Source organism: Paramisgurnus dabryanus, chromosome 5 (assembly GCF_030506205.2).
Source record: "Paramisgurnus dabryanus chromosome 5, PD_genome_1.1, whole genome shotgun sequence".
Classification (NCBI taxonomy): Eukaryota; Metazoa; Chordata; class Actinopteri; order Cypriniformes; family Cobitidae; genus Paramisgurnus; species Paramisgurnus dabryanus.
The window spans coordinates 44,688,179-45,250,223 of NC_133341.1; the positions used below are offsets into that span (position 1 = coordinate 44,688,179).

Below are 562,045 nucleotides of genomic sequence, written 5' to 3' on the forward strand. Positions count from 1 at the left end.
GGCAATAAATCACTTAAGAGGGGCAATGTGACAGTGTCAAACTATCTGAATCGTGGGATTCTTAAAAAGTCCAAGGATTATCAATCATGTTAGACCTGCAAAGACAAACTTTTTTTGACAGACATTTTCTAATGCATCCTCCAGAGGCCCCTGTCCCCCACTGACCACACTGAGGCCAAGGGCATCCCTACTGCCCCCTGCACCCCTCTCCCAACATTCCCCCCTTCTCTCGCCCTTTGTTCACCTGTTGTCCTGGAGACTCCATCGCTGCGGTAACCGCCCATTGTTTGAACGAGAACAGAGATAAAGAGAGACACACCGTCTAAAAATAACCTCACGTGATATTGACTCTTTGAAATTGAAACCCTAGACAATGTTGCATATCTGAAAGCGACACCGATCCTGGAATTCCCAAAATATTAAAACGTGCAAGTGCAATGTTACGTAACAACTATATATGTGAACAATTGAGTCATATTGTTTGTAATCCAATGCATAACCACACTAAATTCCCTCAAATTACTGGAGCGTAGCCAGAAAGAGGCAAAAGTTGCTTGGGCCAAACCGTCTCAGCTGAATGCACCTCAAAAGGATCCTCTCTCCGTGCGCTGATTGTTTTTCATTTCTGGCCCACACAAGGCCTGCCGCATCCTCCGTTCCACCCCTCAGCCAGAGCTAACTCCATCCTGACCCTGGCTATGCAGATCAAAGCCTCATCAGCACTGTGGCCGGGCACATTTACAAGTGAAAGCCAGCCAATAATGGGGCGGTTAGGGAGAAAATGAGCAGACAGAGGGGAGCTCACAGATGTTGAAGGGGGTGGGGGCCATTGTGGCCAGGCTGGAGAGGACCAGTGGAGAGGGGGGTGATGTTGTGCCTTTTTAAACCTGATTTGGGACAGAATAGAGAGGTGTCTGAATAAGTAGGGGCCAGTGGCCAGCCAAGGGCAGCCGGCTTGTGGAGCGTGTGAACGGGAGCACAGGGGTCAAACTAAGGAGCAGGGGTGTTCGGATGGGAAGAGGTCAGTCTGGTATTGTGCTATAGTTGCTTTTTTGTAATAGTGCTGGCTGCGATATCCGTCCTTCAACGCCACCCAAGGTAAGCGAGAATTCAGATTTGTTCCTGAGATAGGGCAAATGAAGTCATCAAAGTGGGGTATTAGGGCTTTGTATGCAGGTGAAATGGCGGGTTGGTCTTTGCATTAAGAGATTATCTACCAAAATGCTCTAAAAAGAGATTAATGTCCACCTCACAGCCCTAGCTTTCCTATAATGAACGTCAACAGACCACCCAACACCTGCCAACATTTCCTGCTGAGAAACATTTAATATCATTTGGCAAGAAGGGTGGAGATTAGCTATTGGACCTATAGTAGGAGGTCTTTGTACCATTCAGTCCATGTTGAACACACTTACATGCTCACACAGTAAGGGGTGAGCAACGCCCATATTCAGATTTTGAAAGAAAATATTAAAAAGGCCACAGTTGTGTAAATAAGTGATAGATTTTAGTCTGGTCAAATAAAATAAAAAACACAAAATAACAAAATGTCAATAATTGATTCTTCAAAGTTTGATCATTCATGAAAAAGCTACATCATGAAAATGATTTATTGATTTATCTAAAATTAATGTGCAAATTTACTGTACAATGTAAACAATATGGACTAACATTATGGTAGAATTGTGGTAAAAACTATGGTAGAACAAACCACCGGCCACTTGGTGATGAACTTCATGAATGCGATCTCTGATCAGTATTATTGTTTTAAATCATGACTTCATAATTTGCTTTGAATTGATTGTGCACATATCACTCTCCTCTAGGGTCTAAAATGAAATGAAGTAAAACTTAATTATTTTCGTTACTGTATAGTCCATAAAAACAGTAATTTACTCCAATAGTGTATCACTGATATTAAAATGGGAAGAAAAACCTGAAATAAAATAATTCAACATACTTTAAATAAAAAATTAAAATGGACAAGATGCCTCAAACAAAAGGGACTTTGTGGCTTTTCGGACAAAAAAAAAAAAGAGGAGATGCTTATCATGATGTGGTACCATAAAGTGGCTGCTACATTTCACTTTCTTAGATCCCTGATTGATTTTGTAAACGTATTTAAAGGGACATTCCCCCCTTTTTTTTTAAATATGCTCATTTTCCAAACATTTGATTTGTATCGTTTTGGAATCCATTCAGCTGATCTCCGGGTCTGGCGCTAGCACTTTTTGCATAGCTTAGCATAATCGATTGAATCTGATTAGACCATCAGCATTGCGCTAAAAATTAACCTAAGTGTTTCGATATTTTTCCTATTTAAAACTTGACTCTTCTGTAGTTACATCGTGAACTAAGACTGCCAGAAAATTAAAGTTGCGATTTTCTAGGCAGATATAGTCCAAGGGGACTATTTTCGGGCAGTGCGTAATATCACTACGTCTGCTGCAGCCGTGTTACAGCAGCAAAGTCCTTGATTATTACGCCAAAATGAGAGTATAGTCCTAACCATATCTGCCTAGAAAATTGCAACTTTTAATTTTCCATCAGTCTTAGTACATGATGTAACTACAGAAAAGTCACATTTTAAATAGGAAAAATCAAAACTCTTCGGTTATTTTTAGCGCAATGCTAATGGTCTAATCCGATTCAATGGATTGTGCTAAGCTATGCTAAAAGTGGTACCGCTAGACCCAGAGATCAGCTGAATGGATTCCAAAACGGTAAAAATCAAATGTTTAACTCTAGGGAGCTAAACAATGAGCCTATTTTTAAAAAAGTGGAGCGTCCCTTTAACACCAAAAGAAAAGGCTATTCCACATAATGTACATGCATATTAAATAAAATTAAAAAAGCAGAAAAAGAAACAACTTCTTTGAGCAGGCACTTCTGCCACCTTATGGCTAATATCTTAAATACATCACAAATATCTCCTAAAATAAATAATTACAAAAAGCATTTAATTTATAATTAACTATCAATATCTTGGAGAGCGTTTCAAACACTCAGATATGAGAAAATGCCTTATTGCCGTTCATTCCTCTTCATCCAAACCCAGCCACATGACATGTAACTGAGAAAACGTCCCCAAATCCACAATTCAGGTTTTCATTACCCAAAGGGCTTGCCCTCTTAATCTGCAGAGCTGTTTAAACAATTGTTTTTAAGGTCCTAAAATTGTTTCTTCTCCGGTCCTCAAAGGAACAGGTTCACTTTAGCCGGCACTAATTTGCACCCAGTGCTGGAGAAGTATGGGCTGTCCTGTGGCATGTAAATCATGGCGCCCCCTACTGACGATGCCACATCTACACGACGACACTCTCCACGCTGGCAGAGCTCCCTTTGGGCGCAGCGCACGACGTGCCGTTGTCGAAGGGGTAGGAAAGGCACGAAACGGGTAATAAGTTTTTTTGTAATAATTCTGGATTTGTAAAATCCACCTAGGAGAACAAAAGATAATTCACAGAATATTGATCAACTTAAAACTGCTTGATTTAAAGAATCAGATAACTAAACATTATTTGCTTTCTATGGCATCTGTTTACTGTAAATACAACATTAAAGCATTGCAGAAACATTACTGAAGATCTACGACACTCACTGTTACTGGTATTGTACGCAGCATCAGCTATGAGCTCATCCAGCTCTTCAGGACGAATTTCCTCTCGATCTCTTCCTGCTTTTTGGCTCTCCAATGCAAGTTTATTAATGACGTCCTGACCTATAGTGCTGGATTGACAAACACATTGTTATTAGACAAAAAACATGAAAGCCTTCTTTAAGCCAATACTTTAAGTCATTCAGATTTACCTTATGAAGATATAAATCGCCTTGCGGTAGTTTGTCTGAAAAAGTACATGAAAGGGGCCTAAATGTGGCTCTAAAACATCAATCACTCCGGGTGGCATCTTTTCCATCTCATCAAAAATGAAAATCGATCGAGCACAAGCTGTTAGGTTTCCCTCCACCCATTTCTTCAGATCTGACTGTGAACAAAACGAAAAGGTACAAATAAATACAAGACAGTCAAACCATCAATAAATGCTGTGGTCAATATGTGTTACAATATTGTAGAGTAGCACTGAATTCTATTGATTCAATATACAGCACGGCAAAAAATGTGTGGTAACAGCGGTACCCTGTATTGTTGGACCCGGTCAGCTGATGGAAAGTGTAATGTGGGAACATATTGATGGATGTATGGACTGCCCATAGCGGTTCCATAGATATGCCGACCAACCATAGAGCTGACCAGACTCTTCCCAGTCCCAGATGCTCCGTGAAAAGACAGCACCAGTGGTCTCTCCGGGTTTTCATCCTGTAAAAAATTCACCACTGCTTCCGAAACAATGTCCTGAACCATATGTTGACCATAAAGGTTTTTAAAAAGGTCCCACTCTAACCCTGTTAAAGCAGAAGAAGAGTTGTATTGAACACGTTGGACAGTAAGGCTGCTACACTGCGCATGCCCAAACATCACTCAAGACTTCGTGAACTTCTTTTGACAGATCTATTAAATGTTATTACTTAATAATATGAGCGTAATGTGTAGTGATATCACTATAACCAATTCAACATGACCCTTAAAACATAAAGGAAAGCAATAGCACGTTAGATAGTAACTTTAGATGACTTTTGGTGTTGCTTATCTTATGTAGAGTAAAATGGGGATTTTAACGTCGATGAAGTACATCATGAATAAACATTCTCGTAACGATAAACTTTCTTGGACATAATGATGAAAAAGTGAGTTATTTTGACACTGCATGTATGTACACAACAGAAGCTAATGTTAGCTGTCTGATGAGGTGGCCGTTGATAACGCCTTACCCTTTATATCTGGCTTAAAATCACAGTCGCAGCTGTCAGATAATGTACAATAAATAGTCTTCATCTCAAAACCGGCACATAAGGACGTGTAATAAATCAACAAAAGTGTAAATATCATGGTAGCGATTGCTTCCGAGTGCAGCCCCATGATCCAAGTCCGTCTGCATCCTGTTGGACTACAAGAAAAACGCCCACTGCGGACGTTACGCCTCTAACAAAAACGTCACCACAGAATGAAGCCTCCTTCTTGGGATGACTCACTATCACCACCTTGCGATAAGGCGGTACATATTACAATGTAAATGAAACGTCGTTCTTTTAACCACAAGGATTTCAAGGATAAATAAAGCTTTTGATAAGAAACGCTTGTGTGCTTGTGGGCGTTTGATGCTGTTGTGAACAATTCCTTGCTGTTTGTGCGTCACTATCCCCATCTAGCGATAAGGCGGTTAGGCAATCTTAAAGGGGGCATATCACGAAAGTTTGACTTTTCCCTGTTTAAGTGCTATAATTGAGTCCCCAGTGATTCTATCATCCTAGAAAATGTAAAAAAGATCAACCCAGTAACTTAGTTTTGGTAAACCATTACTTGCAAGTAGATCATTGAAATTTGGCTCCCCTTGTGATGTCAGAAGGGGATAATTGATATTTAGTGCAGAGATCAGCTCATTTGCATTTAAAAGGACACACCCAAAATGACACATTTTTGCTCACACCTACAAAGTGTCAATTTTAACATGTTATAATAAATGATCTAGGTCTATATGATATTTTGAGCTAGAACTTCACATACGTACTCAGGGGACACCAAAGCTTTATTTTACAGCTTAAAATGTCCCCTTTAATGGAATATTATCTAATTATTTTATAATAATATAAAAATAATAATAATAATAATTATAATAAAGTCCATACATAAATAAAATCCACCAAACAAAGTGAAAACTCAACTTGAAACACACACTTTAACTGATGCAGACGTAATAATTTAAAACACATCAGTTGATGATCAAACCTTAAATATGTTGCAGTCATACAGCATTGAAACAATAATAGCCTATTTATAGCGATTTTTGTTATATGGCAGTCAAAGCAAATCAAACTTTAAATATGTATTCCATGTAAGCTTAACGGGAACAAACACACAAGTTAATATTTCAATAACTTGTTTACATACTGTATTTTTTTACATTTTGGGGGAGATTTTCTTGGAGTTGGTGTGGACAGTGTGCGTTTCTTGAAGCGAAACACAGCTCGGCCGCTAGAGGGCGACATACTCCCTTTCTCGGTGAAAGACAGTGCGAATACTAATCTGTGTTTTAGCGACCTTGAAAGGCACTGACGAAGGGGACGAAACATTAAATGTCGTCACAGAAACGACAAAATAACGTTGTTATTTATTACTTCCTTAGTGTAGTAGACCTAGTCTATAAACTACAAGTATTAACTATATTAAATGGACAAACTTTAATAGTTATACTTTAATAATTACTAAGGTTCTAAGATTTTGACACTAATTTACATATGAGAAGAGTTTAATGGGAGACAGTGTGTTTAATGTTAAATAAATAATAGAATGCTTTGCATGAGGCTGTTATTTTATAGTTTTATTCTGTAAAGATAAAGACTTGTTAATGTTTAATGTTCATTTAACTTTAAACAAACTGTTGCCAGTAAATAACATTTAAATCTAAAGTAAGTTATTGCCAAACAGCTGCATAGATAAAATTTTTTATAGTGTAATTTATTGGTCTCTTGATCATACCTAGGCAATGTGATTCATTCTTCTGGAATCTTGACTTGTTAAAATTTAACGTAGTTAGATAGAACCGCAAAAAAGACTGCAGGGTAGTATCAATGATACACAGATAAATAAACTTTTTTTATTCTGGAAAAGTAGCTTAACGTAACATGACTTAAAAAAATCAAATAAGTACAAACCATCAGTCTGGATTTATTAATAAAACACCTGTGTAAGTATGTGTATAAAATAGTAGGGATAAAATCTACAAAAGTTAAATCTAAGAAAGTGTACCAATGAGTAAATATTACCCACTATTTGTTTTCATTTATTATAAACCAATAACAGTGCAATTAAACACGTACATCTGAGTTAATAGCTAAAACATTACAAAGATAGATATGCCAGTTACGTTCTCTTTAAAATATATGTAAACATATAAAACACTGAAAATCAAATAAGTTAAGTGGCAAACACACATCCCCTGCAGACATAAATTCTTCTCTATCTATAAATTTGTCATGTTGCTGAAAGCTCCAGCCTGTTTGACAGAGCTGACAGCACTTCATCAAACTTTGCAAAACGGTCATCTTGATTTCTTTCCACGCCATGGCTCCCCCACAGCAGACGCATCTGAAACTCTGTGAGGAACACCTCCCAAACATCTGCTTCCTCCTGAAATCCTGCGAATACAAATTTATGACTCAGCAACAGCCTGATATCATGCAATAACGTTGAAAAGAGGGTATAATTTACCACAAATGGTAAATAACTCAACATTGTTTCATTTATAGCAAGATCAGGAGAGCTAGGGGCGTAGTCAACTTTGGGCATACATTTGACCTTTTCCTGTAAAACCTTTTCCTGTTTTTTTTTTGTGATTTGCTGAATATCTTTATATATTTAATAATGACTGAGTAAGATCATGTCAAAGATTGAAATCAATGTGAAATCAAACTTTGATGCTCCTATAAAAAAGATCTGTTGGTTCAAAATAAAAATGTAAGTTAACTGGTTGAATAAAAAAATTAAGGTTATTCAACTTAAAAAATATGAGTTGACTCAAAAAAGTTATAATTTGTCATCAACTAATATTTTTAAGTTGAATTAACCCAAATTTTTAAGCTGTCTATATGGTAGTGTATATATAGTCCATTTTCTTAAAAAAAATCCAGATAATTTACTCACTACCATGTCATCCAAAATGTTGATGTCATTCTTTGTTCAGTCGAGAAGAAATTATGTTTTTTGAGGAAAACATTCCAGGATTTTTCTCTTTTTAATGGACTTTAATGGACCCCAACACTTAACAGTTTTAATGCAGTTTCAAAGGACTCTAAACAATCTCAAACGAGGCATAAGGGTCTTATCTAGCGAAACAATTTTCATTTTTGGCAAGAAAATAAAAATATGCACTTTTAAACCACAACTTCTCTCTTCCTCCGCGTGTGATGCACCAACGCGACCTCACGTAACACGTCATCACGTCAAGAGGTCACAGATGACGTATGCGAAACTACGCCCCAGTGTTTACAAGTGTGGAGAAAGAGGACCGTTTCATATATGTAACACGTGACCTTTCAACGTCATTACGCAATTATGTGAGGTCGCGCTGGCGCGTCACACAGCCGGAGGAAGAAGAAAAGTTGTGCTTTAAAAGTGCATTTTTTTTATTTTTCTTGCCAGAAATGACAATGGATTTACTAGATAAGACCCTTATGCCTCGTTTGGGATCATTTAGAGTCTTTTGAAACTGCAATTTTAAACCGCATTAAAGTGTTGGGGTCCATTAAAGTCTATTAAAATGAGAAAAATCCTGTTACGTTTTCCTCTAAAAACAATTTCTTCTCGACTGAACAAAGAAAAACATCAACAGTGACACAGTGGTGAATAAATTATCTGGATTTTTTTTTTAAGACAATGGACTAATCCTTTAATCAGATTTCAAAAATAAACCAAAATATTGATGAGTTACACAGCGCTTAATGATTTTGCCCAATAAAAAGAGAATGTCACAGCCTCTTAATAGTACATTTGACAGGCGATCTCAAATAAAGTTGAAAAAAAAATGTTTAAAAAAGGGACAAGTTCCCGATATAAATGTTTCTTTTTCAATGAGAGCACATATCTAGAGCACGTTCAAACTGGTGCGTAACATTTGGCTCCGGTTTCCGGGTTGAACAACATGTTTCCTGGAAACGGTTTGAGATACGGTTTGAGATACGTTTTCTCTTGTTTGGTGGGTGTGTCTGAAATGCAGCTCAATCAGCAGCAACATGTAAATAAACCAGGCTGTACTAAAGAGACAGCTCGTACAATGGGTCCAAATAGGAATGTTATCTTTTATTCTGGACAGCAAGGGCAGTGACTGTAACATTGTGCGTACTTTACAGTATTAAACACGTATTTATAACAATTTCATCAGGGTCCGGAAACGTTTCAAAAAGAACACGAAGAATGGCCTTCTCAGCTACCCTAGTTGCAACTCTTGTGTCATCATAACAGGGTGTTTAACGCATCACCGTTTCTATTTAAAAAATGTTGTGCAACATTTTGTCGGGGCTGAACGCAGCCCTGATCTGAGAACTGAGAAAAAGAGAACTTAGCTGGTTGACCTGACATCATTGATGAGCTTAAAGGGGTAGTTCACTGAAAAATGAAAATTCCGTCATCATCAACCTCAAGTTGTTTGAATGTATTTAAATAAAAAAAAGCTCTGGGGCACCATTCACCCCCATAGCATAATTTTTTCCTTCTATGAAAGTCAATGGTGCCCCAGATCGGCTTAGTTACAAACACTTTACAACATACATTCATCTGTATTTAGCAGAACAAAGACATTATACAGGTTTAAAACAAAATGAGGGTGAATTAATGATGACAGAATTTTCATTTTTCAGTGAACTACCCCTTTAAATCTGTTTTATTTCCTTCACTAAATGCAAAATTTTCTTTTAAAAGTGAATCCATTAGAAAGTGTTTATGCTATGAACCCCATTACCCTGCAGTTTGGCCTCAGCGTTAGCACTGTAAATCCTCCCATTGCATGCAATCGTACGTGCGGTATCCAGATGGCTCAAGATCATGGCCACTCCGGTGTCGACACTTTCCCATGACTCTGACTCCTCAAGAGTCACAGCAGTCTTCTCAAGAAGGAACAGCAGGGGGAGCACGTGAGGAAACAGTGTTGTCTCCGCAGGTCCATTTATATCTACAACACAGTTTGTTACCATGTCTTTAAAGGAAAGCGTTTATGGTATATACATTTTGCAACTTGAGTTAAATTAGTCTATAAGTGTAAATAAGTGTAAATGCAAACCTTCTCCATCATTCATAGACGTCAAAGAGGGTCTAAGGGTTTTCTCATAAAGAACAGCACTTTCGGTGTATTTCTGTCGCAAAACCGCCCATGTCTTTCCCAAGCGTGTGATCTGAAAAGCATTTTGATAAGAGCATTCATTTATTACTCATAAATATATGTTCTTCATTTATTTTTGGAGGTAATGATCAATCTTCCATACCTGTGGGAATTCCAGACATTTCATTGCTACAGCAAAGCCAAACATGTTCCTCATGTTGCTCTGGAGTTCATAAGCGAGGGAGATGATTTTATGGAGTAACGCAGCTCTCTCATCCGCACTTCCTGTGCAGCCAAGCACCTGAACAGCCAACATGATGGACATGGTGTGGAACCTGATGGTAGATGGAAAACAATTATGTTGTTTGATCATCGATATCTCAAAGTAAGAATTAACTAGAGGAAGATCGAGGAAAACCTTTCCAGGAGGTCTTGACGGAGCCGATGTCCATGTGGAAGGGTAAGTAATTCCATACCAGAACTCACCCCCATATTTTTCATAATATCATCAGGTACATCCAGGATTCGAGCAACCTGACAAAAATAAATATGAATGGATAAATCTTAATATTCAAGGGAATATTTCACCCAAAAATGTAAAATGTTGTTTTGAAGGGACACTCCACTTTTTTTGAAAATATGCTCAATTTTTAGCTCCCCTAGAATTAAACATTTGATTTTTACAGTTTTGGAACCATTCAGCTGATTTCTGGGTCTGGTGGTACCACTTTTAGCATAATCCATTAAATCTGATTAGACCATTTAGCATCGTGCTCAAAAATAACCAAAGAGTTTCGATATTTTTACCCATTACCTTCTGTCGTTGAAAATTTAAAGTTGTAATTTTCTAGGCAGATATGGTTATGAACTATACTCTCATTCCAGCGTAATAATCAAGGACTTTGTTGCCGTACCATGGCTGTAACAGGCGCAATGATATTACACAGCGCCTGAAAATAGTCCCCTTGGTAACTTTCAAAAACAGGGGACTATTTTCGGGTGCTGCGTAATATCATTGCCCCTCCTGCAGCCATGGTACGGCAGCACATTCCTTGATTATAGTTCCTAGTCATATCGACCTAGAAAATATCATTGCGCCTGGTACACCCAACAAAGTCCTTGATTATTACGCCGGACGTTTAATTTTCCGTCAGTCTTAGTACACGATGTAACTACAAAATAGTCAAGTTTTAAATAGGAAAAATATCGAAACTCTTTGGTTATTTTTGAGCGCAATGCTAATGGTCTAATTAGATTCAATGGATTATGCTAAGCTATGCTAAAAGTGGGACCGCCAGACCAAGAGATCGGCTAAATAGATTCCAAAGCGGTAAAATTTTTATATTTATCTCTAGGGGAGCTGGAAAATGAGCATATTTAACAAAAAATTAAGACCACAAATAATTTTTTTACAGTGTAGAGATGCACATTTTTATTAAAGGTTTAGCAGAGCCAGGCTAGGTAAAAAATATACAAACTAAAGTGCAAAATAGAGTAAAGGGGCGGTCACTCTACGTGGACAAAATGCTCCCTGCCCGTATTCGCACCAATGTTTGAATTTTTTTTGCATATTCATAGTCTAATGTGACCAGCTGTTAAAGGGTTAGTTCACCCAAAAATTAGATATCTCGTCAATTAAGAGAAAACGCTTCCCCGCCAATGACGAGATTTTCAGTCTTTCCGCAATACCGCTATTATCCACCAGGTGGCGCACTTCCGCAACTTTTTAAACCCGGAAGTATTGCCCTATGGCTAACTGCTGCATGTCCGTGTCTGTTTTAAAGATCGCTCTGAATGGGATCTCTATGAAAAGTCCGTCACAAAAATTGAATTATCTCTGCTTTTTGCTCAAAATGTGGTGTTTTTGCGGAAACCTACCCATATTCAAAAGCTGATTACAAAAGAACCACTGAAGGTAGGATGAAACGTTTTTTTTTTGTTTGAAAGCAGAGGGTCTGTTCTTTCATTTGATATATTGTATGTTTATATATTTAAAGAAGAACATTTTCTGGAATGCATTAAACTTTGGTGAAAATCATGAAAAACGCTGGCGCTGGCTGGCAACTTTAAAAAAAAACGCTGGGGGTGAAAGAGTTAATGTATATGATTATCTTTTTTTGGACAAACACAATCAGTGTTATATTAGAAAATGTCCTGGCTGTTCCAAGCTTTATAATGGTAGTACAGTTCTGATTTAAAGTCCAAAAGTGTCCATCCATCCATCACAGAAGTAATCCACATGGCTTCAGGGGGTTAATAAAGGCCTTGTCGATCAATGCGATTTTGTTAGAAAAATATATTTTTTAAAAACTTTACAAACTTAAATATCTATCTTCTAGGTTCACAAGAGAGTGCGTTTCCAGTGTACGACATAATGCCAGGACATTTTCTAATATAACTCTGATTGTGTTCATCTGAAAAAAGCTAATCATATACATTGAGGATGGTTTGAGGTTGAGTAAATCATGGGGTAATTTGCATTTTTGTGTGAACTATCTCTTTAAGTGTAAAAATGATTTCCTAAATAAATAAAACCAAACCTATCGTACCATGCAGTCGGCTTTAGTGATATGCATAGCCATTGTCCTAACATCAACTTTAAACAGGATGTCCTTCACTCTTTTCAGTAATCGAGTCTCCAAAGGTTTATTTTCCGCGGGCAGCAGTGGTGACTGGTATGAACTGGCTCTGAAACAGGAAGCTGTTTCCATGGTGAAAGGCACAAGATAATCATCCTCATACTCCTCTATGCAATCCAAAGCCTGTATGTCTTGTCTTACAGAAGGAAGATCTCCAACCACGGGTCCTTTTGTTCGGTCAATTTGTGGATCAATAGACTCTCTGTTAATATTTTGACGGGAATGTGTCATAGCGGAGAGAAGATTTAGTGTCGGTTCCAAACAGATAAGAGTGTTCTCGGGAGGCGAAGAACAGAGCCGGATTTCACTGGAATGTTGGAGAACAGGTGATGAAGGGACTATAACAAACTTTCTGTTTTCTGAAGGGCTACGTCTCCGCCTGGTCACTGTAGACGAACGCAGAATGCACAATCAGAGGACTGAATTCTCACACAAACAAAAAACATAAAGATCTTGGATTTAAAGAGATAGTTCACTCAAAAATGATAATTACCCCATGATTTACTCACGCTTAAGCCATCCTCGATTTACAGTACTGTGCAAAAGTCTTAGGCCACCATGCCAGAATTAAGTTTGTTGTTTTTGCAATGTTATAGTGATCATATATACCATTGTTTCTCAGTCTCTTTAATAGAATACATCCAGAAAATACAGGAAAAACTGTATAAAATTGTAAACTGATGTGTCAAGTTTTTAGGGTAAACTCCCCTTCCACTTGAGCAATAGCAGGAAACTGCAGGATCTCTTAAACCTAAATAAAATTAAATCCTAATTTCTAATTTTAAAGAAATTAGTCTTTTAAAATAATTCTGCTCAAAAACGCTCAAGATGTGTTTAGTGCCAAGAAAGGTCACACTAAACACAGACAATGCCTAAAGAAAACATTTATTCCTGAAAATGTAATTTTAAATTTTTTGTACATATTTCCTGTATTTTCTGTTTGTATCTTAATAAAATAGATTGAAAAATAAATATGGATAGACATTAAAACTTCTAAAACAAGAAATCTTGTGGTAGTGGATTAAGACTTTTGCACAGTACTGTATATGATTATCTTTTATCAGACAATCACAATTAGAGATAGAAAATGTCCTGGCTGCCCAGATAGCATGAAACCATTGAAAGAATGTTAAAACAGTTGATTCGTCAATGTCAATTGCATTGAATCAATATCAGGTTTGCACCTCCATTAATATTGAAAAAAATATCGAAATTTCAACAAACCACCATTATTGTGATCAATGTTTGCTTTAGTTGGGTCCTTGACCCTTGACATTCATTAAGTTAAATCTTTTTTTCTTTTTTTAGTGTTTGTATGTGTTTATGTAGAAACACATGTGCATTGGAAAAGAAAGATGTGTTTCAAATTGAAGATGTCAAGATATATATCTATAAAATGAAGCTGCTTTACATGATTATGTTGATCCATTTTTGACGATTATAATTGGTTTGTAAAAAGTGAAAAAATGCTGACACATTCAGACATCATTACTCATCCAACAAATCTCAACAATGGTGACAATCATCAAACAAATTCAGATAAAACGATCAACTGCAATGCATGCTGGGAGTGATAAATTAGTTTAGTACTACGATGATATCCAGCATGCATTGCAGCATGAAGCTTTCTTTTGTTAAAGCTTTCATCAATCGTCACCATTGATGAGATTCATAGACCGATTCATGATGTCAGAGATAGATTCGGTACTTTAACCTTCTAAGTATTTTTGTAATCCTCAAAATAACAGACACTGCTTCCAATAGTAATGTAATTTCCATTTCTTACACATCTTTAACAGTATTTCATTTATATTATTTAGGTATATCTACAAGAATTAAACTACTTGATAACATTCAATCTTTGTTTTCTTTGCAATAGCAGATGTATTTTAAAACACTGCTTCAACAGCCAAAGAAAACTTACCATTTAACACAAGAGTCAAAGGCCCAACTAAAGCAAACACTGATCACGATAATGGTGATTTGTTGAAATTTCAATATTTTTTCAATATTAATGAAGGGTGCAAACGTGATATTGATTCAATGGTATAAACATTGAAAAATCAACGATTTTTAACTTTTTTTCAATGGTTACATGCTATCTGGGTGTTCCAAGTTTTATAATGAAAGTAATTGGTGCTTTTGATTTGAAGCCCATCAGGAAATAAAAATATAAAACTTGGTTTTAACAGGAAGCGTTTTTTGTCTGCGCTTCTGCTTTTGCAACTATGTCTCATGCTGGAAACACAATTTCTTGTGAACGTGCATTGGTTGTACCGGAAGCTAGTTATTTTAGTTTATAAAGTTTTAAATATTGATATTTTTCTTACAAAATCGAGTGTGCTCAGAAGACCTTTATTAACCCCATGAAGCCAGGTGTATTTCTTCTCAGGAGGATGGATGCACCTTTTTAGGCTTCCAATCAGAAGCACCATTTACTACCATTATAAAGTTTGGAACATTCTAGACATTTTCTTATTTAGCTCTTATTGTGTTCATCTGAAAAAAGAAAATCATATACAGGGAGGATGGCTTGAGGGTGCGAAAATCATGGGGTAATTTTCATTCTTGGCTGAACTATCTCTTTAATGGGAATGTATTTAAGCTTACGTGTGTTCATTAAAGTTGGGGATGAAGTCACCACGACGTGTTGCTCTAAGGTGGCATCAAAACTCCTCGCCACTTCACTGTGTAATAAAGCAAAATATAATCAGTCATTAAATCACAACTCCAAAAATTATAGGACGAGATTTGTTTATTATATTTTTAATGTGAAATGTGCAATATTTGTAATTTAGGAATATACACTGAAAAAATTATTCATTCAATTTACAATTTTTTTTTAAAGCAGACATATCATGCTTTTAAATCTGTCCTTTTTACATATAAATCATCTATTTGTGGTCTATGTAAAGCGAAACTGCAATGCTTGGGTCTGAATTCCTCATTATTATAGCCCCACAGGCCCCCTTTCTACACCTTTTCTGATGTACATCTGAGAGCAACTCGTTTTGGTACTGTCTTTTTAAATGCACGTCATACCCTGCCCCCTCTCAAGGTTGCAGAGGTGACACTCGGTTAAACTCCACCCCGTTCGGCCATTTTTGTAGTTTTATAGCAGAGATACGATTATCTAGCTGCACAGAAACTTTTAATTTACTCGTTATTCACAAAATGTCAACAACGGAAGACTTGTCCATCCAGCCTTATATGTTCGCGCCAGAGTCGGAAACGGACTGAGAGGAAAATGAAGACGACGAACCTGCAGAACAACGTCTTCATATGGAGGTATCGCAATGGTGTGAGGCTGCAGCCTCCGGAGGTCGCATATCTAGGCTGCATACGTCATCAAGACGGTCTTATTTCAGAATATTAACAATTATAAAGTTTACTATTATTCTTAGTTAATCGTAAGTTGTTGTAATATGCTCATGACTTGCAAATGTAATGCTCAGTTAACTTAAACCAGGCTTGATGCCCAAAAGCGATCTCCGCAGGCTGCAGCCTTCGAAGTGAGAAACAGCACTGCTAAACCATGACCACCGTGTACTTTACTTTTTTACTTTAAGTTATAAACTGCTTACCGAAGTGCTCTGCTCGTCGTCTCCAAAGATAGAAGTAATTGACCCCTCAATCAGACGAAGTCTATCGGCAATTCCTTCTTTATACTGGCGGAGATTGGTGAAGTAGTTATCCTTAAAGTGCCTCGGGCACACAAAAATGACTTTACCCACAGATGTGAGTACATTTCTTACGCTCTCGTAACTTCTGCATCCTTGAGCTTGGACTACAATATCGCAGCGAGAAATATAAAATGGCGGATTGCTCGTAGTGTTGGGCTGGAAGTCGATGTCCTTATTTAGCAGTTCCGCTGCAAATAGTGTGACGTAATTGTTCAAAAAACGTAATAGATAATAGGAAAATCAGAACCGGTTGGAAAATATGACCAAAACAGAATATAAAGATATCAACAAAGCACCTGAAGAGACTAATTTCAACTTTTATGTACTTATAAACACTACAAATATACAACAAAATGCATTTAAGAGCCAAGAAAGTGGATTTAGCATGATATGTCTCCTTTAAGGTAAAGTGGTAACAATCAATTTATAAAAAAACTTTTGTTTAAATGTAGCTTAAATAAATTGATTGAGACCACTTACCTTAAAAAAATTGAGTAAATTGAATGAATAATTTTTTCAGTGTAGAATAAAAATATAAGCGCACGTGCATTTATAACATGGCTGTTTTTGTGCAATCAGCAATACCATCAGCAATACTAGCTTCACCAATAGCATGTGTTTGGGGCGGGGCTATTTTATAGTCTGCATGATGGCAGGCAAAAAGGAGTGTTTAAAAAACTTTATGAAAAGTAATTATTAAAAAAAAAGGTTATTTTTATGTAAATATTTTTAATTTTTGGTCCCCAAGAAAAACCTTTAATAAAAACAACAACAACATTTCTAAAGTCTGCCAAACTTTTCTCCATTACAGAGAACCTTTTGTGTAACAAAATGATGTTTAAGGTTCACCATATAGCTTGACAAAAACATTTCAAGAACTTACATTTTTTTATTCTTGTGTATGCACAATCATGATTGCCAAAACAATTAATATCGCAGTGTTTACCTCTGTGGACTTATCAAGTCAATTTCCAAAGCTTCTGTCACAGTTACGCTGTCTCTCATCTTTTGGCTTCCCCTCCTCCTGGTGGGTGAGTTTACTGGACTGTTCTCCACACTTGGCAACCCAAACATGGTCTCTAGATATCTTAGTGGAAGTGTCCTGTTAACTGGTGTGTAAACACAGGCGCCACTCTGCTTCGTCAGAGGCCTTGGATTTACAACATAGGAATGAACCAACGCCGGCACCGAATCAAAAGTTTCCCCCTCCAGAACATACTGCACTCGACTGTATCCGTCGTGAGATCGGAGCAGAACTTTGCTGATTAGGAAATGCAAAGCTTTTTGGTTCCAGCAGCAGGTTAAGACATAGTCACCGATGCTAGTGAGGGAGTCACGGACAAGAAAATTCCCATTCTGTTGCGCTAGAGACTCGGACACCTGTGTGCAAAAAAATGATTGAATTTAATTAATTTAATACAACAAATTTAAACAAAAAACATTGAAATATGAAAGAGATAACGCAGTGTCAAATGTTTATTATTGCAATTCCCAATACAAACCATGACAGAGTGGTTAGGAGCCTGGAGTTAGGTAGCACCCTTAATGTCTTGGGTGTCTTAGGCCTACAAAGGGGTCTACATGCAGTACAATTTTATCATCAGAATAGTAGCGTCACTAGTCTCATGGTTGCATTACAATTATTATGTTGACGGTTCAATTTAATCCGATATCTTATTGCATTGTCAATTTTTTATTTTACTGCACAGATGCATACTTTTATTTTTGCAGCCTATTCTAATCTTTCTTGTCAAAACCCAGCATTAAAGAGCACCTATTTTGTTGCTAAAAACAACATTATTTTGTGTATTTGGTATAATACAATGTGTTCACGTGGTTTATGGTTAAAAACACATTATTTTCCACATTTTTGTAGCTCCAGATTTGAACAACTCTGTGTCCCTGATTGACCAGCTAATCGGAATGTTGTGATTGGCCCTAATACCTCTAATGTGACGCTCCTTACCATGTTTCAAAGATTCGGCCACAATACAATGCTAACAGGAGTTAATTTACGGGAGGAATTATGATAATGTCAGTCTTGTCTACATCACCAATCCAAACTGTTGCTTAAAATCCTTGTGTTTGTTGTAGTCCAAGAAAAGAAATTTACGTTGGAGACGATAACTCGCATCATCGTTTACTTTGGTGTTTGTACCTTTTACTTATCGTTAACATGTACTAATACACACCTACACGCCAAAGGAAATGTAAAAATCGGACAATAGGTGCTCTTTAATACAGAGATGCGCACTTTATTGATAAGGCGCAATGTGGCATCTTTAATATGTCTTAAAGGAAACCTCCACCGTTTTTCAATATTTGACTATGTTCTTACCTCAACTTAGACAGATTAATACATCCCTATTTTTTTTTAATGCTTACACTTAATCTTTGTACAGCACGTCATGAATGTGTTAGCATTTAGCCTAGCCCCATTCATTCCTTAGGATCCAAACAGGGATGAATTTAGAAGCCACCAAACACTTCCATGTTTTCCCTATTTAAAACGTGGCGATTTCTTAAGCGGATAAAACTGAGAATTATTTTTGAATGGCAGGAGAGCACTTAGTTTGCAACACTTTAACCTCGGCGTGCAGTAACTTCATCACTCCTCGCACAAACTTCCCTCAATATTACTGCGCCTGAGGTCGAAGTGCTGCAAACTAAGTGTTCTTCTGCATACAATATAGGGCTCATTTTTATCCACTATGTATTAATTTGTCTAAGTTGAGGTAAGAACATAGTAAAATATTGAAAATGGTTCAGTTTTCCTTTAGGAGAGAGACGCATGCTAGAAAGAGAAACACGCGAACACATCATTTTTAATGATTGATTATTTGCTTTTATGCATCGATGCAGTAATCATTCACATTAGCATCACAATGCAGCGTAAAAACGATTATATTCAACAGTGCTAGTATTTGTACGCACAATGCCTGTGTTTTTTTAGCCGCATATCCAATACGTGCACCTTTTTATTTTATTGCAGTAATTGGTTTATCCTCAAGGTGGCAATTTATAGTCGTAGGTTATACGTAGACTGTGCGTAGTTCTGTTATGCCTGACGCGCACATCCCCAAAATTACTGCCTACTAGCAGTCTGCATGTGTAATTACACATTGACGGCGACACAGAAGTATATATGAAAAAGACCGGTAGCCTACGACGTCAAGGTTACACCGTAGGACTTACGTACAACTACATTGGGCTCTTTCGTCGATGAAATACTGCATAAATAAAAAGGACTGTAACCCGTGCAAGCTACATTTACAATGGATGCCGTGTACGAAGAGATCAAGATGTCTTATTTATACAACTGTACCATGAAAGGGACTGACCAATTAAAAATGATTATACCAAGGGGCTATTGAATGCTTTATTCTGATCGCTTGAGAAATGTCCATGGGTCTTGATAAAATTTTTGTAAAACTGATTTAAAATATGTGCTCACCTCCCAAGGTATGCGACCATGATACCAGCCATGACTTGATAAGTTATCGCTGCTCAGTTTCAACTCTTTCTCCAACTCCTCCTTCAGCTTTTCCGATGGGGAACTCAGCAGGCATGTCTCTCGAGAAAACTAAAGGAAGTGAAAACATTTTCAGTGTTCACAGAGAAATCATGAGAACCATCTACTGCCCTTTTCAAGCCATGACTCACATCTAAACTCAGTTGTTAAGGTGACATCATCGTGTTACTGTTTAAAAAGATCAATCCATCATTGCAACAGCCTCTGTGGAGTCTTACAAACAGAAACTAGGCCCTGGTGCATTCGGATATCTAGAGCAATAAAATTGATATAAGTGTACTTAGATTATGGGAAAATGTCCTGAATGTTAAATAACTATTGTGCACAATAGGGGTGCTAATGTCAAGAGCCATTATTTAAATGTGAGCCCATGTTCAGTTGCTCTAAAATAAAGAGGCACATTTGGCACAGTTGGTTGCCTGTAACCCAGTTTGTCCACAACCATTCTGAAGACACAGGCATCGGTCCAAGCCCTTTTAAATTCAATTACAGCTAAATGGCAAAACTTTTACACTCTTAAAATGAATGTGTTAAAATAACATATTTTGTGTGATGTCCTTAACACATCTCTGTGTTATTTTTGGAACAACACACTTTGTGTTGTTTTAACACATCTCGAGTTGTCCCTTTTATTTATTAAAATTAGCATAAAATAAAACATAAAAATAAAATAGGATAAGATAACACAAAACAACGTGTTAAAATCCTGTGTCACTACCACTTTGCGAAGAAACATCACCGGAAAACCAAAGCAAAAAATATTAAAGAATGGCCAGGATCTGTTAGTTTCTATGATGACTGGAATGTAAAACATTTCTATGCTGTTAAAGTTAATATATAATAACATAACATGGTAACTTACCTTAACATAAACACTGCTGTTTTCCATAGGACCTGTGTGACTGTAATAACAGTAAAAGTGGTCAAATTACACCGGTGTGATAGGCAAAGAATAATCTGTTTGTTGTATATTAGTGGTGCCATTGCACAACTCATACATAATACACACATCTGACATCTCCCAGTGTTCATTCCCAAACAAAAACACTCCATGCCAGACAAACTGAATATCTCAGAGATTACAACACTGCTTCCCTTCTCAAGGTTTCACAATCAAATATTTAACATTCTGTACAGGACGCAGTCCTCCGGGTTGAAAATGTGAAAACAAATACTCACACATACCTTTATAAGACCCCTTATAGTGCAATATAATATTTTCCACCATAATTCATTTAAGTCCAGATAATAATTACTGTAGTATTTACTAAGTGAATTACAATTTCTAGATACTTATGTTTTGAACTTTACCATTAAGTACTTTACTACATTGTTTCCAACACTTTATCAATTCACTAGTTAGAATAGTAGAGTATGTACAATGTGTATTCATTACTATAATATAGCCTACTACCGTATACTACTTTACTATAATAATTGAAGTTTAAAAATATGTAAACAAAATATGTAAAGCAAGTTTAACTATTTAAAGCATCTTCTTACCATGTATGAATCAACGCCATAGATACACTTTATAGCCAACTTCCCTTGTTGTTTCCAGAAATAACTAACAGGATGACTAACAAGTACTCTATGCAGTTGCTACATCTCTTCTGAACTGTTTTGCTGTACGTAAGCCCACGTGAACGTCAAGCTCTGGGAGCGGAGCGCAAAGTTACATAATAATCAGACTAGACTATAACTACAAACAGACTTGCTGAGAGAGAAAACACCAATTCAACAACAACTTGTACTGTGCACTGTCGTGTTTCTAAGATCATTTTTATTCAAAACACACTAGATCGCAACAACATTAAAAACGTGTAATATCTCACCTTAGCGCTCACAGTAAATCACACAGATTAAACTCCATTTAAATTCCATGATAAGTTTTTTATCATCTTGACAGGCACAGATATAAAACGGCCATGGGATGATCTGGATGGCTCGTGTACTGTTGATACCACGAGCGTCTATTATTCTGAGATATACAGTGGATACAATAATGTTACAGTGTTTGCTGATGACGTCACCCATTTATTCTCTCGCTTCTTCCGCCCCAATCCCCCTAAATTTGACGACTCCCACATAAAAAAATACTATGTATATTTTTTAGTATTTATTATAATAAAGCGTTGTAAACTTTCTAGATAGTAATATTTAAGTATAGCACAGCATTTACCAGTGAATTATAGTAAATACGACAGTAAGTTACATACTAGTTTATACAGCAATTTACTTTAGTATACTAAAGTATTTTTTTACATAGGCCTTGATCCTTCTAAGTATACTCTTTAAATGAAGTTTGTAGATGTCCATTGTGCTATTCAAATACTTGTGCCAGTTACTGAGTGATTCGGTAGATGGTGCACAATTCACATTTTTATTCATTGTGCTTTGCAAGGACAAGTGTTAAAAGGCGAGGACTCTTAATCTGTCAAACTGCTGTTGCTGAAACAAACATATAAGTCACATTTATCTTTAAGTGTTTACAATGACAATAATAAACAATTATGGGTTAATGCTTTAAGTCTTATTGAAAGCCAACATGCCAAAATCCACTTCATATGTTAGCATTGCATTGTGGGTTAGTATTTTAATTATTAGGTTTTTATTAATTATACTCCGAATTTTAATCAGTATTCATTGTATAACCAAATGTATTTGCAGCACATTTTTTAAAAATATTAAGTTCATTATTATTTTGAGAAGTAAGGGGGCACAGTGACTCAAGTGGCCGGGCCATGCCCCCTAGGGCCCGCTCGTGGCGCCGACACTGCATCATATTATAGTTAACTGTACTCATGTGTATACTGTAGTATATAATAATTACACTTAATGATTGTGTACTAGTTTTCTGTTATCTGTAGCGCATTAATATTAAAATAAAAATAAATAATTCTAAATATAGGCTGAGTATCTACCGTTAATATTTCATGTTAAAGTGGTAAAATACTGATTACAGAAAATTTGATAATTTTACTTACATACGAACAAACAGACACATTAGAATTTAATTTTTTATTTTCTTTCATGAAATTTGTGAATTAAGCAAGGATGAATTAACATACACATTAGAGGTTAAATAAAAATGTATAATCTTGACGTAAATAAAATGACAAACGTTTTATTAAATTCCTAAAAAAGTAGAAAAAGACGAATAAGTCAATCATACACTTTAAAGTGAAAAGTCTTTCACGCTTTGCGCAATATTTCTAGCGTAGGTTTTGTGAATGACTATAGCACGATTTAAATTTCACGCGCTCAAAGCTCAAACACCATCGCGTCCATGGCAACAAGAAAACACTCGCATGTTTCACTGAGACTGAAGAAGCGACGAAAACTTAAATGCCTCCGAAAAAGAAGGGAAAGAATGGCGATGATAAATCAAAACAAAAGGAAAACATGGCGTCTGAGAAGAAAAACCCTGAAGAAGTAACAGAAGGTGACAAAAGGTTTTATCAAGCTCAAATACGAGATTTGGAAGAGCGACTGGAAAGGTAAAGACAGTGCCTAGCATTTCAAGTTTACTTTTTCACCAGAACGCTTTTCACAGTAAATGCATATTTGTAAAGAAAACAGAGACAAAACAATATGAAAATATAGAAAATACATGTTATTTTTAAAGTTTTCATTTTCAGACTTAAGAACTAACGTATACATTCAGATATATAACTAATATATTCAGACTCATAATTAGGCCTATATATTTGGGATTTTTAAATATACATGATTATAGATAGAGGATATAAGTTATGCAACACACACAGACACACACACGCGCGCAAGCACACACACATACACCAAACCTGTCAACATAATCCATTACAGAAAAAGTTAGCATTTTTACAATATGTTTTAAAAACAAGCATTTTTTTACAGTTATTACAAATGAAATCGAGGATTTACCCAAAAAGAGGTTTTGTCAGGTTTTCCTCACTTTGGGTACAGATTCTTAAAGGTTTAAAATTCTTTCTTTTTAAGAGTTTTGGGTGAAACAAGCATACACACAGCAGCAGATACTCACCTAACGATGATGCTGATTTGAAGACGTCTTTAGTTTTCGAGATGTAAGATTTTAATCACATTCTAGTTAAAAGTAACCAGTTAAACTATTACCATGTGCAGTCTTGTCCTTGAGAAAACTAAAATGAAACCGACTTTCAATCATAATTTCCTGTCAATAATTAACCAGGTAACATACTTATTCATTTATGTCATGACCTCAACAGGAAGCGCTTGCCTTTTAAATACATAAACAGTCATGTCTTTCATTGCAGATACCAGCTTAAATGTGACAAACTGGAGGTTCAAGAGAAGGACTTGTGCTTGAAGATGAATAATTCGGAGAAAGAGAAGAAAGACATCGTGCTCTATCTCAAACACAGACTGCGTAAAAAAGAGGATGAAGTCGCTGATCTGGCAGAGGCGCTGTCGAAACATCAGCAGGTTCAAGAAACTGAACGCAACTCATTTGAGCTTCAGCTGAACCGGCTTAGACTTGAACTTCAGGAAAATAAGGACAAGTTCACATTGGAGAATATGGCCCTTGGTACGAGCTTCTGCAAATTAAGCACTTTGCAAACATCTTTATTCTTCACCAAAGATGCTTATATTAGTAGAAAACTGATATTTTTTGGCATTAATCTCTTATTTCGTGTCTAGCTAGTAAACTGCCGTCTTTGGAAGAATTTTCTGCACAGAAGGAGAAGCTCATGGCTGAACGCAAGGCTTTGGAAGAGCAACTTCAAAAGCAAAAAGAGGAACACCAGGAAGAAATCTATCGTCTGGAGAAACACGCTGTGCTAGATAAGGACAGGTGAGCATCAAGATACTCCAGAACATAATCTTGATCACACTCACACAAATACAGTGCACTTCTTGGGCACGGTTGAATTTTCATTTTGGGGTGAACTATCCCTGCAGGCTAAAGCAAGAAACGCTACAACATTTAGTTGATGCAGCAGAAGAATTCCGGCGGGTGTCGGATCAGAAGATGCCGGAGACGACGATGAGAGCAATGCAGGAGAATCTGTCTGTGGCAGCTCATCTCAAACATCTCTCTGACCAGATCGAAGAACTGTTGAAGGAAAATAATGCTCTGAGAGCCAAAGGAAAGCAACTTAAAATAGAAAACAAAACCATGGAACCTCTACTGAATGAGATAACCAGGAAGAATGTGGCAAATCAAAAGGTTAATATCTGTTTTACTTACTATAAAGAACTGTCTTTGGTTTGCATGGAAAAAAACAAACAGAATTTTCGATTCCTAAAAGGTGATCCAGCAGCTGACAGAAAAGTGCAAGCAAATGCAAACCGAACTGGAAAAATACGTCAAACTTCAAATGAAGCACCAAAAGCTTCTGGAAAATCATTCGACGGTATGCACAGAGCTTGATGTTCTCAGGTTAGATTTCTACCGTTCACGAAATTACTTCTGTGCCTTTCTTCATTTATTACATTTAAAATTGTGATATGTTGACATTGACATGCTCGTAATCATCTTCTATACTTGCAGACAGAATCATGTAGCAGTTACGGAGATGCTTCAACAAACTAAAGCTGAAGTGGAGAGCCAGAGAAAAGATCTTGAGGAGGAGAGAAGACTTGGAGGACAGCTGAAGACGGTTCTTCGGAAAGCAGCCATAGCTTTAAAAGAGGCCCTAAGGGTAACAGTTAACATAGACGTGGTCTTAGATTGGTTCCAACACAGATAAAAATTCTTACTGTATTTTGGCCACAGGAGGTCCCTGAAAAGGACGACTCTGAGGTTTCGGTCATTGTCAGACGTCATCAGATGATGCAGAGTCTCCTGGCCGTTCTGGAAACGGCTGCAGCTGTTGGGGAAGGTCCAGCTCTTGTTGAATTCATTCCAGCGATGGGATCTACAAAATCGCCAAACATCGAAAGGTACAAATAGATTGTCCCTTTTAAATGATTTTGTGCATGTAACCGGATTCATTGTTGCCTTTTAACTACAGATCGAGTGAATTTCTTATGCAGAAATCCACCAATCAGCTTTCTCACTACAAAACTGGAGATCTGGGTTTGGTCCCTCGCAAAACACAAATCACCTCATCTAAGATGGGACATAATAAATAAGCGTACAGCCTTTAGTACAATGAAACTTGTTGTTTATTTCTTTAAAATGCAGCTAATGGACAGAGAAAAGACATTTATGGTCATGTATGAATATTTTGCATTTTTTTCCTTAGGAGATGACTGAGTGAAAAATTATCAAATTTATTATAGTTATACCTCAATAGGGTGTGTGGGGATTGGGGAAACATTTTAATTGTTTTAAATAAACTGAAATATGTTAAATGTATTTGCAGAGCCCTTTGCAGAGTTTGTCGACCTATCTTGCCACAAGATGGCAGCATTATATATACATTGTCACAAAAATGGTCACCATGCTACCCATTTAAGGTCCTAATATGTACCATTTAAGTGCAGGTATGTATACATTTGGTACCAGCATGTACCTCTGAGGTACTAATATTAAGTCTTTAGATGCAAATGTGTACTTTTTATAGGGGACAGTTACCATTTAGCAAATGGACCATTTTTCTGACAGTGTAAATTGTTTTTAAAAATCAAGCAATCAAATATTTCATGTCAGAATAGAAGACATGCAAAGAAAGCATTTGTCATAATGTTTTTTCAGATATTTTGATCAAATTGCTTTAATAGATATGCAGTATGAATTTATTCATAATAAAATTGTCTGGTGTTTGGTCCACAGGGGTGTTTTATTTTTGAATTTTTAATTCAATCAGATATGTTATTATAAACAAAGGTTAATCGGCATGATTTAAATTCATTGTGATCTAGCATGTAGCATCTTTACTTTCACTGTATTCCCTCCAAATCAGTTAGCTATAAAAGTTTTGTGTAAATAAAGGTCTTACATGATGTTTAAGAAAGTTACGAAAGAACTTTATATATACTCTATATTTATACTGTACTCATCATGTAGATGAACACAATGAAATTGTGTGATGATGGGTTAGGTGATCCGTCAACATCTTACTTAAAGGGATAGTTCACCCAACAATTAAAGGAGGGGTGCATGATTTTTGAAAAACACTTTGGAAAAAGGAGTCGGGCCGAGTACCAAAACACTTGTAGCCAATCAGCAGTAAGGGGCGTGTCTACTAACCGACATCGTTGCATGGGTTGAGTATGTGTGGGGCGGGTCTATCAAAAGCAGGTCCAGATTCTATTGGGGTTGGGGCATGTTTGTTTAGTTGATTTCAAATATCAACATTGGTTAGCAAGGATCCCGCACCCCATCTTTAAGATTCAAAATTCAAAATTATGATTCAAAGTTTGTCTCAAAAATGTAATTCTGTCACAAAGAAAGATATTTTGAGAAATGTTTGTAACCAAACCGTTCGTGGACCCGATTTACTTGCATAGGATTCTTTTTTACTACTATGAAAGTGAATGGGGAACACGACAGTTTGGTTACAAACATTCCTCAAAATATCTTCCTTTGTGTTCATCAGAACAAAGAAATGTATGCAGGTTTGTAACAACATGAGAGTGAGAAAATCATGATAGAATTTTTTTTTGGGTGAACTATCCCTTTAATAAAATACATTTTGTTTCTTCAAAGATTTGTACAAATAAAGCTAACTAGAACATTTAAAGGATAATTACCCCCAAAACAAAAAATTGTCATTATTTATTCACCCTCGAGTAATTTGATGCCCCAGTGTCTTTGTTCTTCAGTTTTGGGGTTTTCTGATTATCAGTGGCGAACCGTGGGTACTTCAGCTGGGCCTTCAAAATATGCAATGAAGTGCAAATGCCTCTCCATCCATAATACTAGGCTATTCGTATTTCGTTAAATCATACAGTGAACGTGTAAAATTTCTGAGCACGCAAAGTTAAATTACAGAATGGGCATTGTCTGCCTTTAAATGCAGTTTTAAAGTTTAAAATTATTTTAATCTAACTGATAAACACAAATACAGATTCTGCTGCTCTGTAATGACAGGGGCTCTGTAAATTTGCATTTAACAAGCTTAAATTAAGCTATTTAATTTGTTTTTTTATTTTTTGGAAATATATATTTAGCTGTAGGATACCTTGTTAATCTTTTTCATAAGGGGAAATATAGCACCCTGCGTTCTCAGTGCACCTCCTTGTGGCTTATAACTGTTGTCTGGTATAGCGAGGTAAAAAATATTTGAATGTTTTCGCATTCTCTCAGATTTAGTTAGGAAATTATATTGTATGTAATTCGGCGTCGTCTGTCAGTCATTACTATCCTCGCGTAACAAGTGAAACTGTCAGGAAGTAAAAGTATAATTAAACCCATTATTTTTCTCGTGTTCGCGTCATATGCAGGGTCCTCTGCACGCGCTTCTCCCAGCTGTGCTCTTCACGAGTACGCGCTTAAGTAATTTCGTTTTTACCTCAGTCCTATCAAGCTAGCCACAACGTCAATCACGTTTTCCACCATTTACCTCAACCACTCTCACCGCAGAAATTCGGGCCATTAGACTGTATTAATATTAACGGTCTATGATCTTCGTCTTTGGTGTTTTATGGCAGCTCGCATCCAGTTTGTTGCATGCTTAGGACTTCATGAAGGCTTACAATGTTTCGTTTTTTGCCCGCCCACTTGAAATCAAAACGTGATTGGTCGATTTGCCCGTCACTCTCCACACCAAAACACATAGCTTGGCCTTCCCTGGGATTCATGAAGTCCTAACCAATGAATGAGCCAGATAACCGGGCCTTGATAGAGACAGACGATTCTGATTGGATTAGATGTTTTCATGACATGAACCTGACAGTAAGCTTAACGTTAGAACATAAATGAGAGAAAATATATTATATGTATTGTATTAAATTGAATTAAATAGAAATTTAAAAATGTAAAAACATATTTTTATTGAATATTATTTATTTGTATTATTATAATAAAAAATCTTTTTATAAATTTTTTAGGCCTTCTCTGAAGGCGTAGAAGGCCCTGAAGGTTCCCCACTGCTGATTATTATGTTGACCACCTCTTCACGCTTCAATGGGACCCAAAAGTGTTAAACAACTTGAGTCATTATGTCGTATATTTTGAGTGTCCTCTGGCCATACAAAAGGGTTTGGTGAAAAACAAACTAAAATATAATCCATTATAGAAGAAAATATTGACCCATGCCTCCCGCTCAGTGCACATTCTCTGTGTCTGAACTGTTGTTTGGTCAGTTTTACTTTATGTATGTGTAACACTTAAAACAACAGAGATATCCACAACAATGAAGTAGAGAAGTGTTCTCAAGACGCAAGTCACAAGTCAAGTTTAGTTATTTTTTAAACACTTTCGGGTCCTTTTGGGGCATGGTTTTCTGGTTACCACCTCGGTCACCATTGTGTCACAGCGGGTCTTTTTAAAGATGGTAGTCCGTCTGTGTTCTACATCTGGATGCGGCAAATAGATGAATCCCCTCCATGGCAATAATTGTTGTCTTTCCTGCTTGGGGCTAGAGCATGCTGAGGCAGCGTTTCGTGAGGGTGCATGTTCCGCCTTTAAGAACATGTCCTTTGTGGATTTGCGAGGTCGGGTGGCGTACCTCCTGGAACGCCGTCCTCCCCTTTCATTGCCTACTGGTACCAAGGGGGTGACCGTGAAGCTACGGAAGGATGACCTGCGTATAACGGTGCTGAACCGGTCTGCTGGTTTGTCCATTAGCCCTCAGCACCCTGATCCACAGCCTGAGGTTCTGATGGAAACAGGTGAAGCATGTTCTACGACGCCCTCGGCATCTGTATGTCCTCACGAGGATTCAGTGTCTGTTGTAGCATCTGAGGGGGTCTGTTATTTTTGGACGGCGACTTGGATCCACTTCCTCCTTCGAGTAGGGCTGCGGAGCTCTTGCTCGACCTCAAGATGGCAGTCATGCTCTGTCCCACCTGGTTGACTGGTACTTTGGGAATGCAAGGACAGCCCAACCACAACTACCTGTACCTTTCTTCCCAGAGGTCCATGATGAGTTAACACAGTTTTCCTCCCTGAACTGGCCGCATCAGCCATCACCCCTTATCTCTCTTGACAGCGGGGCCGCTAATCCATCCCTTCCCTCATGAGCCTGTCGGCATTCGTCTGCTTTGACGCTGTCTGCATACTGGGCTTGTGGGGAGGCGGCTTCTGCCCTGCACGCAATGGCGTTGCTGCAGGTCCACCAGGCCAAGGCATGTCATCTCACTTTCACTCCGTGGTCAGATCCATCTTTTTCCGGGTCGGTGTGCCTCTGAGACAGGTCTGCCATAGTATGCACAGATGCCTCTCTTATGGGGTGGGGGGCCACGTTCGACAGGCTTGCAGCCTCGGGGGTCTGGACAGCATCCCAGCTGAACTGGCACATACATTGCCTCAAGTTGTTGGCAGTATCTTGCTCTCGTCCTTTTCAGCAACAAGCTCAGAGGCAAAGATGTATTAGTTTGCACCGACGACAATGCGACTGTTGCATATATTAATCGCCAAGGTGGTTTGTGCTCTCGTCATCGCCCATCATCTCCTCATCTGGAGCCAGAAGAATCAGAGGTCCCGTCGTGCCATTCACATCCCAGGGTCACTCAATACAGCGGCAGACATGTTTTCACAAGCAGTGCGCCCCGCAAATGGCGACTCCGCCCCCAGTTGGTTCAACAGATTTGAAATCATTTCGGCAGAGCGCTAGTAGATCTATTTGCTTCTCCAGAGACAACCTATTGTCGCCTGTTTTATTCACTAACTGAGGGAACACTCTGTGTGGATGCACTGGCACACAGCTGGCCGCGGGGTCTGCACAAATACATGTTTCCCCCAGTGAACCTTCTAGCACAGACTCTGTGCAAAATCAGAGAGGACTAGGAGTACATTTGTGATTTTGAAATAAAACAGCAAACCCATGAGATTGCCTGATCAGTGTCATGCTTTCGTATCTTCAGCATCGGTTGAAGAGGAGATTGTTCCCCTCCACCATTAAAGTTACCATCGCTGCGATATCCGCACACCACACCCGGATAAACGGTAGGTCAGTGGATCAAGAAGACCTGGTTATTAGGTTTTTAAGGTGTGCTTGACGGCTAAATCCACTCGCGGCCCCCCTCTCTTCCTTCTTGGACCTGTCCGTGGTGCTAAAAACCTTAAATTATGGTACCTTCAAGCCTCTGCACTCTGTGAGTTTCAGGTTTCTAACAATGAAAACGTTGAAGCTCCTTGCATTGGCCTCCGTTAAGAGGGCAGGGGACCTCCAACCACCTTTGCTCGCTGATTCATGCCTTCATTTCGAGCCTTCTGAATCCAGCGTAACACTGAGACCCAGGCCCGGGTACGTTCCCAAGGTTCCCACCACTCCTTTCAGAGATCAGGTGGTGAACCTGCAAGCGGCGCCTGTGGAGGAGGCAGACCCAGCCATGGTTTTGTATGTCCTGTACGCGCACTGTGGTTGTACGTTGACAGAATGCAAAGCTTTAGGACCTCAGAGCAGCTCTTTGTCTGTTACGGTGGTCAGCAAAAAGGGAAAGCGGTCACTAAGCAGAGGATGTCCCATTGGATAGTGGACACAATCACCCTTGCCTATCAGGAGGAGGGAATCCCATGCCCTTTAAATTTGAGAGCTTACTCTACAAGAAGTGTGGCATCATCTTGGGCATTAGCTTGTGATTCCTCGCTGACATTTGTAGAGCTGCTGGCTGGGCGACACCTGACACGTTCACTAGATTCTACGGTGTTCATATAGCGTCATTATGGAACGCTGTTAGTACCAAAATGCTTACAAAAAAGTTTGGTACTCCTTCACCGCCTCAGGGGCCGATGTTGAGGAGCACTGGCTATCAGCCTGTCTGATATTACATAGAGCAGTGCTATTCAAATCTTACCCTGGAGGGCCGGAGCACTGCATAGTTTAGCTCCAACCCTAATCAAACTTACCCACCTGTGATTGTCTAGTGATCATGAAGACCTTGATTAGCTTGCTCAGGTGTGTTTGATCAGGGTTGGAGCTAAACTATGCAGTGCTCCGGCCCTCCAGGGTAAGATTTGAATAGCCCTGACATAGGGAGTGTTTCATACGCCACCCAAGAGTAACCTCCTTTAAGGGTGGCCTCTGCAGCATTCCTAGTTTTACCCAGATGTGTCCGCTTCCCAGTTTGCCTAGTTCACTATCGTGGGTTAAGAAACAGGTAGTGACCGGCCTTTCAGCAGTAAGCCCAGGTTCTGCCTTTTTAAGATAGAAGACAGAAAGCTCACGCAGGCACTGAAAGGGTCATCTGGAGTGGCGTTTTGGTAGGGATTCACAATTCGTCGGTCACGATTTGATGTTGAAGTGAACGACTGAAAGGGAACATCTTGGTTAGGAATGTAACCCTCGTTCCCTGAGAGAAGGGAATATAGACATCACGTCCCGTCGTCACAGCATGTTGTTCCACTGCTGACACCGGCTGGGCACTAGATGCTCAGCTTTCTCAGTGAAAATAGCTGATTTGGTATTGCACCTGCTGCTCATTAAACACTCGCACAGTGGCGCCAGCAGATGCAAATACCTGTATGCCGGTGTTTTCCTAGCTTCTTGAAGTAGATTGGTCTACCGAAGCACGTTCCCAATTCGTTGGTCACGATGTGATGTCTCCATTCCCTTTCTTCAGGGAATGAAGGTTACACGTAACAGAGACATTTTTTTCAGTGTAGACTTAAAAAACGTAAAGTCAATAGTAGAACTTCAGCCTAAATGCTAGCATATAGCCTCAATTAGCATGTAGCGCTAATTAAGCAGTCACAATTTTGTTATTAGCATTTTAACATCTTTATTATTCATTTAATGTGTCATTTAATGTTGGGGCGTACATCTCGACTGTAACGTCACAGTCAGTGTTATGTTGAGATTGGTTTTTCCAACAGTCTTTTGTGTTTTTGCTCACAATATGTCATTACTATGTACATAGCTCTTATAATTCATCTATGCCTAAGTAAATACAGTTTTTTATTCTATGGCACCTTAATAAAATAATACATTTGGGTTCTGAAGAACATAGAAAGACATTGGGGGTTCAAACGACATGCGGTTGAGTAAATAATGACAAACTTTTCTTTTTGGGTGAACTATCCCTTTAAGTATTAAATATGTTTGGTTGCAAAAAAGCACATTAGAATGTTTATTTTTACATTTATATAAAAATATTCCCTTTCGAAAGTATAAAAGGCACTTAAGTTAACAACATTTGACAGAAACAAAAGCTGCTTTAAATGAAATCCAACCACAGAGTTAAACATGAATCCATTTCTTTAAAATTCTTGTCCTAAACACCCAGAAATGACAAATGGGAGGTAGACAAAATACACATTACTTTTCAAGTGTGGATCCACCTTCATTATTCTGAGTTAAATGGCAAGTCATATGCTATATACAGTAGCAAATTTAGAATCCACCTTGCTTTTTTCTGAGGTTTACAACAGACTGATAGTGTTCATGTAAGAACACACAGCAATGAACCTGAATTGAATGATATGATATGATATGAGTGAGAGGAAGTCATAAAACATACTTTACCAAGTATGCGTAACCTTAGCTGGTAGCTTGTCAAGTATATGGCACCCTTTTATTGATTGTTCTGCTATGGCTGTCTCCGAAATATCCCCTATGCTATGCACGTATTCACTATTCCCTACATTCGCTAATATAGAGTAAATAAAAATGAGTAAATTTGGATTCTAAGCGCTGGTAGTGCCGCGTGTGAAATTTTAGTACTCAAGACATTCACGCGGAAATTCGCGTCATGGGAGGAGCTTCATTCGCTTCCTGTAATCATGCCACTACTAGAGCAAGCTCCTGATTGGTTAACGTGACACATTTTTGAGTGAACTCGCTTCATTCGTGGGTGAAAGCAGCGCGTGAAATTCTAGTCATCAAGACATTCATGCGGAAATTCGCGTCATGGGAGGGGCTCCACTCGCTTCCTGTAATCACATCACTACTGCTCCTGATTGGTTAAAGTGACGCATTTTTCCGGCAAAGCTCAGATTTTTCAACTTGCACGTTTTCCGTGGCAATGCTCAATTTGCGTCATTTGTGCGAGGCGTAATCACGTCTACCGCGCCGCGCTAACGACCTCCTGACGCGCGTCAACTATCACTAGCGCTTGATGCTGGTGTGAACGCAGCATCACAGTGAATGACGATTCATTGCAGTGGATTTTGAAATTGAAGAAGATTACTTAGTAATGTCCACAATCATTTCTGACACCGCTACAAAATAGCTGTCCCCTTACATAGTACACTTTTTAGGCGTAATAAGGAGCTATTTCGGACACAGCTTATGACGGTTCTGTACCTGAAAGAGAGACCCATAGAGCAATGTTTCTCTCACTTCAATTCTCCCGACCCAAGTCCTAGAACGTCTTCTGCTACGTTCAAATACCCACACTTGCGGTCTTGGCCACTCGAGAGCACCTGCATGCGACAGGAAGTACACACTCTGGACTAGTGGACTTTCTCATAGTCCACACTTTGATAACATCATGTAGTGCAGACCTTAGGGACCCTTGACGCGAGTCCATGAGGGCGCACCGGAGTCGTATTTTTGGACAGACTCGGGCGTCACCCCGAAAATATGAAGAGACGTTGCCCATCGGTGTAAAATCTTCCCATCAGTGTAGTTTTTAATGCGCTTTAGCTATGACTGGAACTAAGATAATCTATTTGTTATTTATTATGCTTATTATCAGAAATAAACTACTGTAAAATGACTCTATTATTATCAATTCTTTTGTGAAAGTTTATCGGAAGTTACATGTGTTCCACGAAAGCTGTTTGTTTATGTTGTTAATACTAAAACCGTCTATATAAAAAATGCCAAATTCAACTAATCAGCCCTCTTGCATAGAAGGCTTGCAAAACATTTTTGGAGGTGGGTCGCGAGTTGAGAAACACTGCTCTAAAATGACTATACTATCCACTATAGCGCCCCTTTGTGGCAATGCTGAGAAAGCAGTATGTTGTCAGACACTTAAAAATGTTAAAAAAAAATCTTCTCTATTGCACATTACAGAAAATATACATACTCCCACATGTACACGTATAAATACACATGATCATGTATAACTATAAAATACAAAACAAGTACTTCAATACAAATAAATGCCATAAATGTGTGGTTTCCTCTCCACAAATCATACGTGGAAAACACCTCTATGAATAAATTAAGTAAATGTTTTATAAGCACATCTACAAAACTAACATCCAGTCCATGTCAAGAGAGCATCTGAGAGTCCTGTTTTCTCCAAAGCAGCTCCAGACATATCTGTCCTTGTGTATAAAGTCTGCAGTCCAGGCTTAAGAGAGGAGTTCATTTATTCCTCCAGGCATAAAGAGCCTCCGTGATTTTTGTGTATTTAGGGCTTCCGTTCTTGCCTTGTTATAAAAAGCATACAGGTCCCACCTCCAGGTGATAACGTGAGCCGGGTTTAGTGCTCGGCAGATTGTAGACCTCCACAATGGGCAGCAAGTTCGGATCCTGCGTCTGAAAAACAAACTGTGCCTGATGCCATCTTCCATCTGTTATCTGTGAGACGACATGAAGGAGAATCCGTTTTGATGGCATAATAGTAACGAACAAAGCTGCAAATGTTTTTTGATTCTTTACAAAGGATTTCTACTGCAAAATGATTTAAATTTTACTTGCTGGCAGATGCTTTTATCCAAAGTGACTTAAAGGAATAGTCCATTTTCTTAAAAGAAAAATCCAGATAATTTACTCACCACCATGTCATCCAAAATGTTGATGTCTTTCTTTGTTCAGTCGAGAAGAAATTATGTTTTTTGAGGAAAACATTGCAGGATTTTTCTCATTTTAATGGACTTTAATAGAGCCCAACATTTAATACTTAACTCAACACTTAACAGTTTTTTTCAACGGAGTTTCAAAGGACTATAAATGATCCCAAACGAGGCATAAGGGTCTTATCTAGCGAAACGATTGTCATTTTTGACAAGAAAAATAAAAAATATGCTCTTTTAAAGCACAACTTCTCGTCTAAATCCGGTCCAGCGCGACCTAACGTAAATGCGTAGTGACGTAGGGAGGTCACGTGTTACATATATAAAACGCACATTTGCGGACCATTGTAAACAATAAACTGACACAAAGACATTAATTAGTATCAGTTGACATACAACAACGTAGGAACGGTCCTCGTTCTCAACACTTGTAAACACTGGGGCGGAGTTTCGCGTTCGTCCTCTGTGACCTCTTGACATAATGACGTATTCCGTGGGGTCACGCTGACGCATCACGACCGGATCTAGACGAAAAGTTGTGGTTTAAAAGAGCATATTTTTTATTTTTATTGTCAAAAATGACAATCGTTTCGCTAGATAAGACCCTTTTGCCTCGTTTGGGATCATTTAGACTCCTTTGAAACTCCGTTGAAAAAAACTGTTAAGTGTTGAGTTAAGTATTAAATGTTGGGCTCTATTAAAGTCCATTAAAATGAGAAAAATCCTGCAATGTTTTCCTCAAAAAACATCATTTCTTCTCGACTGAACAAAGAAAGACATCAACATTTTGGATGACATGGTGGTTAGTAAATTATCTGGATTTTTCTGTTAAGAAAATTGACTATTCCTTTAAGCTATGCATTTTTTATCAGTATGTAAGTGCGCTGGTAAAGGGATAGTTCACAAAAAATGAAAATTCTGTCATCATTTACTCATCCTTTTTAAGGATTTTTTTTAGGCCATTTTGCCCTTATTTGAACAGTGAGTAAGGAGAGGACAGGAAAATACAGAGAGGACAGAGGGGTATGGGATCGGCAAATGACCACGAGCCGGGAATCGAACTCGGGTCGCCGAAAGTGCTAAAGCACCACATGTCAGAGCACTGCCCACTACACCATCGGCATCCTCGCTTTTTATCCCGTGAACACAAAAAAATATATTTTGATTAATGATGGTAAGCACACAGTTGATGGTACCCACTGACTTCCACACTAGGAAAAACAAATACTATGGAAGTCAATGGATAGGGTCAACTTTGTGCAAGCCTTCATTTATCAAAATACGGAGATCATATAGGTAGACAAAGATAACTTCATACATACCCAACACTCATCCTTTATCACATCAGGCTCGATGAATCCACCCGACTCGATTATCTGTCCATTCCAGGCTTTAAAAAACACTGCACTGGAGGATGGGATTTTGGCGTCCCCTGCTGCCCAAACAGGGACATTCAGGCAGTGTATGGTGATCATCTGTACAGCTTCAGTGCTCAGGAGATGAATGAAGTTCATCTGGATCAGATTGACACCAATCTCCAACTTAAAAGAGAAAATAACATTATATTAATGCATTTAATAATTGCATTCAATTATTTAGCATTTTAATATAACAGCTGCTGTGTAGATTTTTTTAAAATGTAAAAACCATTAGGACATAAGGTAAAGATCATGTTCCATGAAGATATTTTGTGAATTTCCTTCCGTAAATATATAAAAAATGAATTTATCATTAGTAATATAAGTGGCCAAGGACTTTAATATATTTTGATTTTTTTACACCCTCAAATTCCAGATTTTTGAATAGTTGTATCTTGGCCAAATATTGTAATCTCCTAACAAACCATACATCAATAGAAAGTCTATGTATTTAACTTTTAGATAAATCCCAATATAAAAACATGTAACCTTTAAATTTGTGGTCCAATGTCACATATAAGGTTTACTGGTAACCCTTTACGATAATGATGATTTGTTAACATTAGTAAATGCATGAGCTAACATGAATGAACTAACCATGAGCAATAGTTTTCAGCACTTATTCATCTTTGTTAATGTTAGATAATGCCACAACCCAGCGTTGGGTGTAACAGGGACGAACCCAGCTGTTGGGTTAACTCAACCCAGAAAATGTTTATATTTGACCCAACAATGGGTTAAAACAACACAGCTTTTTAAGACTACAATACAGTTGTTCATGTTAGTTAATTGTGCATTAACTAATGTTAACATATCTCATGATTTTAAAAATATATTGGTTAATGCTAAAATTAACATAAATTAAGATTAATAAAGGCTGTGGAAGTATTGTTCACAGTTGGTTATACAATCTTAAAGGGATACTTCACCGATTTAGCATTCAGCTTTGTATCTGTAGAAACCCAGCAGTATTACTGAATGACCATGTTTCCCTCCCTCATTTCCCCCTGAGAGGAGAGATATCTGCATTTTGGTTCTGCAAAAAGGTCCTCCGATGATGTAATATGATACTTCACCGATTTAGCATTCAGCTTTGTATCTGTAGAAACCCAGCAGTATTACTGAATGACCATGTTTCCCTCCCTCATTTCCCCCTGAGAGGAGAGATATCTGCATTTTGGTTCTGCAAAAATGTCCTCCGATGATGTAATATGACAAATTTTTGCATCATCGGAGGACTTTTTTGCAGAACCAAAATGCAGATATCTCTCCTCTCAGGGGGAAATGATGGAGGGAAACATGGTCATTCAGTAATACTGCCGGGTTTCTACAGATACAAAGCTGAATGCTAAATCGGTGAAGTATCCCTTTAATGTGAAGTGTTAAAGGGACACTTTTTTTTGAAAATATGCTAATTTTCCAGCTATTTCCAGAAAATAGTCCCCTGCTATTGAAAGTAGGGATGCACCGAATCCAGATTATTTTTTGGGTTTGGCCGAATACCGAATCCATTGTTTAAGATTCGTCCGAAACCGAATACCGAATCCTACTCGCATCCTTATTCCATTAACGCAGTAAAACACATTAATGAAGTAAACAACGTCCACAGCAGTGTATTTTTCATTTTATTTAACTTTAACTGTAAAAAAAAGTATAGGCAACATTATGCCAGGATGAAAAGTGGGGAAAACTATTTTTCGGTGGAAAAAAATCTAGGATTCGCCTGAACCCGAACCCCGTCAAAAATCCCAGTATTCGGCCGAATCCTGGATTCGGTGCATCCTTAATTGAAAGTTACCAAGGGAAGTATTTTCGGGCAGTGTGTAATCTCACTACGCCTGCTGCAGCAATGTTACAGCAGAAAATTTCTTGATTATTAAGCCACAATGAAAGTATAGTTCCTAGCCATATTTGCCTAGAAAATGCAACTTTTAATTTAACTACAGAAGAGTCAAGTTTTAAATAGGAAACATATTGATACTCTTTAGTTATTTTTAGCTTGATGCTAATGGTCCAATCAGATTCAATGGAATATGCTCAGCTATGATAAAAGTGGTAGCGCCAGACCCGGAGATCGGCTAAATGGATTTCAAAACTCTAATATTTTCTAATAACTCTAGGGACGCTGGAAAATGAGCATATTTTACCTTTTAAGTGTCCCTTTTACGGTTTATAAATAATACAGAAAATACAATATAATATTAATGATACAAGACAAGTTAAAGGTAGGGTAACAGATTTGATCCGGAAAATTTTTTAGTTATGCTGGTTAAAAGTCTCCTCACATCCTGATAGCAATCACTGTGTTAAGTTGTTTAAATGTATTTGTAGAAATTTATGTCATCTGTGAAAGGCGTAGGACCAAGAAATTTTCAACCAATCATAGATTTCGGTCCGAACGGACGTTTCCTTTTTTGTCCCTCATACGTAAGCGTAATTTGAATGCCCACCGCGCAGCGAGTCCACACAGACACCATACGTCATCGGCGCGTTCACGTGCGCTCACCTCCTGTCTGTAAACAGTTAGAATAGCAAACTTTTCTGCTGAATTGACAACCTACACAGGAGCAACAAAACGAAAGACATCTTTTATAACAACAACAGCAAAAACTGCCTGGATCAGCAAAGAGCGAAAACCCAAATTAAAATCGGTAACTTTACTGCTTTACCACGAGATGCAACCAGCTGCAGGACTTTATTTTGGTAGGGTAGGTACGCGATATGTTTGTATTGAGATGAATTCAGATATTCTACTTTGATGAAACATTATGTTGCTTATGAAATTTGTGTTCGTTTACGGATTAGCGTAACGATATAATTACTACGTCTACACAACCGCACGTGTGCTTAAACTATTTCTGATGTAAACTAGTTGTTTACGTTGGTTATTTTGGAAATGTTATTCACTTTGTACTGCAAAGTTTTCTCACTGCTGAATGAGACATGAGACGTGACCGTCTGATCTGTGCGTGTTCATGTGTTTTGAAAGAGGCGTGACTTTGGATGACGATTTGACTAGAGGGTGGGATCGGGATTTCTTTGCTAGGCGGCTACCGTTAGCATTTTTCAAAATGTGAAACCCTACCTTTAAGATATAAAAAAAATGTAACTGGCAAATCCGACAACAACCATTGCCAAAACAGCTGCATAAAGGCCCACACTGAATCTGGACATTTAAAGAAATGTTTTGCTCTGACTGTGCCTGTGATCTTTCCGTTCACAAAAACTTTCCATAATCATTTGAGAACTACAAAATTCCTTCCTTTGTGTTTCTAAGAAATAAAGAGTAAGTAAATACAACCAGAATTTTAATTTTCCACAGAATTCAGCGCTTACAACAGTGGTCTCAAACTCAAACCGGCTTGGGGCCATTTCTGAGATTGACAGGGCTAATAGACGGCTATTTTAACATTCAACAAAGCACAATATTTCAGTAAATGTACTGTTTAAATTCAATTATTTAATGGATAATAATACTTGAAAATATATAAGCAGTGGTTTTTATCTTTTTAATATATATTATTTTAAGTAAATAAATCTTTTCTTAACCTTATCTTAAATAACTAAGGCCTATTAAAACCTTGCACCAAATTACATTTCTGAATACATTCATAAACTACTATATTTTTTACCACCAGTAAGTGTTTTCAGTCATAGTATTGACTTCATTATGTTCCATCTTTTTTTATTCCACAGTTTTAATGAATTTGATATTATATGTGGAACATTTTTGAATAGACAGTCAATACTCCCTTTTTTATACATACAGTCTTTACTGGTAATTTACTGGTAAATTGCAGTTAACATGTCATGTGTGAACAAAACCTTTCCGGTAAATGCTTCCAATTTACCAGTTAGACAGGTTGTAAGATTACCAGTAATTTACCGGTAAGCGCTATGTGTGAACGAAAAATATAGGATTACCGGCATTTAGAACGGACGACGTCAGACCGCGCTGACAGATCGGGCCAATCAGAACGTTTTTATACAGGTGACGCGTTAACCACGGCACTGTTGCGGACGTTTCCACACCCACGGTGCTTAAAAGTCGAGCACACCTGAAGTTAACATCCACATTTCTTCAAAGTTGTATAAAACAGCTTATTACACGGCTCTCTGGAATGCTTGATTCTGATTGGTCAGTTGAGACATTTGCAGGTTCGTTCTTTTCAAATAATAACCGCTCCAAAGTAATAACGCATAGCCGGTACTACTTGTACGAGTAAAATCGCTCCGCGCCAATAAAGATCAATAAAGATTACTGTTTGGGGCCATCTTCTGACAAACACTGGACAACCACGACAAAACACAGAGAGCTTACTGAGACTGAACTTGACAAAATAAAGCATGACAGCTACGAAGCCAACACACAAAAAAATACAGAATGGGCATTAAAACTTCTCAAAGACTGGTTAAAGAGAAAAAAATGGAGACAGACAAGTGTGAAGCAGAGGATCTTAATAAGGTATTACGATCATTTTATGCATCTGTGTAAAGTTCGCGGAAGGATAAAAATGTTAATTTAAAACAAATATGCCAATAAAATGTTTCAAATTCATATTCATGTCCGTTTTTTTTCTTATGTGACAAGTAGTCGTGTAATAAGCGGGATAATGTAGAGGCAGCCGGTAGTTATCGGGAAATAAGCCCCTTCAGTGTGATACAAGACCCTTCGCTTCGCGTCGGCTCCTGATCACACTGTCGGGGCTTATTTCCCGATAACTACCGGCTGCCTCTACATTATCCCTTACTTACCATCTATTTGCCAAATTGTCGAAGTCCTTAGCACACCCTCTGTAAAGCCTAATGTGCAAACTCAGGTTCCGTTTGACAGCGCCTAACGCAATGTTGTTTGGTCACAAGCAACTTCGCAACCGTTTGCCACAGATGTGAAAACAACAAAATACGGACCGACGATATTAAGTCATAACCCGCCATTGTTTACAAATACGACACGGAGCTCGCCGGCCGCGCCATGATGCGCAACGTCCCGTGCACTTTGGAAAGTAAGAAACGCATGGACATGCATTGTTAGACGCGACATGTGAACGAACATTTAAACGTTTAAGTAAAAAAAATCAAAGGAATATGAAACAAAGTGAATAAAAATCTTTCTGTGGGCCAGATTATGTTATATTGTTGCAAGGTGATGCGGGCTGCAAATGGCCCGTGAGCCAGGAGTTTGAGACCACTGGCTTACCGGGTCCTATTGGCCTACTCATAACTTCTATGATTAACACTTTAATGACCTTGGAAACAGCTACTGGTTTAAGGCAGGTCTGTCCTCCACTGGTGAAGTTACAGGTCACCTCAATATTGTCAGAGGAACAGCCCAGATTAGGATCTATCCAGTAAGCACCTTCAGCAAAAGAAGTAGAGGAAAGCAAAATCAGTGATCAGATTGAAACTGGCTTGCATTATTGTAGTTGTTTAAAATACTTCATTATATTATCGAATACAGTAATGATGGACACAAAGAAAATAACATACCATCGTTCAATCTATGCTCGCAGTCAAACATATCTCGGCACATTCTGGCCGGATTCTCCTGCGTTCCTGTTGGGTTCTTGATGCTGCGGATCAGGGTACTGAGGTAGTGCAAGGTCTTTAGGATCTCTGTTCCCTGGTCCAACATTGGAAGGTCAGCGTCTTGATAAATCTATGGAGAAAAAAACAAAGCTTATAGCCTATAATATGAGTTTCTCAGAAAAGTGACAAACGTCATATATTGTGGTATGACACATACCTCTGACCTAAATGCTGAGCGGGAATCAACAATAACGTGTGAAGTAGCACCAAGGGCCTCGTTTTCCTATAAGTGTATGAAAACAGAAAAGATTGGACTTTACATGACAGCGTGAGATTTGAAAACATTCATACCATGTCCTAACAAATCACAATGCACAGACTAGGTCACATTTGAAGTGGACCAATGAGATTAGTGGGGATACAAAAGAAAACAAATTATTTGTTGCCATTGTGGCAGGTTGGGATGAAAAGCTTTCATGGCTAAACGCTTTGCACTGCGTTTGGATAGGACATGGTTATATTTTACAAGATATTGTAAAGCATATAACTAAAAGCACACTTACAAGAACAAGAGATACACTGGGAAGTCCCTAGAAACCAATGAGATTGATTGTACTGTTAATTCACAGCGCATAACACAACACATCAGAATGGCAACATGAATAAAACACTTACAGGAGGTCCAGGTGGTCCGCGAGGTCCTGGAAGTCCCTATGGGATGGCAAAAATAACATTTATATATTACACACTTTATTTTATCTAAAAGTCAAATAGAAGGACTTTGTGGAAACATACCCTTGGTCCCTGAGCACCCTTTAAAAAAAATGAAAAGACACAATGTTACATTTTTCTTTGGGAATTCAAATAACATGAACAAATAAACTTCGTCTATAAAAATCATCTCAGACTTTCTTCACAGTAATGATACATCAGGAAATGACGACGCCTATGGCTGTAACCCATGATGAACATTATTTGAACACTCACCATTTCCCCTTTACTTCCTTTGTCTCCTTGTGGTCCCTAATACAGAAGAGGAAGATTTATTCTAGGTTAAACCATCTAAAAAGCAAATGACTAATGAAGGATTGTAATGGTACGTACAGGATTACCACTCGGGCCAATGATACCAACCGGTCCAAAGGATCCTTGCATCCCCTTAAAAGAAGAAACACCTACAGTAGATGCTCATCAAGAACTTTATTCATCTTATATGTGCTTTCATAACAGTTCATAAAGTGGTACTTACCATTAAACCCTTCGGACCCTTTGGGCCCTGGATGCCCGCTGGCCCAAGGTCTCCTGGTGGACCCTGAAAATGAAAAACACATCTTTTAAGTGGCTAACAGGCAAGGCTTCACAGTCGAGTCAAATTTATTTATATACAGTCAATATTAAGAAAACACGACAGCGGCAAGGAACCAAAAAGACTTAGCCGGGAGGACGATTGTCTTGTAATGATGTAAATTATATATTATGAACATCTGCTAAAAATAAATATTTGTGTCCTTCCATTTTTTTAATGATGTTACTTCATGGCGAACTGTAAAAAGTAAAAGTTGGATCTACTTAAAAAATGTTAAAGTTAGATAAGGTTTAGGCGTTAACAATTTGAAATATTTTTTAAAGTTTATTCAACTATCACTTTTTATAGTGCAGTAATATAAAATGGTAACAAAATTTATAAAAGCGTGTGTGTCCACCAAAGCGTTTTATCTGGAGTCCAGCATATTTTTTCAATTGTTTGCAATGGGAGTGCTGCATCTTTAAAAAACTACGACAGCTGGTGAGGCACTCATTTCAGGGTTTATTTATTTTACCGGTAATACAGTTTATTTTTCCATATCATTGTAACCAAAGCACCTTGGGTAATGTGAATGTCATGGTGAAAGATAAAGATGCACCGATATATCGGCCAATAATCATGTTTATAAAAGATGCTTCCAGATGTCTTACTTTCAGGAATCGTAAATCAAATCTAGTATCTGAAGATACTTTGAATGCATTTCATGCAATACATAATCTGAAAATACCGGAAAAGAAAGTAAGTTTACCTTTGGTCCAAATATTCCAAAAACTCCAGGAAATCCCTGTTCACCCGCATCACCCTAAGGAAGAATCAGTCATGTTAATGCAACAGAATATCACACCTCATTCATATCATTAAATTCTGTCATCATTTACTCATCCTCATGTTGTTTTAAACTTGTATGAATTTCTTTTTTCTGATGAACACAAAAGAAGATATTTTGAGAAATGATGGTTAACACACAGTAGTGTCCATTGACTTAAAGTAGAAAAAACATATTTTGGAAGTATTGTGATAAATGATGAAGAAAATATTTTGATAAATGATGGAAAGCACTAGGGGTGGCACATTTCTTGAAAAAATTCAGAACCGTTCGGTTCGCTTGTCTCGGTTCGGAGTGCGTATGCGCCGCACGGTTCGACGGTTCATGGCATGGGCAATGTATGTAGCCTCGTGCCCTGTATGTGACCAGGGACGGATTAACATAACGACTAGGTGTGGCCTGTGGGATTAGGTGGCCCATGATAGGCTGAATGATATAATTCAGCGCCCAATTAAATTAACTCTACAATTTGCGCCATGACTTTGGAAAACGCCTCTTTTCGTTATGCTTTCATGTAGAACATTATATGCCTATAAATCGCTTGCTGGAGCAATAGTTTGGATGATAATTGCAGTGTTTCCCATACATTATTTGTGGCGCGCACATGATTACCATTTAAATCTTTATTTTAATATTTAAAACGTCTTCATTCACTGTTGCTAGGGCTCAGCGGCGCCCCTCTGGTGCGCACATGCTCTCTCTGCTGTGTGCATCGGCTCGACAGTGCATCTCTCACATGACACTGAGTGAAAGAACTAAAAGTTGACGGTGTTTTCCATGTGCCTTCCATGTTACTGACAGAGAAGACGGCTGACCAAGTTTATCATGACTTAACAAAAGGTTAGCAGTGTTTTCCAACACACACATCGGTTCTTTGTGAGCAAGTGATGTTTTTGAACTATTCCTAATTATTCATGGTTAAGTACTTATTGAGGAAGTATGACTGAAGTAGGAGTAATGTTTTTGCTGATTTTTGACAACCTTTATGTTTTTGAGTTCATATCTGGAGTAAATGCACTACATAGGGTACAAATGTTTTATCAATAAAATGTGTCCAAAATCTGTGCAGTAGAGGGTTACTGTATTAAATAGCCTGGACTAAATAATAATAATAAATAATGGTAAAGAAAAACATTAATTAAATACATTGATTAATAACAATAAAAATTATATATTGCGGTAGAAGACTGGCTTGGCAATCAGATGAAAGGGGGCCCTTGGTGTTGCTATAGCCCCAGGGCCCAAAGTCCTCTTAATCCGGGCCTGTATGTGACCTCAGATAGCGCGTTTCCCTTTCGCGAATCGCGTGAAAGAAGAGGTGACTGATGTGGAGAGTGAGTGCTGCTGGTCATGTTACGTGTAGAAATGGCAAGTGGGAGAGAAAAGCAAGTCTGCCCGGAGTTGGAGGATGCGCCAGCGTCGTATAAGTTTGGTGTGTGGAAACATTTTTTATTTCATGTTACCTATGATGACAGCGGAAATAAAACAATAGATAGAACTGCAGTCTATGGGTTGAATGTGTTCGAACAGCCGTAAGAGATCTCCGCCCATTTATCTAATCTGAGGTACTGAACACAATGTTTTATGTCTTTTCTGACTGGTGAACAATGCTATTTTTAGCCTTTCATTGATAAAACGAAAGCGGCTGACGTAGTTTCATTTTGCTAACGTGTTAAAGTTGCGCGATCTTATTTCATAAATTGTTCAAAGTAATCAGGACAGAAGTGGTCAAAAGTGGACAAAAGAGACGGATTTAAATTAGGGCTGTCAAAAGATTAATCGTGATTAATCACATCTAAAATAAAAGTTTGTGTTTACATAACATATGTGTGTGTAATGTGTATAATTATTATGTATATATAAATACACACACATTCATGTGTATATTTAAGAAATATTTGCATTTATATACTGTATAAACATTTATATAATTTATATTATATAGAAATATAAATATTTTATATATAAATATAACCAATTTTTCTTAAATATATACATGACTGTGTGTGTTTTTATATATAAATATTAATTATACACACTACACACACATATGTTATGTAAACACAAACTTTTATTTTAGATGTGATTAATCACGATTAATCTTTTGACAGCCCTAATTTAAATATTACAGGTGTAAACGTTATGTTTCTCTCTCGTCCACATATACTCTCTGCAGTATTTAAGCAGCCTCTCAGTGATAAATCTTAGAGCTACACTGAAGTTTGCAGTTTGATAAATGCAAGTTATCTTCGTGTGCTCAAAAGGCACATAAGTGTGTATTGCCATCTACATGAATTTTATTTTTTTGCCAAATAAATGAAAAACATGTTGAAATCATCAATGTCTTTCCTCTTGCTGTATCAAAATCTCACCTGGCTTTCCTCAGAGATGGTCCCAATAATGTGCTTAAAGTCAAATTCAGTTTGTGCATGATATAACTTTTTTTAATACTGTATCCTAAATTATGGATAATTAATAAGATAATACATTTCTGGAGTGTTAAAAAATGTAAAGAAAAAATAACAACAAGAACCGTACAAAACCGAGACCATAAAACCGTGATACGAACTGAACCGCTGGTTTTGTGAACCGTGCCACCCCTAGAAAGCACACAGTTGATGGTACCCATTAAATTCCATCATATTTTTTTATTCCTACTATGGAAGTCAATGGACACTACATGCTGTGTGTTTACCATCATTTCTCAAAATATCTTATTTTGTGTTCATCAGAAAAAAGAAATTTATACAGGTTTAGAACAACATTTGTCATAGCCATTTTGTTATTTTTGTCCTGCATATGCATAATCATGCCCTGAGTAATAGCACCTAAAGGAATATTCAATTTTCTTAAAAGAAAAATCCAGATAATTTACTCACCACCATGTCATCCAAAATGTTGATGTCTTTCTTTGTTCAGTCGAGAAGAAATTATGTTTTTTGCAGGATTTTTCTCATTTTAATGGACTTTAATAGACACCAGCAATTAACACTTAAATCAACACGTATCAGTTTTTTTCAACGGAGTTTCAAAGGACTCTAAACGATCCCAAACGAGGCATACGTGTCTTATCTAGAAACACGATTGTCATTTTGACAATAAAAATAACAAATATACACTTTTAAAGCACAACTTCTCGTCCAGATCCGGTCGTGATGCGTCAGCGTGACCCCACGCAATACGTCATGACGTCAAGAGGTCACAGAAGACGAACGCGAAACTCCGCCCCAGTGTTTACAAGTGTGGAAAAGAGGACCATTTCTACGTTGTTGTATGTCAACTGATACTAATTAATGTCTTTGTGTCAGTTTTTTGTTTACAATGGTCTGCAAATGTGCGTTTTATATATGTAACACGTGACCTCCCTACATCACTACGCATTTACGTTAGGTCGCGCTGAACCGGATCTAGACGAGAAGTTGGGCTTTAAAAGTGTATAGTTGTTTTTTTATTGTCAAAAATGACTATCGTTTTGCTAGATAAGACCCTTATGCCTCGTTTGGGATCGTTTAGAGTCCTTTGAAACTCCATTGAAAAAAACTGTTACGTGTTGAGTTAAGTGTTAATTGTTGGTGTCTATTAAAGTCCATTAAAATGAGAAAAATCCTGCAATGTTTTCCTCAAAAAACATAATTTCTTCTCGACTGAACAAAGAAAGACATCAACATTTTGGATGACATGGTGGTGAGTAAATTATCTGGATTTTTCTTTTAAGAAAATGGACTAGTTATTAATTAATGGTTTTGAATGTATGTGTTATTTGGTATAGGTTTAAATGTGTGTGCCTGTTTACTCTTAGTTTTACGGTAAGTGTGCCTGTTTACTCTTAGTTTTACGAGAAATATGGTATAGATGTGCAACTGGGAAAGGCTTAGTGAGTTGTTTTTTGTTTTAGTTAGGAAACAGGCAACACAAATGTGGGGTCAGGTAAAGGTTGTTAAAACAATATTTTGACCACTTTTCTCACTTATGTAACATTTTATGCTGGATTGGAATTAAGTTTACTTTCGTTTAAGTTGTAATATTATTGGAAATGTCAAGCCATTTTTTCTTCAACCTTTGATAAATGGATATATTTTTTCATAAAGAAAGTGTTGGAAGTGCGTACAGAGGGACCACCTGTTCAATCGATCCACGGCCTTAATTTAGATCGTTAACTCTTTCACCGCCAGCGTTTTTAGAAAAAGTTGCCAGCCAGCGCCGGCGTTTTTCATGATTTTCACCAAAGTTTAATGCCTTCCAGAAAATGTTCTTCTTTAAATATATAAACATACAATATACCAAATGAAAGAACAGACCCTCTGCTTTCAAACAAAAAAAACCGTTTCATCCTACCTTTAGTGGTTCTTTTGCAATCAGCTTTTGAATATGGGTAGGTTTTTGCAAAAACACCATATTTTGAGCAAAAAGCAGAGATAATTCCATTTTTATGACGGACTTTTCATAGAGATCCCATTCAGAGCGATCTTTAAAACAGACACAGACATGCAGCAGCTTGCCATAGGGCAATACTTCCGGTTTTAAAAAGTTGCGGAAGGGCGCCACCTGGTGGATAATAGCGGTATTGCGGAAAGACGGAAAATCTCGTCATTGGCGGGGAAGCGTTTTCTCTTAATTGACAAGATATCTCGTCAATGGCGGGGAAAGAGTTAAGAACCTTTGGAAGGCCGATACAACATGCGATTGAGTAAATGATGAAAGAATTTTCATTTTAAAGTGAACCATCCCTTTAACTCACCCTCAAGTTGACACTACCCTACATACATTTATTTTGAGAAATATTTGTAACCAAATTGTTTCTAGGCACCACTGACTTCCATAGTATTTTTCTCTTATGGAAGTCAATGGTGCTCCTGTTTCCTGCTTGATTACAAATATTTTCCTTTGTGTTCAGCCAAACTAAGAAATTTATATGGGTTTGAGGAAATGACATGAATTTTCTTTTTGAGGTGAACTGTCCATTTAACTTACTACAGTAAGACCTAAAAAATTGTTTGTGTCATTCACTATTTGTTAAAAGACTAAAAACTAAAAAGTGGTTTATGTAACATGCAAATAGGAAGCAGATGACAGAATGTAAGCAAACAGATGCTACACAGTCAGTGGTCATCATACAGACTCCAGGAGATCTCAGTTCCTGCAGAGTTCAGTCTGTCATCTTCAAATAAACTCAAAGATCTTTATTAACTCAAGCAAATGTTTCTGATGAGAGACAAACTGAACTCTGTAGTACTGAGAATCAATAAAAAAACAAGCATACCGGTATATACACTCAAAAATAATATTTTTGCACCTTGTCTAATTTACTTAAATGAAACAAGTTAATACAACACAATTTTTTATTTTTTTTGTCTCAACCTATTTTTATAATGTTCAATCTGCTTAAATTTAAAAAAATTACATGAACTCAATAATTTTATATTGGGACCACATTAATGATTTTTGTTGCTATTACTTACTGGGCCGTGAATCTGTATTTCCCAGCATGCTTTGCATGCAACTGCCTTTGGAGAGTAATTTTTTTAATTAAGTGTTATTTTATGCATTTTTAGGTAAAGAGAAAGACTTTATAGTGTTTAATGTTGGTTTATCTTATTGATTTAGAAGATTTTGTGTTATATTTTTACGAATTGTTTGGTTACCATTGTACAGAAGAGTGGCGCTTGTGGTTAAGTTGTGGATGTGACATACGTACTTATTTTAAAAAGCACTAACTGTGTTAATGACTGTTTGAAGATCAGTCTCTTTTCACATGTTCATCCAATGTGTCATTAGCATGCTAACGTGTGCTTATGCTAATTAGTATTATATAGAAACTGACAATTGGTTTAACTAGACTTTTTTGCTTGAATGAACTTGTTTTGTTTTTGTTGAACAGACCAGAAATAATTGCGTGGAAAAGTTTTCCTTAACTGAATTTAGTTTATTGAACAAGATATTTTTATGACCAATATAAATATATTTATTAAGTTGGTGCAACAAAAGATTATTTGCTTAAATTAACTTATTGTATTCTTGTTGTACAAGCCTAATCTAATTTCGTGGAAAAGTTTTACTTAATTACAGTGCATTGAAAATGCGCTGTACTGTTCTTACTGGGCTTTTTATTATTATTATTATGTTGGCTTGACAAAGCCAACATACTGTTCTTCGATCTAAGCTTATTATTATTATTAGTGGTGCTTGCATTTATGCAAGGCATCACTATTACTATTGCTCATACTTATTATTCTTCTTCTTTTTCTGGACACTTTTTCGGCGCGTAACTCGTCCCGCACGGTTTCACGTAGTCCCATGAAAGAGGGCTCAAATCGACCGGATTATTGAGGAGAGGTGTGCTATGACTTTTATAAGCGATCGGGTGCACGATTTCTGAAAGGGGGGCGAAAAACCACCCGAAAAATCCCATTGACTTAACATTGGGCCCAACTTTGACGAGTCATACCTCCGCTCGAGGATTTTGTAGAAACATGTGGGTTACAACATTTGAAGAGGGTGGTAGACTCTGTAAGAACATACATCACAATGGGGTGTAAGTTGTACCCCTGGGGTGTAAGAGGTGCCCAAAAATGCCCAATGAAAAGTCAATGGGGCAAAATCCCATAGACTAACATTGCGGAAAACTTTGTCAGGTCATAGGTCCGAGCGAGGATTTCGTAGAAACATGTGGGTTACTAAATTTTAAGAGGGTGGTAGGCTATGTAAGAACATACATGACATTGGGGTGTAAGTTGTACCCCTGGGGTGTAAGAGGCACCCGAAAATTCCCACTGACTTATAATGGGGCAGGAAACATGCCCATATAAGGGAATAAAACAGTTCCAGATGGGATATCTTTGTATTACAGTGTCGTAGAGAAAAGTGGGTGGGCTCATTTTACTCGGGCATCCAATCAGTCTCTCAGGATCATCCCAGAGCTATTAAGCCACGCCCCTAGCAACAATTTTGGGCACCCTAGCAACATCTCCCATAGACTGCCATTATAAAATGCCCAGATGGATATCTTTGCACCACAGTGTCATAGAGATATGGGGGTGGGCTCATTTTACTCAGGCATCCAACCAGTCTCTCAGGATCCTTACATAGGTATTAAGCCACGCCCCTAGCAACCACTTTTGAGCACCCTAGCAACATAAAATTCAAACAGTTATATCTCGGCATCAGAACATCGTAGAGACACGGGGGTTGGACCGTTTGACTCGTGACTCAGAGTGTAATCATTATGGGATGCCAATTTTTCCCCTAGCAACCAAATACAGTACCCTAGCAACAGAGTAAACAAAGCCTTATATCTCCGCATCAGAACATCGTAGAGACACGGGGTTTGGACCGTTTGACTCGTGACTCAAAGGGTAATCACTAGTGGATGCCATTTTTTTCCCTAGCAACCAAATACAGTACCCTAGCAACAGAGTAAACAAAGCCTTATAACTCCGCATCAAAACATCGTAAAGACATGGGGGTTGGACCGTTTGACTCGTGACTCGGAGGGTAATCACTAGTGGATGCCATTTTTTCCCCTAGCAACCAAATACAGTACCCTAGCAACAGAGTAAACAAATCCTTATATCTCTGCTTCAGAACATCGTAGAGACACGGGGGTTGGACCATTTTACTTTTGGCTTGGAGTATAATCATAAATTGTCCCCTGAAATTTGCCACGGCAAGCACCACTCACATTTTCTTCAGGAAATGTACCTATCTAGTTATTATTAGTGGTGCTTGCATTTATGCAAGGCATCACTATTATTATTCCCCATACTTATTATTATGTTGGCTTGAAAAAGCCAACATACTGTTATTGCTCTTAAACTTATTATTATTAGTGGTGCTTGCATTTATGCAAAGCATCACTATTACTATCTTGCATACTTATTATTATTAGTGGTGCTTGCATTTATGCAAAGCATCACTATTACTATTCCTCAAAGATATTATTATTATTATTCTTCTTTTTCTGGACACTTTTTCGGCGCGTAACTCGTCTCGCACGGTTTGGCTTAGTGCCATGAAAGAGGGCTCAAATCGACCGGATTATTGAGGAGAGGTGTGCTATGACTTTTATAAGCGATCGGGTGCAGGATTTCCGAAAGGGGCGCGAAAAACCTCCCGAAAACGTCCCATTGACTTTACATTGCGTCGAACTTTGGCAGGTCATAGCTCCACTCTAGGATTTTGTAGAAACATGTGGGTTACAGCATTTGAAGAGGGTGGTAGGCTCTGTAAGAACATGGATCACATTGGGGTGTAAGTTGTACCCCTGGGGTGTAAGAGGTGCCCAAAAGTGCCCTAATGGAAAGTCAATGGGGCGAAAATCCCATAGACTAACATTGCCAAAAAAATTTGACAGGTCACAGGTCCAAGTGAGGATTTCATAGAAACATGTGGGTTACTAAAATTGAAGAGGGTGCTAGACTCTGTCAGGAAGTACCCCACAATGGGGTGTAAGGTTACCCTAGCAACCGTTTTGGGCACCCTAGCAACATCTCCCATAGACTGCCATTATAAAATGCCCAGGTGGATATCTTTGCAGCACAGTGTCATAGAGACATGGGGGTGGGCTCATTTTACTTAGGCATCCAATCAGTATCTTAGGATCCTTAAAGACTAACTAAGCCACGCCCCTAGCAACCACTTTTGAGCACCCTAGCAACATAAAATTCAAACAGTTATATCTCGGCATCAGAACATCGTAGAGACACGGGGGTTGGACCGTTTTACTTGTGACTAGGGGTGTAACAATTGGGTACATCATTGGCCACTCCCAAGCCACGCCCCTAGCAACCAAATTTGAGCACCCTAGCAACCGAATAAACAAAGCCTTATATCTCCGCATCAGAACATCGTAGAGACACGGGGTTTGGACCGTTTTACTTGTAACTCGGAGTGTAATCACTCGGCACATCATTGGCCACTCCCAAGCCACGCCCCTAGCAACCAAATACAGTACCCTAGCAACAGAGTAAACAAAGCCTTATATCTCCGCATCAGAACATCGTAGAGACATGGGGGTTGGACAGTTTTACTTGTGACTCGGAGTGTAATCACTGGGCACATCATTGGCCACTCCCAAGCCACGCCCCTAGCAACCAAATACAGTACCCTAGCAACAGAGTAAACAAAGCCTTATATCTCCGCATCAGAACATCGTAGAGACACGGGGGTTGGACCGTTTTACTTGTGACACGGAGTGTAATCACTGGGCACATCATTGGCCACTCCCAAGCCACGCCCCTAGCAACCAAATACAGTACCCTAGCAACAGAGTAAACAAAGCCTTATATCTCCGCATCAGAACATCGTAGAGACATGGGGGTTGGACCGTTTTACTTGTGACTCGGAGTGTAATCACTGGGCGCATCATTGGCCACTCCCAAGCCACGCCCCTAGCAACCAAATACAGTACCCTAGCAACAGAGTAAACAAAGCCTTATATCTCCGCATCAGAACATCGTAGAGACATGGGGGTTGGACCGTTTGACTCATGACTCGGAGGGTTATCACTAGTGGATGCCATTTTTTTCCCTAGCAACCAAATACAGTACCCTAGCAACAGAGTAAACAAAGCCTTATATCTCTGCATCAGAACATCGTAGAGACATGGGGTTTGGACCGTTTGACTCGTGACTCGGAGGGTAATCACTAGTGGATGCAATTTTTTTCCCTAGCAACCAAATACAGTACCCTAGCAACAGAGTAAACAAAGCCTTATATCTCCGCATCAGAACATTGTAAAGACACGGGGTTTGGACCGTTTGACTCGTGACTCGGAGGGTAATCACTAGTGGATGCCATTTTTTCCCCTAGCAACCAAATACAGTACCCTAGCAACAGAGTAAACAAAGCCTTATATCTCCGCATCAGAACATCGTAGAGACACGGGGGTTGGATCGTTTGACTCGTGACTCGGAGGGTAATCACTAGTGGATGCCATTTTTTTCCCTAGCAACCAAATACAGTACCCTAGCAACCGGAAAAACACAGCCTTATATCTCCGCATCAGAACATCGAAGAGACACGGGAGTTGGATCGTTTTACTTTTGGCTTGGAGTATAATCACTAGTGGATGCCAATTTTCTCCCTAGCAACCAAATACAGTACCCTAGCAACCGGATAAACACAGCCTTATATCTCCACATCAGAACATCGTAGAGACACGGGAGTTGGATCGTTTTACTTTTGGCTTGGAGTATAATCATATATGATCTCCAGAATTTTGCCACGGCAAGCACCACTCACATTTTCTTCAGGAAATGTACCTATCTAGTTATTATTATTATTCTTCTTTTTCTGGACACTTTTTCGGCGCGTAACTCGTCCCGCACGCTTTGTCGTAGACCCATAAATTAGGGCTCAAATCGACCGGCTTATTGAGGAGAGGTGTGCTATGACTTTTATAAGCGATCGGGTGCAGGATTTCCGAAAGGGGGGCGAAAAACCACCCAAAAAATCCCATTGACTTAACATTGTGCCCAAATTTGACGAGTCATAGCTCCGCTCGAGGATTTTGTAGAAACATGTGGGTTACAACATTTGAAGAGGGTGGTAGGCTCTGTAAGAACATGGATCACAATGGGGTGTAAGTTGTACCCCTGGGGTGTAAGAGGTGCCCAAAAGTGCCCCAATGAAAAGTCAATGGGGCAAAATCCCATAGACTTACCATTGCAAAAATTTTGACGGGTCATAGGTCCGAGCCAGGATTTCATAGAAACATGTGGGTTACTAAATTTGAAGAGGGTGCTAGACTCTGTCAGGACGTCCCCCACAATGGGGTGTAAGGTTACCATAGCAACCATTTTGGGCACCCTAGCAACCTATACCATAGACTGCCATTATAAAATGCCCGGATGGATATCTTTGCACCACAGTGTCATAGAGACATGGGGGTGGGCTCATTTTACTCAGGCATCCAATCAGTCTCTCAGGATCCTTACAGACTTACTAAGCCACGCCCCTAGCAACCACTTTTGAGCACCCTAGCAACATAAAATACAAACAGTTATATCTCGGCATCAGAACATCGTAGAGACACGGGGGTTGGACCGTTTTACTTGTGACTAGGGGTGTAACAATTGGGCACATCATTGGCCACTCCCAAGCCACGCCCCTAGCAACCAAATTTGAGCACCCTAGCAACCGAATAAACAAAGCCTTATATCTCCGCATCAGAACATCGTAGAGACACGGGGTTTGGACCGTTTTACTTGTGACTCGGAGTGTAATCACTGGGCACATCATTGGCCACTCCCAAGCCACGCCCCTAGCAACCAAATACAGTACCCTAGCAACAGAGTAAACAAAGCCTTATATCTCCGCATCAGAACATCGTAGAGACACGGGGGTTGGACCGTTTTACTTGTGACTCGGAGTGTAATCACTAGGCACATCATTGGCCACTCCCAAGCCACGCCCCTAGCAACCAAATACAGTACCCTAGCAACAGAGTAAACAAAGACTTATATCTCCACATCAGAACATCGTAGAGACACGGGGGTTGGACCGTTTTACTTGTGACTCGGAGTGTAATCACTAGGCACATCATTGGCCACTCCCAAGCCACGCCCCTAGCAACCAAATACAGTACCCTAGCAACAGAGTAAACAAAGCCTTATAACTCCGCATCAGAACATCGTAAAGACATGGGGGTTGGACCGTTTGACTCGTGACTCGGAGGGTAATCACTAGTGGATGCCATTTTTTCCCCTAGCAACCAAATACAGTACCCTAGCAACAGAGTAAACAAAGCCTTATATCTCTGCTTCAGAACATCGTAGAGACACGGGGGTTGGACCGTTTTACTTTTGGCTTGGAGTATAATCATAAATTGTCCCCTGAAATTTGCCACGGCAAGCACCACTCACATTTTCTTCAGGAAATGTACCTATCTAGTTATTATTAGTGGTGCTTGCATTTATGCAAAGCATCACTATTACTATCTTGCATACTTATTATTATTATTATTATTATGTTGGCTTTGAAAAAGCCAATATATTGTTATTGCTATTAAACTTATTTTTATTATTATTATTCCGCTTTCTTCTGAGACTAAATTTCCGACACTAACTCGTCCTAGGGCTTTCAAGCTACATGCCCCAAATTTTCCACAGACCTTCAGACTGCTCTGACTTAGTGTGCTATATCTTTTCTAACTGATGGGACCTTCCGAATTCCTAAACGGGGGGCTCGAACACCCCAAAATTTCCATTGACTTAACATTGAGACAAACTTTGACGGGTCATAGCTGTGAGTAAGAAACTTGTAGAAACTTGTGGCTTACCACATTTAAGGAGGCTGACAGGCTCTGTAAGAACATACATCACAATGGGGTGTAAGCTATACCCCTGGGGTGTAAGAGGCCCCCAAAATTTCCCATTGACTTATAATGGGGCAGGAAACATGCCCATATAAGGGAATGAAAGCGTCCCAGATGGAATATCTTTACTTTAGAGTGTTGTAGAGACATGGGGGTGGGCTCATTTTACTCAGTCATCCTATCAGTCTCTTAGGATCGCCCAAAAGCTATTTAGCCACGCCCCTAGCAACAATTTTGGGTACCCTAGCAACATCTCCCATAGACTACCATTATAAAAGCCCAGATGGATATCTTTACACCAGAGTGTCATAGAGACATGGGGGTGGGCTCATTTTACTCAGGCATCCAATCAGTCTTAATAGGATTCTTATTGAGGCATTAAGCCACGCCCCTAGCAACAAAATATGAACACCCTAGCAACATAATAAACAAAGCCTTATATCTCTTGGTCTGAACATCATAGAGACATGGGGGTTGGGTCTTTGGGTCATGTTAGCTTCATGCTAGCTCCATGCTAAGTCATACTAGCTTCATGCTAGTTTCATGCTAGCTTTATGCTAATTTCATAATAAATCTTGCTAACTTCATGCTAAATCATGCTAACTTCATGTTAAATCTTGTTAGCTGCACGCTAAATAGTGCTAGCTTAATGCTAATCATGCTAGCATCATGCTAATCATGCTAGCTTCACGTTAAATCATGCTAGCTTCATGCTAATCATGCTATTCTCATGCTAACTTCATGTTAATCATGTAAGCCTCGTGCTAGCTTCATGCTAGCTTCATGCTAATCTTGCTAGTTTCATGCTAGCTTCATGTTAATCATGCTAACATCATGCTAGCTTCATGCTAATCATGCTAGCATCATGCTAGCTTCATGCTAATCATGCTAGAATCATGCTAGTTTCATGCTAATCATGCTAGCTTTATGCTAGCTTCATGCTAATCATGCTAACATCATGCTAGCTTCATGCTAATCATGCTAGCATCATGCTAGCTTCATGCTAATCATGCTAGTTTCATGCTAGCTTCATGTTAATCATGCTAACATCATGCTAGCTTCATGCTAATCATGCTAGCATCATGCTAGCTTCATGCTAATCATGCTAGAATCATGCTAGTTTCATGCTAATCATGCTAGCTTTATGCTAGCTTCATGCTAATCATGCTAGCATCATGCTAGCTTCATGCTAATCATGCTAGCATCATGCTAGCTTCATGCTAATCATGCTAGCATCATGCTAGCTTCATGCTAGCTTCATGCTAGCTACATGCTAATCATGCTAATATCATGCTAGCTTCATGCTAATCATGCTAGCATCATGCTAGCTTCATGCTAATCATGCTAGCATCATGCTAGCTTCATGCTAATCATGCTAGCATCATGCTAGCTTCATGCTAATCATGCTAGCATCATGCTAGCTTCATGCTAGCTTCATGCTAATCATGCTAGCATCATGCTAGCTTCATGCTAATCATGCTAACATCATGCTAGCTTCATGCTAATCATGCTAGCTACATGCTAATCATGCTAGCTTCATGCTAATCATGCTAGCATCATGCTAGCTTCATGCTTATCATGCTAGCATCATGCTAGCTTCATGCTAATCATGTTAGCATCATGCTAGCCTCATGCTAGCTACATGCTAATCATGCTAACATCATGCTAGCTACATGCTAATCATGCTAGCATCATGTTAGCTTCATGCTAATCATGCTAGCATCATGCTAGCTTCATGCTAGCTTCATGCTAATCATGCTAGCTTCATGCTAACATCATGGTAGCTTCATGCTAATCATGCTAGCATCATGCTAGCTTCATGCTAGCATCATGCTAACTTCATGCTAATCATGCTAGCATCATGCTAGCTTCATGCTAATCATGCTAGCATCATGCTAGCTTCATGCTAATCATGTTAGCTTCATGCTAGCTTCATGCTAATCAGGCTAGCTTCATGCTAATCATGCTAGCATCATGCTAGCTTCATGCTAATCATGTTAGCTTCATGCTAGCTTCATGCTAATCATGTTAGCTTCATACTTAAACATACTAACTGCCAGATAGCCTACTAAACTAAACTTCTGTCAATCCGTTTTAAACGTTCAGGCTACGCTTTTTCAAGCCAACATAAAGTTTGTCTTCAAACTTTAATATCTAGTTATTATTCTTCTTTTTCTGGACACTTTTTCGGCGCGTAACTCGTCCCGCACGCTTTGTCGTAGACCCATAAATTAGGGCTCAAATCGACCGGCTTATTGAGGAGAGGTGTGCTATGACTTTTATAAGCGATCGGGTGCAGGATTTCCGAAAGGGGGCCGAAAAACCACCCAAAAAATCCCATTGACTTAACATTGCGCCCAACTTTGACGAGTCATAGCTCCGCTCGAGGATTTTGTAGAAACATGTGGGTTACAACATTTGAAGAGGGTGGTAGGCTCTGTAAGAACATGGATCACAATGGGGTGTAAGTTGTACCCCTGGGGTGTAAGAGGTGCCCAAAAGTGCCCCAATGAAAAGTCGATGGGGCAAAATCCCATAGACTTACCATTGCAAAAATTTTGACGGGTCATAGGTCCGAGCCAGGATTTCATAGAAACATGTGGGTTACTAAATTTGAAGAGGGTGCTTGACTCTGTCAGGACGTCCCCCACAATGGGGTGTAAGGTTACCATAGCAACCATTTTGGGCACCCTAGCAACCTATACCATAGACTGCCATTATAAAATGCCCGGATGGATATCTTTGCACCACAGTGTCATAGAGACATGGGGGTGGGCTCATTTTACTCAGGCATCCAATCAGTCTCTCAGGATCCTTACAGACTTACTAAGCCACGCCCCTAGCAACCACTTTTGAGCACCCTAGCAACATAAAATACAAACAGTTATATCTCGACATCAGAACATCGTAGAGACACGGGGGTTGGACCGTTTTACTTGTGACTAGGGGTGTAACAATTGGGCACATCATTGGCCACTCCCAAGCCACGCCCCTAGCAACCAAATTTGAGCACCCTAGCAACCGAATAAACAAAGCCTTATATCTCCGCATCAGAACATCGTAGAGACACGGGGTTTGGACCGTTTTACTTGTGACTCGGAGTGTAATCACTGGGCACATCATTGGCCACTCCCAAGCCACGCCCCTAGCAACCAAATACAGTACCCTAGCAACAGAGTAAACAAAGCCTTATATCTCCGCATCAGAACATCGTAGAGACACGGGGGTTGGACCATTTTACTTGTGACTCGGAGCGTAATCACTGGGCACATAATTGGCCACTCCCAAGCCACGCCCCTAGCAACCAAATACAGTACCCTAGCAACAGAGTAAACAAAGCCTTATATCTCCGCATCAGAACATCGTAGAGACACGGGGGTTGGACCGTTTTACTTGTGACTCGGAGTGTAATCACTGGGCACATCATTGGCCACTCCCAAGCCACGCCCCTAGCAACCAAATACAGTACCCTAGCAACAGAGTAAACAAAGCCTTATATCTCCACATCAGAACATCGTAGAGACATGGGGTTTGGACCGTTTGACTCGTGACTCGGAGGGTAATCACTAGCGGATGCAATTTTTTTCCCTAGCAACCAAATACAGTACCCTAGCAACAGAGTAAACAAAGCCTTATATCTCCGCATCAGAACATCGTAGAGACATGGGGGTTGGACCGTTTGACTCGTGACACGGAGGGTAATCACTAGTGGATGCCATTTTTTCCCTAGCAACCAAATACAGTACCCTAGCAACAGAGTAAACAAAGCCTTATATCTCCGCATCAGAACATTGTAGAGACACGGGGTTTGGACCGTTTGACTCGTGACTCGGAGGGTAATCACTAGTGGATGCCATTTTTTTCCCTAGCAACCAAATACAGTACCCTAGCAACAGAGTAAACAAAGCCCTATATCTCCGCATCAGAACATCGTAGAGACACGGGAGTTGGATTGTTTTACTTTTGGCTTGGAGTATAATCATATATGATCTCCAGAATTTTGCCACGGCAAGCACCACTCACATTTTCTTCAGGAAATGTACCTATCTAGTTATTATTATTATTATTATTATTCTTTTTCTGGACACTTTTTCGGCGCGTAACTCGTCCCGCACGCTTTGTCGTAGACCCATAAATTAGGGCTCAAATCGACCGGCTTATTGAGGAGAGGTGTGCTATGACTTTTATAAGCGATCGGGTGCAGGATTTCCGAAAGGGGGGCGAAAAACCACCCAAAAAATCCCATTGACTTAACATTGCGCCCAACTTTGACGAGTCATAGCTCCGCTCGAGGATTTTGTAGAAACATGTGGGTTACAACATTTGAAGAGGGTGGTAGGCTCTGTAAGAACATGGATCACAATGGGGTGTAAGTTGTACCCCTGGGGTGTAAGAGGTGCCCAAAAGTGCCCCAATGAAAAGTCAATGGGGCAAAATCCCATAGACTTAACATTGCAAAAATTTTGACGGGTCATAGGTCCGAGCCAGGATTTCATAGAAACATGTGGGTTACTAAATTTGAAGAGGGTGCTAGACTCTGTCAGGACGTCCCCCACAATGGGGTGTAAGGTTACCATAGCAACCATTTTGGGCACCCTAGCAACCTATACCATAGACTGCCATTATAAAATGCCCGGATGGATATCTTTGCACCACAGTGTCATAGAGACATGGGGGTGGGCTCATTTTACTCAGGCATCCAATCAGTCTCACAGGATCCTTACAGACTTACTAAGCCACGCCCCTAGCAACCACTTTTGAGCACCCTAGCAACATAAAATACAAACAGTTATATCTCGGCATCAGAACATCGTAGAGACACGGGGGTTGGACCGTTTTACTTGTGACTAGGGGTGTAACAATTGGGCACATCATTGGCCACTCCCAAGCCACGCCCCTAGCAACCAAATTTGAGCACCCTAGCAACCGAATAAACAAAGCCTTATATCTCCGCATCAGAACATCGTAGAGACACGGGGTTTGGACCGTTTTACTTGTGACTCGGAGTGTAATCACTGGGCACATCATTGGCCACTCCCAAGCCACGCCCCTAGCAACCAAATACAGTACCCTAGCAACAGAGTAAACAAAGCCTTATATCTCCGCATCAGAACATCGTAGAGACACGGGGGTTGGACCGTTTTACTTGTGACTCGGAGTGTAATCACTGGGCACATAATTGGCCACTCCCAGGCCACGCCCCTAGCAACCAAATACAGTACCCTAGCAACAGAGTAAACAAAGCCTTATATCTCCGCATCAGAACATCGTAGAGACACGGGGGTTGAACCGTTTTACTTGTGACTCGGAGTGTAATCACTAGGCACATCATTGGCCACTCCCAAGCCACGCCCCTAGCAACCAAATACAGTACCCTAGCAACAGAGTAAACAAAGCCTTATATCTCCACATCAGAACATCGTAGAGACACGGGGGTTGGACAGTTTTACTTGTGACTCGGAGGGTAATCACTAGGCACATCATTGGCCACTCCCAAGCCACGCCCCTAGCAACCAAATACAGTACCCTAGCAACAGAGTAAACAAAGCCTTATAACTCCGCATCAGAACATCGTAAAGACACGGGGGTTGGACCGTTTGACTCGTGACTCGGAGGGTAATCACTAGTGGATGCCATTTTTTCCCCTAGCAACCAAATACAGTACCCTAGCAACAGAGTAAACAAAGCCTTATATCTCTGCTTCAGAACATCGTAGAGACACGGGGGTTGGACCGTTTTACTTTTGGCTTGGAGTATAATCATAAATTGTCCCCTGAAATTTGCCACGGCAAGCACCACTCACATTTTCTTCAGGAAATGTACCTATCTAGTTATTATTATTATTCCGCTTTCTTCTGAGACTAAATTTTCGACACTAACTCGTCCTAGAGCTTTCAAGCTACATGCACCAAATTTTCCACGGACCTTCAGACTGGTCTGACTTAGTGTGCTATATCTTTTCTAACTGATGGGACCTTCCGAATTCCTAAACGGGGGTCTCGAACACCCCAAAATTTCCATTGACTTAACATTGAGACAAACTTTGACGGGTCATAGCTGTGAGTGAGAAACTTGTAGAAACTTGTGGCTTACCACATTTAAGGTGGCTGACAGGCTCTGTAAGAACATACCTCACAATGGGGTGTAAGCTATACCCCTGGGGTGTAAGAGGCCCCCAAAATTTCCCATTGACTTATAATGGGGCAGTAAACATGCCCATATAAAGGAATAAAAGCGTCCCAGATGGAATATCTTCACTTTAGAGTGTCGTAGAGACATGGGGGTGGGCTCATTTTACTCAGTCATCCAATAGGTCTCTTAGGATCGCCCCAGAGCTATTAAGCCACGCCCCTAGCAACAATTTTGGGTACCCTAGCAACATCTCCCATAGACTACCATTATAAAAAGCCCAGATGGATATCTTTACACCAGAGTGTCATAGAGACATAGGGGTGGGCTCATTTTACTCAGGCATCCAATCAGTCTCTTAGGATTCCTACTGAGGTATTAAACCACGCCCCTAGCAACCAATTTGAGCACCTTAGCAACATAATAAACAAAGCCTTATATCTCTGGATCTGAACATCTTAGAGACATGGGGGTTGGGTCTTTGGGTCATGTTAGCTTCATGCTAGCTCCATGCTAAGTCATACTAGCTTCATGCTAGTTTCATGCTAGCTTTATGCTAATTTCATAATAAATCTTTCTAACTTCATGCTAAATCATGCTAACATCATGCTAAATCATGCTAGCTTCATGCTAATCATGCTAGCATCATGCTAGCTTCATGCTAATCATGCTAGCTTCATACTAAATCATCTTAGCTTCATGCTATTCATGCTAGCATTATGCTAGCTTCATGCTAATCATGCTAGCATCATGCTAGCTTCATGCTAATCATGCTAACATCATGTTAGCTTCATGCTAATCATGCTAGCATCATGCTAGCTTCATGCTAATCATGCTAGCATCATGCTAGCTTCATGATAATCATGCTAACATCATGCTAGCTTCATGCTAATCATGCTAGCATCATGTTAGCTTCATGCTAATCATGCTACATCATGCTAGCTTCATGCTAATCATGCTAGCATCATGCTAGCTTCATGCTAATCATGCTAGCATCATGCTAGCTTCATGCTAATCATGCTAACATCATGCTACCTTCATGCTAATCATGCTAGCTTCATGCTAATCATGCTAGCATCATGCTAGCTTCATGCTAATCATGCTAGCATCATGCTAGCTTCATGCTAATCATGCTAGCATCATGCTAGCTTCATGCTAATCATGCTAGCATCATGCTAGCTTCATGCTAATCATGCTAGCATCATGCTAGCTTCATGCTAATCATGCTAGCATCATGCTAGCTTCATGCTAATCATGCTAGCTTCATGCTAATCATGCTACCATCATGCTAGCATCATGCTAGCTTCATGCTAATCATGCTAGCATCATGCTAGCTTCATGCTAATCATGCTAGCATCATGCTAGCATCATGCTAATCATGCTAGCATCATGCTACCTTCATGCTAATCATGCTAGCATCATGCTACCTTCATGCTAATCATGCTAGCATCATGCTAGCTTCATGCTAATCATGCTAGCATCATGCTAGCTTCATGCTAATCATGCTAACATCATGCTAGCTTCATGCTAATCATGCTACCATCATGTTAGCATCATGCTAGCTTCATGCTAATCATGCTAGCATCATGCTAGCTTCATGCTAATCATGCTAGCATTATGCTAGCTTCATGCTAATCATGCTACCATCATGTTAGCATCATGCTAGCTTCATGCTAATCATGCTAGCATCATGCTAGCTTCATGCTAATCATGCTAGCTTCATGGTAATCATGCTACCATCATGTTAGCATCATGTTAGCTTCATGCTAATCATGCTAGCATCATGCTAGCTTCATGCTAATCATGCTAGCTTCATGCTAGCTTCATGCTAATCATGCTAGCATCATGCTAGCTTCATGCTTATCATGCTAGCATCATGCTAGCTTCATGCTAATCATGCTAGCATCATGCTAATCATGCTAGCATCATGCTAGCTTCATGCTAATCATGCTACCATCATGTTAGCATCATGCTAGCTTCATGCTAATCATGCTAGCATCATGCTAACTTCATGCTAATCATGCTAGCTTCATGCTAGCTTCATGGTAATCATGCTACCATCATGTTAGCATCATGTTAGCTTCATGCTAATCATGCTAGCTTCATGCTAATCATGCTAGCATCATGTTAGCTTCATGCTTATCATGCTAGCATCATGCTAGCTTCATGCTAATCATGTTAGCATCATGCTAGCTTCATGCTAATCATGCTAGCATCATGCTAGCTTCATGCTAATCATGCTAGCATCATGCTAGCTTCATGCTAATCATGTTAGCATCATGCTAGCTTCATGCTAATCATGCTACCATCATGTTAGATTCATGCTAATCATGCTAGCTTCATGCTAATCATGCTAACATCATGCTAACTTCATGCTAATCATGCTAACATCATGCTAGCTTCATGCTAATCATGCTAACATCATGCTAGCTTCATGCTAATCATGCTAACATCATGCTAGCTTCATGCTAATCATGCTAACATCATGCTAACTTCATGCTAATCATGCTAACATCATGCTAGCTTCATGTTAATCATGCTAGCATCATGCTAGCTTCATGCTAATCATGCTAGCATCATGCTAGCTTCATGCTAATCATGCTAGCATCATGCTAGCTTCATGCTAATCATGCTAGCTTCATGCTAATCATGCTAACATCATGCTAGTTTCATGCTTATCATGCTACCTTTATACTTAAACATACTAACTGCCAGACTGCCTACTAAACTAAACTTCTGTCAAACCGTTTTAATTGTTCAGGCTACGCTTTTTCAAGCCAACATAAAGTTTGTCTTCAAACTTTAATATCTAGTTATTATTCTTCTTTTTCTGGACACTTTTTCGGCGCGTAACTCGTCCCGCACGGTTTAACGTAGTCCCATGAAAGAGGGCTCAAATCGACCGGATTATTAAGGAGAGGTGTGCTATGACTTTTATAAGCGATCGGGTGCAGGATTTCTGAAAGGGGGGCGAAAAACCACCCGAAAAATCCCATTGACTTAACATTGCGCCCAACTTTGACGAGTCATAGCTCCGCTCGAGGATTTTATAGAAACATGTGGGTTACAACATTTGAAGAGGGTGGTAGGCTCTCTAAGAACATACATCATAATGGGGTGTAAGTTGTACCCCTGGGGTGTAAGAGGTGCCCAAAAATGCCTAATGAAAAGTCAATGGGGCAAAATCCCATAGACTTAACATTGCAAAAATTTTGACGGGTCATAGGTACGAGTGAGGATTCCTTAGAAACATATGGGTTACTAAATTTGAAGAGGGTGGTAGGCTCTGTAAGAACATACATCACATTGGGGTGTAAGTTGTACCCCTGGGGTATAAGAGGCACCCGAAAATTCCCATTGACTTATAATGGGGCAGGAAACATGCCCATATAAGGGAATAAAACAGTTCCAGATGGGATCTTTGGTTTACAGTGTCGTAGAGATAAGTGGGTGGGCTCATTTTACTCGGGCATCCAATCAGTCTCTCAGGATCATCCCAGAGCTATTAAGCCACGCCCCTAGCAACAATTTTGGGCACCCTAGCAACATCTCCCATAGACTGCCATTATAAAATGCCCAGATGGATATCTTTGCACCACAGTGTCATAGAGATATGGGGGTGGGCTCATTTTACTCAGGCATCCAATCAGTCTCTCAGGATCCTTACATAGGTATTAAGCCACGCCCCTAGCAACCACTTTTGAGCACCCTAGCAACATAAAATTCAAACAGTTATATCTCAGCATCAGAACATCGTAGAGACACGGGGGTTGGACCGTTTGACTTGTGACTCAGAGTGTAATCATTATGGGATGCCATTTTTTCCCTAGCAACCAAATACAGTACCCTAGCAACAGAGTAAACAAAGCCTTATATCTCCGCATCAGAACATCGTAGAGACACGGGGGTTGGACCGTTTGACTCGTGACTCAGAGTGTAATCATTATGGGATGCCATTTTTTTCCCTAGCAACCAAATAGAGTACCCTAGCAACAGAGTAAACAAAGCCTTATATCTCCGCATCAGAACATCGTAGAGACACGGGGGTTGGACCGTTTGACTCGTGACTCGGAGTGTAATCACTATGGGATGCCAATTTTTTCCCTAGCAACCAAATACAGTACCCTAGCAACAGAGTAAACAAAGCCTTATATCTCCGCATCAGAACATCGTAGAGACACGGGGGTTGGACCGTTTGACTCGTGGCTCAGAGTGTAATCATTATGGGGTGCCATTTTTTCCCTAGCAACCAAATACAGTACCATAGCAACAGAGTAAACAAAGCCTTATATCTCCGCATCAGAACATCGTACAGACACGGGGGTTGGACCGTTTGACTCGTGACTCGGAGTGTAATCATTATGGGATGCCAATTTTTTCCCTAGCAACCAAATACAGTACCCTAGCAACAGAGTAAACAAAGCCTTATATCTCCGCATCAGAACATCGTACAGACACGGGGGTTGGACCGTTTGACTCGTGACTCGGGGTGTAATCATTATGGGATGCCAATTTTTTCCCTAGCAACCAAATACCGTACCCTAGCAACAGATTAAACAAAGCCTTATATCTCCGCATCAGAACATCGTTGAGACACGGGGGTTGGACCGTTTTACTTTTGGGTTGGAGTATAATCATATATTGTCCCGAGAATTTTGCCACGGCAAGCACCACTCACATTTTCTTCAGGAAATGTACCTATCTAGTTAGTGGTGCTTGCATTTATGCAAAGCATCACTATTATTATTGCTCAGGGATATTATTATTATTATTATTATTATTCTTATGTCTGCACACTTTTTCGGCGCGTAACTCGTCCCGCACGGTTTGCCGTAGTCCCATGAAAGAGGGCTCAAATCGACCGGTTTTTTGAGGAGATGGTGGCTATGACTTTTATAAGCGGTCGGGTGCAGAATTTCCGAAAGGGGGGCAAAAAACCACCCGAAAAATCCCATTGACTTAACATTACACCAAACTTTGACAAGTCATAGCTCCGCTCGAGGATTTTGTAGAAACATGTGGGTTACAACATTTGAAGAGGGTGGTAGACTCTGTAAGAACATACATCACAATGGGGTGTAAGTTGTACCCCTGGGGTGTAAGAGGTGCCCAAAAATGCCCAATGAAAAGTCAATGGGGGAAAATCCCATAGACTTAACATTGCAAAAACTTTGACGGGTCACAGGTCCGAGCGAGGATTTCGTAGAAGCATGTGGGTTACTAAATTTGAAGAGGGTGCTAGACTCTGTCAGGACGTCCCCCGCAATGGGGTTGTAATGTTACCCTAGCAACCATTTTGGGCACCCTAGCAACCTATCCCATAGACTGCCATTACAAAATGCCCAGAGGGATATCTTTGCACCACAGTGTCACAGAGACATGGGGGTGGGCTCATTTTACTCAGGCATCCAATCAGCCTCTCAGGACCCTTGCAGAGTTACTAAGCCACGCCCCTAGCAACCACTTTTGAGCACCCTAGCAACATAAAATTCAAACAGTTATATCTCGGCATCAGAACATCGTAGCGACACGGGGGTTAGACCGTTTTACTTGTGACTCGGAGTGTAATCACTTGCCACATCATTGGCCACTCCCAAGCCACGCCCCTAGCAACCAAATATGAGCACCCTAGCAACGGAATAAACAAATCGTTATATCTCCGCATCAGAAAATCGTAGAGACACGGGGGTTGGACCGTTTTACTTGTGACTAGGGGTGTAACAATTGGGCACATCATTGGCCACTCCCAAGCCACGCCCCTAGCAACCAAATTTGAGCACCCTAGCAACCGAATAAACAAAGCCTTATATCTCCGCATCAGAACATCGTAGAGACACGGGGTTTGGACTGTTTTACTTGTGACTCGGAGTGTAATCACTGGGCACATCATTGGCCACTCCCAAGCCACGCCCCTAGCAACCAAATACAGTACCCTAGCAACAGAGTAAACAAAGCCTTATATCTCCGCATCAGAACATCGTAGAGACACGGGGGTTGGACCGTTTTACTTGTGACTCGGAGTGTAATCACTGGGCACATCATTGGCCACTCCCAAGCCACGCCCCTAGCAACCAAATACAGTACCCTAGCAACAGAGTAAACAAAGCCTTATATCTCCGCATCAGAACATCGTAGAGACACGGGGGTTGGACCGTTTGACTCATGACTCGGAGGGTAATCACTAGTGGATGCCATTTTTTTCCCTAGCAACCAAATACAGTACCCTGGCAACAGAGTAAACAAAGCCTTATATCTCCGCATCAGAAGATCGTAGAGACACGGGGTTTGGACCGTTTGACTCGTGACTCGGAGGGTAATCACTAGTGGATGCCATTTTTTTCCTTAGCAACCCAATACAGTACCCTAGCAACAGAGTAAACAAAGCCTTATATCTCCGCATCAGAACATCGTAGAGACACGGGGGTTGGACCGTTTGACTCATGACTCGGAGGGTAATCATTAGTGGATGCCATTTTTTTCCCTAGCAACCAAATACATTACCCTAGCAACAGAGTAAACAAAGCCTTTTATCTCCACATCAGAACATCGCAGAGACACGGGGGTTGGACCGTTTGACTCGTATCTCGGAGTGTAATCACTAGTGGATGCCATTTTTTTCCCTAGCAACCAAATACAGTACCCTAGCAACAGAGTAAACAAAGCCTTATATCTCCGCATCAGAACATCGTAGAGACACGGGGGTTTGACCGTTTGACTCGTGACTCGGAGTGTAATCACTAGTAGATGCCAATTTTCTCCCTAGCAACCAAATACAGTACCCTAGCAACCGAATAAACAAAGCCTTATATCTTCGCATCAGAATATCGTAGAGACATGTGGGTTGAATTGCTTTACTTTTGGCTTGGAGTATAATCATGAATTGTCCCCGAAACTTGCCACGGCAAGCACCACTCACATTTTCTTCAGGAAATGTACCTATCTAGTTATTATTATTCTTCTGATCCCCAAAATTTTTGACTGTAACTCCTCCTAGAGCTTTCAAGCTACATTCACCAAACTTTCCAAAAGTCTTCAGACTGGTCTGACTTAGCGTGCTATGACTTTTCTAACTGATGGGACCTACCGAATTCCTAAACGGGGCGCTCAAACACCCCAAATTTTCCATTGACTTAACATTGCGACAAACTTTGACGGGTCATAGCTGCGAGCGAGAAATTTGTAGAAACTTCTGGGTTACCACATTTGAAGAGGCTGGCAGGCTCTGTAAGAACATGCCTCACATTGGGGTGTAAGTTTCACCCCTGGGGTGTAACGGGCACCCAAATTTCCCCATTGACTTATAATGGGGCAGGGAACATGTCCATATAAGGGAATAAAAGCGTCCTAGATGGAATATCTTCACTTTAGAGTGTCGTAGAGACATGGGGGTGGGCTCAATTTAGTCAGGCATCCAATCAGTCTCTCAGGATCGCCCCATAGCTATTAAGCCACGCCCCTAGCAACCATTTTTGGGCACCCTAGCAACATATCCCATAGACTGCCATTATAAAATGCCCAGATGGATATCTTTGCAGCACAGTGTCACAGAGACATAGGGGTGGGCTCATTTTACTCAGGCATCCAATCAGTCTCGGAGGATTCTTATTGAGGTATTAAGCCACGCCCCTAGCAACCAAATATGAGCACCCTAGCAACATAATAAACAAAGCCTTATATCTCTGGATCCGAACATCATAGAGACATGGGGGTTGGGTCTTTTGGTCATGTTAGCCTTATGCTAGCTCCATGCTAAGTCATACTAGCTTCATGCTAGTTTCGTGCTAGCTTTATGCTAATTTCATAATAAATCTTGCTAACTTCATGCTAATCATGTTAGCATCATGCTAGCTTCATACTAATTCATGTTAGCATCATGCTAACTTCATGTTAATTCATGTTAGCTTCATGCTAGCTTCATGCTAATTTATGTTAGCATAGTGCTAGCTTCATGCTAATTCATGTTAGCTTCATGCTAGCTTCATGCTAATTCATGTTAGCATCGTGCTAGCTTCATGCTAATTCATGTTAGCATCGTGCTAGCTTCATGCTAATTCATGTTAGCATCGTGCTAGCTTCATGCTAATTCATGTTAGCATCGTGCTAGCTTCATGCTAATTCATGTTAGCATCGTGCTAGCTTCATGCTAATTCATGTTAACATCGTGCTAGCTTCATGCTAATTCATGTTAGCATCGTGCTAGCTTCATGCTAATTCTTGTTAGCATCGTGCTAGCTTCATGCTAATTCATGTTAGCATTGTGCTAGCTTCATGCTAATTTATGTTAGCTTCGTGCTAGCTTCATGCTAATTCATGTTAGCATCGTGCTAGCTTCATGCTAATTCATGTTAGCATCGTGCTAGCTTCATGCTAATTCATGTTAGCATCGTGCTAGCTTCATGCTAATTCATGTTAGCTTCATGCTAATCATGCTAACATCATGCTAGCTTCCTGCTAATCATGCTAGCATCATGCTAGCTTCATGCTAATCATGCTAGCATCATGCTAGCTTCATGCTAATTCATGTTAGCATCATGCTAGCTTCATGCTAATTCATGTTAGCATCATGCTAGCTTCATGCTAATTCATGTTAGCATCATGCTAGCTTCATGCTAACATCATGCTAGCTTCATGCTAACATCATGCTAGCTTCATGCTAATTCATGTAAGCATCATGCTAGCTTCATGCTAATTCATGTTAGCATCATGCTAGCTTCATGCTAATTCATGTTAGCATCATGCTAGCTTCATGTTAATTCATGTTAGCATCATGCTAGCTTCATGTTAATTCATGTTAGCATCATGTTAGCTTCATGCTAATTCATGTTAGCTTCATGCTAATTCAAGTTAGCATCATGCTAGCTTCATGCTAATTCATGTTAGCATCATGCTAGCTTCATGTTAATTCATGTTAGCATCATGCTAGCTTCATGCTAATTCATGTTAGCATCATGTTAGCTTCATGCTAATTCATGTTAGCTTCATGCTAATTCATGTTAGCATCATGCTAGCTTCATGCTAATTCATGTTAGCATCATGCTAGCTTCATGCTAATTCATGTTAGCTTCATGCTAATTCATGTTAGCATCATGTTAGCTTCATGCTAATTCATGTTAACATCATGCTAGCTTCATGCTAATTCATGTTAACATCATGCTAACTTAGTGCTAAACATGCTAACATGGTAACTTTTGGTATCATGTTTACGGAAAGTTATAATACTAAACTAAACTTGTTTTAAATTTCTCTCAATCTGTTTTAAACGTTCAGGCTAGGCTTTGTCAAGCCAACATAAAGTTTGTCTTCAAACTTTTCTATCTAGTTATTATTATGTTGGCTTGAAAAAGCCAACATATTGTTATTGCTTTTAAACTTATTATTATTATTCTTTTTCTGAGACCAAAATTACGAACACTAACTCGTCCTAGAGCTTTCAAGCTACATGCACCAAATTTTCCACGGACCTTCAGACTGGTCTGACGGAGTGTGCTATATCTTTTCTAACTGATGGGACCTTCCGAATTCCTAAACGGGGGGCTCGAACACCCCAAAATTTCCATTGACTTAACATTGAGACAAATTTTGACGGGTCATAGCTGTGAGTGAGAAACTTGTAGAAACTTGTGGCTTACCACATTTAAGGAGGCTGACAGGCTGTGTAAGAACATACATCACAATGGGGTGTAAGCTGTACCCCTGGGGTGTAAGAGGCCCCCAAAATTTCCCATTGACTTATAATGGGGCAGGAAACATGCCCATATAAAGGAATAAAAGCGTCCCAGATGGAATATCTTCACTTTAGAGTGTCGTAGAGACACGGGGGTTGGACCGTTTTACTTGTGGCTTGAAGGTTGATCATTATGGGATGCCATTTTTCTCCCTAGCAACCAAACTTAGTACCCTAGCAACGGAATAAACAAAGCCTTATATCTCAGCATCAGAACATTGTAGAGACACGGGGGTTGGACCGTTTTACTTGTGGCTTGAAGGTTGATTATTATGGGATGCCAATTTTCTCCCTAGCAACCAAACTTAGTACCCTAGCAACGGAATAACAAAGCCTTATATCTCCGCTTCAGAACATCATAGAGACACGGGGGTTGGACCGTTTTACTTGTGGCTTGAAGGTTGATTATTATGGGATGCCAATTTCCTCCCTAGCAACCAAACTTAGTACCCTAGCAACGGAATAAACAAAGCCTTATATCTCCGCTTCAGAACATCATAGAGACATGGGGGTTGGACCGTTTTACTTGTGGCTTGAAGGTTGATCATTATGGGATGCCAATTTTCTCCCTAGCAACCAAACTTAGTACCCTAGCAACGGAATAAACAAAGCCTTATATCTCCGCTTCAGAACATCATAGAGACACGGGGGTTTGACCGTTTTACTTGTGGCTTGAAGGTTGATCATTATGGGATGCCAATTTTCTCCCTAGCAACCAAACTTAGTACCCTAGCAACGGAATAAACAAAGCCTTATATCTCCGCTTCAGAACATCATAGAGACACGGGGGTTGGACCGTTTTACTTGTGGCTTGAAGGTTGATCATTATGGGATGCCAATTTTCTTCCTAGCAACCAAACTTAGTACCCTAGCAACGGAATAAACAAAGCCTTATATCTCCGCTTCAGAACATCATAGAGACACGGGGGTTTGACCGTTTTACTTGTGGCTTGAAGGTTGATCATTATGGGATGCCAATTTTCTCCCTAGCAACCAAACTTAGTACCCTAGCAACGGAATAAACAAAGCCTTATATCTCCGCTTCAGAACATCATAGAGACACGGGGGTTGGACCGTTTTACTTATGGCTTGAAGGTTGATCATTATGGGATGCCAATTTTCTCCCTAGCAACCAAACTTAGTACCCTAGCAACGGAATAAACAAAGCCTTATATCTCCGCTTCAGAACATCATAGAGACATGGGGGTTGGACCGTTTTACTTGTGGCTTGAAGGTTGATCATTATGGGATGCCAATTTTCTCCCTAGCAACCAAACTTAGTACCCTAGCAACGGAATAAACAAAGCCTTATATCTCCGCTTCAGAACATCATAGAGACACGGGGGTTGGACCGTTTTACTTGTGGCTTGAAGGTTGATCATTATGGGATGCCAATTTTCTCCTTAGCAACCAAACTTAGTACCCTAGCAACGGAATAAATGTTAGCTTCATTCTAGCTTCATGCGAATCATGTTAGCTTCATGTTAGCTTCATGCTAATCATGTTAGCTTCATGCTAGCTTCATACTGATCATGCTAGCTTCATGCTAATCATGCTAACTTCATGCTAATCATGCTAACAGCCAGATAGCCTACTAAAACAAACTTCTGTCAAACCATTTTAAATGTTCAGGCTACGCTTTTTCAAGCCAACATAAAGTTTGTCCTCAAACTTTAATATCTAGTTATTATTATTCTTCCAACCAAATTTCCGCAATTAATACGGCTCGAACCGTTTAACTTAGAAACTTCATTCAAACTCTCAAACGTGCGGACTATTCGGGAATAGTGTGCTATGACTTTTATAAGCGATCGGGGGTACGGTTTTCGCCCCAGGGGCGAAAAAGCAGCCGAAAAATCCCATAGACTTAACATTGCGACAAACTTTGACGAGTCGTAGCTCAGACCTAGGATTTCACAGAAACTTGTGACTTGCCACATTTGAAGAGGCTGGCAGGCTCTGTAAGAACATACCTCACAATGGGGTGTAAGTTGTACCCCTGGGGTGTAAGAGGTCCCCAAATTTCCCCATAGACTTATAATGGGGCAGGAATCATGCCCATATAAGGAACTAAAAACGTCCCGGATGGGATATCTTTGCAGCGCAGTGTCATAGAGACATGGGGGTGGGCTCATTTTACTCAGGCATCCAATCAATCCCTTAGGATCCTTATTGAGCTATCAAGCCACGCCCCTAGCAACCATTTTGGGCACCCTAGCAACATCTCCCATAGACTGCCATTATAAAATGCCCAGATGGATATCTTTGCAGCACAGTGTCACAGAGACATGGGGGTGGGCTCATTTTACTCAGGCATCCAATCAGTCTCTAACCATCCTTATTGAGGTATTAAGCCACGCCCCTAGCAACCAAATATGAGCAGCCTAGCAACATAATAAACAAAGCCTTATATCTCTGGATACGGACATCATAGAGACATGGGGGTTGGGTCTTTGGGTCATATTAGCTTCATGCTAGCTTCATGCTAAGTCATGCTAGCTTCGTGCTAGTTTCATGCTAGCTTCGTGCTAGTTTCATAATAAATCTTGCTAACTTAATGCTAAATCATGCTAGCTTCATGTTAAATCTTGTTAGCTTCATGCTAAATCATGCTAGCTTCATGCTAATCATGCTAGCATCATCTTAATCATGCTAGCATCATGCTAATAATGCTAGGATCATGCTAATTTCATGCTGAATTCATGCTAACTTCATGGTAATCATGTTAGCATCATGTTAGCTTCATGCTAATCATGCTAGCTTCATGCTAATCATGCTAGCATCGTGCTAGCTTCATGCTAATCATGCTAGCATCGTGCTAGCTTCATGCTAATCATGCTAGCATCGTGCTAGCTTCATGCTAATCATGCTAGCATCGTGCTAGCTTCATGCTAATCATGCTAGCATCGTGCTAGCTTCATGCTAATCATGCTAGCATCGTCCTAGCTTCATGCTAATCATGCTAGCATCGTGCTAGCTTCATGCTAATCATGCTAGCATCGTGCTAGCTTCATGCTAATCATGCTAGCATCGTGCTAGCTTCATGCTAATCATGCTAGCATCGTGCTAGCTTCATGCTAATCATGCTAGCATCGTGCTAGCTTCATGCTAATCATGCTAGCATCGTGCTAGCTTCATGCTAATCATGCTAGCATCGTGCTAGCTTCATGCTAATCATGCTAACATCGTGCTAGCTTCATGCTAATCATGCTAGCATCGTGCTAGCTTCATGCTAATCATGCTAGCATCGTGCTAGCTTCATGCTAATCATGCTAGCATCGTGCTAGCTTCATGCTAATCATGCTAGCATCGTGCTAGCTTCATGCTAATCATGCTAGCATCGTGCTAGCTTCATGTTAATCATGCTAGCATCGTGCTAGCTTCATGCTAATCATGCTAGCATCGTGCTAGCTTCATGCTAATCATGCTAGCATCGTGCTGGCTTCATGCTAATCATGCTAGCATCGTGCTAGCTTCATGCTAATCATGCTAGCATCGTGCTGGCTTCATGCTAACATCATGCTAATCATGCTGGCATCATGCTAAACATGCTAGCATCATGCTAGCTTCATGCTAATCATGCTAGCATCATGCTAGCTTCATGCTAATCATGCTAGCTTCATGCTACTTTCATGCTAATCATGCTAGCATCATGCTAGCTTCATGCTAATCATGCTAACGTCATGCTGAATCATGCTAATACCATATTTCATCATGATAACTTTTTTAAATCATGCTAGCTTCACACTAAAACATGTCAACAGCCAGGTAAACTACTAGATTCAATTTCTTTTACATTTCTGTCAATCAACTTTTTGCATTTTCATGCACTGGTAATTCCTTGGGAATTGCATATCTAGTTCAATTATGTTGATTGAACAAACAATTTTTTTGAGTGTATATGCAATACAAAAAAGCTTGAAATCTTGAAATACAAAAAAAAAATAGTTTTTACGACAATTTGAATGCTGATGTAACTCAAATTGAGGGAAATATTTCAATTGAAAAAACATTTGAGGAAACTTTGAGTCAGGGTGGTATGTTGTTTTCAGGATCTCAAAGCAGAAAGTCACTTCATGAAAAGGCTGATGGTACGAATTACTGTACATGATCAAGAAGAGAAGGTATCTGGGTTTATGTAACACTTATGTAACCCATGGAAACTTATTTGCACTGTCCCAAAACAATAGGTTCCAAGCAATGGGGCAGTATCTTTAGAAAGGTCCTATATTTGGTACTCATATTTATGTTTTGGCACCAATATGTACCTCTGATGTACTAATATAAAGTATACAGGTGTAAATGTGAACTTTTTAAAGGGGTACATGCTCACAATATAACTATACAGTAGCATATTTATTATTTTAGTTTGATAACTTTCTGTCACAACACTATGGTTTCCATAGTGGACAGGGTTAAGGTTAGTCCAGGACTAGGCCTTAGTTATATTAGGACATTTAAGTAGTTCTTACAAAAAACAATACTGGGATGCATCTTGTGACAAAACAATGCCACAAATATATTTTTAAGATTTAACTTGATTTAAAGGCGGGGTGCATGATCTGAAAGCCAATGTTGATATTTGAAATCACCTAAACAAACACGCCCCTACCCCAATAGAATCTGGACCTTCTTTTGATAGACCCAGGCAACGATGTCGGTTAGTAGACACGCCCCTTACTGCTGTTTTCGTACTCGGCCCGAATCCCTTCCAAAGTGCTTTTCAAAAATCATACACCCCCGCCTTTAAACATGCATTTTAGTCTGGGACTAGGATAAGCCCTGTCCGGGAAACAGCCCCAATATCTTCTAAAACACAAGATTTGATGAAATTCTATAATTACATAACATTTAAATGGAACATATCATATAAATCTGACTTTTTCCATGTTTAAGTGCTATAATTGGGTCCCCAGTTCTTCTTGCAACCTAGAAAATGTGATAAAAATAAACCCAGTAACTTAGTTTTGGTAAATCATTCTCTGCAAGCATGTGAAAAACTAGTTATTGAAATTTGGCTCCCCTTGTGATGTCAGAAGGGGATTTTCTTATAATAATTCCGCCCTTTAATCTGCACTATCCAACCACGGCACTGCCATTTAGTGCAAAGATCAGCTCATTTGCATTTAAAATGACACACCCAAAAATGGTACATTTTACAAAAATGGTACACCTACAAAGTGACAATTTTAACATGCAATAATAAATGATCTATGTGATATTTTATCTATGTTATAAACTTTACATATGTACTCGGGGGACACCAAAGATTTATTTTACATCATTAAAAGTCTTGTGAAATGTCCCCTTTAAAGTTTAAAATGTGGTTTTAATACGTTCAGTCTGTACCACCATTTATTTATTGATTGTTTGCCATATTAAAATCAAGAAATTTTACTCACAGGTTGCCCTTTGACCCCTCTGTCACCCTGTTTTCCAGGAAATCCCATCCCTCCATAAAATCCTCTATTGCCCGGAGGTCCAATTTGGCCAGGAAGACCCCTTTCACCCTAAAACACAAACACAGAAAGATCTAAAGTCAGCTAATATCGGCACAGCTGGAGACATTGGTGACCTTTCTAAAAAAAACTGTTTGATGTGACACAAAAGCAAAATACCTTTGGCCCAAAAGAGCCTTGAATTCCTGGCAAACCTAGTGCACCTGCTTTGCCTTGAAGACCTGGTTTTCCTGGCATTCCGACCTCTCCGTCGGTTCCATGCTCACCCTAATGTGCACAACAGAGGAGAAACAATAAGCACATCACAACATAAAGACCTTATAAGGTTTTAAATCGAGAATACACATCTTACTGGCATTCCTTTAGCTCCATCTTTTCCAGGAAGTCCATCTACACCGGGATGACCCTCAAGTCCCTCACGACCAATAACTCCTCTGGGACCAGAAAGACCAACAGCACCCTTAGAGATGAACAAATGGTTCACGTTAGAATCGGCTTTGTGTTTTATTAAGATGTTATTGAATTCGGTTCAACTTACTTACAGGTGACCCTCGAACTCCAGATTCACCCCGAGGACCGTTTATACCTTTTGGACCCTAAATAAAATCGTTTATTCAACTTAGAAGATGGACATTTTATTATTTGGCAACAAAATACAATATGTTTATGAGTTTACATGAATTCTTACTTTATCGCCTTTGGAACCTTTGTGCCCTGAATCACCTTTTGGTCCAAAATTTCCCTGTGGTATGGACAAAATATGATAAGAATGATCTAGAAGTAAAGATTTAAAGGGGACATATCATAAAAATCTGACTTTTTCCATGTTTCAGTGCTATAATTGGGTTCACAGTGCTTTTATCAACCTAGAAAATGTGAAAAAGATCAACCCAGTAACCTAGTTTTGGTAAACCCTTCTCTGCAAGCATGTGAAAAAATAGGTAATTGAAATTTGGCTCCCCTTGTGATGTCAAAAGGGGATAATAACGCCCCTAAATCTGCACTATCCAACCACAGCACTGCCATTTAGTACAGAGATCAGCTCATTTGCATTTAAAAGGACACACCCAAAAATGAAGATTTTTTGCCCACAACTACAAAGTGGCAATTTTAATATGCTATAATTATTATCTATATAATATTTTGAGCTAATACGTACTCTGGGGATGTATTTTAAAGATGCATTTTAAATCTTAACTCTTTCACCGCCAGCGTTTTAAAAAAAAATTGCCAGCCAGAGCCAGTGTTTTTCATGATTTTCACCAAAGTTTAATGCCTTCCAGAAAATGTTCTTCTTTTAATATATAAACATACAATATACCAAAATGAAAGAACAGACCCTCTGCATTCAAACAAAAAAACCAGTTTCATCCTACCTTCAGTGGTTCTTTTGTAATCAGCTTTTGAATATGGGTAGGTTTTTGCAAAAACACCACATTTTGAGCAAAAAGCAGAGATAATTCAATTTTTGTGACGGACTTTTCATAGAGATCCGATTCAGAGCGATCTTTAAAACAGACACAGACATGCAGCCGCTTGCCATAGGGCAATACTTCCAGTTTTAAAGAGTTGCGGAAGGGTTGCCACCTGGTGGATAATAGCGGTATTGCGGAAAGACGGAAAATCTCGTCATTGGCGGGGAAGCGTTTTCTCTTAATTGACGAGATATCTCGTCAATGGCGGTGAAAGAGTTAAAAAAGTCTTGTGAAATGTCCCATTTAAATGAAATCTCATTTGTACATTTTAAAGCATTTTTAAGAAGTAATACTAGGTAGATTTACTCACAGGCGCTCCAGGAGCCCCTGGTTTTCCTCTTTCCCCTCGCACTCCTTCATGACCCTAAAGATAATTTAGCCATGAATAGAATAGTGACAAATTGCCAGTGTATAGTAACCAAATGATATATATAAATAATAACAATCAAGAAAAGCCTTTAGTATCTGAAACAACGCAAACTCACTGGGTATCCAGGGTCGCCTGGTTCTCCTCTCTCTCCCCTGTTGCCGACAGGCCCCTGAATGCCAGTGAAAACCAAACACATTGATCAGGTTGGCATCCAGAACTCTCCCAACCCAAGACAAAATAATGTGTAGTAAAAATCCAGCGGACTGACTCACGATGTCACCTGGTGGACCAGGTGGACCTTCAACCTTCCCATCATCTCCTTGCTCTCCCTAAAAACAAGAAATGGATTTGATTTTTGATGATCAACACTGAAAGTCCTTTTATGGACCGAAAGGGCTTCATCCCAGCATGCTGTTTTGCATCAAAGCACGGCAATGATATATTTCTCTAGATAAACTTCCAAGTGCTAGTGTTTTTCTGGCCATGTGCTGTGCATTACCTAAAATGGCATCAATAAATTGGGTTTATAACAATCTGAAATGTGATTTACCTCATTTTTTTATTCTGCTAATAAAATTTAAATATCATTGGTTTCTGAATTGAATTTTAAAGATAAATAACTACTTGGGTGTTTTTACCTTGTCACCTTTTGGTCCTGGGCTTCCCATTGGACCTGGTGGTCCTTGGTGACCCTACAGCAAATGACGTAGCAAATAAGAAGGACAGACAAGTCGTTAAACGATGTCATTGTTTTATTTTAAGTGTCAACTCTAATGCTGCATTCACACCAGCTGCGGTAGAGGCGTCAAGCGCGAGTGATTTCAATGTTAAAGGAATAGTCCATTTTCTTAAAAGAAAAATCCAGATAATTTACTCACCACCATGTCATCCAAAATGTTGATGTCTTTCTTTGTTCAGTCGAAAAGAAATTATGTTTTTTGAGGAAAACATTGCAGGATTTGTCTCATTTTAATGGACTTTAATAGAGCCCAACACTTAATACTTAACTCAACACTTAACGTTTTTTTTCAACGGAGTTTCAAAGGACTATAAACGATCCCAAACGAGGCATAAGGGTCTTATCTAGCGAAACGATTGTTATTTTTGACAAGAAAAATAAAAAATATGCACTTTTAAAACACAACTTCTCGTCTAGGTCCGGTCGTGATGCGGCAGCGTGACCCCACGCAATACGTCATGACGTCAAGAGGTCACAGAGGACGAACGCAAAACTACGCCCAAGTGTTAACAAGTGTGGAGAAAGAGGACCGCAAATGTGCGTTTCATATATGTAACACGTGACCTCCCTACGTCACTACGCATTTACTTGAGGTCACGCTGCGCATCACAGGACCGGACCTAGACGAAAAGTAGTGGTTTAAAAGTGCATATTTTTTACTTTTCTTGTAAAAAATGACAATCGTTTCACTAGATAAGAACCTTATGCCTCGTTTGGGATCGTTTATTGTCCTTTGAAACTCTTTTAAGTGTTAAGTTAAGTATTAACTGTTGGGCTCTATTAAAGTCCATTAAAATGAGAAACATCCGGCAATATTTTCCACAAAAAAAATAATTTCTTCTCGACTGAACAAAGAAAGACGTCAACATTTTGGATAACATGGTGGTGAGTAAATTATCTGGATTTTTTTTTAAAGTCAATGTGAAGACGCGTTGACGCGCGTCTTGAAGTCTCGCGGCGTGAATGAGGCATTTAGCGCAGCGAGTTTGCCGCGATTTCAGCTCATTCGCAAATTGAGCATTGCCGCGGCACACGCGCGAGTTGAAAAATGTGAACTTTGGTGGAAAAATGCGCCGCGTTAAATAAATCAGAAGCTTGCTCTAGTAGTGACGTGATTACACTAAGCGAGCGGAGTCGCAGAAGCCCCTCCCATAACATGAATTTCCGCGTGAATGTCTCGATGACTAGAATTTCACACGTGGCTTTCACGCGCGAATGAAGCGAGTAAACTCAAAATGTTCAAGCGGCAAACTAGGCGCGGTAGACGCGAATTTGACGCCTCAAACGCGGCTGGTGTGAACACACGGTAAGCCATGTCCACCTACTTCGTATCCAGCTAAACCAGGTTCTCCCAGCTGACCCATTTTTCCACGAACACCCTATCAATAAAAAACATGAGATAGGGTTATTTCTAAATGGCATGCCCATGAATCGCAAACAATAAATGTTTTTACAAACATCTGATTTACCACAGATCCAATAGATCCTCGACTTCCTTTTGGCCCGATGAAACCCATAGCACCCTCTTCTCCGATTGGTCCCATCTCACCAGGGTGACCTTGGTGACCTTTGCTGCCCTGAAATAAAATAAAGCATCATTTAAAGTATACAAATTGAAAAAACACATGCTGACATCAATTTAAGCAAAAATATGCTGCATTACCTTCTCTCCTGGTTTTCCCCTCTCACCAATTTTGCCAGGTTTGCCCTCAGGGCCCTGGAATTAAATGAAGCTTTTAAGATAGACCGTTCACAGCTGGTTTTTCTTGTTGGTGTCATCCAACATAACCAACATCTTCAATAAAATCTTTTATTGCAACAAAATGCTCTCGAGTTAAATGATTTATATCAACCATACTGAAAACCTTTTTACACCGACACCAGCTTAATCTCAGCCCGGCGGAGATGCACTGCAGCTGGTTGAGCTAGTAAAACCGTCCAAAAACCCTCCAAAACCACACCAGCCACACTTTTGTGTTATATCCAAAGCTACTTGTAGTACTTTCAGGATACATATTTTATCAGTCAAGGCATTCCCCAGAGATTTAAAACCCATGACATTGGAATTCTCAGTGGCATCTTTTACCACTTAAGTTACATAAACACTCCAGCTATGACCAGTAAACCATCTAAGGCTGATTTATTTAGCAACGAAGGCCTAGATTTGCTATGGTAGTTCTGTAAATTCTTAGATAAATGTGTATGAACCAGAGCACTGTGAATGTGGGACAACTGAATACATTTATACGTCAAAACACAACACAAACCTTGATGCCTGTCAAGCCGGGATCTCCACAACGGCCTTCATCTCCTTTATGTCCGATGTTGCCTCTTTCACCCGTTTCACCCTCCATTCCTGCATCTCCCTTTTCACCCTACAGTAAAAGTACAGTAAATCTAAGTGCACTAACCAGCCCAAATATAATAATCCAGCATTTAAAGGGACACTCCACTTTTTTTGAAAATATGCTCATTTTCCAGATCCCCTATACATTTGATTCTTACTGTTTTGGAATCCATTCAGCCGATCTCCAGGTCTAGCGGTACAACTTTTAGCATAGCTTAGCATAATTCATTGAATCTGATTAGACCATTAGCATTGGGCTCAAAAACAACTAAAGAGTTTTGATATTTTTCCTATTTAAAACTTGACTCTTCTGTAGTTACATCGTGTACTAAGACAGACGGAAAATTAAAAGTTGCGAATTTCTAGGCAGATATGGCTAGGAACTATACTCTCATTCTGGCGTAATAATCAAGAATTTTGCTGATGTAAAATGGCTGCAGGAGGCGCAATGATATTACGCGCTGCCCGAAAATAGTATCTTATAATAGCAAGGGACTATTTTCAGCTGCTGCGTAATATCATGCCGAAATACGCACTGCCCGAAAATAGTCCCCTTAGTATCTTTTAATAGCAGGGGACATTTTCAGCTACTACATAATATCATTGCGCCTCCTGCAGCCATGTTACGGCAGCAAAGTCCTTGATTATTACGCCAGAATGAGAGTATAGTTCCTAGCCATATCTGCCTAGTTTATACACGATGTAACTACAGAAGAGTCAAGTTTTAAATAGGAAAAATACATAACTCTTTGGTTATTTTTTTAGCGCAATGCTAATGGTCTAATCAGATTCAATGGATTGTGCTAAGTTATGCTAAAAGTGCTAGCGCCAGACCCGGAGATCGACTAAATGGATTCCAAAACGAGAAAAATCAGATGTTTAACTCTAGGGGAGCTGGAAAATGAGCATATTTTCAAAAAAAAATTGAAGTGCCCCCTTAAAGTCCCCCTGGTTGCACCTGGTTAAGAAAACAACTCTCCTTTGATCGCTTGATGCCTTATGACTGATTAGGAGGATTAATAATGAAATGTCATAACATGAAGTCCAATATTTTTAATCTAAGCAAAAAATAAACATATTTGCTGTTTATTGTTTATCACACACACACACACACACACACTTTTCAGACCTTAGCTCCATCAGGACCGCCCGGACCAGCCTCCACATCAGGACCAGGATCACCCTAAAAGACACCTTCATCATACATCTCTGTACTATTTTAAAGACAGTCACAAATATAGTTCATAGTAATGTGTAAAGTGACATACTCTAGGTCCAATCAAGCCTTGCTCTCCCATATTCCCAGGAGATCCAACATCACCCTAAAATAAAAAAGGGGACTCAGTATAGATGAAATGCACTGTAAATCACTTTGGATTAAAGTGTCTGTCAAATGGGTAAATGTATAGCAGAAGTGAAACCACAACAGATGCTTCACCTTCTCTCCTGGTTCACCTGGTAAGCCCCGCTCTCCAACTTTTCCCGGCAGTCCCTTTCCAATAAACCAAACACATTAGGATGTATCTTTGTGAATGATATGAAAGATGCCCTACTGTGTCTATTGACTCGCTAACTAAAAACAAATGGATAATTTGCTGCAAAATCCATTAGTTGTTTGTTTTTAATTGTTTATTGTATTAAGCTAAACCAGTGTTCTCCAGTATTATCTTAGAATATTCACTTTTGGGGCAGTCATCATAGCCTAATGGTTATAGAGTGGGCTTGTAACCCAAAGGTCATCGGATCGATTTTCGGGCATAAATAAATTAGGGAATTAAAATAGTTTTCTTTTTTTCAAGTATATACACTTATAGTGTGCGTACCCAAGATAATTAAAAACATAAAGTAGCATATTTCCTTATTATGGGTTGGGCTTGGGATTAGTAATTAGTACCCAATAATTATATCTTTTTTATATACAACAGTATATCCTACCATTGCTCCAATCTCCCCTAATGGACCTACAGTTCCAGGTGGCCCTGCAAGACCCTGTAAACAGACATAAGACAGTGATGACAGCTGCCAAGGCAATACAATTTATTCACTGCGCCGTCATGTTGATTTCAAAACGAGGCTGTAACTTGATAACAAGCTATTTAAGTGATAGTTTGTTGTGCAAAACCACACATGAAACCCCAAAGTTGTGTACAAATGTTATCGATATTCAATTTTCAGACCATACAATGTAAATGCAAAAATAAAACAAAACGTTAATTTTTCTAGATAAACTCATCATTGGATTATGCTGCGTTTACACCAACCGCGGTAGAGGCGTGAAGCGCGAGTGATTTCAATGTTAAATTCAATGTGAAGACGCGTTGACGCGCGTCTGGAGGTCCCGCGGCCCAAAAGGCGCAAATTGAGCGTTGTGTGCGGTACGCGCTAATGGTGCTTTTTTTGCATTTTGAGGTTCACGCAAATTTCTGGCTGAAATTTTGAACTTTGACAGAATTTCGCGCCGCGTTAACCAATCAGGAGCCTGCTTGCTGCAGTGGTGGCAGCCCCGCCCAGAGTCACTCATTCAACCAACGCTTGATATTGTCTGTAAGCAGTCACCTGGAGCTATACGACACAAGCTCTTATTTCTATAGAGGAAACAGGAATAAAAAGGACTTCGCTTGAAAGAGTGTCAGTGAGAACATTAGGCAAACTAATAAGTTGTAATACACACTTCACTTTTGAGTCACGTGACGTTTATCGACCCGCGCCGTTTATTTTCCCCCTATTGTAAGGTTACCAAATACAAACTGGTAACTCTCTTGATAAATGCATAATCAACATCAGTCATCCTGCAAACAGACAACCACATAGCACTTGCCCCTCCCACAAGAAGCAGAGTTTGCCTCTGACGCGCATCAAATGCTTGCTTTTTCTGCGCGTCTACGCTCTACACGCGCGAATGCATTAAAATGGCGCATTCACACGGGGCATAAGCATTAACGCTTAACGGAATGCTTGTCTGAAGCGTGGCCAACAGCCAATCACAGTGGCCACTACACATGCTCCGTTCTTCCATAAACGTAATTGGCTGGCTCTGCATAGATTATTTGCATAAGGCGATCTGATTGGCTGACGCACGCGTTGCCGCTTGAAAAGTTGAGAAATGTTCAACTTTTGCTGCGAGCAACGGCACTGACGCGGTGCCGACGGATCCACAATTCAGTTCGGCAACGCATGACATCACCCATTAAAAGTGAATGGGAAGCGTTAACACTAACGCCCCGTGTGAATGCGCCGAAAGTGTTCAAGCGGCAAACTAGGTGTGGTAGACGCGATTTTGACGCCTGAAACGCGGTTGGTGTAAACTCAGCATTATTGTCATTTTCTTTTCTTTTACTAAATTGTAGAAATGAAAATTTAAACAAATTAAAATTTGCCGTAATAAATATGTCATAGCATTTAATGAAGTTATTTGGAATTTTGGCAAAAGAATGTGAGATAGAAAGCCATGTATCACGTCAAGTGTGTATTAATGTGATTTGTATATCACATCTGTGTTTCACATTAATATATAAATATTACACATCTGACGTGATACATGCTTTATAACTCACATTCTTTGGCCAAAATATCTTAGGCCAAATGACAGCCGAGGTACATTAAAGAGCCCCAATTATCTGATTCAAGTTTTAAATTTCTTTTGGTGTGTAAGTGTGTATCAGTACATGTTAACGATATGCAAAAGGTACAAACCCCAAAGTAAACGATGACGCAAGTTACCGTCTCCAACATAAATCACTTTTCTTGGACTACAACAAACACACGGATTGTAGGCAACAGTTTACTTCCTGGGATTTATGATTTAGTAAAGGCCGATATTAGCATACGTCCTCTCGCTTGGACTCACAGCCTGTAAATTAACGCCTGTTAACACTGCATTGTGAGCGAATCTTTCATACATGGTAAGGACCGTCACATTTCCGGCTGACATCAGAGGTATTCAGGCCAATCACAACGTACAGATTAGCTAGTCCAAACAGGGACACACTGCTTTTCAAATCTGCTCGTTTTAGGAAGAGAATGAAATCTGGAGCCGCAAAAATGTACAGTATGTGGAAAACGTGTTTTTTTTACCACGCAAACACATTGTATTATATCAAATACACAAAATAACATTGTTTTTAGCAAAAAAAATGGTTGTAAAAAAATGAAATGGTTGCACTTTAAATACGCCATAGCAAAATATTTGCATGTGAGCGTCTTTCTGTCAGTACTGCGACTATTGTTCCGATTAATCTTAACACGGTTACTGAACATGTTTTAAAAGAGTGATCTGGAACAATCACAATACTAATGAGCCGTGGACAATTTATTTGGGCGCTTATTACTATCATTACAGTAAAATGTCACTGAGAGAGTGTGAGTCATACCTCCAGCTAATGTATGACCCATAGCGCAAAAGTTTTCGCCTAGTTTTCATTTATTTAAAGAGTAACTAAACCCGTGGTCAGAGCCTGACTCCACCCACTGGCAATATTTGAAAAATGTAAGAAAAGTGGGCAGACCCCAATGGAGATACCAAGGGTGTGGTGAGATCATAATGAAGGCGTGGTGAGCTTGAACCTGTTACGTCATGCGTAGCACTTGCGTCAAAAAAAGTAGTACCACAACATCCAATAGGAAAACTCAAGTGCAGTAGCCACCGTTCAACCTGAAGAGGGCAGCACTCGTTTTTACACCATATATTGTAGCATTGAAACATTATACCCAAATGTCAAAAAAGTTACTCAAATCAATGAACAGCACTAATAAAGCCCCATTCTTACAGATCATTAAATAAAAAAGGTTGGTTTAGGGTTTAGTTACTCTTTAATTTTTCAATTCTTAAATTACAATTTAATAAAAGTAAAATGACAATAATCCAATGATGAGGTTGTCCAGAAAAAAAAATTTAGTTCAATTTTTTATTTATGCATTTATATTGTATGGTCTGAAAATTGAATTGTGAAGCTGTACACGGACCGAAATGACCGCTGCTTCTGTTGATTCTAGTCAATGTGCTTAAAAAACTTGACACCAGGCTGAATAAGGCGTCTATAGGACAGTCGTCATTTTAAGACTAAATTAATTTTCTGAAAAAAAAAAAAATCAAAATTAAACAAACCACACGATATCGGAGAAATCACTATTGGGAGAAATCAGTTTAAGGGTAACATGGCACACTGTAAAAAAAACTTTGCTGCCTTAAAATTTTTTGTTGAATCAACTCAGATTTACAAGTCATGTCAACAAAAATTTGTTGTCACAACTTATAAAATATAGTTGAGAAAAGTCAACTTAAATTTATAAGTTATAACAACTCACATGTAGTTATAACAACTCATCTCTAGTCAAGATAAATAATAGTAATTTGAAATGACTTGTAAATCCGAGTTGATTCAACAAAAAATTTTAAGGCAGCAAAGTATTTTTTACAGTGCAGAAAAGCTGTTAATGCCTCCCAATGCCAGTTAAAGTAAACATAAAACAATAAAGCGGACACTGTTAACTTTGTAACACATGCTCATGATCTTATTGTGCACAATACATTAGCACACAGTTTTCTGTAGAAAATTTGTGTTATTCGTCAAGATGTGAAATCTAGTCTAAGGTTTCATAATCTAATAATGAGATTAGAAGAAACAAAGTCTGAATTTCAATCATTGATTTCACTTTAAAGGAGACATATCATGCTAAATCCACTTTCTTGGCTCTTAAATGCATTTTGTTGTATATTTGTAGTGTTTATAAGTACATAAAAGTTGAAATTAGTCTCTTCAGGTGCTTTGTTGATATCTTTATATTCTGTTTTGGTCATATTTTCCAACCGGTTCTGATTTTTCTATTATCTATTACGTTTTTTGAACAATTACGTCACAGTATTTGCAGCGGAACTGCTAAATAAGGACATCGACTTCCAGCCCAACTCTACGAGCAATCCGCCATTTTATATTTCTCGCTGCGATATTGTAGTCCAAGCTCAAGGATGCAGAAGTTACGAGAGCATAAGAAATGTACTCACATCTGTGGGTAAAGTCATTTTTGTGTGCCCGAGGCACTTTAAGGATAACTACTTCACCAATCTCCGCCAGTATAAAGAAGGATTTGCCGATAGACTTCGTCTGATTGAGGGGTCAATTTCTTCTTTCTTTGGAGACGACGAGCAGAGCACTTCGGTAAGCAGTTTATAACTTAAAGTAAAAAAGTAAAGTACACGGTGGTCATGGTTTAGCAGTGCTGTTTCTCACTCCGAAGGCTGCAGCCTGCGGAGATCGCTTTTGGGCATCAAGCCTGGTTTAAGTTAACTGAGCATCACATTTGCAAGTCATGAGCATATTACAACAACTTACAATTAACTAAGAATAATAGTAAACTTTATAATTGTTAATATTCTGAAATAAGACCGTCTTGATGACGTATGCAGCCTAGATATGCGACCTCCGGAGGCTGCAGCCTCACACCATTGCGATACCTCCATATGAAGACGTTGTTTTGCAGGTTCGTCGTCTTCATTTTCCTCTCAGTCCGTTTCCGACTCTGGCTCGAACATATAAGGCTGGATGGACAAGTCTTCCGTTGTTGACATTTTGTGAATAACGAGTAAATAAAAAGTTTCTGTGCCGCTAGATAATCGTATCTCTGCTATAAAACTACAAAAATGGCCGAACGGGGTGGAGTTTAACCGAGTGTCACCTCTGCAACCTGGAGAGGGGGCAGGGTATGACGTGCATTTAAAAAGACAGTACCAAAACGAGTTGCTCTCAGATGCACATCAGAAAAGGGGTAGAAAGGGGGCCTGTGGGGCTATAATAATGAGGAATTCAGACACAAGCATTGCAGTTTCGCTTTACATAGACCACAAATAGATGATTTATATGTAAAAAGGACAGATTTAAAAGCATGATATGTCTGCTTTAATATCAATATTTGACATGACCTTACTCGGTCACTAATATTAAAGATATCAAGGTTATATTTTCATGCTCTTTATATTACGTAAATTGATTTCAGTTGATGACAAAAAAATTACGTTAGCTGGGTTTTTACAGCCAGAGTCGTATGTAATTTGTAAATAGAAACTTACAGGTTCTCCTAAAATTCCCTTCGCTCCTGGAGGCCCAGTTGGTCCTGGAACACCCTGGAATGGGAAAGATTTATCAGGGGTTTATAATGTTTCAAGCTTATATAACAGAACAGTTATTTTATTTACTCACCAGAAATCCAGTCGCTCCTGCTTCACCAGTTTCTCCAATTTTACCCTAATACAGATTAGGAAATTAATCCATTGGAAATGGTACTTTGTATAATCACAGTCATTGCTTTCCAATCCTGGTCCTCGAGCACCCCCTCCCAAAATGTTTTAGATGTCTCCTTATTTAAAACACCTGATTCAACTTATCAGCCCCCAGCCTTGCAAAATGGTAAACATTTCTCCCTAACATGCTGATGAGTTAAATCAGGTGTGTTGAATAAAGAGACATCTAAAACTTTTTGGGAGGGGGTGCTCAAGTACCAGGATTGGGAAGCACCGATCTAAGTAACCACCTATCCTATTAAAGTATCGCTCTGGACAGTTAAAGGTGCAATGTGGGATTTTATGAAGGATCTCTTGACAGAAATGCAATATAATATATATAAATATTATCAGTGGTGTATAAAGACCTAACATAACAACATGTATTATTCTTTATTATTACCTTAGAATGAGCCACTTTTGAGTCTCCTTAAATGGAAATCGCCATCATGTTACCCATCATGCTACTACAGTAGCCCTAAACAGACAAACTGCTCTACAGGGCGTGTTTGGTCACTACGTTGTCTCAGACAACGAAAAGAAGGGGTGAGCTGTGGACTGAGCTGTTGGTTGCAATTCACAATCTCAATGCTAGATGTTGATAAAATCACACATTACACCTTTAAAACAAGTGAAATGCTTTGTTAGTCATTTTTAAATCAACTTTTTAGCATTTTTGCATGTTTACGCTGACTTTAAACAGCCAGTGTGGACAGGTGCATCACCACTTTTAAAGATGGATTCCTCATTCCTCCACTTTATTGATCAGTACAGTGCAAAATCAATGTAAAGTATGGCATTATGTTGACAACAACATGTTTACCCAGACATATTGTTTCTCTATTAACAATATCGAGTGTGAGAAGCCCTAATCATGAAGAAATTTCTAGACATAATCTTTGAAAAGCAACCTGCAGTTGCAGGTCATCTCCATAATCTGTCTAGTTTGCAATTTTTAATTTCTAGGAAGATATGAAACAAATGAAAATACTGTAATTATACCATTGGTCCGGTGAAACCCTCTTTTCCTGGTGGCCCTTCAGGACCCTGGAGAAAGAAGACAGAACCCAAACTAGTTTCAAGCATCTTTTCATTGATTTTCCATTGTGAGTCACAGAATCTCTTATCAAATTATCCTCCTTCATTCTGGTTTATTTAAACCATAACCATGTATTTTGGAAAGTTTAATAGATGTTTTGTGCAGAGTTGTTTTGCTCAAAATTTTGATGTGTTTCACATGTTTTTTGTTCTGTGGTGTGGAGAAATAGCTTCTCATCATAGGACCACAGTGTTGCTTTTAATGTTTCAGTGTTTTTAATATAAGATGCTTTAGGCACCACAAATTATGTGTTCCTGTAGCTTAACTGGTAAAGCATTATGTTACCATCGCAATTTCTCAAATACACTGTAAGTCGCTATGGATTAATATTAATATTTAAAACTTTACAAACTAAAATAACTAGCCTCCGGTAACAACCAACGCACGTTCACAAGAAAGTGCATTTCCAGTGTCTGACGTAGAACGTAGCATATGAAAAATAGTGGAGATGAGACGAGAGGAACGAGACCCTCCGTCCTACACTGAAAAAAGCATGTGTTGTTTATTACCAGAAGCTAGTTCCCTTACACTGCATCATGAAATGACACTTGGGTAACACCACCAGCGTTTGTGCATCTGAATCATAGACAGTAAAAGAAATGGACACAGCGACCCCATTGGATTCAACAGAGACAAGTGAAGTCAATTAGAAGCACGCACTTCCTGGGTGTCGAGCGTACTGCGCAGACTCAAACTGAGCTCAATGACGTAGATGTCACGTGAGCAACCTGTCTAGCAATTGTAAGTCTTCTAATAGCCGTGCCACGGGAAATCTGAATCGCCTACTGAATCTTGCAGAGACGGCGAGCGTGAACAGGAGCACATTTTGGTTAGTATTCTGATTAGTAATCTGCCTTGACTTTATGCCTTCACGTCCACCCGATTGCCTCATAGTCAGTAAAAGATTGCCTGTGAGCTTCTCTCCCAGTCCATACGGTAATTTCTCTACTGTGCGACAGAAAGTCGCAGGTTATGATGCAATCGTTAGCCTATTTTTTACAAAAACTGCTTCTACTGGGACATAACGTAAGATACATGGTAATGGAGCCTTTTATACATTTTCGTGTTTCTTTAGAACTAATTAATGGACAAATGGAGTCTTTAAACGCCTCAGATGTAAAGTTATTCGCTGTCAAAGTGACGCCAAAATGAATGGGAGTCAATGGGATGCTAACAGCAGATGGGTGTTCGCTAAGCAATGGCGGCGTCCAGGGAAGCTTCAATAAAATATGAAACCCTGCCCCCCTGATCTGAATAAACTGTAAAACTACAGTAGTCCAACAAGAGATGACGTCACAAGTGAGACGATACCGGAAGGCATAAAAAGGAAAAATTGAAGCAAGCGCTACAGGCACAAAGAGTGTGCCAATGAGACACAGCGTCTTGTTCCCTATCTCAGGGAAAAGAGATTACTATTGAACCAAGATGTTATTTTAGTAAGTAAAGTTTCAAACATTCAGATTTTTCTTACGAAATTCATCGATTGCAGCGGCGGCCGGTGACTTTTCGAGGGTGCACGATGTATGTAGCCCATCATGTGTGTGGTTCGTAATTTCAAAATATGTGTTTGGCGCGTCGAGTGAACCTATGTGCATCACGTGTCTAGTCAAAATAAGTGCCAGCTGCAGATGCGTCTAAAGGGTTTATGATAAAAGAGACGCTCGTGTTTGCCAGATACTAGCATAATCTCATGCAAAACCAAAGTTTACTGTTAACTCTTTCACCGCCATTGCCGAGATATCTCGTCAATTAAGAGAAAACGCTTCCCCGCCAATGACGAGATTTTCCGTCTTTCCGCAATACCGCTATTATCCAAGTATTGTCCTATGGCAAGCGGCTGCATGTCCGTGTCTGTTTTAAAGATCGCTCTGAATGGGATCTCTATGAAAAGTCCGTCACAAAAATTGAATTATCTCTGCTTTTTGCTCAAAATGTGGTGTTTTTGCAGAAACCTACCCATATTTAAAAGCTGATTACAAAAGAACCACTGAAGGTAGGATGAAACGTTTCTTTTTTGTTTGAAAGCAGAGGGTCTGTTCTTTCATTTGGTATATTGTATGTTTATATATTTAAAGAAGAACATTTTCTGGAAGGCATTAAACTTTGGTGAAAATCATGAAAAACGCTGGCGCTGGCTGGCAACTTTTTTAAAAAACGCTGGCGGTGAAAGAGTTAAGGGAGTGTCTTGCATGTATTGTGTGAACGCGAGCGTCTCTTTTATCATAAACGGTTTTGACGTGTGTGCAGCAGGCACTTATTTTGACAAAACACGTGATGCACTTGACACAACACAAATTTTGAAAACATGAGCAACACACATGACACTCCAACAACACATTTGTAATTTGCGCCCCTCGGAAGAGCAGTCACGAGCCGTCACTGATCGTTTGCCCTCAGAACGCCTTTATTAACACCCTGAAGCCATGTGGATTACTTCTGTAAAGAATGGATGGACATTTTTGGCTTCAAATAGGAAGCACCATTTACTACCATTATAAAGCTTGGAACAGCCAGGGCATTTTCTAATATAATTCTGATATATTAGAAAATCATATACATAATATACTTTCAAGGATTGAGGGTGAGTGAATCATGAATTGTCATTTATTGCTGAACTATCCTTTAACTAAAGGATTAGAATTAGTCACATGCAGGCTTGTTTCCATTTGTACATACTTAAAGGAACAGTATGTAGGATTGTGGCCAAAACTGGTATTGCAATCACAAAACTTGTGGCTAAAACTGGTACTGCAATCACACAACTGGTGGCCAATACACAAAATGACAACATAAACATCAGTTGAGGGCTGCAACTCCACTTTTTAAATGACAATATCCTGGCCGGATCACTGTTGTCAGTGATATAAGTATTTGAAATGAAAATGATTTCTTAATGTCTAGTGACATATCAGGGACATTTTATGATTAATTGATATAAATTTCTTACATACTGTTCCTTTAAAAAAACTGACATCAATAAGATAACAACACAAAAGCCCCATATTGTTTATACATCAATAACATTTATGTAAACAGACTATAAGATACATTTGATGTCATATTCTGTCTCATCACAGAAGGATCTTTCAATTACCTTTACAAAAATTATTATAATAGTTAAAAATACAAATTTTACCTGGATTCCCATTAACCCTTTTTCTCCAACCGCTCCGTCCGGTCCTCTTGCACCCTGTGTAATGATAATACAGAGAGCTGTGATTGGCATTGATAGAACAATAGTGATATATAGTATAAGACAATGCATAATCGAACAGCAGAGGGCCTACTTGCACAAACAAAATAAAAATTTTTTTTAGAATTTTGAGTCAGTGGAATATGCAACTCCTTCAATATACAGTACTGTAACAGATGTACATTTAAGCATTGAGTCAAAGGTTGACAAACCCAGATGGCAAATGCTATTTCGTAAATACAACTCAAGAGTAATTTTTATGATCTTACTGTATGTTGCTGAATCACTCTGGCCACAAAAGACCTAAATGACTTCAGCTTTGAAAGTACTTCTGTGAAGCATTTACATCATGGAAGGTAAAGTTGCTGTTATTTTTCCAATGTGCTGATTCATGAGCTTTATGACAAATGTAAGCCACATGGATGATTTCTCACGACTTTAGGATGTCTGAGAGGTGGAAACACTGATAAATAGGGAGATTTTCATGGTTTCTGCTGAAGAAAAGACGTGAACACTGCTGCCTCTGTTCTCTGATATCATTCACCAAACCTTTGACCTTTCAGGGGTTAATCCTAACATTTGGACTGAATCAGGTCAGAACAGAGACTCAGAAGGGGCTCTTAGGTATGAAAACATCACAAATGAGATCCTTATCTCAGTTGTTTCTTGACAATGGAAGTATCACTTATTCAATAAAGGTGCTTCACGATGCCATAAAAGAACCTTTTCTGTCTAAGGCTTTGTCCACAGACTATCCAATCATTTTTTTCCTCGTTCTAAAAAATTAATCCGTAAACACTGCGTCGTCTCAAGAAATATCTGCGCACACACGAAACCACTGAAACCGACTGAAAGCGGTGTAGTATATATGCCAGACCAGTATGGGGCGCTGTAATTCTGCCACAGATATACACTATACACAGAGAAGAAGACTTTGAGCATGCGCATAACCTTGCGCGCTGTATACAAACCAATGCTGAGTCCCAATTCGCATACTATCCGTCCTAAATAGTATTCGAAACTAGAATTAGTACGTCCCAAAACGTAGTATGTTGAAATGAGTATCCCAAAGATACCCGGATGGTCTACTATTTCCGGTTAGATTTCGAAGTGCAGATCGATCCACACTCTAACGGCTAATATTGCCCACAACCCATTGCGTGCGGGAGGGAGGAGCTTTGTGGTGATGTAAATATGGCAGCCAGACGCAGCAGCGGTGATGCGCCCTCAGCTTTTAAGTGTAAGAATGTAAATGTTTAACCCTAATTAAATTTATCTTTCATTGTCTCGTAATATTCGGTTGATGTTGTGAAAATAAAGTACCATGGCTGTAGTACTGTGTCATGCATGTGTCTTTTTTATGTATTTCTTTTTATGTTTCTGTCTTAGATTTATACCTTACTATAAACCCTTATGAAAAAAACACCTTTTACTACACTAATCATAGTTTAACCACACTGACTTATTTGTAGTAATACTGTGGCTGTACAAATGTTAACTTTATTAAGAAATATGGTTACTAAACTTTTACTATAGTAAAAGCATGGTTCATTTTCATCGCGGTATTTCTGATTTGCAAACATAAGTATAAAATAAGCCTAAAATACGTTAAACAATAGTTATACTATAAACTTTAACTATTTTGACTTTAAAATAAGTAGCTTTCATTACACACATTGTTGCACATGAACATCATAACCAGCCGCCTCACAAACTACCTGCGTTTGGTGTGCGTAACTAGGCAACCACGTTGTCGTTCACTTTGCATGACGTCATCGAAGTACGTCCCAGAACGTGCATACTCTTTTGCTACACACTCAAAAGTACGTACATTTTCCTCACAAAAACAGTACATACTTTTAGGTCGTAGTACAAGTAGGCGAATTGGGACCCAGCACAAGAGAAGAAGAAGTGATGGCGAACGCAACAACTTCAAGAGCAAGAGCAGAGTCTTTCTCCTGGTTGTCTTCCGCGGTGGATCTAAGAGCATGTGGCGTATGGTGTTGTCCATTATCGCTTGCTGCTCACCACAATTGCATAGAAGCAATAGATTTTGCTGTAATAAAGCTAGTAGGCTTAGTAGCTTCTGTAGCACAAACACAATCATGTAGTCCGCCATTATATTTGTATATCATGTAGTCCGCCATTTGTTTTTCGCATAAAGCTGTCGAATATATTAAGAAGACTTAAATATAGTGTATAAAACATTTATGGTGCTTTAATAATAGTCTGACTTTTCCATAGCATGACAGTAAGAACCACGAGAAACGCACAGTATCGGATTTGCATCGGCCCCGTTAGTCCGATACCCGATCCAGTTGTGCTTTAAAAGTGGATATTTGTTATTTTTCTTGTCAAAAATGACAATCGTTTTGCTAGATAAGACCCTTATGCCTCGTTTGGGATCGTTTATAGTCCTTTGAAACTCGTTAAAAAAAAACTGTTACGTGTTGAGTTAAGTGTTAATTGTTGGTGTCTATTAAAGTCCATTAAAATGAGAAAAATCCTGCAATGTTTTCCTCAAAAAACATAATTTCTTCTCGACTGAACAAAGAAAGACATCAACATTTTGGATGACATGGTGGTGAGAAAATTATCTGGATTTTTCTTTTAAAAAACTCTTCAAATACAAATCAAATGTATAGCTTGAATGTACTATGTAAATGCATACTTGAGATAAACACATCTACCAAATGCATAAATGTAAACGTAAATTACTCTTCTGCTTCAACTCTCATCTACAGTATCTGAGGATGGAGCGTTAAAAAAATGTGCGTGTCTAATTCAGATGTTCACGTCTCACGAGAACATAAATCTCGCATCAATGACATTACAGTTCTCATGTTTAGGAGTTTCCCATCAGGATGTCCACAGGTTTCCATTACACGTAACACCCATCAGCATGTTGCACAACCAAATGGTTAAGATATGAATTTTACTGTCCAGCTGATGGGACGCAGCTTTGATTCGGAGTGGGTCCCTGTGGGTGGCACTGAATTGTGATTGTTTTGTTTCACTTCTAAAGAACCCGTAATTATACTACAGATGGATTTAATATTTTCGAGCAGTCTATAAACAGATTTACTGACAAATGAGTCTCATTCTAAATATACTACAGATCTTTCCCTATGTGTTGATGTGTCCAGATTGATTGTGTTTTATACTGTAGACATTATTATTATTTTTATTTAAATCTATGATTCAATAACTCTGGATTAAAGTTCGAAATGCTAAAATGTATTAACAACATTAAAAATAATGTTAATATGTATCTGAAATAGCAATGAGGCAAACACGAGCAGACGTGAAGACACCATTGGTTTGGGTCAAGTTAAGTTTTAACTGACTGTAAATATAAAACAAATCCAGTCCAGTATAAACACTACGTCTACAAGATGTTAAACTACCCCAATGTACAAGAACTTAATTACATACAGACGTCAATGGAGGTTACAAAAATCCATGCACATTTAAAGTTTGGAGATTTCTGCCGAGCTCGGTTAGAAACAGACCGAGAAATCGCAAGCTGACAACATTTCAGATCGTTCCTCTTGTCTTGCTCAGACAGTCAGCAAAAAACGTACTGGCAGTCTGAACAGTAAAATAAAAACACATGAATATCCCAGTTTCCTACAAACCCGTTCCAAACCACATAAGCATGCGGTTTAAAATCCAAGTAATTCTGATTGTTTCATAATCGTAATGAACAGAGGCAAAACTTCCAGTTTTCCATTCTTCCTTTCCACACTTACAGCTTTTTTTCGGACGCTTAAGCCGTTGCTATGGCAACAGATGCAGACATACTGCATACTGTCTAAACAAAATGGGATTAAATTACTTCCAAATGACTGTGCAGGCAGTACCACAAACACAATTTGGAAAAATAAATCAGGTTCGTGTGCGCGTCGTCTACACCTATACAAAGGCCGACCTCACAGAAAATCAGAATGAACGATTATTACCCTTTCGCCTTTGGGTCCCCTTGTGCCGCCGAGTCCTCTGGAACCGAGAGGCCCCTGTAGAACAAAGAAAACTGAGATCTGAATTCTGTAATCCTGAGTCTCCGGCATGCAAACAAACATCACTTGACCTAATTATAGCTCCAGGGTAAAAGCTCTGTCCTTCAAAGGCCTTCATGTTGTGCTGTTTATGTTTGTTCTCTGCTGGACTCATACGAGCTCCAGAACACTGCCAAAGGTTGCGTGATGTCAACATTTGCATAATAGCAGTTTTGGGGTTTTCATTAATTCATTCATCTAGTGTCTGAGGCTGTCCTCAACCTTCTAAATTAGCTGTGTAATGTACAAACGGAAAAAGCCAAGACACTGAGTCACTAAGCTTTTAAGGGGGTTTTTGCACTCTTCCTGGATTCTTCTAGAAAGATGCAGACCAGATGATAACATTAAAATGGGAATAACAAAAGCACAATAATACAAAAAACAGCTGATCTCTGGAGATGTGTTTCTATGTCATTCATGATGCTGATGGATGGGAAGAGACAGATATAAATGCAAAAAAAATATCTGTCTTTTGTTTCCCAAAAGTGGATTGTCAACGACTTATTATGCATGGAAACATCAGATATGTGACCCTGGACCACAAAACTGGACATGTCTCAAAGGGATAGTTCACCCAAAAATGAAAATAATGTCATGAATGAATCGCCCTTATGTCTTTCCAAACTCGTAAGACCTCCGATCATCTTCAGAAGACAGTTTAAGATATCTTATATTAAGTCCGAGAGCTTGTTGACCCTTCATTAAAAAACTACGTAAGGTAAACTGTCCATGTCCAGAAAGGTAATAAAACATCATCAAAGTAGTCCATGTGACATCAGTGGGTCAGTTAGAATGTGTTCAAGCTTCAAAAATATATTTTGGTACAAAAATTCCAACTTTATTCAGCATTTTCTTCTCTTCCGCGTCTGTTGTGAAGCACATGCGCGAGACTAAAGTCACGTGACTGCATACACGATGATGTGTTATCCTCAGACATGTTTGCACATTTTTTTTCCAAACTTACTTAGTGTGTCTCCCTCAAATTTTAAATGATCCTCGGGCGCACAAAAAATAAATAAATAAATAAAACAGCTGGGGCGCACCAGATAACACGTCAGCTGCGTTGTACATCAAAAGAAGAGAAGTCAATGCTGAATAAAGTTGTTATTTTTGTACCAAAATGAATTTTTTATGTTTCAACAGATTCTAACTGACCCACCGATGTCACATGGACTACTTTGATGATTTTTTATTACCTTTCTGGACATGGACAGTATACCGTACATAGATTTTCATTGAAAGGTCAACAAGCTCTCGAACTAAGTATAGAACATCTTAAACTGTGTTCCGAAGATTAATGACATTATTTTCATTTTTGGGTGAACTATCCCTTTAATTAGCACATAACTATTCTAATTCGATTTTTTCACTTATTATAACTAAATGAACTCTAAAATAGAGTATTCATGTGTAGAGTAGAGGACGGTACCCGACGGGCCGGGCCGGGTTCGGACAGATATTTAGAAATTATGTTCGGGTTCGGGTCGGGCTCGGCACAGTAAGACATTGAACATTTGAAATTTCAAACAGCTTATTATAATATGTAGGTAGCCAATGAGCCTGTTAAAAGTGATTCATCTTAAAATGAAACACGCGCGTTCACATCACCTTCTTATTCATCTAATGTTTAGTAGTGGGTTGCGAAACAACTTCACAGGTCCATACTGCCACCTACTGTATCGGGTGACCGTGAGGGCATACACTATACGGGGCTCCCGTTTCTCTGTGGATAGTACTGTGTTGTATTAGAGGTAAAAAATTATATAAATAATGCTCGGTTTCTCGTACAACCGGTCGTTTCGTGTCTTAGGACATCGATGTGTCGTCACGAGCCGCCGGGTTTAATTTGGATTTGTCTGTGCATGTTTTTTTTCTCTGTCGGATTTTTGTTTACATCCACTTGCATTATACAACTGACAGACTGCTACGGTTGGAGTTAAAAATCTACATTTGTGTTCTACTGAGGAAACAAAGTCACCTACCTTTTGGATGGGCTGAGGGTAAGCTGATAAACAAAAAAGTTTAATTTTAAGATGAACTAACGCCATCCATCTTCATGTTTGCGGAAATGTGTTTATGTTGCTGTGACAATGCGATTTTTAACTGTTTCGGGCTCGGGTCAGGCTCGGACATAAATATCTTAATGCCTGTCGGGTTACGGTCGGGTTCGGTTACTGCCCTTTCGGACGCGGGCCGGGCAAGGAGCAAAAAAATGCGCCCAGATCCGCACTCTAGTGTAGAGGTGTATAACTGATATTAGATCTACGTCCTTGCATAAACTGTTTAGACAGGGAGAGTTTGTGACCTTTGGTAAGATAAATTATTTTTTTACAGTTCTTTTTTAAGAATGCATAACATTAACTTACTGGTGTACCTGCTGGTCCTGATGGTCCCCTCTCACCTGGAGCCCCTGGGTGTCCCTAAAAACACACAGACACATTATAACAAACAGCATTTAAAAAAACACGTTTTTTTATTTATGGTTTATTTATTATCCCAGCATCTATGGCTATATTCAGGGCAAGAACTGGTTAATCTACACACAAGTTTGGTGAAGGACAATTTGGCATGTCCAATTCACCTATAACCTGCATGTTTTTGGAACGTGGGAGGAAACTGGAGTAACCGGATAAAACACAAACCTGGAGTTTTTTTTAAATCTGTATGTATTTGTTGTCCATGTCAATAAAATAAAAGAGTTTGAAATGGTGTAGAAATGTTAAAAGAACAACAAACCTTTGTGAAAGAAAGAAAATGTTGTCCTAGGTTTTGTCTTTCGCTTGACTTGAATTTGGTTTTAACTGACATTGTTCCCTAACCACTTTTGGCCAAGTAAACGTCTACGATTTCCTTATGTCATTGTAAAGGAAATGACTGCTATATTGGCTTTTCTGATTATCTCATGAATGGAAAATGGATGATTAAGCATTTTCCCACACGATTCTACTTTCCAACACTTCTAGCCATCTGCAGAATTACTGTGACAGAAGATTAAGAGGAAATTAAAGGCCCTGGTGCTCTTGAGAGCAGAGATGAGGTACAGACATGCTGCCTACCATTGCTCCCTTTTCTCCGGGTGGTCCTGGCAGCCCAATCTCACCACGATCCCCCTAAAACACAAGAACCAGAAGTAAGGCTAACACAACAAAAGAAAGCAATACTAACACTGTGCCGACGTTTAAGCAAGAAAACACAAATGTCAGCATGATTTAGTATAGGAGAGATGAAGACTAGTCAGATGGGGGAGTTGTCAAAAGTCATTGTTAGTCGAATGTCCAATTTTCCTCGGTCAATGGTTTAAATGTTGGTTTCAAACTATAAATCATAATCTAAGGTATGCACAATAAAACCACAGTGGCAAGAATCAACTATATAATAAAGGTAGATTGTTAAGGTAGTTTTTCACAGATGATAGATCAGGGCGTCAATAATAGTAGAAATATTTCACAACCCTGAGAAATATTTATTAAAGTAAACGTGTGACACCTAGCCCCGGTCTTTATCGTGTCACGACACTGTAAAACAATTGTTGGTTTAAAGGAGTAGTCCACTTTAAAGATGGGGTCCATTGACTTTTTATAGTAGGAAAAAAAATACAATGGTAAGTCAATGGGCCCCATCTATAAAGTGGACTACTCCTTTAACATAAAAGAAAGTTACCTAGTTGCCTTACATTTTTGAGCTAATTTAACCTATAAATATTAGTTGACACATTTTATTTTTTAATTAATATTTTTTAAAGGGGACATTCACAAGACTTTTTTAAAATGTCAAATGAACTTTGCAGTCTCAGAGTACGTTTGTGAAGCTTTAGCTCAAAATACCATATAGATAATTTATTATAGCATGTTAAAAATGCCACTTGTACGTGTGAGCAAAAATGTTTTTTAATGTGCCCTTTTAAATGCAAATGAGCTGATCTCTGCACTAAATGGCAGTGTCGGGTTGGATAGTGCAGATTAATGGGCGGTATTATCCCCTTCTGACATCACAAGGGGAGCCAAATTTCAATGACATATTTTTTATGTGCTTGCAGAGAATGGTTCACCAAAACTAAGTTACTGGGTTGATCTTTTTCACATTTTCTAGATTGATAGAATGAATGGGGACCCAATTACAGCACTTAAAGGGGCCATGTCACAAGACATTTTTAAGATGTAAAATAAATCTTTGGTGTCCCCAGAGTACACATGTGAAGTTTTAGCACCAAATTTCACATAGATAATTTATTATAGCATGTTAAAATTGCCACTTTGTAGGTTTGTGCAAAAATGTGCCGTTTGGGGTGTGTCCTTTAAAATGCAAATGAGCTGATGAAATGCACTGATCACAATGATGGTGGTTTGTTGCAATTCAAACTCAATTGTGCTGTCAATTGTTTTTTCTCTCTCTCTTTCTCTCTGCATTTAATGGCAGTGCCGTGGTTGGATAGTGCAGATTAAGGGGCGGTATTATTATAATAAGATCTGCTTATGACATCATAAGGAGAGCCAAAATTCAATTACCTAATTTTTCACGTGCTTGCAGAGAATGATTTACCAAAATTAAGTTACTGGGTTGATTTTGTTTTACATTTTCTAGGTTCATAGAAGCACTGGGAACCCAATTATAGCACTTAAACATGGAAAAGTCAGATTTTCATGCCATGGCCCCTTTAAGTTCAATTAACTCAAAATTTTAAGGCAACCAAATAACCAACAAATCTTTTTTACAGTGCATAAACATTTGTAAAGAGATGCCAGTATACAACAGGGACGATCTCCAGAATTGTCATTTAATGTGAATTTAATGTAAATGTGGCTAAATGTTGCAAGAACAAATGACCTTACTGACCTTTTCCCCAGCAACCCCCGTCTCACCGACAGGCCCAATGAAACCAGCAGAACCCTTTGGAAAACGGTGTACAAAATTGAGTAACTAAAACCAGCAGAAAAATAAATATTTAAACATGTTTATACATAAAAAAAAAATCATTTACCCTCTCACCAAGCATCCCAGCCTCTCCTGTGATTCCAGGCTCTCCCTACAGCAAAGGATCACAGTTAACAATGTATACCTTGAAATAGGGCCATACGATATATACAAAAAACACAATTTGCACAATGTCGGCGAACCACTCCATGTCCAGTGTAAAATCTCGGGCCCTAAATTGAAAACAGTACTGGAACACTTAAATATTGTAACCATTCGGCAGTGATGAATTTCTTACCTTCATTCCATCTTCCCCTGGACTTCCAGGAAAACCCTTCCTCCCCAGTCTGCCCTGAACAGAAAGCATAAATGACCCATAGTACTGGACTCCCGATTCTCTGAACCTCCTTCCTGATATCTCATTAAGTGCATGCCACCCTGACGCCAAGGTCCTCCATCTACCGACATATCAAATCTCAGAGGGAGGAATGTCATTAAAAAACTTCTCCGAAATGTATCAGTACCCATGTATCTCACAGCTTTAAACAGTATGAACAAAACCCAGAGGTGCTTATTTTGGAACCTAGATAGATTTTCTCCGGCCAGCTATTAGCTAACGTCTGACCCTCGGCCCCTATTAGCTAAATTACCCACACTTTGCACCAGCTGCTTCAAACTATGGAATCTTGAAGCGTTTCTGTAGCTCAAATGGTAGAGCGTTTAGACAGCAGTGCAAAAGGTCATGGGTTCAATCCCAAGGGAACACAAATACTTATAAACCGTTGTGTATACCTTGTAAAGCACCACAAGTCGCTTTGGATACAAGTAGAGAATTACCCAACTTCCTTAGTTGAGTAAAAGGACAGATATCAAATATTTTTAAAATATATTTACATTTATACTTATATAATACATTTTTTGCTATATAGGTAAACTGGGTTAAACTCATCTCTCGCCGTCGTGTGTACGCGTCTGTTTATAGGACAAGCTTTGAAATTAGGCCAGGCTATTCTTTACTACAGTAAACATTTACAGTCAAACTAATATTTATGAAGCGTTCAGAGCTTAAAAAAGTTGTTTCAGGGAAATTGTTTCAGTTGGTGTTTATTTATCAATTGCAGAAGATTTTGGGAAATAACAAACTAGCTAAATGACACAAAATGCTAAGACGCAGCACTGCAACTCTTCCTGATACAGTATGTAAATAAGTGTGTTCATTACACACAAGCACATTGTGTTCCCACTCATTTGGTCTGTACAGACTTTCATGTGGAATAAACATTTCCTCCCCAAACCCTCCAATCACTCCGATGTCATTTTATTAAATGTCTCAAACATGCACCAGAAGCAATATCATCATATCTCTGGAATTCGACTTTAGATAAAAGCATCCACCAAAATGCATAATTTTAAATGTGAAAATGAACGTAAAGCAGCATCAATTGCTTTGCTGAAACTTCTCTTGTGCGTTATTACTGTATGTTCATGTATACAGTGAACTTAATATCATGAGAGCACTCACCTCTAGTCCTGGATCACCAGCTGGACCTGTTGGGCCCTGATCTCCCTAAGGTTTAAAAAATAAATTTAATAGGGTAATGAACTCTTTCTTATCTTTGTGTTATGTTACTATGCATATCTGGAATCATCATTGGTCTGTGTATTTTAATGGTATGCAAATGTGAAGACCACATGTGCTTTAGTGGTGCATAAGCACAAGCAACTTTGTATCTATTTGTATCTATAGTAGTTACTAGGGATGGGCATTCGATTAAATTTTTTTAGTCTATAAAAAATAAAAAATAATTATTTAACTTTTATAATTCAAAAAATGTTGAATACAAAAATACAGCGTGTTTTCCTCCATAAGACCTTTATTACAAGATCAACTTGAGACAAATAGTTAAACTACATTTAGTTAGACAAACGGAACATATATGCGCTTGAATATGCGGTGCTCTAAAGCAGCGAAACCTGCAGCTGCGAGCCGCATTCTTAAACAGAGACCTCATTTGTTCCAAAAAATCATGACCTCTTCATGATTAGTTTTTTTTAAATCAAAACGGAAGGTCACAGATAACGGAGTATGGTGTCAAATATTGCACCCTGGTGGTAAAATGTTGAATTGCTGCCACACAGTGAAATTCATTTAATTGCTTCAAGACACACGCTACGCTAGGCAACGCAACCTGCATTAGATTAAAAAAAGTATTTGATTAATCAATAACAAATTAACGTCATCGACTAAATTCTTAACGATCAATTATCGATCGTCGATTAATCATGCCCATCCCTAGTAGTTACTCTATGCATAGTGCAAGTTAGCCCTACATGTAGAGTGTTTACACAAATATTGAGATTGTAACTAAGGAGGTCTTACCTCTGGCCCAGAAACTCCTATAGGACCTGGAAGCCCTCTTGATCCCGCGGTTCCCTGAAAAACATAAAAGTTCACGTAATACTTAATTCTGATTGGTCCACAGTAGCAATATGGTCAGGTGATCATTTGTGGGAAAACAACCCCACCAGACCCCTACGCTTAGTGAACGGTTCCTGGTCTGGGTCTTTCTTTTTTTGGACAGTACACAGACCCCTATTGAGTACACCTGCACGACTAAAAAGAACAAATGTGACCCTAATCTCATAATTATCAGACTATTGCCTGTATTTCACAGACATGCGCATAATTTTGGACTAATGAGCTAAAATCCTCCAAGATAACAGTTAATACCCACAGGGTTTCCACACCTTAATTAACTTCAAATTCAAGGACCCTTCAAAGACTTTCCAGGTCCAATACTCTCAAATTCAAGAACTAAATGTAGGGCACATTTTCAAGTGAGAGCAAGGTTACATCGTGTTAGCTTTTAAGATACATTGTTAAAGTTCCCTTTCGAGGGAACTCGCGCTGCGTCACTGCGGTGACACTTTGGGGACGCCTCCAGGGGTAAGTGCGTCTGAATGTGTATATCAAATTCAACCAATGGTGAGGCTTAACGACAAAGACAAGTTGACGTGGGAGCCAGGAAGTATATCGCTATCTGAAATATTGCCAAAGAAGGCGTTACAGGGAAGCAGGAAGTATGGCAAGGGAGACTAGCGTCTCATTCCCTTCTCAGGGAACAACAGTTACATAAGTAACCAGAGACGTTTTCATGTGTCAAACACAACTATGCAAAAAAGCATTTTGGTATGAATCAACATTCGCATACAGAAGATATAAGCATTTAAAGCGAACAGTTTAGCACGTGTGCTTAAAAAGTCAAAAAATTTTATGATATTATCCTACACTACACAGGGAATTATATGGACTTTTTTTCCAGAAAACTTCTTGCATTAAATAGATTCAAGCACCTTCAATGACCTGTATCTATGTATGTAGATTTTCAAAAACTTCCCAGGGCCTTGAATTTTTTCCCCCAGATTCACAAACTTTCAAGGATTTCAAGAACTTCCGTGGGAACCCTGAACCCAAAAACAGAAAGACGTTTCACACCTTTGGGCCCTCGACACCGTTTTGCCCTGGTGCTCCGATATCCCCTGGATAACCCTGAGGAAAAAGCAATGACAATTAGATGCGGTCTTCATAACTTTGTGGCATTCATTGCAATTAATCTAAAAAATAGACTCCCACTGTCACGACTAGTCTCCACCGCTAAGAGTTATTGGAAAGCTGTGTGAGCTTTATAAACAAGTGCAAATGAATGGTCATCCCTCTGCAGTGCTTTAAATAAACACAAAATGAACGATTAGGAAAAGAGTTACCTCAGGACCAGGTGGACCTTGCAAACCCTCCGGCCCGGGATCTCCACGCTTTCCCTAACAGAATGACAGGATAGACCGCTGGCTTTAATATGGATATTTATCAACACTTAAGAATGGCTGAAATAAATCAACTTATGCTTGGCAAAATATAATAATAAAATGGATTAACCTGTGGCCCTGGCTTCCCTCGAATACCCTGTAAACCGGGTGAGCCCTGAATGCCCTGGAAAATCCAATGAATCATCACAAAAGACATAAAAACTGTCACCTTGGTATGCTTAAATAAACAACTACGCACATACAAACGCACACACGGGTGTTATGTACTGTAGACTGTGGCTCAAATACCTTGTCACCCTGAAATCCAGGTTCTCCTGGTTGCCCGGGCAAACCGACTTCACCCTGTGAATAGAGACAACACAAAGTCAAAAGCCACTTTGAGCCTGGATGTCTCAAGCAGTTTAATCTCGATCATTAGTCAAGTTCTTCAGCTTTCTGTGGTCATGTAACAATGTGGTTGATGTTAAGTTGTAGACATGGAGACAGGGAATCATTCCCAAATACAACATTTTCTGGCAGCAAATCTAACATTTAAGCATAGGATGGCAGCAATGATTGGTTTTCGGTTGCATGGGCGTTGGAACCATTACATGTGGGTAGGACAAGACCCACCCACTTTTTAAAACCAATGATAATGAACCCACTCACTTTTCTTTAATTTACCACATATGTCTGTTCACTTGTTAGACCGGCGTCAGTCAAATCCATCCCACTAGAGCAGGGTTCCTCAAATCCTACCCTGGAGGGCCAGTGCCCTGCAGAGTTTAGCTCCAACTCTGATCAAACACACTTGAGCAAGCTAATCAATGTCTTCATGATCACTAGAAAATCCCAGGTATGTGTGTTTGATTAGGGTTGATGCTAAACTCTGCAGGATTTGAGGAACCCTACAGGAATGCCCTAATAAATTAAACTCCATTCTACGTTTTAGCTATAGCCTTGACTTCCTGACCTTTGGTGTTTTGACGGCCATGCTTGGTTCCATTAGTAGTGCAATGATTGTGGGTTTCGAATTCTACAGAACAAAATACACCTTCTGCCAAATGTATAAATGTAAATAAATGTTTACCTAGTTTTGCTTTATAAATAAAAACAAAAACATACCAATGCTGTTTTCTACATATGGTTAGCGATGTCCAATCAACATCTCATGAGTATGGGATTTTGCATTTGTAATAAAACATAATAATGCACGATACACTGAACCAACGCTTTTTAAGATGGAGGAGGCTGCATGCATGTATAATATGTCACCATAGTCAATCACAATATCTTTTTGGCATTAAATGTAAAATAAGATCAAAAAAGCCAATCTTCACTTTGAGCTTCCTGATTAAATGAGCAATGTGTACACTGAATAAAGGTTTATCATCTATCCAAATGCCTAAAGTTACCCTTTCAATAATTTTACCATCAGATGTAAAAATACTACGATTGTCAAGTTCTTGTGAATGAGTTTTTGAAAAAAAAAACCTTTGTTTTCTGTGAATTTACCCAATAACCCAGTGTCTTAAGCTCTTTCACTGCCTGTTTTATAGAATAATTGTATTAATAACAGTATCATCAGCACAAAAGTGTTTTTTACCCAAACATTTTATATAAATTGAAAACAAAATAGGTCCCAATACGGAACCCTGAGGAACCCCTTCCAGTATATCAAGAATATCCAACTTGTGTTCCTCCACATGAACACACAGAGTCTGCCAAATCATTTTCAAACCATTTTAAGGTCTCAGGTCCAAAACCAGGACTGCTAAGTTTATTTCATAACAATTCATGATTTACTGAATCAAACGCCTTAGATAAATCCACAAATAAATCTGTGCTGTTATCTATCCAGGTCTAAGCTGGCCTGCCAGCCTAGCTGAGCTGGTATTAAGTTGGTTTACAAACTAGATCACCTCTCGTCAAAATTTTCACTGCAAATTCCACAGAAAAACAAAAGCTAATAAAGAGTATTCAGATCACCTTATCACCTTTCAGTCCTGGTTCCCCTGGGCTTCCTGGTACACCCTGTATGACATCAAAAAAACAGAAGTTATGAAAAGAAAAATGGGCACAACTGACCATTGTTGTATGGACTGAAGACTAGAGCATACCCATCATAGCAGGCGTTAAAAGGCAAATAAAGTCATTCAATTATATATTCATGATAGATGATTCATATTCTGTGAGATCTACAAAAATGTAGAAAAATTGTCGCCAGGGTTGCACCCTTTTGAGACGTACACCTTTGTACCTAAATGGTGCATATTAGTACCTCAGAGCTACCTACTGGTACTTCTAAGATACATATCTGTACCTGAATGACATATTATGACCTCTCTCCTAGTGACAGCTTTTGTACCTTTTTTCTGGCAGTCTATACAGTACCACTCATATTGGTGTGTGACCTATCGGTAGAATATTAATTCAATTGAAAATAGCTGCTTGTTGCAGCCTTATTTCCAAGCTTAATATTCCAGCAAAGACAAGTATAAGGCATTTAAAGCACTTGAATGAATAAAATATATGGTTATAAAAATTCACCTGTAGTCCCACTGGTCCAGGAAGACCAATAATTCCAACAGGTCCCATGTCACCCTGCCATTAAAGTGACAAGCATTAACCTACATTCACTGCACACATCAATTCTTATTCACAATACACAAACAAATTTAAAGTAAATAAATTAATAATTTACACAAAAACGTGATTCTGTTCAGTCCATGAATAAAGTCCATTATACTTACACGATAATGGGAAAGAATGCACAAGGACATGAAAACATGGGAGATAAACCTGACAAAATCAATGATAAGTTGGTCTACTCACAATAAGGCCTAGGATGCCAACAGGGCCTGGTGAACCCATCTCCCCCTGTAAAAAACAAAGAACAGATACTCTCAAACTACAGGAGACCCGTGCTGGTTGAATAGATGAGGAGGGGCTAAACTTTAATCTGTGCCCTCCATCACCCCCTCTGTAAATGAAAGGGTCCGCTGAGGAACACAGAGAGGGGTTTGTTGTGTGGCGTGACTGGACGACTGCAACCTGCTGTACCTACATCCTCCCTTCATCAGTGAGCCAGAAAATTCCCCAATGTATTTTCCCTCTCCTTGTTCTTGAAAGAGAGGAGATAGATTGTTACAGGGTCGGCTGCTCCTGTCGAGTGATCGCTGATGAAGGGAAGAGATTGAGAAGGAAAGTGTGTGGAGTCTCTGTGTGATACGAATAAAGTTACATTATAGCAGAGAGCCAGCCAGACAGCTTCTAATTCACATACTATCCATGCTAAATGGTATTAGAAGTGTATATCCCAAATGCAGTCATGCAGATTCATGCACACCACTCAGTTGACATTATTGAAAAATTTAAAGGAGTTTAGTGATGCTAAACTGAATTAATATATTAACTCTTTCCCTGCCATTGATGAGTTAACTCTTCAATTAAGAGAAAGCGCTTCCCTGCCAATGATGAGTATTTCCAGCTTTCCGCAATACCGCTGTTATCCACCAGGTGCTCGTGCGCTCTTCAACAACTTATAAAACCCGGAAATATCAACCTAGGGCAAACAGCTGTATGTCCGTGTATGTTTTGAGGATCACTCTGCATGTAATCTCTATCAAAAGTCCTTTACAAAAATTTTATTATCTCAGGTTTTTAATCAAAATTTGGTGTTTTTGAAGAAACCTACTCATATTTGAAAGGTGATAAAAAGAGAAATAATGAAGGTAGGATGAAACATTTTTTTTATGCGAGGAGTGTGATTGTTAACACTAACAATGTTTGCTCATTCTGTTAAAATTTACTATGGCTCAGTACTTGAATACTGGTATACGCTCAAATATATTTATTTTCCCAGGACATAGTGTGAGTAGGTAAACTGGGATGCAGGAATACTGTAATTTTTAAGCGTATTGTTTGTTAGCAAAGACAAAGAATATATGAAAGAATACTGTGGTGTACTTTAGTATTTACTATAGTAAACTATAGTACACTGCAGGCTTTCCCTAATTGGGTTTCGCAAACTCCTAGTGGTTCGCGAGGGAATTGCAGGGGGTTCGTGAGTTCATGAAAAACATTTAATTAATTACTTAAATAATTTAAAACAACATTTACTAACAAAGCAGATTTTTACTAACAAAAGATATATTTTATTTGTTTAATCTGCATGTCATGTGACTATTAAACAACACTACAAAAGAATCAGATAATGGAGATAACAACATTAACTACTGTATGTAAAATACTACTGATAAATACTTTATTTATTTATTTTTATCAATTTTAAAGTTAAACTAAATAAAGTTAATATTCAAATGTGCTATTAAAGTATTTAAATATTGACTTAAAATCACAGGGGTACTTCCAAATAAATATTTTAGGTAAAGGGGTTCAGGTGACAAAAAAGTTTGAAAATACTGTATTAAATTATAGTAATTACAACACTTTGTTAATTTGTACTAATTATAGTACTGTGTAGTATTTACTAGGGCTGGGAAAAGATTAATCGCGATTAATCGCATACAAAATAAAAGTGATTTTTGGCATAATATATGATTGTGTGCTGTGTGTAATAATTATTATGTACATATAAATACACACACATTCATGTATGTATTTAAGAATCATTTACATGTGTGTATATATATATATATATATATATATATATATATATATATATATATATATATATTGATTTATATGTTTTATATATTCTATATTATCTATAAATATTTTTTTTTATCTATAAATAAAAAAAATCTGACATGAATATGTATGTGTGTGGGGTTAAATAATTTGTGGTAAATACTGTAGTACATTCTAATCTTTACCATGGTAATGTTTAAAAACACTGTAGTATCTAGACAATTTTCTACAGTTTACTATAGTAAATATCAAGTACACAACAGTATTTTATTCATATAGGCAATGTACTTTCTTTGTGCAAGAGACTCAAAATTTCTCAACGAATTTTCTAATCTAGCATGCAGATTTTAAACCAAAAAATCACAACGCTAGGTTGTTGTGCACAGTTCCTAAAGTGCTGTGTGGTTTTGACAAACAGACTCTTTTTCCTTCAGATTATACTTTCTGACTAATCACTTTTAAAACAAAACTAATACATCACAATTACTGCCTAAACAAAGTCTGCTTGGACATGGAAACAGAGAAAAAAAGGACAAACTATTGAATGTTTTAAAGGAAAAGGCAATGGGAAAACAATCAGAAGTAAGGCAACCCCTGTAATGGCAAAAGCAGCTTTGACTGCTGATTTCCTCATCATCACAGCGGTACACCGACCGGACGCCCAACAAGTTTGTGAGTGTTATTGTGGTGGCAGAAATCAAAGGTATTTATTAGACTCTATAAACTGTGGTTTGACTCAGCACAGCAGTGAGAGTAAAAGGGCATGAAGAGGTTAACGAGACATTACTTCTGGTGCGCTGCCATCTTACTGATATACTACACCTGACTGTAAACATAAGCCTGAACATACATGGTTATTATAATAATTTGTCTAAAGAAGAGGAGCCACACTATTGTTTTGGCTTAACTTACTGGGTTTCCGTCAGGTCCTGGTGGTCCTCGTTCCCCGAAATCTCCTGGAAAGCCCTGAGCACACAAATGTGGAAGATGTTTAGCAACGCAAATTGTATTCCAATTCATGGCAGGCACAACTTGTGCATTGCTGCTTACAGTTGCAAACCTCATAAACATTGACTGATCTAAAAAAATAAAAAAGTGTTTAATACACTGTAACAGGTTAGAACCGGTAAGGTCAATCCACACTAAATAATATAAAACAACATACAGTATTCCTATAAATGGAGCAGACCCTGGAAAGGTGGGGTTACTGTAGTGTAGTACACAGTACATTCAGTCTTACGCTGACTTTTTTTGAATGTTTGATTTCTATATAACATTTATTTAGAAGAAAATAAATGCAAATGAGCTACAGCTCCTCACTCCCTTACCAACAAACAGTGAGCACTTTTGGTTAAAATAGATTTGATTCCTGTGAATAGTGTGAAACAAGAGTATCTTAACGCTTTCCCTGCCATTGACGAGTTAACTCGTCAATTAAGAGAAAACGCTTTGCTGCCAATGACAAGAATTTCCGGCTTTCTGCAATACCGCTATTATCCACCAGATGGCTTCCGCAACTTATTCAACCCGGAAGTAACGTGAAAGAGAAAGAACTCCGTGTATGTTTTAAAGATCGCTTTGCATTTGATCTCTATCAAAAGTTTTTCACATAAAATGGAATTATCTCAGCTTTTTGCTCAAAATTGGGTGTTTTTGAAGAAACCTTCCCATATTTGAGAGGTGATAAAAAGATAACTAATGAAAGTAAGATGAAACGTGATTTTTGTTTGGAACCTGAGGGTCTGTTCTTTCATTTGATATATTGTATGTTTATATATTTAAAGAATAACGTTTTCTGGAAGGCAGGCATTAAACTTTTGTGAAAATCATGCAAAATGCTGGCTGGCAACTTTTTTAAAAACGCTGGCGGGGAAAGAGTTAAGATGTATAAGCGCTACAACATGTGAACAACTACATTTAAAAAAGCTTTTGGGCAAAATCAACCTTCAGTCAGTGGCTGTGGGCAGGGCCTTGTTTGTGTGACATCACATTAACAAGAGAATCAAAACGGCATGTGGAATGAGACCATTTTGCAGTCCCTCCAGAAAAACGCGATTATGCAATCGCATGATTTAATGCCGAATCAGCCAAAGTCTGCATATTTGTGCAGGGACCGCATTTTTTCAAACTTTTGCCGGATTAAATTGCAGATTTCCGGGCGCAAAATAGGCGGGGCTTGCATGATTTTATAATCCCCACATTTTTGTAGCAAAAAGTCACATATATCTTAGCAGAAAGTTGAAAAGAAAAAAGAAAGTTGAGCGCAGTCATGTCCCCTGTTGCCATGGGAACGTTATGAAGTGATGTAATCATGCAACGTGAACATCACTGAAAATCCCGCAATTTTTGCAAGTTCCTGCAATTTCATTAAATAAAATTGCATCAATATCCCGCATATTCCACCGCATTTTTTAAGAAAACGTGCCGCAAGATCAAGGATTTTTGCCCACAACAATCACAAAAAAAACCTCTTCTTCTGGAAGGACTGATTTTGGTTTGATTAAAGGGATAGTTCGGCCAAAAATGATATTAAACCCATGATTTACTCAACCCTAAGCTGTCCAGGTTGCATTTGTCCATCGTTTTTCAGACAAACACATTTTCGGATATTTTATCAAATGTTTTAGATCTTTCAGTTTATTGATTAAATGTAATGTTACGGGGTCCACCCATAGTCCACGACCTTCAAGTCCAAAAAAAGTGCGTCCATCCTTCACAAATTAAATCCAAACGGCTCCAGGATGATAAACAAAGGTCTTCTGAGGGTAATCCGCACGGTGTTGTTGTAGAAATATCCATATTTAAAACTTTATTTACGGAAATAAATACCTTCCGGTAGCGCCGCCATCTTAGTCGCGTCCGCATTCAGGATGACAGCTTACGCAGCCTACGGAGGCTACTCTGCTGCTGCTCTGTGCCCCTGCACTCCGAATTTGTCATACGTCACTAAGAAAAGTGCGTACACTACGCTATTACTCTCTCCTGAATGGGGACGCGACTAAGATGGCGGCGCTACCGGAAGGTATTTATTTTCGTAAGTAAAGTTTTATAAGTTTTAAATAAACTCGGACAGCTTGGGGGTGAGTAAATCATGGGTTTAATATCATTTTTGTCCGAACTATCCCTTTAAGTCAAGGGTATTGACAAACAAAATGTGTCTAAAATAATAACATAAAAAATCTGATTCTCTTTCATCTCTTTATTGAGAACAACCAAAAAATCTCATAGTGCTTCTGGAAATGTATGTGAACCCTTGAGTTAATGACCTCAAAACAGCTATTTGGAGTCAGGTTTTAGCACACCTGGAGTCTTGTTAAGATAATAAATTTGGAGGTCTGTCCTACATCTACGTTGACTGATAAAAACCCATCAAACTTTTGAAAGTTGCTCTGCACAAGAACAACACAACATGTGAGCCATGCCTCGCCAAAAAGAGCTTTCAGAGGAGCTAGGATCAAGAATTGTTGCTTAACATAAAGCTGGAAAGGGTTACAAAGTTATTTCAAAGACTTTAGAAATTCATCAGTCTACAAATGGAGACGCTTTGGAGACAGAAGGGTGAGAAAATGATGGGTGAACTATCACTTTAATAGTTTTTGAATGATTACCAAAATGTTCTATGCAAAACAGACCAATAAATGTCAAATAAAAGAGAACAACAGAAAGTTTTGCTAAAGATCGTGACGGAGAGAGGAACACTCGGTTCTCGTCACCATCATCAGGCCTTCAGGAAATTCCATCCGCGAGTGTTTCCTCACACTGGCAGCAGTGAGATGAAGTCCGCCAGGGATTCGCTGACAGAGCTGTTTTTTCTCTGTCTACTGTTACATTATATAAAGGGACAACAGCTGTGACGTAATCCGCTGTGTGTTGAACGTGTGCTTGACCGAGCGTCAACGTCAACACTTGAACTGATCTTTTGTCTTTCTCTAACACAAGGAAATTTACAACCGATGTATACATCAATGCACTGCGGAGTTAGAAGAACAGACTTTATTAAAAACAGACGAATCTGTGCTTGGCACGTTTGGGCGGCTTTAAACATAATTAATAGTTCTGTTAAGAAAAAGATGAGCTCTTAAAGCCTACTTGTAGGCTTTTTCGTTCACGTTCTTTTAAACATATGCAGACACACGGCGCTGTTTGGGGAAATAGAGATAGATAGGTAGGTATAGAAACAGTGAGGCTTAAGTTGATAATTACGGATGATTTAGTACAATTTACTATTTTTCCACTAAACGAAAGCAGAGAAAATAAGATCACAGGTTTTCTGGGTGGTTTTAGGACCGAAATGTGAACGGCACCAAAGACTGCATTAAAACACTGTTCAATCTCTCTTTTACAGCAATGCTTTGTGTAACCTTCTGTATAGGCACACATTGGCTATGTTTACATGCACAAAATTGTGTCAATCTGATAATTTAATCTGTTTGCAGGTTACGACAATACAGTTTACATGTACCCCAAACATTGCAATCCCATTAAAATGTTTGTTTACGTGAACTAAACCGATCCAGACATCTGCGCAGACTCACAGCCAGCAAAACTAGCCTCAAAGCATCACAAAGACTATTCACAGCCAGAATACCAATAACTAATCAACAAAATCCTTTCATCTTTAACCCACAGAAAAAATCAATTTAAAGAAGCCCAAATCTGAAAGCAGAGGACTTGGCAACGTGGCGCACAGCATCTCTCGTTTGGTTCACAATTTATCTCTGGATAAATATAGAAAGCCAAAGTTGAGTTAGAAAAAGTTGTTGTTAAATGGATAGTTCACACAAAAATGAAAATAATGTCATTAATGTCATTAGCGTCTGTTGTGCAGTGTTATCCTCAGACATGTTTGCAAATTTTTTTTTTCAAACTTACAGCGTGCGTCTCCCTCCGACTGTAAACGAACAAACAAAAAAAAACCCAGCTGGGGCGCACCAGATAACACGTCAGCCATGTCTTACATCATCCGCTTCACTGCAGTCATGTGACTTTAGTCTCACGTATGCGCTTCTCAACAGACGAGGAACAGAAGTCAATGCTGAATGAAGTCGTAAAATGTATTTTTGATGCTTTAACACATTCTAACTGACCCACTGATGTCACATGAACTACTTTGATGATGTACCCAGAGGTGTATACTACTTAAGTATTTTAGTTACATTTTCCAAGTATCTGTGCTTTTTTTACTTTGTTACTGAAGTAAAAGTACAAAAAATTACTAGATGTTTGATGTACTTAAAAATAAACCAAAAACTTGAAATTAAGAAATGTTGGGTGGAGTTAAAATTATGATAATATGCTTTGGAGTGTATGTTTTCAAAAGAAAAACACGAATAAAATATGAATACGTGAAAATGTACTTTTTTGTAGAAAGTAAAAATACTTAAGTATTATACACCTCTGGATGTACCTAATGTAGGGTTGCCAAGATACTGAAAAGTCAAACCAGAGTTTTTCGAATCCCTTTCGGCTGCTTTAAAGCTTTATAGCTTTAGACAGTAGGGGCAATAAACTCAAAGCAAACTGTATTAAACCCTCTCAAATATTTACTTCTAAAACTGTGTGAATGGGTTACAAATCACATAATTCAAAATACATGGTCTGTAGAGGATGGTGGGAGAAAACTTTACCGGCCTACCCATCTTGCCCTTCTTCCCAGGAACGCCAGGTAAACCCTGTTAGAAGACAGCAGAGTGAAGGAAAGAGAGAGAGACAGAGGAGCGATGTAAAAAGAGACAGAAGCGAGACAGCGGGAGAAAAACAAATGAGTTATTAAACAATCCCAGTAGATGTTGAAAGGTCTGAGTTTATCTGGACACAAAAGCTTCTCTCATGACTCAGTCCCCTCTGGGCCTGAAAACAGGAGATATGATCCGGCTAATCCATAGCGGGCCATATTCCAGCTCCCTGGAGCTTACATTCCTATTTCCACGCGGCAATAAAGGCCGAAATTCACCAGCGCGGGGTTACCGAGCAAATATTGTGATAACTGAGACTAACTACTGTTTTGAAGGGGGATCTCTGTGGTTTTAGTGGAGCGTGGCTCTTTCGCCAGGCTTCTTATTCAAAGGAAGTGCTTTGGATTAACAAACCACTATTGGTATGGGTGCAATCCTGATTTCCACCAGAGACAACTAAAACCATTAAAGTCTCCATGATGCCTCAAAGTTTTACTGAAGACTAAACAACAATTGTTAATATAGGAACAACAGCAATACTCACTCTTTCTCCATCAGGACCGGGAAGACCGAAGACGCCGGAGATTCCAATGAAGCCCTAAAATGAGAGCATAAGGCATAAACGGATAGATTTTAGAATAAATGCAAACATTCCTAAACAGCAGACTTGACTTTAAAAGGTCTTGTGAGGACACCGGTCGCACGGCCTTGAAGCAAGTGTATATGCCCATGGACTGCATGGTGCTGGCTTCCACGATGTAGTCCAAGGGCACATACGCTCACAACAGGGATCACACTGGCATTCAGCAGAAGGGCTAGAGGTTGAGTCACAAGGTTAAACAGATACAACACACAATAAAATGCAAATTAACATGATTAAAATGTAATAAAATGGAACATGAAATACATTTGTGACCCTGGAGCACAAAACCAGTCATAAGTAGCATGGGTATATTTGAAGAGTCTGGTTCCAAAATGCGATAAAAGCCATAAAAAAAATTAGTTACTGGCAAAATTAGTATTGTATCAAATTTTATGCGAAATCTGATTTCTGCGGTGTTATTCTGTCATCTTTTCTCCATTTTTTTCCAAACCACGACAAACGTCAGTCCTCCTTCTCTTCAGAATGCAATTAATCCACTTAAAGGAATATTCCATTTTCTTAAAAGAAAAATCCAGATAATTTACTCACCATCATGTCATCCAAAATGTTGATGTCTTTCTTTGTTCAGTCGAGAAGAAATTATGTTTTTTGAGGAAAACATTGCAGGATTTTTCTCATTTTAATGGACTTTAATAGAGCCCAACATTTAATACTTAACTCAACACTTAACAGTTTTTTTCAACGGAGTTTCAAAGGACTCTAAACGATCCCAAACGAGGCATAAGGGTCTTATCTAGCGAAACGATTGTCATTTTTGACAATAAAAATAACAAATATACACTTTTAAAGCACAACTTCTCGTCTAAATCCGGTCCAGCGCGACCTAACGTAAATGCGTAGTGACGTAGGGAGGTCACGTGTTACATATATAAAACGCACATTTGCGGACCATTGTAAACAATAAACTGACACAAAGACATTAATTAGTATCAGTTGACATACAACAACGTAGGAACGGTCCTCTTTCTCAACACTTGTAAACACTGGGGCGGAGTTTCGCGTTCGTCCTCTGTGAGCTCTGGACGTCATGGCGTATTGCGTGGGGTCACGTTGGCGTGTCACGACCGGATTTAAACGAGAAGTTGTGCTTTAAAAGTGTATATTTGTTATTTTTATTGTCAAAAATGACAATCGTTTTGCTAGATAAGACCCTTATGCCTCGTTTGGGATCGTTTAGAGTCCTTTGAAACTCCATTGAAAAAAACTGTTAAGTGTTGAGTTAAGTGTTAAGTGGTGGGCTCTATTAAAGTCCATTAAAATGAGAAAAATCCTGCAATGTTTTCCTCAAAAAACATAATTTCTTGTCGACTGAACAAAGAAAGACATCAACATTTTGGATTACATGGTGAGTAAATTATCTGGATTTTTCTTTGAAGAAAATGGAATATTCCTTTAAGCAATCACAGCGCACCATTCCATGCATTGTAAACAACAATGGCAGCGTTTTGAATACACACAGAATCCTAGTTTTCCTCATCTACTTCGTGATCAACAAACAAACAAAAAATAAATTTTGATGGCATTGATAAATCTGTGGTGGTTTTCTCTGGTGGGGAAGAAAAGTTAGCCTTCAAAATCAAATAATTTACGTGAGAGGCACTTGCGCGAAGTGTATTCTTACACGACATCATCAGTTTTTATAATAAATCTTTGAAAATCAAATTATGGATTTGATTTTTTTATGTTATTATAACCTAAAGATGCTATGTGAAAGTTTGTAACAGAAAAGTGGTTTTCATCTTGTCACTTTCTTGGTATAGAAAACACATTTTCACAGAAATTAGTCAAAATTAATTTATTGCGTTTTGGAACCAAACTTTTCATTTGAGGAAAATAGCCAAAAAATACAATGTATGGATTAAAATTATTGATTTTTTATGCCAAAAATCATTAGGATAGTAAGTAAAAATCATGTTCCGTTAAATAAATTTCCTTTGTAAATATATATATATATATATATATATATATATATATATATATATAAAATTATCATTTGTTAAAGACTTAAAAGAGATTTTTCTGAATATTTGAATTATTTTCACCCTCGGATTCCAGATTTTTAAACAGTTCTCTGGCCAATATTGTCCCATTTTTGCAAACATCAATGGAAAAATTATTTATTCAACTTTCAGATTGTCAAATTTTATTTTTTTTAGTATAAAAACATTGAATTTGATATAAAAACAATATTAAAACATTCACATAAAAAGCATTTAAAAATATATTATGTTAAGAAAATGCAGTATAGAAAATGATACAGAATAAAACAGAATTTAAAATGCCACAAGTGAGAAAAAACTGTGGACTGGTGCCGTATGCTTTACAAGAGAAAAACTTAATTGCAGAATTATAATGTAAAATCCAGCTGAATGTACTTCCAGAGCTCATGTTCTGAGGTTTTATAATAAAAGTAACAACCCATCTCTATTTAAGCACCATTTCCTTTTCTGGTGATTTTCAAATTCTCTCTTAAATCATATCCTGGAAAACAAGCATCCCACACCATTGCATTTGCAGCAATTTCCTGAACACAGAAGCTCATTCACCGCTTTAAAAATCAGTGAGTATACAGGGCTCCAGACTTACTATTTTTACTAGGAGCACTGTGGCCCCCAACTGAAAATTTTAGGGGCACAACCAGAAAATTTAGGGGCACACACTGTAAATCAATATGCTTACCAAATATTCACATTTCTACTAATTTCCACTGTAATACTAATAAATACTTTAATGATAGATGCAGAAAGCACAATGTGCTGTTTCAAATTCATTGTCACATCAAAAAAAAGGACAAATTTACTGGTCACACATGTGCGACTGGATGTAAAATTCAGTGGCACACTCTCAAATTTTGGTGGCAAAACGCCACCATTTGGTGGCAGTCTGGAACCCTTGTATATACATAACATAATGCAAAGTAATTCACTTAGACAAACCCAAGACTTAATTATTACTACGGCATTATTAAAGTACAGTAAGTGACTTACGTGTTCTCCCTTCGGTCCCATGTTTCCTATAGGCCCTGGTAAACCCTACAGACACAGAAATAATTAAATACTTTCATCTCTGCACATTGGGCCAATAACTATAATTAGTGTATGCTTAAAGGTATTTTAAGAAAAAACTCAAGACTGTGGTGGTAACATAAACAGGACTTAGTGTTATGTATGTAATAATTAAATAAGCCACACAATTTTTCAAATATGTGACACAGTCTTTGAAAACCCAGCTAAAGTTTTGTGATTGTCTTCTACATAAAATCATCCTTCATAATGTAAAGAAGATTCTGTGAAATATAATATAACATAGGCGCTAGCACTTTTAGCATAGTTTAGCACACTCCACTGATTAGACCATTAGCATCGCGGTATAAAATCACCAAAGAGTTTGGATATTTTTCCTATTTAAAACTTGACTCTTCTGTAGTTACATTGTGTACTAAGACCGACGAAAAATTAAAAGTTGCGATTTTCTAGGCAGATATGGCTAGGAACTATACTCTAAAACTGGCGTAATAATCAGTGACTTTGCTGATGTAAGATGGCTGCAGCAGAAGGCGTAGTGATATTACACACTGCCCGAAAATAGTCCCCTTGGTTACTTTCAATAGCAGGGGACTATTTTCAAGCACTGCGTAATAGTCCTTGATTTTTATGCTGAAATGAGAGTATAGTTCCTAGCCATATCTGCCTAGAAAATCGCAACTTTTAATTTTTCGTCGGTCTTAGTACAGGATGTAACTACAGAAGAGTCAAGTTTTAAATAGGAAAAATATCGAACCTCTTTGGTTATTTTTTTGCGCGATGCTAATGGTCTAATCAGACTCAATGAATTATGCTAAGCTATGCTAAAAGTGATACCACCAGACCCGGAGATCAGCTGAATGGATTCCAAAACGGTAAAAATCTAATGTTTAACTCTAGGGGAGCTGGAAAATGAGCCTAGTTTCAAAAAAAGTGGAGTGTCCCTTTAATATTTTTATCCATGTATTATTTTACTCAATTCACACACTAAAATAACAGGATCTGCGATTATGGTGCACAGTAGCACAGCACAATAGAAGATTTACTGCACCTGCCTGCCAGGATAACCTTTGGCACCTGGGCTTCCATCAAGTCCTCTTTCTCCCTGTGGATAATGAATAAAGAAGGGAAACACCATTACACTAAAATCATCAGCATTGGAAGCTGTTCTTAAAAAAAAGAAATGAAAAGAGAGAAATGGGAGTTAAAAGCTTTTCTATTAAAACAACATGCTATTCTTTGGCCCGACTGCAATTAGGTTTGGTCTTTTTTATGTATTGCCATTATTGTCAATATGACAAATGAAGAGACTCTGTGTGGCCTGGCAAAGTACAGTGAAACAGAGACAATGAGGAATTCATTATACAATACTGTTAGACTATACAGACTGTAACTCAGCACATCCAGATATGAAACTGAAATTCCATTACTGCCCGAAATGCATTCGACGTGTTGATAGGTGAGAACGTGCTGTGTCTTTTTATGGAGTGGGAAATACGGTGTTCGAGGTGATCCCAGACGGTCACATTTGGCGACAGTGCCAAAACAGTTTCAGTTTTTGTTTAGTTGATGCTTTAAAACTTGCAGTGTAAACTGATCTCTTCAATGAAAGTTTAAAAATAAAGGTGCTACAAGCGGTGCCTTTGGTTCCCCAAATAACCATTCAGTCAAAGGATCTTTTCCATTGCTCATTAACAAATATTGCTGTATTTTATACACAACGAAACACTATAAAAAGAGTTGAGTTACTTGTATGTAATGCGAAGGTCACATCTGTTAGCCCCTCTTCCTAAAACAAGCCTATTTAATACAGTTAACTCACTTGATCTCCTGGGTGGCCAGGTGGACCAGGGTGGCCTTTCTGTCCCTAAGCAGAGAAAAAGAGTAAAAGATGTAGAGCATTATGAAAGGTTATAAAGTCTCCCATTTGTAGTTGTGTAAAAGTACTGGAGGAAAATTACAGTGAGGATAACACGGCCATAGGTTATAAATTCTCAAACATGTGCTTTATCACATCCTGGGGAGTTTCCGCACATAAAAGCAAACAGAAAATCCATCATGTTCTCTTAAGCACAGTCAATTTAAAACAACGTAACAATTTCCGGCAAAAGCTACAGCGTCGAAAGGCCGCAGACTTACTGTAACGTGTCATTACAAGAGCAATGACATTATTTTTTTTATATGATGAAATGAAAATTGCCTTTACAGCATGTGATGCAGTTTTAATGAGATCAGTTACAAGTGAAAAGTAAAATTGGCATGTACAGTCCCAGTAGCTTGCAAATGGATTCAGCAGGATGGAAAAGTAATAAATGTAGAGAAACTTAACAGGTCTCAGAGTGCATATTAACAGATCCCATCTGTCCTCCTAAGGGTAAACCATCAGCACCTCCCAACCAACGCTATTATAATAATGTCCAAGAACATGCCACATCTGCCCATAATGAGGGTATGAGGGCATGAGATGACTATGCGGTAGCAAATAATATTTTAGTATTATCTTTTATGAAACTTTACTGTATTACTCAAGTACGGTAATGTAGGGAATGACATGATGACATAAACGAAGGCCGAATGTTCATTTTAAGTGAACTATTTCTTGAAAAGGTTTGTTCACACAGTAATAAATATTTAGCCATTAATTACTCGCCCTTGTGTTGTTCTGCTCCCATAAGACTTTTGTTTTGTTTATCTTTGGAACGCATTAATATATTTTCGAAAAACCTGAGAGCTTTTTGACCCTCAAAGACAGCAACGTAACTCGCAACTCTCAAGGCCTAGAAAGTGACCCCTGCCTATCAAACCCTACGGAGCCCCTAAGGGGACATGGAGAAAAAATTAAATTAAATTTAGTTTCATGTGCTCACGCGAAACTTTCATGTGCTCACGCGAAACTTTCATGTGCTCACGCGAAACCTTCATGTGCAGAAACTTTCACGCAAGCACGCGAAATTAAACTTAAAAAAAAAATTCTGCACATGAAGGTTTTGCGTGAGCACATGAAAGTTTCAACCTGAGCACATGAAACTAAACTTTAGATTTTTTTTACTCCAATGGCACCTTAGGGGCTCGGTTAAACCCTGACTAAAGTTGCGTAATTTAATTTGGAAATTTAGAGCATCAAAGTGGTGATAACCATAAAAATGACACAAATATGTCATTTGTGATTATTGCTGTAAATGACAGATTAAAAACTAAGCCTATACAATACTCAAAACATGCTCAAATTAATGATTGCATTGATGCTACGTTTTATTATTCTGTGCAAAAATACCTGCAGTGTTTTAATTCTCAAAAACATGATTTTCTATGAACAAAATTCATCAAATCTTTGACATGGCCTTACTTGGTCAGTATGAAAAATAGCAAGGTGACCAAATGTACTTTACTTAATATAGAATGATTTAATGTAAAAAATACCCTGTTAATGGCTTAAGTCGAGTTTCACAGGCAAGGTCACATTTACATACTGTACCTATGGATGACACAGGACGCCAGTTTTTAGCCAGCACTTTTGGGAGTACTTCGACTCGGCGCAGTAACACCCTCCCTTTATGAGGGTGTTACAGGCGAGTCGAAGTACTCCCAAAAGTGCTATTACACCATAAAATATCGTTCCTCTTTTAAATCCGCTTAGAAAAGCGCTACGTTTTATTTTGTACCACCAAACTTGCTCGTATAACTACTCGTCTTAAATAGGAAAAACGTTGATGTGTTTGGTCACTTCTAACTTTATCTCTGATTGGTACCATTGAATGAATGGGGCTAAGCTAAATGCTATCGAAGTTTCGCAGCGCGCTCCAGCGCTTACGTGCACGCACACAGATGATAGAGGGATGTATCAACTCTTCTTATAAGGTAATAACATAGTTTAATATTGAAAATGAGTAGACTATTCCTTTAACTCTTTCGCCGCCATTGACGAGATATCTCGACAATTAAGAGAAAACGCTTCCCCGGCAATGACGAGATTTTCCGTCTTTCCGCAACACCACTATTATCCACCAGGTGGCGCCCTTCCGCAACCTTTTAAATCCGGAAGTATTGCCCTATGGCAAGCGGCTGCATGTCCGTGTCTGTTTTAAAGATCGCTCTGAATGGGATCTCTATAAAAAGTCCATCACAAAAATGTAATTATCTCTGCTTTTTGCTCTAAATGTGGTGTTTCTGCAGAAACCTACAGTACCCATATTCAAAAGCTGATTACAAAAGAACCACAGAAGGTAGGATGAAACGTTTTTTTTTTTTTTTTTTTTGAAAGCAGAGGGTCTGTTCTTTCATTTGCTATATTGTATGTTTATATATTTAAAGAAGAACATTTTCTAGAAGGCAGTAAACTTTGGTGAAAATCATGAAAAACGCTGGCGCTGGCTGGCAACTTTTTCTAAAAACGCTGGCGGTGAAAGAGTTAAAAGAGCACCAATTCTCTGATTTCCTTTTGTGTGTAAGTGTGTATTAGTACATGTTAACAATATGCAAAAGTACAAATCCCAAAGTAAACAATGACGTAAATCTCTTTTCTTGGACTACAACAAAAAAACGGATTGTAGGCAACAGTTCACTTTCTGAGCCGTTTAACGTGGACACAATGTTCATTATCATAATTCCGCCCGCTTCTGAAATACAGCGTGTAAGTAGTTTATGTTTTCATATTAAAGAATTTACTACTAACTAAACCATGACTCAAACCCGAGTTTTGTGCTGTGCAGATTAGCGCTTGTTGTTTGTCGCTTCTACGATCACAAACGCAGACATGGCTTTAATCCTTTAGTATCCTTACCTTACCAATCTGTTACATCCTGCTCAAGTTGATCGATTAACTTGGTCATCTGCATTTTCTGAATTAGATTCAGCTCATACTGATATGATAGTAAAGACTATATCAACTCCTGTCAGCTCTGCATTGTGAGCTAATCTTCAAAACATGGTAAGGAGCGTCACATTTACGGAATTCAGGCCACGTACCGGTAAGCTGGCCAATCGGGGACACATCGTTTTTCAGATCGATTAGCTATTTCTGGAGCAACCAAAATGTATGGTATGTTTAAAATAACATGTAAAAACACGGAAAAACCCATTGAATTATACCAAATACACAAAATAACATTGTTTTTAGCAACGAAATAGGTGCTCTTTCAGAACAACAGGAGTCAATGAGCCCAAAACATAAGACAGTCCAAAAATCAACCAGTGACCGAACACAAAAAGAGAGATTCACGGAACTCACATTTATAGACAAGAAACATTAATCAAGTGGTGGTAATAAAAATGAGTTGTGCTGCGTTCATTTTATCGATGGCCTTGGATACCACCATATTCAAGGATCCATAAATGTAATAAAGACATTTTCATCACCTTCACAGCGAGTCAAAAGTTATGTGGTATGTATCTTGGCTCAGAAACTGGCAGTAACCTTTGGCATCGTAAAAACGGAGAAAACTTCTACTACTGATGATAATTCAAAAAGAGGACTGGAGATTTTTATGATGGTTCTGCTGCTTTTAAATGAGACGTACATTGTCTTGTGTGAGAGCATCTAGGACGATTTTGTGTTCGCTTACTTCAAATGGAAGAAAATGGCTTTTACAATACCAATGTCATGGGTTCAATTCCCATAAAACAAAGTTATAATACACAGACCTAGAGAGCACTGTCAATTTAATTAAAAGCATCTGCTATATGCACAGCTGACTGAGATGTATTTTTCCTTTATAAACAAAATTATTTTACAATAGTTTTCTTTGCATGCACAGACATGTGTGAGGGTTCGAGTTAGAGATAAAGCTTTGATTTAGGCCATGCACTGTCAAACCTTGGCTTTCTGCTAAATATACCAGCTGCCAATGACGTGTCTGCTTAATGGGAATGTTATTTTTTATTTACAGTAGCCTTTAAGTATTTGGACAGTTAAATCACACTGTTTTGGAACTAAATATCAAAATGGCATCTGCAAATACATTTACTCAGAACTAACTTCAGTTTTCAGAGCCATGTTTGCACTTCGTTTAACCAAATGGGTCATTTTGAACTTGTGTTATGATGTTAGTTCCTCTCATACAGGTGTTCTGGTTGAGTAACTTATAGATTACGGTTCAATAAGTTTGACATGCAGAGTCCAATAATTTTGAAAAATGAATGCACTGTTTTATCCTCTGAAACTTAAAGGGACACTACACTTTTTTGAAAATATGCTCATTTTCCAGCTGCACTAGAGTTAAACATTTGATTTTGGAATCCATTCAGCCGATCTCCGGGTCTGGCGGTATCACTTTTAGCATAGCTTAGCATAATACAATAATGAATAATGAATTATTCATTGGATCTGATTAGACCATTAGCATCGCGCTAAAAATAACCAAAAAGTTCAGATATTTTTCTTTTTTAAAACTTGACTCTCCTGTAGTTAGACATTGCGGTTAGATCGTTAAAATAGGGCCCTGAGATTCAGTCTTATGCGGACTGACCAATGAAGAGAGGGCATCAAGTTAAGACCCTCTCCTCATTGGTCAGTCTGCATGAGGTGTTATACAGATGCTGATGTGTTTTGTTTTCATAGCATCATATGTGAGTGAATGTCTTTGATAGGGGACATAGTAGTGCATTTGTAGTTCTATGAGGATTTAAATATCTGTAAAACAAAATACGCCTGATGACAGTTAGAATTTGAAGTATTGTATATTTACTGTATAATACAGTAATATATTCTGTATATGACCATATTATGGTGATCCTGGGGTCGTGATGATGGGGGCCCGTGAATATTGTTGCCCAGGGTATAACAAAGTGTTAATCTGGCCCTGGTAACATCGTGTACTAAGACCGACGGAAAATTAAAAGTTGCGATTTTCTAGGCCGATATGGTTAGGAACTATACTCTCATTTCGGCATAATAATCAAGGACTTCGCTGCCGTAACATGGCTGCAGCAGGCAGAATGATATTACGCAGCAATTGAAAATAATCCCCTGCTATTGAAAGTAACCAAGCGGACTATTTCCAGGCAGTGCATGATATTACTACGCCTAATGCAGTCATGAAAGTATAATTCCAAGCCATATTGGCCTAGAACGTCGCAACTTTCCGTTAATTTTCAGTTTATTTAAACTCTTTGATTATTTTTCAGCGTGACGCTAATGGTCTAATCAGATTCAATGGATTATGCTAAGCTATGCTAAAAGTGGTACCGCCAGACCCGGAGATCAGCTGAATGGATTCCAAAACAGTAAAAATCGAAAGTTTAACTCTAGGGGAGCTGGAAAATTTGCCCTTTAAAGGGATAGTTTACCCAAAAATGAAAATCATTTACAGGTTAATTAAACTTGTATATATGTCTTTGCTAAGCATAAATGAAGATATTTTGAGCATTTTAAAACTGACTTCCATAGTTTTTTATTTTTCCTACTATGGAGGTCAATGTTGGTCCTGCTTCATGCTAGATTACAAATATCTTCTTTTGTGCTCAGCAGAACAGAACTCATGCAGGTTTGGATCAACATAAGGGTGAGTAAATGCTGACAGCATTTTTATTTTTGGGTGAACTACATGTATTCCTTTAATGTTGTGTTTAACAATTGTGATAGATTTCATTTAAATAGCTGCCAGTCACTTAGTTTTACGCATCACAAAAAAAACCTTTTAAAGTTTGGCTTCTGTTTCGTTCAACTGTTCCATCAGTTTTCTGTTTTTCGTGGCTGCTAAGACAAATCTCTTTACAAACCGCTACCAAAAAAACTAATCACTATGGTCTTTCTTGGCATTCGACATGAAAGAGAGGTTAAATGCATACACATGGCTTGTGATCTTCACACTGGAACCAAGTGCTCGGCTGTGGAGTACAATGAACAATGCCCTTCCTCCCACCAAATATATGGAAATATTACATAAGGTGAGGGAAGTCCCATGTGTGGACCTAAAAGAAGGAAAGGGGGCCAGTTTCCATCAGCGTGAAAAAGAACATATGTTGCCATTGGTGCTTATGCCATGAATAAACACGAAAAACATAAATCCCAGATGTGCAGGCTTAAGAAAGATGGAACAGAGAAAGCCTGTGAATGTATGCATGGGAGAAAATATGCTTTCTATTTGTGATCCATTAAAAACGCCTTACATGTGCCTTACATTTTCTGTTTCACACTCGATCAGTTTGTTCGGACAGTTTAGACGAAATATGTTGGATCTACTGTGCACCGGTTGCTATAGCAATGACATCAATGCAAGTCTTGAAAGTAGATGTCAGTGTGGAAAGACCGAGTGGACAAATGGACATTTCCTTTTCCATGCAGTTTTTTTTTGTTGTGGCTTACGATGTCGATATTTTAAATATTCATGTTCGTTTTCAAAATTACTTATGAGGCTGTTCAAAACCAAGACTGTTGTACAGTCCACATGGGACATTATACACGGAAAAAGCTATAGGGGGGGCACACTATGCCGATAACTAAAACGATAACAATAATGCCCACCCAAGTATACTTCGTTTCCTTACTCGTACATGAGCATACCTGCACAGTTGAATGCACAGCCTTGTATACTTCATTTGACTTGGATGCGTACACAGGCATCCGATGCATGCACATTTCAACAAATTGCAAAACCTTTCCTGGTTGACAAAAGATTTGGGACAAACACTTCAAACAGGTTTGACTTCTTTAAGTCATTTTATTGCTCTGTTTGAGGTGGCAACTGTGCTTCCCTAAACATCTTTATTAGAGGGGCATCCCAGTACTTTTATCTATAAAGTGTGTAGTTATAATTATCATCTATAATGTGAATGGCCCTATAGACAGTATTACACATTAAGAAGAAGAAAAACTTGAAATCCAATCTGACCGTTTCGACTATGACGCTTTCGATTAGTCAGATTTCAAACCGCATCCGGATGTGGTTTGGATCAGCTTTGAAAAAATATATTTTCATGCGGTTTTCTGATGTCCGGGCTACAAACGACAAGTAAATGTCTGATTTTTCCTTCCTGTCTGAACAAAGCCCAATAGACTTCAATTATACAGCAGACAGACAAAATAGCATACAAGTGCAGTATTTAGGATAATTAAACCTCCCAACAAAAGGAAATTAAAGGGCACCAATTATGCCCATTTTTACAAGATGTAATATAAGTCTCAGGTGTGCCAAGAATGTGTCAGTGAAGTTTCAGCTCAAAATACCACACAGATAATTTATTATACCATGTTCAAAATGCCCCTATTTGGGTGGAAGCAAAAATGTGCTGTTTTCGTGTGTGTACCTTTAAATGCAAATGAGCTACTGCACATCACTCCCTTACCAACAGACAGGGAGCGCTTTCAAATGAGACAAATCTGATTCCGGTGTATACAGTACTGAGATATGGCGAACAATGTACAAGTCGCTGAGGGTGGAAACTGTGGTAATGCAGGAGTATCAGTCAGTGGCCGTAGGCGGGGCTTTATCAGTATGATGTAACATTAACAAGAGAATTGAAACGGCATGTCTAATAGGACTGCTTTGGTTTAATAGGGATTAATATAGAAGGAGTGGGTGGATTTTTTCATTGTAAAGTGGTTGCGTTTACACACAGCCAACACACGTTTATGTCCAAACACCTTGTAAAAGTTGATTTTGCACAATAGGTGCCCTTTGATTCATTTATTTATTCAATTACGTCTGATGATCTGAATATTCATGATATAAAGCGCCACAAAATAAGCTAAGAAAAATGCCAAGGTGTCGGCCGGCACAGTTTAGACTAAAAGCGATGCACTTTTAACATCTGGACATTTGGTCCAAGATGAAAATACTGTAAAATTGTTTGAGACAAGGAGATCTCCAGGATCATTCCCCTGGCTGCTTTTCCTATATAAACCTCAGAAAGCATTTTGCCACAAAAGTCTTCTGACGCTTTACTGTCATTTGAGGAAAATAGATTTTCACACTCATTCCAAGGCGACTATGAATGGACGCTTCATATTCCAAGAAAAACAGCCTGTTCTGGTTAAATTTCGCACCCGTTGCCAAAAGGTCATTCGCCTCCATCTGGCTGAGTAACCCTGCTCTTTCAACAGCTCACTGGCTGATTTTTGCTTCCATTCAGTACAGTGAAGCATACCGCATTATTATGATAAAAACATGGACACAAGGCTGATATCAAGAAAACTAACAGATATATTAAAATAACGTTTCCAAAAAAGTTTCAGTCGTTCATCCACTCGAAACAGGGTGAATGGCACTTTCACATTCGGTTTGCAGACCTCTATCGGCCAAAACCGCACTAAAGAAGTTTCCAACCGTCGGGTCGCAGTCCTGTAGTTCGAGTGAAAACTACAAAAACTTGCTTTATGGCAGACCTACAATCCAATCAGAGTCAGCTATGCTGCAGTATTTACGACAGTGTTAATGGACAATTACGCTTCTAACCTGTAGGGGGAGCAAAGAGCAAAAAGTCTTTAGTGTTGCTTTAATAAACCATTGCCTCTTTGTTTCTACATTTAAAAGACAAAACTGGCAATTCTGGTTATACTTTCATTCTTTTAATAATTTCTTTATTTTATTTTATTTTATTTATAAATCACTTTGGGTTATCTGATTTAACTATTTGGCTTGTGTTTTGTTTCCGTGCACTTCAGGCATTTTGCACATGTTCTGCACCTTGTTACTTCTGACCTTATTTTATTTTAAAAAATGATTTATTATAAAAGTAAATTCTGATCTATTTTAAGTCTGTACATTTTGGATTGCTTTTCGTTGCATTGATATTGCGCTTTTTGCGTTCTGACCATGATGCTGGCGCATGCAATTTAGCCGAACGCGCTAGGTGCTCTGCGTCTCATATTTAGGAGTTCATCAAACTAAACATAAAAAAAGGATGTTTTTCGACGGGTATAAGTTTTAAAATGTATTTAAAACAGGGTGGTTTTCTTGTCAAAAGTTAAACTACAAAACAGGTAAGCCGTTTCTTTAAATTTCGGTTATGACACGGAAAATATCTGCACAGAACCTAATTTATGCCTGAAAACTTACTGGAGGCGGCTTATACAAACCAACACAGGGTCGGCTACACAAGGAGCTTTTAAAATGTCGTCTTGTTGTGTTGTTGGTTGCCAGAATCGACGGAGAACAGGCAATTTGAAGTTTTATCGGATACCTGCTGCCACTGCCAGACAAAAAAATACGACGACAGCTATGGTTAAAGCTAAGAAAACTCGCTAGCTACCATCTGTTAAAGCGTTGAGGGGAATCTTTCTGCCTCCAGCTAAGCCCCGCCCGCACAAATACGTCACATTGTTTACCAACTGTAAAAGGGTCTATTGTATATAAAGCTTAGTTTTTATCACTTACAGTAAGAATCACAAAATGTCATTTGTCATTTTTTTTGGTCATGACTGCTTTAACGCGCTAAATCGTAAAATTAAATAAAAACACTGAATTGTAGCTGGGGTTTCCAAGGTCCTGGTCACATTTGTAATATTTTTTAGGCTTAAATATCACATTTTTTGTTATATCTTTGTGGGATGTTCTGTAGATTGTGGCTTTAAAATGTTATGAGGAATGATTAAACAAATGTTTATGTCGCCTTACATTTACCTTAAAAAAATGATATAAATGCATCGTCAGTTTTGTCTTTGTTCATCACTTGAAAGACAGTTTTGGTCACTTTATCAGAAAGTTGTTTCTGTGTGTTGCTTTAAAGAAAATAAAAGTTACCCATTTGTACCTGGCCCCCTCCCAACCCATGCACATCCACATAGATGATTCGACTATCTGTCGACTATAGAAAGATTCGAAAATTCTGATTCGAATGTGTAAATCCTTAGTTGAGGATACCCCTATTTAAAACTTTATAAACTGTAATAACTAGCTTCCGGTAGAAGCCAAGATGCATTCACAAGGCTTCTATACTTTTTGGCAAGAGTGAGTTTCCAGCGTGTGATATAGGATGTAGTGTATGATGCGTAGTGAGGTAGTGACAAACTTTTGAGTGCTCTTTGTGTGCGTGAATATTGTTCTGTGTGCTCGTATCTCTCGCTCACGCGTGGTTTTTGTGCGCGCGACTTTTGGGTCTGATTAAACGCCATAGCCGCGCATATAATTGGTTCGCGCAGCGCAGATCACTCGAGTGGCGTAGCTTCGTCCTTCTTTTGACGAGTTCGGCTTCCTATACTATATGTTCACCTCGCGAGGATGCGCGCATATATTATTCTGCGTGCATACTTGCACATCTCTCGCTCGCGCGTGCTTTATCCGTGCCTATTTGGGTCTGAATAAACATAACATACTTTCGCACACCTTGTGGCCAGTAGGAGGCCCCCCAAGCCCGCGAGTCCCTACGCAATTGCGTGGTTTGCGTGGTGGATAAACACGCCACTGCCTGCTGCAGCCATGTTAAGGCAGCAAAGTCCTCGATTATTACGCCAGAATGAGAGTTAAGTACCTATTCATATCTGCCTAGAAAATCACAACTTTTAATTTTCTGTCGGTCTTAGTATGTAACTATAATGTAACTATAGAAGAGTCAAGTTTTAAATAGGAAAAATATCCAAACTCTTTGGTTATTTTTTAGTGCGATGCTAATTGTCTAATCAGATTTAATGGATTATACCAAGCTATGATAAAAGAGGCAGCGCCATACCCTGAGATCAGCTGAATGGATTCCAAAACGGTAAAAATCAAATGTTTAACTCTAGGGGAGCTGGAAAAAATAGCATATTTTCAAAAAAGTGGAGTGTCCCTTTAAGAAATGTACAGTCATGAATTTAAAAGCCTTCCCCTTGAAAATATCCAATCAGGGGAGATCTCATGAGATTTGCATTTACATTTTAGGCAGACGCTTTAATCCAGAGCACTAAATCTACATGTCTTTTATATCAGTATGGGTTTAAACCCATGACCTTTGCATTGCAAACCAATAGTCTACTGGTTGAATTACAGGAATACTATGCATCCCAGATCCCTTTAAAGACCTTTTTAAAGCAGTAAGGTGTCTCCCCATGCTTTGGGATCACCCGAGACCAATTTTTAAACCAAGCATGCACCACGCTTGGATGTTTTGCCTTGAACCCGCAAAACTGGGTCACTGTACTGTCCTCACAGCTATAACTGAAAAGTTGAGCAATGGTACCGAGTGTGGGAATATGACTAACAAGAAAGGAATCTTGAGCTCTTACTGACTGATGTGGGGTCAGCCTTACAGAAAGCACTTCGGTACAGATACATGGCCCATTGGCGCGAGCGAGCTAGTCGCAGATGCTCAGGCTATTAGCAAAGCTCTTTTATGCGTTTCTTGAGGAGTATGACTTGATTTACTATTAGCATGTGTCCCTGAAATGATTCCACGAACCAAATGACACATACGGCATATGGGAGTTTGTCAAATAGCATCAGTGAGAAAGCCTGCGTTAGTAAGTTCGACCTATTTCAGCACACCAACTAGCCATGCCAGAGTCCACATCTGCAGTCCCATAGATCTTAAACGTAAAAGACACGTGTAATTAAAAGCATCATACAGTTCCAATCGAAGCTACCTGTCCAAATACGTCAATGCTACTTACATAAGTTAGGGTATAATACATCAGAGTACGCTTTGTCTGCTTGGTTACACGGTTTGGTCTCCGGATGGAACAACCTTCTGGGTGGCTGCCAGCAGTAATTTAGAAAATGTAGCGTCTGCAACTTTTTCCACCAGCTTTTAATATTGTTTTCCATCTGTGGCCGCGTGATTGGAAACAGATGGATGACGAGCAGAAGATGCCAGGTAATTCCTTTACTTTACAATGTTTTAGGGAGTCATTTTGATCTGAACTTTTAAACAAACACTCTTAACCGTAAACCGATTGTTTCTTATGAACATGCAAAACTGCTAATGTACCTATGGGAACCAATACTAACATCTACTGATTATGCCAACGTATTGCACATTCTGAAAACGTCATTCCACCTCTGTGAAATTCCCTTAGAAGCTTAAAGGCAACATTTTCCATTTGGGAAAGTACACTGTTAAAATAAATTGCAAAAATATGTACCCCAGCTGTCACTGAGGCATTATCCTTTAAAAAGGCCCTATAATATGTACCAAGTAGGTACAGGTATGTTTACTAGAAATGTGAAAGCGGCCCATCTCACTGCTGGTTTATTTAATTTGGTACCCATTTACCTCATTTGCACCTACAATCTGTTTGAGTTTGTTAAAACCTTTTCAAATAAAAACATATACTACATTTCCCCAATACATTTTTCCAAGACATCGGAGTAAAATGAGGTCATGTGCTGACTATTCGCATCAGTGTTGAAGACCTGGCTGTAAAAGCGAAAAGAAAAATCAGCAGGAAAATCGCTTGAACCTTTTGTAAGGTCTTCTTCTCAAAGATCCTCTTCCAATGGAATTTCACACAGCCTTATGCGAGGCTTGACACAAAAACCTGTTTCCCATTTGCGGACTTAGACTGTACGTACTCATGTGTACCCTCATGTGGAAAACGATGGTAATTGAATGTGAGGATTTATGGACAGATTGCTTCAGCTTTCAGCGCACTCAGCAATATTGTTTCTGGAAAAACATTGAGATTGTTTTTATGCTGGTGAACGTCTTGCATATTAAATTCGCTAAACAACTCAAAATGTTTTGTTAAGTGATCCTGTTGGGCCGATCTCAATTGTCAATAAATCATAAAATGTGTCTTACCGTACGGCCCGCTTGACCGACGAGTCCAGGTAGGCCAGAAATTCCAGGCTCTCCCTATAAGGAAGAAAACTAGAAATTACTTGGCACGGTCGTATTTGGCCAATCTTGCAAAATTATACTGCATGTGCTTCTATTTAAAACGGCAATAGTAAATAGTAATACCAAAACTCATTTTAATAAATCTTCAAATAATAAGAAACATGGCAACGCACTTTTATTCCATTTGGTGCTCTGCCTGGTGACATTCCCGGGTCTCCCTTCCTTCCCTATAACACACAAAGAGAATAAAACTGACGGCACAGAACATTTATACAAACGAATTAAAATGCAAAGCGTTATAATGACGTAGTAAAATCTATGTAGGGACAAAGCATGTTTGCATGTTCGTGACTTACAGTGAACTCAATTTATACATGTAATTGTAATATACACTCACCTAAAGGATTATTAGGAACACCTGTTCAATTTCCCATTAATGCAATTATCTAATCAACCAATCACATGGCAGTTGCTTCAATGCATTTAGGGGTGTGGTCCTGGTCAAGACAATCTCCTGAACTCCAAACTGAATGTCAGAATGGGAAAGAAAGGTGATTTAAACTATTTTGAGCGTGGCATGGTTGTTGGTGCCAGACGGGGCGGTCTGAGTATTTCACAATCTGCTTAGTTACTGGGATTTTCACGCACGACCATTTCTAAGGGTTGCAAAGAATGGTGTGAAAAGGAAAAAACATCCAGTATGCGGCAGTCCTGTGGGGGAAAATGCCTTGTTGATGCTAGAGGTCAGAGGAGAATGGGCAGAAGAGCAACTTTGACTGAAATAACCACTCGTTACAACCGAGGTATGCAGCAAAGCATTTGTGAAGCCACAACACGCACAACTTGAGGTGGATTGGCTACAACAGCAGAAGACCCCACCGGGTACCACTCATCTCCACTACAAATAGGAAAAAGAGGCTACAATTTGCAAAAGCTCACCAAAATTGGACAGTTGAAGACTGGAAAAATGTTGCCTGGTCTGATGAGTCTCGATTTCTGTTGAGACATTCAGATGGTAGAGTCAGAATTTGGCGTAAACAGAATGAAAACATGGATCCATCATGCCTTGTTACCACTGTGCAGGCTGGTGGTGGTGGTGTAATGGTGTGGGGGATGTTTTCTTTTCACACTTTTGGACCCCATAGTGCCAATTGGGCATTGTTTAAATGCCAAGGCCTACCTGAGCATTGTTTCTGACCATGTCCATCCCTTTATGACCAGCATGTTCCCATCCTCTGATGGTTACTTCCAGCAGGATAATGCACCAATGTCATAAAGCTGGAATCACTTCAAATTGGTTTCTTGACATGACAATGAGTTCACTGTCTTAAAATGGCCCCAACAGTCACCAGATCTCAACCCAATAGAGCATCTTTGGCATGTGGTGGAACGGGAGCTTCGTGGCTTGGATGTGCATCCCACAAATCTCCAACAACATCAAGATGCTATCCTATCAATATGGGTCAGCATTTCTAAAGAATGCTTTCAGCACCTTGTTGAATCAATGCCAAGTAGAATTAAGGCAGTTCTGAAGGGGGTCCAACACAGTAATAGTATGGTCTCCCTAATAATCTTTTAGATGAGTGTATACATAACTGTATAGCTCAGTGGTCGAGCAAAGGTTGTGGTTTCGAAGCCATACTGATACAAATGTATATTTTGCAATACACTGTAAGATCACTTTGGATGAAAGCTTTGCCACATGCATAAATGCAAATAGTACATGTGCTCCCTCGGATCGAATTGCTGCTAATGCAATACACTACCAAATGAGCTATGGGAATACAAAGCATTCATAAATGTTGTGGAGCATGGTTATTAAAGACCTACACTGACACGACTGCGCCGTTTGCCAATTGTGACTAATACTGTATTGCATTACATAGGAAATCCAAGACAAACTGGGAAGTTTTGGAGAGTTGTGACCCAAGCACTCAAAACTAAATTACAATAAAAATTTGTTCCAGAGAGTATACTGTAACAGGCGTCCTCTCTAAATGTTATATATACAGTAGTTTGCAAGGCTAAGTAATGAAAGCTCTCCAGCTCAAGCAGTGTTACTTACTGTACACAAGTGAGTGACCCATAAGAGAACAAGTTTACAGTAAGAGTCTGCAAGTGACATTAGGGTTCACACGCTACATTCTTCTGCCTTTTCAGGCAATGAGATGAAGCAGTTTGGGATTCAAACAGCTCAACTGGAGTGCGGAGCTGGCAACGGTAGAGTCATGGGTTTGATTCCTAGGCAATGCATGGACTGATAAAATGCATGTAAGTTGTTATGGATACGAGTCTGCAAGAAGCATTAAATAAACACTTTTTTATTATCTTCTTTAATTATTTTAAAACACTCAGGAAATTGCTTAAAGGGGTCATATGATGCGATTTGTTAAAAGCTGTAGTATTGTTGCCGCTGCAGCCATGTCGTAGAGACCCAGTGCTTTGGGAGCTAATATTCCAAATAAGGGACGTAACATTTCCATGACAACTCACCGGATAGCTGGCCAATCAGAGCACACCGAGCTTCTCAAAAAGATGAGCTTTGTAAAAATGTACATGTTTCAGAAAGGCGGGGCACAAAGTGGCAACAATAATGTACGTGTATGGGATTTTTTTTTACCTTAAACCACGTAAACAAATTGCATGACACCAATACAATTTTTTTTTAACAACATCATATGACCCCTTTAAGAACAAAATGTTTAGTACCGGTGTTAATTGCAGGTGCTGTCTGCATTCGTTTTAGTGGCCAATTCACTAATGGCGCTTTTCCATTGCATATTCCCCCATGGGTTGGGTCGGGTCAGCTTACTTTTGTGTGCTTTTCCACTGGGTTCAGTATGCAGTACCCAATACCTTTTTAGTACCACCTCGTTTGGGGTTCCAAACTAGCTGAGCTGATACTAAACCTAGGGCTGTGACGGTTGTCTTAAACAACCGCGGTGGTGAATTGCGACCCGCGATGGTATGCACGTCACAAAATTGAAAAATATAAATTACAATCTCGCACTGCAAGATCTCTTTAAGTTTGTGTGAATGCAAACGGAGCAGACTCATATGCTGCTTCAGAAACCACCTACTTCCATACTATATAGCATGCGAAAAGCAGTAGGCGAGGTGAGTAGTATGTCCAAATACCGTAAAACTTCAAATAATAGCCGAGTCCCAAATAGAGGCCTGTCTCTTTTAGACGCCTGGTGTGACGACAGGTTTGGGTAAATAAACGCCTGTCTCAAATAAAGGCCTGGTCTGTTTTTTAGTTTCGGGTTGTATTTAATCTTCTAAAACCCGTCAGATAGTCTGTTTAAGCCAGTTCTATGGTGCAGATTGCACACGCTATAGTTTTGATTACCGGTAGATGTCACGTGACAGACGCAGTCGTTCCGTTACTCATCACTATGACAACACAACAAGCTTCGTCACCAGGATTGAAGTGATAATGACAGTAGCGAAGTGGCAATCGGGAGAGTCGGGACTTTTCCTGATGGGCCGGTAGTGTTTTGAGGCCGCTGATAATAGCCGGGCTTTCAGTCTTTTGTCATGCATGCACTCCCGCCACACATTGTATTTCTCGCGCAGAAAAACTATTTATCATATTTAATATGCTGCAGCGCCCAAAATGTATCTGGCCGCACTGCTCTCTCTATTAAGCCCGTCTCCCCTGGAGTTCTAGTCGAGCGAGCCAAAACAAAAAAAAGAGAAAGAGGCTACACAATAGCCAATCAGAAAATAGCACTGTTGTATCTGGGTAAGATTTCACGCAACAACCAATAAAAAAACATATCCTTGTTTGCTTTATTTACTGTATACTGCCAATAATTTAAGACTGTTGTTATTACACGAACTAATTTGTTAAACACATTCAAATTAAAAATAAAACGTAATATGTGGTAACCTCCTGCTGTCATGCTGGAACAATTAAATTAAAAGCCTGTCTCTTATAGACGCCTGTCTCTTTTAGACGCCTGGTGTGATGATAGGTTTGGGAAAATAAAAGCCCGGGCTATTATTTGAAGTTTTACGGTACATAGTAATCGAAAAACACTATGCAAAAAGTACCCGGATGACCTATTTCTTCCAGTTAGATTTTGCAGTGTGCATACGATGGACACTTCACTATCCCATGATGCCCCGGGAGAGGAGTTATTCAACGAAGAAGACGACACGTCATCATATTAGGCTGTATTTGCGCTGGAATGACATGACGACGATGTATGTCATGTGATGTAGCAACATGGCGGATCAGTGTTTTCCTTGCAGTTTGTGACAGCACATCGGCAACGCGCACGTCTGAATTGCGTGTCGACTGACGCCACGGGTGTTTGTACAGAAACTGTCATTTGAGGTAGTGACAAACGTGATGTGCAAACATCTATTTGTGGTTGTAAATTTTGATTTTGTGGCAAACTGACAAATAAATGAATGCATGGGAAACACTGCAATCCAACGATGCTCGCTCCCACTTTTGTATCATGTCACAGCAGAAGGCTGTGACACGCCTATAATCCCTTCCACTCTGAAGTGGTAACCAAGTAAGATGAGCTGACCTGACCCGTGGGGTACTATGCAATAGAAAAGCTCCATATATGAACCATGCCGATATTGCAGTCTGTTTTGATTTGTTTGTTTCTTTATTCTTCACACCATTCAAGCATCTATGGCTATATTCATGGCGGGAACTGATTAATCTATAGGCAACTTGATCCACAGAAGTTAATGCATGCACAAGTTGGAGTAGGAGCAATTTGGCATCTCCAATTGACCTGCATGTTTTTGACCTGTTGGACGAAACAGGAGTACCTGGAGTAATCCCATACTGACACAGGGGACAGGCTGTTTTTGAGAGATACATCTCTTTACAGTAGGCTATCGTGTTGTGGCATACAGTAATGTAATGAGAATGTGCAAATATACTAAATATAACACTCTTCTCCATAATTCAATCATCTTTTGATGAATTACCGTGCTGAAAGATTCATATAAAAACTTAAACTGTTTTTTTTTTAATAAAATGTAATTTATTGCAATAGAACAATGCTAAATGCGGTTAAACGAAGCAGAATAAACTTTAGGAACTGCTGAGTTTGTCCCATTTATTTATAACTCCTAACCTTATTTACTGCTTCCTGAACAATCTGTCTCACTAAAAATACTGTACAAAGATCAATATTTTAGCCACTAGGAATCCCACAGTTCAGACTGCATCCAACTGTGAATGCTATGGGTCTCACTTGCTCTCTTACTCATCCATGTCCTATTTGGCAGATATAATAAGTGGAGAATTTAGACTTTGGCTTGACTTTATAAGCTTAAGAAATGTGTTTGTTCTGCTCGTCTATTGTAAGAATGCCACAAGCAGCCAGATGTGATAATACAGACCTCTAAAAAAGCGTGAATGGAAATAAATGGGTCGATGAACTCCAACATCATCTGCACCTTCCCACCAATATTCATGAGAATTCCATTCTATTGTTCTTCTTTTCATTAACAAAGCCAATACAGACAGAATACTTATTCAGTGTTGTCTTTGGTTCATATCTGTACCTCAGAGGTACATTAATAGTACATATTAGGCCCAAATAACAGTTTAGGATCATTTTTTCTGACCCCAAGTTTGAGAACCACTGCTATATACTGTAGTCATACACTATGTTCAAACATACAAAGCAACTTGATGATTTTAAGTCGTAACACATATGGCGGTTACAAATATGTAAACTTTAAAAGGTCTAAATGGTGTCACAGGCTAACAAACGCCAGCAGCTACATCAGCATCATAACACTAGAATTAATGGTACATACCTTGGGTCCGGGTGGTCCTGGGAGTCCTGGTTTTCCATGTGGACCAGACGGACCCTATAACACAACACAAACACATTCATTTTCTGTGCCTGTTCACGGCGGGACACTTAAGTTGGGTCACAGGATTTGACCCACATTATTGTTTTTCTTTGTGCCGAGACCAAAATGGTCAGAATGGAAAAGAGTTCAATGTAAAAGTTGGATATACTGTGGAGTATAAACAGTCTGGGAAATGAGTACAGATGCACTGGACTGTTTTACAAGCACATGACTTTAAACCAGTTTAAACGTCGCTATTTCTACATTTATTGGAACATTATTGAGACTTTTAAGTTGAAAACACCACCATGAATTTTTATTCTTTTACGGACTATGGTCTGGTTAATGTTTCTCTGGTGCTGGTTTAGCACATTGGTTAATAGTAATACCACTCAACCTGCATGATCTTCTTCTGAAGTTGGCGAATAAAGGAACTCATGCTGGAAAAGCTACGTGCCAGCTTTAGATTGTAATAAAAGTGCCAAAACCTGGTCATGATCTACAGGCAGCAGGTTAGTCCAATTTCATAAAGAGAATTTTTTTTTTTAAATAACTCATACATTTCTTATTTTCTTGGCTCTTACAACAAGCACCATAAGTAATCCAGAATGTCCAGAGCATGTATTCACCTTCCACTTAACAAGAACACATTGTGCTTTAAGAGGTACGTCTGGCATACTTTTGGCATATAGCATATGGATGTGATTTTCTTCATTAGCTCGTTTTTCCATCGGCGACCAGGGGGCCTGAGCGGAGAAAGAGGGCAGGAAAACTCCCCAGACGCTGATTTCCACGCTCCGTGTTTCAACCGGAGAAAACGGAAGTGATTTTAAACAACAAACTGCAAACGGCACGCTTCAGAGGCCACACCAATAGTCATGTTTCACAACGATTGTAGCATATTGCCCCAGATCTTATCTGCTAGCATTTGGGAAAAGTCGTGAACCCCAAAAGCTGCACTTTCATTTATAAACTAGGCGTGAGGGGGCGACCTTCCACTGAGCGAGCACAAACCGGCCATATGGAGATGCTTACAAGAAGCTTGTGTACAGATTTCCACTTCGTTTTTTATGTTTGGTCAGGTTCTGCACATGTGGCCATGGTTAGCGTTCAGAGGAAATTGTGAGAGGACGATCAAGAGAGCCCATATTAAGTTACATATTGCTTAATCCCTCTAGCTCGCTTAAGGTTCGGCACCCGTGTGGGCAGACACGTGTGGTGGGTCGTCACATACCACCTCATATATTTGAGAACGGCTGATGTGCGGCAGGATTCCCTGACCTGTCTCAGAAGGGGGCCTCTTCTAATGTTTACAGATGCACTTAAGGGAATCTCTGTGCTTTGTATGGCTTTTTGACAAAGAAGAAACCTTTATAGTGAACTTTGCAAGTAACAAAAAAAAAAAACTACAGTTATTATTATTATTATTACTATTTTCGAAGACAAACTGAGCTGAGCCAATGCAATGGAGGTGTGGCTCAACAATGAGGGAAATTTTACTCTGTTGATACTTGGAGAACTCATGTGTGTCATCCATGAGGCTGTGATTCACACCAGACAACCAGAACGGACCTTGCGACCCATAAAAGTACTGTCAATCGAGACGCAGACGGTTTTGGTTTATTATTTTGGTCCAAATGCATGCAGAGGAAAATATGAATGCAAGAATACTAAAACAACACATAGAATTTAATGAAAGATGGCAGTTGCAGGAAATTTTGTAGGTTTGTGTGTTACTTTTATATAAACAATTATTAGCTTTGACATCCATGTGACTATTAAAAAAAACATAAAAACTCTCTTGACTTCTTTAAAGAGAAATATATCTATGAGGATGACGTGAGAAATGAGTGGGAAAATCACATTGACATATTTTCATAACCACCACTGCCATGCCCTCGAGCAAGCCAATGTGGTGAGCAGACTTTACCCCAAGACTCCTCATCAACATCCAGCAGACGAAACCTTCGCACCCCTATCTTAACACCCGCAAAACCAAACACTCAATAAAAAACTCAATGAGGTATTTCATTCCCCATTTCCCCAGTGCCTCGTATCTCTTCAGTACTTTAATAATCGGCTGTTCCGAGGGGATTTTCACCGTAATTTACTAAAAATGTACTTGGATAAATGTGTCGGCTACTGTAAATTAACAGTAAATTGTCAATTAGTGACCTACATTGTAAAACTACAGTACATTGTTAATAATGAGTCTAAGTGGCTAAAGCATTATGGATACAGTCAAAAATTTTAATATAATTTCTCAGAGAATTTATTTATTACCGATATACTAAGCCGTCTGTTTATATTTTCCTTAAAGGGGCCATGTCACAAGACTTTTTTAAGATGTAGAATAAATCTTTGGTGTCCCCAGAGTAAACATGTGAAGTTAAAGCTCAAAATATTCATCATAATTTATTATAGCATGTTAAAATTGACACTTTGAAGGTGTGTGCAAAAAATTTAGCATTTTGTGTGTGTCCTTTTAAATGCAAATGAGCTGATGAAATGCCAACACTGGTCGCAATGATGGTTGTTACAATTGAAACTCAATTGTGCTGTGAATTATTTTCTCTCTCTCTCTCTCTCTTTCTCTCTGCACTAAGGCTTTGTCCACACAAAGCTGGTGCATTCCCTATCCGATCATTTTTTTCCTTGTTCTAAAAAAATAATCCGTAAACATGGCGTCGTCTCAAGAAATATCTGCGCACACACAAAACCACTGAAACCGACTGAAAGCGGTGTAGTATATATGCCAGACCAGTATGGGGCGCTGTAATTCTGTTACAGATATACACTATACACGGAGAAGAAGACTTTGAGCATGCGCATAACCTTGCACGCTGTATACGAACCAAGAAGAAGAAGTGATGGCAAACGCAACAACTTCAAGAGCAAAAGCGGAGTCTTTCTATTGGTTCCGTGGTGGATCTAAGAGCATGTGGCGTATGGTGTTGTCCATTATCGCTTGCTGCTCACCACAATTGCATAGAAGCAATAGATTTTGCTGTAATAAAGCTAGTAGGCTTAGTAGCTTTTGTAGAACGAACACAATCATGTAGTCCGCCATTATTGTTGTTGCTGTTACGTGTGATGCTGCGGACACGTGATGTGATGACGTTTTCGCTTCACAAAATATACGGATTGGCTGTACACATGAAACCGCAAAGGTGTCAATTTCAGATTTATCCACTTTAGGACCCGGTTTCAAAAACTAGCCGTTCCAGTCTCCCAAAACGCCAAATCCGTGTGGACGAAACGGCAATACGATAAAAAATTTACATGTATACAGTGATTCGCGTCTCCGTGTGGACAGCCCCTAAATGGCTGTGCCGTGGTTGGATAGTGCAGTTTAAGGGGCGGTATTATTATAATAAGATCTCCTTATGACATCACAAGGAGAGCCAAATTTCAATGACCTATTTTTTCACATGCTTGCAGAGAATGGTTTACCAAAACTAAGTTACTGGGTGGATCATTTTCACATTTTTTAAGTTGATAGAAGCACTGGGAACCCAATTATAGCACTTAAACATGAAACAAGATTTTCATGCCATGGCCCCTTTAACCCCTAATGATAGAGTCCAGACATAGGAAAGATATCCGTTTATAATCTCATGTTTTCTATTTTAGATAAGGGAAATATACACGAGTTAAGGATGTGAAAAAAAGGACACAAGTTTTCATACACTCTCATAAAAAAGTTACAAGAAGACACAAAGGTTGTGACATGGATGATATCTTTTCAAAGAGTACACTTTTTAGACCTAAAAGGTGCATATTGGTATGTTCGCATTCATGAGAAAGTTTGAGAAAATTATGAATTTGTACTTAACAAACTATGAAATAAACTAATAAAGGACTTTGAGTCTGTCTAGAGCAACAGAGTTATCTTTGAGACATTTAACATGCACCATTGCTCTACAATGTAATAATAACAGGCTTTGCCAGACCAAATTCTTACAATTTTAAGAAACCACATCAGTGATGAGACTTTTAAGACCCAAACTTCAAAGATCAGACCTTCTATGATTAAAAACTGCCTGGTCTAAAAGGAAGGATCTGTAAGGGTCTAAAGGATCTGGAGGGTTTGTAAGATCACAGCCATGCTCTATATTGGAAGCTTAAGTAAGATACTTAAACTATTACAGTATATAAACAATTATTGTAAAATGCTTAAAGACTTCAAACATATCATGCACAAGTTAGGCCTTATTACGGAAAAGCTCTTCAGCCAATATCTATCTCTATTGTCTTTTGTACTTATTGATTTGTGGTGTGGGATACCAAGCCAAGTTTTAGAGAGCTTAAGAATCAGCAAGGCTTTGAATGACTTCAATCAGACGACCACAAAGACTCCTTTCTTCATCTGAAAGGATTGGGTTCCCATAGTGCAGCCCCCAGGGGCCTCCCACAACAGGTAACTTATACACAAAACAACCAAACTTCCACTTAGGAAAATGTATTTAAATCACAGACTAACTAGTGTCTGGTAGTCCCATTGTCTGTTTCACTTCATCGCAACCATGAAGGGGGACCACGAACCTGCAACTTGAAAGATCGGTTTTATAAAATCCCAAATCACATCTGAACTGCTGAAAAGCACTGCCTGCACAACACGAAGCCCACATCAGAGGCACAAGTTTTCAATATTGACCTCCGCTTGTAAATAATAGACTGCAGCTTGGCCTGAGAGAACACAGATAAGTTTTTATTGTAGACCTAAACAAAGATCTGACACCAGAATATTCTGTTTGTAACAAATGCGCTGTTCACTCCTTTACTATTCCTTACATCGCAAATGAAATTTGAGTCCACTATATGGAGAAAAGTGAACAAAAATGAGTGACTGATTTTGTAAATATCATCCGTTCGGAGAGTATTGTCACGAAGATTCGTCATAAACATGAGCATTTCACATGTGTGGTTGTACTGTGAAATGGTTTATATTCTAAACTGTTGTCAATTTGTCATGTGCATTGTATTAGTTGATAACAAAAACTATGTTTACTTAATTAAAAAAAATATTCATTATATTTCAAATAAAAGTTGCATTATCTATCGCTGCTAATTTACCTAACAATAATATTACTCAATTCAGGCCTAAATGACTTGGCATAGCATACGTGAGCGTAAGTGCAAAGTCTAATGCACAGCCTTGCATTAACATACCGTACTTCATTTGACTCAAACACTTGTGTAACAGTTTAACGCATGCACAATATGATAAATTGCAATACCTCTCGTGGCCAACATACTACATAAAAATGTATTATTATAATTTATTATTAAAAATATTTTGGGCATTGCGTAATATCATTGCGCCTGCTGCAGCCATGTTACGGCAGCAAAGTCCTTGATTATTACGCCAGATTGAGAGTATAGTCCTAGCCATATCTGCCTAGAAAATCGCAAATTTACATTTTCCGTCTGTCTTAGTACTGTACACGAAGTAACTACAGAAAAGTCAAGTTTTGGTCGTTTTTGAGTGCGATGCTAATGGTCTAATCAGATTCATTGGACTATGCTAAGCTATACTAAAAGTGATACTGCCAGAACCGGCGATTGGTTGAATGGATTCCAAAACGGTAAAAATCAAATGTTTAACTCTAGGGGAGAAGGAAAATCAGCAATGGAGTGTCCCTTTAAAGGGGCTAGGGGGCGCTCTCATGCAGAAACTCCCTTTGTGCCACAGAAGAAGTAGCATTACAAACACTATTCCAGGAAATGTCTACAGGAATATTTTTACCCTGTTCTTCAAATTGTTTCAGGTATTTTCAAAGAATATTTTGAATGATTTTTATTTAACGACTGTTAGTTTTTTAAATACAAGTATAAACGACTCCGACTCATAATGATTTCAGATTGATAAGGACTTCCTACTGACCAAATGCGTAAATAAAGAATCACAGCCTTGCGATTCAGAATCGATTTCAGACAGGCATTTTTAATGGGGACCGCGATTGAGTCGTTACATGCCTAGAACGTGGACATCAGAACCAGCTTTGGGCCAATCTTAACCTTTTGATACAGATGACACGTTCTGTTTATGGACGTTTCATACGCACACTGCTTAAAAGTTGAGCACACCTGAAATTAATTAAATTAACGTCCACATTTCTTTACCAAAGTTGTTTAAAACAACTTACTATCTATTTACAGAATTGCCGATATCTTAGCACATTAAGCATAATGTGTAAACATTACTGTTGTTCAAGATGCAGGTTGCTACTCTTTCCCAGTTCAGTTCCGTTTGAAGTCACCTAATGCAATGTTATTTGGTCACGAGCAATTTCGCGACTGTCAGCATTTGCCACAGAAGTGAAAACAACTACATACAGGACCTTGGATATGAAGTCATAACCCGCCATTGTTTAAAAATACAAGACTGAGCTCACCGCGTAGCAGTTTAGAGGTAACTTCATCTTTCACACAGAGTTTACCTGTATTTTGGTACTGATGTGTGAATGATTTTACTTGTATATTCATTCTGGGAAATTCATGGTAATTTACAGAAATTATGATATTAAAACGGCAATAGTAGGAAAAACAATTATGATGGAATTTAATGCTTCAGCTGTGTGCTTACTTACCATTATTTATCTAAATATCTTGTCCATCATTTATCAAAATACTTCCAAAATGTGTATTTTTAAAAACATTTGATTTATTAAAGAGCACCAATTATCCAATTTACGTTTTTACATTTCCTTTGGTGTGTGAGTGTTTATTAGTATGTTAACGATATGCAAAAGGTACAAACCCCAAAGTAAACAATGATGCATTTCCAACACAAATCTCTTTTCTTGGACTACAACAAACACACAAATTCTTGTGGTCAAACGTGACTACGCATAAACGAACACGACGGACAACAGGCACAAAGCAATGTCATTAATACTGTCATTAATCTCTGATATCCATCTCACTTTGGACTGTGCCATGGCTGCGGTTGTTATGGTTTCGTCTTTCATCAGCTCGCTTTCCGATTGGGTATCGTTTTATTTCACTTGACAATCTACAGCGTGTGTGTGCGTTTGTCCCACACAATTGGATTTCTGATTATTCGACATGTTGTGTTTGGAGCGCCTCTGTGCTTCCGAGCAAATTCAGACGCTCTTAACACACCGTGCACCACAAAAAATCTGATAATCGCTTCAACCATGAAGACAATCAGGATTTTACCTAGGATTGACAGCCCAATTATCTTTGGATATGTGCCAGGCATTAGTTGCATCAATTCTTATGTGGACAAAGAATTGCTTATCGCTAAAAGCCTGTGTCACGTCCGTTTAGAAAAGTTATAGACAACACAGATATGAGAAAGTACGAGAAAGATTTAACATGCTTACCCTAGGCCCTCTTTTTCCTGCTAATCCTGGCTTGCCAGGGGGTCCTGGAGGTCCCTGAAAGAAAGAGAGAGGGAACACTGTGACAAAATGCAAGGCCATTTAGTGTTAATATCTACTTGTTGATATGTAATATGGTACAATATATGCTATGCTTACAATAAATTACAATTGGTGTGACTGTGGTCCATAAGGGGTTACAAAGAATAATGTGTATGGTTTGTGTAAAAATAATATAATATTGATATGTTGTTGGAAGAATTTAAATGGGATTCTGTTCTGTACAACACAAGTTTTAGTCAGCTTTATTAATTTTGCCCATTGTGTAGTTTAAAATCAATTACACATACGAGTTATAAAAACTGAGAGGTCATAATGAAGAGATCACATCATTCTTTCTCTTCACATAAGCACAAGAAGATCTGATACTACATCCAAAATTTCAGTCAGTGCATCTGGCAATAATTTGATCAAACTTGTAAAAACTTCCTTATAGTAATATCTCTCTCTATCTGTAGTGCATGAAGAATTTCAATCATTCATCACATAATTTAATTGTAATCAATTTAGATATTGACTGTATTTTGTATGTTTCAAGTGGCATACAAAGTTGCTTACAAATAAATTCTCAGAGACAATTCCTGGCAATAAACACCTGTAGCCCTGGAAAGATCCCATATTCTCATACTGAAAAAACTTTTGCCAATATTTGTAGTTTATTTTGAAAGCAACGGACCCACCTTGTGATTTCAACATAAATGCTGCAATATTCCTAACAAACATGAACTGCTTTAATATACTGTACTGTATTTAGTTTCTGTGAAATAAACTGCCGAAGCAAAATGAACTTCATCTCTTCACATTAACATGATTAATAAAAGGACTGGAATAAGACATCTTATTGGAATAAGATCACTCAACATAATAATATTAGAGATGTTTTGAATACAGTCTGTCTGCTTGATTCAGATGAGATAACAGTACTACAGTTACTTCGAGAGAGAGAGAGAGAGAGACCCCTGGAGCCCCCTTCTATTCTCTTCCACGTGGCAAATTTCCTGAATGAGAGCAATCTCTCTGTGTCTCCAAGAAAGAATAGAGGATTTGAAAAGGAGGAAACAGGGCCTTTTGTAGTAGAGCCTTCGGGATCTTCAAAAAGTGCTCGCTCTGCTTTCTGTGTGACAGACATACTGAACAGCACATCTGGATGTTATTTGTTTTTGGAAAAGAGATCAGTAGTTCACTGTATACTATACACACTGCATTGCACCACACTGCTGGCCAAATATATTACAAACCTCAGCTTAAGTACATTAAAATCTTTAACACTCATCAGAACATTAATTCTCAACCACAGAACCAAGTTTTACATTTAAAATGTAGTAGGTTTGCTTAAATCTGTACTTTTGCCTCTCTATAGCATCTGTGTTTGAAACATAAAATTACATGCTATTTTACATGTTTATCTTTAAGTGTATTGAAAAACAAGTTAAAGGGACAGTAAGTAGGATTTAGTGTGAAATTGTATTTTGCATTCAAACGAATAGTACTCTCTAGCACCTCGCTTTTCCAAATGCGTGTTGCAGCTAGGGTAGCCGTTATGTACTCGCTGACCTCCTTGTCCGTTTCAGCTGGTTCAGGTGTTCTGAATGAAAACGTGTTGTGTAAATGCATTGGTAGGCTAGTGCTTTTTGTCCCTCTCTGTTATTATAGTTTATCAATATGGCGGAACAACATGGAAGCCTCCTTGGACTTACCCGTTCAATGTAAAGAGAAGAAATTCTAAGCTTACAAAGAAAAGTCAGATCATTGGCAGAGGTCATTTGACACCAATGAGGACATATTTATGAATAAAGACATTGATTTTGATTAATAAAACACTTAAAGCAACACTATGTAGTTTTTTTTACCATTAAATAATGTCTCTAAAAATATTTCAGTGATAGAACAACTTTTAACTGGACAAATTGTACTGTTGCTGCAACCTGAGCAACCTCCTGGCTGCTACAAGCACACTCTGAAAGTGGCGGTGGAGGGTAGGAAACACAGCCCCGCCCCTCCCCCTGCCTGCATAAGAGTGTCTGATACCAGGCACTGTTGCACTTTTTTTAACCACATGGGGGGCTGTAAGTCATTTTTACATGGAAACTACATAGTGTTGCTTTAAAACCCTACTTACTGTCCCTTTAAAGGAAAACACAACCGTTTTTCAATATTTTACTATTTTCTTACCTCAAATTAGATGAATTAATACATCCCTATCTTTTTTTCACTGCATGCACTTAATCTTTGTACAGCGCGTCGTGAATGTGTTAGCATTAAGCCTAGCCCCATTCATGGTGATTTTTTAAGCGGATAAAAATGAGAACTATATTGTGTGGCGGAAGAGCACTTCGCCCACGGCGCACAGTTACATCATCACTCCTGACTACTCCCCCTCTGGCTCAAACTTCTGTCAATATTACTTCGCCCGAGGTCGAAGTCCTGCAAACTAAGTGCTCTTCCGCCATACAATATAGTTCTCATTTTTTATCCGCTTAAAAATCGCCACGTTTTATTTGGGCCACCATACTAACTTGTGTAACTACTCATATAACAGTCTTTAAATAGGGAAAACATGGAAGTGTTTGGTGGCTTCTAAATTAATCCCTGTTTGGATCCTAAGGAATGAATGGGGCTAGGCTAAATGCTAACACAGTCACAACGCGCTGTACAAAGATTAAGTGTACGCATTGTAAAAAAATAGGGATGTATTAATTCATCTAAGTTGAGGAAAGAACATAATAAAATACTGAAAAACAGTGGTGTTTTCCTTTAAACAACTGACATATCCCACGAAATTGGACCTGACAGCTTAACTTATAAATCATTAGGGATGCACCGAAAAGAAAATTCTTGGCTGAAGCCGAATAACATAAAACACTCAGCCGAATGCCGAAAACATGTTTTTTTTTTATTTTTCTAATTATTTTGCCAATTTTCTCACCATTGCACAATGAAAATTTTTTAACATTCCAGCAAGCCTTATAGGGCCTTTTGGGGCTGTTTACACTTGGTATTAAGATGTGTTTTCATCGATCGGATCACAAGTGGAGGAGAGAGACACATCACGTTTACATCTGGTATTTAAATCCATCTTTTTTGTCCACTTTTGACCGCTTTTGTTCTGATTACTTTGAGGGGGTGGTCTGTGGAGACTGTGGGTGAGTCTCTCTGCAGTCATTTAAACGCAAGCGGAAGTAACGACGAGTTTCTATGGACGCAAACTAATATTATGTCAGAGTCCGCTGCTTGTGTTGTAACTTAAGTAAACTTATGCAGAGGTCAGCCGCTTTAGTTTTATCAATGAAAGGCTAAAAACAGAGCTGTACACCGTGTGTTCACCCCAGAAGTCAGAAAAGAGGTAAAACATGTGTTCGTACCTCAGATTAGATAAATGGGCGGAGAGAAGGCAGTCTCCTGTGGCTGTTTGAACACATTCAATTACATATTCATAACTCAAACTTAAGAAACTTGAAACCACGCTTAAGCCCGGAGTATAGTCTATTTTTTAAGTGTACGCGAACGTACGTTGCACGGTCGAACGTACAGCCTTTACTTCTAGCTTTTGCAACAAAAGGCAGCACTTACTGTATGTTGAGCAGTGAACGTGCATTTGCTTGCACAGTCAGAGTTAAGAGGGAGAGTGAGAGATGGCTTTTGTTAATAAACGTTTTATTTTTTGTTAATACAGTATAAGCGTGTTTATCATTGCAGGGCTTTACTGGTTCTAGGAAGTTTTTATTACATACTGCTGTAGCTCTTTGTCGTTCTTCTTCTTTTCTATAAGGAGTCTCTTGCTCTCCGTACTTGTGCATTTAGCAGAGTACCCAGGATCATAATCGCCGCCGTGTCTTTCTTATACGCTGCATATTATTCAGGATGTCTTTATTTTTAATGATAAATTAAACTTGTTATGCTGCTGCATTTATAAAGCATGCGCACCTCTTACTGTGTGTTGGTTTCTATTTGATCGCATCATCAAAGGCCTCAGTAGCCATATTTCCATCACCATGATTTTATTAGCATTTTGCATCAAAAACGAGTGATGAAATCCAAAAAAAATTTATTAATTCGCAAAAAATTTTTACGCTCACTTGGGGTGGTTTTTGGTTTATGTGAGAAAAAAAAATTGAATAATGAGAAATGGAAACGCATTTGTACAAACGAGTTAAAGGTACAATGTGGAACTTTTAGCGGCATCTTGTGGTGACAGCAACGTCTCAGTCCAAAGCTCACCTCTCCCTGTTGAAATCAAGCGTGCCGCACAAGCCCTGAAAAGTGAAGCCAAAACGTCTCGATCGCCCCCCACTGACTGGTCCCAGTATAGGTCATAAACCCCGCCTCCCCATGTTATTCAATGGGACTTGAGACCAACTAAAAAATTAATTACACTTCAATTATCTTTTTTCCGAAGCTGGTTTCTGTCATTTACTGTAGTTTTTATCACGCTGATGTAAATTCAAATGTTTGTTTTTAAAATAGGTTTGTGTTTAGTTAGTTATTTAATGATATAAAAACGGTGGTGTCACGTCATGATTGACAGCTGTGATATCGTGTGATATGCGCATTCTACGAGAGCGAGGGCAGGGTTTTGACTTCGCGGCTTCCCTTCCTGCTCACTAGTGCGCATGACTGGTCCCGAAATCGCTATTGCGCAGACTCAAGACCCAAGATGTCAGCGCCATATCGGGACACTGGCGGCTTCATTTTTCACCAATGGAAGAGAGCGAACAGGCGTCGTCCATCTTTTTTTACAGTCTATGGTTGAAATGCACAGTGAAACTATGGATAGTTATGTATATTATAGGCATTTCTGCCAAGAGATCCTTCTAAAAGTTACGCATTGCACCTTTAAATCCAAAAAGTGATGGGATAAGACAAATAAACGTATCTAACGCAACTTTGCTTATTAAGTACATTTACATTTATCCAGACCTTTTAATTCATAACAACTTACAGTGCATTATAAGGTATACATTTTATCAGTATGTGAATTTCCTGGGGAACAAACTCCATGACCTTTGTACTATAAACACAATGCTCTACAAGCTGAGCAACATGATCACTTGAAATAAAAAAGTTTAAGAAATTAAAATTTCTTTGGTGTAAACGTGATCTTCTGCCCTGCGACCTTACTATTAAACTACAAGGAAAAAGCGTGTAAGCATTACATAGCCCAAACTCCAGCAGCCGGTAATGGCCGTTCAAAGGATTTTATAAACTAGGCTTAAAACCAAGACCACCAAAAGCTCAAAGGCAACAATGACACTATTTTCCAACCTCCAGAAGTCTGCATCCAGAAGGGTCTCATAACCAGTAAAAGCTGTATTAGTGTGTGGTATATTATGTGCTGAGTCCTTGAGACGTAATGAAAACCAAACCAACATGAATCCATATTAATGTAAAGTAACATGCAGCGTTCAAATATAGCAAAAAAGGCAGACACTAAGGTCAAGGCATAGTGTAGAACCAGAGGACACATGGCCATGGCCAATAATTCTTCAAAATAATCAAAACTCACTTGCCATCTGGCCACCATACGACACAATTTAAATGGAAAGAAAATTATCTACATACCATGTAGCGCTAGTGGTCTGTTGCAAGCTGAAAACCTTGTCATTATGGTTTTGTAAGCTGGCTCAGCAAGAAAACTTTGACCTTCGCTAAAAGAATCTACTAGAATAAGATTTTAATGTAAACATGATCATTTGAGTAGTCTGACAGAACAGATGCACTCAATTATTGCAATGCCTCTTACGAATGTGATCTAAGGCAGGGATGGGCAACTTCGGTCCTGGAGGGCCGGTGTCCTGCAGAGTTTAGCTCCAACCATAATTAAACACACCTGAAGCAGCCAATTAAGGTCTTGCTAGGCATACTAGAAACATTTAGGCAGGTGTGCTGAGGCAAGTTGGAGCTAAACTCTGCAGGACACCGGCCCTCCAGGACCGAAGTTGCCCATCCCTGATCTAAGGTAAGGTTATTTTACCTGTCCAAAACACAACCTTAATTATTTTGTGTATGTGTTCACGTGGTTTATGTTTAAAAAACACATTATTATCCAGATTACAAATTATGAAAAATACAAAGTACAACCTCGCCCAGTAAGATGTCTTCAGGTTCGTGTTAACACAAACAGCCAGCAGACACGGAGTTAATGCGCAATTTGCAAGGGAAGGCAACTGATATCAGTGATGACCCGCTGGCTTAAGGGCGGAACAATGAGGCAAGATATTGGCCGTTTCTCAATCTGAAGACTGTAGCCTCCGGAGGTCGCATTTGCAAGCTGTTTGCAATCGCAAGTCTTATTTCATAACATTAACAATTATAAAGTTGACTATTATTCTTTGTTAATCATACATTGTTGTAATATGCTTATGACTTGCAAATGTCTGAAAATAATAAACCAGGCTTGATGACATATACAGCCTGCACATGCGACCTCCGGAAGCTGCAGCCTTCGGATTGAGAAACGTCCGCTCTCTCTTGGTCACTGAAAGTGGCGAAAAAGTATCAATCTGCGCTACCAGTACACTATCAGCGGCTGGAAATATTATAACCCCAAAAAGGTTTCTCACTTGTTTCATGAGTGGAAGTGCTACAATAAACATGCAGATATGCGCCGATCCCCTGGCTGCTCCGGGGCTCGGCTCAAACAGCCACCGAAAAGGCTACGCACAATTGCTTCACATTTACTTCACATGCCGCGTCTACAAACATGACTGCGCCGCTTTCCTCCTCTTCAAAGCGCGTGGGCGCTTCAGAGCGTCTTTCGTTGCTTAACCTAAGCATTGCTTGATGCTGTGATGAGCACCCACCCACCCAAGAAATGGACGCATGATGTCTGAAAGCCAATGTTGACATTTGAAATCACCCTAAAAAAACGCCCCATCCATTAGAATCTGGACTTTCTTTTGATAGACCCGCCCCACACATACACAACCCAGGCAACAAGGTCAATTAGTAAATACGCCCCTTACTGCTGATTGGCTACAAGTGTATTTTGGTACACGGCTCGACTCCCAAAGTGTTTTTCAAAAATCATGCACCCTGCCTTTAATGGAGAGCGCTGCATATTGAGTACCCCCAAAATTCGTACAAATACAGAGATATTACATTTGAGGTATATCTCATATCTAAGAGCATGAATAAACACTTCTAAGACTTACTGGTGGTCCAGGTTCCCCTTTCAGTCCAGGAATCCCAGCCAAGAGGGAGTACTGTGTTGGTTCCAGGTCAAAGGTTTGAAAACCGTCAGTGGCAGCAGGGGTGACAGAAATAAATGAGGTGTGTTTTCCTTCGACGAAGGAAAATCTCTGTGATGGAATTGTTGTCATGTCTGCCATACTGAATTTTGTTGTTGCAGAAGTTGGGATATCCAATTTATTTGTGGTTGGTTTGATAGTAACATCCGTTCCATTGTCTTGTAACATGTTATTTACAGTTGTCCTCAGGAGGTTCTTGGTCGGTCTGCTTTGTTGAGTTGGCTTTGGTGATGTTCCTACTGCGAGGGCGGCAATGACAGTTTGCGCCATTTCCTGTACCGGGAGCTGTAATGTGGGCTGGGGTATCGTTGGTGGCACTGTGCTTTGTACAGACAGGACAGCAGCAGGGTAAGATGAGATTAAAGTGGATGCGTTTAGACCTTGCAAGGTTTGCACCTTGCTTTGTCTGTCGATCGGGGTCTGAACCGTGACAGACACATTAGGGTCCAAAGGCAGCAGCGGTAGAAGAGGAGAGAGGTTTGGCCGAAACGTGTCAGCTTCCCTGCACTGTTTTTTAATGTACTTACAATAATTGTGAGCTGCCTTAGCAGAAGGATGTATATCAAACTGGCATATGGATCCTTCAAACTGCACCGAGTTCTGGCTCATTTTTCCCAAACGAAAGGAGCCCTCCGGATCCAGGGTTTCCTCGTTTTTAAAATGCAAATTTGCGTGAACGCTCGTTTTCCCACAAGAAGTATATAACGTAACACTCTGAGCTTGGATTTCCAAAGCCATGTTGTGCCACTGGCCATTGTGAACGTCATAATTGAAATATACAGTGTTCTGGCCCAAATAAACTAAGATTTTCCCAGGGATGAACTGCAGTCCCAGTTGCAGTCTTTTTCTCTTCGTCACAACGGTGAAGAGGAAAGCATTGTTAATGCGATGAGAACACACGCTTAGGATGAGCGTAAACGTTGTGCCCATCGACGTAGGCACGACGGATTTTACTGGGATGTCGATCCGCGCCCTCTGGGTTAGGATAATTCCGGATTTGAAGGGTATAACGCCTTGAGGCCTTTTTCCGACCAATCCCAGCCTTTGCAGGACATCCACATCTACAAAAAGGAAAAAAAATAATTATTCAAAAAGTCATTATTACGCATACATTATATGTAGGCCAAAGTAAGCAATAGATGTGATTGATTGTTGCAGGCGACAGAAGGATTGCACCTGCTTCTTACAATAACCATTAAAAAAATTGATCATTAACAGCTGCAAACACTCAAAAAAATGCTGGGTTATTTTTAACCCAGCGTTGGGTCAGAAAGGGACAAGTCTAGCAGCTGGGTTGAAATAAACCCAGAAAATGTTTATATTTGACCCAACAATTGGTTAAAACAACCCAGTATTTTGGGTTGAAACAACACAGCATTTTTGCACAAGGTTGAGGGTTTTGTTTTTCCGGTATTTTTTTCACGCTGCCAAAATACCACCTCCCGTCAATTATTGGAAATGTACAATGTTTTTTCAGAGAGTTATTGATGAACGTGTGTTTTGGTGGCATGTAAGTAAATTTTTTAATCATATGTTTTTTTTCAGTTTCTAAGTTGGGTGTGTAAAATACAAAATTCAATGCTTTGTCATATTAATCAGTGTCTTGTTGACTTTAACATGTACTGTACATCCATAAAGGTGATGTTAACTTGTATAAAAGCACTATACAGATAAACATAAAGATGGCCATGCATGCTTGCTGTAACTGCCTTTTTTACAGTCTTCCCATATTAAGAAAATGTAATTAACTGTGGTGTAGTAAAGTGGTAAAAAACAGTCAGTGTGATTTGTCTTCGGCCTGTCAGCTGTGAATATTAAGTAATGTGTTTAGAATATAAAACAAATGACGACATGCATCACAAAACCAAACAAAATCAAACCCAAATACATCCCATCTGAACAAAATCCAGCTTAACCATGGCAGTTAAAAAATATACCCCCTAGGAGAACTAAATGAAAAGCAGATGTTAATGGGATAATGTGTATACTTCTTTTCTCCCAAGTCATGTATCACTTAAACCATAGATAATGAACAGCAGATTGAAGTGGATTGATGAAAGCGAGAAGTATGCAGTAAGTCTGCAGTAGTTGTGTAAGCAAATACAAACCACTAAGTCACTAACATATTGACCAAATTGGAAACCATGAATAATTTCAGATCACACAAAAATCTTGAAGCAAAACACCATAAAACTGCAGTGATGAACTGCACGTGATTGACAGTCTGTTAGTTGTGTATGCTGAATGGCTGACACAATATAAAGATACATTATGTACATTATGGGTGCGTTTACATGACAATAATATAATAAAAAAAGAAAAAAACTTGCGCTTTTGAAAAGTTTTAGATGACAATATTGTCAAAATTTAATTTAATCTTCACAGATTAAAGAGCAACTATGGTCCGATTCATGATTTTACATTTCCTTTGTTGTGTAAGTGTGTATTAGTACATGTTAACGATATGCAAAAGGTACAAACCCCAAAGTAAACAATGATGCGAGTTATCGTCTCCAACGTAAATCTCTTTTCTTGGACTACAACAAACACACAGATTGTAGGCAACAGTTTACTTCCTGGGATTGGTGATGTAGACAATACCGTCATTATCAACTCCCACTTCGGACTCACAGCCTGTAAATTAACTCATGTTGTCATTGCATAGTGACCGAATCTTTTAAACATGGTAAGGAGCATTACATTTCCGGCTGACGTCAGAGGTATTCAGGCCAATCATCGTACAGATTAGCTGGCCAATCAGGGACACAGAGCTTTTCAAATCGATGAGTTTTGTACAAAATCGATGCGTTTGAGGAAAGCAGTATATCTAGAGCTATAAAAATGTACGGTATGTGGAAAATAATGTGTTTTTTAACCATAAACCACGCAAACACATTGTTTTATACCAAATACACAAAATAACTAAGCGAGCGTCTCATTCACTAAGCATGGGTACGGACAAATTTGTTCGTAAAATGTGCGTACGGACGTTTTAACTTCAAATCATGATTTAACAAAAACTTTCGTAGTATTTTTTTAAATGTATGCAAAAACGTAAGAACAACTTAGACCACACAGACTTAATAATCATGAACAAGGAAAAATAATATAACACAAATATATATTATAGCGTTCTTTTTCCTTGTTCATGATTATTGCGCACATGTGGTCTAAGTTAAAGGGGGGTTCAATGGTATTTTAAGCATTCTGACTTATTAACACAGTTACAGAGTTGTTTCCTCATGCTAAACGTAGGCAAAGTGTCAAAAAAGCAGTTGGACATGTTACAGAGTATTTCTGTGCCGAATGCACTTCGCCAGGGTTCGTACAAGTTTCGGAAAGTTTTTTTCGATTAGAGGTCCAACTGACGTTTCAGGGGTTTTCTATACGTATCACTTCTTTATATGGGCACTTCCCCCGGAAAACCCCGCCCACCCGTCAATCAGCGGGAGACGCTAGAGCTTGCAAACATCTTATCACGCCACTCAGCTTTGTTTAATTTCAAAACTCAACAATGGCACGAAAGATGAAGTGTGTTTTTGGATGTAAGGAGAAGAAATCCAGCTTTATGAAGCCAATGGATATAGTTTATTATCCGGGGTAGTAGCGGAGTTTTGCGTGTGTGTTTGATGCGGAGGATTTTCCCAACCGGGTCATGACGAGTTGCACGCGGTAAGAAAGACTTCTGTCTTATGTTGGAAATAGTCGCGTGCATATTATATAAATGACACGAACATGCAGTGAATCATAAGTTAAAACAGTGTTGTATAGTGTTGCATGACTCGTACTCGCTCCTCCCGCGGTATAACTCCTCCTTCTTAATTTTTTCGTACGTTATCGGAAAGATTCGGTAAACCTAATCTTTCTTTTATAAATCTGATTAAACTAAAGACTCTTCGGAGATATAAAGGATGTCATACTACTATAGAGGTACTCCAGATTAACATCAGAAATGCAGAAACAGCGTGTGTTACGTGAGCTTTAAGTAAGTTAAAAAGGTCCCTACGCACATTTTACGAACAAATTTGTTTAAAATGTGCTTAGTAAATGAGACCCATTGTTTTTTTAACAATGAAATTAGGAGCTCTTTAATACAAATTTTATAAATACAGACTCTGGGGCGGATCCGGATGCTATCCGAGTATGCTTATGACGCCACCGTTTTCACAAATTTGCATTTTAGTAGTTTACACGGAGACGATAACATTATTGTTTTCAAAAACGACCACTTAAAAATAGTTTTCTAAAGTTTGTGTTTTCAGGCCCTCAAAACTGTTGTTGTATAACACCAAAAGAGGACAGTCCAAATCATTGACAAAATGCCTTGCATTGGGTTACTTGTCGTAAATTGCTGCTTTCAAATCACACAACATGTTGTCGCTTGGGTTCTTGCCCCATCCACTTTCCAGCCCCATTTCACTTTTTGGACCTATTCACCTTCTTGGATCTATTTGATCCAAAATCTGCTCCATATAAAACATCAGATAAGTAAAAAAAATGTAGGTTATTCTAATGTCCTGGCACATTTTTACTTTCGGTGAGGTAAGAAAAAAAGCTTGTCATCGCAATCTTTGCATGATGTTGGTTAGACATCCCAACCTGCAAAAAGTCATTTCATTTTGATAGCGGCTCCCTGTATGATGCCCGCAAATTAACCAGACTTGTGATGTCTGGTTACACAGAATGAGAGTGAAAGCAAAGGCCTTGTTACAATCACTAAAGTTGACGTAAGCCAGTGTGTGCCGACGAAATGAAACAGTATGCCGTGTAAACCGCCGCACTCAGCATCGGTTGCCAAAACCAAGCTGAAACATGAGCAAAAAACTATAATTTTCAACAACAAAAAAAAATCTGTTACCCTTGAATGAATGTCAGAATAAATGATTAGTGGAAAGTGGGACGTCATACACTTGAAATCATCTTTTAAACTAAAGAAAAGCGCAAGAATTCCAGAAACATGCATACTGTGGCTAACAGATTTGAGCTGATCATAAGTGATTTGATGGATATCCTGAAAACAAGGGCCGCTCTCATACAGTATGGAAAAATCATCATAAATACAGTCAGAAACAAAGGCATCGTTCACGACTTGTTCAAAACTTAATGGCTGTTTCGTTCCATTAATCTCCGATGCAGATGTTGTTACTGTACACTTTCATGAATGTAAGTGAGCAGATACACTGCAGATGTTGCCTTGAATCTGATGGATGATAACCTCCCACGAAATACAGAGCAAATATGAGAATTTCAGACACACCTTTGATATGAAACCAATGAGTTCACACTGGAAATTAAAACAGCAACATCTTGAATAAGGGAAAATATTGCAGTTCTTCATGTCATGAATAACTCATGAATCCATTACAGCGAGAATTTGAGGCTATACGACCAAAAACCGCAATTTCTGTGACCGCTGTACATGGCAAAGATAAACCACAAGCATGATTTATGCCAGATGACCATGGGATCTGTCTTATTCATTACATAACCAGAACTTTGTAAATCCACAGATTCACAAAAGCCAAATAGAGATGATACCGGCAAAATAAGTCCAACTACTTTCTAGAGAACTGGTAGCTTTTCTCAGTTCTGAGTCATGGAAAGCTCCAATGAACTGTAACACTAGTCTGTGAATCCAAGTCTTGTCATGCTTCCTCAAACTTTACTACATGGCAGTGTGATGTGAGGTCTGGACTTTAAAGTGCACATATTATGCAAAATCCACTTTTACAAGGTGTTTGGACATAAAAACGAGAGAGAGGTTGTTGCCAACACACATTTATTTCTCATTAAACCAAAGCAGTCTCATTAGACATGCTGTTTTGATTCTCTTGTTAATGTGACATCACAATGATAAAGCCTTGCACGTGGCCACTGACTGACTTGGTAATTTTACCCAAAAGTTTTTTTTAAATGTTAAATATACTATTGTCTCAGACTGTATTCACAGGAATCAGATAAATTTTTAACCGAAAGCGCCCAATGTCTGTTGGTAAGGGGGCGAGGAGCTGTACCTTTGCATTTAAATGTACAGATATGAAAACAGCTCTTTTTGCCGCCACTCAAATAGGGGCATTTGGACTAGAGCCCTGCACAGCCAAAAAACCCAGCCCTAACCCGGCCCTGGCCCGTGGTGTTCAAGCCCTACCCGACCCCAGCCTGACAATGCTTTTTTTTCAGCCCGAACCCGATCCGAGACCAACATCAATCACTTTTGAGCTCTCTCTGAAACGTGCGCTCTTTGATGTGCTCTCTCTCTCTAACGCGCGCTGTCTCTGTTACACATGCAAACACACACACGTTACACGCTACTAAGAGGTAAACTTTTTTATAGATGAAAATCAGTTATGTGACCTTTTACGTCATGCCGCCATCTTGAGTGCCTACCGAGTACCAGTAGGCTACTGACAAGCATTGGCTAGCTTGATATGATTTACCAATTTCTTATTTTTAACTGTCTATGATTCTTACGGATACAGTAAAGGGCTACGAAAGACAACTTTTCGCACCTCGACTGTCATGAAAAGAAACGCTTCTTTAAAAAAATATCTTGATTAGGGTGTGATGCCTACTCGATCCCTGATGCGTTCTTCCAGCCGCTCTCCGCTGCTACCACTATTTTTACAACACTAAGGCACGACACAACATGAAACTTTGCTCGAAGTATCACCTGCATCTCTACACATGAACGCGAGCATTGAGAACATTGTTTGTGTACATTGTTTTGAGTTTACTGAAAAGAAAGGTTGTTGAACAACTGACCAACTGGCTGTTATGAGCCGTTTCTCAATATGCGTTCTTGTCTGTACTTGTGTTCTTGTGGACTAGTGAAACGTCATCAGTCGCGGCCCAAGTACTGTTCCAATTCAAAGTTCGCATCAAGCCCAAGTTCACGTAAAATCCCCGGATGTGTTCTTGATCCGCCCATTTTATCGAGGATGCATCAGAGGAGACTTGTGTGGACTTATGACAGCGAAGTTTCCCAGAATGCATTTCGCGTCAGGAGTTCGTTCTTCCGAGTCTGAACTTGCAAGTTCGAACTACGAAGGACGCAAGTCCGAGTTCGGCGTACTTAGTTTTGAGAAACGGCTATGGTGTCTGCTCGTCATCTCTGCCAGACGTAAAGAATCGATTTCCGAATGCGAATGAATGAATCTCATATGTGGCTCCTTTTTCAACTAGAAGGTCAATATTGTTTTTCACTTGCGACAAAACAACGAATTACATTTCATTTACATGAAACTATGCTTTAGGAGCTATCCATCTTTACCCTCCTCCCTCCTTACATCGCATTCGGAGATCGATACATCTTGACTGGCAAAATGGTGGCGAGCGGTCACCAAATCAACCAAAGTCAGCTGTTCAAAACCTTTTTTGTAGTAAACTCTGTGTACACAATGTTCTCAATGCTCGAGTTCATGTGTAGAGACACATGTGATACTTCGAGCAAAGTATCATGTTGTGTCGAGCCTTTTTAGCGTTGTAAAAATAGAGATTTTGATGCTCACAACAATTTAAGGCATAGCTTCTAGTTCTTTTGTGACCACTTCAGTTACTCAAAATGGCGGAAGACAAGTGAGTGACGTCAGCTGATATTCATGTATAGGCCTGAAACATCATGCCCAAAATTATTGGACGAACTGTCCATTACACAGAAGCATAAACATGAAGGGAGAATATAGTGCTACGGGATCAAACCGCAAAAAAGAGCAAATAAACGGCCTACCTTTCTTTGCTTTTCAGTAACTGAACTGAAAAACAATGTTCAAAACAATGTCCAAAAATAACTCTTCGCCAACTGGCTAATTCTAAACTTTTATCAGCTCCCCACGATCCAACTTCTCCTTGATGCCCTGCATGGTCAATGGTCAGTGTCACTTGCTTAATACGGGTGTCACGGTTTCGATTTTAAATCGAAATCGATCAAAATTAAGTCACAACCTCGAACCTCAAATTAAAAAATGGAATCGTTGATGCTGCCACGCCCCCCATGTCACGTCCAGTTGGCTTGCCAAGCTTTTGTAGTGTTAACGCACATGCGGTTGAATGTGTTCGAACAGCCACACAAGACCGCAATCTTTCCGCCCATTTATCTAATCTGAGGTACTGAACACAATGTTTTACGTCTTTTCTGACTTCTGACTTTCTGACTTCTGGCGCGAACACACGGTTAACAGCTATTTTTAGCCTTTCATTGATAAAACTAAAGCGGCTGATCTCCGCACTTTCATTTTGCAAGCGTGTGAAAGTTGCGCGATCCTATTTCATCAATTATGCTGAAAATTCGCAAATATTAGATGTCATAAAAGTCTCGTCTAAAAATGGCATAGCATTTTTTGTGCTTAAAAAAAAAATCGAGAAACTAATTGAATCGTGACTTTAGAATCGAAAATTTAATCGAATCGAGAATTTGGAGAATCGTGACATCCCTACTGTTTAATGCACTTAAGTGATGCGCGTTGTGTGTACGTGTATGCGTGTTGCGTTTGTGTTACTTTCTTATGTGATGTATAATATTTACAATATAATCAATATAACAATATTTCATTCACACTTTGTGGGCCCAGCCTGCCGGGCACCGTCGGGCCCCGACGGGCTTGCAGGACTCTAATTTGGACATGCTATAACAAATGATCTGTGGAGCATTTTGAGATAAACAGACACATTCTAGGCACACCTGAGACTTATATTACATCTCATAAAAATGGTCAAAATAGGTTCCCTTTAACGCAGTCGTGTACAGTAGCTAAAAGTTTTACAGCATAGATGTCAATTCAAAACACTTTCGATTGCTCATTAAATTAAATACAGGTTATACAAGTGTTTTTCTAAACCAATCTAAAAGATTAAGGGGCGGTTTCCCAGACAGGGATTGGACTAATCCTAGACTAAAATAAATGTAAGAGCTGTCCAAACTGATAACAACTTGCACTGACATATCTTAAAATACATCAGTGCCCTTTGTTTTGCCTTAAAATTCACACAAGTAATGTTTTTAGTAGGGCATGTTTGTTATATTACCCAATTAAACTAAGGCCTAGTCCTGGCTTCAGCTAGTCCCTGTCCGGGAAACCACCTCTAAAATGTTTAGCTCATGAATCTTACCTTCAGACTGGGACTGTGCAAACCCCAGACAACAGGTACAGTACAGGACCATACAGAGAAACACAGCTCTCCTGTAAAAACAGAAATACAGTTAGTCAACAAACCTAACCGAATCCTATCATATCTATTTAGTAGTAGTCATGCACTCTAAATAATGCTGGGTTATTTTTAACCCAGTGTGGGCAAAAAGGGACAAACCCCACACATTAGGTTAGAATTTAACCTAAATGCTGAGTTGTTTTAACAAATATAATCTTTTTCTGGGATAATTCATCCCAACGGATGTGTTTGTCCCTTTTTGACCCAACGCTGGGATAAAAATAACCCACCATTTTTTAAGGTCCCATAAGAACCTTAACAGGAATTTTCCTATTTTAATCATTATGTTAATGTGGCCTTATACACCTTTGTGGTTTATATCTTAAAATCTAAGAATGTATAAACATGTGACTAGTCGATTGAGATCTAATGTACGCGTACTGCAAGTAATAAAATCAGATGTCCACCAATAGTACTGTATATTAGGATGCTAAAGCAAAATTGGCTGAAAAGAGCCCATAAGTCTATCCAAAATAAGATTTATGGCTTCTGCACGTCTCTCTTCTCTCAGCTACTGAAATAAAATATTGGTATTGCATCGTTCCACTACACTAAGGCATCACCACATTCATCTAAATAACCAGTCTGGTTACTGTCCAACATCAACACTGCATCAGCCAGAGGACGAAGAACTCTTTACCATAAACTCCAACAGCTGGATCTGCTCAGTGGGCAGTCAGAGAGTTTATCATCTGCCTGGAAGCCAAAACATTGTGATGCTCTGTATAAAAAATGTGTTTTGCCAAGTCTGGGATTCTGAGGGTTCATTTTAAGAGGTCCCTGTTCAACTCATATACAGAAATGTATTTTTGCATGTCTTCTAACTATGTATAAATGAGTAATGCTGATACATTTGATTTGTGTGGTGCATAATAATATCATAAATTTTCATATATAAAGTCTCAAAATTGGCATTTATGTTTATTCGATTCTGCTTTCATGTAAGGGTAACACTTTATGGGATCTCTGAATTCTCGATGTTTGGTTATACATTCGTTTTCTGCCCCCATGTGCTGACACTGTGAATACGGGAAAGTAAAAACTTGAATACTGTATGTTTTAGTGCAGTCAGCATTTCTTTGTCATACAGTAGACATGAGCTATGAACGTGTGCCAATCACACCTCCCATCCACAGTCTCACCACAGATCATAATGCATTAGAGAGAGAGAGAGGAGAGAGAGAGATACAGTACATATTACTTTTTCTTTGTAAACACTATTTGCACTACTTGTGCACAGCCCATCTGCAAAAGCCAAATATGCACATTTAAAATGAAAACTAAAAGAAAAAGAATATATGTCTATTTTTTGGGAAATTGTGAATGCATCATTAACATTTATGCATTTGGCCATGGGCGTCGGAACCATTATACGTGGGTGGGACAGGACCCACCCACTTTTTAAGACCAATGATAATGGACCCACCCACTTTTTCTCTAATTTAGCGCATTTGTCTGTTCACTTATCAAAGCGCTGTTAGTCCAAATCAATTCCACTAAAGCAGGGATCCCTAACCTCTGCTTTATTTACACCGCGGACCCGTTTCAGCTTTTAAACATAATTCGCGGGGGTGAGTGGACGCTGAGTTGCTGTTCAAACATAGTGCTGAAAAACCTAATTTGCAAAATGTATAACGTTTTAAACAGAAGTAAATGTCAAACAACCATGCATTAGGAAAATTAATAACTGCTTTATTTATAGTATATTTTCTATAGACGTGTAAAACCATATTATAGCGGATTATTTTATTTTCATTGTTTCACGAGTTTGCCTGCCCATTTAGTCTTAATAATTAACGGTAAACGAATAGCTTGGTGTTCTTAAAGGCAGCTCGAACCTTAGGTCGGACTCGAGCCCCAAGTTCAAGACACAGAAGAAAAAAAGAGGAGATGATGAGGAGAGATGCCAGAAGAATTGCGTCTGTCGCGGAGGCACAGAGACTCCCGTTTTGCTTTTAATGATAATTAACACAGCACTAAATGTGGTTCCTTTCAAACGTTAAAAGTGTAGGCTACTCGTTAAAATATTATTACTGCTGTAAAATAGATTATTTTGATTATGGCACGATCGCTGGATAATTTTCAAGTTTTTTTTACATTTGCAAATAATTCATAAAGTCATACCTCTGTTTAATCGATTGTGTTTTAGAAGTACACATGCTCAAACTCTTATGACAGCATTGTTTCCCGACGGATACCATAAAATAAAGTGATCTCATTTCCAGAATCTCATATTTATATGAGATTGGGTATAACAAATAAAAAAGGTATACAAAAGTTGTATCAGTTTACCTTCATTCGTTTTTCTTACCTTTTATTTCCTCAAAATAAAAAATAAACATTGTAGCCTACTTTCAGCAGAGTAGAGAAAAAAAATGACACAGAGAAAGATAAATGAAACATGACATCTGTCATTATTTGCAAAATATTTAAAGGGCTATTACCAGAATTTCGACCGCAATAGGCTACTGTCTTTAATTTAATAATCGCAAATGTTCAGGCTAATTAAAAGGTAACATGAAAATGTCATCTATTGCAGTAAATGTATTTTTCAGGGGGGGGGGGGGGGTTATGTGGGGACCCACCCACTTTTCATTTGCTTCCGACGCCCATGCATTTGGCAGACGCAATTATCAAAAAATAAATAAAATAATTAATTAAAAATACAGTGCATTTATTTTATCAATAGCCTATGTGTTTTCCTAAGAACACTTAAACAACTCATCCTGTCAAAAGAAAACAGCTGGACACTGCTGGCCAACAATTTCACAAACCATTCAGATTTCCAAACTAATGCCGACTTTCAGGTAAACAATACGTCCCTATCCCTTATTTAATTTAAAAGTAAAACAATTCCTCCACAACTTGTTGATCAAATAAAACAGTTTTGTTTTGCAATGCGCAAATTCCGCTAGCGCGTCCCATTCATTCACCAAGTTTCCTAAACACCCAGAATAAACATCATAACGAACCTCTCCGCGTCCTGAACATGAACTTTACCTTATGTAACCGAGCTGACAAGTCAAATTTATGACCTCTTAAACTTCTTTCTGAAATAATAAAATAAGTGTCTAAATACTGATACTCACCCCCCGACTCCAGCTGCTTTGAGTTTGGAGACCGGGGCATTGTCCGCCTCCATCGCGCTTACTTCATACTTCCTCCGTAGTGTTTAGTGCAGTCAACACATGGTAGATTTGTTGAATACTTCCATATCATAATTTCAAAGACTGAATGCAACAGTGCGGCACAACACTACATGCCGTAGTTATTCCCAAATTCCAAATCTAACACTTCCCGGACAGGGTAAACCGCGACGCGCAACGCAAAGTTCTCCATTTGACTTAAGACGCGATGATGCATACAACTGGAAAGTTAAGTCCGAGCGGCACAGGCATGACTGTCCAAGGTGAAGTGCAGACGTTTAGTTAAGTTGCCGACTATGTCTCAAGTATTTAGTAAGCATGCTGAAGTTTGAGTAAGCACTGGACACATAGTTCCCTCTGTCGCCCTCAGGTGTCTTTGCGAGAATAAGCACTTAATAGCAGAGGTTCAGTGGAAGATGTCTTTTTTCATTTTTCTTTCGTCAGATAAATAGCTTAAAAAGCACAAAACTAGTATGATAAAATTGGGGCGTCACACCATGCAATGTTAGGATATTTAACAGACAGAAATTTAAATACAAATATGATGAGTCAGTGCAGTAGGATGTGGCCTTTATGATTTATGGATCACATGTCCTCCCTAAAAGTTGTTGGCTCCCCCTGCAATTCATTTTTTTTATTATGACTTCTATTTGGCAATTTGCTCATTTGAAACAGTATCTTGTAGGGTCATTTATCTATAAAAGATATAAATTGCGTTATAAAAACATACACCTCCCTTTCAGAATGTTTACATACTGTATCAAATCACAACTTTGGACTAAACACTAATAAGGAGAAACTGTAATAAATAAGTCTGGTCACTATCCAAGATCAGCCTGAGGCCACAGAAATCATAATGTATTGTATACTGTTAAAAGGTTCTTTATCTGGCTTTATGGTTCTATTAGGAAACTTTATCTTCGACAGAACCTTTGGCTTAAAAAAGTATTTTTAGTATTTTTAAGTGGTACTGTGTATGTATTTTTATTGTATTTTATTGTTTCGTTTTTACATTTTTTTTTAAGTGTAATAAGGAATTCCACTGTTAATATGTCAGCAAGAATTCCACTGAAATGAAAGCAAGTGTTTAACTGGATGGGTTTTCTTTGATGTTTAATGTCATTCCTCAGATGTATGAATGTAGTAAGCTAGTGTCATTCTGTGCTGTGAAATTCCTCCTCCACGTGAAGTCCTTATTGGCCAGCCCTTACCAAATACAAGTGACAGAGTTCAACGTTGCTCCAGCATAGCAGGTAGCACACATTTTTGGAAAAGGAACCTTCCATAGAGGCCCTCACATCTGCCCCAATATGAACAGCAGACACATTCATGACTGATAAGCCAAAATATATTACTTAATTTTTGTTCTTTATGTGATATTGTCTGTGGAGTGTTTCTTGAACTTTTAAATTTGCAAAGCCATTCAAATAATAAAAAATCCAGCTGGGTTATTCCTCTCAGAATTTACTAACAGGCACACGTAATATGTCGTCGTCAACTCACCGTCACAAGGATACTCAAGAAAGGCAGTAATAATTTTCATCTGCCAAGTCAGGATACTCATTGAGCCAATTTTCAAAGAACTGTTCAGCAGTACTAAATATCAGTAAGCTTTTTTGTCGAATGTGAGCTAGCGTTTTCATCTCATGTACTTACGCAGTTGTCACGCCGTCGAGGTGATTTGTGGGTGGGATTGTCAGTTGCGTGATATACGCGTTTTCGCGCACTACGTAGCTTTTGGGTTGAAAGCGGCGTTGTGCCGAATTTTGAAACAAACAAGCCTCTTCAAAAGCAAGTGCTGTAAAGGGTGGCTGAGTATGTGCCTGTCTAAATGGGCACACATTAGCGTACGCATACTAATACAGGAAGTGTGCACGACCGTCTCAACGCTGGAAGGACAAAGTTCAATGCACTTAACGCATTAAATCAGCAGTATTCAACCAAAGGCTAAAAAATCTGTATATTCATGTAAGTGTATGCCTTGTTTGTTTAATGAAATTGAAGCAGTAAATAAAAAGAAACACTCAAGAAAATATCGATCGGTATTTAGCCTACTGTATCGGTTTAATCGGTAGCACGCGCCTTGTCGTGGTTACGCGGGTCACCGAAGTGAACTTCCGGTCTGTATAAAGAGTAACAACAGCAGTAACAACATATAAAAACGACTTTCGTTGAACACATAAATTTCGCAAATAATCAATTTTAGTAAAGTTTCTGATTACAAGCAAAACGAACATCAATTCACTGAGCTAACATTACTGTGTAAAATGTGTACTATTTGCATATTTAATGTTAAGGACAGATTGGCTGCCAAACCTCTATTCACATAGCGTTGATCCATTATCGCCGCCTCCCCTCGTCTTGAGGAAACCAAAACATTTGTTATTTTCAACAAGGTATTTCTTCAAGGGTTCAGTTTAGCCACCAGTCCATTAAACAAACAGAGACCGGAAGTTCCGTCCAGACGCATAACCGCGACAATGCACGTTTGTCCACTGAAACCATCTAACCCACATTTGCGGTCTTTGCACTTGACCACTTCAATTTGGTCCAAATGTTCTAGTGGGCGTGAAGATCCTAACCCCTCGTTCAGACAGCCAGCGACATTATCGCTGTGTGTCGCTCATCTCTTTCAATGAGGTGTTTCTAAATCTGCTTGTCATACCGCCCCATTCAGACAGCCAACGACAAGCAGTAGCAGAGCGACGCGATCTCATTCATTTCAATGGAAACCTGGTGACTTCCGGCGACACGAGCGAAAGTGACCGTTGGCGACCGTATGGGCGTGTCCTGTGACGCGAGAAAGTTAAGAAAAGTTTAACTTTATGCAAATGTTGAGCGACTTTCGGGAGCGACTAACAATGAGAACAAAGCAGTGAAGTTCACGTCATCCTTCTCTCGTCAGTTACTGGCGTGGATGGTACTCATTTTTTCATGACAAGCAGATTTAGAAACGCCTCAGTGAAAGAGACGGGCGACACACAGCGATAACGTCGCTGGCTGACTGAATGAGGGGTAACGCCCCATTCAGACAGCCAACGACTAGCAGAGCGACGCGATCTCATTAATTTCAATGGAAACCTGGCGACTTCCGGCGACACGAGCGAAAGTGACCGTTGGCGACCGTATGGGCGTGTCCAGCGACGCGAGAAAGTAAAGAAAAGTTTAACTTTATGCAAATGTCGAGCGACTTTCGGGAGCGACTACCAATGAGAACAAAGCAGTGGATGTCACGTCATCCTTCTCTCGTCAGTTACTGGCGTGGATGGTACTCATTTGTTTATGACAAGCAGATTTAGAAACGCCTCATTGAAAGAGACGGGCGACACACAGCGATAACATCGCTGGCTGTCTGAACGAGGGGTAAGAGTGCATGTAGAATGGGACACACTTAAAGCAACACTATGTAGTTTTTTTTTACATTTAAATAATGTCTCTAAAATTATTTCAGTGATAGAACAACTTTTAACTGGACAAATTGTACTGTTGCTGCAACCTGAGCAGCCTCCTAGCTGCTACAAGCACACTCTGAAAGTGGCGGTGGAGGGTAGGAAACACAGCCCCGCCCCTCCCCCTGCCTGCAAAAGAGTGTCTGATACCAGGCATTGTTGCGCTTTTCAACCTCAAGGGGGAGCTGTAAGTCATTTTTACATGGAAACTACATAGTGTTGCTTTAACAAGTGTAAAAATGTCGATCCAGATAGTGGCAGCAATTTGCACAAAAACATATTTGTTTTTATTTAGGCTACTTAAAGTATATATATTTTTTAAGTTTTTCTTTAAATAAAATGAATACACAAACACTGAAATTAACATTTGCTGTACTCAAAGATTATTATCTAACAGTTACACCTATCTGCAACTTTCAGAAGGAGAATTATTTGCACCTAAAAAAAAACTCATAATTGCAGATTTATTCAAGTTTATTGTTATTCAATAGTTCGGAATAAATGACACAATTAATGCTGTTTCTAATTATGTGATAAAAGCAGTTGCAGATGTTTTACAAAATACATAACAATGATTATCCTTGAAGACTGCTCACGGTTTTCTAGAGGTTTAGCGTTTGTTATGGGCATTTCACTTTGCCAGTTTTATGACATGAGATAGTCTTGCGCACTTACTTCCTATCCTGTGCACTTGCTTTCGAGTGGCCAAGACCACAAGTGTGTATTTGGACGCAGCCTTATTTATTGGTCTGGCTAGTGGCTGAACTGATCTCTTAAAGGTTACATTCTTTCTTAACCCATTTTTTAAACCCTAGTTAGTGTGTAATATTGCTATAATAGCATATTATAGCTAAGTCAATTGTGTGAAAAATACTGCGTTTTTTTACACGTGCAACATGAACACCTATTATATTGCCCACTATAAACACAATCAAAGCTTCAAAACACAGAAAGAACGGGAGCTTTAAACAAATACCTTGTCGAAAATAAAATGTTTTGGTTTGCTTAAGCAAAGGGGAGACTACGAGCATTGAACACAAATGTGCAGAGAGGTTTGACAGCTAGGCAAGAATTCAACGAACTGTAGCTAACATTGTATACATTAATTTTACACGTTAGCTCTGTGTATTAATAGTTGATAAGCGTTAAATTCGATATATAAACGAAGGTTATTTACTTTTCATTTTTTTCCCCTTTGACTAAGGACTCTGTTGTTATTGATTCTATGTGGAAGTCTACCGGAAGTTGTGTTTAGTCCACAAAATCCGTTGTGAAACCGTATAAGGAACTCGTGTGCCCCGAAATTGCAAAATATCACAAAAAAACTCACCTTGATGTCATCTAAATTAATTAGATACTACATTTAATCTGATAGTGAAACAACAAAGTATTTAAATATAAAAAAACATTGTTTATGTATATTGTTTATAAGTAAATATTGATTTGATGGGACTATTTATTTTACATTACATCTTTTTGTAACACATACACCTTTACTTGTTCTTGTCCTTATTAAAAGTTTGGAAACCATTGGTTTGAAAGATAAAGCGGTTGTATAATACCATAGACATAAATATAATGTATTTTCTAGCAATCATTTAAACTAAGGGCAACAAAGATATGACTGCTTCCATGTGCCACTTCACAGCTTTTTAATTTCTGTCTGGAGAATGTCAATATAAGCTGGTTTTTATGTCTTATGATTTTAATCAATATCAAAAGTTCATCCTGTGCTGGAAATTAGAGGGTTTTCTTGCAGACAGATGAATACATGCAGCTGCCAGGAAGTGGAATGAGGAATACGGGTTCACTTGCATCTTTCTTGATAACAGATCAGCTTTTATATAACATTTAGCTTGTTTTATAGTTAAGAGGAAAACTGTATATAGTTTCATAGACTACAAATCTGATAAAGAGTTGTTATTTGCCAGGGAATGTCTCTTTAGCATTCCTGAAAAACGCCTAAAAAGGGCACTAAAATGCGGTGTTGATTGTAAGGGTTTACATCATTAGAAATCATACAAATCTCAGCTTTCCAAAGATATGTGACATGTTTAGCTTTTATTTTTGAGTTGATGTACGCCATAAAGTTTACTGTCAAATAATGCAGTGTTCCGCCCAAAGTACATCGGAACTTTAACATTAAAATGAACTTAGTCATTGTATTAAAATAAGACTTTCAGAAGAATCTGCGCATTGATGAACTGTATGCACACAGTCCACTGTACAGCTGGATTCAATAAGGAGGCTCTTAAATGAGTATTTAAGATTTCCACATAATGTAAACAAGACATTTTTAAACTTTGTCCACTAATGCTTTTATTCAGTTTCCTAAGTGGACCATATATACAAATTTATGGCATTTGCTGTGATACTGTAGGTTTACCTGTGGCAGATATTTGCAGTCACTATACTGTGTATTTGTTAGACGAAGTGCTGTCAGATGAAATCATATTTTCGCAGTAATTTGTATGCAGTGCTTTGTTCACGTGTTTAGATTTACTAAATGCACAATTGTAAACCAAACCTGCTGGAGCTCTTTTAAAATGCCAGGGTGATTCTCACGAAACCATTGAAACACCACGGCACTAATGATTTTAGCTATAAAATGTGTAATATAGTAATATTAAAAAGCATCAGAATTAACACAATACTGTGTTCTACCTTGCACAATGTGTGATTTCAACATAAGAATTTATAATTTGTCAATTTTATCTCATTTTCTGCTGAAATTCTCATTACCGGCTGTGTTTGAACATGCGTTATGTTGTAATTTAATCAAATTAACACAAAAATATTTAGAAAAAAAATAAATGGATGTTTTGCTAGACTACTTTAGATGACAGAAAAAATATTTACTGAATATTCATGTATAATAATAATGAAGAAAAATTAGGAAAATGATGTGTCCATGCCTGATGTTCTCATCCTCCGCAACTCTTTTTGATAACAGTTTAAGCACACATACAGAATTTTAATAAAGTTTGATTTTGAGTGACCAAGCACATGGACCAGTTACTTCAAGATGGCTACCAGGTAAGATCATTTTTTTACAGTTAATTTGAAATATTGTCTTGTCAGAATGCTTACACGACATTTTGATTATCATTACCGCAACAGATGCTTATTAAATGTTAATTTAATTAATAGAAGCATAATACTTTGATTTTAAATGCATGTGCAGATTCTCCAAATTATGTTCTTTCAGGTTTGTCATGTAATTTTGAAAATATGTCAGTGTTGATGTTTTCTGACTGTTGCGGTAATGAGATTTTTTAGGACTAATTTTTTAAATTATGTTACAAAAAGTGTTAAATGATAAGTAAAAGTGTTTAAATTAACGTTCCCATTTACTCCAGACTTTGTTTTTCAATGTCTGGTGGGAAAAAAGAGTAAATTTAAGCAATTTTTACATTTTCATGCTTGACATTTTTAAAACCAAGTTTTCGTGAGAATCACCCGCCAAAATCCTAAATCACTGATGTTAAATGTACACTGCTGGTATGAGTACCACTTTAAGCCTCAATATTAAATGTTGCTAAAATGTACCTTTCTTCCCTCCTGTGCAGATTCACTACCTGAACCTGTTTAACTGATGCTGGACATTTGTGATGTCGGCCGAATCAGAAAAGCCTGTCAAGGGTCTGCTTATGAGAGGCATTTCAGGTATCTGGGGTTGTAAGGTATTTGCTAAGAAGGTGTAATGTTAAGCCAAAGTCAACGGCGATGGTTAGTGAGGTAATTTCCTTAAATCTTTTTCTTCTGAAATGCAGAAGAGATTACGGATGGAAACGAATTGTTCCAAATAAAGAATGGCCCGTTGTTGGCTGTTTTTCCTTTTTCTGGTTGTTTAAAATGTATTCCTCTTCTTTGTAATGTTCCTCTGCTCATTTCAAGCTTCAGCTTTCAAGTATTAAATCCATATAAATCAGGAACCATTACAATGAGCATGAATTTTACAAGAATGACTTTTTGGAAAAATGCTGTTTTTCCTTTAATGAATCTCATGACGAAATGTTAAAAGACAGCAATTATTTCTGCACTCAGCTGGTCTTCTGACATCCTAATAAGTTTATTCGAAACAAGTGTATACTTACAGATTGTGGTCTGGCAACCATTAAGTCATAAAATTGTTGCTTTGATGCATCAACACCACTTAGCATTGCATGAGAAAGATTTGATATTAACTAGGCATGGGTTGGGTTTCTTAAGTCATCTTTCTTTATTTGTTATGCTGCTTTAGTGCTGTACTTTATCATTTCAGTACTTACCCAGACATAACCCAAACTCAATAGCAGGACACTGTTCTGCCACGCAAATCTTTTCCAGTAAATTGAGCTGTCTGGAGAGAACTGGAAATCTTTGCCAGGAAATTCAATTGTAGATTAGTTGATTTGTAGCTGGAAAACAATTCCCAACATCTATGAAAAATCCAACCTTTCTAGAAATTAGACAGACACTTAAACCTATGCCTACTAGTAACATCATGCCGATAAATATGCCATTCTTTTCCCATATAAAGAGATTAATTAATCTAAATAGATTCACTTTTTTGCTGTGATCTGTATTTACAGATTTTGGGCACATTGCGACTACAGTAGTTGCTCTTGGCACGGTTTGTAAGTAAAGTATTCAGGCATCCGTTTTTGTGCTATTTTGAAATACTTAAGGCTTGTTTATCAGTTAAGACTTGGCACTGACATGTCATAAAAACAACAAATTCTGGATTTAAAGTGCATATGTTAAGTAAATTTTTTTTGTGAGATAATTATATAACCTTACCTTAAAAATACCATACAAAAATTAAATGCAAAAGTAAAAAATGAGATGTTCAATGGGTATGCATTATTTTTTGATAAACCTGACCTGTCAAATATCTTAAAATAACTACCAGGCGGTGTAACGGCACGCTGCCTCGCAGCACTTCGACCTCAGCGCGCAATTTCATCATCACTCCTGACTACTCCCCTCTAGACCTTTCTCACAACTTCTGTATTTATGACCGGAAATACGCAATCGTCGCAGAAATCTACTTCCTCCGCAGTCAAGGCAATGTAAAAAGCCGTATCTGTTCCATCAATTCCCTGTTAATGGTGAAGTTAGACAGAAGTGGATTCAGGCTATCCGGCGAGACTTATAATGTGTCGTTTTAGATAACAGTTCAGTAACAGTTAGACTCGCTCTCTACTTACCTAGAAATTTATGGACAAATTCTTCATGGAAAAAGTTTTCCTCCATTAGTCGTGTCACATCAGCAAATGTAATATTTGGCAAATCCGTTAACGAAGTTAGACTTTTTGATCCATTTTAAACTTGCCCGGGTTTATGTTTTTGTAGTGTGTTGACGCTTGACAGGAACTCCGCTTACACAACGATTACGTATTTCCGGTTACTGTGAGAAAGGTCTCTTGCTCAAACTTCTGTCAATATTACTGCATCTGAGGTCGAAGTGCTGCAAACTAAGTGCTTTTCCGCCATACAATATAGTTCTCATTTTTTATCTGCTTAAAAAAATCGCCAAGTTTTATTTTGTGTCACCATACTTGTGTAATTACTCATGTAACCATCTTTAAATAGGGAAAACATGGAAGTGCGTGATGGCTTATAAGTTCATCCCTGTTTGGATCCTAAAGCCGCCTTTCCACTGCACACGACAAACGACGGCCGATAAGCCGGAAGTCATTCATTTCCTATGGAGAGTCGCAAAGCGGATGCGTGAGGTGCCGACCATCTGCGGATGCGTGAATATCGGATCTGTTTTGACGGTTGGATGCGTTAAAAAATTTGAACTTGTGCGACTAAACCGCATGCGATATGCCGACTGGAAGTTATGTTTTTCATTGTATTCCAATCACAAACTGTGTGTGAGGTGAAAATGATTAATCCTTTTGGTTTAACTTTATTAGTTACACTTGAATCCTTAAAAAAACACTATTGATTACTGATAATAAATACATTATTAATTTAATTTGTGTATGTAATTATTTTAATCTTGTCTTTGTATGTTCTCTCAAAAAAATATTGGCAATCTTTGTCATATATGCATAGCTGTTTATTGTTTCATTCATTTGCATTCATTTATTTATTCCACCATGGTAAACATATTAGAATGAAGCCTCTTGCGCTGGAATGAGCTTCCCTCCCATATACGATTAAACTGAAACTTCATTACGACTGCCACTAGGGGGAGAACTCCGACTGTCGTTTCCGTATGTCGTGTGCAGTGGAAAGGCGGCTTAAGGAATAAATGTAGCTAGGCTAAATGCTAACACATTCACGACGCGCAGTAAAAAGATTAAGTAAAAAAAAAACATAGGTATCTATTAATTATAAGTTGAGGTGAGAACATAATCAAATATTTAAAAAACGGTGGTGTTTTCCTTTAAGTAAGGTTTTTATACACAACTGATAATATAGTTATGTATATTATATTGCATTTTTGTCAAGAGATCTTTCTAAAAGTTACACAATGCACCTTTAATGTGATTCAGGTAAATGTTTTAAAGCCAATGCAACATTTCCCCCTTTAGAAAAGTATGAGTGGACTGAAAATAATTAGGCAAAACCATATTCAAACTAAAACAAAGTGCTAAAATACAACTACACAAGCAGACCTTTACATAGCCTGAATCATAAAGTCTCTCTTGTCTATTGACAAAAAGTTTTTATAATTGCCTGGTCACATTGATTTAAATAGGGTGGATCAGCTCTCCACATGTTTACATATCAATGTGGTCATGTGGAAAGAATAAAGAATGGTTTCGGTTTTAATTGCAGAATGACTTTACTGTTGTGCTTAAACCCAATGTTACTTTCCACCCAACCTATTCATATACAGGAGGAAAATAGCATCTTCCAAACCTTTTTTAGTCTTTTACTTGTTTGTGTTCAGGGTATATTTCCAGTATTGCTTATTTCTATAATTTTTTAGTCTGGCTTTGTTTCTCATTTTGCTTTTGAATCAATGCAGTATCTTTGTTTTGAATTAATGAATATTTTGCCTTTAGCTGCCTGACTTATTGGCTATGGATGTGTGAAGTGTACTGTCTACTAATGACACAGATGTTAAAAAGCTTTTCTTATAGTTTTTTGTTCAAAGCAGATACATTTTTTATGAGGATCAGGCTATAGACCAATTTCGTGTTTGCAAACAGAGATGACGTTTTTTGTGGGCGGAGCCAAACTGGTTGCAGAAAGTGACTGCTCCGCAGTAGGGTTGTGAAGTGTTTTAGCATTAAACCGTGATTTTTATGGATCCGGTGTTCTGTCGAAGTCTGATTCCTTTATGTTTCCCTTTAGTGCAATGTTTCTTATAGCGTTTTAATCACATTACGTTTATTTTTTTAGATAGATAAAAAGTTTAAATGGCTTGGCTACTGATGCATGTTTGTAATGTATATGTATTGTTCTTTTTTGCTAAATCAAATATTTTTACAGTCTGAATCGCTAAAGTACATGTAAAAGCAATACTATCATGTATTATATATAATAGCGTTTATTAAATATTTCATAATTTTCCTGTTTTTTATTATTTCTTCCTTAATAAATTATAATTGTAACATGATAAAAACGCTATAAGAAACACATGGAGGGAACAGACTTCGTCAGAACACCGGAAATCTTCTCTACTTATTTTCTATTCTAATTATTAAAAGATTTCCAGATGATTTCCTCGCTCCATTCTGTCCGTTTAAGGGCTTATTGTAATCATAAACACCTACGTTTATCTTCAAATGATGTCTTCGACGATGGTATTTTATAAAAATGAAAGCCATCTTTTTTGGCATTCTTATTCTGACACTTAACAGCACAACCGGACATTTTCCAGTGAGTTATCTTGCTCTTTTCACTCGTGTCTAATTCATTTCCACTGTTTTTCTGCAACCGCATTGCGCGCGCAGCTTGCAGTGACGTAACTGTGACGTCTACTCTAAATTGGTCTATTGAATCTTGGAATGTCCCAGAGGGCCGGATCTCCTTACAGCTTTTGTTTGTCTTTTTAATGTAAAGTTTTTTTATAGAGTTGAAGATGAAGGTAGAAAAATTGTTTGACATTTTTAATTAGATTAGTTTTTTACTTTGATGACAACATAATTAATGTTTTTTTTTTTTTCATATTAGGCAAGGCAAGGCAAGTTTATTTGTATAGCACATTTCATACACAGAGGTCATTCAAAGTGCTTTACATAGAAATGAGAAAACAAAAAATCAAATATACATGAATTTTATATATCAATTAAAAGAAAATAAATATGATTTTAATAAAAACTGTTTAAATGTGTGAAAAAGAATAAAACAGGAATACAAGTTAAAAAACTGTTAAAAAGAAAAATAAGAATAAAAACAAGAGAAATAAAAAGAATTAAAATAGTGCATATAAAATATAGTGCAATCAGTTCGGACGCAGCATAGTGCTCATTCAGTAAATGCATAGCTAAACAGATGTGAAATATTAGTTCCTTTGTATATTGGAATACCTTATAGCAGTGGTTCACAAACCAAATCAAGAGAGAAGTTAACTTACCAATGGTTTACTTACTTAACTATGCATTTTTAATGTGGGATAGAATAATGAAATATATAATGTGAAGAAATAACACCTGCATCTTTGATACCATAATTTTTATGAATAATTGCCACAAAAACTAGCAGTGGCACGGACTGATTCCAAATGGCATAAACATGTTATCAATAAAGTGTAATTGTCTTGTCTGATATCATGCGCTGTTACGACAAATGTAGTTCATGGTGAATAGGGCTTATCCATCTCTCGTGAAGCTTATCACAAAAAGAGAAAGAAGACCTACCAAACAAAACATAAACAGCATGCCGGTGCTTCTTGCTGCTCGGTTACAACAACCTACAGCAGAAATGAGTTTTGTGAAAAGCTTTGATCAAGATTTTTCCAAACGTCTTCTGCTGATGGAAAGATGGCATGCCACTAAGGTGAAAGTCTGTGACTGATTCATTTGTCTGTGAATCTGAGCTTGTTAATGAAGTATATAAGGAGCTCAGATGCAAAAGCTGCTAAACGCCACCTCTGTCAAAAACTAGATAATGACCGAATGCCCTCGGCACATATTATATGTTCAACAAATACTTTCGCTTCAAATCTGCTTAATCCCAGCCTCAGGCTATTCAGAAATACAGGTTTGTTGGCAGAATCTGTCAATTTTTAGGTGCATAGATGGTGAATATGATGAATAAAGGCACGCAAAATGACCTTGGATCACATTTAAACTTGGGTCACTTGTTAGTACTTGGATGGGAATACAACCCAAATTTCACATGAATTACAGTGCCCCCTTACATTCTTATGTTCATATTTAGTTCATGTTTCTAGTTGAATCTTTAGTGATTTTGCAACTTTTTACTATGTCTTGTTCAAAGAAGTTATTTTTTTTAAGTGGAGGTTTTGCCAAAAAAGCTTGCATGCACTTTTTGCATGCAGTCAAATTTGTTAAATACAGATGAAAAAGTCACATTTGTGAAAATAAGGCATTTCAGTTACTGACTAATAACCTTTTCATTACCATTAAAGTAAAATTACTGACATAAACTGATAAAAAAATGCTCAAAAGCATTAGCATCTGAACTCTTCGTGTATTCATGGAACGGAATCATTTGATAAGATTTATTTTTCCCATAAAAGGTAAATTTAATAAAAAGGTGGTGCATGTTTAATTTAAAGAAGGTTTAAGATTGATTGGTTTTAAAAGTCCTCTTTATGTTGCACTGTGAGCATTAGCCTAAAAAATAAACTTTTATACTTTAAGGAAATGAAAAAAGGTAGGGTGGACTTGAATTCGTCCATTGAGAATTGATTGGATCATTTGAAGTTGGGTCATGTTGCTAAATGCTAATCACTGCAATTTTTTCCCAAACCCCGCCCACCATACCATATGACCGGAAGATTATGAGGCCACATACATTTTTTTTAAATAATGAAGCTCACAGATAAGTCATTTGTAAAAAATACCACAATATTACAAAACAAATTACAGTTTTTTTATTTGAATTTTATTCAAATGAGTTACTTTAACTCATTCCCCGCCTTTGACAAGTTATTTCGTATTAAGAGAAATTAAGAGAAAACATTTGCTTGAAAAAAAATTTGTTCCTGATGAGTTTTTATGGTGATCTGTAATACTGCTCTTACCCAATTTATAAAAAAACTGAAGCTAATTCTTTTATTAATTTTACACTCCGTGTATGTTTTGATAATCGTTCTGAATCTGATCTCTACGGATCCCCTAAGGGGACATGGAGCAAAAATTAAATAAAGTTTAGTTTTGCGTGCGCACGTGAAACTATTGAGTTTAGTTTTGCGTGCTCTCGTGAAACTGTCGCGTTTTCACATGAAACTTTCGCTTTCGCACGCGCAAGTGAAACTATCGCAAACTATCAAAACTATCGTGAGCACCTGAAAGTTTTACGTGAACACATGAAACTAAACTTTTGATTTTTTTTACTCCAATTTCACCTCAGGGGCTCAGTAGATCTCTAACAAAATTCCTTAAAAAAACTTCTATTATTTTAGGTTTTTGCTCAAAATGTAGTTTTTTTTCTAAGAAAAATACCCATATTTAAGAGTTTATAAACAGAGAAAAAAATAAAGATAGGATGAAAAGTTTTGTTTCCGTATAGTTTGTTTGTTTATTATTTGTTTGAAAGCAGATGATCTGTTCTTTCATTTGATATATTTCTATGTTTAAGAAAATTTTCCTGGAAGGCATTTTGTCAAATTTTCAAAAAAGGCTGGTGGTGAATGAGTTAATAATATATTACCTTTATATACTGATGTCAGCTTTGGCATATAAAGTACTGTATCAAAAATATTTACTTTTAATTTATAGTAATCAATTTATTCCCTTGATGTCTCTAAAATAATCTAGAATACAACAAAAAATCAGAAATGAGGAATTGAATATGAAATTTGGGTCGGTTGACATAATTTGCAGCAGAGCTTAGTCAAATGCATTAAACCACTGAGATATCAATGGTTATAAAGACAAAAGTTCAGCTCATTTTACACTTCATAAATCATTAATGATGTCTCAGAATCTCAAACTACCCTGAAATAAAATCTCGCCTTTCAGGAGATACACGGACAATTCACTGACTTCAAAGACATGAGTGGGAGAATCTGTTGGCTTGTGGTTTAAAGACCTGGTCAAGAGCCCAAGCAAATACTTCTGAAGTTTTGCCTCCACTATTTTGTTAAACTCCCAACTAGATGGATCGCTGAATAAAGCGATTTATTTGCAGCTATTGGAAGCCACCTGAGCACAGGAAGTACGGCCGAAGACTCGACTTGGAAAGTACTGTGCACGTTAATGGATGACGCACTTAGTTCACCCATCAGGAGCTGATCCCTTAGATTCAACTTCCTGCTGTATTTTGGTCATGAGTGCCGTACTGACGTAATTCCCTTCCAGGCTGAGGTGTTCGAGAGGACGCTTTCCCCGAGAGCTCAGAGCCTCCAGAAGATAATTTCCTCCAATGTCGCCAAACCCATTATCGTCCAGCTCCACCTTCTTCAGAGCCTCATTAGATTTCAATGATTCGGCAAACAGCTTGACGCCGTCGTCTCCAAGGTTGCTTTCATCCAATATGATGTGTGTGAGTTCAGCGTTCGTTTTCAGGCTTTCAAACAAGGCCATCCAAGCCTCCATGTCTGAGCATGATGTTTGTGCCAGGCCCAGATACTGAAGCTTGGAGTGATATCTCATGAAAGTGGCCAGCACCCTCAGGCCATCACTTCCAATACCATTTCCACCCAAATCTAACTCTTTGATCGCAAAGCTCACCGCAGAGAAGCTAAGACGTTCGGAGTTTCCATGCAGAACCACCGTTGGCTCTTGAAGTTCAGCCAATCCACTAAGCAGATTTTGCACTCCAAGATCACCAAGCTGGTTTCCAAATAATCTAAAGATAAATGCATCATTGTTCATAGTGATTAATAGTGGCTTTCAAGTGTTTATTTATTTATCCTTAGCATGAAACTTACAGTAGTTCTTTGATGTGTGGTTTGGCCTTCAGGAGGTCTAGTAAAACATGAACGCCAGGTGGTCCGATGTGGTTCAGGTTCAGGTTAATGACCGTGACCTCAGACGGACTTCTCTTGAGTGCTGCTGCCAGACCCTCGAGCAGATCATCTGTCAGTCCAGTGTTTCTCAGGATCAGTTGTTCCACCTCATCAGAATTGTTGAGCACTTCCGTAATGGCATCCATCTGAAGTAAAGACGGCACATATTCTCATCATGCTTAAAGGGATAGTTCCTCAAGCCATCCTCGATGTATATGATTATCTTTTCAGACGGACCATTCACAGAAGTAATCCGGTTGGTTTCATGGAGTTAATGAAAGCCTTCTGAGGGCAGTTGATGCGATTTTGTAAGAAAAATATCTTTACAAAGTAAAATATCTAGCTTTCGGTACTGAAAGACGCACGTTCACAACAGAGTGCATTTCCAGCGTATGAAGTAGGACATAGTGAACAAGACATAGTGGCTTCTTGCCCTCAAAAGGCCTTTATTAACCCACTGAAGCTGTGTGGATTAATTCAGTGAAGGATGGATGAACTTTCTGGGGCTTCAAATTTAAAGCACCATTACTACCATTATAAAGATTGTAAGTATTATGGAAAGTCTAGGAAACTTTGTGAGATGTTTTTACTAGTAAGCACAGTTGGATTGATGTAGTGTGACCATTTCTTCTTTTAGTATGAAATCATGACTTCCTTTCCTAAACCGTGCAGAACAGAAGCAGAGCTTGACAACAGAGGGCTTTTGATTTATTACAACCACATCTGGTTACCCGTCGCATTGGAAATATCCAAGAGTTAAAAGGTTAGTAAATGGTATTTTTAAACAGTTAAGCTCACCTGTTTTTGTAAGTCTTGTTCTGTCTCGTTTTCAGTGCCTTCATAAAAAAAGATTTTTTTGAATGACTACAATGACTGTAAAGCAAATTTTACATTAAACAACACTCTTATAAATGCTGCTTTTATAAAAAAAAAATAGGTAAAAATATCACTAAAAATATAAGTTGACACAACAATTTTTACACACCTGGTTGCCTTAAAACTTTGAGTTAATTCAACCTAAAAATATTAGTTGATTCAAAAAAAGTTAACTTACTTTTTTATAGTGGGTTGTTTAAACTAGGGGTGAGCCGATATTGGTGAATTACTCCGATATTGGTGAAAATGGCCGGATCGAATATTGTAGAATCCGATCCAAAATTAACACGGACCTTGTCGTGGCAACTTGGCGTAAAGCGTGATTTGCTGAGCAACATGAATTTGCACAGAGTTACAGCTTAAATTTCATTTTGAATTTTTGTGGTGACTAACTAAAACGTTGCTACTAGTCTATTTGAAGCATTATTCACAATATTGCACAATATTTCATTGAGTTTTGAATCTGCACAGTCATTTGTTGCACAGTAAAACGTTTGAGATCTGTAGCTCGGTTTTTCTTGTAGGGCTAACAAATGTGTTATTTGCAGCTTAATCGATTAAAAGGGCGATTAAAGATGGTATTGGATCGATATCGACAGATACTCAAGGTTGTGGTATCGACATCGGTATCAGACATGAAAAAGTGGTATCGACCCAGCCCTAGTTTCAACCAATGATTGGGTAAAATTTAGACACAGGCAATTGTTGATTTAAATTAACCTAAAAAAATTCCATATCTGACCTACGGAGCCAAGGGGACATGGAGCAAAAATTAAATAAAGTTTAGTTTCTCGTGCGCACGTGAAACTACCGTGTTAAGTTTCGCGTGCGCACGTGAAACTATCGAGTGCACACATTAAACTTTCGCTTTCATGTGCACACGGGATAGTTTCACGTCTAAAAAAAATTCTGCACAAGGTGGTTTCGGGTGAGCCCATGAAAGTTTCACGTGAGCACAGGAAACTAAACTTTAGATTTTTTTACTCCAATGTCACCTTAGGGGCTTGGAACTGACAAACCAGGCATAGGTTATTTTAAATTCAATGCATGGATTTGTCCATGCATTAAAACAACCCAGCATTATTTTAGAGTGTACTTTGTTTTATGTGTCTTAAACGGATAAACCCAGCTGTTTGGTAAATGTTTATATTTTACACAACAATGGGTTAAAACAACCCAACATTGGTTAAATTATCAACCAAAGCGCTGAGTTTGTCCCTTTTTGATCCAATGCCGGGTTGAGAGTAACCCTGCATTTTTTTAAAAATGTGTCTGCACATTTCAGTTGTGCAAACCTTGCTTGTTATTTATTTTAGGGGTCTTTGGTCTTGCATGGGGGTCACCGCTGTCACTTTCATCACTAAGCTCCACCTCTGATGCCGAGCCAATAGCAGAGGGTCTTGAACTCAGCTGATTTTTAATTCGGTTCCTCTCAATCTCTGGAAGATAATAGAAAATGAACACCAATTATTTATTTCACATGCAATATCTCAACCAAACAAATTTGGCTTCCCTTACGTTCTCCTTCAACAAATATGTGTGCTTATTTATACTTGACCCTATTTATCTAGTACACTGACATATTTGTAATGGAAAACTTGAGTAAATGTTCTGGAGTAAAAATACATTTACAACTTATGGCCCTGTATTCAGCCCTGGCTTTTGTATATCTCAGGAGAAACGACTTTTTGCCATAACCTTTATGGTAAAAATATCGACTCCATTTAAATCAGGCTAAAAGACCCAGGAGGAAACCCTGTCTGTCAGCAATGAGCCACGGCTCTTCACTTACTGTTTGCTTTGAACCACCTCTGTTGGTCTAGGCCTGACTCCAGACCAGTGCTCATTTCAACACATTCTTCATAGAAGTCCCTCAGTCTTCCCTCGTTTCTGCTTTTTCCATTCGTTGTCAGAGGATCCGTCGGGTTTTTCGCATTGTGCTTATTCTGAGTTTTTCCTTCCTGCAATGAATCTTGAGAAACACAACAGTCCTGTCAGTGTCGTTCGGGAAATAACACGCAGCCTGGTGATTTACAGCGAAGCTTTTGGCAGGAAAAGATTCACACTTACCTGGCACGTTCATTTTATTTTCAGCTACGAAACTATCTTTGCCGTCCATGTGTTTGGTTGCTGATGTTTGCAGCTGTTGTTTGGTAGTGCCGACTTGAAATTTATTTGCTTCTTTCTTTGTTCTCGAACCTTCCTCCGATTCTTTGTCATCCGTTCGCTGACGTCCTTTATGCCGTTTGCGTTGCCGTTTTTCTTTTACGCTGCCATTTAGATCTTCACTGTCGGTTGACAAAACACTTCCATCCTTAGGCGGCTTTCTGGTTTTCTGCACAGATCTTTTCATTCCAAGGGGCATAAATAAAGGGGATGAACAGGACTCCGCACCTGCACCAAAAATTTGATTATCGTGAGGCCAGAATGAGATTTCGAAAACAATGTGCCCTGTTCATTTTGCAGGTCATAACTTTAAATAATCCAGACAGAAACGTATAATTGAAATAGATTTAACCCCAACCTTCATTAGAATTGATGTCTCGCCGAAAGGTTGGAGCTGGACTATTGATCGCTGAAATGCCAATACCGTGCCTTGAATTCACACATCTGTAAACGGAGAAAATGCACTTTTATGTAAAGACTCCACAGATATTTTAGTTTAAATCTTTATATCTCACTTGTAGCAGGGTTTCCCTCCGTTCAGACGGGTCAATCTGAAGCAGCTCCCGCGGCCCTGCTGAAAGCCCGGGCCGTATCGATACTCGCAACACGAACTGATCCTGGCTGCCATCATCCCATTCACAAAGATGGAAGCGCTGAAGGGGTAACCCAGATGTCTCTGAGATATAAACTGAAATTGCTCTGTCGGGCAAAATGAAAATGGTGAAGTGGGCAGTAAAAAGTATTTGGACCTGCAAATAAATGCTGCCAGATCTTTTTCAAAATCAACTTTTTTTAGCAAATTTTTAGTGTATGTACATTATCCAAATGTCCTGGCACTGCTTATACATTTACAGTTTATATTTATGTATTTTGCGCATGCTTTTATGGAAAGTGACAGTGCATTCAAGCTTTACATTTCATCAGAAAAATGTGTTAACTGTGAATCAAACAGAAGTTGTTAACACAAGTTGTAGTTCATCCAGCCCGCAGCCTGATCTCACAAGAATTCGTATATATTTTTGCGAATTGGCTAATTCGTATGAATTTGTACAAAGTAAATCGACGTACAAAAACATACGATTCTATAAAAAAAAATAAAGAAACCCTGTCCCTAACCCCACACTCTAAAAAAAAAACGGTGCTATATAGCACCAAAAGTGGTTCTTTGCCCGTAATCATAGAAGAACTGTTTTTAGTGCCATATAGCACCGGTGAAGCACCAGTGAAGAACCATATGGGGGCCATATAGCACCACTATAGCACCACATATGGTTCTACATAGCACTATGTGGTTCTACACAGGTGCTTCACAGGTTCTACACAGGTGCTTCACAGGTGCTTCACAAGCTTGGTACTTTTTTAAGTCGAACCAACAAATAGTTTTTTACAGTTCAAAATTAATGTGTAAAGCAATTTTAACCGCTTGCATTGAATACATGATATGTATGATCTCCAGTTTCTTGCTGAGTAAGCTTTGAACAGTATATTAGGGGGCGGTTTCCTTGACAGGGCTTATGCTAGTCTCAGACTTAAATGTATGTATGAAGTGCTTTAATTTAAAAACACTCTGTTCTGCCATATCTTAAAATAAATCAGTGCCATTGTTTGGTCACAAGATGCACACCATTATTGTTATTGTAAGGTTTGTTTATAGGACATTTAAGTAGTTTTTAATATAACTAAGGCCTAGTCCTGGACTAATCTAAACCCTGTACGGGAAACCGCCCCATAGAGTTCGATAAAAAGATCGGGAGCTGTACCTCCAGGTTGGACAAATCCTTTAAACACACAGATGTTTTCTCCTCCACAGATCTGCTGAAGTACTTTCATCTCATCTGGAGTGTTTCCAGGAACCCCCTGTCCCAGGTACATCATCGTCACAGTAACATTTGACCTTTTCGACTCCTTTTGTGCTTTAAGGTAACTCTGTAAGCCAAAATTCAGTAGAAAACTAAATGTATTTTCCCCTTATAAGAACAAACTGATCTTCTGTCCAACAGAAACTCATCACTGTACACAAAGGTCCTGTGATAGCGTAATCCCTCAACAGAGCCGAAACCCACTGCCGAGAGGCTCACCTGCTTGCTGAAGTCAGGAGCTCTCTGAGAGTTGATGGAAGAGGTCGAGCCGCGCCGTCTGCTCGTGTACAGATAAGGACATGAGTGACTCAGTTTGGCTCTGGCTGACTCCAGGTTTGACATCTTTCCGGTGATAGCAGGAAGGTAAACGTCACTCAACTGCTCTCTAATAGCTGACTGACTTTGCTTGGACGGCTGCATTAAAGTAAAGAATTTCAACAGTTACAAAAAGGTAGAGAAAACAATATTTTTGTTTTAATCACCTATTTTAATAAATATTAGTGCCGATTTGGGTCGGTGTCTTTACCTTGTAGATTTCAACGGCATTATTTCCAGTCAAGTGAATAAGAGCTCCTTTATGTGGAAATATGTTGTCCAGAGACCGATGGTATGTGGGTGTCAATGCTCTCTCAACTCTATGACCTCGAGCCTATGATTTAAAAAAAAAAAGATTTAGTGATGTAAAAATGTGACATGTCCAACACTCTTCTACATTGACAAATTAATAAACAAGGCCCTTAAAAGTGTCACTTAAGTTTACTCATGTGAATATTATATTTTATTCAAATGAAGTTACTTTAGTACAGAGAATTTTCAAGCAGAACATTTTCGTACAAAAAAGTATGATTATTATGAAAAACAACAATATTGAAACCTCACCCCTAACCACGGATGGTCGTATAAATTTGCCACTTCTGTAATACGAATTGCAATGAGATTATGTTGGTTCTTCAATGGCAAGGTTTCCCAAGACCATAAGAGTGTAGCAGGGATGACGTATTTTTGTAGGCCAACCCAGAAGCGGGACACTAGTTCCCTTGCAAAAAAGCCCTTTCATAGACTTTTTGATTATCGCAAATAATACGCTTTGTGTTTAAAAAAAAGTTTATGACAATACCCTATTCACACGGGATTAGTATTACCTGGTGACCTCTGGTGATAGTAGTTGCAGAGGTTTTCTGTGATCTTAATCCCGTGCGAATCTGCCATGTCTGTAATTTGTAAAGTTAAAATTCCCCCGCAAATTACCTGCCATATTTCGCCAAACACCAAGGTCGCGGTGTTGCGTGTATCCGTGAGATAAGTCATTAGGTGTGTTCGACTTCATGTGGTGCTGCGCAGACCGATCGGTGGCTGACTTGAAGCAGTGCATGCCGGTTAGTAATTTTGTCCGACTTCAGCTGGCGCTGCAGGCACGTGACTGTGTCATATGGTTTTTAAGAACCGCGAGAGCGTTTCGAGAGTAGCCGGCTAGCTCAGCCGGTGCAGCATCTACAGAGCGGCTGCACGGATTGTGATGACGACACAGCTTTTCGTGATTGGTCGCCTCACTCATGACAACGATCACGTGCGTTTCAAGTTTAATCTAACCTTTAGTTAAACTAATAAACATTATAAATTCATGTTTTTAAAACAGAAAAAAACACGTTAATGTGCATAAATATGTTATACTGTGTCGTGTAATAAAATAAAAATGAAAATAACAAACTCTATTGGTATTTTAATAATATAGCATTGTTTCCCGTTATTTTCGGGTATACAGTATAAGCAGCTATTAAAATATTTGATATAGAATGTTTCTGGTTGCAACTTTTTATTAAAAGGTTTCTTTTTATCAAATTCACCATCTAATTCACTTCATTCGCGATTAAAAACAAGAAAACACAGCGCACGCGTCACTACGGCAAGCAGCAGGTGCAGGGCCGGCGCTAGCTATAGGCAGAGTAGGCAAATGCCTAGGGCCTCAAGCTTGGAAGGGGGGCCTCCATAACTGCTAAGTTCATGTGCGCTGGTCCGACAATCACTACTGACAGCATTAAATAAAGTTTTAAGGTGAGTTTATGCGGCACCGCCACTGCAAGAATTAAGTTTGTATTTAAAAAAGTTTGTATTTACAGTCGAACAGCAAACAAAACTGGCGTTACCTAAAGTAAACTGTCTGTATATCTTCCTCTACACTTTATTTTAGTTTTCAAATCATGAATGTAGTTTGTCTGTTTAACTTTCAGTGGCAGCTGATTTGTATGGATATTTAAGGTAGTTTATAAAAAGGTATTGCAATAGTCTGATAGATAATTTTATACTGTATATTGGTTAAGTAAGAGGGAAATTCTTCTTTATACCAAGTTAAAATAAAAAAAACAAAAGTTTTCTAGGAGGTGTTCACCTGTAATTTTTACTCTTTGGAGAAAGCAAAACTGTTATCCTGTGTTATCCCAAAATGGTGGTGTTTTTAATAAATGTGACTGCCTTAAAATTTTCAACACATGTGGTTTTGCATAATTTCTAATTACATTTTAGCATAAAGTTAATCAATTTGTTGATAAAACTTAAGAAGTAAATAAAATAAAAAGTAAAAGTAATGGGGAAAAACATGTTTATTAGTAGTGCTCATCTGATTTCTTACGCAGTAGAAAAACACATTTTCACTTTATTCTGAAAATTAGAGGGGTGTGAGGGGCCTCCAACATAAATTTTGCCTAGGGCCTCCAAATATCTAGAACCGGCCCTGAGCAGGTGTCCGGCTTGACGGCTTTGTCTTCAGTTTCTCCCTCGACTGCAAGTGGCAAACCTCGCTCGAACAAATCTAACTGTGAGGCTTTGCTTATCCCGTGTGAACCGGCCACACGAAACTCAGATGTAGGGGAGTAATTTCCAAATCACACGAGGTCCCCGCATAATACTATTCCTGTGTGAATAGTACTTTGCATGTTTTGTCCAACAAGTTAGTCTTCACAGATAAGCACAACTTTTATAAATTTTGAAGTCAAAATTCTGCTTTTTATATTTCTAGTAAACGCATTTACTAGCCTGGGTGCCAGCCGAATTTAGCCCCGCCCACAAATTCTGACTAGAATTGAGTATGACAACGTCAGGCTACGCATTTACACTTCAAAATATATAAAAAATTCATCTGTTAAGACTAACTTGTTGGATAAAATGTGTAAGTGTCAGAAACTTTTGTTAAACATCTTATTTTTTTGCGATAATCCAAAAGTCTATGTGAAAACATAAATGGGCTTTTTTTGCAAAAAGTGTCCTGCTAACTTCCAGGTTGGCCTACAAAAACAGGTCATCGCTGCAGCACTGTATTGCAAGGCAATTACAGGGGGTTTGTGAGTTGATGAAAAACGATTGATTAATTACAATTAAATAGGGCTGCACAATTAATCACATGCGATTTTCATGTGCATCTCATCGGTAAAGCCGGTTCCTTGATTAGTAGTAAATTGCCATCAACTGTTTTCAGATGAAGTGGCATTCACTACACAGAGGCTGTTTTTCAATTCGAAGAACGCAAAGAATGACATGCGTTCTCGTGGAGATTGGTCTTACCAGACGACCTTGGAAGAACAAACTCAGATGGTCGCGAGAACACAGAACGCACTTGTGAGAATTTAGATGTGTGCGATCTTCCTGTTGGTCACCTGACCTCCCCAGATTTCAGCGCGCAAGTCTGCACTTGATGCATCCTCGATATCAAGAACACATCCGGGTATTTTTATGCATCCACTTTACTTGCGTTCAGAGGTACAAGGACGCAAGATCACTGAAGAACGCATATTGATAAACAGCCAGAGCCGTAGTTCACTGATAAGATAGGCCATATTGCATTCATAATCGTGGACTAATCACCTGCGATTATGAACACGCTATGGCCTAGCATTTCATCTCTGGGTATGTGTGTGTGTGTGTTCACGACTTGCAGTGCGTGTGTTCACTACTCACTGTGATGTGTTAAATGCAGAGGTCACATTTCGTGTATGCATTGCATACTTGACAAGCTTGTCACTTTCACTCGAGGCTGTGTCCGAAATCTCACTGTGACAGTAGATACTGAATCGATAAAGTACCTACTCATCGACAGTTAAAACAGTACATTCTATATAGTATGAATATGGATAGTATGAATGAATTCGGACGTACTACATTCGCCATATTGATACATCACATGACATACATCATCATTATAACAAGTTAAAGGCGGGGTGCGTGATTTTTTAAAAACACTTTGGAAAAGGAAGTCGGGCCGACTACCAAAACACACTTTTAGCCAATCAGCAGTAAGGGGCATGTCTACTAATCGACGTCATTGTCTATGTTGCGTATGTGTGGGGCGGGTCTATCAAATGAAGGTCCAGATTCTATTGGGGTAGGGGTGTGTTTGTTTAGGTGATTTCAATTGTCAACATTGGCTTTCAGAGATCATGCATCCTGCCTTTAACTGAAATGACGGTAAACGTTTGGAATGCTATGAATTCCGACATACTACTCGCCTCGCCTACTATATATGTAAGTAGGCAATTTTGGAAGCAGCCTCTGTGTAGTAAATGCCGCTACATTTAAAAACAGGTGATGGATCAAGGAACTGGCTTTACTGTAGAGATGCGCATGATAATCGTATATGATAAATTGTGCATCCCTACAATTAAATCATAAAAAGTAAATAAATAATTTAAATGATTATTTTTAATCTGAATGAAATGTGACCACTACACAACACTACAATATATCAGGAAACTTACGAAAATACACAGGCACATGTTTTGTACCAACAAAAGAAAATGACCAAATAAAGGTCCAATCACAGGTAATAATAATGTAATTATAACCTATGCCAAACCTCATGTAGATGCGTATAAATAGCACGAAGTGTAAAAATCGTGCAATACATACGCCAAATTCCACTTTGGCGTGCATATGATACGCCAGTCCTTCCCATTCACTTTAAAGGCACATCTTTTTTGTCGTTTATTTATTTGTTTCTTAATTTTTTCGCTTGGATTTAGGGTTAGATTAAAGATTTGCTTAAGGAGGTTATTTAATACACAGGTTTCTCCATGTTTTTGTCTATATTTAAACCATGGTCGCTTGGAGTTGGGGTTTAGGATGTTATTTTTATATATCAAAAGTTGTCCTAACCCTAAACCCAAGCGAAAATGGTTAAATAAATAGCGAAAGAATTAAGAAACCAATAAATAAAACGACAAAAAAAGATGCTCCATTTAAATGAATGGGAAAGACTGGCGTATCATATGAACGCCAAAGTGGAATTTGGCGTATGTATTCCACGATTTTCACACTTCGTGCTATTTATACGCAACTCTGTGAGACTGGGTTCACCAAACCCTACTGATAAAAACTGTTAAATGGATGAGAACTAAATGTTTTTGTTAAACATGCAAATGTGCTATTTAATGATTAAAATATAAAAAAAACTCAGAGAGTACTTCAAAAATGTAGGTAAAGGGGGTTCGGCTGACAAAAAAGAACTCGCTACCTACGTCACAAAAGAGGCGAAATCTTAATGACCTAATTTTTTACATGCTTGCAGAGAAGCGTTAACCAAAACTAAGTTACTGGGTTTTTCTTTTTTACATTTTCTAGGTTGATAGAAGCACTGGGGACCCAATAATAGCACTTGAAAAAAGTCAGATTTTCACGCTATGACCTCTTTAAAAGTTTCATCATGATCACCAGATTCATAATGCAAACTGCAAAGACATTTAGTGTCACTTACTCTTACATTAATATTCCGGCCTTCATCTTTAAATCCTTTAATGAAGAGGTCTTGAAGAACACCATGACTGTGTCTACGGATGCGTCTTGTTGATTCTCTCTTGTACGTCTCCATTGATTCTCTCTCTTAAATGCAAATACTTCTTAACATTTGAATTCATTCTTCGTTATTCATCCTCAATGCACAATCGATCAGCAAGTAAAACATTTGACAGGTTTGACTGCTTTACTTGAATGAGACACTATTGTAATGTAACAATACTCCGTGTCTGGAGTTGAGGTGCAGAGAAGTGCTTAAATAATGCATGAGCATCTAGAATACGTACATGTGTTTAAAAGAGATAACAGCGATCAGTCAAGAGGAATAGACAAGCTTTCATGAGCCTTAACTGCTAGAGCACAGTGCCCAGCAACGGCAAGGTCATGGGTTCAAATGTACTAAAAGTAGATATAGATAAAATTGTTTGCCAAATGTAAATCTGTAGCTATTGACTGTTGAGTCACACCATGGATTAAACAAATACTTTCCCCCAGTTATCGATAACTAAAATAACATTGAAAGTACTGAAAAATTTCCTTTGTGGAAGATACTGTATTCTTAAAGATTTGAAAGAAAATACAGAAGGTCATCTATCTGAGGTTATTCATTCAAAAACTAACAAACCACAGCCATGACCACAGCACACAATTGAATTGACATCATATTTAGATTATAATTACATGTTATGTTTTTCAATGGTTAAGCCAGTAAAATTCCTTACCAGTTATTTTCCTTATAGGCACAGCATCATTTGTGTGAAGCACCGACGTTGTAGTTTTTGTTTACCTGACAGTTTCTTGATCCTCATTCTTCTCTTTCACCAAGTAGACATCTGATACTCGGGAGGCTTGACACCCAGTCTTTAATACATCACCCAGATGTATTTTTAATGCCCATGACCTGTTGGCTTCCACTGGGTTTAAGGGCCATAAGAAGGACACAGAGGAAAGCTGATTCATGCGTTAGTTTAGTCTCTTTACCAAGTTTTACATGCGTTTTTAATTTGGTAATATTACAGTATTTCACATTCAGTATTGTGACTCATGCTCCTATTGGGACAGATTTCACTTTAGCATTGAATAGGGATGCTCTGATTAATCGACTGATTATTCTTGCTATGTCTCTCAATTCTCAATAAATTACAGTGAAATGCCGCTACGTATAAAAAAGCCAGAGGGCGCTCTCGTGCAGAAACTCAATATGCGCTGCAGACGAAGAACCACACATGCGTAGCTCCAGGAAATGGCTTAAGGATATACACTACCTAAAGGATTTTTTGTGAACACTATACGAATACTGTGTTTGACCCCCATTCGCCTTCAGAACTGCCTTAATTCTACGTGGCATTGATTCAACAAGGTGCTGAAAGCATTCTTTAGAAATTTTGGCCCATATTGATAGGACAGCATCTTGCAGTTGATGGAGATTTGTGGGATGCACATACAGGGCACGAAGCTCCCGTTCCACCACATCCCAAAGATGCTCTATTGGGTTGAGATCTGGTGACTGTTGGGGCCATTTTAGTACAGTGAACTCATTGTCATGTTCAAGAAACCAATTTGAAATGATTCGAGCTTTGTGACATAGTGCATTATCCTGCTGGAAGTAGCCATCAGAGGATGAGTCATAAAGGGATGGACATGGTCAGAAACAATGCTCAGGTAGGCCGTGGCATTTAAACAACGCCCAATTGGCACTAAAGGGCCTGAAGTTTGCCAAGAAAACATCCCCCACACCATTACATCACCACCACCAGCCTGCCCAGTGGTAACAAGGCATGACGGATACATGTTCTCATTCTGTTTACGCCAAATTCTGACTCTACCATCTGAATGTCTCAACAGAAATCGAGACCAGGCAACATTTTTCCAGTCTTTAACTGTCCAATTTTGGTGAGCTGGTGCAAATTGTAGCCACTTTTTCCTATTTGTAGTGGAGATGACTGGTACCCGGTGGGGTCTTCTGCTGTTGTAGCCCATCCGCCTCAAGGTTGTGCGTGTTGTGGCTTCATAAATGCTTTGCTGCATACCTCGGTTGTAACGAGTGGTTATTTCAGTCAAAGTTGCTCTTCTATCAGCTTGAATCAGTCAACCCATTCTCCTCTGACCTCTAGCATCAACAAGGCATTTTCACCCACAGGACTGCCGCATACTGGATGTTTTTACATTTTCACACCATTCTTTGTAAACCCTAGAAATGGTTGTGAGTGAAAATCCCAGTTACTGAGATACTCAGACCGGCCGTCTGGCACCAACAACCATGTCACGCTTAAAATTGCTTAAATCACCTTTCTTTTCCATTCTGACATTCAGTTTGGAGATCAGGAGATTGTCTTGACCAGGACCACACCCCTAAATGCATTGAAGCAACTGCCATGTGATTGGTTGATTAGATAATTGCATTAATGAGAAATTGAACAGGTGTTCCTAATAATCCTTTAGGTGAGTGTATATCAGCATTTATTGGCGCACTCCTAGCATTGAAGGACCATTGACCTGAATTACCTGTAAAAAAATTATATCAAAAACGACAGGTGCTTGTTTTTAGCTATGGTTCTCCTCGCCCTGGTTCATATAAAACAGCTTGATAGTCTGGCCTCGTTTAGCTCAGCTCTGCCTTCCCAGTTGCCCTCATTCACGACATTGCTCTACGGTTAAATGTGGTTACTGTGCATTCACCCCAGGCCCTCTTATGCTCTTCATGATTGCCGTGGATGAATTGAATGCTATGCTCTGTTACCTTCAGAAAGCCTTTGGAGCGGCCAGCTGCTGACTGCCTGCTGCTTGCGTTACGTCCATAAACAAGACCGATGTTTTTATTGTGCTTGGCAGAACTCATTTTGCTTCCTGCCAGTCCCACTAAAACAGTTGTCAGTCACTAAAGGAGATGGACCGGCCTTCCTTACCATGAGCATGAAGACTTTATTTAGTTTCCTAAAGAAAAAGAGATTGCTGGTTTAGTTGTACCATAACAATTATTCTAACATACCACTACCCTAACACCACATTTATTTTACATTTCTTTGTTCATTCTTTGCTAACTTTACTAAATATGCCCACCCGTTGATTTTTAAGGCTTAGTGCATTTAAGGCAAAGTGCAATTTGTAGACATTTTTATTTATTTATTTATATAAGGGATGTATATTTTTTTAATCAGTATGTGTTCTCTGAGATCGAACCCACCATGACTTAACACTCAACCAGTTAAGCTACATGTCATATATTGAGCCATCTATATTTATGAATTTGGCCAACGTTTTTATCTTTGTTCCCTGGGAATCGAACCCACATTTTTTGTGCTGCTAACATAATGACCAACCAACTGACCTACAGGGTAAATACTTTATTATGGATGCACATCTAAATTATTATTATTATGCACATCTCAGATGATTTTATAGGATGTATTATGGTTTTAAATCATTGCAATAACAAAAGTGACCACTAGAGTCTGCTAGAGACTGGACTTCCTCAAATTGGCTGTTCTGGCACTTTCTGCTAATTTTCCTGGCTTGCTTGTGCTGTATCGAATTATCAATTCTGTGGAGAAAATTAAATAAGATCACTTTAATGAGAACAATTCTTGCAGAACCGAGCAAGCTAACAGGATGTAGTCACGAATCCAGACGTCGGTTAATGTTTTTTCATTTCCATTACATTTACACAAGACGCTTGCATCTCCCCCCTGTGCTTTACCAATTGAGCTACAGGAAACTTTGCTTTATTTCCTGAAAACAGCTTTTGGCTTCTAACGCTAAAAGGTTTTAACAGGCTGTCGTGATGCAAAAGGCCCTTACAAGTGACCGATCTGACTAATGCATCTCTTTCTGCGAGTCACCAGTCTTCATCTGACGTTAAATCTGGCTGCCCTTCAAGTGCGCATCACCCCTGCTGCCTGTAACACATGGCACTTAGCGTACCTCTCTCAATTGAGCTGAATTTTATATTTTACTTATGTTCTAGACCAAGTATTTTGCTGATGCATGGAAAGGCCTTTGATCTAAAGATGCTCTCTGGCGTCTTACAGGTGCCTACGTAGTGGAACAGTAGCTCAAGTTCCTTGTCATCAGATTTCAAGACTGTAATGCTATACGCTTCTTATTGTTTCATATTAAGGGCGCTGCCGTCTTTCTCAGCTGTAATTGAGAATGTCGCCTGTAGAAAGTTTTGTTATGGCATAATGTTTTTTTTTTTTTTTTCATTTTGATTGTATCACATACAGTGTGGTGGTTAAGGCCGATGGCCTTTTGATTATGCAAATAAATGCAGGCATTTAACAACACTCACCAGTTTGTCTGTTTGACAGATTGACTGTGAAAATAGCCACCCGCTGACATTTCCAGCTTCAGGCTCCTCAGTAAAGCCAGCTGATGATAAACGTCTAGTTGACATGATAGATCTGCCGTATGAATCACTCAGTTATTATTATTATGAATCATTCAATAAGAACATCCATCTCACAGAACAACCTCCGCTTTATTGCTATATGTCTGCCTCCGTCACTTAAAATCGGATTGTTTTAGCTTATCTTGTGGATGATGTGCCCGTGCTGACAGGTCTTTTCACTCCATTCACCTCACGCGTCAATTATTTGACTAGGGACGGAGGTTTTCTAACAGGTGAACTATTCCCATATACATGCATATCCAAAAATAACAGCGGATAGGTTTAAGACACCGAGACAGCTGACCGTCTGACATACAGGGTCTTTTGGCACATTTTTGTGTCTTCATGTGTCTGTGTTATGGGAGACGGAGCAAGAGGTCTCTGGTCTGCCCTGCAGTTCTCTTGGTGAATAAGTTGACCTATTAATATTTATATATTCATTTTTTCTACAAGATTTGTGTATTTATTGTTTTAGTTTTATATGATCAGAAAAAGAAGCAAAAACAAAACTGAACAAGTAATCAGCATTTATTTACTGTATTCTTTTTCTTCTCTTTAATTATTTTATTCATTCTTTTCAGTTTCTTTCTTTCGCTACCACCCACATATTTGCTTTATTGGTTGAAGTTAAGTAATTCTGTAGTTAAACTTGGCGTAGTGATCTGAAACTACTTCACAAGTGTGCATTTACTGAAAAACAATGCACAGCCTTAGATTGTTTGTCAACCAATCAGAATAAAGCATTCAACAGCCCATGGTATAAAAAACTTATGTGTTGCACACTGTTAAAAATGTGTTGTTAAAAAAAACTAATTCAACTTAAAAACTTAAAGCTTAATAAATATTAATTAACTCAAAAAAGTTGTGTAAAATATGTTGTCAACTAATATTTTTAAGTTAAATTAACTCAAAATTAGGGCCGGGGCTTTAAAACGTTAATTAAGATTAATTAATTACACAAAAAAAATGCGTAAAATTTTTTTAACGCATTTTAATCGCACTTATTTTTGCACCGCAGAACATTTCTCATTGGATGAGTTTCGGCGGACCGATTATACTGGAGCACCAACTAGCGTTCATGACTTCAAACAACAAACCACAGTGAACATGAACGAAGAAGCTGATGAGATCGCTTTGATTGGCCCGTGGATAGAAGCGTCGATAAGAGCATGGTTGTGTGTAAGCTATGCAACAAGGAATTCACATATCACCCGCAGCACATCGAGCCTCAAGTATCATCTCAATGCAAAACATATAGCAGCTAGCGTGGACGTTAGCCCGACTCTGGGTACACCGACTTGGTTGAACAAAAATAAACAATATTTTGTTGCTTAAGCTTATGTATTCAGTCATTATTCATGGTATACTAAAAATCCATGTGAAAAAATAACTTCTCAATGTTCTCAGGTCAAATATTTATATGTGATTAATTTTGATTAATTAATTACAAAGCCTCTAATTAATTAGATAAATTTTTTTAATCGAGTCCCAGCCCTACTCAAAATGTTAAGGCAACCAGGTAACTTACTTTTTAAAGTTTTTAAGAAAGTTTTTGTATGAACAAAGTGATGTGTTGCATTGGGTCAAAGCGTTTGCCGAATGCATGCATGCATGTAAATTTAAAATTAACTAGTGAAGATAAATAATTCTGTAAGATTCTGTAATAAATAGAAAATTCTGATAAATAATAAATCAATAATTCTGAAAATAACAAGCAAACCACAAGGACTGCACAAAATATGGATGTTGACCTGTAGTTAAATTTATGCACTCCTGTGCCCACCAATGAGTACCCATAAATTCTTTAGGCATCATATTTCCCCTGTAAGGTGACTGTTTTTCTGCATGGTGCCTGCTCTCGTTGTAATCACATTTACTGTTATCTAGTGTAATTAAGAATCACACAAAAAAAGTTGGATTAACTTAAAAAAATTGAAGTAAGCAATCACACACACAATATTTGACATTGACTCAAAGTAAATAATTTTATTATGTTTAACTTGAAAAGTTTAAATACATGCAACCACTTTTTAAAGGTTGAAACAAACTAATTATTTTAAGTTAGAACAAACTAATTAAACAAGTATTTAGGATAAATTAAATTAATTATATTAGGTTGTCTTTAATAAAAAAATATCAGTTTCAGTTATGAGTTTCATACAATCCTGGTACCCAGCATGGATTATTCCAGTTAAAGGAATATTCAATTTTTTTAAAAGTAAAATCCATGTCTTTCTTTGTTCAGTCGAGAAGAAATTATGTTTTTTGAGGAAAACAGTGCAGGATTTTTCTAATTTTAATGGACTTTAATAGACACCAAGAATTAACACTTAAATCAACACGTAACTGTTTTTTTCAACGGAGTTTCAAAGGACTCTAAACGATCCCAAACAAGGCATAAGGGTCTTATCTAGCAAAACGATTGTCATTTTTGACAATAAAAATAACAAATATACACTTTTAAAGCACAACTTCTCGTTTAGATCCGGTCGTGATGCGCCAACGTGACCCCACGCAATACGTCATGACGTCAAGAGGTCACAGAGGACGAACGCGAAACTCTGCCCCAGTGTTTACAAAGTGTTAAGAAAGAGGACCGTTCCTACGTTGTTGTATGTTGAATGATACTTATTAATGTCTTTGCGTCAGTTTATTGTTTACAATGGTCCGCAAATGTGCGTTTTATATATGTAACAAGTGACCTCCCTACATCACTACGCATTTACTTTAGGTCATGCTGGACCGGATCTAGACGATAAGTCGTGCTTTAAAAGTGTATATTTGTTATTTTTATTGTCAAAAATGACAATTGTTTTTCTAGATAAGACCCTTATGCCTCGTTTGGGATCGTTTATAGTCCTTTGAAACTCTTTGAAAAAAACATGTTAAGTGTTGAGTTAAGTGTTAATTGTTGGGCTCTATTAAAGTCCATTAAAATGAGAAAAATCCTCCTCAAAAAACATAATTTCTTCTCGACTGAACAAAGAAAGACATCAACATTTTTGATGACATGGTGGTGAGTAAATTATCTGGGTTTTTCTTTAAAGAAAATGGAATATTCCTTTAATATCAGTGAGACATGCTGCTACATGATATTTATAAAATGATCAGTAATTAAATCACACCACAGTGATATTTTTCTTGACTTGTTGGTTTACAATATAAATGTCAACCGTCAGGCTAAAAAATCTAAGGTCATAGCCCAACCAAAGTAAACAATGTTCACCATGAGGGTAACCAAAAAATGTCATTAAAACATCAACATTTCAGTCAACTGACACATATCAAACACATAAAGTTTATTAGTTTTCATTAGATAAAAGTTATGTAATCCAAATGGATGGAAAATTATATGCAATCAAAATAAATAAATCTTATTAATTAGGCTAAATATTTATTTGAGTAAGTGCATGTTTTTTTTTTTGGTGTATTGATTACTATCAGCAAAACCATGGTTTTACTACAGTAACCATGATTTTTAAAAACCATGTTTGTCAAAACCATGGTTATTTTGTGGTTACCATGTTTTACTATAGTAACCATGTTTTGTTGTTGTTGTTGCTTTAACTGTAGTTAAAACATGGTTAATTTTGTAAGGGTCAACTGTAACAGACTTTTTTTAAATCCTTTATTTAAACTGGTCAGGTGGTCAGAGAGCAGGATCTCAAACTCAACAATGCACATGTGCAAATCATGCTTAATCTAATAGAAATGCTCTGATCAAATGAATAAATTCAAGTTAATGTTTCGTTGCTAAATCATATTGTATCCATCTAAAAAAAAATGGATTCAACCCTGAATATAAACTAAAACATTTACTTTAGCTGAAAAAGCTAATTCTGCTTGTAAACACACGTACAAGTCAGTATTATATAAATATAGCTTGGCCCCATAGGCATGTACACAGTTTATACAGTAGGTGGACATGCATCCAAAAGCCAACCTCCCAAATGTTGCACACGAGACAGTGGTAATGTCTATGATGGATGTTTGGAGTATATGCTTTGGAGACTCACTTCAGACCAAAAAATAACTAAAGGCACAGGAGACTGATCATATTCACAATCCTTCGGGTGTTCTGGACGGATTCATTTCTGAATCAGTCAGCGTCTCATCCCGAACCTGAGGGATTTCTGTTTCCTCTTGGCTGTTAGCAACCAGCAACCAAATGCATATTAGATGAAATGACATTAATAGACGTATGGAATAATTTACTGCTGTCCAGTGTGTTGTACTATAAATGTCATGAAATCTTAATATTACAGACCATAATGTCCTTTATATATATGTGTGTGTGTGTGTGTGTGTGTGTGTGTGTGTGTGTGTGTGTATTTAGAGAGGGAGAGAGAGATTGAGTGTTACATTTTTAGCTGCATGTGCAATAACTCGGCTGACAGACGCATGCTGAAAACATTATGGCCAGGCTAAAATATTTGAGGCAAGTGTCTGGAGAGGACATGCACGTGTGGACATATGCGTTGATGCTGTCAGAACAGAAAGTAAAGAATCAGCACACGGCCCGAGGCAAAACAAAACAATGACAACATACCTGTATGTCAGCACAATAAGGATCCACGGTTTTACAGTACACACAGTGTATTACTACAGTATACCAAACAAGTATTGTAAGCTTGAACCATATGGGGATGATGCAGTAAATTGAGTATATTTATCAATTTCCTCAGTTAAAAGCAATATCCTAAACTAATATTATAATGTGGTCTACACACTGTCAGAAAAAAATGGTCCCGGCAGTACCCTTTTTAAAGTGAATCTAAGGTTCCAATATTAAATCTTTAGGTGCTTTTTGATAAAGAACCGGCCCAGTGAGAGCTAGGGACCTACACTTATGCTTGGTTATTTAACTGGGTTTTTATGACATTTCTCATGTTGCTTTTAAAGCTTAAAAACAGCATCAGCATTATTAAACAATTATACTGAATTACTGCATAAGAGGTCCAATTATTCCTTTGATAATAATTACAGATACAATGATTGCAAAGAGAAATATATTCACGGCCGTAAAACAATTATGAATCAATAATTTGTGTATTTATATAGCTGTTGTTGGATATTTTAATCACAAACAATTTGAAACCATTTCCACAAGAAAGTTTTATTTCAAGTTGCATGATAGCTGCAATTATGGGTTGTTATTTTTCCTCAGGGTGGCGATCGGAGAGTGGCTTTATGATCTCATGCACATTAAGAAGAGGTCGGGTCAGAAAAGCCCACAGACGGTGGATCATCGCCCACTCTTCACCTGCAGCCACTTCACTAAACTCTCTCTCTCTCCTGAAAACACCTCAGGGATGCAATTTCTCTAGTTTCACTTTTCTACTTTATAGGATTTCTCTATTTCAGATGCAATGAGAAAGATACCTTAATGCTAGGAATGCTCAGATATATCGGCCTATAATCGTTGGTATCAGCAGATAAAAGCAGTGAGGTTATTTTATATTGTGAGAATATTGTAAATTGGATTTAAGTGACAACACAATTGCAGTTTGTACCCTCTTCACATCATGATCATTTGAAATGTAGTAAAAAGCAAAACAATAGGTATCTATCGGTATCGGCAGACTTAATTTAAATGATCAAATATCAGTATCAACACCGAAAATTGTATTGGTGCATCCCTATGCTGTTTTCGGTATTTATGCAAAGAATAGTTTGTATTCTTACGGCGCATTCACACGGGGCGTAAGCGTTAATGCTTAACGGAAGGCTTGTCTGAAGCGTGGCCAACAGCCAATCACAGTGGCCGCTACACATGCTCCATTCTTCCAAAAACGTAATTGGCTGGCTTTGCCTAGCTTATTTGCATAAGGCGATCTGATTGGCGGACGCACGCGTTGCCGCTTGAAAAGTTGAGAAATGTTCAACTTCTGCCGCGAGCAACGGCACTGACGCGGCGCCGACGGATCCGCAATTCAGTTCGGCAACGCATGACATCACCCATTAAAAGTGAATGGGAAGCGTTAACGCTGACGCCCCGTGTGAATGCGCCGTCAGTGTTTGTGAGTGCAAAATCTTCTTTAAATGTCAATTAAAAATGAATCATGGCAAATGGTGAAGATTGAAACATGCATATATCGTATATTCTGTACCGAGAGCACATTTCAGGGAGAAATGAAAAATCTAAAAATCTAACTGAAAATCTAAATCTGACATGACATGATCATATGAATTTTTGTTCAATGTCATGAAAGGTCATAGCAGTAACAGTGTTGGGTTCATGTTAAATGACACGGACGCATATATTAGCATAATGTTACAAAGATACAAATTATTTAGTGATTTTAGAGGCCAAGATATACAAGAATTATATTCACTTGATATACACGTTTGATGCATTTGGCAAACACTTTTATCTTTTAACCAGTTGGGTTAAAAGTAAACAGCCCATTATTTGGGTCATTTTAACCCAGAAATGTGTTCTGTCCAATAGTTATGAACAACCCAATATTTTTCAGAGTGAAACACATTATTGTATATTTTCATCTACACTTATCTGTTTAATAATAATAATATTAAATTGCCTTCCTTCACTTTAGATTCATGTGGCTCACTGGACATAATAATTCCCTTTATAAAATTGCGTTTAAAGCTTTTATTTTTCTGTAGAGCTTAATACGTTTTTAATTTTTGACATAGTGTTTTTGCAGGAGTTAAAACTGTATTAAAATTGCGAATTGCGTGATGCTTAATTTTAGTTATTATTATTTCTGTTAATGATGATGTTCATGAAGTTAATTTTATTGCTCCATAACAGGCATAATGACACAACTGAGATGCGAGCAATTAGACACGGCAGTGATCAAGTGGCAGTTTTACATCCTTTTGTTTCACGACTATATTTTACAATTACATTTATGCATTTAGCAGACACTTTAATTCTAGGGGTGTATTCATACCAGGAAAGTCCGCTATTTACTTGCTTCGGTCCGCAGTGATGGATTTAGCAAATTGGGTGCCCCCTATCCGCTCTATAAAAGAGAACGAAAATTTTTGTTTTACTCTAAAATGAAGATAGAAAGCAGAGAACACACAAAGTTTAGCACTACACAAACCAATAGAGAATAAGTCAATGGGGGAAAAACAGCCATGAACAGTAAATGAGGAAGAAAAAAATTAAATCTGATGCTGCACAAAAACTAGCAATGCATAAAAACCAATGTTGTTACTAATCTAAGACTGAAAAGGTAATCTAAGTCAGTGGTTCCCAAACTTTTTTAGCGTGTGGCCCCCCTTGTGTACAGTGCATTCCTTCACGGCCCCCCAAAGAAAATTTGTGACAAAAAACTGTTCTAAAACTCAACATTTTAATAAAAAAACATTAAAATATACAAAAAGTAGTGCTTTTGGTTAGTAGCCTTATTTTTTTAGGTTTAATTACACAGAATTCATGATAAATTAATGTATTTCATAAAACTTCATAAAACTGGGGCCCCCCTGGCACCATCTCGCGGCCTCCTCTGGGGGCCCCGGTCCCCATTTTGAAAACCACTGATCTAAGTGATAAAAAGTAAAAAAAAATCCACAATCACTCTTTATATTGAAGATAAGTAATTGTATGTGTGTTTCCCCAAATCAGTTTTGAGTTTTTGAAAAAAATAATTGGCAATTAACGAGTAAAAATTCTGGATTTTTTTAAATTAAACATTTAGCAGTTTTAATCAGGACTGAGGTGGATGCAAAACATTTAAAACCAAATATTTATCTGATTTTTACAGCAGTTTAATTTAGTGGATATTTTCTTCACGAACATAACGAAAGGGTTGTGAATTTTCCCACAGTGTATTGTTGAGTTTTGAAACATTTTCAAAGCATTTTCCCAAAATATGTGTCAAAATAAGATTTGTCACCAAAAATCATTCCATTTGCTGAAACACAGAGAAAGTTGTGGCCAAATTAAGACTCAACAGCACCCCATAGTGGGCGAAAACATCCCCAACATAACATAAGGGTTCATTTAGTTTTTTTCTGTAGTAAGGTTATTTATTTCACCACAAAATCATTTTTATCAGTGTAGGGCTAAGGCTATTCCTAGCAGAACTAGGGGTTTGACACATTTTCGGGTTTATATTTGTCTTGATTCTTCTCTGTTCATGTACTCTCCCAGTCCCCCTGTCACTCTGTGTTTTGCATTTCGCACCACGCAGCGCGCACAGTTATGGACTAGTCCATTTTATTGTGAAAAAGGGGGTGTATGTGTGTAGTGACAGATAAACATGAACTGGACATTTTAACTAATATTTCAAAGTTCCAATAAGAAGTTCTTAAGAATTTTAATACAATTTACAATGCTTTTGAAGTGTTCATGATGATAAGGGTTTTATTTATTTATTTATTAGGTTGGTTGGGGCCCCCCTAATATTACCTCTGGGAGGGGGCCCCAAGCAGCCTCCTACCTATGCCTCTTTGTTAAGACCGCCTCTGTCGGTCCGGACCAAATAAAATGCAATTTTTTTTGGTTGGTGTGGTTCGCTTTCACACTGCCCTTTTTGCAAGTGAACCAAACTTTGTATACAAAACCACATGTGTGTTGAGGTCATTCTTCTTTTGTTGGACAGAAATGATCAGGTAAGCAGGAAGTGCAAAATAATGGAGATCATTCGCAATGCAATTTTTTTCTGTTACTGATTTGGTGTTTTTTTACTCTTATTGGTCCGCACCCGAGTTCAAGTGCTGTAGTCTGCACCAAGTGACAGAACACACTGCTGGGTTAAAAATGACCCAATGTTAGGTTGTGTTTATTTTATTTAAAACAACCCACCATTGGGTAAGTTTTAACCCAGCAGTGTGGTCCGGTATTTAACCATCATGGGTTAAAAATAACCAAGCCATTTTAGAGTGTATAGGGGCTGTTCCGGACATACAGTAGCCCATGTGTGTTCCCTGGGAACCGAACCCATGACTGCAATGCTCTACCAACAGACTCAGTTACTACTTTATTTCCTGGTTTTATAGCTGGTGGCTGGACCCAAACATCTCCATGTGCTGTGGAGCGATTTTTTCCTTTCTATAATGAATGGAGAGCAATGGCACTAATGCCCAAGCATCGTGGCGATGTAGCTGACTGCTTATTGGCTGGAATATTCTTCGCTATAGGTGGATGTGATGATGTAACCCGTGTAAGAGAGCAGTGTGGAAAAGTAAGAACTCATTTATTGACAAACTGTAATGTTATACACTACAAAAAATTATTTTCAAGAAAAATCTTTTTTAGTATTTTTGTCTTGTTTTCGGTAAAAATATCTAAAAATTCTTAAATTAAGATGCTTTTGCTTGATGAACAAAACGACCCAAGAAAATATGTATAGTTTTTAGACCAAAAATATCAAATCTAAGTGATTTTGTGCATAAAACAAGCAAATAAATCTGCCACATTTTTCTTGAATTTATTGATTTTTTTTGCTTACCCCATTGGCAGGTTTTTTCGCTTGTTTTATGCACAAAATCACTTAAATTTGATATTTTTGGTCAAAAACTAGACTTATTTTCCTGGGTCGTTTTGCTCATCAAAAAGCATCTTAATTTAAGAATTTTTAGATATTTTTACTGAAAACAAGACAAAAACACTAAGAATTTTTTTCTTGAAAATCATTTTTTGTAGTGTATATATAGCTCAATAGTAGAGCTCGTAATGCACTTTAACTTGCTTGGATAAAGTGTCTGCCAAATGCATGAATGTAAAAACATCCGCCATATGCATAATTATAATGTAAGTTTCAACTCTCATAAACTAAAGTTAACAACCCACTTATTTTGAATTAATGCACCTGTCCCTATAAACTTCTCATGCTGACCTTCAAAGCACAAAATAATCACATCTTTTGAAGAATAAATGAGGTCGCCACACTTTGAAACATAAATCAAGTACTAAGTGTCCTTACGTTATTTTAAAGGTGCCAAGATTGTGTTGGTTATTGGTGTAAAGGTGAAGTATTTTTACACTTTGATGTATGGTGGAGTCCAATTTTGGTTAACCTTAGCATTAATCTTATTACATTCTGCAGTGCAATTTAACTCAAATCATCCTGTGTGTTGTCAGCACTGCATAAACTACTATACTGTAATAACAGTGATAAATCTGAACCATTGTTCTTTATGGTATTACCTGATCAATGCTAAATATGCAAAAAGATTTTGTCAATTTTGTTGAGACTGTTGATTTGATGTCTTGAAATCTTACTGGTTACTTAAAAAAAATGTTTACCACCACTGAAAAAAACAATATACAACCCCCATGATGGGGTGAAAATGAAATGTGGAGTTTTTGTTAGCATTTCTCAGCCTGTAAAAACATTTGACTTGTCTTGCACTTCTGGGTGTATCAATTTTTAATGCTCTCTCAAATAAAAAACATACCTCCATCCTAAAACCACCCACTTCTGGCTAACAACAGCTAGTAGCAAATCATAGGTAATAGCTGTGGTATAAACTAAAGCCGATTCACTATTTAATAAATAAATAGAACTAAAATGATTTAAAGCTGCAATCTGTAACTTTTGCCTCTCTATCGCCATCTCTGTTTGAAAGATAAAATTGCAGCTTACTTAATGTATTATCTTTACGTTTGTTAAAAACAACTGACATTTCCTGCAAAATCATTATTATAACCTTACCGAATTTAATCGGCAAGATAGGGGTTTGGCTTTGAACAATGACTGATTATGTAACTGCTCAGTAACAATAAACACATCACCATTTTTTTAGTAAGTATATTTCTATTGACATGAAATTTCCACCAGATGTTGGTAATTGCATGCAATCCATAAATCAAACCATAGATCTCCATAAATAAAGTTATGTGTAATCATGTAAAATGCAAAAGACGAAGTGTTGGACTCCTGAAGAAAAGGAGGTGCAAAAAGGCATGGGAAGCCAAGACAGTCAGTAATAATAAAGCAATCCTGCCTCTTGTCAGTGCAAATAATACGAGCTGGTTCAGTCCCAACTGATGGCCTAAAATAGTGTCTCATTACCAAGGTGTCATGCAAGAAACATCTCATGATGGGTAAACCCTAACCCAAACACACAGCCAGGGAAACTCACAGAAAGAAAATAAAAAAGCTAAAGATCAGAGTTCTTAAAGGCCCAAGAAACCAGCAAGATTTGAAAAGTGTTTGGGTGAAAAAATGAAATGTTTAAAATCACACCTGAGCAATGCGTGTAAATAGTTTCTTCATACAAAAGGCGCCTCAAAGCTTTCATTACCAACAAAGGCGTTTGTACAAAGTATACATTTCAGTAATCATGTTAAGTACTTTTCTCATTTTACATTATTACACACAACTTAATTTATGGACATCTATGATTTGATTTCATTGAATGTGTGAATTGCATGCAGTTGTTATCAATAAATGAAGAGTTTGGTTCCAAAATGCAATAAATCCATTTTGACTAATTCGGGTAAAAACGTGTTTTCTATACCAAACAAAAGTGACAAGATGAAAACCACAATTTTCTGTTAAAAAACTTTCACATAGCATATTTAGGTTAAAATTAGTGATGCACCGATGTGTCGGCCGCCGATATTTATCGGCCGATTTTTGATGAATTTGAAACCATCGGCATATCGGCAAAAGCACGAGACAGGCCGATACCGATTGTTTATTAATTAACTGCATAAAGAAATCCATTTTATGTAAAAAAAAATGAGTTAATGTTGTTAATAAAATAAATGCTGAATAGCAAAAACCACCTTTTAAGGTTGTCATGCTGTCTTATTTTATTTGTTTTAGCTTAATTTGTGCCTCTCTTATTATGTTGGTCAGTTAAATGTTAATTAGATCCAATCCATGTTCAGTAAAAATAATTTGATGCAGAAATAAACTAGCTTACAGACCAGCTGTATAGGATTGTATACAAGTGTTTAATATCGGCATCGGTATCGGCCAGAAGTTGTCTGTTTAAATCGGTATCGGCCCAAAAAAATCCTATCGGTGCATCCCTAGTTAAAATAACATAAAAAATTCAAATCCATCATTTGATTTTCAAAGATTTATTATAAATATTTATTATTTTTTCTGCAAAATGCAATAAATCCATGACGAGTTTTTATTTCAAAATGCTATAAATCTATTGAATCAATATCTAAATGTGCATTTATCTTTGCCGTGTTATATTCATTTAGTTTTCTTGATAAAAACAACATTAATGGCATTGATCAAAACACTTACTTTGTCATATTAAGGACACTGGCATTGCTGCTGTCATCTTCGGGACGTCGTCGCTGAACTTTTTTGACAGCGATCAGCTGTAAATTTTTTGGTCCTGCTCGATTTTCGTTGCCTTTGAGTAAAATAATTAAAATTTTTTCATAAGATTACCTGGGGTCAATGTGTTAGCATGACAGAAGCTTGATGTTGTGGTGTGAGAACAAGCAACAGCGGGAATTTTTCCTTCGCCCATAAGTGCCTCTCATGTAAATTATTCGAATTTGGTCCTAAAGTTTCTTCCCCGCCAAAAAAAAAACACCACAGGTTTATCAATGCAATCAAAATTATTATTTTGTTTTAGTTTGTTTGTTGATCATGAAGTACAAAGTAGATGAGGAAAACTAGGATTCTGTGTGTATTCAAAGCGCCGCCATTAATGTTTACAATGCATGGAATGGTGCGCTGTGATTGGTTAAGAGGATTTATTTAATTCTGCAGAGAACGAGGACTGGCGCTTTTCACGGTTTGGAAAAAACGCGAGAAAAGATCACAGAATAACGCGGCTGATATCGCATTTTGCGTAAAATGAAAAATTTACTTTTTAATACTGACCAGATACCATACTGATTTTGGCGGTAACTAATTTTTTAAAATGCCGTTTATAGCGTTTTGCAACCAAAACCAAAAATTTCATTTCAGTAACATCTTTAGAAATATGTCAACTAAGAAAAATTGTGACATGTTTAATACTTATTTTACCCGCTGTCATGCACTTGTGTGCTTATATTATCCCAAAAGTTCACAAGGATTTGTAAATCCAAACAATTTACGATTTTAAATAATGGCTTGTCCCTTGTCATTGTTGCCTATTAATAACGTAATATCAGTGCTGTCCCGAGTTTCCGCTTGTAAATTCTATGTCTCTGGATGGTGAAAATGACATCTCCCATCGTTCCACTTTCCTTTATAGCATCATCAAACCATCAAACATGTTGTGATTTTAACCAAAAAGTTACAGATTGCAGCTTTGAATGAAAGATGCATATGCCACACCTAAACTTTAATAGGTTTTAATAGGATTAAAGGGATAGTTCGGCCAAAAATGATATTAAACCCATGATTTACTCACCCCCAAGATGTCCGAGTTGCATATGTCTCTCTTTTTTCAGACAAACACATTTTCGGATATTTTATAAATTGTTTTAGATCTTGCAGTTGATTAAATGTAATGTTACGGGGTCCACCCATAGTCCACGACCTTCAAGTCCAAAAAAGTGCGTCCATCCTTCACAAATTAAATCCAAACGGCTCCAGGATGATAAACAAAGGTCTACTGAGGGTAATCCGCGCGGTGTTGTTGTAGAAATATCCATATTTAAAACTTTATTAACGAAAATAAATACCTTCCGGTAGCGCCGCCATCTTAGTCGCGTCCGCATTCAGGATGAGAGCTTTACCCAGCCTACGGAGGCTACTCTGCTGCTGCTCTGTGCCCCCGCCCTCCGAATTTGTCATACGTCACTAAGAAAAGTGCGTACACTGCGCTAATACTCTCTCCTGAATACAGAGGAGTCTAAGATGGCGGCGCTACCGGAAGGTATTTATTTTCGTTAATAAAGTTTTAAATATGGATATTTCTACAACAACACCGCGCTGATTACCCTCAGAAGACCTTTGTTTATCATCCTGGAGCTGTTTGGATTTAATTTGTGAAGGATGGACGCACTTTTTTTGGACTTGAAGGTCGTGGACTATGGGTGATCCCCGTAACATTACATTTAATCATCTGAAAGATCTAAAACATTTTATAAAATATCCGAAAATGTGTTTGTCTGAAAAACGATGGACATATGCAACTCGGACAGCTTGGGTTTCATATTATTTTTGGCCGAACTATCCCTTTAATGTCAACACAAGAAAACCTCTGTGGATTTCAATGGGTCTTGAACTTCATTGGGTTATCAATGTGGTCGAAAGTGGAGCAGCTAAAAAGTTTTACACCTGTATTTAGCAGAGATGGGACCAAGTCACACATGTGCAAGTCTCAAGTAAGTCTCAAGTCTGAACCTTCAAGTCTCAAGTAAGCCCAAGTATTTTTTTTCTTAGTCAAGTCAAGTCAAGTCGAGTCACAGGCTATGTCAAGTCAAGTCCTGTAGTAGGTCAAGTCAAGTCCAAGTCAAGTCACCTTATTATTGTAATTTTACCTGCAGAATCTGATCTTAATAAAGATATATAAAATATAAAGACAAAAAAATACTCATGTTCAGTAAAATACATCATGGAATTAAACAAAATTGTAATCTCTTCCGTTTGCGTGCCTACATTTGAAATAACGAACTTGAGCGCGCAAAAGATGTGATATGTGAACCGGCCCTAACATTGAAGAATCCAGTAATTTTTCTCTGTGTGTGTTCAGGTGGCAAACTTAGACACAGTAGCCAAGTCTCGTACCGCTCAGATCAAGGGAAGTATTTTTAAAAAAATTAATCAAAATCATTTTGCCCACATTTGTCCCCAACACGGTATGATGAGGGTTAATGGCTACTTTAGCTATTATTACAGTAGCTAACTACCAACTAACCTTCAAATGATGGACGAAATTGGAGGTTGTCTTCTGGCTGTCCGTGATTTTAATGTTGCATGTCTTGCAACGCACTGTTCGTCTTTTGCCATCATGTTGAAGCTGAAAGCGATGACCCGCGCTACACCTCCGGCTGACATGTTGATATCTGTTCTAAGTGGGCGTGGTGTGCGTAAGGTACGAGAGGGCATGACGAATGATAGTGTCGTGATTCAGTCATGACAACGCCATTCTCAGCCTGCGCTCCAGCTGGGTCAACTTTATTTTTTAAAATAGTTGATATATTTTATATTCAAACTGAAAACATGATGTGATTAACACTCAAGTCATTCAAGTCATCGTGTCTCAAGTCAAGTCAAGTCCCGAGTCTTTAACTTCCAAGTCCGAGTCAAGTCTCAAGTATTTTATTTTTTGTCAAGTCAAGTCACAAGTCACAAAAATAGCGACTCGAGTCGACTCGAGTCCAAGTCACCAAGTCACAAGTCCCCATGTCTGGTATTTAGCATTGTCCACTTGTGATCCGTTCGACCAAAATGCATCTTAGTGGCAGGTGTAAACAAGGCCTTAGATGAGGAACTGTGACACCCTGAAATACAGAGATAGGTTTAGCAAACTGAGTGTTGACAACATGTCAATAAATCACACACATATTGTTAGAAAATTGCTTATCTTAAATGCACACATTCATTTGCACTTATATTCTAATAGCAAGCAAGCAAGCACATTAACATGCACAGTCAATAAATGGTTTTCCCACTGTGCATTTGGCTTAATGAGTAAGTGATCAGATTATCTGATAATGACATCCTGCACTGTTCTTGTATCAATATCATCTTCCTTTCAGTCTCATAGCACAGCAGCCTAAAGCACTAATAAAGCAGTTCTAACTTTATTGTAAAAATCATGATTGCAATAATGTAATTCAGCCTGCATTATTAAAGGGGACATATCATGACTTTTTCCATGTTTAAGTGCTATAATTGTGTCCCCAGTACTTCTATCAACCTAGAAAAAGTGAAAAAAGATCAACCCAGTAACTTAATTTTGGTAAACCATTCTCTGCAAGCATGTAAAAAAGTAAGTCATTGAAATTTGGCTTCCCTTATGATGTCAGAAGGGTACCACCCCTTAATCGGCACAATCCAACCACGGCACTGCCATTTAGTGTAGAGATCAGCTCATTTGCATTTAACAGAACACACGAAATGACACATTGTTGCTCACACCTACAAAGTGACAATTTTAACAGGCTATAATAAATTATCTATATGATTTTTCACATATGTACTTAAAAATGTCCCCTTTAATGATGCATTTTTATCTTATTTTATAGATTAAGCTAGAAGATTTTGTATTTAAATTTGTGCCCATTTAAGTGAGCACACGTCTTCTCGTTTTTCCTATTGTGATTTAATAATTCATGCATTAGAGGGTAAATAAACTGGTAGGCTACAGTATTTAACAGGTATGATCCAAATACAATCGTGTGGAGCAGTGGCCCTCGCAGTGCTGTGTGTGTTGTAGAGCTGATGGGCTCATGTATGCCCTGGGGGGATCGACGGAATGACCATGGAGAGGTAATACATACCCCCTTCAAGTACATGATCTGCTGTAAAACTATATAAGACATGTATAGCTTGAATGCACAGTAAGTTTCTATCAACCATCTGCAAAATGCATTAATGTAATCAGAATGATTACAAGTATGAAAAGTGTTGTCACGTTGCACTTGACATAATGTGTTGTTCAAGCTCTTCGGTTTGTTGTTGATCGTCGGGGTGACGTGAATTCCCTCTCGAAAGTTCACAGACACCTACACAAGAACTCAGACATGAACGCTGACCTGTAGCTAAAAAAAGATTTACTGAGAACCGGGACAAATATGAGTGAGTTACACAGAATTGTATGTCTATTTCTGTCTGTGAGATGTAAGGGTCAGGAGTGCTCCCACAACCTTTTATGGGATATTTAATTATGATGCGCATGGTAGCAATCGTGAAGTCCTTATTTCTCGTCATTCCCCAGGGAAGGGCATTTCACAAACCCAAGACGCTAACTTGCCGGTAACTTACCGAAGATTTAAATTTATGTTATTTACTGGCAATAGTTTGTTCAAATTTAAATACATTTTAAATATTAACAAGTCTTTATCTTCACAGAATAAAACTATACAATAACAGCCTCATGCAAAGCATTCTGGGAACCATAAATCATCATCAACCTTTTTCTGTTTTTTGCTTTAGATTTTGTTTCCCAGAATGTTTAGCTTGATGCTGTTTTTTTAGTTTTACTTTGTAAGGACAAAGATTTGTAAATGTTTAATGTTCATTTAACTTTGAACAAAATGTTGCCAGTAAAAACATAAATTTAAATCAACAGTAAGTTACCGGCAACCCAGCTGCGATTTCTACGGAAATTTTTTTTATAGTGTGTGGGAAAATGGTTTATGCACCAAGCACATGTCTAAAAGGGTTGTTCCTATTCTCGGAATGAGTAATGGGTGTTTTGGGCTTAACATGCAAAAAACCAATGAGAGTCTAATCTCTCATCCCCTTTAAAAGCCAGTTTGCGATTCCCTATTTAGATGGCGAGATTTGTAAACTAAAAAACTAAATGGAGGAAGAAGACCCCCAGTTTAAAATTGATGTTAAAAAAATTGTGTCATTTTTATTTATATTGAAATTGTTTTTGTTTTCTTTAAGTCATGGAAGTAAAATAGCAGGCTTGTAATTGCTGTAAATAGATAGCCTACATGATCAGTGTAATCTCAAAAATAATTTGTAAATATGCAAGAAAAGGTTTGTGCTCTAAAAATACTTTATTTTTAACAAACAGGAGATAAAGACATTACAAATGTGTGGAGAGCCGAAATTTTTAATAATAATCTTTTGCAATATAATTCCTGTATTTTTTATATTTACTAACGTTTGTGTGCTACTGCACATCTAGGTGTGTGATAAGCAAAAGCGCATTGTTGTCTCGTTTATAGGCACATATTACTAACGCACTCTTTAAATAACAAAAACAATATTGCGCCATTTAGTTGCCTCAAAAATAGCAAATAATCAACAATGTGCCTGAACCAGCCCAGTCACACGAAATTACGTACCTATAGTCACGTAATTTTTTTAAAATTCTTTTTCGTGATACTGTCACGAATTTCCGCGAATTTCTGTTTATGTGTCATTGTTAAGTATTGGTTACTCAACTGTTTTGTCCTAATTTATTATCATTTTCATGCGGTTTAGGGTTAGATTTACATAAAATGACATCCTTACCCAAACCCAACTCTAACCCTATAACGCCAGGCGACAATGGTTTAAAATTAAGAAAATATAAAAAAATCTGAAAAAATAGTATAAACCAATACTTAATGACATCCTCATGCAAACACCAAATCTAACCCTTAATTAAAGCGAAAATGGTTTGAAAATAGGAAAAAGCAGTTAAGTAACCAATACATGACAATGACACATAAACAGAAATTCATGATACGATCACGAAAAAACGCGAAAATTCGTGACGTTATCACGAAAAAGAATAAAAAAATTACGTGACTATACATAATTTTGTAAGACCCATTGGCGCAAAATTGGGGGAAAATGCATTTGCTATTTAAACAACGTGGCGCTAAATGTGAAAATGATAATTGCACCGAGTTAAAACTAGCAAAAGACATTTGTGTCGCGGATTGCGCTGCATTGTATGTTCATTGGATGTTCATACAATTGTAGGAAGATTCAGCATACAGGATGTGAGGTTGCCTTGTTTAAAGCACAAAATAAGGATTTACCCCAAATAAGTACTTTATTTGTTAAAATCTTGGTTTGTTTGGTGATGGGCAGTGATTGGTGGAGCTAATATACATACATTTGATGCCTTCCTATGGGAAAGATACCGGTAGTTTTGTTTGCAAACATGTAAATGGATGAAGACTCATTCAGATAGACTTGCAATGGACACTTACTAATGCATAGTCCCTCTGGAGCGATCTCGGGATAGATGCATTGTTTAATGGCATGGTAGTGAACTATTACCTCACCAACATAATATTCTGAGTTCAATACAAGCTGAACTTAATCATCACCATATAGATATAGTGATTTACTGGCAATTTTACCCACTATTGGACATCAGCCGATTGTTTAAAAACAAACGATAATCGAGTCAACAATAGAGTCAAAGTTTTTTTATAAATTAATGTAACAGTCTTTAAATAGGAAAAACATGGAAGTGTTTGGTGGCTTCTAAATACTGTACATCCCTGTTTGGATCCTAAGGAATGAATGGGGTTAGGCTATATGCTAACACATTCACGACGCGCTGTACAAAGATTAAGTGCATGCATTGAAAAAAGATGGGTATGTATTAATTCGTCAAATTTGATGTAAGAACAAAGTAAATTTTTGAGAAACGGTGGTGTTTTCCTTTAAACGAATACATAAAAAGAAAAAAATTTTAGGTGTTACCAATCGAAGTAATGTTTTAAGTTGATTTAACTATTCACTTTTTACAGTGAATATTGTAATCTCAGTTGCGTGGATGTAGAAATTTACTGGGTGCGATTATTTTTCAAAATATATATATATATATATATATATATATATATATATATATATATATATATATATATATATATATATATATATATATATATATATATAATTTATTTATTCTGCATATTATTATTCTTTTTTTTGTACGAATCTCTTATTAATTTAAGGACCCCATGTGGTAAATATGATGTATAGTTCTGCTTGAATAGTTTCATAAATAATAAAACGCATTGTATGCTATCTTTTTCCATTTAATTCACCTATATTTCTAATAATTTAATCTATGACCCACGGAAGAGCTGATTGGTTGGCAACGTATTATGGATGCAAACAGCATTTAATGATTGTGATTTTTCTATATATTTTATTACGCGTTACAACCCTGTTACATGCGCATCATGTGTATGTTGGCCATTTCTGCTGTTCCAGGAGATGGCGGTGTAAGCTTTGAGAGAGAAAGCAGCTGTAGTGGCTTTACCTAACAGATGCAGAGGTGACAGCGTCTTTCATATTCACCATCAGCGTATACAGCTGCGCGTCTCCATTTCATCTGGAGCGCAGTAGTGGCGTCCGTCATGGTAGCGTGCCGAGGCTGTGAGGTCATTGGATGCTGAGAGATTGTGAACTTCTGGATGGTCGTATGATTAAGACAACATATGATCGCGCTTACATCAATACAATCTCGTGGATGCAAAGTTGAATGACAAGCGACATAAGAAACATAGATGTAGATGGCATTGCGCTCACTGGTGGGCTTCTCTAAGAGGAGGGTTTGGTCAGGGTCGTTATCCTCCCCTTTAATGCAAGTATCCATGAAGCAGGGAGACATCAGGAGGACATTAGCATCGGGAGTCCCTCGCGGACACTTCTTAGAGGTTTTGCGTAAAGATGCGCGGCGCTCGGCTCGCCAGCAACACCGTTATTTACAATGATGGGACCGCGCACCCGATCTCCAGCAGGTAACATCATGTTTGTATTTCTACTTTTTCTGTTTGTAATATTTGATGACTTCGCTTATTCTAGAATTGGTAGTGAAATGATGTCATGCATTTCATTTTGTAAGGAAAATAGGCTGGAAGCACCTTAACTAGATTAGTTGTTACAGTTACCTAACCCTTAAAATTAGCCTTCTTTCGTTGGTGTAACTCTTATGATGTCAGGTGCATTCTTATAATACTTTATATACATTAGTGCTCCTGTAGCTTAATTTGGAGTATTGCGTTAGCAGGGCAAAGGTTGTGGGTTTGCATAGAGAGAACACAAACAGATGTACAGTAGTGGCCAAAAGTGATTTAAGTTTGCATTACATTTTATTTACCTTACACTTTTGATTAAACCATCCAAATATGAGATGGTCATATTAAATAGAGTAAAAAAAACTTGCTTTATGTGTTTAATTGGCAAAATTATATTATATATTATGGGATACAAGATACAAAACATGCATAGAAAAACAAGGCATTGGGGACATAAAGCATATGCTGAATGCAATTTTATCAGTGGTCAATATTTTCTCCTCCCGTGTTTTCAGACATTCTTCTGTTTCTTGTCGCAGTAAGCTTTCCACATGTTTTATTTTTTGTCTCTTTAAAATCTGTGGTTCTCAAACTTTAGGCATGCGACACCCCTCTTGTGTAGAATGCACCCAACCCCCCCCCCCCCTTATAAAATTCATGACATATCTAAAACATAAAATTTGAATTAAACAAAACATATCAAATGATAAAATCTAGGGCTTTTGGTTAATAGCCTTAATTTTCTTGATTTGATTACAGAGAATTTATGTTAAATTAATGTTTTTTAAAATGCCATAAAACAGGGCCCCCTGGCACCCCCAGTTTGAAAACCACTGCCATAGAAAAAATCTTTAAAGAACTGAGTGCACATCACACATAATTTTTTTTATAAATCTTAAATATGTTTGAATAAAGAGCAAAAAAGTCAAGTTTTTCCCTGTAGGTCACTTATGCACCTTGAATGCACTCCAAGCGGCTTTAGATAAAAGCATGAATGTAATCAAATATCAGATATTACATGAGCTGTTGTTAAAATAAACATTAGTTTGTCCGATCAAACAGTTTTACAGTGCAAAGGCAGATTCTAGTTAAAAGTGATTTTCTTGTGTCTTTTGTGTTATTCTCTTTAGTGCTCGTCTTTTTTGTCAACAGATTGTTCATGTCTGAGTGCTGTGTAACCCTTGAGAAAAGGCTCATTTAAGTCTGAGCTTTGTGCATTGTGCTTGATTTTACCCTCTGGCCGTCAAAATCACCGCACACCCACTCGTCACTGATTTGCACACTAATGCAGTCCCTCACTACTGTCATTACACACGCATGTACTTCAGAGAACACAAACAGAAGCAATGCACAGAAGATTCTAGATTATGAGAATATTTGTCACATACAGAATGTGGCATTGATGTCATCTGTGTGTTTGTGACAGATGTTGTTTGACTGAATGCAATGTTATTCATAAGTACACCCTTAAAAATAAAGGTACTTAAAAGGTCCTTCACAGCAGAAGAACCATTTTTGGGTCCTCAAACCGTTTAGTCAAATGATCTTACAGGAACTATTTTTTTCTGACCTTTTTATAATCTAAAGTATACAGTATTTTTCACTACAAAGAACCTTTTGTGAAACAGAAAGGTTATTTAGATGTTAAGGGTTCATTATGAAAACAAAACAGCCATGGCGCTGTGAAGCACCTTAATTATTAAAGGGGACATATCATGAAAACCTGACTTTTTGGGCTCTATCATACACCCGACGCAATGCGCGGCGCAAGTGTCTTTTGCTAGTTTCAACCCAAAGCAATGATCATTTTCACGTTTAGCACCACGTTGTTTAAATAGCAAATGCATTTGCGTCCAATTTTGCGCCCTTGGGCGTTCGAGTCTGAAAACGAGGTGTGTTCAGGCACATTGTTGGCGTGTTGCTATTTTGAGGCAACTAAAATAGACTACGCTATTGACCAACTAAAACCTGGTCCTAAGTCTTAAAGGAATATTCAATTTTCTTAAAAGAAAAATCTAGATAATTTACTCACCACCATGTCATCCAAAATGTTGATGTCTTTCTTTGTTCAGTCTAGAAGAATTTATGATTTTTGAGGAAAACATTGCCGGATTTTTCTCATTTTAATGGACTTTAATAGACACCAACAATTAACACTTAAATCAACACGTAACAGTTTTTTTCAACGGAGTTTCAAAGGACTATAAACGATCCCAAACGAGGCATAAGGGTCTTATCTAGCAAAACGATTGTCATTTTTGACAATAAAAATAACAAATATACACTTTTAAACCACAACTTCTCGTCATGTAAATCCGGTCGTGATGCTCCAGCTGACCCCACGCAATACGTCATGACGTCAAGAGGTCACAGAGGACGAACGCGAAACTCCGCCCCAGTGTTTACAAGTGTGTTGAAAGAGGACCGTTCCTACGTTGTTGTATGTCAACTGATACTAATTAATGTCTTTGTGTCAGTTTATTGTTTACAATGGTCCGCAAATGTGCGTTTTATATATGTAACATGTGACCTCCCTACGTCACTACGCATTTACGTTAGGTCGCACTGTACCGGATTTAGACGAGAAGTTGTGCTTTAAAAGTGTATATTTGTTATTTTTATTGTCAAAAATGACAATCGTTTTGCTAGATAAGACCCTTATGCCTCGTTTGGGATCGTTTAGAGTCCTTTGAAACTCCGTTGAAAAAAACTGTTAAGTGTTGAGTTAAGTATTAATTGTTGGTGTCTATTAAAGTCCATTAAAATGAGAAAAATCCTGCAATGTTTTCCTCAAAAAACATAATTTTTTCTCGACTGAACAAAGAAAGACATCAACATTTTGGATGACATGGTGGTGAGTAAATTATCTGGATTTTTCTTTTAAGAAAATGGAATATTCCTTTAAGTCAATGGCACAATATTGTTTTTGTTATTTAAAGAGCACATTAGTAATTATCGCCTACAGTATAAACGGGACGACAACTCGGGTTTTCTTATCACATACATGGATGCGCAGCAGCAAAAAAACGCTTTTACATATAAAAAATTGAAGGATTAAAATGTAAAAGATTATTATTGAGTCTCTTGGACATAAATAAGGACCTATTATAAGACGTTAGAAGGCGTAAAGAGCTGCTTCACCTGAAGCCTGATAAGTAAATAAATGCTTTGCTTTAAACAAATGCATCTATTTTTAAATGCTACCCCACGGATTTCTTGTATTTGATGAGACTGTACCTGTGGATATGGTGAGATGAGAAACATTTTTAAGTAATGCTTTAAAAAAAAAAAAAAACATGGCCCTGTCCGAGTGCTGAAACAGCTGTCCGCACGTTTGTAAATTCTTTATCTCTTGTTTGTTACAAATAACGTATTTTTTCGAGTACAATCCTTTTCTTGCATATTTATAAATTATTTTATGAGATTACAATGATTATGTAGGATATCAATACATAATTAACTCTTTCACCGCCAGCGTTTTTAAAAAAAGTTGACAGCCAGCGCCAGAGTTTTTCATGATTTTCGCCAAAGTTTAATGCCTTCCAGAAAATGTTCTTCTTTAAATATATAAACATACAATATACCAAATGAAAGAACAGACCATTTGCTTTCAAACAAAAAAAAAACGTTTCATCCTACCTTCAGTGGTTCTTTTGTAATCAGCTTTTGGATATGGGTAGGTTTCTGCAAAAACACCACATTTTGAGCAAAAAGCAGAGATAATTCCATTTTTGTGACGGACTTTTCATAGAGATCCTATTCAGAGCGATCTTTGAAACAGGCACGGACATGCAGCCGCTTGCCATAGGGCAATACTTCTGGGTTTAAAAAGTTGGTGGATAATAGCGGCATTGCGGAAAGACGGAAAATCTCATCATTGGCAGGGAAGCGCTTTCTCTTGATTGACGAGATATCTCGTCAATGGCGGCGAAAGAGTTAAAAGCCAGCTATTTTTACTTTTATGAGTAAAAAACAACTTTTAAAGGTTTTAATCCAAAAATAGCAATTTCAATAAAAATTAAAACAACACATTTTTTTTTTACATTATTCTTAAACTGGTGGTCTTCTTCCTCCACTTAGTTTTTCAGTTTACAAATTCCGCTTTCTAAATAGGGACTAGGCATGGCGCCAGGCGCAACTGGCTTTTAAAGGGAATGAGAGCTGAGACTCTCATTAGTTTATTGCACGTTACGCCCAAAACCCACCTATTACTCATTACGAGAATAGAAACAACCCTTTTTAGCCATGCGCTTGGCGCATAACCATTTTTCCCGTCATTAAATTAGCAAAAATGGAAACGGGTGCGCCGTGCGTTTTAGATAATGCGCTTAAATCGTTAAAATAGGGCCCTTTATGTTTAAGTGCTATAATTGGGTCCCCCGTGCTTCTTTCAACCTAGGAAATGTTACAAAGAACAACCCAGCAACTTAGTTTTGGTAAACACATCCATTGCAACTATGTGAAAAAATAGGTCATTGAAATCTGGCTCCCCTTGCGATGTGAAAAGGGGTTCTTATCAAAATAATACCACCCCTTTATCTGCACTATCCAACAACTGTACTGCCATTTAGTGCAGAGGGAGAGAGAAAAAATTATTGACAGCACAATTGAGTTTCAATTTCAACAAACCACAGATCAGTGTTTCCATTTCATCAGCTCATTTGCATTTAAAAGGACACACCCCAAAATGGCATATTTTTTCTTACCCCTACAAAGTGGCAATTTTAATTCGTTATAATAAATTATCTATATGGTATTTTGAGCTAAAACTTCACCTACGTACTCTGGGGACACCAAAGATCTTTAAAAAGTCTTGTAAAATGTCCCCTTTAAGAGTGTATGATATTTGTTAGACATTTATGAATTCACGATTCGTAATTTTTTTTTGCTTTGACCCTGAATTGCAAGCTTACCGTGTTTTTATGCATGTGACTACTGTAGCACTATTTAGACTTACAGGTTCTCTTTATTTCTCTTTAAATTGTCAGAGCCAAGCATGACTCCACCACGACGCCCATCCACCACTCCTGACAGGTAAGCCATAATAAGACTATAGGTCTTGAGCAATAAATTCTGAGAAATGAAATTTTGTTTTGATTTATTTGTACTGTAAATAAGATCCTTGCATTTGTACAGTACATTCGTACGGCATTGAGACTGAATTATTCTAATGATGCTGTTAAATTACTAAAATCCATTAAACTAACATCACATTTGTCCAATTTTGTGAATTCTTGACTTTTTTCCAACTTCCCTTTTTGAATATATTATATATTTCATACATCAGAAGCATATGTACAATAAGTATGGTGTCCTTGGGCTGGTACCGTTTCTGTACATACAGAAAAGGGTGCACATTAGTACCTCAAAGTTAGATATCAGGACCTTTTTATTAAGGGGTACCATCCCAGTATCAGCTTTTCTAAGAGTGCTAAATATGAAAATAATGTACTAATTTTCTCATCCTCATATTGTTTATAAGCTGTATGAGTTTCTTTATTCTGCTGAACACAAATGAAGATATTTTGAGCAATGTTGGTAACCAGTATTTTTCTTTCCTACTATGGAAGTCAATAGTGCTACTGTTTTCTACTTGATTACTAATGCCTTTCTTTGTGTTCAGTAAAACCATGACATTTTTGGGTGAACTGTCCCTTTAAATGCATATCAGGTTAAGAATGTATGTTTACAGAAGACAGACAATTTTCAACCTCCTCACGTCTTTACTTTTATTAAATATTATGGCTTTAATATTATAACCGGTTTACAGTTATTGGTAAACACTGTCAGCAACCAAATAAGAGTTTAATACTCAGATCTCTTAAAACATTAAACCTACCATATCTCCCTAGAAATCAGAGAAGAAAATGCAATAAAAGCCTATTTGGATCCATTTGAGTCTGGTCATCAGCTGTCTTTGTTAGACTTGACGACACTTTTAATTACACCAAACATTTCAATCATATTCTGCTCAGCACTCCTACAAGTGTGAGGACCATTAATGAATTATGCATAGCGTTTAATATGCATAATGCATGATTGTACTGTACTGTAGGTCCTCCAACAATATGTACCTCTATTTCTTCAGGTTGCCCACAGAGACCGTCCAAAAGAATAACAGCAGTAATACTGGCGTTATTCTTGACATTTCCACCCTGAAAATGGCCGATGTGGATTCTGAGGTCCCTCCTCTACCTCCACGATATCGCTTTAGAGATCTGCTGCTCGGGGATCAGTCGTTTCAGAATGATGACAGGTAATGGTGTACTGTATGTCTTACTTGGCGAGATCATCTGATGATGCGGGATATTCCAGCTACATATCAAATTTTACCACATGATGTACTCACCCTAAAGCAATCTGAGATGCATATGTCCATCATCTTTCAGAGGAACACATTTGAAGTTATTATGGTAAATGTCCTTGCTTTTCCAAGCTTTAAAATGGTAGAAAACTGAGATCAGGTAACAACTTTTGACTTTAAAGGACAAGTTCGGTGTTTTACACTTAAAGCCCTGTTTTCAGATTGTTTATGATGAAATCGAACGGTTTTGACTGAAATTTGGACGGCTGCCCCGTGAATTTTGGGGTTTTTGTGTTTCACCTCCCACCTTTCCCACATGGAAAAAACATATATAAACATATATGTTTCAATATAGGTTTTGATATAAGTTTTACATATATGTGACATATATAAAATTGGCCGTTTTCCTATATTATATGTACATATATGTACATATATGCACATATATGTTAACCTATATATTGGTAAAATTATTAAAATCTGTAGCTGCTAATAAATTAAATATAAATAAAGGTCCAACCAATAACAGTCTGCACCTGCAGGAGCCAGGATTCAAACCTCCAACCTTCCGATCACAAAAAAAATGCAATCCCACATGCTGCTGCTGGGATTCGAACACCCAACCTTCCGATCATTAGACAACTGACACTGATAATAACACTAAACAGTAGCTGTTAAATTAAACCATTTTGTTATACATGTCCTAGACAGATCTTGTAAATGTTTTAAATGTGCAGACATCATAACTTTATTTAATAATTCACATAATTTATGGCCTGTATATGCACATATATGCACCTCAATTTTGCATATATGCAGCATATATATTATCATATATGGGCATATATGCTGTATATGTGCAGCATATATGTGCATAGTAGCTGCAAAAGGTTTCATATATGTTCATATATATTATTATATATGTGCATATATGCTGTATATGTGCTGCATATATGTGCATATTAGCTGCATATATGTTTCATATATGCGCATATATGCTGTATATATGCAGCATATATGTGCATATAAGCTGCATATAGGTTTCATATATGCACATATACTGTATCCACATATAGGTTCTTTCCATGTGGGTTACAATGGGTTTATAGGTGCACTGGAACAATCCTTTCTAAAATGCATTAAACTTTCAAAAGACGTGAAACTCACCGAGTGGTCAGGGGTGTTCACTGATATGCTCACACAAAAATCACTGCAAAAGATGCTTTCCAACAGCTGTTTTAGCATTCGTTGTTAACAGAGGTGTAAAGTACTTGAGTAATTTTACTTGATTACTGTACTTAAGTATTATTTTTGGGGATTTTTACTTTACTTGAGTACAATTAAAAATCAGTACTTTTACTTTTACTTAATTACATTTTTTAAAGAAAAAAAGTACTTTTTACTCCTTACAATTTTATTTACAGTCAAAGAGTACTTCTATTTTAGAGATCTATTTTTGCTTGCTCTGTCAAACCAAATGAATTGCGCTGATGGTCAGTTTAATTGAAATTATTCTGGAGCCTTTGGACCACACTAAGGAACTGGCCAACAGTTCATCTAATGATGAAGATTTTTTGCTTCTTTGAAATCGACAACACATGAAGTGTGACACGTTTCCTGCTGTTTGCTGCCTCTCTATCAAGACTAATACCTTGTTCACACTGTCAGTCCAAATTTTGGTGCATATCTAATTTGACAGACTCACTGTCTACATTGTGTTTCACAACTGTTCAGATCCGATCTGTTCATCCTGTAGCCGTTTTCCGGATTATCTGCACTGTTTCTATGGCAATGACGTCGCACTGGCATGACAATCTGCCTCGACGTCTGACGTGTTTTATGTGACGTGACAGCATGACGTAACCGAAAAGCTACACAAATGCGATCAGGACGGTAAGACTGAAATGGATTTCAAACCACCTCTGGATGTAGCCTGAAACGGATTAGAAAAACAGATTTCATGTGGTTTTTAGCCGTTCACCGTTCTAAATGTGATTGGATTCCTATTGGATATGCACCAAAATGGGATTTGGACTTACAGTGTGAAAAAGGTCTAATACACCTTATCCTGCATCGGCTGGATAGAGCTTGAAATTTAAGTTAAGTTCGAGGTTTTACAATTTTGAGTAGCATGTTGCATACTAAAATTCATTGTCACGGATCTCTGCATTTTTCTGTGTCTGTACCACAGACTTTCTTTTCCGTGTCAGTTTCACGTATTGGTTACTCAATTGTTTTTCCTATTTTCTTACCATTTTCCCGTGGGTTTGGGTTTAGAACGACTTTCTGTAACATAAAATGACATCCAAAACCAACTCCTAACCCTAACGTCAGGCGACAATTGTTTAAAAGTATGGAAAAAATAGTATAAACCAATAGTTAAAGTGACATCCTAACCCAAACCCCAAATCTAACCCCAAATCTAACCCCAAACCCACGTGAAAATGGTTTAAAAATAGGAAAAACAATTGAGTAATCAATACGTGAAACTGACACGTAAAAGAAAGTCCATGGGACAGACAGGGAAAAATGCGGAGATCCGTGACAATGACACGGATAAATGAGCAAAAAATTCTGTGACTATACCACTGAACTTTGTGAGATCATGTTGGAAATTATGTAGTAGTCTTATAGTTTGATAATGAAATACAATTAAATACAAACAGTTGTAAAGGATAAAACCTTTTATGTGGTTCATTCATTTCATGTTTTTAGAGAAAGCTTAAACATGAATCTCTCGTTTTCCTTTTTCCGGTTACTTTTACTTTTTTAATACTCAAGTACAATTTTAATGTGGTACTTTTTACTTTTACTCAAGTATAATTCTGGCCAGATACTTTTACTTTTAATTGAGTAAAATTTACACTCAGTACTTGTACTTTCACTTGAGTAAAATTTTTGAGTACTTTTTACACCTCTGGTTGTTAACTTGTGGACCTTTTTTCCAAACGCCTCACACCCGTATATTCTTCCGGTGAGAGCTTGAATAATAGACACTCCAGCCCAGGTGGTGGCGCTAATCCGCCATTAGTAATACCGGAGTAATACCGTAGCTCACAGCACATCTAATACATGTCAATGGAGTTGGCAAAAACTACGATAAAACCTGTTGGAATGCATTTTAGGAAGGATTGTTCCAGTGCACCTATAAACCCATTGTAAAGGTGGGAGGTGAAAGACAAAACACCCCAAAATTCTCGGGGCAGCCGCATATGTCCAAATTTCAGTCAAAACCGTTCTATTTCATCATAAACAATCTGAAAACAGGGCTTTAAGTGTAAAATACCGAACTTGTCCTTTAAACCCCAAAAAGTGCATTCATTCTTCACGTAGGTAATCCACAAGGCTCCAACAGATAATCTATGCATTTTTGTAAGAAAAATATTCATATTTTAAACTTTATAAACTGTAATATTAACTGACTACTGGTAACGACGCCATTTTGGACTCACGCGATTCCCAGGGAGTTTTTGCATAGGGAGCGTTCGTTGTCATGGGTACATGACGCAGTGATTCTCGTGAATTGCGTAAGTCCAAGATGGTCTCCTTGATAGACTTTTATTTTCTACAGCATGTGTGTTGAATAAAGGCATTGTGTTTGTGGTTGAATAACTTTAGGTTTGTGTTATGGAAGCTGTTCTGCGCAGTTATGCTGTAAAGCATTTAAATGTGTTTTCCGCCTCTCGCTCAATGCCTCAATCGCTTGTGTGGAGGCTGTGGTGTACAGTCAAGAATGCCTGAATATTACAAGGCCATTTTAACTTACAGTATGTTAATAGCTGTGGGCTGTTGTTGAAGATCATGTACGCGGGAATTCTGGTGGACTTAATGAGTTTGGAGAAATGTTACACTTTATTAACTTTTGGGTGTGAGTGGGATTTCAATGGTTGCCTAAAAGACTTTAGGATACACTATTGATGCATGGTGAACATTTAATTAACGTTTCCATAGATATCACTACTGCTCTCAGTCTTAAGAGTGTATTTCTTGTGGTCGCTGTATCAGTTTTCCATCTAGTACAGTAATACTCCAGCAGTGGTTTCAAAGCCACAGTCTATTGATCTGTTTGTTTTTGAAATGTTGCAGTGCTCACTCCTTCTGTTTCATCTTTTGGTTTGGCGAAGCAGGTAAAATATCTTCATATGATTAACTATAGGCACTTAATTAATTTTTCCATCCATGCTTATGCAAACACTCTGTTATATGGGCCGTAGGACTTAAAGGTGCCATAGGATGACAAACTGTATTTAGCTAGGCATAGATGAATAATAAGTGTTCTGTACATGCATGGAAAATGGTGAGTGTTTCTTCTTTCTTATGTAAACCTCATGCAAAAGACTGCTGGAAAACCGGCCAATCTCAACATAACACCCACTGTGATGCGACACATCAAATTAAGTACAATATTGTTACAAGTTGTGACTGTTGAGTTAGCGCTATATGCTAGTTAATGCTATTTGCTAGCGTTTAGGCTGAAGTTCTACTATTGACATCACAGTTATATTTTTCAGGTCAATACTAAAATAAACACAAACTTAGAATACTTGACTATTTCTCAAAATCTGTATCGTTGTATGATACAGGCTCAAATTTAAGATCTGTTTGCACACACAGGCACTCTGAGAAACTAACCCTAACCCTATTATTTATGACCCTTTCAAATAAGGTAATAATAGATCATTTCACTCTGGGGACAAATCCTAGGGTTGTAAATGGACATGTACAACTGTCTCTGGATAATTTTTGCACTTAATTAAAGGCGCTCTAAGCGAATTGACGCGTTTTAGACCATAAACATTTTTGTTACATACCGGAAACATCTCCTCACTATCTGCTTGCTGCCTGTCCCCTGATCAAACTGTAAAAAAATGCGATCTCTGTAGACAGCCCAGGCTTCACAAACGGCAATATCAACATAGTGGCCAAACCTAGCACCACAAAACAAAACAAAGTATTCCAGCCAATAAACGACAAAAAGGATTTGGGGGTGGGGGTTGGGCGCATTCATGAAAGCACGGAAGGGAGGGGGAGGAGTTAGCTACGCTCTGTCTGTTTGAAAACAGTTCAAACGTCAACAAAAACTAACGTCTCGCAGATTCGCTTAGAGAGCCTTTAAGTCGCAAACCTTCTATATAGATATCAGAGGCCAATGAAACATATTGTATCAATGCATTCCTTTGCATCTTTAATAGGATAGTTCAGCCAAAAATGAAAATTCCATAATCATTTACTCACCTTTGTGTTGTTTCAAATCTGTATTGATTTCTTTTTCTGCTAAACACAAAGGCATATATTTTGAGCAATGTTTGTATTCAAACCGTTTTTGAGCGCCATTGACTTCCATAGTATTATTTGAAGAGTTTGGTTCCAAAACGCAATAAATGCATTTTGACAAATTTTGGTAAAAACGTGTTTTCTATACCAAGTAAGTGTCAAGATGAAAACCACTATTTTCTGTTTCAAACTTTCACATAGCATCTTTAGGTTATAAAAACATAAACAATTCAAATCCATAACTTGATTTTAAAAGATTTATTATAAAAACGGATTATTTTTTTCCACAAAATGCAATACTGTAAATCCGTGATAAGTTTTTATTCAAAATGCTATAAATCTATTGAATCAATAGCCTATATAAATGTGCATTCATCTTTGACATGTTATATTCACTAGTTGTACACACTAATAAAAAATATAAACATTAATGGCATTAATCAAAACACTTACTTTGTGATATTAAGAACACTGTCATTGCCGCGGATATACTTGACGTCATCGCTTAACGTTTTTCACAGCGATCAGATGTAAAATGTTTTGGTCCTGCTCGATTTTCGTTGACTTTGAGTAAAATTATGGAAAGTTTTTCATAAGATCCCCTGGGGTCAATGTGTTATCATGACAGAAACTTGATGCTGTCGGCCGGGCAAACAAGCACCCGTCTCCCGAGTGCCTCTTGTGTAAATTATTAGATGTTGATGGCTTACGTTTCTTTCCCGTCACAGAAAGCCATCACAGGTTTATCAATGCTATTAAAGTATTATTTTGTTTTTGTTTGTTTGTTGATCACAAAGTACAAAGTAGATGAGGAAAACTAGGACTCCGTGTACTCAGCGCACTGCCATTGTTTGTTTACATTGCGTGGGATGGTGCACTGTAATTTTTGGAACGGGTTTATTGCATTCTGTAAAAAAGGAGGAGTGGCGTTTATTGCGTTTTGGGAAAAAAGGGAGAAAAGTTGACAGAATAACACGGAGGATATTGGATTTTGCGTAAAATTAAGAATTTACTTTTTAATACTGACCTGATATAATACTGATTCTGGCAGTAACTCATTTTTTTCAAAAATGGCGTTTATTGCGTTTTGGAACCAAACTCTTCATTTTTTCCTACTATTGAAGTCAGTGGCACTTCTGTTTTCGGCTTGATCTTCCTTTTTGTTCAGCAGGACAATGAAATCTATTCAGGTTTGTAACGGTGTTATTTTTGGAAGCCCTTTGAGTTTTAGTCTTAGTCTTTTGAAAGAAAATACTTTTTAGTTTTAGTCACTTACAAACTTGATAGTTTTAGTCAAGTTTATTCGATGAAAACGCAAAAAGGTTTTAGTCAAGTTTAAGTCTTTAACAAATTAATTTAGGTTAAAAAGTGTGGTGTATTTAATGCTCGCCACAGCCGCAGGTCATACAGGTGTGTTGTTGTTGTGTGAATTCTGGTGCGCGTGAACAGCAGCCGGGGGTTAGGCGTACCCAAAACAAGGATAGGAAGCGGCAGCATTGCGGATACTTTTTAGCTAAAAACAGACAGATTTCACGCAAAATAGGCAGAAATGATATGCATTGTGAAAGTCATTTTCATTCCGTCTCGTCTCGTCAACGAAAACTCAAAAACGTCTTGTCATGTTTTCGTCACCTTAGAGCCATTTTTAGCTAGTCATCGTCGCGTAAAAAATGTGATTTTTTCTTTCAGTTGAGTCCAGGTCATTTTAATGAGGACACTCCATTATTTATACTCAATAAATGACAGCTTTGACTGGAGATCTCTTTTAAAATGAAAGCACTCTGTGTCAACTTATATTTGTCTGGCAAGGATATACCATTAATTATGTTTCAGCGTGTCTGTTGTCAGTTAAAATTAAAGTGTCTGTAACACAGCACCGTATACACCAAAAATGAAGGTGCTAAAAATAACAATTTTTGGTTCACAAAAGGACGATATCTTTTATAGTCTGTAGAGAATTTATGGCACTTTTATGCAACAGAAATATTCTGTGGATATTAAAGATTCTTTATGGAACCATGAAGCCAACAAACTAAATTTTAGGAACCTTAATTTTTAAGAATGTAAGGTTCTATGACTCTTGTGTGTTTGGTCATATGAAGACTAGTCGCGAAACTTGCGGACCACCGTGGAGCCGGCTTGCCATCATTTTAGTCTAGATGTATTTACTTGTGTTAACGTGACATATTGATTGCTAAACACACTTGAATAAATACGAATTGTTTTCTCTTACAAATGTAAGGTTTCATTACCGGAGACAAATACTAACCCACTAGAGTCGTATGGATTCCTTTTTTGATGGTGGATGGGCTTTAAAAAGCCATTATTCAATGCCATTATGAAGCTACAGTAATAAGAGCCAGTATAGTATTTAGTATAACTCAGACTGAAAGAAGCTAAAAGCAGAAAGCCATACACCTAGGATGGCTTGAGGGGGGAATTAAATATGGACTAATTCTCAATCTGGGGCAAACTATTCCTTGGTGTAATGTGTTTTATCTAGCATTGAGATTGCGAATTGCAACCAACCTCAATTTCGAAACACAATGAGAAGCTATGATAGCTGCCACAGGACAAACATGTCGTCGCCTGAGACAACATAGTGACGAAACGCACTATGTAGAACAGTTTGTCCATTTAGGGCTTCTGTAAAAATATGGCAGTGACTTCCATTTAAGAAGTCCCCCAGTGTATGTATATAAAAGGGCTCAGTCTAAGGTAAAAACAATACAGTTCATTATGTTAAGTTTTTTAAACATGGAAGTGTTTGGTGGCTTCTAAATTCATTCCTGTTTGGATCCTAAGGAAAGAATGGGGCTAGGCTAAATGCTAACAAATTCATGACACGCTGTACAAAGATTAAGTGCACGCACTGAAAAAAGATAGGTATGTATTAATTCATCTAAGTTGAGTAAAACATTGTAAAAAAAATTTAAACTGTGTTGTTTTCCTTTAACTTAAAAAACTGTGTTTATTTGACAAAAATGCTGCAGTGAGGATATATCGGTCAGTATCTTCTTTACGGTCGTGCCAGCTGTCAGTGTAGCAGTGGTAACTGATCACAGTCGATTACTATAGATTACGTTTGTGTGTGTGTTCAAGTCAAAGGTTAATGCTTTAGTTTTCAGGCGAAGATGGGAATCACCACATGCTGCAGTCAATTCTATTATGATTTTGCAGTTTGTGTACACATACAGTTAAGGTCTCTTAAATCTAAACTGCATTCCATATTATTGCTTTTTGATGTTTATATCTATGTGCCTTGCTGTGAAGAGAAATGAAACATTTTTATGATTCTATGAATTTTTTTGTTCTTTATGATCTTCATCTCAGGCATTCCTAGGTGACTTTATGCCAGACAATCTTGTCAAAGAAAGTGCTTTCAGTAAAAAATCTCCAGTCTAAGCAATGTAGATACAAAAATTCAACTTTACATTGTAAAATGAATCATTTAACCTGAATGAAAATTCTTTTAGCGTTTACTTACCCTTATGTTGCTCCAAATCATTGCAACTTTTTTCACTTTAAGTAAATGGAGATCTAGGATGTGACTTGTATGCGGTCTGTATACCAGGTCTTCTGATGCCTTTATTCGATACTTTTGTGTGACCGGTCTGAAATGCTGAAATGGGGGTCAACTGTAGTTTTTGGCACAGTACAGAGTATCTTTTAGTCTTAACTTCTTGTAGCAAAACAAGATAAAACAATAAGATATTTACACCACCTTCAAACAAATTACTAACAATAAGGACAACAAAAACGGGAGGACAAAATAAAACCAGCAAACAGTAAAGTAGTGATTCTATTAAACTATAACCATATGAGTCAGTCATGCAAAGCATTTTGGAAATGTACAAAATCATATTATGAAATTGTTTGTTTACTGTCTCTGTCAAGCACATCTGAAAAAATACTATTGGCGTATGTTGTATGTAGAAAATTAATTTATATTTTATATATATTGAAACATAGCTGATTATATATTATATAGTTATATTTATCCCAGTCTAAGTTTTGCTCTAAATATTTTTATCATACTAAAATAATGGGTAAACTTGTTGATCATTTGATCATTACTGTACATTATATTGTGTGCAATACTGTTCCTTGCAGAATGCTCATATGCACAACAATTGTTTTTTATTGATATCTTTGAACATTATCAAGCAACAGTGCTTTTACTTGTTATGCATTTGGCAGCTGCATTTATCTAAAGTGACCCAGGTTGCATTCTGGGTGCATTTTATCATTATGTGTGTATCATTATCTATGTGGGAATTTAACCCGTGAACTTTGCATCACTAAAGCAGTGCTTTACCATTTCAACTACAGTAACTGTTGCACTTAGCCTCATGCCTAAATCACAGCCGTGCTAATGTTAAGTACACTTAATTCTTTTTTTTTTACAGCAGTATAAACTTCAAAACATACATGGACACCATGGCACTAGATGTGTTGTTTTTGCAGTGGTATAGTGACCATATAATATAATATTTTTTTCAATATATTTTATAATAATATCAGAAAGTACATTACATTTATGCACAGTTTAAAAAAAAATCTGAATAAATGTTTTTCAATTATGACGATTCTAGATCTGTGCTACTTCATGCTGAAACATGCACGTAATTAAAGGCACACGCGGATATTTTTGGCCACTAGGGGTGCTAGACATGTATTTTTCACGTTTAGCGCCCCTAGAGGCCACAAGCGCCGCAGCACTATCGCAAAGGAAAAGAAGGCAACTCTTTAGGTCACAAAGTGTGCCTTCCAGCATGTCATATGAAAATAATTTCATGGGTTTTATTTTTCTCAAACCACAAAAGATTGTGTAGCTTACGTTTACAAGCCAGTTGTAATGGTGGTCGCTTGGTTAAAGTTTATATAAAAAAAATGCCTTAAAGGGGAATCGAACCCAGATCGCCTGTGTCGTAGGTCCATGATGCTACCATGGCGTCACAATGTCACATGATATAAGTCTCTCTCTACACTCCAGTAAAATTCACGTTCAAAAAAATAAATAGTGTTCGGGCGTCAGACAGGACTTATATATGCAAGCAATATAACATTACTTACTAGTCCAAAAGCATAAAGTCAGCATCGGTCAGGAATCCCTCCTGCTCCTGTAGTTCACGCCACCCAATAAATAGTTGCGCTCTCACGTCCAAATTTGAGGAAGTGGAGGAAGTGACGTATGCCGTAAAGCAGATTTTTGTAGTTCTTTTTGTGCTCGGGTTACTACCCGAAACAACAAGTTTAAAAGTATGAGTAAAAGCGATACAGACCCCATCAGGATATGGTAGACATGTCATTCAACCTATTTTAAGTCGATGTAACATCACAAGGGTCTTGAAAATATATTATGAAGGTTTAAAAACTACAAAGTGTCACTTTAAAGAATATTTGCTACTGCAAGGAAATAGGGAGAAACCCCATTGTAGATTTAGGCAGGTGGTGCTAAGGGAGGAGGGGGGTTAGGAATAAATTAACCAGGACAAAAGGAAATTAAATAGATCACATTGATTTCCATGTGTGCTTGGTGCCAAGAGAAGTCTAAATACTGCCAATTGTAGGGATTATTTTTACATTTTGTGCAAATTTTCTTGTATTTTCTGTTTGTGACTTAATAAAGAGAGCGGAAAAAATATGGATGCTACAAAGTGAAACAACAAAGCTAGTGATGGCCTAAGACTTTTGCACAACACTTTATTTCTCTGTAGTGATGCAATAAACTGCATCTTAAACAATCTAATTCAAGGACGTGGTTGTATAATAATAATACAAAGTCAGTATAATTGAATGGTTGTATAACAGTGGTGTTTCACATATCTGTATTCATGGTGAAATCGGCCTGGAGGTTTTTAAATAATCTCGGCCTCACTGCGTCAATGTGGAGGTGTTTTTCAAGTGCGCTAATATTTAGTGCTTGTGATTGAAAGGTAAAGGGATCTTTCCGGGCAGTTCTTCAGCTATTCTCCCTGTGATGCAGTCTAGACTAAAGGCCAAAGTGGCCTCTGTATCACAGCGAGTGGGCGAGATCCATTTATTCAATCGCTCGCACTTCAACCACTGGCTACAGTGTGCTGTGTACAATGAAGGTTTATACTTATGCAAATCACAAGACTTCACTTTCGTTTTTGCTTTGTATATGAGAAATTTATACCAAGTCTTGTTACTTCACTCAGTATTCATTAAAAGTCATTACAATCACATTGTGGTACATTGTGAGATAATAGTGTAAATAGTTGTATTTGTTTAAAGTCTATCTTGTGTAATCTTGTCGTTGAATAATGGCACAATTATAGCTGCTTTCACAATATGTAAGTGTATAATTTATACCTGCGTGCATCCCGCCAGCGACCAGCAATGGCATAGCGACATTATCTCGATCATTTCAATGGAAGCTTGGAGACTTCTGGCTGGCAACATTAGCGACAGTGACCGCTTGCGACATGTCAAACGTGAGAAACTTTGCCAAGTGACATTCGGGAGCGACTACCAATGAGAGTAAAGCAGTGGAGTTCAAGTCATCCGTCTATATCATTTACGAAGAGGACAGTAACTCATTCGTTTACTAGGACAACCAAAATTAGGAACACCTCCTAATGACCTCATTAAAAGAGACAAGTGACACACAGCAACAAAGTCACTTACGAAGCCAGCAAATAGTACCCACTAGTTCATTTATTTTATGACTCATAAAAAATGGCACTTTCATTTTAGATTTCTAAATAATTTAGTTTTCTAAATGATCCATCCTGCTATGCTAAATTGCTCTTGGTTTTGACAAAACTTGATTATGGCAAAACTGCAAATTAGTCTTTAAGTTTGCAAAGAAATTGCTGAAGCCCTTGTTGTTGAAATTGTTAGTAAAGTTAGGTAAAGAATCACATACAGTCAGCCGGACGATAACACAATATAAACCCAGAAAGGGTGCTCTATCTATTTTCACTTTGATGGAGTTTATGTAAGGAGAGTAATCTACAGTTAAATAGTTCTTATTGCAGAATAAATCCAAAATCCACAAAATTTATGCAAAATCCACTTTTACAAGGTGTTCTGGAAATGTGTGTTGGCTGTGTGTGAACACAACAACCTTACAATGAAAAAAATCCACCCTCTCCTACTTTATCATTACCATTAAACCAAAGCAGTCTTATAAGACATGCCGTTTTGATTCTGTTGTTAATGTGATGTCACACAAAAAAGCCCCGCCCACAGCCACTGACTGATCTGTCTAAATGTGTTTGTAAGCACATTGTAGGGCTAATATGACTCAATATACTACAGACTGTATTCACAGGAATCAGATGTTTTTAACCGAAAGCGCTCACTGTCTATGGAGGACTAAGAGTGTAAAAATTATAAATAAATAAATACATGTACAAAGAAATATATAAAACAAACATAAATAAATAAATACAAAAATAAATATGCAGGGAAATATAAAAACAAACATAAATGAGTATTAGAACTTTGATTTCTTTATTTTTGTATAAAAATATTTTTAAAACATTTATTTATTTTTGTATTTAATTATTAATCTTTATTTATTCTTTTATTAATTTCCACATTTATGTATTTATTTATGTATTTATGTGAACATTTATTTTTTTACATTTATTTATTTATACATTTATTTATTTCCATGTTTATTTATTTATACATTTATTTATTTCCACATGTATTTATTTATAAATGTATTTATTTTCACACGTATTTATTTATACATGTATTTTTCCACACGTATTTATTTATACATGTATTTATTTCCACACGTATTTATTTATACATTTCTGTGTCTAATATGTTAATGAGGAGGAGGCGTGTTTTTCTTCAGCCATAGCAATGGAGCACAGAGTGGCAATGCTACAGTACAAAGTTGCAATACTCATTTATGTTTGTTTTTTATATTTCTCTGCATATTTATTTTTGTATTTATTTATTTATGTTTGTTTTATATATTTCTTTTTACATGTATTTATTTATTTATAATTTTTGCACTCTTAGTCCTCCATAACTATCTGTTAGTTGAGAAGTAAAGAGCAGTAGCTTATTTGCATTTAAGTAGTGCTTCACCTTCTGAGAATATAGTTCCCAGTATGTATACTGTTAACAGATGGCTGTGTCTCATATGACCTTGTTATTTGTACATGTTGTGACTATAAAAATCACAACACATAAATAGGAAAATGTTTGCGTTATTTTCTCACTTATTGGGAGCAGTTTGCTAGCTGGAGCCATTCACTTCCAGTCTTTGTGCTAAGCTAAGCTAGTGGGGGCTGTTTCAGACAGAGTTACAGCACGCACGGAGATGAGAAAGCTATGTATGGATCTAAATCTGGGGGATACAGTGAATAATCTAAATTCCCAAAAATGTGGGCGTGTTCCTTTAAAACATATGTCAAACAATCAGAATAAAGCATTCAGTGGACCCGGGGTATAATCACTTATAAATAAAATCTCACATATGTTATCAATTATGCATATTTATCTTTAATTTATTTCCGCCTGTCTAGATGACAAATTATCTGAAAGAGGCAGTTTAAATGTTGTTATCTGTGAACAACAATTATTTAACAACAATTATGTCACCACTGACCAATCAGAATCCTACATTCTAGAGCCCTGTGTAATAATTTGCAATAACTTGCACAAGGCTGCACAATATAGGGGCGGTTTCCCGGACAGGGATTAGACAAGTCCTAGACTTAAATAAAGGTAAGAGATGTCCAAACACTGACATATCTAAAAATACATGGATGCCATTTGTTTTGCCTCAAAATGCAAGCCAGTAATGTTTTTAGTAAGGAATGTTTGTTAAAGCTTGTTATATTTACTAGTTACACTAAGGCCTAGTCCTGGCTTAAGCTAATCCCTGTCCGGGAAGCCACCCCATAGTGTTTAATACATACCTATGTGTCTTAATACATCTCACTTCTCTACAGTACATGACTACAACTTAAATCAATATTTAGTACCTAATTGAGAGAGAGAGAGAGAGTGAGAAAGAGAGAAAGAGAGTGAGAGCGCACATGTCCATGTGCTCATCTGGTGTAAAGAGATGTTTCAGAGGTTTGCCAGAAGAGTCATCGTGAGGAGACATGCTGTTTAGCGGAGGCGGAGAATAAATCCTCTCATTAGAGCTCGAGCAATTTCCCCAAGACCATCAAATAAAACCACTACATTTAATCTTTTATTGTACTGCCATCTCATATTACACAGTGATATCCTTCAATGTTAATGCTCTTCACTACTAAATACAATCTACTCTCAGTGGAATATTTCAAGTAGGTTCATCAGATAATATTTCAACTTTGGTAGACACAATTAAAGTGGCAGTGCGTTATATCAGCACAATTGACCAAAGTGCTTTTTAGCAATAGGAAATACGAGCAAATTGGTAGACGTATTAAAACCAACAGACTTAATTTAATAAGACTCTGTAAGTCTTAAGACAAGATTTAAAAGTCTAGACAGGAGGTGATGATCTGATTTATCATTCTAAAGAAACTTCAGTCCCCCTATAGATTTATGCCATGACTAGAGGACAGACAGAAGTGTGAACAACTCATAGGTCTGGAGGAATCACACGTATTGACCCGTGAACCACATAAAGCCTTGAAAGCAAACAGTATAGCATTTGATTCTATATCGAACAGGAAGCCTATGGAGAGATGTCAGGACAGGTGAAATATTTTTCTCATAACTGCCTGTGGGAAGCCAAGCATCTGTGTTTAAAAAAGCTGCAGGCAGGCAAGATGGTATTGACAAGTTTAGTTTTATGGGAGATAATATAAAAGTGTAAATTATGGTTTTCGTGTAGGTATGTTTTATGTACACTATTATACTAAAGTAAATGTTTCTTTCTTCTGTCTGCTGTCATTGACGTCACAGAGTCGATGTCCAGCATCTTTTATATAAGCGCATTCACTGAAGATGGCGATTTTGTGCATCAAATGTACTGTAGGGCTGGCCGATATAGAACATGATCTTTACTTAAAAAGCACCAATTATCCGATTCATGATTTTACATTTCCTTTTGTGTGTAAGTGTGTATTAGTACATATAAACGATATACAAAAGGTACAAACCCCATAGTAAACGTTGACGCAAGTTATCGTCTTCAACATAAATTTCTTTCCTTGGACTACAACAAACACACGGATTGTAGTTTATTCCTGTATTGCATTATGAGCGAATCTTTCAAACATGGTAAGGAGCGTCACATTTCTGGCTGACGTTAGAGGTATTCAGGCCAATCACAACGTACAGATTAGTGGCCAATCAGGGACACAGAGCTTTTTAAATCCGTCCGTTTCAGGAAGAGAGGGAAATCTGGAGCTACAAAAATTTACGATATGTGGAAAAAAATGTGTTTTTTAACATAAACCATGCACACACATTCTAGTATACCAAATACACAAAATAACGTTGTTTTTAGTATTGAAATAGGTGCCACTTAATATCTTAATGATTTTTTGCATAAAAGAAACATCGATTATTTTGACACACATATACAAACAGGTCTGCAATATACCTGTTTGCAACAAATATACCTGTGCGACTTGAGACAGGTTTTGTGGTCACATATTTTGAATATATTATCAAAAAAATTGTTAATCATAAGAATATTATGAATATTGATAAAAATTAGGATTTTTTGAAAGATGGCAACTTCACTCCCTTTTTACGTCTATATACAAAACATAACACGTCATCATTATTAAAATGATGTTGAAAGAGAGGACAATGAATTAGCCTTAAAAAAGCACACTAAAGATATTAAACAGATACTAAAAATACAAAATTATCATCAAAATCACCATTTGCATAAAACAATTACGACAAGGGTGATAGTACAACCAATTTCTTTCATCATCTCAAGTATTGTTTACATGTTTTCGTTTAATAATATTTGGTATCGAGGTCCATGAACATTTTGAATGTTTTCTTAATTTTGAATGTAACTGGGTCAAAATAAATCTAACTTTTATAAAAAAGAATTCTAGAGCAAAATGTTTATGTTTATTAAAATTAAAATGTTTATTAAAATTATTTATCCAAATTTCTTAAGAAAGATCTTAAGATATTGAATTTTCAACGCTATCTCATGGCAATTTGTACAACCCCATTTTTGGTCAATGACATGACATTAATTATTTTGTGTCCATATGGATAAATTAAATGTAAAAGGGTTAAAATTTCTAAATAAATTAGCAGATTACTTGCATACATTATCTTTTTTGAGGACCAGGTCTAAATTTTCTGGTTTTATTTTATTTTGAAAGAACATTTGGGAGATTATTGCAAAAATGTCAGTGTGGTGTAACCAGTCTGTGTCAATTGGTGTAACTAGTGTTTTTTTTAATTAAAATATAAATATATTCATATAAAATGTGGAATAAAATATAATCATCTAGTTTAGTGTAATATGATTTTTTTTCATACATTTGTCAAAGATTATTTAGAAAACAGAGCTGTTTTACCGAGCCCCTAAGGTGACATTGGAGTAAAAAAATCTAAAGTTTAGTTTCATGTGCTCACGTAAAACTTTCATTTGTTCACGTGAAACTTTCATGTGCTCACGCAAAACCTTCATGTGCAGATTTTTTTTTAAGTTTAGTTTCGCGTGCTTATGTAAAACTATTGCGCGCTCATGTGAAACTTTCGCTTTCAAGTGCGCACGCGATAGCTGCACGTGCACACGCGATAGTTGCACGTGAGCACGCGAAACTAAACTTAAAAAAAATTCTGCACATGAAGGTTTTGCGTGACCACATGAAACTAAACTTTATTTTTTTTTTTGCTCCATGTCCCCTTAGGGGCTCCGTACTGTTTTAAGCATATGTTAGGACAAATATTACAGAAACGCATATTAAAATTTACATTTAAAAATAATATTTTAAAATGATTTTTTTTGATGATTACATGCAATATAGGTGGATAAAATATTTAATATTTCTCAATCTTTACACCGGTTACACCATTTGACATTTTCACATCCATTCAGTCTTAACTTTCAAACAAATGGGCAAATGTAATTTTTTATTGCATAAAATTAACATAAATACACTATGTGCATTTAAATTAACCTGATGCGTGCTTTTAAAACAAGTTTTTTTTAAAGATATTTGAATTTCTCATCTTGCCAAACCGTTTTTGTCACTGACCCTTTTATATAACTCACTTCATACAAATTTATGCAAATTAGCCAACTTGTATAATAATCCATACGAATTATCATGAGATCACGCTGGTATATCTTCCAGTACAACTGAAAGACTAAATATATCAACAAGACAGTACATTTGTATTACCGTACTATGAATGGGGGAAAATGCAACGATATGGCCAATCTAGAAAATTCTATAGAATGTCCCGCCTTCCAATAAAAGAGCCAATCATTAGTCACTAATGACAGATGATTTTCTAGAGGCGGGACTCTGTGGCTAGTCTTGCGTTTATCACCTTTGTGAAGTAGATGGAGCAACCTGTAATCTGGAAATGTTTTTCAGTGCAATTTGAACTTTAATAAAAACAAAATGTATGGTACAGTTGATGCTCACATTTAAGACATTAGGTCGGAAATATGTTGTTTTACAGTGACCTTATCAAATGATTTTATCTGTCATTCCCGATGCAAGTCGATATGACTCAAATAGCTGCCCAGACGCATGGCAAATATGGCAGCCAAATGTGAAGACTTTCCATATGGAAATTACGGTTATGCATAATATACAGTGAAGGCTTGGGCTATCAGCCAATCAGATTTCTCAGACACACTGCATCCAAAACGATGAGTCACATGACATTAGATAACTGGCTAAAAAATGATCTGTGGTCGAGTGCCCATAAAGCCAAGCTGACACCATGCTGTATGCGCCAGCCAAGATGCTGCCATTTGAAATGATTGGAATTTTAATGGATGTCTCAGGTCTAATAGACAAACAGAGCAATGTTTTATTATTGCCACACTGTTTACACTCTTTCAAGAATGGTGAGGGTGGTTTGAAACTCAATTGTGCTCTCAATTCTCTCTTACTGTCTGTTTTTCCATTAAATTGCAGTGCCATGGTTGGATAATGCAGATTAGGGGCGGTATTATTATAATAAGATCCCATTTCGACATCTCAAGGGAGCCAAATGACCTATTTTTCACATGCTTGCAGAGAATTACCAAAACTAAGTTACTGGGTTGATCTGTTTCACATTTTCTAGGTTGATAGAAGCACTGGGGACCCAATTATAGCACTTCGTCATTTTCATAATATGTCCCCTTTAAAATAACACAATGTTTTTCATTATCATGGCATCATGTAGTGAGCACAGGATATGAGGAGTTAGGGGTGTTGCACGAGTCACATATTATGACCACGAATAAACAATACGGTGGTCACCAAGTGTGTGTCGTGACCATGACAACTTGTATTAGGGATACCACTATGTCGCTGGTTATCTCAGTTTAAACAGTGCACCTGCCTCTCTTGCGATTTGGTTTTAAAAGATAGTAATGAATGTGACGGGGACGGACGGTCTTTCTCTGATGTTCGAACGTTTAAATCCATGTCAATTTTATTTAATTTTTTAAAGACGAGTACAGTATCAACTCTCTAACTAATTATTCAATCCTCCTCATAAATGATGAGAGCCTGTAAAGGGATTAGCCAAGAAATCTCATAGGTATTTTTGGAATATTGTGATGATTGCATAGCAATTACAGGCGAGCTTTCCCTTACTAAATAACAAGCTGTAATTTCATTCCTGTTTAATATTCACTCAAATCTCATCTTTCTTTCTTTCTTTCTTTCTTTCTTTTCCTCCAGCAATGGTTGGTTCTTACTGTATATGTCTTTAGCATTGTTTGCTTTTCAGTCTTTTTATCTTTCCTGCATTTAATAAAAAGCAATAATGTGGTTCTTGTCATGTGGGTGGCAATATTCTGAATCATTCGTCTGTTACAGTACAGTACATTCTCCCTCCGGACCTCCTGACAGTTCATTATTATCTTACACATGTTTCATCAAGACCCTGTTAGGTTGCCATATCATGCCAGAGTGTGTAAGGCATAATGTGTTTTCATTATTGTAGTATGCCCAGCTTTGCCATTTATAATGATTTTTGTGAGAAAACCTTTCTGTTTTGCTGGTGGGATTCCTCGTTTAACTGAACCCTGGAGGGCTTTAGCGCTGATCTGGAAATCTGGAGCCCTCGGCTCTGTTAATGTGTACTGACATGAAATCATTTTCACGCCCGAGACTTCCATCTGCTGTTCTGGATGAGGAAGTGATCAGCGGTCTGTTGTGTCAGATGCCTGTGGCTTCATTTGGGGAACATTTAGTTTGTTCGTCTGTGGATAATTTGTGATAAAGAACAGAACAGAATGTTTTACAATATGTGCAATATTGATATTGATCATGTTATTTATGGTAACGTTATTGTGCTTGATGCCCACTCATATATCTTTTTCTATTAGTTATAAAAACATTAATAATAAACATATTATCTCTCTCAGTTTAAATTTTTTTTTTTTAGGGATGTTTCAGTTTTCATTCTTTTTATATACAGTAGTATACATTGTCAGGATAAAGGGTAATACTGGATCGGTACCATTTTTAAAGATCCTACGTTCAGAAATGTATACATTGGGTACCAATATGTACCTTTCAGGCCCTAAAATGGGGTGTACATGTACTTTTTGAAAGAGTAACACCCTAGTGACAGCAATTGAACTTTTCATTAAAGGTTTTTAATACAATGACCAGAAATAGTGATACGGAAGTGTTCACCTAAGATACAAAAAGTTATATGTTTTATTAAAACGCTTCCTTCTGTGTAAACTGGAAAAAAGTGATTTGGATAAAAACCTCTGCCAAATAAATGTTAATCTAAAATGTTCAAGTTAAAATCCCACTTTACATTTACATTTTACATTATATGAGCTACACTGAGATCACTGTAAAAAGTTGGTTCAACTTTAAAAAAAAAAAGTAATTTACCCATTTGCCTTAAAATGTTAAGTTAATTCAATTTGAAAATATTAGTTGACAAATCATTTTTACTCACTTCTCTTTTTTTGCAGTTAAAGGTCGGAGTGCACAATGTTTGAAAAAATGCTTTGGAAAAGGGAGGCGGGCGACTACAGTACCAAAACAAACTTGTAGCCAATCAGCAGTAAGGGGCTTGTCTACTAACCAACATCCTTGCTGGGTTTGCGATTGTGTGGGTCTATCAAAAGAATGTCCAGATTCTATTGGGTTAGAGGTGTGTATGTTTAGGTGATTTCAAATATCAACATTGTGCACTCTGCCTGTAACTAATATTTTTAAGTTGAATTAACTCAACATCTTAAGGTACCAGGTACCTTAGCTTTTTTAGATTAAACCAACAAATCTTTTTTACAGTGTGACACTGAGCTATTCCTTCTGAGCTTCTAATCAATAATACTGTGTACACTGCCTGAGGATGGGTTTAAAACATAATAGTGTACTTCCTCCGATGACCACAGGGTGTCGCTGTGACGTTTCACTGCTGGAATCCCCTGTCTGCTCTTTTCATAATCTGGTGTTACATAACAGCCATGATCGAGACTGAAAGAGAAGAGAGATGTGCAAATGCACTTCAGTACAGACAGGGGGCTGAACTCAACATCTGACCAAATTGAACGACTCTGCTCACTGCTGTGTGCTTCTTGTTTTGTATGCGCGGTCAATATTTGCATAATCCCAATCTCAGCAGGTGTGGGTATTTAAATATTAGTAACATTCCTGAAAGGTATTTGGTTGTTTTTTTTAGACAGCTGGCATGATGAGAATCATTGTAAATACAACAGTATGCACTGTGTAGCCTGGTAAACCACTGTTGAGAAGTGAAAATAGCATTAAAGGGATAATGTCCTCTTATCTGACATCTATAATTCAGTTTAACCTATGGTTGCTTGTAATCTCTTGTACAGTGTTTATTAGAAAGCGCCAAAATAATACTTTCCTTATGAACTTACATCACCTGTATTTAAATGTAAATGGGAACCTGTAATGTATAAGATAAAGTATAAGCAATGTCTTATTGGTCACATCATTTTGGGCTCTTTAACTTTAAGTTAACAGTAAGTAACCACACTAGCAACCACATAAAACATTCTACAATAAAACACTATTGCATCACAATGGGATGTTTACTTCATTTTTAATTTGACCTTAACATTAAAACAAATACCCAGCTGTCCTGTATAGTGATGTAATTGCTATTCTTGCCAAATTTAAATGCACCCATGGCTGGAAATATTCACATATTAACATGAAATATATTAAATAGCAGTTGTCTTATAAAAATACAATAAAAAACTTTAATGAATTATAAAATTCAGCTTTCCTGTATACATCAGGTTAAATGTTCTGTAGTTTAACAAACGTTTTCCTTCTGGGTTCACATGGATCTTAACTACTCCCAGAGGCAGATAATGGTGTTGTTTTTTTTTAAATGCATAACACTGTGCAATCCATTACCTATACCTTTCATCTATGCCTTTCATATTCTAAAAGGCTGTATTATTTAATAATAATATAAAACGTGCGCACGCGCGTGTGTGTGTGTGTGTGTGTGTGTGTGTGTAAGCGTGTCTCTTTATTTTGATGTGGTAATGCAGGATCATGCTGTGCACAGTTGAGGCTGTAGACTGGATTGTATACTAGCTGTAAATCTGGGATGGCATGAGGAAAACTAAATTATAAGAGAATTTTGGGTGAACTATTCCTTTAAAGTGACTGCGTATTGTTTATGATCAAAATGCTCATGTAATGTCTACATGGTATAAAAAGTCAGCATGATTTTCAGCTATTTTAAAAATTAAGAAATATTATAAAAAAACAACCCTGTTAGGAGGGCTTTGCACAAAACAATCTTTAAATTGAATAAAAAAATAAATTTTATCATGAAATTTTTACACAGTATATGCGTATATTGTTACGTTACTGTCGCACCATGCTGTCAATCATATATTTATAATTTAGTAATGCGAACTTGGGTTGCAGTAAACACTGCTGCGGTTTAGCCGCTGCGAAAGCGCAATTGGGACGCTGCGCATACGTCCTGCCTACGCCACGCTCCGCTCGCGCGTCCGGTATGAAACAATCTTGAGATCATACTGACAGGACGCGTCGTGAGTCTCACCACCTTCAACTGCATCTGCGTCGTGCGCGCGTCAGGAGTCCAGCAGCAGGTGCACAGTGCAAAGCGCGGTAAAAGGTGAACGATGCGCGCGCGTTGACAGCTCATGTCTATCTCCTGGTAGCAACTTGTAAGCCGGAGGAATGGCTGCTGGTGCCAAAAGAACCGAATCACCGTCCGAAATCGACCCGGACGTGAAGACCGAAGTGAGGAAATCCTTCGAGCACATATGGCTCAATTCGGCGGTGCCGGTTCGGACGATGGGTTCGTTTGAGAGCGATGCTGGGCAAAGGTACCGCAGTCCCGTTTCACGCGGCATATGTAAACACTGTTTGATAACAAAACCGCAGCATCTTCCAGTACGCGGCTCACGAGAACGTGCCGACTATTTGTGAAAGCATCAATGAACCATATATTGTAGTGTTTGGAGCATGCATGTGAAAGGTGAGAGATTTTGGAGCATGCATGCAAAAAATGAGAGAGTTTGGAGCATGCATGTAAAAAGTGGGAGATTCTGGAGCATGGATGTAAATGCAATGTGAGGTATTCTGGAGCATGCATGTAAAAGTAAAATTTTGAAGCATGCACATGAATAGTGAGAGATGTTGTTTAATGCATGTTGCATGAATTACATCAGTGCCTCAGCTCTTCCTCTATATGGCTTTGATCGATAGTTTGGATCATTCGCAGTGCATACACTTACAATCTAATAAGGAAAGCCATATCTGTCCTTTTGCTCACGCATGAATTTGATCAGATACATACAGTACTGTTTGAGTACAGCTTGTGGCTATAGAGATGTCCCATAAAGGTTACATAAAGCCACGTTTATTATTTAATAGGACTAGCTGGAAGGTGCTGCAGCTCTATCCAACAATATGCGTTTTACCTTTACTTATCCAGTCATCTAAACGCTTCTTATCATATTAATGCATGAAACATGGGTTTAGTTGGAGAATATTACTTTAACAACATCCTACTGTAATGCAAACCATTGGTGTGGTGGAAAATCAGAAAGCTATACCAATAGTAACCTCTACTGAATCATTGCATTTTACAGTCAAATACAGTGCCTTGTGCAAATCACATTGTGCTTTTATAAACAAATGCCTTGCCTGTGGCTATTGAGATTGAGTAAACATAGTTTCCATTGTGCCTCTGTGTGGCCTTTTCATCATGTTTATGCATTTCATTTGTACGTCTTTCATTAATACACTCCGACCAGCATTCATTTTGAACATGCATCTCATTTTAAGTCATTTCAAATAAAATGAAGTGTAATAATCATATACAAAATGTCCTTATCATGGTGATATGCTAATAAACTCGACGACACTTTTGAGATAGTAAAACTCAATCTCTTGAGAATCATACAGGCATGAATAACTCAATACATCAGTTTATACGCAAACGCTATCGCATGAAATATGTATGTTTGTATTCATTATGGTTTGCCAAAGCCGATTAATCATTTACAATGACATCCTTTATTCTTAGTTCACACCCGACGCTTATATTTCTATACAGTATATCATTCAGTCTGTGTGGAACGAATGCAGCATTTTCTGACTATCTTGTATCTGCGTACTCATTAATGTCCTCTAATGTAATCCACTCCGACCGCTCATTCAGCCTTTTGTGATTGTGATAATGGTGCACAAATGTATTTGCGTTCACAGCAGCTGAATATACTGTGCAATAAGAGTACAGAAAAAGTCTCAAATAATTGTTTATAGATTACCAAGACATTTGATCTAAAGCGACATTTTATCAGTTTGTGCGTTCCCATGATCTTCAATGCCGAGCTCCACCACTTGAGCGACAGGACCAACTGTAGTGTCTTGATGCTGCTCAACATTCCCAAAATTCAGTGCAGTGTCTGAATATTCCAGAGATAGGGGAGTTATCTGTCCATACTGCGGTGGCTGGCGAGGACAAGGTGTATAAGACTCTCTGGTTCTTGCATTTAATATCTTTCTTAAATACTGATGAAATAGTCCATGCTTTTTGTTGTGAGCTTCTGAAGGTAAGCCATTGAGAGGTTTCTATGGGCAATGGGCTGTCATTTATAGCCGTCTATGTTTATAGAGCTCCAGGGCTAAAAAGAATGAAGAATATCAATGCTTCTGTCTCTCTCCATTGATCTGCCCAAAGTAGATGCCTATACAACAATGTTCTTGTCTTTTTATGGCATCGGTTGCCAAGAACAGGCTATAAATAGGGAACAGGCGAATCTTATCTGTCTTGCTTACAAACATGAGGTTCAGTAATTGCAAGAAAACTGAGCAATCTGTGAGCCTTGCAAAAAAGATATGAAAGATAGAAATAAAGATCTAGCTGTTTATCGTTCCACAAAAATATCAACTGTGAATTGGCTGTATAGCTCTTATATATGTATATTTTTTTAAAGGGTTGCTCATTTTCCAGCTCCCATAGAGTGAAACATTATTATTACTGTTTTGGAATCCATTCAGCTGATCTCTGGGTCCTACCACTTTTAACATAGCTTAGCACAATCCATTGAATCTGATTAGACCATTAGCATCGCGCTCAAAACCAAAGAGTTTCGATATTTTTCCTATTTAAAACTTGACTCTTCTGTAGTTACATCATGTGTTAAGACCAACAGAAAATTCAAAGTTGGGATTTTCTAGGCAGATATGGCTAGGAACTATACTGTCATTATGACATAATAACCAAGGAATTGGGCGCAATAATATTACATAGTGCCCGAAAATAGTCCCCAGCTGTTGAAAGTTACCAAGGGGACTATTTGCGGGCACTGCATAAAATCATTGCGCGTGCTGCAGCCATGGTCCTTGATTTGGTCATTTTTTAAGCACGATGCTCATGGTCTAATCAGACTCAATGGATTATGCTAAGCTATGCTAAAGGTGGTACCTCCAGACCCGGAGATCGGCTGAATGGATTCCAAAACTGTAAAAATCAAATGTTTAACCCTAGGGGAGCTGGAAAATGAGCATATTTTCAAATAAAAGTGGAGTGTCCCTTTAATACATTTTATTTCCTTTAATTATATGGATTGCTAAACATTACCTAAATCATCTGTGATATTACATCCCTCATTCTGTAGACAAATTTGACTAGACACTCCTACATTACTATTTGTTAGATTTTGTTTTGTCTTAAATATTCCACCCTGTTAGGCAAAATGAATCGTCCTAAATCTTTTTATAAATATGTAACATACCTGAATAGATATAAAACAGATGTTTGAGATCAAAAAGTGCCCTTTAAACCTATTGGTTTTTACCGGAATGCTGGGCATTCAGCCATCAAAACACAGAAAATACATAATTTTACAGATTTTCACAAGACAATGAACCTCAGAAATCATAGATTGTTAAAAATGAGAAGGGACATATGACCTAATTTTGAGATAAGAGCAGCGCAATTTGTATATAATATCTGTTTTTGTTATTAGCCTGTTGGCTTATCATTAATTTATTATGTTGTAAGCATGCTTATTTTTTAAATAACACTAATATAGTCCTATAAACACAGTGTTTCCCACAGGATTTTGAGAGACTTGTGGCGGTGATGACGTCACACGCTAATTAGCATATATGTGACGTCATCACGTGTTTGCGTTGGATCGAGTGTTGGCACCAGAAATATGTTTCACTTCTACTCTTTGATTTGTCACGTTATATTGCATTTTAACACAACTGATTGCTATTATTTACATATGATCAGTTCTGTTGTCAGACATAAAATGAGCAGACTATGGCCCTATTCGGACGGGATTAGTTTTACGGTTGTAATTTTACCACAGGGCGTCTGTAATATTGATGGTCAATTCGGACGGGATTAGAAGTCTCTGTAAAACATTAAGAAGTGGGAGGGGTAACTCGATTGTGCAGCAGGTCACCTCTCTCGTCGTCATGTGCACGTTGCTTCTTGATATCAACATGACACAGACGAGAAAAACTCGAAACACTGTGTTTAATTTCAGTTTGGGGAGAACATGCGTTTCAGGAACAGTTCTGTACCTCTGAGAAGTGAATTTGACTTTTTTGTGTCGTGTTATTCAGGAACTGACCTGCCACTGACTTGTTTTTTCTCCAAGAATGCAAGTAAATGCTTAAGCGCTTTAATATTTGAAAAAAAAACCCCGCAAAATAACAGGAAATTATGAAATGTACGTGTATGTTTACAGCTGGTCTATAAATCACCATACATTTACATTGAAGTCTTACTGCTGTTGCTCTTCTCATCAATGTCTTGTATGAGCCCTTTTTTATTTAAATGCGAGTTTTATTGTCGCGTATAGCGCAGACAATTGGGCGCAAATTCAGAAATATTAGAGAATACACAGTAACTGTTACACAAAGTTAATACAAAACACGTGCGCAGGCATACGACATCATAGAGAGGGAGAGAACGGGTGTGTGTGTGTGGGAAACACTAATGCTAACCTTTCGTCAAGTCATCGCCGTCTTCTCTGTCAGTAAAATCTGTGACTGTTGACGTTTACACGAAAAAGAAAGTATACATTACGGAGGAACGGACATTGAAACGCCGTCACCTTTTCACTGTTATGTGAGAGCGAGGGAGAGAGAGAGAGAGAGAGAGGCGCGCGCTGCATGCAACATAGAAAGGGAGGGGCGCGCTGGGTGTTTGCAACAATGAATTAAGACGTTTTTAAAGAGTAAAATATAAATGTAAATGGGGATCATGAAAAATCTATTTGTGGCGGCCAGCACTGATTCCGTGGCGGTGCGCCACGAATAAATCAACGTATGGGAAACACTGAAACAATTACATAACTCCAATTTGTACAGATTACAATAACCGCAAAGCAAAAAGAATGACCAGCATCCTGATACAAAACAATAGGTTTAATGCGCAGCTCTGGACGTCGTCTATCCCTGACAGCCTCGGTTTGGAATCAATAAGGCAGCGGACTGAATAAGGTGGATAGCCTTCAGATTGTCATTTGCTGCTATCTGCATCCTGTGACTGCACATTCTGCCCTGTTATGACTTTTTTAAATGAAACAGTATTTTTTATAATTCATAACTGTGCAAGACTGATCAAATGTTTTAAAAAAATTATCCAAGCTTTCTCTTCAGTTTTTAAATTGGATGGCATTTTAATTAACCATATATAATTGCAGTTATTAAAGTTATAAAGGCATCAAGTTTTTAAAGTTCTGTGGGCTTAAAAGTTTATGTTTGTGTGTCAACACTGATCCCTATTACAGTATAGTAGAGTTCATGCCTGAATCTAGGGATGACTGTATAGATTTTTCCAAAATAACTGCACCAGTGACCGACGCAAACGATTCCTTTACATAAATAGCCGCATATGCTTTCGTGATTTTAAATACTCCTTCAGGTATTTTCAAAAGTCCATATGAACTTAAGTGACTTGCTTTTACTCCCGCACACGCCGGGTTATACCCAGAGGACATTTCTTTGCCCTGTCAGTTCTTTTTCATTTAGCACTCAGTGATGCCAGGGATGATAGAGAGAGGAAATCGCTTGTGTAGTCATCTCTTCTTGTTTTTTTTTTTTTTTTTTAGATTTTTTTATTCCAGGCAGTAGACAATATGGTAAATCATATAGTGCAAAAAAAAAAAAACGACGAGAAAAGAAAAAATACAAGTATACAATATTCAAATATACAGATATAATAATCATATTCCGCCTGAAAGGGAGTGGGAAGAAGACAACTTATTTAATCCCACCCCTACGTCACCATTTGTAATTAATATTTAGGCTTCCTATTTACTGTGCTCTCAAATTGAAAAAAAAAAAATATATATATCACGGTGGCGTTGCCACAATAACAAATTAGTTTATATAACAGCAATTGTTTCCAACAAAATAATAAACATACAATCCAAACCATGATTAAGGGATAATATCCAACGATAATAATAGACAATATACCAACAATGATAAAAGACAATATACTAATGATGGTAAATGGTACTGAGCACATATTAACACTATAAGACACATGACACAATATAATAGAAGTAAACAATGCCAACAATGTAATGGACAATATAGCAACGATGGTAAATCCTCTTACATGAGGATTTACCGTATAGTATAGAGTCCTGTTTGCACTTCTCGTGGTCTTTTAAGATCCTGTAGATATTGGTATGTTTCATAATTGCAGTATAAGTATCATGAATGTTTGCCATGCCAAGCTGTCAAATGACCTAGACTCCCAGAATGCTTTGCATGAGGCTGTTATTTTATAGTTTTATTCTGAAAAGACAAAGACTTGTTAATGTTTAATGTTCATTTAACTTTGCTCCACAAGAGGTTCATTGGCGTGATGAAAGGTTAGACATGCTGTAAACAGCTTTGGGGAACCCTGGACCACAAGTCGCTCTGGTATATTTGTACATTAGCAATAGCCAACAATACATTTACAAGTCGATTTTCTTAATATTTCATTTTTTGCACCCTCAGATTACAGATTTTTAAATAGTTGTATCTCAGCCAAATAGCCGTACCTCAATGATTTTAGATGATAAATCTAAATTTTTAAACACTGATCCTTGTAACTGGTTTTGTAATCCAGGGTCACATTTGATTCTTGTATGACATCAATGTAAAGAACCATTTTAGGGCCAGATTTACTAAATGAGGCAAATTAGAGTGAGAGCGCAATTCAAAAAAGCACCATGAGAATGTTTATACTGCATCTGCGGGTTGTTGTTTACTAAAAAGGTGAAAAATGTAATAACACAAACCACTGATTTCCGAAATGACCAACGCTATCTACTAGGAGCAACGCAAATTAGTTAAGATAAATCACAGGTATTTGCACACTGTAAAAAATACTTTGCGCTGCCTTAAAATTTTTTGTTAAATAAACTCAGATTTACCAGTCATGTCAACAGATATGAGTTGTCACAACTTTTAAAATATAGTTAAAGCAACACTATGTAGTTTTTTTTACCTTTAAATAATGTCTCTAAAATTATTTTAGTGATAGAACAACTTTTAACTGGACAAATTGTACTGTTGCTGCAACCTGAGCAGCCTCCTAGCTGCTACAAGCACACTCTGAAAGTGGCGGTGGAGGGTAGGAAACACAGCTCCGCCCCTCCCCCTGCCTGCAGAAGAGTGTCTGATACCAGACACTGTTGCGCTTTTCAACCACATTGGGGAGCTGTAAGTCATTTTTACATGGAAACTACATAGTGTTGCTTTAAAAAAAGTCAATTTAATTTTATAAGTTATAACAACTCACCTGTAGTTATAACAACTCATCTCTAGTCAAGATAAATAATAGTAAGTTACAGTAAAATGACTTGTAAATCCGAGTTGATTCAACAAAAAAATTTAAGGCAGCAAATAATTTTTACAGTGCACCAATATTTAACACCAATAAATGCATGTCTTAAACAACTTAGCGCTCAAAATGGTTTATTGTTGGTGCTAGGAGGAGACTTTACGGATACTTTATTTGGAATGCCAGAATAACAAATTATCCAAAAATATTGTTTGCCAAGCAATGTTATTTTAAATTTGCTGGAAGAAATAAAAGGTGATCAGGAGCCCTAAACAAGGAGGAGTCATGCAATACCAGGTGTTTCAAAAACATTTTGTCCATTTTGTGGTTTTTTTTTTCAGTTTACTGTGGCTTCGTTAGCTGAAATTTCACAGTTCACATTTTCACCTGCGTTGTCGTGGTACTAAAGCCACTGATGAAAATAGTACATCAGCATATAATATTCCCAAATCGCCCGGAAGCTCTTGATAAAATAAAAGACGGTTTTCCGGACATGTGGGGTTTCCCAAATGTGCTTGGATCAATTGATGGAACACATGTTCAGCCGACCACTGGTTTTGCAATTTTAAACGTAATAATATTGTTTCTAATGTGCACTTTAATTTTAACGATTCAGGACCATGGAGAGCACCCAATGTTCCCCTTATTAGCTTTTAAACGCCAACTGAAAAATAAATGTACACTTAAGAAAAGCATGTTTCTTGGCATGTGGTTTCTGAGCTACTTATGCCGAGTTCAGACTGCATGATTTTCAAACTAGTCGGGTGATTCTCACGAAAACCTGGTTTTAAAAATGTCAAGCATGAAAATGTAAAAATTGCTTAAATTTACTTTTTTTCCCACCAGACATTGAAAAACAAAGTCTGGAGTAAATGGGAACATTAATTTAAACACTTTTACTTATCATTTAACACTTTTTGTAGCATAATTAAAAAAATTAGTCCTAAAAAATCTCATTACCGCAACAGTCAGAAAACATCAACACTGACATATTTTCAAAATGACATGACAAACCTGAAAGAACATAATTTGGAGATTCTGCACATGCATTTAAAATCAAAGTATTATGCTTCTATTAATTAAATTAACATTTAATAAGCATCTGTTGCGGTAATGATAATCAAAATGTCGTGTAAGCATTCTGACAAGATAATATTTCAAATTAACTGTAAAAAAATGATCTTACCTGGTAGCCATCTTGAAGTAACTGGTCCATGTGCTTGGTCACTCAAAATCAAACTTTATTAAAATTCTGTATGTGTGCTTAAACTGTTCTCAAAAAGTGTTGCGGAGGATGAGAACATCAGGCATGGACACATCATTTTCCTAATTTTTCTTCATTATTATTATACATGAATATTCAGTAAATATTTTTTCTGTCATCTAAAATAGTCTAGCAAAACATCCATTTATTTTTTTTCTAAATATTTTTGTGTTAATTTGATTAAATTACAACATAACGCATGTTCAAACACAGCCGGACACATTGCGGTAATGAGAATTTCAGCAGAAAATGAGATAAAATTGACAAATTATAAATTCTTATGTTGAAATCGCACATTGTGCAAGGTAGAACACAGTATTGTGTTAATTCTGATGCTTTTTAAAATTACTATATTACACATTTTGTAGCTAAAATCATTAGTGCCGTGGTGTTTCAATGGTTTCGTGAGAATCACCCAGTCGGGTCACCTGTGGTTTCACAACAGGTGATTATCTGTGGGAAGCGTTCAGTCGCTGCTGTTTCAGACTGTGCATGATGGATTGAAAACAGGGGTTTTCATACTGCATGACTTTACCGTAAGAAGAATCGCTGATTAAACTACGTTTAAACTACGTCTCACAACCAAACGCACGCGAGAAGTGATGCGAAGGAAACAACGCGAGGTCACGCGTGTGAGACTGGGATTATTATTAAAAATGGTAGCTCGCAAGAAGCTTAATACAAATTGCATGTGCGCTCATTTGCAGCAGAAAGAAGAAGAAATAAAGATTATAAAGGAGGAAATGTTTTGAAAGACTCCTTCACGAACTTCCAGCTGTCCTGTATGTTGCTCTCTCATAGGCTGTAGGTCATCGCCGATGTTATTCTCAGTCAAACCGCATGATTTTGAATCGCCGAACGGTCCAAATATTTAGCATGCCAAATATCTAACGGGTGTCGGCGACTCGTCAGCGATTCTCTCAGAACGCGTCTTTTATAATTCACACTGTGGGATTGTCACTCGCATGCACGAGCATCGATTTGCCTGTAATTTCGGGAATTTGTCGGCGATTTCTCAAAACCTGTCGGCGAGTCAAAATCAGGGCTAAAATCATGCAGTCTGCACTCGGCATAACTCGTAAAAGTTGATAACCTACTATTTACTGAAACTTTGAAATAGAATCCTTATACACAGCGCAGCGGTCATTACATTGGCACACACAAAAATTTGTAGATCAAAACCTTCAGAGAAAAACACAAATAGTAACTTGGCAAGTTGCTCATTTTTTTTTTTTGCATTGTATAGACCGTTTCAGCAGTAACAACATAAACAAGCAGCTGTCGCAGTCCTCACGTAACTTCCGGTAAGCTCCGCTAAGAATAAACAACAACAAAGTTCTTTAAACGTAGTTTATTTATATAACAAGCAAAAAAACAACACATAGATTATATGAAACCAAAATATTTGTTATTTTCGAGGAGGCATTTGTTCAAGATATCAGTTTAGCAACTAGTCAGACCATTAAAAAAACGAAACCGGAAGTAAAGTTCGGATCCAGACGTGTATCACGTGCGTCCGATGAAACCGTCTATACACTTCAGTTATTAGCAAAGACTCCCTACTCCAACATAAAAAAACTGCCATTGTGTGGCTGCATTTAACGTGAAAAAGCCTATTTGTTGCGCTTGGTCTTGCGGGCATTCGACAAGTTTTCTTTTGTGACACCACAGTCCTGGGCCGGGTTTCCCAAAAGCATCGTAAGGCTAAGTAGATCGTTAAAACGATCGTACGAATCATCTTAGAATTACGGGCTGTTTCCCAAAAGCTTCGTAACTTAAGTTGCACTTGAAAATCATCGTAGATCTACGAGTGGTCTGGAGTAATCGTTCATTCAAAAGTGCATCGTAAGACAACAGAGTTACAAGGTCACCTACAGGACAACCAGCAAATTGCACTCCTGCAATGACGATAATGTAATGTTTTAAATGTAGGCTATATTTTTTAATTGGGTTCTTCTTTGTTTATTTTATATTAAATATATAATATAATATATTTAAAATTCAAATGAGAAATCAAATTTAAATGGCTAAACATACATTTATAAAGAAGGAAAACGTATTTTGTACAAGTTGGTAAAAGTTTTTTGTATTTTGGTAAAAGTTGGTTTAGCAAATTGATAAATGGTTCATACCGATTGCTGCTATAATTCATCTAAACATTGTTTTGAAGGGAAATGGCATCTAATTAAAGAAACCAAATAAATATTTACGGTAAAATGCAATAATCCATAATAATAAATAAACATAGATAATAAACAACAAATAATAATAATAATCTAAACTATAATAGAAACGCAGAAGGCATTTCGCAGTGGGACGAGTCCTAACTAAATACGGAAAAGAATATTAAATAAATTATTAAAACATTTAAAAAGTCATTGAACAATAATGAAAATATATCATTAAAAATATTACTGCACATCGGCTGAAGATCATTAGCCTAAACAAGCTTCAGCTACAAATTCGAGTCATTCTATTGGTGACATTTCAGCACTTGACAAATGGATAGCGACTCGTAAGTAGCACTTAAAACCCAGCTGCGAGCGATCGTTTAACGTGCATCTTTGGGAAACGCACGTAAATGAACAACGAATGTTCGTTAAGTAGCTCGTAGAAAGCGCTCTTAAGTGCTAAGTTCAATCGTTATCGGGAAACCCGGCCCTGGTCGTCCAGGGCGTATTTGCCCTGTGGAGATTGTGAGGTTTCTACCATTATGGTTTGGGCGATCTAGAATACGAAGCAGGGATTCATTCATGGTCTGGGTGGCCTGGACTAGACCACAGACGGACATACTGTATCCAGACCTGAAACCGCTTTGACCAGCTGCCAAGTGTGGCTGACAGTAATTTTCTGCATTGATGCAGACAATTCATCATGTCCATTTACCAAGCTTGGCACAGTCTCTTTTAATGCAGTGGTCTGTATATGGTGTTTGTTAAGTAACTGCAAGTCAATATCAGCAAGCGGTAGTTGTTGCGTCAAGGAGTTATCACATTGAGGAGATACTGGGACTTGTGAAGCAGTTGAAATCTCGGCACACTCTCAGAAATAAAGGTACAAAGGTTGTCACTGGGACAGTACCCTTTCAGAAAGGTACACCTTTGCACCCAAATAGTGCATATTAGTACTTCAAAGGTACATATTGGCAGTTCAAAGATACATATTTGTACCTAAACGGTACTAAAAGGGTACTGCCCCAGTGACAGCTTTGTACCTTTATTTTTAACAGTGCAGGCACTACATTTATCAATATTATTTCGGTTTATCCAAACTAACAGCTGAAAATTGTTCCTGTATTATTGATATTACAAAATATTGAATTTTTAGACAAATTTGTAATAAGCTTATGATGAAAAATAAGCAATTTTCCATTTAGGCATATAGCCGTATCATCTAAGTGACCTAAGAAGAACTCTCCTGAATAATGGGTTCTAGTGAATCAATTTCATAGACGCTTGTTACTTGCTCTCCGGTGAGCAACAGCTGGACAACTTCCTCTAAAGGCGTCAGGGGCATTTCCTCAATACGACCACCACCTGTCTTCTTCGCTGATGCTTTATTAAAAGCGACCTTTTCTTTTGTGCGTCTCCTTGTGTCATGCCATCATTTTTAATGTCATTAGCGGAACGCGACTTTCCCCCTATTGCATTTACCTTTTCAACAATACAGTTCCAGATGTCCTTTTTTGCAAGCAGTTTGGGCATTTCGATTTTGAAGCATTTTGCTATATCCAATTATTGGGAAGAAAGCTTCTCTCTCCGCTGACTCTCCTTGGTTTGTCTCGCCATAATTTTACCTGATAAGTTCACACGTCTATCAGCTTTTATTTACAGTATCGGCCTGTAGATCACATGCACCTGAGGAGCATCATATCCAATTATTTGTGACCCTGCGCTAATTTCGCTGCTCTTAGTAGATTGCATTGGTCATTATGAAAAAATATCAGCTGTTGTGCCTGTGTTGTTTAATTTGAGCCTGTTTAATAAATTTAATTTACCCCACGGATATTACGAATCCCATGATCGCTTTTTTTAAATTGCGCTCTTGCGCTAATTTGGTAAATCTGGCCCCTGGTATTGTGTGACTTCTCCTAGTGAACAATGTTCCTTTGCCATTCCAAAATCCTTAAAAAATCCTTGTACCACGCACTCTATGATCTATGCAATGATTTGCCTTCACCCGTGTGATGTGGGGATAGGTGCGGGCGGGGTTAGGGGTTCGGTTTTGTTGTTGTTGTTTTTCATGAGAATTGTACGATTTTGCACGATTGAAGGCAGATATCTAATTTTGAAAAATGCTAAAGGTAGCCGACTAGCTATGAAATCCCGATCCCACCCTCCATTTCAATTCACTATACAAAGTCACTACTCTTTCAAAACACATGAACACGCAAAGATCAGACGGTCACATCTCATGTCTTATTCACTAGTGAGAAAACTTTGCAGTCCAAAGTGAATAACATCATTACCAAAATAACCAACATAAACAACTGTTTTACATCAGAATTAGTTAAAGCACACTTTCAGTTGTGTAGACGTAGTAACTATATCGTTACGCTAATCCGTAAACAAACACAAATTTTATAAGCAACACAATGTTTCATCAAAGTAGAATATCTGAATCCATCTCAATACAAACATATCGCGTACCTACCTACCTTACCAAAATAAACAGTGGAACGACCCTTTCAGACCCCCCTGCCTCCTGCACCTGTTTGCATCTCATGGTAAAGCAGTAAAGTTACCGATGTTAATTTGGGTTTTTGCTCTTTGCTGATCCAGGCAGTTTTTGCTGTTGTTGTCTTTCGTTTTGTGGCTCCTGTGCAGGTTGTCAATTCAGGAGGAAAGTTTGCCATACTCCCTCTGTTTACAGACGGGAGGTGAGCGTACGTGAACGCGCCAATGACGTATGGTGTCTGTGTGAACAGGCTGCACGTTGGCATACAAATTACACTTACGGATGAGGGACAAAAAAAGGCAACGTCCTTTCATAGTGATTGCTATCAGGACGTGAGGAGACTTTTAACCAGCATAACTAAAAATGTTTCTGATTCAATTCAGATATCGTGCCTTTAACTTCATATTAAGTGATACGAATTAGCTAACTCGTAAAATATGAATGATTTCTCATGAGATAAGACTGGCAATGCAGGAAATGACTTAAGACATGATTTTTCCGGCATTAAATAAAGTAATATCACGTATCATGTTGCGTGAATCATTTAAATAATCATGAATTTTGCGTCTGAAAGGGAAACTCCTAGAAATGCATGCAATAGGGCAGGCACAAAAATAACTAGACCACACCTTTTCAGTGCTCATTATCCACTGCATCTCTTTAGTAAATCCTGACAGTTGTTATTTAATGCCAAAATGTGCTGGTGCAAGCTGTTAATAAATCTGGCCCTTATTTTTTAAAAAGGGGAATGGCAAGAAAAACTGTTGGCATATGTACAAATAAACCATTTATTTGAATTAATACTTCAATTCTTTAATCTCTTTTTTGAGTGCTGAGTCTACAATTTGAATTGCAAATTAATCACACATAAGCTCTTAATAATAAATCATAAAGCACTTTTAATTAAAATAGTAGTTGATTTACAGTTGCACTCAATGAAAATGTTCATAGATTGTTTTTTATTGTCATGTCAACTACTTCCGTTCTGAACTTCACACAGATCAGCTGCTTTCTCTCCTAAGATAACTCAATCTCTTCAGAGTGAGAGTGAGAGATAATCTTGAAGGTGCTGTGAGATGTTATTGCACTGCAGGCTTTGGTTTATACTGTATGTAGGTGTATCATTAGACAGGAGAACCACGCAGCCTGTCTTAATAACCCAAGTGAAACCAGGACACAGCTAAACAACATGCTGGTCTGTGGCACAGTAAATATAATTTTAGCAGGCAAAATTTAATTTTTTGTGGATGCATACATTTTTTTTGCATTTTTATGATTTTTTTATATACTATTAAATAAGCTATTAATATTATACTGCATCTCTGAACTTAAACAGTGACCGGAAGTATTTGCATATGCGTGTGTTCTAGCTTTCCTAAAATGATATCCTATTATATTCCCAAAATAAGAGAAATCCCAATTCACTGCAGCGCTTTACAGTATTGCAAAGTATTGCAATATATTGCAACACAACACATGTATCGTGATAATGGGTTCATATAAATGAATTAATCAAGCAGTTTTTTTATATTTTAAAAGTAGGAAGTTGTCGCATTATAACAGAATGTGTTAGATAAGATGTGCCTTTTAGTCATGTTTCTGGGCTTTAAATGTGGCTATAATACATTTTGAGTACTGAATCACAACTATTGGTTTGAGGACATACTGAATACCGAGCCTTAATGGGAATGAAAATTCTGTCATCATCAACTCACTGTCATGTCGTTACCCACCTGTAAAAATGTCTGTTCTGATGAACACACGTGATTTGAGGGATGTTTGTGACCAGATCAATCCTACTATGGATGTCAATGGGGCTTCTAATCGGTTTAGTTACAGACATTCCTAAAAATATCTTCTTTTGCGTTTATCAGAACAAAGAAATTTATACAGGTTTGTAACAACATGAGAGTGATAAAATTATGACAGAATTTTCATTTTCAGGTGAACTATCCCTTTAAACCACAAACAACCGCTGCATAAGAGTTTCCTGTTTGTGTTATCTGACCTGTTAATCATTCTGACCCAGTTACATCCTGTGTTGGGCAACATGTAGAACCTAATATCTAATAGTTTAATATATTTCCAAATTTTGACAATGATTAATGTACACTCACCTAAAGGATTATTAGGAACACCATACTTATACTGCGTTTGACCCCCTTTCGCCTCCAGAACTGCCTTAATTCTACGTGGCATTGATTCAACAAGGTGCTGAAAGCATTCTTTAGAAATGTTGGCCCATATTGATAGGATAGCATCTTGCTGTTGATGGAGATTTGTGGGATGCACATCCAGGGCACGAAGCTCTCGTTCCACCACATCCCAAAGATGCTCTATTGGGTGGCGATCTGGTGACTGTGGGGGCCATTTTAGTACAGTGAACTCATTATCATGTTCAAGAAACCAATTTGATTCGAGCTTTGTGACATGGTGCATTATCCTGCTGGAAGTAGCCATCAGAGGATGGGAACATGATGGTCATAAAGGAATGGACATGGTCAGAAACAATGCTCAGCTAGGCCATGGCATTTAAACGATGCCCAACTGGCACTAAATTTGTGCTCTCATTCTGTTTACACCAAATTCTGACTCAACAGAAATCGAGACTCGTCATAGCAGGCAAAAATTTTCCAGTCTTCAACTGTCCAATTTTGGTAAGCTCATGCAAATTCTAGCCTCTTTTTCCTATTTGTAGTGGAGATGAGTGGTCCCCGGTGGGGTCTTCTGCTGTTATAGCCCATCCGCCTCAAAGTTGTGAGTGTTGTGACTTCACAAATGCTTTGCTGCATACCTCGGTTGTAACGAGTGGTTATTTCAGTCAAAGTTGCTCTTCTATCAGCTTGAATCAGTCGGCCCATTCTCCTCTGACCTCTAGCATCAACAAGACATTTTCGCCCACAGGACTGCTGCATACTGGATGTTTTTGGCTTTTCACACCATTCTTTGTAAACCCAAGAAATGGTTGTGAATGAAAATCCCAGTAACTGAGCAGATTGTGAAATACTCAGACCCCTGCCTGGCACCAACAACCATGCCACGCTCAAAATTGCTTAAATCACCTTTCTTTTCCATTCTGACATTCAGTTTGGAGTTCAGGAGATTGTCTTGACCAGGACCACACCCCTAAATGCATTGAAGCAACTGCCATGTGATTGGTTGATTAGATAATTGCATTAATAAGAAATTGAACAGGTGTTCCTTATAATCCTTTAGGTGAGTGGATGCTGTAACCTGATATTTTTGCTTTTTCTACAATAATAACAAGAAGGTGACCTTTTTTATGGACCTACCAAATAATGACACTTCAGAAAGACCCAGCAGTTGCTATCTGTTAGTCCAGCAGTTATTATACAGTAGATACTTTGAACACTTTTCTGTGTTGTTTATGTGCTTAAGATAACTTTAAAATCTGTGATCAATCAGTAAGATGGTAGTGAATGTTTATTAAAATGAGAGTTGGGAATTGTCCTCTCACTTAATGGAATATAATCATTATTTATTTATTAAGTTTTTTCTTATTCCCAAAACCATTCATATCTTCCAGTGTCACTTGCTTTGATGGGTAATTTAGATATAGTGTTTTTTGCTTTGGAGTACTGTAGGTAAACTGGAGCAGTTCCCAGCAGAATACAGTTGATTTTCAAGAGCCAAAGTTTTGACACTTTTTTGGCAGAAGCAACTGCAGAAAGCTTTTAACCCAATTATTTGGTCTCGGTGTATAGAAATGCATAAAGCAGAATCTGTTCACTTTGCTGATTTGCTGTCAGCTTCTTTCAGAAAAATCTTAATTTTCCCATAGATTAATTAAAAGGATTAAGATTTTGTCATCACTTCCTCACCCTCATGTAGTTTTAAACTAAAATATTTTCTTTTGTATTCAAGAAACTCATACAGGTTTAAAACAACATGAGGGTGAGTAAATGATGACAGAATTTGTATTTTAGGGTGAACTATCCCTTTAATTGGTAGACGATCATGTGAGTTGTGCAAAGGTTTTGGGTGCGATTGCCCGGATTCACAGATACTTATAAAAGATTTTAAATGCTTTGTATAGTACATTACTACTTCTGAATGTGGGGCTGCACAGATCTAACGTGTATGATATCATAAAGTTGCACAGGGATGACATACTGTATTTTTGTAGGCAAAACCTGAAAGCAAGTTAGCATGTTCCCAAGTCAATGGGTTTTTGAATTGGGTTTTAGGGTGTTTTCACACCTCGGCCTCAGAGCGCACCAAATTACATTGTATATTTTTCAGTTAGTGCGGTTTGTGTTCACATATGTTGTTTTTACTGTACTCAAAACTTTGCATCGGCCACCATGTGACAGCGGTCAGCGCTGTCATTGGTCTCTGACAGCTCTTACCCCCATGACCATCCTTAATGAGTACGTTTACATGCAAAGAATAAGCGGATAACTATCAAAAATCTGCTTATTACAGAAAACTGTTTTCATGCGTTTACATGCAAATCATTAAGCCGGCTATGCAGACGACTGCGTTTACAAGGGACTTGAAGAATTATCAGTTTTCTCGCAGACAGTGACGTCACCACCTGTAGTACACAATAGTCGATCAAAAAGCCAACGGCATATCTGTCTTAAGCTGTATTGTTGTATCTCTTCTCGTGTCTGCAGAACCTGTAAATGTAACATGAGTAGTGCTGCCACTAACGACTAATTTTCTAACGACTAATCTTTCGACTAATTTTTCGAATAGTCGACTATTCTAAACGACTAATAAAAAAAACTCAAGTGTTTGTTATTTCATTGTGTCCATTTTATTTTGAACCCACTGGTGTCATAAACAATATGAATAACTTAAATGTTACCAAATAAAAAATTACAATGTAAACAATATAAATAATAATAAAAACTTCCAGTGCAAAGTAGATGCTTAACAGAAATATGAAATGTTTCACTTCTACTCTTTGATCTTATATTGCATTTTAACACAACTGAATGCTATTTTACATATTATCTGTTCTGTTGTAGCCTATAAAATAGTGACTAAACATGACCCATCACCTCGTTTTTATCCAACCAGCTGTTTCTCTAACTTCTGCTAAAATCCTAATTTAGATATGCAAAAATCACCATACATATACATTGTAGCTTTACTGCTGTTGCTCTTCTCATAATTGTTGTTGTGTTTTGAGCCATTTCTTGATTTTAAATGCGAGTGATATAGCGCAGACAATTCGGTGCAAATTCAGAAATATAAGAGAATACACTGTTGTTGTTACATAGACTACAGAACACGGCATACAGCATCATAGGGAGGGAGAAAGCTCGCACACAGACTCACACTACTGCTAATCTTTCTTCAAGTCATGTTAACTCGATCAGTCGTCTTTGTCAGAGACATCTGTGAATGTTGACGTTTACGCAAAAAAGAAAGTACATTAAAAACACTGCCACCTTTTCACTGTCACGTAATGCCTGGCTCACACTACAGGATTTTTTAAATCCTGGCAGATTATGAAATCTGGTTGCAGCACACACATAAGGAGAATCTTGTCAGATATTCTTCTCTCAAATCTTAAACATGCTCACACTACAGGAATTTAAAATCCTAGTGCATCACACACTAAAGGATATTATTAGGATTATCTTGCCAGAGCAAGCACTTCACGTCACCTCAGGAGAAGAGTATATAAAGGAATGAAGATTATGATACATTTATTATGATTTCTTTTTAAATATTTACAAAGTAGCAGCTTTCATTTTGAAACCTAGGCGATTTCTCCTCCTCAGCTCTTGTTTATGGCAATGATCATGATATGTTTTAAGGATGTGTTATGCAGGCAGTGTTTGAATGCATACTGTAGATGTATGCACAATCTAGCACCAACTCAGGTCTAATCCTTATGCAAGATTTATTTAAATTTAAACATCTATTTAAAAACATATTTTAAATATAATTGGCTAGCCTATATATCACTTTGTTTTTTTGTTTTTTTTGCACATTTAGGAGTTACTATTAAGTGATGTATGCTATTTCTATCAATGCTCTGTTTTCCTGTTTCTTCCTAACAGGAATATTATTGTAGGTTTGTAAGCATTGCTGCTAAATGACTTATGCTTGGTTAAACTCTATTTTGCACTGTTGTTTGCATTATTTAATTCCACTGTATATATACTGCTCTGCAGTGATATTATTTTTAGCTATATACTATGTAAATTCTATTTTTCTTGTTTATTCTTCTGAGGCTCAGGCTACTGGTCTTTGAGAGCTTCTAAACAAATTTCATTATAGTTTTATTATGACAGTAAAGTTTCTATTTTATTCTAATCTATTCTATCTTGCAGTGTAGTGTCTAGTGTTAAATTCAGTATTTACATTACCAATGGTTCTGGACAAATATGTAATTTAATGTGAAACGTTGTAAGTCTGGATATGAGGCGCATCAGATCCACAAGTGTGCGGTGTTTCAGCAATCAGTTTCTGTGCGTTTGTGGAGCACGTCACAAATAAGAACTGAAAATCGTCATATCAATTTAAATTCGTTTTGTTAATATGCTAATTATTTAAGTGCAACATATTTCGTGTATGCCTATTTATTTTATTAAATTTCCTCTATACACAGAATAGCTGCAGGTGCGTGATGTGACTGACCATCATCATGTTCTGTTGTTTTTAAGATATTTAAGATAATGTTTATAAAAGAGTGAACAACGTGAATCAAGCGAGGAATTCATTTCGATATTTTAAATCCCCTGTCTGCCCCAACGAGCTGCAGTTGTGGCGGAATGAAAGTAGAATGAAACATTAACTTCCACAAACTATTTCTCCGGCTGCGCTGTCTACCCGTACTGCAGCTTGTTTCGCGGTCCCGAAAGCTGTCAATCATCTCCGTCTCTCATTGATTATTGTGAAAGTACTGACGTAATTATGCGGATTTAAAATCCTAAATATCAAACATGTTTGATAAGATCGGGGCGGCCCCGATTTGCTTGAGCGCATATCGCAAGGTGTAAGTTTAGACTTTTAAACGTCTCACATTACAGGATAATCTGGGCCGAACTTCGGAGCCGATCAAGGTCCATTGCCCGATTTTCCCTCGGATTCTCGGGAGGGGAAAATCGGGGTAAATTCGGCCCGATTATCCTGTGGTGTGAGCCAGGCATAAGAGAGAGGCGCGCGCGGTCGAGGCGCTGCAAGCAACATGAGAGAGAGAGAGAGAGAGAGAGAGAGAGAGAGAGAGAGAGAGAGAGACTTGACTTTTGATCCCCTTTATTACAAAAACGAGGTTCAATTAAATATTAAATAGAGTTAAGAGCATTGTGGTTAAAAAAACAACTATGCAAAATAACAAAATACAATAGCAACAACAACAAGATATCACAGTTAAATGTACATTTGCAAACAACCATTGATGTCAGTTTCACATATGCACTGATTGAATCCCCAGATATAATTAAAAGTCTCTATGTCTTTAACCAAGTTATAATAGGCATATTCCACTTTTAACCTTGATTTAATTAAACCTTTTAGAATTGCCATCACATCAGTTGACCCATCATTATTAATCTTACTTTTGCGTGAGACCCAAATTCCCATTTTTGCTTGGCCAAATAAAAAGTTAAGTAAAACATGGATCTGTTTTCTGTTCTTATTATATTTTGGCCCATAAATGAAAATTGTAGGTGAAAATGTCTCTCCTAAAACTGCACACCATTCTTCCAATTGAGAAAGCAATGGCCCAAGCCTCCCACATTGAAAAAATAAATGAAAAACAGTTTCAGTAGTTCCGCAAAACGGACAACCCTCCTGTACTTGGGGATCAATGTGTGCTCTATGTCTGTTTGTAGCTATTAACCCATGCACAATTCTCCACTGAAGGTCTCCAGACCTTTTTTCAATTGGAGGTTTGTACAGGGTCCTCCAGCTACCTTTGGGGGAAGAACCTGGTCCTAAGAACTCCTGCCATTTCGATTCCTTTATCCCTTCCAGGCTACGAATGTGTGAAACTTTCACACAAGTGATGTACAGTGCCTTTTTTCCTGCTTGGCTAAAAAGGTCCAGTTCAGGTATTTTAAAAGTCAGCAAGGCCCCCTCTTTTTCTTCAAATCCTTCTATGGCAGGGGATATCCTTAGTTCAGGGAAAACAGAACTCATATCCTCATGAGTAGCATCCAATGAGCATTTAAAATCCGCTGATAAACAATCCTGGATCTCCTTCACCAGCCTTTGCACCAGACGAATTGATCTGAACCCAAGCTTAGATGCCAAGATTTCAGCCGTCATCCACCCTTCCGATGTCAATAAATGTCCAATTTTTGTGATTTCTGCAGATACTAGAGCATTCTTCATTGAGGATGTTTTTAAAATCTCTAAGTCAAAAATAGAATTGTTCAGCAAAGGTTCTTCTTTAGACCAAAGTCCTTGCAACTCCATAGTGTCTCTTGTGATACTTAACGTCCTCCAGGCTTTCAGCACTGAATAGTAAAAAGAAGTCAGTCCAGACAAGTTAGCGTTTTGTATATCCATAAGAAAGAAATGTTTGTCTAGCCCCATCCCTCCTGCTCTCCTGAGGAGGCCACAAGCAACTCCAGACCAGCTTACATCTGTTCCATATAGAAGTCTTTTAGCTGTTTGGAGTCTGAAGGTCTTTATTCTACTTCTGATATCCACTAATCCATGTCCACCTTCTTGTCTAGGCAAAAACAACACAGGTGCTTTTACCCAGTGCTGTCCAGTCCAGAAAAAGTCTATTAAACGTTTCTGAATTCTTGATACCAAGTCTTCAGGCGGTTCCAGGATGCTCATTTTATGCCATAGGGATGAGGCTATAAGGTTGTTGCAGACCAAAGCTCTTCCCCTATACGATAACTGGGGTAGCAGCCAAAGCCAGTGAGACAATCGAGCACACACCTTCTCCACCAAGCCCTCCCAATTCTGTCTCATATAGTCCTCCGTCCCTAAAAACACCCCTAAATACTTAAAACCAGCTCTTCCCCATTGTAAGTTACCTGGAAGGTTTGGAATATTGTGGTCTAAACCACACCACAAAGCGGCACTTTTGGCCCAGTTTACTCTGGCAGAAGAAGCTTTACCATAATTCACTAAAATCTCTTTTACAAACTGAACATCCTTATCATTTCTTAAAACAACAGAAATATCATCGGCATATGCTGAAACTTTTATACAGTCATTAGAGCTTAACTCTTGCACCTTCAATCCCATTAATTTCTCTCTTAATTTGCATAGAAGAGGTTCAATAGCTAAACTGTAAAGCTGACCAGAGAGTGGGCACCCTTGTCGTATTCCCCTCTGCACCTTAACAGGGACACTAAGGCCACCTGCTATCTTTACCATACATGTGGCCTCATTGTACAACAACTTTACCATATTTATAAAATTCTCCCCAAAACCAAAAGCCTCCAATACTTTAAAAAGATACTCATGATCTACGCGATCAAAGGCTTTTTCTTGGTCGAGTGATAAAATTCCCACATTAATATTGTTACCCAAAGCATAATCAATCACATCACGCATTAAATGCAAATTGTCAGAGATACATCTGTCTTTTATACAATAGGACTGATCCTTATGTATAAGTTTATACAGTATTTTGTTTAGTCTATTAGCGAGACACTTTGATAAAAGTTTATATTCGGAACACAGAATAGCCACAGGTCTCCAGCTCTTTAACAATGTAAGATCACCTTTTTTCGGTAGTAAAGTCAAGATTGCCCGTTGGCAACTTTTAGGTAAAAAACCTGTACGGATACATTCCTGCAGCACTTCAAAGAGATCCGTTCCAATTATTGACCAAAAATGTTTATAAAACTCGCCAGGAAGACCATCAATACCTGGGGTACGACCTGAAGAAAGTCCCGCTACCGCAGAACTTAGTTCCCCAAATGTAAATCCAGCTTCTAAACCTTGTTTATCATCGTCAGTTAAACTGGGAAGATCTTGTAAGAGTTCATTTTGGATTTGAATATCTATGTCCTCAGCTGAATATAAATGGGAGTAAAAGTCCACAGCTAATCTTCGCATTTCCATAGGATCAGATGTGCATTGTCCATTGTTGTTTTTCAGACTAAACATTTGATTCACTTGTTCATTCTTGCGTTCCAAGTTGAAAAAAAAAGAAGTGGGACCGTCCATATCTTTTAGTGATAAAAATCTATTTCTCACCAGAGTTCTTTTGACTTTTTCGTTTAAAACCGAGCTCAATTTCAGTCTTTTTTCAGTCCACTCATGTGTATTCACAGAAGGATCTCCCATCATGTTCTTTTCAATCTCAATGATTTCTCTTTCAAGACATGCTAAAGTCCGTTTCAAACACACATTTGAGTAAGATGTATACTGCATACAGAATTCTCTTATGTGAACTTTCCCAACTTCCCACCAAAGGGTAATGTTATCATATCTTTCTTTCTCAATTTTCCAAGTTTCCCACAAATGTTTAAAAGAATCACAGAAATCCTTGTCTTGCAATAGTTTAACATTAAAGTGCCAGTACGCACTTCTTTTTTTCTTAACAGTCATATTACAATCGACAGTGATTAGTTTGTGATCAGTAAAAGGTGTAGGGACAATAGCTGTATGTACAACTCTACTTTTCATATTTTTTGATAAATACAATCTGTCAAGGCGTGCTGCTGAAATAATTCCATCATGAACCTTTACCCAAGTGTATTGTTTTACCAAGGGATTGTTTTCTCTCCATATGTCAGTAAAATTAAAAGTTTTTATAACATTTGCTAGTACAGTGGGTGACTGAAAATGGGGTTCTTCTCCGTTTCTATCCAGTACGGAGTTAAGTGTACAGTTCCAGTCCCCACCTAGAAATATTAACTCACTTTCTTGTTGTTGTCTTAAAAATACATTCAGCTTATTAAAAATGTGTATTCTGTCAGCCCCTATATTAGGTGCATATATGTTCACAAACACAAATAAAACCCCATTTAAATCGACCTTAACTGCTAAACATCTTCCTGGTTCAATTTCTTTTTTATAAAGAACTTTAGCTTTTGTGGCTGGGGAAAATAGAATTGCAGTTCCTGCACTTAAATTAGTCCCGTGTGAGTAAACACATTCATTCCTCCACCACATTTTCAAGTCAACTTCATTATTTACGTCACTGTGAGTTTCTTGTAGGAAAATCACATCAAGGTTTTTCAACCTGATAAATTCTAGAATCGTGTCAGCCTTTCTCCTATCCCTCATCCCATTAACATTTAGAGATCCCACATGTAAGGTTTCCATAAGGGGAAAAGAGAGGAGAAAAAGAACAATCAAGAAGAAAAGTGTATTGCCCATTATTATTAATTAAATTTTCCTTTCTTCGCTTTCCCTTTTCCAGTTTTACATATTTTCCGTATATCAGTTAAATGCTTCTTCAGTCTAAAACGTTTCTGCTGTGATAATTCGTCATAGCTGCAACTTTTTCTTGCCCATGTAACAGAGGAGATAAATTTATCCAAATCTGGGAAAAATTCTCTCACTTCTGTAGTTTTACCTTTGGTCTCATCTAAAAAAGCATTAATTTGAGCCACACTATACAAATCTTCTGTCACCACTTTAGACATCTCTGACCCTTCAGACCACTGCCCATCATCTCTCATGCTATCCTCAGTACATTGAGACAGTCCATCTAAATCATCTACTGAGTATTGCTCTCCTGTTTGTACATCAGTTTGAGTTACAGTCTCATTTTCATTACCATCATCAACTATATCATTTGTATGCATAGCAACACTACATCCAGCCTGGTCTCTACTGTCAGTCTCATCATCCACACCAGCATCGCTTTCACTCACCTCGTTGTGCCCGTAGACTTCCTCTAAAGACCTTTTGCTTTGCTTCTTTGTTGCTTGTTTTTTTTGTGTTACTGTATTCTCCACAGCATCAATAGTGTCGTTATGATGAGATGGTCCGCTTTCAGTTATGTTGGCAGGCAATTGTTGTTCATCATTCACTTTCTTATTGGGGCACGAAAAGCGTTTATGGCCTATATGTCCGCATTCAAAGCACCTCAAATTATCGGTACTTGCGTACACCATATACGAATCATCTCCGTGATTTACACGAAACGAAATCTCCAATGTGCGTTCTGATGAAGTCAGGAACATTAGTACTTGTCGCCTGAACGACATAACGTGTTTAAGATCCGTACTTTTACATCCTAAAGGGATGTTTCTGACAGGGCTTGCGATCTTGCCATATCGAGTTAATTCTTTAACGATAGTATCATTTGATACAAAAGGCGGTACGTTTGAAATAGTGACTTTAGTCGACGGAGCCGATAGAGGAGTCACGGGCACAAACGTTTCCTTAATCCACAAACCATTTTCAGTTACTTGGCTTACTAACTGCTCTGATGTTAAAAACACGACAACAGCTTTATTCATCCGTGATGCTGAGAGAATATTGTCATATCCGACAATTTCCCCCACCACCACGAGTACATCTTCAACACTGACGCCAAGTTCAGGCACACACCTGCACCCATTACGCAGAGACATGACTGAGGCCATATCGGCACGCGGCTCGCGACACACAGCCGCGAGCCTAACCGTGCTTAATAACCAGTTACTGTTAAAACTATTGATTCTAATCCAGAGAGGGAAAAATTAGAAAATACTTCCAGAAAACAACCTTGAAATCCTACGCTCAATCTAACCAGCACGCTCCGCTCGCCCCACTACACACACACATGCGCAGAGAGAGAGAGAGAGAGAGAGAGAGAGAGAGAGAGAGAGAGAGAGAGAGAGAGAGAGAGAGAGAGAGAGAGAGAGAGAGAGAGAGAGAGAGAGAGAGAGAGAGAGACGCGCAACAATGAATTGAGCCGTTTAAAATAGTAAAATAAAAATGTAAATGGGAATCATGAAAAATCTATTTGTTGCGTCCAGTGTTGATTCCGTGGCGGAATCACGAGCAAACATAGCCTTTAACATCCAAAGACAGAGTCATTGTACTTCTCAAAAGAGTTAATAAAACAGTACTGACTAGCTCGCCATTTCATTAATAATCATATTCACCTTATTCCGCCACGCCCCTTTTTAATTCTTCGCTCTTCCGCATTTTGTCAACCGACTTCCGCTGCTAATATGGCACAGTGCATTCGGTGGTTAGTTTGGTGGTTAGAAGATTGTTTGTAGTTCACTATAACTTTAGTGAAATGACAAATATCGCTACTGCTGTAAATGTTCTAAATTAGGAGCACGGTTAAAACTTCATACGACGATTGGATAGTCTTATATTGTCCCATCAATCGTCTCGTGGTTAGACGATATGAAGCGGCCACGGCAAGTAACCTGGCATATTTAATTACCTCGTCCTGTCAGGAGTTGATGGAGCAGCATTAAAAATTATTAAAAGTATGTCTACCAATATTTACACAGTGATTTCGTCTTTTTTATAGCAAATGTGCACCTTAGCCAGTCCAATAACTATTTCGTTTTTATGTGGTACCATGATAGAATTCATTTGCAAACTTGCCAACACTTATTCCTTCAAATCATGAGACTAAAATCCTTTTAAGTGGAATCTCTAAAGCTCACATATGGTTTAAGAAATTCCTTACAGATAATAACTGATCACACTGTAAAGGTTTTCATAACTGCATGGCAGGTTACATCTGATCACATAGTAAATGTTTAATATAACTGCATGACAGGTAACAGCTGATCACATTGTAAAGATTTAATATAAATGCACAACATCTGATCACATTGTAAAGATTTAATATAAATGCACAACATCTGATCACATTGTAAAGGTTTATATAACTGCATGGCAGGTTACATCTGATCACATAGTAAATGTTTAATATAACTGCACAACATCTGATCACATTGTAAAGGTTTAATATAAATGCACAACATCTGATCACACTGTAAATGTTTAATATCACTCCATGACATCTGATCACATATGAAGGTTTAATGTAACTTTACAACAGGTAAAGCAAGACCACCCTGCAATAAATTAAGACACAGCTTTATCGGAGTCATCAGGAGCTGATCCCAAGCGTATATCTGGAAGCTGTTGGTGTATGTACTGGTAAAGTGCTTGGCGACTGTGTAATGGATGCAATATCAACCCTGTGTAAAGCTGAACCAAAGATGGTTGTTTCTCAGTAGAGATATGTACATTTGTGCCAGCTCAACACATTGAAGCAGAAGCATTGAAGCGGTTTCTCGGACAGGGTTTACAGGACTAGGATTTAATTATATTAGGACATTTTAGTTTTTACAAACAAATCCTACAAAAAACAAGACTGGTGCGCATCTTGTGACAAAACAATGGCACTAATATATGTTGAGGTATGTCAGTAAAAGGTGTTTTTAAATTATTGTAGCTCAAATATGCATTTTAGCCTGGGACCAGCATAAGCCCTGTCAGGGAAACTGCACCATTGTTTTCCCATATCAGATGTAGGTTGCTTCAGGTTGAGTTGTGATTTTAAAGTGTAGTTGTGGTCAGAGACGGATAGATGCTCCCATTGTGTTTCTGCATCACAGTTTAGGAACATGTTGATTGTATCATCCTCACAGTTGTCCACTGCATCACTAAACATCAATGCATCTGTGAAAACAATATAACCATAAACAATTTTATGTTAGTATTTAAAATAAACTTGCATCATGAGAATTAATATATAAATGGCACCCATACTTAAACAGAACAGTGTGTGAGAGAGAGATGCATTAAAAAGAGACAGAAACATTATACACACAACCTTTAACTTCAGTGTTAAATAATACGTTGTTTAATAGGTCATTATCAATATCTGAATGAGAAATGAACTGACATTCTAGCCTCTGAAATCTCAGTAACTTGTAGGAATCACATGGGCTACTGTAAGAATGCAATGTACCATAATATACTGTTGTACTATCGTAAATATAAAAATATAGGTGGACAATTAAAACCCTTCAAATAGTTGCATTTTATAAACTAACGTTACTGATCTTAAGTTTATTTGTAGAACGGACATCACAAATCTAACTTTAGGCGAACGAGCACAAAGTTAGCTAAGATAGCTTACCTGAAACTGGCCACCTTTTCAACACCAGGCGTGGTTTAAAGTTACCGGAACATCGTAGTCGAACCAATACTTGGGATAAGGGTGTTCCTCAGTTGGCTTAAAATTGATAAGAAAGAAACATAAAGGCGCTCGAGTGAGCTTTTTAAGCTTAACACGTCGCCTTCAGTCTCTGCCTCAGCTGCTCATCGTCTATGCGGCCGGAAGAACGTTGACAAAATGAGCGAAATGGCGCCGCCCTTGTTGTCGTGAAAAATAAGGTGAATAACAGTTACTTACGTTGTCCTATTCTCTGTGGGTGTATCGTCAATAACTCCCGAGTGTTTTCGTTTGAGATGCTCGTGCATTGTCGTTGTGCTCCCGTGATAAGCCAGCGACGTTTGGCACGGTGTAACAGACCACTCTTTTATCACAACTTGGCTTAAAATACTTTCATACTTCGGAAGCTTTCCGACTCATAATTCCATAGACTCACCTGCCACCGCCAATTTTTCAAAATTAAAGCAGTGAAGGCAGGGGAGAGGGAAGAAAGATGATAGCGTAGCAGATTAACCAGCAGGGCGCGCACAGCGCACAGACTGGTGTGGAGGTGAATTACATTGAGCCATTTGAGACATGAGACCGAATTACAGTGGGCCGTTTGAGACGGAAAAAAATAAATATGCGACTCCTCGACTAAAAAAATTGCCGTCGACAAATTTTCATCGTCGATTACGTCGACTACGTCGACTATTCGCGGCAGCACTAAACATGAGCTTTTATTTTAACATTTTCTCTGCCAACTGCTTTAGTCGAGCGGAGACTTTTATGCGTTACTTTGCGCTTACTTCTGCGTCTGACGTTTATCTCTCCCACGCGGAGACATGCGCACATGGACAAAACCGTGAGAAAGCCGGTTAAGGTGTTTACATGCCACGTGAAATCGGCGTAATGAGCAAAAAACTACCTGTGCCGATCGGTTTTTGCTTACGCCGTTTATGGGCTTTCCCCGATAAAGGAAACCCGTTAAACGCGTTTACATGACCCGTATCAGTTTATTAAGCATAATCGGTGTAATACTGTGCATGTAAACGCACTCACTGTTTCCATGTAAACCAGCCTGAGGAAAAGCGAAGCTAGCAAGATATTGAGATAAACGATGCACATCTTTCTAAAGTTTAACGTAAAATGGCGCAACTGTTCTATTAAAGCCCTTCTCACAGAGCCGTTTTCTAAAAAATCTTGTAAATGTCACTATTTGTGTGTGTAGTAAGAAATTAGGACAAAACAGTTGAGAAAAAACACTATCTCTAAATTATCCATCAAAGCAAGTGACACGTGGGCTTGGTGCCAAAACTGTTAAATTTCAGCAAGGAGGACATTTTCAGTTCTGAAACTTGCAGGATGTTCGTTTAAGTACGATGACCTCTAATATAACAAAAAATCAAGTTAAAATTTATTCTTTGATTCACTTCTCCTTTAAGTATGCAAATACATAATTGTAAAATAATGGCCATACATTTTTTTAAGGTGATGAACAGGGCTTGACATTAACACCCGCCAACCCGCCAAATGCAGGTAGTTTTCGGCTGTGGCGGGTAAGACAGCCAATCCCTCTGGCCCCTTTGGCAGGTTAACTCTTTCCCCGCCATTGACGAGATATCTCGTCAATTAAGAGAAAACGCTTCCCCGCCAATGACGAGATGTTCCGTCTTTCCGCAATACCGCTATTATCCACCAGGTGGCGCCCTTCCGCAACTTTTTAAAACCGGAAGTATTGCCCTATGGCAAGCTGCTGCATGTCCGTGTCTGTTTTAAAGATCGCTCTGAATGGGATCTCTATGAAAAATCCGTCATAAAAATGGAATTGTCTCTGCTTTTTGCTCAAAATATGGTGTTTTTGCAAAAACCTACCCATATTCAAAAGCTGATTACAAAAGAACCACTAAAGGTAGGATGAAACGGTTTTTTTTGTTTGAAAGCAGAGGGTCTGTTCTTTCATTTGGTATATTGTATGTTTATATATTTAAAGAAGAACATTTTCTAGAAGGCATTAAACTTTGGTGAAAATCATGAAAAACGCTGGCGCTGGCTGGCAACTTTTTTTAAAAATGCTGGCGGTGAAAGAGTTAAATTTAAATTTGTAATTGTAGTTTTCTTAAAAGTTATGCGAAATGATAAACAATGTGCAATGCGACACTGGGAAACTACAACTCCCATGAGTACTCTGCACCCAGCGCAACGTACAGAGACCGTTTGTTGAGACGCATGCACGATCAGCGGAGCGTTGCGGACCAATGCGCCACCTTCCAGAGAGCGCGTGGGAGCTGTTGGATTTGCCAATGCACAAGAGGACGCAGTCTGAGCGCACACACACTTCGGGAAAGATAAAAAAATTGCATGGAAGTGATTGACGAGATATAAATTGCGTGCACATGCTCATATAAAATGTATTTTACCAGCAACAAAATTGTGGCCAGTAAAAATGCTGTGTGGCTAGTAACTTTAGAAAACAAATAGCCACTTTGGCTGGTGAGCAAAAAAGTTAAACCTTGGTGATGAATAAGAAAGAAAATTCGGGAACTTATAAACACAGCATTCTTTCGGGTTCTGGACTTATTCCAGGATACGGACATCTATATATATTTTTCCAGCGAAATTGATCTGATACACCATATTGTTTGTCCTGAGACTTTGCCTACTCCTGACAGCCTTGATGTTCAGCTGTATCTCTACTATATACAAAGAGAATACATAACGTAATCCATTCACAACCTTATAAATTCAGAGAGAATATTCAATTCTTAAAACCTCAGGCCATTCCTCTAGGAATACATATTGTTCTATATCGAAATAGACAGACAGACAGACAGACAGACACAAAGATAAATAAAAGAAACCATTTGATCTTTAACATCATCACCCAACCTTCATGTGGTCCACATCATGAACCATGAACATTTGTTGTTACAGTATGTTAACTGTGGCCACACAGAGGCATCCCTGTGCCTATGACCGTTCCCAACCTCCTGTGGTTTGCATCCAATTTGTAGATCCAGGTCTCTTTCCTTGCCAACTGTAGTATTGTAGTTTGCTGAATGTCACAAGCTAAACACACCGTGACTGAAATGCAGTGTTTTTATCACTGACGGACATTTGACAAAGCTGTACATTAACAGCTTGTCAAAAGGTCTGTAGTCAATCTTTTCCTGCATGGTTCTGCATGAATGTAATTCGCATGTGTCCTATATTGAAGATTCTCTCTCCTATTTATATGTCAACCCTGTCCTGATCCATCCAGGTACACAGAGGAGTACAGTATGGATTCCACCAATGCACAGTAAGTCTTTGGAAGCTTGTGGCATCTATCCAGCCGTCTCTGAACTGAAAAGACTGTTAAGATTGAATGCGTATAAAATTCATAACACTCTAAATTATTAAAATCATTTGTTTATTGCAAACAATTGCTATATGCATATTGCGGTATGCACATTTACATCATTGCGGAAATTGCGATGTATCAACAAGCACCATGGTTTATATTTTTAGTCATTCATTTGTCAAATTATTATTTTCAGGGAACATGAGATGCACACAGGCAATCTCTGTTAATCTAAAATGTATTTCATGACTAGAATGACCTACACTTCAATGCAGTATCCTGCTTATAAAATTAAGCGAAATGAATTGAACCTGAATGAGGCAAGTCTTGAGTTGGGAGAAATCTGGAGTTGTATTAGTTTAATTTTATCAGGTGGATGTGAAAAGCTAAAGCTTTGCCTTGCTGTATATGAGTATGTTTTGGTGTTTGTTCAGAGAGGGCAAGCATCATCATTGACTGGACATACTGTACTGTTAAAGATTGGTTTGGGAAGTTTTAAATGCAGAAGATATGGAAGGTCTTTAGGTAACATGTTAGCCAGACTGCAGTGATCTGCGTTGGGTGTATAGGTTGTAATTGAGACAAAGGGGGTCTGGCCAGGAGTGAGCTGCAAATGCACATTTGTACATTTTGTTCTTCTTTAGCCTTTAAATGTCACACTTGAAGCAGTGAGACATGGATGTCCTTTTGTCTGTGTCAGGTTTAAGATTAGAGACAAATTGAATGTTTTTTTTTTTGACATTTCAAATAATTAAGAGGTAAGAGATTGCTGAATAAATAATTTGTAATTGATGCTCGTGATGTTCCAGACCTCTGTAATTTTCCTTTTCCCTTTTTCAAACATTATTTGCAGTTCTGCATATCAAAACTGCACAGTGTGGTCTGTTATGAGACACTGGAGCATCAGTTGTGTTTGGCATTATTGATGTCATTGATATGTAAAATCCAAACTCAAGTGGGTTATACATATGTCTTCTGATTCAAATTAGTAAAACAATACATTTAGGGCTGCGACTAATGATTATTTTGAAAATCGATTAATTATACGATTATTTTTCCAATTAATCTGACTAGAACCTAATCTATTCAATGTCAAGTTTTCATTTATTATAACTAAATAAAGCCCTAAATCAGGGTATTTAATTACTTAAAAAATGCAATAATCTTTCATTTGATATTTTAAGCCTTATATAAAAACGTTTGTTCAGTTTTTAAGTAGTAAAACATATTTAATAGTCAAAATATAGAATTAGCCAAACTTATGTTTTGGTGAGGAAATTTTCCCAATGAAAAATAAACTTTGATCTTCAACTTGTCGAGCATTAATATTATTTATTATTAACAAACAGATAAGGCGGATGACACGACAGTCATATACCTGCATTGTAACAAAACTAGTTTGAAAAGACCTGGATTGTCTAAACGGATGTTTAGTTTGAGGTTCATTACTACTTTTCATGAAACCCAACAAAAACAAAACAAAGTAAAACTCTTAAAGGAAGAAATTTAACTGTTATTAACAAGCTTTCTCTTGGGCTTTTGCCTCTGTAATCGTCCTGTCAATCAATCATCCAGCTATTTTACTGTCTTCACGTCTTCACGTGTCTGCTGCTGCCCCAACTGAAAGTTTTAAAGTTATTTCAACTTTATTCTTATAATTTAGCAACTCCTTGCTGGCAGTGGCGGCCGGTAACTCTTTCGAGGGACGCAAATTTAAAATATGTCTTCGGAGTGTCATGTGTGGGGCTCGTCATGTCAAAATATGTGTACGTGCATCTTGTGAACCTATGTGTATCATGTCAAAATACGCACCTTTTGCATATGCGTTAAAAGGGTTTATGAATAAAGAGACTTTGCGCTGTATGAAGCGTACTTGCATTCGCTGTCCAAAACGCCGGTGGTGCAGGAGCATGTGATGTCACAGGTAAACTAATCGATAATGACATTCGTTAACAACCAGTTGCAGCTGGTGCTAAAATTTTAGCTTTTTTGGTCACTTTTAAAAAGAGCATGGTTCTCGAAGTTATCTTAAACACAGTGGCATTCCAGTGGGTGCTCTTTTAAACTCGATCAACAAAGTCGACCAAGCTGAGCTCTCGCAAACAGGGGAAACAATAAAAGGCATGACTTACATAGCATCCATTTAGCCAGCTCTGTTGGACATAAAAAGTGGTGGAAAAGCACACGTGTAAGCTCGACCGCGAACACGTGACTCTTGCTGATCCAAGCTCCTTAATCCTTTATTTATTCTTTAACTTAACGCCTTGTAACATGTCAATTTTGTAAAGATAAAATTGTATTTTCTTTTATCTTGAGATATTTTGTTTGCTTCCACTGATCAGTACTGTAACTATCAGTTACATGACAATCTGCAATGCGTTTATGAGACTCTGAAAAAACATAAAAATCTATACTGATTCACTAATAACAACAGAGGGATGGTTTGGGGCGCACAGTGCTGCGCCCCAAGGTGGATCTGAAACAAGCCAATTAGAGCCCAGCCTCAAGTTTACTAACCTACATACACACTTGCTTTGGGTGTGACACACACACACAACCAAATAATTTTTTTTATAAATATTAATATGTGTAAAAGTGAAATAATACAACTAAATTATTTTATTTTGTATTAATTTGCACTATATATTTAACTTTTTGGTAACATGTTAAAGTAGCTTTCTTCTCTGGCCAACTTTAAGGGGCGCGTCCCAGTGCCCCCATTGACTAGCCGCCACTGTTAACAACTATTTTCATAATTGATTATAATCTGTGTATCAGTGGTAAAACAACACCGATTTCATTATTTTGCTTAAATAAAAAATGGAGAAACGCAATTATTAATTAGTTTTTGCAGACATAGATATGTTTAGTTTGTAAAAAAAATTGATTCGTACTTTAAACTTATTTATATCGATACATGGTGTAACTATTCATTTAGTAGAATTTTCTGCGTCTGTTTTTTTGCATGTGCAAAACCTGTATATTGTTCAAATGAGTCTGTTACGTCTGTAAATATCATTCTGTGTTATTGTACCCACTGTGTAATTTAACCACAACAGAACAAAACATACTGAAAGGGTGTAAGAAATAATGATGACGTTGAAGGTCTCAATCAAAAAGTCGTTTATTCAATTGAAGCAGTAGCAAAGTACATGAAGCACTCTGGGTTCATCGGAGTTGGAGTGAACCCTCAGCAAAGTCAGTCTTAACACTTTATAGTTTCCAACCTGTTTTCCCACCCCTAATGCTAATGAAGTATCCCTTTAAATGTGAATTAAGACTAATACTACAAATGACCCCTATATCTCCCACTGTGCCTAACAGGGTCCTGGGATTTGTATGATCAAGCTATCTTAGTACCCAACTGTGTGCTCAACCAAGTGATCAGATAATGTTTAGATGGATGTCTTCTATTATCATGAACCCTCTTTGACCTGTGTTGGTTCAAGAAGTCTCACATTTGCTCCCATACTACTAAGAAAATATTAGGTTATATTATTGTATTGCTTGAACTGAGATTACCTTTTATGATTATCAAGCCTTTTAGAGGGATGAGCTTTATCCAACAGCTAAATTGGAGTAGAATCTTTGTCAAGGCTGACTATAAATTCTCACAAAGGTACCAAAAGAACACCGTGAATTAAATTGCACAATTATATAATCAACCTCGAAGGATTAGTGCAGAAAAAATACAAATGCAATGTTTTTTACACTAGTGCTGAAAACTCCAGCTCCATACACACGGCAAGTCTTCTTTTCAACTTCTTTCAAATGTTTTTTTTTTTCGCTGAAGTGGGCGCTGTGATGGGCACACAGGCAGTAAATTTATGCCTTCTAAATTTATGCTCCATACACTATATATAGAGACACACGGTATCTGTCTGTTGGATAGCTACAGTATGTGGGTGATGCTGCTCAAATCAAAGCATAAGGATTTTTGCGGAGAGACTAAGAATTTTTGGCTCAGCTATTATTGACCGGCTCTATTGTTTGACGTTGGCACAATCTAATGGATTTCCCTGCAATCATCATTTCAGCCTTGTCTAATGCGAGAAACAGTTTGACAGTCAGGCACAGGAACTCAATCTGACACTGCGGAGGCTTGCGGACGAAGTTTTGAGGGATGTGTGTGTGTGTTTGCTTTTGCTTTGCTATTCAGTCCTGTACTAAACTTTTACTTGTTCGGTTTCACCTAATACCCCAGACAAGCAGCTCTCCGGTACCTTCGACATTATATGATTGCCTTTGACAAAACAGCCCTCGGCCCTGTGAGCATTCACTGTACATGTGTCGCCACTGCTTATTTTAATGCCATCACCATGGAGACAGGGCAAGTGATGCAAGAAACAATAGCATCTCTTTTTCTCTCCGTTGGATATGGGGGTTTATAATTGCAGCCTGCGATGTACATTATGTCATGCACTACAAAAATGTAAAGGCCTTTGGGATGCTCTGGCCGGTCATAAGTATGATGTCTGTAGCAAGCAAACGGCTGATAATGACTCCCGGAGTCAATATGCACACCAATTATTTTAGTGTTTAAAGGAAATAATGCTGTGAAAGTCATGTATTATTCATGTTATGACCTAATATGTTTTATTACCTTGATATGAGCATTACTGGAATAATGAGAAACAAGGTTAAATCTCAGGAAACTTGGTCCGGGTTTTATTTCAAAAGTAAAAATAAAACATCTTATAAGGTAACATTTAAAATATACAGCCTATTAAAAACCTGTGGTAAAACTGTGTTGAATGTTGCAGTATGTCTATAAAAAATAGAACCAGAAATGGCACTAAGTGAAACATTTATTCACAGATTGAAGAAACCAAGGTCTATTGAGGATTTATACGAGGCGTCAGCGTTGCTAATGTTTTCTGTCAGATGTCCTGATAGATTTGAAACGCTCGATCAGGGGTTTAAAGAAGATTATAAGACTGAAGTCAGATCAGCTGCTTAAAGTTCAACATGCTTTTCGCACCAATGATTTGAGCTGTGAAGATGTTTTAGATTGCAGTGGACCGGTGAACGACCATCACACACATTATGATTGCTGACTGAGACTCTTGTAGGGTTCATATCTCACTGAATTGATGGGATGCTGATATTACGAAAAGGAGTGTACATGATTAGTATCTACGGTATTCATGTAATATTACAAAACCCTATTAAACTGGATACATTCTACCAAGCTTTGTAGGGGACATTTCACAAGACTTTTTTAAGATGTAAAATAAATCCACAGAGTACGTATGTAAAGTTCTAGTTTAAAATACGATAATTTATTATAGCATGTAAAAATTGCCACTTTGTAGGTGTGAGCATAAATGTGTCGTTTTTGGGGGTCCTTTGAAATGCAAATGAGCTAATCTCTGCACTAAATGACAGTGCCGTGGTGCAGATTCAGGGGCGGTATTATTATAATAAGATCCCCTTCTGACATCACAAGGGGAGCCATATTTCATTGACCTATTTTTGCACATGCCTGCAGAGAATGGTTTGACCAAAACAAAGTTACTGGGCTGATCTTTTTCATATTTTTTGGTTTGTAAAAGCACTTTTTAACCCAATTATAGCACTTTTCATGTCCTCTTTGATTCATTTTACTATAACTTTTCAACCATTTGCGCTATATCAAAAATTGCTCCTGAAAGTAGACAAATTGGGATTTTTGTGAAAATGTGGTTTATTGCGGTAATACTTTTTTATTATTATTTCTAAATATAAACAGTCAAAATTTTTCAGTTTTTATTTTATTTTTGTCTATTTATTGTCTATTTACAAACTCACAACAAACAGTATTATAATAATAATAATACAAAATTATATTATTCGTATAAATAATAATAATAATGTGTAAAAACTAAATTTGTTTCAGGTTCTAAAGGGTTAACTCTTATAGTGGCCAAAAGTGTGAACACACGTGTACAATATTTGCACCTTAAAATTAGATTAAACCATCAAAATATGAGGTGTATTGTTCAAAATGGACAAAACATTAAACTTGTATGGTATATTTTGGACAAAATAATTTGTCAAGAAGGAAAACCATAATTTAAAGGGACCATAGCTGACTTTTTTCCATATTTAATTGTTATAATTTGGTATCAATTGCTTCTATCAACCTAGAAAACCCAGTAACTTTGCTTTGGTAAACCATTCTATGCAAGCATGTAAAAAATTCAGATTTTTCGTTGAGATTTTGCCTGTTTTATGAGGTAGATACAAGGCCAGTTACAATAATACCTCCCCTTAATCTGCACTATCCAACCACGGCACTCCCATTTAGTGCAGAGAGAAAGAAAGAGAGAAAAGATAATTGACAGCACAATTGAGTTTCACTTGCAACAAACCACCATCAATGCGATCCGTGTTTGCATTTCATCCGCTCTTTGCATTTTAAAGGACACACCCAAAAACGGCACATTTTGTGCCACAAAGTGGCAATTTTAACATACTATAATTAATTATCTATGGGGGGGTTTTTTTAGATAAAAATTCACACACGCACTCTGGGAACACCAGACTTATTTTTATATATTAAAAAAAATCATAATATGACCCCTTTAAGTAATGTGGCTTAAAGGGGTCATATTATGAAGCTCACATTTTATCTGTTATTAAGAAATATTTTCTTAGTCATTTATTCAAATACTTACAAAATATTTTTTTCCTCTTATGGAGATCTATGGTCGTATGCTACTGTGTGTTTGCCGTCATTTCTCGGGGTGTCTTCCTTTGTGTTTGTCGGAGATGGGGGATGTGTGCGGGTTTGGAGCGGCGTGGGGATGGGTGGATGGTGGCGGAGTTTTTCAGTTTGAAGTGAACTATCTTTACAGTAATTCAAGTCACTTTTACTCCTGTTTTATTCTTTTTAACATTTTAAACTGTTTTTATTATAATCACATTTATTTTCTTTTAATTGTTATTTTAAATTCTCATGTATCTTTGTTTTTAATCGTCATTTTATCGTGTATCTCTTATTTTTACATTTTCTTTATATATTGTTTTCTCATTTCTGTGTAAAGCACTTTGAATGACTTTTTGGCCACTACTGTATGTATATGTGTTTGCAGGTTCTGCTTGGAAATCTTTTATCTTGTGCATTTATTTAAGTGTGGATTTAAATATCTTTTGTATTATATTTTTACAGCTGAACAGAGCTTCAATAATTGTATAAAACTTTGTTAAATCTTTTTTCAGGGTGCAGGTGGAATTTTATGTCAATGAAAACACATTTAAGGAGAGATTGAAGCTGTTCTTCATCAAAAACCAAAGGTCAAGTAAGTAAAACATTTGACCCTTCATACAATTTACACCAACAAAGAAAAATGATTTTTATAGATCTCAATATCACTGTGTGTGTACATGAAAAAGCCTTGCATGGTCTTTCATATACTAAATCATTGTAACAGCAGGGGGATGACTCCTTATGTATTCGTGATTAAACGTTTACAGGTTCGCCCGGCTACCGAGTTATATCTAATGCATTTCCTTCTGACCTTTCTACGTTATGACCCTTCACTTTTGCAGGTCTCAGAATCCGCCTCTTCAACCTTTCCCTGAAGCTCTTAACATGCCTCCTCTATATAATCAGAGTCTCACTGGATGACCCGACTACCCAGGTCACTTGTGCACGGTAAGTTGCTGTACCGTAGACGGGCATTTAAACTGTTGATCTCTGTAATGTTATCGGTAGGCTGCACAACCACATATTTTAAAAGTGCATTGTGTAGGAGGATCTCTTGACAGAAATGCAATATTATATACATAACTATATTATCAGTGGTGTATAAAGACCTTACACAATGAACTGTATTGTTTTTATTACCTTAGTGTTTATTACCTTTCATATTTAAAAGCGTTTCTGTGCTGCTGTGCATTCATGTATGTGATAAGCAAACCCGCGTTGTAGTCCCGTATGTCCCGTTTTTAGGCGCATATTACTAATGCGCTCTTTAAATAACAAAAAACATATTGCGCCTGAGTCTGTTTTAGTTGCCAACAATGTGCCTGAACACACCTCGTTTTTAGACCAGAACGCCCATGGGCGCAAAAGGGGGCGCAAATGCATTTGCTATTTAAACAACGTGGCGCTAAACGTGAAAATGATCATTGCGCAGGGTGGAAACTAGCAAAAGACACTTGCGTCGCGCATTGCGCTGCATTGCGCCGGGTGTAAGATAGAGCCCTAAATCTTTTATCTTTTTTTCTAAACACCAAATGGCTAAATTCAACACATAACATCTAGAACAATATCTAAAAACAATTTTAATCAAATTTAGATAATATTTTATGTGAATTTTTCATAAAAATTTGATATTTTACAAGCAAGCTAATGGTGTAGTTGAGGAATTGAGTGGTAAACGGGTACAAAAGTACTTCATATTTCACAAAACACAGCATTATTGTATAGATGGGAAGTAAACAAAAAAAAAAGGATATATTATTTGTATTATTAAAAATGTATCTTTTTTGTAATCACTCTTCTAATTTCTGGGGTCATTTTTACCCCCGCTTAACTCTACAAATACAGGAAAATTGAGGCTTATGAGGTTAATTTAAAAACACCTTGTACTGACATATCTTAAAATATATATCATTGTTTTGTCTCAAGATGCACACCTGTATTGTTTTTGTAAGGTTTGTTTGTAAAAACTCTTTAAATGTCCTGGAATAATCTAAACCCTGTCCGGGAAACCGCCCCTCTTCGTTATTGAACAAGATCCCCAGCAGCGCACTAAAACAAAGCACATTATCGTATATATTATCGTATATATCTCACAAGCCACTTCAGATTGCTCGAGAGCATCTCTCGGGACAAAACCCAGACAGTCGGAGGAGATTCGATGTGAAGTGTCCATTAGAGTCACTCTTAAAGCCAGCCACGAAAACCTTTCAGGGACAGTGAAGCAGCGTGTGTGTATGAAAGCTTGCTGGGAGAGAGACACTACTAACAACAATCAAATGATAAAAGCCATCCCACGCTGACATTCACAAGCGCGACACTGCGGAGCTTCAACCCTGCTGTCCTTTACTTTTAAGACTGTTATGTACTAACTGCCTCTCTGTTGTAATGACTCCAGGAAAAACTGCACGAACATCTCAGACGCCCTGTGCGGCAAATCCTGTGCCAACTACCCATCAAACCTGACTACAGATCCCATAGAAATAAACTGGTGAGATGTACATGATCACATGTAACTTATTCAATTATTATTCATTCATTAAAGTAAGTCATTTTCTGATTCACTGGTTTGCTTCTTGTGGTTTGCTTTGTGTTTTTCATATAGGGACTTAATATTCTGGGTAAACAGAAGAGTTCCTGTATGGGCGATACAGGTAGATATACATTTTGTATGATAATCTGAAAAAAAACATTAGTTTGTTTATCTTAAAAGAGCATTTAATACTATACAATAATTAAAAATACACTGCAAAAAAATGACTTTCATACTTAGTATTTTTGTCTTGTTTTCAGTAAAAATATTAAAAAATGTCAATTAAGATGTATTTTCTTGATGAGCAAAATGACCTAGGAAAATAAGTCTAGTTTTTAAACAAAAAATGTCAAATTTAAGAGAACTTGTACTTAAAACAAGCAAAAAATCTGCCAATGGAATATGGAAAATTTTTCCTATTCCATTGGCAGTTTTTTTGCTGTTGCTTGTTTTAAGCAGTTTTTACTTAAATTTTATATTTTTTGTCTAAAAACTAGACTTATTTTCCTAGGTAATTTTGCTCATCAAGAAAATACATTTTAATTTAAGAATTTTTAGATATTTTTACTGAAAACAAGACAAAAATACTTAGTAAGAAAGTCATTTTTTGCAGTGTAATTATCCTTAAAGGGCACCTGTTATGCATAATCACTTTTACAAGATGTTTGGACATAAATGTGTGTTGAAAGTGTGAACACAACCACCCTACAATGAAAGAGATCCACCAACTCCTTCTTTTTCAATCCCCATTAAACCAAAGCAGTCTCATTAGACATGCTGTTTTGATTTTCTCGTTAATGTGATGTCACACTGATGGAGCAACACCCACAACCACTGACTGACAGTCCTGCATTCCCATAGTAACCGCCCTCAGGGAGTTGTACACTTTGTGAGATACTAATGTCTCTGATGTATTTTAAGCGATAGCACTCATTGTCTGTTTGTAAGGGAGCGAGGAGCTCTAGCTCATTTGCATTTAAAGGTACAGACAGGGTAAGAGCGTGTTATTGCTCCCATCCAAATAGGGGCAATTTGACATACTATAACAAATGATCTGTGGGGTATTTTGAGCTGAAACGTCACAGACACATTCTGGGCACACCTGAGACTTATTTTACATCTTGTAAAAATTGACATAATAGGTGCCCTTTAAAATGACTACTTTTGGTGCAAATGTGGTCATGTTAATTTAATAATAAGAAACCATATTTGAATAAATATCGAGACAGGATTTATTCATCTGCCATGTTTTGATTTGTACCGTACATTCTGCACGGCAGGTGACAGTGGCCTTAATAAGCTTCTTGCAAGCAATGCTCCTGGTGTATCTCAGCTATAAGGTAAAATCATTGTCATTATTGTTGCATGTTGATAAATTTAAAGGGGCCATGGCATGAAAATCTGACTTTCTCCATGTTTAAGTTCTATGATTGGGTTCCCAGTGCTTCTATCAACCTAGAAAATGTGAAAAAGATCGACCCAGTAACTTAGTTTTGGTAATTCTCTGCAAGCACATGAAAAATTAGGTCATTGAAATTTGGCTCTCCTTATGATGTCATAAGCAGATCTTATTATAATAATACCGCCCCTTAATCTGCACTATCCAACCAAGGCACAGGCATTTAGTGCAGAGAGAAAGAGAGAGAGAGAGAGAGAGAGAGAGAGAGAGAGAAAATAATTCACAGCACAATTGAGTTTCAATTGCAATAAACCACCATCATTGTGATAAGTGTTTGAATTTCATCAGCTCATTTGCATTTTAAAGGACACACTCAAAATGACACATTTTTGCACAAATCTACAAAGTGTCATTTTTAACATGTTATAATAATTTATCTATATGGTATTTTGAACTAAAACTTCACACGTGTACTCTGGGGACACCAAAGATTTATTTTACATCTTAAAAAAAAATTGTGACATGGCCCCTTTAACAAATGATACAAACGTTCTGCTTTTACAATGAAAATTTGTTTAACAACAAACCGCAATTGGTAGCTAAAGGGAGTGTTTATTATAAATAAAGATATAAGCCTTTACTTGCTTCTCAAATGATATACACTTTGCACTTCAAGTACATACTACATTTACTGTATGCACTCTCTGCCATTTAGAAATGAACCATAATAGCTTTATCTTTAACCCCACCTCTTACCATAGTAGAACAAGTGCGAGCCTTAAGTGCATAAATTGTATAATGTTCCACACGTTCGTTTTTGATGCAATCTGAAAAATGCATCATGTGGGTAAACCCACTTACACTATGCATACTACAAAATAGTGCATAAGTATGCAAACTAGGATGCACCTACTGGGTTTCCACTTGTCAGTCTTAAACTAAAGCATGTCATGAGATTGAATAAGATAACAGTACTTGTTTTGTTCTTAGGGGAACATTTGGGAGCAGATTTTCCAAATCACCTTCATCATTGAGATGATCAATACAGTGCCATTCATAATTACAGTAAGTGATGCACAAGGATATCCAACGGAAAGGGAGCACATTACCATTTACAGTTTTTCAATATTAATTATTGATGGTAGGCCTAATTGTTGAGTATTGTTGAGAGTGAATGTAATTATTTTGATAGTCATTGACATCTGAAAGGGAAATCTGAGCGTGAGTGATCATTATTGAATGCACATAATTGGTCAAGCAACACTAATCAGTCATAGTGGGAAGTGGGTGTTTAATTACCTCTGTGCCAGTGGATTTTCCAAGTGCAAGTTGTTGACAACATTACAAATGATTTCTTCATCATACTGTCCTGCAATACATTACTTTATAAAACAAGTTGTTCCAGTCCTTGGTTCTGATTGGTCAAAGCTGTGCTTTATTTACGATTGTACTACGGGTCTTTTCAATGTTGAATCTGACTGGCTGATGAACGTTCTGAGGTGTGCAATTATTTTCTGGGTAACACACGGTGAACGTAGTTTCAGGCAGCTCTTTTGTCTGCATTACAGTTCCATATCACTTTCCATAATTACTAACTATATAATAACTGATGACGAGCTGTTGAATTATTAGAAAAAATAATGCACACCCAAGGTGTAACGGCCACTTTGCGTCGTGGCCGCATCAACACCTCGGGTGTGCATTATTGTTTCTAATAATTCAACAGCTCGTCATCAGTTATTCCCTAGTTAAACACAGCTATGACTGCTGCACCCATTGATTCTGTTTATCACTGCACAGCATCTTTAGCAATGTAATAGGCAGGGACTGATTTTTCCCAACGCAAGGAATTAACTTTTCTTTTTGTTGATACATTTTTGTTGCTTTAATATTTGTATTGTGTGGTAACTATTTAGTAAAAGCAATAAAGTACTTGAGGCTAGTGCTGTATGTTGTGCCTTACAACGGCTTTCAGCCGTGAGGTATTGCATGTTATACCACGGGTCTGTTGAATGCTGTATTCTGATTGGCTGAGAAATGTTCCGTGGGTATGCATTAATTTCTGATAACCGCACACCTAACTTGTCAAATGTCTTAAAAATAGGCACCAAAGCAATTTTTGTGATAACCGTGGTATAAGAGGAATAATTGACTCCGGTCCTTTATTTGAAAATAATGCACACCCGCACCGTGCCGCATTGCACCTTGGGTGTGCAATTCTTATAATCCAATGGCCAATCGTCAATTATTCCTTACATAACGGCCCCCCAAGCAATTTTTTCACAAATATATATCACTGACTCTAAATATTGTGTTTCTTTGCAGATATTTTGGCCTCCACTGAGGAACATATTTGTTCCTGTGTTCCTTAACTGTTGGCTTGCCAAATCAGCACTTGAAAACATGATTGTAAGTGTCCTACCTTTTAGGTTTATTTAACGTAAGACTGTGTTGAACATTTAGGAGAATAACATCAGCATATGGTAGATGCCATCACTAAGATTAGCATTACACTCTTAAAAAATAAATGGTGCCATAGATTGCTTTGATTTATCATTTTGCTTTTTAATAGCATTTTTGCATCTCTACTTGTTAAAGGGACATTCCACTTTTTTTATATTCTCATTATCACAGTAATATCATTGTGCCTCCTGCAGCCATGTTACGACAGCAAAATCCTTGATTATTACACTAAAATGAGAGTATAGTACTAACTATATATCTGCCTAGAAAATCACAACTTTTAATTTTCTGTCGGTCTTAGTACACAATGTAACTACAGAAGAGTTAAGTTTTAAATAGGAAAACATCAAAACTCTTTGGTTATTTTTGAGCGCGATGCTAATGGTCTAATCAGAATCAATGGATTATGCTAAGCTATGCTAGAAGTGGAAGCGCCAGACCCGGTGATTGGCTGAAATGGATTCCAAAATGGTAAAAATCAAATGTTTAACTCTAGGGGAGCTGGAAAATGTGTATATTTAAAAAAAAGTGCAGTGTCCCTTTAATAGTCATATAATATTTAGCAAATTACTGTATGTGTGTAGTTTGAATCTGTGTCATTTATGTGAAGTGCTTGGAGCATCAAAGATGTCTTCTGTGCACACAGTGCTATAGCAGGAACCCTGCCGATAAATGACACCCTTACACCCTCAGCATTTATTTCAAAATTTCCATCTCATCGTGCCATATGGTTGGATCAGCTGAACAGAGAGGACCTGGCAAGGAAAATGTTTCTTTATGAATGCTAAACCAGACAAATTGGTGAAACACTATCAATCTAAGAAACTATGTAACTGCAACTAACTAAGAATAAATATTGAATAGTGACGTCTGTTCAATTGACAGCCATTTTAATTATTCACGTAAGAAAATGAAGAAAGGCGTCAAACTAACTGAACAATACCATAATAAGTATTTACATTTCCTTGGATATTTTGCTTCATTGAGGTCAGAGGAATAAAATAATGACATATTTAAATGAGGCCACTACTTAAAATAGAGTTATTAAAGAGTTAAATGAGTCACTTAAAGGGATAGTTTACTAAAAAATTAAAATTCTGTCATTTTTACTTAAAACAAAGTTGTTACAAAAAATGAAAGTTTTTGAGCATGCCTTTCAGTGGCGGCTCGTGACTGCTCATCCGAGAGGCGCTTATTCAAAATAAGTGTTCGGAGTGTCATCTTTGTGGTTCCTGTTTTCAAAATATGTCTTCTGCTCGTCGAGAGATCCTGTGTGCATCAGGTGTTTTTTCAAAATAAGTGCCTGCTGCACACACGTCAAAACCGTTTATGATAATAGAGACGCTCACGTTCACAAAATACACCCTTAACACCAAACTTTGATTACGCATGAGATTATGCGAGTATCTGGCAGACGTGAGCCTCTCTTTTATCATAAACCCTTTAGACGCGTCTGCAGCGGGCTCTTTAATTGACAAGACACATGATGCACATAGGATCTCTCGAGGAGCAGAACACATATTTTGAAAAAAAGGAATCATACACATGACAGGCTACAAACATGTTGTGACGACGAACTTCGCATCAAGTGCCCTCGAAAAAAGAAGTTTTTTCAGAAAAAGAAATTAATGCAATAAGTAGAGTAAATAATTCTATTTTGGGTGAACTATCCCTTTAAATTACCAATCATAAACCCATATTGTGTGCTTTATGTGAGTGTTATTCTTGTATTGTCTTAATCTCCGACTAAGATTATTTGTCTGTTTCAGAACGATCTCCACCGTGCCATTCAACGTACGCATTCTGCCATGTTCAACCAAGTCCTTATTCTGATCTGTACGCTGCTGTGTTTGGTCTTTACCGGGTAAATCTCTTATCTCTTGTACCCCTCACTGGAGTATCCAATACTGTTTGACACATCTAAAGCTGAATTAACACTTTCTGTCAATAGTGCATTGGTTCAATTTAAGAAAACACAGATGGATTGCCTTTTAGACAGTGCTTTACTATTTAAACAAGATGCAACCTAGACAAAAGATTTCAATAGGGATGCACCAATATATTGGCCTTTAATAGCATACCTGTATAACACTGGGAAAAATTATTTTCAAGATAAAAATTCTTAGTATTTTTGTCTTGTTTTTAGTAAAAATATCTAAAAATTCTTAAATTAAGATGCTTTTTCTTTATAAGCAAAACGGCCCAAGAAAATAAGTCTAGTTTTTAGTCCCACAAAAAAAAAGTGATTTTTGGCATAAAACAAGCAAAAAAATCTGCCAATGGGGTAAGCAAAAAATCTTGAACATTTTTCTTAAACACTAAATTCAAGAAAAATGCAAGAAAAAATTTGTTTTGCTTGTTTTATGCACAAAATCACTTAAATTTTATTTAATTTTTTGTCTAAAAACTAGACTTATTTTCCTAGGTCATTTTGCTCATTAAGAAAATACATCTTAATTTAAGAATTTTTAGATATTTTTACTGAAAACAAGACATTTTTTTCTTGAATTTCTTTTTGCAGTGTAGTATTTTTGTCTTTTTTTAGTAAAAATATCTAAAACTTATTAAATTAAGATGTATTTTCTTAATGAGCAAAATGACCTAGGAAAATAAGTCTAGTTTTTAGACAAAAAACTTTAAGTAGATTAGTGTTTAAAACAAGCAAATAAATCTGCCAATGGAATAAGAACATTTTTTGTTTACTTTTTTCATACATATTTAATTCAAGAAAAATTTTCTTATTCCATTGGCAGATTTGATTGCTTGTTTTAAGCACTAATTCGCTTTAAGTCTAAAAACTAAACTTATTTTCCTAGGTCATTTTGCTCATCAAGAAAATATAAGAATTTTTTGATATTTTTACTGAAAACAAGACAAAAATATAAAGTAAGAAAGTTATTTTTTTGCAGTGTATCAGCAGATAAAAGCATTTTCCCAACATTTATTTTCCCAAGATCTGCCTAATGTTAGAAAATAAATTTAATAGCATAATACTTAAAACAAAACTATCAGTATCGGTAGGTGTCATTCTAAGGAAGTGAATATTGTTAGATATAATATAATATAGAGGGACTGTTCTTTCATTTGATATATTTGTATGTTTATATATATATTTTAGAAGACAATTTTCCTGGAAGGCATTTTGTAAAACTTTTGTAAAAAATCACAAAAAATGCTGGAGGGCAACTTTTCAAAAAAATGCTGGCGGGGAATTGGTTAATAATGTTAGAAGTGTGTTCATGAAATCCTAGGTAAAATATTGTGCAATTTCATACAGTAGCAGTGTTGCCTGAAATGTGATTTTATCAGTCAATGTGTGGGACCACAAGATCATAAGCTCATATTGGTTTCCAAAAAATTTGGAATGCAATAAGCTGAAAAATTTGTGTGCAAATGCAAAAAAATGAAATAAACAGAACGAGCCTTGAAATGTTTTTTTTTTTTAATGGATAATTTTCTAAAGTTTATTGTTTTACTCCACAGGGCTTGTGGGATTCAACACCTGGAGCGGGCAGGGAAGAATCTCACGCTCTTTGATGCTTTATATTTCTGCATTGTCACTTTCTCAACTGTTGGCTATGGAGATGTGACGCCCAAAATCTGGCCGTCTCAGTTGCTGGTGGTCATTTTGATCTGTGTGGCACTGGTGGTGCTGCCGCTGCAGGTGACAATAAAAATAATCACAATATAGACATGGGTTGTCCAATATTTACCCATTAATTTTAAGCATGTTTACACTTCCAGTCAAAAGTTGTTTTTATTCATATTTGTTCACATTTTGAAAAATAGCTCCATAACACGGCTATATTTTTGTCTACAATGCTGATTATAAGCATTCATACCTGAAGGTTCTTAAATTTAAGATAATAATTTTCTTCAATCTCATTATCTTTTTATCCAATCTTATTAAGCACTTTCCATTAGCATGTCCTGTATTTAATGACGTTTGTTAATGCTCATACTTGTGGTCTGCTTTCATTTTGACACCAGTTTGAGGAGTTGGCGTACTTGTGGATGGAGAGACAGAAATCAGGGGGGAACTACAGCCGACATCGAGCTCAAACAGAGAAACATGTGGTTCTCTGTGTCACTTCTCTCAAAATAGACCTGCTTATGGATTTCCTCAATGAGTTTTATGCCCACCCTAGACTGCAGGTACATCGCATACTTCGCCGTTATGTAGTTTAGGATTGCAGAGGGGTCTTACGATCAACTCTGAAATGCCTTGCAGGATTATTATGTGGTGATACTCTGTCCCACTGAGATGGACATCCAGGTACGGCGGATCCTCCAGATCCCACTGTGGTCCCAAAGAGTGATCTATCTCCAGGGTTCTGCTCTAAAGGATCAGGATCTGATGAGAGCCAAGTAGGTTATAATAGTTTATTTTTCTTATAACTTATATGTGGATGCGTTTTTCAAACCATGATGAAACTGGATGGAGATAAGAATCTAAACTTTTAATCAGTTGGCAACAGTGTGTGAGAGCCATTAGACTGATCTGAGATCTGGGCATGGTGTCTGCATAGTTACTTATTGTAGCGGCAAGCGATTTACTCAAGCATTTAAAATGCATCTTCTGTATTATCAAAACAATTTTTTTAAAGAAAATTGACTAATCCTTTAATTGACAAGATAACTTATCAATGGCAGAGAAAGAGTTAAAGTGCATGTACAGTATATACAGAAATTGACTTTATTCACTGTGACAACTTGCCCCAGCCTTCTCTACAAAATACATACTTACCGTACATAAAATTTCTGTATCAGGTGCTGTGATAGAGCTAAACTTTACTCAACACATCTACAAAAAAATAAAACCGACAGAATAATTACTCATTTTTATAGAGACTTAATGTTAATAGTATGGCAATAACTTTAATGAATACGTGCCATTATGGTTCATCTACAGTGGTTGTCGATATCTTTTGGACCTGGGGCCAGTACACCATGAAATTAATCTTGACCACTGACTGTTTCTTTGAAACAGCAATAATTACCTGTGACCAGCACATATATACACATGTACCATCCTCACACGACAGCTTAAAGCCTCAGGGCATCGCAGGAACATTTTGAGGTTTGCTGTTTGAGTGACACAGATGTATAATGATGATCTGTCTCCTGTAGGATGGATGATGCAGAAGCGTGCTTCATACTCAGCAGCCGAAATGAAGTGGACCGAACGGCAGCTGTAAATACAAACGTTATGTTTATCCAAATATAAACCTTAAGCTTTGAATGCACTTTAATTTGCTTGATAATGTCGGCCAAATGCATGCATCAAAATGTACTTAAATAAGTTTTTTTTGTGTATCACTTCATGAATATTAAATATGCTAACTAATTTCGCAGAATCTGATCTACTGTACCATTATTACCAAGAAAAATGTGGATGATTATTATCATTTGAGAGGATCTTGTTTGTTTTTCTGAAAGGATCATCAGACCATTTTGAGAGCGTGGGCTGTAAAGGACTTTGCACCAAACTGTCCTCTCTATGTTCAGATTCTCAAACCAGAGAACAAATTTCATGTCAAATTTGCAGGTGAGTCCTTTGTCACACTGAGATTTACTCATCTGTGGATAGTACTTAGATTTTTAAAGGGACATTACACTTTTTTTTTAAATATGCTCATTTTCCAGCTCCCATTCAGTTAAACATTTGATTCTTACCGTTTTGGAATCCATCAGCTGATCTCTGGGTCTGGCGCTACCACTTTAAGCATAGCTAAGCACAATCCATTGAATCTGATTAGACCATTAGCATCGCACCTAAAAAAATTCTAAAAATCAAATGTTTAAACCTAGGGAAGCTGGAAAATGAGCATATTTTTAAAAAAAGTGGAGTGTCCCTTTAAAAGTTTAAGCTTTGTGTAAAAAACTAAAACAAATGGCACATTAATGTGGAATCTCGAAGCTTTATATTTAAAGGTGTAGCGGAGGATTTTCTCGAATCTTAGAAAAAAAACGTCTTCTCCACTTTTAAAAAAATGCAGTTGCGCAACACTCCTGATTGACAACTAGGAGGACCAATAGTCTTGATGATCCAACTGGAAAAAGAAAATCCTCCGCAATACCTTCAATTAAAGGGCACATATTATACAAAGTTAATTTTTATAATGTGTTTGGACATAATGGGCCCTATTTTAACGATCTGAAACACAAGTGCGAAGCGCAAAGCGCAAGTGACTTTGTGGGCGGATTTTGGGCGCTGTTGCTATTTTCCCGGCGGGAGAAATAACTCTTGCGCCAGGCGCAAATCAATAAGGGGTTGGTCTGAAGTAGGTTCATTATTCATAGGTGTGGTTTGGGCGTAACGTCAAATAAACCAATCAGAACGCTATCCACCATTCCCTTTAAATGCAAGTGCGCAAGTTCCATGGCGGGTTGCTATTATTATGACGGATTTACCAGGCGCACGCCAGAAGCGGTTCACAGCCGAGGAGACCGACGTTCTTGTAAGAGCAGTCAAAGACAGAGAAGTTGTTTTGTATGGGGATAGGAGAAACCGCCCAAATCAGCGTAGGTTAAACAGGCGTGAGAGGAAATAACCACAATTGTCTCATCAGCTGGCATCCCCATCGTTGCGCCAAGCGCTACAATGATGTCAGGAGACGGGGGAATCCCAAGCTTGCCAGCATAAATCGGGCACGCTGTGTAACGGGAGGTGGATCTGCCTCTACACAGACGCCAGCAGAGGACATCGCTGCGTCCACCCTCACTGCTGAAAGGGTTTGGGGGCTTTGAAATCGGACCCAAGAAACGCAAGCAAGGTCCAACCCCAAAGTACTCTTACAAATCAAGTTCATATACATTAAGGTTTCTTATGAAAACATTTTAATTATTATTTACATAAAATAAACGTAATACAGCCACACAACAAACGTTATTTGCATGAGAATTTTTTAACGCAGCCACACAATAAATAAAAACTATCACCACAATGCTCACCACTATGATTTCCCTTATCTCATGTGTTAATATTTTTTATTGTAACAATTTATGATTTGCAAAAATAACTGTTGCATCTGTGTAGATTAGATAAGCAAAAAGTGTGCGCGTTGTGCATGCTATACATTATGGTCAAGCATGTGCCCTTAAAATAGCATAATGAACAACGCGCAATGCGCCACTGACTTTAGACTCACTTTTTTTTTTTTGGTCAGTGGCGCAATTGTTTTTTGAAACGGCAAAATAGCATCAGGGATGGTTTGCGCCACAACGCGCCTCCTTTTTTGCGCTGAACCGCCCGGGGAGCCCAAGTTCATTCCCTAGTTTGCCGACGTGCGTCTGTGGAGGGAAAAACCCGCTGTGCGCCGGTGCAAAATACAAATGATACATGCGTCACTGACAAAGTCAATTGCGCTGGGTGCAGGATAGGGCCCAATGTGTGTTTGCAGTGTGAGAATACAACAAACCTACAGTAAAAAAATCAACCCAGTCTTTTTTAAATTCCCAATAAAATAAAGCAGTCTCATTGGGCATGCCCTTTTGATTTTCGTGTTAATGTGATGTCACACTGATAAAGCCCCACCCACTGCCACTGTCTGACTGGTTAATTTTCCCCAAAGCTTTTTTAAATCTGCTTGTTAGCACATTGGATTCACAGGAATCAGATCTAATTGTAATCGGAAGCGCTGTTGGTAAGGGAGGGGGGAGCTGTAGCTCATTTGCATTTAAAAATACACACATGAAAACACCCAAATAGGGATTTTGGACATGCAAAATAAATTATGTGTGAAGTATTTTGAGTTGAAACTTCACAGTCACATTCTGGGAACACCTGAGACTTATATTATATCTTGTAAAAATGTGCCCTTTAAAAGCAGCTCTTGAATCAAACATCATAACTGCTTCAGATTGTTTATTCTGTGTCCAAGAATCAACTTTGGTCTCTCATTATTTTCATGCTTGCAATGCAATAATGTATGCCATCTGTGCTTAATTAAAAAGTAAAAATGCAGCTTTAATAACTTGCAGTTATTTCATGATTCATTTTTTTTATGATAGGTCTGATTCATTTTTATAGGATCATCCACAGGTCATTGTATTACGTCACATACAGTAGATGATTTGTTTGTGTTTTTTGTTTGCAAGATCATGTGGTGTGTGAAGAAGAGTTCAAATATGCGATGCTGGCTCTAAACTGCGTGTGTCCTGCCACCTCCACATTGGTGACTCTCTTGGTTCACACATCTCGTGGACAGTAAGTACTTTTTTGAGCTTTTAAAACGCCCCTCCACTTCAATATGTATAAATAGTAACGTTCAGTAAATGGATGGTTTGTTGTGCATATGTGTGAAAACAATTGCATTGACATTGCGTTAGCAGCGAGCGCAAAAGGTCATGGGTTTAACACACATGATATAAAATGTATACCTTGTAATGAACTGCGTGTTGCGTTGCGTAAAATGTACAGTATGTTTGCACTGACAGCATTGTTATGCTTATTTTGAATTTTATAGTCCCTATGTTATAGAAAAGAAATAACATTGTGAGGAAAGATAATCAATGTCAATGAACTGTAATAAATTGCCAGTCACCCATGAGTGCTCCGAGTAAGCCAATCAGAAGACAGATATCGAAGGACCAGTTTTACTGGCATTTGCCATTTGACTCCACAAACTAACTGGAACTGATTTACACCTAATTGTTTACACCTTATCGTAATGCACTTTGCGTAAATACTTTGGTTTAGTTAAAGGGATAGTTCACCCCAAAATGAAAATTAGCCAATATTGTTTTCACCCTCAAGCAATGTATTTAAATTTCTTCTTTCCAAATAATAATATCCCGGCCTCTGTAGACATTTTAAAATCTTTAGAAAAAGTCATACACACCTAGAGTGGAATTAAGACGAGTAAATTCTAGGGTCATTTTCATTTTTGGGTGAACTATATCTTTAAAGACATAGACATATAAAGCATTAGGTCAGAGTGCCAATGATTATTATTACACGGCTCGTTGAAATGCTTGATTCTGATTGGCCAGTCGCGACATTTGCAGGTTTGTTATTGTCCCAGATAACAACCGCTCAAAACATGATAACCTGGATGCGGTTTAATATGGTTACGGTTTACTATTACATACAAATATGTCTTTTAATAACATTATATTTAAACGAATAAACCAAATAGTGTGTTTGTGACATTTGAAGGTCTTGTCTTATCTTAAAACCGAAATTAAACGTGTTTTCCTCATGGAAGCAGATAAACTTTATTTACATATTTAAAATCCAGTTGTTATCGTGAAATAAGCCCCTTAAGTGTGATACAAGACCATTCCCTTCGGGTCCTTATAACACTGTCGGGGCTTATTAACAACCTGCTGCCTATAAATTTTTCCCTTACATAAGATCAGGCATAACGAACATGTTTTGTCCTCTTCATTTATGAGCTATTTAGTCTTTTCCAGGCAAATGGTTGTTTTTTATTAAATCGTACCTATGTGGCAAAGTCCTTTTACCGGCATTTACCACCTTTAGTGTTTTGAGTGGTTGGCTCTGAATACTTTTCCAAGATGCCAAACCCCATATGGACCTGTATTCATCACTGCCCACTTGTAATCACTTGAGACATTACGTAAAGTGTGGTGTAATTAAGATCTAATAATGACAGAACAGAATGTTTTTCCAAGCAAAATTGCATTTCTGGTAATGTTACAGAGAAGGGCAGACGTCTCCAGAGCCGTGGCAGAGAACGTATGGCCGTTGCTCGGGCAATGAAGTTTATCACATCCGTCTGATGGACAGTAAGTTCTTCGGTGAATATGATGGGAAGAGCTTCACTTACGCCTCCTTCCATGCGCATAAAAAGTGAGTAATTGTGAAGCATTGAATCTCATCTCCATGACTGTTAGACAGGATGTGATGTGTAAATTTATCTTTTATTATTATTATTAAAACACAAACTATGACGCTTAATTATATCGAACACTTAAAAATGAATAAATTAATTGTCACCTATTCTGGCTCAATAGTTATCTGGATTATTATACCCAAGTTCAGGGGTTTTTACAGTTCATCATAAACTTCTGATTAGCTTTTAATAACTCTCATCTCTGAGACAATGAATAGACATTATAGCTGTTTCTGCGGGACAATAAACCTGAATCTAGATAGATCTACCACAAACTTCAACAGAAATTGAAATATTGTTATTTTCTCAGGGGATTGTGATGGATCTGCCATGAGCCTTGGCAAATCACAACAAAAATTTGAGTCCATCGCCACAAAACAGGGAGCAAACTAATCTTCAATTGTGACAGTTTTTATTAAATCTTGTTTACACAAGACAAAATGTGATCAAACCTCATTAAAGAGGGAAAAGATGCAAAAATTCATTTTTTAGTTCATTGGGGAAATCTGGTATACAAAAAAAAGGACATCATGGTGCTTTAGCCTCTCAAATTAACAGAGGACAAATCCAGCACCACCTTTCTCCAGATACCATAAGAAACAAAGAACAAAAAAAACTCTCTCTAGACAACACATACACTGAATTTATAAGAGGTGGCCAGCACCATGAAAACAAAAAAAGGGAAGACAAAACAATACACATTTTCACAACAGTAACAAAGCAAACCCTGAAATAAACACAATGCATTCAACTAAATTTAGAGCCATGGATAAACTTTAGTCAATGCAAAAAAAACTTCTATTAAACAAAATTACATTGATCAAGACATCACATTTTCCAATGTCCCCTCTAATACATCTAAGTTGGTACAGTCCAATTTCCTTAGATTTCCCATAAAACAGATCAACTTCCTGTTTGAATCTCTTTGTCACCAGGCTGGTCCTTTCAACAACACACCTGGTATTAAACATTTCAAGTCATCTTAACTATAAAATAAACTTTAACAATTTGATCCATATTTTATAAATCACATTTTAGCCATAGAGAAATTTTAACTGGTTTTAATGTTTTAATCTTAAGCCACATAACTAAGCCCGTGCACTGACTCAGTACAATGACAAATAAAGATCTTAAACCAAACCAATACAGTAATGTCCTTTTATTTTATTAATCAATGCAAAGGTGAATGTATAAATATTGTGTGGCTTAAATCCTGGCCATCACACATCCCCCCACCTAAGATCTCACGCTGGTAAGCGGGAGAGAAAGTCAGCAGTTGTATTACTTTTCCCAGGCACATGTTGGATGTTAAACTTATAAGGCTGCATAGAAAGGTACCAGCGGGTTATTCTAGCATTGGTGTCCCGCATTCTGTCCATCCATTGTAATGGTCGATGATCAGTTTCAATGGTAAACTCTCTACCAAGAAGGTAGTACCTGAAGGTATCTAAGGCCCATTTTACCGCCAAGCACTCCTTCTCAACGGTCGAGTAACGTACCTCCCTTGGATACAGCTTTCTGCTGACATATGCCACTGGATGTCTACTGTCCAACTCACCCTGAAGAAGTACTGCACCAATGCCAATATCAGAGGCATCAGTCTGTAACACGAATGGCTTTCCAAAATGAGGGCAATAAAGCACTGGCTCTTCACATACAGCAGCTTTTATGTCCTGGAAAGCTTCCATCGCTTCCTCTGTCCAGCAAATTCGGTTGGGGCAATTCTTTCGAGTCAAATCAGTCAGGGGTGCCACACGAGCAGAGAAATTCGGTACAAATCTTCTGTACCAACCTGCCATCCCTAAGAATGATCGGATCTGAGTTTTGGTCTCTGGCAGAGGACAGTTTTGGATAGCCTCAATCTTTTGGAGCTGGGGTCTAATGACTCCATTACCGACTACATACCCTAGATACTCTGTTTCCTTTTTAGCTAGAGCACACTTTGAAGAGTTAATGGTGAGGCCCGCCTGCTGAATCCGATGGAGCACCTCCTTCAGATGCTGAAGATGTTCCTCCCAGGATGAACTATACAAAATAATATCATCCAAATATGCCGCTGCATAATCAGAAAGGCCAGACAACACATGATCCATAAGCCTTTGAAATGTGGCGGGAGCCCCATGTAATCCAAAAGGCATTACAGAAAAATGGTAGAGCCCCCAAGGAGTGCGGAATGCCGTCAGTTCTTTTGACTGGATAGTCAAGGGGACCTGCCAATATCCTTTACATAGGTCAATAGTGGTTATCCATTTAGCTTGGCCTAGGCGATCAATCAGTTCATCAATCCTGGGTGTCGGATAGGAGTCGAATCTAGAGACGGAATTAAGATAACAGAAGTCCACACAAAAACGGAGACTGCCATCCTTCTTTGGAACCAACACCACAGGACTACACCAATCACTTCTAGAGGGTTCAATTATGTTCATAGCCAACATTTGATCCAATTCTTCCTTTAGAGAGGTCAAGAGCCGTTCCGGCACACGATAACTCCTTCGTCGAGGTACAGCCCCATTGCAAAGTACAATATCATGCTCTACCAAACTAGTTCTCCCAGGGGTCTCTTTAAATACCTCTGGGCTACAGAGACCTTGAATATCAGCCTGTTGGTGTAATGGCAGATGCTGAAGGTCCAAAGTAACTTTAGAAGGAATGGGCAGATACTGTTCACAAACCTCCTCTTCATCTTCTACCCGGCGAAGCATTAGGACCTCCACTCCTGTATCTGACCTCTCATGCCAGGCTTTTAATAAGTTAATATGGAGTACTCTTTTGGAGCGGCTCTGCCCTGGTAAAGCAATCTCATAGGTGGTAGGCCCTAACTTCTGAATCACCTCAAAGGGTCCTTGCCATTTAGCCAGTAGTTTACTATTATCACTAGGCAGCATCACCAATACCTTAGCTCCTGGCTCAAAACTTCTGGCTCTGGCCTTTTTGTCATACCAGGTTCGCTGTCGACTTTGAGATTCAATCAAATTCTTGTGAGCAAGTTGGGTCATACTCTCCAGTCTTTCCCTCATTTGCAGGACATAGGAAACAACACTCTGGGAGCCAGTGATCTTGTGGTCTCCTTTCCAAGTTTCCTCCAGAAGGGCCAGGGGTCCCCGGACATCCCGGCCATACAGCAGCTCAAAAGGGGAAAACCCCAAGGAAGCCTGAGGTACCTCCCTGTAGGCAAATAAACGATAAGGGAGCCACTGGTCCCAATTGGCCCCAGTATCATCAACAAATTTGCGTAGCATTTGCTTAAGGGTCTGGTTGAATCTTTCAACCAGCCCATCTGTCTGTGGATGGTAGGGTGTAGTCCTTATGCCCTTTATCCCTAATAACCGATACACCTGTTGTAATAGTTTAGACATAAAGTTGGACCCCTGATCAGTTATTATGGCCTTAGGGAAACCAACTCTAGCAAACAGCTGAACAAGGCAAAGAGCTACATTCCTGGCCGTTACTTTCTTAAGGGGAAATACCTCCGGATACCTAGTGGCATAATCATTGATAACCAACATGTACCGGTTCCCGGTTTTACTACGCTCAAGGGGCCCTACCACATCCATTCCCAACTGTTCAAATGGTACGCCTATAACAGGTAGTGGTTCTAAAGGAACTTTAGAGGGACGTTTACTAGTGGTATATTGGCACTCTGGGCAACTCCTACAAAAGTCACCCACGTCTTTTCTCAAATTAGGCCAAAAAAAAATGATGGCTAATACGAGCTATGGTCTTTTGTCTCCCTAAATGACCTGCCCATGGGACTGAATGGCCTAGCTGAAGAACCAAATTTCTTGCCTTCTGGGGCACAACCATCTTGGCTTCTGCACCCTGCTGCCAATACAACACTCCATCTTGTAAAAACAACTTACTCTCCTGGCCCTCTTGACTTTTCTGATTATGGGACCCTTGTGCCTCTTTGTACAATGGCCCTATCTCTAAATCATCCTGTTGCAATTGGCCTATATCTTGCAGGACTACAAAGTGTGATTTAAGCTGTTCAGAGAGAGGTTCTTCTTCAACAACATTAGCCACAAACTTTAATTTTTCCTGTCTCCTTTGCATCCTCGACTTACGGGTTTTTCCCAGTGGATCATCTAAATCCGAATCAAAGAAAGGTAATGCACTAACATACTGGATATCTTCCTCTCTCTTCCTAGCCATAGACCGTGTTTCAGCCATATTGCATTCTGGTTTACTAGGTAACAAATCAAACAACACTGGCAAGTCTTGGCCTAAAAGCATTGAGTATGGAAGATCATCTACGAGACCAACATTCAGCAAATAAACCTGTCCTTGCACCTCTACATGAACATCTGCTGTAGAATAACATTTCTCATCTCCATGAATACAACGTATAGGCACCTTGAACCCAAAATTTCTAAGATTACCTGAAACTAAATCTGTGCGGACCAATGATTGCATGCTACCTGTGTCCACTAAGGCCCTTACTTCCTGACCATTAAGGACTACAGTAGCAAAATGCAAAGGGATTTCTGTCTGCTCAGTGTGGACAGGTCGTGGCACACAACACAAATAAGCGTTGCTAGAAGGATTATTGGGACACCTAGGTTTAATGTGACCTTCCTGTCCACACTGATGACACACAACACTCTTCCTGCTATTAAACTTCTGATTAGGGCTTTGATTGACAGGACTACCCCGATCACCCACAGACTTACGCTCAGTTGTGGTCTTGGTCCCAACCTGGGACATCTTCGCTTGACTTTTTGGTTCTTTGCATCCGCGCCACTGGTTGTAAGTCCATACTTGATTCTTGCGTTGAGCTGACAGAAATACATCTGCCAATGCTGCAGCCTCAGAAGCGGTTTTTGGATCACGTTCTTTAATCCATACTTGTAGGTCAGGGGCTAACATGCGCAGAAACTGTTCCAGCACAATCACTTCACCAATGTCGTCCTTGGTTCGATTCTGGGGTTGAACCCACTTGTGATACAGTTCTTTCAATCTCACATATAGCTCCTTTGGGGTTTCATCCTTCCCCACCTCAGAAGACCTGAACTGCAATCGGTAACTTTCAGAGTTAATGTCATATTTGTTAAGTATGGCTGTTTTGACTTTCTGGTAGTCGAGAGATTCAATAATGTCCATATGTACATAGGCACTCCTAGCTTTCCCTGTCAGTAGGGGCACAAGTCGAACTGCCCAGTCGGTTGTCGGCCACCGACACGCCACAGCTATTCTTTCAAATGTAGTGAGGTAGTGCTCTATGTCATCTACCTCTGACAGCTGTTGCAGGTGTGGCTCCTTTTGTACAGCCGAATGTCCTAACCCAGAATAGACATTCTGATGAGGAATTGGTGATGCTGCTGGCTGTCCGCTACTAGAGCTTTGCAGAAAGTCTTGAGAAGTTTGTCGAATGGGAGAAGCAAGATCATCACGAGTGCTAGTGCCAAGCCCTGGATTAGGTACAGGAGTAGTACGGACATGCACTTCTTGTTGAAGCTGGCTGAACTGGTGGTGCAGGGCCTTCCATCGCCCTTCTTGACGAGCTGCTTCTTGCTCCATTCGGCTATCTCGTGCCTGTTGCATGGTAATGTGTCTCTGGAACAGATCTTTTAGCTCTTGGAGAGAAACATTTTGAGAAAGATTACCCATCTCCATTTCAGCACTGTCCCGTCCACCAGTGGCTCCCTCAGTAACTTCCTTGGCTTGCGCCGCCAGAACTTTCTTTGGCCCCATCTTTGAATAAAGGCAGGAGGGGGAAAAAATTCAACTGTGTAGTCACAGGGGAAAAAAAAAAATACTGCCCCTAGTGGCATCCCACTTCTGACACCAGTTGTGATGGATCTGCCATGAGCCTTGGCAAATCACAACAAAAATTTGAGTCCATCGCCACAAAACAGGGAGCAAACTAATCTTCAATTGTGACAGTTTTTATTAAATCTTGTTTACACAAGACAAAATGTGATCAAACCTCATTAAAGAGGGAAAAGATGCAAAAATTCATTTTTTAGTTCATTGGGGAAATCTGGTATACATAAAAAAGGACATCATGGTGCTTTAGCCTCTCAAATTAACAGAGGACAAATCCAGCACCACCTTTCTCCAGATACCATAAGAAACAAAGAACAAAAAAACTCTCTCTAGACAACACACACACTGAATTTATAAGAGGTGGCCAGCACCATGAAAACAAAAAAAGGGAAGACAAAACAATACACATTTTCACAACAGTAACAAAGCAAACCCTGAAATAAACACAATGCATTCAACTAAATTTAGAGCCATGGATAAACTTTAGTCAATGCAAAAAAAAACTTCTATTAAACAAAATTACATTGATCAAGACATCACATTTTCCAATGTCCCCTCTAATACATCTAAGTTGGTACAGTCCAATTTCCTTAGATTTCCCATAAAACAGATCAACTTCCTGTTTGAATCTCTTTGTCACCAGGCTGGTCCTTTCAACAACACACCAGGTATTAAACATTTCAAGTCATCTTAACTATAAAATAAACTTTAACAATTTGATCCATATTTTATAAATCACATTTTAGCCATAGAGAAATTTTAACTGGTTTTAATGTTTTAATCTTAAGCCACATAACTAAGCCCGTGCACTGACTCAGTACAATGACAAATAAAGATCTTAAACCAAACCAATACAGTAATGTCCTTTTATTTTATTAATCAATGCAAAGGTGAATGTATAAATATTGTGTGGCTTAAATCCTGGCCATCACAGGGATGTACAGTCTTAATATACAGTATGGATGTTATTTTAATAAACAGATATGTGCTTAAATTTACGTGTACACTGTAACATAACTGTAAACTATTGGCAGCTGGGTCTACTGTTAATTTATAGTTCTACTACTGTTGGGGGGGTAATACTAATTTCATGCATACCGACTTATTAACACAGTTTAAGAGTTGTAACCCTCATGTTAAACAGAGTCGAAAAAGCAGTTGAGCTTATGACAGATTATTTCTGGGCCAAACTCACGCCTCCTTTTTCCTACAAGTTTTGGAAAGTTTTTTCGAACAGGGGTATCCGTTACTACTGATTGACCTCATATTCCTTTTATGGGCCTTAGCCCCCAGAAAAGCACGCCTGCCCTGCACGTCATAGGAGAGCAAGAACGTGCATTAGCATTGCTCCGTCGAGTAGAAGTATCACTGCACAGCACGCAAAAACTTTGTTTTATCAAGATGGTTCGACAAAAGAAATGTGTTTTTGGATGCAAGGAGGAGAAAACCTTATTTAGCTTTCCATGTCTTCAGACAACAGTGGATGTAATTCGTTTTCCCCGGACAGCAATGTAATTGCGAATGGGTTTATGTTTGTTCCCTGGCTTGAGGATTGCTTTATAAAAAAGGCTTTATACTTTAAAAGACACTGTTTTGGAGTCGTAAGTAAATGAAAATCTCACGCGTTTTGTTTGCAATCGGCACAGACGTGCATGTTATGTAAACAACACGACCGACAGCAAACATTTTCCACCTCAGTTTGCATTGTACTGCTCTTACGACATTTACACCTTTAAAGCTCACGTAACACACGCTGTTTCTGCATTTCTGATATTAATCTGGAGTACCTATGGAGTAGTATGACATCCTTTATATCTCTGAAGAGTCTTTAGTTTAATCAGATTTATAAAAGAAAGATTAGCTTTACCGAATCTTTCCGATAACGTACGAAAAAATGAAGAAGGAGGAGTTATAACACGGGAGGAGCGAGTACGAGTCATGCAACACTATACAACACTGTTTTAACTTATGATTCACTACATGTTCGTGTCATTTATATAATATACACGCGCCTATTTCCAACATAAGACAGAAGTCTTACTTACCGCGTGTAACTCGTCATGAAAATCCACCGCATCAAACACACACACGCAAAACTCCGCTGCTAATCCGGATAATAAACTATATCCATTGTTTCCATAAGGCTGGATGTCTTCTCCTTACATCCAAAAACACACTTCTTGTTGTGCCATTGTTGACTTTTGAAATTAAACAAAGCTGAGTGGCGTGATAAGCTGTTAGCAAGCTCTAGCGTCTCCCGCTGACTGACGGCTGGGCGGGGTTTTCCAGGGGAAGTTTTCCGGCGGAAGCCCATATAAAGAAGTGATACGTATCGAAAACCCCTGAAACGTCAGTTAGAACCGTAATCGAAAAAAATTAGCCGAAACTTGTACGAACCCTGGCGAAGTGCATTCGGCACAGAAATACTCTGAAACACGCCCAACTGCATTTTTGACACTTTGCCTACGTTTAGCATGAGGAAACAACTCTATAACTGTGTTAATAAGTCAGAATGCTTGAAATACCATTAAACCCCCCCTTTAAACAATGATTCAGTATCCGATGTGTGTAAGGCTGTATCTGACTGTAAGCCATAGTTATTAAAAAAAGTTTTTATTTAAGTTTTTTTCCATCGATGTCGCAGCTGTTAGATAAGTATGGAAAGGCTGCGCCTACTTGTAACTCTTCAACTCCACCCACCGTACGCCTTCAAGAGTTTGAGTTTTTCCGGCAAAAAACAGAATGGCTGTTCTTTCTTGTAATACTCTGACAACACGAAAGACTCTTTGGACATTTGAAGGATGAAATACTACTCTATAGGTAACAAAGATTAACATTAAATTGGCAACAACGATCTGTGTTATGTGAGCTTTAAAGGAATAGTCTACCCTTTTGCCATATTAAACTATGTTATAACCTCAACCTAGACAAATTAATACATACCTATCTTTTTTCAATGCGTGCACTGTACAGCGTGTTGTGAATGTGTTAGCATTTAGCCTAGCCCCATTCATTCCTATGGTACCAAACAGGGAAGCCACCAAACACTTCCGTGTTTTCCCTATTTAAAGACTGTTACATGAGGAGTTATACCAGTTAGTATGGTGCCACAAAATAAAACTTTTTTTTGGTACCATAGGAATGAATGAGGCTTGGCTAAATGCTAACACATTCACAACATGCTGTACAGTGCACGCATTGAAAAAAGATACTGTAGGTATGAATTAATTCGTCTAGGTTGAGGTAATAACATAGTTTAATGTGGCAAAAGGGTAGACAATTCCTTTAAATAACAGCTCCCCTAATTAACAGTATGTTACTGTATTAACACCCTGGAAATCATTTTCATTCGGAAAACCAGTTGTCTTACACAATTTAAGTGTTGGAAAAAACAACATTTTCCTGTAGAACTTGGCAGTTTTAACAGCAGTTTTTTTTACAGTGTATATATTCATGTTTTTATTATTTTTTATCTGCTATTTGTTTTATGATTGTTTTTGTGGACTAAAACGGCAAATTCATGTTATATTATGGATCCTTGAGCAGCGCGAGCTCATCTGGAGTTAAGATGGATGCAATTTTCATAATAAAAGTATAAAGTGCTGTTATGAATGTACAAGTTGAGATAAAATCGTCCAACAAAATGTAGTATTGATATTCCTACATTTTAAATTCAATATAGTTTTATACAGAAATAAGTTAATGTCATTTATTATTGTGGTTTATGTAATTTAAGAGAGAAATGTAATTTAATTACATCCTACCCATCACTGGTGAATATTCATGTTGAAATCTGTATATTCACAGTATAGCACAGCTTCTTATACCTCATTTCCTTTTTGCCCTTAGATATGGGGTCTGCTTAATCGGTACAAAGAGAGAAGACAACAAGAGTATCCTTCTGAACCCTGGTCCACGCCATATCATGTCTGCCACAGACACCTGCTACTACATCAACATCACAAAGGAGGAGAACTCGGCATTCATCTTCAAACAGGAAGAGAAGCACAGCAAAGGAATGACGGTCGCCGGGGTGTATGACGCACCTTCTCGCCTACCAGTGCAAAGCATCATCGCAAGCATGGGTGAGGATGCAGCAGCATCTATTAAAAAGAAACCTGATAAGGTGGATTACAAATATCAGGGCTGCATAATATATCGAAATATCATCAATGTGCATACCGCGACTTGTCCATGCATGTGTGTAAACTGACATGTGGAAGTTGACCATCAAATTTGGTTTAAATAGATTTTACAAAGTTAAAGCATTATGGTATTGCATACTGGGTTATTTAGTTTAATATCATTTTACTCTAATAAATAGTTTCACTCACCATCGTTTCGACAGATAGCCCCGCCCCCAGATTTGCGGAATTGGTTAAGACAAAAGTTGAAAGCGCTGCATGGCGGTAGTGTTTACATATAAATGGTTTATTCGTAGTTTCTCTGCACTTTAAGATCGGTTAAATATTTTAAATTTAAAAATGGCACATCAGCTTAAGTGTTAGTTTAAAAATGAATTATGTTGATATTTTCCAAATGCATAAGAAAGCATAAATACAAGTTTTAATTAGCATAAGCTGTCTAAGAGAAAGATATTGACTATGTGGATAATTTTTATAGGCAAACATATAGCAGTCATATATTTTATTTCCTATTGTGTGTCCTTTTGTTGAAGTTAATTTTCATATGGTAAGTGTCAGCACGTATTTTTCTTCAGTAACAGAGTCATAAGTTAAATCATAAGACATCATCTGTTAACATTTACAGAAATCTTCCTTTGTGTCGCTCTCATTCCCGTCACTTTAAAGAGCTCACGGGTCGCGTCTCGTTTCCAGCGAGGAGGATTTCTTTCCCAATTTGGCTTGGAAACTGCACTTGCATGTATGAAAATATCCACTGGCTACTTTAATTTATCATAAGTTCTTTTGTCTTCACATCTACCTGTAAAATTTTGCAGAGGCACCGAATATATACTTAGACAAGATTTACGCAAAGCATTTTTATTAAACCATGCAGTGCTTAAAGATATTAGTTGCGAAGCCCTGATTTGAAAAGTATGCAAATCAGTGTTCATTCATTACGAACAATAAATCAGGGTTGAGGTCAACTTCAGTCAGTTTTAGGAGATCCTGTGCTGAAATACTGCGTAAAATGAACAATCATCTATATGCCTGAAGTAAAGTTTTACTTTATTCACTGAAATAAACTGGAATTGACCTTCATTCTGAGTCATGTGGTCTAGAAACACAGCAATTTTTTTTTTTGGCCATTTCAACCGCAAACAATAGTAGCGCAGACATTTCCAACCACAGCTACAGTTTTGCATTTTACTGGCGGACAGCCTTTCGCATAACTTAGGCCCTGTTTACACCTGGTATTAAGATGTGTTTTGGTCGATCGGATCATGGGTGGACAAGGCTAAATAAAAACGTGGTGTGAAACGGTTTGAGCTCGTCCACTTTCGACCACATGCAAAGGTAGTCGAAAACGCATTCGACCGGGTTGTTTCTGTGGTGTAGACGCTCATGTGGTCGAACAGCCACAAAAGACCACCCACTCTCCGCCTATATGTAATGTACTATAGGGGTGACCATGAATAGTTAAAAGATTTTATGCTTCTATAAGAGAAGCCTGATTCGACTACCAATCTCACAGTCGAATCATCACAGATGTGTTATCCAGTTAATCGTCAACCCTAGGCCTGTAGCGACGCGTCGATGACGGTGACGCATCGACGTCAAAATTCCGTCAACGTCATATTTTTGCGCCGATGCTTCGACACAGCTGGCCACACACACGTGTGAGACCAAAACATTAAACATTAAATTTAAGGACCAAAAAATGAATGATCACATTCGTCTAATCTTTCATAATGATCCGCTAGCTGCCCGTCCCATAAGCAGGCTGTCAAAAAACCGTGTCTCTGTAGGCAGCCTGAGCTCTCAGATCTGCACACAAAAACAATTTGTTTCACCAACCACTCAAAACCAAAATAAAGTTTTCCAACCTATCTCCGACCGGGGGTGGCTGTTGTTAGGTAGAAAAAGCCAGTGTCAAACCTCATAACAGTCACACCATGTCAGAGATTGGAATGTCTTTAAAATGATGTAAGTAAAGTCGTATATTGCTAATCCTAAATGATTTCAGCGTATATAGGCTGGAAGTGTATAGTATTTTTCTTGTGGACTGAATGAAGTCTACGATTGGCATTCCTTTTTACAACAAAACCTAGCACTGTGTTTTTATTCTTGACGTGATCCTTATAGGTTTCTGTATGATTGTTAACTGGACTGAATTGCACATTGAACTTGAAAGCGCAACGCGCATATCCGATAGCGCACGTGCACAGCCAGACGACTTCATGTTCGCGTCTTTTTGGCTTAAACGGACAAATGCTCATATGCCAAAATAGCTGTCTTTGTGATTTTTATACTAAACATTTGTTTACTGTACGTCTTAAACGGATAAACATTGTATTGCATCCGGTCTTATAATAAGCATAATCTGTCTCTGTCATTAAAGTTAATTCAAGATCAAAAAAAGAAAACTTTTGCATCTTTGTAAATAAAGATTAATCCACATTTCCACAATCCTTTGTGTTGAGCTATTTGAAATAAGTTAAAGGTTTATCATGGAGTTTAGATTTCCTGGGCTGCGTTCTCCGAAACTACCTTAACGCTATGTCGTTCTAAAGTTGTACCTTAAAGGGGAATTCCGCCCTAAAACGGAATTTAGGGTGTTTTTTCGTTGTTAACGAGTCAAACTTTCATTTAAAAGCATATTTATGACTAAAGAGCAACATTTAAGATATTTAAGATTTTCGTTTTCTGGTAAACTGGCCTTTGAATGGGAGTGAATAGGGCATGTCGATTGAGCGCACAAAATCTCTATTTTTACAACACTAAGGAGGCTCGACACAACGTGATACTTTACTCGAAGTATCACGTGGGTCTCTACACATGAACGCGAGCATTGAGAACATTGTTTGTGTGCACAGATTTTAGTAAAAGCGAAAAGTTTGGAACAACTTACCGTGCTGTTAAACTGCGTCCCGCCGCCATATTGCCAGTCATGAGCAATCGATTTCAGAATGCGATTGAATGGACTCCATAGGACGCTACTTTTCAACTACAGGGTCAATATTGTTTTTCACTTGAGACAAAACAACAAATTATCCGTGCATTTATATGGAACTATGCTTTAGGAGCTATCCATCTTTACTCTCCTTCCTCCTTATGTCGCATTCTGAGATCGATTTCTCATGACTGGCAAGATGGCGGCGGGACGCAGTTTAACAGCACGGTAAGTTGTTCCAAACTTTTCGCTTTTACTAAAATCTGTGTACACAAACAATGTTCTCAATGCTCGCGTTCATGTGTAGAGACCCACGTGATACTTCGAGTAAAGTATCACGTTGTGTCGAGCCTCCTTAGTGTTGTAAAAATAGAGATTTTGTGCGCTCAATCGACATGCCCTATTCACTCCCATTCAAAGGCCAGTTTACCAGAAAACGAAAATCTTAAATATCTTAAATGTTGCTCTTTAGTCATAAATATGCTTTTAAATGAAAGTTTGACTCGTTAACAACGAAAAAACACCCTAAATTCCGTTTTAGGGCGGAATTCCCCTTTAAGCTGTACCTTATCGCTAATACGTGTTTTCCGAAACGTTCTTAGTTACGTATCACTTCTGTAAGTCGTTCGTTCGGAAGGTTGGTCTGGAGCACTCTTAGCTATACCTTATCCCACAGGACTCCACTAGGGGCTTCATAAAAGCTTACATTGCAGTCTATATAACTAAATATTTGTAAAAAAAAAACACTCTGTGTTTAATTAGGCAAATATTTTTATATTTAAAGAATAAACCATTCACATAATTAGACATCATTACATTGATGGTTGTTAGATTTTTAATTATGTTTTCCAAAGGGACATCAACTGCGAACTATTAAATGCTACAGGATTAAGAAACTATTTAAAAAATATATTTTGGGTGATGGAGTTGGTGAAACTGGCAGCTATACAGCGAATCCTATTTCATTTGTGCATTTCATATCCGTTAAATCTTAGTCTACCGGCAAGTATTTTAGCTGCATAAATAAATCGGGTAAAATAAAAAATAAGAAACTAATTAGGATTGTTCATGTTATTTTTAATGTTTTATAACTTTGAGGCAACTGCATGCCATATTCTTTATAAACATTCAAAACAAACTGCGCACTTGCTTATAGTCTCCTAAGGTCAACACAATTTCCACATTAAAACTAATCAAAGCTAAAATCTAAAGTAGTCATAATATATATTTATTTATATATATTATATGTTATATTTGAGGTAGACAGAAAGGCTCCAGAAATGCGTCCATTAAGCTTTATCCGCATTGTAACGAGGCTGCTTGCGCATCCAGTGTCCAAGCACAATAAACGCGTGAACTAATGAACAACAACAGTTTGTTTTTATATATTTTAAGTGTAATGCACAACCAATTACTTGCACGACCCACTTTATTCCCCTGGGCAACGCACTTATTGGGAACCCCTAATATAATTTATCCTTTCAAGTGAAGGCATAGCGGATGAATTAGAGCAGTTTAAACATGATACGTTTGGAAATAAAGTTGCGGGCTTTGCACGGGTTTGATATAAATTATAGAAGGTTGAATTTAGTTGTTTTTCAATTTGAAATATTTTTAACAGATATTCCTAATAAATTTAACTTGAACTATTTCTAAAATGTTTCTTTAATAAAGAACACCGCTATCTCATAACGCAGCGAAACCTATTACATAAAGTGAATAATTGATTGTCGAGCAATCGATATCAACCTATTCAGAACCTCCACCATGGACAGCACCCGCTAAGGTCGAACTTAAGAAGGTTTACCTTAAGCAACATCCTAAGGTATAGTTCGGAGAACACACGTAGGAAAGGTATACATGTAGTTAAGGTGTACCTTTTGAGTCTTCGTAGCGCGCTAAGAGAGAACGTTATCGGAGAACGCACCCCTGATCTTTTGCTTCATTAAAGGGATTGTTCACACAAAATTAAAATTCTGAAAAATGTTGTTTTTAAACCTGTATGAATTTCTTTTTTCTGATGAACACAAAAGAAGATATTTTGATAAATGATGGTAAGCACACAGCTGATTGTAACCATTGACTTCCATAGTAGGAATAAAAACAACATGATGGAATTTAATGGATATACCATTAATTGTGTGCTTACCATCATTTATTAAAATATCTTATTATGGTTTTTATTAATCAAGCAACAGAAACTAATTGTTAGATTAATCGTCCAATTAGTCATTAGATTAGTCGACTAATCGGAAAAATAGTCGCCTGATTAATCGTTTAATAAATAGTCGTTTACCCCAGCCCTAGTCAACCCTCTCTTTTGAAAACCCCCCAAAAAGTCATACCCCAACTAAAATTAGATCCAGTTCATGAAGCCTTTGAACTTAAAGCATAAGTTTGGTTTCATTTCAAAGCAGATACTTGGAAGTTTATTGTAAAAACTGAATAATTTTTGTGATAATGAAAACACTAGTTAAGAAAGGCTAAAAAATACATTTCTAATAACTTTACAAAATACATTTGATACCTCTTTATCAAAAACTAATTGAAATTGTCCCTAAAAGAATCTAGAAATGCACTGCAGCTAAAGCCACAGGTCTGACCTTGTTGTGTTTTAAATGAAGATGATATCTTTAAAACTCAGAATTTTATGAAAGGTTTTTTTAAAACTATGTCATTAGGTATTTTTTAGAGAAATCTCAGAAATGCTAACATTTGTTTACTCACATCTTTGCATTGCATTCTTTAAATGTATTGTTGCATTATTTAGTGACTGACCCATTTAGAATGTCAATGGAAATAAACATTCACACCTCTTCAGATGAATTATGGCCATCTATATCATTCTTTTGTAATTATTATAATTACTGACAACAAACTATTCACAGTGTTTTAATCCCTCTTTTTTTGATTAAATGTCTCACTTCACCTTCTTTGACTTTGTTTCAAATGCCTTTCTTCCAAAACGAAACATTTCAATGAGCTTTACCATTCAAAATCATTCCTAAAACCTTTTTTTCCATATAAAAAAGTAAACAATAAAGTTGCACATTATCTGATTTCATATATAACAGCTTTCTCCCTATATATTAATATACAGCCTATTATGATAATGCTATGCCAACAATATTTGAAAAAGCAGCTTTTAATAAATATTTTTAACATGCATGAATAAATCCAACAACTCCCATGACAGGGCTATACGTCCATATGAGAAGCGGCTTCCAGGTTATTAAACCATTGCAAAGCAGTTGTCTCTTTGTTTCTGCAGTTAAAAAGATAAAGCTGATAATTCTGGCTATACTTTCGTTATTTTAATAATGTCTTAATTTTTATTTTATCTATAGTTCACTTGGGGAACTATAGATAAAATCTAGCACAGATTTATTCTGCATCTTGTTACTTGATTCTGACAATTTTTTATTTACTACAAAGGTAAATTCTGGTCTAATTTAGGTCTGTACATTTTGAACACAAATAGCTATACTCTGACATAATGTTAGTGTCCGACGCACGTCAATTTAAACCGTCTTTCTCCCGCTCGTGTTCAAACGACTCGCCCATAGATTGTCCCCTCAAAGTAATCAGAACATAATCAGTGGACAAATTAAAACACCAGATATGAATGGGAATGTGTCTCTTGTATGTGATCCAGTCGACCAAACTGCATCTGGATATCAGGTGTAAACAGGGCTTGAAATCCTCATATGGCTCATTTGTCCTACATTACAGGAACTGTGGCCATTGACCTGCAGAATCCAGATCCACCGGCTGACAGAAGTAAGCTAACCCTGCCTACAGAAAATGGAGCCGGGAGTCGCAGACCCAGCATCGCACCCGTCCTGGAGATTGCTGACTCTTCTGCCATCCTACCCTGTGACCTTCTCAGTGATCCGTCTGAAGATGAGACCAACCAATCAGATGAGGAGGGAGCACCATCATTAGAGTAAATCTATTATTTGAAATTTATGCCATGTTAAGACTACACTATTAAAAATAATGCTTCCTTAAAGGTTCTTTGTCAGACCGTATGGTTCCATTTACCACCTTTAACATCCAAAGAACCGTAATGTTCTTTAATGCACCAGCCAGCAGTAGTGTCTTATGTGTCGAATACGGCATCTATCTACATATATATCTATGGTCCGAGCTGTGCGATTGAGTAGAGAAGGGGACTAATTTGCATATTCTGCATATACTAAATAAGGCAATGAAGAAATTATTATCATCCTTACATATTCTGTTTTGATGTTCCAAGATGGGTTTTAAAGGGACACTCCACTTTTTTTGAAAATATGCTCATTTTCCAGCTCCCCTAGAGTTAAACATTTGATTTTTACTGTTTTGGAATCCATTCAGCTGATCTCTGGGTCTGGCGCTACCACTTTTAGCACAATCAATTGAATCTGATTAGACCATTAGCATTACGCTAAAAATTAACCAAAGAGTATGGATATTTTCCTATTTAAAACTTGACTCTTCTATAGTTACATCATGTACTAAGACAGACGGAAAATTAAAAGTTGGCTGCACTGCCTAAAAATAGTCCCCTGCCATTGAAAGTTACAAAGGGGACTATTTTCGGCTGCTGCATAATATCATTGCGAATATCTAAACTCTTTGGTTATTTTTTAGCGTGATGCTAATGATCTAATCATATTCAAAGGATTATGCTAAGCTATGCTACAAGTGATAGCGCCAGACCCGGAGATCAGCTGAATGAATTCGAAAACGATAAAAATCTAATGTTTAACTCTAGGGGAGCTGGAAAATGAGCATATTTACTGTACAAAAAGTGTGTCCCTTTAAAGGATACAATTATAGACTACATGGTGACTTTAATACATGCTAACTACCAGGTGAATAGTGCAAATAAATCTTTTAAATTCAAAATAAATTCGCACAATATAATTTACTTATGTTTAACTTGTTGGGGTGGCATTTTAGCACAGACCATTTGACATAGGTTTCATAGTGATTAATAAATAAAAAATCCTCTTTAAGATGCAAGAATCGATCCTTAAATTTCAGTTAAAAAGACAATTAATCGTTGAATCAGTCAATAAGAATTTAGGAATCTAAATCGCATCTTACATGTAGTTGGAATCCTAGCATGAAATGTTTTAGATGAACATGATTCGTCAAGGCAAACATGGTACCATAGAATAAAAAACTGTATTTACCTAGGCATAGATTAACTCTTTCCCCGCCATTGAGGAGTTATCTCATCAATTAAGAGAAAACATTTGCCTAAAAAACGTGTTCCTGATTAATTTTTTTGTTAATCTCCAACACTTGCCCAATTTATGAAAAAGCTGAAGCCAGAACGTTATTTACTCATTTTAAACTCTGTGTATGTTTTGATAATCATTCTGAATCTGATCTCTAACAAAATTCCTTCACAAAAATGCAATTATTTCAGCTTTTTGCTAAAAAAATATTTTTAAAGCAAAATACCCATATTTAAGAGTTTATAAGCAGAGAAAAAATATAGATAGTATGAAACATTTTTTCCCTGTTTTGTTTCTTTGTTTATAGTTTGTTTGAAAGCAGAGGGTCTGTTCTTTGATTTGATATATTTGTATGTTTATGTATTGTAAGAAGGAATTTTGTGAAACTTGTGAAAATGACCACTTTTCAAAAAATGGCTGGCGGGGAATGAGTTAATAATATGAGCTCTGTACATGGTAATGACATATCGTGAGCCTCAAAAACGATTGTTTACTAATTTTTATGTAAACCTTGTGCACACAAAAGACCGCTGGAAAACAGGCCAATCTCAACATAACACCGACTGTGATGTCACAGTCAAGATGTACACCCCGTCATTAAATTACACCTTAAATTAATTACAACGTTGTTAAAATGCTAAAAACAAAGTTGTGCCAGATGAGTTAGCGCTACATGCTAATTAATGCTATATACTAACGTTTAGGCTGAAGTTCCACTATTGACGTTACAGTTATGTTTTGCAGGTCCATACTGAGGAAAACCCCACAAACTTACCACTTAGAAACGTCCCTTAACACTCTTCAAACAATTGGTTGTTCTTCAAAATTTGTATTTCTGTCTGATACAGGCACAAACATAAGGTCTGTTTAATAATGTGAGCTACAGGCATGAGCCTCAGTGTAGAGCAGAGCTCAATATTATTATTCACGACCCTTCCAAATAGGGCAAAATAGACCATTTCATTTAGAGGACAAATCTTAGGGTGGTAAATTGGCATGTAAAAACATTTCTGGATAATTTTTGCACTAAATAAAGTTACATACCTTCTACGTAAATATCAAAGAACAATTTAACAGATTATTTCAATGCATTCTTTGGCACCTTTAAGGATGCGTCTTTTAGCAGCATCTTTAGATAGAAGCTGTACGAGCATGCTTACAGTAATAGTTGTCTAGAGGTTGTCAAAGATAGAGTGCATGGTTTGTATTAAAGGCCCTTTGGGTGTGCTATTACTTTGTGCAATCATTGATTTTCACAGAACCAAAGCCTTAAAATCCTCCGCAAACACCTTAGCCACTACCTGGCAACACCCCAAACCAACCCAGCATCAAAGGGGCATAATGTTTTATGCACAAGCATAAAACATGTCTGTCTTTATCTATTCTGTCTATATAGCTCTTTCACACAGACATTAGGGAAAATACATGGAGAATGCAATGATTTACCGGAATCTGTACATGCATTCACACAGATGCCATAAAGATCCCATAAAGAAATGTGATGTGTTTAAAGTCCTGAACTTGGTAGTTTTTTTCCCCGCAGCATCTGAAGTTTATTTATTTTTCGATATTTCTCTCTCAAGAAGCCATGCGTGTGCATTTTTGTTTATGATGTGCGTGATGCGCTGTTCTAGTATTCTAGTGAATGATTTCAGCTTCAGAGTGGAGATTTGCTGAGCTCCCTGATTCATGTTTTAGTCCAGTTTGCAGACATTTCTCATTGTGAATATAAATCTGCATTTAAAACCCCCATTTTAAAGACCTGAACGATATATCTTGTTGCGATGACGCTCATGCATTTTTGTTTATTATAAGCAATGAGCGCATTCTTTTATGCTGCTAAATGATCTCTGCTTCAGTGCGGATAGTGATGAGCTCCCTGATTCAAGTTTGCTGACATTTCTCGTTGTTAATGTTGTTTTGCATGTAAATCTCTCATTTTAAAGAGCTGAGGTTCTTATTTTTAAAGTGTGCATACGCACAGATTTGATTGTAAAGTGTGCGTATGTAAAAATCCACGGCAAAGTCCATATTTATAAAAACTGTCTTTGACGTGGAAAAGTGCTTAGCGCTACGTCAGGATCTGAGCTGACTTGTTTTTGGAAATATAAGCCATTCTTGCTGCTCAAAATGGGTTTAAACATTGACAAGCATTCTTTTTTTATGTCTACGACATTAATTATGCATTGTTTAAAGGGTGGAGATCTGAAACTGCTCAGCTACGCACAAGTTCATTTGCGGTTTTTCACATCTGAAAGAAAGGGGTATGCGCATTTTCTGTGCGTACATTCATTTTATCAATCACACGTGCACATTTGATAAATGATCGTAAGATCAAATGTAGAATGGTATCTATGCAGCATTTTTATAAATGAGGCCCCTGATCCATAACTTCATTGTTGTGATGACACGCGCGTCCTCACTACGACACGCCCCTTAGGCCATTGTTTCTGTGTCTTTTTCACACAGAGGGTTTTCCGGGAATGTTATGGGAATGTTACTAGGTTCTCTTTCTGGAGCGATCCTAGAACATTTACAGAAAGTGTTTGCGTTCACACAGAAATCTGTCTGGCATTTTTACGGGTATTTGCTGGACCAAAGTGCTGTGTGAATAAGGGTTTATTCTGTCTGTCTGTCTATATTATTTGCCTGTCTATCTATTTATCTCAATCTATCTGTCTGGTCTGTCTATCTGTCTTTTTCTGTCTGTCTGGTCTATCTAACCATCTGTTTATCCATCTATGTCTGTCTATATAATCTGTCTAGTCTGTCTATTTATCAATCCATCCAGATCAGCGTGTCCGTCCGTCTCTCTTTCTCTCTCTCGCACTCTCTCTCACACGCGCACACACGCACGCACAAACGCACAGACTAGTTGATAAGGAATCTCCTGGCACAGGCTTCTGTTTCTGTGCTTCCTTGTGCTTGCTGATTCTTTTAACAATGGTTTTTGATGTACAATTGCAGTGCTTACAGCGCCCTCTATTGATGGCATCATATAATGGGCACAAGAAACATAATGTAATAGATGGTTGTTGTTAGTCAGTCATTCAAGGGGTTTATGTATGTGTAGAAGTGCATTAAATAGAATTGTTTTTGTATTGGTTATTTGTTTGAAACTGTGTCTGTATATTTCTGTTTATAAGGTATATCAAAGGCTATCCTCCTAACTCACCATACATTGGAAGCTCCCCAACACTTTGCCATCTTCTACACCAGAAGGCACCATTTTGTTGCCTACGGCTTGACAAGGTGAGGGTTTAATTTTTAAGTTCACCCTGAAATATTGAAGATGGATTCAGATCATCCCCTTTAGAACCATGGTCTTAATAGTTTATGTAAAATAAAATAAAAAACGTCTAATAAACATCTTAAGATTAATAAATATTAAAATAATAATTAATTGACAATTTATTTCAATTGATGGATTGACTTTTGTTTTATTTTATTTTTCAGGGTTGCAGGCATAACAGTTTTGAGGACGCCAAGGCGTATGGTTTCAAGAACAAGTTGATTATCGTTTCTGCTGAAACAGCTGGAAACGGCTTGTACAACTTCATCGTTCCGCTCCGAGCGTATTACAGACCCCGGAAAGAGCTGAATCCCATCGTGTTGCTGTTGGATAATCCGTGAGCGAGCGGCCTCATTGTTTTTTCACAGCATGTTTCCGTTTAGACTGATGGCTTAGCAAATTCAGCTGTCAGTAAAATGATTTTCTACTTTTAAGGGAATAGTTTGCACAAAATTGAAATTCACTCATTATATATTCACCCTTATTCCATCTCAAATGATAAAGCTACAGTAATTGACTGATTGACAGACGTCTCATGAGTTCAGTGTTGGATAGATCAGTAGTTTCAATCGTTCATTAAAATGATTCATTTCGAACGAGTAATCGGACATTAGCAGAAATGGACGCGTTGTATGCTAATCCCAGCTGGAAGTATTAAAGTCACAATGAATCGGAAGTAGCGACTGTCTTATTTTCCCCGTGGTGACGTATATCGGCTATTGACATGAATAAAAGGTAGGGCGGGACCGATGGTCATCAGATGCTTTTCAAATTGTGTTTGCATTTAGCCAAAGAACATCTGGGATGGTCTGAGGTTGAGATCATTTTCATTTTGGGCTGAACTATTTCTTTAAGTAACCAGACAGTCTTTAACTTGACAATGTAAGACATATCTACGCATACATAATTTAAAATATATTTTTTGTTATCATACCGAATTGTATCCTATATTTGCTCTCTTATTTTAAAAGCTTTCTAAAGTGTTCATTTCGCTCCTAAAACACTTTCTTTCAGTAATGCAGAATTGTCTCTCACATTGCAAATTCTTCCCTCAGAGTTTCCATGGCAACTCTGAGATGTGTCAAAAGTAATTTTGCAATTACCTGCGTATGCATTTTACACTGAGATGTTTATAAGGTAGATAAACCTTTATAAACTAGAGCTGTGGGTGGATTTCAAACTTTTTTTCAGGCCTGATAATCATTTTCTAGAGGCAATCTGCTGTTTCCCAATGGTGTACTACATGGCTGGTACCATAGACAAGTAAGTGTCTTACACAGTGGAGTCCAAATGTCTGAGACCACATTGAAAATCTGGTATTCGGATATTAATTTAACATATTAAAAAAATATAACTGTTATGACTTATATTAAATTCAAAATACTTGTAGTTTATTAAGTCTAAATCAGTAATCAAATACGCAAATTTGTGACAGTGACAATGTTGTTACTATAATAATGACTCCGGGCAGGACCTGCACCAAAGTCGGCAGCTCCGGTGCGAATCAGATGCAGATCCGGCCCGGAATCGTCTGCGGTTCCTTGGTGATTTTCGGATCTTGAAGATGTGGTTCCCAACCTTTTTAACCCTAAGTACCCCCACAGCCCTATAAATAAGGCCCAAGTACCCCTTCATTGACATCGTGAAATTGTGTACCAAAGACGAATAATTAATAATAATTAATTAGGCAAAAAAATATATAATAGTTCATTATTTTTAATATATATTTAATAGTGCTGGGCAAAGATTAATCGCGATTAATCGCATACAAAATAAAAGTGATTTTTGGCATAATATATGAGTGTGTGCTGTGTGTAATTATTATGTATAGATAAAGACACACACATTCATGTATGTATTTAAGAAACATTTACATGTTTATATATATTTATTTATATTTTTATATATTCTATATTAAATATAAATGTAAAAAAACGATATATAAATAAAACAATTCTGAAATGAATATATGAATGTGTGTGTGGTTAAATATACATAATAATTAGACACAGTACACGCACATATATTATGCAAAAAATAACTTATTTTGTATGCAATTAATCGCGATTAATCTTTGCCCAGCACTAATATTTAAGTATTAAAGTAACAAGTACTAACTGGTTAAGCAAGTTTATTTGTCTTGAAGTTTAAAGCAGTAATGGGCTTAACTGAATTGTTATATATAAATTTTTATTACGTTTAATACTTGTAAAACAGCTGCAATGTTTTACAAGTAACAATATAAAACAGTAGGATTTTCACTTGTGGTCTCAGACTGCATATCAGTAAAGAAACACATACTGTAGGTGTAAATGATTTGAGATCAGTCTGAGTCGTCCGTGTGTTGTCACAGTCTGGACAACCTGCTGCAGTGTGGCATCATCTATGCTGATAACCTGGTGGTGGTGGATAAGGAGAGCACAATGAGCGCAGAAGAAGACTACATGGCTGATGCTAAAACCATTGTCAACGTTCAGACCATGTTCAGGTGCGCTTATTCCTTTCAGATTGCTTCGGTTACAAATGCAATTGCATTAACCATTAAACTCATTTTTGGCTTTTCTTTCCGTGTTTTTCTGATCTCTGATAGGTTGTTTCCGAGTCTCAGCATCATCACTGAGCTCACCCATCCTTCGAATATGAGATTCATGCAGTTTCGTGCCAAAGACTGCTATTCACTGGCTCTCTCCAAACTGGAAAAGGTCTCATACAAGCTTCTGTTTTGGTTTAGCATTCATGTAACACAATTCAAATATTGATAAACCATCACTCATGTGCAGATAGTTTAGTTTATTCTATGGTCAATTAAGAATCTTTTAGAGCGACGCAGATGTGATTTATTTGTTGTGACTGAAAATGTTTAAACTTTATGCCGTGTAATAAATCGCCAGATGGTTCTGTATGAAATACTCAGTAGTGGAAGGAGGCGTTATTCATTGTGTGATCTTTTTTTCCCTTTTATTCAGATAGAGAGAGATAAGGGATCTAATCTGGCATTCATGTTTCGCCTCCCGTTCGCTGCAGGCAGAGTGTTTAGTATTAGTATGCTGGATACTCTCTTATATCAAGTAAGTTCATACATCACCACATCCTAGTACTGCACTGTACATTCTCATACACACAAATATTAAGAAGATATTGCGCCTCCTTGTGGCACCCTATTGTATATGAATATATACTATTATAGAAATAGATTGGGAGAGAGACTACATCTCTGTAAAAAGTAAAAGTTGGCAACACCTAATAATGTAAGCCTATTCATCACAAATGTTTAAGTTAAAAATAAATTAAGTGTTACCAATTAAAGTGATTTTTTAAGTTAAATTATTTTAAAACTATTTTTAATGTTTTAACGCCAAGTTACCCAGTGTCAAATTTTAAAGCCACCTAAAATGTTTAAGTTTAATCAAATTCGTTGCAAGTCATTTTAATGTAAAATTTTAAATGTTGATTACACTTTAACATAAAATATCAAATTAACCAATTTCTACTTGTTTTTCTGAGTTGCTATAATATATAAAAACAAGATGAAATTGCTTAATGTAATTTAATAAATTAAACATATTGTAAAAGTTTAAACTAATAAGTTACAATGACTAGCAAAGCCAATTGGATTAAACTTCAAAATTTAAGACCACTTAAAAATATTTCAGTGAAGCAAATTGCTTAATCTTAAACTAATTCTCATGAATACATTATAATGTGTTAAGTAGCATTAAAATTCAGATATTTATACATCAATTATTCAATTGACTTTTCATTTTGTCAATGTTTAATTAATGTCAAAGTTTCATTGGCAAAATGTCTTAAGTTAAATACAAAGATTTATTTTATAAATAATGTTTGATCATGTTTCTTTAACATATTTTCTTTGTATAAATAAATACTATAACAGGAATTGTGCATTGTACATGGAGTATGTATGGCTTTGGGTTTCTTGCACTGTAAAAAGTAAAAGTTGACTTAAAAAACTACTTCAAATGGTAAAAGATTAACATTTTGGGTGTCACCAATTAAAGTTTTTTTTTACCTTAAATTTTCACTTAAAGGTGCCAAATAATGCATTAAAATAATATGTTAAATTGTCCTCTGATATCTACATAGAAGGTATGTGGCTTTATTTAAGGGATAGTTCACCCAAAAATGTCGTTCCAAACACAGTTTAAGATGTTTTAGATTTAGTCCGAGAGCTTGTTTACCCTTTACTAAAATATTACGTACGGTATACTGTCCATGTCCAGAAAGTTAATGAAAACATCATCAAAGTAGTCTGTGTGACATCAGTGGGTCAGTTAGAATGTGTTGAAGCATCGAAAAAACATTTTGGTCCAAAAATAACAGAAATTACGACTTTATTCAGCATTGCCTTCTCAATCGCGTCTGTTGTGAAGCGCATGTGCGTGACTTAAGCCACGTGACTGCAGTGACACAGATGATGTTTTTTTTTTTCAAACTTACAGAGTGTGTCTTCCTCACACTATAAACGAAGCCGGGCGTACAAAAAAAAAAAACAGCTGGGGCACACAAGAAAACACATCAGCCGCGTCGTACGTCATGTATGCGCTTTACAACAGACACGGAAAAGAAGACAATGCTGAATAAAGTCGTAATTTTTTGTTATTTTTGACATGAGGGTGAGTCAATAATGACATTATTTTCATTTTTGGGTGAACTATCCCTTTAAGTGCAAAAATTATCCAGAATTTTTTTTACATATCTGTTCACATCTTTGTCCTCAGAATGAAACGGTCTACTTTTACTTTATTTGAAAGGTTCACGAATAATAATGTTGAACTACATATATATATCGACTGCGTATATATAAATATATATATATATATAAACTTATAAAGAGATTAAACGTGTTCCACTGGTGGTCGTTGGTCAGGCATCAGCTGGGCATCACGTTGAAGGACGGCCAGCAGATCAGTGGTGTGTTAACCTAAACGGCAGCCGGAACTGGGTCTGTTTGTTTCAATGTCCTCGGGTTCGAGGACGAGACAGGGAGAGAGAAACAAAATCCTATTAGCGTAGGCTCCGTTTGCATGTAATGCAATGTCACACAGTGTTGTGTTTTAATAAATGCTCGGTTCCAGACAGGCTAGCTATTGCGGCATTAGTATATTACTTAGACGAGTTATGTGAATGCTTTGTTCCGTACAGGCTAACTACTGTATTGCGAGATAAGTGCATTTACTAGACAAATTATGTGAATGCTTTGTTAAAGAGAAAAGTCTTAAGTTTAGATTTAAAGTTAATAAAACTAAATTTTTTGTGTTACCAATTGAAGTGATTTTTTGGTAGATCCAACTTTCACGTTTTACAGTGTATGGGGATTCATCATATGTCTGCTGGTAACTATTCTTGTGTTTCTCTTCTATTTATCCCACAGTCTTTTGTAAAGGACTACATGATTCTCATCGCAAGGCTCTTGTTGGGTCTCGACACCACGCCAGGTTCTGGTTATCTCTGTGCTGTAAGTGTGATCACAAACATACTGTACACACCCACACACAGCCGGTTGTCATTTTACATAAGTAGTCATTGTTTCGGTCTGGACGCATAATGACGGTTATGGTTATTTGACCCAGTCTTCCCACATGATGATACAGTAAGTGCTAACAGTGTTACTGGATTGGAACCGAGGGTGTGAAAAGCACAATATTATGTGATTTAGAGGGTGAATCTCACAAAAATGCCAGGGTCATAAAATATATTTAATAGATTGGGCACCTGTCCAGTATATTTTCCTGTCTTCAGCTCAAAATAACTGGGACAGACTGCATTGTTCACTAAAAAAATCAGTGTAGAGAATGAATTAATTGAGACATTTTAGGAGGATCTCTTGACCGAAATGCAATATAATATACAGTATATAACTATATTATCAGTGGTGTATAAAGACCTTACATAATATACTGTATTGTTTTTATTATCTTAGAATGAGCCGTTTTATCTACATACACCACGCGTCTCCTTACATGGAAGTCACTATTTAGCTTCAATTTGCTCTCAATTAAATCTCATTAATGTCTAAGAGAAATATTTGAGTTATTAAAGAGATCTGTGATTTTACTTATGGAAGTCCTCAAAGTAGGTTATAAATTATCTTTTACTTTTGATTTTGGGTAAATTATGACCCATACATTTCTGTGAGAACCTCCCTACTAGTTCTCATTCAAATATAATGAAACATTATACCAATCATCTCTTTCGAAACAGATGAAAGTAACAGAAGAGGATTTATGGATCCGGACATACGGGAGATTGTTTCAGAAGCTGTGCTCATCCAGTGCCGAGATTCCCATCGGGATATACCGCACTGAATCTCACATGTTCTCCTCTTCAGAGGTAAGATGAGGTCAGATGTAGAGATTGAAGAGGTTAAAGACTTCAGACGCTTGCACGGCAGATACGATCCATCACTTTGTCTTTCTATAATCCTGTTGTGGCTATTTCATGGCTTTGCTGTCTGACTTGGCTTGTGCTTGATCTGTGTGTTAATCATTTCTCATTTTGATCATTCACAATCATGGCTTTGTCCAGTTTAAGGAGGTTTGTAAGCAGGTAAGATATTTGACTTTGCATCATTTCTCCGACACGTTTTTAGAAGTGATGCATTATTTGATGCATTATATCTGGATTATTTTGTCTTTTTAATTTGTTTAATTATGTGTCCTTTTATCTCATTATCATTATATGTTTTACTGGTTATTCAAATATCTAATAAGAATGGCACAGTGGCTTTGCTCACACAAATCATTTTGACCTTTTTAGATGATGTGTAAATAGATCCGTATTTACCGGATATATATGTTTTGCTATAGCAATGATTTCAGCATTAGTAGGACACCGTGACTTGTCATTGTGGGGAAAAGATAGAAAAAAACAACATTTAGCTTTCTGCTCATATCTGATATACCAAAAAGATTTGATTTCTTTTGCCTGTCTGAGCAAAGCCAAAGCCATTTTTCTATTTCAATTATTTAAACCTAAAGCAATTACTGTTACCTTGACATATATGACTGCAATCATATCGGTGGCCTTAAAAAAGCTTTTTTTATTTTGAAATAAAGCCTTGTCTTGCAATTTAATAAATACAACTTCAGACCAATAGAATCTCTAATAAAAAAGAAAAAATCTGAAAAAGCTATTGATGACCTTAAAAAATGTGCTTAGTCATTTTTGTTAGAAAAATGTGTTTTTAAATGGATTTCACTTTACAATGAGGTTGTATTTGTTAAATGAAACACCACCATTTTACTATGTTCTTAACTTAACTTAGACGAATTAATACATACCTACCTTTTCTCAACGCGTGCCGTGCACTTACTCTTTGTACAGAGCGTCATGAATGTGTTAGCATTTAGCCTAGCCCCATTCATTCCTTAGGATCCAAACATGGATGTTTTCCCCATTTTAAGACTGTTACATGAGTAGTTACACGAGTAAGTATGGTGGCACAAAAAAAACTGGTGTTCTTACCTTAGACGAATGAATACATCCCTATCTTTTTTCAATGCATGCACTTAATCTTTGTACAGGGTGTTGTTGAAGTGGTGCAAACTAAGTGCTCTTCCACCATACAATATAGTTTTCATTTTTGTCAGCTTAAAAAATCACTATGTTTTATTTTGTGCCACCATACTTACTTGTGTAACTACTCATGTAACAGTCTTTAAATAGGGAAAATATGGAAGTGTTTGGTGGCTTCAAAATTCATCCCTGTTTGGATCCTAAGGAATGAATGGGGCTAGGCTAAATGCTAACACATTCACGACACACTGTACAAAGGTTAAGTGCACGCATTAAAAAAAGATAGTGATGTAATAATTCATCTAAGTTGAGGTAAGAACATAGTAAAATATTGAAAAATGGTGGTGTTATCCTTTAACATTAGTAAATGTGTAGCTTACATGAACTAACCATGAGCAATGGTTGTTAATCTGTGTTAATGTTAATTAATGCCAATACAATTGTAGTCCATGTTAGTTCATTGTGCATTAATGTTAACAGTATAACTTTGTGTTAATAAATGCTGAAATTAACAGAGAGATTTATAAACGCTGTAGAAGTGTTTTCCCTTGTTAAATGACGGATATTCGATTGACAACCTGTTTGTCTTGCCGACAGTCTCAGGTGTCTGTAGAGGATTGCGAGGATACGCGAGACCGCGGGGAGACCTGGAAGGAGAAAGCAGCCCACAGAAACTCCACAGGGAGTGACCAATCAGAGCATCCGCTCTTGAGGAAGAAGAGCATGCAGTGGGCGAGACGACTGAGCAGGAAAAACACCAAACCGCCTAGTCGAGCCGAACGCATCAATCAACAGCGGCTGAACCTGTACCGCCGATCCGAGAGACAGGAACTGTCAGAGCTGGTGAAAAACCGAATGAAACATCTGGGGCTGCCCACTGTGGGATACGGTAAGCTTGACAAGGGAAAGTCAGTATTGACATTGGTGTAAATCCTTAAGGTTTTATCATTTACATACCTCACTAGAACATTGCTTTTTTGTAAATGTCGATCATTACTGCAGAAGTCTTCCTTATATTCACTGTAAATCTATCTTAAAACCAATGTAAGATGCCTTCAGTCACCAATCCCTATTCTGCTAAAACATCAGATTAACATTAAATAGATGACGGATGAAAAATTAAAACCACAATGTGAGGGAATATGTTTTGTTTGTTACTTTATCTATTAGACACATTTTAGGTCTACAGTGGGATCCACAAGACCACTAGTCAAAATGCTTTTTGTATTTCATAAACTACATGTTCAGGATAGAAGAACAAGTGAAAGTTTTTCTTGCATTTTTTGAAGTTTGAAAAGCATGCACTGTTTGCAAAGCTGGTAAAAAAACCATATATTTTTTATTCAGTAAACATCATGAAAACGTTTGTAAGATATTTATTTGGTAACACTTTACAATGTAGTTGTGTTTCTTATTAACCCTATACCCGTGAAATATTCTTATATTTTATTTTGATGAACACAAAAGAAGATATTTTGATAAACGATGGTTAGCACACAGTTGATGGTACCCATTGAATGCCAGCGTATTTGTTTTTCCTACTATGGAAGTTAATAGCTACAATCAGCTGTGTGTCGTCTTTTGTGTTCATAACAAATGTTCGCATATCTGAAAATTAATTAATTGACTCCGGTGCGTTTAATTATTTACACCCAAGGTAGTAATGTTACTCAATGGACCGTAGTCAATAGGCTTTATGCCCAGCTGCACTACTTCCTGAACGTCAGTCAGCTCCTTGTTTCCTGTCTGCCATTATTGGACAAACTGATTCATCCAGGTGTGCCTGACCTCAGTAGTCACAACAACAATAATCACACACACCTGGATTAATCAGTTTGTCCAATAATGGCAGACAGGAAACAAGGAGATGGCTGAAGTTCAGGAAGTAGTGCAACTGGGCATAAAACCTATTATTTCGCTTATACCACAACATAAGACATGCTCCTGTGTTTGCAGTAACGATAACATTGTAAACAAGTTGGCCTATTTATATTTACATATAAGTAATTTTCTTCAGAATGTATTCATTTGTTCTAGTTTTATATTGTCAGGAATGAAATTTAAAAACTAAATCTTTTTTTTTTCGCAACCGCCCACATTTATGCTTCATTTGTTAAAGTCATAGACTGTAAAAAAAGATGGACAACGCGTATTGATTGTAATAAACTGAAGCCAAAATGTCCGACCAGTTTATAGAAGTGTAAATATTTTTTTTTTATTTAGAGGCGAATCCTGTTTATTTGCATAGAGAGGGCGGGGTTTATTACTTGTACTGCAGCCAGCCACCAGGGGGCAATCAAAGAGCCAGCGGTTTCACTTTTCAAGATGTTTGAGGCACACCCGGTTAAAATGAATTAAATCCTTAACTTGGCGTAGTGATATGGAACTGTAATGCGATCGACAGGCCTGGAACTACTTCATAGGTGTGCATAAAGGATGTTGCGGTGACAGAATTTTCCCACAGGTTAATCAGCATGTGAACGGGTGGGAGGTGCTTATAAATGCACATGCAGCCATGCACATTTTACTGCACTTTTGAATTAGAGGTAATTGTTTAAATGCAGCACTTGCATAATCTGCTTATGAATCCGCATGCAATGTGAGGGCAACAATTGTTTAACTAAGTGCTTAAGCCAGTATACGCAGGTACTTGTGACGGAGCCCGCTAGTACCAAGCTGGGTAACCGGCTCTTCCTCCATTTAAAACGCTGCTTGAGTTTATTAATCTATAGCAGAATAAAAGTTTTCGTTTACATCATATATGTGTGTGAACTGTGTATAATAATAATTATGTATACTGTATATAAATATGCACACATGCATGTATAATTTTAAGAAAAAATATATATTTATATATTAAAGGAATAGTCAATTTTCTTAAAAGAAAAATCCAGATAATTTACTCGCCACCATGTCATCCAAAATGTATAAGTCTTTCTTTGTTCAGTCGAGAAGAAATTATGTTTTTTGAGGAAAACATTGCAGGATTTTTCTCATTTTAATGGACTTTAATAGAGTCCAACATTTAATACTTAACTCAACAGTTTCAAAGGACTATAAACGATCCCAAACGAGGCATAAGGGTCTTATCTAGCGAAATGACTGTCATTTTTGACAAGAAAAAAAAATGCACTTTTAAACCACAACTTTTCATCTAGATCCGGTCGTGATGCGGCAGCGTGACCCCAAGCAATACGTCATGATGTCAAGAGGTCACAGAGGACGAACGCGAAACTCCCCCCAGTGTTTACAAGTGTGTTGAAAGAGGACCGTTCCTACGTTGTTGTATGTTGAATGATACTAATTAATGTCTTTGTGTCAGTTTATTGTTTGCAATGGTCTGCAAATGTGCGTTTTATATATGTAACACGTGACCTCCCTACGTCACTACACATTTACGTTAGGTCGTCTCTTTCTAATGAAACTAAATGATTTAATTACAATAAAAAATCAAAACGACGGTGGAAGACGATGTCAAGCTGGGTAAGTGATCTAATCGGTGAGTTACACCGAATATCCCAACATGCCTAGTGTGCGTTTACTGAAAAATAATGCATAGCTATAGAACGTTGCCAACCAATCAGAATTAAGCTTTCAGCCCTGTGGTATAACTTGTTAAAAAATGCAACCATACTGTAAAGTGTTACCATTTTTATTTAAATCCTACAGATTCCTGACAAATATTAGTCTTTTAATGTAGTTCTTAGATTTTTAGACCCCACTACGCAATAAAAAAAATTGTTTTTTAAAAGTCTGAAACAATGTCCTGTACTTTGACAGGTGTGATGTGTACTGTGTAACCTTGGACCACAAAACTAGTCATAAGGGTCATTTTTTTAAATAAGATTTATAGATCATCTGAAAGCTGCATAAATAAGGTTTCCATTGATGTATGGTTTGTTAGGGTAGGACAATATAGATATTTGGCCAAGATTCTGAATCTGTGGGTGCAAAAAAATTAAATCCTTAGCAACATATATTGCTAATGATAAATACATATTTTATATATTTAAAGGTAGGAAATTCACAAAATATTTTTATGGAACATGATCTTTACATAAAATCCTTATGATTTTTGACATAATTTTGACCCATGCAATGTATTGTTGGCTGCTACAAATATACGCATGCTACTTAAGACTGTTTTTTTGGTCCAGGGTCACACACTGTATGTTCATTGATGAGTAAAGGACTGAGCTTATCTGCTATTGGTCTGCTTGTGCAGGAGCTTCATCGTTATTTTATCTATTGACTTTCCTGTTTTGCCTCCCCGTGTTGTGTCCTATTCCATACTAACCTTTCCATACTAACCTTACTATCTTCTTTGATATTAATTATTGTTTACAGATTGAGTATAATTATTATTAAATTGTTTATGCAAGCACAGTGCATTTTAATTTTTAATGCATATAGCTAAAGTAAGCCTCAGCAGCCATAATCTATAATAAAAATAAAGATATTTTGAGAATGTGTTGGTAACACTTTACAATAATGTTGTTTTTGTTAACATCGGTCAATGCATTAGTTAACATGAACTAAAAATGAACAATATATACATTTTAGGTCATGTTATTTTCAGCATGTTAACATTTAAGATTGACTATATTGTTCATTGTTAGTTGGTATCAGCAAATGCATTTACTAACGTTAACAAATACAACCTTATTGTAAAGTGTTACCGTGTTTTCTGCATGTTAATATTTTCTTGTTCTCTCTCCTGAAAAGTTGTGCTTTTTCTGCTGCTTGCTTGATCCTTTCTTTCTTGTCTTTTTCTACTTTGGCCTTTTCCCCGCTCGCTATAGAGGACGTAGCTAATTTAACCGCAAGTGATGTGATGAACCGTGTAAATCTAGGATATTTGCAAGGTAAACCCACCCAACAACACTGTTCCTGTAGTATAGGGCACTACATGAGTCTAAAGAATAATGAGATGAATGAATCTGCACATGTTATTATGAAGAGTAAAACTAATGAAATGATTCAGTTTGTCCAGTGGCATTCATTCAAACGACATCAGCAGTCTGTATTTAATAATCTTGATGCTTTTTTAATGCTTTTATACTGTTTACTTGTTTAGTTTTCTTGCACAGAGGAGGAAATTCGCAATTCAGCATTTCTGCAAATTTAGCTGACTTTTCAAATAACAGTTTCTTATGAAAGAAAGCTTTAAAAATGTAGTTTTTATTTTGTTAAAAAAGGAGTCCCACAAGCTCTTATTTTATTAAAAAATAACAGACCGATGGGAACTGCTGGCTTTTGCATTAATGATACTGGACAAAATAATTATAGTTTGTAAACATTGTTTAATAGTTTTATCTACACAACCAAAATATACATTTATTATTTTTTTAATTTGCATTTATGTATGATATAATGAATTATTACACAGTTCCTTGGAATAACGGTTAAACCCAGCATTTCCTGCATCTTTACAATCTGGTTGTATTTGTTAACATTGGTTAATGCATTAGCTAGCACAAACTAACAATGAATAATACTTCTACAGTCTTTATTAATCTGTTAAAATTTACATTATTCAAAAACTGTTAACGTAATAAATGCTAATAAACTATATTGCTCATTGTTAGATCATGCATGTTAGCTAAAGCATTTACTAATGTTAACAAATATAAAGTTGTAATGTAATGTAAAGTTTAATCAATATTTTTGTAGAATGATCGCAGTACAGGTGACCGATTTCTTACTTAAAGTTAGTTTTGTGTCTCTCAAATGATCCCTTGTTTTTTGTCATTTAAAGTCGTCATGAAACAGAAGTAGCAATATTCCTTAACTCTTTCCCCGCCAGTGTTTTTAAAAAAAAGTTGCCAACTAGCGGCAGCATTTTTTATGATTTTCACAAAAGTTTCATGCCTTCATTTTAAATATATAAACATGCAATATATCAAGTGAAATAACAGACCCTCTGCTTTCAAACAAAACAAAAAACTTTTCATCCTATCTTCATTAGGGGTCAAGCCCAGAACGGGCGAAGACCCCTATTGTATCCGTTAGTTTTCTTTTTATAATTATTATTCCTGTTCCCTGCGGTCTATGGCAGCTCATAAAACCATACGTAGGGAAGTTATGAAATTTGGCACATTGATAGATGACAGTCCAAATAATATCCACACCAAATTTGGAGTCTCTATCTCTAACCCCCTAGCGCCACCAACAGTCCAAAGTTGCACATATGTTTTTGCTTATAACTTCTGAAGCCGCCTTTCCACTGCACACGACGGCCGATAAGCCGGAAGTCATTCATTTCCTATGGAGAGTCGCAAAGGGGTTGCGTGAGGTGCCGACCATCTGCGGATGCGTAAATATCGGATCCGTTTTGGGCGTTGGATCCGTTAAAAAATTTGAACTTGTGCGACTAAACCGCATGCGATATGCCGACCAGAAGTTATGTTTTTCATTGTAGTGCAGTGGAAAGGCGGCTTGTTCCATAAGTCCTAGAAACGAAATTTTTGTTTCCTCTGATACCTTGGCTCAAGGCGATTTGATTGCACCATATGACATCATTTTCCATCATGAAAACTTTTGCGTTTTTTTTCATCTGAAATCATTAGGTTCTTTAATTTGCTTATCCAAACTCAACTTTACATCCTTCTGTACCCTTTTTGGCTTGACTCCAGTATTGCTGCTTGCAGCTATATTTGTTTTTCTTTTTATCACCTCTCAAATATTCCCTGGTTTCTTCAAAAATACCAAATTTTGATCAAAAAGCTGAGATACCGTATTTAGTCAAAAATGTGTTTTGAAGAGGAAAAAATATATAAGTCGCACTGGACTATACATCACGTTTATTTAGAAGAGCTATCAATAGCTCAGAACAGCAGGCTGAATAGGTGTCCATACATTTTAAAGGAATATTCCATTTTCTTAAAAGAAAAATCCAGATAATTTACTCACCACCATGTCATCCAAAATGTTGATGTCTTTCTTTGTTCAGTCCAGAAGAAATTATGTTTTTTGAGGAAAACATTGCAGGATTTTTCTCATTTTAATGGACTTTAATAGAGCCCAACAATTAACACTTAACTCAACACATAACAGTTTTTTTTCAACGGAGTTTCAAAGGTCTATAAACGATCCCAAACGAGGCATAAGGGTCTTATCTAGCAAAACGATTGTCATTTTTGACAAGAAAAATAACAGATATGTACTTTTAAACCGTGTTACATATATAAAACACACATTTGCAGACCATTGTAAAAAATAAACTGACACAAAGACATTAATTAGTATCAGTTGACATGCAACAACGTAGGAACGGCCCTTGTTCTCAACACTTGTAAACACTGGGGCGGAGTTTCGCGTTCGTCCTCTGTGACCTCTTGACATAATGACGTATTGCGTGGGGTCAGCTGGAGCATCACGACCGGATCTACATGATGAGAAGTTGTGCTTTAAAAGTGTATATTTGTTATTTTTATTGTCAAAAATGACAATCGTTTTGCTAGATAAGACCCTTATGCCTCGTTTGGGATTGTTTATAGTCCTTTGAAACTCTGTTGAAAAAAAAACGTTAAGTGTTGAGTTACCCCGGATTTCCACCGACTGCGGAACGGCTGCGGATCCGTTGCGGAACGGCGGCAGAGTCAATCGGTTTCCATTCAAGTCAATGTGTGTATTTCCACTGACTGCGCTCCGAATCCGTCACAGCTCCGGCCATCCGCAGCCCTCCGGCACAAATACGCAGAGCTTCTATTTTTGACGGATGCCGGACAGCTCCGCAGGGCGGAGCCATGACTTTATCGCGTGATCATACCTGAATTCACGAGAACTCTTGTTTTTTTTTATTAAATCTTTGCAATACAAACATTACAAACACACACAAATAAAGTCATTAATACTGAAACAACAAATAATAGACAGGAACAGAGCCAGGGGGAGTTTCAAATAAATACATTAAAGATAGATCATATATAAATGTTTTAGCAGCCTTCTTATTTTTTGAATTTTGGATGGATTTGATGTACTGCTCTGTCTACGCGAGATCTCGTGTTGTGATCTGGGCTGGTTTGTAAAAACGTCATAATTCAACGGCATAATGGGCAGAGACAGAACTAGGTATCGCGCGATCAACACGTGAATTTGCGAGACCTCTTGAGTCCTCGTCACTTCAGCACGCAGCCGCTCTGCAACAAAAACGGAACTGGTGGGTATTGACGGACGGCAGAGTGCGGAGACGTAACGCAGCGGAGCTGATCTGCAGCCGCTCCGCAGTCGGTGGAAATCGGCAGTTAAGTATTAAATGTTGGGCTCTATTAAAGTCCATTAAAATAAGAAAAATCCTGCAATGTTTTCCTCAAAAAAAATAATTTCTTCTCGACTGAACAAAGAAAGACATCAACATTTTGGATGACATGGTGGCGAGTAAATTATTTGGATTTTTCTTTTAAGAAAATGGACTAATCCTTTAAAGTAACATAAACAGTCATTTACACAATACACAATAGCATACAGAACATACCTGGGAGACTGAATAAGCTAAATTAACACGACAAGGCATAAATATAGGAACAGCATAGAGCGGACTCCTGCGGCTGTAGACGGTAATGGTTTCTGATTCATATGAAAAAGTCGCACCTGACTTTAATTTCCAGGATCTGCCAAACTATGAAAAAAGTGTGACTTGTAGTCCGGAAAATACGGTAATTCATTTTTGTCAAGGACTTGTGATAGAGATCAGATTCAGAACGATGATCAAAACATACACAGAGTTCTTACTGTTTGCCCTAAGGGGTTGCTTCCAAGTTGGGTAATATCCAAAATACGGATTGCAGGAAAAACTCGTAATTGGACAGGCAAGCGTTTTCTCTTAATTGACGAGTTAACTCGTCATTGGTGGGGAAAGAGTTTTTAATTTAAATTTCATGATGACTTTAATGAAATAATTTCTCAAATCGTCTATTTATTATTTTGCAAGTAGCCGTGTAATAAGCAGGACGTATAGTCCGATGGTCATTGTATGGTTAATTTGCGATAATGACAACATTATCGCTAATACATAAATGCAAAAAGTACAATAAAGCATTTCACTATGAATAATGTAAAAATAACAAAAACATTTGGGGTTATTTTTAACCTTGCGCTGGGTCAAAAAGGGACGAACCCAACTTCAGGTTCTACTCTAATTTAATTTGTGCTGGGTTGTTTTAACCCATTGTTAGAACAAATATAAACATTTTCTGGGTTTATTTAACCCAACAGCTGGGTTTTTCCTTTTTTGGTTTAGAAAAAAACCCAGTATTTTTTTAGAAGTGTATGCTAGAGTTACATCCATGCAGGCTCACAAAATGTAACCAAATGTTACCGTTTGTAAAATCATTACTGTTTTGCTTTTGTATGCGAAGATGTTTATTATAGTTTGACAAAAGTTCTGTTTATGAAATATGATTGGGTTACTGTAAATCAGTGATGTAGTTATCTTTTTCTTCTCCGATATACGATCTGAAGAGGGTTCTTACAATGCAGAGGGTACTGCAGGTACTCACTGGCATATGAGCATTGATATAAGACATGATTTCAGGGTTTGGATTTCAGGATGTTTGGTCAGAGTGGAGTAGAAAGCATTCTGTATTTGTTGCTTTGGGTTTATAAGTGTGCCCGTACTAAATGCGTAGCATCGCATTCTTACTAATTTAATCATAATAGGGTGTTACTGGGAGAACACAAGGGTAATAGCATATAGCGTAAATGGTTATTTGAGTTATGGAGTTCTCCCAAACCCACAATTCTAATGCTTTTTGCTTCACTCTGATTGGTCGAGCCTTGGCTTGTCGGACGTGTCGGATACCCTACGCATGCTTCTACTGTATCTGTGTTTGTCGGTCTTACTGTTTGCTGACTTCGGGCTGTGTGTCGGCATGGCAACCTAGCAACGTTGATGGAATATATTGTGATTATAATGCAACGGACCGATGGATGGATTGAAAGACCGAATGCAAGGGTGGATGCGGACCTTGTCTGCATGCGGGGAGTGCTTGCGGTTGCATGGGCGTACCGTAAATGCAGCTATGCCCTGTCAGTAACGGTTAGCACTTCTCTCTTTTTTACCTGGCCTGGCACTTTAAGTGGCTCAAACAGGTGGGTTTGGAGAACCAGAGGTACTTTTTCCCAGAGGTTCATACTTCTCAGACATATACAAGCAGGTAAAATGCAAGCCTCAGAAACCCTGCCAGCAAAACCATAGCACTGGAGGGACACATCAGTTGCCTCCCATATAGTTTTACTTCTTTAAGTTTGAATAAATAATCATTTTCAAGTAGTTTTTTATTATGTGTAGAAGGTACAAAGATTAACTGTATGAATTACACGTATCTTATCGACTGATGTAGATGAAGTGTGACGGTGACTGTTTGTTTTGTTTGTTTTACAGATGAAATGAACGATAACCAGAACACGTTGTCATATGTGCTGATAAACCCTCCTCCGGACACTATACTAGAGCTCAATGATATTGTGTAAGCAGCACCTTCACATGTTTTTATGGATCGTGTATCACCATCTGTGAAACCCAGACTAAACTCTTATGCAGGGTTCACACAAGACGCGGTAGAGGTGGCAAGCACGAGTGATTTACATGTTAAGTCAATGCAAAGACGTGACTAGGCATCCTGCGGCGTGAATGGCACGTTCCGCACAAATTAAGCTTTGCCGCGGGAAACTTGCGAGATGAATAAACTGTATTTCCGCGCTGTGTTAACCAATCAGGACCTTGCTGTAGTAGTGACGGGGTTATAGGAAGTGAGCAGAGTCTCAGCGGAGTCGCAGAAGCCCCTCCTATGACGTGAATTTCCACGTGAATGTCTGGAATGACTAGGATTTCACCCGCGAATGAAGCACGAAAACTCAAATGTTCAAGGGTCCAACTACGCAAAAATAGCGCCTCTACCGCGGCTGGTGTGAATGCACCTTTTCTGTGCGTTCACACCAGATGCGAATGAAGCAAATAAAAGCTAATTCACGTGTAGTTGCACGCTTGAACATTTTGAGTTAACTTGCTTCATTTGTGTGTAATATGTAGACGCGAATGTGCTCAATTTGCCAGCTTTTGCTACCTTGTAGTCTCGATATGTTTATATATAGCTCAAATTGAGTAAAGAGCGTTTTTTACTACTTACCAGATTGTCCGACCTCCTTATGTAACAGCCCATGTTATAGTTGTGCGTAAGGTCTACGCCGTAGATTTTCCGTAGCCTGACGTGCAACTTGCCAAAATTTTAACAGCGCGTCAGTACTGCGTGAACCACAAGCGCTGTGATTGATCCACTAGAACCCCTTACGTCAGGTAAAAAACAGCGTCATAGGTATTTCTGTTTGCTAAATTTCCCTTGAAAAGGGCTCATTATAGTTGTGCGTACGTCCTACGGCTTACATATGGCTTGGTTATGTTTTAAGAAGACCACCAGTGATGGCGGTAAATAAACAGCGATTTTTGTTGCAGTTTAAGCTAAATCACTCCTCGAATTTTAATGCAGTTGCCACTCCCGAAAGTTTGCAGTGTGTACGAGACCTCTGACTCTGCTCGCTACGCTACGCTCCTAAATGGTTAACGCAGCTCCAATATCCCACAAAGTTCAGATTTTTCAACTCGCATTAAACGCCCGAAACACTCAGGTCACCCTCATTTGCATGAATCATGTCACAGGATGTCTATCGTGTCTTTGGACTGACATAACATGTAAGGGGCCAGTCACACCAATAGCGTTTATGGCAGTTGCAGGCGCCTTTTTTGAATGATATTCTATGGGCAGGGCGCGTTTGCGCGCTGTTTATGCGCGCCGAGCGCCTTGCGTTTTTTTGCCGCCTGCCGCGCACGCGCTTTTGAAGGAGCGCTGAGAGCGGAGAAGCGCCCGACGTCATTCGTGTCTTTCCATTGTCCAATCGAATGAGGGGAGAGGCGGGCCTTACGTTGTGGCGAGGGAAGTTTACAGTTGCTTTGAAGAACCGGACACCACTCGCTCACTCTCTCCTGTGTGTTTGTGCACCTCTCACCCTCAAACAAGGTCAGAGCAAGCGTCCTCTTTTTAAAGTTTCTGCTGATATGACAGTTAACAGCAAAAGAGCGCTCACGCTTCAATATTTGATTGACAAGACAGCTGACTCGGTGGTTGCTTAGCAATATGAAAAGCCGCGTCGCACTGCTCTTTTTTTAAAAAAGGCAGTGCGTCGCGCCTTGCGTTTGCAAGCGTTTAAAGCGCTTTTGGTGTGACTGAAGCCTAAATCACTAGTGCTTCATTCACATCTGGTGTGAACGCACCGTTAAGGCCCGTTCACGTTTTAATGATAACTAAGTTCAACTATATTAGCGTCCACACCACCAGACAACAATAACTTTATGCTAATTTGCCCGCAAGGTGCAGTACTCATGCAAATCATTTAACTTCAAATGGCATTAACTATTATTTCCTAAAACGTGTAATTGTTCACTTGTCATTACATGTATAAATATGCTTTGTTGCATTTACAGAGGCTATGATCAGCAGATGTCCTAAACACTGCGTTTCGCGTATCTCAAAACAGTGAATCTAGTTTGTCTAATTTAATATCTTACCTTTTGGTGTAATAGTTAATGTAGTAGTACACTCTTAAAACAAACGGTGCCAAATAGCACTAAAAGTGGTTCTTGGCTCTTAATCATAGAGGAACCATTTTTAGTGCTATATAGCTGTGGTTCTCAAACTTTTTCCGCGTGCGGCCCCCCTTGTGTACGATGCATTCCTTTGCGGCCCCCCAAAGAAAATTTATGACAAAAACTGTTCTAAAATTTTACATTTTAATTAAACAAAATATATTAAGTTATACAAAGTAGTGCTGTTGGTTAGTAGCCTTATTTTTTTAGGTTTAATTACACAGAATTTATGATAAGTGAATGTATTTTATAAAATGTCATAAAACTCGGGCCCCCCTGGCACCATCTCGCGGCCCCCCTGGGGGCCCCGGACCCCAGTTTGAGAACCACTGCTATATACCACCTGAAGCACCTATGAAGAACAATACGGGGGTCATATAGCACCACTGCACACCAAATAATGACTTTCTTACTTAGTATTTTTGTCTTGTTTTCAGTAGAAATATCTAAACATTCTTAAATCAAGATGTATTTTCTTGATGAGAAAAATGACCTAAGAAAATAATACTAGTTTTTAGACAAAAAATATACAATTTAAGTGAATTTGTGCTTAAAACAAGCAAAAATTATCTGCCAATGGGGTGAGAAAATTTTACTTGAATTAAGTGTTTAAGAAAAACGAAATCTTATTTCACAATTTTTTTTCTCACCCCATTGGCAGATATTTTGCTTGTTTTAAGGACAATTTCACTTAAATGGTATATTATTGGTCTTAAAACTAGACTTATTTTCTTAGGTAATTTTGCTCATCAAGAAAAAGCTTCTTAATTTAAGAATTTTTAGAAATTTCTACTTAAAAAAGACAAAAATATTATAAAAGGCCGTTCACAATATAAAACATCACTTAAATTCAATATTTAGTTAACATGATCTTACTCTGTCACTATTCAAGATATAAAGGATGCAATTTCAAACAATGTTCTTTACATTATGTAGGATGAGTTTATGTAAAAAACAGTAAATCACTAATAATGACTTTAGCTGTCTTGCCTGGTTTTTAACTGTTTCTTTCTCTAGCTACATCATTCGCTCCGATCCGCTGGCACACGTTCCTGAGAATCTTCCGGGAGCATCGGCCGAAACGAAACTACGGCAGGCCTATGGATCGGAGACATGTGATGAGACTCATCTGTGATAAGTTCTGTCATCAGCATCCCATCTCCTCCGTCTCGAGCTGCTAAAGCACACCGTCTGCATGATCAATGATGACCAACCAAACACACAGACGGGACTCGTGTGCCAACACAAACTGCCATTCAATGCCGAACGGCTGTAACTCCACGGATTCCTCTTTTACACAGACTTTTCTGAATGCGGCTGGCTGTTAACCTTTTTTGTATTTAAGACTTGGCAGATCATGTAAAAGTGAGGTGTTAATGTTGAGTCACTCTGGACCAAAAGCAAGCACTTTGGATAAATAGTGCAGTATCAGAAATCATTAATGTGCGCAGCTAGCTATGGACAGAAGAAAGTAAATACCATTTGCGTCAGTCGGTTCACCTGATTGGACCAGAACAGTGATGTCAGAGCCCTGTATAACGCAGATAATTAGTTTACATTAGTGCTATATATAGCACAAAGTAAATATTTATTTGTACATATAAGTTAATCACATATTATTTTACATGCCTCTAAAGTATTTACAATGTTTTTGTTGTGATTTTGTCCTTAAAGCACAAAAAATGTTATGTTATGCTATTTTAAAACTGCACATTTTTTGGTGTTATTGAACATCTTGTTGATTTACGGTAAATCACAATGGATTTAAGTTGCAATTTAGTGTCCGAAATAGCCATATCATACGCTCATTCACTAATTTCTAGATTAGTTCAGTAGTGTTAGTCCACTTGGATGAGTTGATAGAAACGAGTGAGTGGATTTAGGACACTGACAATCTTGTGTCAAAACGCGGTTCATTTGGCACGCGCCTCACAGTCGAGCTGCTAGCTCGGCTGTACACTCGTTATTGCGGTGTATTTTTCGGATTAAACATGAGATTCACACTTTTTGCACATGTGAAAGTGATGTCTTTTTGTATAGGTTAACACGGGCATAATTTATAAAATGCTGCGTAGAAACGATCTTAAATTTGCATGCGTATGATTCATAGAACGTACGTACTCACGCACAGAAAACGCGCGTATCCCTTATTTTAGATTGTGAAATCTATGAATAGCAAAAAATTATCTTGAACTTGCAGTTTCAGATCTCCGCCTTTAAACGATCCCCAATTAATGTCATCATCGACATATAAAATAGCACCTGTCAATGTTCAAATCCTTTTCGGGCAGCAAAAATGGCTTAAACTTCGAAATAACGTTTTTATAAATGTGAACCCCAGTATTGAATGGATGTTCAGATGTTACTGACGAGCTGCTAAATGCTGTTTTACAATATATAAGATCAGCACTGAAACAATATTAAACTCATAAATTGTGAATTGAGCGTGCATTAGTTATAAAATATTTGTATTCATGTAATGTACACTTAACGACTGCTGTCCTTTTTTAGTTCCCTAGGAGTTTTAGCTGTTTTTATTTTGCTATATCAACAGTATATTTAATCATATTTTTGTATTCGTTTCATATAATGTTCTCTTACTGCTCATTTAAGAACACTATAGACCCTTTTACAGCTCACGTGATCAAATAGCCTGCGCGCGCATTTGGGCAACAGAAGTGGTGTTATTCCCCATTGGTTCTAACGTGGTAGCAACTCAGAAAGTTTATTAAAACGGTTTCTCAACATCAAAATGTCCCGTTGTTGCGTTTGGTTGCACTAATATAATATACTAATATACGTATATATGTATCTGGCAACTTTATTTTTGGCCATCTGCTAACGTCTTTTATCCACTCCACTATAGTACACGGATCTGGTAGCTGTGTTGAAAATGTTGATAAAGTCAATTTTTTAAAATAACTTACTGTTTGTGTTGCTTCACTGTTGATTCTTACGATGCTTCCGTTGCCTAAATGCGCGCGCATACGCTGCTACGTCATCATTGTGTACAAACAGTAAAAGGGTCTATACAGTTTATTTACAGCATGGGGTTCCTGCGCCCCTTGGTGGCCAGTGGTGGTATTACCGGGGGTCCTCCAAATGTTGTTTGAATTCAAAATAATTTTGGGAAATATTTATTTATGATAAGGAATCAAACAAAATGCATGAATTGGCTAATAATAAAAACAAAACTTGATTAAAATGAAGGTACATTTAAAATGTTATGTAGTACAGTATGAGGCTTTGTAAAATATAAATTATACGAAGGTAACCATCATAAGTATGTAAATCCAGTCTTAATTTGATAAATGTTCTGGGGGTCATTGCTCCTCCTTTCTATCCTGATTTACAGTATACAGTTTGTTTGTTTACAATTATACAGTTTATACAACTTAAGTAATTTATTTAACTTTGCACTCTCAGCTCTGTTGAAAGAGCGGAACATTGTAACCCTTTAACTTACACAGGCAAATCAAAAACAATTGACAAATCTGTTAAAAGGTGGCATGAAAATAAGTAATATATCTGACTGCTTTAATTTATATTTGCATCATGTGTACGGAGATATTTTTCATTGTTTATGTCTTGTTTTATAAGTGCATATATAAGGAGTTAATGTTTATCATGTAGTGCTGCTTTTGTTTTCCAATTGTTTTTATTGTTTAAATTAGAGATTTGTAGGATACAGCAGAAAACAAGGAATCCACTGATGGTAGCTGCTGTAAGGTTTCTGTAATGCACAGTGATATTAAAAGGAATTGTGCTAGATAACAATGATATTTATTTTATAATAGTACAGCATTATATGTATATTTTATGTATCACGTTAAGCTGTTTCCGGGGTTTTATTTTCATGCCAGCTGCCTTGGGAATGTTTCTGATTCAGTGTTGTCCCAATTTCCCAGCCCCAATTTGATAAGAATTTGCATGCTAAAAATGTCAGCCTGCAGATTTCTTCTCTTTTATACTACAGTTCCCTACTATTTAAATACATATATATTTATTAGCTGATCTCAGCTGTTGTACTTTACAAGTGTTACAAAAAGTAGTTTTTTCTCCAGTAGTTACAGAAAACACGGACCATGCATGTCCTAATCTTGCCAAATGTGTCAAAAACCCATGTTTACATTTGCTGGCTCCTGTTTTTTGAATTGTGCTGAATAATACACAAACTTATACATTTTGTACAATATCTGTACGAACATTGAATGAAACAACAAATGCTGCATGCAGCCAGAAACAATGTGGCAGTATTTGAACACCAAGTACTATGATATTTTGTTTATTAATCTTAATATGGTCATATTAAATGTTTTATTTTCTAATTACAAGATCAAGATGTTTTAACATAACAATAGATGATTTATTTGAATGATTGCTTGTTGCTTTCATTTTAAAGGTCAGCATCAACATCATGTCCCTTTCAGGCATGCAAGATTTAAAGGGGCGGTGAATTTGTCGATTTTATTGTTTTATACTGTTGCCTGATGTCTACTTCTGATGTCCGCGTGGTTTTTACATTCAAAAACATCAAAAACAATAAGTAATAGGCTATTTTGTAACATAGATTAGTGGCTGTCTGGAGAAATGGTTCGTTTGAAGGGGCGGGCCGCATTGAAGACCTGGACGTAAACACCCACTGCTATGATTGGACGGCTTCATTCCCCGTCATTACATGTGGGGAAATGTTTTAAAAACATTAATGTGATAAAAATAGCAGCCGAACACAAATATGTTTGAGCCACAAAAGATTCTGGGTGCTAAATATGATACACATAAATGACAATACGTATATTAAAGTAGAAACAAAACTCGACGTGACTAAATTACCGTATACAACACAGTAAGCGCGCATCAGAATCTAAACTGTGGCTAATAAATCCTTATCAATAACTTTGTATAATTCGATTGTGCTTGTGAGGTTGCTTTTACATTCACGTAATGTTAAATACCACAGTTATATGATAAAAAATAAGCTTTGTTGAGTGTTTGACCTTTCAAACGTAACTCGCCTAAATTACCGTATACAACACAGTAAACGGGCATCAGAATCTAAACTGCGGCTCATAAATCCTTCTTTATCAATAACACTGTATATTTCTACAGTTAAATTACAGTCGTGTTGTTAAGTGGTGTATCTTTATTAATCGTTTAATGTTTTTAGTACATTAAAACAGTCAAACATACGTGTTTAGACACGGATGTTACAACAGACATATCAAGCGATCTCTTCTAACAAAGCAATAGTGAAACGCAGTAACTTAAATAAAGTAAAATGTCTTACTGTGTATAATGCAGTGTCATTGTTGTCAGATCCAATATAAGTGGTGCTTTTAATCACAGTCTCTCTGCAAATCCAGCATCGACTTCTTTCCAAATAAATCCATGTACACAAAGTTAACAAACACTTCCCACACGAGCTGGAACTTCTTAAAAAGCAAACTTTTTCCAGGCATTTAATGTTATGTTCCAAGCCTCCGAATTAAAGTATTTAGCTTCTGTGTTGTTCCCACGCGGTTCTTCCACAACCGAAAATGCGTTTCCAGTCTATCATAACAGATCACCGCGTCAAAATAAAAGTCTCGCAGAAAAAAATTATTTAAAAGTCATTTTGGTTACATTTGTCAATCTTTAAAGACATATTTACTTGTTGAGACACACGTGTGTCACGCGAAGCTGTGGGCGGGACTTCAAAAGTGGTCCTTGTATTTGGCTATGGGGCGGTGCTTCAATTCTACTTTGACGTCATAGATTTCCGAATTCCACACTGGCTTGTTTTACTGGCTTGGTGCCAAAAACGGTTATATTTCAGTAGCACGGACGTTTTCAGTTCTGAAACTTGTAGGATGTTCATTTAAGTATGATGACCTCTTATTTAACAAATTATCAAGTTAAAATTGAGTATTTGATTCACCGCTCCTTTAAGTCCCATCTACCTGAATGAGGGAAAGACAGATAGGCTCTCTCTAAAATCACGTCCGTAAATCACAGTTAAACAACATATTTTCAAACAACAATTAAACCTGACATCAACTGTACCATACCTTGTGTTTCTTAGTCTGTTAATAAAACACTATTTTAGTTTCAGCTACTGCGCATGCGCACAGGTCGTCAAGGCACTCTGGCTGCATCCGAGGCATGAAGGCAGCTCCGAGAAACACATTCGGATAGACTTCATAGGCAGCGTAATGGAATTCCGTTTCAAATATAAACAGAGAGCGCATTTGTGATAACTAATCCCATATTTAAAAAACTGCAATACTGATTTCTCATTAGAAATGCAATTAAAAGGTGTAAAAAGTGAAAATATATTTTTATTTACACCAAATTTGTGTTTGTTGGACGCCATTTACGACCAATTACTTTCAGGACAATTAAGGTATCTCACTGCCTTGATGCGTTCATGCCTTGGAATGCTGCCACCGTTGGTCTTTATCAATTAAAGAGGGGGGGATCAATGGTATTTCATGCATTCTGACTTATTAACACGGTTTAAGAGTTGTTTCCTCATACTAAACAAATGCAAAGTGTCAAAAACGCAGTTGGATGTGTTACATAGTATTTCTGTGCGAAATGCACTTTACCAGGGATCGTACAAGTTTTGGAAAGTTTTTTTCGATTACGGGTCCAGCTGATGTTTCAGGGATAAGCTAAGCGTATCACTTGTTTTTATGGGCACTTCCCTCAGAAAACCACGCCCACACGTTAAACAGCGGGACAGCGAGAAACCCAGGACACCAAGTTACAGGCGTCACTTTACACGATAGCTTTGGTTTATATCACACTCAACAATGAAGAAGAAGTCTGTTTTTGGATGTAAGGAGAAGAAAGCCGGCATTATGGAAACAAATAGCTTGTTTATCCAGGGTAGCAGCGGAGTTTTGCGTGTGTGTTTGTTTAACGCTGGATTTCATTGAAAAGTCACAACTGGGTCATGAGTTGCATGCGGTAAGTAAGACTTCTGTGTTATGTTGGAAATAGGTGTGCAAGTCCATATTATATAAATGACTTGAACATGTAGTGAATAATAAGTTATCTAGTCAGTATAAAGTGTTGATTCGGACTAGACCCTCCCGCAGCTCGTAACTCTTTCCATTTTTTCGTACATTACCGGAAATAATCAGTAAAGCTAATCTGTCTTTTATAAATCTGATTAAACTAAAGACTCTTCAGAGATATGAAGGATGTAATACTACTCTATAGGTATTCCAGATTAACATCAGATACACAGACCCGCAAGTTATAAGTGAATTTGGGTAACATTATTGTCATTCTGAATGAAACAGAGAGGGGTCACAGATTTCGGGTACCTGTTGTTACTGTCCGTTAGATTGTGTGAACCTGCTGTATTTGTGCTACTGTTAACATCAGGTCAAAATCCTCAATCAATCACCAGAGTGAATAATACACTTGAAATAAGTAATATACATTTATACACGTATAGTAGCCTATATACTGTATATATGTAACATTAAACAGCAACAGTCCCAAGTAAAAAACATTTGGAATTTTAAACAAACAGGAAAACATTTGTGACGTTATGGTCTTTTAGGTAAGAACTCATTTTGCATCATTTTAATTGGCGCGTTCGCTTTTCACAAAGTCTGACTGCTTCTTTCATACGCTAGAGACTAGAGCACAAGGTAACATGACGTCATCACTGAGTGGGCGGTCATGTACACTGTTCGAAACTCTCCTGCCGCGCTCACGACGGGCGTCAGGCGCGATCTCGCGTGAATAATTACTAAACAGCGACCTCTAGTCACAGAATTCGATAGGTCAGGGAATGTTAGCCACAGTACATTGCGCATGCGCACGCGTGCACACGCCAGAGTATTAAAATGAATAAAGACAAGAAAAAGAACATTTGGAATTGTTTAGTTTTTGTTTTTTTGTTTATTTGATTTCTCGTTTTAAGCTGAAAATGGGAATTCATTGAAGGTTTCGTTGTTTTTTGTTGCATACAGAAAAACAAATAAACGAATTATGGACAGTTTATTTCTTTTTTCGTTTGCCACTTTGAATGTAATAATTAAATGATCGAATGATACACGGACCCTACTGCTAGTCGCTGCATTTTCATGATCAACCATCGATACCACGTTAGGGTAATCGAGCAATCGATTACTCGTGCCCATCCCTACATGTAAGTGTCACAAACATTTGTTAAACACAGAGCTTATTTTTTGCAATAATCCAAAAGTCTATGAAAAAAAATGAATGGGCTTTCTGCAAGGGATCCAGTATGCCGCCAACTTTTGTGTTAGCCTACAAAAATACGTCATCCCTGCGGCACTCTATTCATAGGCTGCGCTGAAAGCTCTAAAATGCTGCATTTGGAGTTAGCATTCCAAGGCAGGAAGGCATCAAGGCACGTCCGAATCCAACGTTTAATTTAAATGTTTAAATGTGAATGATCGAGTCTGGTCAAGTTCGAAAAAAATTAATGGAAACCAAAAGCTGCTGGTTCATAAATTTAGTGTAAATTAAGTTTTATTTGAAGTTTTTACAACTTTCATTGCATTTCTAGTGATTTCTTAGTATTGTAGTTTTTAAATATGGGATTATTTATCAGAAAGGCGCTCTCTGTTTATATTTCGGAATGCCGTTATGGTGCCTATGAAGGCTGTCCTAATGAGTTTCCCAGAGCTGCCTTCATTAAATTCCAGAGGCAACAAGTCAGCTGCCTAACCTTTCGGATGCAGAATAGTGACAGAGGCCATTCCTCAATCCGAAGGCTGCAGCCTATTCTTCTTACTTAATCGTAAATTGTTGTTCTATTCTTATAACTATAAATGTAATGCTTAGTTAAATTAAATAAACCAGACCTGATGACGTATGCCGTCTGCATATGTGACCTCCGCAGCCTTCAGATTGGGAAACAGCCAGAAGCGCTCAATCTTGTTATATTCAACATCTCTGACAGTAGACAAATCTTCTACATATGTCAACTCCACATTAATAACATTGAACATATTTTACATCATTTCATATTTTATCTTAAATTATCTTGATTCTTTGAAGAAGGAAAAACAATCACAGTTTACCGACTCTCTCCTTGTTGTTTAAGTTTATGTTTGTTTATTTGTGTCTGTCTCCACCTGTCTCGTGTCCAGCGCCCATGATTTTGCACCACCTCGTGAAGCAGATCTATGTACGTGTATTCGTTCCCCAAAAGCAGACTGTCATCTTTTGGAGAACCTCCAGCAGGATGACCTCTCGGGTTATCACACACCTGAGCTCTCCCCGGGTTCTCCGCTCGCTTGGAGTCGCTTTTCTCAACTCGCCGTCTCTTTTTCTTATCGCTTTTCATTTTCTCTATGTCATCTGCATGGTTTCTCTTCTCTCTGCTAGCAGGGTTCGAGTTGCCACCAATAGATGATGCACGGAGGACGGTGAAGAGTTCAGAGGAGACCTCGCTTTCATCACCAGGTGAGTTTTTGGAAAACATGTCGGATGGGACGCTTGACTCAAATGTTTCTTTCTTTGAAACGATCTTTGGTGAAATATTACCAGACAAGGACTCTTGGGCATTGAATGACCCAACATTTCTCCAATAAGTGTCTCTATCTATCGTAACTCTGACATCATCTTCTGGGAGTGAGTTTTCTGGTAAGAACTCAAGAGCATTGAACTCTCTGCCAGTTGGTATGGATGTGGGGCAAACGGTGTGTTGAAACTGCCTGCAACCGGTTACAAATATTATTTTGGGAAAAACATTAAGGACTCGCTGGTTTTGAATCCACTGCTTCTTCCATTGGACAGCAGTTGGTGGCCAGGTCAGAACGCGTCGGATGGGTCTTAAAGGTCCAGATCTGGTGCCACCTGTAGGAGTGCTTTGTTTATCGACAGAGCTCTGGTTTTCGGGATCAGCACCGATGGTAAGGTACGGCAAGCTCTCAGCGTTCTCCACAAACTCTTCATGTGAAAGAGCTTGGGTGCTCTCTGCATTTTGAGATGATTTATTATTTTGGTGTTCCTCGCGAGTCATCACTTCATTCTTCACAAAACTGCGTGGAGCTTCTTTATCCATGCTTGTTTCAGCTTTAGCCCCATCAGTTTCCAAATCGTTTTCTCTGAGCCATCCATCACATGACCCCTGCATGTCCGTGGAGTAACCGACAACATATTTTTGGCTGGTATTCTCCTCGTCCTCATTCCTTATTCGTCGATCCTTCCCCTGGTGCTCCGCCTCCTCACACACGTCATGGTTTACTCTCACATTTTCCTTTTGCTGTTCTGATGCCCTGCATCCATCATAATACTTAGCGCTCTTCAATGCATTGAATTCCTTTGCAACCTCCATCTGTTTGGTAAATAACTCCGTCCGGCAGAGGATCGGACCGGCTGAGCTCACACGTTTAATGGGTTCTCTATTTTGATAAATCCCTGATGAATAAATGTGGTAGATCTGTGACGTCATCTCATCCCCAACTACCGCTCGGTGCGTCCTCAGTAACATCCCTGTTGTGGGTTTATGTGCCCGTTCAGGAATTTCAGATTTAACTCGTTTGCTATTATTTTCAGTCTTTTTCCCAGTATTCACGCTTTTGGTTTTCTCCAGGGAAGGTTTTACAGTCTGTAGATGTTTCCTCTCACGTTTCCTATGATACAAGACTGAAAGGACACAGATGACGAGTACCAGGGCGCAGAGTACCACTGGTTAAGAGGGTTAGTCATTAACAAGTTTAGTGAGAAGTAACGTTAGGTAATAAATGAATAGCGCTTACCAATTAAACTGATTAAAGTTGAAGGTCGGATAGTAAGTGGTTTGGTTATACTGGCAGATCCTCCAACGGCAGGGATCATGGTGATAGTGGTGGGGCGTTCATTTGTTTGACTCACTGTTGTTAGGGTCTTACATTCTTGCACCTGCCATACTAGTTTGCCTTTTAATTTGGGAGGGCTGCTGCAGTACACCAGCATCTCGTTCTCCAACAGAGACACGTTCTGAAGACCTGAAAGTATCACCTTCACTATTATACATTTAAAGCCATTTCAAATAAAAAGGGGTTTATTTAAAGTTTAAAGGACAGCTTACCCAAAAATAAAACTATCCTGTCCTTGATTTATGCAAGTTCCACATTCATCAACTTTAGTTAAAGGGACAGTTTACCCAAAAATTTAAATGTTGTCATCATTTATTCATCTTTATGTTGTTAAAGCTTTATGAGTTTCGTTCTTCTGTTTATCACAAAAGAAGCTAATTTGAAAAATATATGTAACAAAGTAGATCGAGGCACAATTGACTTCCACTGGAAAAAATAATACTATGGAAGTGAATGGTGCCCCAACCTTGAATAAACTATCCCTTTAAGGAAAGGATGTAATTTTCTGATAACAAACAGTAAAACATTTTATTCAAAGGCGGGGTGTGTGATTTTTGAAAAACACTTTGGAAAAGGGAGTCGGGCTGAATACCAAAACACACTTGTACAGTAGCCAATCAGCAGTAAGGGGTGTGTCTACTGACCGACATTGTTGCCTGGGTTGTGTATGTGTGGGGCGGCTCTGTCAAAAGAAGGTCCAGATTCTATTGTGGTAGGGGCGTGTTTGTTTAGGTGATTTAAAATATCAACATTGGCTTTCAGAGGTCATGCACCCCGCCTTTAATTAAATAATATTTTGTCATTAAGATGTTAGCAAGATATTTAAAGTATGAGATGGAAATTGATGTATACCTCGCAGGAATTCGGCAAAGTAGTGTACAGAGCATGAACAGTCCCAAGGGTTTCCATCTAGACGGATCTTTGTGGCATTAAGAGGACGCAGCACATCAACGTCCAGATTTGTCAGGTTATTGTTGGACAGATCCAGTAGTCTTAGTTTACTCGTACTGATAAAACTATTCGGGGTTATAGTGTGAATTTGATTCCGAGACAAGTTTAAAGTGAGCAGGTTTGTCATCCCAAAAAATGAACTATGATCCAGCGTAGTTATTTTATTATTCATCAGTCTGAGGGTTTCAAGGGCATCAGGGTGGCTGAACCATTCTGAAGACACATCAGAAAGATGGTTGTCGTACAAAAGGAGAGTTTTTAGGTTGTGGAATTTATCAAAAGTTCGTGGAGCCACTGCGGTGACCTTGGCTTGTGTTATTTTCAAACTGATCACGGAGGTCAGATTTGTACTGTTAAAAATAGATAAGTCGATTTCTCCTAAATCGTTCAGGAAGAGGATCAAAGAGGTCAGGCCAGCAGGATAACCTATAGGAGAAAGCGTCACAAGGAATGTTATTCTTTAAAACAGTTAAAGTCTGATATTAAGTGTGTTTTCAGTTTGTCATATCACAGAAAAATTAGTTATTAACCTAGCAGACAAATTTGAATGATTTAAAAAAGGTAAATAAAAGTTATCACAATCTTTGGAAAACAAACAATAATCTCTGCTCTCAAAAGCTGGGGGCGTGTCCGCTGTCAGCGCTGAAACCACACCCACAATATCAACTTTCAAATACCGCTAAAACTTGAATAAATGAAGAGTTTGGTTTTAAAACGATATATTTTTCAGAAATGTCATTATTTGATTGTGCATTCCAATTAATATCAATCAAACTGCAGTTGATTTGTTTTGATTTAACCCTTTATAACTTAAAAAAATACAGCTAAGTAGAACAATAAAACAAAATAAAAACATGAAAAATGTTTTGACAAAAATTTGGAAGCGAACTCTTCAAATACTCGCGATTGTGTTAGGGGCGGGACCATGCTCGGTGGCTCCAGCGCGTCACTGAGCCACAGGTTTAGCCCCGCCCAATAATCCCGAACACAGAAATGTGTAAAACCTGTTGATGATCCATTATGTGTTTTATTTTTAAAGTTGATATATTAACCCTGCTTGTGAAAACCCAGCACAATTTTCTACATCAATTATCACATATAATGTAAAGCACATTCTGTGAAAATATAACCTTGATATTTTTAATATTGATAAAGTAAGATTATATAAAAGATTAAAACTGATGTGAAATCAATAAGTTAAATCAAACTTTGATGCTCCTAATCGCAATATTATTGTGATTATGAGACTTTAACCCAGTGTGTCCCAATTCTTGTCCTCGAGGACCCCCTCCCAGAATGTTTGAGATGTTTCCCTATTTAACACACCTGACTTAACTCATCAGCTTGTTAGAAAGACATGTTTACCATTTTGGAAGGAGGCTGATAAGTTGAATCAGGTGTTTTAAATAAGGAGACAACAAACATTTTCTGGGAGGAGGTCCTCGAGGACCAGGATTGGGAAGCACTGCTATGAAATACAACCTATTTTTTAGACAGGATCATAAATATCTTTTTTAATTTTGTTGCAATAACAAGTAGGTTACGTTCCATTGTACTTCAAACATCAAAACAAAACAACAATCTGTTAATCTTACCTGTCGGTATCTCCTTGCAAACATAGTCCGTGTCTGTATGTATGCAGGATTGAAACCATGCCACATTTATGCATTGCAAAATCATAAAAATACGAAAAGCTGTAGGAAGAAACAAAGCATCCATTTAACATCATCTTTAAGCAATTGTAAAATCAATAAAAATTCAAATAGCATTGAGACTCACCATGCATACTGAAAAATATCAATGTCTTCAATACCTAATGTCCACCGAATACCTGAACGAAAGAGCCACCCGCTGTGCTTAAACTATCAGTTACCAGGATACAAATGTGTCTATAGTGGTTTGTCAAGGATACAGATGAACATGCAGTGCAGTGTTCCAGTTGGGCGATGATGGGACGCCCTTCACAAGATGCCCAATAATTAAACCACCAACACGCTGGAAAACTCGCAATAACAAAACCAATAAAGTGAGTGTTTTCTGATCAGATCTTTCTTTACATTAAACACATGTAATATTTTATGAAATTCAGAAGCAAAACCCTCTTAGTACATCTGACATGTTTTCTTGTAAATTAACATTTTATCACTCTCTTGTGTTAAGGTTCAGTAATTCAACTTAAGCGGAAATGAAAATGTTATAAGTAATTGAAATGCCTTATTTAAAGGCGGGGTGCATGATCACCTAAACAAACACTCCCCTACCCTAATAGAATCTGGACCTTCTTTTGATAGACCCGCCCCACACATACACAACCAGGCAACAATGTTGATTAGTAGACACGCCCCTTACTGCTAATTGGCTACAAGTGTGTTTTGGTACTCGGTCAGACTCCCTTTTCCAAAGTGTTTTTCAAAAATCATGCACCCCCTTTAACAAATTTGACTGCCTTTCACTTCAAAATCCTCTTAAAGGAGTAGTCCACTTTAAAGATGGGGTCCGTTGACTTTTTGTAGTAGGAAAAAAAATACTATGGTAAGTCAATGGGCCCCATCTATAGAGTGGACTACTCCTTTAAGTGCATGCAAGCTTTTTTGGTAAAAACCTACACTTAGACAAGACACAAGACATAGTAAACAGTTGCAAAATCACTAAAGATGCGACTAGAAACATTGCAAATGATAAAAGTCAGAATGTAAAAAGAATGAAGAAACTGAACCACACAATAGAGGGCGCTGTGATGCATGTAACTCTGGTCTGAATGTGATCCACGGTCATTTTGCACGCTGTCGTCCATCAAATTGATCTTTTGCACACTTTGCTGAAAAATCGACATGGCGTTTAGAGGATTCTGCCAACAAAGCAGTATTTCTAAATGTCATTTAATCGGTATTTAAAGGCGGGGTGCATGATCTCTGAAAGCCAATGTTGATATTTGGATTGGAAGGGAAAGTATTTGAGTATTTGATGTAAGAATTATTTGATGACGGGCTGTTGAATTATTCTAAAATAATGCACACCCAAGGTGGTAACGCCGTTAAAAATAATTCAAAGGACCGGAGTCAATTATTCCGCTTATACCATGGTTAACAAATACATTGCATTTGACAGGTTAGGCGTGTGTTTTACAGACAAATAATCAACACCGGTTGAACATTTCTCAACTTCGAATAAAGCATTCAACAGCCCCGTGGTATAAGAATGTGTGATACGTGCCGAGAGCATTCGGTCAATATCATCATCTCATTTTTGACGTAGACTGCGTTTAGCGGCTTTTGCATCTGACCTCACCATTACTTTGAGGCAAACCTCACTAACATGCGCATAAAATACTACAACAAAAGTGGGTGAGAGATGAAAACGTCAACAATGGAACAAAAAAATGAGAATGAATTGATTTACTTGAAATATTTATTATTCTCAAGAGTCATTTAAAATAAATAATGGTATGGTAAAGAAATCAAAATGAGCAAGAATGGGAAGTAGTTAAAAAAATAAAGAGGGAAAAAGTGACCGACATCATTACAATCTTTTAGTTACCGTAATATAAAAACACACATAATATACAAAACTGCGATTAAAAATTAAACAAAAATGCAGCGACGTGTAGACAAATCTAACATCTATAATTTGGAAACAGTAGTTTAAGAGCCACGAAGGGTCTGTCAGTTGACTCTACTCTGTATTACTAGTGTTTGCCAAGCGAGTACCTTTATCTGTCAAAATCAAGAGCGAAATGATTTAGAGTAAAGCCCTTTAAAATTCGACCCCATTGAACGAAACCGTTAAAGTGCATACGTGCAAAACTCAATTGATCTGGGCACCAAATGAGGCTTGCTTGAGTGTTCTCGAACATCTACGAATAAAGACGTCGGCAGTGTTGACACTTTTCTCCGAGGAATGTTTTCAACCGTGGTAAATAATTAGACAGCGACAGCACGGCAGATAACCGATTATGAATATATTAAATACTGTCATTCAAATCCTGTACAGCGTTTACTCTTCATAACAGAGCATGCTGCTCTTTTGCGTGAAAGCTCCAGTGCCAACATCAACATGGTTACATTGCATGAAAATAAAGCACTAAAACATTATAAGTGCACCACAGTACAGACTTGTCCAGTGTGGAGATGTCAGGAGAATCGAAGAGAAGACAGCTGACGTGAATCCGCATCTCCTGGACCATCCCCAAAACTGGGCTACAGCCGATTTGCTTTTTAAAGTGACAGTACCACAAAGCACGAAGGCCAAAAGTACGCATACTCTGGATTGTCCCGGTGATTACGGAGGAGAGCAGCATTTTTGAGACTAAATAAAAAGAGGGTTGAGAGGCGAGTCTTTACTTTTAAACATTAAACTAAATTCTGTCGAAGGCAACATACATCTTTAAAAGACAGTAGGAGGAAAATAACCAAAGGAGGAAACAATCAGTTTGTCATGGGGGGGAAGCTCCGTGTTTAAATGAGCTATTCAGTGTCAAACCAATAAATACTTCAAGTAACAAAAAACGAATCATGTAAAAACACCACAGAACGTGGATAAAGCACTTCGACCCAAAACACATTCAGATGAAGTGCATTTGTCCAGACATCACCCATCTGTCTGTGTTTCTTCACTTTACGCTCTTTTTGGCCGCCGCCGGTCTTTTGGCCTGCCACAGGTGGTTATGAATGGTCAACGCGTCCACGCTGACAGATACAGTTTTGGCGGGAATTACAGTGAATTGCTTGCGGTCCGAGCTGTACTTGTAGAGTTTGTCTATCATTTTCTTAGTGATGCTCTTGGGCCCTGTCCCGGTGAGCTTTTGAATCTCCTCCGTGTCGGGGAAATAAGAATAAAGGGCTCTGAACTGGCAGCCGCTGTCGCGGAAAAGAATCATCAGGTGGTTGGAATCGCACTTCTCCAGTTCCTACAGGACAAATGAGGCCGTTTATTCAGTATAGTAGATAAAATTTGATGCGTCATGTTATGCCGTTTGCTCGTATCTTGGGACCCACAGTGCTGAGCATTCCATACATCTTTTTTCATTTAAACACATATAAAACGTACAGTACTGCAGGTCCCCATTTAGGACCACCATGTTATGCCATAAATGACAGAAACGTGGTCACGCACCTCAAGAATGGAGTTCTTCTGTGGCTCATTCACTTTCCCTGCTAAGCAGCAATGAGAGATGGCGTTGTGGATTATCGGCTTGTTGGATTTTGCACTTGGCTCCTTGAAAAGCTTCGGTCCTACAGAGACAAAATAAAAACACACAAAGTGCAATGAATAGTGCAGTAACTTATGATTATGGAAGTCGGAGCATCTTCTTGTGGAAGCTACAGCATTGCACAGGGTTAACCTGATCGACAACAAAAAATTTTTGCCTGGTTATGCGCATTTGTGATATTCCAATATATCTTGCCCCCCATTTTATAGTCTCTATCCAAACCGGGGTTTTTTTTTTTTACCTTAAATGGGGGCATTTCATAAGAATTTTTTAAGATGTAAAATAAATATTTGGTGTTCCCAGAGTACACATGTAAAGTTCTAGTTTAACATACCATATAGATAATTTATTATAGCATGTTAAAATTGTCACTTTGTAGGTGTGAGCAAAAATGTGCTGTTTTTAGGTGTGCCTTTTAACATGCAATTGAGCAGATCCCTGTACTGAATGGCAGTGGCGTGGTTGGATAGTGCAGATTAAAGGGTGGTATTATTATCCCCTTCTGACATCACAAGGGGACCCAATTATAGCACTTAAAAATAGAGAAAGTCAGATTTTCATGATATTTCCCCTTTAAAAGGTGGGCTGGATGCCAAAAAAGTTTGAGACCCACTGTTCTACCCTAACTATTTTAAACGTAACGGACTAAATAAAACTTATTTCATATTGTCATACTAATATATTCAACTATATACATTGATGTCCTGATTGGGGTGGTTGTTTTATTGAGAATGAGGAGATGTCGTCACGACACAGTGCCCCGCCCCCAGAGACCGAGTCATCCTCCCCTTTCCACCATTTTGGGTGGTAACCCGTCAAACTCGTTCATTGTTTGTATTGGTAGTAGAGGAGTTGTCGCGCTATTTTAGAATGCCTGGAAAACACTGCTCTGTAAAAAATTTGCACCAGTGTCTCCCACGATTGCCGTGGAAAGTCTAGGGACCATTTGTTACGGTTTTTTCGTTTCCCTAAATGGAAAAAGTTTCAAGGAGAGCATGTCTCCGATGTGACAAGACGACGTCGGATTTCTTGGGTGGATGTAAGAAGAAAGGACATTACTTTTGACCGCATCTCCGAGTCGATGAGAGTGTGTTAAAACTCATTAACATACAAAATAATATTCACCTTATATTCAATAAAAAAAATTCATCTGCCTGCATTGACACTATTTTTGTACTCTTTTACAAAGACATAAAATGTACATCACTGCATGTAATACATTAACGAACATTATATATATCACTACTTCATTTGAACTTAACTGAGCTGGATGATACATCACTGTTTGATCCACAGAAGCAAACTTTGTTATTTTCCTGTTATTACTGTTAAGCTGCTTTGATACAATCTGGATTGTAAAAAGCACTATATAAATAAAAGTGACTTGACTAAAGGTGAAGCAACTTACCTTTGCCAGTACAATGTTATTTTTCACAATTTGAAGGCTTGTAACGTTAGATGACCAAGTCGCGCACCCAGCCGCAGCAGAATGTTTCGTAGCTTTCCAATGACTTCAGGCTTTTAAATTCTTGCATAGTGTAATAACTGATGCCGAAAACCAAGTAATTAACAATTTCCAAATACGTGCAGTGGTAAAGAGTCTAGGTCTCTCTTCCATTCAGCTGCAGGCACCTCGTATGGATCAACGTTTTTAATATCCGCAAAGCTTCTCTAAATACCTCTGTTTGGCATTGGTTGTAAGCTTCTCCCTGTAAGGACCCTTTTGCCGCATTCTTCTCCATTTCTGCTAAATTTTCCTCGAAATTTATATTACAATTTCTGCTCTGTCTTTGAATTGCTCATACACTGTTGCTCCTGGCAACCGTTAGCGTGCCCTCCCAAAATGGTGGACGGGCTCAATTTGTCACGTGACAGCAAGCTACCGTGACGCATGTCCTCATTCTCAATACATTTGCTATACATTGTTGTCGTTTTATACTTTTTAGAATGTGCTACAAAATTTTAAACCTTTGTAGTACCAGTGCAGTAATTTCTAAAGTAAATATTGACTGAAAACAATGGGGTTGTGCTTAACCTTTTCCCCGCCATTGACGAGATATCTCGTCAATTAAGAGAAAACGCTTCCCGCCAATGACGAGATTTTCCGTCTTTCTGCAACACCGCTATTATCCACCGCAACTTTTTAAACCCGGAAGTATTGCCCTATGGCAAGCTGCTGCATGTCCGTGTCTGTTTCAAAGATCGCTCTGAATGGGATCTCTATGAAAAGTCCATCACAAAAATGGAATTATCTCTGCTTTTTGCTCAAAATGTGGTGTTTTTGCAAAAACCTACCCATATTCAAAAGCTGATTACAAAAGAACCACTAAAGGTAGGATGAAACGGTTTTGTTTGAAAGCAGAGGGTCTGTTCTTTCATTTGGTATATTGTATGTTTATATATTTAAAGAAGAACATTTTCTGGAAGGCATTAAACTTTGGTGAAAATCATGAAAAACGCTGGCGCTGCTTGGCAACATTTTTTAAAAACGCTGGCGGTGAAAGAGTTAAGAGTTTATATGAATAAACTGTATGAATGCAGTATTAGCAATAAAAATGTAAATTTTTAAAAAGAATGAAACTAATTAGAATGAAAATTTCATTTTAAGAGACCTGTATTATTTTTTCTTGTATATTAAGGATTGTTCTTTATTAAAGTCGCAATGAAAGTAAAATAAAAAACTTTAATTTGTTTTGTAATATTGTGGTATATTTTACAAATGACTTATCTTTGAGCTTCATTAATTTGTAAAAATTCATGTGCCCTCATCTGATTGGATCATTTGAAGTTGGGTTGTGTTGCTAATTTGCTAATCGCAGCGATATTCTCCGGGACCCCACCCACCTGCCATACATTATGACCAGAAGTAAAGAGAGATCGTTTTTAGGAGGGGAGGAGATTTGCATTTTTGATTAAAAAAATTATGAGGGCACATGAATTTTTACAAATTAATGAAGCTCACAGATAAATCATTTGTAAAAAAAATACCACAATATTACAAAACAAATGAAAGTTTTTTATTCGATGGACAAATTCAAATCCAGCCCTGCCTTATTTCATTTCAGAGGCCGGTTTTACTCGGATACACGTCACCACGGGGAAAATTAGGCAATTGATACTTCCGTTTCATGGCGACTTTAAAGAAAATGTATCTTTTATACGATTACTCGATGGAATTATCAGTGAAATACTCGATTACTAAAATAATCGATAGCTTCAGCCCTAGCCACCTCAGTCAAAAATAAGATCATGACATTAACTGAATGCTCTGGGCATGTACTATACGTTCATCATATACTTTCGCTTAAAATTAGAGCCCGACCGATTTTATCGGCTGATATAAGCATGTCGCAGATATCTGTATCGACGTATAAGCTGCAGATATGATGCAAGTACTTGTTTACCAGAAGAGCGCGCTCTACTGTTTTGGTACTGGTGACCCAGGTCACGGTGTAGTCACACCAGCCAACCCCCCCCCCACCCCTTCACCACATTTGTGAGTGATCATTGCAAAAAATGTATTTATTTTATATCTGCCAATATATCGTTATCAGTATTATTTACTCCCTAATATCTCTATCGGCATCCCCCATATCGGTTGGGATCTAATAAAAAACTGCTTAATCCTGGCTACAGGTCATTCGGAAATAGCGGTTTGCTCATTTACAAGAACCCGGTACTTTTGACAACACTACTATGCAGTGAAACTATTTTTATGTCAGCTGTATAACAGAGAAAAAAACTTTAGTACTGATTAAATCACTCCATGAACCCAAGTATTTGTAGACTGATGCAATATAGTTCATGTATTAAATATAAAAGAACTTCACTCTCAGAAACCCACGGACATCCATTGCCATTGTCACGGACATCCACACTGAATGCTATCCTGGTGCAGAGGAATCTCAAACATTATGAATAATTTACTACTGCAGACCATCTAAAAAACCTCAAGACATGTTTTTTTTGCATGCTCCAGAATGTCAAGTAAAAGACCTCACCTGTATATTCTGCCATTGATGTTGATGTAATGGAAGATGCGGTTGAACCGTTATCCCAATCTCTCTCTGTTGCCCGACTGGAGTTGCGGCTGAGGCCTGGAAATGACTCCACTGATTCCCCGCTGTTCATCAAAACAACAAGCAGCTATGTTGAAGTGTATTGACACCTTTGGAGGTCATAGTCTGAATACAGTCGATTGATTGTGAAACAGAAATTAAACATCCTGGATACATCCTATTGGGACTTACCGTTGAGATCCCGCCCCTCCTGAATTGACGCTGTCTGGTTCAGTGGTGGCTACAGATGCCAGTGAAAGATTGGAGCCAGACTGGGCACTGATGAGGTTTTCATCGGGTGAAGGACAGACTTTCACTGTTAAAAAAAAATAAAACAATGACCAACAGTAAATCAAAATATCAGACATTTAAAGCATGAAGCAATTTCAGGATATAAGACATTATTTGGACAATAAGTAAACACCTCCAAACTCAGGACAGCTGTGTTTACTAGAATTGAATTAAAAATATAAAATTAAAGGGCACATATTATGCCCATTTTGTAATATAAGATGTGCCTAGAATGTGTCTGTAAAGTTTGAGCTAACACTGATTTTGCATAATATGTGCCCTTTAAGGGTTAATCAACAGTTTTAATTGTAGTATACAATATAACAAGAAAGGGTTAAACAATTACTGGCAACAGTGCATCTGGGAAGAGTGCCATTCGATGGCTGTTCTTTCAGCACAGACTTCGGCCTTTGCTTTTTGGGTTTTGGCTTGGGTTTGGGCTGCTCTTGCTCCTCGACCAACTCTTGTTGTTTCTTTCTCAGATATTCCTGCTTGATCAACTCTCTCCTGGTTTTCTCCTCCTCTTTTCTCATTCGGTCCTCTTCAGCTTTCCGTCTGGAATTGGGAAAAAGATGACAGAGGGATGCTGATGAATTGAGTTATACGTCTAGAATCCTGATGGAGAACACTTCAGAGGTTCATACCTGGCTTCATCACGTTTAAGCTCACTTTCAGCCTCTAGATGTTGTTTGCGAAGTCGAGCCTCTTCTGCCTTCCTCTGTTGTTTCAGGAGAAATGCTGCTCGCTTTTTGGCTAGTTCATCCTCTGCCTTCTGCTCGTCCTGGAGAAAGAGAAGGACCAAAACAGAAAAGTAACATACAATGTAAAATATGTCATTTTTAAATGTCATGTTCCATGTTCAAAGAAAAATATTTGGTTATTATATTTATTGGTTCTTCCTAACCCCAAATAGCTGGAAAAAAAATCTAAAATGCATGCCAAACAAAAACCTAGGGTTTTTAGAGGTTAATTGTACAGTACAATGGGATGGCATTTTTATAAGTGAAATACTGTGGGGGCAGTCTCCTCGAGGTCCTTTGCTGATCCCTTAATTCGCAAAAAAGTTTTTACGCTCGCCTTAGGTGTTTTTTGTTTTGTGCAAAAAGGTTTAAGCGAATAACAGGAGACGAAAACTTATTTTCCAAATCAATTCTGACAAAACAAACATTAAACCCACGTGACTAACAGCTGCTTCCGCTGATAAATTTGACAAGTAGTCAAAGAAGTTTTCGGACAAAATGCACAGGATTCTCTGCCACAGACTCTTTAAAAAGATATGCTTCACGTTTGGATGGAAAGCCAGCTAGTGTTGGGTATTCAAAAGCCCCCAAACTTCATAAAGTACCTATAGTAGTACTACTAATATAATGCCTGACATAATTAAAAGGGAAATAATTGTCCAGAACAAAATCTTTTTACTAAGAGATCCTTTTCTAATGTTGTCACTCACCTTGAAAAAGAAGCCCATGCCAGGTTTCTTCTCCCCCTCTGCTTCATCATTGGTGACATCCAATATGGCTGAACCTTCCTCGTCTGGATTGGCAGCCAAGTCAGACAAATCCACTTCAATAAGACTGACCTTTCCTTTAGAAATGTCCTCTGAGGAGGCATGGTTCCCCTCTGGCCCATAATCAAATGTAGCTTCAGGGTCTCTTGAGGTACTAGTCATTGATTCCCCAAGGGCCACAGAACTTGGTTCCCTTGATACCGTCCTCAAGTTAGCTTCATCATTAAGGTGGAATGTAGTGTTTTTCTGATTGCCTTTGTTCGATATGTCTGATTTTACAGAGCTTTCCCTAAAGTCCTCAGGCTCGGTTGTGGGGGTCCTGCCCCCTTGAATAGACCTGAGGTTGTCAGTAGGTGTTGATGTGGAGCTCTTCTGCGCTTTGCCCTGTTCCTTTACTAGCAGCAGCTCGGAAGGTTTGGAACGGGATCTTGCCGAACTCAGCTTTGGCGGTTTTCGTGCCGCAGGGCTGCCACTCGGCTCGACAAAATGTATGGAAGCTAGGCCTCTGTTTTCAGATGCGTTGTTTTGGACGCTACTGGCTGGTGGAGAAGCACCCATTGGAGACTGGAGGTTCTGCTTCATGAGAAATTCCTGCTGGAGCGACAGTTGCATCATCTGTTGCTGAATGTTACCGATAGCCATATTCAGCAACTCGATGGAGTTGTTGCACTCGTTCAGATCTATTTCCTCGTCCGTGTCTAAAGCACTAGGGGACACTGTCCCACCACCTGCCCACTCAAGAGATGCTTTCTCTGCTTCTTCAGCCACTTTGGCTCCATCTCTCAAAGCATCTACACAAGAGTCATCTTTTGATGACTTCTCTTTTTCTTCGTTTAGTTTTTCGCCATCATTAACACAGTACCCCGACTTTGCAGGCTGAGGGAGAGTGTCACTCTTCCCTTTCTTCACTATGTGCAAGAAAGCTGCCTTCCCAAGCTTGAGCCTTTTTTTTGCCGTCAAGACTTCCATCTTCTTCTTCTGGGATTCAATTGCGCGTCGCTTTTCTTCGAGCTGCATGTGAAGTTGAACAAGTTCAGAGGCCAGCATGTCTTTGTTCTGCGGTGTAGGGCTCTGGTCCCTTTTTATCCTCCAGGAGGTCAGAGGGAGTGGACAACTCTCGGAGCCATCTGGCGTGGTCCGCTGTGAGCTGCTCGCACTGGAGCGGATGTCTTGGTTGCTACCGAACCTCTGCATTTTGCGTTCAGCAAAACTGGTCATGCGCACGCTACCACTGGCCACGCTACTGACCTGGGACTGTAGCCCGGGACTGGAACACCTGCTCCCACTGTCCTTGTCCTCATGTTCTTTTACATTCATGTCCTCACGCAGTTTGGCAGACTCGTCATCCTCTTCGTATAACCGTTTCTTGTCTGGATGAAGCTCTTTGGTGAGTTCTGCATCCTGCTCCTCAATCGTCTCCGCAGTCTCTAAATCAGATCCTGGGTGCACGTCCCATGCTTGGATAGGCCTTTGGTCCTCAGGCACAGATGAATGAAGGTAAAACCCAGGTGACCGCTCAGCAGATGGCTCAACGCTACTAGTTACCAGTGGTCTGAAAGCTTGCGCAGAGGCAATAGGCACAAATTCACTAGATTTGGGGTTGACAGTTGTGTCAAACTCTGAACTGGTGTTGGGGGTAAATGTCCTGTTAAGTGTCTGTGGAGGTCTCCGTCTGGAAGATGAATGGAAGCTGTCTCCTCCTCCAGCTCTCCGTGCAGAGCCTCGCTGCCGCCCCTCTCCTGATTCTTCCTCTTTATTGAGGCACATAGACTTCTCTTTGGCTGGTCTGAGAACTGCAGGCATCAAAGGTTCCAGGAAAAAACTGGCTGTTCGGGAATCTGACGATGCCTCCTCCTGTTTTGCCCAGGTGCCTGTTTTAACACCAGGAGTGGCACTCTTGTGCTCTGGGTCCTCAGAGTTTGTCAGGGTGATGTCATTCTTTGATGAATCTGCCCTGGCTATGGTTACCAGCTCATCCTCTTCATCCATGTTAACATTGCCCAAAAGAATATGACCATTGACCCGCCTAGCGATAGCTTGACTCGGATGGCTCTGGTGTTTGGGTGTAACAGTGGAGGCCAGACTGTCCTCACTGATAGAGCAAGTCAGGCTAACGCTGTCACCCGAGGCCAGGTCAGCATCACTGTCCGTGTGGAGTACATAGCGATTCAGCTGAGACAGTGGCCTGATTATAATGACAAGGGGAAGCATTACCAAGCCGAACATAAAAATACATTTTGGAAATGGGAAACAGTAAGCAAAATATTTAACCATACATTTTGATATTTAGTTATAGTACTGTACCTCGGTCTTTTATCTGACCAAGCCATAGATCCTTTGGCATGACCTTCCTGTGTGAAAGAGTTGGAGCGATTTCTACAGGCTGTCAAGACAAGCACAAGACAGAGAATTTGAAACCCTGATTCCTATGCGTTTCAAACTACAAATGATAAATGAGTGGATACATGTTTTCTAAAAAAAAGTGAAGCTCAGTGGTAGAGCATTGTGTTAGTAGCGCAAAAGGTCATGGTTCAAATACAGGGAACACGCATACCGATACAAAAAATTAATGTTTATACAAACAATACACAGGATAAAATGCGTAAATGCATATCACCCAATAAAGTATCAGAAGAAAAAGAAGAATTCTCACACAAGTATATGTGTTCCCTGAGAATCAATCAAACCCATGACCTTTGCATGGTTAATGCAATGCTTTTCCAATTGAGCTACAGGAACAAAATATAATTTTGGGGGAATACAGGGTACAAATTACTTTGAGTGAACTGGCATGTTCAGTGGCATATTAAAGGAACACGCCCACATTTTGGGAATTTAGCTTATTCACCGTATCCCCCAGAGTTTAGTCCATACATACCTTTCTCTTCTCTGTGCGTGCTGTAACTCTGTCTGACGCAGCCCCCGCTAGCTTAGCTAAGCACAAAGACTGGAAGTGAATGGCTCCAGCTAGCATACTGCTCCCAATAAGTGACAAAACAGTATTTAACAGTATACATACTGGGAACTATATTCTCAGAAGGTGAAGCACTGCTACTTGGGCGGAGTGATTTGCTCACAGCACCCGAGAAGCCATTGGTGAGGAGCAGAGAGTTTGGTCAGAGTTGTGCAAATCACTCCGCCCAAGTAGCAGTGCTTCGCCTACTGAGAATATAGTACCCAGTATGTATACTGTTAAAAGATGGCTGTGTCTCATATTACCTTGTTATTTGTATACGGTGTGACTATACAAATCACAACACATAAATAGGAAAATGCTCACGTTATTTTGTCACTTATTGGGAGCAGTATGCCAGCTGGAGCCATTCACTTCCAGTCTTTGTGCTAAGCTAAACTAGTGGGGGCTGCGTCAGACAGAGTTACAGCATGCACGGAGATGAGAAAGGTAACTCTGGGGGATACGGTGAATAAGCTAAATTCCCAAAATGTGGGCATGTTCCTTTGACCGTGGTATAGGATTTACCTGAGCTCTCTTCCCCCGGCTGTGTCTTTTTCTGTCTTTGCCTCAGTGGCAGGAGCGGATGCGAGGGGCTAAAGCTGGAACTTCCCTTATTACTAAAACAGCAAGCAGAGCAAACAGTTGGCAAACCATCAGCACACAGAATTAGGGCGAATGATCTCCAGGCCCCTAGAGAAGCATCCAGCCAAAATCAAATCGTAACTGACACTATGCATTTTCCATGTGGCTGAACAAATATGCACAAGCAGTCTTGCATTGCACATAAAAGCAAGTACACTTATAAAGCAGTATCAGTGACATTAGCATATGTTGAAATGTTGATATCAGTAGCTTCCATTTGTCCTTGCACTTTGAAAAAAAAGGCAGGCACAGTAGATCTATTTTAATTTGATTATTATTGGCAACAAAAAAATGTGAATGACAGTCATGCTAAACACTTTTGGGACGCCAAAGTCCAAAAATGAAAGTGCATAATCATTACTGATCATTGCTTGTGTGCAAAATGACAAGTGTGCAGTGAGAAGAGTCTAATAATACAAAATCTCCTCAGGATAAAATCACATGTTGAGTCAAAGACACAGGTTAAAGCACTGGGAATCATAAAGAAAGACTTCGGTAAGGCCAGCTGCACACTTAAATTTTTTTAACAGTATTTATGGTTGCTTGGGAGTCTGCATGTCTCCACCGACACACAGTGACTACAACATAACCCTGTTTCTGTGGCGTCATCAGACATGTATAATCTCAGCATAACATAAAGCCTTATTTATACTCGACGCATCCGCATGAGCACATTGGTGCACGCAGCAAACTGACATAAATGTAGAGTTTGTGTTGGTTTTGGACTTGTTTCCTCGAGTCGCCCCCTGCTGTTTCAAAGAATAGTGCAACCGCGATGCTATACTATAAATGCCTTATCTGTTTGTTGAGACTTGCGTGCGATCAGCGGAGCAAAGCGTGAGTATTAACAAAGCTTAAGCAAGCATATGTTACACACATAAGCACATGCATTGATAAAACTATCAAGTCATGTGACATGTACTGTATGACACAGACAGTACAGACAAGTTTTCAGTGCATGCTTCAGAATTGTCTGAGGAGAACGTGACAACGTCAAAGCTGTTTGACTAATAATTGCAGCCACAGCCAAAAAGACCAACAGTTTTAGACAAAGCAAGAGACAAAACCATGAAACACTTACAGAGGCTCAGATTCTTCAGGATGCAGGAAGTACCTGTTACAAACTTCCGGGCTGTTTAGGACCGGAAGAGTTGGGTCAGCTGCACCGGGAGACACAAGGAAGCTGCGTTTGGTGGCGTTGGAGATGGGAACAGTTGGCCTGGCACTCTTGGGCTGTGCCATTGCTCTTGCTGTAAAAATAATTTTATTTATTAACTCATTACACACAAACAGCCCATATGAAGAAGAAAGTGGACTAATGGTGCATTCACACCAGCCGTGGTAAAGGCGGCCAAAACGCGATATTCTCGAGTAGTTGGACGCTTGAACATTTTGAGTTTACTCGCTTTATTTACGCGTGAAAGTCGACCCAAAGTCTAGTCATTCGAGACATTGACACGGAAATTCGCATCATGGGAAGGGCTTCTGCGACTCCGCTGAGAATTCCCTCGCTTCCTGTAATCTCATCATTACTACAGCAAGGTCCTGACTGGTTAACACGACACGGAAATCCGCCAAAATTCAGATTTTTTTTTACTTTTAACGCTCAATTCGCGCGTACCGCAAGGCAGGATGCCTATTCGCGTCTTTGCATTGACTTAACATGTAAATCACTTTCGCTTGCCGCCTCTTCTGCGTCTGGTGTGAACCCGATTTATATGAGAACAACGCAATCAGCAAAAGAAACCAAAAAATTCCTTACCATCCTTAAACTCCTGAAAGTCACGTGGCTGGACGAACTCAGGTTTGACGATCTCAAACCACCAGAAGAGCTCAGCAATGAACACCATGACATTGTGCTGCAGGAAGAATTAAAAGGTGTGAGAATCAAGTTAAGACCCCGAGTGAAAATAAAAAGCCTGATAAGACGCATAATGAATAACACACCTTGAGCACTGGAGGTGCGTACAACATGTCCTCCAATGTTAAATAGAAGCTTTTGTTGAGGTACTCGTTGGCAAACTCCTTCAGCAGCTGGATATTATAAAGGCTGTCTGCTATTGAGGTCACCTCTTTTAAGCAGACATCTGCAGACAACATAAAAAAGAGGTTGGCGAATATTCTGACATTCGTAAATGCTTACACTGCCCAGTTAATTTGTAAAGAAACAACACACGTCTGTGCACATACCCATTCTTCTACAGAGTGATAAATATAAACAATCAAGACTGCAATAGCAACAAGAAGTTTTGTTTAGACAGACGACAGGGTAGGTTTATACTACAAGTGACCCTGGATTATATAACGCCTACATTTTGTAAAGCTAGCTGGAGATGCATTAATAAACTCCACCATGAGTACCAGAGAGTCCTGTAGGCCGCCTTTGTTGTTTCGGTTATATTTACGCATACATACAGAATTTATTAATCACATGCGCATCACTTCAATGTTATCGTAGATTCGCGCTAAGACGACATAAAGTTGTAATTTTTGGACCAAAATTTATTTTCGATGCTTCAACAAATTCTAACGGATCCCCTGATGTCACATGGACTACTTTGATGATGTTTTTGGACATGGACAGTATACCGTACATAGATTTTTAGGGCTGCAGCTATCGATTCTTTTTGTAATCGATTAATCTAGCACTAAATCGATCGATTAATCGAGTAATCGGATAAAAATTTTGTATGTGTTTTTAAACAACCAAAACAAATAATGCTTAACGAAAATGACGTGGCTGTAAAATGTTCAAGCATTTGGCTTTTATTTCTAAAAAAAACCAGAGGTATTTGGCTCCAAAAAATAAGCCTATTTATTTAAATTTTTTACCCATTTAGTGTTTATAAGTGCCAGTGCCAACAATTAAGCACTTTAATTTATAAATATGCACAACAGGTTTCATGCTGTAATCTAGCCCTGACATCAAAGTAAATATCTGGTTTATGTACATTTCTACACTTGCAGCATTTACCATTAGGCTACTAACATATAATATATCATTTCTGGGGTGAGCCTATTTGCTATGGTAACAACCTGTGTGTGTGCACGCACACGTGCACTTGTGTTTGTGTGTGTGCACGCGTCTGTGCGTGAGGAAGAGTGACACCCCAGTCAGACGTTCGGTTGCTTCATTGCATTTTGGTACGGCAGAAATACATACATTCCTTTTCAATAGAACGCTGCATTTGGTTTGCATCACTTGCATTGCGGTGCATTTTAGGTTAAGAATCCGTTTGAAAAATCACAACATCACGTCCCGCTGTATACAGTGAATGCATGCTGAAATTATTGTTGCGTGGCTACATAAACGTTTAAGCATATGTGATGCATTGCGCGATCGGTCTGACTCGCGTGAGAGAGAATAACTTCCTTATGCTAAACTCCAATAAGACAAAGATTATTATTATTGAACAAAATATGTCAGATTACAAGTTGCCCATATATGATTGCACTGTGGTGCCGTTTTTTGGTATACTCTCCTGCAATTGAACGTGAATATGTTTACTATTTAAAAACATCAAAGCTAAGCTAAACATCTAGTTAAACCGCATAACGACATCGCTACAAATACAGTATGGGATTAAAATCAGCGGAAGCTACGTTACCTTGTTTCATCGACGCTTGGTAAAACAGCAGTGGATGTTTTCGATTCAGATGCTGAATGTATAATGTAATGATCCCAAACTTTAGACATTCTCTCTCTGCCGTTTATGGACATATACGCTCTGCCATCGCGCCAACTAAATTCAAAATGTACCACGCACTATGATGTGCTTCCTGAACATTGAACAACGGTCCGTGTGAATAAGATGTCGGCGCGTGTAGTGCGCGTCATAGGAATTTTACGAGGCTTCGAGGCAGAATTTTTGAATCAACATCATAAGATGAATTTTTTTGAATCGAGTAAATCGAGTAACTCGATGAATCGTTTCAGCCCTATAGATTTTCAATAAAGGTTTAGAAAGCTCTCGGACTAAATCTTAAACATATTAAACTGGGAGGTCTGACACGACATGAGGGTGAGTCATTAATGACATTATTTTCATTTTTGGGTGAACTATCCCTTTAATATCTACTAAACTTATTATCGTTAAGTGATGCACTAAATAAAGACATTTGCTCTACCATCAAGCTTCATCAGGTCTGGGCAGTAGTAATGAACCACGGTCAGCAGCGCAGCACCATCACACACGTCTCTGATCAGATCCTCTAAAAGGGGAAAATATGGCTGTTGTCTACCCGAGCCGTGATCCCGCCTGTACCGAACCTGCAAGTGACAAACCAGAAAAAAATAAACCGTTACAGTCACCTACCACGAAATGCAGTAATTCAGACACTGACCTTTGGTCTATGGCATTGTTACTATTGTTTTCGATGCAAAAAAGTGAATGGGGACTAAGGCTGCTGGACTATGATACTGCTCCATACAACTAACACAACCATATTAAAAATTATTGTAAATGGCAGCTTTGAAAAAAGTATTTAAACTTGCAAGTCAGTCCCCATTCAATTTTTGAATGGAAAGAAGAGCAGCTCAAACATCGTCATAACTTCTTTTGTGTTCTACAGAAAAAGAAAAATAATACAGGTCTGATGAGGTCGAGTAAATGATTGAATACAGATTGCCTGTATAAAGAACTTTGTAGCAATACTACAAAGTGGTGATTGGCCACAACAAACAGAATGAGACATTTTAAGTGAGACACACTGACTAATACAGTCTATGCAACGTGTTTGCACAAATTAAAATAAACACACAATATACAAATACCTCTACACATCTCTATGCAGTATGGATTACATTTAATTGTAGATGGATGGTTTACTTTTAATCAAAAGCAGACAAAGAAATCCATTTCTACACATACACTAAGACTAAATGCAGACAGGATGTAGTGAAAGCTAAAGAACAAATCTAAAAGTGAAATTGGAAAAATGAAAAGCAACCCCTTTACACTGCACACGTCTGTGGCGCTTCACGGCTTCGACAAGGTTTTGTTACGTCCTCCATGTGGTGCCAACCTATACCAGCTGCGTTTCAGATGCGAAGCATTAGGATAAGTAAAAACACGATATTTGGCACGTTGTCGTTTTAAATTTTTTGACATTGTAAAATAGTTAAATTGGCTAAATAGATGGTTTGTCTGGTTAAATTGTATTTACTGTTGTGCTTATTTTTATCTTTTACTTTGTTGTGCTGTAGCCTTCAGCCACATTGTGTCTCAAAAATATACACGCTTTTATCAATGAAGCGTGCATCTTTGGAGTGTAGTTTTTATGCTGGGATTTTACAAAATAGACGAATAAGAGCCGCAACAGTAAAAGTGTGAGGAAGACAGACCTACCTGTGCAGTAATATTAAAAAGTACCTAATTGCATTACTTCGTTACTTTTCATGGAAAGTAATTAAATACGTTACTTTTAAGTTACTTCTGCGTTACCTTTTCTTACTTTGCTGAGGTTTTCTCTCTTTCAGGCCTTGCAGGTGTTTTATACGAGTGAAAATTATATTTTCCATTGCAAAAAAGTCAAGCTCTAGCCTGCCGACTCAAACTGTTCGCGCTCAGGCGCGCACGCATAGAGTGCATAATTCTCCATGACCAAGTTCAGTTTAATTCAGTACATTATTCTTTTTTTACCGAATTAATTAAACTGAAAAGTAACTAAATATTAATGTGTACATTTATAAAGTAATGCGTTATTTTACTCGTTACTTCAGAAAAGTAATATTATTACGTAATGCACCTTACTTGTAATGCGTTACCCCCCAACACTGTTTATAGCTGTGTTTTAGTTGTTAAAAACATATTATTTTGTATTTTAACTTAGACACAGCATCTGTCTGAAATGAACTAGGCACTATGGATGCACAGAAATTTCTAACTAGGGCTGGGACAACGTTACGACATCAATGACAAAAAATCCGTTGACGCAAAGTATGCGTGTAGATTCATCACACCCAAAATGGCGGCCCCAGAGAGTAGTAGCAACACAACGGTTTCACGCCGCAAGTGTGAGCAGTGCGTAATCGGCGCATGTTTTTTTCAGCACCCATGTTAAAAAGTATAATTGTGTTTATATCTGTCATTACTAGAAGAGCACGGAAACAATGTGGATTAAACAAATCAAGTTATAAAAATTACACTGACCATCAAAAGGCACATTGAAGAGGTTTTGCTCATAAATGCATGTAAAATAAAGTAATGTGAACTTAAGATTTTTATACTGTTACTAAACTGCACAGTATGCACTGCAAACGCTGCAAAACGTTTTATTGAATGCTACCTCTGCCTAAGAATGCATTACTTTGCACTTGTATAGTCTTCTTATTTTGAAATTTTTAAGAGCAATAAACATATATTGCAATGTAAAGGAATTCATGTTTTTTTTTTTAAATCGCTATTAGCTAATTAATGGGGAGATAATCGAGAATCGAATCAGACTGATAAAATGAATCGTTAGATTAATCGATGCATCGAAGAATAATCGCTAGATTAATTGTAAAAAAATAATAATAATCGTGTATCCAGGCCCTAGTTATGACATTATGGTGTTTTCAGACAAAAGAATAAACTGCCGAAAATATCTACAAAAATAAATAGCGCCCTGCCTGTAAACCATTTCTGGTGCGCTTTTGTGACGCAGGTGGTACAAATAAAAGTATAGACCAGAATGGCCGCGATCAGCTCCAAAGGCCGTGTTGGAGCCATAACACACAGACGTGTGCTGTGTAAATAAGGGGCTAATAATCGATAGTAACCTAGTCAATCACAAGATTAACTAGAAAGTGTGCCATTCTTATTTGTGATTATTAAATGGTTTTCTTTGGCATAGACAAGCATGGTTGTACTAACACCACACAAGGCCTAATAAACAAACAATGCATTGACTTTTTGGTAGCATCTGCTTGCATTTACGCAAATCATAATCGACTTGCAATAATCATTTGACCGAAAAGTGCAAATGCGGTGCTCTTTCTAAAGGATGCTTGCATGTATTCATGCAAACATTCTTGCGCAATCCTTCTGAACTAAATGACTGGTATCGTTACTTTTTCATTTTAGTATCAACTTAGTACAGAAGAACTTTGACGTTCCCAGCATGAAATGGGCCAGCTCAAAAATAAGATGAGACTGAGGGACAACAAATGGACAAATGGAAAGCACAGAAATAAAAGGAGGAAAGCTAAGGACAGGTGACAAATGCGCTCAGCAGCATGTGTTTGGGCATATTCTTTACAGAGTAAGCGTGTCCCGATGGGCACTGATAAGATAAAAGCGTGACCCGAGCGATGATGGTGTGTGTTCAAATCACATACTACTCGTGCAGTGGACAGGAATCACTCACAGCCAACTTACAGGTACTAGTTTCCAATACCATTTTGAGGGAGACTATCCGCGAAGCGAAGGAGGAGGTTAGAGGAGCAGAAAGGATGTAAGATCAGGGAGAAGAAAAACAGATGTGACCCTGCTATGAGGTTAGAGGAGATAGAGGAGTGATGCCACTGAAGAGAAATTATTGTCATAAGTTGTCTCTGATCAAACTTGTTCACAATTGGTCACACTAAGCAATCCGATCACTAGGAGCAGATCTGCAATAAATTTTTATTGAAGAGAGGGCTTCTGGTTTAATGATTACATGTTTTAAAAACCCAATAAATATTAGTCAATTGTACATTATTTACTACAATATAATGAAACATTTGCAATTTGTAATATACAAGCTTAAAACAGCTAATTAATCAGCTCTGTAATGGTGTAGTTACAGCATTCACCAGCAGGGGTTGACTGCTTACCAGCCAAATGCCCTTTGGATCTTGTATAGCATAGGGAATTTTTTTACATAAATGCTAATATCAGATTTTTGTGTTTCGAGAAATATAAATGTTTTGCTATCTATGTGACAAAACATAAGCTGCAGTATGTGTTACCTTCTGGTGACTGGGAGACTCGATAAGATGTTGCTTTGATTTGTGTTCCTTCTCTGTGATCTCCCTCATTTTCATGTTCACCTGCAGTACAAAATTGTATTGTTAACATACTGCACACATACACAGATTCACAATGGACATCCCACCATTTACAGTCTCCATGCTGGGATAAATGAACACAGAAAAATCCGATCCTGCCCATACATGGAATGGAAAAACATGACTGGACAGATGCAGATACATGGGGTGTAACGCCAACTGCCATTATGCAATGCTCAATGTTTATTCGCTTTGAACCTTTACAAGACTGTTCATATGTTCAAAGACAGTTCAAAGGCAGATTATGCTGCGAGCGGTTCAAAACTAAACGCCATCATGTTGTGTTGACTGAGGTTCAGAACACAAACCTTGTTGATCCAGAACACCATAGCATCTTCAAGGTCAAAGGGAAGCTCTTTTGAGGCACTGAATGTGGAGAACCGCTTCACACAGGTCACAACCTTCTCGATGCTGATCATCTCCACGGTGTAGGCCATCATTAAAGCATCGATCATGGGAATATGAGAACTCTGCGGAGAACAACAGAGGAGAAAAAAATGCATGTGATGCATCATAGGAGCAAAAATTTTATTTAGCTAAATAAAAATTTCCTCAACATATAAAAATTAAAAAAAAAACTTTTGGGTAATTTATATTTTGATGTTTAATGACATTTTACTATTATGAAACTGCTATTTTTTTATTCAAGGCATTAAATATCAGAATCCAAAAGACTGTTTAGGTAAAACTCAATGAGTATCTTTTGCACTACTACACATGAATACCCCGATTTAGGGTTTTATTTAGCTATAAGAATTAAAAAATCTAGTTGAATAGACATTGAAAAAAAACTGTATTTTCCGGACTATACGTCACACTGGGCTATATGTTGCGTTTCCAAGCCGAAGAACAGACATTTAATCTGGAAGACAAATTATTCAACCAAACAATAACACAGAACAGCAGGCTGAATAGGTGGCCGTACATGTTAAAGTAACATAAACAGTTATTTACATGATACACAATAGCATACAGAACATACCTGGGAGGCTGAATAGGCTAATTTAACACGACAAGCCAAATGAAGTCCAAAAAACATTACATAAATACAGGAGCAGCATAGAGCGGACTCTCGCGACAAATGGTTTCTCTTGGTTCATATGAAATAATTTTGACGTATAAGTTGCACCTGACTATAAGTTCCAGTACCCGCCAAACTATGAAAAAAGTGTGACTTGTAGTCCAGAAAATACCAAAAATAATAATCGCCTGATTAATTAATTATTAAAATATTTGTTATTTGCAGCCCTAAGCGCTTGTGCTGCTCAGACATTCACGTAACTGTGCTTAGTATATCAGAAGGTTTTACGAAAAGCAGTTAAAGTTTAATGACTGTCATCCGCACTTTGCAGCAATTTGGTTTTTTGGTGTCAAACTCACTTGGGCTTGAATAGTGCGAGTACGCCCTAAGAAAATTAGAGATGTTCAAGGAATCGTTAATGTTAAAATTGTAATTACGACAGTTTGTTTCCAGAATTGGTAGTACAGAGTACAAAAATATATGTGCTTAAAAAAAATGTAAACACGCATTAAATTTATAAGATGTTTATATAAGAGGTTTATGGGACTCTTTGGTACTGTGACAATTTTTAATGTTAGGATGACCATAAATCTTATTATAAAACGGGCAGTACTGGTTCTTCATTCTGATTGGTTGAAACGCCTTCTAAGCAGTGATAAAATACCCCAGTAAAGCCACGGTTCAGACCGCATTACAAACACCACAGTCTTTAATCATATTTTTAATTTGTATACACTTGCACAATTATGGCGATATCCAGATACATGTCAATAAATATTGTTGAGTCATCTAATCACTAAAGAGAAAACGCTCCCTGAGGAGTTTCTACCTCAAATTCATATTTCCGCTATCCACTGGGTCGGATCTTACCCAACTTAAATACTGACGCATTCACTCAACACTAATAACAGCATGTTTTGATCAGGCTCTGAATCTGATCTCTTACAAAAGTTATTCACAAAAATGAAATTATCTCCGCTTTTAGCTAAAAAATCTGAGAGGTGATAAGAGAACAAATGAAGGTAGGATGAAACGGTTTTTTGTTGTTGTTTGAAAGTGGATGGTCTGTTGTTTCATTTGATATTTTATGTTTATTTAAAGAAGATAATTTTTCTGCAAGGCATACTAAAACTGGGTGGCAACTTAAAAAAAAAGCTGACCGGGAAAGAGTTAAGCATGCTTCCAAGCATATTTGATCATCACTTCAACAGTTGCACAATATCAATGTTAATGTATAAATTAGATGAATGTTGGTTTATAACAACATAAACACCAGTGTCTTAAATCATATTTTCATTGTGTCTTTGCTGCGTCTGTGTTGGTTGGGAACTGCGCTCTGTTTCAGTCACACTTGATTCTGAGGAACTACTTTGTTCCGCGGAAGAGTAATATTTGTACTAATAGAATTACAGCTTATTTGTGTTTTATTATATGAAATCCTGCTAACGTTATGCATATGAAGTAACCGTTTTATAAAAGCAATAACCCCCGCGAAGCAGTGGGGTTACAGTGCATTTTATAACAGCTAAGGGGGTTTTAGCACAACGCAAAAAACTTTTATAAAATGCACTGGTAACCCACTGCTTCTTGGGGCTTTTTGCTTTAATAAAGTACAAAAAGACAATCTTGATAAATTTGGTGCTGTATAATCTGATCACAGATAATCTAATTGTTAAGGAGAGCAGTACATTGGTCCGCACGTAGGAACCATACTTTAAACCAAAGCAGAACATATTGTGCTTAACTGAATAAAAAAAACCAGGCGATTAGACAAGGCAAAGCAAAGCCAAGACAATAATTGACACCAGAAATATTTAGACTAGTCTATGTCATGAAATTTTTTAACTTTCCATTTTAGGGCACAAAACTGGCTCCAGCATTGAACACTACCTCATATCATGATTTTCAGCTTACATACTAAAATAAACCATTACAACACACCAGACAAGAACTTTAAGCCTCAATTCCAGTCTTTGTTTCGAGACTATGAGCTGCTTAACCAGACACCACAGCAACCCATAAACCACTGCACTATGCTTGTTCATACGGGTTGATGTTAAACATCAGCAGAATCTCAGCAGATTAATCGTCTGTTCTCAGATCAGTACACAACAAGCCAGACAAGTCAAAGCCTGAGGATAGTACAGTGAGTACATTACAGAGGAAGTTTGCTGCCTAGGAAACATACTAAACATTGAGCTCTGGATTCGGTGGAAAAAAACACAATCCTATAAATAAAATTTTCTTGAACGGAAGTCAAAAATGTGTTGGATGAAATCAATGTGATGTTTCATAATAGTTTTCCATGCATTAGACTAAACAAACCAGTTCAACTTCAGTAACTTCTTATTGGCTATTGGCTTAGTATATTAGTACTATTTCAGCATTATATAACTAAAGCACATTGTGAGGAGAACTGTATACCTTAAATCTGACAAATGCATCAACCCCTTAACTGGCGCAGCCCTTTTTGTGTGGGGGGTGAAAGGTGATGTAAAAAAGAATTAAACTTTTTTTGGTCTAGAAGCCTAATCTTGATCTTGTTTTAAAGAAGACACTTTAAAGTTTTTTTACGAAAACGTTTAAAATTAAATAGATTTTTTACAGCAGTTTACATTTATTGTAATAAATAAAAATAAAGCAAAAATTTAATATATTTTATACGTAAAATTATTTGCAAAAAATGAAGTTTGTGTTACACTTTCAGTAATTTTACCAAAACTGGGCACTAGGTGTCAACGGTTTGCTGCATACCCTTGTCACAAATTAATAAATTACTGTCACTGCATAAATATTACTGCTAAAATTTTTTGAAATATGAAAACTACATTCTTAGACCTTTCCAGCTATATAGAATGTAGTAATAGATTAAAATGTACATGCAAAATATTAAAGTAAACTCAGGTGTCCCACTCACGGGACAGTGCCAGTTATTTAAAGAGCACCTATTTCATTGCTAAAAAACAACGTTATTTTGTGTATTTGGTAAAATGCAATGTGTTTGCGTTGTTTATGGTTAAAAAACTGATTATTTTCCAACTACTGTACATTTTTGTACCTCGAGATATCCTGCTTTCCTCAAACGCATTGATTTCATACAAAGCTCATCGATTGGAAAAGCGATGTGTCCCTGATCGTCCAGCTAATCTGTTCGTTGTTACTGGCCTGAATATCTCGGACATCAGCCGGAAATGTGACGCTCCTTACCATGTTTTAAAGATTTGGTCACAATGCAATGTAACAGGAGTTCATTTACAGGCTGCAAGTAAAAGCAGGAGGAATTATCAGGGCTCCAGAATGCCCCCAAATGGTGGCATTTTGCCCCTAAAATTTGAGAGTGTGCCACTGAATTTTACATCCAGTCGCACATGTGCAACCAGTAAATTTGACCTTTTTTTCCAAAAGTGCACAATAAAATGTGTCACTGAATTTGAAAAAACATATTGTACTTTCTGCATCTATCATTAAAGTATTTATTAGTAATACAGTGGAAATTAGTAGAAATGTGAATATTTGGTTAGCATGTTGATTTACGGTGTGTGCCCCTAAATTTTCTGGTTGCGCCCCTAAAATTTTCAGTTGGGGGCCACTGTGCTCCTAGTGAAAAAAGTTAGTCTGGAGCCCTGATTATGATAATGTCGATCTTGTCTACGTCAACAGGCCCAGGACGTAAACTGTTGCCTACAATGCGTGTGTTTTTTGTACTCCGAGAAAAGAGATTTATGTTGGAGACATTGTTTACTTTGGGGTATGTAACTTTTACATATCGTTAACATGTACTAATGCACACTTACTCACCAAAGGAAATGTAAAATCATGAATCGGACCATAGTTGGTCTTTAAATATCATATGATTCAAATTTTTTATCTCCATGGGTTTTTTTTCTGAAATAACTTCCCCCATCTTTAATTTAAGATGAATGCAATGATGAGGTCATGCGACAACAATATAGTATGATGCTACTATTATTCATAATGTTTCACAATGCATAACATGACTAACATATTAAAGCAATATATGGTATAGTTGTAGTATGCAACAATTAAGTTTATTAACTGACAAGAAGATATTAAATTTATCGTGCAACAAGATGCAAAAGAGATTAAATAATCTGCCCTGAAGCCTTAAACCAGTATGCAAATCGGTCAAGTTAAGGTTAGGGCATATGCCTATGTATATGCCAGAATATGTGTGAAAACTATGTTTGGTTAGAATCTGGCATCAGTGTTAAGACAACAAATGACACACTTTTTTCCCTTCATTAAACTGCACCTACATGTCACAATTAGATTTTGTCTAACAGGTTTGTGTGGATCAGACTGTATTAAGCTCTGTAAAGGGTGTGACTGGACTCCACTATACAGATTTGAATGTGAAGTGATAAAGCCCTAGTGGGTGGACAATGCAGATTTACTAACATCAGCGAGTGCCATTCACTGCTTCAAACAAGCAATCCCACAATCCCACTGTGAATCAATGAAATCCACTTTGCTCTGTCCTACAAACACTGATTCAACTGAATGTTTGGACAGGTTTATGCAGCGGCTATGCATGAAGGAAGAGACAAATAAAGAGCTGGAGAGATACGCCTGTCCATGTCCGACATGACAAAGCCAACAATACAAGCTTTCTACTGTACAGGTATCTACAACAGGAAGATGAAAAGCAAAGCACAGCTTCCTTATCCCTTTCACCTTTTCTTTCTCCCTCATTTTAGGATGGGATTGGAGATTGTGATTGTTTAATCTTAGATAAATACAGCAAACTTCATACGGCAAAGTTTATCTGGACAGTATTTCAATCAAGTTTTAATAAGTACTACGTTACACTGTTGTCACATAATCCCATTAAAGGTGCAATTTGTAAGATATTTGCAGTAAAATATGCAAAAACCACTACGTCAATGTTATATATTTTGTCCAGCTGATTACTATCAATATCTATAATGTTTTCAACTACTTGTAAATCGTGAGAAAAGTGCAATCTCCTGTCAATGACGTTAATATCCACAGGACCCTTTGTTACCGCCTTTACTGACGTAAAAACCACATGACAACAGTGTCGTGGACAAATGCGGAAGTATGCGTTAGTGCTTGGTTATGGACTACGATTATTCTTTACCATCTGCCGCTGGTTGTGTCAGCAAAGACAGCTCCCGTAAGCGTACGGGCCAACCAAACGACCCAAGAAGACTTTGGGACAAGACGAGAGGATCAAAATCAGTGTTGCATTATCTGGATGGAGAGAGCTTCACGACAACATTTAACTAGACAGAGATGCTGATCTTGTTTGTGTTTTACGCGACAGGTGAGTTGTTTTGATTCGTAGCCCTTCAAAAATCGTATGCTATTATATCGATCACAGCACATGTAGTATGATAACACGTGATGCCATTTACACATCTGTTTTCAAAGCAAACTGGCCATACGCACCATTTTGATTGGCTGACAGGTCAGATCAGAGTCTGTGACGGGCGTGTCATCTCCCTCCATGACATAGATGCCTTTGCGAGACAAAGCCTGGATGACCGACTGGTGCGACTGCAGAGAGGCGGCCTGGTCTCCTTTAAGAATGAGGGCGCACACACGACAATACAGCTCACCGGACAACAGCAACCGGATCACGGGGGGCTTGATGTGTTCCTGGTCGTACTGGTCTGTGTAGAAAGGGTCTCGCAGGTCCTCTGGGATGTGATCTGATGGAATGAAAATGAAGAATTAGACAAGAAAATAAAGTAAAGAAAAAGGATGTATTTTGGCATCGTTTTCAATCAGATTTTGAGTAGTTCTCTCAACAACTAGGGCTGGGCCGGTTAGGATTTTTTTTTACCGCGGTCGGTAATCAACAAATTCCCGCGGTTTTGCGGTTTATTGGCAAGACAATGAGTTAAATAACATGCATGATTTATTTATCTTTAATACAAAACACGTGCAAATGACTTACGGAACATGTAAAGTGAATATTATTTCTTTCCACATTTCTTCAATTTCAACATTCAACAACTTGAACAATTAATATTATCAGTTAAGAAAAAAATGTTAAGGCATTGTGCGTGTCCACACGTGCCTACAGACATTTCGCCACTTTTCTATCCTTAATTTGTGAATAGCCTGTAAATGACGCAAATTATTGCTGCCCTGATGGTCTGGTAAAATAAACATTTGTATGAGAAATCACTTGTACTGCATATGTGTCCGTGCATGAGTATAGCTGGAAAGCTGCACGGAGACGCGTGTGTGCAAGATGACGCGGTCTGTCTGTCTCGCCCGCCCGGGCAGTCCGCGTCTGTCTCGCGCGCACGGGCAGTCCGCGTCTGTCTCGCGCGCGCCTGGGCAGTCCGCCTCTGTTGCGCGTGCTCGGACAGACCGCTTCTATCCTCGACCCTTACCATAAAGTCTGTCTTTTTCTGTCTTTTTCCACAAACAGAGATGAAGACGCAAAAGCAAAACTTTTTGAAATGTGTCCTGCTTTAGAAATTGCCACTGTTGTAGGCTAGATGAAAAAAGAGAAATAACCTATTTGGATATTAATCCTCGGACTGATCGCGTGCTCTTTATGTTGCGTGAAAATGTGATAACGTATGAAACCTGATTCTGTTGTTGATCTGTTGCGGTTGTTTGCACGTTCAAATTAGATAAAATGTTTGTATTACTTTAAACGAGTGACAGACAACGTCACTTGTATTTCTACTCAATGACAATTTAATATTAAAATCAAATCAGTTAATGTTCAGTTAACAAGTTGCGGTTGTTAACAAGCTGCGTGTATAACATCCGCACATATACACACAAGTGCAGGCCAATGTTTCAATTTTTTTTTTTTGCGGTTATGACGGTGGGGAGCTCAGACCCGCGGCATGGGTCACGTGACCGCGGTATGGCGGTAATCCGGTTACCGCCCCAGGCCTATCAACAACACGCATTATCGAGGTTATCATATCATGCTTGACTTGGTTACAAGGTTAATGGGCACCCATTATGCAAATTCCACTTTTACAAGGTGTTTGGACATAAATGTGTGTTGGCAGTGTGTAGCGCTGGGCGAATTAACAGATTTTGTCAATTTATTTGAATTTACATTTTTGACGCAATTTTAATTTTATTTACAGATAACAGAGTGCTTGTCTTAAAGAGGACATTTCACAAGACTTTTTTTTAAGATGTCAAATAAATCTTTGGTGTCCCCAGTTTTAGCTCAAAATATCATAGATAATTTATTATAGCATGTTAAAATTGTTACTTTGTAGGTGTGTGCAAAAATGTGCCATTTTGGGTGTGTCATTTAACATGCAAATAAGCGGATCTCTGCACTAAATGACAGTGGTGTGGTTGGATAGTGTAGATTAAGGGGCAGTATTATCCACTTCTGACATCACAAGGGGAGCCAAATTTCAATGACCTATTTTTCACATCTTGGCGGAGAATGCTTTACAAAAACTAAGTTACTGGGTTGATCCTATTCACATTTTCTAGGTTTATAAAAGCACTGGGGACCCAATAATAGCACTTAAAGGATAATTCCGGTATTTAACACTTTGAGTCTCATTTCTGGTTTGTTTTGGATGAACTACAGTGATGGACACTGAAATTTTGACAATGGGTCGTGTTTTGACTTTTTAACTCGTTTAGAAGCGTCTCTTGACTGCTTCAGAATGGAAGTCAATGACCATGCACAAACATGTCATTAAAACAACACTTAACGTTCATTTTCAAAACTGTACTACTCACCGAGTGGTTCGTGGTGTTCGTTGATGATTAAAAACAAGTTGTGTAGCGAAATACAGTTCTGTCGTGTTTTATTTGGCATTTTGTAAAATTCCATTGACTTTTCTTGGAAGACTCATTGCTCGCTGATATATCACTCCGCCGCCGGGAAACAGAAAAGGGTCTGTTTACATGTAGTTGTAGTTTTTTTGCTCGGTTTCTCTCAGTAGATATTTTTCCCATATTTGATGGCTCAGTGACCAGCCTTAGGTTTGAAGTTGAGCTCGATTGTGACTGTCTTTACGCTAGACACCGAGCGTACTTGTATGGCAAAGTGGTTGTCGCCATCAAGTGGTCGGGAGTGTGCTAACGCTTCAGACTCAAATATAGAGTGGAAGTATATACGCGGTTGTGAGGTATCTGAAAAATAGTTCCACTATAGCAAATAACACGGATTGAAATCATACATTGCGGCAATATATTTGTTTTTAATCATCAACGATCACCACAAACCACTCGGTGAGTAGTACAGTTTTGAAAATGAACGTTAAGTGTTGTTTTAATGACATGTTTGTGCATGGTCATTGACTTCCATTCTGAAGCAGTCAAGAGACGCTTCTAAACGAGTCAAAAAGTCAAGACACAACCCATTGTCAAAATTTCTGTGTCCATCACTGTAGTTCATCCAAAACAAACCAGAAATTAGGCTTAAAGTGTTAAATACCGGAATTATCCTTTAAACATGGAAAAAGTCAGATATTCATGGTATGTCCTGTTTAATGAAATGCAATTGTCAGATGTATTTTAAAGCGCTCACTGGCTTTGTTGCTTAGGGAAGTAGGAGAAGTAGCTCATTTGCATTTAAAAGTCCAGATACAAAACCAGCGGTTTTGCTCCTGCCCAAATACAAGCATTTTGGACATGCTATAATAAATTATCTGTGAGGTACTTTGAGCTGAAAAACATTCTGTGCACACCTGAGACTTAAATTACATCTTGTAAAAATAGGCATAATAGGTGCCCTTTAAAGTTCATTCAAATTTCTAAGCATAAGCAATTGCAATAGTGATGTTGGTGTTGTCAAGAATCAATTATATTCAGCCTGTAAAATCCATTTCTATAAGATATGTTCAAATTTATGGAAGTAAAATATCAGGTGAAACTCTCTGATGTAATGGCACAAAAAAGTAAAAACAAAATAAAACACTAGATTATTATAAAATAAAAACTCACATATACCATTGCAAATGTGTCATTTCATGTCTAAGCGAGCCATTGCTTTGTTGCTAAACTGTTACACCACGTGCTAGACAATAGAGTGATGGTTTGAAAAGCTCTGATCTCATCTGCAGATCTGCGCAGACACATACCATTTCACAACTGGGGTCTGGATGCAACCATACGGTACAAACAGAGGAGAGAAAAGCCAGACATGTCCCAGTCCAGGCCAACACACACATATATTCGTGCATTCACACCAGCTGTACCAGTATCCCCCAAGAGTATCATATCGTTAAATGTGAAAATGGTGGATTCAGTCATCCGTCACAAACACACACCTGCCCCCTTTTGTCTCCACGTGGAGCTGTCTGCTTTGTTGCAAACCTGGCTGTCTGCCAGTTGGAAGGTTACTTAAAGACTTTTGCATAATTGTGAACAAAATCTTTTATTTTATTACAGAAGGCTTGAGGCATGATTTGTTGATTTCTATCTTATACGCGACTAAATGCTCATAAACGCAATGATATGATAATGAACAAGCCATGAAATCTAGTTTATGCACTTGTATTTAAAAATAAAAACACAAATCTTGATTACAATGCAAAATGTGTAGAAAAAAAGGCCTCTATATAAAGGCTTTAGTTGCAGTCATTTACATTTTTTTTGCATCTGGCAGGTGCTTTTATCCAAATCGATTAACAATGCATTACAATGCATACATTATTTCAGCATGTGCGTTACCAGGGATTGAACACACAATTTTTGGTGTTGCTAATGCAATGCTCTACTACTTTCCCTTGCAATATTCAGAAAGTATATAAAAAATAAATCAGACGTTCAAAGTCGTGATTAGCACTACAAGCTAAACAGAGCCTCAGATCCGGGCCATTTAGAGTCACATGGCTGGATTACTGGAGCAAAACAACTCAGACTTAGGGAATTTTCTGGATAATAGGGGCCAGGATTGGGAATAAAGAGAACAAAGAACTACATGCCAATAGAGACGACAAAAAGTACTTTAACCTCCTCAACACACAAAATCTAATTCCTGCATTACAGTGATTACATAATTAAACAAATACATCCCATATTTACATAATAGGCCTGTGATATTACTACCAGGTGCTATTGTGGTAGGCAGACACACCCTTAAATCACAGTACTGATAATGAAACACCAACAGCAGCACCACAGTTTCCTCATCATCTTTAAAATGTAGTGGTTTTATTTGCCACTCTTCTGTTTCAGATGTGATGGTAAACTGGGTTAGTATGTGGTGTGAAGGGCCTTTAAACACCTGAAGGCATTTTCCAATAAACCCTTCAACCTGTTGCCAGTCCTCAAGATGAGCTAACAAGAGTCAAATGCTTAACAAATACTTTTGGTACAACCATTAGTACCCTCACGCTGTCAAAAAGTGACAATGCCCACCCAAAAAAAGTCTGATCACATGAGACCACATATTGCTCTGCTCATATGTAATAGTCATTAGTGAGTGGTATTAAGGCCAGGTCTAAAAATACATCTGGAGTAAATATGGCCCATGAGCATTGCTTTCCATATTCAGGTACCCACAAGTGGTCGACCGACATGGGTTTTTTCCGATGGCTGACAGTGATATGTAGAGGTCAAGGATGTCAATATAATACAAACAGAATTTAAAGCAACACTATGTAGTTTTTTTACCTTTAAATAATGTCTCTAAAATCATTTCAGTGATAGAACAACTTTTAACTGGACAAATTGTACTGTTGCTGCAACCTGAGCAGCCTCCTAGCTGCTACAAGGACACTTTGAAAGTGGCGGTGGAGGGTAGGAAACACAGCCCCGCCCCTCCCCCTGCCTGCAAAACGCATCACATTGTGCAGTGCGTAAAGAAAGTGTCAAGAAACAAAATCAGCTTGATTGACTGAATGTAATTAATTCATAAAACATAATAAATTATATTTTAATATTCAGAATTAGCTCATTTTAAGAATGTTTAGGTGAGTAACAGGTTTGTTTATAACCAAGACCAGTTACTTTGAAACAAGTGATTGCAATCAAGAAAATAGTTTTTATTTGAATTTCTTAAAAAATTGTGTCAGTATCATTAATCTAAAACAAAGTATAAAAGGTAAAACCACCAAATTATCGGTATCGATAATCGGTATCTGCAATCAGTATCAGTAGACATCACTCCTTATAATTCGTTATCAGTATCGGCAAGAGAAAATAGTCCATCTCTAGTTACCGGCCAACACATTTTCCAATGAAATTGCCAAATATTGGACTAATTTATCCAATCTATCTCTACTGCTGGTACTCTCCCAGCAATCTATAATAATCCAGTGATTTATGATAATCCTTACGCCCCATTCAAACCACCAGCGACGTTCTCACTGTGTGTCGCCCGTCTCTTTTCAAAGAGACGTCGTTAGGAGGCGTTTTTAAATCTGGTTCACATAAACAAATGAATACTACTCACTGCATTAACTGATGAGAGATAGATGACGTGAACTCCAGTTCTTCGCTTTCAATGGTAGTCGCTCTCGAAAGTCACTCATACAGTTAAACTTTTCTCAACTTTGTTGCGACGCTAGGCACAGTCACCTCTTGTCGCCAACGGTCACTGTCACGCGTGTCTCTGGAAATCGCCAAGCTTCCCATTGAAACGATTGAGATCATGTCGCTCTGCTACTGCTAGTCACTGCCGGTCTGAATGGGGCCTTATATTAAAGAGTTACGTGTTGTGAAAAACCACAGGATGTGTATTATTTTGTGCTAATGTGCATTTAATACGATTTTTAATTTAGAAAAAGCATTACGTTTGCATGTATAACATTCATGTAAACAAATGCTTGCGATGGTCTTGCACGCAGAAAGCCCTTTAAATCTGCTGACAAGGAATTAGGCAAACCCTGGGTCCTGTCCATTCACAACATTTTAGTCGTGTAAGCGCTGCAGATGGATCAAATGCTTTTGAGCCGACTGTGAAAAACCACATCAGTGTATTCAGTCTGTGAATCTCCCATGCAAAACATCTACACTCAGCTCCTATCATTAAAACATCAATTTTGTAGTTCGGCAACTTTGGCAGTATGTAAGCGTTGGGACTTTTCAATTGGATGGATTTTGCAACTGATCACACTGATCTTCAAGTTTTACTTACTGTAGCCTAATCGAACAGCATGAATGTCATGTTGTCAAAGAATTTCCTTAAATACTGCCTTAAATGTACCTTCCCTAGCAGCTTGCGACTCCTGGCCGGATCTGTGCCGGATTCACACAGAAGCTGCTGACTTAAAGGACCATTTCACCCGTAGAAACATTAATCTTTATTGAAAGTGTGTCATATTTGTAGTCGAAATGTAACATACATTTCGAGTTTGGTACCCATTTTACCGAGATAAGGAGTGTTTGTAGTCTCACCCCCTCAACAAAGATATTGGACTTCCTTCTTTCAATGATGCAAAATGATGATTTTTACATCATTGAAAGAAGGAAGTGCAACACTGAAATCTGTATTTCTCCTGTCTCAGTGGAAACTGAGGAAATGATGCATGACCATTCAAAAACATGACTGGGGTTCTAACCATACAAAGTTTAATGCAAATGGGTGAAGTGTCCCTTTAAGCCTCGTTTGAACTACCAGCGACTTGTCTCTTTCAATGAAGTTTTTCTAAATTTGGTTGTCATATACAAATGAGTAGCGTCCACCCCAATAACTGACGATGACGTGAAGTCCACTGCTTCATTCCCATTGGTAGTCGCTTCTGAAAATCCCTGATCCTTTGCTCATCACCCATACGTTACGCCCCATTCAGACAGCCAGCGACAATCAGTAACATCTCATTCATTTCAATGGAAGCTTACCGATTTCCAGAGACACGAGCAAAAGTGACAGTTGGCTAACGTATGGGCGTGTCCAGCGACACAAGAAGGTTAAGAATAGTTTAACTTTATTTCAAACGATTTTTTGGGAGGGACTACGAATGGGAGCGAAGCAGTGGAGTTCACGTCATCCTTCTCTTGTCAATAACTGGATTGGACGGTACTCATTTGTTTATGACAACTAGAATAAGAAACGCCTCATTGAAAGAAACGAGCGACACACAGCGAGAAAGATGCTGGTGGTGTGAACGAGGCTTTAGGTGTGGATCCAGCCCAAAGTCTGGGAAGTGTTTTGGACATGTACCATGGTAATACCATGATTTGTATTAGTATGTACCACTGCATCATCATATTTACTTCGTGTAAATACATTACAGTATACCTGTATTCTACAAAAGACCATGGTACCTGAATATTGTGTTTCGTAACACCATTGTATCTAATACCACCTACTACTTTTCAGGATGGGCAAACTGTCTTTGATGAGTGATTTAGTAAATAAACGAGTGCTGCATTATTAATAAAAAACCAAAGCAAACATGTCAGCTTACCGACATCGAAGGCTTTGGCGAAAAGCCACCGTAGGTTTGCCGCTATTTTAGCCCGGGCTGAATCATACATCTCCAGCGGCACGATCTCCAGCGCCTCGCCCGCCGCCTCCATCTTCCTGCGGGCGCCGTCAGTGCCCAGCTCCGGTTCCATCCTACAACCACCGTCTGCAAACACACACAGAAAAGCCCAAAATTTGCATTCATCTTTAACAACGTGAATATAGCGTTTTTAAACTGCATGACAAACAACTGTGTGTTAAACGTTTATATGAAACAGTTATTAATTGCCATTAGCGTCCAGGCTAGCTTGAGTGTAGCATCCTATCTCTTTCCTAAATGAGTGGTGGTTATATTATCATCTAACATAACTGACAATTGTTAGAAAAAAACCCTAACCAATGTAAAGCTGTCTAAAATAAGAGCCTGACTTAAATAAGCTAATGTTAGTCTAGTAGTCTACCACCAAAGTAACTAGCTAGCCGTCACCTGAGTGATGAAAGCGTCCGCTAAATGAATACATGGAAATGTTCATGTAACGCAAAGCAAAAATCCCACAATGACGTGCAAACACTCACAACGAGGGACAGTTTTAACCATCTGTGAGCGATACTGTCCTAACCTCAAACTGGTTTGCATGTTTTGACTAACAGTGACCAGTGGCTAACTGCTAATGCTGCTTTAATGAGGTGATCGCTAGCGAACCGCAGCTAAACAACAGACCCTTTGTCACCAATTAATTCAAATAACAACATTTACCGCCACGTACCTTACAGGTAACCTATCAATAATCCAGTCTTGCAGACGTGTAGGTTAGAAATGAAAGAAAATAAAAGGCTCCGGTGGAAATCATGAGGACACGAGCACGAGCAGAGACAAGAGCGTGTCTATGGATCAGCCGTCACTAGTGCAACTGCACACACATACAATATCACCAGCAAACACGGCACATTCACTTTAAAACCACCACTAAATTATCAACTTAAAGATGCTAGATATAACTGGTCTGGTTTTGCTTTTAAAAAAAATAGTTTAAAATATTTGGCAGGTGTAAAGACTTACATTTTATCAGTGTGTGTGTTTCCCGGGTTCGAACCAATGACCTGCGTTGCTAACTCAATGCTCTATAAAAGTTACATGAACACCCCATTAACTATAATCCAATTATTTTAGGAAACAGAAATGTTCATTTTTGCTGTTTTTCTTTTATTTATTTGTTTGTTTGTTAGTTAGTTCTTTGTTTATTTATTTATTTATCAAAAGCGTCTGCCAAAGGCATTCATTCATCCATTATTTTATTTTAATTCATTAATTTTTATTTTATTTATTTTTATTTATTTATTTTACATTTACATTCAATGATTCCTACCTTTTTGTTCAAATTTTAATCCCATACATTTGACAGACTCTCTTATCATGAAATAGCCTACTGTGCATTCAATGTGTACATTGTATTAAAAATAAAGGTTCTAAAAAGTGAACTTTTAAAAAAACTTTATTTGTTTGGGTACGTGTATAGCATTAATTATCAAAGAATTTAAAATAAATATATTTAAAGTGAATGACACTAAAACACTTCAATCAAACCCACAACATTGAAGTCGCTAACAGAATCCTTTACCAATTGACCTATACATGAAAACTAGTTTGTGTGTTTATAATGACATTCCAGCCACATACTTGAATACACTTGATGTTTGTGGGTCTGTAGTGCTATTTACGGGTAAGACAATAAGGTACTGCCTTTGTTCTCCTGTCTGTGAGTTCTGAATGACAGTAAATGATTTATTTGCAGATGTCTGGTGAAAGAGATGCAGGTGCTGACCAAAGAATACAAACATTGTGCTTCAACGATTTAATGAACATCGCCCATGTTTGGTCAAATATTTGTTTAACTTTTAACTACAAGTGCTGCCGTAAACGTGACATTGCAAAAGACTCAACATTTAATCTGCAAACTATGAAACGCTCCATATGACTAAAGAAAGGTGTCCTTACTTTGCAACCACATATTTAAAGGGGACATATTATGAAAATCTGAATTTTTTTCATGTTTAAGTGCTATAATTGAATCGTCAGTGCTTCTATATAGAAAATTTGAAAAAGATCAACCCAGTAACTTAGCTAACCATTCTCATTGAAATCTGGCTCCCCTTGTGATGTCAGAAGGGGATCTTACTATAACAATACCGCCCCTTAATCTTCTGCACTATCCAACCACGGCACTGCCATTTAGTGCAGTGATCAAATCATTTGCATTTTAAAAAAATGGCCCATTTTTGCTCACACCTACAAAGTGGCAGTTTTAACATAATAAATTATTTATATGGTATCTTGAGTTAAAACTTCACACTCTGGAGACACCAACATTTTATTTAACATTTTTAAAAAAGTCTTGTGAAATGTTTCCTTTAAACCCTTGCGGTTGCTAGAGACTTTTAGGTGGTTGCTAGGGGTGTTGGTGGTTATTATTGCTAAGCCATCATTTAGGAAAGTATACACACCCATCATTAACAAGCTGCACTGATATCTAGACAGACTTAAAATAAAATGAGACTGATTTTCTTTTATAAGTTCATTTATAATTCTTCACAAACTTTACCTTTACAACAAAAAAGTGAACATATACTGACTCAATTTTATCAGATCTAAGTGAATAGGGTAATATTATCAAAGGTTGGAAATTAAAGTTTGAAAAGGAGTTAATAAATTATTTTGCAACTAAGTTTATTTTTTCAAGCATTTTACACCGCAAAAAATGACTTTCTTATTTAGTATTTTGTCTTGTTTTCAGTATAAATATCTAAAAATTCTTAAATTAAGATGTATTTTCTTGATGAGCAAAATGACCTAGGAAAATAAGTCTAGTTTTTGGACAATATATATATATATATATATATATATATATATATATATATATATATATATATATATATATATATATATACATACATATATATATATACATATATATATACATATATACATATATACATATATATATACACAGGGGTTAAATTGGGATTTGTTATGTGGGGGGGCTCTGCTGGGAGGGGTACTTCAAGGGGTAACATGTTTAATACTGATGATAGCAAAGCCACTGGTGTGTTTCAATGACATTCTGGACCTCTGATAGGATTTGATAAGTTTCAGCTTTAAAGCTGTGCCAGAGGTTGACCCAAAATATTTTAAAAAGAGCATCTGAATTTTAAATGATGCAAATCTATGAGTTTGACACCCTATATCCATTTGTTGCACATGTCATTACGCACAAGTGATCAAACTTTAAAGGAAGTTAAAAGAATCAACCTCCTTGAATAATTCTAGGCATAAGATAGGCTACTCCAAAATTAACAAGAAAAGGTACAACATACAGTACTGTATCATTAATATGTCTTATAAATTAGCCATAGAGATTCCCTATGCTGGTCAGCAGCTAAAACAATCATATAGTAAGGATGTGTGTAATCAAAATACATTATTTTATTAAACTATACAATAGTTATCCAGTGTTATCCTTAACATAATGTAATTAGATGAGTGACATACATACTTTAATCCTTTACACGTTTCTAGTCTTCTATGAAGTTTTCTCGACGTGGGCACCATTATTACCTCTCTCTCTCTCTCTCTCTCTCTCTCTCTCTCTCTCTCTCTCTCTCTCTCTCTCTTTCTCTCTCTCTTTCTCTCTCTCTTTCTCTCTCTCGTCAAATGATCCTGCGTGAGAGCGCGTTCTTGAAGTTCTGAGTTTTTTTCGCTTGAGTTGCATAACTTGCGCGAAGACGCATTTAAAGGGAAAAGCGCGTGTTTTCGCGGCAATGCGGCGCCCAATTCGCGTCATTTTCATCGCCCCGTGCGAGGACGCGCCTGGTTGTATCTTTGCATTGACTTTGTATGTAATCTGCTCGCGCAAATCGTTGAACTTGCGTTGGTAAGTATGCCCCATAATGAATGAAAACACATTATTCCCTTCGCGTCAGTGCACACGCACCAGCGCAGCGGGTACACTGGCAAGAGCAGAACGCGACCTTCAGCCTATGTGCCGGGGCTTAGCCCCGGACGGCCCCGGCCCAATTTAAACCCTGTATATACATATACATATATATATACATATATATATATATATATATATATATATATATATATATATATATATATATATATATATATATATATATATATATATATATATATAAATGCGAATTTGTGCTTAAAACAAGCAAAACAATCTGCCAATGGAATAAGAAAAAATTTCTCGAATTAAGTGTTTATGAAAAAATAAAACTTATTTTTTTTTTATTACTTTCTCTATTCCATGGGTCTTCAACAGGGGGTCCGGGGCCCCTTGGGGGTCCGTGGTGGTATTACTGGGGGTCCCCCAAATATTATTTGAATTCAATAAAAAAAATGAAATTAGACATTAATGAAAAATGCATTAATAAACTAATAACACAAATGATAAAAAAAACTTGATTGAAATGAATGTTCCCATATAATATAATACTTTACTAAAATAAAGGTTCCCTAATATGTAGTTATTTAAAATGTAATTTTAAATGCAAATTTAAAAGTATGTTAACGGTATGTGTCTATGTATACAAGAAAAATTATTTTATATATTTGTAATGTAACCATCGTAAAAAAAAAATATAAATCCAGTTTTTATATGATACATGTATTGGGGGTCCATGGTCTTCCTCTTTATCCAATAAGGGGTCCTTGGACTGAAAAAGGTTGAAGACCTCTGTCTTATTCCATTGGCAGATTTTTTTTTTTTGCTTGTTTTAAGCACTAATTTACTTAAAGTTTATATATTTTTCTAAAAACTAGACCTATTTTCCTAGGTCAAAATATAAAATTTAAGAGATTTTGTGCATAAAACAAGCAAAAAAATCTGCCAGTGGCGTAACCACATTTTTCTTGAATTTAGTGTTTAAAAATGTTCAACATTTTTTTGCTTACCCCATTGGCAGATTTCTTTGCTTGTTTTATGCACAAAATAAATTCCACACAAATATTTTTGGTCTAAAAACTAGACTTATTTTCTGGGTCGTTTTGCTCATCAAGAAAAAGCATCTTGATTTAAGAAATGTTTGATATTTTTACTGAAAACAAGACAAAATACTATTTGTTTTCTTGAAAATCATTTTTTGCAGTGTGTAACTGAAACTGCGAATGCCTTGTAAGTAGACTGTTTGCTTGTATACATGACGTGGCAGGTGTCTTGGTTGTTGCTTGAGTTGAGTGCTTTTCTATATACAGTAGTATTCAGGCACCTGTATTAAAAGTGGGGTTTGTATCTCTGCCAATGAAGAAGGTCAAAACCTGAGGTACTTTTGAATAGCTGTCAGTGTTAAATAATGCTCATTACTAATGTTCGACAGCTTTTTTATAAATATTGATGTTGAGCAATAAATTATTTAATTCTGCAATACATGTTAAGATAATTTTTGATTAATTTAAGATGATCCCTGAAACAAGGGGTAGCAGTAATAACTACAAACAACTCTGGACAATGATCTTACTAGCTAACTACCTACAGTTAATGAGGTTTCACCCACAGATTTTTTTCTGTTGAAACCCAGAGCTCAGAAATGTGGGGCAGGCAGTGACAGAAACGTTATACTCAACAAGTCAATATACATAGGAGTGTTTAACTAATGAGGTGTGTCATTATGACTGATTCTGCAATACCGCAAGTCAGCAACAATACCAGGGCCCAACCTCAGCTACTTAACTTCAAAATAATCCATTATCACAGACAGACTCATTCTGGACCTTTAAAACTTGTGATTTAAAGTTTAAACAACGTTTTGTGGGGTGTTAGACAATGTCTAAGAACAGGTGACAGCGTGTCAAGCAGTTACATTGTTTGATGGATCATGAGACTTGCCTATTCGCTCATTTGCAAACATATTCTGATTGCTCTTGTGGTTGCATATCGAATGTAGGCCTATGTCACATGGCTTGTAGTTGTATCATGCATAATAAAGTTCAATCTATAACAATAAAGCTAAATCTAAACTAAAATCAACATTCTTTTGTCATGTACATTGACTGATGTGAAAAAAATTGAATGTTGATGGTGACTGTAAGTTCAACATACTATTTTCAATTTTTGGGTCAATTGTACCCCTAATAGTCAGTAGACAATGAAACACTATCTGAGACCAACGCTAGAAGAGATTTAAGTCAGAATTTTAATAACCTTTAGCAGGCATCATGACTGTTTCAGTTTTCTTACACATTAATAGTACATTAAACATTGAATTTTGTGCTACTCGATGACACACATTTCAACTCCTAACAGCAGGTGGTGCTGTTAACAAAGGGAATGTTGGCATATAAACCAGAAGATGGCGCTATAGGCCAATGTATTTTCTATGATGTGTAAATGTTTTTATATACTAGAAACAGGCTATAGACTTTACAATAAGGTTACATTTGTTAACAGTACGGCCATTCCAACGAATCGGTTCCATTTGCATGTTGTAACTCAAAATTGAAGTATATATATTTTTTTAACACTAAATCTAATTCTTTAACTTGGTTTCTTAAAGGAGGATGGAGGCATTTTGGTAACAGGACTGAAAGTAACATGGCTGAGTTGTTGACATAAATATAGCTGCATTAAATAGGTGCTAATAGACACTTGGCAAATTCTAGTGATTTACCAAAATAGGGTACCACCCATTCAGAGGCTTGGCCCACCCTGGCTCCACACCACATAACCTAGCTAACCATAGCCACAAATCTGTAAGGTTATACTATATTAACAGACATGAGAATAATTCTTAAGAAAAACAGAATTTCTGATCAAATTAACCTTTTTGTTAGTAACAAGTTAATTTTAGTTGATGTAAATAGTTATTTTAAAAGAACTGCCCCTTTTAATCAAATCTAAAGTTACTTAATTGATACGAGATCTGTAGGGGTCAAAAAAATATGATGTACATATTATATATATATATATATATATATATATATATATATATATATATATATATATGTGTGTGTATATGTATATATATATATATATATATATATAGTTACTAAATATTTATAGTTATTAAATAGTTCCAAAATATGCCAAATATATATATATATATATATATATATATATATATATATATATATATATTAAAAATTAAGAAAACACAACAATAACAAACAACCCTAACAATTGTCTTAAATATATGATATTAAAACTATAGACATGTGAGATTAAAGCATTAATAAATAGGGTGAAAATGTGATATGCACCTTCAAGTTACTATAACTCTGGCATTCTTTGGTCTTAAAGCAAAATCTTGGTCTTGTTTTAAAGAAGACACTTTAAAGTTTTTCACTGAAGTGTTTGAAGTTGTAAATATAAAAAATATTTTAAATGATGTAAAAATTAAAAAAATAGTTATACCAGTTTACATTTATTATAAATAATAAAAACAATGCAATAAAGTATATTCTCTCTAATCAAATGTATATAAAAATTAAAATGTTTTACTCCCAAAACACCACAACAATAAAGGCACAAGACTCAACTAGTTCTGAGCCAAATTTCAAGTTAAAAACACAAAACAAAAAGAGGTTTCTGTCACACTTTTAGTGGTTATACCAACGCATGCCACTAGGTGTTAACGGTTAGCTGCATTATCTTGTCACAAATTAATAAATTACTGTCTCTGCATTGTTTTTAATGCAAAAAGGTTTTGAAATATGAAAACTACATTCCTAGAGCTTTCCAACAGTATCTTCATCAATTTCTGAATATATACAAATTCATAATTACTCCTACAGGGTCAGTGACAATTAACTAAATTTTGGTTTATAGGATATTTATAAATAAATATGTTTTAACACCTTGGGCCCACCTGTTGGACTGCAACATTTTAGAAATGACTCTTACTACATAATTTTTTTTTTTAGCAAAATGGTGTTGAAATATAAAAACTACATTCCTAGAGCTTTCCGATGGTATGTAGTTTTTCAAGATTGGTGAAGGTTTAGACCAAGCGTGCCGCACAAGCCCTGAAAAGTGAAGCCAAAACGTCTCGATCGCCCCCCAGTGACTGGTCCCAGTATAGGTCATAAACCCCGCCTCCCCATGTTATTCAATGGGACTTGAGACCAACTAAAAAAATTAATTACACTTTAATTATCTTTTTTCCGAACCTGGTTTCTGTCATTTATTGTAGTTTTTATCACACTGATGTAAATTCAAATGTTTGTTTTTAAAATAAGTTGGTGTTTAGTTAGTTATTTAATGATATAAAAACGGTGGTGTCACGTCATGATTGACAGCTGTGATATCGTGTGATATGCGCATTCTGCGAGAGCGGGGTTTTGATTTCGCGGCTTCACTTCCTGCTCACTACTGCGCATGACTGGTCCCCAAATTGCTACTGCGCAGACTCAAGACCCAAGATGTCAGCGCCATATCGGGACACTGGCGGCTTCACTTTTCACCAATGGAAAGGAGCGAACAGGCGTCATCCATCTTTTTACAGTCTATGGTTTAGACTATGAAATTATGTTTTAAACATGTAATGCCAAACGTCCCAGGGGGACAGTGACAGTTATAATAATAATAATGCAGTGACTGTAATTTATTAATTTGTGAGATTATGCAGCAAACTGTTGCCACCTAGTGGCCATTGTTGGTAAAATCACTAAAAGTGTGACACAAACCAATTTTTTTGTGATTTTAACTTGAAATTTGGATCTACTTGAGACTTTTGGCTTTATGTTTGCACTATTACTTTCGTGAAATATTTACATTTTTATAATTAAAAAAAAAATAATAATAATATGATATTGAATTGTATTTATAAAATTTAGGCTTCTAGACCAAAAATGCCAGAGTTATATTAATTTGAAGGTGTACATCACATTTTACCCCACCCCCAAAAGGGATTTGCAGCACATAAGAGGTTAATCTAGTTCACTGTGCAGATACAACTTTTGATTGATTTTTTTATTAATAAATTAAGAAATTATATAGAAAAAAAACAAGATATAAATGTAAAGCAAAAGCTATGTATTTATTTATTTATACATCATTAATATTAATAGCAAATGTTTAAGCATACATTCAAAATTTGGTCAAAGAATGATTAAGAAAGCTCTCCATTATAAAAAGCTATAAGAAAGCAGAAAAGGCTTTGATAAAAATACAACACAACAAGAGACTGAAATCTCAATACACATTGGTATCTTTTATTATTCAAAGAAACATTTACAAACAGTTGAACGACAGAAAAAACCTCTGTGTGTAAACTACACATTTACAGATATTGTATAATCAGTGCTGTTTATATAGCTGTAAAATCATGTTTTTATGATTCATTTTTAAAGAGGATAATATGACACCACCACGTCGTCCCTTTTAGTGACCGCTTCTGATTTTGTGCTTTTATTGAACTATTGGTCAATAAATAGTGACGCCATAAATCATCTTATTACGTTATTTAATAAGGTAAATCCTCTAACCATTCGCTATACATCTCGTCTCTACCCCAGTGACACTGAGAAAAATATATGATTTGCGTATGATAGAAAACGTAACTACGTCAAATATTTCAATTTCAATGGCACGCGCAAGATTTCTGAAACAAAATCAATGTTGTTTACATGACAAACGCATACAGTGTGTATCTATTTACAGCAGCCATAGGCTTAAACAAAGTTACAAAACTGGAAGTACAGAGAAGAGAAGTTCAATTTGAAACACCTCCATAAAACCCCAGAAACATTTGGTCACGTGACCCACTTGATATCGCGCCTGATTCATACAAGACGACATCAAGTATTTCCTCAGATCTTCATTCACATCCACGATAAGCGAACGTTTAGGAATCTGCATTTGCAGGCATTTAATACATCGTAAAAAGAAAGATTAATGAACTATACAAATGTAAGAAGAAAAAATGAGAACCCAACCAGACCGGAAATGACGTGAACATCGTTTATCTTCTAATAACGGAAAAGCAGCTTATTTTAGACACAAACCTAATAAAAATAATAACACTGAAGTTTCTGGTAAAAAAAAAAAAAACTTGCTCTCTAAAATGCCCATACAAGAATTTGTGCTTTTACATATGCAGTATAATAAAACGACCGCCAATCATTAAATGAAATACATTTTAGGCAAATTTTAAGACCAATAAATACCCAGTGTGTACATACTGCTCATAAAAGCATTACATTTAAAAAAATTTAACTTCATTTTACAGTAATTATTCAAACGTTTTGCCCAAACTAAAGTGAAAGTATAAATAAAAAATGTCAATAAATTAAAAAAATATATGGTTAGTAATATAGGCAAATAAAAGAACCTTCAGTGAACAGACTTATAAAAGCGTGCGCTTTAAACAAAAAAAAAGAATCTATTTAAACTGCTCGGGTATGTGTCCGATTTGCGACTGCATGCTGGTGGGAGGACTGGAAATACCCTCGGACCAGTCGGACATGTTGGAATGGGGCGAAGAGCTGGACCACTGGTCGGGTGAACCCGGCGAGGGCGTGAGGAAAGGATGGTCGGGCACTTGGAGTTGGTGGTTAGGTGTGTTGCCATCCATAGGGGCCAAGTAACTGTGCTGGGACGGCGGTGTTAGGAACTGCGTGCCGGCCATGTTGGGATTCAGAGCGGACGGGTTGAGCAGTTGGGTCTCCTGGGGGATGATGGTGTGGATGGGCATGCTGTTACCCGAGCCCTGCTGGAGCTCCGGTGCACCCAACTCGCTGCTGATGAAGTTCTGGTTCACCACGCCGGGTGGATTGGAGCTCTGGTGCTGCTGTCTCTGTTGCATGCTCATTAAATGCGATTGCGTGGTCAGGTGCGCGTTCTGCATGCCTTGGTAGTTCATCATCTGAGACAGCGTGGCGGTAGGGTGGCCGTTGTGGAGAGACGTCATGATACCGTGCTGAACCCCTGAGGGGTTCCTCATGGCTCCGAACTGATTCGGCTGACCCATGCTGCCGTGTATCCGACCGAGCCATTCGCACTGGCCGGACGATCCGTTAGAGCCGGCCACTGGCAGATGGGTGAGGCGCGGGGGTAGCGGGTCAAACTGCATGTGGGCCAGGTCTTGCTTGGTGCCCATACCCATGTGACTGACGCCCATGTGAGCGTCTGAGATTCCTTGTAAGTGATTAAGCGGTGATTGTTGGAAAGGTGATGTCATCAGGGGCGGGGAGGAAACGTCTGATATGTAACCGTGGGGCGACTCCAAGGAGTCCACCGGCGAGAGCACAGCCGAGCTGTCTAACAAGTTTCCCTTCCCGTCCTGCGTCTTTTTCTTCTTGACTTTCATGTCTTTGCCATCCTTGCACCCCATGCCTTTCGCGCTGGGCTTTCTGGGTTTTTTGTTTTGGACGGCGGGTTTCATGCCGCCCATGAAGGAGTTGGGTGAGCAGAGGGGCGGCGACAAAGTGGTGCAGAGCGACGCGTTGTGCATGGGAGGGCTGCGGACCAGGTTGTACTCGTCGACGAGTCGCACGATGTCGTGGTGCATTCTTTCCTGAGCGATGTCTCGCGGTAGACGGTCCATGTGGTCGGTGATCTCACGGTTTGCGAAATGCTCAAGCAGGACTTTGGCCGTCTCGTAGCTTCCCTCCCTCGCTGCCAAAAACAGCGGCGTCTCCTCCTGAACACGGGAAAGATGATGAAGAAAGTCAAAAATGTGATCCTACATCATCATTAAAAATCAATGCATGTTCCGAAATCAGAATAGCTGCACGAAGGATATGGGTTTGATCCCAGGGAACACGCATATGGATAAAAATGTATACCTTGAATCGCTTTGCACAAAAATTTGTGCAAATTCTATAATGATAATGCGATATAGAGCATCTTACCTTATTGTTTTGCATGTCTTTATTTGCGCCATTCTTTAGCAACACCAAAGCGGCTTCCACGTTATTTACAGCAGCTGCCCAATGCAGAGCAGATTTACCTACGGCATAGACAAAAAACACATCATTAATACATCAATGAGTCAACCATAACCATTTATTGCATTTATGATGTAATAAACAGTAACAAAAAGAAATCTGTTTAGACTAAATTTGAGCTTTTCCTGTATTACTGCATATGTGAGGTGCACTCTGGGATAGCTAATAAAGTTCACATCCGTGCATCTACAAATCTAATTTCCACCTTTAAAAATGAAAGATCATAAATTCTTTCATACCGAAGTCATCAATAGCGTTGACATCAGCGTGGCAGTTTATGAGTTCCTCCACCATGCCCTCCACTGCCAGTCTTGCTGCCAGTATCAGAGGCGTGGTGCCGTCGTGCATGCGGGCATCCAGGTCTGTGGCACGGTTACGAATCAAAATCTGCAAAAAAATAAATAAATATATATCAGTAAAAATTACTGAATTATTCATCCGTAAATACTACAATTAGGCATTCATCTTATTTCTGTATGCGATTCCCGCTCACGCACCTGGAAAACTCCCTGCGCATCTGCAGCCACGGCTGCGTGTAGCGGAGTTCGTCCCATGTTGTCTTGGATGTTTGCGTCTGCGCTGGCTTCCAGAAGTCTTTTGGCGGCATCGGAGCGGGCGTAGCGGGCGGCCAGGTGCAGGGCGGTCTCACCCGTACGATCCGTCTGGTTGTGAAGGTTGGCGCCTTGGTAAATGAAGTCGTTGATGACGTTGGCTGAGGCGTCTTCTTCTTCCTCGCTGTTTCCGGTTTCGAGACCTCCGCCACTGCACGAGGCGATCATGAGAGGGGTAAAGCCATCTAAAGAGGATAAAAGTAGGTAATCCTTCAAATTTGTCATTTTAAATTCATATATCCAATATGATATACATACAGCTCTGGTTATACTGTACTATAACATTACTGTACAGTGACATTGAACTAACTAGAATATTATGAATGCAAACTGATGTTATTTTAGACAAAGACCTCACATGTGCCTACCTAAAACTTATGACAATAATTCATATTTAATGAGATAACATGATAACATTAATTTCTGTTATATGTATATATTTGACAAGATATACAGTATATTTAATTTATTTAAGAGCAAAATAATTGGGCAATACTATCTACATAGTTTTTCTGAGTACAATTTTCTAAGAAACAGAAACTTTTCCTCTAAACGATGGATGAAAGTAAAAGATGCCAAGAAAACAAACTAATCGAAGTTGGATTTAATGGGTTGCCTTTCTGAATCAACCCGGTTCGCTTCGATAACGGATTATAATCAGACGTGGTGGTTTGGTAAAGCCCAGAGAAGCTGGCCGGGCTTTGAAATCTCAATCGCTGGTAAAACTTGAGTATTATCATGTCTGAGGAGCTGCTTTCTGCATTGACTTTGACAGAGACTTCTCTGCTTCAAACGAATCGCTATTCCCAGATCAGATCTGATTTGATCGCACCAAAGAAGGAAAAAAGCATGCAAACCCTTACAGAAAAACCAACATGTGATCTCATGTGTCCACATAAAATTTGCATGTGCAGAATGTGAAATCCATGTTAAAAACATGTCACCACATGTGGACAGCGTCACCCCGTTTCACATGTGTTGCCCTTGGGTTTCACATTGGATTGGCAATATATTGGAGCAAACATGGGATTTACACATAAACAAAACCATCAAATCATCGGATCCGAAAATGTATGTGGTTTTTCTATCAGGGAAAGAAAGTCGCATTTGAAAATCTTAAAGTGTTGTCGGGTATGTTGGCTATTTATAAAAAAGCCCATCTGAGCATCTCATAAAGGGTTTTAATTAACAAAATACATGTAGGCAAAATATTGTAGGACTTAAAAAAAAAAATCGAATCGTTAAAACGGTAAAAATGTGCTCACTCGCCAGGATTTCTAGATCTCAGTCAGAGTCTTTGAAGTGGATTCCTGTTCCCTCAGGGCCATAAGCATTAACTCTTACTTAAAGCTTCATTCTCAAACCAACACACACACATACGCACACACACAAATATATCTACTACTCTGCTTCAATTCTCAGAATGAGTAAACTCCTCATCTTTATGTTAGCTAGACAAGTGAAATAATTTCCCCTTCCTTAAAAATCATCAGAAATCTACTTAAATAAATTTATTTATTTGATCTTATAATGTATGATAAATACATATAATAAAAATAATGTAGTACTAAAATCAATAAAAATATATACATAAATAATTCTGAACATACTTAATAATAATGAATAATAATATTATTAATAACATTAATACTACTGATAAATAATAATAATATGTAATACTAAAATAAATCAAATATAATATATAATAAAGATATATAAAAATATATATATACATAAATAATTCTAAAACATACTTATAATACTTAGAAAAGAATAAATATAATAGTTAATACTAATATTATTAATAATGTTAATACTACTGATAGATAAATAATAATAATAATAATAATAATAATGTAATATTAAAACAAATCAGATATAATATATAAAAATAATGAATAATAATATTATTAATACTACTGATAGATCAATAATAATAACAATAATAATAATAATGTTATACTAAAATAAATCAAATATAATATATAATAAAGATACATTTAAAAAATATACATAAATAATTTTGATCATACTTATAAAATAATAAATAATAATCTTGAATAATAATATTAGTACTATTACTATTATAAACTATTAATACTACTACTAATAATAATATTAAATATAGGTACATAAATGTACATAATTTCATATCATTTAATTTGTAAAATTATGTAACTATGAAAAATTATATATAATTTTTAATATATAAAATTTTAATATTATATAATATATTTTTTTTTTACATTCATTGATTTAGTAGACGCTTTGTCCAAAGCGACTCACAAATAAGAGAGTATTTAATATTTTATATTATTAAATCAATGAGCTAATAATTTAGGTTATATAAAATAATATAATAATGTATTTTAATGAATTTATTGATAAAGAGAAAAATATATGCTATATTAAGTAGTAATAATATATTATACATTTATAATATCATTTATTAAATATTTATAATATATTATATATAATATAACTAATAGTAATATACTACAAAATTGCTTTTCATGATAAGATGAATATTAGGTTTTGGGTAGTGTATATACTTTGCTGTTCATGTTTTCAGTAGCTACTTTATCTTTTAATTTTCTGAAAATTTTGAATAAACCGACCTTGATCAAATGTTTCTCAAGAAAGGATGGAAATCAATATGAATAATATGATATAATTATATGCAATTATAGCCAACCTGGTCCCCGGACGTTGACGTCCATGCAGTCATTCTCTATCTCGCCCTGAGGGGGTGTGGGGGCAATAGAGGGGATGCGCAGATCAGCTGCGTCCAGATGCTGCTGCGTCCACTGGCGGTGATCAGTCTGATCATCTAACTCCAGCATCGCCTGTACCTCAGACTGACAGAGAGGAAAAACATGTTTACAAATCTTATATACGCCATCATCATTTCTCAATAACAATGAATCAAAAGCTTTTATTAAACAGATAAGTCTATAACAAAAAATATTAAAAAACTTGTTTTTGATCAAAGAGAGATATGAAGAGTTACTCTGCTCACCCTGAAGCGTTTAGTGTCTGATGTTTCTTCTTCGCCCCATTCATTTAGGTTGTCATCCATTAATGAAATGTCTGAAGAGTTCTTTAATGGCCTGTTCCCACAAAAATGTCCCATTAGACATAGACACGTGTGAACCAAAACCATATTTAACAATCCAAACTATTTCATAACCCAAGATGTCCAAAGACGACATGGCGTACTGACCTCAGACCAACAGAGTCTTCGCCGACCGGCTCTCTCCTCTTCTTCTTGCTCGGCTCGCTGGTCTTGAAACCCTCCGGAAACCAGAGCTGGCCATGTTCGCGTCGTCGCTTACGAGAGGCGACCATTCCCACAGCCACAAAGGCCAAGAGCGCCAATCCCGCCAGGACCACGTACACTGGGTAGAGCTCTACGGGTGGCTCCTCGATCCTGCCTGAAACAGGAGGAAGGGTCGACATGTCAGTCCCACAAGTGGCGTTACAGGTCCGGTTCCGTGCTCAAAGGTGAGAAGCGAATCGTCCCGAAGATGGGCGGACAAACTAGACGTGTGTTTGAGGTAATCAGATTTGCTAACTGCTCCTCATCAAAAAGAATGAGATGGCAAATAAGAAAAAGAGAAGGAAAGAAGAAAGGGAACAGAACACCTCCTCTCCCCTTTCTCAGCCCAGGGTACCAGGAGACAACTTTACCACTTCTTCTTTAAGGGGAAAAAAGGGAGGGATTAATGAACTTCAAATTACTGCGCACACTTTAAGCTGTAAAGACGAAGGATTTATTAGGATTTTCGAGATAACAAAGACTCCCAACTTCTAGCACACTCCCGATCAATTTTCCTCCTCCGTCCTTTTTTCGCACTCTCTCCGCTAACGATTTTGAAATGATAAACTCTGCTCACCTAAACCCTTGGAGATGTTTTAAGTCCTGGTACGTTAAACAAGGTTAAGGTTGCACCAGCCCCCATGATTTTAAATTCCACATATCCACGTATGTGATCTTGTTGGGACAAATGAGTTGGACATGTTTTACATCAATTAGCAGTTTTGGCGCCCGACTGCTGCATTGATTGTTTAGTCCATCTGATGTGCATTTGCTTCATTGTTATAAAGAACAAATACACAAACTTCAAAGCAATCCCTGTAATCCGCTGTAGGAATCGGCATGCGGAGTGCGGGGTTAAAGGTTGGGGGTTGGTAGGGAATGCTGTCGGAATACATGGGAGTGTGCATAATGTTGATCGAGGGCATTATGGGAAGGCGCTCTTCGCGTGCCGACCGGGAGGTGCGTGCGCATGCTGAATACTCACTTGTGACAGTCTCGATGTAATAAGGCACGTTCAGGTTCCCTCTAGAAGCCAAAGCTCCGAGGAAGGCCGCCACATCGTTGGCACTCTGGAAGCACTCGGAGGTCTGCTGGTAGCACTGACGGTTGTCGATCTCCAGATACACCACAGAGCTGATGAAAGTCAGAACAAAGATGAAATGCAGTACATTTAAAAATTAAATTTTTACAGCATAAAGCCTGTTTCACACATCCTAAACCTGTGGGCCAGGCAGCACAATCTGACACCTGTATGAGCAGTTACAGGGTTCATAAACTAAAAAACTGGAAAACCACTGAAAACCTATGATTGTGATTTTATTGCAAATGTGGCAAAGTATTGCTAATCTTTTTGGAGCAACATGGGAGAAGGTTACTCTCCGAGGTGTGAAAATGGGCACGATGCAAGTTACTCACATGGTTGCAGATAATCACTTTACATGAAACCCATAATTTGAGCAGTTTACGGCTACATTTTAGAGTTTGGTTTCATTTCTTAATTGTAGGTGTAGATGTGAATGTTAATGTGTCTATCTTTTCATGTGAATCAGCATTTATGATGATTAAATCTATAATAATTCTCATGGGCCTTCTCGCTGTCTGAATAGCTGTTTTTGTATATTTACCAGAAAAGGGCAATCTTTTTAAATTTACTGTAATTTTTTTAGACTGCATGTGTGAATAAAGCTTTTGATCCTTTATTTTATGGTCATTATTTAAAGCGGCAACCTCTTACTTTATTGGTAAAATAAAATAAAATAAAATATTAAATAAAGCTTTTGATCTTTTATTTTATGGTTATTATTTTAAACAGCAACCCCTTACTTTTTTGCTTAATAAAATAAAATTAAATAAAAATAAATGAAATAAAGTAAAGTAAAATAAAATATTGAATAAAGCTTTTGATCTTTTATTTTATTATCATTTTTAATGTGGCAACCCTTTTTCGGTTAGTAAAAAAAAAAATTAAATAAAGCTTTTTATCTTTTATTTTTTAGTAATTATTTAAAGGCAAGCGGCAACCCCTTTGTTTTTTGGTTAATAAAATAAAATGAAATGAAATTAAAAATAAATAAAATAACATAAAGTAAAATGAAATAAAATATATTATCTATAGCTTTTGATCTTTTATGTTATGGTCATTATATAAAGCTTTTTATCTTTTATTTTATTATAATTTTTTAATGCGGCAACCCCAGGGTTTCCAGCAGCACATTTTAGATATCTGACGAGAAACGCTTCCCCGACAATGACGAGATTTTCCGGATTTCCGCAATACCGCAACTTATACAACCCGGAAGTAGCGCCTCACATGAAAGAGAAAGAACTCCTCGTATGTTTTAAAGATCGCTCTGCATCTGATCTCTATCAAAAGTCCTTCGCAAAAATTGAATTATCTCAGCTTTTTGCTCAAAATTGGGTATTTTTGAAGAAACCTACCCATGTTTGAGAGGTGATTACAAGAGAACTAATGAAGGTAGGATGAAACAGGTTTTTTTTTGTTTGAAAGCAGAGGGTTTTTTCTTTCATCTGATATATTGTTTGTTTTAATATTTAAAGAAGAACATTTTCTGGAAGGCATTAAACTTTTGTGAAAATCATGAAAAATGCTGGCACTGGCTGGCAACTTTTTTAAAAACGCTGGTGAGGAAAAAGTTAAGATAATGTAGTTAATAGTGGGAAATAATCAGTTTTTAAAATTTTTGTGCTATCTATCATCGTTCGCCAGACGTTCTACAACATCTGCTTTAGTTTGTGTTTATTAACCCTTTAGTTTCATTTCATCACGCAGCTATTCCCATTAGAGGCATCTGTTAAAAACATTTAATTCATTAATAATCTAGTATGTGTTCATTTTCTGTCATAGGTTCTTCAAAATTAAGTTTTATTAGAGTGTTTTAAATAAAATGTTAAAATTTTCATCATGACGCATATGCCCTGCCCCTTTGATTGCCACGCCATCTGCCCCGCCCAATCGTCCAACCCTACCACCTTAACTAACAAATTTTCTGCGGGAAACCCTGAACCCCTTTATTGGTTAATAAAATAAAAATAATATAAAATATTAAATATAGCTTTTGATCTTTTATTTTATGTTCATTATTTAAAGCGGCAACCCATCCATTTTTTAATGAATAAAATACAATAAAATTTAATAAAATGAAATTAAAAATAAATAAAATAAAGTAAAGTAAACTAAAATATTGAATAAAGCTTTTGATATTTTATTTTATGATCATTTTTTTAAGCGGCAACCCCTTACTTTTTTGGTTAATAAAATAATATAAAAATAATATAAAATATTAAATAAAGCTTTTGATCTTTTATTTTATGGTCATTATTTGAAGCGGCAACCCCTTACTTTTTGGTTAATAAAATAAAATAAAATAAATATTTTTAGCGGCATCTAGCAGTGAGACTGTGAACTGTAACCAATGGCTCAGTCCACAGCTCACCCCTATCTTTGGAAACACATAGAGAAGCTATGGTAGCCACCATAGGACAAACAGTAGAAAGAGACAATGTAGAAACGCACTCTATAAGGCAGTTTGTCCATTTAGGGCTACTGTAGAAACATGATGGCGTAAAATGGCGACTTCCATGTAAGGGAGGTGTATGTAGATAAAAACGTCTCATTCTAAGGTTTTAAAAACAATACAGTTTATTTTTTAAGGTCTTTATACACCACTGATAATATAGTTATGTATATTAAATTGCATTTCTGTCAAGTTACATAATGCACCTTTAAATCTATATTCAACATAGTATCTCCAAATTCACTGTATTTTCTATGTAGAGTTGAAAGTTAACCTGTTTTATTCACTTGCACGTCACAGATGCAAGATGTGTGATGCCGACAAAAAAATATTTTCACATTCTTACCCTTTGATCTGCATGCTGTCCAGCTCTCTGCGCTTTCTCCCTCCCTCCACGACAATATTATAAACGCTGTTTTTCACCGAGTTCAGGATGTCACCAGAAGCGTCGCCCCAGCCGTCCACAGAGCGTTTAAGTTTGTGTTTTCTCAGTTCCTGCTCGTTCCCGTAATATGGGTAAATCATGATTTCTCCCTTGCTGTCACGCTGGAAAACCACGTTGGTGTGCAGCACCCGGCTGAGCTCCCGCAGAAACCCGAAAGAGTTGTTTCGAAGCTGCTCCGGCATAATGTGCACCACGAGAACCAGGACTCCGGCGGCTAACTTCTCGGGAACGTTTCTGTTGCAATCCAGACCGTCCCACTCGCACTCAGCGTTATTGCAGCCCTGGTCACAGTGGCCATCCGCATAATGATCTTTACAGTATTGGTCGTAGAGCGGACTGTAGGAGGGGAAAACAATGTGATTAAAATGGTGAAAAAGCACATATTATTTAAAAAAACTATTTTTTATCACTTACTTGCACTGGCCTTCTAATCTTTGGCAGTCAAAGCCATCATAGAGGCACCCGGCGTTGTGACACTGTTCATCGCACTTCCCGTTATTAAAATAGAGCCAGCATTGCAGCGCACCCGAGCAGTTCTGCCACGGATCCATGAAGTTCAGCGAGCAGTCCCCTCCGTCCCAATCGCAGGCGTAATTATTACAAGCGCTATCGCAAATCTTATTGGCTTTCTTGTTCAGGCACTCTGCTATCTCGCAGCTGACCTTGACATCGGGAGCAGGTGTGATGTCTCGCCCGGTGCCACCAGGGAAGCTGTGGTCCAGGATGTGGCAGAAAAGTCCATTGAAGCCTTTGGGACAGACGCAGTGGTGGTATGGAGCCTCAGTGATGTACTCGCAGGTGCCGCCATTGTAACAGGGGTTATTAGTGCACTGTCCTTCAGAGGGATACTGACATTCGGGACCAGTAAAGGCAGGGGTGCATAAACATTTAGGACTCTTGTTACCGGAAACACACGTGCCGCCATTTTTACACTGAAGGCTCCCACAGGCATGGGCGTCGTAGTCACAGGTTGAGCCCGTAAACCCCTAAGAGACAGACATGAGTTGCAAAACGTTTATTTATATAAAATTGGTTTATCACAAATTTAGCATGTCATCTTCAAGAAAAGCACCATACTCACAGGTGGGCATTTACAGATAAAACCGTGAGGTGTGTTACTGGCAACAGCACATGTGCCTCCGTTCCGACATGGCTTTCCCTTACACCCATCAAACACTTTATCACAGCGCTGACCTGCAGGAAAACAAATAAGCTTGTGTCAAATCACAAAAACCCAAACACACAAAGAAAGGTGGTCCAAGGTAGCTTGCTGTACCCGTGTAGCCGGTACGACACTCGCAGCGGTAGTTGTTCGTGAGCTGTGTGCAGCTGTGTGTACCCCGAGGGTCACAAGGGTTGGACAAACATTCGTTGACGTCTCCCTCGCAGCGTTCGCCCACGTATCCCGGCAGACATGTGCAGTGGTACCCACCAACTTTGTCCACACAGCGGCCCTGGTTAAAGCACTTGGGCTCTTGTGTGATAGGGTCGGTAAAGGGTGTGCAGTCGTCGATGTTGATCTCGCAATGAACACCTGAGACAGGAGCAGAGACAGTGTTATTTAAAACTCATCTTACTGTACTTAAATAAAACATGGCTTAAACCGGCCTAAGTTAGGCTATAGTTCAATTTTTAAGCATACGCGAGGGTCTGCGTACAGTACGCATGACACAAATTTTGTCAATCACAACAGTATGCGACATTGTGTGTGCACTGCCAGATTTTTGTAACTGCGCAAACTTTGTACGTGTAGGTCGCGCATGTGCGTACCGGAGAATGTAGTATGTAGCTGAGCTGTGGCTTGGCATTTGGATAACTTAAGTAATTAATCATTGGCGGCTCGTGACTGCTCATTGGAGGGGTGCAAATTCAAAATAAGTGTTTGGAGTGTCATGTGTGTTGCTTGAGTTTTCAAAATATGTGTTTGTTGCGTCATGTGAACCATGTGCATCACGTGTTTTGTCAAAATAAGTGCCTGCTACAAACACATCAAAACCGTTTATGATAAAAGAGACGCTCACGTTCACAAAATACATGTAAGACACTCACTTAACAGTAAACTCTGATTACGCATGAGATTATGCGAGTATCTGGCAAACGTGAGCGTCTCTTTTATCAAAAACCCCGCTAGCTGCTGGCTAATTTGAAAAACGCCGAGCTTCCATTGGAAACAATTGAAAACATGCGCCGGCCGCGGGCGTAAAAGTTTTGGTGTACACAACCCCTATGACTTTGTGGTCCAGGGTCACATATGTGCTTTTTGGAGCTTTGCCATATTGACCTCCACATAATAAGACAACATGATAGCATTTTAATGTAAAATGATTTGTTTGTGTTAAACTAAAGTAAATTAAGTTATTTACATCTAGGACTGCACGAGGGTGAATAAATTATGACAGAATTTTCATATTTTGGTAAATTATCCTTAATAATGCTGTCTAGGTAGGTGGCACACAAAATGAATTTCAAATGCGAACAAAAAATAACTATTGCAAATAATATAATGCACTATTTAAAATTGTTCCCAGGTTATTAATTTCCATTTTTTAAAATAAAAGTCTATCTTTGAGATGTATTCAGCACATCCTTTCACATGCACAATTAAATCCGTCAAAAAGCAAAAGTCTAAGCCTGCCGGTCTTAATTAACAAAGAAAGGTACAGAAAGCAAACCAAGAGGAGGAAGTGATGGCTGACCTTGTGTTCCCCGTGGACAGGAGCATTTGTAGGTATTGATCAGGTCGATGCATGTGCCTCCGTTCTGGCAGGGCTGAGAAAGGCACTCATTGATCTCAATGGAACAGTTCACTCCATGATAACCTGGCACACACTGAAAAGAAAATTGATGAGTAAATTGATGGCAAACGTAACACAAAGGCTCTTTTTGTTTACTAAGCAGTTTATTTCTTTCCTTGCAAAACAAGCAATTATTTAAAAAAGAGAAATTTACATGATACTAAAGTGATTTTTTCCAAGTGCAGGTGCATTTATTTTACACTGACAATAGCAGTGTGCTGTATGTACACTAGAGGGTACACTTAAGAATGTTTTAATAATTTTCAGTGTTTATTTTTTATAAAATAACATTCTTTAATAAAAAGACTTGCATATCCCAGTTTGGCAAATACTGTTTCTAGTAATATGCGAGTTTAATTCAATGACTATGCCCTCCAAAATTCACCAAATGTAACTTGCGTGAAGTTTATTAAGCCACAGTAATGCAAGTATGCACTTCAGGAACTTGCAATGCACTTGCTTAGTTTATTATCTTGCTAACCAGCAAACATGAACTTACTTCACAAGAATAGTCGCCCAGGTAGTCTGTACAGGTGGCTCCATTCTGGCAGGGATTGGGAATGCATTCATCCACCTGGTCTTCACAATAGCTGCCCGTGTATCCGGCCTGACAGTGACAGTAGTGTGTGCTTCCAGCATCCAGACACTGGCCGGAGTTACGGCACAGCAGTGCCACCTCGACTCCTAAAGGGCAAGAAAAAAATTTCAATTTGTAAATTGAGCAGTGATGGGAGAAATGGGAAGCATGTAGGCCCGAAGTAAAAACACACAATAGTACCCTGCTGTTTGGCAGCCACTTCACAAGATACGCTGGGAACGTCGCAGTAAAGACCGGTCCAGCCCGTCTGACATTGGCAGCTGTACCTGGTGCCACTTTGCCTACAGGTACCTCCATTCTTACAGGGAGATGGTTTACACCAGTTCACCAGCTCCTGAGGATCAATCCCAAACAATTTATTTTAATTCATTTATCTATGCAGTTACTTCATCTAAAATAATTATTAATATAAATTAGTTGCGTTACCTGGCAGTTGAGACCCTGGTAGCCCTGTGGGCAGGTGCACTTGTATGTGCCATAGCTGTCCTGACAGGTGCCTCCGTTCATACAGGGTCTGGAGTCACACTCGTTGATGTCATGTTGGCAGTAGTTGCCAGTGAAGCCCTTGGGGCATAGACAGGTAAAGCTGTTGATGCCATCCACGCAGGTGCCTCCATTAAAACAAGAGCTGGGTGAAAAACAAATATGGATTATTAATCTGTTAAAATACACAGATTTAATTTCCAGTAATAAGAATTAAACAGTTGAGCATGTTTCTCAGATCATTTATATATCATGGGCTTTGCTGCTGGTGCAGCATCATTTGTTCATCAAAGGGGGTGCTAATGGACAACTGAGGGGAAATGATTTGGGACAGGCATACATTTACTGACCTAAAATCATTATAAATATTTTTTATAAATATAGTTTTTTTGAATATCAGAAGAAATACACACACACACACACACACACACACACACACACACACACACACACACACACACACACACACACACACACAACAATGGTGTACAGGGTTACGTCATTTTTTAGCTAATTGTTCATGCGTCTGAGTTTCTGTTTGTTTTCATCAATATTTGTTTCTATGGAAGTGAATATGTTTGATTGGTCGCCTTTTGGATGTAACAATTGTAGCCAAAACAGTAACAAATCATGTTATGTCTTCACATCTATGTGAACTTACAGTGCAATTAAAGGGACACTACACTTTTTTGGAAAATAGGCTCATTTTCCAGCTCCCCTAGAGTTAAACATTTGTTTTTTACAGTTTTGGAATCCATTCAGCTGATCTCCGAGTCTGGCGGTACCGCTGTTAGCATAGCTTAGCATAATCCAATGAATCTGATTAGACCATTAGCATCGCGCTCAAAAATAACCAAAGAGTTTTGATCGTTTTCCTATTTAAAATTTATTACGCAGCAGCCAAAAATAGTCCCCTTAGTATCTTTCAATAGCAGGGGACTATTTTCCGGCACTACGTAATATCATTGCGCCTCCTGCAGCTATGTTACAGCAGCAAAGTCGTTGATTATTAAGCAGGAATGAGAGTATAGTTCCATATCGGCCTAGAAAATCGCAACTTTTAATTTTTCGTCGTTCTTAGTACACGATGTAACTACAGAAGAGTCAAGTTTTAAATAGGAAAGCTATCCAAACTCTATGGTTATTTTGTAGGCGCGATGCTAATGGTCTAATCAGATTCAATGGATTATGCTAAGCTATGCTAAAAGTGGTACCGCCAGACCCGGAGATCGGCTGAATGGATTCCAAAACAGTAAGAATCAAATGTTTAACTCTAGGGGAGCTGGAAAATGAGCATATTTTCAAAACAAGTGAAGTGTCCCTTTAAACAAGTGCATTTTACAAGTGCATCGAACCCATGACCTGTGCAATGATGTGAAAGACACAAATCTTACCTCTCAGCACAGTCTGGTGTGTTATTCTCACAGTGTATCCCGCTAAAGCCGGGCGGACAGGTGCAGGTGTAACTGTTTACGCAGTCTGTGCAATTTGCGCCGTTTTTACACGGGTTGCTCTCGCATTCGTTGATGTCCTCCTCGCATCTGTTGCCGCGGAAACCAGGCAGGCAGGTGCAGGTGAACGCATTAACGGCATCTTTGCAAAATCCTCCGTTACTGCAGGGATCTGGATGAAAATAAAGAGGGTTAGAAAATCAATGTTGAAGAGATGAAGATGTAAAACGGTAGGAGGATACGTACTGGGTTTGCAGTCATCGATGTCTGTCTCGCAATTGCGGCCCGTGTAGCCAGACTTGCAGCTGCATTTGTAGCTGCCGACGGAGTTCTGACAGGTGGCGCCATTTCGGCAAGGGTTCTTGACGCATTCGTTGATGTCGATCTCGCATGTCTGGCCTACGGTAGGAAAAAGAAGTTTACGACAAAGAAAGGAGATTCACATTTATTTTTGCATATTTTTTTTAAATGATGACCTTGCCATCCTTCCGGACACACGCAGGAAAAGCTCTCATAGTCTTCGGACTCTCTGCAAACACCTCCATTTTTACAGGGTTTTGGGCTGCATGGGGCCAACAGGGTCTCACAGTTTTCACCTGGCGGATAAAAAGTCAAAAACGTGATTTTTTGTGTGTGCACGTAAAATCACTCCTCCATAACTGTTTTCTCATTCTAATCTTTTTTTTATTTAAGAGTACTTAGGAGGACGCGTTCTCAATGTCACTAAATATAGAGGATCACAAATTTCGGGCCTGTCAGTTCTAGCAAGCAAAGAACATTCAGCCTGTTTTCACGACGGCCCACCCCTGCAGGAAGCCAGCAGGTTTTCCTGTCATTGTCTGGCCATTTGTGTTTCTGTGAGAGAGGAAACAGAGCAAACAGGAAATATGACAGGCTCCTGTTCCCACCCTGCTTAAACCCAATTTTTGTTATTCTTGATATAACGCTGTGGATTTTTCCAAAAGAGTCGCTGGGAATAAATATGATTTCAGCTCCAAAGGCAGAACATCACTATCTGTTTTTTCAAATAACACAGCGATTGGAAAGAATGTGTAGTCCACTGAAAACACATTGCCCTGTGTCGTCACCAAAAATTATCGCAAAGCTCACCGAACGGCCACTGTAGGCAAACAAAGGCTTAGCTGAGGAAGACCGGATGTCTTATTATTGCATACTTCAGTGTACTTTATTGTGACGCTAAGTGTCTCGTAAATACTGTTGGGGAACAGTATTTCATAATTGAGATTAATTCAACTACACTATAAATGCCCTTAGCTAGCCAACGCTCAAGGCAATTTGTACATATCTTACAAGTTTGGTAATACGTATGAATTTGTACGACCACATTCATAAATTTTTAAACGATTTGCTTTTGCACCGTGATGTGGGGTTAGGGGCAGTGACCGCCGATAACTTCTTTTTTCGAGGACGCATGATGCGAAGTCCGTCAGCATGTATGTAGCCGGTCATGTGTGTGATTCTTCATTTCAAAGTATGTGTTCGGCGCGTCAAGTGATTTTTTTCAAAATAAGTGCCTGCTGCAGACGCATTCTAAATGGGTTATGATAAAAAAGACGCTCGCTTTTGCCAGATACTAATCTCATGCGTAATCAGAGTATACTGTTAAGACTGTCTTGCGTGTATTTTGTGAACGTGAGCGTCTCTTTTATCATAAACGGTTTAGACGCGTGCGCAGCAGGCACTTATTTTGACAAAACACGTGATGCACATGGTTCACATGACACAACAAACACATATTTTGAAAACACAAGCGACACACGACACCCCGAACACATATTTTGAATTTGCGCCGCTCGAAAGAGCAGTCACCAGCTGCCGCCACTGGTTAGGAGTGGGGTTTCGTTATAGTTTTTTATGATAATCGTATCTTTTTGTACGATTACCCAGCTCATAAAATACATACAAATTCTCATGAGATCAGGCTGAGCTTGCTACTGTTTACTACGAGTAGTAATAGATTGAAATATTGGAGTGGACAATGTATATATCAGCCGATATTTGACGTTTTTTTTATTTATAAATTTGTCGATGAATCTTTTTGATCTTTTAAATTAATTTTCATAATGAAAAAAACACTTTAATGTAAAGCAAAATAATGAAATGACCAAGACAGTAAAAGGTCCAATCGTGATGTTACGTGTGTTACGCACAACAGCACTGGTGTGCAGCAAATTCTTATTCATATAGTACCGAGAAGAGTAAGATCTTCAATATATACGTCTTGTAAATATTTTGAAGAGTCGATTGCCAGTCTATATACTGTAGGTTTCCATTAGAGTTGTAGTCTGTGGATTTTAATGGCATGTAGCAGTGCGATTGTGAATTGCAACCAACGGCTTAGTCCACTGTTCACCGAAATGCATTGAGAAGCTACGGTAGCGACCACAGATAAAACATGTTGTCGTCTAAGACAAAACACAGTAGTGACAAATCGTTCTCTGTAGAGCAGTTTGTCCATTTAGGGCTACTGTAAAATAATGGCAGCACAAAATGGCGACTTCCATGTAAGGGGACCCACAGTGTATGTATATAAAAATGGCTAACTTTAAGGTAATAAACCGTTTATTATGTAAGGTATTTATACAACACTGATAATATAGTTATGTAAATTATATTGCATTTCTGTCAAGAGATCCTTCTAAAAAATGACACACTGCACCTTTAATGTTGATCAGGTGGACACCTGATTGCTGATTGGTGACAGCTGATCACAATGACAAGGTAGATTATTTGAACATGTTCCTCCTGAACTTTGTTAAAAAAACATAATTTTGTGTTATATCGGCCTCATATATATGGGTTTTGTTTTCTGTGTTAATTTAAATAAAACTTCCTTTTGTGTTTACAACCCTGTATGCGCCTGGGTTCTGCCTTATTCGTGTCGTGACATAAAGCTGACGTCTTACCAGTGTAAGGTAGCAAACAGCTGCATTTGTATCCAGCCACGTCATCCATGCAGTTTCCCTGATTCAAGCAAGGATTGGAGGCGCATTCATTGATGTTAGTTTGGCAGTTCGGACCTACAATCAAACATCACAGTGAGTTTAAGCAGGCGGGTCAAAGTGGAGACCACACAGTACATTAGGAGTTAAAGCTACTGACCGCTGAAGCCAGCGCGACACGTGCAGACATATCCGCTGGTCATATCCTTACAGGTGCCTCCGTTCATACACGGGTTGGATTCACATTCATTGTTGTTGATGTCACAGTTGACACCGCTCCAGCCCGAGTCACAAATACAATTATAGCTGTAAGGAACGAGATGGGAATTTTAAATATTTCTAAAGAAATGACTTACTTTTGCTGGAATATCCAGTATACGGCAGCTTATTTACAGTCATCAGGGGGTCCAAACTGGACCACCAGCTGACCTGTTTGATCTAAATTAACTGGTAGACCACCTGGACCAGTAGGAAAACTCCTGGTCTTCCAACAACTAAATCAGACCTGTTGGCGCTATAGTCAATAAAGACCTATGATATGTGCCCCTTTAGATTATTTTAAATTAAATACACACCCATTGACTTTGTCCGCACAACGTCCGTGAATACAAGGGTTGCTGAGGCATTCGTTGAGCTGTGATTGACAGGTGGTGTCATGGTAGCCCTCTCTGCATAAACACGTAAATCCATTGACTCCATCAACGCACGTTCCACCATTGCGACAGGGATTGATGGCACAGTCATCAATGTTGAAATTGCACATTTTTCCTAGAAAACAAGAACAATTACAAAGTTACATTCATCACATTTTCAAAACTAACTAACTATTCTTTTGTCATATCACACTTCTTTAGGCATCAAACTACAGTACAACCTGTAACTATTCCCGATTCGATGCCATTCATTGGACCAATCCCCGTTTCCCCTGAAACCCTAGGCTTACGGCCCAGCTTTTAGACTCGACTGGAGGCAACTCCTCTATTCACTGAACGCAATGCCTAACATAAAGGCTGGGGTTTCGTTTATCACTTGTCTTTAAAGCACCGGCCAACTTCCCCCTTTTAAAAGATCGACTTTCACAAATCTTTTGCAAATCTTTTTCTCCTTTCAAACTCCCAGATGTCCTGGAGATCTTTTTGGCTGAATGCAGGAGCAGGGCGGCTTGCCTGTCCACCCGGCAGGCGGGGGATTGAGCGAGACGGTAAGGCAATACAGCGGCCCGGGCAGAGTCTGTGCTCGCTGGCCAGCTGTCTCTCCCCACCCTGCTTTGTTGTCCGTCTAACCTGGTGATCTCTTTGTTGACTTTCTTATCGTCTACACTGATAAAGACCTGGATTAAGTGTACCACCTCCTACACCACAACATTGTTGCCATTTCAATTTATTAGGATCAATATTGTCTCAGATGTTTCCCCTAAAATTTCTAAAGAAGAATGAGACAATTGTTGACAAAGAGTACAGACATGAATAAACTTAAATACAGATTGATTTCCTCTGAAATACTGGAAAAATTAAAGTCAAGGTGTAGTTGATAATTTTGTCACTTGGAACTCATCTTTTTGCATCATAATAGCATATGAAAAAGTTTTTCCCCTGACAGTAATTTCTGTATGCATTAAAACAACTTAAATGTAACTCTAAAAGCTGAATATGCAAATTAGTTCCCGCTTCAACTCTTTCGCACCACCTTGGAGCATATATGTATGTATGCATGTATGTATGTATCCGTAATGCGCAGGTCAAGGTATTAACAACAACTTGCACCAGACCGACATTTTCAACTAACCCGCCCGCAACTTGGACCGCAAAATAAATAAATTAATAAATATTGTACCTGACCCGCTTCCTGGCCCCCATTTTATAAAAGTAGTAAATGATCATCGTAGTGTCATTGGGCCATAGACGTACAGTAGAAACTAGTTGCTATTGGGTGTTCTTTATATTATTGTAAACTATATAAATTACAAAGGATTAATTAGCGTCTTTATTTCAAACGACCCGACCACGGCCCGAATATCATAAAAAGTATTTTTGAATGACTCGTAAATGCGGGTAACCGGCGGTGACCGCAGGGACCCACTAATTTTGGATCAACCCACGCATCACTGGTATGAATGTAAATAAGTGTTGTAGTTCTCGTGGCCGGTCTCGGTCTCAAGAAGACCACTTTTTAAAGGTCTTGGTCTCGTCTTGGAATCTACCGCATTTTTGTCTCGTCTTGGTCTCAGACAAAGAGGACTCGGAATTTTATTTCAAGACCGGCCAAGACCACAACTGATGGCACATCACAAATGTATTTTTTATCATTAATTTTATGCAGTTTATTCAGGTTTGGCATTGTTTAAGTTTCTCCCAATGACAGTTTTTCTAATTTTATAACTAAAAACACCTGCATTGTGTTAAGTGGATGGCAAGCCATGGAAAGACAGTTCAGATTAAATGGTTAAATCGATTTCAGTTTTTTAGTGTTTGTTCACTTTTATTTGCTTATAGACAAAGATAAATTCCCACATATCTGCAATGCCTTTGATTATTTTATCAACTTCTCTCAGTAGGGGTTCAGATAAAAAATCGGCAGCCGGCAGCAAGAAGTGGCTGCCATTGACAGCCGGAAGGCAGTTACTGGCAGGGGACCTGACAGTCGCTAACAGCCAATCAATATCGACCAACGTGAACGCAACCAATCACATATAACTACGACAGCAGCCATTGCATGCTTTAGTAATGGCAGCGATTGATCGAGACCGGTAAGTTTGTAATCGGAGTAATGAATGTAAGTTTGATTTTAACTCTTATCTTAGTAAACGACAGTGTAACTTTGCCTATTTTAGTTTAAATGTTAAATTTATTCTAGAAACGTAGTTTGTGTAACATCTTACATCATGTATAATTGTTGCTGTATGTTAGGGGGCTAATAACGTACTTCAAATATAGCGTTTACGATTAAATATTAACGTTTGTTAACGTGTTAACAAGAGTCTATTGAATATTATAAAAACGAATGTTGTTTGACTGGATTTATAGAAGATACAAGTGCAACACTGTTCATACTTTTTTTTGTTTAATTTTTCAAGTGATTGTGTGATATCCATCAACTTATTGATTTTTTTGTTTTTGTTTTACTATAACAATTGACAAAACGGTTCTTTTAACAACTACTCTTCTATTTCTGCCTTCACCTTTTGTGTACCTGACCATCAGTTATGACGGGTAAGAACCCATTACATTTCCAAAATCTTACTAACTAAAGTGAATTATTTTTTGTTTGTTTTTATTTTTAGGAAGAAGCACTGCACATCAACCATGTTGGAAGCATTCAAGGATGAGACAAAACGGCAGGAGAAAGAAGTGCAGAACATCGGAGTACATCTTGAACATCTTAATGGTAGTAGCACATTCAATAATACAGAAGCAGTCACTAAAAGTCTTTACCCTCACTAACTATTATAGTAGATTTATGGCAAATGCCTTATACATGTTTTAAGTATTACCTATTGCAGTAATTTTTCGTATTTTTTTTTTTTATAATACCCAATAGTTCCAGATGCTGTCCTGTAAGAAATTCTTCTTCACGTGGTCCTGGAGGAGGGTGATGCTGCATTGTTAAATCTCTCATTGGTTTGTTCAAAATTCAGAAGTCTGGTGGACAGGCACACTTCTGCTGGCGCCATCAAGCCAGCAATTCATTTTCTTTTATATATTTGATTTAAAATGGTGCCATATCATTAAATTTCTCTGACATGTCTGAATGTTTATATTTGTAATGGTCATTTATTATTTTTATCACTTCAATGTACAGGTGTAACTACATGGAGAACAAAGTCTGAGCCATCCCAGGATTTTTAGAAAATGTATACACTGCAGAAGCAACCCATTCTCACAAGATGCGTACAAATGACACGCAGTGTGATTATCGTGCAATAGATACGCCAAATTCCGCTTTTGCGTGCATATGATACGCCAGTCCTTCCCATTCACTTATATAGCGCGAATCGTTTCGTGTCGTTTTATTTATTGGTTTCTCATTTGTTTTCTGTTTTTTAAACCATTTTCTCATTTGTTTTCTGTTTTTTAAACCCTTTTCGCTTGGGTTTAGATTTTAGATTTGTTTAAAGCTATGGTCTACGATTTCAAAAATTGTTCATTATTAATAACCTTGTTTAGGTGCTGGTTATGGTTCTACAGTAAAATCCTAACAATATGAAGAGAAAAAAGAATAAAAAAAAATCCATTCAATCTATTGGGTGTACAGCGGTAGAGAAGTTGACCAATGTAAGCTGTCCGGCCAGACAGCTTACATTGGTCGTCTGCTCTCATCCAATCCCCGCTCCACTTGAAACTCCACCTTAAACTGAGATTCAAACGCCGGACTCAAAGTCGAATTAATATAGGGTCCACCATTGATCGTTGGAGGAAGCTTCGGGGAGATATGGGACTGAAAACCGACGCTGACACGGCAGACTTTTTGTTGAGCAGGTACGCATTTATTTATACTTTTATAGTGTGAGGTGTTACGTAAATATCTTTATATCAGTCTGAAAACATGCTCATGCTGCCGGTCGGCATTGGAATGTTAGCCGTTTAACATCGCGTATCACGGGTCAAAGTAATTATATTTATTAAAGGGTCTTTCTCGACCGATTTTCAACATCGTAGACTACAGCTTTAAGAAGGTTATTTAATATACAGGTTTCTATATGTTTTTGTCTATATATAAGCCATGGTTGCTTGGAGTTGGGGTTAGAGATGGGGTTTGGGTTAGGATGTCATTTTTTTATACAAAAAGTTGTTCTAACCCTAAGCCCAAGCGAAAATGGTAAAAAAAAGAAAACAAATGAGAAACCAATAAATAAAACGACACAAAACGATTCGCCATATAAGTGAATGGGAAGGACTGGCATATCATATGCACGCAAAAGCGGAATTTGGCATATTTATTGCACGAAAATCGCACTGCGTGTCATTTGTACACTTTTTGGTGAGAATGGGCTGGCAGCCGACACTGCAATGAAGTGGACAATAACTGCTTACCAGGTGTGCAAATTAAGCATGAAATTGAATTGATTGTTGTTCAATAAAGTATTTAATCAATTCAATCAATCAAAATCTGTCTAATACATGTATCCAAAGCTTTCTACAGTAATTAACTTTTTAATACAAAACATTATATGTGTCTTTTAATAAACAAGATAATATGTATTCTCAACTCTTTGATATGAAATTGGTTATAATACTTGGCTTATAAAGTTTGGATAATTTGCATATTACACAACGTGTTAATGTGTCTGTTTCTTGAGTTACTAATGTAAAAAAAACAAGCAAAAATAAAAATATTTAAAATAAAGGTCTTTTGGTGAGACCTGTCTCTCTTTGTCATTTAGGCGTGTGTGTGTGTGTAGCCTGTATAATAAATGTACAACATGCAGTACATCTAGTAGTAAGTGCCTCATATAAATATGAATTCATTTATCTAGGTGTTTTTGTGCATATATTTCATTACTTCACACAAACATTGATTTAGACGCATATGCATACATAAATATTCAGCTGGAATTTAACGTTTGGCCAAATTATCTTTTTCTTTGTTTAAATTCAATAAACCTTTTTAATCATAAAATACTGACATTTATACTTATTTAAATAAGTATTAGAAATTATAATAATTTGTCTTGCATCCGCTGACATCCTCCTCTTTATTCCGATTTTAGTGTTTGTGCATATCTTTCATTATTTCACACAAACATTGATTTACACGCATATGCATTCATACATAAATATTCATCTGGAATTTAACGTTTGGCCAATTTATCTTTTTCTTTGTTTATATTTAATAAATCTTTTTAATCAGATAATACTGACATTTATACTTATTTAAATAAGTATTAGAAATTATTATAATTATTTATTTGTCTTCCTGCCGCTGACAGCCTCCTCTGGTTTCGGGTTTTAGTGTCAGGTACTGTCTGCTGCCAGTGGCAGCAACTTCCTGCTGCCAGGGGCTGCCACTTCCTGCTGACAGCTGAACCCCCTCTCACTTCTCTGATGGCACACACACACACACGCACACACAAACACAGACAAGAAGTCTGTCATTTGCATATTCCACATTTTATCATTAGTGTTTTAATGCAGTGACTTGCAATGGTCTTGGTCTTGACTTGGTCTCGGCCTGTCTTGGTCTCGACCCTTTAAAGTCTTGGTCTCGGTTTAGGTGGTCTTGACTACAACACTAATGTAAATAAATACTACATTCTGCAGTTTCAGACACATAACTGCAAAGTCCATTTTTGTTGAGACTATCTCAAATTTTAATAGTGCTGTTAGCAATGTTTGGCCATTTTGCTGACTTTCATTACTGTGCGTTCACACCAAACGCGGAAGAGGCGGCAAAAACGTGCTATTCGCAGGTAGTTGGACGAATAATCATTTTAAGTTTACTCGCTTTATTCGCTTGGGAATTTCTAGTCAATCGAGACATTCATGCATAAATTTGCGGCATGGGAGGGGCTTATATAGCTCAAATTGAGTAAACTTACCAGATTGTTCGACCTTCTCACTTACTTTCTTCCAATCAAGATCCTTTTAATTCCTGTAAAAGTACGAAGATGTCTCGAATAGCAATGAAGATTGTCCTTCATTGTTGCTTTGTTTTTCAGCCTCCGCTAGCTTCCTGTTATCACATGACTACTAGAGCAAGCTCCTGATTGGGTAACGTGGCGAGAAAATCTGCCAAAGTTCAAATTTTTCAACTCGCGCGGATCACGCGTCAAAGCTCAATTCTTGCGGAATGCGCCATCCACGCCACGTCATTCACACCGCAGGATGCCTATTCGCGTCTATGCATGAACTTAACATGAAAATCACTTGCGCTTGCCGCCTCTTCTGCGTCTGATGTGAACGCACCATTAGACTCAGCCAATGAACCGCCCCCATGTCTTTAACCACACCCCCTCTCTCCAAAACAATACCGTTTAAAGTCATATCAGCTTACATTTGCCGATTGTCTAAAAATGGTTAGTTTTTTGGTCAAAATTTTTGCAATAATTTACAAAAAAATATTTAAATACTTAATTTCCATTTTGCTGCCTAGAAGAACTTTATAAAACATTTCCTTTTTTTAGATAGTAAACTAATATAACTAACAGTTTTCTACATAGATCTCTTACTTTTTAATTTTGTAATTGTTCGCCATTTAGTTAAAGTACTTTAAAACATTTCAACTCTCAATTTAGATTGTAATCATTGGTATTTTTCATCAGGTGTGTGATCTGTGATATCATGATCTGTGCTGATTGGCTGACAAAACTAACCTGTGTATCCTGGTTCACAGGCGCACTCGTACCCGTTGATCTTGTCAATGCACCTTCCATAATCACAAGGGTTGCTCTTGCAGTCATCTATATTAACATCACAGTTAACACCTGTCGACACAAAACAAGGGCGATATAAATGTCCAGAAAATCTTTTGACATTGAAATGAATACATAAGAAATGTTACACATGTAGTGTTACCTTCAGTTCCTTTGGGACAAACGCAAAGGTAGGCGTTCTCCCGGTCCTGACAGGTCCCTCCGTTTTGGCAGGGCTGACTGAGGCATTCATTAATGTTGGTCTCGCATATTCGGCCGGTGTAGCCCGCACGGCAGAAACAAGTAAAGGACGCCAGGCCGTCTTTACAGGTGCCATAATGACATGGGTTTGAAAGACACTCGTCTATGTCTGTTTCACAATGCTGTCCGGTGTAACCTAGAAATGAAAGATTTATTGACTGTATCTCTTATGACACCGTTTGACCAATTCATTTTTTAGAAATGACTCTTTAGTTGTTTATTACCACCATTGCATTAGCAAAAATATATTTGTTTAGCTATTTGATTATTAGTGTATATCGGCATTTATCGGTGCACCCCTGGTATATGTGATGCAATTATTTCTGTATATAAGCAACAAAACATGCATGCAGCATCTGTATACCTTCAGTGCACTGGCAGGTGTACGTGTTTGGCCCATCAATACATTTGGCGCCATTTTTACAGGGGGTGCTTGCACACTCGTCGACGTCGAACTGGCATTGGCTACCAGAAAATCCTGAGGGCAGAAACAGAGGGAGATAAAAGGCGGGAAAAGAGGGGAGGGGTCAATGAAATGAGTTCTCCCGCTCGCACCCGCTTCATTCCTCCACACTACCATCACTTAAAACCAACTTTCTTTTTATCACTGCCATAGTGAAAGTGGGAGACAGGGTGAAGGAGGGGGGTCACGACCGAGAGTACCAGACAAAGAGGAACTGTCTATTCAATGGAACGCCGAGCCATGCCGGTTGCCTCTTTTGTCTCGTAGAGGTTTTCCATCACAATGTGCATTCTCCTACCCAGCCTGCGGCCCCCCTTTTTAGAGTCTGCCTCACCGAAAAGCTCCTCGCAACCCCTGACCTCTTGCTATTCAGCTGCCCCGTCGCTCAGGAACCCCCAACATTCATGCCTTCTACCTCAGTTATTTTAATCCCTTGCTAAAGACGTCTGCTGTTCAAATATACAGTCTGAACACATTAAGGGCTACAAATCTTATGGGACGTTTATACCGGATTGAAGTTTTTTTCTTCTACACAATAAATAAGGTTACAAAGAAATCACCAGGACATTGTTAAGATGATGGTTGCTGGGGTGATTTGCCCCATAAAAGAGCCACCCATTTCCAGTTCCTAAAAAATGATTAGGTTACTTCTTTAATTTATATATTAGGTCTGACGTTTCAGACATTGGAGGTGTCATTTAGGTTTGCATCATAGATGCCGTGGGACGAATTACATTCTGAAAGTATAATACTAGGGGTTTTGCTTAAGCCTGTTATATTGATAATCTTAACAAATAATTCCCGCTCACGTCGTTCCCAGAAACTCTCTACTATCTGTAATCAAGTCGTTTGCGTATTTTAGAAGACAGGAATTTTATAAGTCTCTTTGAAATGCCACGTTCAAAAAGCGCCCATTGTGGTTGCCATAGGGGTTTAGTGTGTATACTGGTGAAAGGAGCCCTCGCACGGCATGCTGAAGAGGGGCTCTGATTTCCATCTGAAACGGTGAAAGGGCCTGTCCTCCACTTTTCTAGCGTATCGCCTCCCAAACTTCTGCGCCACTCTCCTCAACGAGCCTCACATTGCATCACCCCTACGCCCCTCCTCTTATTTATGCATGAATTCCTCTGCATCCTGAATGTGCTTTTGCTACATATAGAGGCCTGTTTTTGATCCTGTTAAGAGATGCATGCTACACTTTCACCAAAATTACTTTCACATCACTGGAGCTGTTCAAAAGCTGGACTGGAGGGAATTCTGGGTATAATAATAACAACAAAATTATATCAAATATTATACATTGTGCACACACAGTTAAATTTCGATTTAGATTCATAATTCATATTGATAAAGATATGCATGTAGAGTATAAAAAAGAAACATTTGAGACAAACCATGTCATAAGTCACACGGGTATATTTAAAAATATATATCTATCAAAGCATTGTACGGGTCAAAATTATCTATTTTGTATGCAAATATCATTAGGATAATAAGTAAGGATCATGTTTCATGAAGATTTCCTACCATAAATATATAAACAATTTATTTATCATTAGTAATATTTGTTGCTAAGGACTACATTTGGACAACTTTAAAGGTGATTTTCTCAATATTTAGATTTTTTTGCACCCTCAGATTCCAGACTCAAATAGTTGTATACAGGGTTCCCACACCTTAGTTAAATTCAAATTCAAGGACCTTTCAAGGACTTTCCAGGTCCAATACCCTCAAATTCAAGGACTAAATGTAAGGACACATTACATATTTCAAGTGAGAGCAAGGTTACATTGTGTTATCTTTTAAGATACATTGTTACAGCTTCCTTTCGAGGGAACTCGCGCTGCGTCACTGCGGTGACACTTTGGGGACGCCTCCAAGGGGAAAGTGCGTCTGAATGTTTATATCAAAATCAACCAATGGTGAGGCTTAACAACAAAGACAGGGTGACGCGGGAGCCGGGAAGTATATCGCTATCTGAAATATTGCCAAAGACAGCATTACAGGGGCGCAGGAAGTATGGCAAGGGAGACGCAGCGTCTCGTTCCCTCCTAAGGGAACAACAGTTATATATGTAACCCGAGACGTTTTCATGTGTCAAACACAACTATGCAAAAAAGCATTTTGGTATGAATCAACATTCGCATACAGAAGATATAAGCATTTAAAGCAAACAGTTTAGCACATGTGCTTAAAAAAATCTAGAATTTTTATGATATTATCCTACACAACACAGGGCATAATATTGATTTTTTTTTTTCAGAAAACTTCTTGCATAAAATAGATTCAAGCACTTTCAATGACCTGTATTTATGTATGTATATTTTCAAAAACTTGCCAGGGCCTTGAATTTTTTTCCAGATTCACAAACTTTCGATGATTTCAAGAACCCGTGGGAACCCTGTGTATCTCCTTTTTTGTGGTCCAGGCAGGGTCACATATTTAAAACTAACATTACGGTATAAATGCATTAAAATGCTATGCAATAAAATACACACACTGTCTACTATTTAAACTTTCTAGAAGCTTCTCTATGGATTATTCTGTGCGTTTTAGCCGTGCCTGACTAAGCCTGCCTCAAGGCAGGGATTACTCTTCTCCTCTCTGTTCTGTCCTGGGAGGTGATTGACCCCTGCAGGCTCACCTGTCGGGCACTCGCATTGGTAGCTGTTGATCTTATCGACGCACTTCCCATTGTTGAGGCAGGGCATGTTGGCGCACTCATCGATATTGATCTGACAGAAGACTCCCTCGTACCCTGCCAATAAGCATAGGGGAGAAATCAGCAAGAGAATTCAAACAGCTTAGCGATGCTGTCAAGGTACAGTATTATAAACAGAATATGCAGTCACAATTCAATAGCGATATATATATATGAAATTAGCAGTGATGTTTGGTTACCTGGCATACAGATGCAATGAAAGCCTCCGATTTGATCCAAACAAGTAGCCTCGTTCTGGCAGGGGCTCGACATGCACTCGTTTATGTCGATTTCACATCGAGCTCCCACGTATCCCGGCTGACATTTACACTGAAAAGAACCTTTCGTGTTGATACACTTTCCAGCATGCTCACAAGGGTTTGCACCTGCAAGACGGACATATGTATTCTTAAAATAATACCATGCTATTATCGTTTCCAAGTCCGAAAAACATTTTGGTAACAGTACAGAGACAAATAAATGAATCCGTCCTCACCCAGCGAGCATTCATCAACGTCTTGGTCACAGGCTGGGCCGACATAACCAAGAGGACAGGTACAGATGGCCTTGCCATTGACTGGATTGGTATCACAATTGGAGCCTTTCTGACAGGGATTACTAATGCAGGCATCATCCAAGTGACACAGCAAACCTACGACGAAGAGACACAACGAGAATTAAAATGTGCTGTAACATAATGCAGTAATCACAGCAGATTCAAATCTACGACAAATACTGCCCGTTTAATGGGATAATTCACCCAAAAATTAAAATTCTGTCATCATTTACTCACACACGTTGTTAAAAACCTCTATTAATTTCTTTGTTCTGATTAACACAAAGGAAGATATTTCGAGGAATGTTTGCAACCAAACCGATCCGAAGCCTCATTGACATCCATTGTAGGAAAAAAAGAATACTATGGAAGTCAATGTGGATTCTGATTGGTTTGAGTAAAACTAATTTACTGGGTCTTAAGTGGTTTTGAAGCTAAAAAAATGAAACCCTTAAATCATCACCTGTGCGCCCGTGCGGGCATACGCATAGGAAGGATGCCACCCTATCATGACACGTAGCTCCTGGGTGGCACGCTGCGTCTGCGCAGTCGTCGATGTTCTCGCTGCAGTCATCTCCGGTCCAGCCATTCACACAGACGCAGTTATATCCACCCTGCGTGTTCAAACACGTCCCACCGTTCTGACAGGAATTGGGCATCAAGTCACACTCGTTGACGTCTTCGGTACAGAACTGACCTGGGGAATTAGCATCATCGTACATTTCAAATATAACATAGATGTAAATGTCCTGCAGTGCAATTGGTAGATAATTGTTTTGTTAAACGTTGTGGGTTTGTTCCCAACGAACACAGCCCTGTAATTTAAGTATTTAAAAGCACTAATGCAAAATGCACATGAAAGCAGAAGGAAATTTTGTACCTGTCCACTCCGGCTTGCACTGGCAGTTGTATGTGTTTACTCCATCCACACAGGTTCCTCCATTCAGACACTGGTGGTCCGGGCAGTCGTCTATATTCTCTTCACAGTTCTGACCACTGAAACCTGGAAAGACAAAACCAATGTTGTCAATGACTTGCTGCGTTGTCAATACAGATTTGTGTAAAACTTTAGCGTTATTTTTTAAATGTCGACAAAAGACTATTGCGAAATCACAGCGTTTCCATTAACCAATGATATGCAACTAAAACAGTTTTTCCTGTTTTAGTTAAGTCATTTCAAACATTAAGTCGACTGATGTTGGTATGTTTACTAATATCATATCCACCGCACTAGGCATTATTTTTAACCAAAGAAAACATAAGAGTATCATCCAAACAGTAATGCCAATGAAAGTTCATTATACTTTGGAGCGGCAAGTTCGCAACGTATAGGTGTTTCTTGGAGGTAATAGTATATTATTTTAAATCAAAAGAGATGTAGGAGTGTTATCCTAACATTTTTGGCAAGGAAAGCTGCTAATAATTGGGAGCAAACTTGTATTGAGGTGTTTCTGGGAGGTTTTAGTACATACCGCATCATTGTCAAATAACGATTATGTGACTTACTTGCATCAGGTGACCTAAAAATGCGAATAAACTGTTTCCATCGCAAAATATACATTTTCCGAATTGCCTGAATAACTCATGTAAGGCTTAAAAAATATTGCGATATATGGAAGTTTTTGCGAAATTGGCTGTTTTTCAATTCGCAATGTCAATTTGCGCAATTTGAAGGGTAATGGAAACGCAGCTATGTTAAAGGAACAGTATGTAAGAAATTTATATTAATTAATCATGAAATGGCCCTGATATGTCACTAGACATTAAGAAATCATTTTCATTTCAAATACTTATATCACTGACAACAGTGGTCTGGCCAGGATATTGTCATTTAAAAATTGGAGTTGCAGCCCTCAACTGATGTTTATGTTGTCATGTTGTGTATTGGCCACCAGTTGTGAGATTGCAGTACCAGTTTTAGCCACAAGTTTTGTGATTGCAGTACCAGTTTTGACCACAATCCTACATACTGTTCCTTTAAATATAATAAAACAGCTTTAAACGATTTTACTGATTTCACTTTTCAACTCGAATCACTACGCTGATAAAAACATTTCAAACCAAACAAAAAATCCAGACAATACTTTTGAGGCTGACGTGCCATTTCAAATATAAAACCAAGTTCATATACAATTTATGTCGACATCAAGCTAATTAAATTAAAGTAAGAACTATGGCTGCATATCAATTAATCGCGAATTAATTGCGATTAATTGTTAATCGATGAATGCAAGTAGCCCAATATGAATTTTGATTGAAATGTTCATTTTAGTGTCGTCCAAATAGTAAGGTAAAATTTTATTTAGGCAAAATAATTTAAGGGACCATCATCAATAAACTATTGTGAATTTAAAATTAATCACTTATGCTGCGTTTACACCAGCCGCGGTAGAGGCGGCAAGCGCAGGTGATTCACATGTTAAGTCAATGCAAAGACGCGATTAGGCATCCTGAGGCGCGGTACACATGGTAAGCGTGGCGTGAATGGCGCGGCGCAGATGGCGCGTTCCGCGTGAATTGAGCGTTGCCGGGGAAACGCGCAAGTTGAAAAATCTGAACTTCTGCGGATTTCCGCGCCGCGCTAACCAATCAGGACCTTGCTGTAGTAGTGACGCGATTACAGGAAGCGAGCGGAGTGGCGGAGTCTCAGTGGATTCGCAAAAACCCCTCCCATGACGCAAATTTCCACGTGAATGTCTCAAATGACTAGAATTTCACGCGGGAATGAAGCGAGTGAACTCAAATGTTCAAGCGTCCAACTACGCGTGAAAAGCGCGTTTTTGCCGCCTCTACAGCGGCTGGTGTAAACGCAGCTGAACTATGTAACCCATATCTCAAACCTACCGACATGAATAACAAATATTCAATTCGCAATGTCAATTTGCACAATTTAAAGGGTAAAGGAAATGCAGCTAATGTTAATTTTAATAAAGCAGCTGTAAATGATTTTACTGATTTCACTTTTCGTCTCGAATCACTACGCTGATAAAAACATTTCAAACCAAACAAAAAATCCAGACAATGCTTTTACAGCTGACGTGCCATTTCGAATATAAAACCAGGTTCATATCCAATTTATGTCCTCATCAAGCAAATTAAAATTAAGTCAGAGCTGGGGCTGCATAACAATTAATCGCAACTAATCGTCAAATGTCATATATGTGTGTGTACTGTCTATAATAATTATGCATATATTAATACACACACACATGCATGTATACGAATATAGGAAATATTTTCATGTGTATATGCATTTTAATATTTATATATAATTTATATTATATATAAATCTAAATACTTAATATATATATAAAAATCTTAATATTATACATGCATGCATTTATTTTTATACACAGTACACAAATGCATGTATAATTTTTTTATAGATTTTTTTATAAATTAAGTATTTATTTATAATAGAAATTATATATAAATATAAAAATGCATATACACATGTAAAAAATTCGTAAACATATACATGCATGTGTAATCAAAACTTTTATTCTGCAAATGATTAGTTGCGATTAATTGTTATTCAGCTCAGAGTCAATGCAAGTAGCCCAATATGAATTTTGCGTAAAATGATAATTTCAGTTTCGCCCAAATAGTGAGGTAAATTTGATCTAGGCTAAAAATGTTAAGTGACCATTATCAATAAACTATTGTGAATTTAAAATGAGTCCCTAAGTTTGTAACCCATATCTTAAACCTACCAACATGGGTAACAAATATTCGAGGAACAATTCACACTGTCTCACTAAATATTTATATCAGATTGCATAACACAGATCCTTAAAGATGCAACAGGCAAATTCAATTTCAGTTTCCCACTGTAAACAAAGAAATAGTGTCTGTCAAAGTCAATTACATTCGAAAGCAGACGTTACTGTTATTGCGGTCAACGACCTTTCATTTCTAAGAAGATTGGCAGTACCAGGTCTCAGGTAGAGGCACAAACAAACTGACTTTAACCACAATTTCCTACGATTTCACTTCAGAACGTTCAGTTATGTTCAGGGTGGCACCAATTAAATTCTGTTATATGTATACTTCCTTTAAAGCCCATAAAGGAAACCGAGGAAGAAGGTTCAGGTTCTGTCTGACATAATATGGTGACGTCTAATGTGGTGGCGTGATGAGACATAGTGAATGCGTATATGTGTTTGTGTGTGTATTCGCACACACATCCTTATGTTCTCATTCTCCCAAAACTGACTCTAACCCAGGGACACCAGCATAAGGATGTTGTCGTTCAGACATTTCCTCATGATAAGCACAAATATTTTCCTGCTGGTCTGTACACACACACACACACACACACACACACACACACACACACACACACACACACACACACACACACACACACACACACACACACACACACACACACACACCAAGCAGAAGTTCAGTAGTTGAATGCAGATACTACAGACAGGATTGGTAAAGAGAGGAGCATATTGGGAGAGGTACTCTATCTAGGGTCCCAAAGTTGTGGGAAACACTGATAGCACATTGTTATTGCAAACCCACTGAGCTCATCTAATTCTCTACCTCCAGTGTTGACCCGGATATAGGGCCGGTATCACTTGTCTTGCTTCTGGAACATGTGTCGTCAGCAGGGCGACAATGAGTCAAAATAAGAAGAGGGAGAATTTCCTCTGGTTGTCATCTAATGACCTCATCTGTTATGTAAGTGATGTCAGTCCTCATAATACCAATTAAAAAGCCAGAGAAACATATAAAACTGACAGATCGCTAGTATATGAATGAATGCAAATGCCTTTGAGTACCTGGCAAACAGGAACACTCATGGTTGGTGTCACCCTTCTGTACGCAGGTGCCCCCATGGAGGCACGGTGAGGGGTTGCAGGGCTGATAGAGGGTCTCGCAATGTCTCCCCGTGTACTCGGCCGGGCAGCCGCACCGGTACGTCCCCACCTCGTTTTCACAAGTTCCACCATTCCTGCAGGGCGAGGGATTCTGGGCACACTCGTTGACGTCTTGCTTGCACGTTTGGCCCGAGAAGAAAGGCGTGCAGTGACAGATGAAGTCGGACTCAAAGGTACTGCACTGACCGCCGTTGGCACATGGGTTTGAGGCACAAGGATCTGCTTGCTGGCAGTTTTTACCTACGGATAAAGCCAGATCGTGTTACTTTGTGTGTTGTTCTTTCAAACGTCTCATGATTCAGCCTCTGTAAAATTTCTTTCTTACCTGACCACCCTGGTGGGCATTTACACTTGTAATTATGGATGCTAGTGAGTTCGCAGGTGCCTCCGTTTCGGCACGGTGAGCTAAGGCACGCGTTTTCGGTGGGAGTGAGGCACAGTCGGTCTCTGTAGCCCAATGGACAGTTGCAGACGAAGTCCACCTTGTTAACCTGAGTAAGCAGACGGCACGTGGCGCCGTTTCTGCATGGCGAGTTAAAGCAGGGGTTGCGGAATTGGCACGCTGACCCCGCATACTGATCGGGACACCTGCGGAGTGGAAACAGAAACATTAGTGTATACATAAATATGGAGATTCAGATTTCGTCTTTATAATCATTTAAGGGCATTTTTCTATGCATTTAGCATATGCCTTCATTCAAAATTATAAACAATGTTATTGAAATAGGATTCATGAGCTACAAAAAAAATTTACATTTCAAAGAGCATCTTACAAATGTAGATGACTGACATTGAACATTTACTGTTGGGTCTCAAACTTTTCAGTATGTGGTCATGTTTATTCAGTATTGGACCACCCAATGCTACTCAAATATAAACAGGTAGGTGATAATGTACAGCCAGCTGTTCATTATTGCAAAATAAACTGCAAAAGGGTGACCAGGACCCCAAAATTACTATTTTTCTCTATTTATAAAACATAGGGCTGTCAAAAGATTAATCGCGATTAATCACACTCAAAATAAAAGTTTGTTTTTGCATAATATATGTGTGTGCTGTGCACTGTGTGTAATTATTTTGCATATATAAATAGAAACATGCATGTATGTACTTAAGAAGATTATACATATTATATTATATATATAATTTTTTTTTAATTATAAATAAACAAAAGTTTTCTTAAATTTATACATGTATGTGTGTATTTTATATTTATATTTATATATATATAAATATATATATATATTAGGGATGCCACAATTCTCAATACATTATTGAACCGTTCGGTTCGACCCCCACGGTCCAATACGTGCATGTGAATTGCGGTTTTTCGGTTTATCCATCCAAATCTGTCAGTTTTATATTCCCTGTACTTTTGTTAATGTGCGCGCTTGCGTGTTCTGCACGCTTATAAACGCCACAGCGAGTTGATATCCAGTCACTGTGCGCTACCTGCGTTAACTCTGCTTGAACTCTGCTTGCAATGCTGGTGTCAGATTTCATTCGCGTACACACACACCCAACAAAAGTACGACAACATAAAGAAGCAGCACGACTGTCTTTTAAATCTGAGGTGTGGATTAATTATTTGCGCACGTAGATTACATACAACATCAATGTAAAGATGTAAATTCGCGTGGGGCAATGCGAATGGCGCAAATTGTGCTCGTTATTGATGCAAACGTGCGTTATTTGCCTCAGGTCTTCCGGGCAAGTTGAAAAAGTTCAACTCAAGAAGAGAATGCGCCTGATGCTAAAATAAATCCCACCAGTAATCTTGATTGAGGAACGCATTTTTGGTTTCTACACAGACATGTTGATGTTGGACTTAACATTAGTGCAGTAAGGTAACTTATAGCCTTCATTTACAATGTAAAGTTTAATTTACTAAGTACAGGTATATAAAATGGCCAATTTATGTAATGTAATGAATTCACATGATCCCCAGTTTGAATAGGATATAATTTTTCTATGTCTTTATTTAATTATATCTTATATTATTGTATCAATACAATAGAAATGTGTAAGATGATTTGTGCATTTACATAAAATAAAGAGAACTGCAATTAAAACCAGTATTTTTCTTCTTAACATCTCACAGTTCCTGTTACCTAAGCATAGAATAATTAAAAAACACTTTAACAGGCCAAGGCATCAGAACCGAAACCGAACCGAAAACCGTGGACAAGAACCGAAAATTGTATTGAACCGTGAACTAAGTGTATTGTTGCATCACTAATATATATATATATATATATATTGTATGTTATTAATCGCAATTTTTTTGACAGTCCTAATAAAAAATAAACACATTTTCCCTAAATTTTTATATAATCACACTTTTGGATTCTCTTAAAGATGACCACTCATCTAAAATAATTAGCAATAAAAACTATGCACTTTTTAACGGGTCTGCCATGTTATCATAACATGAACCCAATGAAGTATGGAACTTTATCTGGGACACTTATGTGACTGTGACACTTATGTTACAAAAAGTATATGCTTTCATGACCGTTTAAAGGGGCCATGGCATGAAAATCTGACTTTTTCCATGTTTAAGTGCTATGATTAAGTGTTTCTATCAACCTAGAAAATGTGTAAAAGATCAACCCAGTAACTTAGTTTTGGTAAACATTCTCTACAAGCACATAAAAAAGTAGATGGTTGAAATTTGGCTCTCCTTATGTCGTCATAAGGAGCTCTTATTATAATAATACCACCCCTTAAGCTGCACTATCCAACCACAGCACTGCCATTTAGTGCAGAGAGAAAGAGAGAGAGAGAAAATATTTCATAGCACAATTGAGTTTCAATTGCAACAAACCACCATCATTGTTATCAGTGTTTTCACTTCATCCGCTCATTTGCATTTTAAATGACACACCCAAAACGGCACATTTTTGCACACACCTACAAAGTGGCAATTTTAACGTGCTATAAAAATATTTATATGGTATTTTGAGCTAAAACGTCACGTATGTGCTCTGGGGACACCAAAGATTTATTTGACATCTTAAAAAAGTCTTGTGACATGGCCCCTTTAAGGTAGAGATACTCTGGAAAACAGTGACTCACAAGTCTAATCCTGCTTCAGAGCCATAAAAAGCAGTCATCCATCAACAACTCTTAGGATAAAATTCGAGCACCCCAGCCTTTCTGAATGAATCTGAATTCATTCACTCAAAAGACAAGGCAGCGTCTGTACACGGGTCTTTGAACCGAGGTCTGACATTATCAGGACTTCAAAGCTATCTTCCCTCAACTCAATGCCTGCTATTCTTCTAGGGTAGAGACCCTCTGTGGCATCAGTCAGGAGGCATCGCGGCAGCAAAAACTTTGCAAGAGAGCCATGAAAGACTTCATAACAGGTTCTTCCTGGGTTGGCTTAAAAGTAGTCTTTTTCCGATTTTACTCAGGAACACAAAAGCGTTAATTTTTGCAAAAAGAGCTAAGGTTGTCCCTATAATACATATAAGCTATAATACCCAAGCCATGTTTTTGGTCTCGGGTGGCAGCCCTTGTTTCTCAACACATTCCCAATGCATTTGATCCTGATCCAAACAGGGCCTCCCTCTGTGGGATGGATGTTTTTACTGTGTCTCTCCCAGGATTAGGATGGCCAGTAACTTCAACCGGGAAAAGAAAACACGGGGGATCGAGAACCAGGCACGACAAAACCATTAAGTGCCCTGTGGGAACTCCACTGCTGCCCACAATGCTACTTTTCCTCTCATTGTACGGTGACACATTTGTGGACGGCCACTTCGGGTTTGCGATAGTGCACAAACAATGCAAACCTATTACACATCAGCACCGCCACAACAACAACAAAGGATTCACAAAAAGTGTTATGAATCTTGACATCCTGTGACCTCCTTTAAAGGTAAAGCTTTAATAGCTGCGTTTCCGTTACTCTTTAAATTGCGCAAATTGACATTGTGATATAAAAAATGTGGCCAGTGGAAACACATCAATTGCAAAAACTCCCATATATCGTTTTAACGCTCACATGAGGTATTTTTTTAGGCAATTTGGGAAAAAAAGGTGTATTTTTTCGCAAAACTGCAATGGAAACATTTTCAGGTAACCTGATGCAAATCACGTGATAAATATTTAAGAGATGATGCTGTAAGTGCTACAACCTGCCAGAAACACCTCAATTCGGGTCTGCTCCCATAAATCATCACATGATGTTTGTAAAGACATATCATTGATTAATGGAAAACATCGTCATTTCGCAATAGTCTTTTGTCAACATTTTAAAATAACGCTTAAGTTTTTTGCAAATGGAAACACTGCTACTGTAACATGAGTGAAACTAACAGAAACTACAGTCCAATTATATTGTGCATTCAAGCTATACATTTTATCAGTATGTGTGTTCCCTGGAGATCAAACTCATCACCTTTTGGACTGCTAATGCTAATGAAAAAGTGGTTTATTCTATTAAAGGGGCGGTCACACTACACTTTTCGTTCAAATGACCTCCATCTAGTTTTAGGCGATATGCCCCATTTTGCGTTTGTCCTATCGTCAGCCTGTGAGATCGCCGATACACGATAGTATCGGCGGGTGGGGAAGTAGTTTACTGATTTATTTATTTGTTCATTTTACTTATTTATGACAAGTCACTTGATTGATGGACAACACTGTCATGACCGCAACCTTCTTAAAACTGATGCCATTTATCCGAGGGCGGGAAAAGCCCAGGTGCTCTAAAATTTCATGCGTGCCAGGGAGCAGTAACATAGCGCTAACAACCTCTCTAGTAAAAGGAAATGTCAGAGCCATGCGTATTACAAGCTCATGTGCGAGGCAGAGTCCAAATCATGCACATTACAGAATGAGTCCATGCCGCGCACATCTAGGTCCAAGCAAGAGTCCAAGAAATGCGCATTAAGTCCAGGTGCGTGCGAGAAGAAATACGCACTCGTTACAAGCACTCTCGCGCAAAGTGAAGCCCACAAACCCTCTCATACGAGGAAAAGCATGCAATGCGCATGTTAATGTGAAACTATGATGATAATTATAATAACCATCGGCAACTATTGTCATGAAAGCCTGGTATTGGCGATATGTCTGACGATCAACTATACACGATACTATCGTCTATCGGCACAACCCTACTTCCATCGTACGCATGCATCAGATGGGACACGCAAGCTTTTGCGAAGATATTTCGCATTTTGTTGCGTACCAAAGTTCAAGTCCGGTGAAACCTGACCTGATGCATTCATTCCATATTCCTTTCCCTCTTTTTATATATTATTATTTATGTATTTATTGTACTGATGATGTATTGTATTGTATTGTATGTGGTGGAATGTGCTGCCCTTTGTGTCTCTTAATTGCCCCTTGGGGATGAATAAAGTGATTTGAATTTAATTTAATTGACCTGTGAATTCGTATCAAGGGGAAACACGTGAACTTTCTCTCTCTACTGATGGACGCTCACGCCCCCTTTGTTGCAAAGTCTGTATCAAACTATGCTAGCTTTTAAAAAAAATTCTTACTAAAATTATCAGACAATGAAATTATCAGCCTTTGAAAATAAAGTTTCTAACTTTGGCAATGTTCAGAAAATGGGTTGTGGAAACAATGAACCACGTTTTAATCTTATCATTAACTCTTCTGGAGTTTAAAACAATAGTATCTACGCTACTTCCCTCATTACCTCAGTGCATCTGGGTGAGAAAGGTTTCAGATATGCATTTGTTAATCTGTCTGACGTCAGAAAGCCGTTAAAGTTTAAAGCAAGTTTAGGTCTCTGTATAAACAGGGTTAAAAGTTTTCAGTTCAAAACATTACAGTGCGTTTCGTAGTCTATTAAGCTCACTTATCTCGAATGATCCAAAAAATATTTGATTCATCATAACCAGACTCATTTATTACATAAGCATGATTTGATCTAATACAGACTCTGTCTGGTTTGAACTGGGCATAACTGTGCTCAGTTATGAGCAGCGACGAGGCCTTCCGAAAAAGCCCCGGGGAGCAGGTGCGAATGCTAATAAGGGGCCGGCAGCTGCTGTTTACAGCGCGCCCGTCTCCCTGCTCATAAACTCCCCCTGACACTTTCCCAAAGTGAATAAGAGGGCAGAGGCAGCAGGCAGTTGAATGGCCTGCCCACCACCGAGCAGAGCGGACAGGCTCCATGAGAAGATCCATTGTTCCCGCAGCCATTGCGAACCCGTCTTCATTCAGCTCTTAAACCTCATCTTTTCTCGTCGGCCTCACCATGGCCCTATCTTCTGTCTCCTCATCACTTCCTTCCTTCTTGGCGGGTGTGGAGCTCTCCCCGGACTCCTCCACATACGCCTTTCACTACCTCCTATCTTCGGCCTCCTCCCATCTTCACTGGTTTTTGGTTTTCGGTAAGATGGGGTCAGATTTGAGTCACATACTTCTGCACTGACTGTCCGCTGATTTGTTAGAAAACTAGTTTTTCTTTATTGTTTCTAAGGGTTGCAAAACTTTACTGTTGCTGATTTCCACACTGTCGTCATCGGCCAATGTAATGTCTACATGTAGTACTGGCGGCAAAACTGTAATAAATTTTATAAATATCTTTTTATTAATTAAAGAGTACTGTGCATTGGGGTATGTGAATAATATACACAATTCTTAAATAAAAAAAATGAATATTGCATGCAAACAGGAGTGAAGAGGTTTACTGGAGTCCTCCTGCGATTAAAGGGATAGTTTAAACTTGACTTCCATAGTAGGAAAAAAATAACGTCGATGGTGCTCCAAAACTGTCTGGCTGCAAACAGATTCGCCATATCAGAAATGTCTTGACTGTGGCCAAAAGTTTTGGATTATTTTTTTTGTTTAACTTCCAAAGAAACAAGTCTAGTGTTATTTCATAATGCAAGTATGTTTGACTCATACACTATAATGTCTGTAAAAAAAATGATATGAACCAGGTTTAGGAAATTTTTGCAATTTGTGGCCATGCGTAACTGTTGCATTTATATATATATATATATTTTAAATCACCCCGTTATGAGTCTCGACTTATGACAGCACTCCTCAATGGAGACTCCTGGCAGCCGCACTTAACGGTTCCCGATGAAAAATCACACCACCTTTAAAAGTCTACTAGACTCGCCCATTCTGGCAAACAGCTCCAGTTTTGGAGAAGGTAAATACATAGGGCACTCATGCAGCCCTGGCTCCTGTTAGTAAAGCACACATTAGGGAATTAGGGTAAGTACACTGAGAACTTCAGAGGGAAACCCTGCCAGTTTGCTCTTTAACTTGGCAAATGCTTGTCACATTAGCTATCTCAAGCTATTTTAAATACCTTAATGCTTTTAAAAGCCACAAAAGAGTACTAAGATAAAATATGTTACATGGAGAAAAAACACTCAGTTAAAACTGAATAAATGAGAGATGATTTAAAGATGAATGTTACCATGATTATCATGCCTACTGTATTCTATGATGCAAAAGAGTACTGATCATTAAAAATGTTTTTTTTTAAGACCCACTAAAAGTGCAACATTGTTTGATGTGCAATTTCCAATGAAACAGGAAGTTAGGATGGGGCTTATTAAGTGACTCATCCCCCTTTAAAATAGCCAGTGGTGTTTGGATTACCCCACAACCTGGAATCTGGTTGATGTCATGAAGTGCAGAATGATGTCATAAAAATGGATTGATCCACATTGGCGCAAGTGAAAGGCTGAAGGCATTAAAAAAAAATCATTTTTACATTTAGGGGTGGTTTCCCGGACAGGGATTAGCTTAAGCCAGGACTAGGCCTTAGTTTAATTAGGAAATATAACTAGTAAACTAGGAACGTAAACGAAAACCAGAAACTTGTGATGTTTTGCAAGGAACAGAAACGAAACCAGCAACTTTAAAAAATATATATGTTTCAGAACAGAAACGTTTATTTAAAATAATGGTAACCAGTTAATACCATTATTTTTTTCGTTCTTTGACAAGATTTCTGTGCAATATGACTCTGTGAAGTTTACTTACGGTCATCGTTGACTCATCGTAGAAATGAGAAGCTTGCCACCAGCAAGTAGCCAACTCAAGCCCAAGTCTCTAATGCTCAATCATAAGAGGTAAATAAATATTTGTATGCTACCAAGTATCTCAAGATGTTTGTTTTTTAATACTAATTAGTGGTGTAACGAATCGCAGTTGATCTGTGATCCGTATGACCCACGGTTCGGCTCGCATTCGATTGGCGGATTTATATGCAAATTTAAATAGGGCGAAAGTTGATCATTTGCACGCGTTTCAAAGTCTTGCAAACGTTAACACTAAAGTGATTTTAAACAATTTAACCAGAAAAAGGCGCTAAAGTGTGCAATTTTCTGTACGCACAGACGCACATGCGGTTGAATGTGTCCGGTCCAAAAAGGAATTATCCCTGTGCCCTTCAAAGATCAGAACTCTTGATGTATAAACTTGAGAGAGAGTTGCACTATTGTGTCTCCACTGTAGTCCATCAAAATACATTTGGCGAACACAGCACAGAAAAACAACGTAATTTTCACTTTATGTGGAGCGACTGTTTATGCTTCGTTTGGAATTCGTCCTTCGTCTGTGTGTGCGCGCGTGTTTAAGTGCACTCAAAAGTGCATACACGGAAAGACGTGTTTTAGATAGCAAGCGAACAAGCTTTCTGTTCTTGACAGGAGACACACACACAAAATGATCTCGAAATAGTTTAAAACATTTTTTTAAGTTGTTTGCCAATAAACGGCATGGCAGAAATTGTCCTTGTCTTAATTCATGTATAATGCTGAAACAAATGTGGGCATGCAAGAATTACAGTTATGCCGCTTACGTGGCCTTTTTTAATGTTTGATGAAGATAGAGACTTGAGGATAATTATGTAGACTAATAATTTAAGTTTAATTTCCTAATGATCAGCCTACTTCTTTGTATGTCCCACAGCTGACATGGAACGTTATTAACCGGTTTGGGAACTTTATTTTTTGTTCTAACCGGTTCAGGAACAACAATTTTAGGGTTGAACCGGAAACCGAAAACGTTAAGATACTGTTTCTGTTCAGAACGAAACAATTGGAAAAAAATCTGGTTTAAAGGCCTGCTAAAAACATTACCTGTGTGTTTTAAGGCTAAACAAAGTGCACTGATCTTTTTTAAGATAAGTCAGTGCAAGTTGTTTTCAGTTTGGACAGCTCTAACATTTATTTTAGTCTAGGACTAGTGTAATCCCTGTCTGGGAAACCCCGCTAAATCAACTTAATTTTACAATTAATTTCACATTTCTTGACTATAAATGTATAAAAATAAAGTTTAAGGTAAATAAGTTAGGGAAACTTTATTTTATTTATAACAACTTCTTAATAGTCAAGGAAGTTGAAATTAATTGTAAATTCAAATGGACTAAACTACTAAATTTTAGAGAAACAAGGAATTTTTAGTGTGACTTCTAAATGTGAATTTTGTTAATATTTCAGAGGCCACAAGTGTATAGATATTCTTAAGGCTCAAATATTCCTACTGAAAAAAAACTTTAAAAAGCAAAAAAAAACTTCCATTTGGATTACATGGGGACTTTAACAACAAATTCTTGTTCCATATCATTTGTTTTAATTTCTTATTATTCTCTTCATTGACTCTTCTTACACAGCTAATATTCCCATAAATTTCCCACAAATACAAAATAGCATGCAAAAGAATCCTGAAACAGCAGGAAATACAGCCTTGAGAAGAACAGTCCTCCTCACGTCCTATAAGAACACAAAAGTTTTTTTCCCCTTCTGGTCACGCAAACAAAGATGTGAAAACATCTTTCACACATAAGCCTCCATATAAATAAATCTAATGGTCTGTAAACAAGCCCTAGTTTATTTCTGATGCTGTGACCAGAGAATGACCCTCTTGTCCAGCCGATACCCATAATTTACCTACACTTTCTCTTTAGAAATACCTTTGTTCACTGGACAGTGATGGGACTCATTCTGTGACCAGCAGTAGCCCATGACAACAGGGTTTAACTAGCGCTGCAATGCTTGCCCAGGCCGGAGCAGATGTTTGGTTGACACCTGACCCTCAGCCAGATGAAACACAGGGGGTTTCCACCCACTGCGCTCCAATCTGCCATCTGCCATTGAAGGGTCACAGAGTTAAGTGGGATGTCTCTCTCTCTAACAAAAACTAAGTTAAAATCTAACTTGGATGCTTTTTAATACTTGACAAAAAAAGTCTGAATACTGTTACATGCATGCCATTTAGATACAGCAACAGAGGAAGTGAAATATTTTCAACTGGTCTATCACTTTTTTTTGCTTTGATGATTTTTTTTGTTGCTAAATTACAGTTTTAGGATTTTTCAGCTACAGAGTAGTGCAAAAAACGAAAGTTTTTTTTACTTTTTTCATGCTAACATGTAAAATGGCCTAGCTATAAGCTTACTTTAAAGGGACATTCCACTTTTTTTGAAAATTTGCTTATTTTCCAGCTCCCCTAGAGTTAAACATTTGATTCTTACTGTTTTGAAATCCATTCAGCTGATCTCCGGTTCTGGCACTAGCACTTTTAGCATAGCTTAGCACAATCCATTGAATCTTATTAGACCATTAGCATCGCGCAAAAAAATAACCAAAGAGTTTTGAAATTTTTCCTAAACTTGACTCTTCTGTAGTTACATCGTGTACTAAGACCGACAGAAAATTAAAAGCTGCAATTTTCTAAGCAGATATGGCTAGGAACTAGTGATGCACCGATGTATCGCTGCCGATATTTATCGGCTGATTTTTGATGAATTTGAAACCATCGGCATATCGGCAGTAGCACGAGAAAGGCCGATACCGATTGTTTATTAATTAACTGCATAAAGAAATCCATTATATGTAAAAAAAAATTTGTTAATGTTGTTAATAAAATAAATGCTGAATAGCAAAAACCACCTTTGAAGGTTGTCATGCTGTCTTTTTATATTTGTTTAGCTTAATTTGTGCCTCTCTTATTATGTTGGTCAGTTGAATGTTAATTAGATCCAATCCATGTTCAGTAAAAATAATTTGATGCAGAAATAAACTAGCTAATAGACCAACTGTATTGTATTGTATACAAGTGTTTAATATCGGTATCGGCATCGATGTTGTCGAAGTTGTCTGTTTAAATCGGTATCGGTCCAAAAAATCCTATCGGTACATCCCTACTAGGAACTCTACTATCATTGGTTATTAGGGGTGTAACGGTACGCAAAAATCACGGTTCGGTGCGAACCCCGGTTTTGAAGCCACGGTTCGGTTCATTTTCGGTACAGTAAGGGAGAAATGCAAACATTAAACTGCAGGTTGTTTATTACTTTAAACTTTTTTTTACAATTTGTTTACACTTTTTTAAACACTTTATTAAAATATAACAGATAAAATATATATAAAATGAAAAAATTATAAATAAAATACTACTGCAAAGTTATTTTTTACATTATTTTATAACAGAAGGTAACCTTCTCTTAAACTTTTTCTACTAAAACCTTGAACTAACAAATTCAATTCCTGAATACATTTATGAACTATTAGCCTACATTTTTGCCACTAAAAATTTTCTGTTTTGATTTATTTTGGATTGTTTAACTCACAGAATTGAATTGGCTATGTACCATCTCTGTATAAAAATAATATTACTGCTCTATGTGTAACTGCATAGCAAGCAACATGATGATACACTCATTTTGAGATTAGTGAGCTGCATACATAGCCATCTTTGATCTTTTGCACGTTTCTCCTAATCTTTGCTTGTGTTGTCAATGTAAGCTGTGACTTTACTTACGAACCCCTCCGCAGCTGAGTAACAGCTGAGTAAGCCCGGGTTACAGCTCTTCTCTGTCCCGACCAGCTGATCGCATTGTGACAATGATATGATTGACGTGATATGCAGATGAAAAATCTGATCACGCATTCCTTATTCTTGCTGTCACAGAAAGTGCGTCTCATGAATGCGTAGCAACGAAAGACGTGCATCCTCTCACGCACTTTTGAAAGAACAAAGCAGCGCGTTGACACGCGTTTAACATGCGCTTTTAGATACGACACGTAAACGTTTACATCAATAATCAAACGGATATACAACTAAGTAAATAAAAATCTTTCTGCGGGCCGAATTATGTTATATGTTTGACAGAAGACTTGCGCTGAACGCGGAGACTTCCGCCACTTAATATGTTCGTGCGGAAACGCACGTATTATGTTCCGCACAGGCGCACACAAAATGCATTCGGCCTTTCGGTGCACGTGCGCACCGTGCCGAAAGCCCTGAACCGGAACGGTCCGGTTCGAATACACGTACCGTTACACCCCTATTGGTTATTTTTTTAGAGCAATGCTAATGGTCTAATCAGATTCAATGAATTGTGCTAAGCTATGCTAAAAGTGCTAGCGCCAGACCCGGAGATCAGCTGAATGGATTTCAAAACGGTAAAAATCAAATGTTTGACTCTAGAGGAGCTGGAAAAATAGCATATTTTCAAAAAAAGTGAAGTGTCCACTTTTTTTCAGATTTAGGGACAAAATGATTTTCTATGACATTATGCTATCATTAATGTTCACGTATTCGGCAGACACTTTTATCCAAAGATCCTTATCACTATAAAAAGTGAAAGTTCGATTAACTGCAAATTACTGCAGTTGGTAACACCTAAAAAGTTAAAAAAAATTTCAACTTAAATTTTCTCACTTTAAGGCTATGTCCACACGAAGCCGGTGCATTCCCTATCCGATCATTTTTTTCCTTGCTCTAAAAAAATTATCCGTAAACATGAAACAACTGAAACCGACAGAAAGCGGTGTAGTATATATGCCGGACCAGTATGGGGCGCTGTAATTCTTCCACAGATATACACTATACACGGAGAAGAAGACTTTGAGCATGCGCATAACCAACGTATGGTGTTGCAGTGTTTCCCACAGATCTGAAATTTACTTGTGGTGGTAGCTGGTGAAAAGGGCAATCATTATTATCCACCGACAAAAAATGGTCTACTATACATGTAACAAAGAACTAATAATGTGTGACACAACACAATACTTTGATTTATAAAACATTCATATTAATTTCACATTATAGTTCATTAATCTAACCACCCCAAACTTTTTTTGCCATAAACAAAGCTGACACTGTTTGTCAAAGCACCACGAAAAAACTTGATGTTTTTGCACTGATATATGAAGCAATTTGATGACCCCTTTTATCAAACTCAATTATATACAATACTATGTATACTATAGCCTATATAGACAGTGCAGGTCTATAGATTATAAATGTGACTGATGTTATAATGGTAATAACTTCTATAAGATAGGCACTTTTACTGCTTTCTATTTCTCTTTTGCCGATTAAAAAATGCTTAATCCACTAATTATTTTAGATTTAAAAGTCTACTTGCTGTGCTGTCCCGATGACAGACTTTACATTACAGCTTTGCGTTTTTTATATCCTGAGTCAGCTAGAGCTTTGCTCATTCAGTATTAGCACTGCTTTTTGCTACAATCTCTGTGCAAACTGTTTAGATTTTAGTAAAGATATTGTCTATTAATAGTAAGACTATTAAAAAATGGGATAAAGAAAATGAAGCGGCGCGTGGTCGTGACAAGAGCCAGTTGCTATCGCCATAGAAACCGGAGGCACGCTAAAACAGCACTCGAGCTTTAGCGCGGTAGCGCTCACGGCCGTTCTCCGATCGACTCGGGTTTTACACACAATATTAATCAGACTTGGGACCCGAAGTAATGAACTAGGACCGACCCGGACCCATCTGACCATTTAAAATATAAACCCGGAACCGTACGGGTCCCGCGTCCTCAGTGAAGAAAGACCTCTAATGGTAAAACTCTGCTCAAGTTCAGAAACATGAAAGGATACAATGTGACGCTGAGGTTGCTTCGCGTCGCGCCCAATTCATTGAGAAACAGAGAGCACGTGAACGGACACTCAACCGGAGAGACACAACGTGCTTTCACGCAAAATGAAGCCAACTTAGATGCTATAAACACATATGCACATAAGCATATGCGACCATTTTGGTCGCAGTGTGTTCCCTGGCTGCTCCGTATGTGCTGCTGCAGTTGATCCAGTTTGCCGCGCTGGATGATGAGTTTATGACGCGTGCATCATCTTCACGGTCACCCGACTCCCACCTCTCTCTCGCGCTCTCTCTTTCGCGCGCTCTCTCGCTCTCTCTCTCTCCAAAACACGGGTCATCCAGTCGAGTTCAGAAATACGGAAATTCGTAAAGTGATTTTTTTACTTGGGCGGGTCGCAATTTACCTGGGCGCAGCGCCCAAGTAGAGCCTATGTATGGGAAACACTGTGTTGTCCATTATCGCTTGTTGGTCACCACAATTGCATAGAAGCAATAGATTTTGCTGTAATAAAGCTAGTAGGCTTTAGTAGCTTCTGTAGCACGAACACAATCACGTAGTCCGCCGTTATTGTTGTTGCTGTTATGTGTGATGCTTCCGACACGTGATGTGATGACGTTTTCGCTTCACAAAATATACGGAAAGGGTGTCAGTTTCAGATTTATCCACTTTAGGAAAATAGCGGATTCAGTCTCCCAAAACGGATGAAACGCCAATACGATAACAAATTTATACGTATACAGTGATACGCGTCTCTGTGTGGACAGCCCCTAAGTTGAAAAAAACCTAAAAAAATTTACCAATTGAAGTAAATTTTAAAAGTTTATTCACATCAAATATTTGACTTAAAGTGAGAAAATTTAAGTTAAAAAACAACTCTTTAGATGTTACCAAACTTTTTACAGTGTACAGAGCATTCAAGCCATACATTTGTCATCAGTTTATGTGATCCTTAGGAACTGAACCCATGACCTTTGTGTTGCTAACGCAATGCTCTCCCACATGAGCTACAGGAACGTCCATCACTAGATCTCATAACATGTGATCAGGCTACCTGTTTGAGTTTTTAGGGAGGCAGCTGAACCACTGACCTGTTTTTACCTCAAGCAGTACAACAATAAAGCTAAATCTACTCCCTTTAAAGCCCTAATTTCCTGTAGACAGGACCTTGACGCCGAGAACGCCCTTGAGTTATGTCTGTTTTGTATGCGATGACGGCCCCATAGCCCTTCACACTCTCTCTGTAATCACTGGAGGAGACCCGAGGGTTCACATCTGTTCATTAGAACCGTGTTTATTTGTTCCCAAAACCGAGCGGCCCTATGGGAACCAAATTTCCTCTAAGGGACAGACATTTACGCACCCAATAATTTTCTAATGAGTGCTACTGGTGGTGGTTTTATAGGGCTTTGGCTAATGCTCTTAGATGCACTTCACATCACAAATGATAGTGGACGTTTATGAGAGAAACAGGGATTTATTTATTTATTCATAACCGCCCATCACAACGCTCAGACAGTGTGACAATGTGAGAAACATCTGCCACCGCCGCAGATGAATGAAAAACCGCAGGCATTAGCGAGTATTATGCTGTAAGTAGTGGCTATTGTTCGCTATGAATTATTTACCTTGATAGTGATCGCCTGTAATGCGCCGTTCCACAGACAGATGGCTTAGGTCAAAAGCATCAAACAAAAACAACACGCGCCTGGTGTTTTTTTCTGCTGTTTTTGTATTTGGGCAGCTGTACATACAATCCAGCACACTTTGCAATAACAGAATGTACAATCAAAGTTTGCAGAATTCCTGTCAGGAACCGCAGAGTCAGATTACAAGCAGGGGACGAGCCAACGCAAGCCAACGCTGGTCAATCGAGGTATTATGCGCTGCCATAAAGATCATGCCAGGAACGAGACAACCGGCATCTCTATGAAGACATCAGACCACTGTTGTGATATGATAAGAGACTGGAACTTCTCTTCTTTGGCACTGAGTGTCTGTTTCCTGTATCTAAATGCAGCGAGGAACTTGGAGGAACTCATCTCTAGAAAGCAAACAAAGCTTGCATTGAAAGTGCCTCGCACAGACACAAGTTGTCGTTCGGGGTTAAATTACTCCTGTGGATTTTGGTTTACCGCACATAAATAAATAAATAAATTATAACTGTTTTCGTTCAAATTTATAAACATGTAACTATGGATAACTCCCTGTTGACATCTGTACTTATGTCTGAATGCAAATATATAATTGTTTTTACCAATATCATCAAGTTCATTATTAAATGTTACAATTAAAGCGATACTCCAGACAAATATTAAAGTTACCCTATGATGTACTCACCCCCTCAAGCAATCCAAAATACATAAGTCCATCATCTTTCAGATGAGCACATTTGGTGTTATTTTAGTAAATGTCCTTGCTTTTCCAAGCTTCCAAGATAACAGGAGAAAACAGGGATCAGGAAACAACTTCTGACTTGCATTCATCCTTCACAGAAGTAATCCACATGGCTCCAAGGGGTTAATAAAGATATTTTGTGGGTAATCAATGCGATATTGTACGAAAAATATCAATTTTTAAACTTGGACTGGATATCTTTCTTACAAAATCGCATCAATTACCTGCAGAAGACCTTTATTAATACCTCGAAGCTGTGTGGATTACCTCTGTGAAGGATGGATGTACTTTTTGGGGTTTAAAGGGACACTTATTTTTGAAAATATACTCATTTTCCAGCTCCCATAGAGTTAAACATTTAATTTTTACTGTTTTGGAATCCATTCAGCTGATGTCCGGGTCGGGCGGTACTACTTATGCGTAGTTTAGCCCAATCCATTGAATCTGCTTAGACCATTAGCGTCACGCTAAAAAAAACAAAGAGTTTTGATATTTTTCCTATTTAAGGAAAAATATAATAATAATATCATAAAAATATTCCTATTTAACTTCACTCTTTTGTAGTTACATTGTGTACTAAGGCAGACTTAAAATTAAAAGTTGCAATTTCTAGGCAGATATGACTAGGAACTATACTCTCATTCTGTGTAATAATCAAGGACTTGCTGCCTTTGACTGCAGGAGGCGCAATGATATTACGCAGTGCCCGAAAAAAGTAACCAAGGGGACTTTTTCAGGTGATGCGTAATATCATTATGCCTGCTGCAGCCATGTTTAGGTAGCAAAGTCCTTGATTATTTACGCCAGAATAAGAGTATAGTTCCTAGTCACATATCTGCATAGAAAATCGCAACTTTAAATTTTACGTCGGTCTTAGTACACAATGTAACTACAGAAGAGTCAAGTTTTAAATAGAAAAAATATCGAAACTTTTTTTAGCATTACGCTAATGGTCTAATCAGATTCAATGGATTATGCTACGCTATGCTACCACCAGACCCGGAGATTGGCTGAACGGATTCCAAAACAGCAAAAATCTAATGTTTAACTCTAGGGGAGCTGGAAAATGAGCCTATTTTCAAAAAAGTGGAGTGTCCTTTTAAAGTCAGAAGTCATTCCCTGATCCCGGTTTATTTTACCATTACAAAGCCTGGAAGAGCAAAGACATTTACTAGAATAACTACAAATGAGCTCGACTGAAAGATGATGGGCATATGTATCTCGAAATTGCTTGAGGGTGAGTACATCATGAGGTAATTTTGATATTTGGCTGGAGTATCTCTTTAAGTAACATTATACACAATTCTCTTTTTTCGTAACCGCCCAGATAACCTTACCAATGCACTGGCAACAACTCAAAACACTCTAGCGACCATTTATGAACTAGCTAGCAACCACAACAAAAACAACTTGGTAAGGAAAATCTTATTTAATAAAAAGTTACCAATTAGAAAAATTGAAACACAATTACTGAAACAAACACTGAAACAAAATTGCGCACCAGAATTCCATGTAGAATGGAATCAAGTGTGAGATGATTATCAGGAGGAGACATTTGTCATGAGTTACAACAATGTGTTTCCCACCTACAAATGTAGGTGTTTTAGCCCTGTATTCAAACTTTAATGACCCTACGGGGAGCTAATCGGAAAACGGCAAGGTCATTCTCAACGCCCTTCAAAACTTGGTCGGAAGGCCTGAAGTCAGCAGCATGTGAACTTTCCAGGTTCTCCCTCCAGTCCCGCATCTCTCATCTCCTCGCCGAACACTAATCCTTTTATTTGAATCTGCCATCCAGAATTCAGAGGTGGGCGCTGGTTAGCATTACTGTCAGTCGGACTTCTGGGCTTGCCAATGCATCAGAGATAACAGCTCACTCCTCTACATGTCTGTCAAAGTGCCAGATATGAGTGTTTTATATCCCTGGTATGGAATGTAAAGTAGAACCGAAACATCTTTCCAAAATGATATGGACTAGCTGAATGACATAAGTCAAATATGAGACTTGGAGGAGAAATTTACATTTACATTTTCCTAATATGGAATTTAATGGTGCCCCAGATGTGCTTGGTTACAAAAAATTTTCAAAATATCTTCATTTATGTTCAGCAATGTATTCATACAACAATCAAAAAGTTTTTCCTTTTATGAGACAAAACACATCATTTGGTACTGAAATAGTTAAGTCACTTTATAAAAACAACAACACATTTTCAAATTTTTATTGCAGTCACAAGAAACAAATAACATGCTAGCAAGCATTTCAGAGCGGAAACAATGGATTAATTTGATTAAAGGAACAACGTAGCAAAAACTGTTCTACTGTATGAACACACATTTTGCCAAAGTTTGCCAGACACATTGCAAAACCAAGCGCTGTGTCCACCAGTGAATCGGAACAATAGATAAAAGGTACTAGACATACTAATGTGCCATTCTAAGCAAGAGAGTGCCCTTCGTTGCATTACTATGTTTAATTAGAGGAGTCTGAGTATGACAGGACACAATGGTGGCTTTGTAGCCCAACTGAGGCAGGGAGGCTGCCAGACAGAATTAAGATGTGGCCCATCGCCAGTGTGGCTCCAGTGTGGGTCCGAAAACAGAGCCGCCACCGACTTATTTCAAATGAGCCCGTCCAGTGTGCTCCTCCTGATAAACTCATCGATAACCAAAGCAAAACAATTCTAGCCTGGCCAAATGCTTGCAATCCAATCCTGCTTAAAGCAAGTAGGAAAGAACCAAAGAGGGCCAACGAGAGTTAACCCAGTTTGCAAATCAAACCGAACACAATCCGTGCAAACGCACTGCGTTTCTGCCCTCCAAGCGTTTGTGTGCTGGCATGAGAGTATGTGAAGTTATGCATGCGGGACAACCTGTGTGCTCTTGATTCTTTCACTGGCGCATTGCTACCAATTATGAAAACATCCAGTCAAATTACACTCTATTGCCATCTGTCCTTCTAATGTAAATCACAGAGAGTGAATGGGCATTCAAAATGGGACAAAACACCAGAGCAGGGGCAGGGCGCGCAAGGGGGCCCTCTGGCATTCTGGGAAGCCTCAAACAGATTAGTCACACAGAATTAATCTAGACTGAAGAACAATGGCCACCGAGCTTCTGGCAAACCCCAGCTGTCGTTTCATAAAAGAAAAGCAAAATAAGATTTAGGGCTCCGAGTGTCTCTGAGACTTGGGCTGGAGAGGTGGGCTCGTACTCATGACCAGACGGAGGGGGGTAATGCCCTAGACTCTCTTCATCAGTGGCTGTGCATGTCATTCATTAGGTTCAAGGAGAGAAGCACACTTTTCTTTTGTTGGAATTCAGATTGAAAGCGAATATTCTGGTAGCCTAAAGTTTATGCATTACTAAAAAAATCGAAACTTTTGGATCAGGTGAAAACCTCAAGGCACTGTATTGGGCCCGCTCTATATTTCTTAATGGTAGTGCTACGGTTCAGACACAGCAATTGAACTCTGTTTACTCACTTGCATTCTCCTCTCCCATCTGGATTAAGTTCACACGTACCACCGTTCAGACATTTTTCCAAACATTCCAGGCCTGGAAAACAGAGTAATACATTTCTATTTAGAGTTGCAACTAATTAAAAACTAATATACAAACAAACAATCGCTACTGTTGTTACAAACACATTGTAATTAGGCAAGTTCTTGAAAGTGTTACATTTTTGCAACCTGGGCAAGAGTTAGTAAGACACAGGACAGAATCCGGTGAGAAAGTGTGACTCCTAACACCCTAAAGTGATGTTTGTGGACAGAGGGACCTGACAGCGCTGCATTCTTCACCCGGCAGCTGGTCCGGGGAATGAACTATATTTGGTTGGTAGCATTGGGCTGTAAAAGACTTAAAGTGAAACTTCACTCAAACTCAGCTCGTGCTGCCTTTGTGCATGTGAGTCAATAACCTGAGGCTGAGACCTATCTTAAAATGAACGAGACAACGAATCAGAAAAGCTCTTGCGAGTTCACTTTTCTATCATCTGGAGTGATATGCTTCAAATGGTCTTCACTATAAAACTATTGTTTTATTATAGTAAAAGTGTATTAACCATAGTTCTTTGGCAGATTGACTACCATTTGTATTGCTATATTTTTACTAAAGTAACTACGGTTACTGGTTGTATGGTGAGACTCACATGAAAAAATACTGTAGTATACATAATATTTACTATAGTAAACTGTACTGGATGCTACAGTTTATTGATTTTGAATATCTTACCATAGTAAATAAGATATATGCTACTACAGTTGTTACAAGTTTATCAATTCTCTTAAGTCATCAGTTCATGATACTATAGTAAATTACTATAATATGCTACAGTATACTACAGTAAAGTTTTCTTTAGTAAATACTATATACTACAGTATTTTCCATGTAGTGATAATAGTACATTTGTGTATAACATTGAGTACATGTTTTATCACTACTGGTTTATTTAACTATTTCTTTTTCCGTAACTTAAAATAACATCAATGCCCAACAACAAGTGATTTCTCCTCAAACAATGCGTTTGATGCGCAATATGTGACAGAAATAAACGCGTTGTTAACTCAGTCAAGTGTTTGGTTGTGTTGAAAGTAAAAACTCAACTAACGAAACCTACCTTGCGTCAAAGTAATGGGCGATATCAAAAGAATTAGTTGCACGAGGAAAAGATGCATTCCTTCTTATGGATAGTTGTGGGATATCCACGCGACTTAACATATATCCAACATTGGGTCTCTTCGGGAAAAGGAAATAAATCACGAAGGTTTAAAAGATAATTCAATATATCCAAAAACGACACTTGTAGCGTCTTCCCGATGCTGCTCGAGCGGTGCGAGTTGTGTGAATGAGTTCTTCTCATCCAGAGGCGCGCGCTCCCTCCAGAGTGCCACACGAGCGCGCATTTACTTGACAAACTTTCAGAAGCTGCAGTGGGAAAAACACGCCCTCCTTTTAAACTTGGTTTGTCAAAACAAACAAGCGGGAAAATCATCGGTACTCATTTTAAACACGATGGTGTGTATTTAAACTGCAATACAATCTTTCCATCCATTCATGTATTAATACTGTATACAATTAAGTCTTCAAAAGTTAAGGGTTACTTCACTAAAATGTTTTTCTTGACCTTACAAACATTTCTGAAGTTGTATGCTTAAATGTTGAAGTGAGTTTGGTGGACAAATTGTTGTGCAAATATTAGTTTCGTTCATTGCAAAACTTACATTATATTTGATGAAATGTTTTGACTCGATGCCATTGCACTTTTTGTAAAACTCTTCTAGTTGCAACATGTACAGTCTACTATCTAAACTGAAGATGCATTTTTAAAGGGACAGTTCACCCAAAGATGAAAATACTAATTTGATAATACTAAAAAGTTATAATTTACTCATCCTCAAGTTGTTCCATTTGTATACATTTCTTTAAAAAAAATGTAAAAGCAAGCAGATCTGGAGCACCATTGACTGCCATAGTAAAAAAAATAATACCAAGGAAATCAACAGTGCACCAGATCTGTTTGTTTAGAAACAAATTAGGTGAGCTATCTCTTTAAGACTACAGACTTTCCCCAGTTTGAGTTGCATGAGCTCTGGTTAATGATAAACTGTGCCCAGGTGTTGAAGTTGTTGCATAGACACAACAGGATGGGTTTAACTAGTCAGAGCTGTTGTGCCAAGCCAGTATTATGATTAAAGTATGAAAATTAAAAACGGAATGGGGTCTTAATTTAATTAAGAGGTGAGATCTCTAGTGAGATCATACTTGCTTCTCCAGTGACCTAGAAAATCAAATTGCTGTTATCTTTTTTTTTAAAGTGGTATAGTGGTGTAATAGCACATGTAATGAACCACTATACACAAAGGTTATTAACTTTTCACAAATCTGGAAAGTCTCAGAGCTTTACAGCTGTGAAGCGCAGCAAGGAATATGGCTTATCATAAATATTATACATTTCGATGTGAATTTAAAGGTGCAATGTAGGACTTTTAGAAGGATCTCTTGACACAAATGCAATATTATCAGTGGTGTATAAACGATTTCAGCCGTAACAACATAAACTAAATGACTTTAACACACATAACTTCGGTAAACTCTGCTAAAGGGGGGTCGCACACCGGATGCGCAGCTAAGTGCCACGGCGTTCTTAAAAAAACGAACACATTGTTTTCTATGAGTATACGCACACCAGCGCCGACAGGTGGCGCCTGTCCGCGGTGCTCAGCTACGACTCAGGAAGTTGCTCCAATTCCTGTCACGCCACAGACCACTTACAAAGTTTAACATTAAATAACATCATATGTGTCCCAAATCATTAACGATTAACATTGGCTGCTACCGTATATTTAGCATTTTAAAGTAGACGCTATCTGACTAAGCTCTCGGTATTTAAAGTGCACTTCTGGTGTACGATACCTCTGAGTTGTCCTAGACGCGACATGATGCGGCACGGCTTGGTGCTTCTCGTCCGGTGTGCGACCCCCTTTAGAATCAATAACAACTAAGTCATTTTAGAATATTTATTTCCGATAACAAGCAAAATAAACAACATATTGATCAAATCATAGCTAAAGGGTATCAAAAACTACACTGAGCTAACGTTACTGTGTAAAATGTGTACTACATGTATACAATCTTAACTACAGACCGGCTGCCAAGCATCCCTCGTGTTTAGGAAACCAAAACATTTGTTATTTTCGACAAGGTATTTGTTCCAGAGTTCAGTTTAGCAACTAGTCAGATCATTAAACAAACAGCGACCAGTAGTTAAAGGTGCTCTAAGCAAATTCACGCATTTTAGGCAATACATTTTTTTGTTGCATACAGTAAACATCTCCTCACTATCTGCTAGCTGCCTGTCCCGAACACACTGTAAAAAATGCAGTCTCTGTAGACAGCCCAGGTTCCACAAATTGCAACAAAAACAAAGTGGTCAAACCTACCACCACGGAACCTAACTAAGTGTTCCAGCCAATAAACGACAAGAATGATTTGGGAGGGGGGTTGGATGCGTTCAGGACTCTTACAGAAAGCACAGAAATGAGGGGGAGGGGAGGAGTTAGCTACGCTCCATTTTGTTTGACAACACTTCGAACGTCAACAAGAAATGATGTCACACAGATTCACTTAGGGCGTTTTCACATTAGCACTTTTGGTGCGCACCCGGGTTTGATTGACATCAGAGTTCGGTACATTTGGATGATGTGAACGCTGTCTTCCGAACTCGGGTGCGCACCCGCGGAACGTACTCGAGTCCGCTTAAAAAGGGTGGTCTGGGGTTCGTTTCATGTGAACTCCAGATCGGTTCGCTGCTAATGTGAGCGCAATCGTACCAAATCGCGGAAGTGAACCGCTGTTAATTACGTATTATATGGAATGTCCCACCAAAACAGACATGTTTGTTTGTGTGCGTGCACTTACCTTGACAACAAAATGCATAGAATGCTTGCTTGAGTTTTGTTCTTATTTTTTTAAACCTTTTTTTTAAACCTTTGGTTTTGTTTTCAAAGAAATAATACAGAAACGCACTTTCGTCTGTCTGCCGCAAACATACTAAAGTCGTTTCGATGACAACGCGGTCTGTCCGCCGACGTCAATTTTTGCGGAGGCAATTTAGAAATCATCTCTCTGCTTGCAGTTAGTCAATCACACTTGTCGTCTTCTCGTTTACAGCGGTTGCCAAGCAACATGAGAACGCGCCGGCTGCAGCTTGATGATGCAAGCGTACCGCGGTTCGGATGCAAAAATAATATGTGAACACAGTCCATGGGGGGCATGGGGAGGGGGGAGCAATCGAACTCGGGTTCGGACCAGGCAATCGCACCAAATGTGAAACTGTCCTTAGTGCGCCTCAGACGTTTGATCGCATCACCGCATGTGCATCCGATGAAACCGTATATAAGACCTAACATAATGAACTGCACAGTTTTTATTAGCTTAAAATGACCCGTTTTTATCTACACACCACAGACACCATGTTTCTACAGTAGCCCTAAACGAATAAACTGTTCTATAGATGGTTTCAGTAGTAACAACATAAACAAGCGGCTTTTGTGGTCAACACGTAACTTCTGGTAAATTCAAAATAAACAACACTTAGATTACCTAGGAAACCAAAACATTTGTTACTTTTGACGAGGTATTTGTTCAAGAGTTCGGTTTAGCAACTAGTCAGACCATAAAAAAAAACTGAAACCGGAAGTAACCAGACTCGGACCAGACGCGTATCGCACCACCACACGTGCGTCCGATGAAACGTTCTACAGACGGTTTCAGCAGTAACATAAACAAACAGCTTTCGTGGAACAAACGTAACTTTCGGTAAACTTCCAAGGACTAGGTCCTCTTTCCGGCAACGATCCCAGAAGATATACGGGACATGTTTGTGTTCACACAGACGCTTGTCTGGCAATTTTCCGGGTATTTTCTGGGACCAAAGCTCTATGTGAATGGAGTTTTAGATGATTACATGTTTGTCCTGTTGCAGCTACCGTAGCTTCTCTATGCGTTTCGAAAGGGAGGGGTGAGCTGTGGACTGAGCCGTTGGTCGCACCTGTAGATGCCGCTAAAACTCCCACATTGCACCTTTCATGCATCATTTATTTCATCACATCCTCCCGCCTCAAAACATTTGTGTTAATCTGTGTAAATACTGTTTCTAATCTCTGGCCCCTAAAGCCATAAACGGATAGTTTTATTAAAAGAAAGTGTATGTTTTGGTCTCTCTGTTGTGTAACGAATAAGAAAACTGGCATATTTGTGTAGACAGTAAGCAAAGGGTGTGACCTGCATATTTTAGCACCTACAGGCAAAGTTTTTCTTTCAAATCCTTTTGGTATTTTATAAACACTTGTATGTGTGTGTGTTTATGCATTTGTGTCAGCTTGTAAAAGTCTGCAGGTGAGATGAGAGTGTAGGGGAAATAACTGGAGGTGCGGTGTGACCCGAGGGCCAATGAAAACGAGCCTGTGGAGGTAGTGGTCATGATAAGGAGATAATTGGAGTTGTGTGTGGACATGCCGAAACACTTCCCACACTCAATGCTGGCACCACAAGTGTGAGAACTGACATCCAATCTGGCACCTGCATGTACTCGCAATGTTTGACCTTTGTTTGCATTTCGATTGGGGCATTTCCTCTTGTCAAGCGACATGTCTTTCCATGTATATATTAATTGGTTTCTAAGTGTCTCTAATCAAGTCATTTTACACAACAAAGCTTTTTTCTCAGATTTTTATGGACATTTAAAGCACACTTATCTTACCATTAAAAATCTTTAGATCAGTTTTGGTATTTTTGAAGCTCCTCTTTGATGACAGAAAAATTGTATGCATTTATAACACTAAGTTCAAAATTATTTCTTATCACTTTAAAAGGGATGAATGGAAAGCTGATGTAAAATGATAAAGGACATGGTGTCAATGTCCTGCATAAAGAAAACACTGGGAAAAGACTATCACTCAAGTTCAATAGTTCACATCCACTCACATCTGTGTTTTTCTTAATAATCCTGATAATGATGTTCACCAGAGGTTACAGGAAGTCACTGGGTGTCTTCAGTTACTTATGCATGTAGCTTTGTGTAAACATACTGTGTAAGAAACCGAGTATATATAAAGTTGAATCACTGTAGATATCAGTTTAACTTGGCCAGTTTTGAAGCGCTCTCTTGCAGAGTTCACACTTAAACATCTCACACTTCATAGACTTTTAGTGTTTTAGGTGTGAATAGCTTCAGGGTTGTGCAAAAGGGTTTACACAACAGTATGTGCAAAACTAACACCTCAAACAACAGGACTTACAGCATTTGCTTAAGCTTTACGTTTACATGTTATGCATTTGCAGACATTTGCAAGCAAAGTGACTTACAGTCCATTAAGGGACATTTTTTAAATCACTGTAAAAAAATCTTAGCTGCAGCTTAGTTTAATCCAAATGGCCGTGCATGTGCACTATTTTCAAATTCTAAACTATTTTTTAAACTTAAATTTTTTTTGTTTTACTTAACTTATCAAATTCCGCAAAATGTATCGAGTTTTTGATTAATCAGGTTTTTTTTACGCGGTCCATTCAGAATCGATTCTCAAAGAGCAGAATCGATTTTTTTTTTTCATATGTTTTTCTGCAAACATTAAACGTAACATTAACGTTAATCAAATTACTAGTCTTCTTCACTAGATGTCACCCTCTTTTTTGCCTTGCGCGATGTTACCAAGGAGCCTGTCATTCTTTCATTCAGTGCTTAATATGGCGGTTTTAGGTGCTTCATCGACGTTGATGCCACCTTCACATAAAAAGTAAGAGGTACGGAAGCATTTTAGATTTCGCAAGCAAGACGACAACGATAGTCTTGTGGCTTAATTAATTTATTTTTATTAATTACCCACTTGTAAACTTTTGTTCATTGTTATTTTTTTTTATCAATATAGTATTTGTATTAAATCTATATTCATTGAGTTGAATCGAGAATCGAGTATAAAAACCGGCCTGAGATCTGGAATCGAGAACCGAATCGAGAACCGAATCGATTTGATAGCTTGTGAATCGAAATTGAATCGATCTGGAACATCTGAATTGATACCCAGCCCTAGTTACAAGTTATGTCGAATCATCACTAGTCAAAAACTTAAAATAGTAGGTATTGCATACCCAATTTTATTAAACTTGCAACCACCTCCATCCACAGTATATTTAAAGAACAATCACGTGACTTTTACACATGTCAAGTTGTCTGTTAATGCAAAAAAAAAAACTCTTTCCATTGCAGTTTTGCGATACATTCCTTTTTTTGAATGACCTGAAAAAACACCTCACCTGAGGGTAAAATTTTTTTTTGCGACATATAGGAGATTTATCAAAATTGCCAGGTTTCCATGGGGTGCATGTGCAATTAGCGCAATTTGAAGGGTAATGCAAACGTGATGCTGCATGCAAGTTAAATTCAAGTTAAAGGGGACGTATCATGAAAATCAGACTTTTTTCATATTTAAGTCCTATAATTGCGTTCCTAGTGCTTCTTTCAACTTAGAAAATGTGAAAAAGATTAACCCAGTAACTTGTGCTGAGTACCAATTCGCATACTATCCATCCTAAATAGTATGCGAAACTAGAATTAGCACGTCCCAAATCGTAGTATGTTGAAATGAGTATCCCAAAGATACCCAGATGGTCTACTATTTCCGGTTAGAATTCGAAATTCAGATCAATGCACACTCTAACGGCTAATATTGCCCACAACCCATTGCGTGCGGGAGGGAGGAGCTTAACCACACTGACCCTCTTGCGTATTTGTAGTAATACTGTGGCTGTACAAATGTTAACTTTATTAGTCCAACCAAAGAAACATGGTTACTACACTTTTACTATAGTAAAAGCATGGTTCATTTTTGTCGGGGTATTTCTGAGTTATATACTTAAGTATAAAATACGTTAAACAATAGTTATACTTTAAACTTTAAATATTTTGACTTTAGCTTTCGTTACACACATTGCACATGAACGTCAGAACCAGCCGCCTCACAAACGACCTGCGTTTGGTTCTACAATGACGCCCTACTTCACTCCTCAACTTTGTAGAACACATTGTAAAATGTATTGTGAAAAAAAAACGATGAGAAAAAAGATGGGAATAGTACATAAAATTATATTGGACATAAGTTTTAGTTTTGGTAAACCATTTATTCCAAGCATGTGACAAAATAGATAATTGACATTTGGCTCCCCTTGTGATGTCAGAAGGGGATAATACTGCCCCTTAAACTGCATTATCCAACCACAGCACTGCCATTTAGTGCAGAGATCAGCTCATTTGCATTTAAAAGGACACACCAAAAAACGGCACATTTTTGTATGCTATTTTCAGCTTACTTCACATTTGTTCTCTGGGGACAACAAAGATTTATTTAACATCTTAAAAAAGGCATTGTGAAATGTCCCATTTAAGTAAAACAGAAGTCTATGTTGATATCTATGAAGTCTATGTTAAAGGGGACAGAGAATGAAAAAACATTTTTACCTTGTCTTTGTTGAATAATGGTAGTCTACCCGCATTCACAAACATACAAAAAGTTCTAAACATGCTAAACATCTCAGTCTCATATAAATTCCTCTTTTAGAAATGTCAGCCAGAAAACGGCCCAATCTGAAAAACTGATGCTTATGACATCACAGGCATCTCACTGCCCCTCCACTTTAAAATAATTGGCTACATTTTTTGAGTGGCAGCAAAGTCAGCCAATCAGTAATGAGATTGCAAGTTAAGCCAGTAGGTGGAGCCAAATAGGTGCAAAACCACTTGTTTAAAATCCCCCACCCTAATAGAGCTATCTGAGAGAGGTTTTTAGGAAGCTTATAAGGCATTACAGACCCAAACAAAAAATGTTTTGTCTACATGTCACATCACAGAACAAGGATAAATACTCCGTTCAATCATTCTATGTCACCTTTAAGCAATTTCAACTTATTTTATTAGTTATAGCAACTTATGTAAACAAATTAAATCGCTTAACTTAATTTAATAAGTGCTGAAAATTTTTTAATTCTTTAAAAAAATACAACTGAGACTCAAACCAACTGAAACACCGGAAGTAGCAAACTGAACCCGGAAACTTCAAATAGGCCAATTCAAAGAAAGTTTTCTCAGTTTATTATACTGTATGTCTACAGATCGATCGTCATAATGTTTGTTGATATTAAAGTAATGGCCATAAATACAACATATTTACATATTTTACTTATACAATGATGTGGGTTAAGACTAGCCTGGGTTTCCCCATGCTGCCTTGTGCGCAAATTTATTCACGCTGCAAGTCTAGCATATAATACTGTGGTTGTCACAGTGCCACTAAGTTGTGTTGCTTTTTAATATCAATATACAGCTACCGGTTTAGTTGTATAGCTTTGAGCTGCGTGCACACATTCCCAAAAAAAGTGGTTGACGCTTGAAATTATATCGCTCTTCATACGTCATTTGGTAAAATTGAAACAACTGGCTAAGAGCCACGTACAGACGCATTTGATAGACATTCGTAGCGCCCAATAAACAGCTCTGGGCATTCGTAAACCACGCCTTCAAATACGAGAAAATGAGTATGTGGTTCCCACACCACCTCTCATTCTCTTTGAGACTGGTCTGGTGTTAGCTAGGCTAGGTTAAGACATGGAATTGATTGAAGGTTCAAACTAAGTGTTTTTTTTTTTTGGCTACTCTTGGGCTACACAAGCACAGAGACAGAAGACGACTCCAGGCCGAATATGCACCGGATCCACGCCAAAGTCTGCAGCTTCGGTGTGGACCCGGCCCGGAGTCATCTGCTGTCTGATCACCTGCCATTGAGTTCATGTATAGGCTAAAATCTCAAATTTCGCTCAATGCATATGGCTTTCAAAGCTGTTCATGAGATCTGGATAAGGGCCCCTTGTGTTGCTGGAGGACAGCCTACAAAAAATTACTTCAATGTCCTATTGTGCTTCTATTGTAGTCTAATAGTTTCCTTTGTGAATCAGCGATTGATTTATACATCCTGGATTCCTCTTACAATGGTTTCTTGTTTATCTCCTTACCGTTTGAGGAAATCTGAAGACATGAGCTACAGGTAGTTGGAGAGTTTAATTCAAGCGCCTGTGTCACAAAGGTCTCAGTGAACGAAATGCCAAACGATACCATTTGAAATCCCAATAATCTAAATGAGCAAAACCTGTCACACATTTAACAGGTTGCACATAAATGCGTGTCCATTATAGAGCAGCCACAGCTGCTTCCCAGCATTGTACAGAGATACAGCGTGTGGACAGACACCCGACACGCATGTCATACGCAATAGAGTTGTAACTGCAGGACAGTTCCTTACGCCCTTTGTTTTTTGGCTACATGATCACAAACAGGAAGTTTCTTCGGGCCGGTCACACAGAGTTACTTCCCCTCTTTGTTTGTTGGAGGTTGTGTGAAAGTTTGCAGTGCAGACCCCATGTCGCCCAATTTCTCTTCATTCACAACTCTTTGCACATCCATTCTCGTACTGTAAATGTACGATAGCAATCTTGTCTGACGGATTTCCACCTGTAACCCCATTACCTCTCAACCGTGCCCACCCTACGTGTATCGCATTTGAAAGCTTTTTAAACATTTTAAAAAAAGTAAGATCAATGCAAGTTACTGCGGTGAAACATCAGTCATCTTCTAAATGGGTCTGATTTTACCTATTTTAATGCTGAACAAGTACTGTTTATCATATAATCTAATGGGATGCATCATCTCACTCCTGGTGATCTGTTTATGCAGAGTATTTTTCAACTGAACTTCAAGATGTTGGAGGTTATACAGTTATAAAATAAGCAATCCTGAAAAAGGCAAAGGAGCAAAGAGCCTCAGCTTGCCAACTTGGAGGCTAAAACACAATTATAAAAACATGTGCAGATACATAATTTTAAAATCAACGTGAGGCAGTTTTATCTATTTGTCATTGCACATACATCAGCGTAAATGCTCTTTATAAACAATAGAGGAAATAAAGTGTATCAGATAAAATAATTTGAAGAGATATTTCAGAAATAGGAGAATAAGACTGGTGTTGGATGTTTTTTGTTTTAACGTCTTCTGCTTTTACGAACCATGAGAATCCCCCCAAAAATTTTATTAAAGGGATAGTTCACTTTAAAATGAAATTCTGTCATCATTTACTCATCCTCATGTTGTTTTAAACCTGTATGAATTTCTTTTTTTCTGATGAACACAAAAGAAGATATTTTGAGAAATGATGGTAAACACACAGCAGTAAGTGACCATACACTTCCATGGTAGGAATAAAAAAATATAATGGAATTTAATGGGTACCATCAACTGTGTGCTTACCATCGTTTATTAAAATATTTTCTTCGTCATTTATCAAAATACTTTTCCTACTATGGAAGTCAAAATATCTTCTTTTGTGTTCATCAGAAAAAAGAAATTCATACAGGTTTAGAACAACATGAGGATGAGTAAATGATGACAGAATTTTCATTTTAAAGTGAACTATCCCTTTAAATCACACCATTGCGGAGTATTTTATCCATAGAGTTTTCCAAAGACATCTCATTCCCAGAGTTGAAATCACCTTGGTTTGAACTCACACGTGCTAAACTCATGTGTAAAAGTCATAGACTGTAAACAAAATATGGACGTAGTGTCTGTGACGTCACCCATAGGTTTGCAAACAGCTTTTTTGAAGCTTAAAGTAGGCGGTTCCTGACGCCGCCATCTTGGCCACGCGTTACGGCGCATCACTCGCGGATAACCGAAAATGGGTAAAGAGGCGGCACGTCAGTGAAGCTGAGGTGGCTGGTTGCTGAAACCAAGCCCACTTACCTCGACTGTAGTGACAGCAGTGGCAGTTCACCCATCACTCAAGTGGCCACGCCCTTAATTATGGAGAACTTTAAGGCTAAATATCATTTAAACAAATTAGTTATTAAAGAATAACGTTTGGAAAAATAGGTCCACAAGTTAACAACGAATGCTAAAACAGCTGTTGGAAAGCATCTTTTGGAGCGATTTTTGTGTGAGCATATCAGTGAACTACGGAGCCCGCGAGGGGACATGGTGGTGGATAATATTTGGGATAAGAGGGAAAAAATTTTTTATAGCTTTTGCGTTCCCCCGAGAAGCTTTTTGCGTTCTCTCGCAAAACTTTTGCGTTCCCCCGAGAAACTTTGCGTTCTCTCGCAAAACTTTTGCGTTCCCCCGAGAAACCTTTTGCGTCCCCCTGAGAAACTTTTGCGTTCCCCCGAGAAACTTTTTGCGTTCGCTCGCAAAAAGAGCCTACGTTTTTGCGAGAAACTACGGCGCTTACAGCGTCACCGAGGCAGTTCATTGATGCCAGCTGTTTAAATATGATATATAACTACTGTTATTAAAGAATTATACGGTATTTCTTTGTATTTAAGTCCAAGTTCAAAATAAACAGTGGCATGTAAGTGGCTATAGTCTTGCATAGCCTTAGTTCACTCCAAAATGGTCTAGTATTGTCACTTAACTTATGCTGCTTGGCTCCTCAGCATTAGGATCATTATAGAAATTATATTAATATTTAATATTTCACATTTAGAGGTGGATATAGGCTACCCCATGCCATCTAATAAGGGTACTCCGTATAGCTGCGTGTTCCCAGCACTACACCATATGGCATCATTGATGTCCGCTGTTATAACTACTGTTATTAAATAATGATATTGTATTTCTTTGTATTTAAGTCCAAGTTCAAAATAACACTCTTTAAACCACTCCATTGTGAAACAGGTCATGTTTTTAGTTCAGATAAACACTTTATCTCCCGTCAGCAATGGTTCAGACAGCTCCATGCATTCACAATGTAGCGGTTTATAGAGTGTTATTTTGAACTTGGACTTAAATACAAAGAAATACGGTATAACTCTTTAATAACAGTAGTTATATATCATATCTACAAACAGCTGGCATCAATGATGCCATTACCTTGTGAACTGTCTCAGGTGACGCTGTGAAGCGCTGTGGGTCCTCACGGAAACATAGGCTCTTTTTGCGAGCGAACGCAAAAAGTTTCTCGGGGGAACGCAAAAAGTTTCTCGGGGAACGCAAAAAGTTTCTCAGGGGAACGCAAAAGGTTTCTCGGGGGAACGCAAAAGTTTTGCGAGATAACGCAAAGTTTCTTGGGGGAACGCAAAAGTTTTGCGAGAGAACGCAAAAAGCTTCTCGGGGGAACGCAAAAGCTATAAAAAAAAAATTCCCTCTCATCCCAAATATTATCCACCACCATGTCCCCTCGCGGTCTCCGTAGTGAACACCCCTGACCACTCGGTGAGTTTCACGTCTTTGTAAACGAAAGTTTAATGCATTTCAGGAAGGATTGTTCCAGTGCACCATTAAACCCATTGTAGAGGTGTGAGGTGAAACACAAACACGCGAAAATTCTCAGGGCAGCCGCAAATGTCGAAATTTCAGTCAAAACCATTCTATTTCACCATAAACAATCTGAAAACAGGGCTTTAAATCTAAAATACCGAACTTGTCCTTTAAGGCACCTCCGTTTAGCTTCATCAGAGAGATCAGAAGGTTGCCCCTCGGTAATAGTCTAACCAGTTAACGTCAGAGCTAAAAACATTTCGTGCTACAAGCCTGCAGGTCACTTACGCATTGTGAAACCAGAATTGGCAGATACTGCATGTGTCTAAAACTACCGAAATTAGCTACATGTACAAAAAGATGGAGACGCTGACTAATTTGCATATTAATATCTGTGGTCCAAGCTGTGAGATTGAATGGAGGCGGAAACTAATTTGCATATTCATGTGCGCACATCCACTGTAAAAAATGAAAAGTTGGATGAATTTAAAAAAAAAATACTTTAATTGGTGAAACCTAAAAAAAAAATAACTTTAAATTTCACTTTAGTTTCACTTTGGGAGAAAAAAAATTATATATTTTTCTTAGGTGTTATCAATTGAAGTAATTATTGTTGATGAAAGTTGATCTAATTTTCACTTTTTAGAGTGTACTAAATGAATGAATTACATTTAAGCAGTTTTAAAGCATGTTGAAATTACTGTCACAGGAAAAACGTTTGCATATGATATTATTATGCTCAAAGATGAGTTTTACGTAATAAAATTATTGACACTGTAAAAATATATGCAGCATGAAGTTAAAACAACTTGATTTTACAAGTAAATTTAACCTACTATTTGAAGTTTTGGCTTATGACAAGTTGACATAACTTATAAAAACTAGTTGAAATTGTTTAACTTACTTTGTTAACTCTTTACTACCTTACAATACAGGCTGAATCTGATCCACAAAAAAGCAGATGACCAAGTTGATCGATCAATTTTGCCAGCTTGGCTTGAGGAGGACGTAGCAGATTGGTAAGGTAAGGATACTAAAACATTAAAACCATGTCTGCATTTATGATCGTAGAAATCCATGTGTTTGTTGTAGTCCAAGAAAAGAGATTTACACTGAAAACGATAACTCGTGTCATCATTTACTTTGGGATTTGTCGAGTTTGCATATCGTTAACATACACACTTCACACCAAAGGAAATGTAAAATTGTGAATCGGATAATTGATGCCCTTTAAAGTAACATAAAAATATATGTTGATTTGGCATATTTTTTAAAGAGTACAGGGAGACGTTAAAAGTCTTACAGTAAAGGGGTGTAGGAGGGGTGCATGCAAACGAGCTATTTAAAATTATTCCCACATATATTTGTATTTAATTTAATTCAGACTCATTTATAGATTCAGACTTTTTGATGTTTTTGGTGTTACAGACATGCAGATTTCTTTTTAATGATCATTGATCACAGAAATAAAAGATTTGGCTCCATGCTGTCTGGAACGCTGGGTAAATATCTGTGGTTCATTCATGGGAACGAAACCCAAATAAAGTTACACCACTGGGACTTTTACACATGACCCTATAATAGAGATGACATTAACCTACTCCTATCTTTAGCCTGTTTTCCCTTTCACTGCAATTCATTCATGCTGTCTTGTTGCATAAACAACAAGTAACATTTTTGTCGACATTTGCAATGCTGAAAGTAAAATTCAACCAAACATCTCATACACAGTGTCTAAACTCTGCAAGCTTCTAGTTCTTCTTGTGTAAGACAATACTGTATGTGACCCTGGACCACAAAACCAGTCATCAGTCACAAGTATATTTGTAGCAATGGCCAACAATATACTGTATGGGTAAAAAAAATGTATGACTAAAATAATTAGGATAAAGATCATGTTCAAGATAGATTTTTTTGTAAATTTCCTACTGTAAGTATATAAAAAAATTTGTGGCAATATGTGTGTTGCTTAAGGACTTTACTTGAACAACTTTAAAGGCGTTCTTAGCGAATCTGCGAGACGTTAGTTTTTGTTGACAGACGGAGCGTAGCTAACTCCTCCCCCTCCCCCTCCCTTCTGTGCTTTCATGAACGCGTCCAACCCCCACCCCAAATCCTTCTTGTCGTTTATTGGTTAAAATACTTTGTTATGGTTTCTGTTTGTAGGTTTGGCCACTGTATTGTTATTGCCGTTTGTGAAGTCTGGGCTGTCTACGTTTGATCAGCGGACAGGCAGCAAGCAGATAGTGAGGAGATGTTTGCTGTATGTAACAAAAAATGTTTTATGGTCTAAAACGCGTCAATTCGCTTAGAGCACCTTTAAAAGGCAATTTTCTTAATATTTCGATTTTTTACACCCTTGAACTCCAGATTTTCAAATAGTTGCATAAATACTGTCCTAAAAACCATACATTAATGAAAGCTTATTCATTCAAGATAATGTATAAATCTAAATAATTTTTTTAAAACCTTAACTAACTGGTAACTGGTTTTGTGGTCCAGTGTCACATACAGTATTGCAATAATGTTGATGTAGTTTCCTGTTAAAGGAAAACACCACTGTTTTCAATATTTTACTATGTTTTTACCTCAACTTAGATGAATTAATACATACCTATCTTTTCTCAATGCGTGCACTTTTAATCTTTGTACAGTGCTTCTTTAGTGTGTTAGCATTTAGCCTAGCCCCATTCATTCCTATGGCTCCAAACAAAAGTTTTATTTTGTGCTAGCATACTTACCCGTGCACCTACTCATGTAACAATCTTTAAATAGGGAAAACATGGAAGTGTTTGTTGGCTTCTAAATTCATTCCTGTTTGGATCCATAGGAATGAATGGGGCTAGGCTAAATGCTAACACATACACAAGGCACTGTACAAAGGTTCAAAAGTGCACGAATTGAAAAAAGATAGTTATGTATTAATTTGTCTAAGATGAGGTAAGAACATAGTAAAATATTGAGAAAAGGTGGTGTTTTCCTTTAAAATTCGAGAGGATTGAATATGGGGTCATATCTAATAGTCCTTAGTTGTTATCTAGTCCTTAAATGGGATCAATAATACCTGCTTTGTTCTCAACACGTCATGTGTCCACAGGGAATAAATGCTTTCCATTACTAAACTTCCTCCGCTGTCCAACTTTGGAGACTGATATCACTTTGAAAAGTATAGTGAGATCAAACTTGGACATGCCCCAAGTGATAAGATTGGTGTGATGGTTAAAGAAAGCATGTGTGGATGTTTCTGTTACATTTTTATCATCTGTTTACTTAAGTCTTTATATAGTGTAGTCTCATTGCAAGTGAGGCACTTTACACAGATTTTCCTACACTTAAAAAAAATACTGTTTCAACTTATGGTTGGGTCAAATATGGACAAATCCAAACATTAGGTTTAAACGAACCTGTGCTGTGTTGTTTTTGCTCAAAATAGGTCACATGTGGACATGTTCTATAATTTAAACCAAGGGTTAGGTTTGTCCTTTACCTAGGGCTGAGTATCGATTCAGATGTTCCAGATCGATTCAATTTCGATTCACAAGCTATCAAATCGATTCGATTTCGATTACCGATTCAATTTTCGATTCCGATTCTTGGGTTGGTTTTCATACTCGATTCTTGATTCAACTCAATGAATATAGATTTAATACAAATACTATATTAATAAAAAATAACAGTGAACATAAGTTTACAAGTGGGTAATTAATAAAAAGAAATTTAAAGCCATAACACTAACCTTGTCGTCTTGCTTGCAAAATCTTAAATGCTTCCATACCTCTTTCTTTTTATGTGAAGGTAGCATCAACGTCGATGAACCCCCTAAAATCGCCATTTTAAGCACTGAATGAAAGAATGACAGGCTCCTTGGAAACATTGCGCAAGGCAAAAAAGAGGGTGACATCTAGTGAAGAAGACTAGTAATTTGATTAACGTTAATCTTATGTTCAATGTTTGCAAAAAAATATGGGGAAAAAAAATCGATTCTGAATCGACAACGTTAAAAAAAACGATTAATCGAAAAATCTATTTTTTTGCCCAGCCCTACCCAACAAACTAAAAACTGGTAAGTTTTTTCAACCCAGCATTTGGTCACAAAGGGACCAAGCTAACACAAACCTACTGTATGGTGGTTTGTTCTGACCCATTGTTTGGTCAATTATATACCTTTTCTGGGTTGAAAACAGTCCAACATTTTTAGTGTGTCTGCAGCTGAGAGAAACACTTTTCACAGGCTCCTCAAATGTCCATGAAGATGCAGGACAAACAACGTCACATTTAGTTTTAACACCAGGCCTGTTCAAGTTCAGACGGGAGAAGTGTGAAGTCTTGTTGTGGAAATTTGGTTCCGATGGGAATCCACAAAGGAAAATCCTAAATAAAGGAGTGTGGGAGGAAATGGACGTGTGAGAAAGGTGGACGAAGACAAAAGGCTTATATATGTTCACTAATCCTGCTTAATAGTTCTGTTTAACAACATCTTTGTCTGTGTAAAGAATCTGTGTGTTGTTCACCACTCAATCACCTAATAAAAAATGGTTGGTTTCAATACTTGATTCTGATTGGTCAATAGCTATGTTTTATTTACACTTAACTACAGCTATGACCTATGCACTCAACCATTTTGTGGAGCACCCAACCATTTTGCGGAGACACTATCCTGCTGTGTGACATCTCCTACGTCAAGGAAAAACCACCAACAATCAAGTATGCATGATAATATGGTGTCTTTGCGATCAAAAAGTGCTGTTATAATGGAAGTCAATGGGGCAAAAATCCATTAACAACTAATTATGGAGAAAAAATAAAAACTGATGCTGCACAAAAACTAAAAATGCATCAAAGCCAATGTTTTTGCCAATTGTTGACAAGCCCAAGACTGTGAAAAAAGGTTTAAAAAATCCAGTCCACAATCACTTTTTATATTGAAAATCTGTAATTTTGTGTGTTTTGTCAAATCAGTGACTGATGAACTTGGCAATTAAAGAGTTAAAATCCTGGAAATCTTGTAAGCATTTGGTTGTTTTGATCAGTTCTGAGAGTGATTAACAGATTTATGAAACAAATGTGGAAAAAATATTAATCTGATAAATTTTTACAGCTGTTTAATTTAGTGGCTTTTTGTACATGAACCCGAAAGGGTAGTACATTTGCCAATGGTATATTGTTAAATGTCAAAGCATTTTCTCAAAATATGTGTCAATATAAGATTTTCACCAAAAATCATTTCATTTGCTAAAACACAGAGAAAGTTGTGGCCAAATTAAGACAAAAAAACCAAAAATGGCCTAACAACCCATAAGGGTTAAAAGATGGATGTTTGGGCTTTCTGGAGCTTCGCTTTGTGAAGCCCAAGCATGATGACATTTTTTATATAAAATTATTAGTTTGTGTTCAATAGGCTTTATGCCCAGCTGCACTACTTCCTGAACTTCAGCCAGCTCCTTGTTTCCTGTCTTCCATTATTGGACAAACTGATTAATCCAGGTGTGCCTGACCTCAGTAGTCACAAACAAACTGATTAATCCAGGTGTGCCTGACCTCAGTAGTCACAACAACAATAATTAGACACAGCTGGATTAATCAGTTTGTCCAATAATGGCAGACAGGAAACAAGGAGCTGGCTGAAGTTCAGGAAGTAGTGCAGCTGGGCATAACGCCTATTGTCATAGAACTCTTTGATGGCATAAATCAATTATGAGAGAATCTGTAAATCATGGGTCTCCAACCCTGTGCCCGGAGGGCACCTGTTCTGCAGATTTCAGTTCCAAACCCAATCAAACACACCTGAACCTGCTAGTCAGGTTGTTCAGGGCTACCTAAAAATTAGAAGCAGGTGTGTTGGAGTAGGGTTGGAACAAAATATTCAGGACATGTCCCCTCCAGGAACAAAGTTGGATACAAATGCTGTAAACTATCTATTGAGTATAGAGTGTCTATTTATGAGTGTAAATATTGTCTTTTGTTGGCAAACGCTATTTACACTAGCTTCCGTGCATTTTTAAAAGACACACCAAAATCATTGGCTTCAGTGGCGCAGGCAGATCGTATGGCTGGTGGGACTCGCTTTTGATGGGATGTCCTTGGTTCAAATCCGTGTTTGCCGACCTTGCTCTTCTCCTTTTTCATATCACATAGAAAGGCATATATTTTTTAAATAAAAAAATTTAATCATTACACACTGTGTTATTATTGGATCCTGTTAATCTAAAAAAATACTAAGGTGCAAATAGTATCTGTCAATACAGATAGCATCTAATTACATTAAATTTAATTTAATAGTTTTATTTACTAAATTAAACTTATTTTCACCTACTGTAAGTAAATGGTGATATTGTCACTTAGTGTAAATAGAAAATATCTCTATATTTTTACTTATTGTTAATTGCATTTACAGCAATTTTCACGTAGTGTAAATAGTAATATATTTGCATATTTCAGCATATTTTCAAGCAACAAGCTTACAAAACAAACAAACAAACAAAGCCATTCTAGAGACAGTTAGAGCTGTTTCTCCATCTGCTGACTGACTGTGCACGTTAACATGTGAACTGAACTCAGATCTGTTTCACCTGTCACCTGCCCTCATGCGCCATCACACTAAACGGCTCTTTTGCGAAACAATGAAAGCAAAGCTAAAGGCAGCAAACAGCATTTATTATCCAACCCGATATCTCTGTTCCCAGCTCGGTTAAACTGGTTCTGCAGCTGAGCCAAATTCCTCCAGAGCCTGGGAACCAAGGGACATGAGTGGAAAATGATAACTAGCCAACCTTTCTATTTACAGTAAACACCCAAAAGTCCTGAGATCCCTTTCCTTTGAATGCGTGTTGGTTTCAAAATTCAACAGATATGGTCAAACTATATGTAAAACTGTGCTTGTTTTTACACAACAAATAAAAAACGGTCTTGTGCACGCCGTTCCCACAGATGCCCATATTTTGGTTTGAGTGTTTATATTAATTTCTCTATTAAGTACAAAGTATCGATTTTTGTAATAAAGTTAATCCTTTTTTAGTAATAAGATTACAGTTCTTGGTGGATTACATGGCTTATTTCTTCTGCAGTACACAAAATGAAATTTTGGCAGTCACCATTGGAAGTAGTGATGGTCTTCCAGGACCTACATGTAACTCAGAATGTAATTTATTACCTGTCTTTATTATCACTATTTTAGTCCGACAATCTGATAATAAGCATACTTGTTCTCTGTAAAGCATCATTTATTTTGAAACAGGAAATGCTTGTTTAAAATATTGCAGTCTTACAATCCAGCCTGATATCGGTGATTCATACGCGTTTTACAAGTTGGCAAATTCGTATGAAATCATACAAAGTTAAATGTGCATAACAGGGCTTTGAACCAGAATTTTTTCCCAATTGGTTCGTTCCGAACAGAAACAGTATTTTAACATTTCCGGTTTTCGATTCAACCCTAAAATTGACATTCCAGAACAGGTTAGAACAAAAAATAAAGTTCCCGAACCGATTAATAACGTTCCATGTCCGCTGAGGGACATACAAATAAGTAGGCTGATCATTAGGACATTAAACTTACATTTTTATTTTCCCTAAGTCTCTATCTTGTCATCAAACATTAAAAAAAGGCCACGTAAGCGGCATAACTGTAATTCTGGCATGACTACATTTGTTGAGTGCACTTAAACACGCACACACACACAGATGGAGGACGAATTCCAAACGGCACTTCGGGAAGAAGATGCAGCATAAACAGTCTCTCCACATAAAGTGAAAATGACGCTGTTTTTCAGTGCTTTATTCGCCAAATGTATTTTAATGGACTACAGTATGAGACACAGTAGCGAAACTCTCTCTCAAGTTTATACATCAAGAGTTCTGATCTTTGAAGGCCATAGGGATAATCACGTTTGATTGGAGTTGGACCCGACACATTCAACCGCATGTGCGTCTGTGCATACAGAAAATAGCTCACTTTAGCGCCTTTTAGTGGTTAATTGTTTAAAATCACTTAAGTGTTAACATTTGCAAGCCTTTAAAACACGTGCAAATGATCAACTTTCACCCTATTAAAATTTGCGTATAAATCTGCGAATCGCATGCGAGCCGAACCGTGGGTCATGGTGCGGATCACGGATCAACTGCGATCCATTACATCACTAATAAAAAAACAAACATCCTGAGATATTTGGTAGCCTACAATATTTGGCTTGAGTGGCTACTTGCTGGTGGGAAGTTTCACATTTCACCGATGAGTCAACAACGACCAGAAGTGAACTTCACCGAGTATTGCACAGAAATCTTGTCAAAGAACGAAAAAAATAACGGTATTAACCGCTTACCATTATTTTAAATAAACGATTCCGTTCCAGAACATCTATTGTTTTGAAAGTTTCTGGTTTCGTTTCTGTTCCTGGCAAAGCATGAAACGTTTCTGGTTTTCGTGAACCGGTTCAAAGCCTTGGTACAAAAACATACAGTAGAAAAAATAATAATAAAAAAGTCACCCCTAACACCAATGTCACAGGGGCAAAAACAAGTCATATAACGCACAAATGTGGTGGTATGAATAAATATGAATTGGCAACTTCTTAAAATATGTAGGAATTGCCATGAGATTGTTTTTGCAATCTACAGATATCCCTGAAGAAACTAGAGGATTTGTTGAGGTACAGACAGTAAAAATTTTACAGACATAAATTCCGTAAAATACACTTGCGCTCGAAAAGACATTAACATACATGTTATCAACTTTTTATCAACATCGTCTAAAGGGTTTATGATTAAAGAGACGCTCACATTCACAAAATACACGCAAGACCCTCCCTTAACAGTAAACTATGATTATGCATGAGCTTATGTGAGTATCTGGCAAACGCAAGGGTCTCTTTTATCATAAACCCTTTAGACGCGTCTGCAGCAGGCACTTATTTTGACAAGACACGTGATGCACACAGGATCTCTTGATGCGCAAGACGCATATTTTTGAAGTGAAGTTCATCACAACATGTATGTAGCCCATCATGTGTGTGGCTCGTAATTTCAAAATATGTGTTCTGCGCGTTAAGCAGAACACATATTTTGAAATTACGAGCCACTTAGGGATGCTAAACAATTAATCGTGATTAATCGTTAGCAGAATAAAAGTTTTTGTTTACATCACATATGTGTGTAAACTGTGTATAATAAATATGTATATATATATAAATATGAACACATTCATGTATAATTTTAAGAAAAAAAAATGTATATATTAAGTATTTATATTTATATATAATATAAATTATACATAAATGTACAAATGTATATACACATGTAAAAATTTCTAAAACATATACATGCATGTGTGTACATTTATTTATACAAAATTATTATACACAGTTCACACACATATAAGATGTAAACAAAAACTTTTATTCTGCTAACGATTAATCGCGATTAATCGTTAAGCATCCCTAACACACATGATGGGCTACATACATATTGTGATGAACTTCACTCCGAGTGTGCCCAAAGGAGTCACCGGCCGCCACTGAAACAGACATGCCATAGCTCATCCTTTACAAGCCAGTCTCTCTAATTCAATAACATAATTTTTCTGTTTTCGTGAAGTTCGACATCCTGCGGTTCTGTGCAGAGTGACCGGATTATAACAAAATGTCATAATCATGATTGGTCTGTGCAGCGCTGCATGAAGTCGACAACACCTGTTAGCGCTGTGTGCCCACAATTTATAAAAATGTCACCAGTCCACTTGGGATTGACACTGTTTCACATACTCACATTTAATGAGTAAACATTCATTTCAATGTCCTCATATACATCCATCACTGATGCTGTCAATAAAGCTTAAAATATAAACTGAAACATTCCATTGAGTTGTTAAGCAATCGTGATAAGTAGCTTATCAAGCATGAAACATTTTTACAGTGTCTGCGTGCATGTAGAGTTTAACAGATGAAAGCATCCGCAGAACCCTTGGATAAAACCAAAGGCTAATCCACGAATGTGTTTGGTGACAGATAATGGTAGCTGTTCGTGAAGAGCCATGTGTTCAGCCTCATCAAGGCCTTTGAGGACAAGACCTGACAGACTGACAGATAACCGTTGCCTTAGATGGGCATCCAGTTATTGTCACTAAGATACAAGTTTTCAGCTTTGGTGACTTGTCTTTCCGTTACGCAAAGTTTTACATATTTACTATGGCATCTCTTTAGTTTCATGAACGCAAAAGCTGTGTCTTGTTTCAGTAGGCTGCTTGCTCCTGTGGTCGCATTTAAAGGCTATGTAAGAAGGCTGTCTCAATACAGAAAAGCAAGCAGGATTCTCCGAATGAATGAGATGTATCCTTTGCTGCTGCAAATAACCTACAATTCTTTGCGTCGCCACGAACAATGTCATTTCTTAATTTAATTCTACACACATGCAGCAGTAAATACTAGCCAAGATCTGATGTTTAAATTTAAAAGTTGTTGTGTCCCGCTAACAAGCGTAGTGGGTGAAAACAGCAAGTGACGCAAGTCCCCCAGTAGGCTAGACCATCTCATTTTTAGTTGGCTTCATGGCCTTTAGAGGCTGCCGCCTACAAATTTACCTGTGCGACTTATGACTGGTTTTCTGGTCCAGGGTTACAATTTTTTTTTGGTTTATATATATCTCTAAAACATGTAAATGTGTTATCACCTTGGTCCACTACAAAGAGCCTTTTATGCAGCAGAAAGGCTCTGTACACCTTTAAAAATAAAGTTTCATAAAAATTTTATATTGGTTCTCCAGACGATTAATGAAAGAAATGGTTCTTTTTAAGATCAATTGTGTTAAAAGATTCAAAAATAGATCTCCTGCACCAATGCAAAGAACCCCTATTTTAAATAAAATAAGTGTGCAATGTTCTAAATGAAGTATTCTCGTCTTTTCAAGGCTGGTTTCCTGCTTGTTGTTATCCCAGCGGATGAGCTGCTCCTGAATAAGCACATTGTTCTCTTTAGTGATAAGCTGGAAGTGGACTGTACTGTTGTCCATTGCCATTTAAATTTTAAAAGTCTGATGTTTTCCATGAATTGAGTGTATATCATTCCAAAAGGAAGTTCAATGGGATGTCCGGGAAATGAGAGTGGTAAGAGAATTACTTTATGTTAAACATTTCATCACATCATTTCTTTTTGGTATTAGTCACTATATTAGTGAAATAAAATATGTCACATTGTTCTCAGTGCATTCAAGGTCATAATGGCCATTGTAAAAAAACAAGCACTAATTTGGGAACCAAGTGGCTGGAAATATCATGCGTCCAAGTCAACTTTTATTTTTTAACTAATGCGTTTATTTATTTATTTTTTATCTAACAAGTTAAACGGACACTCCACTTTTTTTGAAAACTGGCTTATTTTGCAGCTCTTTTAGAGTTAAACATTTGAGTTTTACAGTTTTGGAATCTATTCAGCTGATCTCTGGGTCTGGCGGTACCACTTTTAGTAATCCATTGAATCATCACGCCAAAAAATAACCAAAGAGTTTCAATATTTTTCCTATTTAAAACTTGACTCTTCTGTGGTTACATTGTGTACTAAGACTGACGGCAAATTAAAAGTTGCGATTTTCTAGGCCGATACGGCTAAGAACTATACTCTCATTCTGGCATAATAATCTTTAATGCTGTGACATGGCTGCAGCAGGTGCAATAATATTACTCAGTGCTCAAATATAATCCCCAGCTATTGAAAGTTACCAAAGGGAATTGTTTCTGTTGCAGCGTAATATCATTGTGCCTGCTGCAGCCATGTTACAGCAGCAAAGTCCTTGATTATTACGCCAGAATGAGAGTAAAGTTCCTATCCATATCGGCCTAAAAATTGCAGCTTTAATTTTCCTTCGGCCTTAGTACACGTAACTACAGAAGAGTCAAGTTTTAAATAGAAAATATATTGAAACTCTTGGTTATTTTTGAGTGTGATGCTTATGGTCTAATTTATATCGTATGGATTGTGCTGAGCTATGCTAAAAGTGGTACCGCCAAACCCGGAGATCGGCCGAATGGATTCCAAAACGGTAAAACACAAATGTTTAACTCTAGGAGAGCTGGAAAATGAGGCAATTGTCAAAAAAGTGGAGTGTCCCATTAAGCTAATTCAACTTTATTTTATAAGTTACAGCACCTCATCACTACACTGTAAAAAGTGATTGGATCAACTTAAAAAATTACTTCAATTGGTAACACCTAAAAAATTAAGTTGTTTCAACTAAATTTTTTCTCCTAAAGTGAAACTATAGGAGTTGATTGAAATTTAAGTAATTTTTAATTTTTACTTTTCACTTTTTACAGTCTAGAAAAAAAATAAAAGTTGAAATTAATTATAAATCCAAGTTGATTATACTTTAAAATTGAAATGCCAAAAAAATCTACACTTGTTAAATATGCTTTAAGGTGTCTTTTTCTTGTCTTCTGCAGACGAGAGAAAGTAATACACTCCTAAAAATTGCTATAGACAGTTTCAGCAGTAACAACGTAAACAAACGGCTTTCGTGAAACAAACGTAACATCCGGTAAACTCCGCAAGAATCAATAACAACAAAGTCATTTTAGAGTAGTTTATTTCTGATAACAAGCAAAATTAACAACAAGTAGATTACCTTAGTTCAAATCACAGCTAAAGCGTATAAAAAATGACGCTTAGTTAATGTTACTATTTAAAATGTGTACTATATACAATCTTAACTATAGATCGGCTGCCAAACCTCCCATCAAATAGGGGTAATCCATGATCGCCAGCTTCCTTCGTCTTAAGGAAAACAAAACATTTTTTATTTTCGACAAGGTGTTTGTTTTAAAGTTAACGTTTGACTTTGAAAATAAAGAGGCATCAAGTAATTCATCTTCCGTTTACATTTCTTGTTTGTCAGCTGTCTGCTGTTGGTGTGTATAAACCTCTAGTGCAGAAATATATACGTAGACAATTCTAAAGATACATTTTTTCTTTACATATCCCACTGCGCAGTGGTCTTTGTTAGTGTATTTCCTACTAAAAACAGGAAATATCAAAGGATGTATAAGGATATGTCAAAAATAGCCAGTAGCCTGGAAATGCCACCTGCTGTTTTTAGTCTGTGACAGGTGGCATTTCACTGTAGAAAGTACAGAAGAGGCCTGTGTAGTTTAAAGGTTTAATTGAAGCTTTTTGCATTCATCTGAGTAACCGGTATGCAATTATTTGCAAGATCTGTAGAGAGAATTGTGGTGAAGAATAGTAAAATAAAGTTTTAGTTTTTGTATCATGTTCTGTTGCTGGACAGTGAAGAATGTGAAGGTTTGCACCTCTGCTTGTGTGCATCTGTCTTATCTAAAGAGGTTTGCGGATTTGGGCCAAGAGCGCAAAACAGTGAACATTATTCATTTGACTCATTCAGACATAAGCGAGATATGATTTTTCATTTTTCTTCTAGATGTTCGCACGGGTCCCTAAAATATTTGTTTATTAATTTATTTTCTCTTAATGCTTTTCTAGCATCTATCATTGCAAAAACGATTAATCTGTTACTAAAAAAAGCAATTTACAATCCAATTTTCCCGTGTCCATCTGGGAACTGGTCTGCAGCAAGTCTTTTCCCAGGACAGTTTTTCACTTCACAGCCTCAAATAAAGGTTTATAAAATAATGATATTGGGAAAGAGGGTGCGAAAGAGAGTCCGGAGAAAGGATGGAGATTAATTCAGAGGAAAGAAAGTTATTCTGTTCAGCCTCTGTCATGTCAATAATATTTGTTTTGTTTGGCCTTTAGGTATCAATGTAATTTTGATAAATTCCCCATCTACTGTACATCCGATGTTAAAACTGGGTCCTGAACAGGGTTGCCAGGTTTTCACAGCAAAACCCGGCCAATTGCTTTTCAGAACTAACCCAAAAACAAGCCCAATCTCGTTTCGAGGGAGGGTTATCCGGGGGTAAAATCTGTATGGTTCATCTCCTAAAATTTGCATTCCCGGGGGTAAATATTGCATTACTGGGGTCGCTTCAACTCATTAACATGAAAAACAACCCGTGGCAACATTGTTAAAGTAGGGCAATTTTGCTGGAAAACAGAGGATTTGGCAACCCTGCCAATGATTTAAAATCCTTATAAAATGACAAGCATAGACCACAAAAATATAAATATTATATAAAAATGTAACTTATTCTGATGAGTATGTACTATTTTGTATTGTGATGGCAAAGGAGAGACCTAAACATGGGGACAGAGAGATTCATGTTGAATTAGTGCGAGTGGGAGGGACACAACAGGGTTTCGGTCCACAGGGAGGATGGAGGTTCTCATGGCCTTCAGGTCTCTGGAGAACACTTATGGCAGATGTGACGTCTGGGCCTCCTGCTTTGAGGAGCCACCATGGAAAAGTGAACGCTCATGCACACATACATGTTTAAAAACATATCTGTTATCATCTTTCAGAGTAAACACACCATAAAAAGCCTACATGTCCATGTTAAACTCCCACGATTCAGGAACGTAAGTGCAAATCTGTTTTGATGCACTTTTGGCTTCAGACCCTCAAAATTATTTCATGCTTTATCACATTTATGATACATTTAAAATGAATATCCACAGAATAAATTTATGACAAAAAAAGGCAGAAAAAGAAAATAAAACTGACAGAATGAGAAAGTTTAAAGTTGTGAGTAAGAGATGCGAAAAGTTTTTCCAAGAAGCTGTCAAGGACTTTATCTTTTAATGCTCTGTATTACAGAATCATTGGAAAACACCTCGTTCGTGTGAGGGTGGATGAGAAAGATCCGGATTGGCCTCTTCTTGAAATAGATTACAGTGTGAGCACCCACACATATTTATATTTTCTTTGAAGCCAGATAGAAGCTGTCGACAGTCATCAAACGCTGTCGAACTGAGATGCCAGGGCAACCCAAAGGCCTAAAGGTCTCGATCTATCAGCGATGGGAAGCTTGACCCGCAATGGCCAAGAAACTAAACCTTTGAACCTAATACCATAAGTGTTATTGGGACTCGAGGCCAAAATAAACTTGAATATGGTTACATGTTTTGTTTGCCAAAAATGACTTGAGAGATCTATGATATTTCATCATGTTTATAAGGTGTTTGGTTTCATTTATTTTATTTCATTTATTTTCAGGCTATGGTTAGATGCCTACTAAATTTTTACTGGCAGCCCAAATTTTGGCCTAGATTTTGTCCGGGCTTAGCCTGGTTCAACCAGACACTCGTACATTCATTTCATTTGTAGAGAGAGTCTGGCCACGCTCCATTGCAAAGCGTTACTTCCGTTTAGGAGGGTCCATTGTTGAAGTTTAAAACTATTGGATCTGCCCAGAGTCACTCAGGATCTGCCAAAGCCAATCGCTAACGTGTGGTCGTGACGTATATCATGCACCGAAACTGTCCGGAAACAACAAGTCATGATAAACAGACCAACAAAACTTAGCAAACCTGGTTCTTGCTCCGGCTTTAAATTCTGTATATTCGGCAGTTTTGCAACAACGGACCGAATAGCTTTTCTCACGTCTTTCTCCGCTGCCATTACTGAACTACAACTCAAACTGACGCACGACCTCAACGTCATTGTTCTTAGCCACCCCCATCTGTTCGCTGATTGGTCCTGCAGATTTTTGCAGGAGAAAACGAAACTCAATAGAGCAATCCCAGACGTACTGCTGAAGCGAAATGAAAATTAAGCGGAAGCACGTAGGAGGGCGGAGCCAGGCTAGTCCGGGCTGTGTTTGAACGGCTATTAGATGTCTTTTAAACACAAAACTGCCTGCTGTGTAGTGAGTCGCTTTGGAAAAGAATGCAAACTAGACTGTTCAGTCAACATTCATGGGTATTTAGTTTAACTAATACAGATCAACTTCCAATATCGTTTGACTCATACACCCAATTCAAAAATTCCCCAATGTTTTCGCTTTGAATTACGACATTGTTGTGTGTCGTGCTCGTATCGTAAATGTGATTCCAGAAAAACCTCAAGATAGCATTACACACATGCTTTACATGGTTAACATTTTAAAGGTGCATTGTGTAACTTTATGAAGGATCTCTTGACAGAAATGCAATATAATATACATAACTATATTATCAGTGGTGTATAAAGACCTTACAAAATGAACCGTATTGTTTAGATTTCGTGAGAATGAGCTGTTATTATCTGCATACACCACAGGTCCCTTACATGGAAGTCACTGCCATGTTTCTACAGTAGCCCTAAACGGAGAAACTGCTCTATAGAGTGCATTTTGTCACTATGTTACAGTGCCCGACCGGTGACTTCTTTTTTCAAGGGCGTTTTATGTGAAGATCGTCACAACGTGTATGTAGCCCGTCATGTGTGTGGTTCCTTTTTTCAAAATATGCATCTTGCGCGTCGAGAGATCCTGTGTGCATCACATGTCTTGTCAAAATAAGTGCCTGCTGCAGACGCGTCTAAAGGGTTTTTGATAAAAGAGACGCTTGTGTTTGCCAGATACTCGCATAATCTCATGCGTAATCAGAGTTTACTGTTAAGGGAGTGTCTTGCGTGTATTTTGTGAACATCAGCATCTCTTTTATCATAAATGGTTTTGATGCGTGTGAAACAGGCACTTATTTTGACCAAACATGTGATGCACTTGGTTCACATGGCGCAACAAACACATACAGTGAGGAAATAAGTATTTCAACACCCTGCTATTTCTCCCACTTAGAAATCATGGAGGGGTCTGAAATTGTCATTGTAGGTGCATGTCCACTGTGAGAGACATAATCTAAAAAAATCCAGAAATCACAATAAATGATTTTTTAACAATTTATTTGTATGATACAGCTGCAAATAAGTATTTGAACACCTCAGAAAGTCAATGTTAATATTTGATACAGTAGCCTTTGTTTGCAATTACAGAGGTCAAGCGTTTCCTGACGTTTTTCACCAGATTTGTTCACACTGCAGGAGGGATTTTGGCCCACTCCTCCACACAGATCTTCTCTAGATCAGTCAGGTTTCTGGCCTGTCGCTGAGAAACATCGAGTTTGAGCCCCCTCCAAAGATTCTTTATTGGGTTTAGGTCTGGAGATTGACTAGGCCACGCCAGAACCTTAATATGCTTCTTACAGAGCCACTCCTTGGTTATCCGGGCTGTGTGCTTCGGGTCATTGTCATGTTGGAAGACCCAGCCTCGACCCATCTTTAATGCTCTAACTGAGGGAAGGAGGTTGTTCCCCAAAATTTAGCAATACATGGCCCCGGTCATCCTCTCCTTAATACAGTGCAGTCGCCCTGTCCCATGTGCAGAAAAACACCCCCAAAGCATGATGCTTCACAGTAGGGATGGTGTTCTTGGGATGGTACTCATCAGTCTTCTTCATCCAAACACGTCCAAACAAGTGGAATTATGACCAAAAAGTTATATTTTGGTCTCATCTGACCACATGACTTTCTCCCATGACTCCTCTGGATCATCCAAATGGTCACTGGCAAACTTAAGACGGGCCTGGACATTTGCTGGTTTAAGCAGGGGAATCTTCTGTGCAATGCATGAGTTCAAACCTTGACGTCTTAGTGTATTACCAACAGTAACCTTGGAAAAGGAAAAGGTCCCAGCTCTTTTCAGGTCATTGACCAGCTCCTCTCGTGTAGTTCTGGGCTGATTTCTCACCTTTCTTAGGATCATTGAGACCTCACGAGGTGAGATCTTGCATGGAGCCCCAGTCCGAGGGAGATTGACAGTCATGTTTAGCTTCTTCCATTTTCTAATGATTGCTCCAACAGTGGACCTTTTTTAACAAAGCTGCTTGCCAATTTTCCCGTAGCCCTTTCCAGCCTTGTGGAGGTGTACAATTTTGTCTCTAGTGTCTTTGGACAGCTCTTTGGTCTTGGCCATGCTAGTAGTTGGATTCTTACCGATTGTATGGGGTGACAGGTGTCTTTATGCAGCTAACAACCTCAAACAAGTGCATCCAATTTAGGATAATAAATGGAGGTGGACATTTTAAAGGCAGACTAACAGGTCTTTGAGGGTCAGAATTCTAGCTGATAGACAGGTGTTCAAGTACTTATTTGCAGCTGTATTATACAAAAAATAGTTCAAATAAATCAGACATTGTGATTTCTGGATTTTTTTTTTGATTATGTCTCTCACAGTGGACATCCACCTACGATGACAATTTCAGACCACTCCATGATTTCTAAGTGGGAGAACTTGCAAAATAGCAGGGTGTTCAAATACTTATTTTCCTCACTGTATTTTGAAAACGCAAGTAACACCCATGACACTCCGAAAACTTATTTAGAATTAGCGCCCCTTGGATGAGCAGTAACGATTCACAATCTCAACGCTAGATGCCAATGAGAAAACTACACATTGGACCTTAAAACGAATGAATCGCTAATCCAAGTGAAAGAAACATACTGTAACTACATATTCTGGATGTTTGGTTTGTTTTAAGACTGGTAGATATTGTATTATACATCATGTTATCATGTAGTATATATCATGTTAAACTTATCTAAACCACAATAAATGAAGTCCAAAACGAAAAAGTAGCATACAGTGGGGTTATTGTTGTGAATTATTGTAGAAACATCTGAGCTTCTATTACAGCATCAGCTTTCAGCCTTTTCTTTTGTCTTTTAACGTGAATGTGATTCTCCTTTCAACGTGCTAGTCATCTGAACTTGGCCGAATAGCTTTAAAGCGATTTACAATGTATTGTCACACAATAAGCGCTAAAACGTTCATAATGATCTAGGCCTTTTTCACGAGATGCCTTTGAAATAAATATGGATTAAGCTAGAGTTTAGCAGGCCTACGGTCCTCTGGGAGGGCATTAACTTCTTTCTCTATAAATCCCACTGGAGATGACTATGACATTTCTGCAACAAGATAAAGGCGGGTTTCGTTTTTCCAAAGCCATCAATTTCTTTAGAAAGAAAATTTTGTAGATGGTTTATCAATGCATGGTAAAGCATGCAATCTGATGCTATTGTCCTTCAGCATAGCTCAGGGAAATAAAGAGACTTCCAAAACTGATTCAGAACCGATAACAGCTTTTAGCTTTGAATGTTTTCAAATCTGCCACATTACTTAATACTTAATTTGATTTATTAATCAGAATAATGGTGCATTGTTAATGGTTAAATGTTACAGAGGTTCCTGAGGAGCATCAGAATCTCAATGAAATTATGACTACAGCACTGCACTCTACTGGAGAACACAGCATCCACACATGAACATTAACTGCACACAGGTTTGGGATGTTCTCAGTTTTGTTTTATTCGGGTATCGACTCAGATGCCCCACCTACAAGTTGCTTAGAAATCATATTTAGTAACAAATAAGACAATTGTAAATCTACTTTATATATAAAATAATCTGAATTTGGGTCAATTTGAACCGTTTAATAATATAGAATCTAAGCTCCGTTTTTGACATTGTTGAGATCCTTGTTAAAGTTCTAATGAAGACATTTTACAGGAGACTTGCTCTCCATTTAATCTCATTGTTGTCTGAGATAAATAATTGAGAAATTAAAGATATCTCTAAAATCTCTCTACAAAAAGTAGTACACTTCCATAAGTTACTCTATTTTCATGCACTAATTTTGTACCTAATGTACTAAAAAGTCTTCTTTGGTTCTTTTTAAGATGTTCTTAAGATTATCTAAGTGAAGTTATTTGTGCTATTTTTAGACACCATGAATATTAACTAAAATGTGCTTTTAACATACTATCTCTCTTACTTAACACATGTACACTGTAAAACATTTGCTGTAATTATGCAGCTGGTTGCCAGTTACTTACTGTAGAAGATAAAGACTGAAACTCTTTCATGTTCATTAAACTTTAAACAAACTGTTGCAAGTAAATAACATAAATGTAAAATCTACAGTAAGTTACTGGCAGCTAGTTGCCAGTAATACCCATTAATACTGTAATTTCTACAGAATTTTTTTACAGTGTAGTAAACCTGAACCCATCCATCTTTGTATAATTTTTAAAACAAATTTTTAGCACATTTAAGTTAATATTCATGGTGTCTCAAAATAGCACAGATAAGTGCACTTAGATGTTCTTAAGATCATCTTAACTCATTCCCCACCAGCCTTTTTTTTTAAGTTGCCCGCCAGCATTTTTTGTGATTTTCAAAAAAATTCACAAAATGCCTTCCAGGAAAATGTTCTTCTAAAAACATATAAACATACAAATATATCAAATGAAAGAACAGACCCTCAAACAAACAATAAAGAAATAGACAAAATGGGAAAACCGTTCCATCCTATCTTTATTTTTTTTCTCTGTTTATAAACTCCTAAATATGGGTATTTTTCTTCAAAATTGAAATTTTTTAGCAAAAAGCTGAAATAACTGCATTTTTGTGAAAGAATTTTGTTAGAGATCAGATTCAAAACAATTATCAAAACATACACGGAATGTAAAATTTATAAATAATTTTTTTGCTTCAGTTTCTTATAAATTGATTAATAGCGATCTAGTGGATAATCGCGGTATTACAGATTACCATAAAAACTCATCAGGAACACGTTTTTTTTCATGCAAATTTTTTCTCTTAATTGACGAGATAAATCGTCAATGGCGGGGAATGAGTTAAGAAGTTATAAAGAAAAAATGTTGAATATGTTTAGTTTAAATTAGTGTGAAAAAAAGAGCACTTTGAATACACCATGGAAGTGTACTACTTTTCACCTGTGTATTACTGCGTACACACCAAACGAAAAGAATGTATTTGCATCACGGTTCTCACTAAATATTACTTGCTGAATTAATTTTGGATCAGGTAAATTTTCGCTTGAGTTTAATTTTTTGACCTTGCGCAGAAGACGCATTTGAGGCGAAAAGCACGTGTTCGTAGCAATCGCACTAACAAATTCAAGTCATTTGCATCGCCCAGTGCGAATCTGCGTCTAATCATGTCTTTGCATGTAATCTACTAGCGCTGAATTCGCATTTGGTTTGTACACCCACTAATGCTGCATACACGGCAAACATGAAGCATCATGTTCCTCGCTCTAGATTACGTGATTCAACTTTGTGTCATGCTAAATTTTATCTTGCCCAATGCAAATAGCATGTGTTTTTTGTGGCAATCGCGCTGCTAAATTTCGTGTAATTTGCATTGCCTCGCGCGATTTCATGTCTATTCATGTCGTTGCATTGACTTTGTATGTAATCTACTCAGGAAAACAGACAAAGCTGAGCTTTACATGTCTATACTTGATACACTTTTCTGTTCATTCATAGCCTAAAGGTACTAAAATAAAATCAATTAACACGTTCAAATCAACCCATGTATCAGGCATCATCACAGGGGTGGGGAATCCTGGTCCTGGAGGGCCAGTGTCCTGCAGAGTTTCGTTCCAACCCTTATTAAACACACCCGAAAAATCCAATCAATGTCTTTAGGATTATTTAAATACTGGTGTGTTTGATTAGGGTTGGAACTAAACTATGAAGAACACTGGCCCTCCAGGACCTGAGGTTCCCGACCCCTGATTTAAGGTAAACACACATACGTAGTATTTTTTAAACCCTGATTTTCTCAGATAGTTCAGAAGAAAGCTTGACTCGCCAAGGTTTCTCCGCCATGCCTCATTACAGGAGCACAGGGCAGACTGATGAAAGCCTGAGGGCGTAACTTGCGCCTAGCGTCTGCCACCCGTCCTATCATCTGCCTTTAGAGTACAGAGAAAAATGCTTGTCGCTCGACTGCAGTTAAGTCTGCACAGTTACACACACAAACTGTCAGAAGGATCCTGATCTGCACCTGCCTTTTTCTTTACCCAAAGCAAACAAGAACAGAAGCCTATCAAGGAGGGGCGATTTCCCTTTATTCAATACACCTGGTTAAATGTACAATGCAGTGATATGACTGATTGATTTCTGTTCTCTATGTTTACTCTGTTAGGGACTTTACAGCTCGAAAATAAAATAGAAAATAAAGGTGACTCACACCTTACACTAAACTAGTGACTTACAGAGCATTCAAGCTATCCATTTTTAACAGCATGTGTGATGCCTTGGATTAAACCCATGAACTTTGTGTCACTAACACAATATTCACAAAGCTACAGGATGGTTTTATAAGGAACCTCAAACTAGGTGTAAATGTGCTCTAACAAACTTTGATCACTTTCACATTTGATTTATCTCATCTTATAACCAAACCCCTACACCCTTACCATCAGAACCCAAGCACTTTCCACCCATCGCTCTAAATATTCCCATTGGTTAAGAGTCATTAAACATATGTCTCATGTTCAGTTTTAATCATCTTATACCCGAAGCTGCACAAAAGAACAAAGTTTTCCAGTAAAACGTATCTTGAGTCAAAGGCCGGCAAGCAGATGAAATATAACTTAGATTAAGAAAAGACAAAGAGCTCTGAGGCCACGGAGAAATGTGCTTAAATATCCGAACAATAGCTAAAGCACGAGAAAGGCTGCAGTCCTGATGGAGGCAATGCTCTGTGAATGGAGCTCCTGCTGTAATGAGGGATTAGAGACGGGATTATGATTCTTTATTAAGATATTTCTTATCCTTGTTAGACTGCTCCTAATGCCAGTGGATCGATTTATGCTCTTACTCACAGACAGAAAAAGAAACACCAAGAACATTATAGTCACTGTGAAATAAGTAAGTTTTAAAATCTTTCCTTTCTCAAACCCAGTTTGGATTTGCAGATTTTTTGACAACTAGCTGTCACTGGGCATGTACCATTTATGTAAAAATACAGTATGTGTAGATTTGATACCAGTATGTACCTCTGTATGTACCTCTAAGATACTAATATGCACTTCTTGGTAAAAGTATGTCTGAGGTACTAATATGCATTCCTTGGTACAAGTATGAACATCCGAGGTGCTAATATGCATTCCTCAGTACTAGTATGGACCTCTGAGGTACTAATATGCATTCCCTTGGTACTAGTATGAACCTCTGAGGTACAACTACACACTTCTCACCTCATTACTTGGTACCTCTGAGGTATTGATACGCACTCCCCGGTACCTGTACGTACCTTTGAAGTACTAATAAGCACTCATTGGTATGTATCTCTGAGGTATTACTAAGCACTCTTTGGTACAAATATGTACCCTTGAGGTACAAATATCCACTCTTTAGCACCAGTATGTACCTCCGAGGCAATAATATGCTCTCCTCGTTACCAGTACCAATACACACTCCTCACCTCACTCCTTGGTACATATTACTAAGCACTCTTTGGTACCAATATGTACCTTTGAGGTACTTATATGCACTCCTTTGTACCACCAAGTACCTTTGAGATACTAATATACACTGTTTGGTTCCAATATGTACCTTTAAGGTACTAATATGCACTCCTTGGTACCAGTATGTACAATTGAGGTACTGATATGGTACCACTGATATGGTACTCCTTGGTTCCACCAAGTACCTTTGAGATACTAATATGAACTCTTAGGTACCAATATGTACCTCCGAGGTACTAATACACACTTCTCACCTCATTACTTGGTACCTCTGAGGTATTGATGTACACTCACCGGTTCCTGTATGTACATTTGAAGTACTAATGCACTCTTCGGTACCAATATGTACCTTTGAGGTATTAATATGCACTCTTTAGTACCGGTATATACCTCTGAGGTACTAATATGCACTCTTCGGTACCAATATGTACCTTTGAGGTACTAACATGCACTCTTTAGTACCAGTATGTATCTTTGAGGTACTGATATGGCACCACTGATATGGTACTTCTTGGTACCACCAAGTACCTTTGAGATACTAAGGGTGTTTTCACATATACACTGTTTAGGTCGGCCCAAATGACGTGTCGCTCCGAGTACGGTGCGTTTGGGTCAGTGTGAACACAACAGCCGCACTCGGGTGCGCACTAAACGACCGCTCCGAGACCGCTCTAAACAGGTGGTCTCGGAGCGGCTGTTGCCGAACTCTGGGGCGACCCACCTGTGGTGTGAACACTGCTGGACCTCAGGCCGAACCAAATACAGGAAGTTCTCCACATGTTTGAGCCACTGGGCTTTCGTTGTGACGTGAGCCGGGTGTTATATTGTGGGTTAACAACAAACAAGCCAATCCTGGTCCGTTGCATAGAGATTCGCTGTCTCCTTTACGTTTGAGCTGATGATTTTATAAATGCATAGCTGTCCTCCACACACAAATAGTGACATTACGGGCTTTTAGCAAACGGCTCCGTGAGAAAGGCTTTAATAGAACAGCTACGCAATTTCGCATTAAAGCAAAGAAACTTCCCAAAGACGTGCATCGTTTATCTCCACATCTTGATAGCTGCGCTCTCTCTGTCAAGCTGGTTGTCGTGGAAACGTGGGGGTGGTCATGAGACGGTAAGAGCTGTCAGAGACCAATGACAGCGCTGACCGTTGTCACATGGTGTACGGTGCGGCATTTCGAGTAAAGTAAAAAATATATATATGTGAACACGGACCGCACTAACTGAAAAATGATACAATGTATTTTGGTGCGCTCCGAGGCCGCACCACGGTGCGCACCAACATATGTGAAAACAACCTAATATGCACTCTTCGGTACCAATATGTACCTTTGAGGTACTATGAACTCTTTAGTACTAGTTTGTACCTTTGAGGTACTATTATGAACTCTTTAGTACCAGTATGTACCTTTGAGGTACTGATATGCATGCACTCTTCGTTACCAGTATGTACATCTGAGAGTGTGTGTACAGTATGTGTGTGTGTGTGTGTGTGTGTTGGTTTACAGACACCGTATAAGAGCACATGGTCTGCTATATTTACTAATCTGTTCACTCTTATCTCAGTTAAAATGGAACACAGGTGTGTCAGCAAATCATTTAGTCCAAAATGTCAATATTTACCAATACTAACAAATCTTAAACCTGCTAACAATAAATGTTTTTTTACTTATATATGTTTGTATAGTAAATATGTCTATACCGCCATCTGAAACACAATAACAATACGTGTGTTTATTATTGTAGTCGACAGAAACTCCATCAGCCAGGTTGTGATTGACTGCAGATGGAGTCTGGAAGTAGTTTGCATGTGTTTGAATAAGAGAGATAGTGAATCTGATCAACAGTTAAGATATGCTGATCGGTCTGTCAGATGCCTATTGGGTACGAGATGAGGGAGGAGTCTCTCTTTCTCACCTCAGGCAGACATTGAGACCTGTTCTTACATGCTGGCAGCTGTGAAGGCAGCCGAGTGTTTAGGGCATGTTGAAACAGGTCCTCTTAAATTCTTCATATTGGTCTTTATTTGCATCCTTTTACATGAGGCATTGCATAAAGAGTTAGCGTTTGATACTATTTTATCAACGTTTTACTAACGCAAAGTGACATTTTGTCTCTAATAGTAACCTGCATTAAAAACTGCACTTAAGCATTTCCTATAGTAAGTTGTAGTATAGTGTAGTATATTATAGTACTGTAATGTATACTACAGTATTCCATACTGGTAACTATAATGGTTTGGAAAACTGCAGGAAATACTGTAGTACAGCTGACATTTGATAAGAAATATATAACACTTTTACATCATACAGTACTCATTATCACAGCCCAATACAAGTTCTCTGTCTGCAGTTGTTATGAAATGATGATACTGCAGCTTAGATGAAAAAATATTGTTTGTATTTGTATTTGATATTTAATTGTTACTGTTAAATATAGGCCTATTCAAATATTTACTGTTTATAATAATTGCTATGGTAAGATTCTATGAATTTAATTAAAGTTTACTATAGTAAATATTAAAGTATACCACAGCAATTTTTTAATGTGGGATGTATTTGTTTACCACACAATGGAATTATACAATCAAGTGAGTCACTGTCTTTATGGTGTAGTAATGGGAAAATGTGTCAATGTGAAACAAACATTAACTATTTGTTGCATTAAACTGCTGCAGTGGGAGTCTTTATGGAAAGTAGCGCCCTCATCTGGTAATATTCAATCACAACCTTTTTTTAGTACCTTTAGTTTTAAGCCTGTGTATACAATATATAATTGCAAAAAAAAAATTGGTCTATCAAGATGAAAAAAAAACATCTCTTTGCTGCTGACATCAAAAATTGTGTATTAAGGTGCAGAGGTGTAAAGTACTCAAGTATTCTTACTTTTACACAAGTAATTTATTTACTCAAGTAAAAAAAAGTATCTTTATCAGCGTTTTTCTTTTAACTTTTACTTCACTACATTCCCATGCATAATATTGTACTTTTTTCTCGAATACATTTTATAAAATCAAGTTATATTTTAACCTTTAATACCTAAATACTAGGGCTGGGTATCGATTCAGATGTTCCAGGTCGATTCGATTTCGATTCACAAGCTATCAAATCGATTCGATTCCGATTCAATTTTTCGATTCGTGTTCTCGGGTCTGTTTTTTTTATTCTCGATTCAACTCAATGAATATAGATTTAATACTATATTAATAAAAAAGAACTGTGAACAGCAGTTTACAAGTGGGTAATTAATAAAAAGAAATTAAAAGCCACAACATTGTCGTCGTCGTCTTGCTTGCGAAATCTAAAATGCTTCCATACATCTGACTTGATGGTGACATCTAGTGAAGACGACTAGTAATTAGATTAACGTTAATCTTACGTTCAATGTTTGCTGAAATAAATATGAAAGAAAAAAAAATCGATTCTGCTCTTTGAGAATTGATTTTGAATCGACCACGTTTTAAAAAACTATTAATCGAAAAATAGATTTTTTTGCCCAGCCCTACTAAATACAGTAAAATCTACGATAAAATGTATACTTTTACTTTTATAGAAACTTTTATATAGTAAAAAAATGATATAATATCATCATATTATTTTATATTTTAGAAAAACAAGTTTAAATTTAAATTATGTTAACTTATCACAAGTAAAAACCTTTGAATTGACTTCATGCCGCATTTTTTACAGTGTACTTGAGTAAATGAAACATTTACCTTAATTGGTAAGAACAATTTTTTTTAAATTTTTTCACTTTTTTTAGGTGTTACTAATTGAAGTAATTTTTAAAGTTGATCCAACTTTTCACTTTTTACAATGTAAAAGAACTAGATTAAGTATTAAAAGATATTTATTGTAAAATAAAATGATAGATATTATGATTCAAAATGTATTGAAGTAAGGATACGCTGCGCAAATGTATTTAGTTTACATTTGTACACTCTCAAAAAAATAAACGGTACAAGAAGGTACAAAAATTGTCACTGTCTGGGGCAGACAGTACACTTTTGTAGCTCAAAGGTACATATCTCTTCCTAAGTAGTACTTATTGGACCTTTTTAAAAAGGTACCATCCCAGTGACAACTTTTGTACCTTTTTTCTGAGAGTGTACAATAAACAACTTTAGTTTGATCACCACCTATGTCCAGTCTAGGATAAAGTTTTGAACGCTGGAAATAAGATTATATGAAAGAACATCACAAACATCACAGTGCAAATATATTATATATCACGTAAAGACGGTTTCATCAGACATGGACGTTGTCATGGTTGCGCACCTGCTTACATGCATGTTTATATAAACTGCTGCCACGTTAGGAGCTATATGCGCATTTCAATTTTAAGCAACGTTTTATCAGTACAGTATGTGTTTAAACGTGGGATTAAACACATAACCGTTTGAACTGTGCATGTTACACAAGATATGTTTTTTTAGGATTCCTTTTTATTAGAATATACACAAAAGAATAACATCTGCTTATCATGCATGATGCCAGAGTCTCTTCAGAGAAACGCTTCCTGACCAGATCTTTGATTTACCACATGCTTGCTAGATGATCTCCTCTTTTCTGAGATGAAAAACCATAAGTGCATTCGCTGCATACGATTCTATACCTGCTGCATTTCTTACATGATAAATAAAAGATACCTCTAACGCTCTTTACAGATCTGAAAAGCTTCAGTAAATTGTCCCTCAACTGGAATAATGGTAAAGGTGTGCTCGCTATCACTTTTCCTGTTTCCTTTTTTCTCCTTAGCGAATAACTCAATATAATTTCTACAGGTATATTGCAAATGCATCAGGCTCTTACAATCCCGCAAGTCACTTTGATAGCTTGATTCGGTTGTTTACAGTTAAAGGGATAGTTCACTTTAAAATGAAAAAAGAAATTCATACAGGTTTAGAACAACATGAGGATGAGTAAATGATGACAGAATTTTCATTTTAAAGTGAACTATCGCTTTAACAGGTCTCCAACACTGCATATGTACAAGCACAGGGCCGTGGTTGGATAGTGCAGATTAAGGGACAATATTATCCCCTTCTGACATCACAAGGGGAGACAAATTTCAATGACCTATTTTTTCACATGTTTGCAAAGAATGGTTTACCAAAACTAAGTTACTGGGTTTTTCTTTATCACATTTTCTAGGTTGACAGAAGCACCGGGGACCCAATTATAGCACTTAAACATGGAGAAAGTCAGATGAAATGTCCCCTTTAAGCCTTTGTGTCTTTCTTTCAGCATGCCTGACAGTTTGTACTTCTTCCTCGCTGCACTTAAGGTAACTGTGACAAGACTGGCTTGTTCCTCATCAAATATACATGAACTTTGTCTTCTAACACATTTGCATAGTGAAGCCACAAGAATATCCTCAATCCATTTGTGTTCATGTGATGCAGTCGAAATGAGCAGACTGCATAATCCATGTGTCACAACATCTACTCCACTGCCAAAGCGAATGACATCACTCACTGTTATTTACAAGAAAACATATCATGTTTAGAAATCCTCTTGCTGTCTTAATCCCCGAAGGATCTCCTTCCCCCCGGAAGGTCAGTAAGCATGCAGTGATTTAATTAAATGCTTCAATCTTCAAACAAGCGTCCAACAAATGTCTTGTTGTCAAATGAATGCAACATATTATTATGACATACTCCAGCGTTATCGCAGGATGAAACCCTTCTAGACCGTCAAACAATGAAAAATACTTTATGCCAGAATAGGTACAAAACCTGCAGAATGTTTATAGATGAATTACTATCAAATATATATATATTACTGCATTTTTCCACAATTTACACCTCTGGCAGGATCTCTGAGCTGGCCTTGGGTTTGCCTCATACATCTCTTGTGTCTACTGTTAATTAAATCAGTATATACTAATAAACAAACACTGTTTATGACTACAGTCACACTGAAACACATGTAGAGCATCCAGATACTTTTTGCAATTAATAATATGCTATATTTAACTATTTTCCCATTTTCGGTGGTTTCTTTTATTTATCTTTTATGTAAAGCTGCATTAAAACAATGCACCATTCACTCTAAAAATTATGCTGGGTTATTTTTGACCCATGTTGGGCAAATATTGGACAGAACACACAGCTGGGTTAAAATTGGCCCAATGCTGGATTGTTGTATCCCAACTGCTGGATTATTATAACCAATTGTTGGATAAGAACAACCCAACATTGGGAAATTTTTAACCCAGCGTGTGTTTTGTCCAATATTAACCCAACATCGCCAAAACTAACCCATTTAAAGTGTTGTAAAGAGCTATTTAAATGACTAAAAATGTACAAAAGACCAGCTAAACCCAGCCTAAGCTGGTTGGGTGGTTTAAACTGGTCTCCCAGCCTGGTTTTAGCTGGACAGGCTGCTATAGCAGGCTAGTTTTATAGTCGCAGGCTAGTTTTATAGTCGCAGGCTAGTTTTATAGTCGCAGGCTAGTTTTATAGTCTCAGGCTAGTTTTGGTCACTTTGTAGCTTGTCAGGCTGGGACACCAGCAGACCCACCACCCAAAACCAGCTGACCCACGAGCTTGACCAGCTTTGGCACTCTGGGAGGACCAGCTACTTCCATCTTAAACCAGCTAAGACCAGCCAAAAAGGCAAAGCCAAGCTGTCCAACACACTTAATTCTGCTGGGTTACGTTAAACGTATTGCTGGGTAAATATTAGACAGAACACATGTTGGGTTGTTCTTAACTTAACCATGAGTTGAAACAACCCAGGATTGCATTGAAACAAACCGGCATAGGTTTATTTTAGGGATGCACCGATACCACTTTTTTGGAGTACGAGTACTTGCATTTCAGTACTTGCTGATACCGATACCGAGTACTTATAAAAAAACATGATTTAACAAAAAAACAAAGGACTAGTTTTCCAGTTTGTTGTAAACTCTGCCTCTTTGGACAACACAAGAAGCATTAACCCCTTACACGCAGCTCAAACATAGACATTTCTCAGACCGTGGTATCGATTCCAGCTATCGGGGGGACTTTTAACGAGTACTTTAGAAAATGTGGTATCGAGGCCGATACCAGTATCGGTATCGGTGCATCCCTAGTTTATTTAATAACCCAAAATGTTTTCTGTCCAATATTTATTCAGCATTGGGTTAAAAAAAACCCCAGCAGAATTAAGAGGGAAGTGTCTAGCCTGCTCAAGCTGGTTTAAGATGATGGGTCAGCTGGTCTGCCAGCCTGACCAGCTTACCAGCTTCAAAGTGGCCAAAACCCCTCTTAAACCAGCCTGGTTTTAGCTGGTCTTTTCAGTAGTGGTCCACCTTATCATGAAAAGCAAAGTTTTTACCAATACTGATATCTCAAATATCAATATTTTTAAATACCCATGCAAAATTTATGTTAAAGCATATTGTAAAAGATAACAATTTCGAAGACTGCTAAAATCCTGACATTTGATTTGAATGGACTGAAAATCCCACTACAACACTAAAAGGATCTACTTCTCTTTACATGTGTATTCAAACTACTCTCTGTGTGTGCATGCAATCAGTTTTGTTAAGTATTTCTAGTCAAACCTCAAGGTATAGATGCTCCGATGGGAATTCTGAGAGCCGTTTTGGACAGGAAAAGAGAAAAATAACCATCTCTCACGCTGCATCTTTACTTATGAATTTATCATGATGTCTGTACAATACACTGGAATCTCAGCCTCCTTTAATATTTGAAGGCTAAATAATTCATATAATAAAATATGGTTTTCTTCAACTATCTCCTCTTAGCAGCACTCAAAGTGGTACAACAGGAGGCTGGCTGGTAAAAAACGTCACATGGGACTAAAAGTGAATGCGAAGTTTGTGTGTGTGTGTGTGTGGGGGGGGGGGCAATAAATGTACAGTATATTTCGTTAGAGGTCACTTTAAGAAAACGTCCTAAACCTATCCATCCCAAACCTGTTAATTTGTTTTTAGAAGAATAACGGTTTTATACAATGATATTAGAGCTAACAACATCTCTTAACGTTGTTTAAATTGTCTGTAAAACATGGCTTCACGAAACTGTGACAAAATAATTAAAGTAAAGTTATTTAAACCTCAGCATCCAAATAAAAGATATGTAAAAAACATAAAAAAGCACTTTACTTAACTGATCAGTTGATAAATGAACCGAAGAATTCACTTCAGGTGGACTGATGAACGTCACCTCCTCAGCGCTGTGCGGTGACGCGCACGTCTGCCGCGGACGCGCTTCACAGGTCTCCAGTGCAATGAAGGCGCGCACACTGAGAAAACTTCAGCTCTATAATCGCCTCAATTCGTAGCGAATTATTATAGAAATGTTTTTTTCGTCGGGAGATGTATGGCGTTAAAGCATATTAAAGTTTGCTGAATGCGTTGGATACGGGTCAGATGTTCTGTAAATACTATAATGTAAGTATGAATGCAACATTTCTATTGGCTCAAATTGCTGAAATAATTTCAATAGAAGTATTTTTTATATTATATTATTTTTTATGTAGCTTATATTGTGAAGTATTATTATTATTAAGTTATTATTGTTTGTTTGTGTAGTTAAACGCAAAAGATCTGCATAGATCAATTCATTTTTTAAAAGTAAATTATATTAGCATTATTAGTATTATTAGCATTATGTTTTCTAATGCACGTATATTGTTATTTTTATTGTTATTATTATTATAGTATTTGTCGAACAACTATTGAATTATCAGATGCATCTTTAGGAAGTTTTGTCACTGTTGTAATTTAATCTAATACACAATTTTCATTATTAAAAATTTACTAATTTTTTTTATAAAAACTGTGCTGTATGGTTAATGCAACAGGGTGATGAAAAAATGGTGATAACCGTACTTAAATTTATTATTATTATTATTTTTAGATGAATATATTACAGTCACATTTAATATATGTGCTACTGTATAGCTCAGTGGTACAGCATTGCGTCAGCAGCCCAAAATGCCATGGGTTTGAACCAAGGGAACACACATACTGATAAAAAATGTGTACTGTATATATTGTTATGCACAGTAAGTCCCTTTGGATAGTATCTCGGACATTGTGTGCTCCTCATTGTGTGCTCCTCATTGTTGACCGCATGATGACCTTTATATTTGGTTATATAAGTGATTTGTGCATATGGGTGACTTGTTTATGTGGGCTGAATGACTCTGTGGCTTGAGGAAAGTCCAAAACTGTCATCCCAAAAATTGAAATTTATATTGAGCGACTCTGATTCACTTGTGGTTAGTTACTGCATTTGTCTTTGTCCTTCATTAACATTTCATGTGACAGAGAGGGTATTATTTGTAAAGGTATTTGTTCATATCATGGCCACTTTATCTAACCTAATGCGTTTAATAAGTTATTACATACATTACATACAATACATCAATAACCTGCACTGGAAAATTAGTCAAAAAAGGTCCCTAGCTATCGCTGGGGCAGTGCCCTTTAAAAAGGTCCCATTTAGTTACAGATCCCAGTGTACATTTGGTTCCAATATGTGCCTTTGAGGTACTAATGTGCACTGTTGTACCAATATGCACCACAAATATGAACTATTTAGGTGCAATTTGGGAATAGTTTGATACATCATTCATTGTCTTACTTTTGCACTTGTGTGGCATGCATTTTGCATCCAGTTGGGAATCTACAGTACACCTGCGCACAAATCTTTATGTATTATTTGACAGCTAAAAAGCAAAGCTTTGGCATCGTTAGCCCTAAACAAATATAACAGGTCTACTTGTGCACATTGTTGTGTCTAAAGGCCTCATTTGGGTTATTCGTGCATATTGATGTTTGCAGGTGCTATTGATCCTGATGTAAATGTTAATGTGTCTCTAAATGTATCTTTCCGACCAGTTTGTTGATGGAGAGGATTTCGAATGACAGCTGGAACAGTGGTCATCACAGGTGGAATCCTAGCTGCCATCATCTTATTGACTATTGTTACGGTCTTGTGTTACTGTAGACTGCAGGTAATGCTGACATCTGTTAGATAAGCATGTTTTTAAGCATGATGTGTGCTGGTGTCTCCATCATGCTTAACAAGATAATCATTGTCAACCAGGTTTACCAAAAGTTCATGCTTCTCTAACTGACACTTTGTCACTTGTCCATTAGTATTACTGCTGTAGAAGGGAGGAGTCGGAGGGAGGGGAGGAGGAGGCAGACGTCACCAGGGCACCTCCAACTCCACCACGTCGACCGAGCCCACCCGAGAGTCCGCTGAGTCTTCATCCCTTCCCTGAATACGCCTCCTCCAATCAGCTTCTAATGACTGCCGAGCCTTTCCACCGTAATGGACCGCTCCGGTATCCTCACTACAGACCCAGGCGCTCCTACTCTTTCTGCCCGTCCTGTTCTGGATATCTGCCGCTTTACGTGAGCCCTCAGGAGAGCCTCCGTAATGGAGGCGGCAGGATCTGCTACGGGACTCAAGAGGAGTTGAACCTGCCGATGGACACGGCCAGCTTCAACAAGCTGGACCTGTTTCGCTCGGTTACCATGCAGGATGTTCTGTCCCATCACAGCATCAGCACCGATGTGTAGCATCTCTTATTCCACTTGTCACACATGCTGATTTGTGTACCCAGTTACTGATTTTATTTATTTTATTCAGTTTTTTACAAAGGTGACCAAATCTGTGAAAACCCATTTTACTGTTTCTACATAAAAATCATACTCATTTCATAGGTTAAAATTATATATTAAACTTTCATGCTCCAAATCTCATCATTAGACTTTAATGAGACTTTAACTTTTCAGGTTAAATTCTATTTCAGGTTAGCCTATTAATGAGATGATTTATGAATTTTTTGTCCCAAAATTTCATAATGTATCAGAGTAGGGATGCTTAACGATTAATCGCGATTAATCGATAGCAGAATAAAAGTTTTTGTTTACATCATATATATGTGTGAACTGTATATAATAACTTTGTATAAATAAATGCACACACATGCATGTATATATTTAAGAAATGTTTACATGTGTATATACATTTGTATATTTATTTATAATTTATATTATATATAAATATAAATACCTAATATATAAAAATATTTTTTTCTTATAATTATACATGCATGTGTGCATATTTATATATACATAATTATTATACACAGTTCACACACATATATGATGTAAACAAAAACTTTTATTCTGCTATCGATTAATCGCAATTAATCGTTAAGCATCCCTATATCAGAGGGTGTCATTGGTGAAAAAAGACAACTGTTTATTTTATACTTTGCACTCCTTATGTGTAACTTAGAGGGCTTTTAATGGCACGAAAACTGAAGAAAACATTTTTAATATTATTGTTCACATACATTTTTCTGGATCACTGGAATGTTGTAGAGAACTAGGTCGATTTTTTGTTTAATTATGGTGCGAATTTGCATTTGTCGACATCAATGCCACCAAGCTCCGACAGCTCTTTCAAACTTTATTAAACACATTTAAAAACATGTTTCCTGATAAGGAAATACTCTGTTGATGAATCTTTGTTGGGATGTTGTTTTTTAGATCTTCATTTATGATGACATTTAAAGTCCCTGACTAAAGGGGGTCACACACCGGCCACGCAGCTCCACACCGCGCCGCACCGTTCTATAAAAATCAAACATATTGTTTTTTATGAGTATACACACACCGGCGCCGCAAGGTGGCGCCTGTCCGCGCCGCCCAGATTTGACTCAGGAAGTTGCTCAAATCCCTGTCGCGCCACACACCGCCACTCACATAGTTTAAGTAAGGGATAATGTAGAGGCAGCCGGTAGTTATCGGGAAATAAGCCCCGACAGTGTGATCAGGACCCGACGCGAAGCGGAGGGTCTTGTATCACACTGAAGGGGCTTATTTCCCGATAACTACCGGCTGCCTCTACATTATCCCGCTTATTACACGGCTACTTGTCACATAAGAAAAAAAACTGGACATGAATATGAATTTAAACATTTTATTGGCATATTTGTTTTAAATTAACATTTTTATCCTTCCGCGAAACTTTGCACAGATGCATAAAATGATCGTAATACCTTATTAAGATCCTCTGCTTCACACTTGTCTGTCTCCATTTTTTTCTCTTTAACCAGTCTTTGAGAAGTTTTAATGCCCATTCTGTATTTTTTTGTGTGTTGGCTTCGTAGCTGTCATGCTCTATTTTGTCAAGTTCAGTCTCAGTAAGCTCTCTGTGTCTTGTCGTGGTTGTCCAGTGTTTGTCACAAGATGGCGCCAAACAAACAGTAATCTTTATTGGCGCGGAGCGATCTTACTCGTAAAAGTAGTACCGGCTATGCGTTATTATTTTGGAGCGGTTATTATTCGAAAAGAACGAACCTGCAAATGTCTCAACTGACCAATCAGAATCAAGCATTCCAGAGAGCCGTGTAATAACATTAAATAACATATTTGTCCCAAATCATTAACAATTAACAATGGCTGCTAACGTATATTTTGCATTTTGAAGTAGCTGCTATCTGACAAAGCTTGTGCTATTTATTGTGCACTTCCGGTTTACTAAACCTCCAAGTTGTCCTAGACGCGACGCTGAGCTGCGCGGCCGGTGTGCGATCCCCTTTAGTCCATGTAGCAGATTGTTAGCAACAGTCTTTTTAAAGAGCACGTATTTTTCGATTCATGATTTTACATTTCCTTTTGGTGTGTAGGTGTGTATTAGTACATGTTAACGATATGCAAAAGGTACAAACTCCAATGCAAATGATGCTGCGAGTTATCGTCACCAACGTAAATCTCTTTTCTTGGACTACAACAAACATACGGATTGTATGCAACAGTTTACTTCCTGGGATTGGTGATGTAGACAAGACCAACATTATTATAATTCCTCCCACTTTGGACTCCTGTCAGCATTGCATTGTTAGCGAATCTTTCAAACATGGTAAGGAGCGTCACATTTCCGGCTGACGTCAGATGCATTCAGACCAATCACAACGTACAGATTAGCTGGCCAATCAGGGACACAAATCGATTAGTTTTTACAAAATCAATGCGTTTGAGGAAGGCAGGATATCTGGGGTTACAAAAATGTAAGGTATTTGGAAAATAATGTGTTGTTTACCATAAACCACGCGAACACATTGTATTATCCCAAATAACGTTTTTGAGCAATGACATACCGTAGGTGCACTTTAAAAAGTCACGAGTGGTATTATTACCGGTTTTATGTCGTAGAATAAAACATGAAAAATATACCCAAGATCTTATTTAAGGAGTTTAACAAAAAACTATCAACTACAGGACAATGGAAATGGAAATGCTAAAATGCTAACTCGCTACTGAGTTTTGCCTACAAAAATACAGCATCCCTGCAGCACTATTTCTTTGCATTAAAATGTTTGTACATAGTGACACTTTTGTTATTGTTTTATTAAGATGAAACTCCAAAGATTAAAAAGACTTTGGTTCCACTTCATTTTATAGTGTACTTACTTACCCAATAAAAAAAAAAATTATAACTATACAGTATTGTCCAAAAGTCTTAGGCCAGCACCAGCTTATTTTTTTAAAGACCTTCCATATTTATTTAGATACAAACAGAAAATTCACAAAATATTTATAAAAAACGCAATTTTAAGAAGAAAATGTCTACTTCAGGAAAAGTTAATATTTTGTGTGACCTCTTTTGGCACATCTTGAACACTTTTAAAGGGTCCTGAAGTCTATTAGAATTTATTAAATTAGAATTTGGATTTTATTTCATTTAGGTTTCATAGATGAACCTGCAGGTTCCTGCTATTGCTCAAGTGTAAAAGAAGATCACCCTAAACACATTAGCTTATTGTATTCTGCAATTTCTAGTTGTATTCTAATAAAGAGACTGAAAAATAATCATAGGCTATATGATCATTATTGCAAAAAACAAATCTAATATTAGCATGGTGGCTTAAGACTGCGTACAGTACTGTGTGCACATAATATGGGTTAAGGTTAAGGGCTGGCACCACGTAAATGCACATTTCACCAAAAGAATGAGCTGCTTTGTTTAAAGTATATATTTGAGATTGGTCAACATTCATTTTTTGCTGTGTGATGATTTTTGATTGATTTTAAGTTTGAGGTCATTTTACAAATACTGCACAACTTGTATACAGGCCAGCAGGTGGCATCAGCTCTTGTTCAGAGACGGAGTCTATTCAGACCTTGTAAAATAAAAATGTAACAAGAGACAGCATGTGTTAGTGTGTGTTTTCTGTTAGATAGCAGTTGGGGCCATGAGTATCTTCATCTTGTCAGAACAACCCCCCCCCCCAAAAAAAAGATACACAACAACTTGTATCTACTGATAAATAGTAGTGTAGTTCAACTGCTTTCCTCCCAAAATAAAAACTATATTTTATAAAAAATACATACATTTCTCATAAATTCTATATAATTGAACCAACATTTTATCATTTAATAGGTTTTGCTTAATTTAAATTCTAAGTTTGTTTTATGAAATTTCTTTTGGGGGGCTTGAAGGGATGTACCCTACATGGGGAGGTTGGGTGCGGACGCCGAAAATGTTTGAGAACCATTATTTTAGATGTAGACGACATTTACGTTTTAATACAACCAAATCGAATCAGGTAACATAATACAATATATTAGGTTTATTGATTCTTATAAGCAATATATGAATCAGATACATTTTCAATAACATATCGTTCAAGTGTCAGGACTCTAAATCCATTGTCCAGCTACAAACATGAATGAATTGGATACAAAATGGGAGAATATAGTCAAACATCTCCTTGAACCAATAAATTAACATACTGTAAGCCTTTGGCGATTTACCATAGTAAAACCGAGTTAAAGTAAACATTAGAGAGTAAATCTGCAGTGGGTCGAAGGTCAGCCGATGTACAGTACTAAAATCAGCCATCTTTAGCCCGAGGTAACGTTCAGTATTGACCTCGACCACTGCCAGATATCAAATCTAAGTGATAATAAATACATTACGACATGCAATATAATCCTCTGAGAGATAACCAAATAACTTAATATTTCCTTAATGTATCCCACGATCACAGGATATAGTCAGAAATAGGTATCATTTTTTTTTATACTGACAGTAATGCAGTTTTATATTGCTTAACAAATACTTCATTATTTTTGTCCTTCAATCCTTGGCATTGCAGGTGACGCCCGTCTGATGTCGTGGCGAGGCACTAGGAAGCTCGAAGGTTACGGCAAGAATGGCAACAGGCCTTGCTGTAATACCAGTGGCTGCACAAATTCACCTTCAGAGCCAATGAGCAGTTTGTGGAGGGGCGATCCTGACAATTTTCATCTGGAGAAGCAAAGTCCATTATAAAATTTACTGGATAGCAGAAAGTGGGACATTAAAGGGACATTTCATTGCTCGTTTTCCAGCTCCCCTAGAGTTAAACATTTGATTCTTACCGTTTTGGAATCTATTCAGCTAGTTTCCGGGTCTGGCACTAACACTTTTAGCATAGCTTAGCACAATCCATTGAATCAGATTAGAGCATTAGCATCGCGCTAATAAATAACCAAAGAGTTTTGATATTTTTCTAATTTAAAACTTGACTCTTCTGTAGTTACATCGTGTACTAAGACCGACGGAAAATTAAAAGTTGTGATTTTCTAGGCAGATATGTCTAGGAACTATACTCTCAAACTGGCGTAATAATCAAGGACTTTGCTTCTGTGACATGGCTGCAGCAGGCGTAGTGATATTACGCACCGCCCGAAAATAGTCCCCTTGGTTACTTTCAATAGGGGACTATTTTCGGCTGCTGCGTAATATCACTACGCCTGCTGCAACCATGTTACATCAGCAAGTCCTTGATTATTACGCCAGAATGAGAGTGTAGTTCCTAGCCATATCTGGCTAGAAAATCAGTCTTAGTACACAATGTAACTACAGAAGAGTCAAGTTTTAAATAAGAAAAATATTGAAACTCTTTGTTTATTTTTTAGCGCGATGCTAATGGTCTAATCAGATTCAATAGATTGTGCTAAGCTATGCTAAAAGTGCTAGCGCCAGACCCGGAGATCAGCTGAATGGATTTCAAAACAGTAAGAATCAAATGTTTAACTCTCTAGGGGAGCTGGAAAATGAGCATATTTTCAAAAAAAGTGAAATGTCCCTTTAATGTACGTCTTATTACAAATGTGTACAGTAGGTTATGTTAAATCACACCTGGAGGTTCAGTGGGGCAGGGCTGGAGTGCACAGGTCTGCTTGTTGACAGGTTTGGTCAAAGGGTCACACCCGCGAACGAGCTCTCTTCCCTGATAGCACTTCACATCTCTCATTCGCACCCCGACACCGCAGGTCTTGGTGCACTGAAAAACGTTTAGGAAAATAATGAAAATTAGTAAACAGTTGTTATCTGAATCATTGATACATGTGTGCATAGTGCACAGTGTTTTATGTACTTAAGCTGGTTTGCAACAATGCGAAATAGAAATCAATATTACTCGAATCATTCACCTCGGACCAAGGTGTTGTGTACCACTTGAAACAAGGCCTCTCAAAGCAGGTGTCCTCATCTGCTGGTCTCCTGCTGACATCGCATTCCTCGTCTCCGTGCATCTGGACCTTCCCACCCGTGATGCCGACGCACAACACGATCCTTCTCTTCACGCCTCGTCCGCATGTTGTGTTACACTAGCATGACAGAAGAGAACGTTAACCGCAAAAGCAACGCAATCTGGATATTTCCCATGCAAACCAAAATAATTCTCACCCTCTCCCAGTCCTGGGCCAGCCAGTGTGGAGGACATTCATTATCACCGCAGGGGTGAATGGCCAGAGGTTTGTTGTCGAGTGAGCACTGAGACTCGGCCACCACACGACCCTCTGGGGTTTTGCAGTAGACGTGCCGCACTGTTTTTCCATGCCCACAAACACCTGAGCACTAAGTGAAATATTATTAAAGACTATTATAGAGAGGACTTCCTGGAATTGACTCAATAAAATGTATCAGTATGTTTTTATAGTGTTGTGTCTCAAAACAACTACAGTACTGCCGTTTTTGGTTGCACCCAAGCACGTCCAAAAACAGTTATGAGTTTAACATGAGTTAAACAAGACTTAAGATATTTTCTCTATGAATTGTCCTGTCTCACCGGTCCCCACTCGGACATCGTCCACTGGCGCTCACATGGTGGGCCGGTGCAGTTTTTGGCAGACAGTGGCCGAGTCACCTCATCACACTCGTGGGTCTCATGTGAGCACCTGACCTCACGAGTAACCAGACCTCTGTGGCCACATTTAGCCAGACACTGTACAGGAGACAAAATAATTCAAACTATGTTAATGTTCTCTACATCGTAAAAAATATCATGAGCATGCGCATTTCTCTGTTAGCTCACCTCCGACCACTCAGCTACTTCCCACTGAGGGCCACAGGTGGGGCTCTTACAGGCCCGGCGCTCTGGTGGTCGCTCTAACTGTGCCTCCGTGCAGAGGTCACTGTACACCGAACTGTCCAACCCGGGAGCCAGCATCTTCCAGCAACGCACCAGCCGAAACTGAAACCCTTCCCCGCAGGTGCGTGAACATTCGCTCCAGCTGCTGGCCTCCCATCTGTGCAAAAAACTTGTGTCTTATTAACTTCCACTTTTCATTGAATGATTATGGAAAACTTTTAAAAGAAAGTTATTTGGATGCTTTAAAATTGCTAGTAAATTCAACTAAAACAAAAAATATTAGTTACAATTATCAGTAAACAATATTTTTACACAATTTTTTGAGTTAGCTAATATTTTTAGGTTAAATTGGGTTGAACTCAAAATGTTAAGGCAACCAGGTAACTTACTCTAACAGACTGATCTCACGTAAAGTCGTGTTATAGTCGCGCAAAATTTGATTAATTTATTCGTGTCCATGGCACGAAATTCAGCTTTTTTTCGTGCCTTAAGAACAAATGTCTTTTTCGTGTCACTCGCACACATTTCTATAATTTTTCATGTCAGTTGCAGGACTTTCTTTTTAGTTTCATTTTATGTATTGTGTTTCTTACCATTGTCGCTTTGGGTTGGGGTCAGAATCACTTTCTGTTACATTTTTAAACATCCTAACCCAAACCCCAACTCCAGGCGAGAATAGTTTTAAAAGCAGAAGAAAAACAAGTAGAAACCAGTATATAAAAGTACATCCTAACCCAAATCTAACCCCTACCCCAAGCGACAATGATTTAAAAATGGGGGGAAAAATGAAAAAAAAAACAATACATAAAATGACATGAAAAATAAAGTCGTGCCACAGACACGAAGAACTATTTTTATAAATTCGTGTTGAATGACACGAAATAGACATTTGTGCTCAAGGCACGAAAAAAAGCTGAAAATCGTGCCATAGACACGAATAAATAAATAATAATTTTTGTGACTATAACACACATTTCTGAGGTCATGTTGTACTCTAACTTTTTTTTTACTTTGTTAAGTTTTAAAACGACTATTGTTTTACAGTGCTGTAACTGTGAGAGGTAGGTTAGGCGATTATCAGATATTTTATTTTTTATTTTGTTTTATTAATATTTTGAATTTGCTTTAAATTATAAATGCTTAAGTTTCATGGTAATTTTTGTAATAATTAATTAGTTATTAATTAATTTTATTTATATAAATTATATAAATTATTTTTATTTACTTAACTTATTTCACTTAACTTTATTTCATTTCTTTTTTTCAGTTTTTTTTAATCAATGCTATATTTTATATTTTATTTAACTGTTTTTTACTTTTTAAAACTAATATTGAGCCATTCCATGCAAATGTCAACCTTGCCATGAAAAAAACAAAGTTTTTAAACCATAATGATAAACATGTCAATATTTGGTGGCTTAAATACCAGGGTATTTCCCAGAATTTGGGCCTATTTATGTCCACAGGGTGCAATTCTATTAAAAACTAATTAAATAAAATAAATTTAATTAGAGCACCATTAATTAGTATAAACAAAAACAAGCCTAGACTTTTTTTATGGCTGCTCTTACTAATACTTTTATCACATTTTATTGGTGTTTTGTGGTACAATATCTGTGTTTTGGTGTTGTCCTTCACCAGAGTTTTCACATGTCGTGCCATAACATTATTTATCACAAATTAATAAAAAAAGTTATGCATATGAATTAAATGTTACTTGAACAAATAAACTACATGCACATATTAAGCATATATATGCATTTTATACTTTATTTTGCTTAATTTCTACCTGTCCCATGGTTTAGCTGTCATTACCAACACGCTCTGCATAAAGGTACTTTCCCACTGTTTTTTCCTCAAAAGTTTATTTGGTAGCCATGGTAACCTAATGACATGTTGAAGTGGAGCACATGGATTTCAAGCTGCAAGACTGATGCCTTGATGTCCAGAAAAGTTAGTAAATCTCCTCTTTATTCTTTGTGTTGGGCATGTGTACTTATTATGCGTCATTACCATATGTGTTGTATTTCTGTATTTTTAAACATTTTTGAAATATTTTTATCACTTTAATAGGTAAAATGGTGTACATTACATGTAGAAAGCTAGCTACACTTGCTTAGTCATAATATTAGCTAGTAGGGCTAGTTTTTGACAAAAATGTCATTACCAGCACAGTCATTACCAGCACCATACATATTTTTGCCAATAAATTACGTATAAATTACAAAAGCATCCTACAATTATACATTTCTGACAATGTTGGACAGTCTAAATGATCACTTTTGATATATGGCATTCACTTAAATAAGCTTACTGTATATTCCAAGCCAGGGTAGATTGATGAATCAGAAATTTAGATACGCAATGGCTATAATTCATCTTGCAAGTAAAAATCTCATGAAGTTCAAGATAAATTAGATTCCATGTGAAACCACAAAATGTTTTAAAAGCACTGATTTATCATTTAAGTTTTATTTTTTACATATATTCGATGATGTGATGGTAAAAGACACATTTACTTGACATAGTTAAGAAAATGGCAAAAAATCATAAATCTTATGGTCTCAACCAAGCTCATAACATCGCTCCTGACTTAAAGACGTATACCAATTGATGTATACCAATTAGTCAAAATTGCAGCAACCCAATTTGTCCCTTAATCTGAGAAATACCCACCAACACGAGGTCTCTATTTAGGTTTTTTATATATTATTTTCTATAGATGCATTTTGAAGTCCTTTAGTTTTTTTGTCTTCCCTTCCTGTTTTACCTTGGCTGGCATTCTCTCCCGATGCAGAAATCGTGAACTGGCTCTGGTCGAGTCAAAGCGTCACAGTAAACATCGTCCACCTCGATGCCATCGTACCGCACGCACATGGCCAGCGACTTTGTCACACCTATTCAGAACAGAGCAATGCAGCAATGTGTTTAGGTTCATTTGAAAGCTCGAGCATTGCATGACCAACTTAAAACGTCTGGATTGGTACCTATTGAGCAAGTCATACTGCATGGCTCTTGCGAGGACAACTTCCATCGATACATGTCAGCGGCACTCAGTCTGTTCTTCTGAAGGAGCCTTTGGTTATTCCTGCAGTAAAGAAAACAAGTCTAGCCACATGCGCTGTATATTAAGCAGAACGCTTACGTTTGTTGATGGCGAGACAGCGACTGACACTCCGGTCTTAAATTCATAAAACCCCTAACATTTTCACCATTCCTGGTCACAGTCATTACTTCAATGTCTAGGCTGGAAACCAGCACATTCCCAATAAAATTCATTCCTCGCGATAAATTCCCGGGATTTATCTTGATGCGACGAGCGTGGCTTAAGTGATCTATGGAACTTTTCTTGCAAATAACAAAACAACTTGAATTATGTTTCTCAGAAAGTCTGTCTTACGTGTGCGGCCTTTCTCTTTCCCCACCTTGAATCTTTTGGATGTGAGTAAGGGCGTTTCGTGAGAGGTACTTTACGATCTCTGGCAACAAGGCTGGTAAAGCGCTGTTTGGACGCAGCGGAGGGAACCCAGCATGAATTATAAATATGATGGAACGCAATCCCGCCAGCTTTTGCTTGGCCGTCTCCACCAATGCACACTTTGAATGTCTAGGAGAGCGCTAACGACAATGCAGAGCCAGAGCACATTCCATTCTCACACATGCAAACCCATCCTGCATGGTTTCTAAGCATTGTAGAGAGTAAACCAGAGTAAGGTCCAATGTAAGACCAATAGATCAGGTCTGATGACGTATTTTTGTAGGCCAACCCAGAAGTTTGCGGGACACTGGTCCCAAAAAGCCCATAATTTTTCCCATAGACTTTTGGATTATCGCAAAAAAAAATGTGTTTAACAAATGTTTGACACTTGTTTTGTCAAACAAGATATTCTTCACCCTATGAACACAACTTTTATGAATTTTGAAGACTAAATGCTAATGCTAAATAAACTCATTTAAAAACTCGTTCCCTGATAAGGAAATACTCTGTGGATGAATAATTGTTGGCCAGTGGCGGCTCGTGACTGCTTATCTGAGAGGCGCAAATTCAAAATATGTGTTTGGAGTGTCATGTGTGTTGCTTGTGCTTTTAAAATATGTGTTTGTTGCGTCATATGAACAATGTGCATCACGTGTTTTGTCAAAATAAGTGCCTGCTGCACACGCGTCAAAACCATTTATGATAAAAGAGACGCTCACGTTCACAAAATACACGCAAGACACTCCCTTAACAGTAAACTCTGAGTATGCATGAGATTATGCGAGTATCTGGCAAATGCGAGCGTCTCTTTTATCATAAACTAGGGCTGGGAAAAGATTAATCGTGATTAATCGCATACAAAATAAAAGTGATTTTTGGTATAATATATGAATGTGTGTTGTTTGTAATTATTATGTACATATAAATACACACACATTCATGTATTAAAGAAACATTTACATGTGTATATATATTTATTTATATTTTTATATATTCTATGTTATAAATAAATAAAAAAAATTGATATATAAAAAAAATCTGACATGAATATATGTATGTGTTAGTGATTAAATATACACAATAATTACACACAGTACGCACACATATATTATGCAAAAAATCACTTTTATTTTGTATGCGATTAATTACGATTAATCTTTTCCCAGCCCTATCATAAACCCTTTAGACGCGTCTACAGCAGGCACTTATTTTGACAAGACACGTGATGCACATAGGATCACTCGACGCGCAGAACACATATTTTGAAATTACGAACCACACACATGACGGGCTACATACATGTTGTGATGAACGCCCTCGATATAAGAAATCACCGGCCGTCATTGGTGGTGTTGTTTAAAGTCCCTGACAAAGTTTGTAGTCCCATGTAGCAACTTGTTAGCAACCGTCCTTTAAAAGACAATTTAAAGCCTTAAAAAGTCACAAGTGGGGGTTATACTGATGTGTTTTATGTTGTAAAATAAATAACACATGAAAATATTGAGCTTATGTTAACCCAATATCTTATTTAAGGAATTTAATTACAACCCCATTCAAAAAAATGCATTGACTTTGGGATGCTAAAATGCTAACTTGTTTGCTTACAAAAATGCATCTTCCCTGCGACACACTATACTGTAGGCACAATTGGGAAATTTGTTGTTATAAATCAAAGCTGCTATCTGTAACTTTTGCCTCTCAATCGCAAATCATTGATTTTTGTTTTGCTTTTTTATTTACTGAAAAGTTACAGATTGTAGCTTAAAGGTGCAATGTGTAATTTTTAGAAGGATCATTTGACAGAAATGCAAAATAATATACAAAACTATATTATCAGGGGTGTATAAAGACCTTTTTATAATGAACGGTTATGTGTTTATTATCTGAGAATGAGACGTTTTTATCTACATACACAGAGGGTCTCCTTAAGTGGAAGTCGCCATTTTGTGCCGCCATGTTTCTACAGACGCCCTTAATGGACAAACTTTTTTTACTAAGTTGTCTCAATCAATTACATGTTTTTCCGGTGGTGGCTACCAATGCTTTTTAAAAGCGAGGGGTGAGCAATGGACTGAGCCGTTGGTTGTAATTCACAACCTCACCACTGGATGCTGCTAAAATTTACACACTGCACCTTTACAAGAAAGTAAAGATATAAAATGAATGCAAATAGCATTGCTCAGATAGTTTTGGTTGAAAGAATTTGATGAGAAATGTTTGAGTCAGTTTTGAAATCTGTGACATGTGACTGCAGGCTTTGGTGTCTTGCCATTTGTAACAGCATATAACATTGTTAAGATATCTTCTGAAAGACCTCATGCTCTTAGGAGAACTGACATTTGCTCTTCACATTTTTTAAATGCTTTTTTGCATGTCGACATACAGTATATTGAAGATATTAGTTTTTTTTATCAGTGTTCCCTGGGATTCGAACCCATGATCTTTTCTCTGCTTATTTAATGCTCGCCCAACTGAGCTAGAATAACACATTTAAATTTCATTCACATTTATTCTCATTGCTGTCAAGAAAAAAAGACAGAGATATTAATTTAGAAAGATCCCACACCTCAATCGTTTGCTGACTAATGACTTCCTATCATAAATAGCAAAGGTTGGCTTGCAGTAAACAAAGTCATAAATGTGAACATCTTTACCTGGTGCGATTGCTACGGCTGTTGTTCCGAAAACCGGTAGCGACAGTTCTGTTTGGCAGCAGGATGTCCCCCGTTTGATTTTGCTGTTGGCCCACGGTGAACTCAAGCAGTGAGCCATTAAGGAAACCTGTTGGCTCAAAACTGCTGTAGTCTAATTCCAGTGGTCCTGCTTCAGTAGACAAACCATCTTTATAAGTATGAAGCTGATTGGTTGAGATGTTAGCGTGGACACCGTCTGAGCCGGTTCGCTCTCCCAGCAACATCCTCCAGATGAGATTTTTAGAGTTGATCAGTGGATCTTCTGCAGGTGCAACACCAGGGGTTGAATCTCCAATGGGCCAGCTGCAATTTCCCTCTTTTAAACAACAACAAAAAAAAGAGTCATTATTAAAGAAATTAAAGATTTGTGAACAGTACTAAATTAACTTTCGTGTTCAGTAGAGACTGACTTTATTGTTTGTCGACTTACTGTATGGCATTACAGTTCAGTTTCACAGACAAGGCTTGGAGGCCAGGATTTGGTCTTCACGAATGTGGTCGTATGAATTAAAGTTGACATATTATGACTTTTTCCATGTTTGGGTCATTAAAATGTTGCTCCTCTTGTAATGTGAAAAGTGGATCTATTGGAAGTAACCACTTTTCCATTGAAAGTAACAAAGGGGACTATTTTCGGGCAGTGCGTAATATCACTATGCCTGCTGCAGCCATGTTACAGCAGCAAAGTCCTCGATTATTACGCCGAAATGAGGGTATAGTTCCTAGCCATATCGCCCTAGAAAATCACAACTTTTAATTTTTCGTCTGTCTTAGTACACCATATAACTACAGTCAAGTTTTAAATAGGAAAAATATTGAAACTCTTTGGTTATTTTTTTGGGCGATGCTAATAGTCTAATTAGATTCTATGTATTGTGCTAAGCTATGCTAAAAGTGCTAGCGCCAGACCCGGAGATCAGCTGAATGGATACCAAAACGGTAAGAATCAAATGATGTAGGGGAGCTGGAAAATGAGTATATTTTCAAAAAAAGTGGAATGTTTAGAAAAACATGTAACAATAAACTTTGTTAAAACTCCCTATGTGAAACCTGCTTCTTGCTATGGCCAATACAGGAAGGCCAGTCACAGACTGATTTTTTAAGCGGATAAAAAAAGAGAACTATATTGTATGGCAGAAGAGCATTTAAGGGCTCGTTATAGTTGTGCGTAGTTGCTACGGCATAGCCGTGAGGGCGTAGGTTCCGCGTCGGTTTTCATTTATAATTTTGCATCATCGTCTGCATTAACTTGCAAACACACTTGGCCACCCGCTTGTAGGCAGTATCTAGTGAATTGCGACTTCCAATTCACAGGGACGTTAAGTATATATAGACGGTTTCATCAGATGCACGTGCGTTGCCGCGGTTCGGCGCCTGGCCCGAAGTTAACTTCTGGTCGGTGCTTGTTTATCGGTCTGTCTAGTGACTAAACTTTCCTCTGGAACAAATACCTTCTGGAAAATAAAAATCTTTTGGTGTCCAAAAGACATGGAGAGACAGTGAGCATGCATCACCGCTGTGCTGATTTGGCAGCCAGGCAAGAATTCAAGGGTCTGTTGCTAACATTGTACAATACATATTATACTGTATAATTATACCCAATGGTGCTTAATAGCAGTACAAGTGGTTCACTGGCTTGTAATTTATGGTGGAACCGTTTTTAGTGCTACCCATGCCATGAAGAATCTTTGTTGCACCTGTGTAGAACCATAGCCTATTTAGTGCTATGCTGAACCATAAGTGGTGCTATAGTCATGCTTTAGCCACTTATGGTTCAACAGAGGTGCTATATAGGTGCTCTATAGCACTAAAAATGGTTCCCCTATGATTACGAGCTTTTAGTACTATTTAGCACAATTTTATTAAAAGTGTAATCAGTATCAGATTTGGTGCAAACAGAAGGATTTAACAAATAAATGCTAGTTCAGGAGAGGAAAAATTCCCAGAGCTCTCTGAATTTTTCATCCTCTGTGGCAAATCTTTGTGTTGTGGCTTATGCATTATAAAGGATCCTAAAGGGTCGGTAGAAAGAGGCATTTTTAAAAATGACTGTCCAGTGAACCATGCACTTTATCTCTCTCTATATTCCTCCAGATATAGCAAAACCATCTCTCCTGTGCATGAATATTATTTCAAATGTGAGGCTGATGTGTGGATGAAAAGGTGATCCTTCATTCCTTCATTTTTAAAGATATGGAGGTGTAAAGGTCAAAGCAATCTTTTTTAAATTCGCTCTACATTATTTACAATGGTAGCATACTACATTAAAAGCATTTTAACATTACATTTGAATATACTTGAAGTATCATTTAATAAGTATTTCTGCCTTTTTGAGGTCCATTTATAATGGGTTTGCACCACATTGGAAGACATACACTCACCTAAAGGATTATTAGGAACACCATACTAATACTGTGTTTGACCTCCTTTCACCTTCAGAACTGCCTTAATTATACAGTACGTGGCATTGATTCAACAAGGTGCTGAAAGCATTCTTTAGAAATGTTGGCCCATATTGATAGGATAGCATCTTGAAGTTGATGGAGATTTATGGGATGCACATCCAGTGCACGAAGCTCCTGTTCCACCACAACCCAAAGATGCTCTATTGGGTTGAGATCTGGTGACTGTGGGGGCCATTTTAGTACAGTGAACTCATTGTCATGTTCAAGAAACCAATTTGAAATGATTTGAGCTTTGGGACATGGTGCATTATCCTGCTGGAAGTAGCTATCAGAGAATGGGTACATGGCGGTCATAAAGGGATGGACATGGTCAGAAACAATGGTCAGGTAGGCCGTGGCATTTAAGCAATGCCCAATTGGCACTAAGGGGCCTAAGGTGTGCCAAGAAAACATCCCCCACACCATTACACCACCACCAGCAGCCTGCACAGTGGTAACAAGGCATAATGGATCCATGTTCTCATTCTGTTTACGCCAAATTCTGAATGTCTCAACAGAAATCGAGACCCATCAGACCAGGCAACATTTTTCCAGTCTTCAACTGTCCAATTTTGATGAGCTCTTGCAAATTGTAGCCTCTTTTTCCTATTTGTAGTGGAGATGAGTGGTACCCGGTGGGGTCTTCTGCTGTTGTAGCCCATCCACCTCAAGGTTGTGCGTGTTGTGGCTTCACAAATGCTTTGCTGCATACCTCGGTTGTAACAAGTGGTTATTTCAGTCAAAGTTGCTCTTCTATCAGCTTGAATCAGTCGGCCCATTCTCCTCTGACCTCTAGCATCAACAAGGCATTTTCACTGCCGCATATTGGATGTTTTTCTCTTTTCACACCATTCTTTGTAAACCCAAGAAATGGTTGTGAATGAAAATCCCAGTAGCTGAGCAGATTGTGAAATACTCAGACCAACCTGCCTGGCACCAACAACCATGCCACGCTCAAAATTGCTTAAATCACCTTTCTTTTCCATTCTGACATTCAGTTTGGAGTTCAGGAGATTATCTTGACCAGGACCACACCCCTAAATGCATTGAAGCAACTGCCATGTGATTGGTTGATTAGATAATTGCATTAATGAGAAATTGAACAGGTGTTCCTAATAATCCTTTAGGTGAGTGTAGATAGCAAAAGTTAAAGGATAACTCCACTTTCATAAAAAAAACTTTAGTGGACGTCAACAGTTTACAATTTCAAGGCAGCTTAAAAGGGCTCTTAACGATCCCAACCGACATAGGGGTCTTATTTAGTGAAATGATTGAATACGCCATGCGTGACATTTCGACGTGATTAAGTAATATGTAAGGTCATGCTGGGACATCACAAGGCTAATGCAAGATGATAAGTTGTGGTTAAAAAGTACTTTTTTGACAGAAATGACAACTGTTTTGCTTGATAAGACCCTTATGCCTGGTTTGGGATTGTTTTTGAAGCTGCATGAAACTGTTGAGGTCCACTAAAGTCCACTATATAGAGAAAAATCCTGGAACTTTTTATCAAAAAACTTTTTAAATACAGAGCTGATAAAGATATTAACCTGTATACTGGACTGGTGTTTTGTCAGTTTGCTCACAATCAAGTAAAGCTGTCTTGTAGACTTCATTGGTCTCTTGTCCAGGCTTTAGTCCTTCCATAGCCCTGGGCCCGTTGTCCTGAGTTTGTACCTGGTTGCCCTCCATCTCAGATGGTTCTTTATTATTATACACACTGTCATTGTGTTGTAAAACACTCTCGACTTCCACAGACAGAAGACTGGATCCTTCACGGGGTCCTGTGTAAATAGGGGCCTGGGCGACCGAAGTGAGAGAGTCACGCATCACTGTGTACTCGTAGGTGATGTAAGGATTTTGTCCATTTTGGTTCCAGACCTTTGAACACACAAAAAAAGCACATAGATGCGTTTCCAATATAAACTAATAAGTGATTATTATGATGAATGTTTTATGATAAACTCTCACAGACATTCTGGACTACTTTCCCAACTTTACACCGTTCTGTCTCACAGCAATCATAAAGCTGTTTGGCAATAACTGTGCATGTCATCCATTTTAGCTCATTCAAGAATAAAATAAAAGAAACAATCCCCAATGCGGGGCGATGCATCACAACATTACCATTTATGCAAAGTGAGCCATTAGAGCATTGGGCCGCACTAAGTCAAAGCCATTGTTAGCCAGCCAGTGAGATTACCCATGAGCCCTTGGCGGCGAAGGGAGGACCACGGCTACAGTACCAGAACATTGATGGGCTGATCGATGGGCCCTTTCGCCACAATGTACTCGATTCCCGTCTCGTACACATCTGTGGGCCGTCTGTATTTGAAAATGGTCCCCGCCACGTGGAAGTTCTGAGGGGTGTCCACTTTATATGCACCGTTGAAGAAAAAGTTGCCTGCTTGGTCAGTCACAGCTGGAAAGTAACAAAGTAAAAAATGTAAAAAATAACATTATACACAGTTTCGCTGTAAACGGTGGCTCACCCAGGATATCTGCAGACTTCTTCCTCTCAATGATCTGGATGTCCCATGATCCTTCTGGGATTTGAGCGATGAAAGAATAGCCTTCAAATAAAGACTTCACTTAATTAGAATTTTGGTTCATCTACATATTTAAAATACGAATGGCACGATAGCCCAAACAAACCAAGACGACATTACCCAGAGTAGCAGCCCCTCGACGGAAGTTCCCAGTAACACGACTGCAGCTGCTGCCGTCCCCCTGACATACGCCACATTTATCGAGAGCGTTGGGTGAGAAGAGGACGCCGTCACATCCAATTGGCTGCAAAGTAACACATTAGCATATGAGATTAGACAAAAGATTTAACAAGATTGTGCATAGCGATTACCGTATTTTCCGGACTATAAGTCGCACTGGAGTATAAGTAGCATCAACCAAAATTGCGTCATGAAGACCAAAAAACATATATAAGTTGCAGTGGACTATACTTTACATTTACTTAGAAAATTATTTCACAAAATCCAAGCCGAAGAACAGACATTTAATCTGTAAGGGCAAGTTATTCAACTAAACAATAGCACACAGAACAGCAGGCTGAAAAGGTTTCCGTACGTTAACGTAATACAAAAGTTATTTACACGATACACAATAGCATACAGAACATACATGGAAGGCTGAATGGGCTAAATGAACAGAACAAGCCAACACGCATCAAGTTCGCAGGCTCGTCATTTCACATCACTGAATTCATTGAATTACATAAATACAGGAGCAGCATAAAGCGGACTCTCGCGACTACAGACGGACTCTCGCGACTACAGACTTTACTTACGTTTAAACACACTGAAACGTACAATATCGACGTTTTGACAGGACTAATACGTAAAGTATTTACGTATTTACAGCTTTACAAACGTACAAATTTGTATGCAAGTTATTCCTATTCATAAATATTAAAATCGTGGGCATTGGCGTTTCTCACTCATAACAATGACATGCTTTAAGTCATATTCCCGGACTTATTTATTTAAGACAGTTTACCTATTTACCTAATGAAATGATGATGATATTCAGAGAATTTCACAATATTTAACATTTTAAAACTTTGAAATGCATAGTATTACTGTATTTATATTTAGTTTGTGACACACAAAAATGCATTTTCTCCTGCTGTCTTCTATGAAATACATTATTATTACTACTAAGCAATAATTACAACAAAATACGACAAATTCAAAATATTCATAAAAATGTCATGTGTGTTGCTCGTGTTTTCAAAATATGTGAACCATGTGCATCACGTGTTTTGTCAAAATAAGTGCCTGCTGCACACGTGACGCTCACGTTCACAAAATACACGTAAGACACTCCCTTAATAGTAAACTCAGATTACGCATGAGATTATGAGAGTATCTGGCAAACGCGAGCATCTCTTTTATCATAAACCCTCTAGATGCATCTGCAGCAGGCACTTATTTTGACAAGACACGTGATGCACATAGGTTCACTCGACACGCCTAACATATATTTTGAAATAACGAACCACACACATGACGGGCTACATACATGTTGTGACGAATTTAGCATTGTGTCGGAAAAATAAGTCACTGACCGCCACTCCTGGGGAGTACAACATCTGTGAGTAAAAATAGTACATTTACATAAAAATTTAACTTTTAAGTGTACTTAAAAAAAGTGTATTGTTTTGTTTCACACTTTGTTTCACCTAGGAATAAGGATATAGGGGTTGTTACAGTAACTCCAAAAGTTTCTCTCAATAGTAAAAAGCCATGTCCTATTTGGAGTTCCCATCCTGTTTTGGAGTTTCCTGTCCCAGTTTGAAAATCTCTAAACCAGCCTGATCTCACAACAATTTATATGTATTTTAACGAGTTGGCTAATTTGTACAAAGGGAGACGTACAAAACATAAGTTTATTATAAAAAAAACAATAATGAAACCCCACCCCTAACCCTAATGTCACAGGGGCAAAAGCAAATCCTACAAAAATGTATGAATGTGGTTGTATGAAATAATACAAATTAACCACCTCGTAAAATATGTATTCCTCTTTAGTTAGGCCGGTTTACCATGCTGGTTAACCTATAAGAAGCCTACCAAATAGCAGGAGTTTGGACGGCTAAATACTCGCAAAGCTCAGTGTATGCTTGTGATCAGCAACGCTGGTCTTTTCAGCAAGTCTTTGAACTTTCAATGCATACAGATCATTGATTTTCGAAGTCTGAGAACATGCGGTATACACTCACTTCACATCTCCCATCTACACACACTCCCCTGTAGTTGCTGTACTTGCAGGACGTCCCATCACGTGCAGGCACCATCAGTTGTCTTTGGCCATCAGAGGTGGTGCAGTGCAGGTCACACGGATTACTGGAGATGTGAACGTAGTCATCTGCACGAGCATGGGAGGAGAAATACTGCTTTTATGTTAAAGCTACAAATTAATAACAACTTTTGATCAAGTACATAAACAGTCAGTATAAAAAACGGTTTGCGATTGGCATGATTCACAACAGTAAGCTTATAATATTGACTTATAAGTTGAGCTTTGCAATTGTCACTTAATTTTCTCAACAAATGTAATTAAGTAACCTGCAATTTAATGTTTCAAAACAGAGATGACGATAGAGAGGCAAAAGCTACCCATTGCAGCTTTAAAAGGGACATATCATGAAAATCTGACTTTTCCATCTTTAAGTGCTATAATTGAGTCTCCAGTGCTTCTGTCAACCTAGAAAATGTGATAAAGAACAAACTAATAACTTAGTTTTGGTAAACCATTCTCTGCAAGCATGTGAAAAAATAGGTGATTGAAATTTGTCTCCTCTTGTGATGTCAGAAGGGGATCTATTAAAATAATTCTGCCCCTTAATCTGCACCATCCAACCATGGCACTGCCATTTAGTGCAGAGAGAAAGAAAGAGAGAGAGAGAGAAAAATTATTGACAGCACAATTGAGTTTCAATTTCAACAAACCACCATCATAGCAAACAGTGTTTGCATATCATCAGCTCATTTGCATTTAAAGGGACACACCCAAAAACGGCACATTTTCGCTAACACTTTGGCAATTGGCAATTTGAACATATAAAATAATAAATTATCTATATGGTATTTTGAGCTAAATCTTCACATATGTACTCTTGTTAAATGTCACCTTTAATAAATGAATAGCTAATAGTAGTGTCCCTGTAGCATAAGCACAGATTTATTTATCTGCCTATGGGTGCTTAGCACAACATCACACAACGCTTACGTTGCTTAGCAACAACAGATGCTACGGGAGCAACCAAGCACTTTTAAAAGAAGGAGGAAAGTGACTGTCGTATTTTCCATGTGATTTTAGATACGAAATGTGAAGCTCCCCTAATCAGCTTATTCATCAAAGCATATTACAACTCCTGAGATTCACCAACCTCACAAGGTTCATCTCAGCAATTTCAACAGTTTTCCCGATTAAAATTATTTGAGCATATCTGAAGTTTTTCCATGGTTGCTTGGCCATTTTGGAGGGAGCACACACGGGCAGTGTTGGGGAAAGTTACTTTTAAAAGTAATGAATTACAATATTAAGTTACTCCCCCAAAAAAGTAACTAATTACTTTTAAGTTACTTTTGCGTTACTTTTTCTTACTTGGCTGAGGCTTGATCTCTTTCAGGCCTTGCAGGAGTTTTTTATGATCGCAAAAATGTCAAGCTCTGGCCTGCCATCTCCGTTTCTGACTCAAATTGTTATCGTTCAGTCGCACAGAGTGCGTAATTCTACGTTAATATGTTCAGTTTAATTCAGTACATTACTTTATTTTTAAATTGAATTAATTAAACTGAAAAGTAACTCACATTACTTTTAAAAAAAGTAACTAAAATATTAATGTGTACATTTATGAAGTAATGCGTTACTTTACTCGTTACTTCAGAAAAGTAATATTATTACGTAACGCACGTTACTTGTAATGCGTTACCCCAACACTGCCCATGGGATTGGCACATATAGCTCAGTTTGTAGAGCAGTGAAAAGGTTATGGGTTCAATTCCTAGGGAACAAACTCTAAAATGTATATTCTAAATGCACTGTATGACACTTTGGAAAAAATGTTTACCAAGACGTTTGGCAAGTAATGTGGTAAATACCGGGATATAGAGGTTTCCAGTGGTAGTTTTTTCCATTGTACACCTGAGAGTTGAACGACCAGCATTGCTCTTCTCTAAAGCTTCTTCCTGTAGCTGGACATTCCTGTAATTCATAGACAACCATCAGCTGAGTACTACAGAATCTGTTTGGTTTCCATTGTCCATTGTAAACCCGAGTTTAACTGCTTTGCGTTTTGGCTTAAATGAGTAAAATGAGCAGTAATTGTGCATTTACAGTAAGACCAGGTGGAAGTGGAACTTGAGGCTTGCTGTTGAGTCTGGCATCTGGGATGCATTTCTGTTGGACTCGGTTCTGTTAGTGTATTGTGTGTTTGTGCATGGAAAGACTGTGAGATCATGTGAGCTGACCTTTGCATTGCAGAGATGGTACTTTTTAGCACCGCCTGTGCATGTCATGTTGTCCTTTCCAGTTGCAGTTCTCTTTCTATTAAAAAAAGATTTAATGTTATACAGTAGTTTAACATAAGACAGTTATTTTTAGCTCAAACTTTCTCTCTTTTTCTTCTACTTAAAACACTATCATAATTTTTTAAGTTAAACAAGATCAACTTTTATCTTTTGCACAATACATTACATTTTTAGTCAGATTTAAAGGCACACTGTGTAATTTTTATGCAATGAAATATATATATTTAAAAAATTATCCAAAAACGCATATATATCCGCATTATCCTTGGTTTCCAATTTTGCATAGAAGCATACTATAGGTGTGTTTGACTTCACATAGGACTACATGACATCATATCAAAGAATCACGAAAACAGTACCGTTGCATTGCTCTCGTAATACTTTGATGTTATATGGCAGTGCCAGTCGATCCGCATATTGCTGTATGTGGAAGTAGTACTTGTACCGTCGAGCATGTCACTCTGTTGTTGCTTGTATCCAGTCACACTGTGCGCTAACAGTACAATGTTATGGTTATAAAACTTGAACATGATTTATTATGAGTCCAGGAGAAAACAACATCCATACTTTTTCAAAGCGTCATTATGTTGTTTGTTGACTAGCGACCTTTACGGTGAAAATTACATATTGTGCCTTTAAAGTACATGGGGTAAAGGGGCGGTCACACTCGACTGCTAATATTTTTCAGACTTTGCTACAAAAATTGGTGCGTCTTGTTCGCGCGAATGATGCAAATTGAGCGTTGCCGAGTTAAAAAATCTGAACTTTGGTGGATAAACGCGCCACGTTAACCAATCAGGAGCTTGCTCCAGTAGTGATGTGATTACAGGAAGCGAGCGGAGTTGCCCCTCCCATGAGGTGAATTTCCGCGTGAATGGCTCAATGACTAGAATTTCACATGCGGCTTTCAGTCTGTCTTTGCTTTTCAGTAAATGTCACGGCGTGACATAGCAGTTTTCTACTGGTCACATTTTGAGGTCAGCCGACTTTCAATAAGCTAATAATTTCAGGACGTTGCTGCGAATATGGGCGGGGATTACTTAGTCTGTCTTTGCCTTACCTTTACGAGAATTAACCATGGTTAGTGTAGTAAAACCATGGTTTTGTGTAATCAATACACCAAAAAACCATGGTTACTACACATTTACCACAATAAAACCATGGTTAATTTTCGTAAGGGTAGATGTCACGCAGTGACAGCGGTTTTCTACTGGTCACATTTGTAGGTCGGCGTTCACCAGACTTGAACTTCGTTATGCAGTGAAATGCGAGATATATCTTTGCATGAGCTTGCACGTCCGATAGAAGTCAATGGAACGAAAGGTGCAGTGCGACCACCCCTTAAGAGTGCGAAACCTGATCCAAAATATATTGTGTACAGGATATTTAAATACTTTTTTGCTGGAAGCCAGGACAAAACTAAGAAATTCTATTTTTTTTGCACTATATCTGTCTGAAGTGTAGTGTGTTAAAGGGGGGGTTTAATGGTATTTCAAGCATTCTGACTTATTAACACAGTTATAGAGTTGTTTCCTCATGCTAAACGTAGGCAAAGTGTCAAAAATGCAGTTGGGCGTGTTTCAGAGTATTTCTGTGCCGAATGCACTTCGCCAGGCTTCGTACAAGTTTCGGCTAATTTTTTTCGATTACGGTTCTAACTGACGTTTCAGGGGTTTTCGATACGTATCACTTCTTTATATGGGCTTCCGCCGGAAAACTTCCCCTGGAAAACCCCGCCCAGCCGTCAGTCAGCGGGAGACGCTAGAGCTTGCTAACAGCTTATCACGCCACTCAGCTTTGTTTAATTTCAAAAGTCAACAATGGCACAACAAGAAGTGTGTTTTTGGATGTAAGGAGAAGACATCCAGCCTTATGGAAACAATGGATATAGTTTATTATCCGGATTAGCAGCGGAGTTTTGCGTGTGTGTGTTTGATGCGGTGGATTTTCATGACGAGTTACACGCGGTAAGTAAGACTTCTGTCTATGTTGGAAATAGGCGCGTGTATATTATATAAATGACACGAACATGTAGTGAATCATAAGTTAAAACAGTGTTGTATAGTGTTGCATGACTCGTACTCGCTCCTCCCGTGTTATAACTCCTCCTTCTTCATTTTTTCGTACGTTATCGGAAAGATTCGGTAAATCTTTCTTTTATAAATCTGATTAAACTAAAGACTCTTCAGAGATATAAAGGATGTCATACTACTCCATAGGTACTCCAGATTAATATCAGAAATGCAGAAACAGCGTGTGTTACGTGAGCTTTAAAGGTCCTGTTCTTTCTGATCTCATTTTTTAAACCCTAGTTAGTGTGTAAAGTTGCTATCATAGCATAAATAATATCTGTAAGATGATAAAGCTCAAAGTTCACTGCCAGGCAATATATTTTCTTTAACAGAATTCTCCTTTCAAAGCCTACAGCGAACGGACGGTTTGGACTACAACCCTCTACTTCCTGCTTTAATGACGTCAGTAAAACAGTTTTTGACTAAACTCCGCCCACAGGAATACGTCAGTCGCCAGCTAAGCTAACGGCAAGCTAAGCTGCTATCGAATCACAACACACTAAACAAACTACACAATCAGAACTCGTTACGTATTTCTGAAAGAGGGACTTCATAGAACAAGGAAGACATCAGTCCGTTTTTAGGACAGGACCTTTAAAATGATCACAGCCACTGACCTTTGTTTAAGACAGTGTCTCTCCTGAGACATGACTCCTCCCCCGCAGGTACGTGTACAGGCTGTCCATTTTGTCCATTCTCCCCACCAGTATGTAATCACACCCATTCTGTCCTCCAGACTGTTAGAGGCAACACCCTCCTCCTTTCACAAATGAGTTAAGTTAGAAATTAACACAGGAAAACCAACATATGTGCTACAGTATGTGGAGAACATTTTGTCCATTTTCAATCTATAATATAATGCAGTGCTCTGATGGAGATCCCTGTACTAATTTATCACACGGCAAAAAGTTTCAAACTATGTCGAGAATGATAGAAACTTTATAAAACATTGCAAACCTGTCCTTTGCTGGAGAGATTGCCAAGAGACAGGGTCAGCGTTATCAGACCAAACAGCACCAGACCGCTTTCACCATACTGAGAACTTAACCAGATCCTCATCCTGTAACGATTGAACATTTAGAGAAAAATAGCTATTTAATAAACAGCTTTCTAATTCACATTTGAATAAATAACAACAATGACCGTTTCACACTTGTTCACACAGGGCAATTTTTCTAACCCTGTTTCTGGGTTAATATTTGCAGAATGTACAAATACAGCTTGCAATTTGCACAACAATTTAGTGCTCTCGAGTAGGTTTTATTAGTGGGGCTAATCCCCTTTCCAAAACATAAGTATGCATACAAATGTCCTAAATTTCCTATTGTAAATATTCAAAAAAATTATTTATCATTAGTATGTGTTGCTATGGACTTCATTTGATAAAAACTTAAAAGGAAATTTTCTTAATATTTTAATTTTGTTGCCTCCGATTCCAGATTTTCAAAATTCCAGATTCTCAGCTAAATATGCTAACAAACCATACATCAAAGGAAAGCTTTCCGATAATGTATAAATCTAAAAATACCCAGACATCTCTAGCCTGGGTGCCAGGCGAACTTACAACATTTCAGGTCGGGAAGTTCGGTCTGGTGTCGCTCCGTTGTGGCGCAACTACGCTCGAACCAAAGCTGGTCGAACCAATCAAATTGTCAAGGAGGGCTTTATACGATGATGGACAGATGATCAACAGTAATGTGATCAACCGAAGAGCGCTTGTGTTGAATCCGTTTACAACAAAGACGACTGCCCCTGGAGAATTGAGATGAGAAGATTCTGCCATCTAGTCTGTTCTAGAAGAAATCGACAGCGCATTGGTTTAAAAAGAAGAACAGAGAAACGCGATCAAGGTATTTTTGTTCGGAAAGATGTTTTTGCCTTTCCTCCTACAGGAATCTGCAAGTTTAATTTATCACCTGACTCCTATGGTCGCTAAGAAAATGGGACACAATGAAAATGGGCAACTCTGCGTGCCCGACAACGTGGATATAACTAGCGGCCGTTGCCAGCTTCTTTTCGGAAGCCTGTGGATGAAGTTCATCTAACTTACAAATGGTAAGAGATAGTCTGACTGTATGACTTAGTAAATAACTCACAATGTCATGATATGAATAAACATAGTAGGTGTCGATGTACATTCGCTAACTCAGACGTAGTACAATCATAATGTTAGCCTCATTAGCATCAATCTGTATGTTGTGATTGGCCTGAATTATGGTGGCCATTCGTGGCAGTTCCGCCGGACACGTCCTGAACATGTTTTCGGGTGCGTTCTCCGGAAGTCGCGTTGGTCGACCGCATACGTCATCAAGGTTTAATATTTCGGGTTCAATTTCAGAAAAGCAATTGTTACAATTCAAGGTAAGAATGAAACTACAATGATTGTATGTCTTAAAAGAAATAAATCTTAATTTTCTAATGTATTTTAACTGACATGAGAGAACCTCGATGACGTATGCGGTTGAGCAACGCGACTTCCGGAGAACGCACCCGAAAACATGTTCGGGACATGTCCGGCGGAACTGGCACGAATGGCCACCCTAGCCTGAATACCTCTGATGTCAGCTGGAAATATGATGCTCCTTACCATGTTTGAAAGATTCGGTCACAATGCAATTCTGACAGGAGTTAACCTACAGGCTGTGAGTGGAATTATGATAATGTCGGTCTTGTCTATGTCAACAGGCCCAGGAAGTAAACTGGTGCCTACAATCCGTGTGTTTGTTGTAGTCCAAGAAAAGAGATTTACGTTGGAGATGATAACTCGCGTCATCGTTTACTTTGGGGTTTGTACCTTTTGCATATCGTTAACATGCCAAAGGAATCAGTCCATAGTTGCTCTTTAATGCATTTTAACAAGTGTGTCATTTGTTGCAATTTTTTTATTCAATTTTCACAATTGAGCCTGAGTTGATACTTAAATGAGAACTCCTCAGCTCAAATCTCCTGAGCTATAAAAAGAGCAACCTGTGTGAGCGATAACATTTGGTATGAAATTTGGCTGGGGTCCCAAAAGTAGTTTAGTGGAAAGTACACACATATGAAACACACAGCAACAGGACAAGTCAAATTATAAAGCTGTGTCTAAGTGTATAATATGCCAAAGCGTACGCACATCTCCTCATTTGGGTATTTGTAAGGGAGACACAACCATGAAAAATTACACAAATTTTTGGGCACTTCTCCAGGCCTCCTCCATCTCACGTTTCCTCATCAGACCCGAACGTCCAGTTAGGTTTGCTCCGTCTCGTCTAGTTTTTTCTGGCACTAAATATTGGTGACAGGTGTCTTACCCACAGGAACACCTGGAGTTCATTATCCGCCCCAGACACATCTGGAGAACCGCCAGCTTGCCAAACACCCGTCTCCCACAGACCACGCGATGGCCGAGACAGACCTTTCCTCCCATGAGCTTCCCCAGCCACGAGAGAGAGTGAAAGTAAACACAGGCTCGCCCCCCCTCTCCATCTCTCCTGAGGCCTCTGCTCGAGTCAAAAACTACTGCCAGGGAACGGAGGTGTTTTTCTTTCCCTGGCAGGAGTCAGACAGCAGGGCCATTACCAGTTTTTTTGGGGGGGAGCACTGTCTGAGCTAGAAGTAGATTCATCGTTGTCGAAAAGAGCTTCTGGGTCTTAAGATTTTTACACTGGGGTGTAAAGTTTTCATCAGGGGGTTTAGTCAATTCTCCTTGGTTTGTAACTAACTAATGCTGCACTTGATTCCCAAATTTTTTATTCTGCAACCCAGTTAGAGAAATAATCTATCCCGGGACCCTCCAACATATTTTTAAATGCAAATATGAGGAAAACACACATTGTTTTTCTTTTATACTGTAGTAGTTTTTAGCATTTCATTTTATAAATTAAATGTACGATTAATTGCGGTATAAAAATAACTTATGGTAAGCCTATATTATATTAAAATCATTGTTGCCAAGTGACTTTGCACGACCCACCTTATCCTACTGTCTGACCCACGAGGGGGTCTCGACCCACAGATTAAAAAAACCCTGTTGTAACCTATACGACTGTTTAGGTTTTTTGTCCATTCCCCCAAATACGACCCACGGATGCGTTTACCAAAACTTTTTCCTCTCTATCGCCATCTCTGTTTGAAACATAAAATTGCATGATACTTTACAGACTTATCGTTAGTAGGGATGTGATTTTCATTCAATTTAAACATTACACTGCATTATTTTATATTACACATTACACTATTCAGACATTTTGAACAAATAACGTACCCATAGTTCTTGTATAATATAAAACACAGCATACAAAACAGTTACCATCTCTTTTTTAAAAATACAAATCTTCCAAGGTAAATCAGTTGATTTATATGAGGAAAAGATGCGAAATCTGCGGTAAATCTTTAATGTGGTTTAAAATTGCCACCAGAAGAAGCTATACGTCAAGGTTTGCAACGTGAATTGTTTGCAATACTTTGATACTGTTTTTATTGGTCAATTTATGCAATACATGACTGTAACTTACTTGTTGTGTTTTATATTGCTGAGAAATAATTGTTGGGTTTAGTGTAAAAGTGGGGTTAGATGCTCCAAAATATCCATATATAATATAACTATATACAAATTTTGAAAATTAAATGCGTCTAATCTGATACGAATTTACAGGTCAGAGTTCACCAGGCTTGAACTTTGGTACACATCGAAATGTGAAATACCTTTGCACTAGCTTGCGTTTTCAGTCTGATGCATATGTATGTACATAAATGGAAGTCAATGAAATGGAAAGTGTAGTGTGACCGCCCCTTATGGCAAACCTCCTTGAAACTTATTTCATTGCTAAAAACGTTACTTTGTTTATTCGGTAGAAAACAATGTGTTTTCGCCGGTTATGGTTAAAAATATATATTTTCCACATACTCTACATTTTTGTAAATCCAGATTTCATTTTCTTCCTGAAATGCACGGATTTGAAAAGCTCTGTGTCCCTGATTGGTCTGAATACTTCTGACGTCAGCCAGAAATGTGATGCTCCTTACCATGTTTGAATGATTGGGTCACAATGCAATGCTAACAGGAGTTAACATACAGGCTGTGGGGAATTATGATAATGTCGGTCTTTACTACATCACCAATCCCAGGAAGTAAACTATTGCCTACAATCTGTGTGTTTGTTGTAGTCCAATAAAAGAGATTTACGTTGGAGATAATAACTCGCATCATCGTTTACTTTGGGGTTTGTACCTTTTGCATATCGCTGGCATGTACTAATACAAACCTACACAACAAAGGAAATGTAAAATTGTGAATCGGACAATAGGCGCTCTTTAAAGGGGTGGTTCAATGGTATTTCAATCATTCTGACGTATTAACACAGTTATAGAGTTGTTTCCTCATGCTATACGTAGGCGAAGTGTCAAAAAAGCAGTTGGGCGTTAAAGAGTATTTCTGTGCCGAATGCACTTCGCCAGGGTTCGTACAAGTTTCGGAAAGTTTTTTCGATTACAGGTCCAGCTGACGTTTCAGGGATTTTCTATACGTATCACTTCTTTACATGGGCACTTCCCCCGGAAAACCCCGCCCACCCGTCAATCAGCGGGAGACGCTAGAACTTACAAACATCACATCACGCGACAGCTTTGTTTAATTTCAAAACTGAACAATGGAACGAAAGAAGAAGAGCGTTTTTGGATGTAAGGAGAAGAAAGCCAGCTTTATGAAAACAATGGATATAGTTTATTATATATTTTATTATTTATTATGTATTATATATATTATTATATTTTTAAAGGACAGTCTCTATAGATCAAAACTAGACTTGTGATAACAGCAATAATTATTACTTATGCACGGCTGATGCAGTTGGTCCCGAAACTCATAGACCAGGGTTCCTCATTTCAGAACAGGTAAAGGAAACAGGCAAATAGGAAAGTAGGCTGTGTCGCAGGACAATATACATGTACATACAGTAGTCTTTATGAAACTGACACAAATGATGATAAGCACACATCAGATTGTAACCATTGACTATTAGGGCTGGTAAAAAAAAATAGATTTTTCGATTAATCGTTTTTTTTTAACGTGGTCGATTAAAAATCGATTCTCAAAGAGCAGAATCGATTTTTCCCCAGATTTATTTCCGCAAACATTGAACGGAGGTATGGAAGCATTTTAGATTTCGCAAGCAAGACGTGTTGTGGCTTTTAATTTCTTTTTTTATTAATTACCCACTCGTTAACTGCTGTTTACTGTTCAGAGTATAAAAACCTACCTAAGAACCGGAATCAAAAATTTAATCGAGAATCGAAATCGAATCGATTTGATAGCTTGTGAATCGAAATCGAATCGATCTGGAACATCTGAATCGATACCCAGCCCTATTGACTATTATGGAAGTATTGTGATAAATGATGAAGAAGATATTTTAATTAATGATTGTAAGCACAATCCCATTGACTTCCATAATATTTGTTTTTCCTACTATGGAAGTCATTGGTTCCAATCAGCTGTGTGTTTACCATCCTTCAGGGCCGGCGTCAAGGGGGGGCATTCGCGGGCAGTGCCCCCCCAAACAGGTTGTTGTGCCCCCCTAAAAAAATTTTTATTCATTTAATATATATCAAGAATAATTAAAATAAATTTAACATTGATTGTTTCGTGACTTGTAATGTAATCAAATGAGGAAAATATAGTTGATATATGTTTTCTTTAATTCAAATAGACCAGTTTCTCTGATTGGATCTATTGCCGCGTCTCACCCGTCTTACGTCTTTAGCATATTTGTGACTTGATACTAGCAACGTGTTTTTTCGCGGCATTTTATGGATCGTGTAAAATATGGATATTAGAACATTTAGAACGAATCAGCACCGCCTGCTTCATCTGACTTCATGCAAACACATACTGGCTCAAACTCAGAGATTAGAGGTCGAGGTGGAATTTACAAATCTACAGGTCACTCTTTTAAGGAAGTTTATGTTCGTACACGCCGTCTTCAGCTATTTTAAAGGTAAGTTAGCGTTGTTTTAAATTACGTAAGCTTAAATGTGAAGTGTGGCTATAGACCGTTAACAGCATTACGACGTGATTATGGTAAAGCGGCTTTTTAAAGCTAGGACGCGGTGTGCGCTGCGCTATGAAACCCATTCATTTCAATGGCTTGCGCCGCGCGAGGGTGGTTTTTTGTTGCGTAGAGCAAAGCGTGAGCGCAGAAGAGCTCAGCTTACGCTCACCCCGCGGTCGAAGTTCAATAGTTTTCCGCATAGTTTGTGGTCTTTGCACTTTATACAGGAAATGAGCTGACAGTCTGTACCAGTTGTATGAGTGTGTGCTTGCACTGTATTTGTTGTTTAATGTCTTGTTTTTGCAAGTTATTGTTGCTATTGCGTGCCCCCCCGTTGGAAGCCAAATGCCCCCCTGTTAGTTATGGTCTGGCGCCGGTCTGCCATCATTTATCAAAATATCTTCTTTGTGTTTATCAGAAAAAGAGAAAGTGACGCCAAAATGTTCATTTTTGGGTGAACTATCCCTTTAAGGGTCACCTGAGGATGAATGTTCTGTACTGTAGGTTAGTAGTGGCAAAAGCTAAACACTTTTTTCTAACTTTATGAAATGTTTTAAGCATAGCCAATGTAGTTGTAGTTAATAGTTAAGACAAAACAAACATACTTGTGAATTGTTTTAGAGCTTTCTAACTGTCCAACTTTCTCTTTTGGTTGCTTTGGATGCTGTTCACATCCATGACTTCTCGTGGTTTCCTGTCTAACATTCATCATCCAGTTTGATTTATTTATGCCGGTAGCTGTTTCTTTAGCCTAATGGCAAATTAATTCTCCTCTTGACTTACACATTATCAAAACCGCACATTAATTTTCAAAGAAGTTTCCAAATGGAGCTGTGTGTTACTACTTACATTCACTTATTGACTCTTTCAGCAGCAAACAGCCTTCATTTATTACATCATGCATAATTGTTTGCTAAATTTACCGTACCACATTGCAGCAACAAATATTTCATCTTTGGACTAAAGTAAGCTTTGGTTGTTCACCACAGCTGGACAAAAATGACCCCACCACAGTCCTAGGAGATTTTAAACTGGGTGACTGGAAGGCATTTCAGTTTCGTCCAACCCTTTACAGCTCTGTTTGCTTAGTTTTGTTTTACTGTGGAACAAGTGTCCAGTCTGCTTGGCTCATCTAGTCTCTTTCAAAATATTCACCTTACACTCAGACACAGAGAGTAAATGTTTGGTCATGCTCTTACCTGCCGTCCAGACGCGGTGTTGGTGTTGAGTGCCGGTTGGAGGGTGTGGGTGGTGATGGTGGTTTGTGACGGTGCGCTCCGAGGATGTGCTTGTGAAGAGGGTAAGGTGTGCTCCAGCATCCCTCCTCCTCCCTCCCTCTCGATTCTCTTTCAGGAAGAGTGTGGCAGCCTTCGGGAACGCCCCTGTGAAAAAAACGCTTTGCCAAGCTCACAGGCTTCTGCTGTGCGGTGGAGCCGAGCCACAGTGGCACGAACTCAAGCTGCTGTCTGCCGGTCTCCGTTCACAGACAGACAGGGAGGAAGTTGCTGTTTCCCACAGAGCAGCACCCAGCCGTACCCCTCCTCATCACCTCGGCCCATTTACTCTGAACCCCCACACCAAAACGAAACCTCCGCCACACACACACACACACAAAGCGAGAGAAAGAAAGTCTGTCTTTACCAGATCATCCTGATGAAGGCATGAAAGAGTTTCTTTTGAGGAACCGTTGATTTAAAAGTTCTCCTATGGTTTCATTGGGAAAAATGTTTTACTATAAGTGTTCACAGTTTATCCTCCAGAGACACAGGTTAGAAAATAAAAGCACTTAATGTTAAAGTGATTATGATCCTAATGGCAATGCAGCGATAGAGCATGTGTAAAGAAACTTGTGACACTGGACAAACTGAGAAAACTAAGAAGAATGGAAACAAGCGGCACATAAATAAACTGTAAGAATCCTTCCAGTACAATTTTCCAGTACATTACAGTATCTAAGCCATATAAATTTACCAGATAAATTTACTTGCGAAGGAAAGATCTTAAATCTTTTTGAAGATGATTTTCTCACATTTTCCTCTTGACTAACTACACTCCAAAAAATAAAGGTGCTTCGTGATGCCATTTCTAGCTATAAGGTTCCTTAAAGAACCATTAACAGCCACAGAACCTTTCTATTACATTAAAAGCTTTTTGTAGTTGATAAAGGTTCTTTAGATTATAAAATGTAAGAAAGAATTGGGAACATTTGAAGACTAAATGGTTCTTTGGGGAACCAACAAACTTTCATTTGAAAAAAATCTATTTAACAATGTGAACTTAATTTAATCTAGTTCATTTAACAAAAAAGTGTGTCTTGTCAGCTTTACTTAAAAATTATTTCTTCAGCCAACATAACATTGTTGCATAAAAGAAACAGATTAATAAAACCAATACAGACTTGCATCTCATTGGCTGAGGATTTTGTAGTGTATTATGGGTAACTGTAGTCAATAAACTTAAAACAAAACAAACAAACGGTTTGAAATGTAATATTGCATTTTAAATATATTTGTGATATGTTTGATAAACTGTAATTAAAAGGTCTTTATGATAAGTTGTATTTTGCAGATGCACTGAGTCGGACTAAATCCTAATAAAAGGGGGTGGAGTTTATAAAATGGCATTATTCAAATTTTTATTTTTAATGTACAATTAACTCAATTGTTGTTTGTTGACTCTACTAAGGTTTGTTAGTTTCCTTAAAGGACAAGTTCGGTATTTTACACTTAAAGCCCTGTTTTCAGATTGTTTATGATGAAATAGAACGGTTTTGACTGAAATTTCGACATATGCGGCTGCCCCGAGATTTTTGGGGGGTTTGTGTTTCACCTCCCACCTTTACAATGGGTTTAATGGTGCACTGGAACAATCCTCCCTAAAATGCATTAAACTTTCGTTTACAAAGACGTGAAACTCACCGAGTGGTCAGGGGTGTTCACTGGTATGCTCACACAAAAATCGCTGCAAAATACGCATCCCAATAGGTTTTATCGTAGTTTTTGCCAACTCCATTGACTTGTATTAGTTGTGCTGTGAGGTACGGTATTACTCAGCGCCGGGAACTTTGTTTCTATTCTTGCAATTGGCAAAGGCGGATTAGCGCCACCACCTGGGCTGGAGTGTCTATTATTCACTCTCTAAGCGGAAGAATGTACGGGTGTGAGACGTTTGGAAAAAAAAGTTTAATGCATTTTAGGAAGGATTGTTCCAGTGCACCATTAAACCCATTGTAGAGGTGTGAGGTGAAACACAAACATCCGAAAATTCTCAGGGCAGCCACATATGTCGAAATTTCAGTCAAAACCATTCTATTTCACCATAAACAATCTGAAAACAGGGCTTTAAGTCTAAAATACCGAACTTGTCCTTTAAAGAGATAGTTCAGCCAAAAATGATATTAAACCCATGATTTACTCACCCCCAAGCTGTCCGAGTTGCATATGTCCATCGTTTTTCAGAAAAACAAATTTTCGTATATTTTAGAAAATGTTTTACATCTTTCAGTTGATTAAATGTAATGTTACGGGGTCCACGACCTTCAAGTCCAAAAAAAGTACGTCCATCCTTCACAAATTAAATCCAAACGGCTCCAGGATGATAAACAAAGGTCTTCTGAGGGTAATCCACGCGGTGTTGTAGAAATATACATATTTAAAACTTTATTAACGAAAATAAATACCTTCCGGTAGCGCCGCCATCTTAGTCGCGTCCGCATTCAGGATGAGAGCTTACGCAGCCTACGGAGGCTACTCTGCTGCTGCTCTGTGCCCCCGGCCTCCGAATTTGTCATACGTCACTAAAAAAGTGGAGACACTACGCTAATACTCTCTCCTGAATACAGAGGAGTCTAAGATGGCGGCGCTACCGGAAGGTATTTATTTTCGTTAATAAAGTTTTAAATATGGATATTTCTACAACAACACCGCACGGATTACCCTCAGAAGACCTTTGTTTATCATCCTGGAGCCGTTTGGATTTAATTTGTGAAGGATGGACGCACTTTTTTTGGACTTGAAGGTCGTGGACTATGGGTGGACCCCGTAACATTACATTTAAACAACTGAAAGATCTAAAACATTTTATAAAATATCCGAAAATGTGTTTGTCTGAAAAACGATGGACAGCTTGGGGGTGAGTAAATCATGGGTTTAATATCATTTTTGGCCGAACTATCCCTTTAAGCTTCTTTTGTAAATTGAACTAAATTATTGTTTGTTGAGATTACTTAAATTCCATGGAACCTGTTGACATAATATTTTTAATTAAAACCAACATTAAAATTTTTATGTTTTTAGTGAATGTTTTACCGAGATAAATGAAGTTTGGGGACATTGAGGACTACATCACTTGGTTCGCTCAATGGTGGACAAGGGTAAGCTAATCTTGCATTTAGCAATGAAGCTGATTCATGAAGCTGACTTTCCATCTGACCAATCAGTGATTGGCAGTGTTACACGGCACGCTTTAGTATCGTACGGCTCGTAAAAAAGTACCAGGTACTAGGAACTGTACACAAACGTCTCCAAAAGTGAGTCGCACAAAGCTGTATATGCCAAGGAAAAGAGTTATTATTACATATAAATGTAGCTTGTTTTATTGTTTGCAACGATTAGATACACTGTAAAAAATTGTAATTTGAACAAGGAAAAAATTAAAAAATGCTACAGTAAAAAAAACATTAATTGGTTAACTCTTAAAAAACATATAAATGAATTAGATTTAATAAAACATTACAATCAGTTTTACGGTAAAACACACTAAAATGTATGCTTTTTGAAGTAAAATGTGTGAATTACCACATATTTTATGGTGAAAATCTTAAAATAATATTCAACAGGATTATATATGAAGAGTTTGGTTCAAAATGAGATAACTCTGTTTATAATTGTTTTGTCAAAACATGTTTATTATTATGTTATCATGTTTTTGTTGTGTTTTATTGTGCTACTTAGCTGTAATACTGTTAAAGCAACACTATGTAGTTTTTTTACCTTTAAATAATGTTTCTAAAATTATTCCAGTGATAGAACAACTTATAACTGGACAAATTGTACTGTTACTGCAACCTGAGCAGCCTCCTAGCTGCTACAAGCACACTCTGAAAGTGGCGGTGGAGGGTAGAGCACACTGCCTGCAGAAGAGTGTCTGATACCAGGCACTGTTGCGCTTTTCAACCACATGGGGAGCTGTAAGTCATTTTTACATAGAAACTACATAGTGTTGCTTTAAAATTATAATTTAAACTTTAAAGATATACTCCACTTTCATAAAAAAAAAAATATATACTCACCCTCATGTTATTTAAGATGTTTAAGTCTTTTGAGGAAAACATCCAGGATTTTTCTCCATTTAGTGCACTTTACTGAACCTCAACAGTTTACAGATTCAGTCCACTTTAAATTTGCAGTTTCAAAGCAAATTCAAAGAGCTCTAAACTTATCTAGCAAAACAATCATAATTTTCACCCCCAACAAATTTACTTTTAAAGCACAACTTATCGTCCGGCACTAGCCGTGTCACGCGTCAACTCAACCTTAAATATAATGGAATCACATCGAAAGGTCACGCGTTACCAGTGTCAGCCGGTGACTTCTCTTCCGAGGGGTGCAAATTCAAAATATGTGTTCAGAGTGTCATGTGTGTTGCTCATCATTTGAAAATATGTTTGTTGCGTCATGTGAACCATGTGCATCATGCCTTTAGTCAAAATATGACGCGTTTGCAGCAGGCTGTTTTTTCATACACCACACGTGATGCACATAAGTTCACATGATGCGCCGAACACATATTTTCAAATGACAAACCATACATATGATGGGCTACATATGTTTGGGCGAGCGAAAAAGAAGTTGCTGGCCGCCACTACGCGTTACATATGTGAAATGCACACTTGCGGACCATTTTAAACAATAAACTGACACAAAGACATTTATAAGTACAGTATCATTCCACATACAACAACATCAGAACGGTCCTCTTTCTCCACACTTGTAAACACTGGAGTGGTAGTTTCGCATACGTCATGCGTGACCTTTCGACGTGATTACGTAGTATGTAAGGTCACACTGGCACATCACACGGCTAGTGCAAGATGAGAAGAGGTTATTTAAAGGGGCCATGGCATGAAAATCTGACTTGTTTCATGTTTAAGTGCTATAATTGGGTTCCCAGTGCTTCTATCAACCTAGAAAATGTGAAAAAGATCAACCCAGTAGCTTAGTTTTGGTAAACCATTCTTTGCAAGCACATGAAAAAATAAGGTAATTGAAATTTGGCTCTCCTTATGATGTCATAAGGAGCTCTTATTATAATAATACCGCCCCTTAGTCTGCACTATCCAACCACAGCACTGCCATTTAGTGCAGAGAGACAGAGAGAGAGAGAGAGAAAAAAATTGACAGCACAATTGAGTTTGAATTGCATTGAACCACCATCATTGTGATCAGTGTTTGCACTTCATCTGCTAATTTGCATGTTAAAGGACACACCCAAAACGGCACATTTTTTGCACACACCTACAACGTGGCAATTTAACATGCTGTAACAAATGACCTATATGCTATTTTGATCTAAAACTTCACATATGTGCTCTGGGGACACCAAAGATTTATTTGACATCTTAAAAAATTTTGTGCCATGTCCCCTTTAAAATAATTTTTGTTTCACTAGATAAGGTTGGGATTGTTTAGAGCCCTTTAAAGCTGCATTGAAACTGCAATTTTAAACTGCATTGAAACTAAAGTCCACTATATGGAGAAAAATCCTAAAATGTTTTCCCCAAAAAACTTAATTTCTTCTGGACTTTTTTAATAAAAGCGGAGTAATCCTTAAGGTTACAATTGGTTTTATTTCATCAATGTTATAGCATTTTGTTTATGTCACATGTGTTACTGTGGTGTTTTGTATTTGTGTGGATGACACTGTGCACCATCTCTACATGTATTGGCAAAAAGTATTGTAAAGTTTGTCATAAAAAATACAGTTAAAATTTGTGAAATATACACTGTAAAAAAATTCTGTAGAAATTACAGTATTACTGGCAACTAGCTGCCAGTAACTTACTGTAGATTTTACACTTATGTTATTTACTGGCAAACAGTTTGTTAAAGGTTAAATGAACATGAAACATTTTCAGTCTATATCTTCTACAGTAAGTTACTGGCAACGGGCTGCATGATAATTACAGCAATTTTTTACAGTAAGCTTTGCTGTAATAAAATGTTTTGCAAAGTTGTTTACATGTTTCCTGTATTATTATGAAAGTTTTTTTTTGTAGCATTTTTTACTGTCAAAACAACTATTTTTTACTGTGTATTTCTACTAGAATAAAGGATTTTTGCAGGTTTACAAGTGAGAGGTGAAGTGTTTTGGGCAACACAGACAGATAGTTGAGACCACCGTGTCTGCATGTGACGTGTGCGTAGACCACATGTTCGCTGAGCTGCCCGTCTGTCTGCTCTGTACATTAGAGACGCTTCGCTACACTTAAAGCTCAGTCAAACACTCCTCTCAACCACAGATTTGTACGATAGACATACTTCAAAAGATTTGCACAGTCTGGAGGTCAGAAGGAATGGTCGCTTATTTAAAAGCATTGATCTGGAACAATGAATTAAAAATTAACAATGAATGTGCCTTTGTTGAAGTTTGGCACAGTGAGTCTTCACTGTGAATATTAATCTTGTAAATCACGTTTAAAAATGATTTCACATGCAACTAAAACCTGAAAAGAGGCAATATATAATTTAAATACATTTCAAATTATATTTAACTATACACTCACAAACACCCAGTGTTGGGTCCAAAAGAGACAAACTTATAATTTAACCCAAAATGCTGGCTTGTTTTAACCCATTATTGGGTCGAATATAAAATTTGTCAGTCTTAATTTAACCCAGCAGCTGGGTTTGTCCCGTTTTGACCCAACGCTGGATTGGAAATAAACCAGCATTTTTTTGGAGTGCATGCAGTGACAATCTGGCTAAATGTAATGGTAAACAATGATGCTATTTAAATTAAAAACAAACATTAAAAAAGAAGAAGAAAAAGTTTTTTTGCATTAACACTCAAGAGAGTTTAGTCTAAAAAAGTGTATAATATATCTTCATACACTTGTGACTTAAAAAAATGCAATTATTTTTTAAATGAATATATTTAAAAAAAAACAATAAATAAAAAATATTTAAAGGGATATTTGACCTAAAAATGAAAATTCTGTTATCATTTACTCTCCCTCATGTTGTTACAAACTTGTATAAATGTCTTTGATCTGCTAAACAAAAAGGAAGATATTTTGAGCAATGTTTGTAACCAAACCGCTTTTGAGCACCATTGACTTCCATAGTAATATTTTTCCACTATGGAAGATAATGGTGCTTCTGTTTCCTGCTTCATAACAAATATCTTCCTTTGTGTTAAGCAGAACAAGAAAAATATATACTGGTTTGTAACAACATGAGGGTAAGTAAATGATGACAGAATTCTCATTTTTGAGTGAACTATTCCTTTAATAAACATGACAAGCATTTTGTCTTTATTATTTTTTGTGAAAGAATGAATTTACAGTTTTACGATCTAATCCAAAAAGCCACACAGAAGTTAAGGGATCATAGCGTTTATGTGGAAAATGTCTGCGATTGTACTCTCTGACACATGATATATATGTCAAAGTTTAAACTGTCTCTCTCATTTTCGTTCACTAAACCATAAAGTGTACTTCGCTAAATGTCATTCCTTATATACTAGGGAATACTTAACAGTTTCAGACACCTGGTTCAGGTGTATCTGCATATTATTAATAATAAAGTTTCTATAAAGGGTTAATTGCACGGATGCCAAAGGAGATCCATTTTTGTAAAAGATCCTTTAAAATGACCATTTCTTTTTTTACAGCCCTGTATAGTGGCAAAAATGTGATGTAAGAGTGAAAGCAATGCGACCTCAAATGCGAGTCTTCATTCCAATCCCAGTGACAGCTGAAAACGTTTGACTCATCTCTGTATTTCTTTCTGCTTTCTTTCAAGAGTCATTCAGAGCATGTGTGGCATCAGCACACTGCACCCTTTGTGTTTCCCGGCACAGGTGCTGAGTGCAACTGCGACCCAGCTGCCACGAAGTCCATAGCAGGACTCTCCCTCTCGCTCAAAATAACAAAACAAGCACTTTCTTTACTGTTGCGGACTGTGTAAAGTTTTATTTCGAGAGTCGTTTACACCACATCAAATAAGCCACTGAATTCATGCCGTTTTCAATGAACAGAAATCACAGTCAATCTGCAGTAATTTATTGTGCTGCATTACTCGTTTCAGTTCGAGAAAAAAAATGTGTTTCATTTTGATGCAGTTAAATGTGTCCTTGATGTCTGGTTTTATGATTTGAAAAAAATTACTCAAAGATGGATGTTGATGTCACTTAATGTTTGAAGAAGTTTTACTTAGAATTAACTATTTATATAGAACACATTGTGATATACATTCATTATTTTTACAGATTTTAAATGTAAGGATCAAGAAACCTGTATGTACTGTAGCTAAATCCAAAAATGAGGATATACATTGAACATTTATTTTAGATGCTGTCTGGTCATCATGTGCTTTTAAGTATTTAAATTAGGGCTGATAAAAGATTAATCGCAATTAATCGCATACAAAATTAAAGTTTGTGTTTGCATAATTTTTGTGTGTGTACTGTATGTTATGCATATATATATATGCACACATACGTGTATAAATAGATAATAATGTGTATAAGAATCATGTTATTTATATTTAAATTTGTTTTATTTTTACATAATAAAAATATAAATATAAATAATGGTAAATGTTAATGTTTCTCAAATATATACATTAATGTTTGCATATTTATATATACATAATAATTACATGCAGTACATACACAAATATATTATGCAAACACAAACTTTTATTTTGTATGCGATTAATCGGAATTAATCTTTTAACAGCCCTAATTATTTAAATAAGGGTTGTTAAAAGATTAATTCTGATTAGTCGCATACAAAATAAAAGTTTTTAATTTATAATTATGTAGTTTCTTGAATAATCGAAAGTTATCCCAAGTAAAACCAGGCCTGGCTCCGATATGAGATGAAAGGTGGGCCAAGTGATATTCCAGGTGGGCCGGTCGGATTGGGGGGGTTCTTTAATGCTTAAATCTCACATGTCTATAGTTTAATATTATATATTTAAGACAATTGTTAGTGTTGTTTGATATTGTTGTGTTTGTGTTTTCATTATTTTTAATATTTTTTAGTACATATTTTGGAACTATTTAGTAATATATAAAAATGGTTAACATGTTTATTTTTATATTCACTCTTTTTGCATTTGTAATATTTTTTGACCCATTAACAGATCTTGTATCAATTTAGTAACTTTAAATTCGTTAAAAAGAGGCAGTTCTTTTAAAATAACTATTTACATCAACTAAAACAAACTTGTTACAAACTAAAAATTTGAATTTGATCTGAACTGTTGTTTTCCTTAAGAATTATTCTCATGTCTGTTAATATAGTATAACTTTACAGATTTTTGCCCAATGGCTGTTATGTGGTGTGGGGCCAGGGTTAGAGTGACCATACGTGCCATTCTTCCCAGACCCGTCCTGTCCAGGATTTCGGGTGTGTCTTTTGGAACTCGTATTTGTCGACCGCATTCGACATAGAGGATTATTATTATTATTACAGAAAAGCAACCGTTACATTTTAAGGTAAGAATGAAACTACGATTGTATATCTTATGTTTTTAACTAAAAGGCGTATGCGGTCAACAAATACGACTTCCGGAAGACGCACCGAAATCCTGGACAGGATGCGTCCGGGAAGAATGGCACGTATGGTCACCCTAGCCAGGGTGGGCCAAGCCTCTAATTGGGTGGGCCAGGCCCATTCTGGCCCCCCTGTGGAGCCGGCCCTGAGTAAAACCCCCAAGTAACATAGGACGTTTTGAAATTATGTTAAATACCTATTGTGTTTTACTTGCCACTGATATATGATACTTATTTTATAGAAGTTCAAAAGCAAATTCTGAAACCTCTCATTTGTGATAATTAATTTATATATTTTTTTGTTGCTTTGTAACCTGAAAAGTGCTATAAATAAATTTAAATTGAATTATTTGTAATTTTTCGGCATATCATGCACTTAACGTAATATTTAAAGGATTAGTCCATTTTCTTAAAAGAAAAATCTTTTGTGGTTTAAAAGTGTATATTTGTTATTTTTCTTGTCAAAAGTAACAATCGTTTTGCTAGATAAGACCCTTATGCCTCGTTTGGGATCGTTTATAGTCCTTTGAAACTCCGTTGAAAAAAACTGTTAAGTGTTGAGTTAAGTATTAAATGTTGGGCTCTATTAAAGTCCATTAAAATTAGAAAAATCCTGCAATGTTTTCCTCAAAAAACATAATTTCTTCTGGACTGAACAAAGAAAGACATCAACATTTTGGATGACATGGTGGTGAGGAAATTATCTGGATTTTTCTTTTAAGAAAATGGAATATTCCTTTAAGAGTATTCCAAAACAATTAATCATTAAACCAATCAGCAAACATTTAACGTTAAATATCCCAGCCTGATTTCACAAAACTCCATTACATTTTTATGATCCGGCTAATTCTTATGAATTAGTATGATGTGAATCGTACAAAAATGTATGATTGTTAGAAAAAGCAATAATGAAGCCCCACCCCTAAACCTATGGCCAGATTTAAAGGGATACTCCCTTCAAATAAATGACCCCATGATGTACTCACCCTCAAGCAATCTGAAATACATATGTCCATCATTTTTTAGACAAACAAAGCAACTTCGTTTTGTAAGAAACATATCCATATTTTAAAGGAGTAGTCCACTTTAAAGATGGGGCCCATTGACTTACCATAGTATTTTTTTGACCTACTATGAAAAGTCAATGGACCCCATCTATAGAGTGGGCTACTCCTTTAAACTTTATTAACTATAATAATACACTCTAAAAAATGCAGGGTTATTTTGAGTTAGGTGCCCAGCAGCTGGGTTGAAATTAACCCAGAATTTTTTCATATTTGACCCAACAAAGGGTTAAAACAACCCAGTATTTTGGGTTGAAACATGAGTTAGGTTACAAGCCTAGGGATGGCATAAAATAATGTGATCAAACGTACAAGTATAATATTTATTTGTTACCTCATTAATGAACATAATTTGTGAATTCCATATCTGGATGTTGAAAACAACATCTCCCATCATTCCATTGTCCTTCATAACGTTATTCAGCTTCACCTTTGATATTATGTAATTGTGTGATAGAGACCTCTAGGGTTCAAAATACTACATATTGTGGCTTTAAATGTTTCAACTGCATGAACAAAAAATATTTAACCGGTACAAATTTGTTCTTGGCACACACATTTAATAGACTCCTACAATACCAGTACATCTGGTCTTTGCAAAACTCACAGGTCTCTAACACAACATCTCAGCTTTACTGTATCCATTCATAGTTCTTCTACCCTCAGAACCACATTCACGTCAAATGTACATTCGCATTGACGCATACAAGTGCATTCACTAGGCCAATGTCAATAACCCAAAAGACACTATAGCCGTTTATGTAGCTACTGCTGTGAATCGATTCCCCTTAGTGTCTGAAACTCAGTGTCATTCACACTAAGCAGTAAATGAAAAATTACATTTAAAAAAATTATCTGTATGCCGAAATGTGCAGTAGGAAGATGTTTGACGAGTACATATTGAATTTGAATTCATCTTTTAAGAGTTATGTTGTATAAAACATTCCCAGAGATATTGCATCAACCATGTTGGTTTTATCCTTTGACCTTTATACAATTATTGATCAATGACGTACTATTGGATGAACAAATTTCCTGTAGCTCAGCTGGTAGTGCACTGCGTTTGCAACACAAATAGGGGAGAGCGGGGCACAACCTAATGCTTTTTGGTTTTGGCACTATTATTCGATCAACACACACATCTCTGCTACAAATGAACATGTTAAATTTGTTTGTGGGACCTTTCGTTATCGTACAATTACACCGAAAGTGACAGGAGTGCAAACGTTACAACTTACCCCATAGGTGGGGTTGAATGTAACAAACAGAGGGTTTGCTGTAACACCTGCTAGAAAATTTAGTTTAAACAAGTTATTTAATACAATTCTGTCTATAAACTAAAGGTGGATATTGTTTATATATCCATCTGCCTATAATAGATAGATCTCCAAACATTCATCCATCCATGATCCTTCATCTAACCATTCTTGTATTATGCATTAATGCATATAGATTTTTTTGAAAGGGCTTCACAGACTGTTTACATTTTGCACAAGGTTAAGCGTTTTGGTTTTCTGGTATTTTTTCACGCTGCCAAAAGGCAATCTCCCGCAAATTATTGGAAATTTATAATGTTTTTCCAGAGAGTTATTGATGAACGAGTGTTTTGGTGTCATGTAAGTAAATTTTTTCATTATATATTTTTTTTGGTTTCTAAGTTGGGTGTGTAAGATACCAAATCCAATGCTATATCATATTAATCAGTGTCTTGTTGACTAAAACATTGCATCATTTTGAAATATATCTGCAGCTCTTAGAAACTTTTTTGGTGGGCTTGAAAATATTTTGACCCAGCGGGGTTAATTGTAACGCTGTGTTACAACGAACCCCTCAGCACTTGTGATAGGAAAACCGCTAACGAATTATTGCTGGCTGCCAACAAAATAAATGTGCAAAAATCGTCTGTCAAATTTTTTTTTTGTTCATATCTTTAATATTGATTGAATAAGGTCACGTCAAAGATGAAATGAATGGCTAAAATCAAACTTTGATTCTCATTATCTCAGAATTTGATTTTGAAACTGTAGTATGGTTATTACAGACTGGGTCACATAAAAAAAAGTTTTGTCATAATTGTGCTTTTTCTCACACATTTAGATATTTGTATCCATTTATAATTAAACTATTGTTAGAAAAGGGCTGGATGAATGAATACAGTGTGGATACCTGTCTATTATAGACAGATATATAAACAATATCCACTTCAAGTATATAGACAAAATAGTATTGAAATATTTACCTGCAAACTTAATTTTTATCAAGTGTTACAACTAACCCCCTGCCTGTTACAATTAACCCCACCTATGGGGTAAGTTGTAACATTTGCACTTCTGTCACGTTTGGTGTATTAATTGTCCAAGAATGGTAAGTACTAGAAACAAACTTCAAATGTTCATTTGTAGCAGACATGTGTGTGCTGCTTGTGTAAAAATAGAATTAATCAAATTCAAATATTTTTTTAAATGATTGAGCCAAAACCAAAAAGTGTTAGGTTGTGCCCAGCTCTCCCCTATTTACATTGTTTTCTTTTCATTATCATTGTATACCTGAGGCTTCATTTTACCCCATTAAAAATTTTTTCAATCCCAGCTATAAGTTACTAAAAGTTGCTGACATGTTTCAAAATGTTTTATGTTTTAGGTAATTTGGTATATAATAAGGTTCGATTTGGTGACTAATGCTACGTTCACACAAAACGCAGGGCATCCTGATACTCGCTCTAGATTACTCGCGGGATTTAACTTCGTGTCATGCTAATTTTTCGCTCGAGTTGAATTTTTAAGTAATTTTCACGGCAAACGCGCCGCCCATATCGCATCATTCGCATCGCCCCACACGAGAACGTGTCTGATCGTGTTTTTGCATTGACTTTGTATGTAATCTACTCGTGCAAAACGTTGAACTCCCATCTGGTGTGAACCCACAGAACTGTGATATTGAAAAAACATATATATATATATATATATATATATTGCATGTTTCACAATTACTAGACCATAATGCCAATTTTGCGCATGGAGCAGCAGTTAACTTATGTAACTTATGGCTTGAATCCAAAAAATAGATGTTGCATTGGTCTTTTTCACGAGTTCCTCTGTTTCGCTCACGCTTTCATCCATGTTGTGTCATCAACACGCATTATCGCGATAGTGCAATAGATTTAAAATCTCTATCGTATGCCAATTTTCTATCGTTTATATTGCATATCGTTTATATTGCCCATCCCTAATGTCTCCAAAACACTCTATGTCCAATATCTTAACAAAAACACATCAAAACTTTTCACAAATTCACAGGAGATCATCTGACAGTAAGAGAAAAAGACGAAAAGAACAGATTGCTCTGCCCTGTATAAAAATATAAAGTAGCCGGGTGATTCTCACAGAATCCAGACTTAAAAGGTGTCCAGCATAAGATTTTTTTTAAAAAGCCATTGAATTTTTTTGCACATATAAGATTAAGTTCTGAACTAACTATAACCATTATTTTTAGAGGATTTTAAAAATATTTCCTATAGAATTATTTACATTTTTTAGATTATCATTATAAAAAATTATCATTACCGCAACATGATATTACATTAAATATATGCGTTTACAAACTCATGTTTCGGCAATGAGAACTAAATAGTTGTCTAGGTACTATGACAAACAAAATTTCAACTTTTATCTGGAGAGAAAAAAAAAAGAACTGCTGAGCTGGTAGCCATATTGAGTGTCACAGTCAATTATGTCCCTTCCAACATTTTTTTTTTTTTTTTATATTGTGGCGGAGGATGAGATAATTTTTCTTGGACACATTTATATTCCTTATTATTGTCTCTACATTTACCAATGATCACCAAATACAACATGTTTCTTTACTGTAAATGTTTATAGTATAACATGTACTGAAGCTTTTCATTTTTAGATTTTTTAATTATAAATATTTCCATGTCAAAGAACCCAAATCCAGTCATGGTCATGTTGGGGTAATGAAAATGTTACCCTTAAATGTGGCAAAAAAACAAAATTGGTTTGTATGATGTCATTTGAACTCATGTGCAAAATAGTACATGATGAGATCTTTGTAACTGTATGCTTCTTATTTTGATACTCTTACTTTGCATTTACTTTTTTATCCAAATATTTCATTACACCTCATAAGTCTAATTTCATGATAATCACCCAGCCGCGTCACAAATATTGATTTGGATAGAGTGTCTGCATAAATATAAATGTGAACACAGCACTGAAACTAAAGCACTTAAACTTCCTATTTTGTTCACCTACTACACCATGAATTTTCAGACAGCTTACTCACTTGACCTACTGTCACATTTTGCATATTTGTGCCGGCAAGTTGGGTGTGTTCCTGTTCCATAAATGGCTTTACAAAAAAGCACCATATGACGGCAAGGTCTCTCCCAGTAGCCTATCCTGACAACTGCTGTGTCTGAATGGCACATGCTGACTTCTGTGAGCCCTTTAAACTTTAAAGGTCCACAAGACACCCAGCTGCCTGTGTGCTTGAAAGATTTTCTGCTCATTTTCACGGTCACTTCTCAAAAAGATTTGGCTGAACTAAACACGCAGAAGAGTGCCCCCGAGCTTTTTCCAGCAATCCAGAGGTCCATTATTTAAGTCAGAATGGGAGCGTTTATTGCCAAGATGTTGTTGCCCACCATCAGCAGTCTGGCGTTCTTGCCTGCAGCCAGTGTGGCCGCAAAGAGAGGCTTCCACATGGAGGCCATGGTCTATTTCTTTACAATGTTCTTCACAGCGGTAAGCGCTAATGACTCTGTTGTATACAGCATGTATCCAATTTTAAAATGCATGGATATGTTAAGAACACTAAAGTTATTTGCATTATATACTATCTGTATTGTAAATCGTTTCTTTCGTTACTAACAGTGTGTTTGTATTTAACACAGAATATGCGTATGTACCTTAAGCAACTATAACCACAACCATAAAGCGTGTTATAAATGTACGTATTTATACAGTTTTCATCTTTACTTAACATAAACTTGTGCATGGAATTTGAAATTATAAAATACAAGTTGAACTCAAAATATTTGAGTTGTGTTAACTACAGTAACATACTGTAAATTAACATATTGGACTGCAAATTATATGATGTGCACATATAAAAGCCGTCTATAAACACGCAAGAGTATGTATTGTTAACGTCCATTTACAATTGATTTACTCACCCCCAAAACATACTCGATGTATAAGATTATCTTTTTTTAGACAAACACAATCGGAGTTATATTAGAAAATGTCCTAGCTGTTTCAAGCTTTATAATGGTAGCAAATGGTGCTTCTGATTTAAAGCCCAAAAATGTCCATACATACTTCATAGAAGTTATCCACACGGCTTTATAAAGGGGGTGAATAAAGTCCTTTTGAGGGCAATCGATGTGATGTTTTTAAGAAAAATATCAATATTTAAAACTTTGTAAACTAAAATAACAGGACGTTGCGTCTCGTCTCATCTTCACTCTGTCTCGTACGCTTTGTTCGACGTCATATGCTGGTAATTTAGTCTCTCGTGAACGTGCGTTAGTCGTTACCGGAACTAGTTATTTTAATTTTGTGAGTTTAAATCAAAGGCACCATTTACTACCATTATAAAGCTTGAAACAGCCATTTTCTCATATAACTTGTATTGTGTTTGTCTGAAAAAAAATAATCACATACATCAAGGATGGCTTGAGAATGAGTAAAATATGGGGTATTTTTTAAGCTGAACTATTACTTTAAGTAAAGTATACAAACTTAAATCTGATTAATTGTGCTAAATCTAAACCATATACTTACAAATGTCTCTTTCCAACATTGGAAGCTTTATTTACAGTAATCTGTTTTAGGGACTTTTAAACATACACATTGTCAACATTGTTCTTTATCAAAATGGCATAGATATATAGTAATCATGTGAAATGTAAACACACGTCTAAATGTTTTCTTCACGTGTGTTCAGATTTATCATGCATGTGATGGACCGGGACTGTCCATACTCTGTATTATGAAGTATGAGATACTGGAGTACTTCACCGTGTATGGAACAGCCATCTCTATGTGGGTCACACTGTTAGGTGAGAACTGTGCAAAACAGTATTTTTGCCTTATTCTTATGTTAATATAGCTTTCATTTTAATGATCCAGCTACAATCTTAAAGACGTAACTACTTAACTCTTTCACCGCCAGCGTTTTAAAAAAAGTTGCCAGCCAGCACCAGCGTTTTTCATGATTTTCACCTAAATTTAATGCCTTCCAGAAAATGTTCTTCTTTAAATATATAAACATACACCAAATGAAAGAACAGACCCTCTGCTTTAAAAAAAAAAAAAAAGTTTCATCCTACCTTCAGTGGTTCTTTTGTAAACAGCTTTTGAATATGGGTAGGTTTCTGCAAAAAGACCACATTTTGAGCAAAAAGCAGAGATAATTCAATTTTTGTAACGGACTTTTCATAGAGATTCCATTCAGAGCGATCTTTAAAACAGACACGGACATGCAGCCGCTTGCCATAGGGCAATACTTCCGGGTTTAAAAAGTTAAAAAGTTGCGGTATTGCGGAAAGACGGAAAATCTCGTCATTGGCAGGGAAGCATTTTCTCTTGATTGACGAGATATCTCGTCAATGGCGGCGAAAGAGTTAATGATGTTGATACAATTTCTCTATGTGCTTTACACTGCTGTTCATGGTATTATCGATATATATGGAATGTAAAATTCCTGCTCTTATATAATTTTTTTCTTCTTTAAAGAGCAATTTCCATGTAAGATGGACGGTTCTGTCCAGTTTAATGTGATGCCTGTTATTTAATTGTTATTTTAATTGACTAAATGAAAGATTATCGAATATAAAGTATATACCACTTTATTAGATTATAAGATACTTATTATTGCAATTTTTATTTTCCTTATACTATGCTGTAAAAAGTGAAAGTTGGATTACCTTTAATAAATAACTTAAATTTGTAACACCTAAAACTATTATTTTTTAACTTAAAATTAAAAAAAAAAGTTTTTCACACTAAACTATTAATTTAAAGTGAGAAAATTTAAGTAAGTCTTTTTAAGTAGATCCAACTTTCACTTTTTACAGTGTATATATATATATATATATATATATATATATATATATATATATATATATATATATATATATATATATATATATATATATATATATATATATAAATTTAATAATTCACTCACTTTCTGTGGTTTCTTTTCTTCGTCTTTCTTGTAAAGCTGCTTTGAAACAATGCAACATTGTTAAAAAAAATCACAATAAAATAAATTCTTGACTTTCTTGACTTAACACATCTTTCTGATAATGTTCTGTAGCCATAATCGTGGTATACATTTACATAAGGCCTAATGTGAGTAGTTAACCAACACGATATCATAGCAATTCGTACCCATTTTACCAGTTGGCTAATTTGCATTAAAAGGTTAGTTCACCCAAAAATGAAAATAACGTCATTATTGACTCACTCTCATGTCACTCCAAACTCGTAAGACCTCCGTTTATCTTCGGAACATCAGTTTAAGATGTTTTTTATTTAGTCCGAGAGCTTTCTGACCCTCCATTGAAAATGTATGTACGGTATACTGTCCATGTCCAGAAAGGTAACAAAAACATCATTAAATTAGTCCATCAGTGGGTCAGTTAGAATGTGTTGAAGCATTTAAAATACATTTTGGTCCAAAAATAACAAAAATTACAACTTTTTTCAGCATGGTCTTCTCTTCCGGGTCTGTTGTGTACCCCATGCACGAGACTGCAGTGACGCTGCTGACGTGTTATCAGGTTTGCCACAGTTTACGCACGCTGTAAGTTTGAAAAAAATCTTCGCAAACATGTCTGTAGATAACACGTTAACAGTGTCGTAAGTCAGCAGCGTCATACATCTGTAGCATCACTGTGCACGCACATTCACAACAGACGCGGAAGAGAAGACAATGATGAACAAAGTCATATTTTTGTTTTATTTTCGATGCTTCAAAAAATTGTAACTGACCCACTGATGTCCCATGGACTACTTTAATGATGTATTTATTACCTTTCTGGACATGGACAGTATACCGTACATACATTTTCAATGGAGGGTCAGAAAGCTCTCCGACTAAAACATCTTAAACTGTGTTCTGAAGATGAACGAAGGTCTTACTAGTTTGGAACGACATGAGGGTGAGTCATTAATGACATAAGTTTCATTTTTGGGACACATTTGTATGTTTTTGTATGATTCATTTCGAACAAATTCCTACGAATTAGCGACTTCTAAAAATACAGACAAAGTCCGGTAAGATAAGGCTGAAATGACATCATCATGATTGGTGTTAACTGTATAACAACTGTGTTTATATCTTGCGTTCCACTGTGTCAAGAACATATGCTTATATTCTCTCACACTCATCCAGCACTGGGAGATTTCGATGAACCCAAGCGCTCATCACTTACAATGTTTGGGGTGCTGACTGCAGCTGTGAGGATCTACCAAGACAGATGGGGCTACGGCATCTATTCTGGTCCCATCGGTACAGCTGTCTTTATGATAACAGTGAAATGGGTGAGTCTGAGAGAGAACAGCTGATTGGCTTTTGTCATGTCACATGGTTTAAAAATGCATAAAAAAATAGCATTTTGCTTATTTGCATTGACAAAATGGATTGTCTACCACGAATGTCTGACTAAATCGTTCTTTTTACTTCATTCCAGTTGCAAAAAATGAAGGAAAAGAAAGGACTTTATCCAGACAAAAGCGTTTACACTCAACAAGTAGGACCGGGATGCTGTTTTGGTGCTCTTGCTTTAATGCTTCGCTTCTATTTCGAGGTAGAAAACTAATTTTACAGAACGCATAATGCAATTGTTGTAAAAGCATAAAACTGCGCCAAACTGCGGTAATGACTCTTTCATTTTCATCCCACAGGAGTGGGAATATGCTTACGTCCACAGTTTCTACCATGTGTCATTGGCTGTTTCTTTTATTCTGCTCCTGCCCAAGAAGAACCGGTACGCCGGAACGGGACGAAACGCGGCCAAGCTCAACTGCTACACCCTCTGCTGCTGTGTATGACACATCTTTTTATCCGAGCGGGCCGAAATTCACCCTGACAAACAATGTCGTTGTGAGCATTTTAAGGGACAGTTCACCACAAAAAGTGCTGTCATGATTTACTCAAATCTCTTGCTTTTTCAAACCTGCATTTGAAAATGTACCGCTCAATTAAATAAATGGCGACTGTGGCTTTCAAGCGGACACAAATGTACTAAAATACTTCATGAACTAAGCTTATGACTTCATGAAAATATAGTGCATCTTATAAATAAAGGTGCTACAAACGGTCAACAAACCCATTTTTACAGTGTAAGAGCGTATGGATCACTTTGTGTTACCTTATGGTGCCTTTGTGTCCTTTTTGAAGCTTTAGCTTAACATTCATTCTTAATTGCAAGTTTAAAAAAAGTGATTGGTACATTCTTAACAATTTTCCAAGACGAAAGCCATGCGGGTTTGGAACGGCATGAAGGCGGGTAAATTATTTTCATTTTTAGGTGAACTATTCCCCTAATTTGCCAAAAACCATATTAATTGCACTCCTATTTTTCTAATGGCAGACATCGCAACCGCCAATGAAAGAGAAAGCACGGACTGTCTGGACCACTCCTCAAAAACTCTGGAAGCGGACCGGTGGTCCTGGCCTACCATTACACAAATCTCAGCCACGCACCATGTAACGCAAGAAACTGTGTCTGCTGAGAGCAGCCTGACAGCGAGGACAGTTATACGACCTCCCAACAGGCCAAGTATGCTTTGGACAACTTATTTCCAAGGATTGAATGATGCCCTGCTTGTCAAGTGTCTGTAGTGAAAAACGGGTTGCGAAGGCCTGGTCCTAGCGATGGCAGAAGAAAGGACCGAACGTACCGTAAAAGTCCAGCTGGAAAGTTTACGAGTTAGAAAAAACAGCAGACGTGTTATCTGTCCAAAATGAATAAAGGTTGCTCAGTAGGGACCACTTGTCTATGATCGTTTAAATGATCGTAAAAAGGCTATTTAGTTCTTTATATTCGAGTGTTTGTGCCAGACAGGTCAGACATCATCTGGATACAGATAAACGCAGACTCAAAAGAGTCAAACAGTTTGATATATGTATAGTGAAGTGGATGGAAGTACAGTGAGAAACTTAAAAGTGATTCATTTTTTACATTTTGTATTCTGTACACTGTATAACTTCAATTTTTTAAGTTTAATCAACTTTCTTGACGAGTGAGGAGTTGCTATAAATTTAGTTGAATTAGCTTATTTCAACTTTATTTGTATAATTTATATAAAAAATGAATCATAAGGAATTCAAAGGAATTTCTTAAGTGTAACAATGTTATGTATGTAAATATATTTATTTATTGCAGCACCATTGTTGAATTTTTTATTTGTTTGAGTGATTTTTTATTTTTAAGTGCATTAAAACTTGACATTTTTAAATAAAGAAATGATTTGTATTTTTTGGTTTTATTAAAGTATACTCTTATAATAAAGGTCCTTCAGAAAGTTCTTCACAGCAATGTCATAAATTAATGTTTAATTCCCAAAACAATCTTTCAGTCAAAATCTAATTTCTTTCTTGTTATTTTATAGTAAAACTCTTTAACTGTCACCATCCCACAGGATGGACATTTGGCATTACAAAACAATAATTTCTTAGTCTAAACTTAATCTTGACACTCTATATATAGTTGGAAAGGTCTTAGATCTCATTTCTATTTTGCAGAAAGAATGACATAAGAGTAAGAGTAATTTACATATTTATTAATGCTTGTCCTATAAACCTGAAAAAAAAGTGTGACATATTTTATTTAGTTTGAAAGCTCTAAGAATGTAGTTTTAATATTTCAAGACCATCTGATGATAGAAATTGTATAGTGACAGTCATTTTGTTTAATGTCACTGATCCTATAGGAATACAAATAAATGATTATAATAACACTAATATCATATAAACTTGAAATAATCTTGAAAAAAATGATAAATTGTTGGAATCCTATAAGAATGTAGTTTTCATATTTTGAAACCTATTTGCATTAATAATAATGCAGTGACAGTAATTTATTAATTTGTGACAAGAATATGCAGCTAAAAGTTGACACCTAGCGGTCTTTGTTGGCAAAACCCCTAAAAGTGTGAGAAACCAAATTTTTTGTGATTTTATGTAGGCCCGTCACAACAATTAAATAAATGTTCGACCTCATTGCGATGATTTCAGATAACCACAATGATTGCACATCTCTTTAAAAACACAAGGGGGAGCTGCAGCGCGTGTATAAATGAGACTGTACTAGCTGCTAAATAAAATTCAGTTGGAAAATTATTTAGCAAAATACTGGAAATATGTGTAGCCAGGCCTACTGCAGAAACAAAATGCATTCGGTTATCAGATGGTGCTTCTTAACTGTCAGTGTAATGCAATACATTGCAAAGCAATTCAATAAAGTATAAAAAACAGCATTTAAAGAAATACTGCAAAACCAACCTGATCTCACAAATTACGTAAAATAGTCACTAAATATTTTGCTAATTTTTTTGTGTCATTGTCACGTATTTCTGCCATTTTACGTGTCCGTGCCACGACTTTCTTTTCGTGTCAGTTTCACCTATTGGTTACTCAACTGTTTTCCCTATTTTACATGTCCGTGCCAGACTTTCTTTTTTCGTGTCAGTTTCACGTATTGGTTACTCAACTGTTTTTCCTATTTTCTTACTATTGTTGCTTCGGTTTGGGGTTAGCACGAATTTGTTACATAAAAAGACATCCTTACCAAAAACCCAACTCTAAACCTAACATCAGGCGACAATGGTTTAAAAAGCATACGAAAAATAGTATAAACCAATACTTAAAGCGACATCCTAGGGCAAACAGCAAATCTAACTTATTAAAAATAGTAAAAACACTTGAGTAACAAATACGTGAAACTGACACTAAAAGAAAGTCGTGGCACCGACACGTAAAATGGCGAAAATACGTGACAATGACACAGAAAATAACTATTTGTGAGATCATGTTGTGAAAAACTTTAATAAGCAGTATAAACTGCCAGGTAAAAGATACATTTCCAAAACAGCAATTTTAAATTTAGGAAAGTGAGGGATGCTATTCTTAAAGGATTAGTCCATTTTCTTAAAAATCAAACAAACAGATAATTTACTCGCCACCATGTCATCCAAAATGTTGATGTCTTTTTTCGTTCAGTCGAGAAGAAATTATGTTTTTTGAGGAAAACATTCCAGGATTTTTCTTATTTTAATGGTCTTTAATGGAGCCCAACACTTAACAGTTTTTTTCAATGAGTTTTAAAGGACTCTAAACAATCCCAAATGAGGCATAAGGGTCTTATCTAGCAAAACAATTGTCATTTTTGACAAGAAAAATTTTAAATATGCACTTTTAAACCACAACTTCTTGTCTATCTCCGGTCCTGTGACACGCCAGCGTGACCTCTTGTAATACGTCATCATGTCAAGAGGTCACGGATGATGTATGCGAAACTACGCTCCACTGTTTACAAGTGTGGAGAAAGAGGACCATTCAGACGTTGTTGTATGTCGAATGATACTAATTATTATTGTCTTTGTGTCAGATTATTGTTTAAAATGGTCCGCAAATGTGCGTTTCATATATGTAATACGTGACCTTTCTACGTCATTACGCAATTATGTGAGGTCGCGCTGGCGTGTCACAGAACAGGAGATAGAAGAGAAGTTGTGGTTTAAAAGTGAATATTTTTTATTTTTCTTGTCGAAAATGACAAAAATCGTTTCGCATGATAAGACCCTTATGCTTCGTTTGGGATTGTTTAGAGTCTTTTGAAACTCAGTTAAAAAAAACTGTTAAGTGTTGAGTTAACTGTTAAGGGTTGGGGTCCATTAAAGTCCATTAAAATTAGAAAAATCCTGGAATGTTTTCCTCAAAAAAAAAAAACATATTTTCTTCTCGACTGAACAAAGAAAGACATCAACATTTTGGATGACATGGTGCTGAGTAAATTATCTGGATTTTTTTTTTTTAAGAAAATTGACTAATCCTTTAAGTATCTGTAAGAAATAGATTTTTTGCAGGCACTAAAGACATAAGAAAAAAAGGTTTTATTTAAATAATCACAACAATGTGTAAAAATGATTTCATGAACAAACAAAAAAAATTATGAGAATTAAATGTCAAAGCAATAAAACAGACAATTAATCATCCTAACCATCACAAATGATTAGACAATTAACTCTCAAATTTTATAAATGTGACAGCCCTAATTTTAACTTGAAATTTGGATCAGAACTAGTTGAGACTTGTGGTAACCACACAGTTAACGGAACCCATTGACTTCCTTAGTATAGTTATTGAAGTCAATGGTTACCTTAATTTATCAAAAATATCTTCTTTTCTGTTCAACGAAATAAAGAAACTCATCCATTCTTACTTGGTTGGTCCATTGGTACATATTAACTGTCCAAAAATGACACATGCCTGCGGCATGTTTTAGACAAAACGTGAATGAAATCTTGCCTGAGACATTTCTTTGACAGGGGTCCAGGCCATCAGCTCCTGTGCCCACAGAAAGGTGTTTTTGTCTGGGGGAAAGCTGGCAAT

General features: G+C 37.7%; 12 protein-coding genes and 2 long non-coding RNA genes across 27 annotated transcripts; 5 read left to right on the forward strand and 9 right to left on the reverse strand.

Annotated features, from left to right (window-relative positions):
• Positions 1-2,654: 2,654 nt before the first annotated feature.
• tor2a (torsin family 2, member A) lies at positions 2,655-5,012 on the reverse strand. Its single transcript, XM_065284356.2, has 5 exons — positions 4,831-5,012; positions 4,139-4,404; positions 3,811-3,986; positions 3,602-3,729; positions 2,655-3,440 (listed from the first exon to the last, which is right to left on the reverse strand). Exons 1-5 carry the CDS (start codon positions 4,976-4,978, stop codon positions 3,196-3,198), a joined length of 963 nt encoding a protein of 320 aa, XP_065140428.1. The 5' UTR covers positions 4,979-5,012; the 3' UTR covers positions 2,655-3,195.
• Positions 5,013-6,688: 1,676 nt separating this feature from the next.
• On the reverse strand, positions 6,689-21,770 carry sh2d3cb (SH2 domain containing 3Cb). Of its 3 annotated transcripts, none has more exons than XM_065284344.1 (11): positions 21,619-21,770; positions 20,646-20,685; positions 19,706-19,834; positions 17,198-17,631; positions 15,179-15,255; positions 12,479-12,954; positions 10,348-10,463; positions 10,093-10,264; positions 9,891-10,002; positions 9,573-9,782; positions 6,689-7,254 (listed from the first exon to the last, which is right to left on the reverse strand). In XM_065284344.1, exons 2-11 carry the CDS (start codon positions 20,670-20,672, stop codon positions 7,091-7,093), a joined length of 1,917 nt encoding a protein of 638 aa, XP_065140416.1. In that variant the 5' UTR covers positions 20,673-20,685; positions 21,619-21,770; the 3' UTR covers positions 6,689-7,090. The 3 variants fall into 3 exon arrangements, with proteins under 3 accessions (XP_065140416.1, XP_065140417.1, XP_065140415.1); XM_065284345.2 differs by lacking the exon at positions 21,619-21,770 and adding an exon at positions 21,287-21,442 and having other exon boundaries at positions 9,630-9,782; XM_065284343.2 differs by lacking the exon at positions 21,619-21,770 and adding an exon at positions 21,287-21,441.
• Positions 21,771-22,988: 1,218 nt separating this feature from the next.
• Positions 22,989-27,159, forward strand: cfap157 (cilia and flagella associated protein 157). Of its 2 annotated transcripts, XM_065284353.1 has the most exons (9): positions 23,152-23,283; positions 23,768-23,853; positions 24,064-24,335; positions 24,449-24,602; positions 24,710-24,977; positions 25,060-25,190; positions 25,302-25,452; positions 25,527-25,693; positions 25,765-27,159. In XM_065284353.1, exons 3-9 carry the CDS (start codon positions 24,119-24,121, stop codon positions 25,883-25,885), a joined length of 1,209 nt encoding a protein of 402 aa, XP_065140425.1. In that variant the 5' UTR covers positions 23,152-23,283; positions 23,768-23,853; positions 24,064-24,118; the 3' UTR covers positions 25,886-27,159. The 2 variants fall into 2 exon arrangements, with proteins under 2 accessions (XP_065140424.1, XP_065140425.1); XM_065284352.2 differs by lacking the exon at positions 23,768-23,853 and having other exon boundaries at positions 22,989-23,283.
• A 4,728-nt stretch (positions 27,160-31,887) lies between these two features.
• On the reverse strand, positions 31,888-169,558 carry col27a1b (collagen, type XXVII, alpha 1b). The gene is made up of 61 exons (XM_065284333.2): positions 169,019-169,558; positions 165,831-165,901; positions 156,630-157,786; positions 149,422-149,475; positions 142,031-142,084; positions 136,402-136,455; positions 136,190-136,243; positions 123,360-123,404; positions 122,589-122,642; positions 121,502-121,546; positions 118,395-118,448; positions 117,803-117,847; positions 113,088-113,141; positions 110,358-110,402; positions 110,073-110,126; positions 109,512-109,556; positions 107,832-107,885; positions 107,653-107,706; positions 107,484-107,537; positions 107,215-107,268; positions 106,099-106,152; positions 105,241-105,285; positions 104,017-104,070; positions 103,786-103,830; positions 103,641-103,694; positions 101,864-101,917; positions 101,174-101,227; positions 98,712-98,765; positions 94,693-94,746; positions 91,460-91,504; positions 90,378-90,422; positions 90,248-90,301; positions 85,120-85,173; positions 84,623-84,676; positions 84,453-84,506; positions 84,314-84,367; positions 83,105-83,212; positions 82,501-82,554; positions 82,307-82,414; positions 82,163-82,216; positions 80,737-80,790; positions 80,371-80,427; positions 80,214-80,267; positions 80,039-80,092; positions 78,942-78,995; positions 78,796-78,849; positions 78,606-78,713; positions 78,413-78,520; positions 78,197-78,304; positions 44,551-44,604; positions 43,746-43,808; positions 43,601-43,654; positions 43,484-43,519; positions 43,292-43,309; positions 43,172-43,207; positions 43,060-43,086; positions 42,714-42,779; positions 42,458-42,626; positions 42,217-42,326; positions 36,872-37,090; positions 31,888-35,334 (listed from the first exon to the last, which is right to left on the reverse strand). The coding sequence occupies exons 1-61, from the start codon at positions 169,069-169,071 to the stop codon at positions 35,188-35,190; spliced, it is 4,956 nt and encodes a 1,651-aa protein (XP_065140405.1). The 5' UTR covers positions 169,072-169,558; the 3' UTR covers positions 31,888-35,187.
• Positions 169,559-183,222: 13,664 nt separating this feature from the next.
• On the reverse strand, positions 183,223-189,549 carry LOC135774100 (uncharacterized). The gene is made up of 9 exons (XM_065283980.2): positions 189,415-189,549; positions 188,170-188,353; positions 188,013-188,098; positions 187,559-187,882; positions 187,281-187,460; positions 186,784-186,927; positions 185,411-185,448; positions 184,535-184,758; positions 183,223-184,452 (listed from the first exon to the last, which is right to left on the reverse strand). The coding sequence occupies exons 1-9, from the start codon at positions 189,527-189,529 to the stop codon at positions 183,879-183,881; spliced, it is 1,869 nt and encodes a 622-aa protein (XP_065140052.2). The 5' UTR covers positions 189,530-189,549; the 3' UTR covers positions 183,223-183,878.
• LOC141282200 (uncharacterized) lies at positions 184,637-185,364 on the forward strand. The gene is made up of 3 exons (XR_012336727.1): positions 184,637-184,763; positions 185,002-185,157; positions 185,250-185,364. It is a non-coding gene; the product is annotated as an uncharacterized lncRNA (long non-coding RNA).
• Positions 189,550-219,475: 29,926 nt separating the features above from the next.
• On the forward strand, positions 219,476-349,228 carry kcnt1b (potassium sodium-activated channel subfamily T member 1b). Of its 6 annotated transcripts, XR_012336726.1 has the most exons (33): positions 219,476-219,941; positions 224,987-225,032; positions 226,087-226,254; positions 287,539-287,618; positions 287,869-287,974; positions 289,422-289,514; positions 289,629-289,677; positions 290,837-290,896; positions 291,946-292,020; positions 293,281-293,364; positions 295,188-295,282; positions 296,902-297,082; positions 297,409-297,573; positions 297,650-297,786; positions 298,549-298,612; positions 298,858-298,966; positions 301,519-301,627; positions 303,086-303,235; positions 312,894-313,129; positions 319,854-320,067; positions 324,499-324,604; positions 324,809-324,981; positions 325,836-325,907; positions 326,998-327,132; positions 327,235-327,346; positions 327,611-327,712; positions 330,037-330,120; positions 330,867-330,995; positions 332,778-333,069; positions 336,983-337,045; positions 341,643-342,272; positions 342,565-342,649; positions 345,838-345,889. XR_012336726.1 is itself a non-coding variant. In XM_065284334.2 (32 exons), exons 1-32 carry the CDS (start codon positions 219,911-219,913, stop codon positions 345,953-345,955), a joined length of 3,723 nt encoding a protein of 1,240 aa, XP_065140406.1. In that variant the 5' UTR covers positions 219,477-219,910; the 3' UTR covers positions 345,956-349,228. The 6 variants fall into 6 exon arrangements, 5 of the variants coding, with proteins under 5 accessions (XP_065140412.1, XP_065140406.1, XP_065140409.1 ...); XM_065284334.2 differs by lacking the exon at positions 341,643-342,272 and having other exon boundaries at positions 219,477-219,941; positions 345,838-349,228; XM_065284337.2 differs by lacking the exons at positions 336,983-337,045; positions 341,643-342,272 and having other exon boundaries at positions 219,477-219,941; positions 345,838-349,228.
• On the reverse strand, positions 275,654-277,241 carry LOC135774333 (uncharacterized). Its single transcript, XR_010543673.1, has 2 exons — positions 276,978-277,241; positions 275,654-276,514 (listed from the first exon to the last, which is right to left on the reverse strand). It is a non-coding gene; the product is annotated as an uncharacterized lncRNA (long non-coding RNA).
• A 3,357-nt stretch (positions 349,229-352,585) lies between the features above and the next one.
• On the reverse strand, positions 352,586-359,854 carry LOC135774336 (uncharacterized). Of its 3 annotated transcripts, none has more exons than XM_065284366.1 (4): positions 358,199-359,854; positions 356,505-357,029; positions 355,554-355,781; positions 352,586-355,440 (listed from the first exon to the last, which is right to left on the reverse strand). In XM_065284366.1, exons 1-4 carry the CDS (start codon positions 358,320-358,322, stop codon positions 353,867-353,869), a joined length of 2,451 nt encoding a protein of 816 aa, XP_065140438.1. In that variant the 5' UTR covers positions 358,323-359,854; the 3' UTR covers positions 352,586-353,866. The 3 variants fall into 3 exon arrangements, with proteins under 3 accessions (XP_065140438.1, XP_065140437.1, XP_065140439.1); XM_065284365.1 differs by having other exon boundaries at positions 352,586-355,482; XM_065284367.1 differs by lacking the exon at positions 358,199-359,854 and having other exon boundaries at positions 352,586-355,482; positions 356,505-357,293.
• A 139-nt stretch (positions 359,855-359,993) lies between these two features.
• camsap1b (calmodulin regulated spectrin-associated protein 1b) lies at positions 359,994-394,565 on the reverse strand. 3 transcript variants are annotated; one of them, XM_065284364.2, is made up of 19 exons: positions 394,435-394,565; positions 393,669-393,833; positions 385,753-386,015; positions 379,607-379,768; positions 379,200-379,280; positions 378,628-378,660; positions 375,395-375,536; positions 373,214-373,353; positions 373,029-373,125; positions 372,381-372,516; positions 371,150-371,241; positions 369,973-370,051; positions 367,612-369,853; positions 366,806-366,942; positions 366,508-366,716; positions 366,063-366,186; positions 365,814-365,935; positions 361,716-361,834; positions 359,994-361,509 (listed from the first exon to the last, which is right to left on the reverse strand). In XM_065284364.2, exons 2-19 carry the CDS (start codon positions 393,817-393,819, stop codon positions 361,213-361,215), a joined length of 4,626 nt encoding a protein of 1,541 aa, XP_065140436.1. In that variant the 5' UTR covers positions 393,820-393,833; positions 394,435-394,565; the 3' UTR covers positions 359,994-361,212. The 3 variants fall into 3 exon arrangements, with proteins under 3 accessions (XP_065140436.1, XP_065140434.1, XP_065140435.1); XM_065284362.2 differs by having other exon boundaries at positions 372,348-372,516; XM_065284363.2 differs by lacking the exon at positions 378,628-378,660 and having other exon boundaries at positions 372,348-372,516.
• Positions 394,566-403,010: 8,445 nt separating this feature from the next.
• On the reverse strand, positions 403,011-459,196 carry notch1b (notch receptor 1b). Its single transcript, XM_065284368.2, has 34 exons — positions 458,920-459,196; positions 457,784-457,856; positions 438,365-438,627; positions 437,941-438,279; positions 434,028-434,150; positions 433,611-433,844; positions 433,088-433,243; positions 432,792-432,977; positions 432,535-432,648; positions 429,792-429,905; positions 429,330-429,563; positions 429,128-429,238; positions 422,394-422,586; positions 421,979-422,124; positions 421,783-421,896; positions 419,332-419,451; positions 419,102-419,254; positions 418,799-419,027; positions 417,348-417,549; positions 417,102-417,255; positions 416,823-417,007; positions 416,225-416,357; positions 414,805-415,062; positions 414,610-414,722; positions 413,943-414,514; positions 413,430-413,864; positions 410,533-410,681; positions 409,452-409,662; positions 409,248-409,338; positions 408,924-409,086; positions 406,115-406,413; positions 405,857-406,004; positions 405,522-405,619; positions 403,011-405,310 (listed from the first exon to the last, which is right to left on the reverse strand). The coding sequence occupies exons 1-34, from the start codon at positions 458,975-458,977 to the stop codon at positions 404,051-404,053; spliced, it is 7,431 nt and encodes a 2,476-aa protein (XP_065140440.1). The 5' UTR covers positions 458,978-459,196; the 3' UTR covers positions 403,011-404,050.
• Positions 459,197-502,552: 43,356 nt separating this feature from the next.
• Positions 502,553-505,214, forward strand: LOC135774545 (protein FAM163B). The gene is made up of 3 exons (XM_065284670.1): positions 502,553-502,783; positions 504,239-504,354; positions 504,500-505,214. The coding sequence occupies exons 2-3, from the start codon at positions 504,262-504,264 to the stop codon at positions 504,926-504,928; spliced, it is 522 nt and encodes a 173-aa protein (XP_065140742.1). The 5' UTR covers positions 502,553-502,783; positions 504,239-504,261; the 3' UTR covers positions 504,929-505,214.
• Positions 505,215-508,972: 3,758 nt separating this feature from the next.
• On the reverse strand, positions 508,973-537,881 carry adamtsl2 (ADAMTS-like 2). Its single transcript, XM_065284371.1, has 19 exons — positions 537,752-537,881; positions 530,479-530,581; positions 530,139-530,281; positions 527,390-527,465; positions 527,021-527,123; positions 525,136-525,281; positions 523,067-523,190; positions 522,890-522,970; positions 522,644-522,819; positions 521,948-522,278; positions 517,915-518,269; positions 514,770-514,870; positions 514,553-514,679; positions 511,726-511,939; positions 511,480-511,635; positions 511,098-511,268; positions 510,842-511,018; positions 510,549-510,693; positions 508,973-509,672 (listed from the first exon to the last, which is right to left on the reverse strand). The coding sequence occupies exons 2-19, from the start codon at positions 530,578-530,580 to the stop codon at positions 509,551-509,553; spliced, it is 2,850 nt and encodes a 949-aa protein (XP_065140443.1). The 5' UTR covers position 530,581; positions 537,752-537,881; the 3' UTR covers positions 508,973-509,550.
• Positions 537,882-552,681: 14,800 nt separating this feature from the next.
• Positions 552,682-559,994, forward strand: mymk (myomaker, myoblast fusion factor). Of its 2 annotated transcripts, XM_065284372.2 has the most exons (6): positions 552,695-553,161; positions 554,366-554,480; positions 556,823-556,971; positions 557,121-557,237; positions 557,335-557,475; positions 558,024-559,994. In XM_065284372.2, exons 1-6 carry the CDS (start codon positions 553,027-553,029, stop codon positions 558,141-558,143), a joined length of 777 nt encoding a protein of 258 aa, XP_065140444.1. In that variant the 5' UTR covers positions 552,695-553,026; the 3' UTR covers positions 558,144-559,994. The 2 variants fall into 2 exon arrangements, with proteins under 2 accessions (XP_065140445.1, XP_065140444.1); XM_065284373.2 differs by having other exon boundaries at positions 552,682-553,161; positions 557,335-559,994.
• The last annotated feature ends 2,051 nt before the right edge of the window (positions 559,995-562,045 follow it).

Coding starts and splice junctions, on each gene's coding strand:
- tor2a (XM_065284356.2), bottom strand. CDS start 4,978: ATGGGGCTGCACTCGGAAGCAATCGCTACCATGATATTTACACTTTTG. Junction 3,987..4,138: donor ACCGGGTCCAACAATACAGG/GTACCGCTGTTA, acceptor TTTTGTTCACAG/TCAGATCTGAAGAAATGGGT. Junction 3,730..3,810: donor GCGATTTATATCTTCATAAG/GTAAATCTGAAT, acceptor TTGTCAATCCAG/CACTATAGGTCAGGACGTCA.
- sh2d3cb (XM_065284343.2), bottom strand. CDS start 21,306: ATGGCGTTGATTCATACATG. Junction 15,256..17,197: donor GACTTGATAAGTCCACAGAG/GTAAACACTGCG, acceptor TTTATTACACAG/TGAAGTGGCGAGGAGTTTTG. Junction 7,255..9,572: donor CGCTGAGGCCAAACTGCAGG/GTAATGGGGTTC, acceptor TTGTATTCGCAG/GATTTCAGGAGGAAGCAGAT.
- cfap157 (XM_065284352.2), top strand. CDS start 23,132: ATGCCTCCGAAAAAGAAGGGAAAGAATGGCGATGATAAATCAAAACAA. Junction 23,284..24,063: donor TTGGAAGAGCGACTGGAAAG/GTAAAGACAGTG, acceptor CTTTCATTGCAG/ATACCAGCTTAAATGTGACA. Junction 24,603..24,709: donor GCTGTGCTAGATAAGGACAG/GTGAGCATCAAG, acceptor CTATCCCTGCAG/GCTAAAGCAAGAAACGCTAC.
- col27a1b (XM_065284333.2), bottom strand. CDS start 169,071: ATGGAGGCGGACAATGCCCCGGTCTCCAAACTCAAAGCAGCTGGAGTC. Junction 84,368..84,452: donor AAGGCTTGATTGGACCTAGA/GTATGTCACTTT, acceptor GGTGTCTTTTAG/GGTGATCCTGGTCCTGATGT. Junction 78,305..78,412: donor AAGGCTCTTTTGGGCCAAAG/GTATTTTGCTTT, acceptor TTTGTGTTTTAG/GGTGAAAGGGGTCTTCCTGG.
- LOC135774100 (XM_065283980.2), bottom strand. CDS start 189,529: ATGATGTACCTGGGACAGGGGGTTCCTGGAAACACTCCAGATGAGATG. Junction 185,449..186,783: donor TAAAATAAATAACAAGCAAG/GTTTGCACAACT, acceptor TTTTTTATGAAG/GCACTGAAAACGAGACAGAA. Junction 184,759..185,410: donor AACAAGACTTACAAAAACAG/GTGAGCTTAACT, acceptor TCTTTACTTCAG/ATGGATGCCATTACGGAAGT.
- kcnt1b (XM_065284334.2), top strand. CDS start 219,911: ATGATGGGACCGCGCACCCGATCTCCAGCAG. Junction 327,133..327,234: donor AACGTTCAGACCATGTTCAG/GTGCGCTTATTC, acceptor GATCTCTGATAG/GTTGTTTCCGAGTCTCAGCA. Junction 327,347..327,610: donor CTCTCTCCAAACTGGAAAAG/GTCTCATACAAG, acceptor CCTTTTATTCAG/ATAGAGAGAGATAAGGGATC.
- LOC135774336 (XM_065284365.1), bottom strand. CDS start 358,322: ATGGATGCTTTGTTTCTTCCTACAGCTTTTCGTATTTTTATGATTTTG. Junction 357,030..358,198: donor TTGCAAGGAGATACCGACAG/GTAAGATTAACA, acceptor TTTCTCCTATAG/GTTATCCTGCTGGCCTGACC. Junction 355,483..355,553: donor AACTTTAATCAGTTTAATTG/GTAAGCGCTATT, acceptor CCTCTTAACCAG/TGGTACTCTGCGCCCTGGTA.
- camsap1b (XM_065284362.2), bottom strand. CDS start 393,819: ATGGAACCGGAGCTGGGCACTGACGGCGCCCGCAGGAAGATGGAGGCG. Junction 379,769..385,752: donor CCTGTCAGCCAATCAAAATG/GTGCGTATGGCC, acceptor TGTTCTCCGCAG/AGTTCTCATATTCCCATGAT. Junction 373,126..373,213: donor ACGCACCTCCAGTGCTCAAG/GTGTGTTATTCA, acceptor TTCTTCCTGCAG/CACAATGTCATGGTGTTCAT.
- notch1b (XM_065284368.2), bottom strand. CDS start 458,977: ATGCATCTTTTCCTCGTGCAACTAATTCTTTTGATATCGCCCATTACT. Junction 429,906..432,534: donor CCAATGCGAGTGCCCGACAG/GTGAGCCTGCAG, acceptor TTCTGCCCTCAG/GATTTTCTGGTAGCCAATGC. Junction 419,028..419,101: donor CATCGATGACTGCAAACCCA/GTACGTATCCTC, acceptor ATTTTCATCCAG/ATCCCTGCAGTAACGGAGGA.
- LOC135774545 (XM_065284670.1), top strand. CDS start 504,262: ATGACAGCTGGAACAGTGGTCATCACAGGTGGAATCCTAGCTGCCATC. Junction 504,355..504,499: donor TGTGTTACTGTAGACTGCAG/GTAATGCTGACA, acceptor CTTGTCCATTAG/TATTACTGCTGTAGAAGGGA.
- adamtsl2 (XM_065284371.1), bottom strand. CDS start 530,580: ATGAGGATCTGGTTAAGTTCTCAGTATGGTGAAAGCGGTCTGGTGCTG. Junction 523,191..525,135: donor GTGTAGATGGGAGATGTGAA/GTGAGTGTATAC, acceptor GTTACTTTGCAG/CCAATTGGATGTGACGGCGT. Junction 511,269..511,479: donor CGATGTCCGAGTGGGGACCG/GTGAGACAGGAC, acceptor TATTTCACTTAG/TGCTCAGGTGTTTGTGGGCA.
- mymk (XM_065284372.2), top strand. CDS start 553,027: ATGGGAGCGTTTATTGCCAAGATGTTGTTGCCCACCATCAGCAGTCTG. Junction 556,972..557,120: donor TTATGATAACAGTGAAATGG/GTGAGTCTGAGA, acceptor ACTTCATTCCAG/TTGCAAAAAATGAAGGAAAA. Junction 557,476..558,023: donor GCTACACCCTCTGCTGCTGT/GTATGACACATC, acceptor TTCTAATGGCAG/ACATCGCAACCGCCAATGAA.